This window comes from Pararge aegeria, chromosome 6 (genome assembly GCF_905163445.1).
Source record: "Pararge aegeria chromosome 6, ilParAegt1.1, whole genome shotgun sequence".
NCBI classification, from domain to species: domain Eukaryota; kingdom Metazoa; phylum Arthropoda; class Insecta; order Lepidoptera; family Nymphalidae; genus Pararge; species Pararge aegeria.
In genome coordinates this window covers 4,534,948-5,111,437 of record NC_053185.1, presented here as the reverse complement: position 1 = coordinate 5,111,437, position 576,490 = coordinate 4,534,948, and the positions used below count along the sequence as shown (strand labels likewise).

The 576,490-nt window shown below is 36.0% G+C and overlaps 12 protein-coding genes and 1 pseudogene across 20 annotated transcripts; 6 read left to right on the top strand and 7 right to left on the bottom strand.

Moving 5' to 3' along the window:
- Positions 1–66,479: 66,479 nt before the first annotated feature.
- LOC120624600 lies at positions 66,480–67,283 on the bottom strand (annotated as a pseudogene).
- A 46,724-nt stretch (positions 67,284–114,007) lies between these two features.
- On the bottom strand, positions 114,008–181,321 carry LOC120624645 (mitogen-activated protein kinase ERK-A). The gene is made up of 8 exons (XM_039891302.1): positions 180,937–181,321; positions 139,372–139,498; positions 138,561–138,671; positions 136,121–136,255; positions 128,963–129,079; positions 124,055–124,222; positions 118,238–118,426; positions 114,008–116,312 (listed from the first exon to the last, which is right to left on the bottom strand). Exons 1-8 carry the CDS (start codon positions 181,062–181,064, stop codon positions 116,193–116,195), a joined length of 1,095 nt encoding a protein of 364 aa, XP_039747236.1. The 5' UTR covers positions 181,065–181,321; the 3' UTR covers positions 114,008–116,192.
- Positions 181,322–181,894: 573 nt separating this feature from the next.
- On the top strand, positions 181,895–190,350 carry LOC120624287 (calcium release-activated calcium channel protein 1). 4 transcript variants are annotated; one of them, XM_039890742.1, is made up of 4 exons: positions 181,895–182,013; positions 182,882–182,976; positions 185,495–185,644; positions 187,982–190,350. In XM_039890742.1, the coding sequence occupies exons 3-4, from the start codon at positions 185,507–185,509 to the stop codon at positions 188,510–188,512; spliced, it is 669 nt and encodes a 222-aa protein (XP_039746676.1). In that variant the 5' UTR covers positions 181,895–182,013; positions 182,882–182,976; positions 185,495–185,506; the 3' UTR covers positions 188,513–190,350. The 4 variants fall into 4 exon arrangements, with proteins under 4 accessions (XP_039746676.1, XP_039746673.1, XP_039746674.1 ...); XM_039890740.1 differs by lacking the exon at positions 181,895–182,013 and adding an exon at positions 182,074–182,192; XM_039890741.1 differs by lacking the exon at positions 181,895–182,013 and adding an exon at positions 182,133–182,192 and having other exon boundaries at positions 182,862–182,976.
- Positions 190,351–194,229: 3,879 nt separating this feature from the next.
- Positions 194,230–199,668, bottom strand: LOC120624286 (MORN repeat-containing protein 3-like). Its single transcript, XM_039890738.1, has 5 exons — positions 199,483–199,668; positions 198,382–198,445; positions 196,182–196,429; positions 195,366–195,553; positions 194,230–194,368 (listed from the first exon to the last, which is right to left on the bottom strand). The coding sequence occupies exons 1-5, from the start codon at positions 199,625–199,627 to the stop codon at positions 194,261–194,263; spliced, it is 753 nt and encodes a 250-aa protein (XP_039746672.1). The 5' UTR covers positions 199,628–199,668; the 3' UTR covers positions 194,230–194,260.
- A 2,181-nt stretch (positions 199,669–201,849) lies between these two features.
- LOC120624762 (28S ribosomal protein S22, mitochondrial) lies at positions 201,850–210,207 on the bottom strand. 2 transcript variants are annotated; one of them, XM_039891478.1, is made up of 7 exons: positions 209,971–210,207; positions 209,654–209,880; positions 208,997–209,121; positions 208,766–208,823; positions 204,063–204,253; positions 202,742–202,922; positions 201,850–202,109 (listed from the first exon to the last, which is right to left on the bottom strand). In XM_039891478.1, exons 1-7 carry the CDS (start codon positions 210,083–210,085, stop codon positions 201,894–201,896), a joined length of 1,113 nt encoding a protein of 370 aa, XP_039747412.1. In that variant the 5' UTR covers positions 210,086–210,207; the 3' UTR covers positions 201,850–201,893. The 2 variants fall into 2 exon arrangements, with proteins under 2 accessions (XP_039747412.1, XP_039747411.1); XM_039891477.1 differs by having other exon boundaries at positions 204,063–204,271; positions 209,971–210,205.
- A 1,440-nt stretch (positions 210,208–211,647) lies between these two features.
- LOC120624506 (zinc finger CCHC domain-containing protein 8) lies at positions 211,648–220,527 on the top strand. The gene is made up of 7 exons (XM_039891093.1): positions 211,648–212,533; positions 213,511–213,683; positions 214,082–214,280; positions 214,941–215,072; positions 215,279–215,459; positions 216,372–216,790; positions 217,628–220,527. The coding sequence occupies exons 1-7, from the start codon at positions 211,781–211,783 to the stop codon at positions 218,471–218,473; spliced, it is 2,703 nt and encodes a 900-aa protein (XP_039747027.1). The 5' UTR covers positions 211,648–211,780; the 3' UTR covers positions 218,474–220,527.
- Positions 220,528–221,376: 849 nt separating this feature from the next.
- Positions 221,377–228,662, bottom strand: LOC120624508 (small integral membrane protein 14). Its single transcript, XM_039891095.1, has 4 exons — positions 228,523–228,662; positions 228,180–228,252; positions 226,636–226,830; positions 221,377–225,772 (listed from the first exon to the last, which is right to left on the bottom strand). Exons 2-4 carry the CDS (start codon positions 228,249–228,251, stop codon positions 225,734–225,736), a joined length of 306 nt encoding a protein of 101 aa, XP_039747029.1. The 5' UTR covers position 228,252; positions 228,523–228,662; the 3' UTR covers positions 221,377–225,733.
- An 8,810-nt stretch (positions 228,663–237,472) lies between these two features.
- Positions 237,473–268,148, top strand: LOC120624507 (sodium-dependent dopamine transporter). Its single transcript, XM_039891094.1, has 12 exons — positions 237,473–237,522; positions 242,949–243,125; positions 255,502–255,636; positions 260,489–260,643; positions 261,116–261,231; positions 262,056–262,194; positions 263,049–263,183; positions 263,259–263,362; positions 264,100–264,337; positions 265,809–266,037; positions 266,602–266,870; positions 267,422–268,148. The coding sequence occupies exons 2-12, from the start codon at positions 242,978–242,980 to the stop codon at positions 267,581–267,583; spliced, it is 1,830 nt and encodes a 609-aa protein (XP_039747028.1). The 5' UTR covers positions 237,473–237,522; positions 242,949–242,977; the 3' UTR covers positions 267,584–268,148.
- Positions 268,149–274,112: 5,964 nt separating this feature from the next.
- LOC120624542 (ankyrin repeat and MYND domain-containing protein 2) lies at positions 274,113–278,244 on the top strand. Its single transcript, XM_039891157.1, has 2 exons — positions 274,113–274,392; positions 274,485–278,244. The coding sequence occupies exons 1-2, from the start codon at positions 274,192–274,194 to the stop codon at positions 275,469–275,471; spliced, it is 1,188 nt and encodes a 395-aa protein (XP_039747091.1). The 5' UTR covers positions 274,113–274,191; the 3' UTR covers positions 275,472–278,244.
- A 564-nt stretch (positions 278,245–278,808) lies between these two features.
- Positions 278,809–329,839, bottom strand: LOC120624774 (T-box transcription factor TBX6). Its single transcript, XM_039891502.1, has 5 exons — positions 329,550–329,839; positions 326,539–326,656; positions 297,435–297,702; positions 286,489–286,629; positions 278,809–279,923 (listed from the first exon to the last, which is right to left on the bottom strand). The coding sequence occupies exons 1-5, from the start codon at positions 329,626–329,628 to the stop codon at positions 279,438–279,440; spliced, it is 1,092 nt and encodes a 363-aa protein (XP_039747436.1). The 5' UTR covers positions 329,629–329,839; the 3' UTR covers positions 278,809–279,437.
- Positions 329,840–344,206: 14,367 nt separating this feature from the next.
- LOC120624649 (ubiquitin-protein ligase E3B) lies at positions 344,207–363,242 on the top strand. The gene is made up of 19 exons (XM_039891310.1): positions 344,207–344,588; positions 345,456–345,695; positions 345,935–346,187; positions 347,034–347,222; positions 348,278–348,469; positions 348,947–349,272; positions 350,393–350,517; positions 350,994–351,165; positions 351,898–352,016; positions 352,773–352,945; positions 353,379–353,459; positions 354,157–354,355; positions 354,842–355,005; positions 355,777–355,923; positions 356,689–356,804; positions 357,129–357,258; positions 358,304–358,468; positions 359,431–359,542; positions 361,932–363,242. The coding sequence occupies exons 1-19, from the start codon at positions 344,428–344,430 to the stop codon at positions 362,102–362,104; spliced, it is 3,237 nt and encodes a 1,078-aa protein (XP_039747244.1). The 5' UTR covers positions 344,207–344,427; the 3' UTR covers positions 362,105–363,242.
- Positions 363,243–373,192: 9,950 nt separating this feature from the next.
- Positions 373,193–576,161, top strand: LOC120624423 (serine/threonine-protein kinase NLK). Of its 2 annotated transcripts, XM_039890953.1 has the most exons (11): positions 373,193–373,863; positions 497,962–498,091; positions 500,952–501,007; positions 538,733–538,839; positions 557,798–557,966; positions 562,577–562,703; positions 563,802–563,972; positions 566,170–566,389; positions 567,276–567,369; positions 572,502–572,608; positions 576,085–576,133. In XM_039890953.1, exons 1-10 carry the CDS (start codon positions 373,667–373,669, stop codon positions 572,596–572,598), a joined length of 1,368 nt encoding a protein of 455 aa, XP_039746887.1. In that variant the 5' UTR covers positions 373,193–373,666; the 3' UTR covers positions 572,599–572,608; positions 576,085–576,133. The 2 variants fall into 2 exon arrangements, with proteins under 2 accessions (XP_039746887.1, XP_039746888.1); XM_039890954.1 differs by lacking the exon at positions 572,502–572,608 and having other exon boundaries at positions 373,194–373,863; positions 567,276–567,421; positions 576,085–576,161.
- On the bottom strand, positions 517,706–521,013 carry LOC120624424 (protein ALP1-like). 4 transcript variants are annotated; one of them, XM_039890957.1, is made up of 3 exons: positions 520,493–521,013; positions 518,954–519,207; positions 517,706–518,034 (listed from the first exon to the last, which is right to left on the bottom strand). In XM_039890957.1, the coding sequence occupies exons 1-3, from the start codon at positions 520,783–520,785 to the stop codon at positions 517,988–517,990; spliced, it is 594 nt and encodes a 197-aa protein (XP_039746891.1). In that variant the 5' UTR covers positions 520,786–521,013; the 3' UTR covers positions 517,706–517,987. The 4 variants fall into 4 exon arrangements, with proteins under 4 accessions (XP_039746891.1, XP_039746892.1, XP_039746890.1 ...); XM_039890958.1 differs by lacking the exon at positions 517,706–518,034 and adding an exon at positions 518,105–518,637 and having other exon boundaries at positions 520,493–521,010; XM_039890956.1 differs by lacking the exon at positions 517,706–518,034 and adding an exon at positions 518,106–518,866 and having other exon boundaries at positions 520,493–521,009.
- Positions 576,162–576,490: the final 329 nt, after the last annotated feature.

Here is a 576,490-nt window from a genome sequence, read left to right as displayed (position 1 = left end):
ATTTTATATTTAAGATACAAACTTTCGTGAAATCCGATGACCGTAAAATTATTTTTGAACTAAATAATTGATTAAAAAATACATAGACGAAACGTTGTGTTCGGCTGACGCCCCATCATCTCCTGATGGCCGTAGGTACTAGCTCCGCAAGTACGAACGCAAAGGTGGACAATAAAAGCGGTCGGCCTGGCCGGAAATTCACAAACACTCAGATTAACGTCGAACCGAGCCGAGGTCCGAGCCCTCGCAGGAGTCGACGTCTCCCACTCTCCCCCCCATGTCGTCTAACCCTGGGGCTCTTCTCATGGCGAGCTTTCGCGCTCACCCCACTCCCCCGGTGACGCCGTAGCAACCCCTCAGGTGGTTATCGGCAAATGTCCATCCGAAAATCGATAAAATTGAATCGGAAATTCACATTCAGTTCTTGACATCCGCTCTGTGATCGGAAAAGCTTCGGATTATCGGTAAGCTCGAACAAATCAGTGGCACGGCTCAGTTTTGGAGAAGGAATGTATTGAGCTTAGACACATCAGCAGGGCTAGCAAAGGTAGGAGACAAAAATTATATCTCCTGATAAGGGATATAACTAACGTGCCCACCTGCTCAAGCACGGTAACATGGAATAAAAGAAGTTTACCACCGTTTAAAAAGCTATTCCAAGCTATTAGATTAGTAAATAAATTGATTTTAGATAAAAATGCTTGGGTATAAATAATTGCTCTAACCGGGTTGCTTCTTTAATAGTTTTTTAATGACAATGTGAGATGGTGATAACGAAAAAAAGAAATAACCGGCTAAGTTTGTTGTGGGCTTCTTCTTAGACCAGGGCGCGTTTGGAACCCTCGTAGTTTTAAGTTGACGAATTTATTTATCGCCATAACTCACATAGAAGTGAGCAGTCCTATGTCACATTTTACATGTAATGTACGCATCAAAAGTGCCATCTATGCGCCTATTTGAATAAAGAAATATTTGACTTTGACTTTATTCCAAGTTACTCGTGCCGACATCCACTCATGTTCTCTTTAGCAATACAAAAAAATTCTGCACCAATATATTAGTAGGTACATCTAGTTGCTAATTGCCTCGTACATTTCTGTTTTGTTTTAATTGAAGTTATGTTTTTGTTTCTGTTTTCTACTTTATTATACAGTGTTTGTGTTTGTGTTTTTTCAGATACGCATGCCGGTTTGCCAGTAATTGGGTTTACACTACAACTTTATGTTTCTCAAGTTTGTAGTTCCTAAGCTTGTTTCAGTATAATCTGTTGATGAACCTAATAAATAATAAATAAAAATAAAATAAGTTTATTATTACACGTATTATTTGGATATTATTTCCACTTATGTGCCAATGCTTTGAGAGTTCATAAAGCTGTGGGTGAAGATAAATTTGATCCTTATCCCGGGGAGATAATTGTCTCCTGCCCATGCTAGCAGTGCTGGTAGCCATGCTGCTTTGGCGACGCTGCAATGCTGATTAGCTTCTTCTTCTTCTTCTCTCTCTGGACTTGTCTCCGTACTTGGTTGGCCGGAACCTCCCGTTGTACGTAGTGCCACTGGTACGGCTCCCCGCTGGTTCACTCCAGCCAGCCGTTCTCACTCCAGAAGCTTAGCAGGCCGCTCAGGTCGCCAAGTACTTCAGGGAGTGATGCTGGGGAGCCAAGGTATGCTGCACGTTGTTCTGCTACTCCTCTACATTGGAGCAGTACGTGAGTCGGTGTTTCATCTGCCTCCATGCATGCCCTGCACAGAGGACTGTCGGTTATACCTAAATTTACCTGATTAGCTTTTCAGATGGAATGGATGTTACGAAATATGCAGATCTTAACTCTACCACGTCGATTTGGCATGCAAATTATAATTATGGTAATATTAAATTTATGTGACAATACTGCGTGTGTGGCTCGTTACAATTAAGTACTTACAATTACAATTTCCATTACCGGCCCACAGGGCACGGGACTCCTCCCATAATTAGAAGGGGTTAAGGCCTAAGTACACCACGATGGCCCAGTGCGGATTGGTGGACTCCACATACATTTGAGAACATTATGTAGAACTCTCAGGCATGCTATTTAATTTTTAATTTATAAATTAATTACAATTATTAGATAATATATTCAATTACAATTAAATTGAGTACCTTTATGTCAAAGAATACGATACTTAACTATAAAATACCTCATTTTGAATATTTATCAATGCATGGTATAAAATATAATTTATGCTTACAATTTAACCCTGATGTTAAATTGAACACCATGGCCTATGAAGAGAGTAATATAGGCAGGGTATGCAAGGAGCACGTCCCACAAAGTGTCACCTTGGGTCCATCATCCTGAGGCGTAGGTGCTAAGCCCCATGCGTCTTCAGACCGGAAACCAGCATTTAAACAATGCTACTTTGAGGCAGAAATAAATAAATGAAAGAAATATACTACAACAATACACACATCGCCATCTTATCCCAAAGTAAGCTTGTGTTTTGGGTACTGAGATGGCTAATGAATTTTTTTTATGAATAATATACATAAATACTTATAACATACGTACATATAAATACCTGAACGTAGAAAAACATTCATGTTCATCAAACAATCATTTTCCAGTTTCCAGAAGGCATTCTGCTGATGAAGAGATAATGCAAATCTTGGTATCTTATCGCAGCGCCTACCGAGTATCATTGTAAATCTATCGCATCCAGGGAACTACTTATTCGTCGTTCGGTTCCCATAACTTTCACAACTTGAATCCAACCCACAGCCTTTGACTCAGAAAGCAGGGTCGCTGCCAAATGCGCCAATCGGCCGTCAAATAAGCTGACAGTAATACTTCCCCGGGCAAGCTTTAGTACAACTAATACTGCTATGTAGGTTCCGAGACGAGACGTGGACTATAAAATCCGCCGATCGAAAAATGATTGATGCATTTGAAATGTGGTACTGGAAGCAGATGCTATACATACCTTGGGCTGAACACAAGACCAATGCCGCCATGCTGAACAGGCTAAAATTAAAAACCTTGGCTATCTAACATTTGTATGCGACGCATACTCGACTACTTCAGTCAAATTGCTATGAAAAATATCAGCATTATAGAAAAGCTTATGATCACTGGTAAGATATAAGGAAAGACTCAGACCCGATAGGAGAGGCAGTCGACGCACCCATCTAGAGTGCTATTCGAAGGCTAACAGAAATGGCGAAAATAGTGAAGGGAGTTTTATCTCATAGAAGCCACGCTCCTAATATTTGTGGAAACGATCTGAGAAGAAAGAAAGCTCACCTACAGGATAAAATATTGGTGATTTACACATTGCGGGATCAGAGGAATTTAGTTTTATCTCTGGCGATGGCCCTTTTGTCTCCCGTGGATTAGTTTTATTTAAAATTTTGTATTATTTTAAGGGTTAAAGTACCCTTTGTCACAATACCTACTACAGTAAATAATCCTCATGAATAATTTACTGCCCAGTTCAGCCCATTTTTGGACGCCAGTTTTTATTTTTCAGTTAAAACACGTTCGAGTAAGGACTTTATAAGTTACAAATATTAGATATAAGCTTACAAATACATAGTAACATAAATTCGTTGGTCACGTTTCTTTTCTTAACATTATCTTATCTTTTCTAGGTAGATCCGATAATGTTTATTGTAGGTACTTTATGCTCGTACCTCGTACGTTTTATATTTTCCAAAATAATTAGGTACTGACGTTGTGTGGAACTTGAGTGTGGAGTGTGCGTTCTAGTCCGTCTACCCGGATCTCCAGTCCGATATCAGTGTTATTGTTCAATACTTAGATAACTACTGCTACACATGCAGTCTCATCTTAAAATTCTCCCGCTGATCGTATGCTTAGGAATGTAGATATGCATATGGTAGAATATAATTGCAAAGATATTTAAAGATTTGTAATGTGAAACCGTTACAAACATGTTTGTGCGTTTATATTACAAACCTTATGAGACGGATTGTATAAATGTGCTACGGAATTGTATTATTATTCACTCCAAAATGTCTCACTTTGGACACACAATTAGAAATCTGTACCTAATTATTGCACGGGTTGCGATTCGTTTATGGTATGCGGTTGGTAAGCAATTTATGCTTGTCAAAATAAAGGAGTTGTTGTTGAAGTGCCAATAGAACTCAGCCATTGAGGTTCGGGAAATTTAAAGCGTGAAAAAACCTACTTTGTTACAGCTAGAAATTAATATTTTCTACAACATTATGAAAATGAAGCTTAATTTGCTATAGTCCGCGAAAATCTGGAGAATCTGTATGGTGTAATTTATAATTTATTGAATCCTTATACTCCACGCCAAACAGATCTTCGGCAATGTACCCTCTACGCACGTTTCGCTCCGAAACCGGAGCATCCTCAGGAGATGTTGACTTTAAAATGAATAATTGTAAAGTCAACATTTATCATGTATTTCCGCAAAGAAACGCCTGCTTCTATCCAATATTCTACATTTTTAAGTCAGTGCCAGAAAATGACTGGCTTACTTTCCCTGCTACATATGTATAAAAGGGTATATGAAGAAGGTATAATATCACATGTTTCCGAGAATAAAGGCACATCTCAAACCTTCAAAAAGTACAATTGTAATATAATGATGTATAATGTTATAGGAGAGATTTTATTATATTGGATTAAAAATAACTTTTAAACGAAAAATGAAAATGATGGATGAACTAGATTTTTTACTACCTTTTATAATTAACTTGTGCGTTTTATAAAGTACTAAGTTTTATAATAAACTATAAAATCACTTTATTTTGTTATGCTTTTCTTGTCGCAAATAAGCGATATGATCTGTATTTAGTAGGTCATTTTCTAAATAGGAGGCCCTTGTTTTAATAATAGTCTTTACTACCTAGGTTTAAAAATCACATAAATAGGTCATATCCCAAAACCGGTTTCGATTAATGATCGAAATACCCTTTGTTATGTACCTAGGTAAATCCTCATGAATAATTTACAGCTCGGTTAAGCCCCAGTTTTTAGACGTCTGCCTTTATTATCTTTACAGCTAATCCCAATACAGATTAGCGCAAAATGATCTCTCGCGGAATTCACGTCAAGAATTATTTTGTTGATGTAATATTATAATTTTCTGTAGGATAGGCTACCTACCTACTGCCTATGTTGCAACGTATACAGATAGATACCTTAATTAATACCTTACACTGTACACCTATATGGGAACAGCAACTATTTACAACTAGAGCTAGCAAAATTCCGCGGGTTTGACGTGAAATGTGCGCGGAGAGTTTTTAATGTTTTTTTATACCTAAATTAAATTTTGCTTATTTCTTGTAAGTAGTGTTATCCTTTTTAATTAAAAACATATATACAGTACCTTCCTTTATCTACATATTATAAAAAGAACAACGTACTTCTGTATGAAAATATCAGTACCAGTCAGGGTAAAATTTTTACATAACTTTTACAATGCCTATCCTTAAGTTTTTTATAACTCGTACTGGATATTTTCTTCATTTTATATCTTCTGCATACCCTGTGCATACCCTCTATGCACGCCACTGATATTTTCAAAAATCCGTTTCGTTGTACAATAATTTGATCTATCGTTACTCGTAAGGTTGAAAGTTTGCAATGTGAGCGCACAAAGCTCGGAACAGGCATGTTACGACATCACATTTGAAATCTTCAAATTTCTTTGGTTATCTCTATAATTATTCGCATGTATACTACATATAAACCTATATATTGCTGAAAACTGCATTAAAATCCTTTGCATAGTTTAAAATATCTAAGGGTACAGACGTAGAAGAACCAGAGTTACCGACATAGCTCAAAGAGTCGCGAAGTTGAAGTGGCAATGGGCCGAGCACATAGTTCGGAGAAAGAATGGAAGTTTGGGTCCCAAGGTGCTGGAATGGCAGCTCCGAACTCAACGAGGTGGACAGACGACATTAAGCGCGTCGCAGGTAGCTGCTGGATCCAAGCGGCACAGAACCGTGGAATTTGGAACTCCCTACAAAAGACCTATGTCCAGCAGTAGACGTCTATCGGTTGATATGATGATGATGAAGCGTACAAATATTTTGAGGGACTTTGCTTAATGCTATGTATATATAATTATTTAAGAGAAGTCTTTAGAAATAAACGTTTCACAAAGTCTTAGGTTATAATTGTTGGTGAACGGTTGATGTATTACTAGGAAGCTCTTTAGATTAGGCGTTACTTATTGAGGCATTGCCTTGTTCGTCGTTATTGAAAACGGGCATGAGGGTGGTAGCGTTATGTTGCGCGTGTAATGCGAGGGAAAACGAGCAGAACAGCTAATAAAACAAGTATACAACTTTCTTCATTTCTCTACTCGACTATTATGTTAGACTGTATGTTTTGAAGCATTTACTTATGTTTTGAAGCTTTTACTACTCCTTAGAACTACATATGACCACACTTTTGATTATTTATAAATACAGTATCTATTGTCGTTTATATACCTAAGAGCAAGCCCAAGATTTCGTCAGCGCTAATTCCGGTTTTTGCGAATCCCGCGGGAACCATCACTTTCCCGAGAATTTATTGTGGGTACTTTAATCATGTACTATATAACTTTTATGTATCATGAAGAGTTTTCTCAGCGCACGCTAAATAACGAAATATTTAGGCAAAATGTTGCTACTTTAGATTGCATTATTGCATTTTTTAAGGATCTCTATTTTTTTTTCATTATAGTCTATTTTACTTCACGATGATTTAGCTTTCTGTTTGTGAAAAAAAATATCAATAAATCGTTCCAGTCGTTTCGGAGCCTATTGGGTGTAAACAATCAAAAAAATCTTTACAAAATACAGTTTTTAATTTAGTAGTTAAATAGTATGATTTGATGAACTCTGGTTGTCCCACTGAACTGTAGGTATATTGTATAGGTACTCTAGAGTATAGAGGTTTTTCCTGACAATAATTCAATAATCAATGATCTATATGATATTATTTTATTTTGTACTACTTAGTTACATTCTTTTTTGTGTAATTTTGATTCGAAATTGTGTATCACATATTTGTGTTTATGTTGTGTCCACAGTCCAATATAAAAGTAAATTGTTTTGTGGTGTCGAAATTTATATTTCACTTTTGTTTGTTTCCAAGATATACAAAGTTTATGTATAAATAATACGCATATCTAAGCAAGGCGTTGATAGCTCGGATCCCCCCACCACCTCGTGCTAGCTCTACAAACTGCGAACGCCTTTTGGCAAATAAAACCGCCGAAATTTGGCCCTAACATTACATTGTCCTCTCGACATCCGCTCTGAGTGCACGCAAAAACCGCCGAATTGGATAATATTTGAAACTGCGTTTAGTATTACAGTGCATATAGGAAAGTGTGTAAGTTCTTTGATTATGTTTTGACTCTCTTTGAAGTGGCTGTTTATTTTCTGTACAACTATGGAGAAAATAGACAGATTTATTCCAAAACTTCACGACGACTTCAATTCGCGTCGACCGGAACTCGTCGCGGCCCTACTCGAGGTTCATTCTACCTTATCACAACGGTCTATCGAGGAGCTATGCAATTTTGAAATACCACCTTACATCAGAGAGTTGAGAAGGCGGAAATACGCTGCCCAAAGAGCCCATTTCAATCATCCGACACGCGAAAACAAGAGGAACCTTTGGAAGCTCAATCGCGAGGTGAAAGCTGCCTTTGTACAATACCGCAAGGAGAACGAACAATTCGAACAGGTGATGCGTAGAATAATATCATCAGACACAAATCAACCATCGTAACCGAATTATAGCTTTACGTGAGAGGTTTACGGACGACAATGGTTCTAAGATAGGGTGCGAGTACACCCTACAAGCATTCGTGTCACATCTGCTGTAGGTGCTGACAAAGGCGCGAAATGTGCATAAAAATCTTAATAACAAGTCACTGTAGGTTAAGATTCTAGCCGTTAGTTACAACAATATTGTTCAGTAGGTCGTTTTTACTACTGGATATAAATGTATATAAATTAGTTTAGAGTTAAACTAGGTGTATTTAAAGTTGTTGCGGATGTGTTCGAAAGAGTTCCCGTGGCCCAGCCACCAGACGACTGGTAGGAATACCGTGGGGTTTTTGTCGGTACAAGTCCGACATTATCACCGTGCCTCCCCGTGGCGCGGTGGTGTCCATGAGGATTTCCCCACGGGGAGAAAAAAAAGGTGTATTTAAATTTATGAAATAATGACCTCATTGTTAATTCCATCTTTTTTGAGAAATCTTCGAATAAATGTTGAATTCTATGAACTTTAATTTTAAGCTTAATTTAATTAGCCAACTAATACTTATTTTAAATGCGAAAGTGTGTTTGTTTGTTTGGCTTTTCTTCACGCTCTAAGAACCAATAAACTCCTTTTTGGCAGAACGGTTTCCACGAGATTTGTAATACTTAAAACTTAAGAACCGTGGATCAAGAACGCGGGAATCAGCTAGTAAGCACTTCTACGTCTATCTATGTCGGTTTTAGCTTTTGTCCGTAGCTTTGTTCGCAGGTTTTGTCAATTTATTCATAGATAATGAGAATAGATAGTGTTTATTCTTGATAAAATAATATGGGACTCCTTTCTTTTTCTGCACCGTTGACAAAGTGTATGTAAAATAACATGTTGAGTAGTTAAAGTGTGAAAGCATAACAAACAATCTGTCTCCAATTTAATAATATTCCTATCAATTAATATTTCATTTCTCAACCTTGTAATGTAAGGTAATAAAAAAAAACTTTAATTTGATTTTTTTTTTCATTTCTTTGAATACGCCATATGACGTTGCCTGTTAAAAGAGTATCTACCAAAACCCTTGTTGGTTTTATTTAAATTCAATGAGGATATGAGATGATCTTCACAATCAATAAGAATTCACGGAAAACAACTTCTTATTCAAAATAATAGAAAATAGAAAACCTAAACCTATACTTAATATAATTTTATTTTCAGTCAAGATCTCGCTGACACAAGTATAGTATAAGTCAAATGTACGTAATAATTCATATAGCAAGTCTGAATTATGAATTCGGTTACACAGGCTTTTGTTATAATTAAAATTTATTATTTATTACAAGTACCTAATTAGGCCTACTTTTCAACCGACTAAAAACGGGAGGAGTTTCTCAAATGTTTTTTTTTTCAAATTTCATGTAACTTTGCATTTATAGTAACTTTGGCTGGTTCCGAAGGCAGATTCTAGAAAAGCACCAGTTACTATATTGCAACATGAACAAACATCTATTTATAAATCATAATTACACGACTTCCATATTTTACAAAATTCTCAATTCATAGTAACACGTTCGGATTCTACCGAGGAGAAGCCGGCAAGAAACTCTGCAGTTGCTCTTTTCCAACATATTAAAATTTAACAATCATTGTTCTAACTTGTGTGAGATGAAAGCGGAGCGGCTTGCTTCCAAGCAACCTTATCATTAGGAAAATTCATCAATAGTATAGTAACCACAATGAATGAAATGTATTTTTTACCTTTTTTAAACTAATGTAAAGGAATAACTTATATTACTTTCGGTATCATGTTTTAAAAGAATATACTCAGTCCCACAAAGGTTTCTGCACTTTTCTAACACGATATGCTGATATTACCAATTTATATCCGTTTCTAGTAAGTCGATTGTATATATCCTTTTTAATAAAAACGTTGTTTTGTTTTACAAAGATTAAATCACTGCTTAACTATGTCGCCATCTCAAACTTACAAAGATACAAAAAAATATTTAGGTAGAATAGTAGTTAATATGCTATTGCTATGGACAGCACCGGACACAGAGAATAAAAAAAACAACCTCCATATGAAATTCCCTGCCAATTTCCGAGCGACTTTGTACGGGTGACAATAAAAACAAAGTTTTATTTATCTAGACTCTTCACGTTGTTTTCCGTTAGCTATCTATTGATTTAGCTCACGTTGGCGTATTTCAACTATCCAGCTGGAAGAAAAAAAAAACGGGTAACTACAAACTGGTTATACTAGCTAGTGGATAATAGTATCTTCTCTATGACAGTGGGGTTTTACAGTTTTTTTGTATTCCTCTATAAGTTAGCCCTTGTCTGCAATGCCACTTCATGGTAAGTGATGTTGTCTAAGATAGTAGCGGGCTAACCTGTACGGCTGTTATATTAAAGTCATGCTCCTAATCGATTTCAAAGCGACTTTGTACCGGAACGTTAAATCGCTTAACAGCACGGTTTTGCCTTCCACCTGATAGACCTGAGAAAATTCAGAAATAAAACTCTAAATTGTACCCGTCGAGGATGAAACCCGGGACCTCCCATTTAAAACCAAAGCGCTGTGCCAGGGAGGTTGTCGTATGAAATTCTTAACACAAAACTCCAATCCCTATCCAACATTTTTTATCTCGGCCCGGGAATTGAACCTTGGATTTTGTGATCCATATTCAAACATGCTACTTACTTGCTAGCTAGCTTGCTAAGGTAAAACAATAGGTACAAACGCTTCATCATTGTTGTTCGGTGATCAAAAGAAAGAATAATGCCTACCCTCATAAATAAATTAGGTGTGATTCAATCGAAATTCTTCCTGAAAAGCTAATACCTTTGCCTTCCTTTGTACATTATCTTAAGCCCGTATTATAAACGTACCTATATATTTTTAGGCTTTTAGTGTACAGAATTGTAGATAAAAATTACAAGAAAATAAAATTTGTTTCGTAAACCTAGACATTTTTTATTACTGGAGGTAAATCAGCAACCTTTCATACAAGTTTCTTACACTTTTTAGGGACAGGATAAAAATTAAAACCTTAAAATACACATTTAGGGTGCTAAAAGAATATTCTCTAAAAAAAACTCTTTTTTTGGGCCGTTTGGGCTATAGGTTACCTATAATAGGTTCGTTGTCAGTCAATCTGGACAAAGCAATTTGTAGAAGATAGATGTATTGAACGAGACAGCTGACAGACAGTACAGACTTCAAAGCACTAGCTGTAATTGACACAGTACGGCAAAGGCCCGACTACTCTAGGAAAGTAATTGCTCTAAATAAACATTCGTTGACCATTCTTTAATGGATCGATAATCAATTCAAAGATATAAAACTAAAAACGTTCCTTCACCGTTGAAGCCAGTAATATTTTAATTGCCTAAAACACATGTAATTTAGAAAAAGTAGTGGTGCGCTGGGATTCGAACTCGTCCCCGAAAGTGAAGTCGAATTCCTAACCACTAGGCTATTACCGCTTCTCGTAAGTAATTATTGACTGTGAAATGTGTCCGTAAATAGACCCGAGTAAATCCAGCTAAGCTGTCGGGAGTATGGAGCCACACGGAGCAAAGTATATTCTCTTAATTTAAAAACTTAACTTGTTTGTTTTATACATTTTAGTATACCGAGTTACTCGATACTACCCACGAATGCCCAAAATCATAAATGTCAACAACTGTAGAACAAGAACTTACTAAGGAAGCGCTAAGTTGTCTATGACTTCACGACTGCGGCCATCACACGTGCTATTTGGGGGAAATCATTTTTTAAAATGTAATTTGCAATTGATATCAAAATACCCAATATTTTTTGGAAATGAGTAGTAAATACTTCCGAAAATCTTAATGCAGATTTTATAAAATTTATCCTCATGCTTATTTAGCTATGACATGCTGACTGCGGCCATGACACGCGGTGATCTTTTCGCGGGAAATAATTTTCTTAAATGTAATTTGCAATTTGTATTAACCAAACTTTGTTTTCTGGCAAAAATAAGATATTTTTTTGAAATATGTACCTAGTAGATACTTTCGAACATCTTAAGGCGGTTTATAGAAAATAAGTCATCATGTCTATAGATTAATCAGCAGAACTTAGTCAAAGCGAGGTAATGGTAAAAGTTCGGATGACAATTGGAACGGCGGACTAATGATCGTATTACTGCTGCTCGAGCACAAAGTAAGCCATAATGATTTGCAGAGTCGACATTGCTCCAGCCTTGACCTAAATATCGAGTTCTCTAAACCATTGCCCTTACTCCCCGGCCCGGGTTTTAATATATAAGCTAGTAATTTCACTGAAAGTCACTCAGTGAATGACAGATTTATGTAAATGTTTCTGCATATATTAATGCATATGTTTATGCATTCTAGTAATAGTAGAGTTTTAGTAGTTCTAGAGATTTTTATGACAGTGCTTGTCCGGGAAAAGTACTACCTCATTGCTTATTTGTGTCACCAACAGTCAATTTAATATTGTTACCAAGCTGACCGCCAACGTTGCTCGCGTCTTTGTCTTCGAGGAATTGTTATTTTTTATAGTGTATACGAACCAAACAGATATAAAAACAAAGCAACACGAAGCCAACAACAGACATGCAAAGCAAACGTCCTGCATCGTGCTGTCCTGTGTCCAGCAACCTGAGGCGTTGGTGTTAACTCTCAAGTGCCTGTAATTACAATTTAAACAGCGTATACATTTTTTCTTACTGATATTTAAGAAAAAAATAAAAATGTACACTGTTAATTGTACACAATCTTTCAATAACTTTTTATCATCAAGATCGTTTTGAAAAATATAAACAAATAATAAAAGTGAAATTCATCGAAGATTTTCTCTTTTTATTTTATTTGTTTTAATTTATTTTACCACATTTCTTTCTCCACATTTTTAAAACATACTTTACACAAAAATTAATAAAAAGGTTCTTCATATAATAATAGCGAAAAAATAGAGTATGATTGTGCATGTCGTCTACAGGATGCAAACTCTTCCGGTGCCTTTCGTCTAAATCGATTGAGAGGTTGAGTCGCGTGTTGGTAACTTTCGAATCTGTATATTATTTATAGTTATTAGTATTTATCTTTATTAATCGCTTACTTTGGGGCTGGATGGCGATGATATGTGATGTGAACTATGTGTCCGAAAAAGATGTTTGAATTCTTTAAAGAAAATGGAGAGATACCCAATTCCAAAATAATTTGTAAATGCATACATAGAAAGAAAGAAAGAAAAGAAAATACATTTATTCGTGTTAAGTGGTACAAACAGTACATCTTATAATAATATAGTAACAACATACTACATTCATGTAGATACATGCGTTTATTTAATGTGTGTCGTGCCTCGATCTTACGACCAAAAGCCTCGAACTGTTTCGAAACTAGACGGGAATCTCCGACGATTAAAAACACAGTACACAGTAAATGTATTATTACTTAAAAATACTTCGTAATGACCTTTTACTTTTTATACTACTATTAATAGCAAACGATTTAACACGAATGTTTGACACGAAAAATGTAGTGCAGACATTTCCTTTCTTATTATTGTAGCCTGCATAAGTGGAAATTTGTTCCTATACTGGTTCAGTGAGAGCAGTTTGAAATAATTGAATCCAGGCATTACTCTCCATCAATAAGGGTTCTCATAAATGAAGCGGTTATAGCCCAGTGGGTAGGACTTCGACTGCACTTTCGGGGGGCGGAGTTCCAATCCCAGCACGCACCCCTTGCTTTTTTAAATTATGGGCGTTTTAAGTAATTAAGATATGACTTGCTTCAATGGTGAAGGAGAACATCGTGAGGAAACCTACATACCTGAGAGTTCTCCAAAATGTTCTAAAAGGTGTATGAAGACCGCCAATCTGCAATGGGCCAGCGTGGTGGACAGCGTGGTGAACTAATAATCGCGGGACCGTGCCCTGTAGTGGGCCAGTGATGGGTTGATATGATGATAATGATGAATAAGGCTTCGGCTTCCCTTTCAGGGGAACTGAGTTCGAGGCCCGCACCTCTAACTTTACGGAGTTGTGTGCGTTTGGAATCATCATCATCATCATCATATCAACCCATTAATCCAAGTGTCTATACGGAAAAGAGAAGATCTGATCGCGTCTGTCAGATTAAACCATGCCGCACTATGCTTGCTAAAAGACACTAGCTGTACCCTTTATAAAAAAAAATAATTTTACATTAAATATATATCCTTTAACTGTCCATAAATGTAGAAGTGCTATTATACATTGGCTTAGGAATCTATCCTACAGTGATGTAGAAAAGATAATAAAATGATTCTTCCTACTTCAACAGATTTTTAAAAAAAAGGCCCAAACTATAGACATGCACATAACACACATGCATATACACACACAAACACACACTAACTCACACACAATTGCACACACACACACACACCCGCACTAAATAAGTCGCTGCATGTTTTTATTATTTTAATTGACTCTTATTCTCTTTTTTTTTTATTGGCATTTACTGTGTTCTACTTTTGTCTTATTGGTGCTATACATTTATTGTTGGAGGTGGGCGTTAATTGTTGCGACACAGTTTATACTACTGCAACAGTTATCGTGGCACCATGTTTATTGTGTCAATTCTGTACCCTTACCAATATTCTGAATAAATGAATAAATTAATTCCATACCATAAAAAAAAAAAAATCCATACCATTACCGGCCCACTACAGAGCACAGGTCTCCTCCCGCAATGAGAAGGAGTTGAGGCCATAGTCCACCACGCTGGCCCAGTGAGTATTGGTAGACTCCACACTCCTTTTAGAACATTTCAATTAAATATTAGTTGCTCTAACGGTGAAGGAAAACATCGCGAGGAATCCTGTCATAACCTATAATGTTTTAATGGGTTTGTGAAGTCTACCAATCCGCACTTGGCCAGCATGGTACGGCCTCAACCTTTTTCGTTTTGAGAAGAGACCTGTGATTTGTAGTGGGCAGGTTTGGGTCGATCATGATGATTTCTCTACGTCATTAAATACCTATAATTGCAGGCGTTTGTACGTTTAAGTGAGATTTAATCATTCTCATTGTCACATTATGAGTAAAATGATAATTTGAACGACATTATTCCATAAAATCAAAGAATTCTGACGAAGTTTTTATAGACAGAGATTTCAAGGAGAAAACATGGCTACTTTTTATCCTAGGAAAACAAACGATTCCCACGGGATCAGTAATAAACCGTAACAGACGCGGATGAACAAGGCGGGCAACAGCTTATATTTAACCCTTTTTATTTTTTAATAATAAACTTTATCAACCCAATTTTAACACACCTGAATCTGAGTTTATTATAATTTCGGGCCGCAGTTTCATAAGGTCTAATGAATCCCTATAAATTTATTAGGCTGGGTGCGTTGGCCCACAAAAAGGGTCTATTCAGAAAACTGACAAAGTTAATCAAATATTAGTTGTTTAAAACATTGGTACCTAACCTAAAGTTTAAAACGTGCATCATTTATAGAATTAAACAATTAAGAGGTTGGGTTATTGATTTTTTTTTAAACAAAGCTTTAAATCCTTTTTTGTTTTAAAAATTCAGGTATCTTTGTTACTTCTTCATATAAGAAAGACTTGAAATATGATTATGTTTATGATACCTTAGTACCTACTCTGATAGTAAAAGGGCTTTTATTAGAAATTTGCGACTTTCGTACCAATCTCAGTGATAACGCTGGGACAATAAATAATAATCTTTTAATCCCATTGTCAGGCACTATAATGGAGTTTATTCAAAGTTAGGGACGAGAATAAAATAAAAAAGCATGAATAACCCAGTGCCATAATACTGAAACCAAACAAGAGGTCGATAAGGGTAATAATTGTTTTAGGGACACAAAAACTAAAGAAAAGAATTTCAAAATTGTGAATGTCCATATTGCGTAGGTACTTAATTGCTCCCTAAGTTTTTGCACATGTCAATTGTGGAATCATCTTAGATTCTTGCATAAGCAGTATACCGAATTACGTAAAAATTCATTAGTTCTCATTAAAAAATCGACGACATGTTAGTATTAAGTCTTAGTGCCTTATAAATAATTATCAAGTTAATACTAATTAAAATGTAATATGTAAATGTTTCGTATTTGTCGGCGGAACAAATCAGTTTCAAAATGTCTGGTATAGTTTTCAAGTACTCAGGTAGGAATGAAGCGTATTGCATGATTTATTATTTTAGTCTAAATTCTTGGTGATTAAAACGGCTTTCAAAGCTACACTGGACTATGTATTGCCACTTGTCCATAAAATATTCGCGAGGAGAAAAAATATACTTCTTAATCTCGCGGGAACTCTACATAGACGAAGTCGCGGGCATACGCTGGTGTTTATAATGATGTCAAGTCCCCTGTTTTATCAAGCTCTAACGAAATTGTGACCTCTCCCCGCGCTTCCAATTTTACTCAAAAGGCTGCTCGAGCTTAATTGCTTTTGTTTTGTTAGGATTTCCCTTTAATGAATTATTATTGGATTATGTTTTCCTTTCTTAGATATCCTTGTCCCATCTCTCGCTAAGACCTCTCTGGCGCAGTGGTACACGGTACGGTCTTTAGTAGTGGAAGGACACGGATATTATTACAATTGGATTCTTTGGTCTCGGACGCTTCGATCGTGACTTGTTACTAATCTACCAAGAAAGACGTCACGTAGAATGCAAGTATGCGTTTGGGTTTCATATAATTGGACCCCTTTACCTTCTAAGAAAAATATAACTATACAAAAGCCCTAACTATAATTTATATTATTTAAAAAATTAAAGAAAAATCTCTAAAAACAAGCGCGCAAATAATGTAATTTGTTTTAAAGTTCTCTATAAAATATAAAACAATCGTTTATTCCATTTGCGTTTCTATTGCTATTAACTTCAGATTTAAAGCTGAAATTAATAGGAAGCCCATATACTGAAATAAATGGGGTTCAAATTAAAAATCATAAACAGCGGATGGTAATTTCTTACATTATTTACCTGTTGATGCAGTGATTTTTTTTTATTTACTTAATCTTTGTTACATCTTATATAGTCCTTTTAGATCACTAATTGTATAAATTTATAAAAGGTATTAGTCCCACACAACCTCAGATGCAAAAAAGCATGCAGGTTTCCTCACGATGTTTTCCGTTGACGCAAGTTGATATGCCCCGCTTGTCGTTTTTTTTTTTTTTTTATTTATTAAAGCAACAACAGCTTGTTTACAATACATAGTAAAGGAAAAATTACAAATATTTTGTTTCTAATCAGTGTGACTAGCCACTTAAAGGTGTGCACAGCATTAACTACAAAATGAACGGTATTAACACTAAAACTATAGGAAAAACACAAAAGTAATATTATTACAATAACAAAAACTAAAAATAACAATTTAAATTTAGACGGCCGACTGGCGGATTGGGCAGCGACCCTGCTTTCTGAGTCCCAGGCCGTGGGTTCGATTCCCACAACTGCAAAATGTTTGTGTGATGATGAACATGATTGTTTTTCAGTGTCTGGGTGTTTATTTGTATATTATAAGTGTATTATATTCTTAAAAAAATATTCAACAGCTATCTTAGTACCCATAACACAAGCTACGCTTACTTTGGGGCTAGATGGCGATGTGTGTATTGTCGTAGTATATTTATTTATTTTAGTGAAATGTCAAAAAGTCGCCGTTTGCATTATTGCATTATCATAGCAGATTACACCCTAAGCTTATTTTAGGTTTAATATAAGGTTTCATACGTCGTAGGTAAATTTTATATTTACATATCGGCGTACTTTGAAATCTAATCTAACATAGGTACACTATGTTAGATCTGATTTCAAAGCGTGCCTTTATTCAAAAAGGTATCATTCTCAAAGGCAATTTCAAGTAGGTATTCCCTTTGAAGGTTAAGAGTTTCAAAGGGCTATTGGCGAAATATTTTTGAGGCTCACTGGATGGCATCTTACTTAAATCTTAAAATAAAGTTTTGGATTGTTTACTTTTGATTCTTATTGTCTTTTCAATGACGATGTGTAAAATAACTGTGTCGTTGGTTGAATATGAGAGTTGGAGCGCTATTAACTATGGCTGGGGAATACAAAATGGTATTGCACTTAATATAAAATGAATACCCCTGATCAGTTTCTACGACGAATCGTACTGGAACTCTAAATCGTTTGGCGACACGTCTTATCTGTGAGGTGGTAACTAGCCACGCCCTTAGCCTCTCATCCTTAAAACAAATTGAGCAGTTTGCCAATACTTCACGGCCTCATTGTGTTTTTTTGCATAATTTTGTTTATCATCTTTCTGGAATATGAAAGACAAGTCACGCTTCTGTGAAATTTTACCCTTTACACGCGGAACGCTAACGGAAGATGAACCTCATTTATTAAAAGCTATTAAAAGTTAATATAGTTCCCTTTTTTTAATAATTCCTTCATAACTGAGAATAAATCGGGAAATGGAATTAAATAATAGTTACACAGTTCACCCTTATTGACATCAAACGAGTCGCTGAAGAAACAAGAAGGCCAGGAAATTTAATTTTTGAACTACAATAACAGTCGCCTTAAAATAAACTTGAAGAGTAATGTTGATACAGGCTTTGTGAAATAGAAGAAAATGGAGAAGAATATGAAAGAAAAATTTGCCAAATTTATTGCTCACTTTGATCTCAAGATTTTGGCTTGGTAATGTTCTCAAGGGCGTGTAAAGTCAACCAATCCGCTCTGGACCAGCGTAGCGGACTACCAGTGGCGTGCACTTCATACACTCACAAAAGCACTGCCTACCCTAAAATTGATTTTCTTTAGAGGATTTTTGCCATTTTATGCAATTGTATGCATACCCTGGTGAGAAATCCAATGTACGCCAGTGCGAACTATGGCCAATGAGAAAACAGTCTAAGAGGAAATCCGTGCCCCGCAATGAACCTGTAAAGGTGTGCTTATAATGAATCAGTAGGCAATGAGCGGTGATAGCCCAGTCGGTAGGACTTCGACTTCACTTTCGGGTGGCCAAGTTCGAATCCCAACACGCACCTCTAACTTTTCTAAGTAATGTGCGATTTTTAAGCAATTAAAATATCACTTGCATCAACAGTGAATAAAAACGTCGCGAGGAAATCTGCATGCCTGAGAGTACTCCATAACGTTTTCAATGGTGTGTGAAGTCCACCAATACGTAGTGGACCAGCGTGGTGGACTACGGCCTCAACCCCATCTCATTGTGAGAGGAGACCCGTGCCATGTATTGGGCCAACAATGGGTTGATATGACGATGATGATGAGGCAATGAGAGAATACTTAGGTATATAAAATAATCTAATGAAATAACTTTTCTTTTCGTCTAGCTTCTTTGTAACATTAATTTCTCATTTCTTTCATAAGTCTAATTGAAATATTAATAACTTAATTAAGCTTAGACGTCCCGGCAGCGATGCAACGTGATAGGAATAATGTTTAGACGGTACGCGACGATCTTAGAGGAAAATACAGACTGGCCCCACGTACTAATGTATATGAAACGCTAATGTATATGGTGGTGTAAACACTTGTCCAACGTGGTACCTATACTCTGCACTGGATGTGACCTTACATAATACACTACAAGAAGCTGTTTTCTTTATTGACGCACATATAAATAAGTTACGCAGTTTATACAGCCTGTTATTTGATTTTGGGATTGAGTTTCAAGATTAACGATTTTATGTGCCATATTTATAGTTAAGGAACAAATTAAAGGTCTAATGAGAAGTCAGGACCGTACAGTACTGTAATAACTTATTCATTTACTTTTCCGTATGTCTGGGGGAAGACTTCGGCTGTGACTATTTACCTCCCTAACACAAAGACGTGCTCGCAAAGCGGTTTAGCGTACCGGTACGATGTTGCGTAGAAGTTGATTAGGGGTACGTTGGGTTGGTATCTTATATATAATATAAGAGCCATACCCCCCAAAAGGTTAGCCGTTTACCATCTAAGACTGCATGCAGACTAAGGCTGCAGGGGACTGAAGGCAATAGCTAACTTGTAGTGGAATGCTACTTCCTACCTTCTACTAATATTATAAAAGCAGAAGTTTATGAACAGATGGATACAATTTCCAAAACAGATACCCTATTTTGAAAATTAACCGGGATTAACGCATAAACTGCTTTTTACTCCAAAAATATCCATGTCTCCTGCGTAATATGCAAAAATTCAATTTCAAATCGATGAGATAATAGCAAGAAAAAAGATGAACAGACTTATCAATCGGAAGGCGTAGGTAGTATAAAAAGAAACCAGTAAAATGCGAGTCGGACTCGCACACAAAGGGCTCCGTACCATTATGTATAAAAACGGCATAAAAATCCTGTCTGTTGTATGGGAGCCCCCTTAATTTTTTATTTTATTTTGTTTTTAACCTTGTTGCGAATACAGAAGTGATTATCTATGAAAATTTTAACTGTCTAACAATCACGATTCACGAGATACAGCCTGGGGACAGACGGACCGACAGCGGTGTCTTAGTTATAGGGTCACGTTTACCCTTTGGGTTCGGAAACCTAAAAAAAACACTGCATTTGCAGATGGTGCAGTCTAGCTGATGTAACTAATCCATCAGCAACATCATATCAACCTATTACCGGCATATTACAGGGTATATTGAGAAAGGGTGAAGGCCTTGGTCCCCCACGCTGGCCCAGTGCGGATCGGTGGACTCCACTTACCTTGGCGAACATTATGTGGAACTCTCAGGAATGCAGGTTACTTCACGACGTTTTCCTTCACCGTTGAAGCAAGTGATATTTTAATTAAATAAAACGCCCATAACTCAGTGTATATAGTTATCTAGTATAAAGTTGCAGGTGCGTGCTGGGATTCGAACTCGAAAAACCCCCCGAATGTGAAGTCTTGCTCCTGGGCTATCACCGCTTCTGTAACTAGCCCAGTTCCTATTTGTTGCAGATTTAAAAAAAGGCCGCAGTTTCTTTGTCAGCACTTTAGTTGCCGTGGCCTGTGAGCGATGATTGCAGCTGCGCTTCTCGACTTGGATTGATGGCGTCCGGGAATTCACGGAACGTAAATACATTTGCCACGTGCGAGAAATAACATTTGTTACTTTTATTTATTTCGTACCTTACAACTGCCTTTTGAAGGGGTGAGAATCCAGTGGTAAGGACTGCGGCTTAACTTCTGGGCCGAGTTCGAATCCCATCACGCGTAATAAACCTATAATTTTTCTGAGTAATGTGCGATTTAAGCAATTAAAATATCACTCACTTCAACGGTGAAGGAAAACATCGAGTGAAAACCTGTATGCCTGAGTGTTCAATAATATTCTCAAAGGCCTGTGGAGTCCACCAATCTGCACTGGGCCAGCGTGGTTGGCATAAACCCTTCTTATTGTGGCAGGAGACCCGTGTCCTGTAGTGGGCCGGTAATGGGTTGACAAGACACGTGGCATGCATTTCGTAACGATCCGTTAAGATCAGTTTACTCTGGTTAAACTGGGGAAATATTACTGAAAACAAAGCCATAGTAATGGCCGTTTTCACGAAACGCTTAAAGCGGGTGCATAATGATTAAGGTAATACCTAGAGAAATAAACGTTTCACCAATCAACATCTAAAGCTACGACACCGAATAGGCGGTACTTGATGTTTAGGGTATTTGTAAACGACACTTGATAGATGAAAAAAGTATGAATTCAGACTCCATTTGTGTCCTTAAACTTTGGTAATTTGGCTTCCGTTATATGTTAGCTAACCATCGCTTAGCTAAGCGACGCTATGTGACTCAACGGATTATCCGTCTAAGAGCAAAAATTCAGGTCAACTCGTTGCTGATCGGCTGAGTGAAAGAATAGCAAACTGAAAAACTGAAAAACAAATTTTCCCATTTATAATATCAGCAGGAATAGATAAGAAAGGTCAACGTTTTACGAGGCACATTAATATCATCAATTATAGTGCAAACGTTACTGAGCGATCATTTCATATGGCGTAGGAGCCATTAAAGCCGTGAGAGGCAATATAGGTCTCGTATATTCAAACCATTTCACGCGCTTAATATGCGTCCTCGTGGCTCCTTTTACTTTATTACTCACCATAGACCATAAACTAGGAAATACGGGACTTGAATGTGTATAAAAGAGGAAGCAAACAAGACCGCGGTTGTCCGGGGTACAAGTATATGATATACTGGCACACAGTATACCTAATGATATTGAGTTGTTCTTTTGAAGTCATACTTCTTTTGGCACGTTAGGGAAAAAATATGAGAGTAAATTTTTACGATGCGCGCGCACACCGTCACGAAAAACCGATACTCTGAAGTTAGCTATAGTCAACAATTTTGTTTTTTAATAAATGGTTTGACGCTGTACACTTTGAATTGTCAAAGTCTGCGGGATTATTCCGGTGATTTAATTGAATCAATTGTACAAATAAAAATATAAAATTTTAATGATGAAACTTGGTTTGCCGATAATGAGATAACTAGATAATGCGTTATAATAAATCTTTCAATGTATTAAATACCTTTTTCTTATGTTAGAGTACTTTTGTCTACAAACGCAGAATAAGGCGAAAGATAAAATTTTTGAAAAGATATTTATCCTGTACGCCAAAGAAGTATAACTTCTATCGCGTGTACATAAGAACACACAAGTTTTTTTAAACATATCATAAAGCTAGTGCGATGCTTCATTGCTTATTACGATTCAGGCTATTTACTTGGCATACCCAGCCTATTTACTACGTATCGAATTTCCTTAGAAGCCTGGGATTACACCTGTAAGTTTTACTTACGTATGTTACATGAATGTTTTCCAGTATCTGGGTGTTTATCTGTATATTATAAGTATTTATGTATATCATTCATAAAAATATTCATCAGTCATCTGAGTACCTACCCGTAACACAAGCTACGCTTACTTTGGGGCTAGATGGCGATGTGTGTATTGTCGTAGTATATTTATTTATTTATTTAATTATTTATTCCATTTACACACTATTAGAATAAAAAAATCAATATGCGAGCGCCATTTTTAAACATGAAAATTACTTCAATATTAGCAATGGTATTTTTTTAATAGGTACTTGTTTACTTTAGATTTTACTCCTAGTTATTAATGTCTTATTTAATCTAGCGGAAATTTATTAAAAAAGAAAATATGGTCCGAAGGTTTCCATTTATATTTTTAACCCTGCGAGTAAATCAAACACGGCCGCTTTAGCCACGTGCTAATACCCGTTGGGGGTTTGCATACATTTAAAATTATATGTGCTGTTATTCAAATTCAATAAAAATATCCCTTATTTAATTGTATATTTGTAAAAACTTTTTAGATTTGAAATAGGTTCCAGTCGAATTCAAAAATGTTTTCATGTAGACAACACAAGCACTTATGAAGCGTTCATACATATATGTTACAATAATCATGATAGGATGATAGTGGTCCAACAATCGTCACTGGGCCAGCGTGGGCCATTACGGCCTTAACCCCATCTCACTGTGGGAGGAGACCCGTGCCTTGTAGTGGGCGGATGATGGTGATAACTACATTAAAAAAAATGGTTAAAATCGGTCCAGTACTAACGGAACCTATTTGGTACCAACAAACAATGAAAAAAAACATCCTGTATATATTAAGTAGGGTACGTGAACATCGAAAATGGATGAAAGGATTATTAGGAACGACGTTTCTGGCTTTATACCAGTATGGTAACAGAATTAAGAACATACAGAGACCGTGTACACGAATAATATTGAAGCATCAAAAACCCCTCTACTTTAGTTTGTTCTCGAACAGGCGGTTAGTCACTTCATTTCATTTAGCAGTGGCCCGTAATTATTTTACCTCTTATTAGAACATAAGTATTACCATGAAATGAGGAAAATGGGAAAGTTTGTGAGCTACGAGTAGCTTCATTCCGCGGGTGTGAAGTGAGATGTGCGCGGGGCGTTTTCACTGTTTTTGGACACAATGCACTGCATGCGATAATGAGCGAGGACTGAATGAGGGTTCTGTATATTTTAGATTCTCTGGTGGAAAAGTTCTAATCTCAAAGGAAATTTACGAGTGTGAGTGAATTATTAAACTCCTCTGGAGTTCCGTATCTTTCCTGTTATCGAGAACACCTTTATCCGACAGTACAATGAGTTAATACTGCCTATTTTAGATATTTTACATATAATACCTTTTTTAACATTTTGACGACCTCCCAGGCGCAGCAGTGAGCGCCGTGGTTTTAAGCTGGAGGTCCTTGTTTCGATTCCCAGCAGGTTTAATTAAGGAATTTATAATTTCTGTGTTTTCTCTTCTCTGATCTGCTGGGAGGCTTCGGCTATGGCTAGTGACCACGCTACTGATAATGAAATAGCGTTCCGGTACAAAGTCGGGTAGAATGCATATATAAAACATTCAATTAACAGAGTCAAGTAACTTGTTTTATAGGCACTCATACGTAGGTACTCATAGATCAGTTTCATTAGGTAAAGTGCAAATGTTATAGACCAGGGATGGGAAACCTTTTTTATTTAACTACTACGAGCAGTCGCGTTCGTACATTATTCGTGAAAAATTCATGAGGACTAAAATCTTCAAACAGTTGATTTTTTATTGAAGAACGAAAAACAAAATGGAAAATGAAGATAACCTTCTCAATAAACAATTTCAACAAAAATATAATTTCTGTTAGCACACTAGGCAAGCCTATTTAAGTTTACTATCTATGATTCCGATGATGACCATTGAGTTGACTATGTCTCCGAGCTATGGTGGCTATTGTTGTTTTTCAAGAAATGGATCATTCCATTGTGCCATTTCACCTGACAATTATGGTATTTACACAAGCATTTAATTCGATTTGTAATTTTTTAAATAAATACATTTTAGTGTTATAACCTTTTTTGTACTCAATTTGTTTTAGTCCGTGAAATTTTAAATATCTTTTTTTTAACCTTTTACGTTTTTTTTGCTACACAGTGGATAATAAGGAGTCTCATTGTCAAGAGAGTATTTTTGAAAACACGATTAATCAACCCTGGGCTGCCCTAGTTACTGAAATATGAAGTTATGACAGACAGACAAAGTCACACGTACCATACATTATACATATAGGTTTGTATTTAGCGTATTGGCTTGCAATCCTTAAAATAAGTTTTGGGGTGTTGTTGTTAAAAATGACAAATGGTTCACCACCCCTGTTATAGAGAAAGCGATGTATGACGTGGTACTTAGTTATGAAAACCGCGTAGAGTAATATTAAGGACGCAGTATATTCGAACCATTTCATGCGTTTAACACGCGCTCCGTTGCCCCTTCTAGTTTATTATCCAGCGTACAATATATTCTAAGAAAATAGCGAGATTTAAAATATGAAAGAAATGAATAACCTTTCTTTATTATTTACATCATACCGAAATCTACGAGGGAACCTGTGCTCAAATTAATAATTGAAGTGGCTGTCTGCGGCCTTGATATCTATAGGCATGAATAAAAAAAATAAGTGTCTGGCAAAATAAGCAAAGAAGGTAAGTAGCAAAGACATTTAAATGATTCTTTTTTGGTTTGTCATGGCAAGTGCTTCTTCTTCTTCTTCAATATGGGTATCAAATGAAAGGGCTTGACTATTAGAATAATACACTCTATGACAATTTTCCAATTCAAGATTGGCTGCCACCACAAAATGGCAAATTACATACTATTACAATTTTTTTTTTTATTGTTATTAGGTACACATAACTGAAGGTAGATCTGAATATAAATAACAACAACTTTGAATTAAATTAAACAAAAAGTAAAAATAAATTAAAGTTGAAACATATGATAGGTACTGTAAAACGACGACCACTCTGGCACAGCGGCGAGCTCTGTGGTCTTATAAGTGGGAGGTCCCAGGTTTGATCCCCGATAAAGGCAATTTGGGCAAATACTCGTATAATATCTGAATTTTCTCTAGTCTGATCTGGTGGCAGACCCTTAGGCCGTGGCTAAATACCAACCTACCGACAAAGACATGCTGCTAAGCGATTTAGTATTTCGGTGCGATGTCGCGTAGAAACCGATTTGGGGACTTGTATAACTACCGTACTCCCTAACAGGTTAGCCCACTATCCTCATTATCATCTTAGACTGACATCATCACTTCTCATCAGGTGAGATTGCAGTCAAGCTCTAACGTGAAGTAGAATATATAAATAAAGATGAAAACTTTCCTGACACATGGAAAACGTACTGAACAATTTTGTGAAAAATTCCATAAATCCGAAATAAACGCGGACCAAGAATGTGAGTACCAGCTAGTTATGAATAAGTAAGAGAAATTCACACCATTTATCTAACTAATAGAAATGATATGTACACGATTAATCTTGTTTTGGCATCAGCTATAACAATGGCGTCGATATTAAGGGTAGGCAAACAGTCTAATAGAAACACTGTATATAACCGATTACATAGAATGATTTGCTCTGTTTTCTTGTGGAGATATAAGAAATATATCGAACTGAAAATAATTCGAAACATTCCTTTTTTCATGTTAATCATTTACTTTAGATGTGATGAAGTAAACGGATCGAAACATTGAGTCTCAATCTAACATGTATTTTTAAATAAAGAAATACCTTTTTTCATTAAAATAAATCCTGGAAGTTGTTTTAGAAAATGTCATATTTATTTTCTTTATCAAGCCATATATATTTTTTTATTTATTTTTGTAATAATTGATTGACCAAGCAATTGGACCACCACTGGTATGTGGAAAACTGTCGCCTGGAAAAAGAGCAAAACTTCTCATATGCAAGGACGTGTGGCCAAGTGTCCATCAACTTGGAGGCATACGTGTTATGGCTCATGTGCTTGTTATTACACCGGTAACCACGCCCTTTAGACCGGAACACAATATTGCAACAATGCTGCTTTGTGGCAGATAAAAGCATGGCGGTACGGTATTTCCCCGAACGAGATCTGTCACAAAAAGATCTACTGCTATTTTATAAACTAAAAAGTTTTGATGTCTGTCAGTCGCTTCGTGACGGGCTACATTTTTTAAATCAATGTGAATTTTAACGATCTAGAATACAATATCTTTATTTGCAAAAGACACGTTTTAAAGCTGTTACATATTTAAAAAGGTTTTAGATTACATGGCGTGCAAAATTTAAGCATCAAGCAAATAATGCAACAAATGTCATTTTATTGAAAAAAAAATCTTTAAAATATAAAAGTTCTTATTTTAACCATTTTTTGAGGTCAGATCAAAATACAGTTGTCATCACCCCTCCTTCTGTGGTCGCCGTACGAGGTGATTAGCTAAGCTTAGATTTATGATTCGAAGGATCAGATTATTTATCAGGGTTTTGTGATAATTTCCGGATAGCTCTCCGAGGGATACAAACATCATAAACATGGCAAATAACACTTCCACTGGATTGCCAGGTTGTTTTTTTCATCGTAGATATATAAAATAAGACATGAAGATGTTAATATTAGTGCATCCTATAGGATATGCTATATTTTCGGAAGCGCTAGATAACATTTCAGACGGCATATCAATTAATGGTAAGACTTTAAATAACATCAGATACGCAGATGATACCATATTAATCGCGGATAGTCTTGAAGGGCTTCAAAACATAGTCAATTCTGTAGCTTCCGTTAGTGCTGAGTATGGTATTAACATCAATACCAAAAAGACGAAATTTATGGAAATTAGCCGAACACCTGAGCTAATCAATTCTTTGTACCTTAATGGTCAGGTTCTTGAACGGGTATCCAGGTTCAGATATCTAGGCACAATGGTTGACGACAAAGGGGATCATAGTCTTGAAGTACGCTGCAGAATAGAGCAAGCACGTGCTAAAAAAATATAAAAAAATGGAAGGCCATGGTATTCAGATATTCACTGCAATACCCACAATGTTCAGGATGGCACTTAGATCTTTCATTAATTAACAGTATTATTGAAGCTAAATACCTAGTTTCTTAGCAGTAATCATTTATTCTCATGACTATTATTCTTCCTTCCTATTAAAGTATTCATTTTATAAAAGAAATCTTTAAAGCCCACCAACCTGCTTTAGAGCAGTGTTGTGGGTCTGTACTCTATAAACCTGACTTCCCAAGGAGTGAAATAAAACAACTGGACTGACTGATACTGTATATTAAGCTTCTCTATAATTCATATTACTTGTTACCTTCAAATGACTCTACTACCAGTTCGGAATGCTGTCTTCGGCAGAGAAGACCACTGGCAAGAAACTCTACCGTTGCTCTTTTATTCAATCAATTAAAACAAGACTTATAAACACAATTACAACATTATCATATGTTATAACGCTAGGCCCTTTGATACAAGACATATAAGACAGGTCAAACATAACTACTATGATCACTTATAACATCAGGACTTTTGGAACAAGTTGTTTGTATAGAGCAACCTCTGCTACATACGCTATCTGTATAAAATAATGCTAGGGCTCCATATATTATACCTGAATAACCCAAAGGATATAAGAGATATACTTATCTGATGCAACATCAGGTACAACCATAGTACCAACAACTTTTAACAACTTATCTCAACTCCATCACCAGTATATACGACTCTTGTTCCGCCACAACAATATTTCCTTAAGTATATCGTTTCCATTATAAATCATCTATTCCCAATTTGTAACGTTCTATCCACAATACTTTACTTAATCTCCATTTCTCAATTAATTAATTAAAATCCGTGCTAACTTTTCTTTCCCGCCAATCGATCTTGTCAAACTCGCGTCTCCCGCCATAGATCCTATATTTTTCTTTGACAGTCTACTAAAGGCCATTATTCTATTTTCAATACACTATCAATGAGTATACAAACTATGATTTGTTGATATATTTATTATAATCATCGGGTTTATCATAGATAAAGTGCTATAATTCCCTATTTCCTAACACACGCAACGCCTTTTCTAGACTGAAAAGAGTTCTCTGTGACCGAAACCTAAGCATTACTCTTCGAACACGCATAGCGCGGTGTTCTCTGTACTCCTATATGGCGTAGAAGCTTGGACACTAACAGAGACCATGTCCAGGAAACTCGTAGCGTTCGAGATGTGGGTGTACAGACGTATGTTAAAAATATCTTGGACAGATCGTGTACGGAATAGCACTGTATTGCAGAGAATGGGTAAGGTTCCAGAGGTACTCTTAACAATTAAAAAAAGAAAGTTGGAATATTTTGGTCATGTGATGCGGAACACCAAAAAGTATGAACTTCTTCAGCTTATCGTACAAGGTAAAGTGGCAGGCAGAAGAAGGCCTGGCCGAAGAAGAATATCATGGCTCAAAAATCTACGACAATGGTTTGGAAAGAGCACCAAATCATTATTTAGAGCAGCGGTGTCCAAGGTAGAGATAGCCCTAATGATTGCCAACCTTCGTAAGGAGACGGCACCCTAAGAAGAAGATAGGATATTTTCTATCCCAGAAAATTAAAGAGAATAACACATTAAGGCATTTATAAAAATCTTAATCCATATAAAAAAAAGTCTTGGGTTTCAGGCTAATAATTTGGAATTAGGTAGTGCTGATATTTAATAAGTTCTTGATACGGTCACAATATTTTTACATATGAACCAATAGAATAATAGTTTCTTAGAAACGAAAGCGTCTATATAATAAATATTAGAAAATACAAGCAATTTAATAATTCAGGCAAGCGTACGTTTATTAACTTGAAATAACTGTTATTTTAATAAACAACAGAGATAGTTATATGAAAACAACAAAAGTAATTTATTCGTTTACGATAACTCAAAGCTAACATTGTTTTAAATTTGCACCCAAAATAAATATTGAAAATGAAACATTATTGAAAACATTTTGCGAACGTTTAAATAAAATATGTTATGTTAATCGTAATAGTAGCGTAGGCGTCCACTGCTGGGAATATATTAGTATTAGTAGTTACAGCATTTATAAGATTGCATTTTTTATTTATAGTTCTTATATTGTTTACTAGCTGTTGCCCGCGACTTCGTCCACTTTTGTTTTTGTTTTTCGAAAAACATGTACCTCATAAATGTGGCAGCACTTTATGTATCAAACACTTTCGTCCCCTCTCCCAAGAGAACCGAGCTTAATTTCGGGATAAAAAGCATCCTATATTACTTCTAATACCTTCAGGAATATGTGTACAAAGTATCGTGATGATCGGTTTAGTAGTTTTTGCATAAAAGCGTAACAAACAAACTTACATTCACATTTATAATATTAGTACGGATTATTTTGCATAGTATTTTATTTTGGCTGATGCTCGAAAATCTCCTAAGACAGAGAAGGCCTAGTAGTTAGACGTTATCACCTCAGACAATTGACGTCCACTGCTGGACATAGGTCTTTTGTAGGGAGTTCCACAATACACGGTCCTGGGCCGCTTGCCTCCAGCGGCTCCCAGTCAGTTGGGCTGCGAATGATGTATTTTATTAGATTTGTATTTAATAAGTTTAGGGTAATTAATAAATAGTTTGGTAGAGGGCTTCAGACGTGACTAGTCACCACCATACCGACAAAATCGTACCGCCAAGCGAATTAGAGTCCTGTTACGACACTGCGTAGAAACCGATTAGGGGTAAATGTTTATTAGAACTGCCATACCTCACCTCCAGATTGCACTCCAGTGTAAACTTATCTATCTATCTATATATATAAAAGAGAAAGTGTGTGGGTATGTTCCGTATAGGCTCCGAAACGGCTGGACCGATTTCAATGAAACTTACAGGGAATCTCCGGATTGACCTGGCGAGTAATCCTGTAAAGTTTGGTGACGATCGAAGCACTCCTATTTTTGAACTGTCAAACTGTCAAATATAGCTTTTATTTACTATGATGACATTCTATTGTTGGGTTACATGGTTGTAGATAATGATCTTCACCGGCTCGAGAAGAGAATAGAAGATAATGAATACGGAGAGAAAGAAATGATTTAATATATTATGAGACTTAAAAATTGAATGATGTAAGTTTATTGTTTAAATAAAATAAAGCAAAATCTAGCCCGGCGAAGTGGGCTGGGTACGCTAGTATTGTAATTAAAAAAAATACTCATTAAAGTACGAACGCTGCTGCTGCTAATTTAGTTTAATCAATATTAATATCAGTAAATAAAGATGAAGGGACCTTACTATTCCAATTATACCGCTTGCTTATGCGACAGGAAATAACTTGCTTATCTTTGGCGCAAAGATTTTTTGATTGGCACCATTCCACTCTAGTATGACTTGTATATATAGTAGTCAGTTAAAGTGTTATTTACATTATTAATTTAGAATAAACTTTATTACACATACACTGGAGTTATATTTAATAGCAAGAATTCACGTTATGCAAAAAAAAAAAGAAAAACACCCAATAATTGCAAGCAAAAGTCGGTTTATCGCTACGCAATCTCTAAATTTGTAACTTAATCATTTGGTTAAAACAATTTACTTTGATCTCATAATATGAATAGACTGGAAACAAAAAACATTCGAGGTATAACCGCATTTTAAAACAATAAAACTTTCATAAAACCCTTGTTTTGCCGCTTCCTTTTCTAATTTAAATCCTTATTAACATCTTTGACCGAAATAAGGGAGTATTTTGGTTAAACCCAACTCAACCCATAATTAATGAGTGTTTTTAAGGATCCGCGGCATAATGGCGCAGACGTAAGTAATCCACGACATTACGCAAAACGCAAGAAATGGGTATAATAATGAAATTCTTGCGCCCAAGTTATGTTCCTTTCGAAATGTAAAGACCTCTTTTCCTAAATGGGGTAGATAAATATGGTACGTTTTTCGCCTAAACCATAACCTTAAATATAAAACCGACAGCCGACTGGCGCAGTGGGCAGCGACCCTGCTTTCTGATCCAAGGCCGTGGGTTCGATTCCCACAACTGGAAAATGTTTGTGTGATGAACATGAATGTTTTTCAGTGTCTGGGTGTTTATCAGTATATTATAAGTATTTACGTGTATTATATTCATAAAGATATCCATCAGCTATCTTAGTACCCATAACACAAGCTATGCTTACTTTGGGGCTAGATGGCGATGTGTGTATTGTCGAAGTATATTTATTTATAAAACCAGTCTAAGCTAGCAGCTTTGTCTGCGTAAAATTTCTAATATACCGTGAGATTAAGAAATTTTTCCGCGGCTATACTCGCGAGAAGTCTCCCGTCGTCTTCAGAGCCAGAAAGTAAGCTACGATAAGACGATATAGTATTTACTTAAAGAATTTAATTCCTTTCTACAATATTAAATCCCCTAAGAACTTAACTGCTTTATTTTTAACAGAAAGCGAAAATTGTATTTTACCTTTTTTCGTGGATATCTCATGAACAATATGTTTAAAAATGAAGGGTTTCGTACAAACTTTTAATTCCCTATTTAACCCGAATTGGGGAAGTATTTTCGAAAACTGAATCTCAAGATTGAGATAACCAATCTAATAAGTAGCTGAGTAATCTAATAAAAAATAAATTAATAAAACTTGTTGTTGTTGTTTTTTTTGTCCTCCCTTTACGTCCGAAATAAGAAACCAGTCAAGAATGACTAGAAATGGGTTTCGGAGCGAAACGTGCGTGGAGGGTACATTGGTGAGGAGTATAAGTATTGAAGAAATTATAAATGACACCTTACAGATTCTCCTGCTTTTCGCGGAGTATAGCAAATTGAGCATAATTTTTGGTGTGGAGTTAGCTGAAAGGATGGAGAGTAACATAGGCTTCATTCTAAGAAATCAAACCAATTCCCACGGGATTTGTAAAAAAACCGTAACAAACGCGAACGAAGGACAACAACTAGTAGATAATATTATAAATGTGAAATGGTGGACTTTTGTTACTCAATCACGCAAAAACGGCTGTGCCGATATGGATGAAATTTGGCATGCATGTAGCCTTTGACATCGAAAATAAATTAGGCTACCTTTAATCCCGATTCCTGATGTAGTTCCCGAGGGTTTTTTTTTTTTTTTTACGAGGTATGAAATTTTGTTTACGAGCGGGCAGACAGCTTTGAAATTTGGCATGCATGTCAGCTGTGCTATGGTAAAGCAATATACTTAAATGTAAATACTATAACATGTACTTTCTATACCGATCTCTCAAATAGTTCCGGTGGTAAGATTTAATAATTGTTAACGAGCGAAGCTTAAGACCTTTCAAAATTGGAGTCCACGCAGACGTAGTCACGGGCAGAAACGAGTTATAAATTTATTTAAGTTGGATCACTTTGAAAATTAAGCTTGAACCAAAATGAAAACTATGAAAATTGTTGTTATATTAACAAAAAAGTTATACGCGAACACGCGAACAAATAAAGATAAAAAAAACATTCCGTACCCACTATGCGAGTCCCATTTTCCTTCTAAATGACACCCTTTCTGCAATATTACTCTGAACGCTACGCATTGCGATGAACTTGGAACGAGTATGGTGGAACATGAACTTAAATATCTTAGTTGGAAAAAGCTTACTCCCGACTTTCAATATACTTTCAAAAAAATTCAAAATTCAAAATTCATTTATTTCAAGTAGGCCTAATATAAGCACTTTTGAAACGTCAAGTCTGTCTGTTTGTAGTGATTCTACCACCAGTTCGGAAGGCAGATTCTACCGAGAAGAAGCCGGCAAGAAACTCAGCAGTTGCTCTTTTCCAACATCAACAATTTACATTTTGCATTTTAACATTCATTTTTCTATCTTGTGAGAGCTGAAAGCGGAGCCGGATGCTTCCAAGCAACCTTGTCATTAAAAAATTCATCAATTGTATAGTAACCTCGCTGTAATAAATGTATTTTACAAATTCTTTAAACTTGTGCTGCCAATGCACAAGGTCCAAAATCACCTTAGGAATCATATTATAAAAGCGTATACTCAATTCCACAAATGATCCCTGTACCTTACGCAGACGATATGCAGACGACACTAATTTATGACCATTTCTTGTAAGTCGACTGTTTATGTCCATTTTTTGTTTATAAAGACTAATATGTTGTCTTACAAATACTATATTGTTATAAATATATTGTGAAGCTACAGTAAGTATGCCTATTTCTTTAAACTTCTCACGGAGGGATTCGCGTGATTAGTGATACTGTACATTATTCTCCTAGTCAAGCCCATTCATTTAATACCCTTATTGGTGAGTTGTGATGGAATGTAATCCACCATTTTAGGGTGGCGGCCATCTCGGACCGATTTCATCAAACGTAGCTAAGAACATTCCTGACTTATTCACTTTTCAAGCAAAAAAAAACAAAATCAAATCGGTTCATCTGTTTCGGCAAGGCAAGTTATAATTAAGATGTTTCTGTGAGTGTGTGTGCAAATTAACTTAATCAAAGTCGGTTCATCCATTCGGTTAAAACAATACCACAGACAGACACACACACAAATTTTCACCTTCATGAAAATGTTCCAAACTAATTGTTTCATTCGATTTATTGCTAAATTGAATGAAACAATTAGTTTCCGAATAAATTAACATATATCAGACCCGTAAATTTAATCAACGTCTGTCAGACAAATGGCAATATCCTATTTATACCAATGGAATTGGCGTTTGGTCGAACTAGCCACTTTCAACTGAAATATCTGCGGTTTACGTGGAAATTTAATTAGGTGTACTTAGAAATAAGTTGTTCCAATAGTTTTCTGGCAATCAAAGAATGACGTGTGGGTTATTTTTGAATAATTAGCTTTTTTTTTTAACAATCCCGCGGTAATAGTCACGTTTCCCAGCATAAAAGATATGCATGCTGTCTCAAGGATCATTGCATATATATATATATATATATATACACATACATATAAATATATAACATATATATATATATATATATATATGTTATATATTTATATATATTATGTTTATTTTATATTTAAATATCACGTATACTTATTTAAACTATGTATGTATTTACATACACATTTTGTATAATATATATATTATAGGCCTTCATGCTGCCTCGCAAAATGTCGGCCTCCGGATGAACTTGGACAAGACCAAGATTATGCTTAATAATCTGATCGTTCCGGGGCAAGTCACTGTCGATGGGTCTATTCTCGAAACTGTTAAAGAATATACATATCTTGGACAAATCGTTCAGTTGGATAGAAACAGTTTCGAGAAGGAGATCGATAGAAGAATACAGCTGGGCTGGGGAGCGTTCGGCAAACTCCGCCGAGTCTTCTCGTCACCCATACCGCAATGCCTGAAGACAAAAGTTTTCGATCAGTGCGTCCTGCCGGTCATGACTTACGGTGCCGAAACGTGGACACTGACAGCGAGGCTAATTCACAAACTTCAAGTCGCTCAGCGTGCTATGGAAAGAGCTATGCTTGGTATTTCTTTGAGGGATAAGATCCGTAACGAAGTGATTCGCCAAAGAACTAAAGTAACTGACATAGCCTTTCGTGTTAGCGTACTAAAGTGGCAGTGGGCTGGTCACGTTTGTCGGAGGACCGATGGACGTTGGAGTCGAAAGGTTCTCGAGTGGAGACCGCGTGTCGGTAAACGGAGTGTCGGACGCCCCCCTACTAGATGGAGCGACGACCTCCGAAAAGTGGCAGGCATCGACTGGATGAGGAAAGCCGAAAATAGGAAAAGTTGGCGCTGCTTGAAAGAGGCCTATGTTCAGCAGTGGACGCACAATGGCTGATGATGATGATGATGATGATGATATATATTATCCCTGTCTCTTACTGTGTCTTGTCTGGTTGCCTGTAAGAGATTGCTTGCAGCAATAAGGCCGCCTTTGCATGTCTACATTGTTTACTGTATACTCCTCATTGTTTTTTTTTCTATATGTTATACGTGCAATAAAGTGTCTCTTCTTTTTCTTCTTCTATGCAATTCTTTAAAAATTATTAAATAAAAATTATCCTATGTCAATCTCCAGAATGCGAGCTATGTATGTACATTATTTCATCAAGCTCAGTGCAGGAGCAGAATATAGGTAAAGAAAACCAACAGGCAACATTTTTCGTATTTATAATATTAGCATGGATATGCGTCTTAAACGATGTAGATTTAAAGACTTAACGCAAGTTGACAGTGTGTGGTTCAACAGCTTTCGTTTTTTGAACTATTGATATTACGAACGAACCTCGTGAACTCCAAGAATCACCAAGCATCGTCATCTTAACAAAAATAACTTTCTGGACGAGGATTTAGAAAACATGGAATTTAATCTTTGTAAAGATATGATTAAAAGTCTATCGAATAAATCACTTACAAATGTACTAGGTAAATAAATATCTACCACTAGTGCTCACGTTACAGTTGAAGAACAATGGAACGATGAAATTACCGATTTGCGCACTCTACAAGCTGAATGCCAAGTCTGACATTTTCTGCATACGGTTGAAAGAAGGTTCTTAAACGGACTGGTCGTCTGACGGGTCAGCTAGATTAATTTCACAACAGTCATTTATGGAAAACCGGGATAATAAAGAAGCTTGCTTACTGTTTATTTCACGGTATACAAAGTTTTAAATATTTTCCAGGATGCTAGCTTTTTGTGCAAACTTTTATCAAGATAGGAGCAGATGTAACAAACAATGCTTGGTTTTTGACTCCGTGGTTCTCATTTTACCATTTGGAGGGCCAGTCGTCTAATATTACTTTGAATAAACTAATTGGCGTAGCAAGCGTAGCGGTTTCTAGCGTAGCTCGTAGCCTACGGTCTCGCGTGCTACAGCTTGTACGACGATTGTTGTAGAGCCGTCATTATTATGTAGGTACTAAAGGGTATATACATAATTTTTTTCCTTCTACCAATTTATGGGCTAACTACCATCACATGAGGCAATATTATTATTTTGAAATGTTTTTTTTTTTCTCTGTACACTTAGAACATACCACGTACTTTATAGTCACTGACTGATTCATTCACCCTAAATACTTAAACCTCTTTATTACGGTGGTGATCGCTATGTTTTTATAAATGTGAAGTTCTATTTTAGATTCCAGCGAGGGCAATTTAGGAATTTATAATTTCCGATTTTTCTCTGGTGTGGTCATACGCTTCGGTGGTAACTAGTTAGCACAATCGTTCCGGTACGATGTCACGTAGAAACGGATTACGCCTTACGACGGTTACCAACTTTAAACTGCATCATCTTCTCCCTACTTTGTACATATTTTGTATGTACTCGTAATGTACGCATCCGAAATTTGACCTTAAAGATATATTTTGTTACTTTGATTTTGACTTTGGGCTAATTTGTAGAGGAATAAACAGTTACCTTTAATAATTGTTTGCATTACCGTTCTAAAGGTAGAGCTGAAAAAAAATATGTTTTACTAGGTTTTATATTTTACAGGTACTAATTATTTGCGATATCCTGTAAAAAATCAATTAGTCTGCCTTTACTGCCGATTTCTGTTCAGTTTGTTCTGGGACAGACGAACATACAAGCAGCGGAGGATTAGTAATGGAGATCGTTTGAAAACCTTTAGGTACGGAACCGTGTATTAATAAAAATTCAAATTTATTAATTTTAAGGAGGCATCGTTTATAAACACTTTTGAAACGCCAAGTCGGTCTATTTGTAGTGAATCTACCACCAATTTGAAGTACGTTCCTACGGAGAAGAAGCCAGCAAGGTAATGGTATATCACACAAAGTGCTTACAGTCGTGGAATTTGGCTAAATATTTTTAATACGCACCCTATCTAAACTCATTTACCTTACGCAAAAAATTTCATGCCATAATTTTATTTTAAGTATTGAGTATACCTCAGCATAATTTTTCGGTATTCCTTTTTTAATCTGCTATCAAATTAAATAAAAAAGGAGCTTATTTACAGCCCGGAAAAACGTTGACCTCCTTTAACACGAGGGCATTGCTCTAGACCGAACGTGAACTTAAGAGCAGCAGTTACGTCAACTTATAAATAACTACAGGTAGGTACCGCGATGGTAATGAAAAATACAGCATAGTAAAATTTGTATTTACCATCCCACTTCCACCCAATTACCGGCTCACTACAGGACACGGGTCTCCTCCTATAATGACAAAGGTCACATAATGCATATTTTTATACATTCGCCCATGGCATAATCTATATATCTATAAATATTAACAAAACGAATTGCTTGCAAAAAATCAAAATAGGCTGGCAAAAATAAAAATAAACTAAATGGAACAGCCGAAAAAAGGAAAAAAAATTTAGGGGTTTAACAATTCGGATAGTTTCTAATAGAAAGAGTTATTAAGATGTAAATTATTTCAACGCGTCATCGAGTTTGTTTTGTTTGCTTTAATACTTTTATGCACAGTTAAAAAATTATATGTACATAAGCGAAACTTAATGCCTGGAGGCTTTTTCTACCAGTCTAACCTTTAGTAATGTGGACAGGGTTTTAATAATTGTGGGTAGATAGAGAGCAAAAATGAAGAGATGTAAGATTTTACGTATAAAAATAAAAACAAAAGAAAAATATCAATATTTCTCAGCTGTTCGTTTTATGTCGTCCACCTTATCAGGGGTCGCACAACGTTACCGTTACGGGGTCATCCTTTCAGCACCTTGGGCCACTAAGTCCATCGTTTTCCCGAGCATTGTGCTACCCCCCATTGCCACTTCAGCTTTACGTCTCGGTGAGCGATTTAGGTGACTGTAGATTTTCTACGGATCTCCTTATTTCTAATTTGATCACGTAGAGACACTCCGAGAAAAGAGTAGAGAAAGCTAGTCGCTAAAAGAGTTACCCGCAAAAATTAAAATTAACATAAAACGGACAGGACGTGCCCAAGGACGACTTATCTCTCAAGAGATTTCACCCAGAAGCCCTCAAATGTGAGAAAAATTCAAAAGTAACACTGTACTTACAGAAATAACTGATACGAATGGAATACGGATTATACAATTACTTATAATTGTTAATATACTAAATATACAATTTGACGGCAGATTGGCGCAGTTTGCAGGCCCTGCTTACTGGAAAATGGTTGTGTGATAAGCATGAATGTTTTTCAGTGTCTTGGGGTTATTCCGAGTATTTATGTATATTTTTCATAAAATATATTCATCAGCCATCGTAGTACCCATAACACAAACTACGCGCTTACTTTGGGGCTAGATGGAGATGTGTGTTCTGTCGTTGTATATTTTTTTTAGTTATGAAGAAGTGCACAGATATAGTATAAATACCTAATGTAAACTATAATGTATAAATATATAAAAACAATAATATCTTTAATTAAAAATATTTATGTAAAACTTTGAATATACTTATAAATTTCAAGATGTTTTAAATTGCAATTTTTATTGTAAATTGAATACGGTTTTATCACTATTTCAAGTAGGTACATGCGAATACTGAAACACGATAGTAATAGCAGACTTTTGGGCGCGTTCCATTGGATTGGCCTTCCCTTGCCGTAATCATACTTGTGTTATTATATTGCTTGCTAACTGAATGGTTTCATATTCACAACTAGGCCACCTCTGCTCAATCAGCCGCGATTGCGAATTTCATCAAACATAGTGCAAACATTACGAGCGACTGTGCCTGTAAATATGGAAATAGTAATCATGAAAAGCCGCAAGGGTATTACGGCTCGGCAAATAGGTATTCGAGGTATTCCATGTATTTTGCGCTAGCGGCTTTATCGCTATAAGTTGGTAGAAGCCGTTCACATATTGCAGCGTTATAACGCTTTTGAAACGTAATCAAAAGCACTTTAACAAATATGTATTCGTTAAAAGCACATAATAAGTTACTGACGAAAGTAAAAGCGAAATGTTCTGGAGTTAAGAATTGACTGATTTAAGATTGAACTGAATTCGATTTCTCGATTTAGCCAAGAATTGTTCGGTTAGACTTCGGACTCATGTTTTCGTGACAACAATTGTTAAAGTATATCAACTCGCATTGGAGTAGCGTGGTGGGTTTATGCTCTTGAACCCTCTCTGGTATTAAAGGAGGCCTGTACAGTGGTACGATAATAAACTAACGGTGATGAATAAGGTTAAAAATGCGAGCTTGCGTCAGCTTATTTATTTCTCACCAACTGTTGCCCGCGGCTCCGTACGCTGGTTTTTGATTTTTCAAGAATCCTGCTAACCATATATTTTTCCAGGATAAAAAGCAGCATACTAATCAAGGGAATAATCTATTACCATTCCAAAATTCAATCCAATTAGTTCAGTAGTATTTGCGTGGAAGAGTGACAAACATCCATCCATCCATCCATCTATCCATACATCCATACAAACTTTCGCATTTATAATATTAGTAGAATCTATAATTGGCATAACTGCTGCACCCATCTTGATGAAATTTGGCATTGTGATAGCTTTGGCACTAGATAGATTCTCTAAATGGGCATACGATTTATTTTTTTATCCCGGATAAACACCCTGGAACCTTTCCCAATCAAATTGATTATTTGTTCACATTACAGGTTCACATTACAACACATTTGTGTTTAGTCCATAAACACAAGTGTAAGAGCTGTTAGAGTGGCACAGGCGAAGTAGAGAAACCGGAACTGTGAGCCGGTACCTTCACTTGTTCGGCTGGCACGGGACCACGGGTGGAAAACACCAATTTCCGAACTGCGGGCTGGTACTGAAAATTTATTAAAAAGAGAATACCCAGTATCTAACAATTTATTGGTCCTACCGTGGCAACGTTCCTAGGACCAGTCTAAAGTCAAACAATTACAATTACATTGTTTCGGTCACGGCATCACATTGCAAATATTGAGTTAATGCATTCAAAATAACACATTCATGAAGCGTAACCTAAATAAGCGTAATATAAATTTTGATTGCGATCACTCTAGTTGTTAACCCGAAAAGCCTTTTCATGGGAATAATTGCTCAAAATATAAAATACAATCCACAGAAAGTGGAATTTTCGAGGCGTCGTATTTAATTTTATTCAGTTAAGCCTTACCATTTTCTACCTACTTAAAATAATTTTATAATAATAATCGTATAATAATAAATAATTTTATTATTATACGAGTATAAGTAGGTATATTTTTCGTTTTTCATAAAATTAAATTAAAAAGGTATGATGTAATAAATTAATTTAAACAACTGTTCTGGTGTAATTTTAGGGATATTATTACGTTTAGAGGAATGCGATTACATCTGGCGTTATAAAATGGAGCCACCTAATGATAAAAAATTCGCTTAGAAGTAATGGACCTTAACAGTTCCTGCGGGCGATCGAACTTCACTCAGGTATTTTTTTGTAAGATAAGATAATGAGATATAATATGTATTAGCAACAATGTAAATATGTACATTTTACTAGGAGTAAAAATTATTTAGATAGATAAATTTACCTTTTTTTATACAAAACTCGATCAAATTCGTTATAACAAAAATATAATTTAAAATGATAACAACAAAAATTGAAAATTACGACTTTATTTTATTATTGAAACTAAGTACCTACTTCTAGTATGATTTAATTTTATTAAAAATATAGAAAGTTACAAACAAATTATTATTTTATTTGTACCTCGAAAGTTTCATTCCTATTCGGGGCCCCACTATAACGGGGTTTTTTTAAATTATTAATCAACTCATGGATCCTCCCACTACGGGGAGGTGCGCAGGTTATGTCTTACTGACTAAACACCGTAGGGGTGTTCTAAGTCGTCGCCTGGGCCTTTTCGCACACATGTGTTCATTTTTCTTATCTGTTTTTAAAGTGATCAAAAATCTTTTCATTCCTTTTAAGACATAAAAAAATACTATATATCATAATGCTAATCGTAACGCAGCATTATGATAAAGTAATATTATATCATGATGCTGCGTTATCTAAACTAGGACCAAATCAGGGTTGGGTAGGTAATTAGAGGTTATTGGCTCCATAAAGTAAGTAACGTAAAACAAAGTAACAAATATTTTAGCGTCTCATTGATAGCAAATCGCTATGACTGATTTGTATAAAAAACAATGTTTCACGAACGAGTTACCTCGCATGAATGGTGTATCCAGCCGCGAACTGTGCAAAAATGTCGGACGCTAATAAAATAGTTCAGTCATGAAAACTTTTCCGGGAGTTTTTAAAATTGATATTTGTATACATTTTGACGTGCCGCTTCGTGAATTTTTACTTTGTACCTAAGCTCGCATTTTTGCCACTCGCGCCGCTAGTGAGGAACTATGGCGGCTAAAATACTTTTTACAAACAATGTTTTATCATTTTATTCCATAATATTTTTCGATACTAAATAAATAGAGGTGTAATAACATTAACGGAAACATTCAAAATGTTTAATCTGGCTTTTAATTCAATCAAATACACACATAGATTTCTACATAGGCACAAAAGTCAAATTAACAAACTTATGAATATAACTTGGGATGCAAATTTTCAACTTGTTATTTAAACACGAAAAAACTTTTTAATTTTAAACTGAAAATTCAAACAGGTACTAAAAAAATATATGTATAGATACAAATTGAAAAATAAAGGACTTGCGGCGTGCAAGAAAACATTATCAAATATTACCTCTAAGTAAATTTTAGGGAGCTCAGAATGTTTAATTTCTACGTTCAGCCGTTATGGCTGAAGTTCGTCTGTCAATGCTGACAATGCGTCCGATCGCATCGCCCCTTATAGTAGTCGCAAGGCGAGACGGGCCTAATGCATATATGAAAAATTAAACTTCTCAAATGTATTTATTTTATAATGCCATGTTTTTGTAAGTCTTAACACTTAACTATTGAGCCAGGTTTGATCAGATTTGGTTCAGAAATAATATTATGAGGACCGATTTTCTCTTGATATTACGTACTTTAAAATTATTGTTTATTTGGCTTTTAGCGGTAGATTCTCTACAAAAGTGATTAAAAAACGTTTCATGCTTGTTAAGTGAATTTAGCGAAAGGTAAAAGACAGGTTTTAAATATAATATCAGCAACTAAAACAGGCGCCATAAATTGCTCAAAAAATTAAATCATTACAAAGGCAATTCTCAAAAGGTAGCAAAGCTTTGTAGTGTTCTGAATGCGAATAATATGGGTACGAAGATCATACGAAAATGTTTGACGAGAACGCGAGGCTCTGACTGGTGTAAGCCCGTGGCTGTTGCCTGGGGCATCAGTATAATTAAAGTTAGATTTACGTTATCTCAAAATCAAAACTTGGTGTCTTTATTTTCCAAGTAAAACTTTTTTGTTTTTCGCAGTATGAAATAATTTCAGAACATTATATGAGACCAGAATTAATTATAATATAATATAATCTATACATATAAAAGGCAAACGTGACTGACTGACTGACTGATCTATCAACGTACAGCTCTAACCACTTGACGGATCGGACTGAAATTTTGCACACAGATAGTTACTACAATATAGGAATCCGCTAAGAACAGATTTTTGAAAATTGCAACCCTAAGAGGGTTTGGTTTGTTTGTTTGTTTGTATAAATTCATTAATCAAGTTAATTCCATGAAACTTTGATTTTAGGTTTTCGATTAAAAATAAAGAAGTACATGTTTCACATATTTTAAAAATTTCAACTCAAAAGGCATCAAATAGTATTTAAATTTATAGGGATAAAATAATATATAGGGATTAAAATGTATATGAAGGTTTCTGATTTTTGAAGTAATTTACGTTCATATTTTTCTATTAGCAGCAAAACATTTTTTTAAACCTAAAGGTTTCAATTTTCGATTTGGTGAATTTTAACTATAAATAGTTAAAATTCACCAAATCGAAAATTGAAACGGACACTTAACGTGAGCGAAGCCGCGGCCAAAAGCTAGGAATTTGCTTATTATTTATTTATTTTGAATTCAATTAGTAACGAGAACAAAAAAAGAAAATACAAAAATGAAAACAGAAACAAAAACATAGTTATAACAATTCAATTAACTTAACAATATTTTTACCTACTGGTAATTAGGTAAAACTGTTGTAAAGTTAATTGAATTTAATTTAGTAAGATAGTATCTTCTCAAAAAATTAAAAAATAGTTAAGCCTAAAACATGGTGCCATTAAATTTCTCAAGTACTGTAACGGTGTTCCAAGGATCCGTAAATATGACACAGTGAGGTGACTCCGTCAGCGGTACATTTAGCGCCGAAAGACTGCGAGGATTGGAAGATCTAACGCGGGACACTGTGCGGCAAGACGGGACGGCGAAACATTTGCGTTGGCGACACAGAAGTTATTGTCAGTAATTACTAGGAGCAGAGAATCGGCACAACTTGCTATGAAGCTCTGGACAGTCTATCCTCCCAGTAAGAATCTTAAATCAGTAATAATATAACACTGAAAAGCATTCATGTTCATCACACAAACATATTACAGTTGTAGGAATTGAACCCACGGCCTTGGACTCAGAAAGCAGCGTCGCTGCCCACTGCGCCAGTCGGCCGACAGAGAGAATGATGATGATAAATACTTGACTCAAAGAACCTGTAAATTTTATCCTCATAAAAAATATATTTTTGAGAACCACTGGTTAAATTGCCAAAATTATTTGCCATACTCTCAAATTTTGGCCAATTACTTTTTGAAGCTAATCATTTCAATTTCCCTAACATTGTGGAAATACGCTTCCGCACGTTTAGGTTTAATTTCACCATTTAGTAAATATTTGTCTTTTGTAATATGAACTTTATTTTTTAAGATGGAAAGTCTAATTTGATTCACAATATAAAACTTTTTATTATGGTGTTTCAATTCAAACATTATTCCAGCGTCTCGTAAAATCGTATCCTAGAGTTTGTGTAATAGTGCGTATTACGAGTATTTGTGTCTACGGAGTATATCTTGCGAACAAAATATTTATTTTAAGATAATTGTTATCAATAGCTATCGTTTAATCTATCTTCTTTATATACTCCTTCGCCAGCTCCTTCCTGGCTCAGCGCTGAGCACCGAGGTATTGACGTGCGAGGTCGCGGGTTCGACACCCGCGCCAAAGAAAATAGGTAATCTAAATTTCCTCTTGTCTTGTGGGATGCTTCAGACGTACCTAGTTACCATGCTGCAGACAAAGACATGCCAAGCGACTCAGCGTTCCAGTACGATGTCGCGTAAAACCCACAAGTGGTTTGGGGTTTACATACCACTACCTCTTTAACTGCATCGTGAGATTGCAGTCAGGGGCTAACATGAGTGGAATAGAAAATAATCATCTGAATATAATAATAGTTTAGTTTATTTTAGGTTATATTTGTTAAACTATGCGAAATATATTTTGGAATTTAATCAAATATACATATAAGCAATTGTAACATAAAAACTGGGGAAAAAAGTATATTAGGACACTCCCCGGTAAATTCTAACAGTTCTCTGTTGCTGCGTGAAATTAAAGCAAACTAAAAGACTTTAGAGAAGCGTCGATTAGCCTAGTAGTTCGGACTTCGTCTTCACGATCGAATCCCAGCACCCACCTCTAACTTATCTTAGTTATGTGCGTTTAAAGAAATTAAAATATCACTTGCTTACTTAAACGGTGAAGGACATTGTGAGAAAACTTAAGTTCTCCACAATATTCTCAAAGGCGTGAGAAGTCGAAGGAGACCCACGACATTACATTTATACATTTATATTATAAACCGTATCAATTATAAACGTAGTAATATTCTGATTGGGTCAATCTGTTTAAGAACGATCATTATAGCGTATTTGTAGCTTTATTAGCACGGGCTTTAGTAGGGGTACTGGAGTTAATGGTTTTTATTGCTGTAAAACGCAATAAAAAGAAAAGCATGGCCATTCAGAGTGTTTTCACACTAAAAGTACGGCTTGGCACTCATTGCCTGTGATCATAATATATAGGCATAGAATTAAGAATATACAGAACCTAGATTCACCCGCTATTGCATGAAGTGCAGTGAGTCCAAAAACAGTAAAAACGCCCCGCGCACGTCTCACTTTACACCCGCGGAATTTTGTACAAACTATTTCCCATTTTCCCATGTTATGGTTAACGTTTAGAACATTATAGGTAAAATAATTAATACCAACTGCTACATGGTATGAAGTGACTAACCGTCGTGTACATGGTTTCTGTATGTTCTTAATACAGTGGTTAAATTATACGACCATGGAAAGAGGGGATTTTGATACATTATTTATGAAAAAAAAGGCCACTTAAAAAGGAAAAACCCTATTTTAGAACATTCTTATAAACCCGTTCATATAAAACCTCCCTTTGCTTGCAAAAAAGGAACCCCAAAGCTTATGGATTTCTGGTAGCTTGAGACGTTGTTCGTAGCCCGAGACGTTGGTTACACTGGTTAAGAAAGGCAGCCAACGCATCCATTTGTAGTGGTATTCACACGGCCATAACTCTGCATACAATCTTATCTTATATCTTTAAACGAGCATTGTATATATATAATTGAAATCTCGGAATCGGCTCCAACGATTTTTATGAAATTTGGTATACAGGGTATGGGGTTTCGGGGGCGATAAGACGATCTAGCTAGGATTCAATTTTAGAAAATGTCATTTTATGCGTGTTTTCTGGTAATAACCGGTTTGGTGCAGACGAAGTTGCACGGGTCAGCTAGTAATGTCTAAATGAGCAATGGTTTAACTAAATTATAATTGTACGTTTTATTCGAGGGTGAGAAACACACGTTGCGAGTGTGTTTTTTTTTTTTTTTTTTTATTTAACAACAAATTAAACAATAATGCTTAACAACAATGTTTTGAGACACTTGACTCTTGTCATTTCTGTATTAAAAAATACAAAAATGAATTAATTGCAGCTATGGGACATCAAACAGTCATTTCCGAGGCTTTAAACAATGTTTGAGGCCGGTATGGATTAAAATTTAAAACAGGTTCTCAAGTATCGGCTTTTATGACCGAACTTCAAAACCTGTGAGCTTTGATGTTGGTATAATAACATGAAGTGCTGTGCTTACTCATATGTCGAAAATATTGCGAATTTTTGGAAGATTGCGTTAGGTACATTATGTAAGATAGCCCTTTTATACAGGCTTTTATTTAACTTCATTTGTTACATACAAGAACACTTTATAACTGAAGCTAATTAAAAACGAATGCCTAGTCGGTCTAGTGGTTAGCAGGATCAACTACGGATCCCGAGATTATGGGTTCGAATCCTGGGTCGGGCTAACAATTGTTAGGTGTATAATTTCAGTACCAACCTGGATTAAGGATATTGGCGTTGTCGGCCGCCGTGTCTCGGAGAGTACGGTATTCCGGTGACAATCCACTTGTGACAATAGTCGTTAAAGCCCACCAACCCACATTGGAGCAGCATGTTGGTCTATGCTTTGAAACCGTCTCTCCTATGAGAGAAGTGTGCCCAGTAAGTCGCCGAAAAGCTGCGTGATGATGCTGATGAAATAAAAACATCTTATATGTTCTTTAAACTATAGATCGTTCTTTAAACTCTTTAGGTAATAATGTACTTTTTGAAACAAGAACTTAGTCATGGAATTGTGGACAGATGGTATTATAGAAACTATCGAATATTCCTCGGTGTAGAAGAAAGTTTTAATCATGGCGGCATTGTGGTTAGCGAAGTTTCAATACAACTCGGAACATTGTTAATTATTTCTCAGAGTCCTAAACTGAAATTATGTTGGCATTAGTTTATCTATTGGTATTTGTTTTACATTTTCAAAGCGGGCATAACTTGTGACTACTTTAATAAGTTGAGGTTATACATTCAGTTGAAGATTTATTGTAGGTAACAAACAACACTACACAAACACACAAATATATTTATGTATATATAATAGGATTATAGTTTAATTCGTGTGATACCGTCAACTGAAACAACTTAAATGTGTTGCTCTGTAACAACAAAGATTTATTTCGTTAGTTTTATTACATTACGCTACAATTCAATTTTAGACAAATATGTAAAAACACTCCTATCGGTTACAACAAAGAAACGACATTTAAAGTTTATTTCTTAAGTAAATTCACAAATAGTTTTTGATTTATTCCGTTATGAACATTATTATAAGTATTACATCAAATTTGTTACTGTTTTATCATTACTTTTTAACTGCTATGCCGACGGCTGGGAGCGCGGGAAAATTTAAATTAGAGAATAATGAAACTCTAAAGAAATATACTTTCTTTACATATATATCTATATCTGTATTAATGCGGTAAAGACAAAATATTTTATATTTGAAACCCGTCGAGGGTTTTTTTATTTAATTTTTTTTATTTCTTTAGGTACCTATTCAGTTTGAAGTAATACGAAAAGAATAAATGCAGTACAACAAAAAGCTGTTGCGATTAAACTCTAATAGAAAATTCATTCTATTTCATAATCCCACTGCAGGATTTAGATCTGGTGGAAGGATTTAAAATTGGATTGAATTTTCTGACACAAATAGAGGGTCGTTTGCTCTATACCTAATTGTAGAGAAGATTAATCTTGTGTTCCAATTCTGTAAAAGGTTTTACGTAATAGCCAGTCATTAACGTTCTGGTCTGGAGCGTCGACCTCGGCTTAAAGGTCAAAGTTTCTTCACGTTAAAAGTCTTATTATCTTTACAAATATTATAGAGAGGATATATTTGTTTGTTTGCTCCGAAAGTACTGGGCCGATTTTAACGATTTTTCGCCAAAAGAAAGCTAAACTAACTTCAAATAGGAGGTCCTTATGATAATTGCAATAATGTAACCCTAAGAAACAAAACTTTTCCTTAAAAATTAATTACTGCGCGTGCGCCGAGAAAAATATTGATGAAACATAAAAATTATGTCAAAGTCTATGTCAATCTATTTCAGAGTCAAATATTTCTTTATTCAAATAGGCACATAGATGGCACGTTTAGTGCGTTGATTATATACAAAATCTGAACACAGCAGTGAGTAGTGATGGCGATAACTACATTCGTAAAGTTAAAACTAAAGCTACAAGGGTTCCAAACGCGCCCTGTTCTAAGAAGAAGCCCACAACAAATTTAGCCGGGTGTTCTTTTTGTTATCATTATCTCACACTGGCATTTAAAAATATATAAGAAGCAACCTGTAGAGCAATTGTTCTCACCCAAGTTTATGCGTTAATGTTCCTTCACGTAAAATTCTTATCTTTTGTTTGTACACAATAGGCTCCGCATGTTCTGGACGGATTTATAAGATAGAGAAGAGATTAAAATAAAAATCATGATTAAAGTACTTATTACCCATAAAAAAATTGTGAGGGAATATATCTGAATATCATAGTTAAGTCGCAATTGCAGCTTGTGTGTTCTAAAATATTGTAAGATCGCCGTTAGAAACCAAAGTGGGTTACATTGGTATGGCAATATAAATCTTATTCAAATAAATAGATTTATCACTAAGAGTAGTTATTTAATAGCAGTATATAGTGTAAAGACTGAGACTGGATTTTGTGGGAAAAATAAAACGAAAAGTTGGCGATGGGAATGTATAAAGAGGGGGCCGTGATTAGAGAAGGTTGGAAAAGGCTACAGCGACAAGAGCTTCTTAAGCTACTTTAAGTTAAAGAAGATTTTAAACTAAGATTTTTGTGGTTAATCAACATTTCTTAAATAAAGTTCAACGGGTTGGGTCGAAATATCGACAGATCCCAAAATATTATCGTGGTATGTACCCGTTGGTCTATATTTACGAAATGTAAAGAAGATTATTATATTCTTTAACGTTTTGAGGAAAAGAAAAAAGCTCTGCCATCAGATTTGCAATCTCTTTCCATTAATTGGTAGTATCGATTATCCAGTTGCGGTATCACTTGATAGCAGTTTCGCAATCCCGAACGACAGACGATTACCACAATTCTTTTGATATCTAGTTACGACGTTGATTATCTCCATTTATATGCTAAAAATACATGTTTGTTTCTTTTTTAATGCATTCTTATTATATATTGAGTAGGAGCAAGCGTTACTTTGCGGAGACCATCATATATTATGAAAATTAAGCTTAATTTGCTATACTCCGCGAAAGGTAGGAGAGGTCGCAGTTTTGATAGCTTCTTCCTACGTCGCTTTCTCGTTACTGAGGATCGTGGCTACTTACTGATATTGCCCGCTTCACTGTGACTCATCTCCTCTGAATCTCCGCATTATACGCACTGTAGACGGGACAGTCGAGTGCTTCCCTCACCTATTCCTTCCAACGTCTCGGGCATTCGTGTGGCCTCCTTCGATCTTTCCTATGAGCATCAGCTTTTCTAAACTGTTCGAGTTTTTCTTGACTATGTGACCGAAGTACTCGAGTGTTTTACGCAGATAGGTAGAAAGCCGAGTTTGCAAGCCCGGCTTATTAATATTGATACGTTGTTCCTGTGATCAATCCAGTTGATGTTCAGCATTCGTCTCAAGCACCACATCACGACCACGGTCGATGGCCTTTACAGTCCATGCCTCAGCTCTATAAAGTAGATGGAGAAATGAGTGTGCGTATTAGTTGTACTTTAGTACGCTTGTTACTTGTAATAGCTAAGCCTCGTTTTATAACATTAGTGGGGAATTAGGGATCCTGGAGATTCGAATGGTACAAGCGGGCGAAGTACCGGGTAAGTACTTATAGAACATACGTAATTCCAGAACTTTGTTGAACACTACCCACGCGACTATATACTTAATATACTCTTGCAAGTCTAAACTGTTATAACCGTTGTAATATGCATAACTGGAAATGCAATCTGCATACAGAGGAGTGCTCGGTTTATGTTGATAATGCTAATCTCGTTAATCTACATTTTAGAAACTAGTACATCTCTCCACTTCCCTCCGTAATGTTCAAAGTTTAATCCACATTTGACGACCTCTCTGGCGCATCGGCGAGCGCTGTGCTTTTAAGTGAGAGTTCCCCGGTTTGATTCTTATTCGGTTTTGATTGAATTGCAGGGGCAATTAGGGAACTTATAATTTACGAATGTTCTCTGGTCTGGTCTGAGGTTTCGGCAGTGGCCAGTTACCAGTGGCTTTCACAGGGGTTTTGACCAGGGTATGCATAAAAAAGGAAGGGGGTATAAAATCAAAAACCCTTCCAAAAAATTAAGGGTAGGCAGTGCTTCTGTGGACGTATGATGTGCACGCCACTGCCAGTTAACACCGCACCGACAAAGACGTGCCGCTTAGCTTAGAAACCTATTAAGGCTATGAAACATAACTGCCCTATCCACAAATAGGTTAGCTGGTTACGTTCTCGAAGTGCATGATCATCATTTTGAAAAATCTAGCTATCAATTAATGCAAAGGCTATCAAGATTTCATAAATTCAAAGATTCAATATTTCGGAGTAAATCCCCTTAAACCAAAAAACAAACTCTTCCGCTTTATTTTTACTAAAAATAGATTAGGTACCTACTTAAAAAGGTTGATGAAAGGCGACTCCATCAATTCTGGCTCTTTAACAACTTGATAATAAGAGGCCCTTATCGAATTTCGATATCGTCCATAATACCTGACCCTTTAATGATATGAGTCATTACCAACTCCGTAACGGCTGCCTTTCTAAAAATGTAAAATGTAAATAGTTGATGTTGGAAAAGAGCAACTGCTGATTTTCTTGCCGGCTTCGTCTCAGTAGAATCTGCCTTCCGAACCCGTGGTAGAGTCACTGCAAACAGACTGACTTGACGTTTCAGAACTTTCGAATTTTGAATTTTGAAATTCTTAATATTAGCAGGTAAGGGCCACAAGCCAAGTCTTGCTACTTGCATCGCAAAAAAAAACTTATTAAAGAGTGCTATCAATGAGATTCATTTATCGTGAGATCGCGAATAGAAATCTTACTGAAAGTTCGTAAAATTAGCGCATTCAAACGTATTTTACAATAGCTTTATGTTCCACGTAATTTTATTTTTCGTCATTATGGAGTAAAATAATCTTATCATCTCATCTGCTCGTGACATGGAACTTATTACGACGATTTAGGACTCATAATCCAAGATATTAGATACGTGTTTTTATTTAACACTACCATACCTACGTGTGTTTTATTTACTATGTCCCGATTGAATTAAGTTTATACCTCACTGCAAGTTATATGTATGAAAATGGGCCACTTTTGATTTAACCGGGTAATACAGATTCTTATTTTTATCTATTGATTTAATATGTTATCGTAACTGTTTTTAATCAACACCTTAATAATAAGATTTATGCGGCTTAAAATAGTATTTCCTTAAATTAACAAATATTTTAAACTTACTTAGTTATAATTCATTATTAAGGGAGATATTTTATACTAAAAGAAAAATAACTTTGAGTAATACCTATAGATATAATACCTATTGCCTAGAAGAAATTTGGACAGTAAATAAAACATTGATTTATTATGTTTGAACTAAAACGTCTTCAATGAGATATTATTGTTGTATGTAGGTCAAGAAGATTTCAGACAGCGTTGAGCGTAAGCTGCTTTCACGTAACAGAAGCACTGGGGCTTATAGGCATCTTCGTAACTCCTATATCCCTATACAGATCGTGATGAGAGATATAATTCGCATTTCACGTATAATAATAATAAAGCCTTTTTATTTTTCATCTATTAGGTATATTTCAACTTTTAATTAAAGGTAGGTCTATATATATCATTTTTAAATTTTAATAGCATCATCAACATGCTCCAGAGCAAAAGTTTTCCTTGTGTTTACCTTGCAGATAGATAGCAGTTTAAAGCGAAAAGGCCACCTTTTGCATTTTGCTTTTGTTTTTGCTTTTCTATTTTTGATTTATATCCTTAAATTGTAGTGGTGTGCAAATAAAGAGCATATAATAAAATAAATAAATTTAAATATATTGTGATACATTTTATTAGATAGGATTTCTTGGATAGACTTATACCCTATTTGGGTATAGGCCTCCTAGGCCAGTTCGATCAAGATTTCCCTGTCTTCAGCTAGTTCAATCCTTTAGCTTCGTTGGTCGTTATTCCTTCTCGTCTTGGCCCTAAAGGCCCTCTCTATCTTGTGGCGCCCACTATTCAATGCGTGGCGGTGTATCTTGCTATACGGCCAGCCCACCGCCATTATAGCCTGTAGTGTAGAGCATCAGGTAATTATTTTTCTTTTATTTTTTGCACATAGAATTACACAGACATACGATTCATCTTTTTGCGTGAATCTGTTTACCCAGAATAAAATGCTTGCTTTCGCCCTCATTAAGTATCCATACAGGAAAAAAAATCCACTGCTAAATTATTTTTGTGGCAGGTCTGTATCGTCAATAGAAAATTTTTCCTTGTAATGTTCTGTAATTTGCGAGAATATTATTATTATACCTTTTTTTTATGAAATCGGCGTTCATTTAATTATAAGTATCAAAGTTTGTTAATTGTTAATGGGTATTCTTAAATTAGAACTTATGTATAATGGAATACAATTCCCAGTTTGTATGTGTGACTTTTCTTTGCTAGATATAGAACATCTTTCAAAATTATTGTAAGAGACATTTCTGAGATACACGTAATATATATATTTACGAATACATTGTGTATTTATAGTATTGCTATTAAAATAATAATCTCAGTGACGTTACACACACTCATGGGCATAATTCCAAAATTGCTAGTTTAAATATAACTATTGGGTTAGATATACCTACCAACATAGAAATGTGCAATGCGAGAATAATTTAAAGGAAACCAACGAACAAATTGATTTTGCCATGCGGCTATCCTGCTGGATTGGAATGCTTTATCGAATCAAAATAGCGCGTCGTATTTCTACGAATTTTTCAGCACACTTACATTTAACGTGATCTTATTACATAAATATAAGGCTCATAATCCGAGATAATAGACAAGCGTATTTTATTTTAAATTACCCGATATGATGTCCCGAAATAGTTTAGTTTGCACTTCACTGCGAGTTGTATGTATGAAGATGGACCGGGTAATACAGATACTTTTTTGTAACCAAATTACAAACTATTACTATTATTTTGTGAAATAATAGTAATAGTTTGTCTTTTTTTATCAAAACTGTGATGAAAATCGTCATCATTACTTATTACACTCTTGGCGTCCTTGTCGTCTTATAAGCGCATCGATTGTAAAATGCAATGTATCAGTACTCGTTCCATAACATACTATATTATAGCTGTCAAGAAATTATAATATACACTCAACAAAAAATTAAAGTACAGTGTCCTAGGACTCAAATAAAGCATACAACTACAATAACTATTCTAGACTTCTAGCCGATATCATTAATAGTTATTGAACTATGACGTACCTAAGGAAATGACAAAGTCACACGAAAAGGGTTCGTTTTTGCCATTCTGACTATGGAACCCTAAAAACACACCGTATCGAGAACATTCGTCTTCTAAAAGGAGGCCCAATTTCTTAATTATATGTGAGCAAGCGAAATAACGTGTGCCAATATAAAAATCAGGTATCCACTCAACGAAAGAATTCCCTTCTCTGTATTCAAAAAATACGAGAAAATAAACATCAATCATTATGGTTATGTCAATAAGATTCCTTTTATTTATGTTAGTACCAATATAATTAAATACATCTGCTTTATATTTATGTTTTTATAAATGGAGCTCGAACAATATTCCCGGGCCGAGCCAAAAATGGGTAAGTGTGGGGTTTTCTGGCAAGAAATTCTTAGAAAGTACCAGCCCGGTATTAGATTTTGACGTTATTTCAACCTCTTTCGGAGCAAGATAAGGCGGCGGGCTAGGCAATTGTGACTAATGACTAGTTTGTATGTTCTGGTCTGGTGGGAGGCTTCTGATGATTTTACAGGTTTGATCGAATGGTGTGGTATGCACAGTTCAGCCGTGGTACTATGTTGCTCGAAAATAATGTGTGTAATACGCGACTTTACCAAAGTCGCCCTATAATTGCTTCACTGCTGTAAACAAGCCTCCACTCCTATAGTAGACCATACCACCACCCACCACGCTACTCCGAACATTAATTATTTGCAAGATTGTTTCCCGCGTTCTTCATCCGCATTTATTACAGGTTTTTACAAAACCCGTGGGAACCGTTTGGTTTCCTGGAATAGAACGTAGCCTATGTTACTCTCCGTCCTTACTACTTTCATCTAACTCCATGCCATCATCTGTCTAATCAAATCAAGCTGTTTAGTTACGCGTAAAGGAAGGACAAACAAACAAACACGAAGGAAGTGAAGATTTTCTTATAACTCTTATTTTTTATTTTCCTCTGGTACCAATTCAACATTGCCAAGGGCAGCGTATAAAATTAAAATGATTAATAATCTTGAGTTTATAAAAACCTGTGAAACATTAGTCGAGAAAACTTATACTTTGATGTTACAAGCAGAACACTTTTCCGTGTGATCATCGTAGCGGTAAATTTCTCCGCTCAAGTTTCAGAAGAAGTTTGCAAGAATATTAGGTATTTAACGTCTATACTTTTCAATATGTATACTGTCTTTACTAATACTATTAAATTGTACTATTATTATTATTTATTTTATTAGTGTTGCAAGGAGAAAAGGTATTTGTTTGTTTGTTCTCTATAGGCTCCGAAACAACTGAACCTATTTGAATGGGAAGCTAAATTATCACTAAGTAACATATATATCTTTTAATTAATCAGGGATCCTTAAGTAAATACATAGTTGAAGCAACTAATATTTTAATTACGTACAAGTTAGAAAAGTTAGAGGTGCTGGGATTCGAACTCGGCCCCCGAAAGTGAAGTCCTAACCATTGGGCTATCAAAGCTCATTTGCAATCTTTATGTGTAAAAACTCGATTTTTTCAATTATCTTTTATCATTTGGAAAAGTTTTTGACTATGACTTTGATAATAATCTCTTTCCTCTTTGAACTGGTCACAGCCGTCGCTTTTAGATTAATACTATTTTTATCGCATAGCCTTCCTTTGTCGCGGGGTTTCAACTACTGGTGTTAGGGTAGCTAAAGCACTTAATCCACACCATTGATCCATCACAGACAAAGCTTTTCGAGTTTATTTAAAAAATAACTTGAAACTTTTGCCATAGAGGAACTACCATAACACTCTTTTTTTCAGATCAGATACATACATTAATGTACAGATCGGCATGAATATTAAGTAATATTTTTAATATATGTATTAATAGTATATTTTTTTAATGAATTGCTGCGTTAATTTATCTATTTCGTATTTATTATACGGTGTATCAATATACAACATGTAACGGAATTACGAAATACTGTTGAAGGTTGCATAAGTATATTTCATAAGGAATCACCTTTTAAAATATTAAATCAAAAAAAGCATATTTATTATTCCATGAAAACTAATTCAAAACATTTTAAGTGTTTACGTATGGCAACCCTATTGAAGATAAAAAACCGACACGCGCTACCTAAGTTACGCTGCTAATAAAGTTGCAGGAGTCACATGACTTTAATTTTGCATGTTATGTTAAGGCTGCATCTGATTTCTTTCAGTAAAAACTATGGCAGTGGTTTACTCAAAAACTATCAGCATTTCGGTTTCACAGATAAATCTCAGAGACAGTAAATAATGTACCTCTAAAGTCTGCGAAGTAATACTTTGGTTTTGAACGAAAACTTCCCATAAATGTGGTCAAGTGAAAAAAAGGAAATATAAATTTCATTTTACGCTAATAATTAGTTTTTACGCTGTTTCTCACTTTTATTTATACAATCGTTTTGTTTAACCGATGACCTAGGAACACTTTTTCCAGTAGTTCAACTGCATTTTAATCCTTTTATGAGCTGAACTAATGGGACGAAACAGTTGACCTACGGGAATTCACGAAAGCTGATTTAAATTAAATCGAAAAATAACATACTAGTCGTTTTTTACTTTACGTACATCTCGTGAATAAAATATGTTCTCAGAAAATAGCTTCTTACCTCCGAGAACAGTATTATTGTGTTCTGGTCTATAGGGGTTCCTGTCGTAATTACAGGCAAATGGGGCCATTTAGCCTTAGGGTTTATAAATATAGAATCTAAACAATACAAGTTGGCAGTTTAGCTAGACCAATCTCAAACCTAAGTAATAAAACTTAAATATAAACATAACAGCGCAAACTATGAATGGAAAATTAATGAACCGATTTCGTTTCATATTCATAAGTTATGTTTAAATATGATAAAACCAAATTATTATGGGTCTTAGGTTTCTTATGCGCTCGATTTATTCATAGCTAAATTTTAATGGACTCATACATAAAAACATGAACCTCTTATTGCTTTTTTTATGGACTAAGTACATTTTGTTATTAAAATATTTATCCATTAGTGAACGTTACCGACTTGAAATCATCATCATAATATTTCACTATCAACTTATAACTGGCCTACAGGGCACGGTTTTCAGTTTGAAAAGAGTTTAGGCCGTAGTCAACTAAACTGGCCAAGTGCGGATTGGGAGATTTCACTCGTCTTTGAGAACATTGTGGAGAACTCTCAGGGTGTTTTTTTATTCCACTACAATTTAGCCCTTGCTGCAATCTCACCTGGTGGTGGTGATGACGGAGTCTAAGATGGTACAGGGCTAACTTGTTGAGGAGTATGGTAGTCATACCCCTAATCGGTTTCTACCCGACATCGCACCGGAACAATGAATCGCTTGGGCGCACGTCTATGTAACTAACCACGGCCAAAAACTCCCTCCAGACCAGACCAGAGAAAACTCAGAAATTATAATTTAAGAAATGGCCTGTGCCGGGAATCGAACCCGGGACCTCGTAGTTAAATTCACAGCGCTCATCATTGCGCTTGGGATGTCGTCGAAGGCATGAAGGTTTTACGATGTTTCTTTCACCGCTAAAGTAAGTGATATTTATCGTAATTAAGAACGCACATAACTCTGTTATAGGTGCTTTCCGGGGATAGAACTTGGTGTCCCCAAAGAGAAGGCCGAATCTCTAAGTTATCTCCACTTTTTTTTAAATAGGTAATCAATACTGGAGAAGATTATATTATAAAACAGTTGGCTACCACCATTATTAGACACTCAATTATGGAGGGACGTTTCGTTATAAATATTCATATCATGGCAATTATATTGTACCTATTGAGCTTTGAATAGATTAAATTTTGCTACCTCTAAGGCAAATGTTGGCGGCACAATACACAATAACCTCAATAGATTTTAAACGGCTTATATTTAACATAACTTCAGCTATCTATACTTATAATAAAACTGTAACTGGAAGATTTCTGTACATTTAATATATTTTGAAAATTTTGACCTTTATAATCGATACTGAGTCCAAAACAGATTTTTATTTAATTTTTGTCTGTCTGTCTGTCCGGGCATCACGTGACAACTACTGAACGGATCTAAATAAAATTGGTTACAGTGGTATTTGATATTCCGGGTATAAAAAGATAAATTTTATCGGGATAAAAAGTATCCTCTATGTTAGAGGATACTTTTTATCCCGATAAACAATAAGTCCTTCGGGAAATGTGAAAGTGTAAACTATCAAGCATGTATGGTCTTATTTTAATTAGGATCTGATAAATATTGTCGGAGATAAAGAACAAAACTCTTCACAAATAACTGTTAGTCGCAAGGCATATGGGATAACGATCGAATGCATGCGTACCATCCTACTAATATTATATGCGAAAGTTGGTTAGGATGGATGTATGGATGGATGTATGTATCAACTAAAATACCAAGTAAAATAATAGTAGGTTCGTAGCTAGCCAGGATGATTATGATTTTAGCTTCAGATATATTCTAGCTTCTCGATTGACTCATACGCGAACGGAGTCGCGGGGGTCCGCTAGTTGTTAAATTTAATGTTAAAAATTTACTTAAAACTTTGGCGGTCTTTGGCACCCACATAGCTGGGCCAAAATATAAACAAAAAAAATTTTATCTAGTAGGGAAACTGTGAGAGAAAAACACTTACGTGATGAAATGTATACACAATACCAACCATTGTTAGTATACAAAATAAGACAAACTTAAAACTCTGCTTTAACACATTTCAGAAAATATTGTCTTTAAAAAAAATATTTATATTCTATTGTATTTTGCGATCCTTTTCTATTTCCGGGAATTCAGAATAAAAATATATTTTATGGGTAAGAAAAGGATGAAATAAAATATAATATTATATAGATTTACATTTGCAACAAGCACGTACGCTGTAAACCCAGAACAAATCTGATTGCAGCGCCAATAGTGAATCTAAACCAGCCAAACACCAACTCGAAAACATAAAAAAAAACATTAAAATCGGTTGAACACTTAAAATATATTTTTGAGTTTTTGTGAGCAAATTAAAAGAGTTAAGGCAGTCCACTACCAGTTAGCCAAGTACGGATTACAGTAAGTCTGTCACGGTTCATGATATACATGGTGATAGACGGACAGTCAGACAGACAGGACGGACAGCGGAGCCTTAGTAATATGGTATTGATTTATCCTTTCGATACGGAACTCCAAAAACGATAGATCCCTGACATCACCGTACATACCGATGCCTATGGGATAATCGTATTTTTCCCCGTCTTCAAAAATATTATTAGTTTATCTGAAACAGAAACGAATATAAGTAGTGAATATTCACCCTGCTTACTTAAACTCGAATATCTCGCTTGGTTATTAAAAATACGGTGGAAATTACCAAGAAATGCTAACGTAAATCGATTTCCATGGTAACGTTGCGGGAACGCTGTTTATCTCGTTTTGGCATCACAGCTCCAACAATAACTCGGGGATTAGGACGGGCGCCTACATTAATAGAATTGGGTAAGCGATATTACCTACAGTAAACGGTTCGTTGTCATTTTCCTGTTCTTTTTTTATCTTAAATGTAACGTGTATTTATCATAAATAGCCTGTACTCGTCCGCTGCTGTACTAAAGAGCTCTCACAATGGGAGGGTATGGTCAAACAGTTGGTACTCTTACTTATAGGTCTGTCGAGGGACATACAAAGGTTTTAGTGGGGTCCCTAATAACCACTCCGTTTCCCCTAACGGAGTGGTATGCTTCAGGCATTTTCTGTGTTAAAAAAAAGGGGGTTTGGTAATAATCACCACACTGAGGGGACGGGTTGACGATCGCTGTAGAAGATAGTAGTCGTACTGAAGACGCTGCCGACTCTTGTTCTATATATTCCTTTGACTTCGTACTACACTCGCGGGAAGAAAAGGGTACTGTATTCTGATTTACCTTCACAATACGGCAAAACAATAATATATTTATTGTGAAGATTACTTATGAGGATGAAACATATTCGCCACTCACACACATGTTTCGTTTACGGGAAAGGGGCTGAGTTACACGCTCTGGGGATAACCTGGCCCAAAGGTTGTCCATCGCTATACAGCGTGGCAATGCAGCGTGGCACTTTTCATTCAGGAGTAACCCGGGGGGAGCTTTCTGACAAATTGGATGCCTATTTTACATTATTATTAATATTTACGTTCATCTATCATTTATTAGGCGTTACTTTGCGAAATTCCATGATATTCATGGACGCCTACTAAGTAACTTAATAGTTGCTAAAGTAAAGCTCCTTGTATAAAGATTAGGTACTTACTTCGGAAGATCTGTTTGGTGTGGAGTATAATTTTACAACAAGTCGACAGACAGTTTTTAATATCAGCGTGGACTTCAACTCTTCTGTATACTTCTGTCTAATTTCTTTCTTCATAAATACTTCCCTTTGAGAATTTTCATACCTTAAACTTTCGTTAAGTATACTTTCTTATAGTTAAGTTGCTTGCAACGAACTCTGAAATACGTAAGTTGGTCGACCCGGTAGATGGCGCTGCTTTACAGGGCAGTACGACGTCTGCCGGTCCCGCTAGTATATTTATGGAAATTTGTGTGTATCTTTCAGTATACGTTAATGTATATTTAAGTTTATTGTATAGGGATGTTATATATCTTTTAACTTTTAGACCTACCACTATTCTTTATAACAACCACTATTCTTTATAGAACATGTTTTTTTCCACTTAGGTGTTGCCTGAAAGATATAATTTAGTTTATAAGTTGTTCATTTATTATGTTTTGGTGTGTAATAAATGATTTTATTCTTTAATTTATAGTGGACTAGCGTACCCAGCCCGCTTCGCCGGGCTAGATTTTGCTTTATTTTATTTAAACATTAAACTTACATCATTACATTTAAGTCTCATAATATATTAAATCATTTATTTCTCTCCGTATTCATTCTCTTCTATTCTCTTCTCGAGCGTGTGAAGATCATTATCTACACCCATGTACACCCAAACAATAGAATATCATCATAGTAAATAAAAGCTGTATTTGACAGTTTGACAGTTCAAAAATAGGAGTGCTCCGATCGTCACCAAACTTTACAGGATTACTCGCCAGGTCAATCCGGAGATTCCCTGAAAGTTTCATTGAAATCGGTCCAGCTGTTTCGGAGCCTATACGGAACATACCCACACACTTTCTCTTTTATATAATAATAGCGGACCCCAGCGCCATCTGTCGGGCAGATTTTTGAATCTAAACCATCCAGGGTGTCACCCAAAGCATACCAAAAAAATCATTCAAATCGATCCAGACGTTTAGGAGGAGTTCAGTGACATACACACGCACACAAGAAATATATATATAAAGATTAAAAAAGAAGCTGAAGTGGCGGCAATTGGCGGGGCACATAGCTTGGAGAACCGATAGACGTCGGGCTTTCAAGGTGTTGGAATGCTGACCCCGCACTAGTTGTTGCGTTGCTGGACCCCCAACGAGGTGGGCAGATCTCAGTAAACGAGTCGCGGGGAGCCCAGTGCCTTGGATTTTGGAACGCCCTATAAAAGACCTATAAGTCAAAGTGAAGATGATAATGGATAAAAGTAATGCAAATAAAGCGAATGTCTTTAGAGGTCCATTCTTAAATGCTAAAACGGAACTCTATTACTAATAATCCGCTGTCAGTCCATCTGTCTGTGTGTCAGTCTGCCACAAAGTAGTATGTTAGATAGTTGAAATTTTCACAGACGATGTATTTCTTTTGCCGCTATAAGTAGAAATAGGTACTAAAAAGCAAAACAAAATAAATATTTAAGGGGGCTCCGATACAACTGACAAGATCGTTTTGCCGTTTTACAGATAATCGTACGGAACCTAACGTACGTGACTCCGACTCGCACTTGGCTGGTTTTCCGACAACATACTACGTCAAGTCAATCCAATGTTTATTTTTTAAATCACTTGTTATATATTATATTGGTTTAACTTTTTATTAAGAGAAATGTGCAGCCGTCAAATGCTCATGAAAAGACGTAGTTTCAATTTGATAATAAATAACTAAATAACAATTAAGAAAGTCAGGTCCCGCCTTATGAGGATAAGATATAGATATAGACGTGATAACGTCTTTAATCACGCATAAAACGACGTTTTACAGCTTACAGCTCTCGGTCTCATTCTCTCGGGTAATCTCATTGATAGTGGCTTTTAAACTGCTCGTGCCTTATTGAGCAAGATGGACAGTTAACTGAGTAAACAGACTTTTTTTTATTATATTTATATTAATATTGGGCAAACGAGCAAGTGGGTCACCTGATGGAAAGTGTTCACCGCCGCCCATAAACATCTGCAGCACTAGAGGAACCACCGATGCGTTACCGGCTTTTAAGGAATTTGTTTATCTGCGCCTTGAATAACCCTATTTTGGAGGAAACACATCAGATGGGAGATTGTTCCATAATTTGCAAATGCGCGGTAGAAATGATCTGGTATTTCGAACAGTAGAAGAATACCAGGCATCCAGATCGTGAGGGTGGAATTTATTTCCACGGCGTAAGGTGCGGTCAGAGAACAGGGAAGGAGGTTGACGCAAACAACTCTTCAGAACATTCTCCATTATAGAGTCAATAGAACACACAAAGGGAGCTAACACCTCTTCGGTGCCCCACTTAAATGAAATGAAATGAAATGAAATGAAATGAAATGAAATGAAAATACACTTTATTGTACACCTAACAGAAATTAAATTATAAACAAAAACAACACAATAAAACACAGGTACAATGGGCGGCCTTATCGCTAAAAAGCGATCTCTGCCAGGCAACCCAATCAAGGAAAGGAAAAAACAGCTAAAGGAAGGAACAGCTTCAACTGAAAAGGATTTAGAATAGAAAGAAGTACTATGGGAAGGAATTTTTAGTATAAGATTATCTTCAGAACGGAGAGAGCGACAGTGAGAATCACTGAGAAACTCAAACCTTTCTTTAAGATATGGAGGAGTAGCTGGATTGAACAGAACACAGTATAAGAGAGAAAGAATATCAATATTCCTGCGAAGGCGAATTGTAAGCCACTCGAGTTTGTCGCGAAATTCTGAAATGTGGTCATATTTACGAAGGCCAAATATGAACCGTATGCAAAGATTTTGAATGCGCTCGAGTTTATTAAATTGCTCCATAGTTAAATCAAGATAGCAAGTATCAGCGTAATCAAGAATTGGAAAGAGGAGAGATTGAGCTAGCGCAATTTTAGTTGGTATGGGAAGGAAATTACTTAATCGCCGAAGAGAACCTACAACTGCAAACATCTTCCTGCTCACCTCACTAATCTGGGGAACCCAAGAAAGAAATCTGTCAAAAACAACCCCAAGATTCTTGACTGTGTCACTAAATTGTAATTGGACTCCATCAAAAACAACAGAAGGTAGGGTAGTCCAATCTATCCGTGAAATTAAATTCTGACTGCCTATTATAATTATTTTTGTTTTAGACGGATTTACCCTGAGTCCATAAGATCTACTCCATTGTACGACAGCTTCTAAGTCCTTATTTACTTGTTCAATCGCTAGGGGTAGATCTTGCAACTTAGATTGGGTATATATCTGTAGATCGTCTGCATACAGGTGGTAGAGAGAGGATAAATTCTGAGTAATTGAACTAATGAAAATTGAAAACAGGAGAGGAGACAACACGCCACCTTGGGGCACACCGGCATTTATTGGACACCATTCTGAATATGAATTTTCAATCCGTATCCGCTGCCGGCGGCCGTGCAAGTAACTATGAAACCAGTCAATGACACTAGGAGATATGTTAAGAGAACATAAAATAGTTAAAAGTAGATCATGATCAACATTATTAAAAGCATTACTGAAATCTAATAATGCTAATACAGTTACAGATTGATTATCCATCCCGAAACGGATATCTTCAGTAATTTTAACTAAAGCAGTAGTCGTACTATGACCGGAACGAAAACCAGATTGAAATGGATTTAAAAGGTTACATCGAGTAAGAAACAGGGTCATTTGTCTATGAACTATCCGCTCAAAGACTTTGGACAAAAAGGGGAGAATAGAGATAGGCCGATAATCAGAGAAGCATGCGGGATTCCGATTTTTAGGAATTGGAGTTACCTGTGCATTTTTCCAAGAACTAGGAAAAAGGCCAGTATTAATAGAATTATTAAAGAGGAATGTAATGATAGGTGCAAGTATTTCAAGGAGTGGTGTGATCATCTTACGACTAATGCTGTCTGTACCAACAGCATCCGAGTTAACCTCTATAATACTTCTCTTAACATCGCTAACGTCAATTTGACTAAAAATAAATGCGTGATCATTCGGGGTGGGCAAAGCTAGAATTTGATTTTTTGTATTTAATTTAGCAGTACTATCAATTGTACAAGAAGAGGAGAAGTGCTTATTAAGCTGGTTTAAATTAACATTATTGCAGGGAATATTCCTATTTGCTTTCCCAACACCAAGAGATTTCAGAAATTTCCATACCCTACCAGAGTCTTCCTCTTCAAGTACAGATTTATGAATATGGCGTCGTTGCTTATCTCTACATAACCTGTTGCATCGATTTCGAATTACTTTGTACTTGTCCCTATTAGAATCTGTAGCATGAGATTTGAACTTAGATTTTGCAACATTCTTCTTGTGCTGTAACGTTTTTATCTCCTCAGTAAGCCAAGGAGCAGGAAGATGCTTGATTCTAACTGGACGAATTGGAGCATGAACATCGTACAGTTTTGTCAAAATTGAATTAAAAATATTCACCTGCTCATCAATACTGATTCCCGTACGAACATCGTCCCAATCAGCCTTAGCTGCATCCTCCAGTAAACGTTCCAGGTTCATACCACCAAAATCACGTTGCAAAAGCATTCTTGACTTTGCTTTTGGTGGACGTATCTTATATGATAAATAGAGCAAATCATGATACGAAAAGGCATCTGCAGGGCACTGACCATGCTTAGCTACATAGTCAAGAGAGGAAACAAGAACCAAATCTAGAAGAGACGCGGTACAATTTGGAAACGAGTGGGTTGCTGAAAGAGGAAGAATGCGTAAATTTGCTGCTTGTACCATAGACTTAAGGCGCGAGGCACGGAAGTCGTTTTTTAGAAGGCAGGTATTAAAATCACCCATTATTATCGTATACTGATAAAGTGGAATAAGTTGGTCTAATAAGCTTTCAAATGTAGGGAAATAGTCAATGGCAAGGCTAGGATTATAAAAAACACCAAGTAACAATTTAGCATTGGAAAAATTTAACTCAATGAATAGATGCTCCGCCTGTGGAGTTTCTTGTGATTGCGATACCCTAATTACTGTAAATGGTATGTGCGAGCGCAGGTATATAGCAACACCCCCACCAATACGGTTCGTACGATCATTCCGAATGAGGTGGAAACCAGGAAGACCATAAGATGTGGAGGATAAACAAGGCTTAAGCCATGATTCGGAAATTAGGATTGCATGAATATTCTTGCAATCGAAAGCTGAAAGCATGTCTGGGTAATGTGCAGGAATACTCTGAGCATTGATATGTATGACATTGAAATTTTTAAATTCATCTGAAAAGTGTGAAGTAAGAGTTTCATTGAGAGAAGGGAGGCTATAAAAACTATCGTTACTATCCAATCCAGTTGAGGAAGAAAGCGAAAAAAATGAGTCGTTGAGGCTTACATTCTGCAATGACATAATAGGTATTGATAATTATAATAAAAAGTAATACAAAATAAATAAAATAAATGCGTAACCAGCAGGTCTTACACCTACCAGCATAAATAAGATAAAACAAGATATAGCACACCTTTAACTAACAAACCAAAGAAAATTAACTCATGCCATGATCATTATAAAAAGAAAAAGAAATAAAAAAAAAAAAAAAGTAATAAAAAAAAAAAAAAAAAAAGTAAATAGTCCAAAAATACAATAACAGAGTAAAAACTTGTTTTCCGTTTTAAAATTACTTATAAAAGTTATTATAAGGCTGTATAATCAAAAATCTTTGCCTAAAGTCAAAAGTAATTATTGTTTATGCAAAGTTATAAAAATAATTATAAGGCTGTATGATCAATAATCTTTGCCTAAAGTTAAAAGTAATTATTGTTTGTTTATGCACTTCATCTTGTCATTTACATGTCATGCTGACATATTAAGACAATAATTGACAATTGACTTCCCCCGTCCTTTGAGTGTTAAATGTTTTTTAATGTTTGTTTTCAGTCCTTATTGTAGATTTTTATGTAAATATATAGTAAGTAATAAAATTAAAGTATAATGTACAAAAAATATCCGTGTTAGATATATATGCATGTGTTGTCTGTGCTGCCTTAGGTTAAAGAGCTAACTAGCTAATAACAACTATTTCTTGGTACATATTCAAAATTAACTTTTCATTAGTTTCACCGATCAATCTCCTTCGTGCCTTCTTCATCTACAAGACATTGGCGAAGTACCTTGTGCCCAGTTGGCACAGACAAAAGCCATAAACAAGAATTGAATTGAATTGACAATTGACTGTTTACAAAAACTTTTAATTAATTACACAAGTAGGTAAAAGTAAAATAAAGGAATTGCGAGTGTAATTAAAAATAAAAACTACTTTTTAACCATTCGCCTAGCAGTGCGAGGAACTGGCAATCTCGTCTCCGGACTCTTCGAAGCTACTCCAGGGCTCTGAACTGGCGATCCAGCAGTTGCCGCCGCCGACTCCACTGGAATCGCCTCAAGCTCCCTTATGCATTCCACTCGATGACGAGCCCCGTCCAAACCGATGATATAAATGCACCCATCACGCGTCCAACAATTGGTGATGCCAAAACGCTTCCGAGCTTCTAAAAATGCGTTGTGTCGAGGCTTAGTTAAAAACTCTGACTGAGTAAAGCCAGTGCCTTAACCTTATTGCGGACTACGACATCAGCGAACTTAACTACAATAGGCCTGGGCTTGGTACTGGAAGAACGGCCAAATCGATAGCTAGCCTTAATGCTGGAGCTTGAAAAATTCGGCAAATCCAAATGTTCGGCGAATGTTGTGGTAACTCGTGCAATCAAATTCTCAGCCTTGGCCTCGGGTATACCATGCAAGAGCAGCATTTTCCGCCTGTTCCGCATTTCCTGGCGATCCATTTCCATCTTAAGAAATTCAAGCTGATGCTGCAGAGTATTAAGTGTAGCCACAATGAATGTCTTGAATGATCCAAAGTCAGCAGCAATAGATGAAGTGGTGACAGTAGTTTTGGAAGATGAGTTCTTTTGTAATTCCTGTTGAAACTCATCCATCTTTATATAAAACATTTCGGACATTGCAGAAAAAGACTGTTTCAAAGTGTCCATTTTGTGCCAGTGAATAACTGTAGTAAAAGGTTATTTATATATAGTGAATTTTACAAGGAGAACTTTTGCTGGTAGGTATTTTCACTCACATGTACATAATTCTAAATTAAAAAGGTTATTAAAACTATAACTTGTTATTATTTATAAATTCAAACTAAGAGCAAGTCGAAAACATGTGTTTACTATTACACACCTACCCTCGAACACTTAAGCAGTTTAATGATTGAATACCGGAATGATTTTCTAGTCCTAGGTTAGGACCAATTTCCGTAGAAAGTCAGTTATATATTATTATTATTGAACTCGTCAGCCGTACTGCACAGTAAAGCTGTGCCACCTACCGACCAACCAGAAACCCTTTGAATACACACAAAATTTCATCAAAATCTGTCCAGCTGTTTAGCAAGAGCTGCATGACAAACACACGTACAGAAGTATTATATTATATAACTGTCGTTTTAAGTATTTTTTTCACCCTTAAAACCTTCCCTAGACTTTTACAAATATTTCAATACCTAAATTAGCAAAATCGCTTTAGCCGTTCTCGACTTTTAATGAGACTGACGAACAGAAATTCATTTATATACCTATATATATATTTCTTGTGTGCTTGTGTATGTCACTGAACTCCTCCTAAACGGCTGGACCCATTTGGCAGGGTGGCACCCTGGATGGTTTAGATTCACAAATCAGCCCGACAGATGGCGCTGGGGTCCGCTAGTATACCTATATATAGCTAGACGTTTCGGTAAATTTGAAGTATAAATCGTCATCATCAAAAATTCATGTAATAAAAAGTGCTCAACGCACCTAAAGAAGTTTCACTTCTGAAATTAGAAGCACAACAACTCTTGGGTGTAAAGACTTTATTCGTGTTGCTTTCGACCATGAGCTCGATCGTCAGTCGAATTGATTAGAGCTATATTATCATAATTCATATATTTTATATATTATATGTATATATCTTATATCTTTAAACGAGCAATTCTTGTATATAAAATTGGAATCTCGGAATCGGCTAAAATGATTTTCATGAAATTCAGTATACAGTGGGTTTCAGGGGCGATAAATCGATCTAGCTAGGATTCATTTTTGAAAATGTCATTTTATTCGTGTTTTCCGGTAATAACCGATTTGGTGCAGACGAAGTTGCACGGGTCAGCTAGTTTAAGTAACGAATTTTTTATTTTATATGCATATAGCCTTTGACATGGATAAGAACATAGCCCTTATTTTATCCTTATTCCTTAAGAAAAGTTCGTGAAGGAAAATTAAAGATTGTTTACTAGCTAAGCCACGGGCAGACAGCTTTGAAATTGGGTATGCATGTCACCTATGCTATGAAGAGGACATTTATTTTCTATACCGATCTCTCAAATAGTTACCGTAGTAAGATAATAAATTGTTTACGAACAAAGCTTTAGACCCAATTCTGGAGTCTACGCAAACGAAGTCGCGGGCTGAAGCTAGTATAGTAATTAACTTAGCGGTCGAGGTCTTTTAACGCAAAAATCGCTACCTTATATTTACGAATTCCAAAGGAAATAGGTACATTGGAGGGTAAGGCTGCTTAGTCTTACCTACTTTGTAAATCAATATGAACTTTGTTGTATAATTTGTGTTGTTTGTAATAAAAACGATGTCCCTCTAGAGTAACGCAGACCTTTAATATTAAAAGCTTACTTAAATATTTAAATGAGATGGAACAAAATTTTTAATTACTTACAAAAACGTTTCGAACAAAGGCCATTTTTTAACGACTTACATTGGGTTAGTGGTTAGCATGTTCAAATACGGATCATGAGGTCCTGAGTTCGAATCCCGGGTTGGGCCAAAAATTATATAAGGTATTGTGTAATTTCTATTAAAGTATCAGCCGAGTTAGGAAATTCGTGGAGACAACCATGCCTGGGAGAGCATGTTAAGTCGGAGGTTCCCGTAAAAAATACACTTTTTATTACAATAGTAGGTATCAAATTAAATTAAAATTTTAAAAAACTCAAAGTATGACAAATATATTGAACTTCTAAAAGCCTAAAACCTAAAGCCTAAAAATGCCTAATTAGGTACTTAGGTTACTTCTCGTAAATTGATACCCCTAATGAGGGAGTTGTAAAAAAATGTATGTGTAACGTTATTTAATGGCGGCAACCATCTTGGACCGATTCAAATCAAACATAGCTAAGAACACTCTCGACTAATTCAAATTTTGAACAAAAAAAACAAAACCAAAATCGTTATCATAGCACCCGTTCGTTTTTGCGTCGGGGGATAAATATAAAAACGTATACGGAGCCCTAAGAATGGAGTTGAAATGCCAATTTTTTACGTAAATAAGCACGTCAGTCACATCAAGCGTACCTATATGAAATCGAACATTCGATGATTGGTTTACTTAGAGATTCTGGAATATTCGAAGTATTAATATTTCGCTCGGTTACCTGTCTCGTCGTCTAGTAGTTATGGTATTATGTGATCCTGGGATCGATTTCTTAGTCGAAACAAAAATTGTCTGGCCTGGAAAGAAAATTTCTTTGTCCATCCCCGTACCCCCGAAAGAACTATAAGCTGGCGGCGCTAGTTTTTATGAATATTCTGCCTTGATAATAAATTTACTGTGGAAGCCCGCCAACTAGCGTTGGAACAACGTGGTGGGTTCATACTCTAAAACCGTTTTTCCATAAAACGAAAACCTGTGCCCAGCAATAGTTTGGACTCTTATAGCACAGTAGGAATATATGAGTATAAGAATACATGCAATAGCTCCACTATTTTGAACTTGACGTAAATGACATCATCTAGACAGTATCACATACTACCAGTGGCGTGCATTGGGTTCCTTGCCAGGGTATGCATACTGCAGTAAAATTGAATATAATGGCTAAAATTCTCCTCCTATACGGGTTATATAACAATTTTAGGGTATGCAGTGCTTTTGCGCATATATGAAGTGCACGCCACTGCATACTACATAGAAGCTATGTTGGTCGCTTACGATTGAGACCATTAAGGTAAGGTTAGGTTAGGTTAGGTTATTGCCTAGCCATTCACGACACCTTTATTCTGTCTGATCGGCTGCGTCAGACCTGGCCTCGGTATGACAGTCCTAATCTGTGATAATACGCTGAAAAATATCGTAATTTTTTTCAGCCTATTTATGTCATAGCATTTTCACTAGGCGTTAAATAACTTGTGGTCAAGTATATTACATAGCGGTTAAGTACATTTTTCCCACACAAATTTTCATCCTGAGATGGAAAATCTTTTTTTCATAACCGACTGGTAGTTCCAGAGAAAAGCGCGTGCATATACAAAATCAAACACTACAGCTTTGTTATTATTATTGTGAGCGCTATTGCCTTATAGGTTGAGGTCCCGGGTTTGAGCCCCGGCTGCGGCAACTTGGGACTTTACAAGTTCTTAATACCCTAGATAAGACTTTTCATTAAGTGACTAAGCGTTCCGGTACGATGTAGCTTAGAAAAAAACCAAACGGGTTATGGGTTTAATACAACTGCCATGCTTCTTACAGGTTAGACCGCTACCTCACGCTACCATCTTTATCTAGATTGCTTCATCAGTTACGACCAGCAGGGCTAGCACGGGTAGGGGAAAAATAATATCCCCTGATTATATCCCCTGACAAGGGATATAATGGACGTGTCCACCTGCTAAAGCACGGGAACAGGGAATTGGAGAAGTTTAACCCCGTTTATTATTACACATAGGCAGTGGCGTGCATAGAGGGTATGCACAGGGTATGCAGATGATATAAAATGAAGAAAATCTCCAGTACGAGTTATAAATACTTAAGGGTAGGCTTTTTATAACTCTTACAATGCCTATCCTTAAGTTTTTTATAACTCGTACTGGAGACTTTTTTCATTTTATATCACTCTTTTTTCATAGGTATATTATGTGTATATTATTTCCACTTATGCGCCAGTGCTCTGAGACTTGAAACAGCTGTGGGAGAAGATAATTTTTTATCCTTTCTCGGGGAGATAATTATTGTCTCTTGCCCATGCTAGCCGTGCTTGCGGAATTGCAGTCAAGGGCTAATTAGTAGTCGAATAAAAATAAATCCTTACCGTTCTCTGCTTATTTTATCGGTTCGTTGAGTCTATTTTAGTCCATAGTGACAACTGTATGGGAACGTGCATCAAAGGCTGCGAAGCAAACATTCAACGGGCGTATTATACCTAGTTGATCCCGCTTTAATATAGAAGCTTCAAAGCGTTCTGCTCTTGGCAATTTTTAACCTGACTCCAGCTAAACTATACAAGGGTAATATTACTTTACAAGCTTTATATGCCTGCAATATATGTGTGTATTTCATCATCATCATCATCACATCAACCGATAGACGTCCACTGCTGGACATAGGTCTTTTGTAGGGAGTTCCAAGTTCCACGATTCTGAGCCGCTTGGATCCAACGGCTACCTGCGACGCGCTTAATGTCGTCTGTCCACCTCGTTGGGGGTCGACCAACGCTGCGCTTACCAGTACGGGGCTGCCATTCCAGCACCTTGGGACCCCAACGTCCATCCTTTCTCCGAACTATGTGCCCGGCCCATTGCCACTTAAGCTTCGCGACTCGTTGAGCTATGTCGGTAACTTTGGTTCTTCTACGAATCTCCACATTTCTGATTCGATCGCGTAGAGATACTCCGAGCATAGCTCTCTCCATCGCCCGCTGAGTGACTCTAAGCCTTCTTATGAGGCCCATATATGTGTGTATTTAATCTTGTGGAAAGGCGGTACTTACAAAGTATACGAAGTACGTACAAGTTTTAGCCAATGTTAAACCCCTAAACTATAATTTAAAAAACATATGTCGATCTTTTGCTCTATGGAAAATAATAACAAATCTACCTACGTAGCGTTATCAGAAGATATCAGGATTTTTGAGCTCTTCTCAGGATTTCTTTTCAAATCTCGGGAATCGACAATTTTTCCAGGATAGAAAATTACTTGATTGCTAGGTCAGACTATAATCTTTCAGATAGGTTATGGCGTGATGGCGTGATTGTTACAAACATCATGTGTAATTTTGAAAACGAGCCCTATGATGTTCGGTACCTATCTACTAAATCCAAAAATTATCTTATTTTTGTAGAAATTAACGGTTTGTTCATATAAATTTCAAATTCACTTAAAAAAAATTATTTCCCTCAAAATCGCTCGCCGTGTCAGGGGTCGCACTCGTGACCTCATAGACAAATTAGAACTATGTAGATAGTTAAATAATCTTTTGTGACGAAACAAGTTCACTAAAAACTATGGCAGTAGTTTACACTGTTTACAAAACTATTAGGTTTTCGGTTTCGCAGATGAATCTCAGAGACAGTACATAATTTACCTCTAAAACCTGTAAAGAATCATTTTGGTTTTCATTTACACTTTGTATAGACGTGTCGTGTCAAGGAATTTCGCAGTTTTATTTATTGGAAATAAATACCAATACCAACATAAATAGAAATACGTTTTTCATCATTCGCGAATCATATATCATTAGATCAATATAATATTTTACTGATTCTTTGTTACTGTACTTGTACTAAAAGCTACAGTTTAAAGCTTTGGTTTTAGTTTAATAGACTCTGATCTCTGCTTGTCCATAATCCCATCAATATCTTTGTTACACATCACAAATTTAGCAAGTCGAAAGAAACATTATGTTTGATCGAAGCTACATCCCTTATTTCCCCTTTATACTAAAATTGGGGGCATCATAAAGTAAAGGGAACCGCATGATAATAAAAGTACGTAATGGCTTTGATATTACCATAAATATAGCGTAGTAGGTACTTTCTGCATTTAAATATCATATCTACGTGCTACCAAATGTGTGAACCGTGTTTTGGGTTCATAAAAATATTTGTTTTGAAAACATCAATATCAGTTCAGATTTAATGAAAATACGAAGTAGATACTACTGTCTTCTGAAAAAAATCTGGTTAAATTGATAACCTATTCTTTTTGGTTAAAGAATTACATTCTTTTGTGAGAACAATTGTTATATTTTATGAATATACCATTCATAAATTATATTGTTCAAGGGTTTTGTAAGCTTTGTGAATAAATAAGTTTTATTTATTTAACAAAAAGTTTGCCAAACTCTATTTCCTCTTAGGTATTTATAGTATTTCTTCGCTTCAAACAAAGTTTGGGCTTCAATAGCCAACTCAGTTATACGATTCTACTTTTACGTAAAATAACAAAAAACTGAGCAACCAACGTTGTTTTATTTTGTCGATGAAAAGTTGTTTTTGATTGTGATCTCAATCGACAATAGGTAGGTACGTTTTTAACCGACTTAAAAAGGAGGAGGTTCTCTATTCGACTGTATTTTCTTTTTAATGTATGTTACTCGATTACTCCGCTAATTATAAACCGATTTTGATAATCCTTTTTTCTTCGGTACTTTATACCTCATTCAAATTTGGTGAAGATTTATTTTTTACACATATTATATCTATAGCAATTTGAAGGTTAAAGTATTTTTAAAGAAACCTTTGCATCTTTGCACCATTTGGTCAGGTGTAACTGATGAAGTCCATGGATGGCCACAGGGAGTACACAATAGTTAGTATTACAGGGTTTACGCGCCGATTATAGTATATGGCTTTGAAGCAATTTATGCTCTTCACAATAAAAAAAAGCTTATGGTGAAGTGCTGGGAGAACCAACACCACGACCTTGGGAAAAGCAATATCTTGTTTAGGGTTATCAGCAGTCTACATTTGGCTTTTATAACTTCGATAATTGCATAACTACCCACTGAAAAGCGTGGAAAAATTATTTTTGACTTAAAAACCTAACTTTGTTAAACTAGTAAAAAGCAACAAATAAATATTTTCTTCAAATTTTAAAGTCGGTGCCAAATAAAATGTAGATAATTACTGGGAACTTTCCTTGTGAGGTACTATACAAAAGGAAACCGTATACAAAGTATATCTATACTTACTAATCTTACATTTTGCTTGGCACCGTCTTAAAAATTTTGTAGAAAATATTTATTTCTTGCTTTTTAGTTGTTTAAAAGAGTCGTTTTTTTTTCGATCAGTTAGGACGGCTATCTGCTCGGTTCGTCAATTAAAACTTTGAAAAAATAGATGCCTCCGAAGCCTAATTTGTAGCCCCGAACTATCTTCTTCTTGCTCTTGTACCATGTAATAATGTCACCTACATTAACCTTCCAAATTCAAAATTTTTCTTTTTCACACACTGACCAGACAGTCTTTTTAGGGTTACGAAAGGGTAAAACGGGACTGTCACGGGGCTGTATCTCATAAACCGCGATAGTTATACAGTTGAAATTTTCTCGTATGATGTTTTCAATTTTTCAATTTCATTTTCTTTTTTTGCAGATTGAGTTACAATCGCCTTCGATTGGCATGCAAAATAGATTTCTTAAAAACCATGTATTTACAATGCTCATTCAATTAAATTCTTATCAATGATTTAAATCAAAATATAATAATATACAAGAAATCTTTTAATAAATATGTGTCAAAGTTCTATAAAATGTCACATAAATATTCTTTGATATCATGTATTTCTGTATTTCTGTCGTGTGAAATGTGAATCTTCGGGCGCGGTTATTAGAGCTGTAATGCCATTAACTACTAAGACACAACTGTTATAGCGGAGCCGCATTCATTCCGAAATTCGGCCAGCTTTGTGAGTCCCGACACTCATTGTTAATTCTCGTCAATTAGTCCTGCCGATTACATCACGCTGTGTCTGAAACGCCCCGCTTATTTCCCCCGAGGCTGTTACCAATATACAATGTCATTAGGTCTTCTGTCACTGGTGAATTATTATAACATTTGTTAACGTAGGAAAAGCTAGAAGAATTGCAAGTTAAAATGGATCTTATCGCTGGGGATAGCAAAAAGGGGATATGAGCTTTAACAATTATTATCATTACCTCCGGTGGTAAGCTTGTTCAACCATGGATCGTGAGGTGTGAATGAAAGAACAAATGATTGATTGAATGAATGAATGAATGAATGATTAATTGAATGAATTTATTAATTAATACACTTTTATTGTACACCACATAAAAATTCAGGAAAAATTATAAAATAACCTTATCGCTACGAGTAGGTACATAGCGATCTCTTTCAGGCAACGATATTCCAGGATAGATTCGTATTGCTTTTTGCCTAAAATCTCAGTAACCACTTAGTCACAAAGTTATTAAAATAGTCGATAAACGCTATCAACCGCATTTGAGCAGTGTGGACGCTCTATGCTTTAAAACCTTTTCTCGTAAGGTTGATAATCAGGTCATGTAAAGTTGGTGATATAATCCGGCACTGACCGCTCAATCTATCTATCTATCTATCCTTATAATAAAAGTGTAACAGGACGAATTCATTAAAAATTAAAAAAAAATCCTCGAGAGCACTCTTTTTTTTACATTCCTCTATAAGTTAGCCCTTAGGTGCAATATCACCTGGTCGTTATTGATGATGCAGTCTAAGATGGTAGCGGGCTTACCTGTTAGGGAGTATAGTAGTCATGCCCCTAATCGGTTTCTACGCGACATCGCACCGGAACAAAGAATCGCATAGCGGCACGTCTTTATCGTCTATAGCCTCCCGCCAGACACACAAACTCTATAATCGACACTGAATCCAAGATTGTAATTTGTTACATTTTAGTCTGTCTGTCTATCTGTATCATGGCCACCCAACACGCTGAAAAAACAGAATGAATTCTACATATCCTCGTAGTATATATATGTTAATCTGGTCCAATAAATAATACTTTTTATCCCAAAACTACACACACTTTAGTTTTTGTCTATTTTACACAATAACTGCGTCAAATGTTAACAGATTTAAATAATTATTTTTGTACTGGATAGGTTATACTTACTATCAGTTTAGTTTCGCATAAATTTCATGTAGATCTGATGAATATAATTAATAATAATAAATAAATAATAAATATACTACGACAATACACACATCGCCACCTAGCCCCAAAGTAAGCGTAGCTTGTGTTATGGGTACTAAGATGACTGATGAATATTTTTATGAATTATATATACATAAATACTTAGAAAATACATATAAACACCCAGACACTGAAAAACACTTATGCTCATCACACAAACATTTTCCAGTTGTGGGAATCGAACCCACGGCCTTGGACTCAGAAAGCAGGGTCGCTGCCCACTGCGCCAGTCGGCCGTCAAAATTGAAGATAGAGGACAGTTAACTCCTCAGAAGACATCAGCAACCCCTCCCTAAAGGCTTAACGATACTGAATACATTTTTTGGTTAACCTTTAGCATACGAATCGAATAAAAATGCAATTTCGGTTCTTCGTTAAAAGATTACTATTCTTTGTAAGTGATAGGAACTGACACTGATGGATACCAAAGGATCTGTCAAACTTACGAAGACAGGCACCCATCCATTTACTGACTTAAGTCGATGTAGCTTACCCAACGCTATCAACTAACATGTAGTGCTGCTGTTAAGCCACATATTATTAATGAGCACATTTGTTACAGGGAAATCAAATTATTTTAAATAAGGAAAAACGAGAGTAATTCCTCGGGACGGGCATTTGCGATTATCAATTTTTACGTGATTGAACGTTTCAAATAGTGGGTGATTAAAGCCCCAAGAGCGATAACAGATATATTATTCGCCCGCACTTCAGTCGTTTGTTTAAATGTGTTGAAATACTATCTGAAAGAAAATAAGTCATGTATAATAATATAGTTTTAGCGATAATATTCATTTCTTAGTAGGACTAGTGTATACTGTATACTTTTTGTTTGAACGTGCTTGTACTTTTGATATCACTCTTAAATTTTATTCTTATTTTAATAATATCGATTGATTTAAGATAGTATTATTATTGTATAATTATTGTACGATCATATATATTTTTTGCATGCCATCTAAGGCGGATTGTTTGTCCCTTTGTTTTGTGTACCTACCAACAATGTAATACCAATCTGCAAATAAACGATTTGATTTGATTTGATTTGATTTGATTTGTCTCTGGAACCAAGCTAAACACATCCATTCTAAAAATAACCTTATTATGTAGTCCAAGCAGTTGCAACCATTTCGAGTAATAGATTTCCTGTTTAGGTAGCTTATTAGAAATTAGGCTTTAAAACTTATAAACTATTCTTAGTAATGATGACCTGTTTATGCATGTGTAATGGCGTGATGAACACTGATTTGGTTACTAAAAACTAATTTAATTCGTGGGCAACAGCTACAACTATAAATATTGTAGAATATTCTGGAAAGTCTGAATGCAGAACAATTTTAATCCTTTGAGTGAATTATTTACGAAACTTTCGTTGAAAGCGTGCGGTAGAAACGACTCTGATTTCAGATTTAAACTACAGCCTATAGAACTATATACCAACAAGGTACTGTTGCAAAAATTAACTCGTTTCATCTAGTTAGTTACTGTACCTTCTGCGAAAGCGCTAACTAAAAGTTTCACTGCGCCATCTAGGTGAGAAGTTGGCAACACATACATTTCCCAACTAGGGTTTAAGCTCAATAAATAATAGTTCAGAACCACTCTGGATGTTAAGCTAATTTTGGAAATACAAATGTTTATTATCGCAAAGTTACGTACATTTGATGAATTTCTCAGACAATAGGTTTCTTGGAAGCAGCCGGCACGACTACGCCACCACTTCATCCGGCACAAGATAGAATAATGAATAGGTTAAATTGTGAATGGTTGTTGTTGGAAAAAGATATTCTGTTACCAAAATAATTATAGAAAAACTAAACTAAAATGACTTTTTTTTCCTTTTGTCAGAAATTTCTATTTTATTTTACCTTATTCTATTTTACCTGAGGCTACTTTTACTATATTAGTGTATTGTGTACACAATCTACGCAATACACTAATAGTTTGAAGGTTATTAGAAGATTTTTAAGTTTCTTACTTAAGATATTGCTAATTAATGACTAAGCTAACTAAAAATAAAAAGAAGGATCTCAGAAATGTGAGTTTACGATAATAAAACAACCTGTTTTAAAAAGTATTTTAATAAACTTCCAGAATATCCGCGGGGAATTCATTAACTATGGAATAATGTAGTTTTATAGAAGAGAAAGTTTGCCATTTAATTAAGTAGGTTCTGCAGTTCTGAGCTAATCTGTGTAAAATTTCATAGATAACAAGAAAGTTCTTCGTACTTTAATAACTTCTTACTATATAAGATAACCACTTTCGGGGGGCCGAGTTCGAGTCCCAGCACGCACCTAAGGTAACTTAACTTTTCTAAGGTATGCGGGTTTTTTAATCAATTAAAATATCACTTGCTTCAAAGGTAAAGGAAAACTGCATACCTGAGAGTTTTCCATAATGTTCTCAAAGGTGTGTGAAGTCCACCGATTCGCACTGGGCCAGCGTGGTGGACTACGGCCTTAACCCCTTCTCATTGTGGGAGGAGACCTGTGCCCCGTAGTGGGCCGGTAATGGGTTGATGTGATGATGATAAGCCGCTTTATGCCTTACCTAGTTGAAAACCCTGTACAAGCCGCTGATGAGACACATAGCTCGAAGAAACCAAGGAAGCTGGGGTTCCTAGGTGCTATATATATATAAGATAAATTCGACAAAGTTTACTTTAAGTTGGTGTGTACAAAAGAATCAGCGACAATGTATTTCTTGCTTGCTTAAAACACACATAACTCCGAAAAGTTCCACACCCCCACACTACACCGCACTTACCATTGCCCAACCAAAACGCCTTCGTCGGTCCTCTGTATGACTATCGCTACTCCGTGGTAAGACTGTTGTGAGACTATAAAGTTTCAAAAATGAAAACTTTATATTGTACTAGCTGTTGCCCGCGACTTCGTCTGCGTATGATTTCGTTTTTTATGTGGCATCCAATTTAGTTGTAGTTCTAAAAAAATCAAGTATTCAGTATCGCTGAGGAGTTCTGTCCTCTGTTTCCAACCACATTCATCAGATCTACACAAAGTTTGGGCAAAATTAAACACATATTACAACCTCTATAGTACAAAAACAATTATTTAAATCGGTTATAATTTATCGGAATTATGGTGTAAAATCGTCAAACACTTTCATCCCCTCTCCCAAAGGAACTGAGTTTAATGTCGGGATAAAAAGTATCCTATATTACTTCTAACACTTCCAAGAATATGTGTACAAAGTTTCATGAGGACCGATTAAGTAGTTTTTGCGTGAAAACGTAAGAAACAAACTTACATTAACATTTATAATATTAGTAGGGATAGCGATAGGGATAGAGATTAGTAGGGATTGTTTATTTACTTTCTTTACTACTACTAATTTTATGCATTAAAGCTCATGATTGCGCCTGATCTCTTTCCGGTCACGTCGGAGCTACCGTCCCATCGGACTATGAGGGGAGAGAGAGTGCACTTGTTTTGCGCACACACTTGTGCACTAATATTCCTTCCTATCTCCCGCGTAGTTGGAGAATCTCTCTGGAGATTCACTACCGTGGCCGAAATTGGTCAGGGAAAACATACATACATAATGCGTTTCACCGACTGGATTTCTAGTTTATTTTCGTGTTAACACATAAATACTGAAACGTCGATATATCCACTATTGACAAGTCACTTAATATTTATTTTCATTACGGTATTTTGGTGTCGTATTATGATGATTTAGTACGTATTTCACTATTTTATTGTCTATCCCCATCCGTGCAGCTTGCATTTTGTGACACGTGACGTAATTTATGTTTAGCAATCTGTATAACGCTCTCCGGCCAGCGAACAATGGCCTTGCTCGCACGGTTGCGCTTTCAGCAAGAGATATTTGCACTATATGTTAGCGAAAGATAGGATATAAAGGTTTAACAATCTCTCTTTTGTACCTATAAACTTAACTTGATTGTGTGAGAACATAGTTAGTGAAGCATAGTTCTAATGTTACTACTTATAATTTTGTTTCGTTATTTTAAAGATCATGTTATATTTCTGTTTTTTTATTGTTTTTTTTTTCTCTTTTCAATTTGTATAATTTATTTAACTATGTAACATTTAATTAGTATAATTGGTGTTATACGTACTGATTGAATTAAATAAAGTGTGTTTCTTTGTTTTGTTTTTTTTTTGTTTGCCCTTCCTTTACGTAACATATCAACCAATCGAATTGATTTTTGGCAGATTTAGTTGAAAGGAGGGAGAGTAACATGCCTTTGTTACTTTACGTACTTTTGATCCCGGAAATAACATTTTTCATGTTACAGAATCATATGCTATAAAATACTGAAACTTACTGTTATATACTCGAAAGGTTTACTTGTATATGAGTTATCCCAGTTTATAAAAAAAAACAGCAATTATAAACAGTAAGAAACGATACAATAATAATTAAAGTCTTAGAGAAATTGAGGCATCGGGAAACAGGACGACCCTGGCTGAATTAAAGAAGCATTCGATAACGTTTATGATTGACATGCCGCCGGTCCTTTCTTTCTGATATCTATTTATTAAAGAGGCAATCAAAAAAGTTATTGTTAATATACACATAATACTACACGTATACAGTAATATACGAATACGTAACTCTCTCTCTTTCTATCCACACTAACTAATGCCTCCCACTCAACTTCTGTTCGCCTCGCCCCATCACACTTTTCGTAACTCTCTCGTCGCGTAATCACCAGCTTACTCCCCAAGTCAAGCGTGCGAAAAGAAGTTTTACCTCAGAAAAAGTTCTCTTAGTAAAAATTATGTCAGTCGCTCTACCATTTAGATATATCTGCGTCATTCAACTACATTGCGAGACACGATATATGCGTCGATGGCTTTGGAGCGTCGAATGCATATTCAACGACGGCAATTTTCATACAGAACGTTCATACAAACCATCCCTCTGTGATTACACTTTGATGGACGACAGTGAGCAGGCACTGTTACATGCAAAACTAATAACGCACGGTATTAATAATGAATTATCAATCTAATCCAAAACCTATAGATGGCAGATTGAATTTCAATTTCAACATCTCAATTTAACTCACGGCTTTGACGGCCTATTGGCGCAGTTTGCGGCGACCCTGCTTTCTGTGTCCAAGACTGTGGGTTCGATTCCCACTAATGGAAAATGTTTGTGTGATGAATGTTTTTCAGTGGCTGGGTGTTTATATGTATATTCTAATTTATGTATAAATAAAATATAATATAAATGGAGAATCACTAAAAATGGAAGATTCCACAGTTTTCTGGGCATGACCTTGGATTGTAAGCTTCAGTGGGGTACCCATATAGATACACTAGCAGGTAAACTAAGCTCGGCTGCCTACGCCGTCAGGAAAATTAGACAGATTACTGACGTAGAAACAGCAAGACTTGTTTACTTCGCGTACTTTCATAGTGTGATGTCTTACGGGATCTTATTATGGGGCAAAGCTGCTGATATTGAAACTATATTCATATTGCAGAAAAGAGCTGTACGGTCAATATATAAACTTAAATCACGTGAATCCCTCCGTGAAAAATTTAAAGAAATTGGTATACTTACGGTAGCCTCACAATACATTTATAACAATATAGTATTTGTAAGACAACATATTAGTCTTTATAAACAAAAAGTGGATATAAACAGTCGACTTACAAAAAATGGTCATAAATTAGTGACGTCTGCGAAAGGTGCAGAAGTCATTTGTGGGATTGAGTATACGCTTTTATAATATGATTCCTAAGGTAATTTTGGACCTACCAATGCATAAGTTTAAAGAATGTTAAAATATAAAATGTAAATTTTTGATGTTGGAAAAGAGCAACTGCTGAGTTTCTTGCCGGCTTCTTCTCGGTAGAATCTGCCTTCCGAGCCGATGGTAGAGTCACTACACACGGACAGACTTGACGTTTCAAAAGTGCTTGTATTAGGCCTACTTGAAATAAATGAATTTTGAATTTTGAATTTTGTATATTATTCATAAAAATGATTACCCATAACACAAGCTAGGCTTACATTGGAGCTAGATGGCGATATGTGTATTGTTGTAGTACATTTATTTATTTTTATTTACTCAATCTGCAAACTTAAAAATTTTGGAATAGATGGATCATTTGTAACTTTTTTAGCTTGTATGATTCTTTTTATAGCTTTTAAATTTGGATATCGATATTTCTATACGAAATAAATACGTCTGTAAGTTTTGGGATATTGGAGATTACGACCTTCGAGATTGAATTTCAATATTATTGTCGATTGCTTCGAAACCTTTGAATTCCCTGTACGATATACATTACTTCGCCTTTTGAATAACTCAAACTATAAACTTTTTTATAATCAGCATTCTCATCCTATAAGCGCACCATTGCTGGGCACAGTGTTACCCTTTTATAGGAGAGAGGGAAATGGAGAGGTTTATTTATTTATTAAGAGCACAACATGCATATTACACTTTTTTGTAAACATAGCACACACATAAAAATATGGACTGATATGCAATGACAAGTGCACATATCATTGACAAAGCGTCATGTAAACTTAATTTGACAAAAAAATTAACACAAAATTTAACTCATCGATAAGTGTTCGGTACACATTAACCGTTCACATAGTTATCACTTAAGAGTTGGTGAAACGTTTTTTTTCTCTATATATCGCCTAAATAATTAGGCATTCTATTTAGGCGATGCCTAGATTTAGTGAAAAAGGCATAAGGGCAAAGTGTGCTCTCCGAGTTACGCAGGTGAACATTGCCAAACCAGTATTATAAAAAGAAGCCTAAAATGGTTTTGGTGCAAACTAACAAAAGACGTTTAATTATAAATTAGTATAGTTGAAAAGAGGTAGTATTTAAACAAGCGAGTATGTATTTATATTGGAGGTTTCGTAATTACTGAATATGAATTACTTAAATACTAGGTGAGCGAATGTATTGTGGTGACTACAAATCTTTCTAAATAGCCACTATTAATTTCCCAAAAAAACCTAAGTGTCTACGGACGGGCAAATTAATAATTATGTTCTAACCTAACTTTAGATATTAGCTTTTAGCTTGGCACTTTATTTTTAGCTTTAAGTTTCTTATAAGCGGTCCCCGTAAAACTTTTTATTTGCTAGATTTATAATATCCCATAAAATAAATAGTAGATTGTGCTGCAAATACATAAAACAATCCACTTCAGCCAAGATGGTTTTTTAAGTCGATGATAAAATGGGTTTTATGACCTAGTTACACACTCTGCTTTTAACTTTGATTGCGAGGAAATTTGTTTGAGGTCTAATTTTCGATTTCCCGGTAAGATCAAAAGTAAATATATTATTATTATTTAGCAGTGTTTTTTATTTCGAAAATAAACTTTTTCTAAAAAAGTGAAAAAAGTAGTAAAATAAAATAATACATATTATACATGAAAAAAACAAGTGCATAGTAATAGAATCTCAGATAAAAATCCCATAACTCCCATAACTTGAAAAAAACTAAATACCTATTAGTTTTGTAATTTCCCACCATTCATGTATGAGAGTATTTGAAACATCAGGGAATAAATGAATACTAACAAGAAATGGATCAAAATTTTTTAAGTAACTTAGAAAAAAAGAAAATTTAAATATGTAACAAACAACGTAGAGTTCATATACTCTTTGCAACAAAAAAAAATATCCTCAGCTATCCTATCGGTTAGGTATACCTTATGATCAACAATACTAGAATCCAGAGCCAGAAAGTCTAATTATAACGATATACTTTATATGCCTAAAATTGAGTTTGTCCGCCTACACAAAGCCTTCAAGAACATGAGAAGTGAAAAGGTTACTGATTCTCTTCCTATGTGTTAAAATTCTATTGTGATACATTCGTTCTCCACTCTGGAAAATTCCACAGTTATTTCCGTTGCAAAAGGTTAAAAAAATTTGGTCCCGACACAAAAATAGCTAATGGGCTATTTAAATGTTACGCAATATTCTTTCACATGAAAGATGTAATCCGCGAAAAATTCTGTATTTCGGGAACATTATTTGTGTTGGGGTGCAACAATGTAGAAAAAATGCGTGCTTTATTATGTGAAAAGACTCCAGTCCAAATAAAAACCAATTTCAGAATCATACTTTAACATATAATTTGACGATTACGCAAATAATATATTGGAAATATTTAGAGTCTTAAAATACTCTTTGACTAATATATTCCTTCCCCTTTTTCCTTTTTCCTTTTTAAAATCTCGCCCAATAATCCCAAAACGCCCGATGTCACTTTTCACGCCATCTTTTCTTTCTTCTCCTTTTTCTTTTTAATCCCCGCGTCGCTTTAGTCGCCAGTCCTTCCAACTTTCCAACGTGCCAGCACCATCTTACCAAATATAAATACTCCAAATCCATGACTGTTTTTATCAAAAGGATTGAAGACCTAGTTCTTCTATAATTTCTAGATTCATTTTATTGATTTGCATATCATCTCGTATTGATAATCTAGCTAAGAATGGCATTTATCTGTGACGAAAATTAAAGTAACCTTACAATTATAAAGTGCCTTATTGTAATATACTTGTAGTCCACCAATCCGCACTCGGCCAGCGTGGTGGACTACGGCCTTAACCCCCTTGTATTTGATGGAGGAGCCCCGTGCTCTGTAGTGGGACGGTAATAGGCTGATGTGATGATGATGCTGATTGCCCTACATAGTACACATAACCTTTTGTAGAATTTCCTTAATTAGGTAAGCACTGTGAGGCAGGCAGGGGCAATTCAGAATTTAGGATGTCTGAACTGTCGACCATGACTTGTCATCCATATCATCCGACCAACAAAGCCGTAAGATAGCAGTGGGTATGGAGTTGGGTAGGATCCAATCAGAGTTAAAGGTTTAATATAGTTGCAGTAATACAGCCTTTTGTGATAGAGCTCGTCCTCGTCTAATTTATTTCTGGCGTATGCACAGACGGCGTATCTAGCGTTACCATGGACACAGCCCGACTGGTAGGCTTCTTGGTTTAGCTCTATAAATTTAATATTCCGTACCGTGTTTTATTTTTAATTTTATTTTTATTTTGTAAAGACTTAAGGTTTTGGCATGGATGAAGCAGTCGCAAACACGTCTGTGAGCACACCCCTCGGGGGACCCTCCCCCTGAAAACCAGCGCTGCAGCTCGCTGCGGCTTCGTGCTAAGGCGGAACCCTATTTGTCCACATTCTTTTTGTTACATATATTTCTGAATATAAGAGAGATTTATATGTAAGAGATTTTGTGGGCAAATATAAATTTCATTTCATTTCATTTTACTAGAACCTAGCTTATTACTGCCGCTAATTAGCATTGTTACAATGCTTTGCTCCGGTCTTAATGGCGTGGTTGCCGGTGTAATTACAGGCACAGAGCGGCACGTTGCTGGACTAGTCTGTTGTACTGCGAAGCGTTGCTCAGTTCGTAGACACCATTCCCTTTCTGGGCTCTCTGGACTACCGGAGACTAAATTATTTATCGGCTTTGCGCTCTCAGTTATTTGAGTTCACACACATTTTTTTTATGTACATAAACGAGCGCTTGACTGCAATCACACCTGATGGTAAGTGATGATGCAGTCTAAGATGGAGCGCTCTTGCATCTAGGGAAAAAGCATATTAAAATTTAGTTCACAATTTTTGCTTTAAGTGTTGACGCAAAAGAAATCTCATCTCATGAATCTAATCGTTAAATCTATAAATATTTGTGTTTTTTTTTTATTTCCTTACTTATTTTTTTTGTGTAAACCCCTATCCCGTAACTTTTCTCTTGTTTCTGTGATAGGTTGCCTGGAAGGGATCACTTGTAAGCGATAAGGCCGCATATTTTACTTGCCTAATATTTGTAATTGTATTCGTGTTAAACTGTTTATAATGTAATCGTGTACAATAAAGTGTATTAAATAAAAATAAATATACTCCGCTTACTTAGGAAATATTAATTCTTTGAGGCAAATCAAGAGCTTGGTTTAAAACGTGTGGCGTTGTAGATGTATGCCTCAGAAAGAAAACTAAGCAGTCAGTACCAGTCATTACATCACTGGCATGTGATATTATAAGAAGCGTATAGTGTAAAAGTTAGACCCTTCACACTTATCGCAGTGTGGTATGACAAGTTTAACTATGTTTTTATGGCTTGAAGTGCTAGGCTGTAGTAGATAAATGCAAGCCCCAGGCTGACAATAAAAAGAATCCTGACACAAAAACCTTATATCTGTCTGAAGACTTTTGGTCCTACCTGGTGTCTTACCCAGGACTTTTTGATTCGTAGTGGAACATGCTAACTTACAGTGCAATATACTAGGTTACATAAAATTCATAATTCGTTTAAAGGAAATTGCATACAATTCTACAATAAACTACCCATTGACATCCCGGAGATGTCTCTTAAAAAGTTCAAAGTTTGTATTGAACGTAAGCTTATAGAAAAGTCCGATTATAGTATAAAGGACTACGTAATCGATAAAAAAGCTAGGGTGTGTATTACTGCTCTAACCAGGTTGCTCTTCTAATAATTTTTAATGACATTGTGAGATGATGATAACAAAAAAAACAGCCAGCTAAGTTTGTTGTGGGCTTCTTCTTAGACCAGGACGCGTTTGGAACCCTCGTAGCTTTAGTTTTAAGTTTACGAATGTCTTATCGCCATCATCTCACTACCGTGTAATGTTTATGTACGCATCAAAAGTGGCAACTATGGCCTACTTGAATAAAGATATTTTTTGACTTTGACTTTGACTTTGACTTTAACTATAAACATCGACGAAGAAGTTACCTACACGTAATGAGTGAAATGTGGGGCGGCACTTCGTTTTAAGGATGAATAAAGCATTAGTCGTTCCTAGATTATTATCATCAAAGGGAGTCTTTAAAGTGCCTTAATGAGTTTCTTACAACTATTTATATGGATTTATTTACATAATCTTATTTGTGTGGATTAATTATTAACGTGAAAAGAAAACTCAGCGGGCTAGAGGCAGAGAGGTTATGATCGGAGTTTCTCTATATGATTTAAATGAGGAGAAAAGTACTACTAGGTGACCCGGATTTACCGATATGACGGCCGACTGGCGCTGTGGGCAGCTACCCTGCTTTCTGAGTCCTAGGCCGTGGGTTCGATTCCCACAACTGCAAAATGATTGTGTGATGAACATAATTGTTTTTCAGTGTCTGGGTGTTTATCTGTATATTATAAGTATTTATGTGTATCATATTCATAAAAATATTCATCAGCTATCTTGGTACCCATAACACAAGCTACGCTTACTTTGGGGCTAGATTGCGATGTGTGTATTGTCGTAGTATATTTATTTATTTATTTATTTATATGTTTAAGAGAGGCAAAGCAGAACTAGTAATACAAAAGCTATGTGTCTAAGCATACGGCAGTAAAGGAACGCAATAAATGACGTCGTGGGCTTCTATTGGTCCACGTACGGTTTTACGCCAAATACGTGGACGCAACTAACAACTTTGAATTGTATAACGCCATCTTGACTTATCGCTGTACCAAAAAAAACATTGTAACTAACACGCTAAGTAAAGCTCATACTTTAAATATTCGCTTTTTATTTACGAAAAACAAACGCAAACACTATGCATACCCAAAATCCTTCAATAACTCTTCTTGGAGTAGTTTTGCCATTCAATGCCATCTACCCGCTGTAACAATTAAGAAAGAAACGCAAGAAGAGGAAGCGGACATAGCGCAGTGGGTAGGAGCTCGACTTCTCTTTCGGGGGGCCGAGTTCGAATCTCAGCTCTAATCTTTAACTTTTCTTAGTTATGTGCGTTTCGAGTAATTAAAATATCACTTACTTCAACAGTGAAGGAAAATATCGTGAGGAAACCTGAGTGTGCGAGATCTACATAATGTCTTCAAAGGTGTGTGGAGTCCACCAATCCGCACGGCCTTAACCCGTTCTCATTGTGGGAGGAGAACCGTGCTCTGTAGTGGGCCGGGAATGGGTTGATGTGATGATAATGACCCGCTTTATGCCTACCCTAGTCGAAAATCCTGTACACGCCGCTCATGAGACTAATAGCTCGGAGGAACCAAGGAAGCTGGAGTTCCTAGGTGCTGAAATGTCGACCCCGCAACGGTAAACGCAGCGATTCTAATCTCCCAACCAGGTTGACATATGCCATAAAACCACTTGCAAGAAGCCACTGGATGCAAGTGGCACAAGACTGTGGAATGGGTAAATTTCTACAAAAATATTATGTCCAGCTGTTTTCTTATGCTTTACGCAAAATATTCCTATAAGCTTTTTGATGCAATTATCTGTTCAGAGCAATTAACTCCTGGGATTTTTTTCATATTGTATTAAACTAGTAAGGTTACAGATTCCTCACTAATGTGGTAGGTGGTATATGCAGTGGCGTGCACTGGGTTTCTTACCAATACCAGGGTATGCATAGAATAATTGTATTAAATGGAAAAAATCCTCCTCCTATATACGAGCTATATTCCAATTTTAGGGTATGCAGTGCTTTTGTGTATGTATGAAGTGCACGCCACTGGGTATATGCCTAGCAGTTGGACCTCCATAATGTAAGCGTAGCTTGTGATAAGGGTATTAAGATGACTGATAAATATTTTTATTTATATGACTAATATACATAAATAGTAAATACATATAAACACCCAGAACTGAAACACATTCATGTTCATCGCACACACATTTTTCAATTGTGGGAATCGAACCCATGGCCTTGGACTCAGAAAGCGGGGTCGCCTTATGTACCTTAGGTACCTGTTTATAAAACCAAAATAAACCCGAAGTTTAGAGAACGACTATTCCAAAGCTCTAGTATATATTTTCGGATAAAGTGAAAAAGCGGAGTCAAAGCTATATAAATCTCTTCAGAGTGCTTCGACCTCGCACAACAGCCGTAGCACGTCGTAGCTTTTTGCTACGGGATTAAATTGTTATTGACATAGTTTTAAAAGGCTTTATAAAGTTAACAATTCTACTAGTAACTGCCTGAAACGCTTTTTTATTCGTTTATTTGATTGTTATTGCGTACATAAATTTATCCTAATTTCCGACCTTCAGTCCGGGTTACCAATTTAGAAACAGTTTAGAATTTATGTGTATTTTTTTCTTTTCGCGATGTGAAATTCAATGAAATTGTAAAAAAAAAGAAGACGGTTTCTTTGCACGTTGGAATCTCTTGCAGCGTCACTTTAATATGTCTAATATTTAATGACAACTTATATGAAACTGTGTAAACTATTTTTAATTTATATCCTTATAATTTAATAAAAAAAAAAAAAAAAAATTATAATAAAAAAGAATTTATTAATTTGAATTTTAATACAAGAAAAAGAATCATACACGTGTTCTATTTCTAAATATTGATATTATATTGATACAATTAATAAAATTATTTATGAGTGGTATACTTTTTTCTGAACTTCGTTGCACCAAATCGGTTATTACAAATAAAATTACATTTTCTAAAAATGAATCCTAGCTAGATCGATTTATGGCCCCCAAAACCGTCTGTATACTAAATTTCATGAAAATCGTTGGAGCCGATTCCGAGATTCCAATTATATATATATACAAGAATTGAATTGCTATTATTTGTTGCATACATTTTAAGGTTCAAAGAACAATTATTACAGAGAAATAAAATATTGTTATGAAATACTTTATATTACGACATACTTAGTCGGTAACCTCATTCAACAATATAAAAAGGCGGTGCTCGAATGTAAAGGAGAATTCTTGTGTTTTAAAATTAATGTAATATAAACGCTTATCCTGTGAGCATATTTTTTTTTTCGCTGACTAATAAACTTTCCTATTTCCATTCGCTCCACGCGCACTTTTGCATGAACAACAGTTTTGTCTGGTGGGAGACTTCGATCGTAATGTGTTTGCGTGAACGTAGCAAGTCTATTACTACGAGTACGTTTCTGACAAATACGTGTCACCAAGAGACTTTTTCGTTCGGTTTGGTGAGGTGTATGGGTTCAATATAACTGCCCCACTCCTAAAAGGTTGATAATGCAATATTCTTTCACTTGTTATGAAAAAATTATTAATATTAATTTATAAGATAAAATAAGAATTGATATTTCCTTTTATTTGGACATGATTTCGCCTAGATTATTATATTTTTAAAACATGAACTGTATATTTACTGATTTTCTGCAGTCCATTAATGGATTACTACAGGTTTTTAAAATGGGATCTCGCAACACAGCAGTTATCCTTGGCACGACTCCAGATTGGCACTGAATTACTCTAGGTTATATTTCAATTTATATGTAAGCCACATAATTCAGAACATACATAAACCATGTACACTACTGATATTGAAGTATCAAAGACTACTCCAATTTAGTGGTGAGCCGGATGCTTCCAAGCAACCTTGTCATTAAGAAATTCATCAATTATATAGTAACCTCGCTGTAATAAATGTGTTTTAACATATTCTTTAAATTTATGCATTGGTAGGTCCAAAAAGCAGCAATTTAGCAGTTGATAGTTATTATTTGACCTCTAAAGTTTTAAGCGATAATCAAAAAATGGGAAATAGAAAAAAGTTTTGTGAGCTAGCAACATTCCGCGGGTGTGAAGTGTGAGGTGCCTGGGGCGTTTGACCTGCATCCAATGGCTGAATGAGGGTTCTGTATTATCTGAATTCTGTGATACAAGCTATAAGCTTTATTGCACTATGCGTAGTGTGCAATTTAGAGTTTGCTGCAGAGAGCCGACGCTATTGCGTCATTTTATAAAAAGAAAACAGTGAAAACTGTTGACCGCATGCGAAAAGCTATAAAAAATGATAAACGTTGTGTATGTGGTTAAACGTGAATGAAAAATGCTAGTCGACGCGATGTGAAATATCGATTTTTTCAAACTATAGTCGCGTGATAGTTTTCAATAGATGCTGGGATTATTTTATTAACCCTCGACGTAAAAACGACGGGGTGTTATAAGTTCAACGTGGCTGTGTGCGTAAGTGTGTGTGTGTTTCTGTCTGTGGCATCGTATACCCGAAAGGCCGAACCGATTTTGTTTTTTTTTTATGTTTGGACGGTGAATTAGTCTGTAGCGTTCGTAGTGATGTTTGATGAAAATCGATCCAAAATGGCCGCCGAGCCAAAATGGCGGGTTACATATTTATTTACAACTCTCAATATTTGTATAAAATACAGAGCTTGAATAGTACAATAATGTACTATACTGACAGTCGGGTTGTTTTAAAATTATTTCTTTTTTAATTATATTATTATAAGCAAACAGCTGATGTAATCTGGCGTTTTTGTGGTACCTAGAAAGAATAAAGATAGGTATAAAGTAAATGAAGTATTATAAACTACGGGTATTAAAACCTCTATCATTTCCGAAAATGGAGCCACGAAGTATGCAATAAACTTGGCATATTTCCAGAAAGGTATGTAAGTGGGTACCTACTTTCGAAATCACTGCGACTTTACGAGTAAAGGCTTGAACAGACCATTAAAATCCTGTAAATTTGTAGGTTCGCAATAATTTCGTTGGTTCACTGTTTTCTATAGGAAACAGTACAGAAAAAGTTTTTTATTCGATAATATAAAACGAGTAATTGAAAACCGAAATAATACTTCATAGGCACATTATTTACCGACTCTGAGACTTATCTGTGAATCCGAAATGACAATAGTTTGTTAGTAAAGAACTGCCATAGTTTTTAGATACACCCCTAACATCACTTGTAAAATTAAAATCAAGTGACTCCCGTCACTTTATTTGGTACGTGCCGCATAGCGTAGATACTATGCGCGTGTGGGTCTCTTATCTTCAACAGGGTTGTCATAAGTAAGCACATAGAATGTTTTGAATTTCCTTATGAAGTATACTTATGCATCCTTCAACATTATTTCGTAATTCGATTAAGTTGTATAAGCGCTTGAGTAAATTGTTTATCTAAACCATGGCCATCTTTCGGAAATCGAACACGGGGAATTCCCACTTATAATGTAGCAGCACCCACGCTGGGCGTTCATGTTTTCTTTTATAACGTAAAAGAGGATTTACGTTCCTTGTTTTATTTTATTAACTTAACTGTAAGAGGATTACGTGCATTCTTTTGTAAGATCATCGTGTTAAATTAATTGTAAAAGCTTGAAGTGCTTTCGTTTACACGAAAACCTTGTTAGATCATACGTGTATTCATATGAATACGAAACCATAAAATGTTATAAGAGTTTTAGAACCTCTGACTTTTTCCTTATACTTTGTAGATCTGTAAATATTATATTAGATCATATATTCACACTACCAAAATACTACTACCGAGGGGCTTGTGCAGACACACAAAGTGGTCAAACAGAAGTTTAAAACTTCTCTTTTACAGTGAGAGTTAAAAACAACGTTTCGTAGATCCACTTACTCCAAATAAGTTTTGAATTGGTTTCGAACTTCGAATGCGAAATCGATTCTTCTTACGCGGAAAGTCAATTAGGTATCCGTTCGGGACCTGCGCTCCGTGTAATTTAGAGCAGTGTTTGATTGCTTAGAAGACATGGACACATACGTAGTCACTGAAAGCTATCAAACATATAAAACATCCCTTAATATGATAGAGCTTAAAACAAATTATAGTAAAAAATCTATTAATTATGAATGAAGTTAGAATTGGGTTCGAATTTCGAAGTGCAAAATCGATTTTTGTACGCGGCCGACAAATTAGGTATCCGTTCCGAAACTGCGCTCCTTGAAGCCTATCAGCTGTGCTTGAGTGCTACAAAGACACACACACGGTCATACAAAGCTATCGAGTACATAACACACCCTTTTTTATCTGATGGGGCTTAAAACAAACAACAGTAATAGACCCATTCATTCCGAATGAAGTTCGAATTGGGTTCCAATTTCGGAATGCAAAATCGATCTTCGTACGCGGGAAGTCAATTAGGTGTGTGTTCGGAAACTGCGCCCGTGAAGGCATTAAACGTGAAACTGAAAGCATTGATTGACGCCCTAATGGAAGCTCTGCCACTCGTTTTACCGTTTATCACCGCAATATATCACGCGTAAAATAATTTCGACGCTGTTGGAAATTTTGTTAGACGCATGAAATTTCATTACCAAGTTAATTTATGTTCGTGAGTAAAATATACAAGGTTTTTTTATTAATTCTTATAGCGTTAGTTCGGTGGTAGCAGTGGTTAAGCGGGGAATAGTCTGGTAATTTTTTTTTTATAACTCTTGACCGCCGTCTCACCTGGTGGTAAGTGATGATGCAGTCTAAGATTGTAGCGGATTAAACTTTAACCTTACGGAGACCTACCAGGTCCAGTTTTATTATGACAATAATATTGAACCCATAATAACAGATAAAAAAACCAAATTTGGGCTTTAAGTTTTTACGACTTGTCGTCTTGGAGCACACGTCCAATTTTTTTTTTTATATTTATAACGGGCAAACGGGCAAGTGGGTCACCTGATGTTAAGTGATCACCGCCGCCCATAAACATCTACAGCACCAGAGGAGCCACCGATGCGTTGCCGGCTTTTAAGGAATTCGTTTATCCGCCCCTTGAATAACCCTAGATTGTATTTTTGAGGAAACACATCAGATGGGAGATTTTTCCATAATTTGCAAGTGCGCGGTAGAAATAATCTGGTATTTCGCACAGTAGAAGAATACCAGGCACCCAGATGGTTAGGCTGACTGAATCGCTAATGCATTATATTATTCAAAATACCTTGTTGGAATACCTTGTACCGACAACAACTTGTCAATGAACATTCGCAGGGAATCAATTATAATTTTAATTATTTATTGTAAACTATTTAATTTTATTGTAACTAATTAATTCATAAATTAAGCTATAAAAACTTCTTTAGAATCGTTGTGAATTAAAACTGGATTAAACGAAAATGCGTCACAATAAAGAAAGAAACACAAAAATTTATGGGAGATTATGTACCGAATATAATATTTTATTTATAAATATTTTAATAATATATATTATTACCTTACATTTATTCTAAAATTCCTGATATATCCATTTAAACATCTCGTACGCTCTGTCAAAAATCCCGCTTCTGCCGTGTGTGAATTTATTGCGCAATTGATTTTCTCATTCCCCCACTTTACGAAAATATTATAACGCATCTAAAATATTAGTTAGGACAGTGGGGATTGAAGGTCTGATTGCGTAGTTAAGGAAAAAGTCAAGGTAGTTTTAAAGCTATACACATAACATACTTACGTAAAACAAAATCACTTAGGCCCGTCACGGGTCGATGGGTTCGCTCAGGATATCATCTCCCTTGGGATATCCTCCATATTGAATCTATTATGTATAGCTGAAATCAGACATTACTTACTATACTAGGATAGTATATGTAAGAAAGAAGTAAAAGTACATAGTTACTAAGTCCAGGGGTGTTACAAGCGTTTAATGCAGAATTATTTTAAAACGGACAGACTTAAAGTTCCAAAAGTGCTTATATCCTTCTCCTAATATTATATATGCGATGTCTGTTTGTTTACTTATTTGTTTGTCCTTGCTTTACGCCCCAACTAAGCGCCCAATTGACTTGATTTTTTGTATATAGAGTGAGTTGAAAGGACGGAGAGTAACATTGGCTACTTTTTGTGGACATACGACGTGAACCATACTGCGATCACCAACCCTTTTGCCTAGCGTAGTGGTTATGGAAAATCCCTCCTTTTTGGAGAGGCCTTTATACTAACAGTTATGAACAATTGATGAGTGATGACGTCATGAACGAACTGCACTCTGCAGGGAGCCGTTGGACGCAAGCGGCCGTGGAAATTTATACTCAATAAAAAAGATGACCTCCTTGGTGCAACGGTGAGCGCTGTGAATTTAAGTCGGAAGTACCGGGTTCGTTTCTCAGCAGGGCAATCTGGGAATTTATAATTTCTGAATTTTTTCTGGGTTTTCGCCGAGGCTAGTTACCACCCTACTGACAAAGAAGTGCCGCTGAGCAATATAGTGTTCCGGTGTGATATCGCGTATAAACATTTTGAGGTATGATGTATGCGGCTACCATACTCTCTAACAGGTTAACCCACTGCCATCTTAGACTGAATCATCACTTACCACCCGGTGAAGTTGCAGTGACCACAATGTGTTAGTCATTTTATTTATTCCATTACAAGTTAGCCCAACTTGTAATGGAATAAAAAAAATGACTAAGGTAGTACCTATGTCCAGAACTGGACGTTTATCGATTGATTTGACGACTACGTATTACAAAGCAGTTTATTCTGAAGCAGGCTTCAGTTGTGGCTACTTACAGCGCTACAGACATAGAAGCCGCTTAGCTATTTTTCGTTCCGGTACGATGTCGCGTAGAAACCTATAGGGGGTTTATTAATACTGCAAAAACTCCGGCAAGTTAGCCCGCTTGTAGTGACCACCTTGAGTTATTGCAAGAAATATGGAATATTTGAAAAAGAAATATGGGTCTTGAAAATGTTTCCGAATATTCTAACAAGGAATTCACCAGTGTGATTAAACGACCATTTACGTAATTGATTGTTTGTTAATCAAATAATAATAGGCATCATCTACATTAGAGCAAAAACACGAAATCCCCTAAGTAAATTGTACGTAATATCTCGTGAGTTAATTTAGCGTTATGTTATCGCTATCCATCCCTCGGGGGGTAACCCAACCGTGCGTGATTATATAAGCTGTGGTGGGTATCAACGATACGTATATTGGATAACTAAAGCATTAATACAAAAAATAACTGCTTTTGTAAGCTTTATATTATATAATTATTATAACTCTTTATTTTTACAACACATTAAGAATTATACAAGAAAAAAAGCAACCTTAGAATTAGGAAAAGAAAGAAAAAAGCTTTCTTAATTATTAGATAGAAGCAGGTTTGCGGAAGTCTATAAGAGTCTGCTTTTCTAGGAAATTTCTTCCAGGTCTAAGGTTCGGTTCCCGGTTAATATTAATATTATAGTAACGCAGACCGATAAAATAGCTTTTTTATATGACCGAATCGAGCTCTGTTTTTTTAATTCGATTGCGAAAAAATAATATAAGGTTAGATAAAACAAATTATTTCCAAAGAAGACAAAAAAACTCGTATATCAAATTAATACGTAGAACGTTTTAGAAAACAACGTGGTACATAATATTGGAAACTCAGATACAAGCCCCTGAAAAACAGAATAGGTTTAAAAGCAAACAACAACTTATTAGTGTCGTGATTTCACGCCAATTGCTCATATTCCCGTTAGCGTTAGTATACGTTCATCATAACTAGATATCGTGTCAAGTTATAACAAACGGACTTCACCTACCGTTTTTTTTTTTTTAAAACAATATCCTTACCTAAAGGGTAGCTATGCCTTATGATCAACAATTCTTAACACAGAGCCAGAAAATCAATTACAACTATAGATTTTATGCACACGTGAATAAAATTGAGTTTTAGTACGTCTTCACAAAGCCTAAATTACGCCTTTAAGAGCATGAAAAGTGAAAATGAACATTAAGAGCCTGTTTCACAACAAGATTGATAAATTTAATCTCCCTCCGGGATCAAGTTCTATCCTCAGAACGAACCTGTAACTTTCTGGAGGTAGTTAAATATCACTTATGTAACCGTGAAGGAAAACAATATAAGGAAACCAGCATCTCTGAAAGTCCTGCATAATTTATTTATTTATTTAGTTGCCCAATTCGTCTCCCCGGGGCTATTAAAAGAAGGTAACAACAAGTAATAATTACAACAAATTAAACTAAATTAAAACATAAAAATAAGCTATAGAAAATTAAAGAATAAAAAAAAAACAATAACAACAATAACCAAAAAAACAAAAAAAATAAAAATAACAAAACATTCAAACATATAATTAATGTCTCAGATTACCTACTCTCTAATAACATTTTAATTTGCTTTTGGAGCTGAAGTGGCGGGGTGTGAAATATGTCCAGTTCCGAATTACTATGAGTTAGGTCATTGAGCAAGCGCAACGCACGAGGGGCGTGTGTAGTAAATTTAGTTCTGCAGCATAGTAAAGCAAACAAATGACGACGACGCGCACTGGCATAGCCATCCGATACATGCAAACCTATCGTCAACATAAAGGAGTCACTTGTTTTGCCCTGGACTACTAATGTTCTCAAAGGCGTGTGTATGTGCTGGCCAATCTGAATTTGGCCAGCGTGGTAGACTTACCTAAACCTTCTGATAGACTAATTCTGAGAGAGAGACCCGTGTCCTGAATGGCAGGCAATGGGTTGGTAATGAAACAGAAGATTTATTGTAAAAAAAAGGGTGTCTGCTCAAGACCGCACGGTAGAAGTAAAAACTACATACACTAACCACACTAGTCACAATATAAACCAAATAATTTTTAAAATAATTATTATTACGAACGAATAATAAATATTAAATTAATAAAGTCAAATATTTGATAAAAATTGAATATACTAAACACAGCGTCACAACAGCAAAGAGCTGCGTCTGTATCTTTCTCGCTCTGCGCTCTGCTCTGCTCTCTCACTCGGCTGTCCCGATTTCACCCGATCGAGCCTTTCACCTCAGAGCGTGACGGTTCAGCCTAACTTCAACTAACTACCTACGGAAAAATAGGTGTGCGGTGTTCGAAAAGAAGTTTTCACTAAAATAAAGCAGAGAATATGGCAAGTATTTTGTATTGAATCTAACCTAATGATATCCATGTTTAGTTTACGACAGGCTTAGTGAAAAAGGTCTCGCGAAAATTGGGCAACGTCGAACAAAGGGGATAAAAGGATTTTCGAAGGTCAGTGACCGGTTAGGTATCTTGTTAACACAAACGAGGTAAAAGGAAAGTCATGGGTTACATCATAAACATGATAAAGTTTGAAGTTTATTAGCCAAATACTGTAGGTGTCACGTAAAAAGAGCTGACAGTTTACAGTACAAAAGTATATTATTATCGGCTACGAAGAGAAGCCGTTGTTGCCGAATATTATCACTAACATATTATGTCACCCCGCATTGTAACAGCCTGGTGGGTCTTCACTCTAAAACCATCTCTCCTATGACAGAGGAGGCCGGTGCCCAGCAGTGGGACTTTAAAAGGCTAATGATTACGATGATGATGATCTAAAAAGCAAACGTAATATTCTTTATCTGAAGTTATACGAGTAATTTTATATAACTCAATATTTCAGAGGGGTACTAGTTAAGGAGTGTGTATCGATTCATTATCACATTAAAGGGTCAGTTAAAATGGATGGAATCGAAATTCGATAATGGCCTCTTATTATCAAGTTGTTAAAGAGCCAGAATTGATGGAGTCACCCTTCATAAACCTTTTTTGAATAGGTATCTATCCTACGGTATAGTATAAATACGTGAAAATCAGTGTACCTTTTTTAGCATTTGTTATAAAAATACTTCACTGATATACAAGAAAAGAAGGAACAATCATCATCATATTGTCATGAACCGATTGACATCTTGACATCATTTTGACGGCCGATTGTCGCAGTTTGCAGCGACCCTGCTTTCTGATTCTGATCTGGCCGTGGGTTCGATTCCCACAACTTCAAAATGTTTATTTATTTATTTTTATTTATTTATACACTTTATTTGTAAACTACAAATAGTAAAAAAAAAAACAATGCACACAACAAAAATAAACTTAAAAAGTAGGATACAAAGGGCGGCCTTCGAGAAAAAGAAGACAAACGACGAATTCGACTTTGGAGGGAAACTTAGAGCAATTTGAGCGTAAATCCCGAGCAAGATAGGAATTACTTTTAGAAATTTAAATACAAACACCGTAAAGTCTGTAACCAAAGAAGAGCTTTTTTCTATTGTGAATAAGTTAGGAAACACGATCAATATAGATATATAAAATTCCGATATCAGGGATGTATATAGGATCAACTGTAAAAGATCCTCTAAGCCTATAATCACTGAATTTTCAAATACTCTGATCATGTGCATGTGAAGAACCAGTAACGGGCTTTCACAAATTTATAAAAAGATAGCTGCCTATCTTCTTATAAATTTGTGAAGGTCCTCAACATTAACGTTATGTTCTTTCTGCTATAAAATAATGATTTACTTCAAGCGAAATTGACGTAGATCACATGGGCAACTACAAAATTCACACAGATTTCTTATTAGGACACACAGTTATTAGTTCCGGGTATGACACAGATATTGATTGGTAGTCCACACGAGACATTTGGTAGGTCATACAGGACGTGTTGCGTTGGTCACACAGATAAATCGCGTTGGTTACACAGATGTATCGCGTTGGACACACAGACTCACAGCTTTGGTCACACAGACTCACAGCTTTGGTCAAACAGACTCACAGCTTTGGTCACACAGACTCACAGTTTTGGTCACACGGACTCACAGCTTTGGTCACACAGACTCACAGCTTTGGTCACACATACTCACAGCGTGACATAAGAGAACTAGAACTCTGATTGAAAGTACGATTTTGCAATTCTGATGATTTCTAGTATTCACATTATTAATAAATAACTACGAAAATTACGAAGAGATTTTCGTTACAGCTAACTTCCATAGTGAAAACTGACAATATGGGGATGTATTGAAAACTATCAGCCAATTCCCATTCTTCCTTCTTTTTAAAACTATTGTCTGTCTGATTATGAATCTGATTATGGATCTCTTGCAAATTTCCAATTTAATGGAGGCGAATCGCCGCCGTTTTTCAGTATCTATAGGATAACCAACATAATTTCCAGGTGAAACCCTGTGCAAGCCTGTTTTCATAATACAAAATATGCTTGATCGTACTTATTTAGTAAATTTACTCCCATATTAAGTACCTACTCGTTCTGTTTAGTGAGGATAGAAACTTTCGAATCCACAATCTAACAAGAAAAGTACATATTATAATTTCTACTATTTAAGATAAGGCAAGGTTTATATAAGATTGCTTGTAAATATTTTGGCTACCACATCACGTAAGAATCAACGTAACCCAAAATAAAATCAAATTATGTAATAACAATAATACTTTACGTTGTTATTATAACCATTCATAAAGTTATCCATTATCACAAAATATGTGGGTATTGTGAAAATAAAAACAGTATAAGTTACGTCTGGGTACCTGTGTTATTCCCCTTCATTATTTTGTAACTTTTCCTAACCGATTTGCTTCGTTGCTCCGTAAAATAATGTGACAATCACGTAATTAACCGTGTGAGTCGGAAGTTATTTGTTGATACTGTACTGTTTAGTTTATAACCAATAATGCCCCTTTCCCCTTCCTAATAAATATTTTTAAATTTACCTTTTGACTCGTCGCCACTTGTTGGATCTGCTAATAGCGTCCCCTAATCACTGGCTCAGCAATGCTTACGACCAACTGTCACACGTCTACTCTCGCCTGCGGCTCGGGTAATACTGACGTAGTAACATTGCTCAGGAACACACGACACAGTGTAATCACATACACTACATAAGATATCGAGCTTCATGCTTGTAGGGTAAAATAACAAACACACTTTTGCATTTATATTATCTGTAAAAATAACGTGCTTCACCCCATCAATAGCTAAGCAAAACTGTGCTGGGTACCTATAAACATTTTTTGCCAAAACGATATTCGGGTATTATTCGCCCGTTTTGACCTAGATTTTCAAAACTTTATAAAAGTCAAGAGTCGAGCGGTTTAATAGACGGCGGGATGCAATCTCAGCGCGAATTATATTCTGAAGTTGGCATCAGCATCAAAGGTAATATCATACTTCGTAGGTTCCATACTTTTGCAAATTACTCTGTTTCTCCTTTATCTTTTCACGCCTACTAGCTTGATGAAAAAAAGAGGAAGTAATTATCATTTTGACTCGAACATCTTCTGGTGTAGGGACCGCCCGATTTCCCACCTGAGCTATTATAACCTTGTTAACTTTGGCGATATTTTAGCAGTTTTTAGTGAAAACTCGGATACAAACAAATTTTCTAGAAATGAAACCTACTCGTAGCTATATCGTTTTATTTAAATTTTATGTTGGTCTTTGGAGCTGTTTCTGAGATTCAGATTATATGGGTATTGTTCTTATAAATGTATTAGGTGGCACTGAACTGATCAAATTTTGCAAGGATGTAAATTGCATTGGATACTTTTTGGCTAAGTAAAGACTCCCCAAAGAAGAAGAGATTCCCCGGGATTAAAACAAAACGAAAAACGCGAACGCGACTACCGGTTGGTTTGGTAGAATATCCCCCTCATGGTTTGGAGGGGTAAGGTTGCAATACATTTTTAATCGCAAAGTCAGTTAGGTCACGAGACTGGTAACTCAGCGTTTAAAGCGCATCAACATGCTATTATTCCGGATCCTGTCGGATTCCATAGATTATAGACTTTATTTACGTTTATCTACGTTTAAAATTATAATATTATATTATAAACCAATTTAAATTTGCATAAGATCAGCGGAGGATCTATCTCTCATGTTATAAAGGACTAGGCCAAACACCAAGGCCCCAGAGGCGCGCAATATTCATGTTCGCTCGCTCGCAATCGAGAATTCGTTTTAGAGTATAAAAATATTTGAACATCGGAGTAAAATGGACCTTATTCGCATTTTATTAAAGCTCACTTTGTCTACAACTCTTTAACCGTGAGCTAAAGAATTGAACTTTTGACAGAAATTTGTTAAACAAATATCTGAAGTAGAAGATTTACGACACTAAGATTAGCGCTAATTGCTGCTACAGAGTTTCATATCCGAAAACGACTCCTCGATTTCGCGCAAGAAAATCTTGTAGTGTAGTAGTGTAAACTACATTTTTATCTTTTTAATTTTTGTATCGTGTTTTATGGGCTTAGAAATAAATAATTAAAACATATGTTATTTAAATACCTAAAAACGAGTTTGTTTGTTTTTAGGAATTTAAACTAGATTCATTTAGAACGATTAAAGTCGGATCAAAGAAAACTTACAAAATAAAAAATTCTCGTTAAGAAGACTGTGGGTAAATACAATCTCCTTTATTAAAGTTTAAATGACATTAATTATTACATCGGGTAATCCATTCGCGTCGAGATCAAAAGCAACTCTTTACCAGCCCATTGTTCATTTTAATTTAACGCCTCAGAATATTTAACTTCTAAAATTCCTGAAAGAAAAGCTATTTGTAATCTGATCAGATTGTATAACTAATCTCTTGACGTTGCGTGGAGTAACAGCGAACATGGGAAAAAGCTTAATGAGCGAAGTTGGAATTTCCCGAAACCTGTTTTGAATTTAAATATAATTAGCGTTCAAGTGTTGGATAATTAACCAGAAAATTACCAATATACGTTGCTAGATTAATAATCTTTAGCGTTATAAAATAAGCATTGTTACGTGCTAGTGTTCGTTGATTTGGAATAATAACAACTGATGACTCTTGTAAGCCTTTAATACTCTCATCAGTACAAAATTCCAGAAACCATTTCCAATCGAAGTCATATCATATCGAATGGTAGGTTTACTGAGTTCCACACATCAATATTATGTTAACTCACTTCGCATTGAGAGTGGACTGACCCAGTCGCGTCGGACACCCGTTTTATATACCCCTTCGGAGGCCTAGAACCTTCAATACTCCGAAATCACAAACAAAGGAACGATCTAGGACGTTTCGAATTATGCTTATTCTCGGAATTACTTTGTTTCTTCGTATGTACTTATTCGACACAAACATGTTAAGTTAGTAAATATATACTAAATACTAAATATACTACGACAGTACACACATCACCATCTAGCCCAAAGTAAGCGTAGCTTGTGTTATGGGTACTTGGTTGACTGATGAATAATTTTTAATGAATATTAAACATAAATACTTATTATATACATATAAACATCCAGACACTGAAAAACAGTCATGTTCATACATACATTTCTGTTCAGAAATGGTAGTGTACTGTGTTACAATACAAATGAAGCTCAGTTATACAAGCAAGAAGAGTTACATACAAGAATACGAGTATTCGAGCAGCTTCTGTTGGCCTACTATTATCGTTTACTGTAAACAAATAGTGGCAGTTCGGCATTTCGAAAGCAAGTGTCACGAATGGCGACACTCGAATCTACAACACTTGCGATTCATGCGCAAAATGTGTTATCGCTCTACCAATAGTAAAAAACCATTAGGGGAACGCTCCTTATGTAACTCGGCCTTTAGTTATACAAAATGAGGGCCTAGTGAAGATCCTAGTTAAAAACGATTTTCGCATGGTAACAAAGACATTAGGTTCTTAAAATTAATAATTCAAAGACAAAGTGAAATTATGATTAGCTGTGTTCAGCAGACATTTCTGGAAATACATTATTTGTATTTCTTTTCGTGATGGAAGTTACTCTCGAGGCATAGAGTTCGTGTCAGGCAAAACGAGCGATGGTCGTCTCACTAGTCGAGAATTTATACATCTAGATGTACTTGCACTTGTGATAATTTGCAACATCCAATTATGACAATTGGGAGTGTTATGTCAAATAATATATTAGCTTGCCACATCTTGCACTGCATTCATAAAAAAATACTTATTTTGTCCGAACACTAGGAAATGAATATGGCTGCAGCGAATGTGTCAAATGCTGTTATTTCTTGACACGACTTGTACCCACATTAATTACTAATGTAAGTACCTACACCGGAGGACACGTAGAACAGTCGTGGTTCCCACTAGTAGATAATAATGAAATTAGGAATGTAGGTTCCAACCACATCTGTTAGGAATTACTTCAGTGTCTATATTTATGTTTATTTTTCTTATTCCTACTTTTCTACCGTACCTACCTAGCTACTAAACTTAGAACAATGAATGTTAGCAGGCACGTGTAGACATCATATTTTCTTAAGTTCTTTAATAAGGTGGTACCACCAAAGTTTGTGAAACTATAAACTTGATGGTATCTACATATTTATATAAACATATGCCATACGTTAATAGTACCTACATTTATAAATCAAGTACGGTACCGGTATTTAACAGTTGAGGCGGTATTTGGCACGCGACAAACCGAGAGAAGCGGTGAGAGCGCGGAGCGGAGTGGGTAGGACCTCGACTTCACTTTCGGGAGCCGAGCTTGAATCCAAGCACGCACCTTTAACTTTTCTAAGTAAAACGCACATACGTTTTAAGTAATTAAAATATCACTTGCTACGACGGTGAAGGAAAACATCCTGAGGAAACCTGCATGCCTGAAGGTTCTACATTATGTTCTCGAAGGTATTTGGAGTCCACCAATCTGCACTGTGCCAGCGTGGGGACTACGGCCTTAACCCCTTCTCATTGTGGTAGGAGACCCGTGCTCTGTAGTGGGCCGGTAATGGGTCGATATGATGAAACCTTGAGTGCTGAGTGATAAGCAACGTACCATACGCGTTTCATACGATGGTGCCATCACACTAGTGTTACAGTAATTTTATAAAGTGGGTGAATAACCAAACTTTTGATAACTATAAATTCATATTTGCCAGATATTTTATTAAATTAAATCATCCTCAGAAAGAACGAAAATATGTTTATTAATAATCTATTCTACACGTTACCTCAGCCATATGTACCTGGCGATACCATTACTTGAGCACTTAACTCAAATAACAGAAGTGCTAGGATTACGTCATATATCGCACTACCTTAATTAATGTCACTGACATCCTGTGAGGGTATTTCCTCATAGGAAGTTAGAACAGATGTTGATCTCGCTGATAATTGACAACTGTTTCCCGCCACGTAGTGGTGAGTAGGCATTTTGTAGGCAAGCGCACTCTTAACTTAAACCATCATTGCTTTCCATCAGGCATGACAGCTGTCAGATGCTAGCCATCAGTTTAGTAGGTCATCATCATCATCATCATCACATCAACCGATTGAAGCCCACTGTTGGAGATAGGTCTTTTGTAGAGTTCCAAAATCCACGGTCTTGGGCCGCTTGTTTCCAGCGGCTCCCAGCGACTCGTTTGATGTCGTCTGTTTATTTCTTTCGCCAAGCAGCGTACGTGTTTTGAACTGAAAGGGGCGTGGTACTTAACTAATGGCACATAATTACAGGACTTAACACTTAACGCTTCAGTTTGATGGGCACAGGACGGCACTTTACAGGAAATGTTCTTGCATGCCCTGCAAAGTTCTATTATTTTTATATAGGCGGTGGTTTTCCAATTATTATAAGGTAGTTTGGTTCCGTCAATTCACCACTAGCCTATAACAGTCCACTGGTGAACTAAAGACCAAGTTCGTATAGCTTATAACAGTCCACTGCTGAACTAAAGACCAAGTTCGTATAGCCTATAACAGTCCACTGCTGAACTAAAGACCAAGTTCGTATAGCTTATAACAGTCCACTGCTGAACTATAGGCCTTTGCCAAGTTCGTATAGCCTTTAACAGTCCATTGCTGAACTACAGGTCTTTCCCAAGAGAGGATTCGCCCATAATCACCACGCTGAACAGACGGGTTGGTGAGCGCAGTAGGTAGTAGTAGCACGGATGACGCTGCTTCCCGCTCTCCGTTATACTCTCTAAGTCGCCTCGGGAAAAAAGAGTTGGTGACTACTGTACTCTACCGACTACTCTGATCTGCCGTCACAGCGGTTCCGTAAATTCTGACTATAGGTGTTAAAACTAATACATTTAAGAATAGACGTTACCTCTTATGTTAGGAATGACGTCAGTGCATTCTACGCTACGTAATATTATTTTCTACAGTACAGCGCCTTTGTCTGGTGGGAGGCTTTTGCCGTGCCTAGTAACCACCCTACCGTCAAAAACGTGCCGCTAAGCGATTGAGTGTTCCGGTGCGATGTCGCGTAGAAACCGATAAGGGGTATGCCGGATGACTACCATACTCCCTGACAGGTTGGCCAGCTACCATCTAAGACTGCATCATCACTTACCACCAGGTGAGATTGCAGTCAAGGGCTAACTTGTAGTGGAATAAAAACAACCTACCTACTGTTGGAAAATAATAACATAATAGTTCCGCAAGTTGTTTAACGTGGTTAACTGCATCGTTGATCTAGTTAGTGGTCATGATCAGTGGTCATCTTCGACTGCAATTCACGATGTCCTAGGTTCGATCCCTGTGTCAGTCCATTGAAAAACTTCTGTCTTTCAGCAAGAAAATTCTCTTGTTTTATGTATATCTCTTTTATACGATATTTACCTGAATGACAATTTTGTTACCACTATAAATACAGCTACGTAAGAAACGTCTTACAGTTACGTAAGAATTTAGGTTGTATAAAGATAAAAGCTCTGCCCGGTCACGGCGTGCGTTAACCATTAGTTATCATTAACTTTGCGTTGACAGTCGAATTCGATACTACTAGGAATGAGATCAAACCATTCGTCTGGAACATCTCTCTAGTGACTCTGTGAGTTTATGAGACCCTATTTCTGCTATCGACGTTTCAACGCTTTGTTATTGGCACAATGTTTTACAATTAAACATTTTAAATCAATGTTTATTACTACGGTTTGCAGGCACTAAAAGGATGCTGCTAAGAGTTACATATAACTAGACTAAAGATTAGTAATGAAACGCGAAAATTATTTTTGGTTTTAAATTTATTTTCGTAATATTCAACTGTTGACAGATAACAAATGATCTTACAATATCCAATTTGTACATAATGACTTAAGAAAATATGGCAACACTCATATTTTAACAATAAATACGTTGACATTCTGGTGTTACTTTAATGCATTTTTAAAATTGTTATAGTACTTATGTAACGCGACAAAGAAATTACGAGTAGAATCTTATTAACATTTACTAAGAATCAATAACAGTGTTTTTTTTTTATAATTATTATTAAATAGAAATAGTTCTTAACAACAAACACGAGTCAATGCACAAATGAGATGACATATATATGCAATACAACTACTATTATGCCACAATAATTTTAATTTGTCTTTTTTTTAATAATCAAAGTGAAGGGTTATCCCTAAAAATACAGATAAAAAGCGATTGAAATGCTTAAACGAGGTTTAAAAACTGTACAAACAGGCAAAACGACGTGTAAAGATAAGATAAAGCCAAAGGATCAAACCTGCGTTTGCGGTAACGTGTAAATTTACGACACGTGAAGGACGCTTTCGAGTCCCCCCTGTGAGCAGTACACATTGGTTTGGTTTTGTCTCGAATCGAAGGACCATCTATGCTTCGCAAGGTCAAAGTAAAATGGAACTTGTGCACTTTATACTTAAAGCCCGTATTCATCTAAAATTTCTTGGCAAGATCCAAAATAGGGTTACATGATTAACGACTCTATAACAAGTAGCATGAAATCAATTTTGCTTTGACGTTACAGTGTTTAGATACTCGAAAAGGACTCAATTGCGAGGATTCAAATCCTATACTAAGCGTACTGAATATGATAACATTATAACATTCGCCCTGAGCGGTTACCCCCGAGCCCCAAACCTGGGACTCCGAGGAAGATTTCAGAGTAACATTATAACAAAGCGTTAAGTTAAAAGTACACATTATACATATAATAAATAGTGAATGTATGTACGGTTTTAAAATTTGGCCGCATAGTTCAATAAGGGCGCTTTTTAATTCGTCGATTCAGATTCCATTACTGATATGATTTTAACCGATGAACTTCATTGGTCGGTGCCCCGCCTTCAGAGGTATCAACGAAGTTATCAATCTATTAAAATAAGTCCAAAAATGAAACTGCAAATACACGTTTCAGCTAAGTCTATGTATGATTCTTTAGGCTGATAGGCTCTTGTCTCAAATTTATTAACTTAATTCGACTCCATTCTTTAACTTCAAATTTTTAGATATTTTCTAATATACTATAAGCCTTTATTAGGATTTTGTGATAAAAATAAATGCCAATTGGCTTAGTGAATACCGGTTTAAAATGTTTAATCATGTTTAAATTATTAGACATGCAAAGCAATTAGGCGATCCAGCGAGCTTCGACATTCGACAAATATCCAGATTGTGAATTGTTTATATTATCCGAAGGTAGGCAACAATATACTTTTACATGTATATTTTATAAGTGCATAACAAAGCGGCTACATTCCTTAATGCACTAGCAAAACAACCCCTCCATAAGTTGGCGTGCAACGAACAGTGAGTGTTTCAGAGTTCTTTGTAAGCGTTCGGCAGTTCAAGTTAGAAGTAAAATACTAATATTTTATGTTACTTCACACACTAGACGTCGCGTGCAGTGGATTCCGGGGGCACGTTGAATGTTACGTACCCGTGCCGCAAGCTGGAAAACTTATCGGCTGATGTGAATTAGGTCACGGCCGTTGACAGCCATAAGGTTACTACCACAGAGTATGAGTAACATTTGTGAAGAAATGGCAAATAAACTAAAAAAAAAACCTCTTCATTTCTCTTTACTGACTATTATCAAGACACACGGTAGCGTGTGAAGCTAAGTTCTTAATTGTATTACTGAGCCATCGATTAAGGACTATCCCACTGATATTTGATCAACAAATATGAAAAAGATGATTCTAGATTAGTGCATTAAAACTACGTACATTGAAAATTTTAATGCGACTCCATACAAATGACAAAAATTCATAATTTCAGAAAAAAAAAACAATGTCAAAAAAAATCAATCTCTTCAATCGTTAAAACTTATTAAACGTGATTTGCAGTCTCAATGTAAATTTAACCAACCAACCAACGATATTAGATTTTTGTCAATTAATTATGATGCTATTTCAAAAATACAAACTAAAAGTTTACAAACGATAAACGGTATAATAAGTTTTTTAAATACAAAGTAAATAGGCCTATATAGTAGTAGGCCTTGTAAATTCCTTCATAGGAAGCGTTGATGACACGTAGGGTTGATTTGCTGAATTAAAAGTTTAATAAGGACCGCACTACTTTTACAAATGAAAAAATTAGGTTTCTGATTTTTGTGAAACCGAATTAGCAAAATTAATTACTTATTCGATTATATTATGTAAAGATGCTTCCTATACGGGATCAACAGACAAGATTTTCGGGTCTTTTAAATGAATAGTGAGTGGTTAAAATAAAAAAAAACACTTGTAAAAAATAGTCAATAGTAAAAGCGTACTTGGTTAAGGCTAGGCGCATTGCGTCGAGATTGCGCCGCGTTGCATCCGTGTGAGTAAAATGCCTTAAAAACGGCATAGTGCCCGGTATGATGTTTACTACCTGCGTCTACCTATTCGTTCGAGTGAAAGTTAAATAAGATTTGTATCGAATCGTAAGAGCGCCATCTAGTTACAGTAATGGGAAACAGTATTTTTCATTATTTTTGATGGCGGTATTTTGAATCTCGAATAAGTAAAAAACTCACACTATCGCCTAGTGGCAGAACAGCATAATCGGTTAACAACCCGTAGCCCTTTGCGAAGAATTCGAAACCCGATCGTTGAAAAACTGGCTACTGTTCCCATAACAATTTGACACTATTTTAGAATTGTACTGTCGTAAGTACTGCAAAAGTGGTAAATAATAGTGGGACAGTGGACTTGATTATATTAAAACTAAAAGTTATGTTACACAAAATCTCAAAAACTGAGAAATTTTTTTAAATTCACTTATTTAATACTTTAATATCGTAAATGCGAAAGTTTGTTGGTTTGTCTTACTTTTAGGCAGCAACGGAGCATCGGATCCACGTGATTTATATCATGCAGGTGAAAGTTAAATATTCTTTTCCTGGAAACAAATTCACAAAAAAATAACTACCTTGGAATAGAAACATTTATCCTTATCCGGGAGACATGCGTAAGTTCCTACAGTAGATTCTAATGAAGATAAGAAACAATTCTAAATAACTCAAGGCTCCGATATCTGTGGTTAAGTTGCAAAAAAAAAAGCTACATTTAAATAAGTTCGAAGCCTTTCATATTTGGCGGAGAGTTATTTGTCACAATGACATAAACATAAGTGCGGGCGAGGGAGTGATAGAAAAAATATTAATCTACTTCACCCTCCTGATTAATACTCACACATTTTAATGTTTTAATTGTTGCCTAATTTTACAACCAAAACTCTTGTAGTGAGTACTTTACTTCCTTTGCCTGTTACTTCCTGTCGACGTCTCGAACACCAACTATTCTAGTTTCAAAATATAATACCTTGTTACTTTAATAAAGAACGCTTCAACAAGACAAGCCACGATATCTTTTAATAAATAACATTCAACAAGTTAAGTATAAAGTCTTCTTTGGTAGTTTAGAATATAAGTCGGCGCACACACGTAAGGTATTCATTCCGCATTAACGTAAGCCTTACAACAAACTGCGAAGACATTCCACTTTATAAACTAGGCTAACAGCGCCACGTACAATTTTAAAACACAATATTATACCGAATCTAGCAACCACTATTTTTAAAATATCTGATATGAAGAATTAACTATGCTAAAATCATCTACAGATATGCAATCTAGTCTGCATCTACGATATTGGTTTATTCGTGTTTAGATCGAATCAACCAATATCGCTAAAGTCAGCGCTAAATTCATGTCTGTAGATGGTATAAAAATCGAATTGTGCGCGAACATGCAATTACAAGGAAGACGAGAGTTATTATTTAATTAATTAATAGCCATTCATTGATAAATCATTAAGAAAAACAAGTTTTTAACGAACACCGTAACACCAATGATAGAGTAACACCACACAGGAATTGATAAATTATTTAAAGTGCGTTAAATTTTGTCGAGTGACACTTCAAAATACATTAATTCGAAATGTAAAAGTATTTACATCGGTCAAAATTATCGCACATGGTTCTAATGCTTTCCATAAGTACGATTTACTAAGTTCATAAAAAGTTTGAACCGTTTGCGTGGTCCTAAACAAGTTATTCTGTATTGCTAGTGATTCGTCTTGTATGGTTTCCACATTTCCTGAACTGAAATCAAATGGGATTGTGCGGAAACTCTCTTTTATAAGCATTCTAACGCAATGCTAAAGCTTAGCAACGCAATCTTTGCTCGCATGGTATTTTTTTAAATAAAATCTCACTGTCTAAAAGGAGTACAGATTTTTTGACAGTCGATAGTAATAGACTCGATAAAATGACACATTAAGTGATATAAACCTGCTTGTAAGCTGGAGCGATTGCTTCTCAACATGACAAGATTTGTGTATAAGTAACTAATGCACATGACATTTTCAGACCGAACATCGGTGCGTATCTAGTAATAATATTATATTGAAAAGTAAAACTTCTCAATCTTATAATATTACTAGATATATAGATATATATCAGGAGTTACCCAATCAAGTAACCAAAAAAATAGATAACAAAAAATTGTTTCGTAAAAGGTTTTAATACTTTATATAACATAAAATAATATATCGAAAACTAATCCAGTTAAGTTTATTGCTTTTATTTACAAACATCGTAAAGTTACCGAAGGAATCACTTATCTGAAATTAAATCTCCAAATTGATTTAGAGAATTGTTCTATCAAATTAACACGAAGCTAAATTGATCGAATTAGTTAATTGGCATTGCACGTTAATGCTTAGACGATCTTTCTATTAACTTGGGGTTCGTGGGTTTTCCCCGGCTTTGGCTAATGTATAATTAAAAATAATTTGCTAAAAAGCCGTGAGGTTACGGAAGATCTGAATACTTTTTTTAACGACCCTCCTCTTCCCGCGTACGAGGCGACTTAGGGAATGTAACGGAGAACGGGCAGCGTGCTCTGTGCTACTACAACTATCTACTGCGGTCACCATCCCCTCTGCCCAGTGTGATGATTATGGGCAAAGCTTTACGTTTGGAACGGCCTTTAAATCTCGTCAGTTGGACTCGTACGAATCACGCTTACGTTCGTACAATAAATATAATGTCACTAAAGAACAGACGTAAATGATTTTTTTTTTACAAAGTGAGACATTGAGTCAACGGAAATATTGGAGAGTTTTGTGAACCGCGTTCGGGTAGTCCCCCGCAGAATCGGAAACCATTTCATTTACCTTTTTGTCGGACAACATGCGCTTGTCTTTAAAATTTGCTCACTTTTAAATACTTACAGAAACAACCATGACATTTTCAGTAGTTCTTTGACCTCATTCAAAAAACATGTCAAACATTTCCTAACATAGCTTGAATTAATTTATTTTCCGTTTTAATTTTGTATCGTCACTTTTCTTTGTATAGTGTCGCAGGTATTCAGTTTTAAATATTGCTTTATTTGATTAGCTTTTAGATTATTTTAATTAAATATGTTGTGGTAATTTCTAGGTTTCAACCTCCTGTATTTCTCTTTTATTTATGTTATTTTCATGATAACGTCATTGATTTTTACCGGTTTAATGATCCAATATAATATTTAAAAATAAAAAAAAGCTTGTAGGTCAGTTATACAACAAATAAAATTGAACCCGTCCTTTACGCAAATAACTGTACCCATTAAAAAAAATCAGTTCTAACCTCTATGTACATTTTATCGAGTCAAGCAATAAATCGCGTTGCCAAAAAGTACAATGAAGAAACACTAGGATACATAGGGTAAATTTGATTCTTAGTCCTGTCAACATAAGGTTAGTAAAAGGCTCACGACATTTAAGTCGATCGAAAATTTCGTCGCGTCCCTTTTTAGTAGCTCGCGTGGGCAAACTTCTGCAACACGTATCGTTATACATTCGATAACCCTTTAAAAGTACAATGCACAAAACATTTTTGCCTTAATACTGTAGATTACGAGTATCTTTCCTACGCCGGTTACCGCACTAAAACGCACCTGCGTTTTATATAACCGCACTAAAGATAATTTAGTCCGCAACAGTCCAAAACCACTTTATATTTAACACAATTTAACACAAATCAGTCAAGGAAGAAAACAGCTGGTATTTATTTCCTTAAAACACAAATGTTGCGGTAAATAAAACTGCTTGCGGTTATCTTATCGCAAGTGCGGTTTAGCATTAAAAGTCACTTCATGCCGCAACGATGCCATACATTTTATTTGAAGTGGTCTTATATATCTAGACCACATCAAAGTCCATATAAAATAAAACGCTTTATTCGTCAAAATGTTCATGGTAATTCAATACACTTTCATAGTATCACCAGAGTAAAGCGTAGCTAATACGTATTTGCATCTTATTTTTTGCCCAATAAGGTCGATATTTGATTGTTATACGTAATGAACCAGGCATCGCCGCGCGAGCAATGTAAGCCGGCCCTAAGGATCAATGCAGACCATGCGTAAAACTCCGCTCACATATTCGGGAAATTTATCATCTATTTGCTGTTGCTTTCTATATTTAATGGTATTATCAGTGGAAAAAATGCATGAGCTTGCTCTAGCGGCCTGACGCTCGGTCTGCGCAACCCCAAAACTACAAGCCGTGCGCACGACAAGGTAGGTTAACATTGATAAATTTCAGAAAAACTCCTATCTATCTATAATGTTCTATGATTTCAATATATACTTAACTACTGTTTGGAAATTCTACTCAACCAGTCGAACGCTTTCTGTTTATACATAGTACACATTACATTTAATATTTTAGATAAATAACACTTTTTTTCTTCTCTCCTTTCATAATACATATAGGGATGCGCAAGTATCGATACTTTCTTTACAATATATTACTCAACACTTTTAAATCTAAAAGAACCCATGGTAAGCCATGCACCCGCTGCGCGGCTAGCATGGGCAGGAGACGTCTCCCACAGCTTTATCAACTCTCAGAGCACTGGCGCACTAGGGAAAATAATATCCATATAATATATATGTGTAATAATAAACGGGGGTAAACTTCTACTCCATATTCCCGTGCTTTAGCAGGTGGAAACGTTAATTATATCCCTTGTCAGGTGATATAATCGGGGGATATAATTTTTGTCCCTTGCCCGCGCTATTCCTGCTGGAGGTATTAAGGATGTATCTCTTCACCAAAGCAACTGTATGTTCGAGATATTACTAGAAATATTTAACACTTAACAGTATCGATATTATCGTTTGTATAGTAATTTAAGTATCGACACTTTTATTGATACCAGTGCCAATCCCTACCCACTTCTCCTTTATATAAGTTATCATTTTGATAAAGAAAAAATAATAAAATTGAATTCAAAATTACCTAAATTCTAAAAGAAGTCGTTGTAAGTTACAAAATACTCAAAATGGGAAAATAACAATAGGTATACCTATTGTAAAGTAGACTTATCGCTTTAGGCAGCGCTATTCAATTTTTTTACATAAGATTCCCAAACTTAAGCAATCCTTTTATCTTATAATCCTCTTTAAGATAAAAAATTAAATTATTTATAATACCGAAATACTCGTCTATCAGATGCCCCGCAGAATACGAACTTTTGATCGGTCGATAGCTAGTTTAGGTCAGTTGCTTTACAGAACACTTTGTATATATTCGCTTCTGTGCTTTTTGAGTATGGGAAGACTAAGAGGAAGATGAACTGTTAATTCATTAAAAAGGGTAATTCGAAATGTGAGCATAAAAATGTATTCGAATTGAATATTTCTTGGCTAGTCCGACAATCAGAGGATATGCCGTCGGGACCTGCAGTTTTTTTTCCGGATTGTGTCTAGCTGATAAACGCTGATTAGCGATAGCTGATTACGTTACTTTCATTAAAAGTTAGGAACTTTTTTGTGTTTTTAGATGTTTAAAATACCAAAAAATAAAAATGTTTTTATATTTTTTTTGTTCTCATTGAGCATCAATGTGACCTGCAGCAGAACAACGGACGGCTTAATTGGTGCAGAAATTGACAAAAATATCGGCCGATCAAAACGATACTGTCTGCGGTGGACCTTAATCGCATTCCGCAATACTCATATAAAGAAATACAATACCAGGTTCACCATTCGCCATGGTCAACCATATTTATGGTGGGGTCATATCGCTTCATTACATTTCACATGAAAAAAAGTTACAAACTATGCAAACTCTTTTGATTCTAACAAAAATCATTTTAAGAATAATATAATTACCTTTTAAAAAACAGTATGTCATCGAAAGCAGAAGTCATTTCTTAAAGACAAAAAAAAAACAACTATTTTCAAAAAAAAAAGTTTCTAAGAAAATGTGAACACCTGGGTAGATGTGAAACTTTAACAAAAAAAAAGTAAGAATTTGAAAATCATACAACGCTATCTGTCTTTTTGAAAGTACTTGTAAGAATATGTGTTTAAGAAATAAAGCGAACTAAAGTACGCTTAGCTGCTAAATACTTGAAATACATTATTGATGACTCACTATTTACCGAACGCAAACAGAGTAAGCGTTGCGGCTATTGAATTTCTGCTAATCGCTATCTGATAAGATATCTTATATAGAAATAAACGCAGTACAGCGTTGAGGTGCATATAAGAAACCTGTAATAAATTTATAAGTCATTTTCGGAAACTTATCACTTACCCGAATTAAAACACAAACTCAAGGAAAAAGATAGACGAAAAAATCACAGACAAATTATCCATTAGAACGAAAGGAATTGTGGGGGCGTGGGGTGTGTGTATTGATGAAGAGCAATTCACACCAAATGATGCAGCAAGTGTGTGCGGCACTGTACACTATCAAACTGTATGAAACGCGTCAAACGCAACTGAAAAAGCAGAAAAAGTTTCTCTACGATACAACTGGCGCTGCCAAGCTCACATACTGCAAATTGTTTTGCATGTTTCTCTGTAACTGTAGTTAATTATTGAATAAATCTGACCGCACATCAGTATCCTTTTAGAGAGTTCTGTGCCCTTAGAACATCGTAAAACCATTGTCGTTCTTTCATAAAACTATTGCGAAACCCCTAACGAAGTTGTATTATGTAATTAATGTTTGAAATTGTAATATCTCCTTTCCAAATTAATAATGTAACGCCTCATTTACCATCTTTCTTTTCCCGTTAGTCTGAGGATTTAAATAGCAAACTATCTATATTGTAGTATTATATTTGTTACTTTAAGTAGAGTTTGCACGTTTCGCCCCCGTAAATGCTTAGGGCTCTTAGTGAAAAGATCTACGCGTCTTCGTTCAGCTGTTTGAACAGAAGTGTCTCCTCGAATATCATCTGTTTAAGTGCCTCCTTCGGCAAATTGTCTAGCTCCATTGAGAAACGGAAGGGCTCCTCGGCCACGGGCTGGAAAGAAAATTATGATTTAATTTGTCGGGCTAAATCAACACAGAAAAGTTATGGCAATTGGTACAAACTTCGCCGTTATTATAGAAAATGTTTTCCAGAATCAAAACCCTTTAACGCCACAGTACAATGTTATTGCCTATAAAGCATAGTGACTTTAATTATATATAAAAAAAACAATGTAGCTGTGTTATTATCGACAGTATTATCAGAATTTAAAGAATGAGCTGGCGAAAATAACTCTTATTTCAGCGGTGCCTCGATAAATATAAAATTGGGACCATTCTAATGGCCCCAAACACGCTATGTCTGCTGCAAGTTGTTGAGGCTTGGGAATCCCACAGACTTCTTGATGCTGCAGAATCAGCTCAAGGTTACCCAGTTTGTCCTAGTCTTGGAAATACCACCGAAGTAACAGTACACATGATTTTTAGCATCCAAGTCCATAAATAATCCTTCTTTTTGTATTTTTTTTTATTTTGATGTACACAATGTCACTCTCACGACTCAGTTCACCTATTGTCACCACTCCCATAAAAACATGACAGGCCGTTTTGGCTCAATCGGGTGAAAAAAGAAATAAATTGCAGTAATATTTCTACCAGTAGGCTACCACTACAATAATAATTATTAAAAAAAAAACAAGTTAAATATGTGCACAAATTAACGAGGAGTAAACGACCACTCATCGGTTGACGGCCCGGGTCAGTCCTCAGGAGAACTCGTTGTTGTTAATTCGATTTCTCGCGGGATCGCGCTCGAGCAATTCATGGCAAACAATACAAAATTTCTAGGGGAATTTTATCAACGAAGAATTTTTTTAATGTTACATTAAATTAACTTCCTCGGTGTACTTTTCGTATTTATGACAAATATTATGAATATTATAGTTCCCCTTGGATAATCACGAGTGTGTGCGTCAGGCGTGATTTGCGGTGCTGCGATAATAACGTCGGGTGCAGCTAATTTACGGGAACTATGATGATGTGGTCGACCGTAACAATAGGAAGCTCTTCCTCCAAACGAGTGTTCGTGCACGAGGCCCGAGGTTCAGCTTATTCGATATATTTGGAATTTGTATCGTCATTATTTATGAAAACTTTCTCCTTCTCTTCTATTCTTTCTCTACTTTTTCTTTCTACTTTATCTCTAGGATCTTTGTGGCGCCATCTAGTTAAGTAATATAGAGACCGCCACACATCTTTTTCACTTAATTTTGAAACCAGTTTCACTGAAACCCACTAACTAGCACACAGCTACATATTCATGGAGTCTCTCTATGACGTTATTGACACTTACGTGCCTTGCTCGATTATGTCATCCAGCTTAACAGCGGGCTTTAAAAGCGCTATCAGGAAGATTAGCTTAGGTGTCAACTGTACGGCGGCACTCCTTATCGAAAAGTTCCAAAGTGCTAACAGCCGGCGGAAATCTTCATCTACTTTGACAGATTCTTCATTACGAAGGTCGTGTCTGGACTTCCATTTTATGATAGCTGTTGATAAGAGCAAGTTTGTGAGGCCTTTTACGCTCCACCTTGCTCACCACTATGTTTGAACAGGTAACTTTTGGTTTAATGTGCGTTTTAAAACATCACATGCTTGAACGACAAAGAAACAACACGTGACGTGAGGAAATGTGGATGCATGCCTAACAGTTTCTCAGAACCTTTTTGAAGGTGCGTGAACTCTACCAATCTACACTTGGCCAACTACAAAAGTGACTAAGACCTACTCTTCATTGTTCTGAGAGGAGACCCGTGTACTGTACTGGGTCGATAATGTATAAATAATGTTGATGAGTCAGAAAGTGTCTTAAAATCCATTTCTAAAGCAAATACACTTCACGTCCTGTGCTGATTCGATCCGTTCCAGGGTATGTTTGTTCACCTGCGGAAATACAGAGACGTATGAGTAAGTACCTACCTCATCATTGGGGTCGTAGTACTGCTCGAGGTATGGGTGCGCCAAAGCCTCCTCGACGGTAATACGCTTGTGAGGATTGAAGGTCAACATGCGGTGCAGCAGGTCGAGTGCACGAGGGTCAGCGCCTGGGAATAGATCCGTCCACGGAACTCGTGGCTTGTACGGCAGTGACTCAAGGTAACTGCGAGCCTGGGTAGACAAAAACAAGACAATCTTAATAGACAAGCCCACTACGATTAAAACCATAGGTAGGGTTTTATACCTTGGAAGGAGACATCATAAATAAGTTGTTTATTAAAATGTTCCAAAAAAAAACGTGGTTAGAGAAATTGTTAATTCATCGCGTACAAGCTAAAATATCAGATGCAAATTTTGGAAATAAAAGTTTTTTTATTAGTCAGAATTTTGAATATGCCGTTTAAAAATACAATTATTTTTTGCTTCAAGTCATCCCAGTTGAATAATTGATTATCACCATAAATTGTTTTATATTGCATCATTTCTCTCAGAAATTCAAGCTTGTAATTTATTTCAATTTTTTTTATTAACTTCTTTATTTTTCGATACGATACAATCTTAATAGACAAGCCCACTACGATTAAAACCATAGGTAGGGTTTTATACCTTGGAAGGAGACATCATAAATAAGTTGTTTATTAAAATGTTCCAAAAAAAAACGTGGTTAGAGAAATTGTTAATTCATCGCGTACAAGCTAAAATATCAGATGCAAATTTTGGAAATAAAAGTTTTTTTATTAGTCAGAATTTTGAATATGCCGTTTAAAAATACAATTATTTTTTGCTTCAAGTCATCCCAGTTGAATAATTGATTATCACCATAAATTGTTTTATATTGCATCATTTCTCTCAGAAATTCAAGCTTGTAATTTATTTCAATTTTTTTTATTAACTTCTTTATTTTTCGATACTTTCCAGAATAAAATTGAATCATTTCGTTTCCAACACTAGCTGACCCGTGCAACTTCATTGCACCAAATCGGTTATTACCGGAAAACACAAATAAAATAACATTTTCTAAAAATGAATCCTAGCTAGATCGATTTATGGCTCCCAAAACCCCCTGTGTACTAAATTTCATAAAAATCGCTCGAGCCGATTCCGAGATTCCAATTACATATATACAATAATTGCTCGTTTTAACATATAAGATAAGATTTAGGTACGAAAGTCTAAAAACTGAAAATGCTAGATTAGAACATAGAACGTATGTATTATATTATGAAACACACTTGACCATTTGTAAACACATTAGTTGGGTACACTCGATAAAGTCTCGAGAAGTTTCGAGTAAAGCAAGCACCTAACATTTATCAATGTCGACAACAATACGCAGTGTATCCCCCTCCCCCTTTTACGACTTTCCAATAAGTGTGGTGTAACTTACTTACTTACTTTGAAATAACTTTACAAGTTGTTCTTAACATAACGGAAAACTTTTGAAGTGATAACTTCTATTAGCGCGCTACGCATATTTTTAGAAGAGATAAAATCTCTGGACTCGCGACATAGTTATGACGTGTGACGAAGTGACGCATCTATTTGAATTTTTAAATAGAGAATTTGATTTGACTTTGTCCAATCAACGCAATATTACCAATGAGAAATAAACGTACAATTCTCGAGATATTCAAATGACTTCGAATCAAAATTGTTTCTATTTCCTATTTAAGTTGCCATGAACCTACAGTTTCTATTTTAGATTGTAAAAAATTTAATGATAATGATGATGTTACAAGAGTTATCGAAATTATTTATCGAATGTATTTTAAAGTTTCTAATAATTAATAAAATACAATTCACAAATAAAATGCAATTCATATCCCATTAACTCTAGTACCTATCATCTAAAAGATGTCTAACGTTCTAAAATATTTTTTCAATTCTGTCGGCACTCTCGGAGTGCAACCCGTATTTTTTTTACAATTAAGTTCCTTTAAGTTCTCGCCCAAGACAAACAGTAAAAAATATTGAGATTCGTTTTTCTTAAGAAAATTTTGGCATAATGAACCTAATAACGTGAAATATAAAGAGGAGAATTAAAAACAAAATAAATGCGAAACGAACCTATTAAATAATGATAAATGTGATAGTTTTTGTGCGTAGACACTAGATCCATAATACATGAACCATATTAGATTATTACTTTTTTATCTCTGATGCACTTCAATTGTATGCCAACGGCAAACCAGTAAAATGCAGCAATCTATACTCGAGTACTATTTCATCAGTGGCGCGCTCTTCATACATGCACAAAAGCGCTGCCTGCCCTAAAATTTTCATATAACTGGCAACAGAGGGCGATTTTGCTATTCTATGCCATTTTACTGCTTTATGCTTACCCTGGTCCAAATTCCTGCAAACACCACTGCATTTCATGTATTTTCTTAGGTTTATTTAAAAGAAAGACTGAGCCTTAAGAACCTGAATATATTCTGTTCCGATAAAACATATATTTTAGGGCTGATTTGAATAAATTTGATAGATTTCTTATGCAATATCTATGAAAACCTCTTCCTCTGTGTGAGATTATCTGGCGATTTAAAAATCAGACCTCAAAAGTAGTAAACAAACAAACAAACAATAGAACTAAATTCTGACTACTGACAATGCAAACAACTTCGGTCTACTAGTTACGCTATATTGTAGTAAAAACAAAGCCGCTTGTTACAGAAATTTCATTCTGTAATAATAAAACGGTACGTAAAACTAACACGGGGTGTATAAAGCGAAAACCAAAAAGTTTCAGCAATACGGTACATTTAATTTGATTTGTGGAAACGAGTACGCGAAGTTTGATGGATTTACATTGCGGTACTTTTTGTTTGACATTGTATTTCTGATTGGTTTTTTCGATATTTATTCTTTCTTACTTTGTATCAATCAATTTATTTGCATTAAATCCAAGGTTTCATTTTAAAGATTTCGTTAGCGTAGTGTTATCTTCCGGATTGGAAGGGGCTGGTAGCTGTCTGAAGGTGGCTGCTGAATGAGCTTAGTTCGATACTTTGTCGTCAAAGTATCGAACCTCCCTGGCGCAACGGTGAGCGCTGTGTAATTTAAGTAGGAGGTCCCGTTCGATTCCCGGCAGGGGCAATTTGGAAATTAATAATTTCTGAATTTTCTTTTGTCTGGTCTTGCGGGAGGCCACCACTCTACCGACAAAGACGTGCCGCTAAGCGACTTAGTGTTCCGATATCATGTCGCGTAGAAACAGATTAGTGGTTATATAGCTGGGTAGTATAACTGGGTAATACAACTGCCATACCCCTAACAGGTTAGCCCGTTTCCATACTCTTAGACTGCATCACCACTTGAATGTCAGAGCGTGGGAAAACACTGCTTAACTATTCCGACGTTATGCCACGTACAGTGGCGTGCACAGTCGGTAGGGTGGTAGCTAGCCACAGCCTCTGCCGGGGATCGAACATTAGACGCCACACTTAAAATCACTGCTCCAGGCAGGTCATCAAAGGCGGTCATACATTGTGCATGAGAGCAATGTACCTAAATGACGTGACATCGTAAATTAATAATTAGAAAGTGTTTATATTAGACCCCACGCCATAACATACAACTTGTTCAAAATGAAACGGGCAAATGACACCACTGTTAATTAAGCGAGCGTACCATACATAATTAATTTTAACTGAACTGTCAAGTGGGTAGTGAAATCCCCTGTGTAACGAGATCGTAACGAGATGCTACGGTTGTAACACAATCCCGATACGACCGGGCTGCTTACATATTTATTATATGCTATTGTTATGCAGCGTAATACAATTTGAACAAGACTTGAAAAATGGGACCGACCTCATTTTTAACCGACCTAATTCAAAAAGGAGGAGGTTATCAATTGGGAATCGGCCTACTTTTCAGTATGTATTTCAAATTAATAATAGTGCTTAAATATAGGTTAGGTAACTGTGAAAAAGAAAAAACAATTTTTATTACAGCCCTTAATGTACCCAAAACAGACTGAAAATGCCGAGTGAACGGTCACCTCAAAATAAAGCGACCGAGTGAGTAGATGCCTTTTAGAATCTTCTGAATACTGGAAGTGGATCGGTAGTGTTTAGCACAAAGCATTGTACAAATACTTCTGTTACTATTTCAAATAAAATTTTCTGTAATATTCCACGAAATAAGAAAAATATGGTTGAACATGGCAAGACGAAATAGCGAAGGAATGTCTGCAACTTCTCCGATTTAGTTTTGTGAGGATCATTTAGTTTGCAATACCGCTATTATCTGTAAATCCTTTCCTACGATTTCATTTGAGTAGATAAAAGGAAAGTAATAGTTGAAAGAACGCTGTCAGTGATGTTTGCTTTTATTTTGTTAAAAAACAGATGACGTCACACGCGTGTTTCGTTGGGAGTAAACCCCAGATTAAAAATACTATTATTTTTGAGTTTTATTTGTTGATTTTTGATTAAGCAACCGTTTCATGTTAAAAAGAGTCTATATAAATATTTATTATTTTTTAAATTTACTGTACGGATTTTTTTTATGTATTTTCGGGCAAAACTCCGGGCACGTATAGAATGTGCAAAATTACGAAAGATGTACGATGAGATGAAGAGTTTCGGAAACAGATAAAACTCTTCAAGCAAATAATCCGCGATTGCTGCTATAGCATAAATATGCATTGTTTACGCAATCACACAAATTAACATCACGCCTATACACTTGACACGACTACTCAAGTGTTTTCAGTACATCAGGGTTCACCCACATTTCTTTCAAAGTTAGAAGTAGCAGTAGCAAATTTTTTCGCGACTGAAAGTTAGTTGGAATGTACTTGATTTATACAAAAAATTCATCTTTAGTCTGTATATCACATGTACTTTAGAAGACGTTTTTATTATAAAAAAAAAATATATCTGGCTTCATTTCGTACCTACTCACTTTGTATATATTTTTCACAGATTAAAAAAAAAAAGAAACCAAAGCCTAATTAAGTTTTGACGGCCAACTGGCGCAGTAAGCAGCGACCCTGCTTTCTGAGTCCTACGCCGTTGGTTCGATTCCCACAGCTGGAAAATGTTTGTGTGATGAACTCGATTGTTTTCCAGTGTCTGGGTGTTTATTTGAATATTATAAATACTTATGTGTATTATATTCATAAAAATATTCAACAGCTCGAAAAATGCAAATAGATATGATATTCTCTTGCATTTTATGTTGGTTATAATTTTCTTTTACGATACATCATCGACAAAATGATTTAAGAAATCATAGGTAGAAACATAAAGCAATCGAAAAGATAATTCTCTGCCCGAATCTGTCGGCCGCGTATTTTGTTTGTATTGTGTACATAACGGAAAATTATCTGCAAACATTGTTTATAAAGAAAGTATGTATAATCAAAGGCGGTAATTTCACCCTTGTTTAGGATTTCGAACCCAAAGGGTAAAACACGAAAGGTTACTAAGTCTGTCTGTCCGTCTGTCAGCGGGCTGTATCTCATGAACCGTTATAGTGAGATAGTTTTCACAGATAATGTATTTCTTTTGCCGCTATGACAACATATACAAATAAAAACAGAGTAAAATAATTATTTAAGGGGGTTCCAATACAAAAGCAATGATTATTTTGCCATTGTTTGTAAATTGGCACACACAAAAGATATGATTGTATACCTTATTTATAATGGCACAAAATAATTACCAGTGCGCCAGATCCAGCCAGGTTTTTTCTGATTTGTACCCGACCGAAGCCGGGGCGGATCATGATGTTAATGTTTAGAGGTGTGTGTAGTTTGTAATACTTTTAGTCACGCACGATTATTTTTACCTTTTCATTGATGATACAGTCCAAATCATCTTTACTTGGTGAGCCCAGCACTCCTAGGATGTGGTTCAGTTGATCGAGGTAGTGCTTCCCTGGGAAGATCGGCCGGTTCGACAGCATCTCCGCCAGGATACAGCCCACCGACCAGATGTCTATTGACTTCGTGTAGCCCTGGTAAATTAAAAAAAAATCTTGTGCATTTAATTCACACATACATTAAATCATTCAGAAATTTAACCTACGAGACATTGAGATGCGTATAGAGCATTAGAAGTATTAGGACAAATGTAAGGTTTATTTATTTTACCAAGCTTAAAATTATTCATTATTTTAACGTAACATATTAATTTCCATATATTACATATAATTAAGTTTCCATGGCAAAAAATAGGAAACAAAATATTTATTGCATTCTACCTCATTATCCTACTAATATTATAAATAAGTTTTTATGGATGGATGGATTGATGTTACTCCAGTTAGTTTTGGAAAGGAGGTAGATTACTACTCTGCTTTGTATTCCGGGAAAATGTATGGTTCTCGCCGGATACATGGAAAACCAAAAAACCGCGTACGATTATGTGACGCACTTTCTTTTAAGAGCGTTTCAAATCACAACGATGCTAAAGAAGTGTTTTGAATTTTGAATCCACTTTTATTGTAACAAACAGGATATAAAATATTACAGCAAATTAGAAAACACAGAGCAAGTTAGACAGAGGTTTTAATTTAGCGCGCGATCTCTTCCATTCCAGGCAACAAAGGGCTTAAGGACATAGGCATGGATTCACATAATATTATTCAGGAATAATTGTCGGAACAAGTAGATGTCCCACCTACTTGTTCCGACATCCATAGAGCAATTCTTCGCAGGGCATGCAAGCAACACGTCCCTTAAAGTGCCGCCGTGCTTCTATGAACCTAAAGCGTAAGTGTTTAGCCTCATGTGCTTACCTGTAATTAGACCGGCGACCACGCCCTTACGTGCCCTTACCAATTTTAGTACAAAGTAATTAAATTGAATTGGCAAAAAACCAACCTTGTAAGCAGAGCATATTGTAATATATAAAAAAGTCAACCCCACATCCATTATGTATGTATTTGTATCTATACATTTTGATATTAATGTATATATTACAACACTTTTGGCACCATCCCGTTCTCTTGCTGTAAGTCTTACAGACTTACAGTAAGAGATTGCTTACGGCCGCATTTGCATGTCTACATTGTTTACTATATACTCATTTCTGTTTCTTTTGTTAAGTGTTTTTTTCTTTTCTTCACTACCCAACTCAGTAACACATTTTATTTTTTATTTAAATTTATCTATCTACACCTTATCTATATAGAGGAACAAACATTTGCATTTGATAGCCCGATTCTTGAGGAAGGTTAAAAATTATTAAACATAACGCTAGAACCTTAAACAAGTTGAGCAAACAAAGTAAATAGTGCGGAAGAGCTTCGCAACGCGGTCGTTCGGGGTAGATAGTGTACAAAACCGCTTTAAAGTTTGTATGGAAAACTTATAAGGTGTCTCGGCGGATGCAAGAAATTGACTTATTGAATGGACGAGGAATTGTAAGCATAATGTTGATCGCTATCTTTGAAAACATACACGACAGAGTCGGAACGTGCAGAACAGTTTATACCTTTGAAAATTAATACATTCATTCGAAGAACTAAAATATTAAAGCTTCTTAATACGTTATTTCGTTTGATGAAGCTCGCGACTGCGTGGAAATTCTGTTATTTCATAAACTAAAATATTCACACAGTCTTAAAAGAGCATTGAAGCAGTCTTCAGTACGCTATTGACGTACAAAATGTGTCTACATATTTTATCCTACAAAGGCTTGCCTACTGTTATTATTTCAAAACCTATCTTAATTTATAGGTTTGAGTTCTAAAAATAATAAATTTGTATCAACCCCGTTAGATGTAATTTATACAATCTTTAATCTGAATCTTAAAAAAAAATTACTATCCAATTACCGTTACATACACCTTAAGACTATGAGGAATAAGTTTATCAAGTTTAAAACCAGTCCCATGGTTCAGGCCGTAATATGTCTGTCGGTCAGTTACGACTTATGGTTCTGCTGCATAAGTATAAAAGAAGATATTCTACTGTAATAAATCATGTAACATTCTCAAATACCCAATAAAAGTCACTTTGAGGGACCCAAAAATTGTTAAAAGACAGCGTAAGAAACCTTTGAATTGGGAGAATTGACAATTTGTCTTGGCTTTACATACTTATATCAAAGGTTTATTTTATCTTGTTCATATCCACGAGGAATGGAAATAACATTCGATACGTTCATATCTTCACTGGCGATGTATTTTTTATGAAGCTCATCGTATTAAAAAGCTAAAATATTCACTTTTCTTAGAGATATCTCGCATAAAATAATAGAAGTTGTACACGACCTTTACGTTGTCTGAAAAAAATCACTATATAATATATATATAATGTTTATTTCTTCGTATACTTATTACCTTAAGATCTTATTATGTCTAATAGGCCATTGTGTCTAAAAGCCTTGTCGAATACTAATTAATTGTTAAGACGATCTGATACTTAAGTTTTTATAGTAAAGGACTAAATGAGAACATGTCAAATAATTAAAGTACCTTTGAATTTTAGACGCCTTAGATCAATTTCTTCAAGAAGCTTACTTACGTACATACTTAAGCTAACATAAAGCTTCGATCCGGAGCAAGCAAAACTATAGCGCAGGTATTAGGCGATGGAAAGCGACGGGTCGGGGTATATTGTGTTTATGTGGGAAACCTATAGAGCGTGTAAGTTCCTAACTTTTTGACTCAAAGGTTTAAAAATTTCCAAGTCTTTCAGTCTGTATGTGCTGCTATAAGAAGATTAAAAAGTTCTGTACTTTCTATTGAATCTGATTGCATTATCAACGATCATCTATCTCCTTAAGTAGAAATTCAATTTAATAATTTTATAGACGTTCATTAAAATTCCCTCCTTAGATATAATGCATTCCCAGCGTAGGTATCTACGAAGCGTATATTTAAAATTGTATTCGACATCCCCAACGAGAAATCCCTTCTACTCGCTATTCATTCGACTCGTGAAAGTGTAGCGCAATTTGCGAAATAATTACAGCGCTGGGGAGCTTTCGCGCCAATCTGCTATTGATGCTTGAAATAATGACTTCGCGTTCGATAAATATTTTCATCTGCAATAGAATAAAATATAGAAGACGAGCTTTTCCGTCGAGCGGTTTCACGTTAAGTAACCTTACTCATAGACGTTAACTCTTCCCTCCCGTGCGTATTTTATTTAAAACTATGCGACCAAATCAAATAATGTAAAGGGTTATAAATAATGCTACGGACTTTTTGTGTAAGGATTAACATTTTATGCCTAAAATTGACGATTTTAAATTACACTTAAATTTTAATTGGTAAGAGATAAATGGAAAATTAATAGTATAGGCCAATATAGGTACCATTATGTGACGACCTAGAGTTCACAAGGCTAAAACACGTAAATATGTTTTTCAACATTCCGTATTCGCGCCAACTAAAAGTACGATTTGGATTTTTAGTTTAACGATTACTGCTCTTTGTTATTGGCATATACTATGACCGACATCCGACGGATCCCTTGTTCTCCTTCGAACCTTAGATAGTCGTTCATTAATTTACGGACTCGATTCAACGTTGCAACATTTAATGTTGCTGCTAGGCCACACAACTCTCTTCGATTGTTTTTTTTTGTGTTTCTTCCTTTTTTCTCCGACATGGTGATCGAGGACTATTTTAGGTCGGTACTTTTTTTTTGTACCTCTTTATTATATATCCTTTATTATAAGTGCAGTGCATCACGGTCGTTTGTTAATTGCGACCATTTATCGTTACAAATAACATCTGCTAAATAACATAAGTTACGCTTACAGTTTGTTCGTATAACTCTAACTAACAGTGCAATTTTAAAAAAAGTACAAAGGCCGGTGAAACCGCAGAGCAAAGCCATGTAGGCTATACCTACTATTAAATCCGATACATAAAGTAATTACATTTATTTTTCAACTTTACCACTCCATACCGTCTTGTTATCTTCATACTCGATTATTCTACGAGCTTTATTAAACTGAAGTACAACATACAACTTGCGAAAAAATATTACAATGCTCAAGCTACCGCGCCGTGCCATTGATGCTCGAAATAATGACTGTGCATTCGATAAAATAATTCACAACAAAGCCTGAAAGTGTCACTCACAGGGACGGTTGACGAAAACAACGCTTTATTATGGAGCTTTTATGCGAGAGGCGCAGTATCATGAGACTTCTGCATTGTTAGGTCTAAATTAATAAAATTGAAGTGTGTCTGCGGCTTTACTATATAATAAACTCTTAAATAAAATGAAAATGTCTATCAGTAACTTCGTTACCATCATGTCAACCAATGGGCGTCGACTGCTGGACATGGGTATTTGTAGGGAGTTGTTCCATTGTTCCAAATACTACGGCCTAGTGCCGTTTGTGTCCAGCGGCTCCGTGCAACTTGTTTGATGTCATCTGGCCACCTCGTCAGGGGTACCAACGCTGCATTTACCGGTGTGATGTCGACATTCTAGTACTTCGGTACAACGTCTATCGGTTCTCAGAGCTATATGACCCGCCCAACGCCACTTCAGCTTCGCGACTCTTTGTCGCTATGTCGATAACTCTGGTTCTTCTACGGATTTCTCATTTATGATTTGATCACGTCGAGATGCTCCGAGCATAGCTCTCTCCATCGCCCGCTGATTGACTCTTTGCCTTAACTTCCAAAAGTTAGAGCTGCATACCAGGGATCGTATTCGGTCCCACCGACCGGTTCGGTTAACCACTAGAATATTGTTGTGTTATAAAAATACCTCAAAGTACTAACCTTAGAGTTGAGCATAATTTCTGGTGCGCGATACCAACGTGTGGCGACATACTCCGTCAGGAAGCCCGTATGGTCGTGCTCAGGATCTGCCACTCGCGCCAGTCCGAAATCACAAATCTACACAAAAAAAAATACTTTACTGGATTACTTTCAATAATGTAAGTACCAATGGCCTTACTAACAAACGTTGTATAACTGGTGATAAGTTATACAATTGCTTTCTCTCTGTCTGTCATCAATCTGACCTTCGAAAGAAGAAGACAAAACATTCGCAACGTTTATTGGCAACGTGGTTATCGTACTGTAGGTCGTCAAAAAGTTAATATATGATTTGGCTTATATGATGGGGGACCTATATTATTTTTTTAAATTATCTAGGCTCGGCTCCACTCTACCACACTGCTAGAAATAATGGGTTTTCCTTTTCTTCCAGAGTCCCACTTTTAAATTTAGCTCCAGATTTCAAATCTAGCACTCTGTTAGAAATAATAGGTTTTCCATTTCTTCTTCAGACTTTAAATCTAGATATAAGACGCAAGACCGAATGCAATTTACTAGACAATTTCACAGGTTTAGAACCATTCATTTCTGCTGGACATCGTAATGGAATATGACGTTGCAAATGTACAGTTGTATATAAAATTCAAAAGAATGCTTAATCAGTTTGGCGCGCGATGAGATTCCCTTATCATCCTAAGGGGAAAAAATATTGATTAGATGATCAAAATATACATACCTATAAATCATCATAATTTTTTTTTTAATTTTAATCCCTCCGGGGGTTAATTAAGTGATTGGACCGCACTATTTTCTGGAACTACCAGTCGGATATGAAAAATCTTTTTTGATATCAATAAAACAATCGCCATATCAAAACAAATTGATCGCCACTCTACGACCTAAGGAGCAGTGCAAGTAAAGTTCGAGTAGTAGAAGTTTGTAATCGAAGCTTATACGCTTATCGAAAAGTTGTACGCGGACGTAGTAGCGTACAACTACAACTACTACAACACATGTAAGTAAGAAATCAATAGATAAGCTTAACTTGATTGTTTAATGAAGAAATCCATTATTAAAACGAATGAGCTCTATCAGAAGCGGGATAGGCATTTAGCGCCTTGTTATTGTTACAAGCCGGCACTAAAAGCTATTTGTTAGCACATCGTTAATACTCAAAGTCCCCGGCTAATGAATGGACGGAGCCGCATTTTCTTTAGCGCGGAAAACTACTTTGTAAGAAATAATAGGGTTTTCCCATATGTAGACATTTTAAAAAGAGCCTTTCTTGTTGACTTTACCTCGATTTCTAGATCTTACTTATAAAGATGTATAAGTCCATTATCTACTCGTAGCGTTCAAAGGACGTATATATTAATGTATTTCTGCAGTCTGTCAGTCCTCATGTCACGAATCAGTAGGTCGTAGAAGAAATTAAGTTACAGACCCAAAATAACACATTCAATCATAATGTTTGTTATGATGTTAGGTGAGTAATTCAGAGTAGGGAATAAATAATATAACTACCTATGTTTTATTTTTCGTACCTCCAATAACAAATTATTGTAGGCTACTACTAGGTAAAATGGTCGACATAAATAACGCGGGGTGCGCTTGTTAGCCCTACTAGTGAGATTAGAGTTGAACGTTAACTTTTACTGTAACGCGTATTAATTAATTTCGCTTTTTTGTAATACCATGCATTGTGATAAGTCCATCTCTGTGTGCAAGTTTATTGTCCAATGGCAAAGCAATTTGCAAAACAGAGTTTTTAAGGAAGCCCATAGACAGTAACCCCCTTAAAATTACACGTGGCTTAGCTAACGAATAGTTAAAAGCAAACTGCCTTACACTCGGAGCAGTTTCGAGTGTTTGAAAAACAGTGCATAACTATTTTAACGTTATTTCAAACTTTAAGCCTTAAGCCTGAAACAAAACTCGTGTATAGTGCTCAAAACAAAACTCGTATTAGAGTACCTATATTAAATGCTAGACATTAACCTCTCTTTGCGTGAGCTAGATGGAAGACAAGGCAAATAGCTATTTATAACGTGTGTGCAATACTTTCTACAACCAATATAGTGAGACGGATATTTTTCACGTCATATTGGCAGTTTTAGAAAAATAATTATAGCAAAATAAGTATGATAAGCTCGTTAAAGTTCATTTTTTTTTTTTTATGTGTTTTACGCTTAGTAGGTGATCCCTAAGAATTAAATGGTGAATGTTATCTTTTTTGTGTAGTTTAGTTGTTTAAATTTCATTGGTTTACCTGACAAAAAATAAGACATAATCTTATGTGTATTACACAGATTTAGGTACTGTTTGTTTTCCTGGAAAAGCTAATAAATAAATATATTTTGTTTATCTGAAATACTGGGAAAAAATAATTTTGTATACCATAATTTTGATCATTAGGAGTATCTTTCTTGTGAATTTATCAGGGCCAGGGTCTTCTCCAAGAATGAGAAGAGGTCACAAAGTGAGGATTGGTATACTTCACTCAAATATGAAAATTATGGAGCACTTTCAGGCGTTCAGGTTTCCTCACGGTGCTTTACTTCACCGTTAAATCAAGTTATACTTAATTGCTTAATACGCACATAGCTCCCCTGAATGAGAGGCCATATTCCTAACAACTAGGCTATAGGTAGACATAATTATAATTAATGAATATTTAGTTAGTAATACTGTTATATAAAGCATTCGAGCAATCTATTAACACGTGCGTAATGAAACTAGTTAATTCACTAATGTATACGTTCATTCGCTGAAGGGGAATTATTATCGAGAACTCATATGATTAGGTATTACTTACGCTAAACTTATTTAAAGGTTGGCTAGAAAGTTCAAAAACTGTTTATACTCTCTCACATTTTATTAATGTTTAAATTATCACGATAAAAACTCCACGATAAAATTGTTTATTTTACGTACGTACCTACGTACGTACCTTTAGATTTAAAAAGAAACCTTTAATTAAAAGCTCCAATAATATTGTTGAATTTTAATTTTACAAAATATTTTTGGTTTTAATAAAATGAAGATGTTTTTACCTGATACTAACTGTGCCCGCATCTTTGCTCTTTTATTCTAATCTACATAATATATACTAATCGTGTATTTCTTGTAATCCCTAATCATAATTTTGTTGAAGAACTTTTGATTTTGTTAATTCCGAAGATTCGTTTTTCTTAATTAATTTTTCGGATTATACACCTCCACAAAATAAAATATCAAATTTTGATTGAGACAATGGCTGAGCCGGACAGAAGCAACAAAAAAATAAAAAAAATCGTATTAAAACATTAGCGAAAGCGAGTAACGTCAAAGCCTTTGAAAGCCTATAAAAATTATATCCCCTGACAAGGGATATAATTAACGTGTTCACCTGCTAAAGCACGGGAACATAGAGTAGGAGAAGTTTACAACCGTTTACACATATATTATTTGGATATTATTTCCACTTGAGCGCCAATGCTCTGAGAGTTGATAAAGCTGTGGGAGAAGGAAATTTTTTATCCTTTCCCCGGGGAGATAATTATCTCCTGCCCATGCAAGCCGTGCTGGAAGGGGTATGGCAGTTTAACCGCTAATAATTTTTCTACACTGCATCGTACGATACGGTACGATACGGTACGAGACGGTACGATGGTAAATAGCCGCGGATGAAGCCTTCAGAAATATTTTTTAATGATATAACCTGTAATACGCGGGGCTCTAAAAAGACACAACTCCACCTCATTTATCAAAATTAATGAGTGTACTTCAGGAAATACGAGTAACAGATAAACCAACTCGACGAGCACAGACCTATGGTTGCCAATATTATAGAAGGTATTCGGCTGGTTTTTATTATTTTCCAGAATAACCTAAAATAAAATAAAATCTATACAATACCCGTAAGGGGTTCTCATCCACACATGACAAATAACACAATAAATGTAATAAAATAATAATAATTATTATAATATCAATAATAAGTTATAATAATAATAAAATCAAATGATCAAACTAATAAGAAAATATTACGACAAAAATATGTATACAATATATAACTGTGATAATGTAAATATGTTAAGTAAAAAAAAAAAAAATAGTGACATGAAAACATGAAACACTATAATTTAAAATCATGCAGTCTTCCTCACGATGTTTCTCAGCACCGTTAAAGCAAGTATTATTTTAATTGCTTAAACTAAAAACGCACGTAACTCCGAGACGTTAGAAGTACGTGTCCAAGCCCTAATCACAAGGCTATTACCGCTTTTATAGACACGCTTGTACATCGCACATCACTACTTCCTTGACGACTGAGTGAATGCTTAGTACGTAACTGTTGCATAGTTCCCAGTTCTACCCTCGTTTAAATTATAAATATAGGATTAATATCTTTAACAATTAAATGCATATAATTTTATTAATAAACGTACGTCTGTACTAAGTTCTACGTAAAACTAGTTATTATCATCTGTTATGTTGCTCAATAAGTTGTTGAAAATGTTTAGTTTATATGATGTAAAGTTTTAAAAAGGTGTTGTAACCTGCTAAACTGTAAGTAATATATTATTTATTTGTTTAACCTAAGCTAGTCACTAGGATATGAACTATAATTCAATTATTTATACACTATACACATACAATTAATTATTTATATTGTAAATCAAACAAACAAACAAACTTGTACATCGCTATAACATTTAATTACTATACGAAGACAGGCAAGTGTATGGGACGCACCGCGATTCCCGTACAGTAAGCAGAGTAGTTAGAGGTGCGTGCTGGGATTCGAACTCGGCCCCTCGAAAGTGAAGTAGAGCTCCTACCCAATGCGCTATAACCGCTTCACTAGCGCTAGCACCTCTAATATTTCTAAGTTATGTGCGTTTCAAGTAATTAAAATATCACTTGCTTCAGCGGTGAAGAAAAGCATCGTGAGGAAACCTGCTTGCCGGAGAGTTCTTCATAATGTTCTCAAAGGTGTGCTGAGTCCACCAATCCACACTGGGCCAGCGTGGTGGACTACTGCCTTAGCCCATTCTCATTGCGGGAGGAGAACCGTGCTCTGTAGTGGATGATGATGATGATGATAAGGTAGAGAAGTAAGACAGCAGGCAAAATCAACGAACTATATGTTCGTTGATTTTTGCAAGTTGGTTAAGATCTGAAGGATTAAGAAGAACAATGAAATGTGCGATTTCAGCGTTGTTGCTGTACATACAAATACGCCCTGGATTTGGTCGTACAAATATATAAATCGTTTGTGATAATTAAAAAAAAAAATATACTACGACAATACACACATCGCCATCTAGCCCCAAAGTAAGCGTAGTTATGGGTACTAAGATAAGTGATGAATATTAAAGATAAATACTTATTTTATACAAATAAACCTCCAGACACTGAAAAACATTCATGTTCATACCATAAACATTTTCCAGTTAGGGGAATCCAACCCACAGCCTTGACTCGGAAAGCACGGTCGCTGCCCACTGCGCCTATCGGTCGTCAAATTATTATAAGTGTAGACGTATAAGCTTTCCAAAATGTGCGAGTAGGTTGTAAACCTACAGAATATAGATGAAGTAAGCATAACCACTACATAGTAAAAATATAAGGTGTAGAATACACCTTAAGTGATCGCGACGTCTTCTCGAGTGTAATGTCTCATCTCAAAATTGAGGTTAATGGAACTCATCCCAGTGGGGTAACTTGATGATGAATAAAATGATAGAATAAGGCTTGAGTTGCGGTTTCTGACGACCTCACTAGCGCAGCGGTGAGTGTGGTTTTCAGACGAAGGTGGGCAAGGGCAATTTGGGAATTTATAATTTCTGAATTTTCTCGTCTGGTCTGATGGAAGACTTCGGCCATGGCTATTTACCACCCTATCGATAAAGACGTATCGCTGAGCGATTTAGCGTTCCGATACGATGTCACGTAGAAACCGTTTAGCAGGTTAACCCAACCCATATTAGACTGCATCATCACTTGCCTTTGATTGCATTTAAGTGCTAACTTGTATTAGAAAAAAATATATATATAGGTATATGACGAGTTTCATAACGGTTGTTATTTGCTAGTTTGCCAGATACTCTCCTAACTTCTCTCAGCTTGATACGTCAATTATTACACATAAAACTTAAATACATAATTGCACTGTCCATCGTAATAAAAACTTATTTTGACGGCCGATTGGCGCAATTTGCAGCGACCCTGCTTTCTGAGTTCAAGGCCGTAGGTTCCATTTTCACTACTGGAAAATGTTTGTGTGATGGGGTGTTTATATGTGTATTCTAAGTATTTATGTACATATATTATTCATAAAAATATTCATTAGTCATATTAGTACCCATAACACAAGCTACGCTTACGTTGGGGCTAGATGGCGATGTGTGTCCTGTCTTAGTATATTTATTTATTACTTGTTTATTATTTTGCAAAAGCTTTGTCCAAACTGTCTACACCACTGTTCGTATAATGCTTGATGTATGAGAGTATACACATATAATATAGAGTGAGTTTTTTTTTTATAGCAGTAATTGACGGACCAAGCTAGTGGCCCATCTAATGGTTGTCATAAAAAATAATCGCCTATTGACAGAGCAATCCTTCGTAGGGAACGCAAGGAACACGTCCTGCAACGTGTCACGCTGAGTCCACCAATCTGAGGCGTAAGTGTTAAGCCTATGTGCCTGTAATTACACCGGCACCCACGACCTCCAAACCGGAACACAGCATTGCAACAATGCTGCTTAGCGGCAGAAATAAGCACGGACGAGTTCTTAGCTCCCGACTTGTCGACGTCATCGTCGATTTCATTTGCCAGAAACCATTGTTCTATTCGCCCTTTATACAACTCCCATTCTTGTGTTTCGTGGTTAAAAACTGTTAACAATCCAACTGACACTCCATCCATGGTATCACGCGTTAGGTAACTCGTCGCCAACTGTTATTTTGTTATTAAGAAGGGCTTCCAAATAAAATACTGTCGTCTCGATATAGCTGTATTCCAAACTGAGTAGTCATGGCGCGGATGCAACCGCCTGCCTTCTCGTTGTGTAACTACCCACAAGTATAACAGTGACTGAGCTCTACTGCTATCCATGTTCCATCCATGATTTCAAAACATTTCATTTATTTTTTAATTTTTTTTATTACCTTTAAATCACAGGTCGTGTTCAGCAATAAGTTTGAGGGTTTGAGGTCCCGATGCAGCACGTTCGCCGAGTGAATGTATTTGAGCCCCCGCAGAATTTGGTATAGGAAGTAGCAGATGTGGTCGTTACTTAATTTCTGGAACAAAAAATTTTGTTAACATCCTACCTTTTAATAATATTTCCCTTTCCGCTTAGCCTAATTTTGAATCTTATACACATGTATGAGAATATACGAAAACGTGAGATTAAAAAAACGGCCAACTGCGTGTTGGATTCGCGCACGTAGGTTTCCGTGCCATCCTTACATCCTTACTATTAATATTATAAATGTGTTGGTTTGTATGTACTTGCTTAATGCCCTGATTAAGCTACCAATCAACTTGAGTTGAGCCATGGAGATAGTTAGACGAAGAACGAGAGCAACAGATATAAAACGGCGAAAAAAGCCTGTCTGTTGTATTGGCAGCAACCTTAAATATTTATTTTATTGTGTTTTTAGTATTTGTTATTATAGCGGCAACAGATATATACATCATCTGTGAAAATATCAACTGTCTTACGACATTCGATCATCAACGATTCATGACATACATTCGGGTGACAGACGTCAGGCAGTATTAACATTGTCCCATTGTACCTGCCATACCAGCCGTGTTTGGAACTCTAAAATGCAAATGAAAAACTCAAATCGCTATAGGTGATTTGAGTTTTTCAGTCTATAATATGTGAAGGGTTCCCTCGATTTTGACAATTGTTTCCAATTGTTTGTCTCGAATTTTCTAGACTTAATGGAATACATGCTGTATTCGATCAAGTCTAGAAAATTCGAGATTTATGATCGTATGACCAACTTTTGACTTTTAAAAATGTTACTTGTTTTTTTTTTTTCAGGCAACTATCAGTGACTAATTTTTTGTATTATGATTCTGAATGGAGAAACATTTTTGAAATAAATAAAGCACCATATTAGTCCGAGACCTTGTCCAACCGAACTCGATATTAAAACAGCATGTTTAGAATATTTCGGCAAGGTTCGAAACGATTTTGTTTCGCAAATAGCACCGGGAGGGTCCCCATCATAAGGGGTGCCAATCTGTCAAAAAATACCTTTTATCGTTTTTATCACATAGTTGAAAATTCGTTTTCAGGTCTAAATTTGTTTTTATAACCGAGTTTATTCAAAAATTCGGTTGGTTTTGTACGTGTTTTTATGTTCGGGCATAACGCCGTCATATATAGACGGAGTTGCAACATGCTTTCGTTCGAGAGGGGTATTATCTATTTAGATTTCACATAGATCTGATTTATAGTTTCGGACACAGACAAAGGAACTGAGGATAAACATAATTATTACATAAATACTTATAATATACACTGAAAAACATTCTGGTTCCTCACACAAACATTTTCCAGTTGTGGTAATCGAACCCACAGCCTTGGACTCCGAAAGCGGGGTCGCTGCCCACTGCGCAAATCGGCCGTCAATTACGAAGAAGGGAAGATCAACTTGAGTAGGCCATAACAAAACATATAAGAAGCGTGTCTCCTTGCAAGCGTACCTATACATTAAACAAGAAGTAGGTGTATAGGTGGCTTTCCAGTTTCCAGATAGGTCGAGTTTACGTTGAAGAATTTGTATTAAGATTTCGGCATGTTTGAATACAGAGGCAAAATTTTACCGGGCTTTGATCTTTTGGGGTCAATACAAATACCGAAGGCGTAAGGAACAAAGGCAGACTTCAGTAACATATATATTAAAGCCCGCTTACTGAGAAACGTGTTACTATATAATAATATTAATCGTAACTAGTATTGTAAATGCGAAACTGTCTTTCTGTGTCTGTCGTCTGCGAAGTTGTCATTCCATGAAGCACTAACTCAGCATCCAACCAACTTGATTTTCAGCATAGAGTAGAGTTAGTTGAAAGAACGGATAATAACATAGGCTACTTTTTATCCCAGGAAAACTAATGGGTCCCATGGGATTTGTAAAAAAACGTATTAAACGCGGACGAAGAACGCAGGCAACAAATAACTCTAAAAATGAGAAACGAATTGAAAGCATTTATTATCATAAAAGCTTCAGAGTATAACAATCTCTATACTCTATGGTGGCTGGGAGAAATTAAGTTGTTTCGGTCATGTTATTGGAGAAAAATATTTTTTTTTCTATCTTATTAAATCATTTATATATAGAAAACAATTTCGATTTTATTTTTGGACAGTAATTTGTTATTCTATCAGTTCGGGTTGATGGACTCCACACACCTTTGATAACGTTATCGAGAACTCTCAGGCATGCAGGTTTCCCCACAATGGTTTCCTTCACCGTTGAAGCTAGTGATATTTTAATAACTTAAAACGCACATAACTTTGAAAAGTTAGATGTGCGTGCTGGTATTCGAATTCGAACCGCTTTAAGTAAATCACGTAAAATTTACCTGTGTTTTCAATAATTTGTAAAGATCCGTCTCCATTAGACATTGTACGATGTAGACATCCTTCATCTGGTCAATGGTCTCTGCTCTTAATATGTCTCTAATATCGATAATCTGAAACAAAAAACACACAAACTTTGGGCAACCAGGACAAATTCTTCGCTGGGGTCAATCATTAAAACTTTATTAAATGTAATTTTATAGTGACAACATTAGTTTTATGTCTCAGAATGGCGTAACCCACATTCATTTTATACCGACAAAAACCTTAGAGAAACAAAAAAGTGAAATTACCTACTTTGAACACTGGCGCAGTTCTTAAAACTAATTAAATTAATTCGACGGTGCTTTTTATTTTGATGCCTTTCTTTTATTCATTTTCATTGTACGAGTATTTATTGATTTATGTGCAGTTCTTTTTACTTCGACAGAGGATATTCTCAAAAAGGTCTCATCAAAAGTTCGCTAGCATTCACAAGTAGCTACTAAACAGTTCGTCGTCGTCGTCGTACAGTATTAGGCGTAGAATAGTTTTTAAACTTGTACACCGATTTCTCCAGTTTTTTTTGGTTACTTCTGGATACTTTTGTTTGGTTCATTCGTCGGCATATTAACAACGTGACGTAATGCGGGTGCCCCTCAGGCTCAGGCCCCAGCACGTGGGGATATCGGGAAATAGAATGCTAATAACACTGGAAAAAGTCACCCTCTGGCTGGTATAGACGTCGACTGCTAGACATAGGTGTTTTGTAAGAATTTCTAAATTCCACAATTGATGTTAAATAACCTTCAGATCTAAAACAAATTGACTTACGTTTTCATGTTTAAATCGGGTGAGAATTTTGATTTCTCTTAGTGTCCTCTGGCAGTATGTTTGGTGTTCAAACGGGGATATTTTCTTTATGGCGACTTTTGCTAACTTTATACTGTCGACAGCGGACCTGTGCAACAAAACGAATGATTAATATTTATCGATAACCATCAAAACAAAATATTAAAATATATGTATTACTTATATTTTAATATTTTGTTGCCGGGAATAGCTGTTGGCAAACCCTTCATAACCTCCGTCCTGCCCAAAGGTCTGATAGTCAGAAAGCCATCTCCATCCTAGTCACTTTGACCTTTCATGTAACAACAACGAAATTATACATAGGTAAGTAATACCTTAATATTTGATAGTTCCATTGTTCGAAGTACCTACTACTATGATGGATATTTAGTAGTGAAATCGGTAAAAAAAAACTAAATAAACTATAGAATATATAGAATACCGAAATAATGAGCTGTTTTCTAAAAAAATGTTATAACAGAGCTCAAAAACAAGTAATAAAAAAGGGAACAAAAGAAAGTTGCGACAGGCAAACGGACAAGAATCTTGTTAACACAAACGAGTTGTTCTGTAAGTTTTTTTGTCGAAATACTTTCAGCGGTAGGCCCGATAACCGAGCGTACCAACAGAAAATGTATTTCAACAGGGTAGGTAATAGGTACCTCAATCCTAATTACAAAAGTTGTACTGTTGTAAAACATGATCATATTATGATAACAAATATATTTAAGTGTCACATTTAAACTTAACTAATAACCTAATAAATTGTCGTAAAATGCAAATTGGGCATAAATAGCAAAAAAAGATCTAAATACCCAACACAGTTATAACATACGTCAACTATTCCTCCAATACCCATAAATGGTGATAACGTTCTTTTCAGCATAAGACAAATAGGCATTTAGTTACTTCATCCTCCGTGGTTGTCTTAACATAAGAACCTGAGAACTAAAGCGATATCATCAAATACTTCAGCTTGAGTTTCAATTAGGTAGGTACTAAAGATAGTTGACGGATCAACTTAAAACTAGGCGACCGAGGGAACATCCGCATCCTAACCGAAGAAACTTATATACCGTCGGGAAATAGTATTGTATAAAGTTGATGTTTAAGGAAAAAGCACTCAAGTCAAGACTAAACAGTAGACGTTTGCAATATCAAGTTATCAAACGAACTTAGTGCTAACTCGCTAGAACCCGATTTTTAATGTGATTTTTTTTTCTAGTACCTTAACTTTCAAATACAAAGAAACATTATGCCTGTGCGGTTGGAGATGACATGATCAATTAAAAATTAAAAAAGATTATGAAGAGGGATCTATGTCACAAAATATGTTTCGTGCCAAATTATCAATACAGGCACACACACACACAACCCAAAAATAGGTACAAGTTCCAGTAAAACTACATTCAATTAAAACTATTTCGCTTTTATGAACCATCCAAATAACCATAATAACAGCTTATTGCGTAAAAAGTGGATAGATGAAAATTAAATGCCCAATATTTTCAACTCAAAAAATTAGCGTCCCAATTTTTTTTTTTAAATAAATAAATATACTACGATAATACAGGCATCGCCATCGACCATCTAGCCCCAAAGTAAGCATAGCTTGTGATATGGATGCTAAGATAGCTGATGAATATTTTTATGAATATAATATACATAAATCCTTAAAATACACAGATAAACACCCAGCCACTGCATAACATTAATGTTCATCACACAAACATTTTCCCGATCTGTGGGAATCGAACCCGAACCGACGGCCTTGGACTCAGAAAGCAAGATCGCTGCCCACTACGCCATTCGGCTGTCATTCATTGTGTAAGAAATTAGAATAATTCGATTTTCCTCGGATTTATCAGCTTCGACCGGGAAGTAAACAACGGTTTCCCGTGTCTAGTAAAGCCAAGGAGATAGGGTATGCCGGTTTTTCATTTCGGTTCGGTAGATATACTGGTCCCCCCCGATCCCAACCAAAAGGAAGGAGGCTTCGATTGCGAACAATTTGCTTTGTGTTTTTCTTTTCAAAGAGAAAAATGCATTTTAAATGTACGCTACAATTCAAAAGACAGCTCTATTAGTCTTAAGTAGGTTTATAAACGTACTCATACGTTTAGAAATAACATTTTCCAACAATAATTTGTTAGCTCATTATAAATAAAAATAAACGTATGAGATGCAAAATTGTAGGGATTTTATTCTACACAACATGTTTTTGTGTACATATACTCGTGCCTACGTCATACTATATCAATAGACGAGATACTCGTAACCTTTTATTACTGTTTTTTTTATTATAACCTAGTGGTTTAGATTTCGGTCTCCATTTCTGGGGACCAAGTTCGACCCCTCTATGCCTCTCGGGCTTTTCGGTGTTATGTACGTTTTATTTTAAGGTAAACATCGTAAGGAAAACTGCATGTATAAGAGATCTCCATAATGTTCTACTGTGAAGCGATGATAGCCCAGTGGTTAGGACTTCGGCTTTTACTTTCGGAGGCAGAGTTCGAATCCCAGCATGCACCCCTAACTATTCTAAGTCGCACATACGTTTTGAGTAATTAAAATATCACTTGCTTCAGCGGTGAACGAAAACATGGAAATAACTCTTAAGCGTGGAATTTTCACGCTTAAGAGTTCTCTACTAGATAGCGTAGATACTAATGTGGGTAGAGTTGAGTGATTAATAATACAACTCCGTAGTACATTAATAAATAATTAATCTATCTTGTAAGGTTTAGCCAGCGTTTGCAATGTGAGAAACACAAAAATATGTTTGTAACGACTCCACATTACAATTTTTTTAAATGCATATTAAAAATACGGAACCGACAGGATTTGAACCTGCTAGTCTGACAATGTCGGCCTGAGCGCTTAGACAGAACTACGGCATGTTTACTATACACAACCCTTCCGCTTGCATTACTCTATATATTGTTGAAAACTGCTTTAAAATCCGTTAAGTAGTTTAAAAGATCGAAGCCTTCAAGCAGCGGGAGTGATTTTGTGTTATACTATGTAAAAATGGGGGCTAAAGCAATGGCGGAACTTTGTCGTAATTAAGAATACCTGAAAGGTTTAAAGTTTAAAAATTTAAAGCCTTTCTTTGAAATAATCCAATTGAGCTGATTAGATAAAAAGAGGAAACATGGAAGTCCGACTGGTACTAAAATAGAGTCAACAATCTGTCGTCAAATTGTCATCTGCGTAAGACGGCGATAAGATGGGCATCTTGAAACAAATCACCCATTTTTTCATAAAGTTGATTTCATGAAAGAGAGGCCACTTTAAACGGGACTTAGAGGACTCTTCTTATACTTTTAAAACATCACTTAGCCTTTTGCTGTAGGTACTTTATTTTCAAAATGTATGAAGTTCGAAAATAACTTTTAATTATATTGGAAGTGGTTGTACACAGTTATTATGTTATGAAATTGAGGTATTTGGATTACGCCAATCATAAAAGCGGGTATTCATATTTCATAGAATATTAAGTGCTTCTTTTAGTTAAATGTTAAATCATAACGTCTCGAATGCAACTAGACTGTCTTAGCAGACAGAAGGTATTCAGAAATTCTTTTATTATGGATGGTAATTGGAAAACCATCGCCCTTAACCAAGAAAGACTTCGCAGGGCGTGCGAGTCCTTCAAAGTACCGCCCTATGACAATCACCTGAGGTGTTGATCAACTCTGCTGTCGACGACAATGCAAGCAGTCGTCGGCAGAAATAAGCATGGCGGTAGTATTTTCCCTGACGATCTCTGTCACTAAAAGCTCTCCTGCTACTACTATATTAATTTTCAATCAGGTTGTCACCACTTAATTTTCAGTTTGACTACTCCTTTAGTAATTCCCAAATTTAAATTATTACTGATTTTGCAAAAACCTCTTTTAATCTAAACGAATAGGGACATATAAAATAGATATATCCCATATTTGATCTCTTTTTGACAAATACAAATATGTCCATAAATAACTAACGACACTGAAAAGAAACCATTTCTATCTTACCTGATTCGAGGTAAACAAGTCGTTAGTGACTAATAAAGAATTTACGAGATGGGTAAAATACGGCCTTAATGTAATTTGCTAAATATCTTGGCAAAATCTCAGAATCCTATTTACTTTGAACACTTGTTTTGACACAAGGGAATATTTGAAAGACATTCAATTTATCTGAAATCCCTCAAGAAGGGTTGTTAATTTAATCAGATCGAGTTAAAGCCCTCTTAGCTGAATTATATTTTAGAATGACATAATTATATTGTTTGTAAATTTATTAAATCTCACCATTTGCTCGCGAATTCTGCAGAATGTAAGTGGATTGCATTTGTGTTATAAAATGTTGTTTTATTGTTATAAATCCGGATACCATTATCATAGAAAGATAAAATTTCGATAAGCGGTGATAGCCTAGTGGCTAAGGTTTCTGCTTTCCTTTCGTGATGATTTCGACTTAAAAATTCGTGAGTAAATCTTTATGCCTCAGAGTTCTCCATAATGTTCTCCACGGCTCGTGAAGTCGATCAATCCACACTTGGCCAGCGTGGTAGACTACGGGCTAAAACCATATCTTTCTTATGGGTGGATCAACTTTACCTTGCCAAATGTTGTCCCGTCCCTAGCAGTTTTTTTTTCAATAAAACCTAAAATATTAATGATTTTATTAATTTTTTTGGCAATTTAATAGATTAGATCAATAAACGCCGTAGTCACACTGACAACAAACAGATAATGTATTATTTTATCAAATGAAAATAGGTCACCTAGGAGAAAAAAATAGCCTCTCATACAAATTTCGGTTGGATTTGATCGCTTGCTCAAAAAAATCTCCAGGGCCGGCCTAATTTTAACGCAAGTATGATATAAAACAAACTTTCGTGTTTTATAATATATTGAAATATTCCCAAATATTATAAGATTCTTATTTTTAATTTTAAGTCAAATATGTGTCCCTGCTTTTACCGTAAAATTAGCTTCCGCTGGGCAATGCTTAAGAAAACTAATAAATTATAGTGAAGAGTGTGGTGGGCCCGTATCTATATAGAGAAACATATTATCTAGCGTTTTTTAAGTAAAATCTTCACCTAAAATTAAATTTTTATTTTTGTAAATTTCAGCAAAGAAAAGTTCATCCACCCTATATAAGCGAAAGTACCCACGTTAAATTTCGATAACCACAAGTTTTGCAATAAAGAAGAAAGAAGAAGAAACACTTAATTGCACGTAAACATACATATAGGAAAAGAAACATTAATGAAACAGTAAACAATATAGACATGCAAAGGCGGCCTTATTGCTGCAAGCAATCTTTACAATCATACATCTAATCCCGTGCTTATAAATAAAATACAAATAGTTATTGTAAAATAAATACGTCTAGGAGTTTCTGTTTGTAGCGGTCTTCACATAAGCTAACTAGATGGCACCACAAGATCTTGCATCGCGAAGTTTTCATAAATTAATATACAACTTCAAAAGACGAACGTTTGGACCTCGGTCTCCGAGCTCGGAGGAAAATCTTCGTATTGTTACGGTCGATAGCGTCACCATAGCTCCCGAATAAGCTCCAACAAACGAGGAAAAAATCGAAATGCTAAATAATATTTTTTTTTGGTAAATACATATATACCTATAATCCAGAATTACTTCTATTGCAGTCCTATAGTAATAATAAGATCTACTAAAGCAGGTAATATTGCTGTAATTAAATGATTAATCTCTGTCAACTAGATTTTAAGCTAATTATACCAATAACATATAGTCGTAGTTATTTATATTGGGACTGCTATACATAAATATGCGATATAAAAGGTTATATATATAACTCCATTATGTTAAACTAGTCACTACCAAAATCTATTGTAGAAACTAGCGAAAACTTGGATTGAGACTTCATAGATAAGAAAACACTGACACCTACATAAACGTTTTCTAAGAATTCTTTAGCTTAACAAGGTATGGATTTTATTTATTTTACTAAAAATTTGCTCTTGTGATATTGCAATTAATCTCACCAGGTGGTGATGCAGTCCAAGATGGTGGTAATATAAAACCCATACCCGGAATCGGTTTCTTAACCAACTAACAGAATTTTCATAAATTCCAGATATAATATACGGCTTCCTAAAGTAGAATAAAACTTCCCGCGATTTTAATAGGGACAAATTATTGAACGATGAATTGCACTAACTCCAGGCTAATAAATTTTTAATACACTCTGTAATATCCGCCTTTTGTATACTGTTTCTTTCTGTGTTTTTTTATTCTTCTTCTGTTTTTTTGTGAGCAAATAAAGAGGATAAATAAATAAGATGCTGATTAAAAAAAAATCCTCGGCTATGTTGGGATTCTTCTTACCATTTTATTCCGGCTCTTTCGCCTTTTCCTATGGAAATAGAACGAGAACGTGGAACATAAATTAATGATCCTGTTGCACGCTTGTTTTCCCTATTAAGGGCGCGTCTCGATACCTCGTAGCTTTTGTAACAACAAATATGGTGTAGTTATCATCATCACCTATCAATAATGGAATCACAAAAAAGTAGGTTTATGAAATATGTCCCTGAAATGATGAATATTTGAATGTTAAATTATTTATATTTTTCAATTTTGAATAAATAAACCTTTTGCCGTCTACGTGCATAGTCCACTATGTGCATAAATTTGAAAAAGCCTAAGAAGCCGCGTTAGGCGTACGTTGAACTGAACTTGAATGTAGAAATTCTCAAAGGAATATCTACCGGATGTCAGGCTTGGGAATATAAGTAACCACCGAAAGGATATATTCAAAAACCGGCATTGCGGTAAACCGCGAACCTCGTAACTTAGCAATATTCGAAATAATATAAGTGTACTACACAAACCATAAAAAATTAAAAAAAAAAAATCTGGATTTAGGAATTTGGAAGCAGCTGATCAAATGATTACCTCTTAGAATATTTTTTTTACTGTATGAAATGCGTCCGCAATAGATTAAGACTGCCGACGCACCGCGCTGCTAAATGCTAGATTGCTTCTTATAAAGCAAACAATCAATTAATTGTGCTTCAAATATTTTATCTCCATGATTTGTTGACAGATAATCTGAAGGGTTGTTGTATGACGAAAAAAAACCCACCATGTAAATTGGGCTGTTTTTGTTTTAAAAAATAAAAACGGCAGGTTGAAAAGAAGGCCTTAGAATCAATCGCATAAAATAAGCAAGCTCGGTAAGGTACAATATAAAACGAACTATGAATAGGTATAGAGCGTAGAGATGGCGTAGAACGAAAAATGCACACCTATCTGTAGATGGAGGCATCAAAGAGTTCCAATTTAAAATCCGATATCAAACCAGATTCGGAAAAGTGAGTTAACAAGTATTCTAGTAAAGCTGGAACAGGGCCAAGATGACGACACTAACAATTTCAGTCACTAGTATTACACTTTGAAGCTATCTATCCGATCATCGCAAAATTTCTCTTGCACTCAGCATTTTGCACAATCACCTGTATTCACAGTAGTCATATTTGATGATCATCATTATTAAAATCGGAAGCAATGATAGCCTAGTGGGTAAGTATTCGGCTCCCTCGCGAGGGAACCGAGTTCGATTTTATGCGTGCAACTCTTAACCTTTCGAAGTTACGTGCGTTATAAAGGCGGTACAAAATTTTCACAACTTATTCTTCATGGGTATCAAATGAAAGGGCTTGGACTAGTAGAAAAATGTAAAATCAAAAAATCATTCGCTTTTACAAAGGAGGGGGGAAGGGAATGATTTTGTGGGGGGGATTTTTTAAATGTCAAAATTTAATTAGTATCCAACGGCTTCTACGATATTTTTTGATTATTTTTAGAGACATTTACTTATACATAGATCCCAATTTTCTTCAAGAGGAAAAACAGAATCCACAAGAACCACTGATTACAGAAAATTGAAGGGACTATTTCCATCACGAGAGGCATAACTAAGCAAGGATTTTAATAAAATTCCTATTATTATTCATGAACTAAATAAGTTAAGTCCTATGAGATGATAAATGATATACAACTTGTAACGAAATTACGAAATACTGTTGAAGGGGGTATTTCATAAGGAATCACCCTGTAATATTATTAAATCAAAAGAAGCATATTTATTTTTCCAAACAAACTAATACAAAACATTATCGGTGTTTATTATGACAACCCTATTGAAGATAAAAGACCGACACGTGCATAGTACCTACGCTATGCGACGCGTACCTAATAAAGTGACAGAAGTCACATGATTTTACTTTTGCAGGTGTTGTTAGGGCTATATTTAATTTCTTTCAGTAAATACTATGATATTTTTCCGCCACTATACTAATATTATAGATGTGAAAGTGTGTATGTTTCTTATCCTTCCTTTACACTCTAACTACGCAACCAATCAATAAAAACAAAATGAGTCCATCAGTGATACATCGAAGAAGCATTAGATCTTAACTATAGGGTACTTATAACCCTTAAAGCGAAAATAGAAACACATCTGTCGTATTTGGGTATAACATGATAAAAACCAAACCATGTGAAACTCATGGGTTTACTAGCTCCGCTTCTCATTGGGATCGGGATAGAAACACCAAGAGCATGTTCACCCAAAGGAAGACAATAAGGGATAACGCGTAGGTACACTTAACAGACGAGCACTAATGGGAAGTTACGACCGCCATATAAAACTAAACAACATACAAACACTATTACGAGTTTCTAAATCCTTAGACTGCTTTTAGTGGCTCGTTTTGCGGACAAACAGCGAGGTCTGGCTGAAAACTCACTGAGAAGCTCGTAAAAAGTTTATATACTGATTTATAACTGTAACGTGATATAATTTGCGTTTAACAGAAGTCATAAAATTACGAGCGTCGTCGTCATAAAACGTTATTAATATTGTTTAAACGCGTGTATTTAGTTATATTTTTATTGTACTAACTCTGCCCGCGGATTCGCCTGCTTCTTGTATTATTCCGTACGTACTTATGGGACATACATACCTTTCAAATTTAAATAAAAGTGGACTAGCGATTTCCCGTGACTTTGTCCGCGTAAAAGTTGTTCTCAGTATTTTTTCCCGTCCGAACTTTCTTCCACTAATCACAAATACATACCAACATTACATCGCCTGCTTAAGCTTTTACTTCTTTTGTTTCGCTACTAAGGACGCAGCGGGTTGTAATGTCCTCAAGAATAAGTCTATCAAATGGACTCTTTAATTTTACAGGAATTACCAGAGATTCATCATAACAATCAATCACCGGTCTACTACAGGGCACGGGTCACCTCTTACAATGAGAAGGGTTTAGGCAGTAATCCACCACGCTGGGCCCAGTGCAGATTGGCGGACAATAAAGGTTCCAGAGATTATCATGTTCAAACTTAAAGCAACAAGTTCTTCAGCTTAATTCATCCAACAAACAAGTCTCAGGGAGCTGCAAAGAATAAGGATATCTTTACAAACTCTTTAAGAACAACATGGAAGCATGTCCATCGTACATCAATGAAAATTAATAATTTTATGATAATGGAAAATAGATAATTCACTAATCTGTACTGCAATTTAACATTTTTTGATATATATATATATATATATATTTTGTAATTATTTATATATATATAAATAATATATGATATCGATCTAAATAAAGTTAAAATCGGTTATAATTTAAAATTTAGTTTCAGAATTAATAACAAAGTTCATTAAAATACTGTTAAAATGTTGTAGTTGATTTAATAAAATGATAAAATTAGAAAAAAATTGTGTTTTTTTGTTATCCTTGATTTTTTAGTTCATCTCGTGGTGTATTTTTATAGATTATTGTACTAAATAAAGAAAAAAAAATGGCCGGAATTTTAATTTTAATATTAAAAGGTCACTCGAAAAAATCTAAAGTCATTTACTAATAAATTAAAAAAAGTTTCTGAAACTTTCAAAATTAAAATTTTTAACTGAAACTTTCAGAAACTTATTTTTTTTTGGTCTATAAAATTATACCGTAACGAGAAAAAAAATTAAAAAAAAAAAAAATCGATTTTCGACGATTTTCGAAATTTAAAAAAATTTGGAGTGACCTCTTAAAAATTTTTTTTTGAGCTGTCCTTTGGAGGGGGCTCTTAAAACATCAAAAACTAACATTTTTTCATAGTCGTTTTTTTTGCGCCACCCTAATATATATATATATATATATATATATGGTTATTAGTAATATTCTCGGGGGATTTACAAATATCTAGCCTTTGTTACTTATGCATGGCTTTACTTCATAGCTGAACCGGTCTTAGCAAAAATTGGCATAGATATAGCTTGCAGTATAGCTTGCCTAATATAGCTTGCCTACAGCCGTGAAAAAGGATTCTTTTTATCCTAGAAAAACTTACTATAAGTGGTATTTTTTAAACCGAAATAATACTAACATATAAAGTGAGTTTTAGATACAACGAATACATGAACCTGAATCAAAAGACAAAATCTATCACGCGTGTAGAGTATTTATTTTTCAGCCGGCCAAACTAGCAGTCTTTGTAACATTATTCACCTAATGCCCATAAAACTTGTTACACGCTGTCTGAGCAGCAATATTAGAATTTACCGGGCGCGTTCGCAGCATGGGGTATAAAGGCTGTAAAGGTCGTTCTACGTCTAAAGACAACAAATGCTTTCCTACTGGCTGATGCCCGTGATTTGTTACGTCCGGTAAGATAGTCAAGTCAAAGATTATTGCTTTATTCAAGTAGGCACATAGATGACCCTTGTGATGAGTTACATACATTACATGTAAAATATTAATTCGTCAACTTAAAACTAAATTGATAAATTGTAGCCGTCTCCACCTTTAAGCATGAAGAACAGGATCTGAAAACTGATTGAACAATGTTTCAAGCCTTCCACAGCTAAGCACAGACCGCACTAAATAAGAGGTTTAGAAGGAGTAAAGGTTAAGAAGGATTAACGTTATCCACTCTTATGAGTTTTAGTAGTAGTAGCTTTTTGTGACAGAGCACGTCCGGTGAAATTACTAACGCAATGGTTACTTCTGCCACCAAGCAGCATTGTTTGCTCTTCCCGCGGGTGTCGTACGAGGCGACAAAGGAATTGTAATATCACCTACTTCCATCACCAATCCATCTGCCCAGCGCGCAACTTATCCTCAATACATCTAATATCACCTACTTCAATCACCAATCCATCTGCCCAGCGCGAATGATGATGATAACAGTAAATCTAGTAATCTAGACGGGGACTACCTACTCGTTCTCCCTGCTGCCACGGTTCGGCAGATGGACATGTTAATTGTATCCCTTGTCAGAGTATATGATCGGGGGATATAATTTTTGTCTACCTGTGCTAGCCGTGTTGATCTGTCATCGGCTTGGTATGACAATGTTTGCTATAAAAAAATAATAGCTAAAAGAATGAGGGACTACATGTGATAAATGTTCCAGAGTTGGGCACAGACCGCACTCACGGGAAAAAGGAATTAGAGCTTTGACCCCCCCCCCCCCCCCCCCCCCCACGCTGTTCGGAGGGATGACTTGAGTATAAAAAAATGTGATCAGGGTTAAACAGATTGATATATGCCGCGTCTGTTTCATATGGGATGAGGTTGTCATTCTTTAAATTGCAATAATGGCAACTGGTAGGAGAAAGTCTAGGATCTATGGTCCAAAATACGTGTAGGTAAACCAAGATGTATTCCATAATGGTTGTATAATAAATGCGTATACGCGTGGATTAGTTACGGACCAAACACTTGGTTCACTTGAAAGTAAACGGAAACCTCGCCAATAAATTAGAGAAACACTTCACAGGACATGCAAAGAACCTGATACAAAGGTACCGTAGCCGTAAGTGTTTCTTTTAGCCTGACGCGTAGGTGTTAACCCTTATATGCCTTTAATAACACCAGCTACAGCGCCCTTCAGCAATACTGCTTGAAGGCAGAAATAAGGATAGCGTTCGTACTTTCCTTCACTACACTTTTAGTGATAAGGCCGCCTTTGCACCCTAGCACTAAGTACTGTTACTGTTTTCTTTTTATTTTTCCTATTGTGTTGTGTTGCAATAAAGTTTTTCTATTCTACCCTGGACAGACTGTGCCACAAAAAGCATAACTGCTTAATTTTTCTACTACAACGTAGGTATATACGTAACATTAACGTGAGTGTCGTATATACACCAGTCGTATATACATAAAGGTGAGCCTATAAGTGATAACGTTGATAAGCTCTTGAGAACGTTGGGAAACGAAAATATTTAAAATACGCTCACGCTCACGCTCACGTCACTGTGAAAATATTTTCTTATAGCAAATTTCAAAGCCCGGAAGTAGGAAAAGCGAACGCGAGTACCTTATTTTTTACGCTTATTTTTTAGCATAATAGCCGTTTTTCGCGACTTCGGCAGATTTATTTCCGTTTTTTTTTTAAATCCCGCGGGAAACTAAGTTATCGAATGCAGCTAGCTATGCAAAATCATTTCGCCTAGATGGATATAGCTGTGAAGCCTTGAAGACAAAGCCTGCGCTTATAAATTTATGTTGTTCTAACCAAACTTTTTGTTATGGTAACATCTTGTTTGAGAAAGGCATCATATATGTCTATATATATACTAGCGGGCCCCAGCGCCATCTGTCGCGCTGATTTGTGAATCTAAACCATCCAGGGTTCCACCCAAACGCATACCAAAAAATGTATTCAAATCGGTCCAGCCGTTTAGGAGTTCAGTGACATACACACGCACAAAAGAAATATATATATATATATATAAATACATATATATATATATATATACATATATTTCTTTTGTTATTGAACTACATCAATTTATTATTTGTCATCCGATAACTTAAGTTTCTTTTTTTTAAAAATTAATTTATATATGTGTGTGTATTTATCAATAAGATGGTAAAGCAGATGGTAAGTGGAAAACCAATCCCTACTATCCAACGCCTATAAATAGAGCAACACTTCACAGGGCTTGCAAAGAGCACGTCCTACATCATGCCGCCATGTGTCCATCGATTTGAGCCGTAGATGTTTAGCCTCATGTGCCAGTAATAACACCCGCAACCACGCCCTTCAGACCGAAACACAGCTTTGCAACAATGTTGCTTAGCTGTAGAAATAAGCATGGCGATAGTACTTCCCCGGACGAGCTGTCATAAAAAGCTGTACTACTACACAAATATAATATAAATATATATAGAATGTCCCTACTTCCCTATCCCTATCCCTACTTCCCTATTAATATTATAAATATCAATGTAATTTTGTTTGTTACGCTTTCACGCAAAAACTACTTAACCGATTCTCATGAAATTTTGTACACATATTCTTGGAAGTGTTAGAAGTAATATAGGATACTTTTTATTCCGACATTAAGCTCAGTTTCTTTGGGAGCGGGGTTGAAAGTGTTTGATGACTTTACGCCATAACTCCGACAAATTATAACCTATTTAAATAATTATTTTTGTACTTTAGAGGTTATAATATGTGTTTAATTTTGCCCTGCTAAGCTGTGGTTGGAGATAGAGGACAGAACTCCTCAGCGGACAGCAGCAAACCCCTCATTTAAGGCTTAGCGATACTGAATACTTTAAATTTTTTTAAGAACTACAAATAAATTTAATGCCACGTTAAAAAACAAAATCAAACGCAAACGAAGTCTCGGGCAACAGCTAGTAGACCATATATTATATGGATTTTAGATTATAGATGAAAACGATCAAATGGCAGGATACTAAATGCATAGCCATAATAAAACCAGGTCCCAGCAGACGAACAATAACCGACAGATAGAGAAGTAACAAAACGAAGTGTTCACCGTCACAAATAAAATTTAAATAACAACATATAAGCACATTTAAACACAACTCCGTCCTCATTTTGCATGGTTATATCCTCCCTTTATGGCAGAAATTTATCCGTGAATCGCGCCGAGTTACACATTATAGTCGTAAAAAGTCAATTTTTACCCTTTCACGTGGGGGTGTAATATTGCAGGGTCGTCTATATCAGTGTTTACTCTCGGCTTGACCTAAAATTACAATAAGGTTTTCAATATAGCGACCTCTTTTACTGTTCCGTCCGAGGGAATACAAACAAGGAAATATCTTTTGCAAACACTCTTCTGCTATCGTAGTAGGTATAGCTACTAACATCAATATACGATTTTGGAACTAATAAAAGGTAGTTACTAAACATATTACGACAATTAAAGGTAACCGTAATTGTAGCTTATGTTATGAGTACTAAGATAACCGATGAATATTTAGCAATAATCTATACTTATAATAAACTGTTACTGGAAGATTTCTGTACATTTAATATATTTTGAAAATTTTGACCGGGGTATGCTTTATAATTGATACCGAGTCCAAAACAGATTTTTATTGATTTTTTGTTTGTCTGTCTGTCTGTCTGCGTGTCTGTCCGGACATCTCGTGAAAAGTGCTGAACGGATTTAAATAAAATTTGGTATAATTGTAGCTGATATTCCGGGTCAATATATAGGATACTTTTTATCCCGATAAACAGTAAGTTTCCTCCGGGAAATGGGATGAAATTTTTTATCAATTTCACTTCATACTCCGTTAATTTGAATCGATATTAATAATTCTTTTTTTATTTGAAGTGTATAACACTATTAATCATGTATTGTCTAATTTTAATGAAGATCTGATAAATATTGTTGGACATAAGGGGCATAACTCTTCGCAAGGCATATGAGACAACGATCTAATGCATGCGTACCATCCTGGAATAGCCCATAGGCTTCTTTTTATCCCGGAAAAACAAACAGCTACTAAAACGGAGTTTTAGATTGTCGTGGTTTTTTAGATAGGCATAGTTGAAATATTATGAAGCTTTTGAGTTTGTTTGGTTGAACGGGCTAATCTCAGAAAATGCTGTTTCGATTTAGAATTTTTTTTGATTGGTAGTATCAAATCAATTAATTATAACATCACGCTACGACCAATGGCTACAATCATTAATGAGAAATGTTGCAAAAACTGAATAAAATATCCTTTTTGAAAGATTCCGATGCGTGCGATGCGTGAACGGTAAACGTTACGCCAAACGACGAAAAATATTTATTTTCTAGAAAACATAAATCTATTTATTTTAATAACACTAAACTAAACTTAAGCTTAAGCTTAAGCTTTCATTTCCTTTGCCCGTGTCCATCTCAAGGATCTCAGCGTTCTGCTAGGGAGAATATTCTCCGAATGATGAAATGTAAGTCTCAAAGTTACTCGGAATCCTTCACAATAAAAGCTGCAACGCTGTGGAATGCACTCCCTGACGATATTCGTCGCTCTAAATCCCTAGCTATTTTCAAAAGCCGTGTTAGACATCACTATTTGTCATTATAATTTTGTTGTTCGTATATGTGTACTTATGTATCTATAGTAAATATATATAAATATTTGTTAATATATATATATATATATTTATATTTATTTATATCTTATTTTATTTATCTCTTTCAATAATTTATTATATTAGTTATTAGTAGTATGTACTTAAGTGTGTAAATTTATGTATTGTTTATTTTAATTGCGATTTCCCGTCTCTCATGTTTTGTTGTGTACTATCGGTAAGGTTACCTGGCAGAGATCACTTTTAGTGATAAGGTCGCCTTTTGCTTTTAATTTTTTTTTTTTTAACTATATTTGTAATTTCTCCTTTATTACGCAATAAAGATGTTTAAATAAATAAATAAATAAATAAACTTGAAAAGTATGTAAGCATTTAATAACTTAAAGATATTGTTTGTGAAGTGAAGTAACATCGCAGACTATTTATTATTAGTGATACTTTAGGGGAACAAGTATCAAATATAGTGAGTGACCTCGGCTACCATTCTGGACTACGAATGACTTGCGATGTGAAGTTTTCTTTGAAACTTTGTACTGCGTAGAAGATTAAAGTCTTACAAGACCCATTGTAACCTAGCACGTTACAACATTTTGAGTCCTCTGCACTAGTTTCCACGGAAGAGGACCATCCATCCTACCTTCCATGATGCTTTTGCTGCTTCCCGGATCGTTAAAGCAAATATACCAGAATAATGAAGAAAAATTTACTTTATTCATAAATTATGTTACATAAATAAATTATGCCACACGTTACAATTTGCAACACCTGACGTGCTCATTAGGTAAATTACATTAGTGCTACCAGACGCTTCTATTACATAAATAACAGAAGCGGCAGGATTACGCTTGTCATGTGTGACACAACCTAGTAAAAGGCTCCAGCTCCATATTATGCTACATGCCCTGCCAGGTATAAAAACATTCAGCGCTGGTTTTCAGCTGAAACCCTAGTACTAATTGTCGCTGCGGAATTAGAAACACTATAGAAGCGCGGTTTATTATAACTATTTCATATGTGTCTATCTGAAGTAATTGGAATCGTGCGTCGAAGAAAAATTACGCATGCCCTGGGGCCTAATCCATCGAGGTTCATCGTACGACTCCTTTTCTGCGATCTTAGATTAATGTTTAGTCCAAAGATGCATGCACTTCTATGTTACCGAATTGACTACGCCTGCGACATAGAACAATTTAAAAAGTAAATCAGGATACGATTAACCTTGAGAACTTTTCGAAAGGTGTAGACAAGACGCCCAAACCTACAAGTCTACGCAGACCTTGACAGTGGCATTAGTAAAACCTGCGCTAAGGAAAGAACTTAGCTTGCATTATGTCTCCTAGTCAATAAAGCTTACGGTCAAAGAATGTACCGCAATTCGATATTATAAATACACTGACAGTTTATATCAAATATGAAAAGTAACCATTTACCTAATTGTTATACGGAAATTAAACGAAATCAAAAAGAAAACAATGGAAAACAATGGAAGGGTCCGGTAAAACAAATGGTTTTACCCTTCTTTATCATCCTTTAGTCCTACCCCACGTCCTTCGTTAGGGAGATATGTTCTGTCTAATTCGACCAAAAATGAAATAAACCTACCTACTCCACACGTAGCCTTCGTGTGATTTTCTCGCTTTAGTTTTAATTATCCTTAATTATCTGGTTTTGCCGTGTGGTGATGCCAGATCAGAAGACAGTTGTCATCACCCCTCTTCTTCCTGCGGGTGTGGTAGTAGGCGACTAAGGGAATATAACGGAGAGCGGGTAGCAGCGTCGTCTGTGCTACTACTACCATCGACTGCGATCACGAACCCGCCGGCCCAGCGTGGTCAATTCCTCCAGGGACATTTAGTCCAGCGGTGGACTGTAATGGACCGTTGATGACGATGATGATCTGCCCGCGTTATTCGACCGCTTTTATTACGGATAATTTACAAATCCCATGGGAGCCGTATGTTTTCGCGGACTTCAAAGCACTCCTATGTTACTCTCCGACTTTCAAACTTATTTTATGCCAAAAAATCAAGTGGTTTGGTGGCTTAGTTAGGATGTAAAGGAAAGAGATACAAATAAGCAAAGACACTTACATCATCACCATATCAACCGATAGACGTCCACTGCTGGACATTGGTCTTTTGTATAACATGGCCTCGTACCGCTTGGGTCCAGCGGCTACCTGCGACTCGCCTGATGTCATAAAACATATCGTGAGAGGGACCTCTCATTCACCTTATGGACGGTAGGACTCTTTGGAGCGTTTGGGACAAGCAGTTTAGTGGCTACGTTACGACAAGTGGCTACTTTAAGTCGAACTCTTTTAGTCGTGCTCGCGAAAGAATGTCTGGATCGCGAATGAATACGCGTACATTTATTTCATTTGCATAAAGAAGAGTTTCGTGAGCACGTAAAAACTAAGTCCAGTCGTTTATCTTCACTAGGTAGATATATATTATGGAACAAAGTCGCTCCCGCCCCTGATACGTTTAGATCTTTTAATCTTCACAACTAATTTTAAGTCCGTTTTCAGCAATAGATGATAGAATAGTGATTCAAGAAGAACAATTATTTAGTAGTAAACATGCTTATTGCTAAAATAGTAGCAACATATTATGAAAGGGAAGCCAAAATTTTTGAGATTTGCAATGTTAACTTATTTTGTGCGCCTCAAAATTCATTTATTTCAAGTAGGCCTAGTTTATAAGTACTTAAGAACCTCAAATCAGTCTGATTGTAGTGACTCAACCACCGGTTCGGAAAGCAGATTCTACTGAGAAGAGCCGGCAAGAAACCCAGCAGATTGCTCTTTTCCAACATAATTTTATAGTTTAACAATCTTTAAAGTATTTCTGTACAAATATTCATATTCATCACAAAAACAATTTCCATTTGTGGGTATCGAACCCACGGCCTTGGACACAGAAAGCAGGGTCGCTGCCCACTGCGCCAATCGGCCGTCTAATCAATAATAAATAATGTTAACTAGCGCATATTCAAAAGTTTTAATGAATGACGTAATAAATTCGAAAGCATCGGTGTCACGGTTTTGGAGATCTAAGATTTTAATCAAGCGATAGTAAAAATAAATGTATCAACATTACTTTTTGGTCGTCGCACATACCTACCAAGGATAAGGAAACTAAGGCGTGAACGGATTACGATGTGTAGCTAGCGGATGTGATGCTAGACCACTCTATGATTGTGACTCATAGCATCATGGCTATGTGGCACTGTTACATCATCGTTTGCTGTCGCCAATAAGAGGTTTAGTACGAATATACATTTCGAAAACTTCAATGGCTTTCGTGAGTGTAAACTTATTCCCAGGTACGTTTAAAGTGTGAACGTTATAGTACAATCTATTTGTAGGGGCTATTTTCCCTAGTAGTTAGTAGCTAAGTACAATAATATGTCTATGTATCTTATAGCTATTACGTATTCAATGCACTAGCTTACATTCAAATGCTAAGATTTGAGAAAAAAGTTACTATTACTTTTTTCTATCGTTAGACATGATTAAACTAGTAATGGCGCTGCATCCGCAATAACAATAAAATTAGTTAGCTTCGAATCATCTCTGACTCGCGATATTCCATGAATTCCTTAAAAGGACTAGGTTAATTTCGAAATATAAAATATAAAATTATTTAGTTTAGACATTCAATAGTGAAAATAATACAAATATAAATTATCGAAAGTTAGCGAGAAGATGAATCAACGCTGTAGATTTTCACGCTAGTGAATGTAATTGTGACCTTATTGTAGGTATATCTAGGCTGATACTGATGTGGGTAATTCTAATCTAGTAAATCAAAGTTTAAGCGTTACTGTTATATGAACGAAATGAGTGTAATGGTATAAGTGCTATGTTATGGTCAGTAGACTGAGAGTTACTAGTTTCTTGATCTTCTATTAGTTAACATGCCAAGAAGAGTGGCTGTAGCTGTATACACGGTAGACTAACAAACGAACAATAAAAGGTCTAACATAGTTTTCGAAAAGTCCAGAAACTCGTAATAGGGGCTACCAGCGCTCTTGCATTTTCGCATTTTTTTCCTGTACCTCTAAATTTCCGGATGTGCCTAGTTGTTTTCTTCGTCACATCCAAATAGCTCAACTTAACATTAGGCCCCAATAAATTATTAGTGGACGGTCTTAAAATCTGGAAATCTGAAAAGGGCATGAGTGTTATTCACCATGATTAATATTTTTTGGTACAATGAAAAGAAAAAAAAAATAAAAAGAAAAAAAAGAAGAGCGGAGGCCTGGTCGGTTCTGTGCCCTTCTTTCCTATGAGAGAGAGTAATGCCTTCATTCAGCACCGGGACACTAATAGAGGATGATAAGGCAGACATTAATATATTATTTATATATATTTAATAGATTCTATTCATCGTTCATGAACAATGGCCTGAATGTAGCACCTAGATGTTGACAACTTCTCATTTATGGATGGCCATTGTTAGGAGTTTAATTGAGTTTGTTGTTTACCGTTTTGGCATGAACACGTTTATTTACGGTTCTAAACCTTGACAGTCAAGTGCACATTTCGCTATACTAATGCCATAGAGAGGTGGCCTTGTACTGCTGTTACGCACGTAAACTCTAGATCATTTACTACAATACTCGTATATTGATTTCATATGTTACTCACTGTTACAATAACTATGGTATAGTTTTTTGAAGTGGAAACTTCTTTAGGCCCGTTTAGCACTTTTTGGGTGAACAAAAATCATTAAAACGCGCGTTATAGTCAACGCTTAACGCTTCCCATTTGATATATGTATACCTACTGTGTATATGTGTACTTTTTGTTAAACAAAAATCATGAAACGTCGCGTCATCGTCACCGCATGCTTCCCATGAGCTATACATATACTTTGTATATATGTGTACTTTATGGGTGAATGAAAATCATTAAACTCGCGTCATCGTCACCGCACGTTTCCTATGAGATATATGTATACTTTTTGGGTGAACAAAAATCATAAAGCTCGCGTTATTGTCAACGAACGCTTCCCATGAGCTATACATATACTATGTATATATGTGTACTTTTTGGGTGGACGAAAAGTGGTAAACTCGCGTTATAGTCACCGTACACTCGCCATGCGTTTCATGCACAGCTTGTGTTTAGTTAAAGATGCGCGCAAGTTTATTTTTTATGGAACGTACGAAGTACGAAGGTAGGTACACACGAAGACCTTCCATGTTATAAGCGGGGATCCCGGGTTCGAACCCGCGCAGGGATAACTTGGGAATTCATTATTTCACTATAACCGTTCATTACTCTTTAAAAAAACTAGCCTTTAAACTATGTAGCCTATCTCTGCGGCCCAAAAACTATCTATAAGTAAAAGAATTACGTAAATCCGCGACGCTGTTGATACGCCGAAGAAGGACTAGCAAAAGAAACACACTTTCGCATTTAATATATTATTACTATATACATACACGAATCACGATTTAACCCCAAAGTAAGGGTAGCTTGTGCTATGGGTAGGAACTAAGATAGCTATTGAATATTTTTATGGATTTAATAAATAAGCACATAAATCCTTATAATATACAGATAAACACCCAGCCACTGAAAATATTCATGTTCGTCACACAAACTTTCTCCAGTTGTAGGAATCGAACCCACAGCCTTGGACACAGAAAACAGGGTCGCAGCCCACTGCGCCAACCGGCTGTCAATAGTAGTAGGGATACAGGCAATCGCTTTCAATACTCCCCCCTCGAACAACAATACAAAATTAATCCTCTTTCAAGTCTATATAAAAGCCCTATTCAAAAGAGCTTTTCACACTTTTCGTTTTTGTTAAAGTATAAGCTCGTAATCCGACCGATTTTTACGACCTCAGCAGTGTGGGCGCAGTGGTGAGCATTATGGTTTTATAAGTGGGAGGTCCCAAGTTCGAAGTTCGATCTCCGGCTGGAACTATTTTAAATTCCAATTTTTTTTCTCTGGTCGGTGGAAGGCTTCTGTCGTGGCTAGTTTACCCTACCCACAAATACCTGCCGCCAAGCGCCTTAGCGTTGCAATATGGCTTAGAAAACGATTAAGAGCCTATAACTCTGACACCTCTAACAGGTTAGCTCGCTAACATCTTAAGCTGTATCATCACTTAACAGTCAAGATGTGATATTGCAGTCAAAGATAAGTCTGCTAAGATCTAACTTATAGTGGAATAAAAGAAAGGGACAACGAACCCAGCAATTTCTTTTTAAAAATAGACTACTCGGTTTATGGTTTGCTTCGCCCGAGTCCATCGACAATCTAGAGCACATAGAATTAGCCAAAAATCGCTGAACCGGATCTTGACAGCGGTTTGATATGGGTGCGGGCACTACGAGAGCTCTCGCCATAAATCATAGCAAGTTATGACAATTTATTATTTTATATTGATTGAAATTGTTAGGCACAGTAATGACACCATTCAACGAAAATTATTCCTGTTTTCATATAATATAATGACAGTAAATTTTAACCTATATATGACACCTTTAAACGAGCTATTCTTGCATAAATTATACATACACACATTTAGCGGAACACAAAAAAAAATGTTTGATATCAGTATCATATAAGGTTGCTGGCTGGTTTATACGTCATTTAATTTAAATATAAATATTTTTAAATAAAGAAAACAACTGAACATTATCACATTTTATGCAATTGTTTTAATTTTATTCAAATACACCTTATGTGGAGCGAAATTCGAATTTTTCTTCCTTCTGAGTTTGATTTAAAATGAAATTCTGTTTCTTGTTAGTTTTTTTTATCGCGTATCTTTCTGGAGTTGAGGACTGAATTATGCCTGACAGCCCCAACGGAGATTGCCAGGGCACTCCAAATGCAGAGAAAAAGACAAGGCAGAAAAAGACACACTTCGATGAGGCATGATCGTTTCATTCGGCTTCGTGTACGTAGGTACCCCCGTTTTACGGTCGTCCAAGCCCGCCATGAATTTGAAGCATATTACGTTGTATTTGTAGTATTTAGTATTGACCTATTATTATTTATAATAATGGCCAAGAGTAGGCACGGTTTGGTAACGCAGGAACAATGAAATCCATCTTTCATGCACATCAAGTGACTAAAGTGACTTTAGGTTGGGTTAAGTTCGTACTACGAACTTAACCTAACCTTGCAAAACCCACTACTACCTTACCACTACTAACCTTAGGTGAATGAATGGCTTCGAGATCAAATCAAAGTTGAAGATGTAAGACAAGTAGCGCGTCTTAAATGGACGTGGGCAGCACATATAGCTCGGTAGGAGAACTCGTGGTGCAAACGTCCCCCCAAATGGAAGCCATGGGGATAATAGCGCCCTCAAGGACGACCACAAATTCGCTGGAAGAACGAAGTGAAGAAGGAAGCCGGTTCGAATTGGATCCACACAGCTCAATGTCACGAGAAGTGGACGATTTTGAAGTAGGCGTACACCTAATTGGTCGAAAAAGGCTGAAGAACGGCCGGTTGGCGCAGTTTGCAGCGACCCTGCATTCTGAGTCCAAGGCCGTGGGTTCGATTCCCACTACTGGAAAATGTTTATGTGATGAGCATGTATTATTCTAAGTATTTATATATATATATATATAATTCATAAAAATATTCATCAGGCATCTTAGTACCCATAACACAAGCTACGCTTACTTTGGGGCTAGATGGCGATGTTTGTATTGTCGTAGTATATTTATTTATTTAAGAAGAAGAGGTTAAGTTAGGTCAACTTTGAACATGAATATATCTCGAAAACGATCAGGCCGGTGTGTAAGCTATTCCAGCCAGAATGCTATCGAATGGCCTAAAAGCGGAAAAAGGTTTGGTGGGTGCGGTCGGCATAATTCATTTTTTAACCGAATAACTCAAAATTCTAAGGAATAATCGGAATACGGAATAATCGGAAGGCCTTGCAAAAAGCTATCGAATGGCCAAAAAGTGGCAAAGATTAGGTAGGTGTGGTCAGCGTAATCGTGTTTCATAATTCCCGAGTAATGAATACCACCATCAATACATTGATTAATGTAAAATGAGTGAGCTGACTCATGTCACTGTAGCTATATTTCACCAAAGCTCAAAGTGAAAAGGCGAGGGCGTATCTAATGTTTTCGATATTTGTTTTAGTGATTTTAAATGTAGTCGTTTTCAATGAATTCTGAATATCAGTATCACAATAATGATAATACAATACAACTGATAAAGATAAAGTTGAATACAAAACTCGACTCTCTACTGATTAACTTAAACATTATGCTCGTGTTTTTATCTCACGAACTGAAGCAGATAGTTTATTATTTTAGCTGGTTTGTTTTATTCTGTTTTTCTTTTTAAAACCCTAAGAAAATGAGGGACTGGTTCTCAATCAGACAATTTTATTAATTCTCAAGAATAATATTTATCCAGGCTCCTTGTGTTCTATAAATTAATTTAAGAACTTTATATATTTATATTTTATAAAGTATAAATTATGTATTTGTTTTTTGTAATTAATTCTAAAATGTATGTTTTTGTTCGCGGCACTAGATACGGCTAGTTTATTTCACAGCTTGATTTATCTTACAGCTTGTACTCACTCTCATGTCTGTCTTCTTAACCGTTTTTTCGCAACTGACATTCTAGTTTTTTATTTGCAAGTTGTGGCAGTCTCTAAGTGGGTCTACAATATGACATTAATATGTTTTTTTAAATTTTTGTTTAGTTTTATAAGAGTTATTGTAGCCTGTTGATTGTCCATTAAATAAATAAATGAAAATTAATTAATCGAAATAAGTGTCTGATATAGTTATATTTAAACCATAGGATAATCGACGCACGCGTTTTTAAAGTGTTTGTCTGTCTGTCCAGGCCGTAGGGTGATTATCTATCTCACAACAGGCTTGCGACAGGCGAAAATCTTGCAATTTTACTGTACTGTAAACGTCAGTTTTGTATGAAAAGTAACGTTTGGCTGACAGAATCTTTGAAGCAACAAACAGAAATTATGCAGGATATCCAGTTATGCCCATGGCCCACAAAGAAGTGGACAGACATTGAAAGAGTCACCGGGAGCTGCTAAAAAAAAGCGGCCTAGGACCGCGGATTCTGGAAGGCCGTACTAAAAACCTATGACCAGCAGACGGCGTCAATCGGTTGAAGTAACGATGATGATTCATTCATGTAGGTTATACACGGCATATAAGGGATTTTAAATAAATTCTTATACCGGTTTACGAGACCGAAGGTTTCATAATTATGTTGTTTTTCAGAGTTAACATAAAAATTGGAAGGTGAGGCTCTGAAGTTGTACATCAATCTAGTGAGCAGCTTTGTTGTACGTTCATATCGCAACTAGGCCAAAACACCGCGGCTAAAACAAGCCGATTAATTAAATATTAAATGGCTCGTTCATTTAATTGATAGAATCTACACGAGCAATTATAGTGCTGGTCAAACATTTACAAGGAATGGTTAATAACGTCTTTTTACGGTCCTCCGTAACAAATCTCTACATCCCTCGCCTTGTACTTATAATGAATTTAACTCTTTGTAGTCAACGGACAATAGAAAAGCCGGTAAATACGTTCAGCGCCAAGTTTGCGCTCTTTCCAATTTCACGGCTAAATTAAATCCTCAACAAAGATTACGCCACTAATCAAGTTACGAATGAATTGTGCTTGATTGGTTCGGTAAAAGTTTCCTTTCGAGTAAATCGCGTACCGACAAACAAATGTACTGTAATTAAGATTCGTAACTGTTTTAATTAATTGTTTACCTCCTAATGGCGTATTTGTTTCAAGAAGCCCTTCTATTTATGTACTTGAGTGTAGATAGGGTTTCCGATGTTTCCGGATACTTAGGGGCGTACAATCGCCAAGCCTTTATAACCTAAGCCAACATTTTCTTTTTCAATCTGCGACATTATTAGGTATTTCATTTAAAGTTTCACAAAAATTGTATCCCCCTATTATATTCCCTGACAAGCGATAAAATCAAAGTATCCACCTGCCAAAGCACGGCAACAGGGAAAAGAAATTTACCCCATTTATAATTACACGTGTATTATGTGGATATTATTTGAACTTTTGCACCAATGCTCGGGCAGTTGATAAAGCTGTGGGAGAAGATTAAATTTTATCCTTGCCCCGGGGAGAGAAATCTCTGCTGCCCTTGAGTTAGTTAAGCCCCCAAGGCTTGATGTCATTGGTGGGGAAGGGGGTTATGAGGCTAGGAGCTCGACTAAAGGTACAGTAAGACAATAGTACAGTGTGGGTTTGTTATTCTAAGGTTTAGTCTCTACGTCTCCATGACGATCGATTTAAAAGTCAATTTTTATAATATCATTAATCTATTACCATTACGTATTCATCAGTTATCGTAGCATCCATATCACAAGCTATGCTTACTTTGGGGCTGAATGGCCGATGGCGATGTCAGTATTGTCGTGGAATAAAATTAATTTATTTAAAAAAAAAAAAATTGGGATGCTAATTTTTTGAATTGAAAATATTGGGCATTTAATTTTCACAATTGTGTGATGAACATTAATGTTATTCAGTGTCTGGGTGTTTACAGTATTTATGAATACTATTCATAAAAATATTCATCAGCTATCTTAGTACGCATAACACAAGCTACGCTTACTTCGGGAGTGGATGGCGGTGTGTGTATTGTCGCAGTATATTTATTATTTATCACTTTGAGAAAACTAAAAAAAAAAAAAACTCCGTGAGTAAAATTCCGCAATAAGTAAGGAGTTTTTTTTGACTGGTTATCTAGTCAGAAATCCTTACTTGTATTATAAATGCGGTACTGTGTTTGTTTGTTTATTTGTTTTTTATATGTTTGTTTCTCCTTCCTTCACTTCCTAACTAGGCGACCAATCGACAAGATTTTTGGCATAGAGTAAGAAGAAAGGACGGATAATAACATAGGCTACTTACTTTAAATACCAGAAAACAAACGGTTCCTACGGTATTAGTAAAAAACCGTAATGAACGAGAACGAAGAAAGCGGGCAACGGCTAGTTAACAATAAACTGATGTAATCCGTTACATCAGTTTATTGTTAACTAGCTTTCACAAATCATGTGCATCTTGGAAAACTTTGAATTTTATCCGACCCTGGCTAGTTACTTCTACCCTACTGACAAGGACATGCAGTGAAGCGATTAAATATGCGTTTAATACCCTAGCAGGTAAGTCGCTACCATCTTACCTATCGCACTTTCCATTCACACAACTGGACAATGTTTATGTGATGAACATGAATGTTTTTCAGTGTCTGGGTGTATCTAAATATTGCAAGTATTTATGTATATTATTCACCAGTTATTTAACTACCCATAACACAAGCTACGCTTACTTTGGGACTAGATGGCGATTTGTGTATTGTCGTAGTATATTTATTTATTTATTTCCTATCACTAGGTAGAGCAGTAGATATTAACTACTAAACCTCTGAAAGCTACAGGCTTAACAGTAAAAGCAGTCTCTCAAGAGATTGCATCAACCGTGAGCCTTGCAAACTGAATGGCTACGGGCTAAGGCTGCTTTTCCACAAGAGATACCTATATACTAAGCTGTATTAAGGATGTGTATGATATTCGCCAATAAGGAAAATTTGTATTGACGGTCGATTGGCGCAGTGGGCAGCGACTTGCGAATGTTTTGCAGCGAGTCCAAGGCTGTGGGTTCGGTTCCCACAAGTGAAAATGTTTGTGTGATGAACAGGAATATTTTTCAGTGTCTGGATGTTTATTTGTATTTTATAAGTATTTATGTATATTATTCTTAAAAGTTATTCATCAGTCACCTTAGTACCCATAACACAAGCTACGCTTACTTTGGAGCTTAATGACGATGTGTGTGTCGTAGTATATTTATTTATTTATTTATTTATATATACCTTTACATAATATAAAACAAAGTCCCACGCCTCGTCTGCCTTTCATACAGTTTTCACCAATGAACAAATACTCATGCGGAAGGTTTCCGTATATCCATATATTTTATTATGGTTTTTTGTAAATTGGCTGAAATATTTATAAAAATATTTATCAGTCATCTTATCACCCATAACACAAGTTATGCTTACTTTGGGGTAGATAGCGATGTGTGTATTGCTATGACAATATATATACAAATAATCATTTTGTTCTATTTACTATTATATCCAGGTTATTATTATATCCAGGTTACGCTACGCCTCCCAAAGTGGCAATGGGTAGGGCAAATAGCTCGGAGATCGGATGGACGTTAGGGCACAAAGGTGCTGAAATGGCGGCTCTGCACTGGTAAGAACAGCTTCAGACGACCCTGCATAGGGTGGACAGACCACATTAAGAGCGTCGCAGAGGCACAAAACCGTGGGATTTAAAACTCTCTACGTAAGACCTATGTCCAGCAGTGCACGTCTATCGGTTGATATGATGACGCTACACCGATTACAACGTTACGATTTAATTTTTCTTCTGATCAATAACCTAGATTTATGAGCAGAGTGATTTGATTACTGGTTCTTGGGACCCACCGATTTTTTTCAGTCTTTAGTATATTATTAACTTTCACTTCAATTAAGTTGAAAAGCGTACTTACGATGTTAGCTACGGATAGAGCCAAACATGTGAGAGCATGTGATCTAAATTAGCATTAATGGAAACGGTCAGAGTTCCGAGGCCTAGCTTTGATCTCACTCTCTGCTAAGCTACATTGCATTATTATAATGTAGACGCATCTAAAGCTGAATTTCCATGAATTTTGTGTGTCCATAAAATAACAAACTTCACATTACGTCAGTGTATTTAATGTTAAATGTTGGTTATATTAAATTTTTTAGTTCACTCACTAATATACGAATATATTGTAATTTAATATATTTTAATAAAAACATATAAATCATACCCATATGGTCCATATCCTCTGACATTTGAAAGATGCTCTCAGTTGAAGTGTGATTAAACAATGAATTCCTACGACATTCCTTGTTTATTTTTAAGGCCCTATGCAATGTTTCTATGTATGTAAAAGTAGCAACACAACACAGGAAAAATATATAAAAATCATTATATACATAGATAGGTGCATAGTCAGTACATATTTAAAATTTTCATTTATGTCTATAAAAATATAAGAAAATTTAAAAAGGAAATGTACTGTAACAATATAAATATTAGAAGCAAAAATATACTCGTTGTGCAGTTTACTATGCTACATAAAATTGCTTAATTGTTTGAGGGCAATTGTATTATTCTATAACAAATTACCGGATGAAATCCTGTCTTTAAATAAGTTAAAAGTTTATATAAAACGTTAACTTACAGAAAAATCCTATTATCATGTTAAGGATTACTTGAGCGATAAAAAAAGATTGGGTATGGATGGCTCTAAACATCATAGCTTAATACAAATTTACTGTGAGATGGTGATAACAAAAAAAAATAATTTGAATTTGAATTTGATACAAAAGTTCATCAAAAAAAAGCTGGATAATCATCATCATCATAAAACGCATAAAACGCACATGACTAAGAGGTGCGTGAATTCGAAGTTGGCCCCCCACAGGGCTATCACCGCAACTTTGGGTACGAGAATATTATTAATAAAATATCTTCCAAATCCAAACATTACATTTATATGCTAAGGAACGCAACTAAGCGGTCAAACGATTTCTCGATTTCCACCAAAGCTCTTATTGGTCGGTTTGTCATGCACTCAACTATGTGTGTAACGAAAAAACTAAGTTACTCAGTGTTTAACTAAGCGAATAAAGTGAGGCCATCCTATTAATTAGCGGGTTTCACCGCTCGTTATTAGATTCAGGAAGTAGGGATAATAAAGAAACTTACTTCTCTCGAGAACTTTGCCAGTCTGAAGTGGGGCATTATGAACAGCGAAGCAGGGTAGGTTACATAAGGTAGATATAGTTACATTATTTCGCCTTACAGGTGTTAAATACGTATGAAGTAAACATAGGTCGAAAATCTCACACTTGTCAACCAGGTCCCCTAATGTTACTTATCAAGTCAACAAACTAAAATTGTGAGATACATAATACTGTCAAATTTAAATGGAGTTTTCAATAGTCATATTTTAACGGTTTGTTCTCCAATCCGCGGACAGCCTATGATCAGAGCGTGCACTTCATACACGCCCAAAACCACTGGCTACCCTAATATATTATATAATAATACTTAATACCCAAATATCATACTTTAACTCATAAGAGAAGTGTAATTCTATTTTATTTCAGACTTACTAGAATCTTTTTACACTTCCCAGGGTATGCAAGAAACACATCAACTTGAGGCGTAGGTGTTAGGCCTCTGATAGTACCTCGCCCTTCAGACCGGAACACAGCATTGAGACAATGCTGCTTAGCGGCAGAAATTAGCATGGCGGTTGGCCTTCGCCGGACGAGCTCTGTTACAAAAAGCTCTACTACTACTAAACCTTGGATACGACATAATAACTAAGCGATCGTATTCGTAAGTATCAAAGTGTTAGAGAGTAGAAAATCTTGCAATTTCTACTCGCAAACGTCAGTTTTGTATTTTTTCTGTATGCAAATGTGACGTCTTGCTGACAGAATCTTTGGAGCAGCCGTATATAAATTAGACAGGATATCCAGTTATGCCCATAATCCCAAATGCACATGGAAGCCGCAAATCACTGGGAGCCGCTGAAGACAAGCAGTTCAGGACCGTGGATTCTGGAACTCCGTACTAATCGGTTTACGGGAGTAACGATGATGATTTAGTCATGTAGGTTATAAAAGGCATATGAGGGCTTTTAAAGTCAAAGTCAAATATTTATTTATTCAAATAGGCACGGCACATAAATGGCACTTCAGATCAAATACATTGCTCGCGACGCTACGTTGCACGTCCCCGGTTGAAAGGCAGCTTTAACCGACATCGCTATTATACCATATGCCCGTTTAACCGTGTCATTTCACGCTGAGCACCGTTTGACCTATCGACCGAGAGGTACATAAATGCCTACACAGCTCGTAGGGGGCTGATCGCATACTACAACTACACCGGTTCTTCATAGAAGTGAACTGATTTAATTAACAGCTACTTAAGCACGCTATCAGCGCTCATGTATAAGTATACATGAGCGCTGATAGCGTGTTTGTTAATAGGCTATCATCACCGCTATGAGTTTCTTACCGGTTTCCGTTTCGGTAGAATCAGCTTTTCGAACCGGTGGTATAAAAATTGCTACAAACAGACTTGACGTTTCAAACTCAAAGGTACCTTTGCCATTTCCCTATAAGAAAGAATAAAGAAAAAAGTAAGCGTTACTTGTGTTATGGGTACTAAGATGAATATTTTTATGAATATAATACACATAAACACTTATAATATACAGATAAACACCCAGACACTGAAAAACAATCATGTTTATCACACTAACATTTTCCAGTTGTGGGAATCGAACCCACGGCCTAGGACTCAGAAAGCAGGGTCGCTGCCCACTGCGCCAGTCAGCAGTAATCTTAATATATATAAATCTCCTGTCACGATGATGTCCGCGATGGACTCCTAAACTACTCAACCGATTTTAAATTAAATTGGCACACCGTGAGCAGTCTGGTCCAACTTAAGAGATAGGATAGCTTAGATCTTTAAGTAAAGTCGCAATTTTATTTTATTGCAAATTTTTTGTCTATAATTAATTGACAGTCACATGTTATATATATATACTACTATACTCATTTAAGGCTTAGCGATACTGAATACTTTAAAAACAAAATCAAACGCAGACGAAGTCGCGGGCAACAGCTAGTATATATATATAAACCTTTTATTCCATTTAACTCAAAGGTTTATAATTTTCGTACCAATATGAGACCGTTGAAATTTCAACTTCATACCTCAAGCAGTATGTCACACGGACGGACAGACCGATAGCGGAGTAATCATATAAGGGTTCCGTTTTTCAAGACACTCAAAATTATAAAAGGATAATCTTGTCTGAGGTGACTAATCTTACTGCGATCACCAACCCGTCTGCCCAGAGTGGTAACTATGGGACAACCTTCCGTTTGGTGGAGGCCTTTAGTCCATCAGCCAACAGGCTATCCATATCATTGATGATAATGTAATGCCACCTAATTGGGGAAACCAGTCTAAACGAAAAAGAAAGACATTTATGAGAAAGGAAGGTACCTAATATAAAGGAGGGTAATGATGATAAATTCCGAACGCCACATAGCCATTATGTCACAAATAACGACTTATAGCTAGGCTTGTCGAAATCATCGACTTTTTCTTAACGTTGAAGATGTATCGATATTAAAACATATCCAAAAGGATATTTTTTTGCCAATAACAAGACCGTTGTCACTTGTTACCAAGGATCTAGTCGATGAGTTATTTGTTTTGGACAATATTTGTTTATTTGAGTGTTAAAGAAAATAACCTTAACGCAATTTGGACTTTCCCACACTCCCAATAATTTATTTAATCGCAATAATGTACCTAGTACCTACATTAAAAAAAAAAAAAAAACCGATTTATTATATCGATATTTTTGTCGCTTCAGACATCCCTACTTATAGGTAATTTAACGGTTTCGTAAACATACTTAATTATTCGTCTTCACAAAGCTAATATAGTGAATATGGAGACGAGAAATAAAGTAAACAAATGTAAATGTTGAGCAGATTTACTTAGGTACGTAGTCCTATTTATTTCCCGACTACGGGAGGGTATTGGTTTGAGTATCGGTTTTCTGGCACATCAACCATACATTATTCCAGGATTAAAAGTAGACTATCACTCTATGCATCAACGCTATCCAGAGTGCCTAGTGCTAGATTTTCTACTTTACTGGGAAACAGTTTTACCACTAGATGGCGCTGTTCGATTTTATAAAAATTCTAGATAACTTTCTCGCAGAAAGAAATTTTTTATCACGCGAATCCGTAGTAAAAAAATGACTTAATAAAAGGCAACATTAATAAAAGAATTCTTTCTGCGAGAAAGTTAACTAGGATTTGTATAAAATCGAACAGCATACACATACATTCAAAGACAAAAAAACATGTAGTATTTTCAGTATAATTTTTTTTATTATTTATTTAACTGTGTCGCTCCTTCAATTAGAATTTTTTTTTAAATATGTAAACGTTTGTCAATTCCGTTACTAGCGGCTACATTTTACATTTTTACACCGTATAATTTTTTTTCACCGTCCATACTAGTCATCTTTTTTTATTAAATAATAATAAATAATATTGTTGCATATTATCTGAACCCATGCGGTACTAGAAATCATTAGGTATTTAATGTAATAAAAACAATCGCGTGATGTACATTTTATTAAAACATACATTATATTGCATATACAAAACTTTATATATAAATGTGAATATTACTACAAATTCGGAGAATATATATTTTTTTTAAAGTCATGACATGCATGTTTACGTTCGGGCTATTACTAAAACTAGCAAAATACAGTTAATCTATGTTTACCCGACTACTGTAGGGTAGTTGTGTTTTATCTACTCCTCAGATCCCCATAACCCAGGTAAGAATAAAGAAAATGGAAAAATGATAGTGAAATGCACATTGCGGGATCGGACGGGTCGCAAATCCAGGCTATAGCGTAAGGCTTCAGCGTCTGCTAGGGGGTGGTATCGCCCCCGTTGGGAATCTATTGTACAAAGGCATATCCATTAATCATTGCCTATACGAGGATAAAATATGCTAACAGATTTATTTACTTTTACGTAAATGTTGCCTTAAAATTATATGGCATACCGTACACTATGAAAATAACGTATGAATATGATAAAATCGTAAATAAATGATATTATGAAAACAAAGTACAAAAAATAGTGCAATTTAAATATAGTTCGTTGAAATGAAAAACAATTATAGATGCACGTAACTCTCAATGAAACGGTGATAGCGCAGTGGATAGGAGCTCGATTTCACTTTCGGGGTATGTGCGTTTTAAGTAATTAAAAATATGCTTGCTTTAACGGTGAAGGAAGACATCGTGAGGAAGCCTGCATGCCTGAGAGTTCTACATAATGTTCTCAAAGGTATGTTGAGTCCACCAATCCCCACTGGGCCAGCGTGGTGGGCCGGTGATGGGTCGATATGATGATGAACTCTCAATGCGTTACCAATTAGTTAGCAAAATATTATACCTAAACAATCACAGCAAGAAGGCTGAACTGATCTGATTGAAATTTAGCACAAAATACAGATTATATATCTGGAATAGCACATAGACTACTTCTATCCCGAAAACTGCACGGTATTTAGCATTTACAGAATAACAAAGGCAAACATATCAACATTTCCACGCGAACGAAGCCGCGGGCAGCAAGTAATGAAGGTATTAACTCACGGTAAATTAAGGCAATTATAAGTACGATGGATACGCGTGTGTTATTGTCAACAGCATGCCTTTATGTTTAATATGACTAATATTCCCCTTGCCTCTTCAATTATGCGTTCTACTTGTGTTGTGAGTACAACAGACCTACGGGTGCGATTTGAACGTATGACCTTTTGGATTTCAGTACACACCCCTTAACCGCTAAGCTATTAAGCCTATTATCTACTTAGTTATATATTGGAGTCTATGCCGTCATAGCGTATTATTTTAAGTGGTTACAGCAATATTTTACGTCACACATTTGACCTACCCGTCACAATAATTATGCCTAAGTGAGTAAGAGTTGACCACAGTGGCGCATAAAATTCGGTAGAGTTCTTGAGCGCTCTAAAAACATTGAACGAAATAGTTTCTACTCTGTCCGATGTCTCCTGGTGAAGCTTTATCGGCAAGTGAAAAAAACAGAGTATGCTTTCAAGAAGTTAGGAATTACCTATGTGGTATATTGTTGACATAATATCTTTACGTAGTATAAAGAAAAGTCACTCCTGCTGTTTGTACGCTTAGATCTTTTCTAATACGCAACGAACTTTAAGATTTCGGCAGTAGATAAACTGATTTAAGATGATGGTTTATTTTTTGGAAATTTGCATACATATACAGTAAAGAAAATCAAAGAAATTCATGTCGTGACAAACATTTTTGTGCGTACATTGCAAACGCTGGCATCAAAATTGCACCCGTGCAAAGTAGGTAATGTAAGTTAGTTACTTATTATCTTAAAAACCGTTGCTTCGTTTTTCCTCTATTGAAGACATTATGGTCAATCGATCAGGTGATTAAGTCAGGTGTCGCAGCAATGAAAGCCGTTTTCACTGGCTAATGAATAAGAACAAGTCATGTAATAACACTAAGCTCCATTCCTACTAAGAAACGAGACGGGACATTGTGTAACCGCTTTTGAGACTGCTTACATTTGTAATTGCTCAGATATTAGAAGACACTAAGGTTTAGTAAATTAACTTACATGTAAGACTAACCTCCTTACAAATAGTAACTTTATGAAGAATGAATGGCCGGGGTGATCTATTAACGGCTAACTTACTTAGTCAAGTATCCGGTATCAAGTCAATTAAAATGAAAAGTTAGTATGACATATTATGAGCACATGTGCACACAATCTATGAAAGTCAAAGTCCCAAAATGCAGATTGGATCGATGAGGTAGACGCAGAAGCGATGCTGGTGACACATAAAACAAAATCGTAGCAAAGATCCTTTAGTTTGACTTGAATTTCGAAGCCGAAGTCAACGAAGTGACAAATTAGTATGTTCATGGTTGGCTTAGCATTGGCAGTTATCCCACCGACGCGCCGATCGGCGGGAACGGAAGCGATTTTACACAGCTTGCGGTTGAACTTAAGTGCTAGGAATCGTCACGTAAGGAATAAGCGTTACGTTCTGACCGGCCTAGTTCAGATATTATCGTCAAGAGATTGCCGCCATACTAGTTTACATCATGACGTTTTAGTAACATCGAAGGCACATAATCTTAGTCATGACAAAAGCACGTCGGATCTAGCAATTAACTTTATACAATTTTAGCGGCCACGAGGCACCGTGGCAACAGAAGGACTAGCATACGCACCACGAGAAAATTATCTCTACCCATTATCTCCTTCGTCTAACGCTACAGAAAAATTACGAGTAACGGATAGAGATAATTACCGCTTGGCACGAGGCGCACGCATGCTAGCTCGACATATTTATTCACCAGTGTGCATGTACCTAAAATTAAGTTTGTATGTTTCGAAACTCAAGAGTTTAGAGTCACTCGCGATTATAGGGATTGATACGATGTGCGAATCTTTCGCACTGTCAAGTAACACAGAATAGATAATAAATATTACTAACGTAGCTGTTATGTACGACAGCCGACAGTTCCATCGAAAGTGAGTCAGCGAAAGGTGCTATAGTTGAATCTAATGCGATTCGACCATTGAATGTAAAGTGTGATATTAAAAAAAACATAAAAATAATTACTAGGGCTGTGATTTAAACGCGAAATTATAAAATCTGTCGTGGTCAACATCGCGCCCGCTCACGCTAGTTAGTTGTACGTGAACACTAAGTTCTTATGAAGCGATTAACCGTATTAAAACGCTTGTATGGTTTCCATTACCCATGTGAATTATTTTGCGTAGTTAGTTGAATTTATAAATTTTTCGCGAAATTTTACGTATTGCGACAATTACGGGTCAAATCACTGGTTTCCGTGCATGTAACTACGCAAGAAAATCCGCTGTTCATGCCTGAGAACAATCAGAATAAGTTAAAGCATTGAATGATCAGTAATAAATATTTTTTACAGTTGGTCAATGATTTGTTTAAAATATAAATTCAATTTCAAAATTTTGAAACGTAAAGAAACCCGTAACAAGTTAGTCTGTTTACAATGACGGCAAGAAACTCAGCAGTTGCTCTATGTTTTAAAGAACAGACTTAGACCATATTTTTATACAATAATATAACTATCGGGTAAAACATTGTAATTTACTTGGTCTGGTTATAACCGTACCCTCAAAATACCTATATACCTACGCCCCAAGAACAATATATCCCTGAATGAGGCAAAAAAATATCGTAGCCAATATTGCTAAAAAAACACTATTCATTATCAGTTAAAATATTACACGATTCATGGGAAAATTTATTTCACAAAGCCCAGTCGGTTTAAATAAATTACTGTTATGAATTTAGAATAGTAAATACATATAATACTGAATCGAGTACGCCGCCTCCGGCGTAGGGTTTATAGATGCATTATACTAATCTGCTGGCGGTATTGATCATTAATTATAGCAGTATGTCTTTAGTTAGTATTGTCTTAATATATATACAACCGGTAACAAGTCTGCGTGGTCGAATTCGAGGGTCAGTTACTCTATCATATTTTAAAACAGTTCACGAAATCATTTCGTACGGGAAAAAAAGTTTATTTTTACTAAATTGTAATTTGAATTTAATAGCCATTTATAATATTATGTCTAAAAAATTTATACCTTCTATCAGGAAGAATTCCAAAAGCTATAACACGAAATCGCATTATTTTAGCTTTGTTTTCGGTTCAGCCCATTGTGAATTAATCTAATATAATTTTCATCAACAAAACGGTATTTAAGATAAATTATAGATATTCGTATATTTAACTTTATGAACAGTGGCTCAAAATTTAATGTGTATTTAAGTATCTTATGGTAGTGTTCAATCGGTCAATCCATTTCAGCACTACGATGATAGAGAGTAGAAGACAGACATACAGAAAGTCAAAGCGGTAAATCTCAGCAGAAAAAAAGCCCGCATTCAAATCGGTCGATCCATTTGTGCAATACGATACGGGACACACAAATACTGAAGACAAAGCGGTGAAACCTATAACACCTCTCTTTCTACTTTGGTGTTTAAATGTGAAAACAAATCTAAAAGAAGAGAGCCCGCAAATAGCGTCTGTTGCTGACAATTAAGTGGGTACTTCCCATCGACCCCTATCCCCGGCTAGCTGTGTAAAAACAAAAGGAACAATAGGGTGCACATCCGGCCCACAGACAGCCAGTGAGATGTTATTAGCTCTATAGTGTCACGCAGGGGTGGTTCTACCTGACTAGTTGTCGCGGTCGGCTATCAGTTTGAATTGGTAATACCTTCCTTCGACCAGGGACACACGCACGCACAGGTGGAAATATTATGCAAATAATAATATATAATATTAAATGGGGGTCCACTTCGACTTTTCCCTGTTGCCGGTGCTTTAGCAGGTGTTGATGTTTGATGCTATTTTAATGTTGTTCGTCCATGTGGTAACGGACTATCAACGATGCGTTGCTAAGACATTGTCTCCTAGGGGAAAGGACAAAATGTTTATCTTCTCACACAGTTTCACCCACTCTCCGAGAATGGGCATACGGGTTGATATAATATCCAAATAATATACGTGTACTAAACGGGGTCATCTTCTTGTCGTGCTTGGCAGATGGGCAAGTCAGTCAGTGTCAGTAGAAATAACCAGGGACTAAAAAACTTAGTCTTCCGTCGTGCCAGCATCTCACTGCCTGATAAAAGGCGGAGTTTACGTAGCTTAATAAAGTGCAACAAGAACACAAAGATATTTTAAGCTAAGCTATGATTACTTTCTCATTCTACCGCGCAAAGAAGAAATACGGGGGTATTAAGATAAACGGTAGAAGATTTTTAAAAAAAATTAGAACGTTACTAAGGAGAAACTAACCTCGAACCTATTCAAGACATAATATATCAAGACTTTTTAACGTTGCAATTAACTTAAACTAGAAATGGGTGGTTATCATTTAGAAGTGCTTTAAACGATTTATTTTGTTTACTAGCGAACCCCCGGGTATTTGTCCGCGTATGTGTCACCCTTAAAGTATAGGCACATTGTGTTTTTGCGAAGTTATTTTTAGATCTTTTAAAGGGGAACAATTCTGCAATACATAATGTTGGCGTAACTTTAACCGTTTAGACATCGCACGCAACAGAAGCTCTCAAAAGGAATATTTACTATTGCCGTTTTTGCAACACTTTTCATCGATGATCTGTCTGATCGTCGAAGATCATCGAAGATATGCAAAAACTTTTAAATACAAGAGAATACAATATAATGCACGAAAAATAAACATTCATCATCATCATCATCATCATCATCATCATTATTATCATATCAACCCATTGTTAGCCCACAACATTGAACGAGACTCCCAACGCTGGCTGGAGGACTAAATTAGATTAATATTGTATATTAAATTGTGGAAATTAAAATTAATATTAAATTGAATTAAAAAACCCCTTATGAACATTGAAGACCCCCTAGGTCTTCAATGTTCATGATTAAATGGACACTATCTTCTGTTTCTGACACTATGCATAGCAAATGTTAAAATGGAATTCTCAGAGAATTCAGAGCATAAATTGAGGATTAAGTTCTCAGAATCGCGGATACGATCCCAAAACGCAGTGACCGGTGATCTTATAACGGTGAAGTAGTCAGGAACTCTGGCCAGCCAACATGCTCGACATACTGCAGTATCTGATCAGTTTTATCATAATGCGGTATGCGTTATTATACTGCACTCGGAGTGCCTCGTGTGTGATTTTCTACCTACGATAACTAATTCGATCGCGTGAGAGTTACCTACGATTTATATAGAATCGAAGTAGCGCCGTAGCCATAGTAGAGTAGTTGTAAAACTGGTTAACAGTATTACACTAGATAGCGTTATTTTGATACAATATAAATCGTAGTTAATTTTTGTAGTAGTGTAGACACTTCGATAGTTTGATGCTCTAAATAAGTCTACTTTGCCAGCACTAACACCGTAAAAAACGACGAGCTACCCTTTTTCATATAGCCTTTAGCCTTCTTCGATAGACTATCCTAAAATTTTTCCAATTCGAACCGGTTGTTCCTGAGATTAGCGCGCTCAACAAAATGACTTCATCTTTATAATATTATTACACATAATTTTCATTTCTCTGACTTTGAATGTTGAGTAGAAGCTTTAGACATTGAGGGTGGGATATTTATAGAGCGTACTAAGCAACAGAGAAGCGTAATTACTGCTCAAAAATGGCCTCTAACGAAAACATAGCCTCGGTCAGAGTGGAGGAGTCGGAGTGAAGAAGTGTGCCCCTCATGCTTTTAGTTCACTAGTCACAATGCTGACAGATTAACTGCCGGCCAATCACGGATAGTCCCGTGCTGCATAACATACAGTAGAGCCAATTATGCATTTTGCGGTTCAATTCATGGTGCTTGCGCATATAGACTGATTGGTAACAATTACGAATGAACAATTTTTTTCGTTCACTGGTACAATACAATGGAAAGACGTGGCTTAGACAAAGTTAGTGTTAAAAAGAGACACAAGTTTGTCTCGCTTTAACTGCGGTATTGTAAGGCACGAATAATAAATCTCAGCATTAAGTTTGTCTGGTTGGAGGCTTTGGCCGTGGCTAGTTAAACCGAGAACGACAAAGACGAGCCGCCAAGCGTTTTGAAACGTTCCAGTGCGATGTCGCGAAACCGTTTAGTGCATCGTCGAGATTCAAGTCAAATGTTAAGTTGTAATTAAAAAATAAAATGTGGACATTACATTAGATAGATGCACGCGGCTTTCATCAATAAGACAAACTAATATTTTATTTGCCTTACGCCATTACGAAATAGGCTGGCTCCTTTATTTGAAGATGATTATATTGTACAGGGAGCGCGTTCGTACGTGATCGGAATTTACTTGATGAATACCCAACACTCGATAGGAATACCGGCGTAACCATCCGACGTCTGTTTTCGAATACATATTCAACATATTATCAGAATACTTTTACTATTGGTGGCGGTCTCCACATTATTTAACGAGATGGCGCCACAAGATCCTGCATCACACTAGAGAAGTTTTTAAAAAGTGTCAATGACCATATTATATACAACTTCCAAACATCAGCGGTCAGACCTTGGCCCCCAAGCACAAACACCCGCTAATAGAAAGATCTTCTTATTGTAATCATCACTATTTCGACTCATTGTAGATTAATTTACTAAATATTGCCTTGGGTTAAGAATGTTGGTGTGCATTTTATTAGAATTTTTTTTTTGTAGTAATAATTGACAGACGATTGTAATGGCCCACCTGATTATTTTATTTATAATTAATAAGCATGCGTCAGTAGCTCCCCGGACAAGCTCTGGCCCAAATAAGCACTATTAATTCACTCCATTAATTAGTTAGTCAGCTAGTATGACTTATTTATAAGCTTGGGGATACAGATATATGGAGATTGCCCAAAAACGCAGTGGAAAATTTCCACTTTTCATTTATGATCACTATCATTTATTTATTATATATAAATTTATTTCTTTTTCCAACATGCGGCGGTCAGGCAGGCAGGAATCTTCTCACAATAAACACGGTTTTAAGAACTACAGCTTTCTATATACAACCCTTGATCAAGCAAAAGCTTCTTACAATGTTGGTTAAAGCTTTTCGCAAGAAGACCATTGACTAAAACAACTATTGGAACAGCTGAGTTCACATTCGGTAAACTCTAAACAAGGGCCAAGTATTTTATACTCGTTGTTATTACTATCAATAGATTTTAGTTATTTTTAGTGACTAACCAGAGATAAAAGTTATAACCAAAAGCTAAGTATTTATTGCCACAAGACTAAGTATTTCATTCTTACTCTATTTCTTTGTGATTTATGTTTGTGCAATGCCATTTTAGTGTATGTTTAAATAAATAAATTATTTTTATTTCGACGGAAAGACAAGCAAGGTCTTAGGCAAAAACCTAGATGAAGATAATCTTCTATGATTTGAACATTACCTAATTGGTGCAGATATTTGTTATTTGAATAAATAAATCATAGAAGGTTTAAAGTCTGTGGCCACAACTTGATTCAACTAAGTTTCAAAAGTTTGTAATGTCAAATTATAACCTATAAATGTAGCAGTAATTACATTGTTGATAAATCCCTTCTACTTTTTATTGATTGAATTACAAGTTTATATTCATATTTTATTAAATTTAAGTTATTAAAACTTAATAATTTGAATAATGAAAAGTCAAAGCTAAATTGCATAAATACTTTTATGCAAGTGCAATAAGTTGCTATATCACGAAAATAGCTACAGGAATTCTGGCAAATGCTGTTCAACGTAACAATTGTTATTAGTATGAGGAAAACGCGTAAAAGGATATGAGATAAAAAGAGGTTCAAAGTTACTTACACAACCATGCCATAAGCTCCCTCGCCGATGTATTGCAGGCTTTTGTATCTGGGGCCGACCTCAAACACCTGACCCCTGACGATTTCAGCATTTGGGTTGGTGCTGGTAACTGCTGCAGCCTCGGCCATCGCGACAAAACCAATATAAAAAACCACTCGGCCAGTCACAGATCAAATGTTTACAGTACTTTTCTGTCACTGTATGTAACTCAACCAATATCCGATGTATCTATCACTGATCACTAGGCCAAATCCGGCCACTAAGCATTAATTCACAACTTAAATACAACAGTACACCAAAACAAACTGTATCCGACCTACATTATCCACTACCAAAGCGAATTGCTTATCATTCTCGTTCACTCGAGCGCCCGAATTTTTGGACACTCCCGTACGGTCGCAATACCGTTACAAAAGTGGGGAGATAAATCTATCCATCTTTGTTCCTCCTGCGGGCTTATGCTGTACAAAAAATTGACGTTTCGAAGCGATTCTCACGCAACCTGTCACCTTATACAAACTGTTAACAAACATGTTACTGCAACTGTCTAATACGATACAAAGTACTTAATCAACTGTGGTGAAAAATTACAGTTTGCGTAAAGTATAACTGCTAGTTATCTGGTACCAGTTTTCTAATTCTTCTGATTTACAACAGTCAGGAAAGTTTATCTGTATGAGTCTGCACCTGTGTAGTCTAACCCTAAATACTTCTAATAGGTATCCTATACTATACAAAATATTTCGTCAAAAATAAAATATTGATCCCTAGGAAACTTGCAAACGATTTTTTAGTAGCTAAATAATGACGCTCTATTATGAGGAAAATAAAAATGATTATATTTGTGTAAAAGGAGTACTGGTCATTACTCAATAAAGGTCTAAAGGTCTAAGGTAGTACACCTGTCAGTGTCAGACCTCAAAAAAATGACGTTTTGTTGTTTATGTCTGCGGCTCAGTTGCTTACGTCACTTTTATTAATGTTTTTCTGATAGGTATCAAAAAAATTGTTGAATACTTGATTATATTTTTAATAAATGACCTTTAAGTAACAACTAGGCTATATACGTGATCAAAAGTAAGCATACAGTTCACATACGGTATGAACGTAAGCTTGGTTATCAGTGACCTCGTCCCCCTATTCCGAAAGACTGCCGTGCCATTTGTTTAGGCATGTCGGTTTGGTCAGCTAGCACTGTCGGGCATCAGAACACTCGGTACAGTCATTCAAATAGCTGGTGTCCTAATCTGACGAAGGTATGCCATACTCATAATATTCCCAGCCATTTACAAGTATTATCATTCAATCAAAGTTTTTATAGTGTATGTATGGCTTTGTAATTAATTAAAAATTCTTATGTACCTATTTAGCTTAGTACAAATTATGTCTATTTTTTTGTGAAAGTTCTATGTTTTACATAAGCTCAGCAAACCATAATTCATTTATTATAGCAATTAACAAATCCACATCCATGGAGAATATCCACTTAAAGTAATTGTTTCAATAATAAAAAATAAACAGTGTCTTATAGCCAAGATACATTTGTTGTTGTACTTGATACATCAAACAAGGTGTAAAACACCTTGTTGTTGTACTTGATACATCAAACAAGGTGTTTTACACCTTGTTTGATTGATATCACCAAAGTTTAAAATAATAAAATATTGGGAATTGCTCTAAAGTTTATCATGAAGTGTTTTATGGCATTCTAATTCATCTATTGGAAAATATGAAACACAATTTTAAGTCCTTTAAAATATTTTTGCATTTTGTTTACTTGCACTTTTTTATGTGATGAAAATTATTTAAAAATGATGCATGTCAATCTATTTACAATTATAATAATAATATTGTAAAAGTTTATTTTGCTTATTATTCATTATTTATAAATTTTCCTAATAAATAATTATTGTTTTATTTTTAAGCTAATTTATTATTTTCTTAGCGGAATTGATGACAGGTCTTTAGTGAAGCCTTCAATTAAATTCAGTTTATCCTGCACAAACTCCAGGGACAGAATCCAAGAATTTTAGTGTCAATGTGAGTTTATTATTAATGATATTGGGGCATAAGGGCTTCTGTCATGCAGTTCCATTAGTTTTCATTGAAGAAAAAAAATGTGAATAATTCTTACTCATTGTTAGAAGTCTTACATTATGTCAATGCCAATCCTTAACACAAAAGGGAACAGGTGGGTGAGACTGGTGTTTTCTGCTCAAGTTTTTGTTACATATTTCATTATATTTCTGTTCTGCTGTCGGTTTCTGTATGTGATAAGTAGAGGCATCTATTGTTCATAAGGCTGCTTTATGGTTATAGGTTGCTAGATCACACCAACCGTCTGATCTCTGACACATTAATTCAAGAGTTATAATAGTGTATTTATTTAGAGGTAGCTATCTGAAAGGTTATCAGTGTTAGACAGCATATGCTATTTGTTGGACTACTTCAACAACACAAGTTCAAGTACAACTTCTTAAATTATTGAGCCCTAACCTTTTATGGGGAATATAAGTTATTTTGAACTACATCACATCTTTATTTAAATAATAAAGAGTTTACTTCAATCTATTTGCAGTCAAGCCTGCTTTCTATATGTTACTTTTATTAAAATAAGATTAGATTAGTTAGAAATCATTGATCTAATAAATTTATTTATCTCATAAAGAGGCGGGCCCTTTATTTTATAAATAAATGTACCTCATAATTTATACTATGCAAAAGAAAAAACCTTAAGATATTTACAGACAATAAAATGGTTAAGTAAACTGATGCTGTTATAGACATTGCTGTAAAGCAACTGCAGTGATTTTAGCCAGTTTCTGGTGGTCTTGCTTAGGTGGGATAGTCATATTTGTGCATAATAAATATACCTTTTCAACATAATATATATATGAAGTATATAAGGCTGGTAAAACACCAGCCAGGGTAAACTTATAGTTTATGCGTGTTCCTTCAGTTCCCTACATACCATTTCTCAAAAGGAAAGTTTTTGAATGCAAACCGTCATGATTTACATTGGTGTGAATTTCTATATCTGCTTGTAGTGTTTTGCTTTATATTCATGTTGCTGAACCTGTCTTTGTCTATATTTCCCTCTGTTAACAATTCATAATAACTTAATTATTATTGTCATTAATTTCACTATAATACAAAATCTTTTAACACAAAAACTGCTTTTTTGCTGCAACTATGAAGTATATATATAATGTTTACAGTTACACTTTTATAACCTGGAAATAATTTGTAGTTAGTAGTAGTTTACCGAGTTTTATCTGTTCCAATCGTTAAAATACAACAGTGTTGCAGTATTGCAAAAATGTTTTATGTTTAAACATAACTGTGTAAGTAAGTATTTAATGTGAATTGCCATAAGTATTTTATATATAAACAGCTATACTATTTGCTTTCAGAACTTGATAACTAGTATAGGATAGTTAATTAGTAGATATGTGAATATCAAATATTTTAGTCTTTGTTAGGTCCTCATGATTATACTAACCTGATTTATTTTTATATTATACATATATTTACGAATTGTATGTATCTATAATGGTAATAACGGTATTCATCTATATTCCCTTCGTTAAAGGAGAATTATTTTGAATTGAAACAAAATATCTATTTTGCAGCTTAGTACCTATTGAGCGCGCTGTTAGAACACTTAGTAGTAGTAGAACTTTTGTGACAGAGCTAGTCTAGAGAAATACTACCGCCATGCAATATTGTTGCAATGATGTGTTCCGGTCTGAAGGGCGTGGTTGCCGGTGTAATTGCAGGCAAATGAGGCTTAACACCTACACCTGAGTTGACGGACACAGGGCGGCACTTTGCACCTTGAATGCCTTGCGATGTTTATACCATCAGGTGGACTATTTCACTAGTCCGTCAACTATTACTTCAAAAAGAAAAGTTGAAGTCGCGGCGTAAATTTTAATCCCGAGTCGAAAGCGAGTTGTATGTAATTGTGATAATATAGTCTCAAGAAACATTTTTATTTTCCAGGCACTGAATGTTGGAAGTCTTTTATAACTCAGTTATAGAATTATGAACATACAGAACCCTCATGCAGCCATTTTTGCGTGCAGTGCATTGTGTCCAAAAACAGTGAAATTGGCCCCCGCACGTTTCACTTCAAACCCGCGTAACCATCCTAGCTGACTAATTTTTTCCCATTTTCCTATTTTATTGTAGACATTTAGAACATAAGGGGTAATTTCTGTGTACTGCTAAAATATGGTATGAAGTGACTAACCGCCCGTTCGAGAAACACTTCGAAAGTGGAGTGGTTTTTGATGCTTCAATATTAGCTGTGTTCACGATTTCTGTATATTCCTAATTCTGTAAACTCAGTGTCAGGAGACAGTTGATGCCCCTGCTCCGTTACTAAAAGTAAAAAAATAAAATAGCTTTCTTAATAAAATCTAAACTCAAAACTAAATTTTTCACATAAAACTGCGGTAGTTTTGGAATTTAATTTCCTTTTCATTGCTTTGGGGCGTGGATTATAATTTCCACAGAAAGCTGTACTAATTACAATATTTATTTGATACAACAGCACAAGTGCGTGATGTCAGGAGAGACACCTATCCAGTCTGGAGATGCATTGCACACGCCAGCTTATCTGTCATGGCGCAAATTGCAGCTTAGCCGTGCCAAACTTAAGGCTTCCAGCAAGACGTCGGCCCTGTTGTCTGGCTTTGCCATGGTGAGTTATTCGTTTATTCCAGCATTATCAACTCAGTCTCTGGGCATAACTTATTTTCCTAGCTGTATTAAAAGTATTAACTTGAAAACATTTATTTTACTTGATTCCCAAGGAAATTTTTAACTCAAATCTTACCAACGCATAGTTTTAAACAATTTGTTTATATACATTTATAACACCACCCCGGTGTTATAAATGTATACTATAAAATTGGTGAATTTATATTCTAATGATTATGTTCCTTGGAATCACACGGGCTCGCTTTCATCTCTCGCATTTTGAAAATAGCGACTGCTCAGTATCATTGTCATTTTCAAAATTTTTCATCTTTTCGGCTTATTCTAGGTAAAATCTGGCTCCCGAACCGGTGATAGATTCACTGAAATGAAATTTTATTTGCTGAATATGAGCTTACATAGGGTCTTATTATAATAACATTCCTCTATATTCTACTATTTAAGCATGTCTTATTGAGTCACTACAAGTAGACAGACTTTCTTTCTATTACCTAGCAGGCTTTCCTATTATAAATAAGCTTATTTTCATTTGTAACGGTTACTAACATATTTATGCTGCTGCAATTTTACCGGGCGGCACTTCATTACAACCGAGGGCTTACTTCCATAGCATAAAGTAATTATATTAATGTCGACTCCTTGATTCAGAATTGTAATCCTTACTTTAAAGATGCCTAGGTGGTTCACATACAACTCGACTGTCACGTCCTACGTAAAACATGCCCTTGCCCAAAAGTAAACCTACATTAAGAGTACCGTTGTATTTCCCCTACAAGTGCCATCGCACTTCGGGCTTACTGCCATCGCTTTATTTTATTATTGTTGACGCTCTTGATTGTCTGTGAGTTTATCAGTATTACTTTATTATTTTTGACTCTCTTGATTGTTTATGTGTCTTATGCAACTGTCATTTTAAAATAATACTGCTTTATGACGTTTAAGTTAGTAAGCCCTGGCCAAGCAACTTACCGCCGCTTTTATGACGATCAATCTTATTGAATATCGAGCTATTCTTTTCTTACCGTTTTCAAGTCCATAAATAGACATCGCTTCTCCAGCAAGTTAACCATGTTCCAGATATTACAATAGTCATCATCAACATCATTACCGGGCCACTACGTGCCCTGTATTGGGCCGGTTTCCTCTCAAAATGAGAAGTGTTTAGGCCGTAGTCTACCACGCTGGCCAAGTGCGGATTGGTAGACTTTACACGCCGTTGAGTACATTCCGGAGAACTATCTGGCATGCAGTATTCTTCACGATATTTTCACCGCTAAAGCATGTACAACAACAATAGTACCTAGGGAGAAATTAGTAATTTGGTCAACGTTGATACAATATTGGATACAAGATTGGCATATTCACGCTTAGAGACACAGTTTATCTTTCGTCCGATCAATACTCACAATCAATAATTAGTTATAACGTATCTTCAATTTCGTCACATTTCAAAACAAGTTACGATAATAAAGGCAGTCTGTTATGATCTTACCGATTAGTAAAAATCGTATTGCACAGTGCATTGTCGAGATTATTTAATCACGTGTTATCGTACGATACCATCAACTCCTACCATACTATAAGAATAGTCTATGCAAACAAGGAAAAGCGAAAATTAAAGTTAGCTCGGCCCAGTTTTTAAGTTTTAAGATACGAAATCGGAAAGTCGGTTATCTTAGATTCCGACAGATTATGTCGCTGACTCCTGAGTATTTTAAATGATTTCGGTTGGCGAATTTTACCGTTTTTTTAGAACTAAGTAGTTAGTCATCGTTATTTTAGGTGCCAATGTAAATTTTAGCTTTCAGCACTTCAGGAACACTCTTCCGTGCCCAGCTATCCTTAAAAAGGAGAAAGGTTTTCTACTTTTTACAAAGTCCGCCTTCAAGCTACTGGTTTAGTTTTGAAGTCTTGCTAACAAATGCTAATTTTGTAAATCCTCATCGTGGTTGAGCCGTTCATAGGTAGCAAAAAAACGAACAAGCTTTTATTTACATTACTTATTAAGTATGGAAGTATGGATAATGATTAGTAAATAAATATTTATATTACGACAAGACACACATCGCAATCTAGCTCCAAAAAAAGCGTAGCTTGTTTTATGGGTAGTAGGATAAATGATGATTTTTTTTTTGTTTGAATAACACACATTAATACTTATAATATACGTAGAAATAAACACCCAGACACTGAAAAACATTAATCAAACATTCTCCAGATGTAAGAATCGAAGCAACAGCCTTGGACTCAGAAAGCAGTGTCAATGGCCACTGCTGCAATCGGCTGTCAATTTTTTGATTGTCAACGTTTTCTTTTGCAGGTGGCAATGGTAGAAGTACAACTGAATCCACCCAACGATACAAAAGTGCCGCCAGCAATGCTTGTAGCGTTTACAGTTTGCACTACGCTTTTAGTCGCTGTTCACATGTTGGCCCTCATGATAAGTACATGCATTCTTCCCAACATAGAAGCAGTTGGTAATCTCCACAGCATATCCCTCGTCCACGAATCTCCACACGAAAGGCTGCATTGGTACATAGAAATAGCTTGGGCGTTCTCAACTTTACTAGGCCTCATTCTGTTCCTCGTAGAAATCGCCATACTGTGCTGGGTAAAGTTCTATGACCTAAGCGAAACCGCAGCGTGGTCTGCTTGCGTTGTGTTAATACCTGTTATGATAGTGTTTCTAGCGTTTGCAATTCACTTTTATATGTCCCTTGCGTCGCACAAGTACGAAGTTACGGTCACTGGCATAAAGGAATTGGAACTGTTGAAAGAGCAAATAGAGATGGGCGATCACGATTCCCGGATGAACAATCTCACACTCTTAGATCAGAGTAGGATAGTGTGATTTTTATATAATGTTGTTGCTGTCTTGGATTGTTACAGCTTGTACATGTACGAATAAGTATAATAATGTTTCCGTTGGTTTTTTTTAGATTATTACGTTAAATGGCATACAAAAGTCTAAGCATAAGACATCGTTAATTTCCACCCACTCAATGCTACGTCACGTGGATATGAAGTTTTAGTATTTTGTTTGCACATGATTATAACAAAAAAACGACTCCACACGTTTGCGTTCACAAAATTATGGAGTGGCGTGGATTCTCGTGGCGCGGGTTGTTCTAATGGCGTGTCCAGCGTTGCGTGGGTTGCATATGTGTTGTATTATATTATAAGATTAAGTAGTAATTATCGGGTGTTATTGTAGATTTTTACAATTTCTTTGTTTAAGTTTACTGTTATAAACTTAATTATCATTCTCGAATATGTAAACCATTTAACTTTCAACTGTAAATGCTTGACAGGATTAATTTATTTAATCATCAAGAAAGAAAATGATTGCGGAACAAATAATATTCGAAAATACTGATAGTTCATTCTGTAATGCTAATCCCAAAAGTGTTCCTATTGTATGAAAAATATCACCGGAAAGTGAATCTCGTGCAATAGTCTTTATCCCTTTAACTTGCATAAAAGTGGGATATTATGGGTATATAAATAACATTTGCTCAAGAAAATTCAGGGAAACCTAGTTAATTCATAACGTAACGTATGTCAACATACGCCTTCCAAACCTACTCCATAGCAATGGTAATTAATATTATTATAGCAGGTGCCTTAGCATGTCAATTGCTATGCTATTTTCTAAGCACTATTTAAAACATATTAATTTGAGGATATCTAATTATTTAATTTAGCTTCGCGTATGTGAAGGACAGCACACGTGTAAAGTGAAGAACTGTAATAATTTAGTAACTATTCTCGTGGCTGTAAAGGCGAGTATACACTGGGATCTAAGCAATTTTATTTATCATACTGGCAGTTGTCAATGCCTTAGAATCGCATACTCCGTCACGCGCAAAACAACAATACCCATTAGAAAGCAGTAAATATTTTCAGTATTCACATTTCGCAACTACATTAAATTTGTTAAATGCTAAATTTAATTTCGCATTCTTAAGAATGTTTGCGATTGCTATTATTAATCCATCACTACCCCCAATTAGTAACAAGAGTTAATGACGCAAGATGCACTATTAGTAGCCTTGTAAACCGACACTTTTTTCGCGGTTGGGCGTTGTTATCAGTTCCTTAAAGTGGCCTTGGATTTATTGCTCATGTCCAATAAAAGTATAAGTAAGCTAAGGTTTTTTGAAAATTTCACCTTGATAGGTTGTTATGCTAGTTAATTAATGTTAATTTTAACTAAGAATTGATAGTGAGACTTTAAAAAAACAATGAGATTGAAATACTTAACAGAAGTAGGTACTTAACGTATGATACTAGGGTGACCATATAATTTCAAATTACATTGACCGGATTTTTTGAAATAGTGTACTTAACATGTTACAAGTATAATTTTTATGTCCCTGAGTCATATTTTTTACTGACCTTAATAAACTATAATATATTCAACGTTTTATATTACAAAAGAAATGGTGTGATTGTTATTTCTTACTGATCTTAATGAGATTTTACGCCACATTTTTCCATTGTAGTAAAAAATATAAGGATTCCTAGGAGTTATCTAAACATTTTGTTGGACGAATTTTCTTGTATTGGACATAGTAGCGAGACTTACTAGATAAACATAATCGTACCATTATTTGTTACGATGCAATTTATGATTTCTTCTTTATAAAGATATTATACACCACACCAAACCAATTTCTCAAAATGTGCCGGAGCATCCTCAGGAGATTGTGACTTTACAATGAACAATTGCCAATCTTTTTTTCTTATTATATATTTTGGAAATCAGAGTCACTCAGCGGGCGATGGAGAGTGCTATGCTAGGAGTATCTCTATGTGAACAAATGAGACATGTGACAGAAATGAGGAGATCCCTCAAAGAACTAGAGTTACCGACATAGCTCAGCGAGTCGCGAAGCTGAAGTGGCAATGGGCAGGGCATATAGCTCGGAGAACCGATGGACGTTGGGGGTCGTAAGATGCTGGAATGGCTACTCGGCCCCACAGCGATAAACGTAGCGTAGGTCGGCCCCCAACGAGGTGGACAGATGACATCAGCGAGGCGCTGGAAGCCGCTGGAGGCAAGCGGCCCGGGACCGTGTGTTGTGGAACTCCCTACAAAAGACCTATGTCCAGCAGTGGACGTCATTAGTTGAAATGATGATGATATTTTGGAAAATTCATTTGGTGTGGTGTATAAATTAAAAAAATAATAATAAATTACGCCATTCAGATTTACCCTGGCTTTCGCGGTTTACAGGAAGTTAAGTTCATTGTACATCTTGGAATTCCGCAAAGTAACTTTCTGTCCAATACCATTTAATGTACTTTTACAAACTGACCGAATTTTTACGCCTATATGTGTGGTACCCCTATGCACGGATATGAATCTCAATAGCAATGTGTTTATCATACATACAACCGCCAACTCGGATGGATATTGCATTATTATTCATATGAGTTCGTATGAACGGCCCTCACTGCCGTTTTCATCTCTAATTCCATTAGGCGCCAAATAAATTATGGAATTAAAACACTGTCGCTGTCTTAAGCTTACGTACTTTACTAAATAAAAGAACATTGCAGATTTTAAACAAGTTATTTTTATGATTTAGTGTATTATCAACTTAACAATCCAAAACCGGTACTTACTACAGGGCACGGGTCTCCTCCCAATGACAATGAATGAAAAAACAATGAGAAGGGTTTAGGCCGTAGTCCATCACGCTGGCCCAGTGCGGATTGGTGGGCTTCACATGCCCTTGAAAACGTTTAGGAAACTTTTGGGCATTCACGTTTCCTCGCAATATTTTCGTTGTATAAGGTGATAACCCCATAACTTCGACAGTTAGAGGTGCGTGCTGGGATTTGAACTGGGCCTCCCGAAAGTTAAGCTAATGTCCTAACCACTACGCTAGCACCGTGTATTATATGTATTCTATGTATAGTATGTATGTATATACTATAGATAGAATACATTAGCAGCAATAAGGTCGCCAAATTGTATGTATAGTTAAGGCTTTTTATTAACAATTTTCCTGCTCTTTTATTTGGTGTACAATAAAAGCGTATTCATTTAACAATACGTAGGTGCTGTTTAAAATGAGCAATGTTCTTTTATTTAGTTCCACAATTGCAGCTGAAAAAAAGCTGTAATGGAATAAGAAAATAAAAAGAAAATAAACAAAAAATATTTAAAAAATATATGTGTCTACGGATTCTTAGTTGAAACTACCTACAAGGGCCCATGTGCGAAAAGCAGAGCTATTATCTGTACAGCCAAGCAAAATTGTGCGAACTGCATGATGAGTGCTTTCTGCCGTCACTTAAAGCAATATTATTTTTATATTGTAACGTTTTGTTCCAGAATTAGATTCATTTTTAGGACGTCAAGGTGTGCCAAATAAACTGGACAGTATAAAATAATACTGTTTTAAGCAATGGTAGTACGCAACCTGAACTGCTAGCATGGGCAGGAAACAGTTTTTTAACAAAATTACAAAGTCACCTTTTTTATTAGCGGTTAGTATGGCAGTTTGGTACCAATTATTTTTTATAGAAGTAGTGCTATCCTTCTCACAATGTTCCACGTTGAAAAAGTTAGCACTCTTATAAAAATCTGTTTTATTTATTTTTTGATATTTCTAAAACAAACTACACCAAAACGATTGTTTATATCTTAAGACAAGTAGGAAAAAATTAACTATACAAATGTCCAATAATCACAAAGTTCACATGTCGCTTTTGAAATGTAAGTATGGCAGTGGGGCCATACGCCGTGGTACCATAGCAATATGACGTCACAAATTCCAAGTATAAGTACAGTGGTGTGCAGAGACCCAGAGTTCCCAAGATAGCAAACGCAACTTTGTTTTTCAAATATTCATTACGATTTCTTTCATTCCGTAGAGTAAGAATTGAATTGTTGACAACTCTATCTGTCCAACCGTGGCGAGCTTGTAGGTGGTGTCAGGTTCGATCCCAGGCAGGGGCGATATGGATATTTACATTTTCTGGATTTGCTTGGAGGTGCCAGGAACCTCCGATTGTGCCAGACCTGCTCACTACGACTCATACCTGAAGTGTGCCAAGCCATTTAACTTTACAGTGCGATGTCACTTAAAGACCGCTTAGGTGGTATAGTCACTTCACACAGACAGACTTGACGTTTCAAAAGTGCTTATATATTAGGCCTACTTGTAATAAATGAATTTAGAATTTAGAATTTTAGGGTAATGGGTTTGATATAATGCACCAATATAGCCTTGCTGCTAAGAAGTCGCAGAACATTTTCATTTGGAGTAAATTAAAATTATTCCAAATTAAAGTTGCCATTAACTTCAATTCTAGTGTTATCACTTATGCAATTGATAACACTGAGGCAATGTGTTCACTTGCATACGTTTCTAACTGAACCCTACAATTCTTGATTTTTGAGTTACCTTTTTTCTTTTTTTTTGTTTCAATTAAAGAGGGTTTTGTAGCACTCCGAAAAGTCGCCAAGACTTAGGGGTGTAAAGAACTACGTAAACATTTTTATCTACTATTTTTTTTTTTTAATTCTTATGTATTTTTATTTGTGTGTGTTTTATACAAATAAATAAATAAATAGTGCGGTGTTCAATAACCAAGTCATTAAATTCCATTAAACAGCGAAATGCAGTGTGTTATTGCCTGTACATAATGCACACCACTGTAAATATACTTACATACTATAACTAACTATAAAGGTTATTCACAGATAACCAACAAAAAATTAATCACTGTGATATGATAATGACATAGTAATAAAATTCTGTTCATTTTCTCATTGTATAGGGTTTATATTAAAGACAAGTAAATAAAATAATGTAATGATTATAGAAACAATTTTAACTGTTTTTACTAGATCCGGGTGTATTTATATCCGCTCGGGGTCTTAAGTCATGTGTGCGTAAGGTTATTTGTTGTGCGCGACAGAGTCAGTCCAGCTGCCCCACCGATTCAAACAAGTTGCCAACTCGTCTTCATACTAAACGCATAATTTGATGGCAACAGTTCTCAACTCATCGCATAATTTATTTGGGTATAACAGGTGGCCAACGCTTAGCAACTGTTGGAATAGTGAGTGAATCGCTAAGTAAATTATTATGACCGAGACAATAAAGTCTGTGATGTTGGCAACAATGCGAAAAGGATGGGTTTGACTGTAACTTTCTACAGCTTTCACACTTTCATGCTCACCGAAGAACAGCAGCCTTAGTACAAGATTTAATCGCTCGCAGTCGAGGAGTCTTTTTCGAGTTTTTACTCGTTGTCTTCAAAGTCAATCGTTTTAAGAGTCGCAAATCTTGTACTTTTCATTTCTGTTTTACAAACGTTCTGTTCCCGAGCTAAAGAATTATAGGCAAATCTGAGCTTTAAAGTAATGTTAATCAGATTAATTTTACTACGATGTTCAAGTATTTGAATACGAATCGTAGAAAACCTAGATACACCAACTAAAACAGCGCGTGTATGATCCCGGTTCTAGTATCAACACAATATGTTACTATAATTCATATAACAATAACGATAGTTTAAATTGTAAATTTTTAATTGTACATACACAATGATCTGATTTTATTTTCTAAAATAAACCTTACATTTGATCGATGCAGTGTTTTACATGTTTGTCAACCTCTCCAATTTTTTGTTTCAGCCACCTTTCACTTCTTTCCAAAATGTTTCGGGAGTTTAGCAAAGTTTCCTGAAAAAATAAACGTACCTAGTAGCTATCTAGGTATTTATGATGGGCTGTGATAGTGAGAAAAGATTCCAGTAGTTCTGTGCGTGATATTTTAAACGCATCAATAGTAAGTAACAATAATCCGAGGTGATCAACAGAACTAAGCAAAGACGCGGTGTTGACTTTGGTCTCCCTTTAGGGGGTCGGGGAATAAGGAAAACATCCCGAGATCAGTGTCGGATTAACCATGTAGCAAGAGTAGCAATAGCTACGGGCCCGGCGCGAAAGGGGGCCCCGCATATTTAATACCGCTCATCTCGCCTGACTGACTTGACTGACAGACAGAAACGTACACGCACACAAGGCACCGGGAGGTATCTTTGCAACGTTCAAGCCCGTACAGGACTGAAGTGAAAATGCACTCGTATTTATATCAAAATACCCACTGGCAAATTAACATGGACATTGGCTGTTAATCAAATATAATTTTAACTATTTCTTGAAATTATTTATTAAATTAATAAGATTACCAGCACATTTGTTAAAATGCTTATCAATTTAATTAAATATCTGGAAATTATCTGGTTATACTTATCAAAAGTTTAATTATTTACCCACTTTATAAAGTTACTGTAACAGAAGTCTACCAACCCGCGCTTTGCTAGCGAGTAGCGTGGTGGACTATGGCCAAAAGTCTTGTAAGTATGGATCCGCTTTTGGGTTGTAATTAATGAACAATAGAAATGCATGATATTTAATTATCTATCTTTTCTGGGAATTTCTAACCGATGGCGACGATTATCACAGATTAATTAATAATGACCAGGACCGATAACCCAAAATACTCCTCGAAGCACGGGAGTGGACAATGCCTATTTCCTTAAGTTTGAACTGATAGGTACCTACTACTGAGAATATTTTGCAAAACCCTATAGGGACCTGACAACAACTCGGGAAATAAAACCAGGTGATCAGTACTAGAACCGGCTATTTTAAAGAATAAATAGCTAATATTCACCGGAGGTATGGCGCATTCAGTGGGAAAGTCACAAAACTGGCGTGTGACGATATCGGAGACCTTGGATTTGACGCAGATCCCGCGATCCCAAATGCCCTCCTGCAACTGACCGGTATGCAAGTGGTAGAAGCGACCCAAACCATTCTTCACATCATTTTCCCAATGACCCTCGTATCGATTCCCATTTTCTGTTTAAAAAATTGTATTAAAAGTCTTCTAGTTCTAATGTTTTATTCATTTAAATTTTTTATTTATCTTCGACCGTTTTTTCATTCAGATACTTAGGGTTATCGCAAAAATGGGTTTCATGCTTCTTGATGACTTCTGTTTGGGGCTAGCTTCTACCTCAAGAAGGAAGTATAGACTCCCAGCTATTTATTTTAAGAACATCGGTTTCAATTAGGTGAGGTCTTGTAGGCGTAGATCGTGGATAGTTACATTACCACCGAAAACCTACTCACGCGATTTATTTATGTTCGTAGCAACACCCCGATAATCTGTTTAGTTTAATCTGCCATAACACTAACTAGGCTTCCATCTTAGATTGTTTAGTCAATTAATATCAATTATTAGGTTTTATTCGCTGAGATGCACTACAAATGTAATTATAACGCGTCTAGCGCGCTGAATAAATGTAACTGCTATGATAGGTACATTAGATTCATGCTGGTAGGACAGCAGGCGGGAAACATATTCATATAACTGATGGAGCCGCGAGCACAAAGTGAGGAAGTTAGCATTTTTGGGATAGTACATCCTATCACGTGGACGTCAATATATTTATATTAACAATAATGAAATAATGAATTTAAATACCTTGTACAAACATACCAAGCCCCTCCCTCTTGCTCATATTCCAGTAACCCACGTAATAAGTCCCGTTCTTATACCACATCTTTCCGTAGCCGTGCCACTGTCCCCTCTTCCAGAAACCGAAATAGACATCGTTGTTTTCGTAATATCGCCAGCCTACGCCTTCTGGTTTACCACTTACCCACTCCCCACGGTATTCCAAATAGAATGTGCCATTTTGTAGTCTGTGACTCAGAACTCCAAATCCATGTCTAGAAAATTATGTAGGTATACCCTACTAGGCATAGAGTTGGGATTGCCGTTGGAGACAACGGAAATCTTAGTGTTGGTTTATACTGGTTGGGAGACCCGAGAACTATGAACTAGATGGAAGTCAAACGAGTAACTGAGCGGGTGTTAAATTCGCTACAATCTAGATCTTGTAGCTTGTACATATGCATTCATTTGTATTAATTGTATTCATTGTCTGTGTAAAAACTCAGTTTTTTCCTACTTGTCTCACTGGGTGAAAAATCTTTTCATAACTTTTAAAGTGTAAAGTTTAGGTATAGTTAATACCTACCTACATCCAGTGGCGTTTTCGACCAGGGTATGCATAAAGCAGGTACATGGCATAAAATGGAAATTTTCTCCTCCAATATGACTTATATAAAATAATTTGGGTATGCAGTGCTATTGTGCATGTATGAAATGCAGGCCACTGCCAACATCCTACATACCTATATCCAGTGGCGTGCACAGGGTTTTTGACCAGGGTATGCATAAAGGAGGTAAATGGCATGAAATTGAAATTTTCCCCTCCAATACGACTTATATAAAATAATTTGGGTATGCAGTGCTTTTGTGCATGTATGAAGTGCACGCCACTGCCTATATCTGTTTAAAAAAACATTTGTTTGAACTTTACGATCGAGATGTGATGGGTTTATTTAAAAACGAACATATAGAGTATGTTTATATTTAACTGTTTGATATCTACGGGGCCCAGACTGATACTGGGAATTTGTTGTCCACATACCTATAAGCATTAGGTACATAGCTTTAGGTATGTTAAAGCAATAATAAAAATTGATAAAATCACCAAATGCAGAAGAGGTTTAGTACCTAGTAGTAGAACTTTTCGTGACAATGATCGTCATTGGAAGCAGTGCCTGATTAAGCAAGCGCGGGGCCCGTAACAAATTCTTTAAAATAGCCCTTGATCTGCTATGGGTTCTTAAGTATAAAGAGGTAAAAATACCATTCAATACTAAATACGTATCTTAAATACATATAAACGTATCTTAAATACAATACGTATTTGCTATCTATAGGTAACAAATGTGTGGGTTATTAGTAGTTTAGTAAATATGCGATGACTTTGTGCGTGTGCGTGTCTGTCTGTCAGTCAGTCAGTCAAGCGAGATGCGCGCGCTTCCAACGTGGTTAATCCGGCACTGTTTGGAAACACTACGACTCATAATTCCTAAGTTATGTGCATTCTGATAATAAAGACAGTTGTCGTCCAACACGACTTTCATTAACATAACATTGTAGCAGCGGTTTGAGATTTATTAGGTTTTTCGGTAGATATAGTGAATGGTTTGCTTTGATTTACTTTAATAACCGAAGTATGCGGTGTATTGCATATTTATTCGCGATGGAGCATGCAAGACCACCGCCGGATGGATGGCGTCCAGTCAGCTGAGCTGACGCGTGGAAGAAATGGAAGACACAGTTTCTGCTATTCAAAAAGCTGCATGTGTGCATAAAAAAGACCCAGCAACAAGCTAGCTTATTGATCAATATTAATAAACTTTTCAAAAAAGTCTGAATATACCTTCCTATAAACCTTACTTTCTAGACACGATTAAATTTGCTAGCAATTAGAATTAAGCACTGAATTAAACCAATGCGCTTACCTAAATCCTTCATGCCAATCACCTTCATACAGTTTCCCAGTTATAGTAAGAAACAGTCCTTTACCTGTTTACCAAAAGCATCAAATACTGAGCTGACGCGTGGAAGAAATGGAAGACACAGTTTCTGCTATTCAAAAAGCTGCATGTGTGCATAAAAAAGACCCAGCAACAAGCTAGCTTATTGATCAATATTAAACTTTTCAAAAAAGTCAGAATATACCTTCCTATAAACCTTACTTTCTAGACACGATTAAATTTGCTAGCAATTAGAATTAAGCTCTAAATTAAACCAATGCGCTTACCTAAATCCTTCATGCCAATCACCTTCATACAGTTTCCCAGTAATAGTTAGAAACAGTCCTTTACCTGTTAACCAAAAGAATCAAATAATATAGGCAAATGTTTAGACAAATTAAGAACATACCAAAACCGTGTACATTGAAGCATCAAAAACCACTCCACTTTAGTAGTGTCTCTCGAACAGGCTGTTAGTCACTTGATTTCTCTTTGCAGTTGACAGTAATTATTTTACCTGTAATGTTCTGAACGTTTCCCATAAAATGGGGAAAATAGGGAAAATGGGAAAGTTTGTGAGCTAGCAACATTCTGAGGGTTCGAAGTGAGACGTGCACGGAGCGTGTTCACGTTTTTTTGGACACAAAGCACAGCATGCAATAATGGCTGAATGAGCATTCTGTCTTTTTCTGAATTCTGTGGGTTTAGATTATTAACTTTCAATGAATGGGAAACGGATTTTTTTTGAAACAATTTCCAAGGAATAAACTAGGATAATAGGAATATTCACCCGTTGCTCTTAAGGGTTACAAGCAGCCTGGCGTTAAAAAATTGAAAAAAAAAAATTGAAAAATTATTTATTTGTTATCTAAATTTCATTACAAAACAATAGGCTAAGACCTCCATTTAAAAAAGATTATAACTAACCTCAAAAATTGGGATATCAAATACAATAAAGATTAATTGTAACAAGACTGGCAGTTAAAGAGTTTAGCGCGCTCAAACAAACAATCCAGTTTATGATTAGTATAGATTATTGAGTCTATCGCAGGTAACAAAAGTTTCAATTCTAAATATAGATATATATTTTTTTTCTTTAAAGATCCTTTCCATACGCATAAGTCTATTATCGTAAATTATAAAGTATATGTTCAAGTAGGCCGTTAAAGATTAAAAAAAAGGGTTGGGTATAGACATTCGGTACTTGATTTTACTTATGTTTTTAGATTAAGAGCTTTGTCAGGGTTAAATTTGAACCTTATGTACACTGTTTTTGGATTTCAGAAATGCATTTTGAATTACCCTACAATCCCCCCCTCCCCCTGCCACCCCCGTAAGGTTTCAGTTATTTCGACATCAGTTCACCATAACAATTATTAGGTACCTACCTTCTTTTAAATCGTCCTTCCAGTCTCCGACGTATTTATCAAACCTGGATGTGAATATCGCGTGGTGAATGCCGTTCTTTATAGATTTCTTCTCGGCTGCTAATAATAATGGTTTGAATGTTTTCGGTTTGTGATAAAAGGGCATATCTCAAATATTAAATTGTATAAAAATCCTTAAAAGTACAAATAGGTAAATTATTTGACAAATAAGTGTCACAGGCTACTTATTATACGAGCCAAAATGTTACAATTGGAGAAATAAGTTTGTATAATAATACTTATTCATTGATATTTTATTTAAAATCTGGTCTCCCCAAAGATATTTGTAAATAATAGTAAGTAACCAGATATAGGCAGCGGTGATAGCCCAGTGGGTGGGACTTCGACTTCACTTTCCAGGTGGCGAGTTCGAATCTTGGCACGCAACTCTAACTTTTCTAAGTTATAATATAGTTCAGTTTTTAGCAATTAAAATATCACTTGCTTCAACGTGAGGAAACCTGTACGCCTGAGAGTTCTCCATAATGCTTTAAAGGTGTCCAAAGTCCAGAAATCTGCGTAACCCCTTCTCACCGTGGGAGGAGACCCGTACCGTGATGATTAATCAGGTATAACATTTTGTTCACCAGACAGGGGTTTAACACCCATCACCTATAAAATAGATCATTTAAAGAGAATAATACTTCGCAGGACATGCATGTGTCCATCAACCTTAGGCGTAGGCAGTTGCGTGCAAAGAGGGTATACCATATGCAAAGAGTATGCACTAAGCGAGCAGATGATAAACAATGAAAAAAATCTCCAGTACTAGTTCTTCTTCTTCATCTTCTCTCTCGGCAGTTTCCGCAAGTAAGCGCTTCGCTTGTTGTACGTAGAAATTTCCCGCTGTTACTCGCTACTCCAGCCATCCAAGCTCATTCCAGAATCCCAGTATACCGCCCAGTTTGCTGAGGACTTCTGGGATACTGGCCGGTGATCTCAGGTAGATCTCGCGTTGCTCTGTCACGCGGTTCACTCCAGCATCACGTGCGTAGGTGTTTCATCTGCCTCCATGCATGTTCTGCAAAGAGGGCTGTCGGTTCCAGTACGAGTTATAAAAAACTTAAAGATCGCATTGTAAAAATTATAAAAGCCTTAAGTTTTTATAACTCGTACTGGAGATTTTCTTGATTTTATTTTGTCTGCATACCCTCTATGCACGCCAATGGGCAACAACGCTTCTTGCCAGAGAAAAAAAGATAGCAGTAGTACTTCCCCGGACTAGCTCTGTCACAAAAAGCTCTACAACTACTGATCATGCAGAGAATATAAGCATATTAAATTATATTTATATAAGCGCTATTTCAAACAAAATGTCGTACAGCACGCATCGGCTGCGCAATCACGGGGTACGTATTTCTATATTTACTACAATATAATATATAATATACTACGACAATACACACATCGCCATCTAGCCCCAAAGTAAGCGTAGCTCGTGTTATGGGTACTAAGTTAGCTCATGAATATTTTTTTCATGAATATAATACACATTAATACTTATAATAAACATTCATGTTCATCACACAAACATTTTCCAGTTGTGGGAATCAAACCCACGGCCTTGGACTCGGAAAGCAGGGTTGCTGCCCACTACGCAACTCGGACCAATATCATAACACACCACAGATTATTAATAGTTATTTATGCAACTGTTCTTTAATAAGTCTGTATATTAAAAGTATTTATGTATATTATTCATAAAAATATTCATCAGTCATCTTAGTACCCATAACACAAGCTAAATTTACTTTGGGGCTAGATGGCGATGTGTGTATTGTCGTAGTATATTTATTTATTTATTTAAGAGGTATAAAAACACAAATATGGGTTTTGGGATATTTCTGTCACGTGAATGTGTTAATACCTATTTATCAACAATTGCATACAAGACTCCCATAACATGAAACCTCTTAAAAAATATGAGACAGCTTACTGTAGGTAGGGTAGGGGATAAAAGTTCGGTATTTCTAGTTTTGTATTAGTCAAGCTTTTTGTGACAATGCTCGTCCGGGGACGTACTACCGCCGTGCTTATTTCTGCCGTAACGGTAGCATCGTCGCTATGCTCTGTTCCGGTCTGAAGGGCGTAGTTGTCTGTGCAATAACAGACACATGTAGCTTAAAACCTATGCCTTAGGTTGATGGACACAGGGTGGCAAGTTGCATAACGAATTCCTTGCATGCCCTGATTGGTGTGGCCTAGTTTATATACGCTGGTTTTCCACTTACCATCAGGTGGGACATCTGCTAGGTCCGTCAACTATCACTATACAAAAAAAAGTAAGAGGATATAGCGAGCAATCGCAGTTCAAAAATAAAAATCCAATTGCCTTATACAAATATTTACTACTATACGCATCTACAAACAATTCAAGCGCTTCCGTGAGCTTTCTTCAATCCCCTATTTAGCTCAACAAGCTGTTGGTAATATTCTCTGAAGCCTTGTAAAGCTAAACCTTGCTGGCTCTTCATAGCAGAGTTGGTGTTTATGTATTTCTCTACGCACTCGATGCATTTAGTGTCAAGTTGGATATCTTCCTCGGATAATTTTTCATGTTTCGTTAGCTGCACTGGTGTAGGTAAAATCTGTAACAAGTAGTTATTATACATAAAACTTTCTGTCCCCCAAGCTTATTTATCTGTCCACCAAAGTCTAACCCAGTTTAAGTTGAGAAAGTCATCAGACAACAGAATTCGTTTAAACTTTGAAATTCCGTTAGACATCATCAAATACTACAAATTCCTCAAAACTATCTGTCATTCAAACCCTCGACATATAATTTGATTTCTAAAACACAAACACATCCGGTTCCATCTGGAAAAAAAATCACTCTAATCTTATTTTCATAGCGCCCCATAAGAAGTACCTATAATTTAAAACAACTCGGAACTTTTGCGCAATAGTTGCAGTATATATGCACAAGGTATGTGCAATGATTTTGTGTAATTTAGTTAAATTACCAGGAAGGAAGCGGTTATAGTCCAGCGTTTAGGGCTTCAGTCGAATCCCAGCACACACCTCTAACTTTACTAAGTAATAAGAAGAAGAAACCCACATGCCTGAGAGTTCTCCGTAATGTCCTCTAAGGCGTGTGAAGTCAACCAATCCGCACTGGGCCATTTTGATGGACTACCCTTAACAACCCTTTTATGGTGGCAGTAGACCCGTGCCCTGTAGTGGGCCGGTAATGGGTTGATATGATGATGAAGAACGTTACCTGTGACACAAGAGTAGTACTCTCTTCGCCATTGTTTAAGTCACTATGCACAGCTTGTCGCAGAGCCAGCAGTAGAACAGCTTCACGTATGGCACCACCTTGTAGCAGCTCCAACATCAAGCTATCCGCACACTTGTGCCACGTCAGGTAAAACGCCAAAGGCCCGAAGTGGCGGGTCGATCTGAAAGTATTTAATGGATACATACAATAGATCAAAGCGTAGCACATTATCATCCTTTGACTTTTGACGGCCGAGTCCAAGGCCGTGGGTTCGATTCCCACAACTGGAAAATGTTTGTGTGTTGAGCATGAATGTTTTTCAGTGTCTGGGTTTTTATCTGTATACTTATAAGTATTTATGTATATTATTTATAAAAATATTCAACAGTCATCTTAGTACCCATAACACAAGCTACGCTTACTTTGGGGCTAGCTGGCGATGTGTGTATTGTCGTAATATATGTAGCCCTAGTACAAGATTTTTTCGCTCGCAATCGAAGAGTCATTTTCGAGTATTGAAATACCTGAACATCAAAGTACAATGTATCTTATGTTTATTAGACTAAAACTCAAATTTACCTGCAATAGGCATTATGAGTAATTTGAAAAAAGTGTCCTTATGGCATTATATACCATATCCATGTCAGATAAAAAAATATTTTAATAACCTAAAAATTAAGAAATATGACAATACTAACAAAAAATACCATACATTGTGGCAAGAATCATGGACAAGTTAGGATATATGAGTTGCTTAGTGAAAATTGATTGGTGAAAAAGTACTCTTAGGAATCTTATTAGGCGTTACTTACTTCAACTTTGCATTGTTTGTCGATTGAGAACAGGTATAATTGTTATTTTAGATCGTATATTTAACAGGGCATTGCTCATTAAACAAACACATTTTAGGTACCAGTCAGAACCAGTTTCAATTTACCGGAAAATTTTGGTTAATAGCTGGTTTATTTTAATGTTGTGCGTTTTACTGGTTAAATGATTGAACAAATCGAAATTCTTTAGGTTACCGTTATGAGCAAATGATTGGAACATGGATTAATAATCAAAACAGGTTTAAAAAAATTTCGAGCCTTGGGTATAACCGACAATCCTACCGGCAGAACATGTATGGAGGCAGATCAGAGGGTATATATATACCCATCTCCCTGAAACAGACTGCGATCTGGGTGGCCCGCTAGGCTTCTGGAGTGAGCATAGCTGGCTGGCGTAACCCAGTGGGGAAATGTACGAAGGTACAGGAAAAATGTACCAACCAAGTAAGGAGACAAGCCCAGGAGAAGAAGAGGAAGAATATATTACTTACCTAAGTAAATCATAGAGGCTGTTTAGATCAACATGCTGGTAAGTAATACTGGTAAGTTTATGATATGTCGGCTCATCTGGTTCATACTGTACACAGGTTCTGTCCAACACATACTCGTACTTCTGTCTTTCTAGAAGGCTATAGAACTTCTCTTCATTTTCAAAGATCAGTGGTTCCCTTATTTTGCGACCCTGCATCGGGAAATATATCTGTAATCAGTTAACCAAAACGAATTAGCACAAAAGTTAGTTATAATTAAATACAAATGAATTAAAAGATATTATATGTCTCAGAATTAAAGTCATTCAATATTGAGTGCAAAAACAGTGGAAACGCCCTGCGCACTTCTCACTTCACACCCTCAGTATGTTGCTAGCTCACAAACTTTTCCATGTTCCCCATTTTCATTTTTAATTTTTCATCAACATTTTATTTTAGTATTTAAGCAGGCCAGGAAGCACACCCCGACAGTGGTAAAAAGTCTCAACCAGGAGCGGCGGTAAGTATGTTTAGCAGTCAATTTGTTGAATGTTCTATAACTCGAAGTATGGCAGTTAGTCAAAGTCAAAGTCAAAAATATCTTTATTCAAGTAGGCCCACAGGTGGCACTTTTGATGCGTACATAAGAATTACACGGTAGTGAGATGATGGCGATAACCACATTCGTAAACTTAAAACTAAAGCTACGAGGGTTCCAAACGCGTCCCGGTCTAAGAAGAAGCCCACAACAAACTTAGCCGGGTGTTTTTTTTTTTTTTTTTTGTTATCGCCATCTCACAATGTAATTTTAAATTATTAGAAGAGCAACCTGGTTAGAGCAATAATTTACACCCAAGCTTTTTTATCGTTTACGTAGTCCTTTATACTATAATAGGACTTTTCTATAAGCTTACGTTTAATACAAACTTTGAACTTTTTAAGAGACATCTCCAAGATGTCAATTGGTAGTTTATTGTAGAATTGTATGCAATTTCCTTTAAACGAATTATGAATTTTATGTAACCTAGTATATTGCACTGTAAGTTTATTCTTACTTCTAATGTTTAAATTATTGCAGTCACATTTTTTCTTAAATTTAGAAATGTTTTTATGGACGTACATTAAATTTTCAAATATGTACTGACTATACACTGTCATTATTTTAAAATCTTTAAATTTATCTCTCAATGACTCTCTCGGACCCATTTTGTAGATAGAACGAACAGCCCTCTTCTGCAGCACGAAAATAGTGCTAATATCAGCAGCATTACCCCAAAGTAAAATTCCATATGACATAATGCTGTGAAAGTAACTAAAATATACCAGTCTAGCAGTTTCTACGTCGGTCATATGGCGTATCTTCTTTACCGCATAGGCAGCAGAACTAAGCCTGTTCGATAAATTATTTACATGAGGGCCCCATTGAAGTTTAGAATCTAACGTTATTCCTAGAAAAACTGTCGTATCCTCCAGTTTCAGTTCCTCATTATTAAGTAGTACAGTGGTTTTCACGTGTTTAACATTAGGTAAAGTGAATTTTATACACTTGGTTTTTTTTCCGTTAAGAACCAAATTATTAGCTTCAAACCACTGTACCACTTTAGCGAGAGAGTTGTTTACGTCGTCAAAAGCTAGTTCACGTCGATTTATTTTAAAAGTCAGTGATGTATCATCGGCAAACAGAACTATCCCGTGTTTATCCTTGGCAAGGTAAGGAAGGTCATTAATGTAAATAAGGAACAGAAATGGTCCTAATATAGACCCCTGTGGGACACCTATTTTCATAACTGATCCATTAGACCGTTTTCCATTCACGTCGACTTTCTGAATTCTATCGCGTAGATAGTTACTCATTAAGTCTAGAGCTACACCCTGAATTCCATAGTGGTGTAGTTTCCTAACTAACGTTTCGTGTTGAACACAATCAAACGCCTTAGATAAGTCACAGAACACACCAAGTGCATCACGTGACTCCTCCCAGGCTTCAAATATGTTTTGTATTAGCTCAACACCTGCGTCGATTGTTGAGCGACCCCGTGTGAAACCAAATTGCTTAATATGAAGTAAATTATACTTATGAAAATGGTAAAGTAATTGATTTAAAATGAGTTTTTCAAAGATTTTACTGAAAGTGGGTAGTACGGATACTGGTCTAAAGTTAGTGGGGTCAGAAGTACTACCCGATTTAAACAATGGAACTATTTTACTAAGTTTCATTAAGTCAGGAAACACACCACAATCTATACAATTATTAAATATTAAGGCTAAATCGGGTGCAACAATATCAATTAATGATTTGACAACGTTTACGGAAATGCCCCACAGATCATTTGTTTTTTTATTAATTAATAATTTAAAGGCTTTAATAACGTCAGAGCCACTAACATGCGTGAATTTAAAAGAATGGTTACACTCAGGCACATTTTCCTTTAATAGAGAGAGAGCCATATCTGGTGAAGAGTTTAATGATTCTGTTGTGGAGACGGGAATGTTGGTAAAGAAGGTTTCAAAAGCAGTAGCCACCTCGAAATCTGTTGTTAAGGCTTTATTATCTACATTAAGTTTAAAATTAATATTTCGTGGTGTTACTCTTCCCGTCTCCTCATTAATTATGTTCCAAGTAGTTTTGATTGCGTTGCTGCTATTTTTAATTTTATTTTTGATGTATCGCGTCTTTTCTAAGTGGCAAGCGCGTTTAAAATTCTTGGAAAACAATTTAACATAATCCCCAAACTTATCACCAGTGTTAAATTGACGTTCAGCATACAATTCGTACAGCTTTTGCCTATTTTTATGAAGTTCAACTGTCGCCCACTCACTAAAATTTAATGTATCAGTAATCACAACCGACTTACTAGTAAATATAGAATGAAATAGTCTATTAAAGGTATTGAAAAAGGAGCTGTACATTGCATTTGGAGTCGCCCCTGAGGGTAGGAATGGGAGGTCATTTACTAGGCTATATCTCATTTTCTCTATGCGGTTGGATGTTACAGGAACAAATGTTATTTTACGTTTAGAAACATTTTTCTTCACATTTTCAAATTGAATAATTTGACCACAATGATCAGAGTCTAATTTACTAATAATATTTTTGCTTATAGGAATTATATTTGTAAAGATGTTATCCAAACAGGTGGCGCTAGTAGCAGTTATTCTTGTGGGCTCCATGAACATATTTGATAGATTGTAAGTTTTAAATAAATTCAATAACTTGATACTTAAAGAGTTATTTTCTAAAATGTTTACATTAAAATCTCCGCATATTATTAACTTTTTATTACACTTTGATATTTTAAATAACACTTCATCCATTACCTTTTCAAAAAGTTCAAAGTTTGACAAGGGTGGCCTATAAACAGTAACAATTATAAATTGCTCTAGTTCAACCGAGGCTAGCTCTATTGTCCGTTCAACAGAAAGGCTAACAATATCGTTTCTGTTTTTAAATTTTAAATTTTTATTTAATAAAATTAAAGAGCCTCCATGAATCGCTGTAACCCTGGTGAACGAACTACCAACCTGGTGGTTACCAAAATTAAACAAATATTCATGGGTTTTCAACCAGTGCTCAGTTATACATAAAATGCTAATGTTAAAATCATTTAAAAATAATTCAATCTCTAAGTCTTTTCCTCTAATACATTGAATATTTTGGTGAACCAAGTTGATATAATTAGAATTAGATTTTTTATTATATTTTTGGTTTAATAGTACATTGTGCGACCCCTTACTATAATTTTTTTCATATATGCCTGAGGGAGACTCAGTTGTCTGCTTTTCTAAGCAAGAGAAAGCCTCTGTTGTCTCCTTAACTAGTTTAAACTAAAATGACTTGGAATAATTTCCAAGGTTTTCATGTCAAAACTATTACACTGCTCAATAAAAGCAGCTGGTTTAGCCAAGTTCTTGGCTGTTATGGTAAAAAAATACGATAGCGAAACAGCTATCTGTTGTTTAAAATAGTGTGATAGGTAATATCTATCTCGGTACAAATTATAAGTAGGATTAGCACATTTGCTAAAGTCTATAACATGAAATTTCTTATTATATGTACATAAATTGTACAAAGTCAAGTTATGTAGGGCTATGAAGCCTCGGTTCAAGAATTATGTCTTTTTCGACCGTCTAAAACGTGCGAAATTCGCGTGCGTACCTAATCTGTTGTTAAAGAGAAATTTGTACTACCCTAACAAGTATACAAGACTTAAGGGTGCTAAGAATCTTTATAGGCTGTTGTCGTCTACGTTTGTTTTTTTTTTTGATGTGGCATTAAATATAGTTTTTGATCTAAAAAAAAATAAAGTATTCAGTATTGCTGTCTTAAATAAGGGGTTTGCTGCTGTCCGCTGAGGAGTTCTGTCCTCTAATTTCAAACACAGTTTGGGCAAAACTAAGCACATATTATAACCTCTATAGTATAAATATAATTATTTAAATTATAACAATTTGTCAGAGTTATGGTGTAAAATCGTCAAACACTCAAACACTCATCCCCTCTCCCAAAGGAACCGAGCTTAATGTCGGGATAAAAAGTATCCTTTATTACTTCTAACACTTCCAAGAATATGTGTACAAAGTTTCATGAGGATTTGTCACATAGTTTTTGCGTGAAAACGTAACAAACAAACTTACATTGACATTTATAATATTAAGTAGGGAAGTAGGGATATACCATGTAATATTTTTTATCAGTTAATAAATAAATAATAACATTTAAATACCTGATTCAATCTTTTCCTCACTTCATGATCACAACTTCTCAGAGTACCATCCGGCTCTCTAAAACAGTCAAAGATTATGCTTGTAATAAAATGTAGATAGAAATATTTTATAGTATAATATGATATAGAAAATTTGCATTGCCATATGCTATGAACTGTATGTTTGTATATTTTGAAAACCAGCCACAGAAATAATTGCATTAGTTTATTTATTTAGGAAGGATTACCAACCTTTCAACAATCATTCTGTGTTCATTATCTACCCCAAAACTGATGTCAGTAAACAAATATCTGGCTGAATCAAACTCTGTCAAAGCTGGGTCTCTTGATAATACATCATCAATTGGTGTGTGCACCTGTAATCAATTATTTATTACTTAATTGGTTTACTTAATGTCTTATTGCTTAGAATCTCTCTCTGCTAGGCAACCGGAAATAGGGATTAGGAAATATGACTGAAATAAAAATCATGCAGTGACACTTTGAAGCAGTGATAGCTTCAGCTTCCTTTTACAAGTACAGACTTTAATGTCCGGCAAAAACCTGCATGCCTGAGAGCTCTCCATAATATTCTTAAGAGTGTGTGAAGTCTATCAATCTGCATTTGGCCAGTGTGGTGGACTACAGCCTAAACCATTCTCATTCTGAGAGGAGACGTGTGAGAAAAGTTTTTGGATTGTTGGGCCTAAATAGGGGATATAATAGAATATTTACAATAATTATTTTCAATTATACTTTTGTTTTTACAAAATTTATATAGTTTCAGAGTGTTTTAACTAAACTATTGATTTTTATTGTAACAAAAATTGCTATTTTTATTTTTCAGAAAATCCTCAATCGAATATAACAACCCACATACATGCTATAAGTTAATAAATTTAAACATACTTTGACTACTGGTGGCATCTGCAATAACCTGTCTGCACTTTTATTCGCTTTCATCTTCTCAATATGCAGTTCCTCGTCAGTCACAAATTTGTATTTAGGTGTCCGTAGCACCGAAACATTGGTGTTGTTACGCTTACGGAATATTTTAGCAAAATCTGGCCGTGTTAAACGTTTCAATAGAACTTGGATTCCCGACGAAAAGAACTTTGGTGCTGGATCCTCCCCATCTGGACAGATAAGATGCTTGTAAAAGCAAGAGTTCACTTACAATCTTACTCAGAAAATATATTGGTCTCTTCAAACTATTCATTGCTTACCATAAATTGATGGAACTATACTTAATTTTCTGGAAGAAATCAAAAGTATATGTGGCTCATTGCATCGTAATAAAACAGATTTAGCATTATTTCGAACTATTTTCAGTATAGACATGGTCCAATTTATTTTTACTAAATTTTGTTTACTTTTAGAGTTATTACTTATTCTATTTTTTAACCTTAAATCCACAAAGTAAATCTAACCACAGATGGCGGATATTAACACAGACCCATAGGCATTTAACTAGGTAGGTTAGCTAGGTATTTAACTAACTATAGTCGTAAAAATGTAATAGGCCCGTTTTGACACTTGTCATCGCGACGTAACTAGTTATGGAACCATAAGACTCTGTACGCGATACTCACGATAAATCTATCAGTACTTGATTGATATTATTATGTATTATAAAGTGTTCGTTCGTTCAAAGTATTCCTTTAACTTCATAACCAATACGCGTGACTGGCTGTTGATTATACGTCCACTTTTCAACATGTTGAAACAGAGTTAGTACTATATAACAACAAACACAAAAATCGAGTCAAATCACTATGTTTAAATTAATGTCCAAAATAGAAGAGCCATAGTTAACGTAATAGTAAATAATATATATCAAACTTAAACGAGCGCACAGTCAACTTTACAAGATGAGGAACGAAAAACTGCGCAGCGCGCGCGGGGACGCTTCAGTCATGTGCCACTTGGTCAGATACATCATCTCAGACTCATTATTTAGAACCCATTTTGAGAATCAAGCTCATTCTTTGCAGTAAAGATAACTACACAATATTTAATTTCGATATTCAGTAAAAAAATGGTTACAGCTCTAGTATAAAAAAAAAAAAAGACTGAGAACGTAACTGTTTTCGGAACGTTTCGCAACAATTATAAATTGCATGCTACTATGAAGTAAGCGCAAAAAGAATACTCGCGATATGTTCTTTCATATTATTTATCGTCCCAAAAAAATTTACGTATTTTTTAAAACACTGTATGTAATTGATTTTTATTTTTTTGTTTCTTTCAGTTTGTTCCAAGTTACATTCTATGTTCTTGCACAAATGTCAAAACGGGCCTATTACATTTTTCCGACTATAGTGGGGATGACGATCTGAGATCGTATTATCGAAAAATCGATTTTCGGGTCAAAAAGATCTACTTAAATTATATAGTTATTATAATTTGTATTAACTACCTAGATTTTCAAACAGTACGTTGCAAAGTAACCCTAAAAAATTTCGATTCACTGAGTTTGAGTAATAACTGCTCAGAAATATAGTTTCCATAGGGCTAAATACTGCTACACAGAATTTCAAAAATTATTAGTTGAAAATAATAACTATGTACATTCGTTACCATAAACCGAAAGCTTCCTAAACGCACCCTAGTATATTTAAAATCCCACAACAAACTTAACCAAGTAGACTAGAACTACAATTATTAACCATCATGTAAAAAGAAACTATTAAAGTTGTTCTTCTTTTGATTTATGGCTACCTGCGCAAAGAAACATTTACTTAATTTAGTGAAATGTCATATGCTCAAAAAGCTAGAAGTTAGATTCGGTCTAGAGTCTATGGCCGTTTCCATTTCATAAATTCGTAGTATCTTATGTTAATAATCTGTGATCCGTGCATAGATTAATAAAGATAACTGAATAGTGTCTGTCGGTGATTCCACTTGTCAAGAATCAAAATAGCTAAATTGTCAAAGAGCTCAAATCTGAATCGAAATATTTGAAAATTTTCTTTTTTGAGAATGAGTTTGAACAATTTAATAATTTTAAACTAAATAACCATTTTATAGTTAACAATGGCAAAAAGAAAAGCAGGCGTAAACGATATTATTTACGAATTGGACAACGATGATATCGAATTGAGCAGTGCTGATGAAGGTAAGGAGACAAAAATGGGTCGTTTTGAAAATGATATCCGAAGAAAACAGCGTCGAAATGCACATAGTAAACAAGAAGATGAAGCAAAAAAGTGTACCGAAGTCATAAACTTAGATTGTTCGCGTGATGGATCTTGCGACTCTTTTTCGCTAAACAATAGCGATAATGGAGGGAAAGCTACACTAACTGACATTAGTAATAAAAACTATTGCAAAAGTGAAACTAATTGTGATGATCCACAGACTAACGATGAAGATTTACATAATAACACAATGTTCCACGATCATAATATTGTTGTTGATTCTCCGTCCAACAGCGATTTAGGTGTAGTTGGATGCGAAAATAGAACACCTCTAGTAACTGTGCGTTTTAAAGACAGAAAGTTGGCACACACATACAAAAAAAGAATTAAGGAATTTTTGATTAACCTATTAAAATCATGGAGCATAGACAGTGTAAATTTATCAGGAGATTCAGATGTTGAACTTGATATTTGGCCAGAGGAGTTGTTTGAGGAAGAATTTGACAAAACTGGAGAAATCGATGAAGACTTTAGTAAAGATGACCTGGTTGAGGAATTTGACAATGTTTCTGAGGTTGATGATAGTATGTTCTTTGTTGACACTGCACCTGGCGATGAAGCTCACACTGATATTCCAAAATACAGCCAAGTAAATATTGTTTTCCTAAAAAATATATTATTTAAATATATCCACTAGTTAACCAATGATTACGAGTCTGGCAAACCACAGTACTCGTAACCTACACAGTTCCTGTACCCTAACATTAGAACTGTTATTCACTTAATAATAATAATAAAGCTTTATTTATTTCATTTTAATTTACAAAATTACAATTGTATCAATCTACTTGGTTAGTGTGGATTAAATTATAAATTTTAAAATAGATACGAGTTCGTCGGTCAGTTCTTGTTTTAGATGAAATAGGATGGGTGGAGGCCTCCTACATATCTTTTCTATCTTGGACAGTTTTCATCCACTCTTTCCCAGCTATTTGGATTAGCAGCCCATCTTTTCTTTTGTCTGCCCGCATTCCTTTTACTTGCTGGTCCTACCACCAACTTTACCAACCATACTATTATACTAATCTTATGAAATGTGTATACCTCTCCAATTTGAAGGTTTAACAAAACATTTTGTATTTATTAGCAGTATGGTTAATGTTTAATAAACTGCTCTCCTGCTTGCCCAAGTTGTTCATTAATTTGATTATATAATATAATGGCAAAGGATTATGGAACTGTGGTAAGAAATCCATCAAAATTCAAATTCAAAAATTCTTTATGTGTGTAGGCCTATCACAGATGGTGGTGATAACTTTGTTTGCCAACTTAAACCTAAAGCTACGAGTGTTTCAAACACGCCCTGGTCTAAGAAGAGCTCAAAACAAACTTAGCCATGTATTTTCTGTAGCTATGAAGTTGAGCAATTCACACCCAAGCTTTTTTGTCATATAAGTAATCCTTAACATTATAATAGGATTTTTCTTATATATAAAATATATTGCAACTTCTTGAATTGTTATTATTGTCTAATTTACAACTACCATCCTATATGTAAATATGTTACTTATTAGAATGTCATTTAATACTATACTAATGAAATCCTCATGTGAAATTAATTTCAAGACTTCCAGTTTAATTACCAACATTGTTGAAGAAGACACTAGTTCTCCAACCACATTCCGTAGAGGGCCAATCTGCTTTAACTGTGATGGAGAACATTCACTCAAAGACTGCCAACTTCCGAGAAACCATTCTAAAATAGCAGCAAGTCGAAAAAACATGACTCCGAGAATAGGGTTAGTAGAAGTTTACTCTTTTTATTTTGATAAAGCAATACAGAATGTTTAAAAAGACTAAATAGGCTACACTTTGCTTAACCAGCACTGCATTATTTTAATTCTTAATAGTCTAAAAATAGATTGTGCTAAATAATACAAATTGTATCATATAAACCTTTCAGCAAATGCTCCTCATTTTTCTTGTTGAAAATTTGTTAAATAAATAAAACAATATCCAAAACTCATAATGTACTTTCAAGTAATATTGATTGGACAGGGGCATTTGTATAGGATATAATATTTTACTAATTTTGTTAATAATCTGAATAATGATAGTTCTACAAAATAAATAAAATAATAAATAAATATTTCATAATAAGTCTCTGTTTTAAAATATTAATTGCCTTGCTTTTTAGTCGATATCATGTTGAAGATGAACAAAAGTATGGCCATCTAGTTCCTGGCCGGATATCAGGAAACTTGAGGCATGCCTTGGGACTCAAAAGATATGAACTACCATTACACATCTATCGTATGAGAATGTTGGGCTATCCTCCGGGGTGGCTTGAAGAAGCCAGGATATCTCATTCTGGCATCACACTGTTTGATTCCACTGTAAGTTTTTTATCACCATAACAGTCCACTGTTGTACTAAACATCTTTTCCAAAGGGAGGATTTGCCCACAATCACCTTGCTGGGCAGACAGATTGGTAATCACATCTGCGGAAAAAAGACGGGTGGTGACATGTGTATTCTGATCCCATATCACCACATTATAGGTTTATATTACTTGAAAAAGACGCTGACAAAACTATCTTTACTTGTAATGTTTTTTTAAGTCTTAACTTTTTTTTTCATCACACTTGCTCGTAATGAGAACCATACATCGATATAAGGCTCATTAGTGGAGATATTATACACCCATGTTTTATTTAAAATTACCGAATACATTCCGTGGATAATATTTTGTTAATAATTTCTGATGTAAATCGTCGTATGAAACGCATATGGTACATTACTTGTTACACAGCTTTCTTAGCACATTCGCTTCTAGCTCATGCGCCTAATATAGCCTTGACTATAAAATACAATGAAATCAAACTAGATGCATAATCTACTATTATAATATAAGCCTATTAAAAAGGATTCCATGTAATTTGGTAGTTTATTGTAAGATCAAAAGATATTTATTATTTTTGATTTTACAATAAACTAATGTGAAACTAATACTAATTTAAATTAATAATCTAAAACTAATACTTATTTGTCTTCAGGGAAATGCAACACAGGATCCAGAAGATGAGGATGGTGAAATTTGTGAACCAGGTTGCAAGGATAAATTTGATATTAAAAAGATTCTAGACTTTCCTGGTTACAATGTTCCTGCTAGTTCACGATACATTGAGGTATTATTAAATTTATTTTATACCCAAGTTTTCTTGATTTAACTAGACACTTTTTGATTCTCTGACGTTTTAGTAGGAATGAATATTCTTTTCATAATAAATGTCTTTAAATCTTATAATAAGCAGACTTTTGAATAATACCATATTTTAAGATCTCAAAATTTCGTTTATTATAATGTAGCACTACTTTCGGAATTGGTTTTCAGGAAGCACATTTATTCGGTTTCCCACCAATGTCAGAACAGGATAGCAAAATGGAAATGTTACAAGCTCTAGCACCAAATGCTATGAAGGCATACAAACGCAAGAAACTAACATTTTTCCCATCAACCAATCAAAACTCCTTCTTAGAGGGGCAGGCAGAAATGGAACTTGACAGTGGTGACGGTATGTCAACTAAAACATTATTCATATTTGTAAATCGAATCTCTAAAGTGCTTTTACTGGTAACAGTATTTTATGAAATAAAATGGGCTTTATAAGCTAGTTTACGAATAGTGCATCTTTATACACAACTAGCGCAGTTGTTTGTAAAGTATGTATGTAATTTTTCGGTAATGTCGCACCCTCCACTTGCCCTGCCCCCGCTTATAAAATCTCTGATATGCTCTAAGATATTAATTTTAATGATATTCTGTAAAGGACAATTTGATCGACATGAAATGCACATCCAATGTTACACATCCAATCTTTATTTTTAAGTTAACAAATGTAGTTATACCCCTAAACAAAAGTGCCATCTATATGCCTATTTAAATAAAGAAATATTTGTACTTTACTTTAAATACACATAAGAAAATAAACCATTATTTATTTGTAAAATGTAGAAGTTAAAAACGCTTACTGTGGTTAATCTTTCTAAGACATACAATTTCTATATTGATTTAAGTCTATTTTCAATATATTTAATATATTCGTTATGTATAGATTACTTAGCAAAATTGTTATTGTGAAAAAATAAGCAACTTATCAACAGATTAGAAATTGATTGAATATAGAGAACAAACGTAAACCCATCTTGTAAGGTTTAGCCAGCGTTTGCAATTAAAGGTTACATTAACGCACAAAAATAGGTTTGTTACATCCCATTACAAATCTTTGAATTTCTAGGATTTTCTCTTCTATAATATACATGAATACCAAACATCAATATTTCCCCTTGAATAATTGCTGAAAAATGCTGGTGTAGTTTACAAGATCCAAAGAACCAGGGCGGGAGCGACTTTATACTATATAAATATAAAGACAGACCATCTGAGCTTTGTCGATTAAAATTAATCTTTAACCTAAACCCTTTAGAAATGGCCGAATTTCCATCAATGCCACCACTGCCCGATGAAGCACCGCCAACACTGCTGCTACCACCGCCACCGCCGCCTACACCACCACCAGAAGAAATACCATCACCAAGAAAGGTTGACAAATCTGACACGTCTGATATACCTGAAATAAAATCTGGCGATAGTAAAACGACCGGTAAAAGTGGCATCAATAGAAACTTAGATGAAGTGAAAGGGACCAAACATATGACCAATGAAATGACCGATACGAAACAACATTTGACAAATAAAAAGAAAGATTTCGTTGACAATGAAGTAGATTTGGCATCATCAAGTGATGATGAATTGCAGGTTATTGAGGTGGTTCAAGTGACTGATATTCCGGTGCCTGAAGATGTACTCATCTCTATAGATGACGATGATGATGTTGTTGTGGTTGTTAGTAAAATTGATTATTAGAACCTATGTGCACGATGTTTTTCTTACGCTCTAATAACGCGAAGTTCAGTCGCACGGCGCTAAGCTTTAGCTTAGCGCACGTTTTAAAATTTAAAACCTGCAGATATCTTCATAGAGAGTCTCTATGAAGCGCGCTGTGATCACGTATTTCAAAACAATCAAAAACGTATATCACGGTAAACGTTTTTGAATCCATGCACCCACCACCAAAAGCAAAAAAAAAACAGATTTCTCTACTGAGCCATCTGCTCTATTAGAATCTACGACTCGTAAAAAAATACATCGTGTGCATAGGAACTTTCATATTCCACACTAAATTAACTAATACCAATTACTAGCGATTTGGTTTGAATTTGTTCTTTTGCTATTTCCGGGCCAAGAAGTAACCCATTCCATCCATCCCATTCCAGCCATCTATCGTTTTTCAAAATTATAATTTAAAAGGCTTCAAGCGTTTCTTTGAATCTAGAATTTAAAAATACGAATTTAACACTAACTCGAGATTGGCGAAACAATTTAGCCATGCAGAACACAAGAGATTCATTGCCATTGCAAATGCCATAATTTAGATAGACCATGGGAAAAGTTCAAATTCAAACCTTCTGCTAAACTAATTGAAACTATACAAACGATGTGTAGTAGCATGTATCATTTTGTAAAAGCAAAATCCAAATAGTTTAAAAAAATTGCAATATTACCGTGATGCAGCTGTTCGCTCTGCGATTACTTTCTCTGAAATCGGTTCGAAGTTGTTGCGAATGAAGATAAAATTGCCCTTTTTATTTTTACATAAATAAATTTTATTTAAATTTTTAGGAAAAATCAAAGGTGACTAGTGGACCTACTAGCCCAAGTCTTGCCGCTTTGGAAGAAAAGAAAAAACGTCTTCTTGACGCACTAACAGGGAATGACGATGTGAGTATGGAATTAATTGTACTTGACGAAACTCTCTCTGATAGTGAACACGATACTGACAATGTAAATAAGGAAAAACTACAAACAAATGATCAAACAGAGATAGAAGATAATATCAGTAAAATTGATAAGGAGGAAAGTAACACAATTAATAGAATAAAAGAATTAGAGGAAAGTTTAACAGTTATGGTTGATGGTGAAAATTTGCCTACAAATAAAGATTTGAAACTGCTTGAAGCAGAAACACGTCAAGTTGAAAGTTCTTCGATATTAAGTGGAGAAACTAACGATGCAATAGTTGAAAAGTCTTTGGATGAAAATGAAGTTACAGGTTCTAAGGACGAAAATTCTTCTACTATTAATAAAGAGGTCATTAGAGCTGAATCGACTTCAATGTCAAATGAAAATGTTAAAAGTGGTGAAGATGAAAAACCTTCTACTTTAAACGTCCAAACAAAACCTGATACGGATAGGGATAACAACCATGATGAGAAAGAGTTTTCTAAATCGATGGAGGTTAATGCATCAGATTCGAAAACAGGTCATGTAAAAAATACCTCTTATGGTACACCAGTTCTTAACATAGTCTCTCCTTTTGTTAAACTACCGAGCGACGACAAGTTCGCAAAAGATATTTGTGATGTCCTAAATTTCGAAAATCTTCCAAACTCGACGGGTAAGTTCAAACAAATTAGCAGTTTGCTCAAAAGGGTTAAATCAGCTGTAGACAGGATACAAGATTCATGATCCGAAAATTCCACCTTTGAATAAAGGTGGTATGTTATGGTAGGTAGCCACATACATAAATATATAAGAAAGGAAGATTGTTATCTTCTTTTTGAAAATTGTTCGATGGTAGATGGCGTTAATACAGCCGCTGTGTGGTTAGGAATAAAATATTAAAATCGGCGAATCGACTAAATTGGTTCATACATACATTGATGAAAGATATACAACCATTTATTATAAATAGTTGTTAAACGCTTCTAGCATGAATTATTCTAAATGTTTGTTGCAAAATTCTGGAACCCAAAACCTGAAATATTTTTTTGACTAGATTTGAGCTAAGTAAACTTGCAAGTCAGACACCCGTTCATTTATGGCGTATTACGTTAACTTACTTTAATTTACTCTTAAAGTTTGAGTTTTATAATTTGTCCGATAGGTGGCACTAGGTGTCTCACAATTCAGCTTTTATAGTAAGGCCATCTAACATACAATTTAGAATCAATGACAATAACAAGGTTAACGCAAAATATGTATGACGTTAGCACATGTAACTAATATACTAAGAACAATGATTGTAAATTGCTCTTAGTATTATACTCACCTACTTGTTATGCAGTTAGCAATCTTCCTTTATTTCATATTGTCTATATCACAACCTAACGTCAATTAATGTTGAGCAAATAATAGAGTTGCGAAGATGTTGATGAGTTTCCATTTATAGACGAGATAACATGTGGAGGAATCGACCAATCATACTATTAGGTGATGGCATGATAATTCTTCAGTAGGTATCATGCTGGTTGTTTATAGACAACACATTCTATCTAGGCACTTTTTATGTGTACATACATTTTTTGCTATGTACTTCAGATAATTTATTTTATATTTGTTATTGATCGTATAGTACTGATGAAATAACGTTTATTAACATAAAATTATTTTGTGCAACAAAGTTTTTTTTTTTTTTGCAAGTAAAAGTACGTTGTTCGTAGGTAAATAAATACATATCATTTACCAAAAAGTAATTACGTCTTGAATAAGCAATAACTATACAGGCTTTCCTACTGTTACCAAAGGAAATTAAATTATTGTGCATTTTTAATGTTATCAATGTTTATATATTAGACAAACACGCAATTATAAAATCAGACTTTGAGTGAGGTGAAGTATAAAACAAAGAATGTCATGAAATCTAAAATATACTTAGTTAGTTGTCGAAACATTTAGGTATTATTTTGCATCGAGGTAGAAACATTGAAAAGTTGCATACTGGGAATGTCCCTGATTTAAATATATTATACTGCAGAAATGTGTGCCTAGCTAGGCACATATTACTGCAGTAACTCCTGATTACTTTATGGAATACTTTTAAATATAGATATAGCCAAAACAAATTGTGCGTTTTTGACATTATATTGTCTATATTCTACACAAATGAAGCTGAGCAATCTTTACGTTTAATCAAGTTTGTCTCATGAGTTTCGTTTTAAAAAAATATGTTTGCATAAGATACAATATCTATATTCTATTTTATTTATGGGTGAACTTGATTGGTAAATTCCTGCACGTGTTTACCTCTCGGTCAATTTGCACCGTTCGCCTGCCATATCACCAAAAAAATTACTTTATAATGTATGTATGAGTGTTGTGACGTTCATCGATGATAGGGAGTGCTACATATTGTGATAATGAAGCTAGGATATTGATCGATTTTACACGTATAGTCCATAAAATAAGCAAGTGCATCAAATGTAGACAAAATATACCCGTCATGACAGTTCTCACAATGTTTTCACTGTTCCTTTTAACAAATTACTCAAACAAGTCATAATAACCAAATTAAAAGTATTAAAGTTTTTGATAAACTTTAATAGTTTTAATTTGGTTATTACTTACGTACGTTAACGTACTTTTTTTTTTATCAAAAAAACTGTTAGTAATCGTAAAATAGAAATACATTTATTATTATGTCCATTCAAAAAAATTTCAAAATTCATTTATTTCAAGTAGGCCTAATTTAAGAGCACTTTTGAAACGTCAAGTCAGTCTGTTTGTAATGACTACCACCGGTCCGGAAGGCAGATTCCACTGAGAAGAGCCGGCAAGAAACTGTGCAGATTGCTCTTTTCCAAAATCATTTTAAAGTTTAACAATCTTTAGATCATTAAGTCAGATCAATCAATCAATCAGATGTGTTACAAAATTAGCCAGAAAGTAATGATATGATCTAAAGGTCTTAATAATATCATTATTAGTAACACAAGGTTATGTGTACATAACATATTATTAGGTTAGTTAAGAATGTATTCATTCAATCGCCCATTCATAACTACTCTGCCAATGTTCCCAATACTTGAGAAATTTGATCGTGATCTGACGTCATATTTGTTTACCTTTAGTGCATTGGCTTATGATACGGACTATAAACATAAATCTTTCCTTACATATCTTTGGTGGAAATAAGACTGGTATAAATTTTTGGCAGAACTGGATGATCGATAGTGTTCAGTGGTGGTACCATCGGTACATGGAACACTTGTTTACATTTTTATTTAATTTTTTTTTTGTTGACTCGGTGTGATTAAGGATGAAAACTAGATCACACACCGTTGTAGTACATATAGATTAAGTTTTTTTTCTGGAATATTTCAATTCCGGGTGTTCATTACCAAGTTGCATTTGTGTGACAGTGTGCTTGATATAAAAATATTTTTGTAACGAATGTCTAATAGTAATTATTCAGTTTCAAGTACAAACTACGAAATCGTATTTTTGAATTCACAAAAGTGCATTATCCAAAATTATGTCTAAATGTTATCGTACCTATTTTTGTGTGTTTAATCACACAAACCAAATGAATGCGATGGACGAAAAAATGTAAAAAAAAAATATTTCCTTACGTTACTAAATAAATAAAACAATTGTAAAGTGTCACAATAACATTTATTTATTTGTATAATATAATACAATAATTGGAGTTGTCGTTATTGAATCTACGTGTAAGCAAATTAATATAAGTGACGAATAATAATCATAATTAACCTCAAACCCAACCAAATTAAAAAAGAAAAAAAAAAACACTAATACTACTGGAATATCACATGTCCGGCTAGGTAACAGAAGCTAGCCATGTTACAAATATATAATATATATTTCTTAGTACTGACAGAGTAGCAACTTCACAGAGTAAGATAACAATGTAGTTAGAGAATGTTTACCTATGTTCTGCTACCGTTCTTTTAATTTAAACAATATTTTCAGTACTTTTGAGAGTTAAGTATGCTTTAAATTAAATGATCTTAATATTATTTATAATTAATAATTTTTAAAATATTTTACACTGAAGTAACAAATTGATTAATAAGACAGGTTAAAAAAAACGAACTTGATATAATATGTATCGTAAATAATTTAGTCTTACAGGTTCCATACAATGTATATTACATGCATATTTTTAATATTAAACCATACAATGAAATCCCAAACGCAAGTATACTAAACGTACACGGTAAAGGTAAAGATAACGATAACGATAACGATAAAGGTGAGTGGCATATAGGGTAAGGCTTACCCTATATAAATTGCGAATTTGAAAATGGAATTTTAAGGGATAGAAGATACCCAGCGCTAACTTTGCTCAATATAAATTCAGTGATATATGTTAGAATTCCTTTTTCATATTTGCAATCGATATCAAGCAAGTTTTCGTACCAAACAACAACGTCAAAGTAATAAATTTCGCTTCTTAAAAAGAACTGACAGCTACTTTCAAATGTCAGAATGAGACGAAGCTCTGCGTAACGATCGCGACGTTATGCCTTGTTTATTTGTAAGACAATAATGCCCGTGTTCACTAACGCTTAAAACGGATGCCTAATGATTTGGGTGATACAAAAAAAAAGAGAAAAAAAAAATGTTTTCACCATCTCTTAGATGACCAACGAAGGTAGGCGCCATCTCAACTTATGAAACCAATTCGGCGGTGCGCAGTATTTAAGGAAACAAGTAAACTGGCACTTGACAGACGAAAAAAATGTAAATACTTTTTTTTTTAATATCTTCAAATCCATACGAAAAATATGACAAAATAACACGCCTTGTGGCAGCAATCATAGACAAGTTGGGAGTTGAGTTGCCTAGTAAAAACAGAATAGGTAAAAGACAATGAGGGCCTAGGAATCTACTTTGATTAGGCATTGCCTTGTTCGAAGGAGAAAAAGCAGATAACTTGTTAGTACACGCGGTGTAGCGTTGCGGTGGTTACGCAGTGTTTTGTCACGTTCTGATATTTAAACGGCGTATAATTACGATGTTTAAAAATCCAATTGTGCATCAAATTACTTGGGTATAAAATGAGCGAACAAATAAGTGACGACAATCGAATAAGCCACGCTAAATATAGCCGATTTACATTATAATAATAAACATATATGAAATAGCTACAATGCCAATCGTCTATAAGTATTTATAATGAGATGTCTTTTAAATAAATAGTGTACATAAAAATGTTGCTTAAAAAACAATTTACTTTTGTTTGTGAATTGTGAGTATTATTATGTGGTCTTTTTTTATCGCAATCTATGCTAATCTGTGATGTAGTGTAATCAGTACCGGTTTTAAAAGACTTGTTTACTGCTTTACTTGAATGCTCAGTTAAAGAAACAACCTGTTTCATCATCAGAGCGAAGGCTAGACCACAGCTTCCAACCTGTGTTTCCGGTGGTGTGTACTTTTTACGTCCTATTTTGGACCAGTCCGTTTCCTATTATCACCTACTGTCATGAACCCGTCTGCCCAGCATGCTAATTATGGGCAAACCTTCCGGTTGGTAGAGGCCTTTGGTCCAGCAGTACTGCTATAGAATAATGATGATGTTTGACCAATCAAGACTTGCTCAAACCGACCTATGATTGGTCGCATATATACGCAAGTTGAACGCCCTAATATGGCCTTCGCTTATTCTTTGTGGTTAAACTAAATAAACAAAGCCCTAATCAACAAGGTAAATAGTACTAGTGAAATTTTTATAGTATATCTAATTGCGTATTCTAGCGTAGATACAGTAAAGTATTACAGGGTTTTTTCACAGAGAAACGCGTTATGGACGCACTAATTAAGCGCATGCTCGCTGCAGTCAAGAAGATTTTATCCTAAACAAACTTTACCTATTTTGGGTATGTAACAAATTTATCTGTTACATATGGTTCCATGTCTGTTTGCAAAGCAGTTTTGCATAATCTGCTCATTTTTAATCCGGTACGGTTTCGATCTGTTTGACAAGTTGATAATGAACGAAAACAAAATGAGACGAGATATAGAAGCTTTAAAAATAATTGCGTGCCAGAAAAAAACAAGGGATACTGGTGCCAATTATATGAAATATATGCTTGATCATGGTACCGGTACTACGTGCATATCAAATCTTCTTGGTGTGTTAAACTGGACTTCTGTTATTTTGCTAGCCTGGTACGATTTGGTACGTTATCAAATCAGTTCTAGAGCGTTCTGGTGTACACAACTCCCTTAGACTAACCTAAATTGGCAGAACTGAAAATAGTGTTTTCTTTTTCCACATAGAACACAGTGGAAGGATGGCACTACTTTAAAATAAGTCAATATAGTCAAGAAATGAGTACCTATAAATCAAAATTACACCAATAACTGTAATTTTTGTTGCACGCAATTAACTTAAGTTTCATATTCGTCTTGCTAGCCGTATTAAGGACGTAGGCTGGAACTGGGCCGTACGCTCGCGTATCAATATTGAGTAATAGCACAGTAAATATATTAAAGCAGTATGTATAGTACGAACAAACGTGCGAAACACCGCACTCGCACCGATGCACGCCTTTACTAGTCCCAATATTATCGAAGTATTTTAGTCGGGGTTACCGTGTCGAGACGAGCGGTCGTTCGCGTTACTATAGTTTAGGTAGGTCGCGTGGATTGTAAGTAATTATTTTATCCATTGGGTCTAGTTTCCATACTGCTTAAGCTTATATATGTATTCATGTATAGTGTATTTACTGTGGTAATAGTATCAGCAGCGCCAAAGCGGGGCCCACACCGCGACGTCCATAGCGGCGTTAAAGTTTGCGTTCTGTGAGTGACCAATCGCAAGACTTGCTAGAACGCGCGCGTTTATGATTGGTCGCAAACTTGAACGACGCAATGGATGCCACGGTTTGGTAGTCACAGAAAGGCTACCCACACACAGGCAATTTTATTGACAATATTCAGATTTTGTTGTCAATAATATTGACTTACGTGCGGGGTGCCCTGGGGCGAGAGCCCGTGCTATGGGTTTTTACACCAGGCTCGCGTCCGAGGCACCCAGCCCGCGCGCACGCTTGTTCAGTGCCAGGCCCAGTCAAAATTATCAGAGTACGATAGTCACGACTATGATGCAGTGTACAATGTTATGAGTTAATGTAACAGATGTACAATTACAAATAATTGATACTAAACAAATACATGGCATTTAAAATTTCGTTTTATGGAATGATAATTCAATTGCTCTTATCATAAGGTTCAGTTTACGTTAGGGCGAAATAAGACGATTCACTATCGATACCGCAATGAAGGGCCTAGTTATTAAATTTCTTCTTTAATTGCTGTTTTTATTAGGATAGCTGTTTAACTGATAATTAACTTTAATTAAAACGTCAAACTGCGCCCCTAGCAAAGAAACATCTATTGGACACTTCCAGATCTTTAATAAACATTTTATATTATTAATAATATTTTATATCATACCTATATATTATATTCTGTAGATCTTATAGACCAGCGTACACCAAAAGTAAACCGGTGCAAACATGGTAGAGTACTTTTACCACAGATAAAATTAAATAGTGCTTACTCAATTCAAATAATTGAAATAGTATGTAAATGGTCGCGGATTTTCCAGGATGCCGTGTTTCCTTATCCCTTCAGGATGCAATCTATATCCGTGACATAAAAGACATTCTCGCATTTATAATTTATCTAAGAAATGGATTTATTTCTTCGTTGGCTTGCTTTAACCGTGCAAACCATTTACAACTCTATTTGAATTGCATAAGGACGATATAAGTTTAATCCTGGAAAAGGAGCTCGAGCATGCCTTCGCAGTGTCGCTCTGTCTACGCTGGCCATAAAATTGATCCTAATGAAATATTAATTTATATTTTATTTTTGCTATGCATTTAACAATTATTCTAACATACATACGGGATTCGAGTTTTTTCGCAGCTGTGAACCTTTGATGAAGAACGACGTCGGTAATTGGGACGCATATTAAATTCTTGGTGGTGTTGGTGGAGCCCCATCACGATCCTGTATTAATAAGTTTATTAAGTAGGTAGTAGAACTGTTACTGTTACAGCTCAAAGAGTCGTGATGGTGAAGTGGTAAGGAATGGCGACGCTGGGGTTCCAAGTTGCCATGGGCCGCACGAGTAAACGCTGTGGAATGTGTTGATAGAATAAAACCACACAAGGTAGGCAGACAACATCAAGAGTCGCAGGGAAAGAAATTGCAAAGACATATTATGTCCAGTCCAGCTGAAAAGTTTATTTGTTTGTTTGCTTGAACGCGCTAATCTCTGCACACGGCATTGGAGCACAAGTGGAAATAATATCCAAATAATATACGTGTATTCATAAATGGGGCTAAACTTCTCACATCCCGTTAATTTTATCCCTTGCCGGGATATAATCGGGATTTCGGGTGCAGCGGCACTTGCATAGACAGTATGAGAATGAAGTTACTTAAAAAATCTACAGATTTGAATGAGTGATATCAAACAAAGCTTACATGATAACACTTAGGCGCGCATGCCAATTAGTAGATACGCCCACCGACAGCCATGCGTATTGCCCTTTGAAGCTTAGAGTGCCCATTATTAATGAACAGGCTATTGTTTGCATTCTTCGTTTGCGTTTATCACGGTTTTTTACAAATCCTGTAGGAACCATGTCTGTTTTCCTGAGATATAAAGTAGCCAATTTTACACGCCATCCAAGTTAACTCTATGCCCAAAATTAAATTGGTTGTCACTAGTATGCCGCCAGACCAGAGAGAGAATCCAGAAATTATAAATTCCTGCTGGGAATTGAACATTCCCACACTGCTGCACCTGGGACGTCGTCAAACACACTACCAGGTTACTTATTTAAATAAAAACAAAATGTGTTTACTTGAGGGTTGGCGGTAGGTTTCGCCGCATCCTGTATCTGGTTGCGCCTGGGGCGCATTATGTACATGACAAAGGCCACAGCCAACATCAGGAACATTATGAGAAAGCCGTCAGCGTCCGACTGGGCCGCCGGCCCCGACCCTGTCCGTGGTTCGAGGCAGTCATTGTCTGTGCAGTAAGACTGACCGTGACGAAGCTGTTGAAATGAAAAGAGCAAATAGCAATATTATTAAGTATTAAGTACATATAGTAAATATACAATTTTAAAATCCACCGACTTTCAATATAGTGTACATTACTCTACTAGTCAAGCCCTTTCTTTTGATATTCAGGGATTTGTGACAAAATATATAATCCAACTTCTCAATAAAATATAACGAGGAACACTCCCGACTAATTCACATATCCATCCATTCAAGAGCTACTATGTCTACTAGTATAACAGGTGTTTTGTGTTGGGGGTTAAAAATTTAAAAGTAACTTGTAGTTTGAAACCCAGGTGAAAGTTTTGTATCAATTGATTAATTGACAACTGAATTAATAGATGAAATTTTAACAAATAGAATACAAATTACAGCTTTATATGAATAATTTAGATGGAATGGATGGACTAAGATAGTTTACTAGTGCTATACTAGTAAATTCATCTTTCACTGATTCTATTGTGCTAATTTTTTCAATTGTGTGGTAAAAAGAATAGCATTACCAATTGAATCCATCTTAATATTTTAGATTAGTGGATCTAATCAAATCAATTAAATTTCAGATGAAGATAAATATATTTAATGGCTTGATAAGTTTGATTGCAGAATAAAAACAGGGCAGTTGTCAACATGTTGACTTTTTAGAGATAAAAAATAGATGAGTTCAAGGTAAAACTTAATTTGGGTGAAAATAATAGAGAACATTTACACAATATTATGCCCCCTTTATGGACTGGAGTAAATAGTTAAACTACATAACAGGTGCATAACAATTAAAAACAAGCCTGAATAACTGGTATTTTATCAGTAACAGGCAATGATAAAAGTACAACCTACAACACAACTTTTGTACTGTGTTACTAATAGCTAAGTAAAATTTTACCCTATTACTAGCAGTCTACCACAGCTTTGTCTACATGCAACTGCTGATAAGTTTCATATTTAACTTTCTCCCACTTTCAACAAAGAATGAGAAGGGTTTAGCATCCTAGCCTACCAGGCTGGCCCAGTGCGTATTTGTGGACTCAGTACACTGTTGAAAACATTATGAAGAATGATGTTGCCTTCACTTTGATGCAAGTGATATTTTAATTGCTTACAGCGCAGCGCACAACTTACTAGAGGTGCATAGGTACTGAGATTCAAATTCGAAATGTCCTAACTGCTAGGCTATTATTGCTTCAATATAGTAAGTAAGAAGAGAAACATAATAACATGAAGACTACGTCATTTTAAAACTTTTCCGTAACAGTATTGTAGACGTGGTATAACGAAGGCAATAATTATATACACTTGTTGAATTTTTTAAAGTTTGTACAAGGTCAAAGATTATAAGACTCACCATCGAAATTATCCGCCGCATCATTAGTTCATTGTTCCAAATGCATTCACACGGGTCCGTTTCATCGCCCATTCTGCGCAATTCAATCAAAATTATCACTAAGCATAAGATTCCAATGACAATGAAAATTTAAATTAATGGAATCCTTTAATTTTCATTCACACATTTGGCTAGTTAAAATTAAAACAAAGACTTTATTAATAAGCTAAAATGTATCATCAAGTCAACACTATTGGAACACAATATCTTTGTTTTTATTTACAAATGAAAAACATCGTAACAGATCATCTGTCACAGGGGAAGTGAAAGTGATTTTGGTGTCAATTTAGTCAGCGATCGTTACCTGTTTAGCTTATTTACACTTTAATGGAACGAAGCGAAGCTAAAATATTATATTAGTATAGATTTTGAGACGATAAACACCCGCGTTTTAGCTTGATTAAAAGCTAAAAATATACGACGTGTTCTTACGCCTACGCAAACATTTTTTACAAGATTTGACATAGACTAAAGACTCAACATCACAACTAGCACATGACATGTTGAAAACCAATGAAAAACCTCCAAGCAAACAGTGTAAATTTGCTTGGAGAGTCCTAATTGGTTTTTAGTTAGTCTTGTTATTGTGATTAGCCAATCAGAAATCATCAAAAATAAAACAGTGTTGTCAAAGTTGAAAACACTGTAAAGGGTTGCTAGTTTTTTTATCGTGTAATCAGAAACAATTATAATTTATTAAATGTACCCTGCACAAGTACCTAGTAGGATTTCGTCGGTTGTGTAAGGCTTACCTACGTAAATACTCCATTTTTTCTCACATGTCTTATTATGTTAACAATCTTTCAATTACTTTTGAAGATTGATTTGAAAACACTCAAAAATAATAAAAGCATATACTATTTTGTTTTTCTACTATTTTTAAAACATATTTTACACTAAAAAGTAATGAAAAGATTGTTTACATGGTACCTACGACAAGTTCGAAAAAAAAGGCTATTGAGAAATATAATGGCGACACAAACACAGAAAGATGTACGGGAGGACGGAAGGATAGACAAACATACAGACATCCTAAAAAGCCTTGAAGTGTCCATTTTATCCGTTTTTCTTTAGAATAAGTATTCCTCGACAGATAACGTCGCACCGCCCGTCCGCGCTATTACTTCGTTCCTAAGCGTGTCGTAGTGTGATGTAAATTGAAGAGCTTTATCTTTATTGAGATTAATAAAAAGTTCTCAAGAATTAGGCTATGAAATGTTATGCTAGATTTCTTGAAGAGCTGTTTCCTTTTATAGGAAAATGGAAACAAACAATCCAGTCGTAATCCTGAGAAAAGGCCAAAATCTTTTGAAATCTCGGACAATTCCTGAGATGTGGTAACCCTATCAGAGAGCTGAGCTTATGAATCGTTAGAAATGATCTGGTATTCCAAAATTTAGAAAAATACTTTACTCCTGGCGTTGTGTAAATGGAATGTTACCACGGCGAGTGGTACGCTGCTAAGTTCAGCCGGAATATCATTTAAAAATATTAGGCGGCATTATCTATAGCTAACAAGCGATCTCTACCAGGCAACCTATAACGGAACAAGAAAAAACACACTGTATAGGGTTTGACACAAAAAAAAAAACAAAAATTGAGTAAGGAAAAGAAATACGAAAGTAAACATAAAAAACAATAGATTCAACCATTATCTTAATCCCTATCTATAAATATATATAATAAAAAATAAGTTATTTTATGAAAAATACAGCAGAATGCCTGATGACAGTATATAACCCTGAACCAATTTCAAACACCGGACTCATCAATACACCAATACAAACAGCCGAAACACGTGACATACAATACACACCAGAACAATAAGAAACAAGAGATCATTTGACACGGAATATAGCAGTAAGCGAGAACTAGAATCCATTAATAATGCATTTTCTACAAACTCTCTATTAGCTGAAACAAAAGAGACCCATATTCAAAAACGTTTACTTTTATCTAAAGCTAAAATTAATAAACAATTTATAAAAAAAATTAAATACAATGAATATTTACCTAACTTATTAATCAATAACAATAGCATCCGCGAAGTAAATAATTGAATATACGCAACAGCTAAAACGCTTATTGTGAACAATAAACAAATACCATACACACTTGGAAATACTAGAAAGCCAAAACACAATATTTAAAATGATAGTGATCACAATAATATGGCTGAAATTATTAAATAAAGTATAAAAGCTCAAGCAGGTAGAATTAAGCGAAACGTAGATATTAATAATAAAAAAGAACATAATAAATTATTTAATGTTAATCAACATAGGTTCTATAGAAGTTTGGGAAATAATGTTAGTAAATAAATCAAGGTACTGATAAAGAAACAGTAGAAGAATTCTGGAATTCAATTATAGTGAGCCCTTAGAAAATAATAATGAAATGGATTAAAGACATAGAAATTTCATCAAATGCAGTTCAAACAATTGATTTGCAAGAGATAAATGAAGATCAAGTTAAATGTGCTTCTATAAAACTACTGAAGAGACAAAATACGAAATGACTACTTAAAATATCTTTCTAGAGTTCTCAAATATTTGGCTACATTTTTTACTAATATTGTCTCAGGTACAGAAATGTTGGAAGAGTGGTTTACTACAGGTCAAGTTATATTAATAGCAAAAAATCAAAATACTCTCCGGTCCAAAAAATGGGAGGCCAATAGCATGCTAACCAACTACTTATGTATAAATAACTAACTTCTGTTTACATTTATAGCCATTGTCAAAAAAAAAAAATAACAAAGGGGTTATCGACGCGGTGCCTGCACGGCTAGCATGTGCTGGAGACAATTATCTCCCCGGGGAAAGGGTATAAATTTACCTTTATCAACTTTCAGAGCACTGGCGCACAAGTGGCAATAATTTTCAAATAATATTTGTGTATTAATAAACGGGGGTAAACTTCTCCTATTCCATGTTCCAGTGATTTAGCAGGTGGGGACGTTGATTATATCCCTTGTCAGAGGATATAATCGGGGGATATAATTTTTATCTCCCGCCCGTGCTAGCCCTGCAGAGGTTGTAAGGATCATCTCATGGCAAACAAAACCATATTAGAGAATGCGCATCAATCCCAAAAGAATTTAAGCATGGCATGGATAGACTATCAAAATGCCTTTGATAATGTGTCTCACGAATGGATCCTTAGATTGCTTAATATTTATAAATGCCCACCAATCATTAAAAGATTTCTAAAGACAACAATGCCCTTATGGAGGGTGATCATGACAGTCCAAGGCTCTCGGGATTCAATTATTACTGAACCGATTTATTTAAGGCGCGAAATTTTCACGGGTGATTCTCTCTCGCCATTGTTATTCTTTTTAGCCATTAACTCCTTTTCATTCGTTCTGAATAAGTGAAGGGCTATAAGCTCAAAGATTTTTTCTTTTCTTTTTGGATTCATCATCTATTATATATAGACGATCTTAAAGTTTATGCAAATAATAAAAGTAATTATTACATAGTGTAGAAATATTCACAAGCGACATTGGAATGAGATTTGGATTAGATAAGTGCAATATAATACATATCAGTGCAGGTCATAGGAGCAACGTATCCGGAGAAGGTCTTATATCATAAAGTGGAGAAACGTTAAAGCCATGCCATGCTATGGGGGATAAATATAAATTTCTAGGAATACAGAAATCCGTGCTGGGCCAGCGTGGTGGACTACGGCCTTAGCCCCTACTCATTGTGGGACGAGACCCGTGCTCTGTAGTGGGTCGGTAATGAGTTGATGTGATGAAGATGATTATAATTATTCAGTAATTGGCGCGATAATGTGGTAAGTCCATTATTACCATCAAAATCATGTTGCAAAAGCATATACTAGTCTTTTCAAACAAGAACGGAAAACACGCGTGTTTTATTTCACATATATTTTGGATTATGAGCCTTAAAACTATGTCAAAAGAACAAAATTAAGAGCAAGTATGATGAAAAAGAACAACGCTCAAGCACGCCCCAACTGTGATTGGAGATAGAGGAAAGAACTCCTCAGCGGACAGCAGCAAACCCCTCATTTATGGCTTAGCCATAATGAATACTTCAATTTTATTTACATCAACAACTAAATTTAATGCCACATCAAAAAACAAAATCTAACGCAGACGAAGTCGCAGGCAACAGCTAGTATATATATGACATTTTAAAATTTCTAGCTATTAAAAGATCAAACCTCTCATAACGCACCTTCGTACTAACTAAAGAGCAGAGTGATTTTATTTGGATGATGATACAATTGATGAATTTCTTAATGACAAGGTTGCTTGGAAGCATCCGGCTTCGCTTTCATCTCTCACAAGATAGAAAAATTAATTTTGAAATGTAAAATGTAAATTGTTAATGTTGGAAAAGAGCAACTGCTGAGTTTCTTGCCGGCTTCTTCTCGGTAGAATCTGCCTTCCGAACCGGTGGTAGAGTCACTACACACAGACAGACTTGACGTTTCAAAAGTGCTTATATTAGACTTACTTGAAATAAATGAATTTTGAATTTTGAATTGTTTTTTGAATTTTGATGACAACCAGTATCTTCATTCAGTATCTTCATGATCGTCATCCCATTACCGGCCCACTACATGGCAAGGGTCTCCACTCTCCACCCACAATGAAAAGGGTCTGAGGCCGTAGTCGACCACACTGGCCCAGTACAGCTTGGTGCCCACCACACACTATTGAGAACATTATGAAGATCTCTCAGGCATGCAGGTGTCCTCACGACATTTTAATTGCTACGCACAAAAATAAAACGCACATAACTTTAAGAAAAAGTTAGAGGTGGGTGTGCTGAGATTCGAACTCGGTCCCCAAAAGAGAACTCCAATCCTACTCACTGGGCTATCACCGCTTGTATGTGAGCCCCCTTAAATCATTATTTTACCCCTTTTTAAAACCTACCTATTTGTTGTTATAGCGGCAACAGAAATAAATTATCTGTAAAAATTTTATCTGTCTAACTATCAGGGTTTATTAGATTACATAAGACCATGTATTTTAAGCGTTATCATGGCAACCGCGCACTGGACACAGAAGCATCGGCCGACCACCAGCTCGATGGAGGGATGATATTGTAAAGGCAGTAGGGGGGAACTGGATGCAGCTAACCAGCAATCAGTGGCGTGCTTAGAGGGTATGCAGATGATATGAAATGAAGAAAATCTCCAGTACGAGATATAAATCTCTCACACGCACAATCATACACTCAATCATCGAAACAACAATTTAAGGAGAGCACTGTCGCCTGTAATACAGGTTTTTACCTAAATCAGGGACAGTAGATTTTAAATGGCACCATTACATACATTTATTACCTACACACCAATATAATTTGTGAGGCACGCATTTGTTTGTATAAATATTATAATAACTACTTTACATTTTAAAAACTGTTTGTACCTACATTCTTGTGAATAAATTATTATTATTATTAAATATAAATACTCAAGGGTAGGCTTTTTATAACTCTTACAATGCCTATCCTTAAGTTTCTTATAACTCGTACTAGAGATTTTCCTCATTCTATATCATCTGCATACCCTGTGCATACCCTCTATGCACGCCACTGCCAGCAAATTGCTGGCAGCAATAGACCGCGATGGCGTGCAAATGAAGAGGCCTTAGTCCAGCTGTGGACTGAGATAGGCTGATGATGATGATATATTAAACTCCATGTAGCTCCACTGATATTATAAGCTTTGTGACCTATTAACTGTCAGAAAAAAGTATATCTTAAACTCTATTGAAAATGCATATACTAAACTACAAAGTTTGATACCAGTCGACTAAGTGGGAAGCCAAGAATATGCAATGTTTTACTCAGAGATAGAACAAGGTCTGCTTTTGTTCGTCGACAATACATCACGCAAGTCACCATTCTTTAAATTAACAAAAAAATGTAACAAAACATTGACAGCCTTACTGAAGAGACTAGCCTATGAAGAAACTGAGGCGCTTCTTCAATTTATTTCAATTTTTTTTATTTTTATAAAATATAAATAAATATAGAATGTATATAGACGCACTTAATAACATGTACACACACTCACACAAATACACACGCACACACACACTTACTATAAGGTGTCCACAACATGTATGTATATTACTATGAAATAAACGATTTTTTTTTATAGAGGGACGGACAGACGGACGGACGGACAGCGGAGTTCTAGTAATATCCCGTTCCGCTAAGCTATCAACGCCAGGGTAAAGCGGTGATAGCCTAGTTCGAACCCCGCCACGCGACTTTTCGGACATGTTTAAAAAAAACAAAATTCATTTATTTCAAGTAGGCTTACTTATAAGCACTTTTGAAACTCCAAGTATGTCTGTTTGTAGTGACTCAACCACCGGTTCGTAAAACAGATTCTACCGAAAAAAAAGTCTTAAGAAAATCTAAATATCTATAGGTACGAGTATAACTTGTTTTTACGCTGAAGGAAAATATCGTCAGAAAACTTGTATACTTACTTATATAACGTACGGAATATTTTTTTTTTTACTCGACTACAAGTTCTCATCTGATCGTAAGGGATGATGCCGAAGATGTCTTAGATGGAAGCAATGCAACCTTTAAAAGGTATGATAGTTATATTAAACCTGTACCCCTAGGGCCCTAATCGGTTTAATACAGGATAGCATACCGATACGCTTTATCCCTTGGCGGTATGTTTTTGTTGGTAGTGTCGTAGCTTACCACGACCGAAGCCTCACACCAGACCAGCCAGAGTAAATTCGGAAATTATAAATTGCCAAAATTGCCTCCACAAGGAATCGAACATGGGACCACCCACTTTCAAGATCATACAACTAGCAGTGCTGTGATCTTGTCAGTATCTTGTGGTATCCTTCACAATTTACAATGTGATTGAAATGATAACGCGTTTAAAATAAAATACAAACTGGCCTTTTTCTAGCGGCGGCCATCTTGGACCGATTTTTTGTCAAACGTAGATAAGAACACTCCCGAAACGTCAAAATAGGACCGATCAAAATCGGTTTAACCGTTCGGGCGGTACGATGTTATAGCAAGACACACGCCCACACACACACAACTAAGGTCGAGTAGACCAGAAATACAGAATTTATAAATTCGAAAAAGATTCGAAATTCGAAAAATAAAAGTCGAAAATGGAACCTTATAAGACCGCAGCGATCACCACTGCGCCAGGGTGGTCGTCAAATGTATAAATATAAAACGTTCGTACGAAATTTGTAGATGAAAATTCAATATAATTAACGCAAGGCGTGCCGCGTACAAGGCGGAGCGATTTAGAACACGCCCTCGCTACGACCTACTTCGAAATTACTCGCTCAAAGGACGCTTTTCCATCAAGATTATGTCAATTGCACTATATGACAACCTTACTGGCGCAGTGGTGAGCGCTACGGTTTTAAGTGAGAGGTCCCGGGTTGATACCCGGAAGGGGAAATTTGGATATAATTTGCTGAATTTTGTCTTGTCTACTTTGATGAAAGGCTTTGGCAGTGGCTAGTTACCACACATTTATTTTTGTTTTACATCGTGGGGGAATCCACCTCCGCGCCACGGGCAGGCACAGTTATGTCAGACTCTTACTGACTAAAACCCCTCGGTGTTCAAGGTTCCTAATCACCGCCTGACGACGGAGCCACGGTCACACTTGCGGACACATCCGCGACTCCCTCCAGCGGATATCTGCCGAAGCGAAGTTATCACCCTACCGACAAAGACGTGTCGGTAAACGTGTAGAACCTGATTAGGGGAATGAGTTTAATGTAACTGCCATTTCCTAAACATGTTAGCCCGTTTCCTTCTTAGACTGCGTCATCACCACCAAGAGATGAGATTACAGTCAAGAGCTAACTTGTAGTTGACTAAAAAATTATAGGTAAATGAATTAATGGTATCATTGGTGGTACTGAATCAGAAACTATTTTTCAACATACTTACTCTGCTGCTTGAGCGTTGTTCTTTTTTATCATACTTGCTCCTAATGTTGTTCTTTTGACATAGTTTTAAATCACATAATCCAAAATATATGTGAAATAAAACACGCGTGTTTTCCGTCCTTTTCTGAAAAGACTAGTTTATGCTTTTGCAATATGATTTTGATGGTAATAATGGACTTACCACATTATCGCGTCTATTACTGAATTATTATAATCATCTTCATCACATCAACTCATTACCGACCCACTACAGAGCACGGGTCTCCTCCAACAATGAGTAGGGGCGAAGGCCGTAGTCCTCTACGCTGGCCCAGCACGGATTGGTGGACTCCACACACCTTTGATAATATTATGTACAACTCTCAGGCATGCAGGTTCCTAACGATGTTTTCCTTCGCCGTGGAAACAAGTGATATTTTAATTACTTAACTTAGAAAAGTTAGGGGTGCGTGCTGGGATTCGAAATCAGCCCCCAGACAGTGAAGTCGAGCTTCTACCCAATTCGCTATCACCGCTTCTCTGTATTATTGTACTACAACTTTATTATTGGATGATTTTTTAAAACACCTTTGAAACATCAAGTTATCTGTCGTAATTGCTCTACCACTGCGTGTTTCGGAATGCATATTTTTCTGAAATGAAGACGGCAAGCAACTCATCAGTTGCTAATATCCAACAAAAATATAATCTTTGTCCAGCAAACGTCAATTAAATGAAAGATAATTCAAATGTTATCATGAGGTTACATAATAATCATAAACCGTGTTTTAAAATTACTTTTTTCATAGAAATGTTATATTTTTTAGATTTGACCCCATTTTATTCAAATCGACCGTTTGATATTTAAATCAAAATAACTGAAAAAATATGTCAATAAAATTGGATAATTAATTTATTATTTTGTAGGTGTCAATAGAATTGATTATTTATTACCTTATCTTCACATTAGGGTGAAGAATTATTAATTTCGATAGAGTAACTATTAAGGGAGTTTTTTCATACCGAAGAAAAAACACCTTTGAGAAATAATATTTTCATCAACTTATCAATAGCCTATTAAAGTCCACAGCTGGACTAACGAGGCCTTTAGTTCAGCAGTGGGAAGGGTGCTATACTTTTACAATTCAAAATACTTTTTTTCTTTGCTATGAACAACGGAGTAAGTATCCTACTTTGAATTTATTGAACTTTCTAGAAAGATTCTTAAGTCAGAGTAATTTCCGTAGTAAAGAGGCGTGGACCCGCCCCCAGCATGAGGACAGGGGGGTTGTGGAACAGTTCTGGATTTCTCACTTGGCTGCGGTCGCCGCGGCGCGCGGACATGGCGCGAGTATTGCGCCCACCGAGCCGCACGTGAGTACCTACCCTGCTTTTTATTAAATAACGTATTTCTTTTACCTGCAGCATTTATATATATTTATCCTCTATGATTCAATATTCAAACTTTTTTGGGTTGTGTTGAGAGATTTGGCCGTGGCTAGTAACAAATAATTAAACCGAATTAGGGGTATGAATTTAATCATAACTGCCAAATCCCTAACATGTTAGCCCTCTACCATTTGAGACTTACCATGGGGTAAGATTGTAGTCAGGGACTTTTAACGGAATAGTAAAAAAAAAAATATTTTAATTCCATTTTTTGCCAATATAAAACGATTGATTTTATAAGTGAATATTTATTTATTTGTGTAAATATGGAAAACATAGTATGATTTAAAGTCTATATTTTTCTATTTTTCCGTTTTAGGTGAATAAACAAAAAAAGATTTTTTTTAATAATAATATTCGACCTTTTTTTGGACCGGACCGTCTTCCGAAAAAAATGCAGAGTCTTGTTCTTTTGGTTAACTTTTATAATAAGAGCAAGGGCGCATTGGGGATGAAAATTCGTAACGGATTTCGGAACGCAATGTGTAGTAGATACTTGGTTAATTTTCGATGCGGAACTAAAAGTTAAAACGCACTGCAATTCACTATCTCGCAGTGTGCGTTAACTCGATGGCCTAGTTAATTGTATTTGATGGATTTTTTTTAATAGGTATATACCTATATACCCAATGACCGATTGTGCATTTTATATCCGTTTTGAGAGAGTTCTAATCAAGTTGTATTAAAATTGTGTAATTGTTCTGTTTTTTTTTACCTTGAAAGTATATTAAAATTTTGAGCACTGAATACTCGAAAAAAGTTCTTTTAAAAATCTGGTCGGATATCGGTTCATAAATTGAAAAATAAAAAAAAAGTAGTTTGTTTTTGCACTAGTTTACTCCATTCTTTTTATTTCCCGCTTGGAAATATTGTTTTCAATGCTTAGGAAGTCAGTTTTTAAAAAGGTCTTTTACCAACAATTCAATAAGATTTTTTGAACTTTGAAGTTTTCAAATCGTTTTTGAATTTTTATTGTTTTTGATTTCTCCATTTAAAATTGTATTGAAATGTTGCTTTTTGATTTTTGCATCAAAATATCGTGTCTACCAAATTGTTGTTAAAAACCTTTTCAAAAACTTACTGTCCTTGGTTTTTCCTCTTGCGCAAATTGACGTTATGTTTTTAAGAACGTTCGATATAGTAATTTATTATATTTTTTATACCTACCAACCTAATGTTATTAATATTACCAGTTTGGTTCACTATTTATACTTTTTAAGTTTCCGTACCCAAAGTGTCAAACGGGACCCTATTAATAGGTCTCCAGGTTGTAACTCATGAACATGTTAGACATTTGAAGTTTTCATAGCATTTCTGTTACCGGTATAACTAATGATATTCTGTTATTTCTGTTACCGGTATAACTAATGATGATGAATAAATAATGATAACAGAATAAAATAAATATTTAAGGGCCTCCCACACAAAACACGTGATTTTTTTTTGCTCGGTTTTGATAAAGAATATTCCCAGAATATTGAGTTACATAGTTCGAATACAAAAATTAAATGTTAATAAACTTATATTTAAGTGGGGCTCCTATACAACCAACTGGACTTTTTGTCGCTATTAAACAAAATGGTACGGAACCTACCACGAGTCCGACTCGCATGTGCCCGGTTTTTTAATTCCATTTATTTCCAAAAGGTATTTAGTTTCAGAATAATGATTGTTCTTAGATTTAGTTATTGCCTAAAGGAATTTATAACATAGACAAATAGATAGTTTTCTCTACAACCATGTTTAAAACATAAAAATTTGAGACAGTTGGTATGTAGACTCTACGTAGGTACATTACATTATTTATTTGTCTTAATATCTAAATGAATGAATAAATTCACTTTTATTGCACACCACATAAAAATACAGGATTTTTTTTTAAGAGTTTACACGATGTGTACAATTTGGCGACCATATCGTTACATAGCAATCTCTTCCAGGCGTAAATGGCGTATCTTTTATATTTAGTCGTAAATAGTAGGAATTGAAAATAGGGGTTCAGCTGTTATACATCATGGGCGCCGCGCCGGGCGTACCATTGTCCAACCCTGTCGACCGTTGCGAGGGTGTTAAATCTAGAATACTGAATGTGAACTGGTCTCAAACCAAGTTGTGAAAATCAAGCACTTTCAAAGATATTGAAATATATAAAATTTAATAGAGTCACAGTCATCATCATCAACATCAATTCAAACGATTGACGTCAACTGCTGGACATACTCGTAGGTCTTTCGTAGAGTGTTTAACAATCCACGGTCCTGAGCCGCTTGCCTCCAGCGTCTCCCAGCTACTCGCTTGATGTCGTCTGTCACCTGATGAGTCTGTGTTTCGAATAAATAATACATTTAAGTAAACACCACAATATAAAGATTCGGAAATAAGTTTCAGAAGAAATTTTCATGTACATAAGGGTACTCGATTATTCGCGCTTAAAAGATATTGAAATAAATAAAATTAACAAATATAAAATTATATAAAAGATTTCAGTAGCACCATAACATAACGATTCGGAGATAAGTTTCAGAAGAAATTTTCATGTACATAAAGGTACTCTATTATTCGCGCTTAAAAGATATAAAATCAACAAATATAAAGACTAAATATTACATTTCAATAAACACCACAATATAACGATTCGGAGAAAAGTTTTTACCTACTCTATAGTTCGCGTTTTATGGGCTTCTGGCAAGTGAGAGAAACATCGCCGTTCATGCAAGCAAGATAGGCGTATTAGAATGAACAGAATTTTCTTCAGAAGCTGATTCCATTTAAAATAATATTATAAAAATGTATAGATATTTGTACATTTATATACATATTTGTATTGTACAAGTTTTATATTTTTTATAAAATTATTGTTTTTATTCGCACGCTCATAAGTTTAAAAAAAAATTAGGTTGGCTACTCCAATGCTTGCAAATTCACAAGTAACTTTGTGGATCTTCACATAATGTTAGGCTAAAGTTTATATTACGAAACTAAATATTTTTTCCATATTTTTTCCTTATTGTTGATATTATATTATTTCTTGGCTAAGGATCCGTAGATACGGCCTGGGTAGACACACAGGCTAAAATCTTAACTCATTTATTCAACGCGCGCGAAGTTCTATCTTTTTAAAACGCTTTAAATTAGACTTGAATTTGGTTTTTAGTGCCTTCCGAGGTACGGACGAGAGTTACAGCATTAAATCATAGTAGTATTATTAAAACCCGACCTGTAAACTCAGCATTGGGTAAGAGGAAATTTTTTTACCCCGTAAGAACCGTTTATTTTTCGGGGTAAACTTCTACTCCCCAGCCCATAATCTATCTGTACACAAAAACAATTGGTATTTCTGAGATGTGTAAATGTTTCTTGTACGGATTAATCACGGGTTTACGTTTTCGATCTGGTATCGTTTATAAAAAGTAGCCTGTGCCCATAAAAAACCGGCTGATTGCGAGTGGAACTCGAACACGAAAGGTTCGGTAGGTATATGTAGCACCAGATAACTACGAACTCCCCTTTTATTTCCAATTTTATTAATGTTTTTTTTTATATAGAGGCAATGGAAATACACATTCTGTTTAAATCTATCTATTACGGTTTACGAGATACAGCCCGCTGACAGCGGATGCTTAGTTATATAGAGTCCCGTTGATAGGGAACACTAAGAAACACGTCAATCGTAGCTGCGTGATCGAAGGATAAACCAAAGACAATCACACGTTTGCATTAAAAAAATATTATATTTAGGTTAGTAGGGATTACATAACACAGATCAAATACGGTTGTCGCGATTAAACCGCTTTTATCCAATAGCAATGGAAATATTGAAGTTTACGGGGCAATTTATCAAGCGGAGCTGCAATTTCGGTGTGACAGATTATTGGAATCCAATTTAGAACCGGACTCCGCGTGGCCGTTGTGATGACATAGTGTTTTTCGCGGGAAATCATTGCAGTGCCCATGACAGCTACTCTGGTACTGGAATCGAGTTCCAGTAGGGTTGACACTGCACTAGTTTTATCGAAATTCAAACACGAGCGGATTTACAAAGTGGTTTATTTATTTAATAGCAACTTCAAGACTTTGATTAGTAGATAACGACGCGTAAGACAACTACTTTAACTATCTTTTATCTATCGGTTTTTCTGTATCTTTAGTAACATTATTTTATAGTTATTGTTTTTAATTTTATGAATTTTAATCTAAGAAAAATAAACCATTTCCCATTTTTTGTCTAGTAAAACATTACGGAAAAAAGGTCGAATTAACAGTAAAACTAGAGTGGGAGGCTTTATTCCATAGAGAATAAATAGTTTCTTATTTGGTAGTTTACTAGCTTTCCAGAAATAATTCTTTAAGTTAGTAGCAACTATACCACGGATTTTTGCAGACACTTTCCCTTCCGATCCATTCACTATGGCAAACGCAAGGAGTCAAGCGGGGAAACATTCTTGCTTCCCCTCTTGACTCCTCTTATTCTTTTCCAAAGGCATCGCATTAAATCAAGGTTCGTGACATACATATCTAGTACAAAAACTCACGGGCTCTTATTTATAAGCGACGGTATAAAAATATTACGAGTTAGAGACAACCCTACATCCATTGAACAGCCTGGTCAGCTAAGGGTTGTTCAGTCCGGGGCGCGTACATTTGTCACTTGATCCGCCATGTTGGTAATGGAGAGGCCTCGAAAACGGGATTATTTCTGGTGTATTAATTAAAACCGGACAAAGGTCAAGTGTTTGATCCTTTTAAATTTGATTTTGATTTGTACATTCATGTATAATTACAAAAAATTGATAAAAACATAATGATTTTTAATTTAACGGAGTAGAATATGAATTCGAATTCACTTATCCAGACCAATGTTTAAAAAAGAGGACGAAAGGAAGACATAATGTGACGTGCTCTACTAAGGTAGATTTCTGTTATAATAGGACTATATAAGATTGCTGATTCTTCGGTCTCTAAGGGATTAATGTTTCCTAGCAAGCTAAGTTTGAAAAAAGTTGATATGGAAAATAAAGACGAAGCATTTAATGACTGAATTCCGGTGGCAAGTGGCGACAACGGTGTTGCTATTGGAAATACAATATTATAAATTTGTCGAATTCATTTAATTCTTTATATCGACTTGAATTCATGTACAAGATAAAAATGAACATTAACTAACTAACAATAAAGAAAATATCTTTTTATTCTGTTTTTTTAATTTATTTTATAATACTTACTTATTTTTATATTTTTAAAACATAATTTACACTAGAAAGTAAAGAGAAGATTATTTACGTCATAATCGGTCCATAGGTATAATTTCAACCTCTCAACGCCTCTAGTAGTATTTTTATTTGTCCGTCCAGTTTGTGGCGGCAACCAGACGAGTACTAGGATGTCGCTGAAGACCCCGACGCCGGGCGTCGTCGGCGAACGCGAGACATGGGGGAAGAAGGTGGACTTCCTGCTCTCAGTCATCGGCTTCGCCGTCGACCTCGCCAACGTGTGGCGCTTCCCCTACCTCTGCTACAAAAATGGAGGAGGTGAGTCTCACAATATATGATTTGGTGTATACAACGTGTAACGGAATTAAGAAACAATGTTGAAGGATGCATGAGTTATGCATATTTCCTAAGGATACCCTAAAAAAATATTAAATCAAAAGATATTATATATATTTATTTTTCCATACAAACGAATACAAAACATTCTAAGTGTTTACTTATGACAACCCTATTGACGGTAAAATACCGACACGTGCGTAGTACCTACGCTACGCGACTCATACCTAATATAGTGACGTGATTTTAATTTAGCTTGTGATAATAGGGCTGTATCTGATCTCTTTTAGTAAAAACTATGGCAATGGTTCACTCAAAAACTTAGGTTTATTAGGTTTTCGGTTTCACAGATAAGTGTCAGAGACAGTACATAATATACCTCTAAAGCCTGTGAAGTGTTATTTCGGTTTTCATTTACACGTTGTAGTTTAGAAATCTTATTAATAAGACACTAGAAACTCCCTTTAGCTTTTGTATAGAAAAGTCTTGTCGCTGTCTACGGCTCCCAGCGGCCAAACTACAAAGGCTGGAGTGGAAATACTACGCGCTGGTATTCGTGCATACGCTACGCCGGCAGATAATATAAAGTGAAGCAGAATCTCCCGTACCGGTTATAAAAAACTTAAGCTACCCGCTACTATCTTAGACTGATCACTTACCACCAGGTGAACCAGTTGAGATTGCTGTCAAGGGCTAACTTGTAGTGGAATTATTAAAGATCATCACCCTAAAAATGCCCCTCGGCTGTTTACAGACCTCTTTTGGGAGAGCTTAGAAGAGATTTTCAGAACATAAACCCACTATGCTTCTACAATGCGGGTTGGTGGGAGTTCAATCTCATCACTTTAACCGATTAATGTCTTCTGGTAGACATAGTTCTTTCGTAGGGAGTTCTAAAATCCAACCAACGCTACGCTTACCTGTCACCATTCCAGCACCTGGGGCCCAACGGTGGGAGCGTCCATCGGTTCTCCGAGCTATGTACCCTGCCCATTGCCACTTTAGCATCGCGACTCGTTGAGCTATATCGGTAACTCTAGTTATTTGATAGATCCTCTCATTTCTGATTTGATCACGTAGAGATATTCCTAACATAGCTTTCTCGATAGCTCGCTGAGTTACTCTAGCCTTCTTATGAGGACGATAATAAGCGACCTTCGTTTGGTCGAGTTAGATTTCACTTGATAGTAATAAATGATTGTAGTTTAAGATGGAAGTGGAAACTTTAAAGGCGCACTGTACACCCACTGGCTTCTCCTACCCACAATGGGTGCAAGGGGAATTCATATTTACCCATTTACCCGTACTTACAGTTTATTAAAACAATAGATTTCTACACGGCACTGTAACCGAATTACTTTTTAGATACGCCAGACTTCTATATCTTTATTTCCTTTTCTCACTTGTTAAGTCGGACCTGCCGCGTTAGTCTAGTTGGCATAATCAACGAATAACGAGGTTTTGGGTTTTCTTCCCGGGTGGGAAAAATAATGACCGGAATTAGGACATTGCTGCTATATCTTCAGATAGCAGTTAGTACTGATATCTTTATCTACAGAGATAGGAAAAGAATGGTACAACATTCAATCTGAAGATTTTGGTTTGGATTGATTAATTATTGTTATTAACTTCGCGCCTAAGCTGTCGCGCGTCGTTTATCAAACAATGATAAGTAATAGGTGCATACCTGCAAGTTTCCATAATGTACTCAAAAGTGTGTGAAGTCCACCAATCCGCACTGGACCAGCGTGGTGGACTACGAACTTGACACCTTCTTATTGTGGCAGGAGACCCAGCTCTGTAGTGGGCCCCTAATGGGTTGATATGATGAAGTAACAGTTAAAGCATGCCAAGACGCATTGGAAGGTCTATGCTCTCTTGCATTTAATCGCATTTTTTTGAACAACAAAAATGGCGTGTGGTTTAAATCACTGTATAATATGATTACTTCTGTTACTTTTCGGTATAAAATTCTTTCCCTATTAGTTACTGTTAGTTTTTTTTGCTGCCTACGCAATACCTGCACGTCATTTCAAGGATAATTCTTTCCCCGAATGACGAAAAATAAAATTAATATTTCCTTTATAAAATAACGTTTTGAATTCAAAATAAACAATATATGAGAAGGGGTTTAATCGGAGGGGACCCGTGCCCTAGATGGCCGGTAATAGGTCGATATGATGAAACAATATACAATAAACAATTATAATTGATTAAAACCGCGAATATATAATTTACAATTTTATTTCAGTCACTTATCGAAACCGGGACCACATTATCCGTAGCTAACTACTAAACCAACGAGATAGTACCGTAGTCGGTAATCTAAACAATCTTGTAACAAATAGAATATGTTATTACAGTGTGCAGTGCAGGTATCGTTAGCGTAGGTAGGTATGCAACAAATCTCCAGTACTGTATTCACTTATCCCAGCATTATTACGTTATCCCGACTAAGTCAGTGTGTAAGAGGTGGTGCGGCGAGGTGATGAAACGCCGCCGTGAATGCTAAGTGCCTCTCGCCGCCTCTTGCCGCCTCTTGCCACCTCTTGCGACCACTTACGACCTCTTGCGACCTCTAGCCGCGCTAATTGTCGGCCTGTTTCCGACCTGAGAGAAGTACCTATGCACCTATCTGCTATTATATTCGCTTTATGGGATGTAGTTGTGCTACGTCTACCTATCGCAACGTATATGCACTCGAAAATGTATTACTATACCGTTGCTCTACATACTCGTAGGTACTAAATACGACTATAATTTATAAGCGGTATACTAAATATTTTTGTCAAACAAGCTTGGAAATTTAAGCGTTATTGCACGCCTCATAAGCGAAGCGTTGAGGTAGGTATTACTGTCAGTTTACGCACACCGAGTGATTCTCCAACTTAAAATGTTAATTTTTTTTATATTGCTTTTATAAGTGAATATAAATAGACAAATGTGGAGAAAATACACTATTTTTAACACTCATGATATTTTTAAATCTCTTTTTTATTATTTAAACTAATTAAAAAATTGTTTAAAAAAGTTCTGTCTTGGACGTCCGTGTGTCTGTATATGCGGATCCCGAATCTTGTGGTCACCATAACGAGCGAAATACTTCACTTATCGAGTTGGTTTTTTCTTTATAGGCTTCAGTATTTTGAGGAATAGAAACCTAATACTTTTCACAGTATAATTAGATGTAGTTTCTCAATCTCATTTTTATTGTAATGAATGAGATCACAAGGCGTGCACTTTTGGATTTTCCAATTTTGCATTTGCATCAGCTAACAAAATTGAAAGCTGGACCTAACCTAACTGTTACCTGGAAAATATAAATAAGTTATTGCTAATAAATACGTATAACCTATAAGGTTATTTTTTTTTTAAATCACCAACATAAATAACATTACATTACCTATAAATGACAAAGTGTATTCTTTAATAGCAACTATGCCATAATACGTACGTAATTAGATACTGGGATTTTCTGTCAAGAAGTTAAACCATAGTTGTGGATAGTTTGGTCTTAAACCAGCGTGGGGTTAGGAAAGCATTGCACACCCTCGCTAAGAATCATCAAGTTAACTAGGTACTTCTCCATCATCATCATAATATATCTATTTCTATTTCGCCATGTGATATACTACACTAAGTACTTATACATTATTTATGATTTTTTTTTTAAAGACATATTCATATATAAATAAATATACATACTTCGATATCGATCGAATACTTGTATGATACAGATAAACACCCAGAGACCGAAAAACACTCACGTTTATTACACCCACATTTTCCAGTTGTGGGAATCGAACCCACGGCCTTGGACTCAGGGAGCAGGGTCACTGCCCACTGCGCAAATCGGCTGTCGCTGATCTTTTATTTTCATTCAATCTATAAATATATTATATCTATTTATCAACCTATTCTTTAAGGTCGTCAAAGAATTAAGAACATAAAGAAATCGTGTACGCGACTAATATCGAAGCATCATAAACCACTCGACCTTAGAATGGTTTCTCGAACAAACGGTTAGTCACTTCATACTATTTGGCAGATGACAGTAACTATTTGACCTCCAATGTTCTAAGCATTCTCCGTAAAATGTGAAAATGGGAAAAAGTTTTTGAGCTAGTTCACACAACAACAATCCGCGGGTGTAAAGTGAGACGTGCGCAAGGCGTTATCACTGTTTTTTTTCACAATAAGTGCTTTTTTTTTTTTTATTTCATTTTATTTATTAGGTTTACTTACAAACACTTACACTAATACAACCGTTTTTAAAATTTTAACTATTCTATTTAAGTGTAATGTTTTCTTAAAAGTAAACACAGCATGTGAAAATATATAATAACACCATATCATGAAAAGAAAAGGTATCGTGAATGAGAATATAATAACAAATTATCTCACACACTAAAAAAATAAATCAAGGAAACAGCAAATAAGAGTCAATTGGTCCATGATAAAAATATAAGTGCTGAATGCTTTCATTAGCGTAATCGAAATTGAGTTTCGAAATTCTCACATTGTAGTACCTAGGTGATACACTGTAAGCACTTGTCATACGGACACGCTTGCCCGCAGTACATGTCTAATTGCAGCCGCACCTACACCTAGTGTAGTCTGTAGGGCCCTCGAACCTAACCGCCGGTAACGGGCTTCAGACTGGCTTGAATGCTAATTGAATTGTGGATTGTAGATTGTTTGCAATTTATCAAACCTATATGAATTTAGAATTTCGCTAATTAAACCAGCATAACAATGTAAATGGCGATAAATAAAGCTATGATCCGATCCAACTTTTTATTCTGGGTGAAATGGCGGATGAATCTATACTTAGATATATTATAAATCCGAATGTGTGTTTTTATTTGTTTGTTTGTCCTTACTTTACGCCCTAACTAAGACGACTACTACGACTTTTTATCCCAGGAAAACAAAAGCCAATGAACGTGGTTGAAAAACGCAGGCAATATACTCTATAATTATAGAAAACTAAAATATCTCTAATGAATAAATGGAATTTTAATATTAAATCTACAAAGTTAGAAAACAAAGAAAATAAGTGGCTGTTGTACGCAGACGGAAATGGATAGCTGATCTTGTGTTTCCAACGCATCGGTTGTCTGACTTGCCCGGAAACTGGCCGGAAACCAACCAAATGAGATTTTCTCCTTTGATCTTCCTAATATGACAGCCTGTATTGCCGTGGCCCCGCTCGTGCACGGCATGGATCGTCTCTTGCTCAGGATGTTTGAATAATGATCACGAGGTTCTGTGAGAGGCAGGCAAATTGGTATGCCATATTTATGGTTGGCTAAAATACTGGGTTACTGTCAAAGAGTTCTAAAATCAGCCGTGGAACTCCGCCCACTGCTGGACGGAGTTCCGAAATCCACGGTCCTCCCACTGGCTCGTTAGATATCATCTGTCCACGTCGTCGTAGGCCGAGCAAAGTGTAGTAGGGTCGCTATTCTAGCACCTTGGGTTACCAACATCCGTCGGTTCTCCGACCTATGTGCCCAATTCATTGCCACTTCGTAGACTCGCTGAGCTATGTCAGTAACTCTAGCTCTTCTACGGAAATTCTTATTTCTTTCTATTATAACGCAGATATACTCCTAGCATAGCTCTTCTTTATCGCTTGCTGAGTGGCTCTGAGCCTTCTTATCTTCTTATCAGAAGGCTTTAATTTCTCTCTAATTAATTACTCTCATTATAATATTTACAATTGAAATAAGTTGAATAAGTTCGACTAAGTCACTAAGTTCAAATTTTGAACTTAGAAACTGTTACAACAAATACAACTGTCTTAAAGCCGACCAAGTAGCGAAGTTTCAACAACACTAATTAGGAATATCCTGCCCTTTGTACAACTCAAGTCTTTTGCGTCCAAGAGTCAGTAATTGACAATCAAAAAGCGCCCTTTACGCGACGTCATGAGAAACTTCGTTAGCTACTCGACGTGCAGGAAAATTAGTAACGCTGTAATAGGGGTAATAAGGTAATGGAGGGGGAGGTCATCTGCCGATCGGGCGCCCCCTTGATCTAATTAAATATCAATTCTGCGTAGCAATGTTATCTTTTGAAGTGGCGTCAAAGGGTCACCGGCGGAAATTTGTTTAAGCGCTAGAACGCGTTTATGTCGCTGCCGGTTATAGAGGCTAGAGCAGAGTTAATTCAATTTTAGATAGTTATTACTGGACGCTTTGACGGCGTGATATGCTTGGTTATGGTACTTGTGACCAATTTACGGTAACTTCAGACACTTATTTACTTATGATTTCCTAGTATAAACGTGTTTCGACTGAAGAGTACCATGGTAGAAACATAGTTATTTTTTTCCTGCAGGTCAGGTCTCTTCAGGTCCTTAAAGATTCTACACAAAATACTAACAGTAATATAACTTATAACTGTTAAGTAACTGTTTCTATCCAGTATTTCTCACCCTATGGTCACCCTTTATTTTGTACTCATATTTTCAATCTGTAACGAGTAATTTGGCCTCGTAATTGATTGCGGAGCACTCCATCATTGCGGCGTCCGAACGACTCATGCCATCCGTCACGTCAAGCCTCGGTCACGATGACGCTTTGAGAACCTACGTAATGGAGGCCAATCATTTATTAACACTATGGGTGACATAATACTCACCTACATAGTACCTACGGAAAGTGGGCAACGCGTCATCCACTCGTCGTAGTCTTTTTAATTTTTTTTTAACTTTTTATAAATGATACTTTTTAATGATAATTAAAAATAAATTATTATATACTGCACTCCATATATTTTGACACATATTTTTATTTAGTGGGAGGGGAATCCCTCGTCCTACGTCTACGTCTAAGTATGCATACTTAGATGTGCCACCAAGAGATTCAGCGTTCCGATACGGATAGAATCCGATTAAAGGTATTATTTTATATAACTAAATATATATCTGATAGCACGCGAGATTATCAATCCAAAGCCTAATTTCGTAGCGGAATAAAAAAAATTGTTCTTAGAATCCTATCCCAAATTTTTTCGAATGTCGTAATTAAAAAGCGTCTATCGATACATATTGATATTATATTCAATGTATATATGTATAAAAATCGTTCCAAAAAAGGTGAAATGTCGAAAAAAACATCGCGACCCTTTTTAGAAAACTTCCTAAAAATACCTTAAAAATATTTCAATATATTTCAAGGATTCTCAAAAACTAAAACTGAAATAATGTAAGGTTTCAATTCCATTGTAAGTGGTTTCATACAATATGGAACGTGGGAGGGTGGGAGAGTAGTCGGATTTATTTTATCGTCGTACGCAACAGGTCCAGCGATCAAAGCTTCTTACGACTAAAGTTCCTTAAGACCAAGAGAACTCGAACTTTCAAAGAATAGAGTTTGATTTCTTAAGTACCGACGACTTATGTATCACGGGGTCTTTTAACTTTTTAATATGATTTCTATTGTAAAGTTTTGTGTAACTTGCATCGTGTAATACTTTTTATCCAAGAAAAATATTAGGATAACCTTCCCGAGGAATTTATAAATTATTCTTTTTAGCTTTTGTTACCTTTTTCTAGCTTTCTGTTACCTGTACTGCGTTTCATAACCAAAATTTTAAAGGATACGGATTAAGAAAACTTTTAATGTTGGGCTACTGGCGGTTACCGCGGTCTTTTTTAAAAACTGAAAAAATGCGATAGGGAACTTCCTTCGTTATTATTGTTTTTTCCCCTGAGTTTAAATTACCTATGTCAAGAAAATGTTTAATTACTAGAAGCCTAACATAGAACATAATTATTTCCACTTTGGCGCCTTGAGAGTTAATAAAGCTGTGGGGGAAGATAAAATTTGATCTTTTCCCCTAGTAGAAAAATGTCTCCTACCCATCCTACTTACTAGTCAAGTATTTACTCGTATGTCTGATTGCGACAGGATGATTGCGCAGTCCCTGGATGCTTTTCCGGGATCAATATCTATATATCTATATCTATCTTCAGTAAGCTTATGCTACATATATATTTAAAAATTTCATCAAGTTCGATGCACTGCCGAACAAAGGTAACACACTTCCGTATTTATAATATTAGTAATGGTAACGCTAAGCTGTCGGCGTTCTGGATTTTTCAATCGAAGTCTAGGATAATAAAATCGTCCTGAGCAATCCCCAGCGGGCGGGCTGGATGATTGGGTACTGGGTAGGTATTATGAGATTTCCAACGGAAACGGTCTGTAAGCATTAAATCATTCGCGGGGTCTATGCCGTTCGGAATTCGGAAATGAGTTTATTATACCACGATTGAATTTAATGCGACGATAATCTTAAACAGCGTTAATTTTCTAACCTTTTCTAACTTTATTCTAAAGTTAGGATTTACAGAACAGTATGAAGGTAGTTTTGACAATAAATCGATTGGAAACTCTCCCAAAAAAAAACCATAACGCGCAAGGCCAATCGTTTCTTCTTTTCGACACGTCACATCATTAACTTAGCTAATCATGGTTTACCAACATAGGTATGACTGTTCATTTTGCTAAGGTGCCCACACATTAAGTATTTGAATTTTTAATGTACGCCTACCGAACTTCCGATATCTTGATTCAGCAATCTGGAAGTATATTACATCTAACCGTACGTACTACAGTCCAAAGCGTACAGTTTTGGGCCAGCGTGGTAAACTACGGTCTTAACTCCTTCTCATTGTGGGATACCCGTGCAGTAGGCTGGTAATGGGTTAATATGATGATGGCATTATTTAATAAGCGCATGAAGAAAACCCTAAAAAGTTGGCTGGCAGTCCCTCTGTTACTGTAGATGGTCATTGGCAGGGTTATCTCAAACTTAATATCTATACTTATAATAAAACTGGAAGATTTCTGTACATTTAATATATTTTGAAAATTTTAACCGGGGGATGCTTCATAATCGATACTGATTTTTATTTAATTTTTGTCTGTCTGTCTGTCTGTCCGGGCATCACGTGAAAACTACAGAAGGGATTTAAATAAAATTTGGCATAGTGGTAGCTGGTATTCCGATAAACTGGCCCGATAAACAATAAGTTTCCTCCGGGAAACGGTATGAAATTTTTTATCAATTTAGTTTATAGCTCCGTTAAATTTGAACCGATTTTAATGTTTTTTTTTTTGAAAGTATATAGCTTGAATACTACCAAGCATGTACTGTCTAATTTTAATGGAGATCTTATAAATATTGTCGGAGATAAAGGACATAACTCTTCACAGATAACAGCAAGTTGCACGGCATATAGGACAGAGATCGAATGCATGCGTACCCAGTGGCGTGCATAGAGGGTATGCACAGGGTATGCAGATTATATAAAATTAAGAAAATCTCCAGTACGAGTTATCGCGTAAGTTTCGCGGCGACGACGGGTTGCGAATAATATAGTTTGGAAATAAAACTGGACTTGGTAGGTAGCGCTGCAATTAAGTTTCTAGGTTTTTTTTAATATATTAAATCGATTTAGTGCAGACGAAGTTGCGCGGGTCAGCTGGTAACTTAGTGTTAATGAAATCTGAACAAACTAAGCTTTTCTTTTCTATTCTCAGTACCTTATCATTGAAGCAATTGATTGATTGATTGAGTATAGTACCTTAGCATTGAATTAAGCACTCACAGAATCCTCATTCAGCCATTATTGTTAGCAGTGTACTGTGTCCAAAACAGCAAAACGCCCCGCGCACGTCTTACTTTACACCCGCGGAATGTTGCTAGCTCACAAACTTTTTCCCATTTTCCCATTTTGCGGTGAACGCTTAGAACATTGGAGGTAAAATAATTACTGTCAACTGCTAAATGGCAAGAAGTGACTAACCGTTTGTTCGAGAAACCATTCTAAAGTGGGGTGGTTTCTGATGCTTCAATATTAGTCGTGTACACGGATTCTGTATGTTTTCTGTGCTACTACAATACTGTTTTTTAGTACTACGCAAGTATAAGTGCGGTGAAGAGCAACATTATGTTCGTGGTAAATTGGTGTTGATAGGGTCATCTCCGTAAGCACTTAAATAGCTGGGAGTCTTTAGCGGAAGATCCCTATTTAGCAATTGTCCTCAGTTTCTAGATCAGGTATTACGCAGTACCACTGACTTTAAACATTTTGTAAACGTTGTGAAAATAGGAGATTAGAAAATAATATGTTAATAAAAAGTAAGCATCTTTATTTATTTTTATGATTTAATTAGATTTATTTTTTAATGGTAATTACTTAAGTTTTGGTTTAAAAATTCACAAAAGTTCTTGTTTATTAAAAGACTATAAGCTGATGATTTCGTTGACACGTCCGTTTTTTTTATCATAGAAGATTATAATAATGATATTACATCTCAGTAGAAGATTTGTGTTCAAAAACACTATACATTCTTACAAGATTGAGGATTGCTCAAGATTAACGATGTTGGATACCTAAGATATACTAAATTGCATAAAATATTTCGTAGTTGGGATACATTTGACATATTTTATGCAATTGTCATTTTCCATTCTTTCAAAGATGTTATTTGAGACACAAGAACTCGGATTGAAGGAACTTTCCTTGCACACTCCTTTAAAAGTTCTCGCAGTTATGTTCCATTGTACTGTCTCGAGTTTCATAAAAGCTTGTTCTAAGTAAATGCGAGGCTTAAAAGGCCAATTACCGCACAATTTGCGTCGCCCTCTCTCCACTCTGTCGATATGAAATTATTGCCTTGAGAATTGCGTTCTGAGATCGCTCCCTCGGAATGAAATAGAGTGAAAAATGTCTCCACTTTAAGAGGATTAGCAATCTCGATCGGGACAATACTGTGCTTAAGAATTTTATTGAATTCCTTAGAGCTTTGTAGACGTCTAATTAAGCTATTAATATTGCTAAGAGCTTTATTTAGGACAGCCGATAGGCACAGAGGGCAGTGACCTATGCTATCTGAGTCCAAGGCTATGGGTTCGATTCCTACAACTGGAAGATATTGTGTGTTAACATTCAACGAAATCAACAAAAAATCCGTATATTAGAAGTATAAGGTATATTATTCATTATAAATAAATAAATAAATAAATATACTACGACATTATACACAGATTGCCACCTAGCCCCAAATAAGCGTAGTATATTTATTTATTTAATTATAAGGTAAAAAACAATCTATGCAGTTGCCATTTTTAATTAGAAGTTCCCCGCGACTTTATCTGTGTTAACTAAGGTTTTAACTTATGAATTTACTATAAACTTTTATCTCCTATTTAACGTTTTGGTAATAGAAGGTATTTTTTAAACTGTGAAGCACGTACTTTTTGTTAAACTAATATATAAAGCTGAAGAGTTTGTTTGCTTATTTGAACGCGATGATCTGAACTACTGGTCCGATTTCAAAAATTATTTGTCGAAGAAGACTATGGGCTATAATATATTATCACGTTTAGACCAATAGGAGCATAGCACCAATGAAGAATGTTTCAAAATCGTTTTTTTTTCCTTTTAAGAGTTTCCGCGGCGTGCACTGCGGAATCGGTTAAAGTTTCAATAAAATCATGTACCTATGACAAAGTTCTTTAAGTTTAAAAGTTCTACGTATATAAAGAAAATGAGAACAAAACAAAAACTGTTTGACAAATGTAAAAAATTAAATAATTTTACATTATTTAACTCGACACTGCATTCTCTTACACTATATTCTTTTATATGATACTAGCTGTAGCCCGCGACTCCGTCTGCGTTTGTTTTTGTTTTTCGAAAGACATGTGGCATTCGATTTAGGTGTAATTCCACGCACTTTATGTATCTAGGATAGCTAAGCCTTAAATGATGGGTTTGCTGCCGTCCGCTGAGGAGTTCTATCCTCTATCTCCAATCACAGTCAACAGATCTACACGAAATTTGGGCAAAATTAAACGTACATTATAATCTCTAAAGTACAAAAGTAATTATTTAAATAGGTTATTATTTGACGACGTTATGGTATAAAATCGTCAAACACCTTCTACCCCTCTCTCAAAAGAACCGAGCTTAATTTCGGGATAAAAAGTATCCTATATTAATTCCTATAGAAATATGTGTACAAAGTTTCATGAGGATCGGTTAAGTAGTTTTTGCGTGAAAGCGTAACAAACAAACTTACATTCACATTTATAATATTACTAGGGTCTAGGGATAGGGAAAGGGATGAAAATTGTTTTTTTTTTAGGAAAATTTCCTAGAACGTAAGTCCGTCACATGTATTCGATACAATTACACACGCATGTGGTGGAGAGTGGCTAGTTTTATTGTTATTGGTTTTTGTTCTTATGTTTATGTTATGTCATGATCTGGTTTGTGTTTAAAAAAAAAAAAGTATGATATTAAAATGCATACGTTTTTTTTCGTGGTGTTTAGGGGCATTCCTGGTACCATACTGCATCATGTTGGTGGTGGGTGGTATCCCGCTGTTCTACATGGAGCTGGCGCTGGGACAGTTCCATCGCAAGGGCGCAATCACCTGCTGGGGTCGGCTTGTGCCGCTGTTTAAAGGTAAGCTTTCATTTACTTAAACTTATAAGAAATAAGGTATACCAAAATATCTATATACAACCAGCGTCGAATATAAGTCCTCGTACTTACGAGTATATTGCATGGCATATGCTGAGCTGTAGGTATACCCTTTCTATCTGGTTTTAAGGACAGAAGGTCTGTTTATCTTTATATATATATTTCTTGTGTGCGTGTGTATGTCACTGAACTCCTCCTAAACGGCTGGACCGATTTGAATGATTTTTTTGGTACGCGTTTGGGTGGCACCCTGGATGGTTTAGATTCACAAACCAGCCCGACAGATGGGCTCCGCTTGTGTTAATATAAGATTTCCTGTAGGCAACACTTAAAATGACGCCCCCCCCTGGCGCAACGGTAAGCGCTGTGAATTTAAGCAGAAGGTCCAGGGTTCGATTCCCGGCAAGGGCGATTTGGGAATTTACAATTTCCGAATTTTCTCTGGTCCGTTCCGTCTGGTCTGGTCTGTTTCTGTTAATATAAGATGTCTTTGTAAGCAACACTTAAAATGACGAACTCCCTGGCGCAACGGTGAGCGCTGTGAATTTAAGCAGAAGGTCCCGGGTTCATAAAAACATTTCTAAATTTAAGAAAAAATGTGACTGCAATAATTTAAACATTAGAAGTAAGTATAAACTTACAGTGCAATATACTAGGTTACATAAAATTCATAATTCGTTTAAAGGAAATTGCGTACAATTCTACATCTTGGAGATGTCTCTTAAAAAGTTCAAAGTTTGTATTAAACGTAGGCTTATAGAAAAGTTCTATTATAGTATAAAGGACTACGTAAACGATAAAAAAGCTTGGGTGTAAATTATTGCTCTAACCAGGTTGCTCTTCTAATAATTTAAAATGACATTGTGAGATGGTGATAACAAAAAAAAAAAAAAACACCCCGCTAAGTTCGTTGTGGGCTTCTTCTTAGACCGGGACGCGTTTGGAACCCTCGTAGCTTTAGTTTTAAGTTTACGAATGTGGTTATCGCCATCATCTCACTACCGTGTAATTCTTATGTACGCATCAAAAGTGCCACCTGTGGCCCTACTTGAATAAAGATATTTTTGACTTTGACTTTGACTTTGATTCCCGGCAGGGGTTATTTGGGAACTTACAATTTCTGAATTTTCTCTGGTCCGTTCCGTCTTGTCTGGTGGGAGGCTTCCACCGTGGCTACCTACCCTACCGACAAAGACGTGCCGCTAAGCGATTTATGTTCCGGTGCGATGTCGCGTAGAAAGCGATTAGGGGTTACTCCCTTATAGGTTAGTCCGCTACCATCTGCATCATCGCTTACTACCAGTTGAGATTGCAGGCAAGGTCTAGTAATTAGTAGTGCAACAAAAAAAATATGAATAAATGTATTTTCTTCTCTTCTTACTTACTCCTTTATATTGCAATGTCGATCAAGAAATAACTAATCACTAATTTTAGAATGGTAATTAGGTATGCCGATGATATTCCATTTTTTTTGTGTATATTTTAAATGACAATTTAAAAAAAGGACTAAAAAGGATTTACCGTTTAGTCCGTAGTCCACCAAGTGCGGAGTAGTAATAATTAAATGAATGAAAAACACTTTTTGTACACCTAACAGAATTGAAATTATAAACAAAATACAAAAAAAAATTATATAAAAACCACAGGTATTATAGACAAACGCCTATAATTCGCACGCTTTCCTGAATATTATCACAGTAAATGCTTAAGCTTATATATTTACTGTGATATAATGAAGATCTCTCAGGCATGCAATGAAATATTACCTGCATGAAGAAAGATAATTTAAGTAAACGTGATTTTACGTTATTTACAATTATTTAAGATTTTAAGAACTAATAGTAAACTGAAGTGTCACTCGATAAAATCTGGTTTTTAAGGTTTTATGAGAAAAATTTTTGAACCAAAGCTATTTCAAACGCACATATTTCGCGCATATAACGCGCATTTATATAACGCGCATAAGAATTCTGTTATATGACCTGCAAATTTTAGTTCCTACTTGGTCCGTATCATACGCGTATTGTACCGAGGTTTGTGAAAGAAAGTCCAGAGCAAAGTAAAAAGTGGAGACATAAAGTCATACTGAATTTACGACCACTTCATTCGGTCACGTACGGACTACGTAGTCGCAATAGTCTTTCAAACGATCAATGTCTTTGCAATCTTGAGTTATAGCATTTTTCTTTTTTACTGGAACACTAAGGGGTAAGAATATTTAAGTCCTTGCCATGGAGTCGGTTTGATTTTTCGGCCAGCTCCATTGAGTTCTCTATACACATGACTGTATGCGATATTATTTTTTTTAACTGGCCACTGCTGAAAATTTACCCTACGCCTCAATTTTCTAAACATTGCATTGCTTAAAACCAGTATAATTTTTTATTACCTACCTGGTCGTCTCTACAGCTAAAATTATATTTCTGCAACAAGAGAGTCGATCATATTAAAATAATACTGCTTTAAGCGTTGGTAGTCTCTATGTATATGGGTGGTAATGAAGGCAGCGGCATGCATACAGGGTATGCACAGGGTATGCAGAGGATATAAAATGGAGAAAATCTCCAGTACGAGTTAAAAAAAACTTAGGGGTAGGCATATTAAGAGTTATAAAAAGCCTTACGTTTTTATAACTCGTACTGAAGATTTTCTTAATTTTGTATTATCTGCATACCCTGTGCATACCCTCTATGCACGCCACTGAATGAAGGCGTTATTGTGTGTGTGTGTGTAGTGAGATCTCAGTTTCGAGTAGGTAAATTAGCTCTATTGCCTTCTTTTGGTGGCCATTTTGGCGATTTTTTGAGTTTTACTCTTTCAACTGGTCAGCCCATCTCATCGGTGACCGGCGTAGGTCTTTACATGGTAGTAAACACAGAATATGTTGGATTTATATTCAACATTATCGAAAATTTTACCGTTTACGCAGCGTAAGCTCTCAAAAGAAAAAAAAACTCTGTATTTTGACACATTCGTCATCGGTGCTATTTCCCTATTCGTTTCAGCTATTCGCCCTATTCGCCTAAGCTATATATCATTAATATAGCTTATAGCCTTCCTCGATAAATGGAACTGAAATAACTTTTCAAATCGGACCTATAGTTCCTGAGATCATCGCGTTCAAGTAAACAAACAAACTCTTCAGCTTTATATATTAGTAAATGATAAGATACAAGTTTCATTTTCCTCTCATAATGAATGTGCGATATGCTAGGATTTTCCCTAAGTAATAATTTAACGTCATTGCTCCTAGAATAAAATAAAGATCATATCATTCGCGGCGCGGTGCTCACAAGGCGTGCACTTAACACCCATAATTGACACCATTTCTCGTCCCCCTCTTAAGTGCTCCATACGCTTTCAGAGGACTCCGCAGATTTGCGAGGCTGGCTTATGGCCGGTGATTTCATTCCACTTGTCACGTGCCGGTAGAGTGGCCCAAGCGATATGATTTTAGAAGAATAAAATTGGTAATGGACTGGAAAGTAAGCTTTAGCGAGGACATATTTTCTTTAAGAAGGGTTGGCTTTTGTATTATTTTATCGTTTTCCTTATTGGAGTTTTATTTGCCGTACTCCCTGACACAGTACTAAGCCCAGTAGCCAGTGCTTAGCCGGGTTAGAGCACCGACTAGACCCGAGACAGTTTTAATAATTATAATTTCTGCATTATGTCTGGTGTGGTCTGGTCCCCCTTCAGCCATTTTCAGCCACGTTCCGGTACGATGCCGCGTAGAAATCTTCTAAGGGTATGAGGGCAATATACCTAGTTACGTTAGCTTAGGTGGCCGTGGCTATAATAAGATTTGTGTGCCCAGTAGTGTCTAAGCAAAGGAAAAGAGAAAGAGAAAAGAGCAGTTAAGGCCCATTATATTGTTAACGACTTTTAATAGTATGTATATACTTACTCATTTATTGTATGTTATAGTATTTAAATATGTAAGTGTTGTTTTTATATATATTAGTTTAGTTTTATTTATTAATTATATTATTTAATTTTTATCTTTTTGTGTACACTAGTTTATGTATTAGCATGTAATTATTCGCATGTATGTATTTTAATATTTGTACCACCAGCAGTCTATTCTCCTCTTCTTTTTTTTTTTCTAATTCTAAGGTTGCCTGGCAGAGATCGCTATTAAGCGATAAGGCCGCCTTTTGTATTACTACTTCTTTCGATATGTTTCTGTTTTTGTTATATTTTAAATATGTTAATGTTGTGGTATACAAATAAAGAGTTTAATAATAATAATAATAAGCAGTTGATTATTCAAAATCGTTTATACGACTTAGACGACTTGTTTAAATGTAATGCTAAAACCTCAATTACATGATATAACATCATAATTAATAATGACAGTGTAAGTGAAATCCATAAATCAATAAATAATGATGTAAAATAACAATATGAAATACCAACAATAATACTAATAAGAGAAATTTATAATTAAGGTAGTAGAATAAATGGCCTTTTTATTTGTTTATTTATTTATTTAAGTGATATCCAATCTTAATTCTATAACTGAGTAGTTAGTAGTTTTAAGGTGACATATTTTAATATTTTGTACCTATTTTTATTTATTGCATTAATAATAATTTTACTTTTACTATAATAATTTAGGTTCAGTAACGGAATAAAAATAAATAATTTCGATAGATTTATTGCAAATGTATGCATGTACTTGAAAGCAATTAATAAACAATAAGACACTTAATGGATTGTGAAAAATAATGTATTACATTATTTTTCACAATCCCCTAGGGGTATCAAATGAAAGGGCTCGACGAGAAGAATTATGAACACTATAATTAAGACTTGTATACCTTATCCTCAGGTATCGGATACGCAGTGGTGTTGATAGCTTTTTACGTGGACTTCTACTACAATGTAATAATCGCGTGGGCTCTTCGGTTCTTTTTCGCTTCCTTCACGACTATGCTGCCTTGGACAAACTGTAACAATGCGTGGAATACTGAAGCCTGTCAACCGGTAAGGATATTTCCTAGATATATAGGTATACCTATAGACAATGAGTGATAAGGCTGCCATTACACTCTAGTTTAGTTAATATGTTGTTTATGTATTATGTTTTATGTTGCGGTGTTTAATGAATAATTTTATTATTATTGCAATGGTTTATGATAATAAATCTGCTAATATTACACTATCGGCTTAAATACGTAACTGTAAACATTAAGCGCGAATCTACTAAAAACAAAACCTTTTTTATATTCTTCTACAAGTTAATCCAGATTGACTGCTATCTTACCTGATGGTATGTGATGATGCAGTCTAAGATGTAAAAGGATAACCGGTGTGGCAGTAATAGGAATCTCCACCCTAATCTGTTTCTACGCGGCCTCGTACCGGAACTTGAAATCGCTTAGCGGCACGTCTTTGCCCCTGCCAGCGCTCGCAGCTAAATAATATTGAAGAATAATATTGAACAATATTGTTGTAGTTCGAAGCGAACTGGACATCGGTAAACGCAAACAAATCAACACGCCACAATTACTCCGTGTCTAACACTCCCGCACAGACCACACAATTCACATCTGCCGCTTCCGAATACTTTAAGTAAGTCACACAAACATATTCTTTATAATATAATAATATATATTACTTCCTGTTTCATATTTTGCTCCTGCTTATGAACTAAGCATGACTCTTCTATTTTCCTATAAATATACAGAAATATATTAGCTCTTTAAACAAAGTTTCCCCCCTCAATTTATAGCTATAATTCTGTAGTTTTTATATGCTAAACTTATACTGAATACACTGTTTTTATTTACAAAAGAAACCGACTTTTACACAACTAAAAGCAAGAAAAAAATATTTTCTTCAACATTTATAAATCTGTGTCAAGTAAAATGTAGAAAATTACTACGTATAGGTCATATACTTCGCATTCCCTTTGATGCAGTACCAAGGAAAGTACCAGCTTGTGTACATTTCATGGGAAGTATACCATTTAAAACAAGGATTAAAAAAATATACGAAAGCTCTCCTTATTGTGAGCCAGTTTAAATAGTACTTTACTTTACCAAAACAGGAAAACCGACGGGTTCCGTACCATCGTCATCAAAAATCTTTGTTGTATGGGATCCTCCTTCAATATTTATTTTATTATGTATTTAATATTTATTGTTATAATGGCAACAGAAATCTGTGAAAATCTAAACTGTCCAACTATCTAGGTTCAACAGTTTAAATTTTCACAGATTAAATTTAGGACAGACGGACGGACAGCGGAGTCTTAGTAATAAGGCTCCATTTTACCTTATGGTTACCCTAAAAATCGTATTATTTAGAATCAGAAGTTTCTAAACTTATGTAAAATGAATTTAGTTTCAGCCAAGAATAACTGCATGACTAGAAGTATTATTTTTATGTTTCAGCCGCGCAATTCTAGAACTTCACATGTCCGAAGGTATACATGACTTGGGCGCTATTAAATGGGACATGGCTCTCTGTCTATTTACGGTCTACATCATCTGCTATTTTTCGCTGTGGAAGGGCATTAGTACTTCCGGAAAAGTACGTATCCTTCATATCATTTGTTTTAAATCTTATCTTATATTTTTAAACGAGCAATTCTTGAATATATATAATTGGAATCTCGGAATCGGCTCCAACGATTTTCGTTAAATTTAGTATACAGGGGGTTTCGGGGGCGATAAATCGATCTCGCTAGGATTCATTTATATTGGAATATCAGAATCATTTATATTGGACATACGACTATTAAGTGGACTCATTCGCGGACGAAGTCGCGCGGGTCCGCTAGTATATATTAAGAGGCGAGAATCAGATTTAAAAAAAAATCCTTTTTTTTTTAATGCGAATCTTTTTTAAAGAAAACTTGCTTATAATATTCTGAAAATTGATAATATTTGTAGTGCTTGATAAATAAACCATCATCATCATCAAACTATTACCGGCCCACTACGGGGCACGGGTCTCCTCTCAAAATGAGCTGGGTTTAGGCCGTAGTCTACCACGCTGGCCAAGTGCGGATTGGTAGACTTCATACGCCGCCGTTAAGAACATTTGGAGAACTCTCAGGGGTGCAGGTTTCCTCACGATGTTTTCCTTCACCGTTGAAGCAAGTGGTATTTTGTGCTTACGTGCGATGTGCGTTTTAGAAAAGTTAGAGGTGCGTGCTGGGATTCGAACTCGGTTCCCTCAAAGTGAAGTCGAGCTTCTACCCACTGGGCTATCGGCGCTTCAATATTTTTAAGTTGAAAAAAAAATGTTATCTACTACCCCTGATAATATTTCATCTTTCGTAACGTTTCACGTTTAACGTTTCATTAAAAATATGAAGGAAACCGTCGCCTCTAAAATGTTTCTTTTCAATTCGGGGAATTTGATAATCTATTTTGTTTTAGGTTGTGTGGTTTACCGCTCTATTCCCCTATGCAGTCCTCTTAATTCTTTTGGTGAGAGGAGTAACTTTACCCGGGTCTGCAACTGGAATCGAATACTACTTGAGTCCAAACTTCGAAGCCATCACTCAACCGCAGGTACGTAAGGATTTTCTTTTAGATTTTTCCTAAGTAAGCCGAGTATTGACTGTATGAGGTATTTTCTCTTTCAAGGTGTGGGTCGATGCAGCTACGCAAGTATTCTTCTCATTGGGTCCAGGATTCGGCGTTCTTTTGGCTTATGCATCGTATAATAAATACCACAACAACGTTTACAAGTATGTTTTTTTAATATTTTACAAAATATATTGTTGAAACTTTAAGAGTTTTACAAACGTGGAATCGGAGTTTGTAATACAGTTCTTTGCCAACACGCCAACTGAAAGCACCTTTCTAATGACAGGAGTTGACAATTCCGACGAAATCCCAAGTTTATTTCTAAGGCCAGAATTTTATAAAACTTAGTTTTAGTAGTTGGGTCATTGCTCAACGGTAGGAAATCATTTGCAGTTCATACGTGCACAAACGCACTGCCCTACCCCTACCCAATTTTTTTTATATTACTAGCCTGGGAAGAGGATTTTTTCATTTACAACATTTCTTCCTGCTTCATGTCTTTACTAGTGACAATCCCTGATGTATCTACAATCCCTGAAATTATGCATGTATTAAAATTAATAAATCGGTTCTTTTTTTAATCTGTGCACCAACCACCAGTTAGTTCATCTTCGTTATCCCTATTATATATTACCTTTAGTGGTTGCCAGGAACAGATCACTACGAGTGAAGGCCGCCCTTACGAACTATCATTCGTTTTATTTCCTATATTGTTTTTTTTATTTTGGATGAAATAAAGAGTTTTATTTTATTATTGATCCCTGTGTACTCTACTGCTCATTTCTTCACATCGTCTGATATAAATTTGATATCTCTGGTTAGATTAATATTCAAATAAAATTCCTAGTTCTTTATTTGTATATAATCTAATCTTGTAACTAAATTACGATGTTTTCAGAGACGCTATTCTTACCAGCGTCATCAATTCCTGCACCTCTTTCGTTGCCGGTTTCGTCATCTTTAGCGTCCTTGGCTACATGGCCCACGCATCCGGCAAAGACGTTCAAGATGTGGCTACGGAGGGACCGGGACTTGTGTTTATTGTATACCCAGCTGCGATCGCCACCATGCCGGGTTCCACCTTCTGGGCGTTGATATTCTTTATGATGCTATTAACTTTGGGCTTGGACAGTTCTGTAAGTTGTTCTTTTTATTCTTATTTTTCTTTTAGTTCCACTGCAAGTTATACCTTGACTAGTTTAAGTAGTAACGGGCTAACCTGTTAGGGAGTATGAAAGTCATACCCTTAATCGGTTTCCTAGCGACATCGGACCGGAACTGTGTGGTCAACCACAGTCAAATCCTTCCACCAGACCAGACCAGAGGAAATTCAGAAATTATAAATTTCTGAATTTCCCCTGCCCGGAATCGAACCCGGGATCTCCTAGGGAGGGATTCACGGCCCTCACTTCACTCCTCAGATAGGTTCTCGTATTTGTGGAAGTTACCATAACATCTTAAAGTTAAATATTTGTACCACTACTTATTGGATAGAAGTAGGCGTTACTTAACGGAAATCCATGACGTGCAATAAGACTGAAACTGCAACCCGATATATTTCACTTTACTTTTTGTAAAATCGAGCCTCACGGTCAAGCTCACAGTGCCAGATTCTCCTGCTTTTTGCGGAATATAGGAAACTAGGCTCTATTTTCATTGTAGGTACCATTACTAATTTTAATATATCATCGTCATCATCATCATAATATCAACCCATTACCGGGCCACTACAGGGCACGGGTCTTCTTTCAAAATGAGAAGGGGGTTGAGGCCGGCAACGCAGGTCCAGGTTGGATTGGTGGACTTCACACACCTTTGAGAACATTATAGAGAACTCTCAAACGTGCGGCTTTCCACACGATTTTTTTCCTTCACCGTTGAAGCAAATGATTATTTTAATTCCTTAAAAAAATATGAGCCGATTTTGATTTATTTTGCATGCAGTACATTCAGCAAGCGGAAAAAACAACTGTTCAAAAATAGCCCAACGAAACTGAGCCTCGATGGGATCGGCTTATGATCTGTGCCACGCATGCGTTTAGTACACTCGTTTTTTTTCCGTTCGCAGAGTAAAGTACTTATTTTTGAAAGTTTTGCTAGCTATGTACATGTAAAAAAATTCTAAAATGTTTTATTAATGTAGACCTTATAACAGGCACTTTTATGCGGCGTTCATACGTTTAACATGTTAACACTAATGTTAGGTGATGGTGAATGGTGATAACTGCATTCGTTGACTTAAAACTAAAGCTAGTAGGGTTCCAAACGCGCCCTGGTCTAAGAAGAGCCCACAACAAACTTAGCCAAGTTTTTTCTTGTTATCACCATCTCACATTCAAGTTAATGTTTAGCTATGAACTTAGAGCAATTCATACCCAAGCTTTTTTATGATACATGTAATCCTTAATATTATAATAGAATTTCTTATAAGCTTACGTTTTATATAAGCTTACTAGCGGAGCCCAGCGCCATCTGTCGCGCATACCAAAAAATTCATTCAAATCGGTCCAGCCGTTTAGGAGAAGTTCAGTGACATACACACGCACACAAGAAAAAAAAAAAAAAAATAATTATATATGTATATATATAATTTTGTCCTTTTTACAGTTTGGTGGTTCAGAAGCAATAATAACGGCACTTAGCGATGAATACCCGCCTATTGGTCGGCATAGGGAGTTATTTGTGGCGTGTCTATTCACACTCTACTTCATTGTTGGATTGGCTTCATGCACTACGGGCGGCTTCTACTTCTTCCAACTGCTGGATAGATATGCAGCTGGATATTCTATATTGGTGGCTGTGTTTTTCGAAGCTATAGCGGTTTCTTGGATCTATGGTAAGCTTTTATGTTTTTGTTTATATATTCAAAGTTTTCGGGTAATCTACAGATGATTTCCAAGGTCAATAGAGTTATTTAAATCAGGACCCAGAGAATACGAGAAATAGCTACCTAAAAGAAGTGGTATAAATAGGATATAAAAACAAAGAAGAGAAATTCTTCTAAATCATCGATTCTTCTTAATTTAGGCTTTGAAACAAAATGATAACGAAGTCGATAACTGTCCATTTTACGAACTAGAAGAACATATCATGAAATTCGTTAATGAATGAATGAATACACCTAAACACTTTTTTGGTACACCACATACACATACAGAAAACCAACCACATAATATACATAAAGTGTTACGGTATAAATATAATTTGCCATACTCCCTAACAAGTAGCACGTTACCATCTTTGACTGCATCATAACATACCACCAGGTGAGATTGCTGTCAAGTGCCAACTTGTAGAGGAATAAAAAATAAAGATATAATTTGTGGGTTATAATAATAGCCTCGAGATATTGCTACGAGTATGATTGTTTAAATTAAGTACTGGAATATTCTTTGTGCAGGTACTGAAAGATTTTGCGAAGACATCAAGGATATGATCGGTTTTCGACCTGGTCTGTATTGGAGGATCTGTTGGCGTTTTGTGGCCCCCGCGTTTCTTCTCTTCATCATTGCGTACGGATTACTGGACTACGAACCTTTGCAGTATGAGGACTATGTGTACCCTGGTTGGGCGAACGCTCTTGGTTGGGCTATTGCGGGATCCAGTGTCATTTGCATTCCGACTGTCGCCATTTACAAGATCCTTACTACGAAGGGAACTTTCTTTGAGGTAATTTTGCTATCTTCTTGTGTTTCTTTTTCTTCTTTCTTAAAGTCTAGTCTGGTCTAATTGCATGGTGCACTTATAAACTTGACGTAAGAGTTGAGATCAATAGTCAAATGCTCTGAAGCAGCTTCCAAGATTTATAAGTTTGTAAAATATTTAGCAACACATGTGAGATTGCTGTTACATTAAATAGTTTTGTAATTATTTATAGAATCAAAGTACTTATCTGTGAATTCATACTACCACGCTATAAATATTTTTGAGTGCGTCTTAAATGGCTTTTGATAGAAGTTTGATAATTCACGAACTTAATGCTATAAAAATAAACGATTCTGTCTAAGTAAATCTTAAGCCGTCATCAGAATACAGTTGTCTATACCCGTTCTCTACCCGCGGGTGTCGTGCGAGGCTAAGAAAATATAATGAAAATGGGTAGCAGTGTCTTCTGTGCTACTAGTACCATCTACTGCGACCACTTCTGTTGGGAGAGGCCTTAACTCCAGCAGTGGACTGTGACGGGCTAATGATGATTGTGAAAATCTTTGTTATTCCAGCGCCTTCACATCCTAACAACGCCATACGCCGACACGCACAACACAGTCCAAAATGGAATGGTTGTATCAGAGAGCGGTGGAGTAAAGTTGGCTTCAGCGGTGACCACTCCGGGAACCCCACCAGCCCCTGGCCCTCTGCCTGGACAACCGGCGCTTGTTTGAGCGACGCTCTCCTTCGACGTCTATTACGTATAGACGTAAACAAAGCTCAAGAGAAAGAGATAATTATTTAATGTAAAACAAACTTTCATTTAATTTGCGTAAGATAGAAATGAATATCGATACTATTGTTTTCTCTCTCACGCTTACGACAGAATTTGTTTACATTCATTACCTCTTTCGTTGATCTTTGTTAGACAAAGTGCACGGGACTTTAATAAAGATTATACATCCGAGAGCGGTGTTAATGTGTTTATGCAAGATAATTAGGTACTTCATTTAACATGAAAAAAACTTCAACTTAATCTTGGCAATGCTATAATAATATAGATAAATACTTAGTCGTAGAGCCACGTTTTACATATTATAAAGGCAATGTATATTTCGGCTTTAAACTCGCAGACGGCGTTTATTTTGAAAGTTGATCGATGGTTAATGCCGACCATGTAGGTTGAGTATCTATCTTTTCAGCTGTCAAAATTAAATGCTGTCATCGAGCGAGTTGCTGATTTAGGTTTAAATTGAAAAGAAGCAATGTAATAAAATACCTTCTTAGTTAGTAATTTATTCTCGCTTTTAATTATTATATTTATGTAGCTAAATAAACTAAATAAGATTTCATATATTACTGTTTACAGTTTTCAATTTTACTGTTTCTAAAAGTTATATAATTAGCTTTAGACGTTATTAACATTAGAAAAGTTATCTAAAATATGCACCTATTATATTATTATATACCTACTTCGAATAGTATAAACATTATTAATCATGTACCTATTAACCGTGTTAAAAATAACAATAATACTAATTAAAATATGTAGGTAATTATATTTCAACGGTACACTAGGTAGGTACCTTTTTGCCTACGAAATCTTAATTCGTTTATAATTATAGTTCAATATTACTAATTTAATCTTATTAATTTGATATTTTCCTTAATATATCACTATTTCCTTATCTATGTTCACGCTTACAATAAGCCACAGACTCATCTTAAAACAAAAAAAAAGTAATTAGTATATAGATACTAGGTAAGCGTCCTTTTTCCATGTAATAAGTTAAAAAGTAGTACATACTATTGTAAGTTTGCTTCTCTAATATTTTAGGATTAGTTGTGTAAATCTGGTAAATCAGCAAACCGTCGTTTAACCGTTGTTTAAGTAGATTTAAACTTAGCCTAATAATAATTACTTTGCATACACAAGTCAAAATAAACTTACTATGTGCTTGAAAGCTAAAAATTTAAATATCCGGCTAAAACAAAATTCATGTAACATTTAAGAAACTATTTAGGTAAATAACAAAATAACAGAGAAAATTTGAATCAATATAAATAAGATTTTTTTTGACTGTGCTTATGCAAGGTTGGCCAAAGCGCAAAAGGTTGAAGCTGGAACAATTAGTCTAATTTTTGAGTCGCTACAAAGATTCCTGAGCAATAAAATATCTATTATTACATATTTTTCTGTACTCGTAGTTATCCATTACGTATGTAGTAGGGTGAAGTGTTTAATCGGTCATGTGCGTCTATCAAGTGCGTTCTCAAGATCGATTGTTGTACTTTGTTAAAGAGCATAGGTTCTCACCTCCATTTAGTTAACAAGAAATATAGCTAAACATTCCGGATTATACTGGGAATTTGCTGTGCCTCAGCTATCTGCGCTTATCGAGGCTTGTCTAAATTGTTCTTATTCTTTCAAACAGTTCACATACCATTTGCAAAGGATCCCGGATATCATAAGACATTTGCTGTCATAGTCGATTGTTAGTACAATTGATAGCTAACACTAAACCAATGACTTTCTACCACGTTTACATATTCGATCGCTTGAATGTTATCGATGCAGCGCCATCTAGTTTCAATACTGGGAAACCGTACGCTCACTAGATGGCGCACTTTCGATACCACATAAATCATAGTTAAATTCCATGCGATCGAATTAGTAAAATTTGGGTAAAAAATCTCGCACTTCGCACTGTTCATAATGTGCTGGTAAATCGGTAATGTCTTAAGTTAAAGAAATTTTAGTCACCTCCTTTTTCAGCTTAATTTATCAATAGAATGTAGGTTAACAATTCCCAATTGTGCTCATATATTCTCTCACATATTTTACCTATTAGGTATTTCTATCTACCTAGAATTAATTTTATAGGAACTTCTCTGTCTGCTCTTTCCAATGTAACTAAAAATGCGGCGAGTGTATGGAATGCTTTATATATCTGTAGTTCTGTAGATCTTTATCAATAAACTACCAACTAAGTATTCAAAGATTAATAGAGTTAAAAAATAAAAATAGTTGTTAATCCTTGGTAGAATATTTTTAAATATTGAACTAAATGTTAATATCAACAACAATTCACGAATATTACTATGAAGTCTGGGTCTGAAGATGAACGCAAAGTCTTGGATCGACCAACGAGTTTCAACTCAATAAGTATGTATTATTAAACCCTGATTGGCAATGTTAACGCATGGTGATGATTTTCAAAGAATCAGATTGTCTTCAAAGTAGTTTTTGTGAATCTTTTTAAACTAAGACAGAAAAATATTCATGTATAAATTATACTTATTATTTTTCAGTTAAAATACGTCGATAGAATCGACAAATTACGTTTTTTTTTTTTTGAAAAATGCTGTGTAGATAATAGAAAAGTAGAAAATAAGTTACGAAGTTTTAATCGGTGTAAAAATAATATAAGTAGTTCATATACCCACGTACCTAACAAATTATATCTAGTTAAATTTATTCACATTAATTGAAGAAGATTCATAATTAGGTACGTAAATGTAGTTTTATTACTTAATCATGAATATTCGCTATTTAACAAGTTTTATGCATTTAATAATGTTTGAATAATAAAATAAGTAATCTCTATTTATCTACGGCTAATATTGTCTCGTTATCTCTACTCTTTTAATGTCTGAATGTTGTGTCTAATCAATTTTAATCTATAGGATACTGTGTATAGGTGCTCCATTTTTTATAATTATTAATATTTAATTATTTAAGTTCAAGAATTTGATCAGTTGAAAAAATTGTTACTATCCATCACTCCGTCATGGGCAATGCGGAATGATGAATTGTATACACATTTTAATTTGGTTTTTATTTGAATTCAATATCTTAGATTGAATTATTTTAATGTTTATTTTTAAATAGGGTTTAAAGGAGACTATGTATAAGATTACAAGATGAATGTTCTACACGACACACTTACATATATAAACTATATTATTACCAACTAATTAGCTCTAGTCTGGTCTGGTCGATGACTTTAGCCGCGGCTAGTTACCACCTTTCTAGCAAAGCCGCTAAGCGATTTAGCTATACGGTACGTGGCTGTTTAGAACCCAAAATGGAGTGGGTTTAAAACTGCGCATCGTCACATACCATCGGGTGAGATCGCAGGCAACTTGGCAATCTCTAACTTTTAATGGAATTAAAATAGTTTTTGCGTAAGCCACTATAAATAAATACTATTATCAGTAGGTGTACCTTTTCAAATAACATCAAGATGATTGTATACATTTTTCTAGTCCTGTTTAAAATTTCAATCAAAAAGTCAAACATTCATCAACTGTCAAAATCAAAACGACTACCTAAGTACATCAACTGTCAAAAACAAAGCCACTACTGCAAGTGTGCTGCGCAATTACCCACTCTTCAATCTTTAAAGTACTTTAAATTTATATTATTAATATCCTCTTAAAGAAGTCTATGTGTAGAATTATTATAACTAACTCTATGCTTGTAATAGTTGTTTCAATAATCTTACTGTGATTCTCTCTTTGCAATGTTAGATGCGCTTAATAACTATTATGACAAAGTGTATTCGTAGCAGTAATTGTTTTAACAAATCAATAGTTGTACCAGCCATTATAACTATTGATTTATAGAATTAAATTTATACGTATCCTTAACGATGTTTTATTTAAAATATTAAAATATTTGACGCCCGATTGGCGCAGTGCGCAGCGACCCTGCTTTCTGAGTCCAAGGACGTGGGTTCGATTCCCAAAACTGGCAAATGTTTATTTATTAAAAAATTAGCGGTGATAGCCTTGGGCTTAGAGCTTCGGCATTCCTTTCGGAGGGACAGAGTTCGATCGTCGGGACGCACCTATATCTTTTCGTTTAAAATATCACTTTCTTTAACGTCTACCGTCCGTACCGGGAAAGATCGTGAAGAAACCTTCATGCCTGAGAGTTCTCCATAATGTTTGACAGCCGGTTGGCACAGTGCGCAGGTGACCCTGCTTTCTGCATCTAAGGCCGTGGGTTCGATTCCCATAACTGGAAACATGTTTGTGTGATAAACATGAATGTTTTTCAGTGTCTGGGTGTTTATCTTTATATTATAAGTATTTATGTGTATTATATTCATAAAAATATTCATCAGCTACCTAAGTACCCATAACACAAGCTACGCTTACTTTGGGGCTAGATGGCAATGTGTGTATTTTCGTAGTATATTTATTGTATATTCATACCTATAATGTTCTCAAAACTGTGTTGAAGTCCACCAATCCGCATTTGGCCAGCGTGGTGGACTACGGCGTAAAACCTTTTTAGTTCCGAGGGGAGACCCGTTCCCTACAGTGGCCCAATAACGGGTGATGATGATGAAATATTTTATTAATAAGCTATATTATTAAAAACCTACCAGTAATATTTCTAAAGCTGCGTCAAACCTATCGTCATTTTGTATGGAACAGAAAGAAAGTTGGGTAGCAAAAGGGATGGAAATGCCAATGTTTAGATGGAATGGATATGTAGTGTGACAAGTACGATAAGTTACGAATGAATATATAACGCCAGTGAAAAGTTGATTGTATGAAATAGGATATGCGTGTAAAATGAATGGATAGTGAGTTAACTGTCGATAGAAGTGAGTGGAAGTAGGAGCCACATATATTGTCAAACATAATTAGCTACAAAGAAAACTTTAAAATAACATAAGCCTGACCGCTTCCTGCGCTGTTAAAGTATGTAAATAAACCCAGTTAAAGCTTTGAAAATCCGCTAATAACTGGTTAATTCGACTCACAAATAAATCAGCGCCACCTCTTAAAATACCTATGAATTAACAACGGTCCACGAAATAATTGATGAAGTAATTAAGTACGTACATTTCTTATCATTATAAAAAAAGGCATAACCTTCTTAGAATGGTTAAAATACGTAAAAAACCACTCTCCAGTCATGAATCGTTCAGTTGATTCGGTTCTCGAAGGTCTGACCTGATCGGAGGACTGTCTATTTAAGGTTAAATCGTGCGCCAGTCAGTTTGGAGCTCTTACGTCGCTGATCACTATGGATTCTTACGTATAACCTTTGGTATAAGTAAAACCAAAACCAAGACTATGAGTTTTGCCCATATTATATAACCAATGAGTAAACGGAACCCCTAAAGGATAAACCACGTGTCGGTCTGGATCCTTTGATCTATACAGGAACAATGGTGATGTGCTCGACCGTAACAATACGACCGACCATTCATCTTTCGAAATTGTATATACTGACAATTTTTGTGAACACTTCCGTTAGTGCGATGCAGGATCTTTGTGGTGCCATCTAGTTTGGTATAATAATTATAATTGTAAAAAGGGTTTTTTTATTAGAGGCATATAAACCCATACAACAGCTTTTGTGTAGGAACAAAACAAACAAATCTATAATGAAATGTACACATTAAAACTTCCATCTAACTGAAATAGTTAGTAAACTTATTTAAGGCGTTATGAAAATCATTGGATGATTTTCAGATTTACATGGAAGGATACTCACGCGCTCCACTGCAGCTATGCTTATTACTTACCTATGTCATGTTACAGAAACGTTAATGTTTATTTTTTATTTAGCTTTATATACCTAGCTTTATTGCCTAGAATTTAAAATGTTCCTTCAGGTAGGGCGGCGACCACGGATGGAAATAAACAATATCCGCTGATATCTAATAGTTATTACGACACTCCGAGATATGATACTTTTGAGCCCAAATATAAATACTATGCAGAAGGCATTTTTCAAACGCTCCAATTTTTTTAAGAGGAGTCAGATCTAAATATACGCCATTGGCTTATCTAAGATGAGAAGAAGAAGCGAAGACGTTTTTCCATATTCTTAACCACTCAAGCAAAATATTTTCAATACCTGACGTTGAAAATTACGCCTGATGGAAGTAAGTATGCTCACGCTTAGATTACATCTCGTAGTTACAAAGAAGGCTGCCAAAAATGAAGTCTATTATTTCGTGACATTTCAGTTCTGAATAACAATTACTTAATAGAGAGAAATTTCTTATTTCACGTGAAGGATCATATTGTATACGATATATACATATTGGGCTTCATTGGGCCAGTGATTATAGTACGTATTAAAATCAACACAGTTTTTAGTGCCCGCAATCCTCAATGAGGATACGAACTATAGATCAGGGATGAAGGAATTTTACTTGTCTGTGAACATCTGTTAGTTTTTGAACGGAATAAATGTCAAATGCTTCGACTTTGTCATTGTTAAGTCAAATTTGACAGCTTGGTTAGAAAGCTTTAAAAATTGTGTTAAATCTAAAATAATTAAAAGATAATTGTGAAATCGTGAATCAAAATGGAAAACAAACCTGAAGAACCAATTGCACCTGAAAATCCAATATTCACCGCCATAGCTCTAGGTGATCTGGTAGAGTTCAAGAACATCCTCGCCCAACATAAAGGCAACGTCGATTTCTTTGACGAAAATGGTATGACGGCACTACAGCACGCAGCATATAAGGGTAGCAAAGAAATGGTGCAATTATTGCTGGACAGAGTAAGTAGTTTAAGTCATAACTAGGTCATATTATTTGTATAGTTTTTCACTGGTTAATAATTGAAGATAACCTATAATGTGTTCGATTGCAGGGCGCAGACGTAATTTCTGGCAAACATGAGTATAATTACACGGCATTACACTTTGGTGCATTATCTGGTAACTCGGAAGTGTGCAAGTTGCTGTTGGACGCTGGAGCAAAGCCAATCACCACCAACTCGGTTGGCCGCACCGCCTCGCAAATGGCAGCCTTCGTTGGTAACCATCACACCGTCGCCACCATCAACAACTATGTGCCTTTAAGTGAAATCTCCTTCTATTCTGTCCCTCAGGGACAACAAACGGAACCCTACCTTCCTCCATTCTTAGTTGAGCCATTACACAAGTTTGTTCTCTGTGTAAACATACATCCAGTTAGGTTAGGACTTAATTTACAACACACACCTGCATTATTAGATAATGCAGACAAAGTAAGCAATGTTCTTGAGATGCTTTGCAAAAGAGAAATGACTAGGGGTAGTGAAACAAATGAAGTTATGTCATTTAAATATCACTACCTTGCGTATGTTATAAGAGAAATTAACAATATAAGGGACAAACAGAAACCTATTGGCGATAAAGAAGACAAGAAACATGATATTGTTGAAATGTTTGCAAAGAAGCTCTTAAAGCCTGGAAAGGATGGTGTGTCTTTAGATCTAATGGATTCTTTTCTGAAAGATTGTGTGCGAGAATTCCCATACAGAGAATGCACAACATTCCATCAAATGGTATCATCCTTAACAAGCAAAGACCCTCCACCTGCTTTGTCAGTCATAAACTGCACTATCAATGGCCAGCGAGGGTTTGTTGATGCTATTCCTTATTGTAGCACATGTGGTGAAGAGAAACCAGCAAAAAAGTGTTCTAAGTGCAAATCAGTGCAATATTGCGACAGGGAGTGCCAACGTCTGCACTGGTTTGTTCATAAAAAGGCATGCAATAGAGAACTGAGTGTTCCTGTTATTACATCTAATTCTAAACCAACTGTGGATACTGCCGAATTGACGTCGGAACTACAGAATTTAGTCGCAGGATAGTCAATTTGTAGTTGTTGAAAGTATATGTTAGTTGATAAGGCACAATTTTATATTTGGCATTTTATATTTTGTTGATGCATCAACTAAACTTGCTATGTGCATTTCGTAAAGTATTTAGATGGCTTAAGAATCAAATAGTAATATTTGTTTGTTTTAAGTATAATAGTCAATTTTTTCTTAGCTAGCTAAATGTAATCTTAATGTATGTTTCAATGCTGAAAAGTGCACAAAAGATGTTTTTAAAAATTTGGACCATTTGATCATGTTATTTGACTTAAACTAAAGAAACTACCCGCAGACTATGCTTCTGTGTGGATATGGTATACGAGGATCAATAGTGATATAATGCATACTGTTTCAAATTCAAGTAGGCCTAATTTATAAGCACTTTTGAAACGACAAGTCAGTCTGTTTGTAGTGACTCTACCACCGGTTCGGAAGGCAGATTCCACTGAGAAGAGCCGGCAAGAAACTCACAACACAAACGTTTAACAATATCTGTGCAAGTAATCATACCAATAAACAACTTTCTAAAATTCATGTAGCAGGTTTAATATGTGTACCAATGATTTGTATTCCATGTGCATTTAGAACTTATTTCATGTGACATACTTAAATCTATTTATAAATAAGTAGGGATCGTCTTTATAATGTATTGTTTTGTAGTACAGTAGAAATCTGCTTATAATTATTATTGCATTGAAAGAAAAGAAAATTAAGTAGGTCATGTATAGCAGCAAGCTTCAAGGTGTATCCTTAAAAGAAAACTCATATTATGATTTTATTCGATATAAAGAAAATAGCATTGGGATATTTGTATGAGCCTGTTATATTTCACATAATCAAAACAACAACAACAAAACTTAAACCAGCTCAATAAAAATTGAAGGATATATATATATAATCATCTATACATTGTAAGGAGTCATTGTTGCTGATTGTTATATCATACAAATTTGTGTTATGCAGGCTACAGACTTTTAATTATATTTGATTTTAATAAGCCAATTTGAGTATATTTGTGTACGCTTTGCTGTGACTATGTGGTGATTGATGTACATGTCAAGTTCAGGTTCAGAAGACAAACAATTTTACATTATGCAGATTTGGTAACATGAATATGTATGTACGCGTCGTCAGAGCCGCTATTGCTATCAACATAACAAGTGACGATTATCTGTCAAGTTTGTATGGCGTTATCAAATTATGACGTTCGGTTCTCCATATAAAAGGACCATAAATAATTTGCTTTTTCGAGAACTTATCAAAAACGTCGAGTAAAATAAAACTTATGGGCTTTATTTTAAAGCTCACGCACATACAGCTAGTACCTACTGCAGCATTAAACCTTAAAGAGCTCGTTTTACACCATGGCGACTCAACAGAGACTCCAGTCCAATGCTTTATTTGAGTTAATATGGTGTGCGAAGACCATAACTGTACTTATCACGCAAATTGGACGACATACTTTTAGGTCTGTCACCTACATCTCGTCATAACATAGCAAACGGTCAGTAATTAAAAGAGAAGTCATAGTAAACGGATTATACTGTGATCAATAATTGTAACATTGTGTCTTATTTTAAACACCAATATTAAAATATACAATAAGGTTACGTGCCGAGTGCTTTTAAAATGTGAATTGGATGTATAATATTAATATGTGATCTAAGAGCTGGTGGCAAATTTTGAGGGGATTTACGATAAAATTATAGATGAATTTATTCAGGTCTAGCACCTGACGTCTTTTTTCAGTTCTACAAAATGCAATGGATGGGTTTTTGAAGGGTGGATAGTAAATTGAGGAAAATTGCGCCATCTCGAAATCGTCGATAGCGCTATATTGAATCGACATCACCGTCTTGTCCGCCGGTTTTCTCTGGTCGTGGTGATGTGGCACGCTTGAATATCCGTCGCCACTCTTCTCTAGCAGCTGCCTTTCTTGAACACTCATGTAGCAGCCTTAATAATAATCTAATAATAACCTTTATCCCTGAGTCTGCGCTCATCTCCGCTCAAGTCTGCCAATCTCCATTTTATTCACTAATACCTCAAAATTTGCCATTACCTTTCTGCCTATAAATTGTAATTAATAATAATTAAAAGCTACCTCCAGAATTGCAGTCTTATCCAGTTTGTAAGAAATAAGAATAAAGCGCAGGTCTAACCAAAGCGTCCCAACTTGCGTCCGTGGTAATTTGCGTTCTCCGACCAATCACAGTTGTGCCGTGTGGTGACGGCAGATCAGATTACAGTTGTCGCTACCTTTACTCTCCCTAAGGGAATATAACGGAGACCGGGCAGCAGATCATCTGTGATTCTATTGCCATACGTTGCGATCACCAACCCGTCTGTACAGGTGATTTTGGGCAAACCCTTCCGTTGAAAGAGGCCTTTACTCCAGTGGACTGTTATAGGCAATGCAGCCAACCCGAAACCTCGGTGGCGATTTTGCGTGCTACTTGTGACCAATCACAGAACTCCTGCTTAAACTTGCGCGCCTTGTTATTGGTCGTAAAGCACGGCGGACGGACTAGTTCATTTTGGGCTTGCCTTTGTTCAAACCGAGTTGTATTAACCGCACGCAGGATGCAAATCACGTCACCGCTGACGTATGTCGGACGCTCCGGTTCGGCTTGCGCTTGAAGCCTTTTTATTCTTGTTGTTGTAACAGTGTTTACTAAATTAGAATAATCAATGAATGTGTCACTTTATACGTTAGTATCACTTTATTTTATTGGTAATAGATTGAAATAAAATTATACAAAATTCATACTTTCTTTCAGTCATCAGTCGTTCAGGAACCCCTGTCTATACTCCCTAAAAAAATATTTATCATCGACTTACGAGTATGTGTAGTGATAGGACGATAAAATTGTAGACATTATTATCTCATGACGCGCATGTTAGCCCTACTAAGGTCCGCAAACTTTATGTCTTCAACGACTTGCCATCTGTTACAGTTTTAGCTAGATCCCCTACTAACATTATATAATAGTAAGTACCTGGATGATAGAGCTTGGTATTCTTTATTTGGTTGAAAAAAAGTCCGTACAAAATAAGGGGAAAAATAATTATATGGACTCGAAGCGGGGTCTCCTGGTTTCAGTAGCGCCTGTTTCCCACCTTAGCTATTATAATCTTATAGAAATTTACCTCATATATAGTATAAAACTGTGTTTGCTTAAAATGAAACCTAGATAGTAAAGGTTGTTGACCCCGAAACCACTCGTATACCTACGCCTATTACTTAATTACATAAAAATCTATGGAGCCGTTTTCCTTGTTATATTTCGTCAGGTTTTAAAGGGTTTTATGAAATGAAAATCATACAAAATATTTCTAAAAAAGTTTATTAACCTTCTTACAAAAAATATATTTCTATGTACATTTTGTACAATTAGCTTAAAGTACATAAATTAGCCCTAGTTTTCTAAAACAAAAAACTTCGATTTTTCATAAAACATTCCTCTTACTTTTAATTAAGTAATAATTAAGTTTGCGTAGGGCACTTTTATCACATAAAATATAATATAACTAAAAGTTCAAAACAAATACTCGACCACTTATTTACTCCTACTGTAAAGGAAGAATAATATTTTTTTTCTAACATGTATTACTTAGTACGAGATTAATTTCAAAAGATTGAGGTAGGGTTTCCTCAAATTTGCTTTGAAAGTAGGTAGCCCAACTCGACGGATTTGTCACATTTTTATCTTTGCGCATATTTGGCCAAAGACAAATGCACCATAGAAACACATCCACTTAGACAAATCATAACCTTTCTGGTACTTAGTCGGGTAATAAGTTCGACCCTATTCGTTAACATCTACGAGGTAGCTTTAGGAAGTAACATCGATATAAGTATTTACAATATAATGTAAATATTGCGAATCATGCCCATCGTGATTTCTAAAATAGAAATCTAGATAAATTAATAATATTGTCTAAAAATCAGAAGTGAGATCAGCCTTCGCCGAGTAAAGCGCTGATTGTAAAACTCTTGATACGCCGGCAAGGAGCAGGGGCCGTCGGTGGTGAACGGATGTTAGCGGGAGGAGGAGGTAAAGTCGCACCCCAGGGAGAACTTAGGAAACTACCAGCCAAAGTATTAGCAGGCCACATTCCCAAAGGCATTGGCATATGTAGAGGGTTCATGTATGGTAACTCTGGATGGTAGAATGTGGGGGGAGGACTGATGTTTTCTGATACTACGAGAGGAGCAGGCGAGTCTATTAACGGCGGAGATCTGGGTGACGAAGACCGAAGGCTGCCTTCTTCAGAACAAGAGGATGCCGCATCAGAACAAGGGCGTTTTGCGTCCGTAGTATCATTTGGTTCTGTACTGCCGTCTGGTTCAACGGTCTTTCTTTTGCACTTGGACTGACCGCAGGCTCTGAAACCCTTTGCGAATGGATTGTTGTCGATCTTTAGTTTCGTTATTCGGTCGTTCTGTGGACAAAGAAAATAAATCATTAGTTACAATATAAAAGAAGTTTAAAGAAGTTGTATTCATACTGATATTACAAATCCGAAAGTGATGTTTGTTGGTTTGTCCCTCCTTTATACTCTAACTAAACAACCAATCAACTTGATTTTTGCCTTATAGTTAGTTGTGAGTAACATAGGCTACTTTTTATCCTAGGATTCGGTTGCCACGGTGTTTGTTAAGAACGCAGACGAAGAAAGGGGCAACAGATAGTTTTTAACAAATAAAATTATAGCATAGTGATAACCAGTCGATCGTAGTTTTTTGCTCAGGCTAGTTTATTTTCATTCCGCCAATAATTAATTTTAAAGCTTACGTTAGCAGAGGATTCTATTGCACTGTCGCGGATGAGCGAGAAAGTGTTCCCGTGGACACCAGGCGACTGGTTCGAACACCGTTGGATTATAGTAGGTTCGTGCCTCCCCGTGGCGTGGTGGTGGAAATCCATGAGGATTTCCCACGAAAAGGATACTATTGCACAGCCCTTAGAACCACAATGTCGTTATTCAATATCGGGTCGATTTTATCATTTTTAAAACGCTGTAATTGCTTTATTTTTTGATAACTCAAACAAAATTGTGCTTGCGGGCAAAAAGAACAATTTAATTTATATTTAACGAAGCCGTTGCTACTTCATATTGTACCCAATAGTTGCAATAATCACTCTCATAAGGATTGAAGAAATTATAAATTACACCGTACAGATTCTCCTGCTTTTCGCGGAGTACCTACCTATAGCAAATTAAACTTAATATTGATAAAGTTAGAAAACTCTCAAAATAGAGGATAGGTCAAATATTCGGTGCAGTTTAAAGCCCTACAGCTTTCAAGGAACATTCTGAGATAATTAAAACGTTTAATATTAAAGGTTTTTAACATACTTATTGGGTGGATTACCTACTGCCTAAATTGATCTCGACGATAGCGAGTGCGTTGCGTAAATAACCACTAGTTCGGATTGTCATGGCATACAATATTTAAGACATTAAATATTGATTTGCTATTACGTTGTAATTTGATAGAGTTATTAAGCTACAAGGTGGCCAATAGATAACGATTGCGTCTTCAAATCCTCGCGTGCCGTCACGATTTCAACATTATTTTAATTATTCTCTTTGGTGGGTATGTTTTTATTTCTTTTTTAATTACTTATATCTATCAGTGAGGCCCACCTACCTGATTGAATCATCTAAGTTTTTACCTTATGTGATGTGCTTTTATAGTTTCGCTAACTTATTTAATTGCAAACACTTTTGTAAAATTAAAGTACAGCAATATAAATGTTTTGACTCTTATTTTCTCTAAGAAATATAGTTTCGACTTACGTAAATAGATACCGATAACAAATCGTTTTTAAATATTTGGGTCCAAATACAGTTCCGGTTATTATCACTAAAGTTTGATAGTACTGCTCTCTCACTAGAGTTCAGTGTAATTATAGGCTGATGAAATGACAAGTGTCAGGTTTACACGAGACTAAAATGTATTTGTCTATCTGAGACCTGAATACCTACTTATTTCTATACGCTTAGCTATTTATGGGCAATTGAGTAATGATAAGTGGCGCTGCTGCCATTGTAAACATCGGCTCCACGTATTTTTTTTATGTAAAATATTCTGAAACTGTTATAATTTACAAAACGTACTTTAAAGTGCTCAGTGTCTTGCAAATACTTAGCGGCATTGTTATAGGCCATTTCGCGTTAAGAATTAACATGAGTTTGATAAACATTTAATAACTAAAGCTCGTTTTTATTGCCGGAAAACGGTAACCGATCGAGCATCTCCTTACGGCTAGTTCTCTTATCTCAGTGGGAATGCAATTTAAACATCCGTTTCCGCATCCAACGCTAATAGCTAATAGCCTGTAGAAGCTGTAGGATAATTGTCGCACATGTGGCGTCCTGGCGACAGGCCAATTAGCAAGGCGTGGAGGCGCATCGCCGTCGCCCGCCCGTCGCGCTGATGCCGACTGGATTTGTGCCACGAAACCAAGACGGCGCCAACAGTCATGCTTTCCAACTATCCGTATCGCGAAATGTGAAACCTGTCTACTTTCCTCTATGTGTTTTGAATGTAGGGATCTAACTTAGACAGAAATCATACCAAAATCGCGCTTAAATAGTTCCTAACTATAACCTAACTATAAGTAACGCAAAATGCTATACATTATAACTTAACTCCTTGCTGTTTTTTAAATGTTAAGACAGTGTTTTGCAGTTGTACTTTGAACAATTTGAATGATTACCATTCCCGAACCCAGAACGATGCCAAAAGTCATGCTAGCCAGTAGCCCACTATCGTTATCGCGAAATATGATACCTATTAAGGTACTTATCTTGATGTGTTTTGAATGTAGAGATATACAAATCACTCTAAACTACTCCCTGACTATACGTAATGTAAAATGGTACACATAATTACTTTCCCTGCTACTACGTAAGATAGTATCATTCCAAAACGTGAACAGCCATGCTTCCCCACAACCCCTATGGCGTAATATAATATCCATGTACCTTCCCCGATGTTTCTTGAATGAAGAGATCTAACGTGAACAGCAAACATAGCCATACAGCCATACTTCCTAACTATCCGTAACGCAAAACTTTGTACCTACTTATTAATTTTCCTGCTGTTTATTTGTAGAGATGTATGTTGGACATACACATACCAAAACGACTGCAGACTGCCATGCTTCCTCACTATCCACATCGCGAAATTTTATGCCCATATACCTACATAGTTTCCTTACTATATTTTTTTTGTTGTGATTTATGATGGACAGCAATCATACCAAAATGGCGCCAGTAGTCGTGCTTCCCAAAAATTCGCAAAGCGAAATATGATACCTATTACAGATACCCCGATTTTTTTTGAATAAGTCATTCAGAACTACCCGCTACACCGTTACTCGAAACGCGATATTAGGTTTCTCTAATTGTGGACATCTAACTTAAACTACAAATTATATTAAAACGGATGTAATGTCCCTTACCCGTGCTTTTATTTTAATTGCATGAAATGGCACCTCGAGTCCCAACTATCCGTACCGCAAAATAACATACCTACCTATTTACTTTCACTGCTGTTTTCTTAAATTGTGAGGAACTCACTGACTTTGACTGCAATCAGCTAAAACGCTCGTTTAGAGCTTACTAGTATAAGAAAAATCATAGCGTGTAAAAGAAGTGTTTCTGCAGACGTAAAGCAGAGAAGGTTGAGTTAATACTTAATGATGAACGCTGAGATCAAGATGCATTTTCAGATTCAATTGTTGCCGTTAGTCTGGGACCTGGCAATTAAAATCCATTAACATAGAGTTGATAATCAATAAAACTACGTAGATATTTGCACTTTTTGGTGAGTGCCATCCAAGTTTATCTAGCAAAATCCCAAAGGCAAATAGTCCCGTCGCGATACGTGAAGTCACTTGTAAATGACTGTTTACATGACATGATAAGGCGGCGCCGGCGGGTGCCGTTTGCTTAACGTACCACCAGATAACCGTACAACTTAGCAAGTTAGAAGGGCTTGCTAAAAGCTCGCTATTAACTCACTTTAGACCGCTTCTCAAGTCGGTCGGTTAGTTAAAACGCATGCTTGAGATGTGCAAGGCGCCGCCCCCAATCCGCCCTGTCGCCCGTGACGTCACGCCACAAACCCGCAGTTGCTTTTACTTTTTGCGTTTACTATTTCACATATTTGCGTCGCCAGTTTTTTTTTATAATGTGTAATTAGGTTCTGTGTAAATTTGACTTAGTTATCGTGCAAACAGCAAATTTATCAACTGGAGATTTACAAACATGCGATGTCTAGACGCGATGATTAATCATGTATAAATTCACGTTGTTTGTGTGGTAATCGTAAAACGTATTGTTACACTCGTATCGGCCTGCCACCTAGTTACGCTTTTAAATGGGCGTCGGTGGCTTTAAAGGGGATTTTCTAATTCGATGGTAATTCGTAACAATAAGCTGGGTAAATGTCCATTCGAGCGGGGATAATGCGCAATGATACGCCGCCCGCCATTGTCAAACACGCGGTCCCGTTATATGGACAATTCCAGGATTATCCTACAAAGCTACCGGTCCCATAATTGGGATTGTAAATGGACGCGAGAAGCAGTTCGCGCCTCGCTGCCGTCAAGATGAAATACACCGCTGCAGTGAAGAAGCCGCCGCGACCTAATTACTGTACGATGGATTATGCAAGAAAATGACGCGCTCCGCTGAGCGTCAAAAGAAAAAGGCTTTATGTAAGAAAACAAACAGCGGGAGGGCGCCGCAGGACTACAGATCTGTTACAGTTTACTGTGCAGGCTGCAGACAGCTTTAATAAAATGCGTACACGCAAAGAATTAAGTACAATTAATACATTAAACTTTAATTTAAAATATGCTGTAATTTTTTTACATGAAGAAAGATGATAGTAATGTATCGCTTCTTTAGTGCGTTCTTAAAGATTTATCTGCAGTCAATTAAATTAAAATTATTTTCGTAGCTCGGTAGTTACTTACTTAAGCCGTTACGTTACTTAAGCCTGTACCTAATGTCTGATGGACTGGTTCTTGTTTTCTTTTCATCTTAGTCCTGTATTTATTAAACGTAATCGAGCTACGAACAGGTTCTCAGACATTTGTCAATCTATGTTTGAAAATTAAGAACATATGCTTAATTCGATGTCGATTTATTAAAACGGACATAAATCAGGAGCGGTTTTATGGTAACTATTTTGTCATTAAGTGAACAATATTTAGGTATAGCTCACAATTTAATTCAGTATAATTATCTGTTGATTCAGGCCGTAAAATAATGTAGATAATAACTTTACCACTCTGATTCGTTATGGAAATTAGAACAGTTAATAGAAATAATAAGTACAATTATATTTATGTTCTAATTGTTATAAGCATATTCACAAAAAATGTAGGCACAAAAAATTATACTTAATAATACAGTTAAGCGTGTTGGGTAATGTACCTAACCTTTCGTTAATTTCAATATTAATACCTAAAAGTATATTTCATAGTACATTGTCCAATATTCTTTGACTTTCAACTGTTAATCTTATTATCTTGGAGTTAAGATTAGGCTTTAAGAGTACCATTGTGTGCGACATTTGTTCTAAAAATGTTAACAGTTATTTATTTCAATTGTTTTTAATTCCAGAAGCTAGCGTTCTGCACTCGACCCTACAATGGAATTATCAACTTATCATTAGTAATCTACGTAAGTATAAGTACAATGCAGAGATGCCGTAACACCGCTATGTTCGTTACTGACTAACTGTTGACTCATCAAAACCCGCGCTTTATTCAAACAATGCTGAACTGTTAAGCAAGCGGGCCGACGAATTTTTAAATTAGCAGCTTTTGTTTTCATAACCGAAGACGATGACCATAGTCGCCGTCGCAATCTCGTATTTTTTGCCCGGCGTGTGCTGTAAAAGCTTTGGCGCCTTTGGTCGAAAAAAATGTGTTCGTTCTCATAAGTGCGATTCGCACCGTTTTCGGAGAAACGTACTACGTTTTCGTAGAATTTTAGTGCGATCATATCGGCTATTTCCTACTGGGGTTACCCTCAAAGAGGTTACACCCCCAATTGCCTATAATTCTATGCAAGGTAACGTAAGGTTGGGTAAGAAAGTTCACTAAATATTGCGGCTACGACGGGTCTTGGATCGTTGAAACATAGAACTTATCTGGGTAGTTATCCAATAATCACAATATGAATTTTCCTGTGATATAATTCTTTATGTTAAAGTGAGTTTAAGTTAAACAAAATTATTTGAATCGCAACCAAACGTAACCAAACGCAAGTTCATCGTCTTAGTAACAACTTAAATACAACCTTAAATAGTGTCTGGCAATTATCATCATCATCATGGTATTAACCGAATGACGTCAATTATGTTTATCATAGGTTTTTCAAGGACCTTCCAAATTCTAGTTAAACTTGAAATAAGCTTCTTGAAATCTATAACCTAGTCTTGGCGACTTTATACAAATTGCTTTTTTTTTGTCTTAGTCCTATAATTTTGATTGTTATCATCAATACCTGCTTATCTCTTATTTTTATAAATTGTTAAAATTATCAGAGAACTACATCTCATGTTTCGTACAATAATGTCGGTTCCTATAAGTCGCTTATAAATTCTATGTGATTTTTTTTTATTTCGAAACCGTTAGGGAAGTTAGGGTAGGTACTTAAATAATAAATAATCAACATTCCAGATTTTACATCGTGCTAGATACTCGGTCGTAAACCATATATGACCTTTAATGGAAAAAAAAAGATACATCTGTAAATTTTCATTATAGGAATGCTCAGGTGCCTTATTTTCTTTATTCCTATGCTCCCGACTTCACATTCTACGGGCCTATGCCATAAAATATATAAATGACCTTATCACCTTATGAGATAACTCTACCTTGAATCTGCTTTTGAATCTGTAAAATGATGCCAGTCTACATAGACTCAAGAACGAGCTGCTGAGTCCAACTTAAATGAAAGAAGAACTTGTAATTACCTGGTATGCTGTGACAGCAATGAACTCCGTCTCAGCAAAGGAGAACGAAGCGTGAGGGGCTCCCCAGGCCAAAGCAGCGGCGTCTCTCGCGCGGACTACCAATACGCGTGGTCGGTACTTGTGCATCGACGTTAACACCATCTGGAAGGAAAATGCTACCAGTTATATAGGGCCTGAAGTTTTATTTTTATCGTAATAACTGACGGGTGGTGAATGGAAAATCATCGCCGATAAACAGAGCAACATTTCGAAGAGCATACAAGCAACATGTTCTACAAAATGCCGGTCAACCTTAGGCGTAGGTGCCGGCCTCATGTGCCTGATATTACACCGGCAAACACGCCGCTCAGACCTAAACAGCAATGCTGCTAAGCGGCAGCAATAAGCATGGCGTTAGTACCAGTCCCCAGGTGAGCAGTGTCGCAAAAAAGTCTACTAGGTACCTATTAAATGCTGCAATAAACATAGCCACGTTTAAAAGGAAAATGTTACCAGTTAAAAGCAACCCTATTTTTTTATTTAGTATCTAGTATAGAAAAACGGTTAAAGACTGCCAAATGTAGTCAATGGGCTAGATAGCAAAAAATACCTGCCGAATTAGTAAAAAGTGCTTTTACAATCTTCAGATTAGAAAAACCCTCAATCGATCAAATTTCCTTGAATCCGCAAAAATAGTCAGACATCCTTACAGTCTCAAAAAAATGTATAGAATTTTCCGGAACTTCCTAGAATCGGCAGAGTTTAAATATTTGATTTTGGTGAATCGATTCCCGTTTTGGTAAAATCGATAGACCTTTGCAACTCATGCGAAAAAAAAATAGCAAATGAAATGGTCTCAGAATAATTAGGAACTGGTGATTCTATAGATGAACACGCTTAAACGTGGAACTCTTCAGCTCGTATTTACCTAAGCTTCCCGGGTTAAAGTTTTAAAATGTGCAAAATTGGTCTCTTATAAGATCATATTTAGTATTCTAAAATATATATATATATATATATAATACAAATAATATGGTCTTCTAAAATACCTATTTTTCAAAATTATTTGGAAATTTCAGCATTATTTTGTCAAATGAATGCGAGCAGAAATAAATTACCAACCAAGAAGGTCACTAATTAAAGGTTTTATATAATAAATGAATTGCAAATAGAAAGCTGCTTAATAAAAAAAAAACAAATGAACATTTTAACGCGGGAAATTTGATTTTCGTTGTTCGTCCTTGATTTAGAAAAGTAATTGTATAATTTGACAAAATTTGTTCATGTGTCTTATGAAAATAATTATGTTCGAAAAAAGTAATTTCATCGATGTCTTGGCATACGCGTTCTTTCGCGTTCGTATTACACGTTTATCCATTACCACCTCTTATGCTGGCCGCAGCAGTCTAATGTAGATACCTCTTAAATGCATAACAGTTATATTGAGTTTGTCTTTTGTACAAAAAATGTATTGGCGACATGTCTGGCGGTGGGCGGCTTTGGCGGGCGGCCTGTTCAAGACCCCACAGCACAAGAGCTTATCTGGTACTTCACGCGCTACCTGCGCGAGCGCCGCTCAGACACTTCATGCGTAAAGGGTTCTGTTTTGTGTTTCGTTTGTACTCGTACACTTTTTTGAGGCTAGAAAGCCTTTTTTACACGACTACTGAAGTTGAAATACGATCTGTTTGAGCTCCGGATATGCGTGTGTTTTTGAAAGGGACTGTATAAAAGTTGTTATTTGAAATAGTGAAAGTTTATTATTAGTAAAAACAAAAATTGTTACACTTGAAACCAAGTCCTTTAAGATTTTTATAATTGTACATACACTGAGGTGCTCCTGTATTATATTGTAATTCTCTTTCTTGTGTATCTAGTGAACATCATGTACCTACTCACCAATTGTTTTCCATGAATTTTGTCAATAATTTTCACCTATTATTGAAAATATGTTTTTTTATCATACGTAGGTATAATATTAATTTTCATCAACTTTATTTTAGCATATTGTTTCATCCTCGCTTATCTTGGATGTACTTGCTATGGTGTTCAACCACTTCATTGTACATTAAATTATTTAGAAATTAAGTTTTGATACAAAAGCGTTTAAGAAACCCAATCCCACCTAAATAGTTAACAACTTCACCTATTGTTTTATTTATGCTTGTCCACCTTCTATGGATGCCATTTATTTCATCTGCAGCTTATTAACGCCCCACTACTTGACACAGGCCTCCTCTGACAATGCAGAGACATAGATGGACGACTCTGAAGATGCCATAACTCTGTTTAAATTCTTACGTTAGAATAAATTTTAAATTGGTTATTGTTTTTATATTTTTATGATTTATTGAAGCAAAAGTAATTTTTTTCGTTTTATTGGCAAATTATAAGATTTTAATAAGGCCGATAATTATAAATGTCCCCAATAAATAAAAATATTAAAAAAAAGAAACACCCACACGTTGCTCCAGTCACGTCGCAGCTACAAAGCGTCTAATTGCATGCTAGTATGTCACTCTGCGTAGACGAACACGTGTCAAGTCGATGGGGAGATAAAGTCGTCTAGACGTAAGCTAATTGCAGGTTGCGTGTTTTTTATCATTCGCGCATGACGCCGGCAGGCGGTGGGGACCGTCGGAAGACGTCGAGCTTAAGAACGTTTTAATATGATTGCAGACTGCCGACAGTGTGCAGGACTCAATAGTAACACAATTTTTAGGAACAAGCTTAAACCGATATAGCCAGATAAATCTGTACGGTGTAATACACAATGAAGATCCTCGAACATAAATTTGTCCTCTACGGAGCATCTTCAGATGTGGAGTTCGTTAAGCACTATTGTAAATAGTTTTGAGTTTCTTATTTGATTTCCCTGACGCAGTGGTGGTTCTATGGTGCTATGAGTGAGGTCCACAGTTTATCTATCGACAGGGATAACTTCTGAATAGGGGTACTGATTTAAAATAACTGTCCGGTACACACCTCTAACAAGTCAGCACGCTACACCGCTAGACTGCATTATCAGTAACACGGTAACCCTTGTAATGAAATAAATTAAAAATATAAAAAATAAAACAATTAATTCTTCTTTACGGTTGAAAGATGGTAAAATCTAACCGTCCCTATTATAAGGATTTAGAAGAAGGTAACAAGATCCTTAAGCAACTAAATAGGTACTTACAAGAAAGTTATTACTAGAAATGATTCCAATAGGTAGGTACCATGTTACGACTTACTAATACGTAAGTAACCACATTCACAGATAAAGATAGTACTGACGAAAATAAATTAATGCTTGTTAACTCCGTAAAAGCGCACTATAATGTTTTATTAATCGGCAGAAAAAAATAAAACTTCACTTCATAAGCACGACCGCAACCTTACACGCGGCGATTTTTCCACGCGCGATTGACGTGCTATCCTTAAACGCTCGCACATGGCTGCGAAACTATTAAGAACTAATTTAAGAAAAAAATACATATTGCACATGGACTCACAATGACGATTTTCACGCACCCATGTCTTTATTTTCTTAGAATCCATTAAAATTTCTTTATATTGGTATTAAACTTAAATTACACTCATTACTCGGTATTGTACATAATTTGGGTATCATACTCTTTCTCTTACATGTCTTATAATGTAAACGATCTTTTCTTCGCGTTTCAAGAAAATGTCAGAAAAATCATAAAGTACACTAGCTGTGATTATAAGTCGCTGGCAGTGAATTTTAAGTGCGTTAAAACGCTACTGAACTAGGCGTTATAACTCGCTATGTGCTACGGCTCTAAGACGCGGCGTTTCATGTAACAGGCTCTTCATAGGTACATTCTTACAACCAATTAATGTAATTTAACTCACCATTAAGTTTTATATTTAAATGTAATTACAAATTACTCTTTGCTCAATAGTTAACGAATGCTTACATATTTAAACGACATTAAAACTGCAATTAAACGGGGCATAAAAACTAACAAACTACATACCTAGTGAGTACTGGTACATACAGCAGTTTCGATTTTTATTTTCACTAAGGAAGAATTAATTTGTTTATATTGAACTAAGAGATTTCTAGAAAATATTATCATGCTTGTTTAATTTGACTTAGGTAGATAAGTTCTACCTTTTCCCCCAAATTAAAATTTATTTTTCGTTAAGATTAAAGTCATAACAATAATAAACCAACGGGTAACCAATAATAAAGCATAGGTAAAATGAAAGTTGGTATTTTTATAGCATTACGTAAAGCAAGCTCTGTTGGTGAATCTTCTAGAACAAGGAACTTTAAAATATTTGAATTCGTTAACTATAACTAGATCGTTTTTAGATTGCATGCGACCTAGTGCCATATTATTATGTGTTGAATGTTTACTCAGTGAAATAAACATTAAAATTTCACGTGATAATAAAACACTGATATTTCTATATCATTTTAGGTTTAGAGTAGGAAAAGAGTAGAACTCGTCATCATCATATCAGCTCATTAGCGGTCCACTACAGATCACGGGACTCCTCCCATAATAAGGGGGCTTTAGTCCGCTACGCTGGCCCCGTGCGAATTGGTGGACAAGGATAGCGCTACTCAATCAGATTTACTAATCTGAAGATCTTGGCAGTGGCGTGCATAGAGGGTATGCACAGGGTATGCAGATAATATAAAATGAAGAAAATCTCCAGTAAGAGTTATAAAAAACTTAAGTATAGGCATTGTAAGAGTTATAAAAAGCCTACCCTTAAATCTCCAGCTATAAATAGCTCGTACTGGAGATTTACTTAATTTCATATCATCTACATGCCCTGTGCATACCCTCTATGCACGGCACTGCATCTTGGATATGCAATAGAACAGTATGCAGATGTACTAAAGGCCTTTCCCAAGGGTTAGCCCATAATCAACACGCTGAGCAGACGGGCTCGTGATCGCAGCACAAGGGAGTATAGTAGCCCGGAGAGCGAGAACAGGGCTGCCGCCTGTTCTCAGTTACATTCTCTTCATATCTTTATACAGCACCCACGGAAAGAGGAGAGGTTGTTTAAGAATTCAAAAGAAAATTCAAAATTCAATTATTTCAAGTAGGCCTAATATAAGCACTTTTGTAATGTCAAGTCTGTCTGTGTGAAGTTTTTAAAAATTCTAAAGAAAATTCAAAATTCATTTATTTCAGGTAGGCCTAATATGAACGCTTTTGAAACGTCAAGTCTGTCTGTGTGTAGTGACTCCACCGGTTCGTAAGGCAGATTCTACCGAGAAGAAGCCAGCAAGAAACTCAGCAATTGCTCTTTTTCATTATCAACAATTTCCAATGTAATCTGATTGGCCGTCAACATAATAGCCATTGACTAGGTATTATTTATTTCCGTCGTTAGATATACCGCGTAAGACTTCACATTCTCTGAAGCCTGCAGGATCCTATCACTTTTACTTTTCAGTCTTTAGTCAAGACGAAAAGTTTATACTAGTGTACTACCATTGGTAAAGTACGTGCCTACTTATTTACTTTTAATTTTTAGTGCAAGTAAAATAGATACCCATCAGTTTGATGACGCGTATCAAACGCAATACGGAGCGGACGGATTGACAGACGGACAATATAAAAGTTTCACCGTATTCGGAAGCTCGTCCATCAACCTGATATGCGCTCAATCAAAGGAGATTGAAGTCACAGATAACAATAAAACACTATGATATATTGTATTTTTTGCATCGTTTTCTCTGGGAACTTTAAATATACGTTTTGTTGGGAAATAATCATCATTCTGTGTTTTATACTAGCTAACTCCGTCCAGGCTATGCTATTTCTGTCTGGCATTAATTCCCGATTACATGGGAACTTGGCTATAAACAATAGTTGCGACGCAAATATTTATGTATCGACTGTTTTCGAGAAACTAAATTTTTAAAGATGATAATTTTGGGACGCTTGAAAAAATAATTTCTTTAAAAGCTATGTCCTTTTTTATGTTAAGGGTAAAAATTTAATAGGATACATTCAACAATAAATAGCTGCTTCGTATATCAATAACCAAACACTTTCATGAAATACCTACATTGTTATGAAGATGGCAGTGTGAACACACCTAGAAAAATGACTCAGTGAGTCAAAAGTAAGTAAGTATACATTGGCGGTAAAAGCCAGGACTTAATGAAGAGCTAAAAGCATATTTAATTTAAACTTTAATTATTAATGTTTTCATTGCAATTAGCTAACAAACAGTAACATATTAAATCAACGTTTCATTGTTTCCGATAACAACATTATAAAAAAGTGCGAACTTTGCTAGCAAGCTTTATAAATAAAAAAAAAAAGTTTTAATTATAATGATAAACTTGAAGTTAACACGCTTCCGTACATTTCTTCAGATTCGCCGTCGGAAACCAAATGTAAGAACCTACATCAGAGATTGCTTGTACCGATAGTGGTAAATGTGTTGAACAAACAAGCCTAAGACTTTATTTTTTGTAACTTCCTTTTGCATGTTTCGATACCCTTCCAACTTTTATAATTAATTTTGATTTGGAAAGAAGATATATTTGTAGAACATTGTATAAATAATTATTTAAACTTAACTTATGTTACGTTAAGTTTTAATTAATAATCATAACATGTTTTTCATTTTATATACTATCTACTAATTGAGATAGCAATTATTATACATAGAAAAGCTACCATAATGCTCACGATGTCTTCAATGTTTATTTTGGGTTTTAATAGAAATCGCTGAAACCCTTTATGGCCGTCTCCAGGATAACTATTTTCATTTAAAATTTCATCAAGAAATCTTGATGAAATTTTACGTAAGCGGTCAAGCCATGCATAGGATACCAATGCTATTGTAACTTTTACCACAAGTTTTTCTGGGATAAGTATTATCCTATGTCCATCTCTGGGATACAAGCTACATGAGTGTCAAATTGTATCAGCAAACCAACAAACAGACGGACATACTTGTTACCGATGTAGAAAATTCATTGTTTATCACGGACTTTTGCAAAGTAACACTTAAACCAATATTTGCTAAACACAATCGTAACTGCAATTGTGAAGTCATCTCGGCAGTCTTGCCTACATGTTCACAAAATAAAATACATTATTGTGGGACACACTAATCTATATAAATACATTCCGTTGATCACAGAGCTTTATTGCCACGTTTCTACATAAATAAATAAAAGAAAATAAGAATAAGAAATTTGGAGCTCTTTTGTAAATCCAATGATGAGAAAAAGCCTTAAACAAACGCGGATAGTTCGAAAAGTACTGAAAATAAATAGCTTATAACATAGGCATTAAGATAAAAGACAAAATCCTTTCGCTATAACCCCTTTTTAGCAATATTGCCTTGGAACTTAATCCGTGCCATAATTAGCTACACCCTTACACAAAGAGACGTGAAGTGTATTGTGATTTGTGAGATACTTTGATGTTGCGTTAAAAAACGTCGAACAATAGCGGGATAATGGCAGAAAAGGCTTCTTTATATCAGGTGCCGAAACCTCAAGTGCGCAAATCATGCGTAGTTTCCACGAGAATGGATATGCTTTGGAATCGGTAGCCATTCTTTTAAGGGTGCACAAAAGGGCCGACATCTGTATTTACAAGTACACGCCAAATAACTGTATTTTATATTTATGTGACATATCAATGGTATTTAGGAGAACTTTTGAATTTCTAGAAACGTTTTTAAGCTTCGCATCTACTAGAAAATAGGAAGGTGTGTGGAGACTAGGGATTTTCGAACATAGCAACGTCCCTATTAATAAGGCGAGCATATTTTTAAAAGTTCGAATTTCAAAATTAAGTAATATCTCAATAACATTCATTCATTTTTTGGTCTTTTTTAATTTTAGAAGTTTAATAACGGCTTATCCCCTACACTACTAACCTACCTATTTCTAATCGATTTAAAAAGAAGGATTTCAATAATAATCGTATTTATTTTGATATTAATAGATTTTTCCGCGAATCGATCTGCTGTAAACTTTGTTCAAGTGATTGAAAGAAAACTGACATAATAAAATTCTTTGATTGTTGCATTATTAAGCATGTGTTAAAAATAATAAAGAATCAACTATTCCTACATGGGTACAAAAATAATCATGCAAATGTGAAAATATATTTTGAATAAATTGTTATGCACTGACGTTTGTTTAGGTACGTATAAACACATAGAATAGAACTTTCTTGTTTCGTTCATATCAGTTTAGAATACTGCTCAATTTTATTTTTCTCATAAATATTTGTTCATACGAACACCTGTTCCATTGCCGTATAAAGTCGGTTAAATATTCCCATAGATATCTACATATACGATCACCTGTAGCACTGTTTTATAAAAAAAAAAAAAAAAATATCCAAAAAAAGGGCTACTTAGGCGTTATTTACGCGCCTTTGCACGGTTACAAATTAAGCATCGAAGCGCAAGAGATTGCCAAGACGCATCATAATCTTGTCTGTTTTTATTTTTCCCATGTTTACCAAATATCTACCGATATTTGGTACGCGCCTTGGGGTAAGGTTGGGACTCTTCGAATTGTTTTTTATTTTTTATTAGAATTTTCATTGTTACATAAAAGTATACTTTGGGAACTGCCTGTTTAGCATGTTCAACTGCGAATAACGAGGTCATGGGTTCGAATCCCAGATCGAACCAAATTATATAAGGTATTGTGTATTTTCTTTAGAAAAAAATCGGTGCCCGGAGCACGCAAAAACCGTCTTTCCTGGTTATTATTACTCAATTGTGTTGTGGATTGGAGGAAGGAACCCGAATTAGAGCAGCATGGTGGGTCTATGCTCTAAAACCGTCTTTCAAATGAGAGAGGAGGTCTATGCCCAGCAGTGGGACGTTAGTCGGCTATGGATGATGATGATGAAACTTTGAGAGTAGACGATCTTTCTGCAGCAGTGAGAGGTCCAGGGTTAAATACCTTGTTCAGGTCTATGGAAGTATTTAATGATATTTTTTTTTTTTTTTAATCTTTATAGACTAGCGCTTGACTGCAATCACACATGATGGTAAGCGATGATGCAGCCTAAGGTGGAGCGCGCTTGCCTAGAAGATGCCTATTCACTCTTGATTTGAAGGTACTCAGGTTGTAGGAACTGGGGAAAATGGAAGCTGGAAGAGGATTCCAGATCTTAGCGGTGCGGATCAGAAACGAAGATGCGAAGCGCTTCGTACGCGTCCGCGGTATATCGACCACGTAGGGATGCAGATCCTTACGGTGCCTCGCAGTTCGATGGTAAAAAGGCGCTGGGGGGAACTAGAACAAACAGTTCTTGAGTACACTCTCCAGCTTAATTCAGGTTAAATCTAATGTAACGCTAAGTCCCTAAGCTAACTACACTATAGGAATATAGGCTGGCCTGCAGATCAGGGGGCGTATTTCTAAGGAACAAGAGTTTAAACGGAAAGCCTAAACTTTAAATTACCTTTTAAACGAATAATTACGGTTATAGTAATTTTGTACGCTCTTCATATGATAACGCAGTTTAATGGTGCGGAACCTATAATAAGGCGCGAGCCCTATTGGCAACTAAATTAACTTGAGGCCCCGATGATGACCTAAATAGAACCTTAAAGGGACTAAATTAAGCAAATCTACCTATTTTTTCACGGAACCATCGGTTAACGTCTTTATCTTATAAAATCTACACCATTACTATCCTTAAGTACAGCATGGGTAATGGAATATCTCAAACATTTGCCCAAATATTTGTCCAGGAGATTAATTAAAGCGTCTGTCGCTAGCCTTATCATTGTCATAACAAAAATCGTTTGTTACAATAGTTGGCTCAGCTTTCATAAACAAAGTTCTTTCATTTTAATGATGTTACAGTCCTTAAAAATTCTGTGGCGTATTCATAAAACCTAAACATGTAAAAAAATATCATCTCTCTGTATAAACGTGATAAGGTTGATATTTCATTGCCACATTTCGATAAAGTTTACTTTTTATACTTTCTACGGCTACGTTGTGTTAATAATCAATTAATTTTGTATTCTATTTCTAGAGCTTTAAGGTTAAAAATAACTTGAGACAGTTTCGTAGCTATGCTTCGTAGAGGGAAGTGGTTTGGTAGGCGTTGCCTGTGTAGTATGTGGTGGTACAACATAGTCACGATTTTGTATGGAAATCAGCTTACGTACGCGTCGTCCGAAACAAGCTTTTCTTTTTCGTTCTCAATCATTTAAAAAAGGCCCATGGAACAGGAGATTTATATTTAGATAATAAAATCGATAATTAATTAAATTTGGTTAAAATTAAATATGGAATTTTGGTCAGTAGATCAGACATTTATGCATTCTATTTAGATATAAAAAAAAGGGATTTATTGCTTTTATTTGGGAGTGTTTTATAACTACATATATAATTAAACCGTAAGATATTTCAGGCCTGAAACATGTCTCTACATCATAGTCATGTATGGTCTGACTTATAGTAGAGTCACAGCTTATGGATTTGCAATTTTTTGAATTAAAAAATAAATACCTACTATTGAACACGCTATTTCGACCAGAAACGTTCTAGAAGTTTTTAATGTGCTAGCCATTAACTCATATAGTGCTCCAGTACAAGGTAAGCACTTATCAATAAAAAATTTAGGGTTCGTAGATTTTTCCTTATTATGCCATTACAATGCTTTATGGCAACAATGTGCTGCCACTGCTGTACAATGGTTGTTTAATCATACAGTAATATCGATATACGTGGAGACCGTAACAGTTTTTTAAGTAAAAAATTCTTTAGGCGCGTTTAGCTCGTTTTGGGTGAAAAAAAAATCATATAACTCTCGAAATCGTCACCGAAAGCTTTCCACGAGCTATATTATTATTAATGTATATTGTGTATAATTTAGGTATTTACGTTCAAATAGATTAACTTTCCACTTCTATCGGCGGTCCCCAAAAACTGCCCCGTATGTTCTTTTGTTCTATAAGTAGAAATAAACCACACTTACATGTCCTTGCGCGTCCATCGTATTGTTGGTCAGCTTGAGTTTACTAAACGAGACCGGGTTGGCTGTCCAATGGTGCCCAGGCGCTGGTGAATCAGGGTGCAGCATTAACCGACGTGGGGATTGTGGTTCTGCGCCTCCAGCAGCAGTCCAAGCGCCTCCCGCCCAACGCCAACGGCGTCTGCCCACCAAGGAGAGTTCGAGGAGAACGCAGTACTCTTCCCGAGGGTCGAGTCCGCTTAGGGATACGCGGAGGGACGGAAACATACGCCTGTGGACAAAATAAGTTAACATTTAACTGTTTTTCTTTATAGTAGAACGATGCTACGTTGATAACGATCCTACTACAGTGTCGTGCATAGAGGATACGCACAGGGTATGCAGATGATGATCTCCAGTACGAGTTATAATTACTTGAGGGTAGGCTTTTATAACTATTATAAAGCATATCCTTAAGTTTTTTAAAACTCGTACTGAAGATTTTCTTCATTTTATATCATCTGCATACCCTGTGCATACCCTCCATGCACGCCACTGTCCTACTACTATGATCAATAAGCTCTTATTATTGCGTCGTGTAGTGATGGCAGATCCGAGTGCCGTGTCGGTCGAAATACAGTTTTCACTAGCCCTTTTCTTACCGCGCTTGTCGTACGAGGCGGCTAAGTGAATATAACGGAAAACGGGCAGCTGCGGCCTCTTTGCTTCTTCTATAATCTACTGAGATCACCAACCCGTTTGTTTTGAAGAGGCCTTTAGTCGAGCAGTGAACTATTATAGCCTTTAAGGCTATTGATTGACTGTGATCAATACATTTGGTGATCCAATCTGGGATTTATTTAACCCAAAGTTTAAGCTTTGGAATCCAGAAAAGATATAACTCATGTGTTGTGGGCCTCTTGCCTGTGCGTAAACTTGAGTATTGGGGTTTTGGTTTTAAAATAAGAAGAGACGAGCTTAGACCGCGTAGGAAAATTCCGCAAGACATGTTATTAATTTCTCAAGGTAGGTATATTAAAAAATTCTACGCTGGCGAAGTTACTGGCATCCGCCAGTGTCAATATGTAATCCCTAACGAAATGTTCACAGATTTTACATACATGCTTAATGGTAATAAAATAGACAGACCATGATAATTTTATTAGAAAATCATACAATTCCATTTGACGTTGTGATAATACATAATGTAATTATCACCTTCGACTTTCAAGTCACTGCACCGGTGTGAATTTTATTGTAATAGGTACAATTAGGATGGAGGTAATACTGGTAATTAAGTATGGAAATTTCAAAACGGTTTCTTTTTATTTCACACTAATAAAAATTATTTTCGAAAAATAATATGTATAAAAATTGGTTTTTAGGTACGGGTTTTGAAGTCGGACGATCGTTCGGTTTAACTTTATCGTGCATTTTGAAATCAGTTTAATTTTTAATAATTTACATTTTAAGATTTTAGCACTTGTGTAATTTTACGCCTGTTGTGCTAAAACTTACTCTTTTTTGCCTGCTCTGGTCAGCGTGGATTTGAGTTACCGCAGTTCAAACTTATAGGTATGGTTAAGGAACTAATATTCACAATTTTCCACATAAGGAAATTGTAAATTAGTTTTACGTGGCATCAATCCTTTTAAATTGTATCTAAATACGCGTATCAAATTCTAACATAGGATAGTGGTATACACGCAAGGTGTTCCAAATTTGAATAAACATAAATAAAACAAAATTGAAGCTTCACTTAAAAAACTAACACTTAACAGTGTACAAAAGATAGCTTTGTGGGACAAAAGAGCCGATAATAAAATTACGACGACGACCCATAGATTCCACAGAGCCATAGACAAGGGTACCTATAGACAATGGTTGCATGTTTGTAAGTGTATTTTATCGTGCGTATAAAATATGTGATAGGAGTAAAAGTGTTGATCAATGAGGAATGGAGGGCTTTTGGCACCCGTTCGTGGGTCGCCACTCGTCATAAAGATGGCGCCTACTTATCAAAGGTAGAGGTATCGGCTGCCCGGTGGGCTTCTTAGATAGTATACGTCTTAGCGAATCATATATTATTGACTTTTTAATAGTGCACCGCTGATAGCGAATAGATATAGATTACTTAGCTGAACGTTTAAAATGATTGTCTATACAATTTGTTATCTTTAACCCATTAGGTATACCTACACTTTTTAGAGTTCCGTTTGCTTGTGGAACTATTATAGTTCTTCCGTCTTTCTGTATGCTTATATTTGTACACTATTGTAGCTGAAATTTTATTGAATTAAAAATACCTACTTATTTTCTTTAATTGTCACTGCTACCCTCTGCTTAGAACCAGAGCCAATAGAATGCGCTTAATCGGTTTAATATTTAAAAATAAAATAGTTTTCATATATCTGTCGTTATCGTCACATTGAAGCACACAAAAATAAATGAAACAATTAAAATAGGATAAAAGTATATTAAGTATAATAAGATGAAATTTTCTGTATTGATTTTTTAAAAATATGCATTAGACTTTAAAAAGTAACGGAAAATTGTGATAAGACATGTAAGAAACAATCCTTACTCTATTATAAATGCGAAAGTGTGTTTTTTTGTTTGTCCTTACTTTATGCCCTAAATAAGAAACCATATTAGCATAACCGCATTGCATTTTTTAACCGTTATAAACGTGGACGTAGAACTCAACTACAACTAGTTAACTATACTTACATTGCTGTAACAAAAACAATGACAAACTAAATAGCTTAGTATAATTTCCCCTTGTGACTTCATAGTCTCAGTCGGCCATCAAAGCTGCCGTTATCAGTGTCCAACTCGCGCAGTCATCCGTCATAACAGCGGTTATCAACCGCCTCGGAGACCGCTAATGCACACCGATAACGCGCCGACACACACACAATTAACAGCACACTAAATTAGCTTCCATTTAAACTTTACGACATCGGCTACCGCCTTACGTGATGCGATGCTGCGACGCTCGGTTAAGGATAGCGGCGGGGACAAACGAAATAGTTTGATTGGTTTTGAAACAACTGTTTAAGTAGGTATATAGGTGCATTGGAACTTTCTCTCAGTTTACACGTTATGATAATAATATAATTAACATTTATTTTCAGACGTTAACATCCATACATTGTTGCAACAACATAGTAATTTTTTTTTACTTAATCACTAAGTTAATCACTAGTTGAAATAATGAAAAAAAATCTAGCTTAGCTCACGTTAAGTTCGATTTGCACACAAACTTCAAACCCCTATTTTTCCTCTCACAGGATGAATTTTCAAAAGTCCTTTCTTAAACACGTTTCCAAAGTTATATTAGCTATTGGTTTCCCAAATTTCAACACAATCAGGCAGTCAGTCAGTATTAAATAACTTTGGGCTGTAAAAAGAGAAACCTAGTTTGTATAATTTGTTTTTACTACCTTAAGTACCTTCGACTCTTTAAATATATCCATACGTCAATTGAGGACTTTTTATAAATACACTTTCACAATTTTAATAACAATAATAACAACACAACCCACTTCTTATCTACAATTATAAATTCTTATTCTACTGCTTTTGTAATTTTTTCTGTATGTTTCTAACCTAAAAGAATTATAATAAAGGGATATGTATAATGGTATAATATCGTAAACTCTACTCGAATTTATTTAGATATAAATTATTTAAAAATTTCTTATTATATTACCTACAGCAACATAAAGCCTTCACTCTTAAAGTATCCGATAACAAAAATCCAGTATCCTTACGTCCTCGACAGTATTGACACACGTCCCAGGGTTGTTCAAACATAAACACTCAGTATAAACTCAAATATGTACTTTCAATACTCGTACCAGTCGACGCCTCGTGTTGACCGTACATCGACAAATCCCTTGCTACCGTTCGAGGCGTCCTTATCGAAACTTGTCCATTTATCGTCCCTTTTGAATGCGCCGACAAAGGTGACGATCGAAGCGCAAAATTTATGCGCAATAGCCCCCCCGGCAGAGCTTTTAAAAGCCTATTACAAACAACTGCCGCAGAGAGAAAACCTCTAGATATCTTCGATACTTACTTTTAATGCTACATTTATGGCCTGGCTATTGATACTTACTCGGCTAAGTTATCCCGCTGGTAATTAATATGACAGTTTTGTTTGAGTTTTGTTATCTTAAGACTGCTTATTAAAAGATTCATGTTAAAATTTTGTCATTTTTGCGCACGCGAAAAATTCGAAGCACAGACCTACGCACCGTAATTAATAACAACATTTACGGAGACAGGGAAAAATTTAATTATTTCGACCTCATTATGCACGAAATTTATAAAGCGATCGCTGTTAACGATTAACACGAAATAATATCAACTTTCATTACACCTCAAATAATAAAACTGTTAAGGGTTAAATTTACGAATTAACGATATTGTAGCAATCATAAATGGTTTGTTCATGTCGCTTTAACGATATGTTATACGTCAATGCAAATGAAATAAGGAGCCTATAAAAAGGGAGCGCCATAAAAGGCGGTGGAGGGTGCGCTAAGCCGCGGAGGCTTCGCCGGTGGGAAGGGGCTCAGCCGAATACAATGGGACCACCAAAATAGTGTTGAATAAAGTTTAGAGTGGGTCATAAATCGGTAACAACATGCCAATTGCCGCACGGAGGCGCTAACTGAGCGGGGCGCGGGAAGAAACCGCCACATCCGCTCTCGCATCCGCACTCGAAAACTTAGCTAAACGGACCGCGAATGCCATTTGTGCATGCGTATCCGCCTATTCACGTCCATACGCGTATCAACACTCCGTTGTGAACTTTTACCCATAGGTAAAACAACCTATAAAACAATCCACGAAAATTAAAAATGATCCCATCAAACTGATAAGTAATACAAAAGTTGGCTATATCCTCAAAAATTCTTATAACGGGTAAGGAAAATTGTGAAACAGGTTAACTTCTATTAACCATAACACTGCGACCATTAGATAGATAAAATGTTTGAGCAACTACAGTAGCTATATAAAATCGTGAAGTGGCATTAACATCACATCACTCGACGGAGCAGTAAAATTATCTATCCCTAACCTTCCTTCACGACTCCGAATTATCTTTACTACTGATTTCATGGTTGTTTTATCGCCAAGTTCAATGTTAAGGAGTAATGCGCTCGTTAATGCGACAACCACGTCCTTGTCTTCGACATCTGCTCGACTGCTTCATTCACTGAAGAATAAACAAGTTGTCTAACTCTTTCAAGTGGCCTAACTTTATAATAAGATTACTTGAACACCGACTTGGAAAATAAGAAAAGATGGGCAGGTTCCTCGATAAAGCAACTTAGATTGGAATTTTGAAATTCCTTGTTTTGTTAACCACTGTTTTTGTTATTTGGCTGTTTAGCGCGGGAATGCAGTCAGCATTCTTGGCACCTTTCCCCGAAGGCATGACTTGTATAGTAAGTATTCAATTCGTTTAGCGAGAGAACTATTCGGGGGGCTGCTATTTAATCACATCAGAAGAGATTCTTTGAAGAATCAGAGACACCAATATAGCTAAGCGAGTTTTTGAGCTAGAGTTGCACATAACTCGCAGAGCCAAGGGATTCAAGGTGTGGCAATGGAGCCCGCACTACAATCTTAGCGGGAAAGCTGATCGCGGGCGATCTGGAGACATCGAAAAAATCAGTTTTAAATACCTATGTTCAGTGATGCGGGATTTATTACTGGCTATTTTGCCCGGGTATTTTATACATCGGTTGAAATGAAGATGATAGCTAAAATTTCTATCGTAACATTATCAGTAAAAAATTACCGTTAACTTGAATTTAGCACTGAAATAACGTCTAAACGGATGAAGGGTTTTTTGGCCGCAACAAAATAAATAACGAAATAACGGTAACGAGTACAACGCGAAATGATTTTTATTGGAATCAGTCTGGCGATGTTTGATATTGTAGAGCTTTGTTACTGCCCATTTAGTTTCCTCTAGTTAGAGTCCTCGAAAAACTCCCTATAGCTATTCATTAGCGTCTATATGAGAGGTTCGCTCGGCCCAGATGTGAGCCTGGGTAAACACTCAAACACTCCTACTCTATTGTGTTGTACGTAAAAAATCGGACACCTGGATGTGTCAAATTGTTCGCTTGGAGGACTCTGGCACCCCGGCCCGTGAGAATCGCTGCAAGGTAAGCCTGCTTTGTTTTGTTTGTGATTAGCAATGTTGTGTCGATGTTTGTTGTTGACTTATTAACTAAGTACCGATCCTCCTTTTGCTTTCATTATTCAAGAATATTCTAGAATCTACAGATTTAATTTGTTGTTTTTTTTAAATCTACTTCGATTTCAATGACTTTAATAGATATTTGAAATATATGTAACTGCGATTTTAATTGTTTCATGAATTACAAAAGCTCATACCATGCCAAATAAATGCCAAACAATATTAATGATGGAGAGATACATAATAAAATAAAATCAATTCTGTAGCTCAACTAGAAAAATATTTATTTCAGAAAAGAGCAACTGTTGAGTTTCTCGCTAGCTTTTTTCGGTAAAAAAGCAGATTTCCTTACTAGAGGCAGAGGCCGAGAGAGAGTGTACTTAAAAAAAAAATTTGTGTATTTAAAAATATAAACCCTATTTTTTACATAGATTCATTATGTAATTTTGAATGTAAGGTCAAAATTACATAATGAATCTATGTAATCTATGGAATCTTGCTATGCAAACAGGAAACAATATTGCTATTAGTCTCATCTGGATACTACGTTGTTATTCCATCCGGCTTTGGGATCAGGCATTGATGAGAAACTACGGTATAAATACCCTGCTATTAAAATATAACCTTATCCAACCCTATATCAAAACATCATAGTTACATTTAAAGGGCGGTTCAGAGCAATTTGTTCTTGTAGCTGAAATGAACCTAATAATTTTGTATGCAAACAAGAGTCGTAAATATTTTCACAAACGTCCACGTAGTTGTTTCGTGATTTAAAAAAGAAAGACCACATGCTCCGTGGACTCGCCAGTCGCCTCTGCAAATACGAGTAGACTCGGAAAGACGCATGTAACAAAACAAATAAACCAATTTAGGGACGTTTAAAAAAACGTTCGGTATCGTACCGACGTAACTCGGGATTAGCATATTGATGGAACTTCTATCTATTTCTCTTTGTTTAAAATCAGCGACAGCACCTCAATCATAACGATCGTGACAAAAACGTTTTATCTTTCAGTTCAAGTTTTTGTTTAATCGACCGCTTTTTGCCCACTGCGGGCAGGTGGCAAAAAAAAAATGGATTTCGGAACATTTGGAACCGGGTGCACGTTTAAACAATTTTTCCGCATGTCAATAGGTTTTAGTTATATTGTTAAAAAATAGACAAGCATAAAGATAAATATATTAATGATTATAAATCGTAATCAATAAATAACATATCCTTTTGTAAACATCAAAGAGTTAATATTTACATTAATGGCGGAAAAAATAACTTGCAAACAAACTAACAAGGCCCGCTTGCAACAATAGCTAGAAATTATGTAACACGGGGTTTTTTAAGTTCAGGTTAAATGGTTAACATTTTCATTCTATATTGTGTTGCACCAATGATAAGAAACAGAGTTAGTCAACTCGGGATTTCTTTATTTTACGCTAGTAATATCGGTCCCGTAATATAATTCGCGCAAATATGAGTTAGTGACCTATGAATGAATGACTTTATGCGTCTCTTTTGCCCTACAACACTGTGTATTTCTGTCTCACGTTTTATATGTTTGGGTTATTTGAATTTTCGAAACTATGCCTACTTTAACTTTACTTTTTTGTGTAATTGCATTGTCAACTCGCCACCAAAAGGCTTTCTCATACTTGTCAATTATGTAATTACTAATTCTGAGTTAGTTGTTTAACTCTCCAATATTGGTAGGTAAAAACTAAAAAATTGGTGGGTATATCCCTAGGTTAGTCCCTAACACCTGGTTGCATAAGGCATAGTTGTTATTTAAACCCGTATTAGCAGCTAAATCTGAGTTAAAGAAAATAACCCTGGTTGCGGGCCTTAGGATAACAAAAATTTGTTGTTACCTATATAAAATGCAGAAACTAGCCAAGATTGACAGGTATGTAAATACCCAGTGCATCGGCTTATCGGCTTCCGATATTTTGTTCGATAAGTACTATTTTTATTACTAATAGTTCGTTTATTCATTACTTTACATGTGATTTCTAATTAAACCTATTGAATTCGTCACTGAAAAACAATATTTAACTTTTCTTACATTGATAAATAACAAAAATTAAGTACTCTGCATTTACTAAGTCTAAATCCAGACCCACCGAGACAAAAACTTAAGGTACGCTTATGAATAAAGCAATAAAACAAAGCAAAAATGATTTGAAACAATACGCGCCATGTCCGAACTCAGTTAAATAACGCCTAGTTAGATTAGAGCGACAGGCGTAAAGGCGACATGACGTCGTGCGACAGACAAAGGTCGCCTGCTGTGCACCTGCGACATGTTTATGTCCGTTTGCAAAATTTACTACTACCCCAAACACCGACTCTTTTGCGGAAATTAAAATTTTTAATCGCCCCGTCGGCGTCTTTACATTTTAAAGGCAGCGTTCGCCAATTGCATCCATTTCGTAATACGTTCGCAGATTATAAAATTGTCTTTTGAGATCACCGCCGCAATTAACTCTCGATCACGATTATCGGGTATCGAATTCGCTGGTGTTACGGCTTTAACGTGGAATAAATTTAGAATTTATATTAAATTGGTTATTCGAAATGACTAACGGGGGTTCTGAATCACATTTTTTTAAACTCATTCTAGTATGTAGAGCTTCTTTATTTTTAGATACTTTCACTCTACCTTTTCTTAGTCTTATTTTAAAACATTATTACTATACTATTTTTCCGTTATTCTTATTATGGTGACGGGTGGAATCAGAACACATTTGCTACTACTAGCATCTACTGAAATCATCAATCTATCTGTTCTGTTGTTAAACTGGGCAAACCCTTCTATGGGAATGCCTTTAGTCCAGGAATGGACGGTTTAATGTTTTTAATAATGATGATGATAAAAAAATTAAAACAGTTATAAACGATGTTTTAAGATCTACTACGTTCCGTGGCCAAAAAATTTTTATTGCTGAAACAGTTGGTAATATCATATCATGTAAGTTTATTGTATTGTAATATCATCCTATCAGTAACTATCGGGTTTTTGGGCGAGGGTGTGGTTATGTGGTAAGTGTATCCTATATTCTCGCTTATGGGTTCGTCTTGGAACACAGAGTATTTAGTGGGTGCAAGCCCAACGTAACCAAGTTTCCTCCACCGAAGTTGTATGCGTCAGGCATTCTGTATAAAAAAAAGCTATAATATTTTTATTTCATCACATGTTAGTTATAATAACCGGCATGGGATCGTCGTCTCAACACGTTCGTGATCAAGAAAATAGACAACGCTTATTTCTTAACTCCAGTTTTGTTCAGACCCAGGAATCAAACCGAGAAAGAGGTAGTTCGTATCCGTAGTCTTAGGAGTACCTACTAAGATTAACTAAGTCTGCTAATAATGGTAAAGGTATTTTTCCACATTGAAAAATACCTGAAAAAACTAATTGTACACATTCACATTGAAAAAAATATTTTTAGTGCATTCATCATCATCATCATATCAACGGTCCACTACAGAGCACGGGTCTCCTCCCAAAGCGGGAAGGGGTTAAGGCCATAGTCCACCACGTTGGCCCAGCGGATTGGCGGACTCAAACGCCTTTGAGAACATAATGGAAAAATCTCAGGCATGCAGGTTTCCTCGCGTTGTTTTCCTTCACCATTGAAGCAAGTGATAATTTAATTGCTTAAAACGCACATACAAAGTTAGAGGTGCGTGCTGGGATTCATTCATCAGCAATCTTTAATTTAGAATCCAAGACAGATCCAAGAGCATCGTAAATAAATATTTGTTTCTTGCAAAACACAAAGATATCCTGCGCGATCGAGATCGGAATCGCTTAGATGTATCTCATGTCGTTATCTAAATGATCTGTTGTCCGCATTGATCGGCGTCAAAAGGCGCATAATAGGCTTTAGATGCGGCCGGGAGATAAGCTTTGTCCACGCACGGCCGCAGTCCGCCCGCACTAAATGTCAACTAAATTACAGTATGTTTGTCGGTATCATGCTGGTATCTTCGCAATTTAAGGACAATCGCTTTGAGCAAAGGATCTGCCGGCGCCGGCGCTTGGATAGACTCTCCTCTTTCCCTTTTGTCTTTTGTACGATACTGCTAAGTTAAACTAATAAGTAATCTCTCTTTTTGTCTTTTATTTATAGTAGAATAGCGACCTGCTTTGGATGCAATGGTTAAGTACAGGGTGTCTCACTACTTAGTGATATATGAATAAGGATTACCCACGTATAGGTTAATTTAATAAGGATAATGATTCGACGCGCGATTTTCATCTAGCCAAATCTTTGAATTGCATGTCTATTCTTTATTATGATCTGCATGTATACTGCTTATAAACCTTACACTTGAATTGCTATAACTGCATTAAGTTCCGTTGAACACTTTAAAATTCTAAGCGAACAAACAGCGAGAGCTACTTTGTTTTATACCATGTAAAGATTTAGACTGCCTCGTTCTCTTGCCTAGGTTAATAGACGCAAATTCAGTAATCTTGTTTCTTATTTAACAATTACAGTGCTCTCTGTAGAAATTTGGTAAGGTTGAAAGCTAACAACTATGAAGTTCAAGAGTATCGATATTCGAAACGCACAATTCTTGTACTAAGGGTACGGATTATTAGGTTTTTTGCTGTTAGAATCGGCGGTTTATTTATCTTTTATCTAGCTAAGGTAGTACTAATCAAATTTAAGCGCATTTATAAACACATTCCATGAATTCCTGCATGACTGCAATGCAATGTTAATAGTGGTTGGCAACACCATTTTTTTTCTCTCAATATAAACAGTTACAAAACTGATGACTACATTTTTCATAAGTATATAAATTTTTAATGGCAACTTATAAGCGCTACTTCAATAAAATATGACAGCTAATGTGAATAGAAATCGTGCCCATAACGCGGCAAGATGCGCAGGCGCAACCCAGCAGTGGCGACTAGCGATCGCTCGTTAGCTCCCGCCCGCGCATAAATCACGCCGTTTTATGAGATCTTCCAATTTTTTAACTCCTCTAATGAAATGCGAGCGCAGTATGGGACCCGGCTAGCGACATTAAAAACGACAAACCATAAGGACGGACAGTTTCTAATTATAATTCTGTCAAAGCTGCGATATAGGGAAGAATTGATGATCACCTCAAAACGCGGTGATTTTTATCTGAGACAGAGATCTCTAAGATTGTGGAAGCTTGTTTTTTAATATCACAAAATCACAGCCTCCGAATCCGCATAATGGATAGGAAATATAAAAACATGATATCGAATTCAATAATAATGAAATTTCTCATACACAATATTATTAAAACTGTAGGTACTATTTCACTACCCTAAATCATCACTACACAAAGTTGATTTATTTTAAATAGTAGTATTGTGTTCTAAAAGTTCCGTTATTTAAACTCGGTTATGTACAGCTAACGGTAAAGCAAAACATCGTGAGGAAACCTGCATGCCTGAAAATTCTTCATAATGTTCTCGAAGGTGTGTGGAGTCCACCAATCCGCACTGAGCCAGCGAGGTGGACTGCGGCCTTAACCCCTTTTCATTGTGGAAGGAGACCCAACCCTGTAGTGGGCCGGTAATGGGTTAATATGATGATGGTGATGATGACGTACAAGTAACACAGAGTTAGCTAAACAGAATAAGAGTATTTTTCATGTCATATAATTCAATCCACGTTACTATAGGAATTAATTAGGCGACGAACTGAAAAAAGGAAAAAGAAAATTCACGATGTGAACTCGAAAAATACATTTCACTAGGTCATTAAATTACGAGTTAAAAAATATCCAATAAACGTATGCGATATTACATGCAAGCGATTAAATTACAACCTATTATTCGCTTACTCCGCTTTTTTCAAAGGATTAGAAAAGTATGTATGAAACTCGTTACAGATTTAAAAAACAAGCTTTTTATGAAATGGATGAAAAATTTGATGGTACTCACAAAACTTTCCAACTTTGCATAACATAAAATGTAGGCCACATATTAAATTATACTGCCTACCTACAAAGTACAATAATTATTTGTTCAAAATAATATGAAACAGTATCATTCAGTGAAAAAATCACTAAAATTAAAATAAAACAAAATCTGATTAGAATTTTAAAAACTGAGACAGTGGAAGGTCACCCACTCGACAAATCTACTGATAGATATTGAGATCGATTGAAGATTATTTTCCAATTAACATTCTGTTAAAATATAATAAAATTTCAATGAAATCTGGGTCAACAAAAACCTAAATTTGAGGCACTTTTAAAGCTAGTATGACAAAAACTGCACGACACGACAAGCATTGGCTATATAGAGAGCCAATGCTAATGCTAAAAGATGCAGATGGTTCCCCACAACCACCTGGTCCAGGACTGTGTCTAAAGAAATGACGACCCTAGGTCTAATGCCGCATTAAGTGGTAGGGGAATGATGATGAATTTCCAAAGTTATACAAATTTCTTCTTAATTAGTTTAAGTGTTTTGTCAATATTGTATAATTGACAGCTTTATAATGGTAAACAAATATATATCAAGATAAAGCAGACGACAGACTTGGCTATATTTCGCTCCCAAAGGCTCACGCCTGATATGACCCAAGAGTCCCAAAACCGCAATAATTGATTGATGAATGTAGAAAATGAAGATGGATAAAATTTCAAAAGCTCTACCAAAAATACTTATAGAAGTTTAGTTTTTTGCTCATGTCGCCACCTACTTATGGCCAGCTCTTCTTTATTTGAGAATATCTTTATCGTATTCAACTTCAAACGTTAACTTAAATCTTTTGTCTAATTACCTCAACTCATATCTTCGCGGAATACAGCGGAATCGTTTGCCAGTAGCGAGTTGCAAGAATCATCAATCGGTTCATCCATCAAGCGCAGGATCTCCGCCCGCCGAGCGTAAAGCCGCTATACCTAGAACCGACTCATCTCTATGGATAACTGGGAACGTATGTAGCTGTCTCAGAGGCGATTATTGCGAGGCGGAAGTATGGAGCGGCGCCTGTATTTTTAGGAAGCTTTTCGAGGAAGCGCCAAAGCGATTTAAGGAGTACTACACGCGAGATATAATTATTATGACGCTTTTGTTTAATATATACTCGACAGCAGTCTGTTTGAATCAACGCAAAAGATTAGTCTACTTTTGTACATGTAATGCTCCATCTGAATTGCGCACAATCAAAAGTTAACGCATACACTAAAAAAAGACTGTCCTCAAGAAAACTTAGCTTTAAGTGAAATTTGTATGTATCTCATCTAGCCTTTGACTCTAGCAGTAATAATTCTGACCATTGTCCTTGCTTTTGCTGGTATTTATTAAATTAAAATCTTCAAAAACTTCTTTGTTTAAAATAGAGCGTTCGTTTTCAAGTTGACGAATACATAGGTTTGTTTTTATACCATCTTACCATAATGAAAAACCACAATCTATGAAAGGGACTTTATAAAAAAACTGGAATTATTCAATTGATTCCGTAGTTATCGCCTTTAATCGTTCCATAATTATCGCGCCTTAGGAACTCAGAAATACTCAAACACCGTTATACTAATCGCACATCGCAAGGTTGATCGCAAACTGCCGCAAATACAAATTAAAAAGCAATTGCATCTTATGTAGTAGCGTTACATATATAGCTCTGGGAAATACGTTGCTTAAGCATGGGACAGCAAATTAATCGTAAATTCATTTTCACATTTAATTTCCATTTTCAAATTGAAATTGTAATTCAAGAATGTTTTATTCATGTATACAGGCACGTATGAAAAGCGTTCATACATACAACATGTCACCACTAATTTAAGGTGATGGTGAGTTAACAACTATCATAAGACTGGCGAATGTGGAAGTTTCAATCAAGTGAGTGTCTACTGCGGAAAGCTCGCGATAATAGGTTCTAGCTTTTAGTTAGCTGTAAACTTGAAAGACAGTTGTGGGTTAAGAGCGTGTCTTGAATTCGGAGGCTAACTGCGCTTTAATGTGCGATCAGCTTATATTGCGAATTAGAGTGGCAGAAGAGTTCAGACGCGCCGACAAAGAGGCCGCCGCACGCGATGCGCACCCGATTCACAATTAAGCCCGCGTGTGTTAATTGAAATTAATTCGGATCGTGTGGAGCAAGCAGACGAGCGGCTTTGCTTTTGAAATTATTGTTACTCCGCCGAACAGACAGAAATCTATACTGTTTATATGTGACTCGAAGATTTAAAATATGAAGTAATTATTAACGCAAAAAACTTGTAAGCCAATGGTATTATGAAAACTGGATTAATCAATAACGCGACTTAAAAACGTGTGCGCAATGTTAAACCTTTGTAAATGAAAGTACCGCTTCGTCTAGCTGAACTTATGTCAAGATCAGTTCAGCAGGAGAGTATAATTAAAATGAAACGAACAAATATATATAACTAATTTAGATAGTTTGATATTAAAAATCTAAAGTTTATAAAAACGAAAGTTTGCTCAAAAACTTCTGAAAAAATTTGGAGTGGAGATAAATTATACGCTGGATTAACACGTAAGCTGCCTTTTATCCCGGGAAAAGTACGGTTCCCGCAGGATTAATGAAAGCCCCGTACAAAGCCGCGGGAAAAAAAGTGTGGTCTGTTTATAAAATAAGATGCTTGGAAGCAGTATCATAGATTTCCTACATTATAACTCCTCACCGGACTGTAGAGTTGACGTCACAAAGATATATTGAATTTTGAGACAAACGACTACAAACTTGCAATCAACTGTTCCGTCATATGCAATAACACATAAGGACAAGTGGTTCCAGTAGGTACCAAATAGTTTACCACCATGAGCAAAGTAACTCCAGTCAACTTGAAAGAACAAAATTTTATTTAAAATAAGCAACTCAAACCTTAAAGTAACTTTTGTAGGTTCCAGGCCGGTAGGACTGTAGCACCATACCTACTGTACCTCCGATGATCTTCATAATATCCACACCAATTAGGCAATACACCCTTTCAAATGAAAAAAATCATAACGATTCTTAACATTAATATAGAATAATTATGTAAGATATAGTAAAATAAAATGCTTCGAATCGATAAACTCTCTTATTTTGAAGATGATTAAAAATTGTCGATTTGCTTTTTTTATTGCAAAGGATATCGCATGCATTATTTGTGTGAACACAAGGAAGTATTTTTTGGCAAAAAAAAAAAACGAAAGGCGGTAATATTCTCATCAGTTTAAATGATTGTGTTATTGGCTGCCGAGTTATGTTTATATATTTATGCAATAAGATTTTGAGATTAAAATGCGAAGTCATTCCGTTAATTAATTATACCTACCTTGGCGATCTTTTAATTTTTTTCTTTAAATGTATAATGCTTCATGATGTGCAATGTTAACTCGAAATTTGTATCATAGCTTTTGTATTATTACGTCTGAAAAGGTTAATTGAATTGACACCAAAAAGTCAAAATATAGCATTGTGGTGAAATCGTTGCATTTAATTGGCATTCGAAAGCCCAGTGTTTAAGTGAAGCGAAAAATAACGTGATTCGAAGAAACGAAAATTAAACAATTAATAACTTATAATGGCGATGCAAGAGAATGTAATGATTTACCTCTAAACAGAAAAAGGAAAAGGGGAAAATAATACAGGATATGAAAAGACGACATGAGGAAATATAGTACAAGTAACTTGGAATAAAGTAGCACGTGATAATTCAAAATTGAGAGTTACTGATGTATGTAAGTTATTAGATAATATTCTGATAGTAAAATGGATTTACTGAATGTTAAGGTAAGAAGGAATCGTCTGCGAATTGTTTGATTGCAGTTATGTTCGACCACTGTTCAGAGTGCTTTTCCGCTAGTTTTTAAATTTAAGGTTTTTCAAAAGGTTGTAAATTACGCCCTTTTTAAATAACGTGTAACGCATGAGTCCGGAATGTATTCCAGAACCTTTCAGAGAATTTTCTATTCGGATTCAGACTTGTTTTAATAACATTTGAAGGCCGATTGGCGCAGTTGGCTGTAACCATGCTTGACCCCAAGGATCGATTTCTACAATGTTGTACAAAAATGTTTGTGTGATGAAATATTGTTTTAGTGTCTGGGTGTTTATCTGTATTTTATAAGTATTTATGTATATTCATCCGTCGCCTTAGTACCCATAACACAAGATAGGCTTACTTTGAGACGAGATGGTGATGCGTGTATTGTCATAATATATTTATTGATTGATTTGTTACCGGCCCACTTTATAAACCACTGGCTCCTCTCGGAAAGAGAAGTGTTTAGGCCATAGTCCACCACGCTGGCCAAATGCGGATCTATAAATTTTCAACTGCGTCAATCAGCCGTCAAATTGTAATTGTTTGTCGGCTGACTGGCGCAGCGACGCTGCTTTGTGAGTCAAAGGCCGTGGGTTCGATTCCCACAACTGGAAATTGTTTTTGTGATGAACATGAATATTTTTCAGTGCCAGGGTGTTTATCTGTATATTATAAATATTTATGTATCTATTATTCATAAAAATGTTCATCAGTCATCTTAGTACCCATAACACAAGCTATGCTTACTTTGGGGTTGGGTGTGTTGTCGTAGTATATGTATTTATTTATGATAATGATTAGGTGTAATTGATAATTATTATTTCAAAGGAAAAAAAAAGACCTAAGAGGCGTTTAAAAAACATAGCAAATTTTCACCCCAATCGCTGATCGCTTGCAACACATCGGGTGTCGGCGGGTGATCAAGGCGATTATACCGGGAATCATGTAACGTGTCGGACTCAAACGCGCCGCGCCCGCGTCACCACAATTAGCGATGGCGGGTGACACTCTATTGACATTGACCCTTAGTTACATATTTCAGGGAAGTATGTGTGATGTCGGTTCGTCAATTTACGCCGATCAGTTGACGCTGAAATCCTTCCCACAGTGTTTTATTCCAATTATTCCATTGCGCTGGTGTATGGATCATTTAAGATTTCCCAAGAATTAGAGAACTGTGAGGAAGTATGATATTTATTTATTTTTTGAAAATAGCAACTGCTGAGTTGAAAAGAGCAACTGCTGAGTGAAAAGAGCAACTGCTGAGTTTCTTGCCGGCTTCTTCTCAGTAGAATCTGCCTTCCGAACCGGTGGTAGAATCACTACAAACAGACAGACTTGACGTTTCAAAAGTGCTTATAGTAGGCCTACTTGAAATAAATGAATTTTGAATTTTGAATTTTTTGAATTTTGATATCATTGGGCACAGACTGATGTAAGTGCTCCTTGTAAGGGGGATGTATATCCTGTCTGTTTGGATGCTTCAGCTGTGGCTAGTTACCCCCCTACCGACAAAGTACCGCTAAGCGATTTTGGGTTCCAGTAAGATGTAGCGTAGAAACCATTTAGGGATATGGGTTTAATATAACTATCATACAGGTTAGCCCGTTACCATCTTACACTGCATCATCACTTTCTGCTGCGAAGATTTTAATCCACTTACATTTAGTGGTGCAAAAGAGTCCGTTCCACAAAGTTGAACCGGTTGAAAGCAGTGATAAACGCTTTGTAGAAGGTAACTTCAATTTGTTTATTGCCACAGAACAAAGCTACAGTATCTGGTTTAATGCGAAAGGAAATTAGTGAAAATACCCCGGTGAAAACTTCATCATTACGCTGTGCTATATTTGCTTTAAGCTTGCAAATATTACACCATGGCCGTAACAAAGCTCTTTTTGTTGAATCATATAAAATTAGACTAGGAAAGATTCATCACGCATTTTTTTCATATAAACTTAATCGTGATAAACAACATTGTTCTCACAAACCAAGAGTGGGCTGCAATGACACCCAAGTGACACTTTTATTAGAAAATCGTGGCAGTACTTGCGCATATCGTCACCCATCACTTTAATCAACCTAGCTTGTGAGATCCGTATTAAGGAATTCATATCCTTTGCCAAAGAGTCAGGGTTGAAAATGAATTTTGGTGTCGATTTTCAAGGTAAGTTAAATTGTATGCAAGGGATTTTAAATTATATGTGGTTGTTACACAGTTGTTAGTTGCTTGTATGTAGGATGCGTGGGTAAAAGACAATGCACGGTTTCGGTAGCGGGTGGCAGATAGACATCGTGTCGTGATCCCGCGATGCGGTGATCATATCGCGCGCACGGGTGGCTCTCGTCGACAATCGGGATTACACAGCCACGACTTGTACAATATCTTTTACGAAACTAGGGAAAGATAGACATGAGTACATAATGATTTATCTATCTATAATTTATCTTTTCATACTTCAATAAACAAGGGAGCTTTTAAAATGATTAAGGATGCAGTTTGACCTGTATCTTCTTTAAATGCATTCTTGTTATTCTTGTTTTGTTATATTATAAATACGTAAGTATGTTTGTTTGTCCTTATTTTACGCCCTTACTAAGCAACCAATCGACATAATTTTATAGCATTAGTGAGTTAGTTAAAATGATGGAGAGTAACATAGGTATCGTAAACGAGGTATGAGTTAGGTATTGAATGTTTAAACGATATGAAAAATATTGTGTTTGCTGTCGTCATTGCTATCTTAATCAAATACACAGACCAAAATTTCTAATCTTTCGTCTGTGGTCTTATACTGAAAAAAATAATATATGACAGTAATAAATGCAGTTAGATTACTTACTGAGTAAAACAATTGGACTGCGCTTAAGTTACTACCTACTATTTAATCCTTAATATTATAAATGCGGAAATGTGTTTGAAACTTAGCAACTAAACAAATTGATTTTTGGCCAAGAGTTAATTGAGAAGACGGAGAGTAATAGCTACTTTTAGGCCCTGAAAAACAATCGGTTCCCACGGAATTTGTAAGAACCGTTATAAACGCGAAAGAACGCGGTCAACAGCTAGTAATAAATATTCTAATGAAAGCTAGAGGATCAAAATAGTTCCTTTATCGTAAAATCCATGGAAATAACTCGGACATCATACTGCAGACGGATATCTTTGTAAATATCCAGGGGTTATTTGCATTTTTTGAGTATTTTGTTGCAGTTTCTTTGGACAAATGATCTGGGCGCGATACCGTGGCGCCGGCCGGACCGCATTTACATAGCATAGGGACCATTGCCGGCCGCGAGGATAACATCTCGTTGAAATCCTAAACGTGGATGCGTAACGGCTTCTTGAAAATTAAGTTTGAAGTTTATCTCCACCTCCTCCTTTATATTATTGAGGTGTAAGAACGAGGCAATAATTATTTTCGTTTTTAAACGTTTTGTTGTTATCTCTTTACCGATTTCATCCTTGTTTAGGGTCTCTAAAAACTACTTCGTTAAATTAAAAATATTCTCAAACTGCAGCTCTTATAGAAAAAAAATATGAAGGTGTTTTCAACAAGGTAGGTTGTAAGTTGCTGATATACTCCAGAGTTCCAAGTTAATTGAAAAACGATAAAAAAAATCTATAAATACAAATATTTTAATAGATATTTATTTTAACGATCTCTCCATGATCTCTTCATGATGACGCGCAGTTTGCGACCATGCTTTCTGAGACCAAAGCCGTGGGTTGGATGCCCACTACTAGAAAATGTTCGTGTGATGAGCATGAATGTTTTTCAGTGTCTGGGTGTTTATTATGTATACTTATTCTAAATATTTATGCACATTATTCATAAATATATTCTTCAGTCATCTAAGTACCCATAAAACAAGCTACGCTTACTTCGGGGCTAGTTTCCGATATTTGTGTATTATATATTGATTTTATTTAGTATGATCTCTTTCTAAATAAGTACCTACTTAAAGTTTTGGGATTTGATGCATTATACTACTAAAATAAATCACGTTATTATTACGTTTACGTTATTATGTAAAGATGTCTTATAGTTATATTATTAAGTGAAACAATTCCCAAATCCCGTAAGTTATCAAAGGGTACCAATCTGCATAAAAATGAAATTTAATAAAACACGGGACCGTAATAATATATAAAGCTGTTTGTACCGTCGCTACATGTACGTGCCCAAATTTTAATGACAATAACTGACGTGAACAGCGCCCGCTTCTCCTAATGACGAGGGATTCTAGGAGACGGACACTATGGAGTTATGAGCACACACTCGACTTTATTATGGACAGTACGTGAACGTTGTGGATAATGTGACTTTCCATCATATAGGTGCTGTGATTTAAGGGTAAAATAAAAGAAAGTGTTGCCCGTCCAAAGTATGTGGACAAAAGTACAGAAGAGTAAGAGCACTGATTTTAAAACAAAAAGTGTGTAATTATCGAATTATCATAGCACTTCACATCGCACTACAAGTAAAATTTTACAATTGAAATAAAAAACTTTGTGAATCAAGCTTTAACGGATTAACAGATTTAGAGGAAATTTAAAAACAGATAGACTATGTTTTGGATTTAAAGTCAAAGAATACTTTTTTTAAAGAGTGAATACATGTATAAAGATAAAGCATAGAATTATGAACATACAGAACCATCATTCATATTTTATTGCATTTCTTTTTGGGGATAATGCACTGGCATTATCCCCAAAAAGAGTTAAACTTGCGATAGGAAACTAATTAATTTAACACTTAAGTGGATTTTAACTCAAGTTTATAATTGCTAATATGTATTAAAGCAGGTCGGTAGAGAATTACATTCCTTGCACGTAGTCGTTAATCACAATGATGAATCCATAATATAATCAAGTGGATAATTGTAATGTGACAAAAATGTCGTCTCGAGGCCGTAACCTTTATCGTTTTATCAGCATATTACAAGTTGTTAGCAAACAGCCTCGGAGTCCGTGAGAATGATTCCCGACTTCCACGTAACATGGGTTAAACGCTTGTATCGGTAGATACCGATCTAACCTGGGCTCCTTGGCGCCATAAAAACAAAACATCACTAACACGACCACTTTCTTCCCTAAATTATTCGAGGAATTTACGACGATTCGACCGACAAAAATGTTATAATCTAATGAGAAATTATCATCAAGGGTCGCGGCAAAAAAGGAATCGTGCGTCGCTCGCTGATGTTCAGTCCGCACATTTTTTATGTTCTAAATTCAATTTATTGTTTTCGTATTAGCCTTTTTTTGGTGGGCCGATTGTTTTAGGCTGAGGCGCGGGAGCCGATGACGTTGCGTTTTAGACTATCTTAGTTTGATGCATCGTCCGTGTTGGACGTTGTACATTGCTAGTGTATCCTGCATTCGCGTCCAGTCACGGCGTTTAATGGTTGCGATGTAAGATGTTTTTCTGTGGTTCCACGAGCTAATCGAGGGTGGGTGCGCGTTCTCTGGAGACATTGCGATATGATCGCTCAGTGGCGACGGCAGCTTGGCGCGTGCTTCGGATTCCGGCCCCTTCGCCCCCTCGATAGAGCATTACCCATTACTTACGATGACGTTACGCTTTTTATACCAACGACACAAATCTTACGTCATCTAAGCCTTTATTACGCTAAACGACTTCAATCAACTCTTGAGTCGCACAAACGAAATCTTTTTACGGATATTACGACTTTATAGCGTGAAGTTGAATTAAGCAATTTATGTTTATAATGCTTTTAACTTTATATCTAATAAACTAATAAATTTTAACTTAAATTACTAATATCATAGCCTACTTCATTTTTATCAGTATTAAAACCAAGATACAAACCATGCTGTCGTTACTGGGTAGTGACATATCTTAGTTTCTCTCCGAGCGTTTTTAGCCGAGGCTATCTCCCGATCTCAGCTATTGCAGCGATTTGATAAGTGAAATACTGCTGTCAAATTTTCAGGAGACAGTGAAGAGTGATGAGTGGTGCCTGTAGGGGAAGCGGCTGAGACTCGGGCTGTCATAATCTGATTATTAGTGCTGCGAGGCTGGGCGGGGCGCGCGGCGGGCGGCCGGCGGCGCCGCAGGAGGTCGGCGCCCGCACGCCTCCCGCTCGCACGCGTGCACAGCCTCCCTGGTCGGAGAGGGACGGCGCGCGACCCACGCATCACGCAGGCGACAAACGACCCGTGGTAAAACAAAAGGAATGCTGGCTGAGACGCTTTGAGGCGCCGGCGCCGCTCCCCGCGCTCTAATCACCCATTTTAATTACGACACAGATCGAATCAATTAATCGGTATTTCTGTTAAAACAAGCGCCGGGGCGACCCTGCATCCTTCCGCGATGTGAAATCACGGGATGACTGATAAGATCAGATGTTTATCTTACAAGTTTCCGACGTTACGTTGCTAAGCAGCTTTAAGACGGATGAGCTTTGGGACTGAGATGCAGCCTATGATGGCAGCGGGCTAATCTTTTAGAGATATGGGTTTCTACGCGACATCGTACCGGAACGCTAATCGCTTAGTGGCACGACTTTGTCGGTAGCGACGGCCAATGCCTCCCACGAGATCAGAGAAAATTCAGAAATGATGAATACTTAAATTGTCCCTACCGGGAATCAAACCAAGGACCTTCGACCACAGCGCATCTAAAACCGTTTCCCACACGTTTTCCATTACAGAGTAAAGTGAACGGTTTTTTTGAGTTTCCCGGGGAATCGGGCAATTTATATAAATGCTATGTTTACATGCCATAAGAAAACTAGAATACTTCAACAATTAACCTATCAATAACTTAAATTCCGCCGCATACAGAATGCGTTCCCGACGACTGTAATTTGGCCTCATAAAAGATTATAATAAACAGTTGACATAACCTTGTCAAGATGTCTCGTTTATTTATCATTAAATTTAGGGAACATTTATGAAAAAAAAATTATATAGCTTTAATGGTAATAATTAATAATTCTTTAGTAGGGAATTTACAATAAAATTTTTTTTTTATCGTACTTCAAATAACATCGTCCATTTAAATAGGTACCTACGCCCAGTCAGGAACTTTTTTTTTCAAAGGCTTCAGTAGAGACAGTCGTTTTATTCTGACATGAGAAATCAAACTATGCAACTAAGTATACTATCTAAGAAAACTGAATAAAAACAGTGCGTGGGTGTGCAGTGGGCAACGATTTCAAGCCTGTTGGTTCGATTCCCAATACTGGAAAATATTTGTGTTTATTTGTATATTATAAGTGTTAATGTATATTATTCATAAAAATATTCATCAGTCATCTTAGTACCCACAACACTAGCTTCGCTTACTTTGGGGCTAGATAGCGACGTGTGTACTGTTTGTATATTTATTTATTTATTTTATTTACTTATTTAACACTTTTGAATATTAATCATAACCTAATAACTAATAATATATCATTATAAAATAATTTTGAACACTTATTAATCGAGAACTCAAATTATTTACACTCATTCCTAATTTTGGAGTAATTTAACTGTTTACCTTATACTAATTTTTTCGTCACAGAAATATAAAAAAGTTCCCATAAAATGCCAGGAAATAGCAGATTCCGGAACAAGCTATACCTATTACCCGGGTGCCAGAAACGAAACCTTACTTGAGAGACATGAGATACATTGAAGCAAACACGAACGCAAGCCCTCAGACGTTTTTAATTATAACTTATGATTTTTTCAAGCGAATTCGGGCGCGCCCTTCCCTTCGGAATAACACGAAAATAAATAACAAGTTTTTATGTTGTCTGTTTGTTTTTAAAATGGCGGGAGGTCTGCGCGACGACACGCGAGCGATCTGCGCCGGCGCGCCTCGCCCATTTGTCATATTTCGGTTTCGAGAAAAAACAAATGACCTATTCTATCCTAACCAGCGTTTGTTTGTTTGTTCGAAGATTATTAGGGCCAGTATTATCTCCGGATAGAGGGCAGATGTAACATGTCACTTTGAACATTTTGTGGTTTATTATCGTCTACATGTTTATTTATTTTTGAATTCATGAGCCCATCAAAATTTTAAAAATACTTTCTTCTTGCCGTGCAATGGCTGGTGAGAGGATAAAATGGTATCAGTCATCGTCGGGACAAGATCGAATTTCTTCCTGAGCTTTTCCAATTTGTGCGATATGGTTGACGGAAGCACTTTATGTTTAAATGTTTTATGGCGTATACCGAAGTAGACGTAAGCATCCAAGGGCAATCCTGCAACATGGGGCCTTACTACCATCGCGTTGGGTATTTTTATTTTAATATTACAGTAATACTACTTTCAGAATTATAATCCTTATTGTAGGGGCATCAAGTGTGTCATTCGCTTTACGTTAGTCATGTCTTGTACCACAAAACGCTCAATCGAACCTTCATTCCTTAGAAATTCATTCCCGTCCCTCACCCCTCGGCGATCCCTTATAATTCTCTGCATTCACATACTAATGATATGTTAATACGCAATCTTGGAAAATAGACGTCGGATTGGTGTGCTCTATGTCTACAGTACTAATTAACAACTGTGCACAGGTGGGAACGTGATGGGGCCTAGCTGCAAACCCAGCGTTAGTTTAGGTAATATTTAAAGCGCATGGCGGCCGAATGCAGCAGGTGTTAACTCCGCTATATACGCGTCTCCCCGGCGCGCTCGCACAAACGAACCGCCCAAATCTTTCTGTTTGCGCTTTCAATTTAACAACTCGAGCCGTACTCTCTCTATCCTTGGATAAAGAAGCCTTTCGAGCGCTAAAAGCTCCGAGTAACACCAATTTGTAGTGTTTCCCAATGCCCGAAACGTGCGTCTAGTGTGAAATAACTCAATTACGGTAACGCGCGGCCGCAACTAGCCTTCAATACGAGAAATAAATTAAATATTTTGACCCATTTCGATTCCCGTGGCGCCAGGCCCGGCGCCGGCGCGCCCCCGGCTTCATTAATACAAAACAAACAAAACTGACCTTTAGACCGGTGCGAGCGGTTAACGAGATTCACTAACGTCTGGATAAAGCGGTAAATTATCAAAATGCTGGGCAGCCTGCCGGTGGTCCCAGTTCGCGGCAACGAAAAAAACGTGTAGGAGATGACAGGAGCTGAGATGAGAGTGGCTAATTATGAGCGCGCAAAAAGCGCACCGAACGCCACTACCACGCTCGGACCCGCCGCAACAGCCTGCCTGCACGTCAGCTATGCGCTCATCAAATTACTCTTATTTGTAAAGTTTACTTAATTCACGTTCCAAGACACAGGACGGAATTTGTCGTTCGACGCTTATCTTGAATGTCATCAGGGTTTTTAATAATATCTACTTTTTTTTAGCATAACTTGCCAACGTTTTACATAATGACAAGCCGGGATGCATGCTTTACGACTACGATCAATGTTTCGGACAAATGTATAAGTACTGATGTGTATCGTGAAAAATAAGTAACCTGGTAATCTATTTTCTTTAGATTGCTAGTCAGATAATTGTCTGAGATAACGGTATCACAATACCGCAGTGTGCCTAACTTTGAAAAAAGCGATGGGTATATTTTTATTTCAAGTAAGAAGAAGTTACTTATTATACTTTGTATATGAGTTCAACACTTTTTTTCTGTTAGAATTGGTATGTGGCATACCTAGTAAATTAAATTTAAATGGAACCGTTAAGATAAAGATGCGAGTAAAGCGCATGGCGATCCCGGGATGCGAGCCCTGAGCAGGAAACGTCGGAGGCGCGGAGTTCGACACGAACATATAATTTCTTCACGAGCGTCGACTCGTCGTTTCACTCGCATTATTGATGTTGAAAAAAAATAATTGAAGGGGTACAGTCGTAAAGCAAACAAGCTTATAATAAGGTATAATTTGTGCTCGGCCATTTAGAGAAATGCACAAATTGCTATAGAGGCAGCTGTTTGTTTTGTCTATGACGGAGGTCCGGCCGGGACCAAATTATTCGTTAACAAGCCCCGCGTCAGATTCGGCAGCCCTAATGGGTTTTCGTTAAGTTTTTGTTGCTATACAGAAATTTATGACGGATGAGCAGCTTGCTAGGTTAATTACAGGAGTCTATCTTTACAACTGTCTCGTTTTGCTCTTTTATTTGAGTTTCCTATATTATTTTTCATTGGCGGAGGCCCATGTCTGCATTTGTGTTGGTTTTTTAGCGCGGGATAAATAAATAAAATAAATAAATAAATATACTACCACAATACACACATGGCAATCTAGCCCCCAAAGTAAGTGCTTGTGTTATGGGTTCTACGATGACCGATGAATATTTTTATAAATAGGATACATAAATACATATAAAAACCCGGACACTTAAAACCATTCATGTGCATCAAACACACATTTTTTAGTTGTGGGAATCGAACCCACGGCCTTGACTCAGAAAGCAGCCTATGTTTAAAAGTAGCCTATGTCACATCTAGAATTCTCTCGGATCTATCTTAGAAATTACTACGATACCTTTCATTGCGTTTCGCATTACGATATTATGATTCATAAGTTTATTCGATAGTTTTATTTAACCTAAAAGTATTTACCATATTTTATTAAACTAAGAAAAAATATAATAGTAATAATAAAAATATTTAAATAACTTATTAAATAATAATAATGGTTATCAATTATTAAAATGAACGCCTGGTAAAGGCTGTGCCTAGCGAAATAACTTTTGTAGGTAATGTTTGTTCAACAACCATAACTTAATCACATACTTATTAAACTAAATGAATATTTAAATTTATGTTTCCGTTTTTTAGTATGAAAAATGGTCCTATCTTTAGATTAAGAAAACCAGGGAGACAAAGCCGTTTTTACTGGCGTTACTTAAGCTATTAAAATAGTCACTCTCCTATTTTCTACTTAGAATTCGTAAAATTTTGAATAAGAGCCTTAATACCTTATATTTGTATTGAAAAAAAACAATATAGATGATAATAATAATATACTACAATCAATTGGATATTCATAAACTACATGCATTTCGAACGGAAACCCATATCAAGCGCCGTCGGCAAAATAAACACAGCTCAATTATTACTTCTTCGAATTTTTATTTATATTAGGTATATTATGTACGTTATAGTTTGACATGTAACAGCTCTTGAGTTAAGTGATAATAAATGTTATAAATTAATTTATGTAATTTACTGTCATTATTGTCACTTTTTAGTTATTACATATGATTATTTTATTTAAGCTATTATATTATGGAAAGTGGAAATTAGGTTTAGGACTTAACTTTTTGCATGCCACCTAGGACGGATTGTTTGTTAATATACCAACATTGTAAAAATAATCAGCAAATTAACGAACCGAATTAAATTAGTTATACCTGTATTATTTTCCATAAATTATTCTAAGCGGTTATAGCTCTGTAGTTAGGACTTCGGCTTCATATTCGGGGGGCCAAATTCAAATCCCAGCACGCACTTGTAACTTGTAAGTTGTGTGCGTTTTAGCTTTTAAGAAATTAAAATATCACTTGCTTCAATGGTGAAGGAGATATATCGTGAGGAAACCTGCATGCCTGAGAGTTCTCCAAAGGCGTGTGAACCATCAATCCGCAATGGGCCAGCGTGATGGACTAAGGCTATGGCCCTTCTCATTGTGGGAGGAGATCCATGCTGTGTAGTGGGCCGGTAATGGGTTGATATGATGATTCTAAGACGTTGACATATAGCTAGTATCAGTTGCGTGCACTTACAAGGGTATACATACGGCAGGAAAATTGCATAAAACGTCAAAAATCCTCTTCCTTTACGAGTTATATATCAACTTTAGGATAGGCAGTGCTTTTGTGGCTGTATGAAGTGCACGCCACTGGCTTGTTTTTATTATTGCAATTAATAAACTTCGTGTTCAGCAAATAGAAAACGATTAATATAATTGATTTAACGGCTTTTGTACTCAACTAGCGAAACGAGAAAAAGTTATTTGATTCCTAGACTGAGAACTTGAATGAATGCTTAGAATGCTTTCAATAAATACGGTTTTAGATAAGTTTTTTGTGAAGTAAAAGTAGCGCGAGCGGCACAATGCGGGAAAATAAGTAGCATTCCTAGTTCTTGCTTTTAATCTGTGTTTAACGATCGTGTCATACAATTAAGTTAACTTAAATTAATTATCTTCTATATTATCTTCTATATTGTAATTCACATAGGTTAATCGAAAAATGCTCGTGATAATATGATTGTTTAAGGTAGAAATGTATAGTCCTTGTAGTTTAGTTAAACTACTGGTATTGCCTTATCCGATACAATTAAATAAACTGTACATTTAAAAAACGGGTACAGTATAATTTAAAATTAAGCTTATTATTGTAATGTTTTTAAAGCTCTAATAATTGGTGATGAACCTCAGGTGCCACCTATTCCTATTGCTTTTTAGAATCAAGATTAACAAATAGGATTCCTCAAAATTATCTACAGTTATATCTTAGCCTGTTTTTGCTATAGGTAGTTACATATATAGGTAGATACGTTAAAGATTCAAATTCTAATAAGTCAAATGTAAGTTAAAGTTTAAATTATTGTTCACACAATTTTTATACGAACATTCAAGCAAAATATGAATATTCAAGAAAACCAAAACGGTTGAGGTTTACCTATAGCTTAAGTTTAATTTTCTCTTCTACTTAGAAATTCCCGAGATCTTGGATATTCATATTGTTTTACGATTTCATTTTTTGTTGGTGGCAGAAACTTACAAGCACCACGCAAAGACTTCCTTATTTACAAATATCTGCGAGACGTATTTTTAATTAAATAAAGTATAATGCATCGAAATAAGGTAACATCTTCTTATGCCCACTGTTGGGCATAAGCTGTTCTCTCGTAAGAAAGGTAGATTTAGACCTTAGACTCCTAATACTGCAATAGATTTAAGGATTATTGTCACGATGATAAACCGTAACCGACGCCTAAATTTGAAAACTGACACCTCAAAGCTATAAGCCAAGATCTAAAATAGATATATAAGTCCGCCTTAGGTATCAAACCCGCCCTGTGTTTAGGTAATAGGCAAAAGTCCATTAATTGACTAATTATTTATTAAAGTAGTAAAGATGAGGAGACGAGGAGGGCACTTACCTTAAGGTAAGTATGTAGAATTTGATTTCACTTACCTTCCACCTTTCGTGATGATCATCTCAGTGCCGATGTCGTGGAAACGTCGCCATAAGTCTCCATTGAGGAGACGCGTCTCGCAAGCGGGAGGTTCTGCATCCGCACCCACTCTGTGCTCTAAAAAAAAAAAGTTCAAGAATGTACCACCACAAAAAATCCGTAGCAGTTTTTCCTCCTTGGTAGTGATGAGAATGACTCGAGCCTTTTAATTTGAGAACCTTTTTGAAATCCGAATCTTATGAGTCCTTTGAAATATAGAGTGAGACGTCGGTACTAAATAATATTGACCCTGCAGCAGTATTATTTTAATATTGTTGTGGATCAAATCCCAGGATTATAATCCCTATTTTAGGGACGTGAAGATATGTTATTATTTAAACTATCATTTTAAAACAAAACTGTTTTAAACAAAGGTACAAGTCCACAGTCTTGTAAAGGAGGCAAGACTTTATAAGTCCTTAAAATCTGAGTTTCTTTTAACACTTTCCTATAAATTACATAGTTCTCTAAATAACCTACAACGTTAAAAGTTATCAAAGAATCTGTTGGTAGGAATAGTAATAAATAGCTTTTATATATCTACCTACCCTCCCAGATCTATAAATATTATTAGATCTAAAATAAAAAATAAAAATAGTTACTACCTCTTTATTGGATAGGTAGTTTTTAGTACTGTAGTTTGTACCTACCCACTTTGAGTGGCTTTTATCGTAGCACATACCATAGTCTAATATAAATTCATGTAACATTCAATGTATTTAAACGAAAGCAAGTCCTGACGGAATTGCTTCATGCTAAACACAGCCTTAAAGTTTACGTTTTAAGATGTATATTTCTGTATATTTTTTTTACTGAGCAATTGCCCAGTGTACAACATCTCCATAATTGCAATCAAGCGGAGTCTTTGATCCCACCGTGTCTCATCAAGCATCCGTAGGAAGCAATAAAATAAATATTAATCTGCGAGTAGGTATACGGAATTGCTTGTAATCGCAATACAACGTTTTATAAACGAATTTATGTGTAGTATGCCGCCATATTGAGATAATATTATAATTGTTGTTGGCAAAAACAACTTTGAATCTATAATGTATTAACATTAAGATTAGATTTTAAGGTATTTCCGCCAATACAACAACAATTATAATATTAAACAGATCCTATGTTTATAATAAGTTAACGTAAACAAATCTCTAGCAGAAAAAGGTTGTGCACTCTTGGCAGAGTGGTCGTGGCTGCTGAGATGAATTTCATGGCGCTAGGCATAATTGGATTAAACGGCTTCCCGCGCGAGTCTTTTCCACTTTTGGCGGTTGGTAGCGTGTCGAAAACATTCCACCACAGTTGTCTGGGTCAGCGATTTCACCGTATCTGTCCAACGAGTAGGTGACCGCCCTCTTGCCCCTTTTCCTTCAACCTGTCCTTGCACCACCAATCTTTCAATCGATCCCTCATTCCTTGAGATGTGGCCAAAAAACTTGAATATGCAAAACTGCACCGTAGATGAAAGTCGTTTCTTGATATTCAGTTCTTTTAAAATGGAATTGTATAGTCAGTGTAGTCAGTCAATATAGTCAGTGGCGTGCATATAGGGTATGCAAAGGATATGCAGATGATATAAAATGAAGAAAATCTCCCGTACGAGTTATAAAAACTTAAGGATAGGCTTTGTAAGAGTTTGTAAAAATCTGCATACCCTTTGCACACCCTCTATGCACGCCACAGACTATATCATACGTAATATCTAAGTTAAATATTGAAAAGAACTTATAATAACATGTATGTTCTTACATAAATAAGATACAAAAGATAGAATAATACTTCTTCGTAATGGTTCAAACACATTTGCTGGGCTTTTTAAGACAAGCGAATTGGTAAATGGTGAATTTATAACATTATATCTTAATTCTTCGCATTTCGATTATAAGGTTAAGATTGTGCCGCTATTCAATAACGAAATATTGTGGTACGTGTGTAAATTGGGTTCCAATGTATTCAAAGTTTTAACTTTATTACCATTACTATTTTTACGTGCCTCATTCTTTACATAATTATCCTCAGCAGTGGCTTTTCTTACCAAGGTATGCACACAGCAGGAAAATCGCATAAAATGGCAAAAATCCTCCTCCTATATGGAAGCTATATATCCATTTTAGGGTAGGCAGTGGTTTTGTGCATGTATGAAGTGTACGCAACTCAATATATTACAGTCCTATAACTGGGCAAAGACCTCTCTGGTTGTATAGCATGGAACCACCACTGAGCTCTAATGCGGGTTGCCGGGTGATCTTATGAATCCTTATGAAAGGATATGTAATCCTTTGAGAAAGTATATTTTAACATACAAATAAATAAAAGTACTGACAAGGCAACAAAATATGAAATTATTGGAAAATGATTAACGTTAATAGAAAAGACATCAACGCGCGTAGGTAGGTATAGTTTACCAAATAAGTTGTGAGCACCTTGACTTTCAAGCTTATTTCATCGTATTTCATTTTGATACAATATAATTTTTTTATTTCAATACATTTTAATTATAAATATTTATCAAAAACCATTCTTTAGAAGGTAGGTGGTTGTATTTTTATTTTCATTCAAGTATTAAATATTCTTAGGCCTAATTCGACACTGTTTGTTATGTATGTGCTTATGCATTACAAAAACTGTGAAAGCGATAAAATCATTTAATAATACACATAAAATACTTCTTTATGATCCTACTAATATCAGATTACGCTAATAAAAAAGCTCATTAATTCTCGATGCTAAATCACAATAACATTTAAGGAACCTGAATTACTGTAACTAATACTTAGGTGGGTAGATTTATATTATATTATACAAATTTCAAAAATTAGAAAGATCATATGCCACATCTGTCTTAAACAACAATAACGTATTCTACAATGGTTGATAGAAGTAAAGTAAAACAGCCGACAACAGTAATTTCACCTTCCAAGATCTTCTGAAATCTATTTAAGATAATATTATATTAATAAATACTTACGAAGGCCACTCAAAGATGCAGCATGCAACATTTGCTGCCTCAGCAGGTATTCTCCGAAATGTGCCTGGTCCATCATCATTTTTATTTATCAAACAACCTTCGCAAAAGTCACTCAATTACAGTCACTCATTAAAACATAACACATAAATGTCACAAGAAACTGTTCATGAAATTATAATAGTAATAACACTACAGTATTAAGCAAGAAAAAAGTAATAATCATAAAAAGTTCATAATTGGAAACAATCGTGAGTCGAAAAGAAAATAACACACGTGGTGACGAAACGACAGCTGAGTTTACACTGACAGGATGTCTACAAACGGGCGGCGCGTGCGCATGACTCCGCCCCCGGCTTCTGATTGGCTGTTTGCCAGCTAATGGCGGCAACCGTCGAAGCCTTTAGCTGCCAAACAAGCTTAGGGCTTTATTCCCGAGCTTTCCGCCCGCCTTTATATTTTGGCAGGTGATCGGCCCGATTGAAATTCGTGCGTAGGCGCCGATGTCCATAGTCCTATTGTTAATATGTGTTATGAATGAAATACCGTCTAATATCAGCGTGAGATTGGAAAATGTTTAATGATCATTGTCGCCTTAATAATGTCTTAAAATTTAAAATGTAGTTAATAGTTCTGAAACAGGTAAAATCCACGATTACACACACATTATCTTTAGAGACATTGAAGTGTATGATTCATCGTGTCAACCGATGGACATAGGTCGTTTGTAGTTGAGTTCTTGAGAGACCTTGTGCTGCTTGGGTCCAGCAGCACTGCAACTTGCTTAATATCATTCGTTGGGAAGAACCCCCCCCTCATTAACTGCCTCAATCACGTATGATTAACACTAGCATAAGCCAAAAGCAAGTTTTAAAAAATTATATCTTTCTATATATTTACTTCGAGCTTTGTACCTACTGGCAATCCTGTACACGTGTAGTATGTGTAGGGACTTTGAATGCAGCTGTTATTCAGCGCCCTTATGTGCGTTCTTTGCAACAATGTGTTGGTTAGTTGTTGAAGAAGCCACGACACAGTACTTAGTGCGTCAGAGATGATTGCGGATACGCGAGTTTCTGCGCAATCATCCGCGAAAGTCCTGCGTTAATATAATAATTATCTACTAACATGCACTGACCTATACCTACCTATCACTTTCATTACATTATTGTCACCTCCGCTGTAACGCGAGTGTAGCTACAAGAAACTGAAATTTGCATTTAAGTAATGCAATAATATAAGCATTATAATAAAAGTTCCATTTATGAAATAGGGTTATTCGTAATAGGGACAACGTTTCCGAAATAAAGATTAGACCATTAACCATGACGGCTGACTGGCGCATTGGGCAGCCTGTTTCCGAGTCCAAGGCCGTGGGTTCGATTCCCATAGTCGGAAAATATTTATGTGATAAATATCTTTTTCAGTGCCTGGGTGTCTATCCAAAAAAACCCATAACACAAGCTACTCTTACTTTGGGACTAGATGGTGATGTGATACTAATTTATTTATTTATTTAAAAAATCATTCCCAGCGTAATAAATTTCGGAAAATGTTATATTGGATCACCATAATGACGTCATAACATGCTCTCTGAACACCTCAACGTTGGTGGGCGTCGACAATTTCCTAACTCCGGACTGCTATACCTACTGAAATTCAAATTCAAATTCAAAATTTTTAGTCATGTAGGCCTATCACAGGCCAGAAAAAGAATAATATAATAATATAATATAAGAATAATTATGAAGCGTTCATACATATATGTTTACATAATTGTAAGGGGATGGTGATAACTTCGTTTGCCAACTTAAACCTAAAGCGGGTTCCAAACGCGCCCTGGTCTAAGAAGAGTCCACAACAAACTTAGCCGAGTAAATTTTTTTTTGTTATCACCACCTCACAGTTTATTTATATTAAGCAATGAAGCTAGAGCAATTTACACCCAAGCTTTTTTATCGTTTAAGTAATCCTTAATATTATAATAAGATTTTTCTGTAAGCTTACATTTTATATAAACTTTGAACTTATTCAGAGACATCTCAAAGATTTCATTTGGTAAGTTTTTATAAAATAATATACAATTGCCCTTGAATTAATTTGCAATTTTGTGTAGCCTAGTAAACAGAATAACAAGTTTATTTTTGCTTCCAATATTAATATTGCTACATTCCATTCTGAGATATTCTTATTACAAAGAATACAAATACGAGTACATTAGAATCAAATCCGATTATTTTTGTAATTCAAAATCCTATATTAGCCTACGAGACCTTTATGTATAATATCTTGGAAAATATTGCTTGGCTATTTAGTAAAACTATTTAAAAATGTACCCAGTTAGCGCTCCTGAAAGTTATGAAAAAATTGAAGCTTATAGGAAATAGTTAAGCTGCACTCAACTAATCATACAGAAATGACTGTCGATATTCATAGTGCGCCTAAAGATTTTTTTATCTTATAACAAAACGGAAACCGTAACTGAGACCTCCTATGAAGCAAGCAGGTGTAACATCCTATATAATCAACTAGCTAGTTTCGCTTATGCTTATAATGATCAATTACATTTACCAGAGAATAAAAGAAAGACAGGTTAGTAATATTTTTATTGGCTGGCAAGTTATCCTCTTTATGAGAATTTTTTTATTCCACTTCAAGCTAACCCTTGATTGCTGGTGGTAAGAAATGATGCAGTCTGAGAATGGAAGTGAGGAGTATCTGTTACGGGTATATTAGTTCATATTGAACTCATAGCACTAATTGGTTTTTAAATGGCATCGTACCTGAACGGTAAAATCTGTAGGGTGGTAACTAGTCCAGGCGAAGTCTCCCAGCAGTACCGACGGGGAAAAATTTCAGAAATTATAATTTACTAGCTGTTAGACATTTTATTTTGGTGTTTCGCAATCCCTTAGGAACCCCTTTGTTTTCCAGGGATAAAAAGTCTGCATATACTCTCCTTTCCAATATTGTACCTAGATCGGTAAATTATTATCATCTAGTTAAAATTATTATGTATAAATTATTATTAATTTGATTATGATAACTTACATATTTATTATCAATATCTATTCTAATGTGTATAGGTACGTTTATACCCGTATTTTTGTAATTTGTACCTGAATACAGTGTGTACCTATGTTCATGTAAGTTTTTTTTTTTTTTTACTTTTTGCACAGGGTATGCAGATGAAGAAAATCGCCAATACGAGTTATAAAAAACTTAAGGATACGCATTGTAAGAGTTATAAAAAGCCTACCCTTTAGTATTTATAACTCGTACTGGAGATTTTCTTCGTCACTTTCCTCCTTTATATGTATAAACTTCGTACGTTCGGATTGCCTTTTAAAGATCACTATTAGTTATTATAGATAAGGCCGCCTTTGCACTCTAGGACTAAGTAAGTACTGTACTGTACTGTTCTCTTTGTGTCTTCCCCTTCAGTGTTTGTTTGCAATAAAGTGTTTTCTATTCTATTATATTTTCCATTCAAATGACTACGAAAACAATCAAGTTAATTGCACAAAGACAAACAAACACATTTTCAAATTTATAATATTAGAAAGTATAATTGGCCCCGTTAAAAATTTCCTATTCATAAGAACACATCTATCTATCTTTTATCAACCTCGAGGTCGAAGCGCACGACCCTAAACATACGTGAAGTATGACTTCTAAAGTAAGACCCCGAGTTCAATCCCAGTAAGCAATTTTCCCGTGGCTAGTTAGGTACCACCCTTAAGACAAATACCTGCCGCAAGTGATTTAGCGTTCCGGTACCATGTCGCCTGAAAACCCATACAGTTTAATGTAACTGCCATACCTGCCTAAAAGGCTAGCCCGCTTACCATCTGAGACTGCATCTTCACATACTAGGTGACTACTATAGTCAAGGGCTAAGTTATCCCTATCCCTACCCTACTAATATTATAAATGTCAATGTAAGTTTGTTTGTTACTCTGTCACGCAAAAACTACTTAACCGATCCTCATGAAACTTTGAACACATATTTTTGGAAGTGTTAGAAGTAATATAGGATAATTTTTAATCCCGACATTAAGCTCAGTTCCTTTGGAAGAGGGGATGAAAGTGCTTCACGATTTTACACTATAACTCAGACAAATTATAACCGATTTAAATAATTATTTTTGTACTATAGAGGTATAATATGTGTTTAATTTTGTCCAGACTGTGGTTGAAGATAGAGAACAGGACTCCTCAGCGGACAGCAGCAAACCCCTCATTTAAGGCTTAGCGATACTGAACACTTTATTTTTTTAGAACTGCAACTGTAATGCCACATGAAAAAACAAAATCAAACGCAGGCGAAGTCGCGGGCAACAGCTAGTTGATGTATATAAAAGTATGCTAGTTTATTTAATAGCATACAGCCAAATAGTTTTTTCGCAGTAGATACCTACTGCGTGGAATGTTTTATCGCTTGGCGGCACGGCTCGCAGCTAGGGTGGTAACTGCTCTCCAACTAACTAACAAATTATAACAGTTACTTTCAGTCTTAGTAGAGCTTTTTGTTGCAGAGCTCGTCCAAGAAGTACTACTGCTTTGCTTATTGTTGACGGCTGATTGGCGCAGTGGGCAGCGACCCTGCTCTCTGAGTCCAAGGCTGTGAGTTTGATTACCACAAGTGGAAAATATATTGTGCGATGAACAAGATTGTTTTTCAGTGTCTTTGTGTTTATCTGTATATTATTCATAAATTTTTATAATTTTTATTAGTGTTTTTACCTACACTTGGAGGAATTAACAATTTTATTAATTGGTGAAAGCGCTCGGCCGCGAATAGCCGAGAGTCGCAGGTTCAAATCCTGTCTGTTCCGAAATTTTTTATATGCATTTTAAATTTATAAAAAAGAATATTGAGAGCCATCTTAATTCCCATAACACAAACTACGCTTACATTGGGGCTAGATGGTGATGTGTTTATTGTCGTAGTATAGGTATTTATTTATTATTAATATATTTATTTCTGCTGCCAAGCATCTGTATTCCGGTCTGAAGAGCTTGTCGGTGTAATTACAGCAGTGGCGTGCACTGGGTTTCTTACCAGGGTATGCATACAGCAGGAAAATTGCATAAAACGGCTAAAATCCTGCTCTTATACCAGTAATATATAAATTCTAGAGTAGGCAGTGCTTTTGTGCATTTATGAAGTGCACGCCGCTGAATTACAGGCACATGAGGTTTAACACTTACACCTAGGTTAGCTAGGTTAATGGACACGGGGCGGAACTTTGTGGGACTTGTTCCTTGGATAGTCTGCGAAGTATTTTGGGCCTACTTGTTAGGGAGTATGGTAGTCATACCCCAAATCGGTTTCCACGCGACATCGCACCGGTCTTTGTCGGTAGGTTGGTAACTAGCCACGGCCAAAGCCCACCACCGGACGACCCCACAGAAAATTCAGAATTACGGAATCGAACCCCGGACCTCCTTCATAAATTCACAGCGCTTACCGTTGCGCCAGAGAGATCGTCAATCCTCGTCGTTTTATTTCAGGAAGGCAAATTTCCTACAGGATATTTAAAATCCAAAATGAACGATCACGAAGAACACGACTAGGTAACAGCTAGTTATTATTATACAAATAATGAGAACCTTCATTTTTTAAGGCCGTTGAAAAAGGCTAATAAAGTGTTAAAATATTCCACCTCTTTTGAATGTAAACTTGTTCCGTAATTGATTGCTGTGGGAACAATTTTAGAGCTTAAAAGCCTAATTACTTTATCTGATACCTACTTATAAATTTATAACTAAGCCAAAATTATTCAGCGACTGTCCTATCTAAAGAATGCTCGTAACTCATTAGTAAGCATGTCACAACTTCGCAATTCACATCCGGTGATTAAGGTCAGGGTTGACTAAGCGAAGGACAAAGGGATGATAAGCCACCTTTATTGCATGCGGGGAAATGATAAGGTATATCAGAAAAGCTATTCCTTCAGACTTACAGTGATTCATTATCTAAATCATGCTCACCCTTACTATCCTTACTCATGTTATAAACACGTCTTACTTTACAGAAGTTCTAGCTGTAAGGACGACTTTATTTTGGGTTTTTAAATCCCTAAGAACCCTTTATTTACCCGGGATATAAATTATCCTACGGCCGCGTCGCGTCTCCAGAATGAAAACTGTTTGTATACAAAATATAATTTATATTATTGGTATGAATATATTTATCTCAGAAACTAAGTATTAGTAGTTAGAACGAAATGAATACGATGAAGTTGTATTAAACTTATGGAAAAGTCATATCATAAAGGACAACGTAATCGATAAAAAACTTGGGTGTGAATTATTGCTCTAACCAGTTTGCTCTTCTAATAATATTAAAAGACAATGTGAGATGGTGATAACAAAAAAACACTCTGCTAAGTTTGTTGTGGGCTTCTACTTAGACCATGACGCGTTTGGAACCCTCGTAGCTTTAGTTTTAAGTTAAGGAATATGGTTATCGCCATCACCGCACTATCGTGTAAATTTACCTAATGTACGCATCAAAAGAGTCACATATGGGCCTACTTGAATGAAGATATTTTTGACTTATAAGCAGTGATATTCCAATAGGTAGGAACTTCACTTTCGGAGGGCCGAGTTCGAATCCCAGCACCTTTAACTTTCCAAAGTTAGGTGCGTTTTAAGTAATTAAAATATCATCTGCTTCAACGGTGAAGGAACACATCGTAAGAAAACCTGCATGCTGCTAATCTGCCAATCCGCACTGGGCCAGAGTGGTGGACTAAGACTTTAATCCCTTCTCATTATGGGTCCGTCTTGTTGTGGGCCCGTAATAGGTTGATATGATGAACACAGTCAAAACGATATGAATCTATCTAGGGAGGTGAATTTGATGCACTTTTTTTTTCTTTTATTTAACTAACTCAAATAAAACAGCGGGGAACGACTATAATCAATTTAAGAATAGGCCATATTTTGTGCCTCGCGGTCCCCCCGCGTTTACTATGTACTTACTTGAAACTTCACGTTATATTGCCGAGTTAAACCAACAATAAGATTTATGGTAACTGCTTCAATTATACGGGCCTGATATAATATTTTTCAAATTAGACAGGTATTTCATGAGACCAACATTTGTAATATACCTATACTCGTAATAACTTAGTTGCTAAGTGGATTTATTTTGTAATTATGTATCTATTTTAAGTGCATAGCTGGAATTACTTATTTATTGAAGAAGTATTTGCTCATAAGGTAAGCATACTTACTAGGTACAGTTTTAATTTAAGTTCCAATTATATAAAATAGGAACTGACAGAAGCCTTTCGAATCCAAGAACCCGCGCCTTTTAATAATTTCCTACAATTTCAGAGAAAACAATTGCATTTATATACCTATTTCGTACCTACTTACGTTAAGAATATATTTTTTACTTAACTTTTTAGAAGTCTACCTACCTAACCAATTATTTGCTAATAAACAATTAATTAATTAGGTTTATGTGGTAGGGTTGAGCAGCAAGTTGCTATATTTGGTGCAAGGGCTTCATTTTGTGTGAGTTGAATAAAGATATAAAATCGATTCTCGATATCTGATAAGGAGAGGCTGTTAAATCGTTAAAACCGTTTCGGTGTGTTTAATTCATCGATTTGTATCTTTGTACGGGTTACAAAAAATAGCGAAGCTAATTCTTCAAATTAAAGGCGGGACGAGAATTAAATTTGAAGTTCTTTTCCTGAATTTTTTCGTAATAAAATTTACCAAGTTTCAGCTAGTAAAAGAACGGTATACACCTACCTATTAACTCTTGCCTGCGACTTTTTTTTTTCGGTTTTTAATAATCCCGCGTGAACCATTTGTTTGGCAAGATAAAGAAAACCTATGTATGATACAGAATTCCAGCTATATTTATAAAGATTTCACCAAGATCGGTATTTGAGGCCTTACAAATATATCATGGGTTTTTTGTATTCGTCCGGGAGGGTTTTGCCGGGATAACTAGTAGGGATCATATGTCTAACTCAAGGATGCAAACTATATAGATGTTTCAAATTTCATTCAGATCGTTGCAGTGGATGAGATACACATAGGTTCATCGATAGTCTATAACAGTCCACTGCTGAACTAAAGGCCTCTACCAGGGTTTACCCATAATCACCACGCTGAGAAAATGTGTTAGTGGTCTCAGTATAAGGTACTAAGGTACTAGCAGCACTGAGGACGGTGCTGTCCGTTCTCCGATATATTTCCTTAGTCGCCTCGTACGGCATCCGTGAAAAGACGAAAGGCCACAACTATATTTTCATCTGCCGTCACCACGCGGAATACCTAATTAAATATAGTTTATAAACAAACAAATAAATGTGGTAGTTAGACCAATCTCTGCAGTAAAAATTGCCAAATTGGTTGAAAAGTAATGCTTTAGCAAAGTATAACACTCTTTTAGCGTTTACGTACCTACAATAGAATTGACACTATGAGCTGTTTTCCGCATCTCTAAACACATCTAAATTGGTGTCATCCCTCTTATTTTGTAAAAGGATAGCAGAGTTTTTAGTATTGTTTTTTTAATTAAGTTTACAGATTCATTGTGTACCTATAACAACAGTATTGGCACTAGCACCTACCTTATTATTTAAAACCCAATCGCTAGAATTGACGATCAAACTTGGTCATATGAGCTATTTAAACTTAACTGAAATAAAAACATAAAAATGTCAAGTCGCCAAATATAGCCACAGGGCGTAATTTAAAATAAATCCACCCTCCTTCAATGTAAATGTTTCTAGTAATTTTATTTAAAGTTAACACGCGCCTTATTGCTGTTTTTTAATGCACCTGTACTTTGACGTTTTACATGACATCGGCATCCTCTGCAGTTTAATGTTTCACTGCGGGGCAAAACGGCTTGGAAGCGGCGATAGTATAGTGGGTAGCACAGGCTTCGGCTACTCTTTCGGAGGGACCGGTTTCGATCCCCGGCACGCACCTATAAGTTATCCGGGAACAAACATAAAAAAAGCATATATACGGTCGAATTGAGAACGCTTCTGTTAATGATGAAAGTTAGTAATCCGCGAAGCTTTTTCAAGCAGTTTTTCGGAAACGGGGTTTAACAAAAATTTTAATGTTTAACTTGGAAAGGGTGATATAATTAAAATTTTTGATTATTAAAAATGTTACAACCTTATACCTATATCGCGATTTTTGGTTTGTGTACATAAATTCCACATCTAGTTTGGCTATAGTTAACTTACTACCATCGCTTAAAGTACTAAGTATTATTTTAAAATGACTGTTTACATAAGACACGATTTGGCGTCAAAAAAATAAGGATTATAATAGTGAAAAAAAATGACAATAATATCAAAATAATAAAGTGATAGTAATAAGACCCCAAGGACGACGGCTAAGCGTGCTCTCCGAGAAATGGAGTTGCATCGTTGCACAATAATGTCTAACTTCCTTCCCTGCATAGGTACATGTTTATAGACAACTTACTCGGGAACTTTGTCTATCGGGTGGGAGGATTCGGCCGTGGCTAATTATTAATTACCCTACAGACAAAAACGTGCTGCTAAGTGATTAAGCGTTCCGGTACGATAGCGCTTGGAAACCGATTTTGAGTATGGGTTTAATATAGCTGCCACGCTGCCTTACAGCCTAACAGGTTAGCCCGCTACCATCTTAGACTGCATCATCACTTAGATACCTACCCTTAGATGAGATTGCATTCGAGGGCTAACTTGTACGGTGGCATAAATTAAATAAACTGAATTTTGTTCTGTGTTTAGTTACAAGTTAAAATCGGAATACCCACAAACTAAGACTAATTACATACCTAAAAGAATACCTAATCACCAAATCTCAGAAGGTACTAACTTTTTTATCTAAGTTTAAGAAAATAACGGATAACTTTAAGGTAGTCATCTTGACTTTGTGTTACAGGAAATTTATAAAGTGGGTAAATAATTAAACTTTTGATAATAATAAATTCATATTTGCCAGATATTTTATTAAATTGATTAGGATTTTTACAAATTTGATTAAAAACCAATGATCATGACATTGAGTTGGTGGGTATTTTGATATAAATACGACTACTTTTTCGATACACTTATGGAGGGTAGAGGTAAGGAGAGTCATCTGTGTATATGAAAAAGTGTTGTCAAAATTAGGATGGCGCCACATTTGCATCAGGGTAACTCTTAAAAGAAGCGCCAAATATAAATATTGTTAGAGTAGGCTTGAAAAATAAACAAGGAAGTATGGAGATACAAGGAAGTAAGGTTATATTTACCACAATATTTTCTACAACGTAAGTTGTTGAAATTCTCAATAATTAACTACTTTAGTCGATAATGACATGAAATTTTTTACAATACATATACCTTACCTACTTCTATATATATATTATTTTTTATTTTCAGTTACAATTACTACAGTGAGATATTTTACAAAAATTCCGTCAAATTTTAGTAATATGTTAAGATTCTAAAACTATTTCGACTTATTAATAGGTAAGTAGCAGTGGCGTGCAGATGATATAAAATGACGAAAATCTCCGGTACGAGTTATAAATTCTTAAGGATAGGCTTTTTATAACTCTTACAAAGCCTATCCCTAAGTTTTTTATAAATCGTACTGGAGATTTTCTTCATTTTATATCATCTGCATACCCTTTGCATAGGTACCCTCTATGCACGCCACTGGTAAGTAGATAGTGTATAAAAACAATTGCTACTTATTTTATCAATTGCTACTTAGTTCCATGATTATGTTATTTCCTCGTAAAAATATATGAGATTAGGAATCTTAAAAAATAAAAGAGATGGGAAACTTGTGATACACTTTCCACGTACAAAAGATACCAAACGTCTACGTTAAATTATACCCAAATTGCGATCTATATAGGGTTGTATAAATGTTGACTCTACGAAAAACCAATTAGTCGTAACCGCCAGATCGAGTTTGCATTGTAGTTGTTTTTCCGTCTCAAAATTCGAAACTGCATTCTTGATCAATGATAATGGCCGATCTTATCGATAATAATCTTTGAAATGATAACGTGCAAAAAGCACTGCGACCGCAAGATAACTTTTATAGGCGCTATTTAGAGTTCCGTCATTCAGAGCTCTGAGAAAGTATTTGAGTTATTTATAAAGTCGTAACAAAATTGCGCTGAAAAAGACAACGATAAGGTATTATGACAGGAAAAGCTGGGCGAACTAAAACGCGCGGGTTATAAAACGCATTCTCATTACAGTTGCTCAAAAAGTGATACTTTTGGCTATGTTTCCTACTAAATCGCATGAATAAACGCGCGGCGAGGCGACTGGGAAGCTTCTGATGACTGAAACAAATGTATGGAATAACACCCAGCATGCTACGGGTAGCGGAGACCGATGGAGCGACGCGCGACAACGCTAACGATTTAATTTATTCACAGCGCGTAAAATTCTCTTAACGTGATTTTTCCCGTGGCCAGTCAGTAATTTAGTACAAGATTTGCTCGCTCGCAATCGAGGAGTCGTTTTCGAGAATCGACTTAGGTACTTGAACATCGGCGTAAAATAAATCATGTTTGCATTGACTTCAAGCTCAAAGCATTCTTAAGCTCGGACTTCAGACAGAAAGTTTGTAAAACAAAAATCAGAATACATTTTGATATGCGAATACGACTCTCGAATACGAGCGATCGAATCTTGTACTAAGGATACAGCCGTACAATACAGATAATATAATAATTTCGGCAACGAAAGACCGTGGGTTACCTTATTTCATAAGCTCAAACCGCAATTGCTGCAGAGATGCGGGTAATCCCATCAGTTCTGAAATTTAAGCATTTTAAAAATTTAAATTATAAATTAATATAAATGTATCACTTATTGTATAATCTTCTACTTGCTTGTGGAATTCCCATAAAGATCAGTTCAGCGTAAAGTGAGTAGGTAATGTTTTGACGTGCTTTGTTTAATAATTAATTGATTGAATTAATTAATTAACTTCTGGCTTATTACATAATATCATAAATTATCAACTTGAATTTGTTTGAAAGTTACTAATAATTGCTGGGTATTCTGTTTTCCAAATATATACAGAACCTACGTGTAAGTTGAATAATCTCTTTCATACTCTACCGATTTATTATCTTTTTAATATACTGCATAGCAAGTTTTGAGAAACTTGTTCAGTTCAACTTTTGAAACCTACCTAAATTATAAATGCCTACTTATGAACTTATCTACAACCTCCACTTCAGCCTCACATTTTAAAACATTAAGCCCGGACTCCACCAGAGCGAAAACAAGACGAGAGATGTGATTTAAACAAAGAATAGAATCTCGTTATTCGCGCATCTCGTCTCCGCTCTGCTTCAGTGGATAGGTATCACTGAGCGGAGATTTATCATATTTGTATGGCACGATCGATGCTGAGCTAGGCCGCAGCGGTACAGAGCGGAAATGTGAGCTGTCCCTCGACTGCGCGTAAAGGAGACGAGAAGAGATGCGACCTGCGTACCGTGAGCGGCGTCGCTTGTAATCAGATCACGCTATACTGTGAGTTCAATGGACATCCAACGTCGCACGCGGGTAGTTTCGCTCTAGCTTACAGACATCTCCGAGCCAGCACACATCTCTGCTCAAGTTTAGCCAGTGTGCATCTCCGCACAGCTTCAGTGGATACACCATTGTTCAGTTGAAAAACATCTCTTCTCGCCTCCGCTTCAAACATCTCCGGACATCTCCGCCCTGGTGGAATCCGGGATTTGAGTTTCCTTCAAGAGTACCAACCTAAGCCATGTTCCCCTAGTAATAAAATATTTCAGATAGATATTCATAAAAGTCTAGATATCGCAAGAAAGGTAGACGCAATTTTTATCCCTCTTAAATGCAATCAATGGAAACAGTATTAATACTTTTTAGAATCGGTTGTGACAACCTGAGTTTCTGTGAATCAATAATTAGCTAACTTGTTTAACTCCTAAGCAAAGCTCACTTCGTATTGTTTCCACAGGGGGAATCGTTTTCGCTTATGTCGAGAGAGCAGTTGTACCTACTTACAGATAGAAAAGATGGTTTGTGTTGTGTTAAAACGAGTAAACGATAATAAGTATTGAAATAATGAATAAATTGAATACCCTTTTATTACCAAAGAAAAAAATAGTTACAGAGATATACACATGGAGCAAATTGGTGGCCTTATTGCTACATAGCGATTTCTTCTAGGCAACCAAAGTCGCAAAAGGAAAAAACATAGAAAAGAGGTTAAGGTGGTTCAATAAATGAGATTACATACGTTTCACAAATATATAAATATAATATATAAGTATTATGTAAGGTTAAAACAATACGCAGCGAGCGGTGATAGTCTATTGGGTAAGACTACTTGGTATTTTATACTAACCATTTTAATGTAATTGTTTTATTTGATAAATAAATAAAAAAATAAAAAAAAAGACTTCGGCTACACATTTGGGGGACGGAGTGCAATCCCCGGCACTCACCTGAGTTAAGTGCGCTTAAATTAAATAAAACTTGCTCTAAAGATGAAAGAAACGCTTACATTAAATAAAACTTGCTCTAAAGATGAAAGAAAACACCGTGAGTTAACCTGCATGCCTGCAGTCGCACTGCATCAAAATGTTCTAAAAATTAAGTCAATCAATCTCCACTTTCCCAGTTTGCAACCTAAACTTTTGGCATTCTAAGAGTAAACTTCTGCCTTGCAGTGGGGCCAACAATGGGTCGATGATGATTGTTACACAACATTTTGAAGTTAGATGGATCTTACAACAGAAGAACGGACAGAAAGACCGAAAAAAATATAGGTAATTTCCGACACGTTAACTGAGAACTGAGTAGCAAGGCACAAATAATTAGTGTCGCATTTATTAAATCTTTTCGTAGATCGATCATCAACAATCAATCAACAAGGATAAATAACACTAGGTACTAGCTCGAATGAAAAAATCTAAAATAATTAAATGTTTAAATCATTGAATAACGAGATAATTTTAAATCAATGGTTGAATTAAGATAGTAGGTATGTATTTTATCTTCGTCTAAGTATGATGAAAATACTTTATAAGTTATTGTGATAGTAGGTACACACCACAAATAGTCGTAGTCGTAATAGTAGTATTTGTGGTATCTACCTAACCCAGCTTCGGTTTTCCCTACCTGCGGAGACATTCATAATATGACGGGCGACTTCGTCGTATGTCCAACATAGTAGTACGCAGAACTTCTGATAAGTATCCCATGCAAACTTTAGAATATGTTCCGACCTAATTCCTTTCTTTTTAACAATGCTTACCACGTATAAGCTTGTATTAAAAAAAAAAAATGTTCATCATATTCTGTAATCCGAAAGACGAAAACGCGTAGAAATTAAAAGAGGAGCAAATCGCATCTATCGCAAGCTTATATTGAATCTAGCAATTCAAATAGGCATCGAAATAATTTTGATATTTAAATTATTTTTGGTCTTTATTATTATGAAGTAACATGCTTTTATTTCGATAAAAATAAAAAAGGAACAGTTTCTTGACTTTTTTGCTTTATATAGTACCTTGGGTGTTGCCTAGTTAAAAAAATAAATCCTTATTTTTTTTAAATGGTAGCACCCTTCTGTGTTTGACAACCGATGAATGTCAAACAGAGTTAATTTCTCGGTGAGAGAGCCAGGCAAAATGAAAAAGTAACAAATTAAAGAAAATTACCCTCGTGAGCGCTATGTTATAGTTTGTGTTTAAAGATTTTTATTGTAAATTTTATGAATAAACATACTAGCTTCAGTTGCCGTGTTAATATTTGCGAATTTGCCATGAATCGAAATGGCTCGTCCTGACAGTGATTAGGTTCAAAAAGAAAACAAAGCTTTAATAGAGCGGCTTAAAATGTTTTCGAAGTCCATAACTACAAAGGATTCGTTCCTGGAGCAGACCAAAGCGGCACGGGAAGAACGGGCTTTAGAAAAGAAGCGAGAACAGTCTGCTATACAAATTCAAGCAATAGTGCGAGGTTGGCTCGCGAGACATAGATTCGTGAAGCTAATTTTGTAAGTACGAACTCTTTAATGGGCTAATTAATACGGCACCAATAAAAGCTTATTATAACTTTGTTATTGGACAAGTGAATGTCGTCCTGCGCGCTAAATCAACGGGTCCAATTATGTTTTTCATCCATCCAAGAATAATATCTTCTTGATAGTTATTAAAATATATAGCAAATCTAACATCCGATTCATTCCATTATTTAGGAACAGTTAGGGGACAAATTGACATAAAGCAAAATAACTTAGATTAATTTTGTTTGGCAACAATATAAATTTTCCACAAAATAATTTAAATTGAGCTAGAATAAGTGTCCCATAAAAAAGGGTGTGCATTACATATCAATTATATACAACAAATGTCCAATAGGTAAATTTAAGAGGTTTGTGGGAGCAGAATAAAGCTATCTGGCCAGCCTTTGTAGTTATTTTTTTAATAACAAACTCCACCATGGACCAGGGAGCTGTTAGTTAGTATCAATAATAAATATACCAAGGACCCTGATGGCTAAACCAGGGTGAGCCCTGTGGTTTTAAATGATAGATCCTGAGTTCAATCCTCAGTAGGTATCCTCAATTTGCAAATTTATAATTTATGAATTGAATTTGGTCTGATTGGAAGCTTTGGCAGTGGGGCTAGTACTGTCTATTGTATGTGTAGGTCAGCCGGTTACTATGTTACACTGCATCATCATTTACCACCAGGAGAGATTGCAGTAAATTTTTATTGCAGATTGCAAAAAAAACCTCTGTAAAAGTGAGTTGGCCTGATACAGCAGAGATGTTATAACGATGATGTTGACTAATTTATGTTTAGCTTCCAGAATGAATATTGACTTTACTAATTCCTTTGATACTATCCTTTTCTTGTAGAGATGAATTTGACCAACTCCTTCCTGAGTCAGTAAGTCAGGGCTCTCAAGATGAGCCACAACCACCAGAGCTCATTCAAGCTTTGGATGTATACAGAGCGGCATGCCGCCTGTTCCTCATATTTAAACAACAGAGAGATAAAAAGAGATTTGAGAAGCTGTGCAAGTATGTTGTGCAGAGCTTACACTCAGAGTCCGTTAAAATATCATATGTTGGTGTCTTTTTAAATAAAGAATACAGGTTTGTAAGTTTGGTTTTGTTGAAACATTAATTTACATACTAAAAAAAATTGTTCTGAAATGAATGAAACCTTTGAGTTAATTTCTTTACTACAACATTTAAAAACTTTTGATGTAAATTTAATGACATTTTATGTAATTTTTACAATAACCACTGGACCCATAAGGCACTTAAATATTGATTGGCTGCTCAATTTGTCTGTGAATATTGATAAAGAAGTAAAAGAGAATTGTTTTCAGTTTCCGATGGATAGCTCACATAAAAGACATGTTATACAAATGCTGTCAATACCTAGAAGAACTGAAACCTGAATCCCCCTTAGACATGCAGAGTATACTCATCCATCTCCACACATTGCTGGCTTTCACTGCTACCAACACCTGGGCATTGACAAGGCTAAAAAACTTTGAGAAGCTTAGGGGAGGCATGACACAGCTTTGTGCCAATGTTATGGGCTCACTTTTCCATAGAGGCTATTATTTAACTTTGAAGGTAAGATTAATTATATTCTTAAAAATGAATTTAATACACGATACAATTTAGAATTATTCAAAGAAAAAAAATTAAACTTAACTAAACATAAATACTTCATTGACCTGAAAAAAGCATCTATTTATTAATAAATGAAAAAGGGTACCTAATCATTATAATACAAGCTAATTAGCTAAGAGTATTGGAAGTTTTGTGCTTGTTAGAATCATAAACTTTAAATATATTTATATGTTATGAAAATTACCATTTATATTTTAATGAAAACTCATAATATTAGACAATACAAAGTATGCATGTAGGTTCACTAGACATTGCTGTTTATAAAGATTATTCTTCTTTTGCTCTCGTGCAGATTAGTGATGTAAAAAGTAAAAGTCAGATACAATGCAATGTAATAATACTTCTTAGAGTCAACTTAAGCAAAGTTAGTAGAGCTCTGATGTAAAGTCAAAGTCAAATATTTCTCTATTTAAATAGGTACATATATGGCACTTTTGATACATACATTACATGTAAAATATAACATAGAAGTGAGTTGATGGCGAAAACTAAATTCGTCAACCTAAAGCTAAAGCTACAAGGATTCCTAACTGTAAAAAAATACAGTGTGATACATTCATCAACTTCATCATTATCAACCCATGACCACTTCAGAATGCGCTCTTTGTTTATTTGTGGGTTTAAGGCTGTAGTCCACCATGCTGGCCGAGTATAGATGGGTGGACTTATGTGAAACATTACAATGTAATTATTCTTGTTATTTATAAGTGTAGTGTAGCAAATCTAGTGCATCTTACCGTAAATAAGCTTCAAAATTGTTAATTATGGATTCTATACTTTTTACAGTCGCTTCTACTACGAGGTCTATGTCGCGAGAAAGTGGGTTTGAAGAATATATCACTTACAGCAATTGTGACACTTGCACTGAGGCCACTGGTATCTGCTCAGTTCTCCGAGAAACTACTCACAATGTACATCATTCAGATATTGTCTGTACCCACACTAGTCTTCCATATGCAGCAGATATCACCTGAGGTTTGTGCAGAGATAAATACTACAGAATTGCGAACAGTACAGTAGGACAGTAATATCACTCTTATTTTGGATAGCCTCTTCAGGTTTTCCTATTGTAGGTTGCTGGGAGAAACATCAGCAATTTCTTTGCAAGAAAAATTTAGCATCCTCAGGGTTTTTAAAGTATTTCACAGGATGCTTATGCATCAGAAAGGGGCAGGTACAGTTTACTTGCAGTCTGTATAATATACCAAATGTACGTTACATTGGGTTCAATATATTACAGGCCTGAGTTATGTTATAAATGTGAAAGTAAGTTTGTTTGTTTCTTTATTTGTTTTTTATTCCTTTATGCCTTAACTAAGGAACCAATCAACACAATTTTTGACGAGTTGTCAAGAGGCTGGAGAGTAACGTAGGCTACTTTTTATCCAGGCAGCACAGGATAGCACAGGCAGGAGACAGAAATTATATCCCTTGACAAGGGATATAAATAACGTTTATTGTTACACAAAAAATATTTGTTTATTATTTCCACTTGTTGTTGTTATTGTGCGCCAGAGCTCTGTGAGTTGATAAAGCTATGGGAGGAGATAAATTTTTATCCTTTCCCTGGGGAGAAAATTGTGTCCTGCCCATGCTAGCCGTGCTGGAAAACAAACGGTACCCACTGTATTTGTATAAAATCGTAATAAAAGCAGCCAAAGGAAGCGGGCACCAGGTTGTTGAAAAATATCTATCAGTCTCCCGTGTATTAAATTATTTATTGTTTTTATACATTTATATGCTATTGACGGCCGATTGGCGCAGTTTGCATTGACCCTGCTTTCTGAGTCCATAGCCGTGTGTTCGATTCCCACAACTGGAAAATGTTTGTGTGATGAGCATGAATGTTCATCAGTGTTGGGGTATTTATATGTATATTCTAAGTATTTATGTATATTATTCATAAAAATATTCATCATAAGTCATCTTAGTACCCATAACACAAGCTACATTTACTTTGGGTCTATATGGCGATGTGTGCGTCGTCGTAATATATTTATTTATTATATTATATTTTTAATATGTTTCAGTCAATAGCCGCATTCAGATCGCATGGTATGTTTGACAAGTGTGTAGAGTTCCTCAGTGCTGATCAGAACATGCGAATAGTATTCAACACCTTGGAGGGCAACTATGCGCTATGTTTACTTGGTAACCTCATACAACTGGCCTATTGCGAGCGAGAACATGCACAACCAAACGCGTACTATCCGACATTTGTGGTAAGTGACTCTTTCAATCATAAAACGTTAAGATATAATTTACTTCTATGTAATGTTAAACGCCTTTAAGACGTTTATTTTAACTAACGCGTCTTATAAATTATGATGCAAAATAAAAATTCCTAAAATGCAAACATAATTATGTTACAAAAGTAGGGAATAATTATGGGTAGCTTATATACAAATAAAATAAATAGAGATTATTTAATCTTCTACATCAAAAAATCTGCTCTTAAAGTTTGTTTATATTCCTTTTTTTTAGTACATATAAAAAAAAAAAAATTCCAATGAGAAAAAATATTCTTACTGGAAACAAACATGAAATGGATGAATTTTGTAGTGTGGTCCTTTGACATTGATATCAAATTTAATTATTAATCCATTATCTTGAAGAGTTTTCCTATAATAAAGATTAAAGAATATTTTCCTATTATAATAAAGATTACAATTGTACAAAAATGAACTTTTCTATTACAGTTAGTGGTGAGCCGTTTTCTAGACAGCTGCCAGCAGTACGTAGTTTGTAAAAAGGGTAATCTTAGCAACTGGCATCCAATCCTCGGCTGGTTCGCACAAAGCTTTGATGCGTACTTACCCCCTACTATGGGGAATCTACGGTTCCAACTATCATTATTATGGGGCACTCCATTGCTAAAGAAATTACTGGGGAGCCCATTGAAGGATATGCTAGAAGCAGGGATTACTGGGGAAGAAGGGGCAGGACCATCTCAACCCTCAACTCCTGTGCAGAGTAATAACCCCGCTGCGTTCATCAGGCGGGCCATAGAAGCTAGAACTAGTAGGTAAGTTACATACCAGACGCATCGCTTCGCGTCATCTGTCTCTCATTATCAGCCTATTGAGATCATTTAACTGGCGAAAGGCCTCTTAGAGCACAGACCCTTTTTTTTTTATCGGGGGGAAATTTTCAGCGATATCCGACCTCACGGAAGATCGGGTTATGTGGGATTTTTACCCACCCCCTCGGTGGCCACCCTCGCCACATATTTGGGAGGCTCCGGGATCCCCTAAGAACGCACCGGTGCCTCCGTCGTAAAGCGCATGTAGAGCACGTCCTGGGAGAAAATATTCCCCTTACCTCATTTGCCTCGCTATGGGCTACGGCAAGCTGCTGTCCCACCCGGGTCGTGTAAGTTGATGTTAAACGGCAAGAGCCCCATCCTGTCCGACACGACCCGATGTCCCTTCATCTGGGACTATTGATCAGACTGAATTGGGCTATGGTTGCCGTCCGCCCGCCTCGGTCGTCTCCGGCAAGGATCGGCTCTCTCTCGATCGCGCTCGGCAGCCTCCTTTTTAACTATTACGATCTCGCAGAAGAAGATCATCGCCCTCCATGCTTCATCCTCTGCCAGCATTGCTGCTACTACCGCTGAAAGAGTAATGTCGCTCCCAAAGACAGAGCGACTGGTAAAGCACAGACCCACCAACCAATCGCTATGAAGCGTTAAGGCCGCCAAATCGTATACGTTGTTTAGTTATACTTTTCTTTTTTTATGTACTTCTTGTGGTGTGCAATAAAAGTATATTAATTCATTCATTCAGTTACGTTTCCCTAATGCGGTTTGGCGGGCTTAAACGGTTATTATCACACGTTAATGGTAATAACTGGGGCTAACGTAGAGTTTTTAAAAGAAAACGAGATTCTAAGTTGAATCCGGAAATCAAACCTATTATTAAGAAAATAAACTTTTGTTAAGAGAACTGCAAAATTAGATATAGGTTATAATTTTATTGAATACTAAATTGACTGTTATGTTCTTACTTCTCATTAGTTCTGCTAATTAAATTATTAGTCTTAAGTATTGTGTATAATCAAATAAAAAAACATACCATCCCAAAATATGTCGACTAACAAACAGAGATTTTAAGGAAATTATAATATAAGAATATTATTTCCAGGGGGAATTCTAGCAAAAACTTTAGAAAATTAGGATCGCCAGATTGTACAAAAGTGGCACTTATTTGTTCCATGTATCACACAGCTTTACAAACTATGTCTCAAGTTAAATTAGATATATTGACTGGTGAGTAAACTAATTTTTAATAAGTCTTTGATTTTTTACTTTTCGGACAATATTTGCCGTTCACAGTTATTTTACCTCTAGCTGTAAGGTTGGGTTAATTTATATACTTATGTATTTATTGATTCTAACTAGAACGGACCAAGCTTATCAACACAATTTACACTAAATAAAATAAAATGGACTACTTGACTAATTAAAATTATGCTATGAGGACTAATGTGAAAGGTTAAATGTGACATGTAAAAACCCTCTGTGCGAAAAGAGATAGAAATTCTTGTAATAGCCCACTAAAGGGCACGGGTGTCCACTCACAATTACAGATTGGTTCTAAGGGAATCCTCGGTTTAGTTGCAGGTTTATTAGTACAGGCCTAAGTGAAATATTGATCGTGATAACTCAGCTTGGTACTTAATTGCAAAATGAAACTCTGTTTGTTTAAAATTAAAACTTGAGAAGACATACTATACTTGTTACAGGACTTTGCAACCAGGATGAAATACTTTATTCGTTATGGCAATTCTTATGCACGTTGGGACCAAACTGTGGACTGAAAGCTTTCCTCGATCTCTTAGCGCTGAACACTAAAGCTTCAGCGCCAGAATTTCAAATGCTCATTCTATTCAGCGATTGCATGACACATTATGTTACGTAAGTAATATAGCCATGTTACATTTTTTTTACAGTGTACTCTAAAAAGTTTAAAGGTCATGTAAGCCCATTAGCAATATGCAAGCTTACACTATAAGATAATATATCTTTGGTTTTGGGGAAAAGTCATCAAACAGACTAATTGACCGAAACTCTCATGTTCAGCAATGTAGATGTAGATATTTTTGTATCCCACTTCTGATGTCGAATCTTCATTTTCTCTATATGCTCAATACAAAATTAATATAAAATTCGGAAGTTATGTAAGCCCATCTCCAGAATGCAAGCTCTATAAAATCTATTATTTAAAAAAAAATACACGATAGACTTGCGTTTGACGACTATCATGCCTGATCGAAAGCAAAGATGAGTTCTTAGTTGGGGCGCGCTTGCCTAGAAAATGTTTAGTCACTTCAGGTTGTATGTGGCAGAAAACACCGATGCGGGCTGATCGTTCCAAACCATAGCGGTATAAATCAGAAACAAGGAAGAAAAAGGTACCTGTTGGCTGAATGTAACCCAAATAAGGAGGCAACTTTCTTTTCTGTGAAATGATTCGGCGGTATAAACGTGAAAAGACACCAAACAGACTGATCAAACATGCGTACTTTCGCATTCAAAAATGCGGATTTCGATAGTTTAGTATCCCACTTCTGACGTCTAATATTAATTTTCTGTGTATCCTCAATAGAAAATGATTTGCGATAATTAGTGAGTTTTGTATTGTTTTAGGATATTAGATGACATGGAGATGTATGAAAAGCAGGATCCTTTCAAATTGCAAGACTTTATTAACATGTCACACTTTTTGAACATGTTCATCTACAAATCGATCATAGGACAATTGTTTGGTGAGTTCCTACCCAATCTGTATCATCATCACTGCTGGGCATAGGCCTCTTTCAAGCAGCGATTTATGCAAATTAATCACTGTACTATTCAAGATATAATGATACTTACAATAACGGCCCATTCAGACATAGAAAGGCTTTCAAATTAACACTTACAGTAGATACATTTTAAGAAAATATCATAACAATGTCTCGAAATTGTAAAACAAACCCCACAGAAATTTGAGTTATTTTTTCTGGAGAAAACAAATACAGGCTTATAGTTGGTTTCGTAACAAGATGCAATATAAAACAGCATAGCATTATTAAGATTCAGCGTAAACACCAATAAAACATATTTCTCTTATGGGGTACCGTGTGATTGTCAACTTTTTTATTTTCATTGTTAGTTGTTATATCGGAAATAGCACACACACAGATCCTGTGAAAATTGCGGCTCTAGTCACTACGTTTTAGTTTCTTGTGATACAACCCGCTAGTGGCTTAGTAATAGAATCCTGTTGTCATGCTTTAGTTACCCTAAATACAAATAAAAATGATCGCATCATATATAATCCTCGTTCGTTAACCGACGTTGCATTAAAGGTTATTTGGATTTTTTTGTTTTCACGTTGTGTGAAGTCGGCACAACATTTCTTCTTGAAACTTGAAGGAGACTTTTTGCTTTGGTATTGGCATATACTACGATAGACCGCTTGACACCAACTGTCCTTAGAAATTCGATATTTTAGAACTTAAAAAAACTCATTATTTTAGACCTAAAGACAATCCAGAGCAATGAGGTTTTCTCGTCTCTACACACGCTGCTACTGGCGTTGTATCGCCGCGACTGTCGCCGAGCTTACGCTCCGGTCCAGCACTGGCTTATTCGGGAAATAAGAGACACACAATTCATGGCCGACCTTGAGAAGGGCAAGAAACCACAGCAGGTGTGTTTTATAACTTAGCATCATCATAATTCTCAGCCTATTATAGGCGATAGGAGAAAAACATTGAATAGAAGCAGGCGTTACTTTGTGGAATTCCATGATATTCCGAAATAATTTATTTCTAAAAAAAGACAATATAAGTCTTAAAACAATACATAGAATAAATTTAAAATAGCAAGATATCTTAAATCATAGATTTGAAACTTCAAGGAATAAATGAATACTAACAAGAACTGGAAGTAGTGTTTAATATAATCTTTGCATCAAAAAAAAAAATCATAATGATCAATAATACTAGAACCCAGAGCTAAAAAGTAAATTATAACTATAAACTATTATGCATAAGTGCCTAAAATTGTTTATGGCCGCCTACACATAGCCTGATGTGCGACTTTATGAAGCATGAGAAGTCAAAATGATTTTATTTATACAGGTTCTGGTGCAAAAAACCCCACATATGATTGCCCACGGAGAACGGGTGAGGCTGTTCAGACGTGCTGTTGCAGATGAAAAGGTAACAGTGGTTACTATTATTTAAATATATATATATATATACTATACGTGCACTGCGGCTTCGCCCTTTAAAGTTACGGAACACAGCGTGCTGCTTCTACACCTACCACAATCAATAAAATACCAAACGTAAAGTTTTTCGTGCTGGAATTGTCCAATATACATACCTATATTATAAAGTACAGATAGTATTTAATGTGTGGCATTTAAAACATCATTTTTGGCGTCCATCATTAAAAGCTCCTATCACTAACAAAGAAATCATTAAAGGAAAAATCAAAATCGCATTGTTAGTTGATTTGTATGCTAAATTTCTTAAATTTGACTAAAGGTCTCTCTCTCCCAGCGGGAGGGTTATAATACCACCGAGCAAAAGTATTGGTGATAGCAATATGTGGTAGGAGTAGCACGGAGGACGCTGCTGCCGGTTCTCCGTTATATTCCCTTAGTCGCCTCGTACGACACCCGCGGGAAGAGGAGGGCTGGTGACAACTTATTATTTATGTATTCTTATCTGCGGCATAAACTATATGAGTAACTTTAAAAGTGATCGAATAGGCATAAGGGCCAACAGATTCACAAAGTGTATCAAAATACCATTTACATGTTAAGAAAAAGAAAAACTTCTCAGACAACAAGCGTCTTCTGGCTTTCTCTTTTCTAAATGAATGTTGTTATTTCTATTTATCTGTTCTTAGGTAGTCCTAGGTCTAACAGAACGCGCGTGCGGCGGTCGATCGACACTGGTAACGGTCCGGAGAACTAGACTGGTGGAAGATGGATATCGACAACTTGCGTTGTTACCTAGTAGGGCGTTCAGGGGCGTCGTGCGAGTGCGGTTCATCAACGAGCAGGGTTTGGACGAAGCCGGCATCGACCAGGATGGCGTGTTCAAAGGTAAGTTATAAGCGCATTGATAATTATTCTCCCACCGGGAGACTGTTCCAGAAAGTATTTTGTATGATAGCAAAATCTTAATACTAAACTGAATTGTCAAATCTTAAAATACTGTTATACTTTCATATGTTTAAGATTGTGAAAACGATAGCTCTGTTGTATTGGTTTATTTTAGAAATTTGTGAAGAACAGAATCGGCACCATTGTTTGTTGTGTAGCAACTTTTATTATATTAAGGCCTATTCCTACCTTCTGACTATTGTCGGATAGTATAAACGTAATTTTTGACACTTTCTTACTTTGTGTCAAGTGACAAAGAATAAGCTATCCAATTCTGACTATTGTCGCATAGTGTAAACGTAAGTTTTGTCACTTTCTTACTTTATGTCAAGTGACAAAGAATAAGCTATCCAACACTTATCAGAAAACAACACTTCAAAGTAACTTTTGTTCTCACACTGAATTTTGGCTTTATATTTATTGCAGAGTTCCTAGAAGAAACTATTAAACGCGTTTTCGATCCGTCACTAAACCTCTTCCGCGTGACGAGTGAAGAGCGTCTTTACCCGTCTCCGACGTCATGTCTGCAGGAGAACCATTTGCAACTGTTTGAATTTATCGGGCGCATGCTTGGGAAAGCTGTTTATGAGGTATTTACAATGTTTGTTAAAAATCTTTGGTATTTGTAACTTGTTTGTTCGGAGAAGCAACCGGGTGATGTTCCTGTAGGATTCATTAATGACTTGTGATAATTTGCGTCTTCAATCGAGTGAGCCTATATGTCTATTATGTATGTTATATATTTATATATATTATGTATATTTTATATTAATGTTGCGTATATTTATTTAAATTATTTATGTATTTATATCTATAGATTTGTGATTATATAATAAATCAACACTCTTGGCACTATCCCGTTCTTTTTCTGTCTATAAAGGTTGCCTGTAGAAGATTGCTTGCAGCAATAAGGCCGCCTTTGCATGTATACTGTATACTCCTTACTGTTTCCATTCCTGTATGTTATAGTGCAATAAAGTGTATCTTTTTCTAAGTGTTGGTTGGATTACAATAACCGCTTTTTGTTATAATTTGTCAATCCAAACACGGGTGAAATCGAAAGATAGTGTAGTGTGTGTGAAGAATACCTTCCTATCATGGTATTATTCCTTATCAAATTAATAGTTTTATAATTAAGATTGATTGATAATGTTCATGCAAATTCCTTTTTGAATTATTCAAATTGGACATAACGTTAAGAAGTTACGACGGGTATAGAAATGCTAAAACCAAGAAACATGCCGCGGGCCGCCCCGCCGCATATAGTTTTTGAAATAAGCCTAGACCCAGTAGGTTGCGCAACTATTAAGGTCTAGTATTGTATAAATTAATCTTTTTTTGTATGAATGTATCTTTTTTAGGGAATCGTGGTGGATGTGCCATTCGCTTCTTTCTTCCTGAGTCAGGTGTTGGGGCAGACGCAACAAGCGCTTTATAGCTGGATCGATGAGCTGCCTTCTCTGGACCGCGATCTCTACCGCAGTCTGACCTATATCAAGCACTTTCAGGTACGAGAACTGTGATCTATCATCTACACAAGCTCAATCATCATCTTCATTACAAACGATTGACGTCCACTGCTGGATATATAGGTCTTTTGTAGGGATTTCCAGATACCACGATCTCGTGCAGCTTGAGCCAACGGTGCCCTGCACTGCGACTCGTTTGATTTCATCTATCCACCTCGTCGGGGATCTACCAACGCTGCGTTTACCGGTGCGAGATCGCCATTCCAGCACCTTGGAACCCGCCCATTGCCACTTTACCTTCATGTCTCTTTGGACTATGTCGGTAATTCTGGTTCTTCTACGGATCTGCTCATTCCTGATGTAATCACGTAAAGATACTCCAAAAATAGATTTCTCCATCGCCCGCTGTGTCTCTGAGCCTTCTTATGAGACCCATAGTCAGCGACACAAGCTTCAAAAGTTGGTTACATTTTATGATTTCACTTAGCTTGAGATAAGAGCCATCTGCCTACCTGATGTTTAGTGGGAAAACCGTCGCCTATAACCAGAGCAACACTTCGCAAGGAGCATGCAAGGAGTCTTACCAAGTGCCTGTGTCTATCAACCCGAGGCGTAGTTGCTAAGCTTCCTTACACCGGCAACCACGGCCTTCAGACCGGCTGTTTGGCGCCAGGGTTCTTCCCCGTTTGCGTGAGCCCACCGCTCTAGAATCTATGTTCTGCTACAACTTCGGTTATAATTGACATATTACACGCTTGACTGTACCGTACGAGAGGTCTATTCAAAATGAACGATATTTTTCAGGGTGACATTTCAACGCTGGAACTCACGTTTTCCGTGGATGAAGAAAGACTGGGCGAGATTGTGACACACGAGCTTGTTCCCGGCGGAAAAGCGATACCCGTTACGAATGAAAACAAGTAAAAACGAATTGCATGTTCGATAAGTATTGTTTTAAGGTCCCACTTCTGGGTACAGGTCTCAACTCTCATGGGAGAGATGGACTCAGAGTTTCGGTGTTGCTCCAATGTTACAACCGGGACTTACTTTATCGTGCTCTCCGAGACACGGCGCAAATATTCTAACTTTCAACAGGTACTGAGAATTTCTAATAATTAATTTCAGACCCTGTAATCGAATCAAGGGCTCACCTCGAATTTTACATGCGCAAAGCCGGATTCGAAACCTAGTATTTAATCATGTGAAAGTCATAAATTGAACACTATATAGTTTATTTCTTACAGAATAAACTACATTCACTTGATGGCACATTTTCGGATGCACACGCAAATAAAGGATCAGACGAATGCTTTCATCAAGGGATTTAGAACTATAATTAATCCGGAATGGCTTTCATTATTCTCTACACCAGAGGTAAACACCAAACTTGTTATATTTTTCCATAGAATAAGGAACTAACAGAACCCTTATTCAAAAACAGTGAGTAGGCCTTGTGCACATCTGATATTACACCCGCGGATTGTTGCAAGCTCACAAACTTTCTCATTTTAGTAAACGTAAGAATGTAGTTTTGCCAGTTAGCTTGCCAGTCCAAGTGTATTGTGTAATTACGAACGGAAATTTAATATGCTCCATTTAATTTTCGTTCGTAAGTTCGTTTGTTCAACTTCTTTAAAAGAGAATTAGCTGCCTTATTCTACAGCTTTTTCTTATTTATCAAATAAAACAATCACATTAAAATGGTTGGTATAAAAGCACCGAAAAAACCGCAGAGGTGCCTATCTGCAACGATTACCTGAGGTGTAAATTAGAAGAATTAAAAACCAGCTGTGGGGAAAACATACTGCTTAATTGTAGAACGATAGGAACTACGTAAGCGTGTAAATTTTTATTTTTATTTTAATTATTAACAGTAGTAATTACCAAAATAAATGAACATAAACTATACTAGATACAAAAGAGTCAGCCAACTAACTTCGCTATAAAGTATTCTTTGAGTTTACGCTTAATGTTTTTAATATTTAAACATATTAAAAACATTAAACGTATTAACGTTATAACATACCATCAGGTGGAATGCAGTCAAAGGCTAATTTGTAGAGGAATGAAAAGAATACTGACGAAACGATTATTTTCTACTGTGTATTAGCTTAAGTAATCAAACGGGCTTCCAGGGTGGTTTGTCGTATATAAACATGTCGCGTGATTAAAAATAATGTGTTGCTATACGAAACATTTCCGCCGAATCGCTGCCGAACTTCCGTCTGAGCAGAGTTCGCCTGTACGCTATAACGCGACGTAATTTCGGTTAGGTGTGTCATCAGTAATAAAATACATTGCAGGCGTAGTCACGCCGAACTTCGGTGGCGTAGTTTCGGTATAGTGTGTTTAAACACTAACTGACACATTTTCATTCTATCTATATGAAGTATTTATACTGTTTGCCTTCTCCTTTAAGCTGCAACGGTTAATAAGCGGCGATAACGTTCCACTGGACCTGCGCGATTTACGTCGACACACTCAATACTACGGCGGCTTCCATGATTCGCATCGCGTGGTCTGCTGGCTGTGGGACGTTCTGCAGAGGGACTTTACCGAGAACGAGCGTGCTATGTTTCTTAAGGTATGAGTCCGCTTTTTGTCTCTGCTCCTCGAAGTTATAACAATAAGAAGAAATACTTTTTTTGCTTTTCTGTGTTGTGTACAATAAAAGTATATTCATTTATTCATAGATTCAATCAATCAATCAATAGCTGTTAAAAAGCCCGTGTTAATAATCGCCATATACATAATGCGTGTATAACACATTTCCAAATAAAAATTCTAATTCTTTTATTTTAATCGCAAAAGGAACTTGATCGACTTGATATATATTTTTTTTAAGTTTCTTTTGACGTTTCACCGTCAAATATTTTTTTTAAATTATTTGACGGTGAAATATTTTATCTAACCTTGAGTCTATAGTAAGTCTACAAGTGGGGATCTGAGGAAGTGGCCCTATGGAAATAGATTCTTGAACTCAATATTTTTTTCAATGATTATTGTAGTAATTTATTTTACTACCTCTTTTTCTTTTTTTTATTACACAAACTACTAAAATCCTGAAACTCACATGAGTTTATTTGGATGCTGCACATTCCTCTAAAATCTTATAAGTTTAAATATATACAATATCATATTTTAACCATTAAAAAGCAATACAGTATACAGCAGGGTAGTATAGAGATACCCGACCCAGAGAAGATCGGGTTATATGGGATTTTTACCCACTAAAACCCCCCCTCGGTGGCCATTCTCGGCACATATTTGGGAGGGATTAATTGACTGACCATGCAGATGGTCCTGATTTTAACCCATACCCAAAAAAAATGGACCAACTCTTCGCAGGGCATTCAAGGAACCCGTCCTGCAACGTGATGCCCTGTGTCCTCTAACCTGAGGCATAGATATTTAGTCGTGTGCCATTAATTACACCGGCAACGACGCCCCAACAATGGCCTAGTACTTCCCCGGACGATCCCTGTCAAAAAAAGCTAACTACCACTACTAACTTGTCAGTTAAGAACGCAATATTGCTTTTTTTAGTTCGTGACGTCATGTTCCAAGCCTCCGGTCCTAGGTTTCGCGCACCTTAAGCCTCCATTCTCGATCCGGTGCGTCGAAGTTGGTGATGATGAAGACACCGGTGATACTATAGGTAAGATTCTATACAGCCCATCTTACAAATTACGTCTTATTATATAAATGATAATAGTGAATAGTGAATCGCTACGTATTTTTTACGTTTACCGTCAACTGCCACATAAAGAAAGATATCAGTAGTATTTCATAACGATTATTCATCATATTTCGGCCTTTTAAAGAATGTTTTCCTGACAGGCCCTGATTGAATGGACGCTGTTACTTTGATGTGGCGCCACATAAAACGCTTTACGATAAAAATATCTCTATAGTGTTTTAGATGTTGCTCGCGACTTCTACCGAAATTGTTTAGATTTTTTAAGAATTTTTACTATCGCGGGTTTAAAAGTATGAAATGTCTCCATGATGCGAGCTATGTCTATGCAAAATTTCAACGATATCTGTTTTGCCGCTAAGCTGTGGCAATTATTTTAACTATCTGGAAACGGTTCCGATGTGATTAATACACAGTATATTTTGTCTCCGATATTAACACGGTCATGGTTGCGCCAAACATAAGTAAACAAACCTTAAAAACCAGATAAGACACACTATCGCAATCAACATTGTCAATCGCATCTTAGCTCTTGTATATTTTTCATTACGTACCTCAAATTCCTGCTAATAGTGTTGATATGTGTGGCCTACTAGTAGCAACAAAAAATATTAAATTATATCAACTTACAATTGTTATCCGTCCGTCCGTTTGTCTAGCACGATGTTGTATCTTATAAACCGTAATATGTAGATTTGAATTTTTAACAGAATGCTTATTTCTATTGAACCTATAATCAAATAATAACTGAAGAGGAGTCTCGATACAAGAAGCATGTTTTCTTGGTGTTTTAGTCTGGTTTTGTCTTAATTTATATTATTTTGGTATGTATATTGGTATAAAACCGAACTCTCAACTTCGCCTGATCTTTTTTTTATAATAATAAATAGACAAAGCAGATGGCACACCTGATGGTAAGTGGAAAAGTTTCACCTATAAACAGGGCAACACTTCGCAGGGCATGCAAGAAACACGTCAAGCAACGTACCGCCCTGTGTCCATTAACCTGAGGCTAGGTGTTAAGCCTAATTTTTCTGAAATAGTCCACCTTATTTAAAAGAAAACTTTGAATTCGTTGGTCGCCCTGGTGAAGTTCTCCGTACTGCAAGGAAGCTGATCTTAAGGGTGCCATCTTTCTTCCACCGATCTTTCACTGTTCGGGCTGTTAAGCTTTGGAATGCCTTGCCTCTTGAAATCCGTGAGGCACAATCTATTACCATTTTTAAAAAACTTGTCAAAGATCATTTTTTGTCTGAATCTGCGGATCTTTAACATACCTATTCCCTTCTGTTTTATATGTGGTTTGACAATATTGTATATAACGGAGGCCGAAGTCGCAACTCGTTATCGTGGGCGAGTTCTTCTTCTTGATCCGATTGCATAATTGTTGGTACTCGGGCAAATAAACGCGAGAAGCTAATCACATGATTTATTGCACACAATATTTCCACTTCGAATAATAATTAACACACTGTAGTTCACACAGATATCACTTTTAAACACTTTGTAAATAACTAGGTAAATAGCACTATGTAGCGAACGATGGGTTTGGCGCGGCGGTGTGACTAGAGACCATGCTCCACTAAGCTCTCAACTACAACTGTTCACCGGGCCCCAGCCCTACTCTAAACGAATCGTCAACCCCCGCCACACCAACCCCACCCAGGTTTGAATGTCAAACTCAACCGAACGATTGACCTCAAATGTCCAAGTCAATTGAGTGATTAATTTGAATGTCGACGTCAATTGAGCGATTAAATAAACTAGAACAAACAATACCTGAGTTCGCACATAGACGGCGCTTCACAATTTTGTGCAGTACAACTATTTTATAACAGATGGCGTTTTAAATAATAATCACTTTAATTTTAATCTCCGACATATATATTAACTTATTATTGATATTAATTATATTGGTATATATTAATTATTATCACTAGCTATATATTTTATTGTAAGTTTATTATATGTATATATTATATTTGTATATATAGGTAAATATGCATGTTTATTTAAATGCACCAGCTACCTCTCTTCTTAAGCTGTTTTTAACGCCTGGAAGAGATCGCTATGTAGCGATAAGGCCGCCAAATTGTATACTTTTTGTTAAATTTTTACTTTTAATTTTACTATATGTTTGTGTGGTGTACAATAAAAATGTATTCATTCATAAAACCGACAACCACCAGCCTTTCAGACCAGGTAGTACTTCCCCGGATGAGCTTAGTGTCGTAAAGCTGTACTGCCACTCTTATAATCTTTCTACTGTTTAGTGATGGTACACTAATGGAACGCTCGATTTCACTTAGAATAATATGAGAATAATATGAGCTGTCACTTTTCCCTACAGGTAGTGTCATACGCGGTTTTTTCACAATCAGAAAGAAAGACCCACTCAATCGACTGCCAACTTCGTCGACGTGTTTCAACCTACTAAAGCTACCGAACTACCAAAAACGAAGCACGCTACGTGATAAGCTGCGATACGCCGTCAACAGCAACACTGGCTTCGAACTCTCCTAGTCACTGTTATTATGGTTTGCTACCGAAAACGTTATTATTTTTGAATACTTAAAAACATGCGAATTTTTAAATGCATGTTGGCAACACTGAATGGTTTAAACTCGTGAGTTACATAACGGGTGTAGAAAATTTGTAAAGCGATGTCCTATTTCGGAAACCGATTATTTAAAAAGGGTCTCAAACAATCCCATGATATTGAAAGATGGACGACGAATTTAAATTGTTCCCTTGCGGGAAATCCCCGCATTCTCAACTTTTATTACTATTTACTTCACGGAGATTTCCCGACTTATCGACTAATGAAAATTCGCTTTGGAATTTTAACAAAAGAATAGTAGTGCCATTTCTGTTGTACACCAATTCTTAACTGAATTGATAGGTTTATAAGTACTTCACTATCACTACCCCAATTTTATGTTAAAATTCAATTGATTTCATTTGGTTAGTTAATGAATTGTATACAACAAAAATAATCGTAAGCACCATTGTATTTGAAATCGTCACATTATTTTTTAAGGATTAGATATGGTCACGTTAAAATCCTTATTTAAGAGTCTCTAATCTTGCCAGCTCTGCTCAGAGATCTGGCAGACAGAAGTGTAGAAGAATATCAGCTTTAACGAAACGTCTATAAGTTCCATTTTACTCTTCTCATAATAGTGTCATGTTACTCGATAGCTCCGTCTCTCTCCGACCGCTGGCACTATGATACAAATAAGAGTTGTGAAACATGCGAATAAATATTATAATTCTATTTTACACAGACCCTAGATACTTGTGTAGTAAATGATCCTTTAGACATTGTGTTAAATATCGACAAATTGAAATAATTTTCGTACGTACCCGTGTTACTAAATAAACGACTAACCAATAATGTAGGCCATGCTTATTGTCAAAACAAGAAAATACAAACGAATTTAAGGAAATTGAAGAATTAGCGAACTCAGTCCAAAATAACTAATAGGTGTACATAGACAATAAACTTTTTGTTTTATATGTAAGTTATCTGTATATAGATGCAGTACGCGTCACGAAAGTTGAATAACTTGCAAGTAAGAGCATGTTTTTTTTTAAATTATAATCGACTGAATGTAAATTATAGCATTGTAATGTGATGTGATTTAATGTGACACGAATCAAACGGTGAAGGAAAACTTCGTGAGGAAACGATATGCCTGAGAGTTCTCAATAATGTTCTCAAAGGCGTGAGAAGCCCTCCATTCCGCCCTGGCCAGCTTGGTGGACTACGGCCCAAACCCTTTTCATTATGGGAGGAGACCCGTGCCCCGTAGTGGGCCGGTAATGCTTTGACATGATGATGATCATAGCAAAACTTTTCAATATTTTTATTCCAGTAGTATCCGACGCATTGGTCACAATTCATACACTTCAAACAACACTTTATCTTTCATGGTATAAAGCTCACATTTCAACGCTGTAATTAGAATTAATATAATGTGCGGTGATTGCACATTACTCAAGTATTTCGTGACGAGAATGCATACTGTGCGTGCCAATAACGGAGAATCGGAAATTATCTATTATCTCTAGATAATAGATAAGATAGATTTCTAGATATCTATAAATCGAGAATTAAAATTTATAATGTGTATTAAAATATATATATATGTATTGTACAATTTACCTAAAATTGTATTGTAACCTCGCTTGTACAAACGCGGTTGCCCTTCGATCAATAATTACTACACATGCAATGCCATAAAAAATCGAGCAGAAAATGGGTTCTGTTTTTGTTTATCTACTTATCGGTTATCTATTGAAAGTATATAGTTTAGCAATTAATTAATACTTGCTTTAATGGTAAAAGAAAACATCGTGAGGAAACTTGCCAATCTGCACGAGGCCAGCGTGTTAGGCAACTGCCGAAATCCCTCTCATTTTGATTGGAGACCCGTGTTCTGAGTTGGCCCGTAATGGGTTGACGATGATATGTTGAGGGTACAAAAGAATGGAATTTAACTTATAATAATAATGTATGTTCTAATTTATAATATTAAGTCACTTATATTACTTTTTAACGGACGCTAAGCACACGAACAATAGGTTTTTTTACTTGCAAACCGACGAAAATAGGCTCCTATTTCTTAAGTGAATTCGTACACTTTTGGACTCTTAGAATACTGGACATTACATCTATACTCCATTCATCTGGCCTTAATGATTACCATCTCATCATTACTTTTTTAGTGTAAAGTATGTTTTTAAAATATTTCACAACAAGTGCAATAAAATATATAAAAACAAACAAGATAAAAATATGAAAGTGTGTAATATTGTTTATATTCTTAAAAATTAAAAATAACAGAAATTTTGTTTACATAAAAAGACAGGTAAGAAAAATAGACTTATTATTGATTGAAGCGTTCAGTGCATATGCGAGAGAACAAGTTATATATATATTTTCCGATTTTCCTTCTATTTGGTGCGCAAAGTTATAGTTTGGGAAGGTGTTTTTAATCTTGAATGAAGTATAGAAAAATTGTTGTATAGCAACACTCACCACTATTTTGGGCATTTTTTTTACTTTTGAACTCACTAGTGTTTTAGATATAAATATTATATAATTTTTTGTCTGTTTCATCAAAACTTTTAGTTCATTTTATATATTGTAGAATTAAAATATTGAGTTACGCCATTAATGGAAATCACGTAGACAGACTTTACGTTTTTGTTTAACAACAATCTATATTAAGACGAAATAATTTAACCTTTAAAAAGATCCTCAATTTATTTTTCTATAAAGAGTATTTTTATTTTTTTGTAATTTTTGTTATAAATCGTGATCAGTTAGTAATTTCCAAAAACTAAAAAAAAAAAAAACTGTAAATATAACTTATTTGTAATCGTCTTATTTGAAGTTGTAACGGTGGTCACACGTTACCAGTTTGCGATATGCTTGAACCATGGTTTACGCAAACTTTTCGTTATGTGTGAGTTACTCGTTAAGCTGCCTTTCCACCAGAGATGTGAGACAGCAGGGGATGTGTGTTTAACATTCCATTAGGACTCTTTCAACTGCCTTTTTTTCTTATAATATGTCTGGTGGAAAGGCGTGCGTTTACAGGGCGCTAATTAAGTACTGACTACAGCAAAACATATATAACCGTTAATAGATTTAATTTGTACATATTTGCTTTTGTGTCTATCACTTTTGAATCTTGCTTAACAAGACTTTAGTGTGTACTTTCAATTTCTACTGATTATTGTACTACCCTTAAACGCACAAAACCTATGTTATATTGTTCGGTATGTTATTTCAAATTGCGGATTCACTCCTAACTCTCTATATCTCAAAGGGTATATCTCAAAGGGTATATCTCAGGTAAATTACATTTCAATTACTTGTCATTACCATATTTTAAAGGTGAATAGCAAGGAACCTGTGTTTTAATAAAATTTCAAGGGATATCACAAATCTTTGGCACTATGATATGACATCACACTTTATGTTGTTTCATTAAACTGAACGTGTTGAAATTGAAATACTCATTATAATAATTGAAAAGTGGACTTCGAGCCCTCGTGTCTATTTCTTTATAACCATTTGTTTCATTTTATCGAAGGTGCATACTTCAATGTAAAGTTTATTTTCGATTCACTAGATTTCTTCCTTAAGAATATAATCGGATCGATTATTTGCGGCATTAAGGAATTTGTAATACATCAATTTTTTTTAATCAGTGTCTTCACCATTACCCTCGACACGTACAAATAAACGATTTAAATCATTTTTTAGATTTAGGAGTCTAGTAGCAATAGCGATTTTAAATAACAACCTCTTCGTCTTATAATTTTATTATGATGTTAGATGAAATAAAGGTATTGATTTGGATGTACCGCCGATCTCTATTATTACCACTGGAAAGGTTGCTGTCAATAGCCATTTCGGCGTAAGTGTGACACAGATAAACTTGTTGTTGACTTGTTGTGTTGAACTGAATTTAGAATGACTAAGACCCACTATTCTAGTCTTAGTTCTAAAGACACAAGTACGCATGCGCTTGAAATTGAAACAAAAATTGAGCTATCATTTCTTTAAAGACAGCCAGTCAAGACTGTGAATAATAAAGGTCTGTGGGATCTACTTACACAAAACTATAGGAAAATGTCGAAGGTACACTATCAAAATTTGGGAAATACAGTTTTACTTTGATTAGTAATGTACTAATGTACAATGTAAGAAATGTACTAAATCTAGGAGAAAAAGTGTCCGTTACAGTTTCCAAATGATTAATACAACAATAACTTAAAATGTGTGAGACGTTACTTTAAATAGAATATTCCGTCACTATTCTTCTTTCGGACGCGAAGTAAACTCACACAGATTCTCAATTATGGGTTTCATCGTGTTCCGTTGTTTGAGGTTCTTTACTTTTGTAACTTAGATTTTTTCACGTATGCGTTTATATAAACCTCCTCGACATTTTTGGCCGTTTCATTCATGTAATATTGATCCCTTTATTTCATCAAGAGCAGTCTAAACAAATGTTTTATTTTTAAATTCTTGTCATTATAACACCTTTATAACTACTTGATACAAAAAATCTCCAGATTTCAAAGTCGCCAAAGATTTTTCCATGATCTCCTTTGGTTTAAGACGCCCGCATACTATCGAATTTAAACCGTATTATTATCTCCGAAAGACGGCAGGTGCTACTGCTTAAAATGATCGAGACTTATGTTGAACGCTTTTGATAAGGATGGAGCTTGGTTTGCTCCTACTAGTTCTATCCACACACGCAAGCAGAAAAAAAAAAGGTTTATTAACAAAAACAACATTTACAGATTCGATGAATTCGATACTAGAAATTCGTGTGGTGGGCGCCTATTTACAATTTAACACTTTTAGTTTATTTTGTCTCTTAATTTACAGACCATAATTTTTCGATTCATATTTAAGAGTCATAAATTGTACTACACTTTTTTATATTACAAACGTTCTGCCTAAATACACATGCTATAGCATTGTGGACATATTTGAGCGTTAAAACAATTGGGATGAATTTCATGTAAAGGCTTCACCTTTAAGCGATCAACGTATGTTCCTTTCATTAGCATTGTATTGTTTTGCAATTTAGTTAAGCTTTATCCACACAAAACCGTACAGTTGAAAGGTACCTTCAAAGTATAACTTTTCTGACAGCTACAAGTCTTACTGGCTAATAGACACAATTTGATCAAGGGCACAAAAAATTCAGCCCTAACATCAATCGCGCTAATCAAATGTTTCGCAATCGACCCCCGTATAGCAACTGTTATAATTTCTTATTTAATATTTGTCTGAGTCATCAAGACATCTGGAACAAACGTCTTTCCGTCTGGTGAGAGGCTTAAGTAGTGGCTAGTTAACGCCCTACCGACAATGACGTGCCGCTAAGCGATTATCGTTTTGGTACGATCTCGAAAATCGATTAGGGATATGGTTTTAAAATAAAAAGGCCTTAATCCATAATAGGTTAGCCAGCTACCATCTTAAACTGCATTGGATATTTCACTGACTGCACCTAGTGAGATTACCATGCAAAAGACAATTTGTAGTGGAAAAAAATACGATTCCACGTCTATCATGAGACACCTTGTAAAAGATCGAGATGAAGAAGAATATAAAGATAGTGCATGACAGGTTTACCAGGGATGTGTTTTGCAAGGGGAGCAAAAAACATCTTATAACGTCAATAAATATAAATCCAAAGAGTTTGTTTACTTTTTTTGTAAGATTGAACGCACTGCTCCTAGCGCGGATTAATGTTTTTTTTTTTTTTTTTAATTTGGAGCGTCTGGTTTTATCTAAGTTTCCATACAAGTGTGTGTATTTAGCTGCACGGTTATGTGGGTACACTTTCTTATTGTGAATGTGAAACGAATTACCTTACCTTCTGAAATCACTTAATGTTGCGTGTAAATGTAGTTAAATTTTAGATATATTTATATTACACTAAGAAAGTTTACGTTCTGTTATTATAATATGATTTAGTGCAATCTTCTTTTCGTCATATGTAACCAACTTACATTTTTAATGTTAAAAGATAATACTTATTTTGTAGTAGTGTTTCCATTTTTAATGTAATGTAAGGTTTCCCCCGGCGTGATGATCACCCAAACACATAGAACAACACAAGTTAAAACTGCAAGCTATACAAGAGAGCTATAATGTCCTTTTAACACTAATTGTTTACTCTTTCTGCCAGTTAAAACAATCACTGCATACCATCTAACTGACCTAGACGTAAGGGCAAAATGGGCAGAAATTGAACGAGGCGTCAAATAATTTTCCAAAAAAAATGTAACTAGCGCTAAAGTCAGTGGTCCAGAGGAATTCCCGACACATTTGCATAATTTATCTAAAATGCTGGAGGGAAATCGCTATGATATGTGTAGCTAATCCGACCTATGAGTATAATGAAAAGGCAAAAATTGTATATAAATAAAATAGATGTAGATCAAATGGGTATAAACCAGACGGATCTCGGTCATTCGGTGAAAAACTCCAGTACATTTAGTACAAGATTTGCTCACTAGCAATAGAGGAGGCGTTTTCGAACTTTGTATTGTCAGAACAAGATTGGCCATATTTTACTCTTTTTGTGCTCGTATTCACTAACGAAGGACCAGGCAATGCCTAAGTAACGCCTAATCAAAGAAGATTCCTAGGCAAACATTTACTTTTTTACTAATCGATTTTCGCCAGGCAACTCATACAACTTAACTTGTCTATGGTTCTTGTTACTAGGTGTGGTATGATGTGTTATTATTTCCATATTTTTAATTTATCATATGGATTGAAAGTAATTAAAAAAAACGAATATATATTTTTCTCAACTATCTAGTGTCAGTTTACGAGCCCCTAAACTTTACGATCCACCGAATCGTTGTCGTAGCTTTAGATGGCTCCCAACGCAGTTACCACAACAGTTCTTGAAACGGGTTATTTATCCTCTAGGTATCACATAAGTCACTACGCATCCGATTAAGGCGATTTCAAGGTTTAGTGAAGAGTCGTTAAAACTGAACTTCTGATTTTTGTTTCCACAAACGTTCTGCCAAAGGCTCTGTTATTTGTAGGAAATTTGAGCTTTAAAAGTATTCATAAAAGATTATCTTTACTTTGAAGTTCAAGTATGTCCGTACTCGATTACGAGCGAGCAAATCTTATTCTAAGGCTACAGAGCACGCGTTGCGTCTGTGAAGTTTTTAAACTTTAGGCGCTCAAGAAGAGATCTTTCGATCCGGGCGTGACCTTACTATTTACTTATTAATATTCTTGTACTATTTAGATCATTGTAAAAAATATTTTGTACTAGCCACTTAAATAATATGTTGTATAACACAATGTGATTCTCTGTGATAAAACAATTGATATTTATAAATGGCAATTTTATTTAATTCCTTGAAAGTTTATTTAACCACTTCGACGTCTTTAAAATAATGAAATATTAAAGGTAGGTAAAGTACAAGGAATGTCACAAGAAATCCAAAGAATATGAAATCATTTGGTGAATGTTTGTTTTTATCTTTCATTTTATATGTTTTGTAGATACAAATAGCAGGTATTTTTTCTCGTGCAGCATGGCATGAACCAAGCGCAAGGAATTAAAAAAAGGAAGAGTGAGAAGAGACGCCTACTAACCACGAGCCACCATTAAAACTATATACTATATGTTAATAAATAAATATACTACGACAATACACACAGCGCCATCTAGCCCAAAGTAAGCGTGGCTTGTGTTATGGGTACTAAGATGACTGAAGAATATTTTTATGAATATAATACACCCAGACACTGAAAAACATTCATGTTCATCACACTAACATTTTTCCAGTTGTGGGAATCGAACCCGCCTCCTTGGACGCAGAAAGCAGGGTCGCTGCCCACTGCGCCAACCGGCTGTCATATAAATACTATGTGTAAATAAATAAATAAATATACTACGACAAAACTCACATCGCCATCTAGTCCCAGCGTAGCGTGTATTATACTCGTAGGTACTAAGATAGCTGATGAATATTGTTATGAATATAATATACATTAATACTTATAATATACAGATATGCACCCGAAAACGAAAGTGTAAGAAAATACCTATGTTACGTATTTTTGAAGCTTTGAAATAGTTGAGCTATTTCAAAACTTCAAAAAGCTGTGACAGGAAATTTATAAAATCAGTTAATATTTTTTTAATTTCAGCTATGAAAATATCACTTCAGGAAAACATCGGGAGGAAATCTGCATGCCTGAGATTTCTCTGTAATGCTCTTGAAAGCGTGTGAAGTCTACCGATTCGATCCTTACTTGGCCAGCCTAGCCACGACGGACTAAGGCCTACAGAACCTCAATCTGAAAGGAGACCCGTGCCCTGTAGTTGCCCGGGAATTGGTTGATGATTATGTTTTTTCTTTATATGGTAACAATTGACGGACTAAGCTAATAGTGGAACGGAAAAACCATCGCCTATAGACATAGCAATAAAAAAAAACTCAAATAATGGATTTTTTAGTTAGTGTTTTCGGGTTTCACACATGACGGACAGGAATTTTTTTTTACCTATTTTGGTGGTTTTTTTCAATTCTATTGCAGTAAATCAATTTTTTAAAAGTATGGAATTAATCTCCATTAAATTATCTCGACAATAATATGCAAAATATCTTGATTCCGTGAACTAACAAGGCTATAATAATAAAAATAGCCGCCGAAATGAGGCGAAAAAAATGTTTCGATCGTAAAGCACTCTGATGCTTCGCATCATGAGTCGTGCAAAACGTCGCAGGGCATGCTAAGAACTCGTCCTACAAAGCCCTGTGTCCGTCAACCTGAGGTGTAATGTGAAGCCTCATGACTCCATGAGCCTGTAATTGACGCAACGGTGAGAACTGTGAATTTAAGTAGGAGGTCCCGGATTCGATTCCCGGCAAAGGCATTTTTTTTTTCTAAATTTTCTCTGGTCTGGTCTTGTGGGACGGGGGGCTTTAGCCGCGGCTAGATACCAACCTACCGACGTGCCACTAAGCGATTTAGTATTCCGGTGCGATAGGCGTGTGACTACCACACTCGCTAAAATGGTAGCCCGCTACCATCTAAGACTGCATCATCACTTACCACCAGTGGAATAACAAAAAAATAAGTAAACCGCCAAAAACGCCCTTCTGATCTGAACATGATGATCGGCGATGCTGTTAATGTCGGCTAAAGCAAGAAAAGTAAGCATAGCGGTAGGTCAGACGAGCATTAGTAGGTACTGTGATTTCGGAAGAACTGTCTTCTATGAAGCTGATATGATTATTGTACTTAAGAATTATATTTGAAAGATAGCATAACCCAAACACAGTCTGGTTTGTCCGGGCTAAACTTGAGAACGGCTTAACTAATTTTTTCAACAGGGCTGTTACCAACTATTCTAGACGGTTAGAGGAATTTAAAGACTGATTTTTATATCTAAAATCCACCCCAAAAGAGATGGTGACTACTGAATAAGAAGATGCTTTCATGCATCCAAGTGAGCAACAGTCAAATTTAGAAGATTGAGTTAACTTCCTCCAGAGTTTGATAGCCGTTAAGCGCAGAATTACCTAATAACACACAGAAACCGTGTACATGACTAATATTGAAGCGTAAAAAACCACTTCACTTTAGTAGTGTTTCGCGAACAGGCGGTTAAACACTTCATCCCATTCTGCAGTTGACAGTAATTATGTTACCTCTTATGTTCTAAACGTTTACTGTAAAATGGGGAAAATGGGAACAGTTTGTGAGCTAGCAACATTCTGCGGGCGCTCTCATTCTGTGAAGTGAGAAGTGCGCGGGGCGTTTTCACTTTGTTTTTGGACACAATGCACTGCATGCAATAATGGCTGAATGAGGGGAGTGATGTTCGTAGCTTTGCGGCATTTCTTTGACGGCTGGGAGGTAACTAACGGCCAAAATCTCTGACCATACGCAACCAGAGCATAGAAAATTCAGACAGTGCAAATTTCACAAGTTTGCTGTCGGGATTGAACGTGGTAAATCCACTGAAAAGCCTACTGCGCCAGGGAAGTCGTTATAACCTGTTTTATTAAATAACATTAATTTTGCTCTTGACAAAGCGCAAACCAAGAAACACACTTTTGTAATTATTATTATTATTCTTTATTTGTACACCACATGAAGAATTATACAAGAAACAAAAATAGAAGCAGAATACAAAAGGCGGCCTTATCGCTTAGTAGCGATCTCTGCCAGACAACCTTAAACACGGGAAAACAAACTGCAGGTGGTACAAAATATAAAATAAATACATACGAATAACTAAATACTAATACATAAACTAGTATACACAAATGTGTCTTACATAATAAATTCATTTGTAAGACAAGAATTAATTTTAATTAATAAAGGTAGGTGATTATCATGCGCATTGCATTTGATTCAAGGACTCTAGTTTAGTGAATCCGCCATGATGAAATACAACTAATAATATACTATTTTCCATATAATAAATACTTAGATAAAAGTAAATAAATATTATTAAACATCGCTTTCAGTTAGACAAATAATAACACTTAACGGCTTTTTTAAATATCGCCAGCGACTTTGACTGCCGTATGTTCATAGGAAGCGCATTCCACAATTATAGTACATATTTGTAATATTAATAGGGGTGATTGTACGAAGTACCTGGTTGAGGTCTAACAGTTTTATGTAGGCTTCATAGACAGCGCGTTTAGAACCCTTGTAGATTCAGTTTTAAGTTAATGAATGTACCTCATACCTACCACCATGTTAAATTTTGGTTACGGTTCAAGAGATACAGCACGCCGAAAGACAAACGGACAGCAGAGGCTTAGTTATAGCCAATGTATTAAACACAAATAATTATCTTTAAAAAAAACTATTCAACAAATTCTTTGTCATTTTTGTAAAATAAAATGCTAAACGGATACGTATATTTAATTATCTATTCATTATAGTTTGTTAACATATTTTGATGAGAAGGAATCATTTTATCTAGTTTTTAAACATAAAAACCAAAAAGTAAATTAATTACTTATACCTATTCAATTTACTTTACGATAAGTCGATTTGGCCAAAACGAAGCCACCAAAGCACACAGCAGCTGTTCATTGCGTCGCCGCCATTGTTGTTTCCCGTCTCGCTCTCTTACCGTTTCCTCCGGCGTCCCCCTTCAGCCCGCGCTAGTCTCGTTCGATTTTCGTGGCGCGTGGACGTTCGTGTGTTGTGCGAGAATAATAATAATTTACCACGGTCTCATCCTTTGTCTTCAAAATATAAGAAAAAGAAACGAAACTTCAGCAGTATTGCCATTGACAACCGCTTGGTTAGCGTGCATTTAGCTGGTGTAGTTGACAGGTGTCGCGCGTATAGTATTGTGTCGACAGTCGAGTGTAGTGATTCCCGCATCGTCGTTCGAGCATGAATAATAAAGAAGTAACCGGTGATAGCGTCGCGTGTCAACCGGGAGCGGTCTGGTGATCAGGGCGCAGTGTCGAGGCCGTGGGTTGGTCGTGTGATGAGTCTGCGGTGACGGCTGGCCGCTGAGCGGGTGGATGGCGGCTGTAAGCGGCCCCGCGCGGCACTCTCGCGTCTCCATGAGTGTGTCCATGTCGCTGATGCAGGGCGGTACGCAGAGCGCGCCGCAGGGCGCCATCCTGGCGGCGGCGGCGCCCTACTACCAGACGCCGGCGATCCCGACCGACGTGCAGCCCGACCGCCCCATTGGGTACGGTGCCTTCGGTGTTGTATGGTAAGTCTTATAAAGTTACTTCTCGTGTTTGGTTTTAACCCAAAAACTAAGAAACCAAAGTTTAAAAGTGCTTCCAAACTAAGAAGTTCCTTCAAAATTATATTGTCACTTTCACTATTTGCAAGTGAGTTTGTTATTAAATTTTACATAATATCTCCGATGAAGTGCACTCAGTTCTACACTAAAAATATATTTGACCCTGAAAGTAACAAGAAATTAATTTTGTTCAGTCAGTTTAAATTATAATAAAATATATATATACCAATAAAATATAGTTAAAGTTACAACAAACTATTTAAATGTTATTTAAAGCTGCTTATAGCAAGCCAAGGTAACTTCTGGACATGTTACAATCTGTACTAATTTGAGATAAAATTGCTAACTCTTGTGAACAAACTTGAACTTAAAAAAAATCATTCTTTTTACCCAACTTCATTTTAATTAATTATATAATTTCTTAATTTAAACATTATTGATAAGAAATTACAGTTTAGGTTATTGTAGTAAACAGCTGTTAAACAGACTTAAAAATAAAATATTATTAGCAAGTAGAATTAGAACTTGTTACAAATTGTAACAGGTTTTGCAATAGCAATGTGAAGTATGAAACAATGGCTAAAACTTTCCAACATATTTTATCAAAAAGCGGCTGACATACAATATGGGACACAAATCTAATTTTCTAACTCTTCAGGATTTGAGAAATCATTACTGCTAAGTACAGTTAAGTATGTACATGCTATGTGTGGTTATTTAAAGTTTACTTAGCAAACATGAACTTATCATTTGATATACTTATCAGCTATTTGTGAAGTAATTAGTTATTATTATATTATGTAACTTTAATAGGAGCATATATTAATTTTTTTTACATTTGGAAGTACATATAAAAATATGCTAATGTGTGATGAAATGTAATAGATTATCTAAATTATGCTTCTTGTATGGGGTTCCATAATCTAAAGGAAGAATAAAACATTCTTGATTGAGATCCTTGGTAATAAAATCCATTGCTTTATAAATAAAGAAACTAAGCCTATTCAATTCCTGGATTAAAATAATTGTGATGTAGGAGGTAACTACCACCTAACAATAAAGAAAATCAAGTTACTTTACCTGGAGACCAAGACTCAAATATGTAGTACAATATATTATTAAAAGTAAAAAAAAACGGTAACCAGTTTTCACCTCACTTTCCATAGACGTAAGCTTTGTACTAACAAATTTATATTTTCTTTAGAAAGTCTGAAAAGAACTTGTTTTTACATACTGGATTGTTGCAACCTTAATAAAAACCTTGCAGATAAAACACTGTGCACATATAATTATTCTGATTCTTAATTTCCATTGTGGGTATCTGTACATTTTTTTAATAGTGAAGCTGGGATTTCAAGAGAAAACCCTAAAGATTTTTAAACTCACCTATGTTTGAAAAAATTATATTTGATAGGTTCTTATCAAATTGTATCGCACAATGCTGATTTTACTGTAGATTATAAGTTAACTTGCAACCTAGTTCGGCGCGCCAAATAAAAGTTTACAACATGTGCGCGGACTTACGAACTTCAGTATTTCTAATCTAGGCACAGTGATGTCCTCTGTAAACACGTGCTTTCCTAACACGGCCGTCGATGTGTATTCGATTCAGCGCTGAAGACATAAGAGTGATTTTCATTATTCAACATTTTCTACAATCGAATGCACATTGCGTCGGCCGACGGAGACCGACTTTGACCGATTCTGCGCTTTATTGCTCCGCATTTGTCTTGTTTTTGATTCGCTGGAGCCCGTTGGAGTTGCTTCCCATTATCAAAATGGATGCAACGCCTGCACGCACCTCAGGTAGGAATAAGGACCTTTAATGTTCCGCGTAAGGTTGACTTTGTAGTTGGCTACCCAACTTTTATTGCATTGTTCGGCGAGGGAAAGGGATGTTAAGTATGGGTGGATGCGTTGTTTGGACCCATCGTTAAGGGCTGTCAACAGAAAAACCATAGGCCTTTCGCCGAACTTGCGATTATCACATTATCGTCGCAAGTTATTTTCATTGGTCAATAAAGGAAGGACCTGCGAAATCTCCAGGGTTTCGTTTAAATGCAAAAAAAATAATCAGCGGTTACATTAATTACCATCATCTCAACAGAGGACCTCCACTGCTGTACATGATTCATTTAGGATCTCCATATGCTATGATCATTGTTCTCATCGACAAAAGCACCGGTATGTACCCAGCCATTTCCTGCGACTTTTTTTATCAACTGTCTACCAAAACTGCGATTCTTCACGCTCACGCCTTGGTTAGAGATTTACGTCCGTTTTCTATATTCAATCTATCGATAATCTGTTATTTGTTAAAAATTGAATGAATATTTTTTGACAATAACAGCGTTGCTAAGTTATAAAACTATAGATTACGTATAGATTGAATATAGAAAACTGACACAAGTTTATGAGCTGAGTGATATCGATAACTAGGGCTGGCGCACCATTAATGATCCTATGGGATAGTTTGGCCTCTGCTATAGCCTAATACCGTTTGGATTGGCCTTGCAAATGGGTTGGTCACCCCTATTAGTGGTGCGTAGGTAGGGCCACGGCACTAGGTGCGTCGATTGTGTGTGAACGACCGCATCGAGGGGAGGCAGGCACGCTTGATTATTCCGAGATCGCGTCGATCGCGGGTCGAGGGCCCTAAAAACCCGGCCCGGAGTCTGTCCGCCTTGAAAGCTCTATGTTCAACGAAGGAGTTTTACACTCGCCCGATGAATGCAAATAAGGACTCGTTTAAAATTAACATTTTAAACTTATTTCATAGCCTTTCTCGGGGTTATTTCGTTTTGCAGCATCTACAGATGTGCCAATTTTCAAGTTGAGTTGGCAGCCGGCTTTCTGCACATTTGGTTGGGCTGGCTTGAGTTATGACTACATAGGTACATAAAACATTGCTACTATTTACGTTATGCTTGGTACTTTTTAGCTGCGTCAGCATCTATAACTTGTTTGTGCTTATGCACTAAATAATGGTTCTTTTTATGATTCGGATGGGACTGGGTGCATAAAAACTACTATTATTATTATAACTATTTTTTCGGATCATCAACTATAATATTAATAATTTATTTCTCAAACAGACCTATTTTTGTCAGAAACGCTTTTACGGTTTGTTTGCCTACGGAGATTTTTTTTTATTAATCAGATTCCGGTGTACCTATGATAATGATGATAAGTGATTACGTACTATATACCTATAATAAGCACTAGTTCTTCTGCCCGTGACTTCGTCCACGATTGTTTGTTTGTTTTAAGTCTTTATTGCACACACACATTTTATATAAATTAAACACAAATACAGAAGAAACTTAAAATAATAAAAATAAAATAGAGCGTGCAAAGGCGGTCTTATCACTAAAGCGATCTCTTCCAGACAACCTTTGACGTTAGGAAAAAAAAACGAAGGAACGGGTTGGTGCAGCAATTTATGTATAAAAAATATATATTTATATATATACAAAATAATTTTAATAAACTACTTACTCATAAATTCTTATACTACATACATATTATACATAATATATATAAGTATATACATATTTAAGCAATATACTACATACTATAATATTACATAGATAAGAAATGGTTTTTCACACGTTTCTTTCAAAAAACGCTTCTTTTAAAATTGTGTCAGTTTTGTAAAAATCTTGTACAAACCATTTGTTTTCCCGGTATCAAAAGAATCCTATCTCGGGGTCCATTATGTTAACTATCTCTTAGCAAAATCGATATTTAAAAATGCATTACTAAACACAATTTACGATTGAAATCACACCGAGAATTGCTGCAGTCGATATGTTATCAGCTAATCTAGCTTAAATCTAGCTACGTCTAGGTAGGTTGATTAGAGCTGTGGGGATCAACTAGTTTTACGATTACGCTCAAAAGCATTTTGCATTGGCTTAACTTACCTGGCTCAACTCTTCACTTAGCCCAAATCGAGCGTAGTTATTAAATAAGATTATTTTGGTAAATTTATATTAATTAATTTCCTTTAATACATTTTCTTCGACTATTTTCTAAACCACATAAATATAATTTATTTAAGTACCTATTTATAAATAAAATCAACTTATCATCATTTACAGTTGAAATAACTACAATATTTTAATAAGAAAATATTTTTTCATACACATCTGATAAAAATTACCTAATTAGTTATTACTGCCCATTTTCGTGATGATTTCTTATTATAAAGACAATTTTCCCACACACATTTACATATATTGTATATTATATATATCACCTTTTTAACTTCAAGTTGAGTTTGAACAGTGATGTGTCACTGTTCTCACTGGTCATAAGATACAAAACAATTTTTTTTATGTATGTTATTTAGATGTGTGTGTAAATAATGCTGAGATAAGTGTATATGTAGCTTACCTAGTTAGGATATAGAATAGAATCCACCATTTTCCATTGAGTTTTGAAGACAGAACTAGGCTGGAGGATGCCTATACCAAGAGGCACACTGAATTTAAGAATTACATCTTAAACCAGAACAACTGTCAACATTGTCGTAAAAAAAATTAAGAATAACTTAAGAATAAATTAAGAATAAATTAATAAATCCAAGATTACAAACTCTTAAATGTGTAAATAACTATAGAAAACGGAGACTAAAACAAAAACATTTTTTTTTTGCAACATATACTGTATGGTAACAGCAGTAACTATGACCGACATACTTTTCGCTGGCAACGTTGTTACATACAGTGTACGAATCTTGAGTAACGAATCTTTGCCTATCTACAAGTTTATAATACTCTTTTTTTTATATTTTCTACTAAGCTTATCTTAGTTTTTCATGCTTTATTAGATAACATAGTGCACGATTAAACCAAACGTGTTTGTTTGGCACCTGCTGTAACGCAATTTTATATATTTTCTTTTTAAAGATTAATTAATAAAATAAATGCGCTTGTAATTCAGAATAAAGAAATTATTATTGCGTTATAAATTAATTAATAGTAGAATGTGTCTAATCCGCATTGGAGCAGCGTCTCTCCTATGAGGGACGAGGCCTGTGCCCAGCAGTAGTACTTCAATATGCTTCGAATGAGTTTTATGAATAGTAGAATGATGTGCCAAAAACCCTTGTAGCGACCTTGTAGCGGTCTCCACATTGCAGAACTAGATGGCGCTCCAAAAATCCTGCATCGCGCTAGCGAAGTGTTCACGAAGAATGCCTATATATACAACTTCCAAAAATGAATGTTCGGACCTCGGTCCCCGAGCACGATCACCCGCTCGTAGGAAGATCTTCCTATTGTCACGGTCGAGCGTATTACCATAGCTCCCGTACAGTGGGACACCCGACGTGATCATCGCAGCACCGCAAATCATGCCTGACACACACCCGAAGGGATCATCGCAGCACCGCAAAGCACGCCTCACGCACGCAATCACATTTTCTATGGGTAGATATGCGCCCGTCCATAACTACCTTCAATTTCTGGTCCTTAAGTATTGAATAATTTTTATTTACCTATTGTTGTCACCTACGTCGGCAAACGTAAATACCAATTTTGCCTTTCTCGAGGGTGGGTACCTACTTCATTTAAAATTCCATTCTTAGCGAAGTTGTTTAGCAATTCGTCTTTTTGTTAGAGGAGCTATTGTGAATACAAACTAATTCCATCTGTGCACAATAATTGTCTGTTTCGTGCATACTTGGTCCCAGCGAGATGCTTGCAAGTGACAAGACAGTTTATAATGATATCAGTTGTTGCAATGTAGGTACACGGCCGCGCTAAAATAAAGCCAGAAACAAGTTTCCAACAACTCCACCCTAACCCCCATTACGCCACGCATGTTGAGTCAAATTCAATAATGAGTTTCTACCAACTTTTTAATTACTCATGAACCTTTACCGAAATTAGAGAGATTATTAGAAAGATAATCTTGCAACACCCATATGTTTTTTGCTTGAACTTAAAAATGTTAGTACTATGTGTATCATATTGCACCACCTTACGGAACCCTTCGTTTGCAAGTCGCAAGTCGAATTGTAGCATTATGTCCCCAGCGGACTTCATACCGTACTTCTAACAAAGTATTATGTACCTATATTAAAATTAAAGTTATGTATCTTATAAATTTAAAATGCATATAAAATGCAAATAAAATTGATAATTCCTACAAGTGTAGGTAAAAACACTAATAAAAATTATAAAGTTACGTATGATTATTATAACAGTAATTTTATAAAATGGGTAAATAAGCAAACTTTTGATAACTATAAATTCATATTTGCCAGATATTTTATTAAATTGATTAGGATTTTACAAATATCCTAATAATTATTAATTAGTTAATAGATAGTTTTCAAGAATCAATTAAAATTATATTTGATTTTAATAACCTATATGTTCATGAAATTGAGTTGGTGGGTATTTTGGAATAAGACTTCATTATCGATACACTTCAGTCCTACATGGACTCGAACGATGCAAAGATACCTCCCGGTGCCTTAGTCGTTATCATTATATTAGAAAAGACCCGTCAAAAAATTCAGCTGATTGCTCTTTTTCAACATCATTTTACAGTTTACAATCTTTTAAAAGAGAGATGTGAGCTGAGCCTGCTTCCAAGCAGCCTTTTTATCTCTTGCCTGTGCTAGCCCTGCAGAAGGCAGTTCCATCGTTTTAAGGCTTACGGCCGCTTCTTCTATTATATGTATATTAGAAGTCAATCTGCAATGGTATTGCGTGATATGTTTCATTCTCAAAATCGTATTCATTAGATTGAAGTTATAAAAAAAGTCGCATTGCCAACCTACCTTATTATATGATTCAGTGTCCAAGCTTTAGTTCACATTTAATTTGAAACGAACCGTATTTTTAGTTAGGTTTAGCAAATAAATTATTTAATGGAAATCCTTGCAGAAAGCCTTTGCGTTGCTGATAGCAAAGGATGCGCCTTTTGCTTAGTAAAAATAGACACCTACCTTCTTACCTGAGAAATATCTACCTGTGTCCATACCTTTGTCGATAAACAGTAACCTATGCTTATTTGAATTTTATTATAGGCACCTAACTACCTGCCTGCAAAAACAATAAACTGTTGAATTGTTCTAGGAATATAAGCTTGGAATTGTTTAGTGGTAAGTTTTATCGAAGGTTTACGCGAAGTCGGCGAACCTACTGCCTATTGTTCAGTAAATGCTGATTGTCGTAAGTAAAGAATTATACATATACATTATATAGTTATTAGTTAATAATAGTTTTTTTTTTAACTAAGTACGTTATGTTAAAAGAAACACTGCGGAACACTGTACGTGAAGTTTCCCAATTCTGTAATGCGCATATTGATTTAAAAATTCTAGGTATTACCATGTCATGTTGTACGGCTGGCATAAATGCGGAGGAAAGAAAAAATCCCCTATTGTATCATCTGACAAGGGATAAATAATTTAATTCTCCACCTGCTAAAGCATGACAAGAGGACAAGGAGAATTTTACCCCAGTTTGGAATAACACGTATATATTTTGGATGTTATTTGAAAACTGGGAGAAGATAAACACTTTTTCCTTTACCTGTAGAGAAAATGTCTCCTACCCATGCTGGGTGATTCAAGGATTCTAACGACAACATTACCAGATTTAAAAATAAAAATACGTTTAGGCATATTGAAGTTATGATGGATTGAAGTAACTCACATAATAAGTGAATACAAGAACTTAAAACAATTTTATACGCACTTTTTTGGGACTTAATGGGTAACATGTAGCGTGACCACGGGATCATAGGATTCCCGTCGTGACTGCGTCAAGATAGAAATAAAAATAATTAAACAATTAAATATCACGGACCAACTCAATGGGTAAAGGAAGCCCTGAATGCCATATATAACATATATTATATATAGTATAGTTCTCCATAATTTTCTTAAAGGCTTGTGAAGTTTACAAATATGCACTAGGCCAGTGATGAACCCTTCTCATTCCGACAGGAGACCAGTGCCCCTTAGTGGGCCGGAAATGTGTTGATAGTGATGATTATCGTTATTATTATTTAACTCTTTATTTGTACGCCACTATGAAGTTAGAGAAAAAAAGAATAATAGAAATACAAAGACTGAAGTAGAATACAAAAGGCGGCCTTATCGCTTAGAAGCGATTTGTGCCAGGCAACCATAGGATTAGGAAAAGATGATGATGATGATTATCGTGTTTATTTACCTGTAAATTTGAATTACGGTGTATACGATCTGCATACAGTTTGCTCAAATATTTTCCTGCGTTTCGCCGGACGCTTTGATAACTATAGCTAGTTATCAAATAGGTATAGGTCGTTTAGGTTTGACTGACTGAGCGCAGCGCGGCTTAGTTTCCCATGAACGGCCGCGGCGGTCGGCTTATCGAGTTAGATGGAGTCCCACACGTGTATAAACAAACGTGTCGATTAGTGATTACCCACGGGCTTCGGCTATTCGACGCACGCTGATTTTAGGCCGCAAAACAATGTAAGATAATGTTTGGTATTCGTTCGCGATACATTTCTCAAGAGTCCCTTATTAGAAATTTATATGTTATTCATGGGATGGTTTGCGCTTTATGTAACACTATTACTAATACTTACAACATCAGCGTAAAAATACAAAAAAAAAACCAATTTTTTAATAGCTGTGCACAGTTTATTTTCCCTTATTTAATTGCATTTTTGGTCCGCCTCAAAGATGCAGTCCATTTCTCTACTAAATTACGTTAAGATCTGTTTAGCGGTTGAGCAAAACATACCGTGTAACGTAAAGCACAAAACAAATGTTATTATAAATCCCGTTGGAACCCCATCATTTTCTCGGCATAAGAAGTATCCAATATCCTTCTCCGGAACGCGGTTTAGCCGAACATAGGTAACAAACAAACAGATGCTTTAACATTTATTATACAATTATGGAATAAGGAACCTAAAGGGGAGGTATTTACTAAGTAATAGTTTGAGGTTGTTGTACCAGGAGAGTATAAAACTGCAGATAACGGTCCATAGTTACCACTGCCCCGAATACTTTAAGTGTTAACCAGGTCATGGGAACCTGAACCGCTTCCACTGTGCGTGCGTTACTACGACGTGACATAATTTAAACAACCTGTAACTGATAACCAAATTAAAAGCGCCTTATTGTTTGAGCTATAGGGTTTAATTTACTGTCGCCACGTGCAAGGAAAAAATTGGACATAAATCCTAATTAACATAGTGAACGAGGTCAAAAGTCGCTCTGTAATGAAACATTCAGGTCCTGACGAATTAATTGCATGTAAGTTTTTCTTTAGTCGTAATTTCAAAAAAAGTGGGAAGTTTTGGATTCGATCGCTAACAACGGAAATTAGAGAATTTATGATTTCTGAAATTCCCCTGGTCTGGTCTGGCAACGGCCGGTAAGAAAGTGTTTAAGAAAAGTACCATATTCCCTACTTAAGTAGCTCGCTACTATCTCAGACTTTATCATCACTACCTCAGGTGGGATTGCAGTCAAGGGCTACCTTTTTAAATTCTAATTTAAAATTCATTTATTTCAAGTAGTCCTAATTTATAAGCACTTTTGAAACGTCAAGTCAGTCTGTTTGTCTCTACCACCGGTTCAGAGGGCATATTTCACTGAGAAGAGCCGGCAAGAAACACAGCAGATTGCTCTTTTCCTACATTATTTTATAGTTTAACAATCTTTAGAATTTTTCTGTTTTGTGAGAGATGAGAGCAGAGTGGCCTGCTTCCAAGCAGCCTTGTCGTTAAGGAATTCATCAATCGTGTAGTAACCACGATTTGTTAAATGTGTTTTAATATATTGTCTAGTATTAGTAGAGCTTTTTGTTATAGAGCTCAACCGGGGAAACCATGTTTATTTCTGCCGCTAAGTAGCATTGTTGCAATGCTGTGCCCCGTTTTTTACACCTGCGCTACGCTTCAGGTTGTTGGCCACAGCGGCACGTTGCAGGACGTGTTCCTTGCAAAATGGTGCCCTTTTTATAGGCGATGGTTTCCACTTACCATCAGGTGGGCCATCTGCTTGGTCCGTCGTAGTTATAACAACTATAAAAACAATAAGGAACTCGTAGTAAAAATAATAAAAAAAAAAAGTTGAAATTTATGGAATGCAGAAATTATTATCATGCGCTTGATAGGGCTTACGGTTGGTTGCTTTGGTCTTACATGAATTGTTTTTAACAGAACTAGGGTCTACTTTCCGCTGGACTGGAATCCAATGGAAACCGTTTATCTACCTATGATAATCTCCAATCATCATATCGACCAAATTACCGGCCCACTACGGGGCACGGGTGTCCTACAATGGCCGTAGTCCACCACGCTGTCTCTGTGCGGATTGGTGGACTCCACATACTTTTGAGAACATTATCTAGAACTCTCAGGCATGCATGTTAACTCACGATGATTTCCTATATCGTCGTAGCAAGTGATATTTTTAATTACCTAAAACGCACATAACTTAAAAAAGTTAGAGGCTGGGATTTGAACTCGGCTCCTCGAAAGTGAAGTCGAGCCACTGCGCTTTTACAGCTTCAAACTCTCATCTGAACTCTAATGCAAAAAATATTGATAGGTTGCTTAGTTATGGCGTTACGGAAGAACAAACAAAATAATACATTTTCACATTCATAATATTAGTAAGGAAGTGAGGACTGATTGTTTTTGGTAATGAATTATAAAATCCAAATCCGCAAATCAATTTTCCACTGGCGCGAGTTGTTGACCGCGCCCGCAGCAAAAACATTAAACACTGAAATGAATTCCATCACAGAAAGATTTAATTAATAACGAAATTAATTTTGGTATTTTCTGAAGGCACTTTCAGATAATTGGAACGATGAAATGTCCGAATGAACTTGTGATCTATTTGTTATTTAATAATAATTATGAAAGAAAACAAAGTATAAAAAGCTCTTAAATGTTATTTGCTCATTAAAAACATAATAATATGAATGCGATAGTTTGTTTGTAAGATCACACGTTTTTGACGTGACAACGTCTTATAATTCGATGGAGCACGCACGAAAAAACATGACGTATGCGGCGTTACCTCGCTCTCGGCGTTCCATTCAAGGCTTGAAGTGCAAGCGAAAGCGCGGAACGAGCGACAAAGAGGCACAGTCGACCTCCGTGTTCGACATCTGTCTCTCTCCTACTTGAGTGAGCGATGCGTCCGCGTGGACAGCTTCTATACAATAATACATTTACATGTTTTCGGCAAGGATGAAGTGCAGTGAAAAGTGAATGTGGTGTCAATTGTTTATAGCAACGATAATATCTATCAAACAAATAAAATTAAAATTTTCTTTTCAAAAATGCAACCATTCCATCAGTATTTTCTTACGACGTTGTCACGTTCAACTATCGTCAGTAAGCCGACTTTACAGACAACCAATTTTTTATTAAGGAAATAGGGGATGTAGGTACGTAGCCTGTTCAAATTAAATCCTAAAAAAGTCCTAGTACACTGGTGCACTTAGAACTATGCACCTACTACCTTGCTAATAAGTTACCATTTACTAAAGAAATAATAATAATTTACGAAATTCTTTTCGTATAAGTTAGCCTACTAGGGAAGAAGGATCATTCTGCGCTAACTAATATGTTGTTACATAGTTAATATGTTCTATAGTAATCAATCAATATAGTCTGTTTTGTTACATAGTATACTTGCGTACCCAGCCCGCTTCGCCAGGCTGGGTACGGGCTAGATTTTGCTTTATTTTATTTAAACAATAAACTTAATTAATTAAATTTTTAATTTAAGTCTCATTATATATTAAATCATTTATTTCTCTCCGTATTCATTCTCTTCTCGAGCACTACATCACGATGATAAGTAAATTTATTCAGGCATACTCGTATTCATGACGTCTTATAATCAAATGTTTTCCTTATTAATGAAAAAGAAGTTGCCTTAACGACTTTAATAAGCTCTGTTTGCTAAACAAAACTGTTTCTTTTGTGCTGGCGTAGGTACTACTTTGCAAAATGCCTTTGTTTGTTAATTTATTTCTTAAGTCTAGCTGGCTATTATCCTGAGAAACCCATTTGTTTGAAAACTGTTGTCCAAAAATATTTAATATTTCACTTTTTAACTATATCTACTTATGATATTACTAGCGGTCCCCCGCGACTTTGTCCGCGTATGTACAACCTCCGAATAAATTCGTCCCACATAAACCTCCGCCGTCGTCCGCCTGTTGCCCGGAACCTAAGAAGCCTGATGAGACAAATTTATTTCTATGGCCCATTAGCGATATGTTAACATCATTCCGTTGTAATGTTACCTTGTTAAAAACGAATTAAAATATCAGCAGAATCACATTTTGCATTTATTATATTAGTAGGGACTCATATGCGGTGATTAGGGGATAGAGAACTTTATATTATTAATTAGCGACAGTTTTGTCGCCGCAAGCTTCAACGAAAAGTCTGTGGCCCTGAGGCCTAAGTAGTTTTTCTCTAAAAATAGGTCTGCCTCTGGTGTGTTGTATTCGCAACCAAATTGGCCCATTAATCACGCCGTCATCCTGTGTTAATTGGTGTCTTGTGAAAGGTGATGTGCGGACGCTATCGGGTTGAAATCCAAATTGTTTGGTTCGGTCTTGCTGTTTACTTATCCGGTAGCTTTCCCGTTACACGCACGCGCGGTGAAAACGTTAATGTTGTTTTCGTTTATGTCATCACGCGGTGCGAATACTCGCTATACGCCCGCGAAATTATTCACATGTATGGAAGAAAGAAGAGATCACAATAATAAGCCTACGTGCCAATGGGCAAATTTTACATCCTTTGTTAAACGAGTGGAATTTTATCAATGCGACCAGCTCACGTAATTTGCTTAACACTGCCATCTTTTCAACACCGAAAGGCATATTGACGTCGATACCGATACATTATGTAATTATATTTAGTTCTTTGAGCAATAACCGATCGAGAATAAATTGTAAAAACCCTGTCAGATGAATTTTTTTCGTTACTAGGTATTCTGTGTAGAAAGCCTATATGTGTGTGTGATAGAATGGATAACTTAAAAATTTTAAGTTATCCATGCTATACTTATATTTCTATTATTCATGCTATAATTATATTTCTCATAAATGCTCGGCTCGGCACTAGCAAATGCGCCGATCATGTTTAAATTTTAAACATTATTACATACTGCAGATGGATCCGAAAAAGGAAAAGCACCGGGGTAACGCTTTATAATATCTGTTTATAATAATAATGCCTTTGTTACCTTCCCAAATAAACCGATCGTAGCGAAATTTTCTCTAAAGATAGCTCGCATCTTAAGACTGACATGGATACTTTGTATCCCGGGAAAAGTAACGGTTTCAAAGTTATTTACAGAAATCCGAGAGAAGCTTACTAATCATTACGGGTCTCCTCTCACAATGAGAAGGTTAAGGCCGTACTCCACCACACTGGCCCAGTGCGGACTGGTTGACTCCACACACCTTTGAAAATATTATGGAGAACTCTCAGGCATGCAAGTTTCCTTCACCGTTGAATAAAGTTATATATTAATTGCTTAGAATGCACATAACTTAGAATAGATAGAGGTGCGTGCTTTGATTCGATCTCGCCCCCTATAAAGTAAAGACGAAGTTAAAACAAAAATATAGTTTTTGTATCAGAATATATATCTTAACGTTACTAGACTATTTATCGATCGAATATTCAGTTGCTAAAATAAAAAACTATACGTTCAGTTATTTAAAAGACTCCAAAAATACAACAAATAAAAGCTTTATGTCACTGTCACTGTCACATTCTCAATGTGAAAAGAGTACGATTCTCGGAAACTCTATAACATCCAATTTTGCGCAACGTGCTATTCGTTGACTTGATATTGACATTCAGTACGCATACGATACGATGGAATGGAAATAACTAGTTAGTGTTCTCACCTATTGACGGGCTTTTTATAAAATTGCTTATATTCGAGGCATATTATTACATGCTTACCTTAATTATGAAAATTTTACCTATATTCTAGCTGTCTTAGAGTATTGAAATGCATTCGTAACATAATATTGCTTACTAGTATTATTGATTTGCGTAATAATAAAGTCGAATCTGCAAAATACATGTGTCTCTTTATAGCTCAACAAAAAGCTAACCTCTTGAGTACATATTGCCAAAAGCCGCTGTAGGTCCGTTTGTAGGTCCGCGATGCGAACAAAGTGAGATTAGAGTCGAAATTAATAATAACGTTCACCAATCTGCACTGGGCCAGCGTGGTGGTCTTCGGCCTTAACCCTTTCTCATTTTGGGGGAGACCTGTGTCCTGTATAATGATGATGGCGATGTTAATAATTAAGGAGTAGTTACAAAATAAAAAAAATAAACTATTATTAGTGCTTGATGTATGTGTTTTTTTTTATATCAACCAAGTGCCGGAGTCTAAAAGCTCGTTGTAACTTTAAGTGAAAGTGACCTAATGGTGCCCGGTTATTTATTGTCATCCTACTATAAATTATAACTATATTTATCCCAATGATTTCCCACCGCTACCTCAGGTAATGAGCGAGTTGGCGTGCTTTGACGCTAACCAAGAAATACATTCCCAAAGAGGGATTGACGTCAGGGACGTAAAAAATATACCAAAACCAAAACACAAAGTCAGTTAAGTTTGAAGGATGCTGAGGCAACCCCTAAATACTTGATTGCTTGGACCAGGAGGAGGACATTAGCTGTAACAATGTGGCCTGAATTTTGGCAAATGTGGCAAATTTCCTGATTCCACCCTAGTACTAGAAGAAAAAACCGAACTATTTAAAAAAAAGCCTTGCAGACCTCCATATTTCCCTACCTACCATCCAAAAGTAACTCGCAAATCGTTAAAGAAATTGATATTCAACACACAGTTTCGCGTACGATGCGAAACGGTGTGTGTACTAAAACGGACGGGCTTTTATTTAGCCGTTCATTCTGATCACTATATTTTTATTGCGGAAGTCCACAAAAAGGCACATGCAGCGTGCGAATAAATGACTGTTGACGAGGTCGTTTGACTCTTACCTCAGTCAGCTACGTGAACACCGGAATTATAAAAAAAATATATACTTATTTTATGGTTATAGAAATGATTTATTAAGTGTAAATAAAGCGAATTGGGCGCAAGTGATATAGGATCGTGGAATTCGGAACTCCACGCAGAGACGAAGAGACTATGACTAGCAGTGGCTTCCTTCCATTGGATGATGGCACAGCTCTTCATTTTTTTATAGTAATAATTGACAGAACAAGTAGATGGCCCACTTTACTGTAAGTGGTAAACCATAGACTATAAACAGAACAAAACTTCTCAGAGTACTCAGGGAACAAGTCCTGCAACGTACTGCTCTGTGCACATTAACCTAGAGAATAGTTCTCATGTGCCTGTAATTAGACCGTCAAAACCTTCAGACCGAACACCTTCAGACCGAAACACAGGATTCCAACAGTGCTGCTTGGCGGCAGAGATAAGCATAGTTGTAGTAATATGGACAAGCTCTTTTACAAAAAGCTCTACTACCACTAAACTAATCTCATAACACTTTCTGTTTTCCCTTTTCAGTCGCACAACAAACTTCGAGAAACCCAATTAGAAAAGTTTCGTCGATATCGGGCAAAAATTTCCCGCATTGAAAATAGACTAGACTATTTATTACTTTCTATGTTCTCTGCCAGTGTAAGTCTCGTAAAATCGGTTTAATGTTCTGAAAATTCCGGGCAGACATCGAAATAACAAAAAAATACGTCGATTACTTTTTACATTTTTGTTATGCTATCGCTCAAAACTTCACATTTGGCGTCAATTTGGAAGTCCTAGAAAGACACTTAAATTTATTGATACAGACGTTCTTTATCAAGAAATTCCCAGTATCAGCCCGGACTGTCATGCAAACTTCTTTAGTGTTCCATTTTACGACCTCAGGAGTGAAATTTAAAAAAAAAGCCTAAAGCCTTTTCCAAGTATAGGGCTATCGGATGCAAAAAAAAGAAGAGATTTCTTAAATCTGAATGGTAATTTTGTGAGATTAAGGCGTTCAAACAAAAAAAAAACAAACTAGAGCTGTATAATCTTTTACTTACCGAATACTATAAAAATAGCCATACCCTTCATGATGAACGCACCTACATCGTACTTAAATACTGAATTGTCAACATAGCAACCGATATTTTAGGGCCAAATTTTTATTGCCGCACCAACCCGTTCCTTAGGTATTACTCTCACTAAAGATCTGGGAAAAATCGCTTTAGAGTTAAGACCGCTTTTGCACACCTAAACTAGCTTTTAAGTTTCTCTGTTGTTTCTTTTTGTATTTTGTTTTTGTGTGTGTAGTAAAGATTTGAAAGTAACAAATAAACGTCGCGTTGCAGCGAATCTCTTTTGAAATAATATGAATACAAAGAAAATAAAAAGTAACGAATTATTTCCACAAAATATACACGTGCAAGACCATAATAAACTTGAGTTAACCCAATCACCTTGCCGTTATCGGTCACTTGACTTATGTCCTCACGTTGCGCAAATCATATTGAGTTTGCAACGTTATTGTACAAATTTAGTTCTAGACAGAATGTCCTAACGTTTTCTACGTGACATTGCACTTGTAAGAAGCGAAAGTATTTATTTATTTACTTGCGTCCATGCCTTAACATAGTCATGTAGCCCTGTCAGGACGTAGCAATAAGAAACAGTGTGAGCCTTATAATAGAATTAATAGAAATATATTATATATATATATATATATATATATATATATATATATATATATCAGATGTCAGAATAATTAGTTACTATTAAAGATCGTCATGTTAATAAATTAATTGTAATATTAAATAATTGCTCAGCCAATTGTGTTAAAAAATACTTTTTTTAAATGCTATTTAATGAATAAATGACTTAAACTCTTTCCTTCCCGTAGTCAGGTAAAAAGCAACTCGCCTGCATTAAAGCTTGAAAAACTAGCTCTTATTAAAACCTTTGTTGACCTGTCAATACCCCTAATATTAGCCCGTTACGATCTTTGTCATACAGACTTTGTCATTAATTTCAAATGAGATTTCAGTCTAAAAGGGTAAGGGTTTTTAAGGGCTAATTTGAAGTGGAATAGAATTATAAACTCTAAATAAATTAACAATCTAACAATTTTATTTCAACGTCAGTACTATAGGGTATTTCAGCCGGAAATACACCTGCCGTGTAGTAAAAACTTGATTGTTTAGTAAGTCCCAAAAAATAACACTAAACACAAACCAACATGTCTGAATCTAACGTTATTTGAAAAATTCAAAATTCAAAATTTTTGAATTTTGAATTTTTCAAATACTTAGTATTTGATTTATTAAAATACTGGTGTTCGATAGAGCGAACTGTCGTCTTGGTCTAGTGGTTTGCTATCGAATATCGATCACTACGTTCTGGGACGTCACGGGTGGGGCCTAAAAAAATAGTTTAGTGTTAAGTTTTTCTGCCAAGAGATTCTCAGTATCAACCCGAAGTCCGGGGTTAAATCTTAAACTCTCGCCATGGAGAGCACATTGCTTCGTTCCCGGTTCATATCACTAAAACGACGTTAAAACCCGCCTAACCATAATGAAGTAGCGTAGATGAGAAATCGTATTCATTTTAATTAAATTCTTTTTACCCATTAGATAAGGAGGCCTTTGCCTAGCAGTTTGTCGGCTGATGGTGTTGATGATACCATTCTGCCTGCCATTTTGAAATTATTTTACTCTCGCGGGAACACAGATATTGCACGCGGACACCCAAGCTGATACATGTTTCAATGGGTGAATCGTGAAAGGCAGAGTTTCGGGTGCAATTTTGTGTATGAATAGGCCCTCGTCACGTGAGTTAGCGAGATGTGTCGATAATTGTTTCATTCAATAAAAATGGTTTTCGAACAAACGACTTTTAGGATGTTATTGTGTAACTTGTTCCTGTTATTTTACGCCTTTTTGTGACAGTGTTTCTAGCGATAGATAAAAGCGAATCGCGTTCATTTATAAGAGGGGGCCAATGTCGTGATATCTCCTTCGTGGTGCGAGTATTGTTGATAATGAGATAGCACGACATCGGCAGTATTTTTGTATCTATTCTTTAATTGCGCGTTTATACACACACTTGATACCCACAAGATTTTGGTATTTTATCGATCGTAAGCACAAAATAAAACCTTATTTTGGTTTGAAAATTAGATTTAAAAGGAATAGAGCTTTTAGTTACAGAGAGCTTCCGGGGAAGAACTACCACGAGGCTTATTTCTGCTGCTGAGCTGCAATTTTGCAATGCTGTGTTCCGGTCTGAAGGGCTAGTTTGGCGATTAATTGAAAGGCACATGAGGCCTCACATTTACGCCTCAGGTTGTGGAACACAAAGCGGTTTCTTGCAGGACGTGTTCCTTGAATGCCCTGCGAAGTATGGCTCCATCTCCTTTGAACAGAGGAGGTCCGGTCCGGAGGAGGAGGTCCGGAGGATCGGTCCGTCAATTATTACTATTAAAGAACATGGAGGTTAGAAGTTAGAAGACTATGGTATCTTTGAATTAGTCCTTGACCTATTCACCGCCTCGAAGAACGCAGCCGTCGTTCTCGGTGTTTATATCAAAACCGCATTGAGTACGTTTACCTAAACCCACATTTGAGCAGCGTGATAAGTCTGTCAGAATTAAGATAATAAAGAAACCGTGTACACGACTAATATTGAAGCAATAAAAACATCTTCACCTTAGTAGTGTCTCGTTTACCATAAAATGGGGGAAAATAGAAAAAGTTTGTGAGCTAGCAACATTCCATGGGTTTGGGCGTTTTTTACAGTTTTGGGACACAAAACACTGCATGCAATAATGGTTGAATGAAGGTTATGCATGTTAATAATTCAGTTGGCTCAGATATAGTTAGTATATAATATATCTTTCTCTCCTATGATACACAAGGTCTGTGACTAGCAGTAGGATATTAATAAGGCTAATCCTATTATTCCGATGACATTTCATATATTTTACGCACCCCGTAATGGGAACCGATAATGTGATTCCGAAACGCTTTTACACCTGCACAAATAGAGATAATCCGTCCAATGTAATCGTAACTAATTACAATAAATTAAATTCATATTTGCATATAAAATAACGCTCGTTAACTTTTTTTTATTATTTCACTACAAGTTAGCCGTTGACTGCAATCTCATCTAGTGATTAGTGATGATTCAGTCTGACATGGTAGCGGGTAACCTATTAGGGAGTATTATAGACATACCCCTTATCGGTTTCAACGCAACATCGCACCGAAACACTAAATCGCTTAGCGGCACGTCTTTATCGGTAACCCGGTAACTAGCCACAGCTCAAGCCTTCCGCCAGGCCATACAAGAGAAAAATCAGAAATTATAAATTCCCAAAATTGCCCCTGTCGAGAATCGAACCCGGAACCCCCTACTTAAATTTACAAGATGAGTGTAATCTCACCTGGTGCTAAATGAAGATGCAGTCTAAGATGATAGCGGGCTTACCCCTCATCGACAGTCGTCGTATCGGAACGCTAAATCGGTTAGCGGTCTATCTTTGGCGGTAGGGTGGTAACTATCCACGGCAGTAACCACCCTAGACCAGACCAGAGAAAATTCGGAAATAATAAATTCTCAAATGAAATAAATAATAAAATAAATAAATATACTACGACAATACACACATCGCCATCTAGCCCCAAAGTAAGCGTAGTTATGAGTACTAAGATGACAAATGAATATTTTTATGAATAATATACATAAATACGCAAGCAGGGTCACTGCCGTTGCGCTAGGGAGGTCCTCAAAACTTGCTAACTAATAAACTCCTGCTAACGCTATTTATACACCAAGTCGATGATCAAGTTACGCGACCTTCTTACACTTTATGAGTTAGCCGACCTAATGTCAAGATATCAGATAACTATGCCTTACCATACCAACTTGACACAAATCTTGAGTATCTCAAATGTAAAAGACCCGAAGAATTTACTTAAGAGAAGAAGATAAAATTACATATATACATAAAAATTATTGCTCTGTCGCTTGCCATGGCCCTGATAGAGGGTTGAGAGTCACTCAATGGAGAGAGGTATGCTCAGAGTTTCTGCGTAATTTGACGACCTCCCTGGCTCAGCGGTGAGCGCTGCGATTTTAAGTTGGAAGTCTTGGGTTCGATCCCGAAGGGGGCAATTTGGGAATTTATTACTTCCGAATTTTCTCTAGGTCGGGTGGGAGGCTTCGGACATACCACTAAACGTTTTAGCGTTCCGGTCCGATGTCGCAAATATACATCAATTAGGGGTATAGGTTAAATATAATTGACATAATCCCTAACAGGTTAGCCCGCTACCATATTAGAATGCATCATCACTTAGCACCAGGTGAGAATGTAGTCTTGTAGTAAAATTAAAAATAATCAGACTTGTGATCAGTAGTTAAACTAGCTATTTCCCGCGGTTTCAACTGCGTCTTATAAGTGTCGCGATGTATCATAGTCGTAAACTCATCTAATGTGATGCAAAGTGAACCGCGCCGTCGAAGGATATATTTTAGTATTATAAATATATTTGAATTTATCATTGATAAAAAAAAGATAAGCCTCTTTTATTAGAACTTTGGAACGTCACGTCAGTCTGTTTGTCTCTCTCCCGGGTTCGAAAGGCAGATTTTACCGAGAAGACGGCAAGATTTCTCCTAAACTATGTATCAAAATACTGTGAATCGCAAGATCTACGAGTATCTACCTACAAAGATTGTCTCCATAATAAAACTTTTTTGTAATGAATTATATTCTATGCTTAATTATTAAGTACTTTTGAATAGCATCTTTTATACTTTAATAAAATTTATTCTACACTCTGGATTATAATATTAAACTTGGCATAACGTTGAAATCGTTATTCAGTGATTTTTCACGATCTTCTAAATCTTCTAAAAGCACGTCAGTTGAAACGTGGCAAAACGCTCCATAACTATTCCTACGTTATGCCACGTTTAATAATAAGGCTGGGGCTATGAGTATACCCATCTCACTTACCCTTAATAGCTATAGCAATGGAATTGCGTTACGCACAACGGGGAGGAACGGGATCAATAGTTTCGGAGCGTTGGCATTTTGGCTCTTTCTACTAATAAAACCAAATATATCGGACCGTGGCAGCCCATTGGCGCAGTGCGCAGCAACCTTACTTTCTGAGTCGGGGCCGTAGATTCGATTCCCACAACAGGCAAATGTTTGTGTGATCAACGTGAATGTTTTAATTTTCTGGATGTTAAATACATATAGTATTTTAAACGTATTCATGTATATTATTCATAAAAATATTCGTCAGTCATCTTAGTACCTATAACACAAGCTACGCTTACTTTGGAGCTAGATGGCGATTTGTGTATTGTCGTAATATGTTGAAAATAAAATCTTCTCACTTCTAGCTCATTGTTCCAGTATTTGTGACTACGGACTGAAAGGTCCAAGAACTTTATAGTCGGGCCTAAATAACAAATATATAGCTTTCCATGTATTATTTATACTGTTTTCTCTTACATCACAAGTCAGAAAAACAAAAAAAGAACAGACGCTTAAAGTAAGTTCTAAGATACAAAGGCGGCCTTATCGCTAAGTAGAGATCTCTGCCAGGCAACCTTCGCATTAGGAAAACTAAAAAGAAAACGAAAAGGAGGGGTACACTGGTAAACATACGATACACACGAATATCTCATACTAATACATAAACCAGATTACATAAAACATACAACAATGCTATTGATAAATTTAAGAAATAAATAAACTTAGATTATATACTTTAGGCTAACAGGCAAAATTATATAGAAAGGAAAAAAGACAAAAAAAAAAGAATGATATAATTTTTGAAGCGGTTGCGTAGGTACATTTGATTGGTTTGTGGGTGTTTATATGCCTGTGTGTGTGTGTGTAATTTTTTGTTTTTAACTGTATTGACTTGGTAAGACTGGATCATCACCACCGGTGAGATTGCAGTTGAAATATAATTCAAAAATTATTCTCAGCTCGGCTCGGCTTATCTCTCTCTCTAGTCGCTTCTTCATTGCTTAAGATTTCGGTCTTGGTGTAATTGCTAATCCGTGCGGACCAATTGCTTCCACCGGCTTCTATCCATCATCATCATGTCAGCCTAAAATTTACGCTTGTGGTTTCTCAGGGTCTCTGCTGGTCTTCCTATCTAGTTGGTGAACGGCCTCTCGGTCTCTTGCCTTCGGCCTTGGTATTCGACCCGTCAATCAGTAGCTCCTTACTATCCACAGGCACTCTAGCTAGCTAGACTATTTTATTTAGATTTTTACGATGCGCGAACTTCCAAACAATTGATTCCTTTGTGAGTAAAGCACTACGGTCTTGACCCGGCTCGATACAGACCGTCAATCACTTCCTTATCGAATTTACGATTGTTTGAGTGCACACACCTACTCTACTGAAACTCCCCATCCCTTCGGTGGTTTGTTTCTAGTTGGACATTTTTCTGTACATCTTGGTCGTGTAGGTACAGGTACACACGTATCGCTTACCGACTTCAACATTTTTACACTCTTTCGAATTTCGTTAGGTATTTAAGGCACCTAATTTTGAAGTTGTCAAAATCGCAAAACCAAAAACTAAAAAGCTCAATTTCACATTTCATTGTAAGTATTTTTCCAAGAACTTAAATCTTAATCTTAATACCATGAATACATTATAATAATCGCGTTTGACAAGTATTTATAGCCTAGTGGTTTTGACTTCGACTTCACTTACGGCCGAGTTCGAACCCCCGTTTTAAGTAATGAAATGTCACTTAAATTAATGGGGAAGGAAAACATCGTGAGGAAACCTGCATGCCTGGAAGTTCCCTTAAATGTTCTCAAAAGGGCGTGTGAAGTATACCAATCCGCACGAGGCCAGCGCGGTGGGCTACTGCCGAAATGATTCTCATTCCGTTTGGAGACCCGTGCTCTGGGTGGGCCTTTAATGGGTTGATGTTGATGATGATGATGATATGTTGAGTGAATAAAAATATTGAACTTAACTTATAATAATAATGTATGTTCTTGTTAACAATATTTAGTTACTTATATTGCTTTTTACGAAGTCCACCAATTCGAACTCGACCAGCGTTGAAGACTACCTTAACAATAGGCCGATAATGGGTTCATGAAGGTCACCTATTAGCTACGGTTCATTTTTTTCGCGCTAAAAAAACTCACGTTTTTTCATTCCGCTTTAAGTTAGCCCTTGATTTCTATCTCACCTGTTGGTGAGCAATGATACAGTCAAGATGGTAACGGGCTAACCAGTTAAGACATGGCAGTTGCATTAAACCTATATGCCTCAGCGGTTTCTACGCGACATAGTATCGGAACGCTAAATCGCTTAGCGGCACGTCTTTATCGGTAGGGGTGGTAACTGGCCACAGCCGAAGCCCTGCACCAGACCAAGAATTCCGAAATCGCTCTTGCTGAAGAACCCAGGGCCTCTTAACTTAAAACCAAACGCTGCCTTCTGCGCCAGGGAAGTCGTCAAAACGCTCAGGTTCACAACAATCTCTGCGAGATAAGAAACTGTTGCCTCTCAAATAAACCACTCAAAATAAGGACAAACCAACGAAAACACCTTCGTATTTATTATATTAGCAGGGATTTAGCTGAAAATGAAAGGCCCGAAAATATCTACGCACCCTTATTATCGATCCGGAGCGCTCCCTCTCTGTTGTGCGTGAAGTCCCCGGGCTGTGCCCAGCTCTGATGTAGACCATCAATCACTTGCTAATCGAGTTTATGATCTTTTGAGTGTGTCTGCTAGGTATCCACCTTTTTTAACCCTTGGCATTAACTACGATTCTATAGGTTATAGGAACCATTGGAAGGGAAATAGAAGACTTATTACATTTAAAACCTTTAAATATTGCATGGTGTGTTTTCGGTGTTTATATGCATATTATAAGTATTTATGTATTTTATTTATAAAAATATTCATCAGTCATCTTCGTACCCATAACACAAGCTACGCTTACTTTAAGGCTAGATGGCGATTTATGTATTGTCGTAGTATATATGTATTTATTACACTAGTACATGGTAGGAATGTCTTAGCTTTTATTCCCGGTCTGCTGTACTCCATTTTTTCTAACATGTCTTATAATGTAAGCTATCTTTTCGTATCATTTTAGTGTAAAGCATGATTGAATAATAAAAAGGACAAATGCGATAAAAGTAATAATAAACAAACCCATTAGAATAAGATTTTCTTTATGTAGTTGTTTCTTTTATTATTTTCTTATCAATATGAAAATGAACAACAAAAACAAAAAGAACACACGGTTAACAAAAATATTGTTTACATTAAAAGACTTCGTAGGACATGCAAGTAACACTTCCTGCAAAATGCCGCTTTGTGTTCATCAACCTAAGGTGTCGGTGTCTAGCCTCAAGGGCTTGGTTGCCGGTGTCATTACATTATACCGACAACCAAGCCCTTCAGACGGGAACACAGTAATGCTGCTTGGCGATAGCAGTTCTCCGATCGAGGCACAAAAGGAGAATGGGTTTAATATTTATGCCATACTCTTAAACAGGTTAGCCCGCATAATCTTGGTGTTCTGTCGGTAAGTGATGATCTCTTACCACCAGGTGAGATTGCAGTCGCGGGCTTCTAACTTCTAGTGGAATTCAAATAAACAAACTGAAGACGTTGTTGATGAAAGTTAAATGCAAACTGTCGCAAGACTGGTATGAAGCGCACTCAACCCATTTTCTACTTTGTGACGTCAGCAGAAAGCATCATCCGCAATTCTTCGGTGCATCCCATTTATTCGTGTCTATATCGGGCGATACAGGTTTTTTAATCAGGTCAAAAATTCATTGAGTCTGATAGGATTTTTGCGATTGACATACGCCTGAAGTTAATAATAATTTATCTAATCCAAAATCTTCAGTTGGCAGGTTGAACTACCCTATTTATTCTATCCTTATCTACAGGTAAGAATTGGCAAAGGGTAGCACTCAATCATAGGATAGGATTAAATCTGAAATTAATAATTGACCTTGTAGAAATCAAATGGCAATAAACGGGTAGTATAATAAACGTATATAACTTATCCGAAACAGCGTTCTAAAAGTTTTATTTGCCGTGATTTTAGCATGTCCGCCGCACAACTTAGAACCCTCCTACTCTAATTTTATTTACATTGAGTAAATGTTTTTTCAAAGTTGACAATAAGCAATTGACTGTACCTCTTCGAATAATGTCTAACGTCTGTTATTAGTACGTATAGACAATTCGTAAAGCAAAACCATAATTATTACGTCAGGGCACCTAATTTCATATTGCCAATACTCTGGCACCACGAATATTGAATCGCAAAGACGTACCTCGAATACTATCGACATTTCTCAAAACCCCCCAATCCACTGGCACACAGCCTACTGACTGTGGAAAGAATCAGACGTCTGAAGCGGGCAGAAGTGCTCGATACTGTACAGACTTGAGGACACTGGCCCTCATAACTGCAAAGTCTAACTAAAAAATCTACTTATAGTCTATCGACTGATTGTAGATGTCAAAATAAAAATCGACATTTCTGCATGCCAAGAGAAGAGATATTGAAATCTGTTGTGTCTAGACCTGAAGTTTTTTTTTATTCTACTTCAAGTTAGCCCTTGACTGCAATCTCACCTGGTGGCAAGTTATGATGCAGTCTAAGATGTTAGCGGGCTAACCTGTTAGGGAGTATGGTAGTCATACCCCTAGTCGGTTTCTACGCGACATCGCACCGGAACACTACTCATCGCCTAGCGGCACGTCTTTGTCGGTAGGGTGGTAACTAGCCACGGCCAAAGTCTCCTACCAGACCAAACTAGAACAGAGAATCGTCTATAGTTTGATGAAGACAAAGTTGTAGATATCTGTCATTTCAATAGAACACCTCTCATATTGTACAATAACGGTATTCCAATTTCCAACCATGGTCATTACTAAGAGAAAGTGAAGACGGGAAAACATTGAATTGCAACTACAACTGCCGCTTTTGTTTCTGAATTCTGTCATTTTTTTGCGCGCGTAAGCGCCGCGCAACCGTTTTTTGTTCGCTATGAGTAATTACGTAACTATTCCACTCCCAACTAATTGCTAGTAATATATATTTTTTTTAATTCTTTATTTATTCGGGACTTTTCTTAACAATAAGAATGTCCGCCCCATCGTTCCCTTTACAAAGATTGATACTTCCTTTCGCTTATCTTAACTTAAAATCTAATAGCATTCTGGCTACCTCCGAATAAGGTGCCGCCAGGATACTTTGCCAAATCCCCACATCATTAATAATTACATCATCATTGTAATATTTTTAAATAATATATTTACTTTTCCTTAATTCTATCACTTATGGTTATTGTGTTGTTTGAGCAATTTTTAATTTGGTATTTAACCTGCGCTTTCCTTGTATTTCAGAAGATCTATTTTTAAAAATCAGCATCTGAAGCGCTTCTGAATCGTTCGCAAAACACATAATCTTTTGAATATTATAAAAGATACTTCATCATATAAACTCATCACCGGCTCACAGGTGTCCGCTCTCCTCCCACAATGACAAGGCGTTAAGGCCGTATTCCACCACGCTGAAGATGATGATGATGAGTGTTGGTTGTTTTTGATACATGTCACTGTCGCAGGTTGCCGACCAATATTTGTGAAGTATGATGGACAGAACTGAGTTTATGAAACTCCAGTGCCCAGCAGCGGGTCTACTAGGTTGATATTAAAGATGTTGAAATCATTATGCTGTGTCATTGTATGATAGCTTCCAACAAACGATTCAACTTTAAAAATCCATTTAGCTATTGTGATCATATTAAAACCAGTACAATTTTTTTTTAAATAACGTTAGTTACGGTAATAACGTTATTTCTGCTCATCATGTCGTTAAATGTCGTTGGAATTTAACTTTTTACTTCATCATCATCATCATATCAACCAATTGCCAGCGCACAACACGGCACGGGTCTCCTCCGACAAAAACGAGAGGTTTAGGCCGTAGTCCAATACGATGGCCAAGTGCGGATTACTGGACTGACTGTTTACTGGCAAGGACCAAATATTGTTGCCATTCCCCTATTTAAAACTCACCCAGTATGGCTAGTTACCAAGAACTGAATTGAATGAATTGAGCCCCAATTTGAACTACGAAGTTCTCGGGCAAGGACGAAACTAAGTTTCATCGAACTCATTCCACAGCACAAAAGGATATCGGGCAAAAACTAGATACATAAATAGGACCGCATAGCTCGCATAAAAGGTATTTGTATCCACAAAGCATCCCAGGTACTGTTAGAGATGCCCATATTAACGCAGGTTTAGAAACTGGTCGGGCGGACGGGCCCGGAGGGAGGCCGTTTCGCAACGCAGGTAGACGTAGACAATTTGACGTTGTGTAAATCGTTTTCACGTGCTATGTGTAAGATTACGAACGCGCTTGCCGAATACAAAATTATAAGTCGGAAATACAAGACAAAATGTTAAAGCTTAGTTATGGTAGATGCATGGTTGGACCAAGTTGGACCAAGAATTTGGCGACAAAGGGGACCGAATTCTTGGTGGATTCTTCACCATCTGGTGCAGTGGTCTTATAAGTTGGAGGTCCCAGGTTAGATTCTCGACGGGGAAAATTCGATGATTTGTGCGTTTTGTTCTGGCCTGTCTAGCTGCTTATATCTTCTGCTTCTCTGAACATATAAGTCTGGCCAATCTTCTAGAGAGAGTTCCATAAACTTAGTTTTATATCTCTCTTACCACCTCGGCAATCCTGTTGTTTATTTCAACGATTCATATAATATGGCCGAAATATCGACATGCGACATATCGACTATGTAATATTATCTAGGTATATAACCGTTATTAGATACATTTAGAAAATGTAATGTTTATAGCTGATTGTTAATTCATGACGGAATTCCCTTTTCATCCCATGAAACGTGTGAGAATTATATATATTTGAAAGAAGCTTCCTTTACAAGGAGTATATGTACCTACTACTGAGATAAATTTATGAACCATCTCTTGGGGATTAAACCTTCCCATTTGTAAGCGTAGCTCGAGTCTAATTTATATTGCTGAGCAGCGATCAGCGGAGGCCACTGTAACTTGACACGTGGACAATTAATCAAGCCAGACCAACACGAGATACGTTTTATCCCGAAATCCAATCCGGTCCTCGCGGTATTCCGCGTATAATTGATCACAGAGAGGGCAGGGGCTGCTTGACTTGTATACAAAATGTATTACTGATAATAATCTCTTAATTATTGTCCCGTACATGGGCTGTTGTGAATATTTTCTACTAGCTTTCTTTTCACTACATCCTGGCGCTATTGTCTAATAGTGACGGCGCAGCGTTTTGGAAATTAATCATTTCTAAATTTTCTCTGGTCTGGTCCAGTGGGAGGCTGCATCATCATTGTCAGCCCATTACCGGCCCACTACATGGCACGGGACTTCTATTAGTATGAGGAGGGTTAAGGCCGTTGTTCATAACGCTGACCAAATGCAGATTGTTGGACCTCTCACATCTTTGAGTACGATATGCGGAATTCTAAGGCATGCAGGTTTGTTCTCGATGTTTTTCCTTTAACGTTAAAGCAAGTGATATTTTAATATTTTCAAAATTTAAAAAAACGCACATAACTCCGAAAAGTTAGAGGTAGGTACGCGCCGAGGATTTGACACGGTCACCCCGAAAGAGAGATTGAAGCTCTATCCACGAGGCTGTCTCCGCTTTAGCCATGACTATTAACCATACTTTCGACAATAACGTAACAAGCGTTTTGGTACGTATAGAAAGCAATAAGGAGAATAGTTTTCATATAACTGGCATACCCTTAGCAGGTTAGCCCGCTACCATGTTAGACTGCATCATCCCTTACAACCAGGTAGAAGTGCAGTCAAAAGCTAAAGTGGAATAAAATATATAATAATATGGCAAAATGAAATCCAAGTCTCTTTCCGATTCTGCAATAAAATAAAGCGTTCTGCCGCGCTTGTTGCGAAAATAAGGACAAACCAACAATTTGAGACACTGCCACAATTATATTACTATAGGATGGCTAAAGGTCACTTAGTTGCTTGGTGATACGGTATTAATTGCTTACAAAAGACCGTTTCATAATTTGACCCCAATGGGAACAAACGGACCTTTTGCCTCGCCGCAGTTTCGTCAAAGGTGCTGGATGAATAAACCGCCAATGCGACTAACCGTATCGTTTTACCAGCCTGACCATGAAGAAGTAACAAACAAATTGATTAGAGTAGACGTTAGTTAATCCCACTTTCAAATTTGTAAACCGGATTTGTTTATAGTTAATTTTTTAACTAGCTTTTCTGGTCATTCAATCGTAATAATAAACGATGCAGCTGAATTATTTTTTTATTACTCAGATTTTTAAAAGCGGTCCGAACGAGAATGAGGTTCTTACGTCGACGTATTTAAATGTTTTTTTTAGGGTTCCGTGCCCATGGGGTGCCAATTGGACACTATTACAAAACCTTGCGTCCATCAGTCTGTCTTAAAGCGGGCTTTTAATCATGAACCAAACCGATTTTCTGGATTTTTTATGGTCTGGTCAGGTTGGAGGCTTCGGCCGTGGCTAGACGTGCCGCCCAACGATTTAGCGTTCTGCTACGATGCCGCGTAGAATACGATTATGGGTATAGGTTTAATTTAATATAACTGCCATGCCTGTTACAGTTTAGCCCGCCATCTAAAACTGCTTTCTAACAGGTGACCTTGCAGAACCTTTTTATATGTACTTAATATTTTTTTTTCTTTATATAGATTAATTATATTATAGGATAACAAAGAATTATGGACTTGATATACCTATCAAGTCTGTAATTCTTTGTTATCCAATATCAGAAGTGTAGTTTTATTTAACGGATCATTACATTACATTAACTCGTTATTTATAATTTAACCCAAATTGTGATAAACTATTATATTAGTGACCTCATTCAAACCACATTTATTAATTGTCACACGACCGGATCTCCAGACCTCACGCAAATTTGATTGACGTCATACCGGTCATTACGAATTTCAGTCGTTGACCTGCGTCGCTAGGGTTTCACTAGTGAACCAAATCTAATTAAATTTCTTTACCGTGCGGTTTCTAGCTCGCACATAATCATAACTAAACAGATTAGCTAGGTAATTTATTGTTGGCATCTTGCATTGACAGTCGTCGGTGGAGCTGGCGTGAATTCTAATCGGTCATGTATCGTATGCAATTCTCTTAAACTAAACTTAAGTGTCTGTTAAGTTCCTCCTCAACATATAAGACACGTCTTTGTCGGAAAGTTGGTAACTGGTTAGTAGTAAAGCTTTACGTGACAGAGATTGTCCGGGAAAGTACTATCGCCATGCTTATTTCTGCTGCTTTGCAATTCTTGCTGTCTCCAAGGATCATTGCTGTGTTCTGGTCTGAATCTGAAGAGTGTTGGGTGTCGGTGTAATTATAGGCATATGAGGTTGAACACCTACGCCTCGGATTGATGGACTCAGGGAGGCACTTTGCAGGACGAGTACCTCGCATAATACTCTGAGAATATTGAATGACCTTAACTTCAATGTTCGCAGAGTATCACTTTAGTACACTCTATTAATATCATGTCTTGTGTAATGTTTTATGTCATATTGCATTCATTTGTCTTACAGTTATCCATAAATTGGACGGCCGATTGGCGCAGTTCGCAGCGACCCTGCTTTCTGAGTCCAAGGCCGTGGGTTCGATTCCCACAACTGGAAAATGTTTGTGTGATGATCTTGAATGTTTTTCAGTGTCTGGTTGTTTATATGTATATTATAAGTATTTATGTAAATTATTCATAAAAATATTCATCAGTCATCTCAGTACCCATAACACAAGCTACGCTTACATTGGGGATAGATGGCGATGTGTGCGTTGTTGTCGTAGTATATATAAATTATGTAGTTTTATCTAGTTTGTGTAATTGGCCCTGCCGTACTAACAAGATGTAAAATAAATAAATAATCTGCGAAGTGTTGCCTCTGTTTATAGGAGATAGTTCTCCACTAAGCTATGTTCTTGGTCCATCAATAATTACTATTAAAAAAACTAGACTTCGTCTGCGTTTGATTTTGTTCTTTGACGTGGTATTCAATTTAGTTGTAGTTCTACAAAAAATTAAAAGTATTCAGTATCGTTAAGCCTTAAATGAGGGGTTTGCTGCGGACCACTGAGGAGTTCTGTCCTCTATCTCCTATCACATTCATCAGATCTACTCAAAGTTAGAGCAATCTAAATACATGTTATAACCTCTATCGGTTATGTAAATCGGTTAAAATTTGTCGTCGGAGTTATGGTGTAAAATCACCAACACTTTCATCCCCCCTCCCAAAGGAACCGAGCTTAATGTTGGGTTAAAAGTATCCTTTATTACGTCTAATACTTCCAAGAATATGTGTACAAAGTGTCATGAGGATTGGTTAAGTAGTTGTTGCGTGATAGCGTAACAAACAAACTTACATTGACATTTATAATATTAGTAGGGATAGTAGGGATGTTCTGCCTTGTCGTCCCCGGTGTGCGCTGGCTTATTATGTTCGGAAATCGCTGGCGAATTGGCGCAGTTGGGTCTCATGGTCGTCCGCTTGAACCCTGCCTTGACATTACAACGCGTTGATAACACCAGCTTACAGCACGTGATCGTGTTAACTTCGCGATGAACGTGCACTGGTGTAGCTTGCGCAAATGTCTGGTTTTATTGCTAGTTGTAAATTAACTTCACATGTTCGATGCGCCCGTTGATTTGTAACATGATATTAAAATTGCCTAAGACATATTTTTTTGCATTTACTTGCAACAAAACACTAAATATCACAAAATTGGGGCGCATGTGTAACCGGTTTTTAAGAACTTACTCGAGGTTTCTTAATACTATAGTGTAAACTGACGCATATTTTTAACAATAAACTTCGTCTTCGCGCGCGGGTCTGATAATCGAAAAAGTATGATTTTAATAACTTTACATTCCTGCGCTTTATATACTTGCTTGATTGAAAGGTAAATGACAGTTTTAACCCTTTTCTGTCGAGCATCTTCAAAAATTCTACCTTTGAATTGTAGTAACTGATCGCGTCTGAAGCCACGGCCACCCACTTCTTACTTGGAAGGGAATAATTAAAGATTGCCACGTAAAGAAGCCTAAGTTACGTAGTTAAAGCGGGAAGCATATTATGTTTTCACGTCTTTGTTGCACATTTAATTTCCAAATATATTTTTCGTGTGCATGCAATTTTCCTCATATAAAATGACTAACCGCCACGTCTACGGTAGTTTCACTAAAATGTCCGGCCTTATATACACTTAAAGCAAATGGGACATAATACCGTTCGTCATCTCGCAAAAGCTCGGAATCCTTAATTTAACTGCAGCGTCGCGCCCGGAGATGCAGCCGGAATGAGCTTCCCGCCCGTGATTGCATTCGCACTCCGCGCCTCCTCGCCTGCCGGCTCGTGACTTGGAATTAACGCCGCGTCTTATTTTGATAAATCTCCTAGGCTTTACTATCGCCCTGGTACTTTAAAATACTAAAGTAGACGGATTTGGAGAATTAATGAAATTATGAATACTAATGCCCTTAACTACTATAATCCATAATAATCTTTATATTATATATTAATATGTGAAACAAAAACATTGTACCCCATTTTGTGAAAATTGCGCGTACGGAGGAGTATTAAATATTACTTATAGTTTATAAAGAGAAGGAGTGAAGAATGCGTAGAACATACATAAAATCAATAAAAAACATTACAAAATCGATTTTTGGATTTTAATTAGTTTGACAGACAAATTAAAGGCAGTGTACCTTAAGCAAGGATAAAAACTATAAATAAATAAATAAATAAATATAAATTAATTAAGGTCTAATTTCGACCAGTGGGCGAAACTAGTAGTACTAGATATTGTAAATGCTAAAGTGTGTCTTTTAGTTAATATGTTCAGTTCAACGCTAGAACTAATCTTGATGAAGTTGGGAACATATAGTTATATTAACATCATTGTAATGGACATCCCGGAAAAGCTGCTGGTGAAAGATTGGGATTTAAAACACTATTATTACTTAAGCATGACTTGACATCTTAACTTATCTTAGCGAAATTTTGCATTGTAATAGTTTACATCCTAGAGACTGTTGTGTGTCCCCGGAAAAAAAGGTACCTACCTGCTAGATTAAAAAAAAACTCCAAAAAAAGCGAACGACAATGGCCAAAGGTCTTAAATTAAATAATATTATTTTTTGTTTGGTATTCTGCAAAGCAGCTTAAGGCATATTAGATAGATAGATAGATAGATAAATTCTTTATTTCACACAAGGGATAAAGATAACATATATTAACATATAACAGATAAATAAAAATATTTCGATTTCTGTTACTTATTGTAAAGTTTATTAGCTCTACAATGCTGACCTTCCCGCCCGCGATTGCATTCGCACCTCACGCCTCTTCCACTGCCAGCTCGTGACTTTGAATGAACGCCGCGCATTATTTATTATATATTAATACGTGAAGCAGATACTTAGTTCCCCTTTTTAAGAAAATTGCTCGGACGGAGGAGTGCGTAATAAATGCATTAAATCAATAAAAAAAAACCTTACACACACTACCACGTATTTGATAACACATGCATATATATATATAAATATACATACACTCTTTTTAAATCGTTTTTTGGATTAAAATTCAATTGCTTAAAAAAAAAAAATTGGTTGCCTGTAAAGTCGGTATACGGGCGACTTTGAGTGGTAAAATAATTTTAATGTGAATATTCATTCGTATAGTAGGAAGAAGGATGAAATAATAGTAACAATTTATTTAGAATTTAGAATTATATTTAAAACATTCATTTATACAAAGAATCTCGCACTGAATTTCATATTAACAAAATTATATTTTACCTTTACACATACATACGTATTTATATACAAATATACATACAATAACTTGCAATACATTTGCGTACAATGAAACAGCGTTTACTACAAAGGGACGCGTGCCTTTCACTTTTTATGTCTGTCTCTCTCGCTCTTAGGCGGGCTAACCATGCCCCAGTGGAAGGGACGCGTGCCTCTCACTCGCTCTCATTGTGAGCGCATAACGTGAGCGGAGCGTAACGCAGTTTCTTGAAGTGTCACCCGGCAAACCAATTTATAAGACGTTGTCACGTCAAAAATAGGCAAATACACAGTGGCAATGTCTTGGCAAAATCTGTGACAATAGAAGTATAGTATTATATATTTAATACACAGATCAATGGATCATATCTTCTGGGCTGCATGAAAAATACATACGTAATTAATACACAATTTTATTATTCACAGCGCCTAGTGGTCGTTTTGCTTTGCATAGCTCTTTTCTATTATCTTTTTTATATATTATACATCGGGGGTGATTTCTATTTTAGGCACATCTGTCACTATAATCTGCTACTAACTCGTAGAAGAGGGGAATAGAAAGCTTAAACCCGCCACACTGTTCCAATTAAGCCTTGCAGGCTTATTGTAAATTCCGACTCTTCGATAACGATTATTTATTATTATCGGATCCTAATAAAAATTACAGGGACCGTCTTCTTAAAATGCTTTCCAAAACACAGGGAAAGTTAAATTCCAAATGTGATCAACCAATTGTACAGTATAAAACTATAAATTATGCAAAGTCCATCTCTATCTGAATTAATGTTTTAACTTCTTGTTTTTTTTATGGACTTAACTAAGAATCTCTAGTTAAGAAATTTAGTAAGTCAATAAATCCTACGTCATGAACTGCTTTAAGTGATGGTTATTTATAAAAAAAATAGTTTTATGTATGATAGATAAGAATTTTCTCATATATTCTGAATATTTAATTGTGATTGAGACCAAATTCATCGTTTTTCTATTCGTCTACCGACAGTGTTTCTTATTTTTTTCATTCCTTGTTACAGGTAAGCTGAATGGATTAACTCCATGTTATAACGAGCGGTTCTACACAACACAAGAGGTAAACGTAGTGCTGTATACAAGGGAATCAATTAGAACGATAACTTCCAAGTTATATCGATAACAATTGATATTTTATTTTAGAATAGCGAAGGGCGTTTGTGTGGGAAACTTGACAAGAATTTTACGCCAATGGAGTCGAAGGGCGTATATAAAGTTAATCATGCGCGTTTGAACCCATGTTTATTCGTTGAAAATCCCAAACCGCGCAACCAACATTGTTCATTTGTAAATTTAAAATTCCGCGAAAGTACATTTTTTCTCGTTGCTTCTAACAGCAATGTTATTATTACAGGCAAATCTTTTTTTTCAACAAACTTACTAATAGTAGTATAATCTATTTTCTCCTCAACCTTTTCACACAGCAATATTATTTTTATAATGCGGTAATTTGGTAGTGAACCAGGTGTTTAATTAATTATTGTTACTCCAACCGCGCCGACAACCCTGTAATTAATTCCATAGTGCCTCGGCAACGTTAATTCAGAGTTTTTATAACCTACAATATCGCTATTTCTTCTCATATAATGTTGATTATAACGTAACGTAAAACATCAAACTTGATAGAAAGGTGGAACTGGATAAAGTATAATTCGGAAATATATAAGCGCTTCGGAATGCCCGACAGAAGTGTTAAATTAAACTCAAAGCTATATAAATTTGAAATTGATTAACTGGAGTTAAATAATTCTAATAATTAGAATTGTTAAACTCAAGTTCAACAATTCAAATATTATTATATTAATGTACTTAAATTTTATGTATATGTATATGATGTAAGGAATGGTTATTTACGAGCAGTACTAAAATCTATTATTGATTATAAAGGATATATTTTAAAATTGATTTTGTGTTCATTATTAAATATATTTTATGATTAATAACATCGCTGTGGGTTAGAAAGAGAGGAGGAGTCTGCCTACCGCTGCCGTATGTGTGAGAGAAAGGGAAGCCAGACAGACTGGCGCCGTAACGCATTACGTTACGAAGCGACTTACTCGCTCATAAGAATATAAGTTCAATAATAACAAAATATTAATTTATAAAGGATGAAGTCAATATGCTGGGCCAGCAAAGAGCGTCATGCCGTTTGCCGTGACGGCATACGAGTTGGGCTTACTGCAAAGGTGTGCAATTAGATGTTTCTACATAAAAATAAGTTTTACTTCACATGAGCAACTTGTTCGATGTTTATTAGAAATAACAGTCATTCGTTCACTACACAGTATTTTTTCCCCAAGTGCAAAACTAAGTAATAAAAAAATAAATTAAAACTTCTCGTGCTTACCGTACTAAATCTGAGAGCTACAAGCGCCGAGATTTTCCCAACTGCGTAATAGAGTATACATTTCATCTGGCGAGACCGCATTGAGAGAGCGGGTTTCCTTTGTATGCGCGACGGTCGCCCGAAACTCTACACCATAGAAACTAGATAGCGCCTGCACACGAGAGCCGGAATTGATCAGATTAGAGCCGGTTACGATCCTTGCTGGCTTAGACTTCTACAAAAACCAGGCTTCAAAAGCCCCTAGGTACTATGGAAACGTACGGCGCGTGACGTTTAAATCTAGTTTAGTCCCCGTTAAATTATTGTGTCATTAAAGGAAAGACATACAAACACACTATCGCAATAATAATATTATTAAAGATTATTTTGCCGTCATTAATAAGTAGTTTTAATTATAGTGTATGTAATATTTCGTTCATCATAATTCGTTCTTATATTAACACGTAGTATGTACCTATGTAGTATTGGCAAAATAAAACCATTAAAAAATATAAATGCGTATTAAATCCGCAATCGCACGCCAAACCTTTGTTGTTTGATAATAATCATTTGTAAAATATTAACTTGTAATTAACCTTCTTGCTGACTACATTGTTTCAGAAGCAACCTATTAAATTATTAAATTATGTTTATCTATACCAAATAAGGTGGATATTATAGTACACAGGCGAAAATTGAGACAAATGTAGAGAGTAGAGCACCGAGCACGGGTCACCTCCTACAATGCGAAGGGGTTAATGGGCCGTAGTCCACCACGCTGGCTCAGTGCGGAGAGGCATGCAGGTTTCTAAGAAATATTTTTTGATCAATTAAAAAACACATAACTTAGAAAAGTCAGAGTTGCTAGCTGGGATTCGAACTTTGCCTTTCGAAAGTGAAGTCGAGCTCTTATCCAATGCGCCGCTACTACCGTTTAGTGCTTAGTAGAGTATAGAATGTAGAATATTAAAAAAATATAGTACCTACTAGCTTAATTTCTTTTGCGTATTACCTTTTCTCTATTACGCGAGATGAGTCTGATTTCACGGGCTATAAAGTAACCTATGACCTTCCCTAGATTACATGTCTTTCTCATTAAGAAGTGTTTAACAAATCTATGCAGTGTTAAGGCGTGAAAAGATAGCAGACAGAAAGAGTTACTTGCAAATTTATAACATTCGTTTGGATTAGTATGGATAAAAGCAACAACGTACTTGTAACTCGTTAAAACTTTGTCCATGCATTATATTTATAAAGAGTCAGAACTTTATCTTGTAAATCCAACCCCAGGGCCCCGACGCAGAAACGTGGTATAAATTAAGTTACACAGCTTTGTTCGTATTTGTGACAACCCATAGGGTTTATCGATGTGAGTACCAAACCGATGAACCGATTTGGGAAAGTTCATAATTTTATAATATGTTACTACTGATTTTGATCCCGCTTATATTATACCTGTACTCTGCACACACATTCTGTACTACCAAACAGCAAACTGTACAGTTTTCATACGGGTTAGGTTTCCTATTTGATCGCTCACAAACGGCTTGTGTAATAAAGCAACATTAACACGTCTCGGGTGGAAACCATTTCAATAGAAGAGTGTGGTCGTTACGCGCCAGGGGAAGCCGGGCAGCGCGGCAGATGTGCCCGGGGTCACTGACTCACTGTACCGTGTACCTACCCCGGGACGCAGCTGGAAATGCGGTATAGCATTCCGCTTTTTGTATACCGTCTTTACTAAAACCACCCTTGCTTTGCTGAATGACAATCGAAAGTTTAGTTACATTTTATAATTTGCCATCGTGGATTTATATTCGAGGCTTGCGTGGTACGTCAATATTTGTATTAACGAGGGTAGGTATTATTCGAATCTGCTTTACCTAAGTAACTTAAAATTAAAATCTCTCGATTGAATGAGATGAATGGTTAAAACTGCTCTAACTTTGTTATGACAATATAAAAATAGTAGGTCCTTGATCAGTGATGTAAACATCTGAAACCAAAGCATTCACTTGATGATGGTTCAATAGGTATGGCGAGCGCACTACCGTTTACCTAATTCCTTGCCTAATTAGGTTTAATTAATAAGTACACCCACTGATGTACGACAATATTAATCCTCGTAATATTTAGAAACAACTGAAATCCTACTTTGAAAGTCTATTATGATCATTTTTATACACAACATGTTTAACTGGCAATCTGTAGTTCTGGCTTCTGTAGTTAACGTACCTAGACTTAATTATCTGTTAGCATTATATTAGAAACCTGTGTGGGTTTTTGGATGCTAGCTAAAAGTATCTCTTTGTAAACTTTTATTTAAATAAAAAAAAACTGCATGTGAAATTATAACTCGTTAAAATTTTACTATTTTACTAGCTAGCACGTTGTAGAATTCTCATTCATACAGGTTAGTTATCTGTGGACGCAACTCGAAATGCGTTGCAAAATTCCGCATTTTGTATAACGTCTCGAAACCCTTCCTTTTATTCCTTTTATACGTTGATGAAAAATAATTATCGAAATACTCACCATCATCAATAGCCTATAACAGTCCACTGTTGAAATTATAGCCTTTTCCAACGGGAGGGTGTGCCCCTAATCACGACCCTGGTCAGACGGGTTCGTGATCGCAGTAGCTGGTAGTAGTAGCACAGACCACGATGCTGCTTATTCTCCGTTATATTCCCTTATTCCCCTATACGACACCTTTGGGAAGAAAAAGGTTGGAGACACATGTATTCTGATCCGTCTTCACCACACGGCACATAAGTACATTCTATAAGGAGAATGCATATTTGCGGATTGTGGGGCATTGTTGCAGCAACGAAAAAAGATCGATTGTGCTAGTTAAGCAAAGCAAGTTGACCCAAGTCACTAACTAGATAAGTCTGACGTAAAGTTTGGAACTGGATTTGTGATTACTACGATTCAATACTATTTCATTACTACCTTCCAGTTATCCAGGTACTACCTACTAACACTGCTGATCATGAAGACTGTGTTTGAACAGTGTTTAAAGAGTTAATATTATGAGGAATGTGTTTTAAATATACGATGTTTTATTGCTGTTATGAAATAAACAGTGTTTTTAGTGCTGATCATGAAGACTGTGTTTGAACAGTGTTTAAAGAGTTAATATTATGAGGAATGTGTTTTAAATATACGATGTTTTATTGCTGTTATGAAATAAACAGTGTTTTTAGTTTTATCTGTAACCGGAGCTGCTTCGTGACCGGGCCCATCTATTGGGTTGGGCTGTGGTGTGGTGTAAGTTTCTTGTTCCGCTCGAAGAGCTGGTGGGAAATCTTGAGGATTTGATAAAAACTGAAAGATTGTAATAACAAAAAGAATACTCGTTCAAATTACGTAGTATTTACATTATATTAACCCGCTTACTCAAACGTAGCTGTTCCAGCGGGATTTAAAAAAAATGCCTTTGTAACATAGGTTATATATAGTGACTGGTAAACAAGGTTACTTACGTTTTATTTTTTAAAACGGGTCCTGGTGATTTTTTCGTTAGTTATATTATTGTATTTAAATTTAAAGTGCAAGGCATCTATGGTGATCCAATAAAACTGGTACCAGGTATTTCAAATTCCCTTGTCAAACTTCTAACTTAAGGTTTTCGCGGCTTGGATACGAGGGTGTACGGTACAGTAGGTAGGCAAAAGGCATATTACTACGCACTTTCCGCTATTAGATCCCTTCTCAAATTTCCCACCAGCTCCCCATCTATTTGGAGTGGTCATTAGTAGCACAGGGACAGGGACTCGCGTCGCACGCCCATTAACCCTTTATTATACATACCTACCTGCTCGGAACGGTTGAGAGGCCTTTGTCACAAAACTCCATTACGCATTCCTTTAATGTTCAAATGTGACGCACGTTGGTAGGTACGTACACCTCGGGACAGAGAGTACTTTGTTCCTCAAAACGATCTGATTCCAGTTGAGCAATTAGCCGTAAGACAATGCTAAGCTTGATCTCTGACGACTAACATGTTTATTGTTGAACTAGCTGTGCCCTGCGGTTTTACCCGCATAAACTAGGGACTTCTAAAACTACTAAAAAGTCTACAACCTTCCCCAACAAATCTAACCCAATGTAAATATTTTTTACAGATAGTGGTAAATATACCGATGCAAGTTCGTTCAACATATTCCAACCAAAAACTGAGCTGTGCTCGAATTATATTCTTCCACATGCAGCTTTCATCACCCACTATTTCAATCTTTAATCACATATAACCTATCGCAAATGAAGGTCCCGGACCCCTCGTTTCGCCTTAAAATACTTTTAATTCCCTATAACTCATGACTGAACATAATGTGTAGATTAGTAGCAGCACGACATATTAGTCAATAGCACTGGGGAAGGAAAATTGATCCAAGTCAGTAAATGGATGGGTGCCTTACTTTAAAAGTTTTAAAGAGAATTTGGTCTCAGCTTCTATCACTAAAAAAGAAGAGTAATTGTTCAAGGAAGAAACGTAATCGCACTGTTAGTTTCTTTGTATGCTGAAGGTTAACCAAGATTTTTTTTAAATTTTTATTCAGTCCTAGCAGTGTCTTCACAAATGCAACACTTTATTTATTCAGTTTTGTTAATAAGCATTAAGCGAAGGGTTTGCTGCTGTCCGCTGAGGAATCATATTCATTAGATCCAAAATTTTGAAAGAAAGAAATTTTGGCCGAACTAAACTAATACCACAACCTATACAATACAAAAAGAATTATTAAAATAAGTTTACATTTGACGGAGCTGTGGTGCAAAATCGCCAAACACTTTCCTCTCTCTCTCTCAATGGAACTGTGCTGAATTTCAGGATTAAATGTATCCTATGTGTATCCTACCTTGTAGTATGAACTCAAATCATACAAAGTTTCATTTCAATTCATTCAATAGTTTCTTAGTGATGCGCGGCCGAGATACAGACAGACAGATAAAAATTAAAAACATTACAGAAAAAAGACTCAAAAAATTATTCTCCAAAATATCATCAATGTACACAATTCGACCCGTTACAAATTTTATTATAAGTGTAAATCGATGTTTGTCTGGTTCCAGTATTAGGTGTGTCACAAAGGCACAGGACTTGCCTCTCATAAGGGAGAAGGATTTAGAGCTTAGATCGCCGCGTTGGATACCAAACCAGCCACACAACGCGTAAATACTTCGCAGTCATAATTATAATTGGAAATACAAAGACAAAACTTAAAACGAAATATTTAAATCTTTTACGAAATTATAGTATTGAATTTACAAACCTACTCTAATTAGTAACATACGACAATAGGCACCTAAAGTTGGTAAATGCAGCGTGCTTTCTTCGGCGCCATGACAAAATCGTCTTGGCCAACGCGTGAAAACATTGACGTCACGAAAGAATTGAAAGTACGAAAAATGAACGCACCTACCCTTAGCCGTTAGCCGCCGCCGGGTGCGCCGCTTAGTTTGGGGTGCGTTCACCGCACGCGATCGATCCAGCCCCAAAGTGCAAAGACCCACCTAACATCATCTGTTTTCATTTCATCTTTAGAAACGGGGGTCGTTTAGCGTAGGGTCACGTTAGCGACATGTCGCGCGATAAAAAAACGTTTTATGATCACCAAAGTTTTGATCTCCTTTTTACTATAGGACTATAAGGATCTGCCATGTATGAAACGCTTTGCTTTTGCGATTCGTTATTAACATCTGTTGCTCGATTCTCGAGTAACTTTATCATCGAAAGTTTGAAAAAAAATTGCAAAATTTGTGAAGAGATGATTGATCGCCACCGGTTAGCACTTACCAGAAAAGTTGCTTAGCGTTGGCTGGGCTTAGAACAGTAGAAAAGCCCTTCTTGCCCCTGTTTTCTCCGACGCCTTTCAATTTAAAAAAGTAGCTATACAGACCTTGACCAGCCTAAAGACACAATATTTTATCGTGTTTTTAATTTATTGTAAACAATTTTTACACGAGATATGAGCTGCTATGCCACTTACGGCTTCTAATTACCAAGTTTAGAAAATGATAGTTAGTCGCTAATGTGTCCATACACTGAAGCACTCTTACGACACTGAAATATTATTATTAAAAAAGGTATTATGAAACTCAACGCGATTCCAATGAAGAGCGTTTTAATAAAATGGCGTAAGGAATGAATAACCATTGCCTAAATGGAATTCAATTAAAATTTTCCTTCAAGTATCAAAGTTTAAATCCCAATTCATTTTTGCACCCCGCATCTGGGCTTTTCCGATTAGTTGGTAGGTTTAAATATTAGTCTCTAGATTTGATGTGTAGACGAGATTAAAGTTTTTTTTTATTTTTGGTGATCAATACCTTCTCTCCAACAAATTTTTAATGGAGTGGCAATTTTGAGTGGAGTGTCAGGAGAAGACGAAGATATTTGGAGACAGAAGAAGACAGATAATCAGTTGTAATCTAAATCAGTCGTAATCTAGATTTAAAATTAAAATACCGTAGTGCTTTGTTTAAAAAGTTTTTTCCAAGGATACTTCATAAGCCTAAGCATGGACAAAGGGCCAAACCAAACTCAACTGCAGGGCTATGCGGTATCTCAGTTGACACCAAATTTGTTGGTAACTGTGAAAAGTTGCTATCAAATAACGCCCAAACCATTATTATACAAACTATAATGTTGTTGGTTGGAAAGAATGCAAAATATGGATTTAACAAGTTATTTGGTGGCATCCTTACAGCGGCTAGCTAACATTGGTGTCAAATGAAATACGGAATCGGCCTGCTGTATTGAAGTAAACTACTACGGTCACTTTGGAGAAGATTAAAGTCGGTGTTTTTTAAATCCTATTTTTAGTATCGGGATTCGATTTGCAGGCAATCTCGCTGTAGCTATTATTTTCTTTATACTTTTTAGTCTCAATAGCATGCGACCTGAATGCAGCGATTTCTTGAACGCTTATTCATGGGTACAGTCAATATCGTGGAAAGAGGTGCGAAGAATGTTTTCTATGGCCTATGATTACCTACTCTGACATAATCGTTTTCCAGCCACGTTGTTGCTAGCATTTAGTAATAAGAGCTAATATTGGATAGAGTATATAATCGATCTTCAAAATCGGTAGGAATATAGTTGTAGATTTGTAACAAATTTTAATTCAGTCCTAGTATGTAGGTAAGGTCGGTTGGTATGTTGGTTGGAGTTGTTAACATTTCAGTGTTTTTTTCGGCAGGACCGAGTTCGATTGGCGACTGCAAGTTATCGGAGTTATATGCGTTTTTAATTTAAGAAATAACACCAATTGTTTGTTAATACAAATGATGTTTAATTTCTTAAATTAGAAAGGAAAAATCGTGAGGAAACTGCATGCCTGATACGTTTATAGATAATTTTATAGTATTTGTTTTTAATTACACTAAGCAAGAACATACAAATACTTTCAAATAACCCTAAGGTTTCGAATGTAACTCGCTTACTTAAAAGTCATTGATTGCACTTTATCGTATTTTAAATTTGAGGGCTTTCAAACAGGATAAAATTACAGGTTTTTCTATTAAGAGGTGACAAAAACAAGCTTTGTGGCCACCGAAGACTATATCATACGTGCTTCGCACAAAATTCAACCCCTTTATAACCACTCTACAATACACTTCAGGCGTCACACGTCACGTACACGTACGCGTACACGTCTTTTGTTAGGGCGCACGGCAAAGGAACATCTTTGTGAAAAGGACTACTCCATGACAAAGTTTAGGCGGAGATCAACCATTTCGTTTACAGATAATTTATATGCGCTTACCTGTTAAAACCTGTTTCGGGTATACGTTCGTAGAAATTCACGGCATTCATGCCTCTATCTTAAGCCGTTTGTAACGATCATATAAGTTACTTCTTTATATTGGACTAGTTAATGCCCAAGCGATCGGTTTATTTTAATATCACATGGAAACTGTTTGTATACTTTGAGTTAAAAGGCATCTATTAGTTACGCCCGGACAGCTAGATAACTCTATGCACAAAAACTTTGGTGTATTAGTTATAAGTAATGTGCTTATTTATTTATTAGCTTTTCCGGGAAAACTAACTACGTGTACACATGAGAGTAATATCGTTTTCTTTATCACATAAATTACTGTACTTTGCCCAACTTCGTTATGCATAAGCGATACCATTAAAAGAAAAGGGAGGGATAATCTGGCAAGCAAAAATTAAATAAGATTAAAAAACTTTAATCAGCATGATACAAGCTAAAATTTCGTCAAAATTGGTGCACTGGATGTCATTGTGTATAATATGTAACAAATAAATAAACAAACAAACAAACACCAAGTACTCAATAAACATTTTATCATAGAGTAACTAGGGGCTTGATAAAATAGTTTTTAAATCGTCCTCGTAGCTCCTGATATTTGCGCGTTGAAGCAATATTTTAAGCCTAATGCGCCAATAAACATAGTCCTTAGACTATATTTAAATCTTCCCTCGTACGGAGTATACGGAGTAAGTACACCCTTAGCATTAGTTTCCCAATATGGAGTCGCTTTTGCGTATTGAAACATTATAGCAAAACTAACTGGCGATGGCGATCGTTCCATAGTCAAAAATTTTGTACTACAATTTTTTTTTTACAAACGCTATTCCAAAAGCAATTGTGAACTAATTTGAACTTTAAAATAAGAGGCATAGTTCCTTATTTCTCTCTGGTGTTCTTAAAAACGGTTCTAAGGGTTTGATACTGTCGTCGTTGAGATTTTTGCGATTATAGCTTGTCCGGTGAAGAACGCCATACTGTTACAGTGCATACAGTGAAGGGCGTGATTGCAAGTGTACTTAGATAGATTGATGGACTCAGTGCGGCCCTTTTATAATATTAATAATTCCTTGTAAGCCCTGCGGAGTTGCTCCATTTTTGGCGATATTTTTCATATCTGTCAGTTATTATTGTTTAAAAAAACTACGATTGCGAGCTTATTAATCGTGCTAGGGGTCCCTACTCCGTATCTACTTAAAAAACGTAGGAGCCGCGCTTCGATGCTCGGAATCGATAATGCTTTTGTCGTGTCCCGTTGGTCACGCTCCGGTGTGTAGGGTATCGTCTTTTGAAAGCACCACATCTATCAGATTGTCTCCATTCGCCCTTATTTGTATGGGCTTCTTGCCTCTATCTTTCGGCTTTCTATCTCTAGATCGATGGTGCATGTGCACCATCGATCTAGAGATAGAAAGCCGCGGTCATGACTAGATGACTATGTTCTCTGCTTTATATCTTTATGATTTTTATTGCGTGTGTTTTACACATATATTAACATCATGTACACGTTGCGATAGCTATTGTTCTTCTTTTTTTTTTTGTTGCTTTCGAACAGAACGGCGGCGATTGAAAGTATTGATAAAAATAAACTTATCATAGTTTGTACAGTGAAAATACATTCACGCTATGTGGTTAAGTACGTATTTCTAATACTACCTAAGCATGTGGTTTGTTTTTGTTATAACTTTATTCCGCCCTGCCTCTGGTGCAGTGTTGGCGGATCCTTTGTTTGATTCCGAATTTCTTAAATTCAATTTCATTATAGTTTACCAAGTCTCTCACGTCCCGTCAGAATAAATTCAACCGGGCAAATCTTCGGAACAGAAGGGTTAAAAGGAGTTAATACATTTGAGTTACGCTATCTATTGAGCTATCTGTTCTTAAGCTGAGTGTGTTTTTTTTTATTGTTAAAAAAATGAGATATAGGCTATTTTAAACCCTGCTACAAACCTAAGGATCGAAGAAACGGGTAGATGATTTGAAGCAGTGGGTCGTAAAATTACAGTTTGTATGGATATTATAAGTTATAAGAAGTTGTACGCGGACAAAGTTGTGGGGAACGGCTAGTTTTTTTACACAAATTGTCGTAAAGATTTTAAATACCGTATATTGGTATATTATACCTGTTGTATAGTCTTGGATACGATATAAATAAAAAAAATATTTATATCAAGATGATGGCTTACGTTAGCACTTTTAAAACGACAAGTTTGTTTGTTTGTGGTACTCAACCAACGGTAAAGCAATCATTTCTAATACAAATCATACCTGTAGAGGTTTTGTTATGCGAGTTCTAATGTTTATTGCCCATCGTTGTTACAGTAATTAATTTTCACGCTCGGTTGCAATTTCTTTTACATTAAACTTATGTTGTTAATTGTCTGTAGATAAATCGCAAAATACGTCGTAAAGTACAAAAACCAATTTTATTTCCCTCAGTTTTATATTTATTCTACTGGAGAAGACAGACACCAGGCTCTCAGTGGTGTTTGTCTTCTCGAGTAGAATTGTTCAATTATCCTGTTGAGTATGCAAACTGTTCGTGTTCGAAAAATTGGTCAAGAAGTACGAGGTATGTCTGATGACCGAAGTAGGTACATACTGGCGCTTATTTGGACTTCCCAGACTTCAGCGTCTCAGCGTCTCAGCGTCTCTTGACCCAAACAGAACATAAGGCATTATTCATTTATTGTAGCTTTTATTGTTAGTTTATTGTTTTGTTACCTCCTTAGAAATTCAATAAGCACTGATACTAGCATTCTATCAATATAATTCAATACAATATTTTTAGCTAGAGATCCGATATTAATTATTCCTCACAGTCGCTACAGTAAGTGATTTTCACGCTCCATTGTAGCTCTGTTCTCACGGTTCTAAGGCGATATTATAACGGTCCTTAGTTATTGAAAAGCGCCTGAGATTTCAATAAAGACCTTCGCTGGGGTACTTTACGAGAGATAGTCTGTTTTATTGCGGGAATATAAATGAATTATATCAAATTTAGATTCTGTGGAAACATTCAGAAATAGAACGTGGGTATATAAATCATAATAAAAAATTCGTACTCGCAATTTTATAGTAAAGTCTCTGTTATTGAGTTTCCTTGGTAGATTCCACAGCATTTAGAGTTTTTTATATTCAAAGTATTATACTCATTTATATTACCGTCATCACACTTAGATGTAAAAAACACGCATCAAAATTCTTTCTTTAGAACTATTTGTATAAAAAAATTTTTGACTTTGTTTTTAGTCTATATATTATATTAAAGTTTAATCGGCTCTATTGTTTGTAAGCGAACATTTCATAAATTATTACGACTACCATTTTTTCGATATCGATAATGAATTTTATGAATATAATCCTACTAATAATGTGACAATGTGGATGTTTGTTACTCAATCACGCAAAAACGGCTGAACGGATTTGAATAAAATTCAGCATGCATGTAACCTTTGACATGAAAAATAACATAGGCTACATTATATTCGGATTTCTTAAGTAGTTCGCGAAGGAAAATTAAAAATTTGTCAACTATGCTATGGAAAAGGACATGTTCTTTCTATACCGATCTCTCAAATAGTTCCCGTGGTAGGATTGAAAATTGTTATCGAACGAAGCTTAAGAAACAATTCTGAAGTCAACGCAGACGATGCAGAAGCTAGTATAATATAATACATATTTAAAAGCATAACTAAATTTTAGTAAATTATTAAAATAATACCTTATTTACATAGATAACATAACACAAAAATAAGCCCTGAAAGTGATCTGAATGCTAAGCCACTAAAAGTGGTACTATGGTATTAAGGTGTAGGTATTATCGATTTATACCTGACAGTCGATACAGTTTTATGCAAAACAAAGGCTGTTGTGTTCGTATAATACCTATAATCGTAAGGAATTGTGAAACGAAACAAGTAACAACCGATGCACAGTTCAGCGGATCGGCGAAGGCAGGAATGCCCGCCGGAAATCGCATCAGGTAGCGCGTGTGTCCCCAACTCAGTTCACACCAGAAAATTACACTACGCCGTTCCGATTGCAATGTTTAGTTTTTTAGTTTCGTTATTATTTTTTTGGTTCAATGTACAAAATTTAAAGTCATCACGATCATCTTCGTCATTTCAGCCTGCGACCGTCCACTGCTGAACATACCTATACCTTTCTCAGGAAAACGCGCCATCACACCAGGTCATTAGCTCTCCTCATCAACCCTCTCCCCGTCACTCTTTTTAAGTTGTCGGTGCATCATCATCGACATCCCACACAACTATGGCTTCATTCATGGTCTCCACTCTAGAACTATCGCGATCCATAGGCCATTTCGACTTGCTAATAGTAGGTACATTCAAAGAATAGTTCAAAAATTGGATTTAAAAACCCTAATTAAATGTGTATGTACCCTAATTAAAGATTTTTGAGTGAGTGTGAGTTAACTTTTACAGTAATTTTCGAATGGGATATTTAGAGAAAGATATACTATAAACTGTCCAATAATTTCGATACCCATAACACTTATAGTATCAAATTAATGTTACATGCAATTTTTGTGGTAAAAAAATCTCTGTAATTTATTTTTATAATTTAAAAAAAAAATATAAACAAGGATATTCAATATTTGGTGGTGAACACAATATTAAAAATAAGTTAGGATAAAAATGTGATATTTTCCGTCCAATTATTGTTGACTTAAACATTATAATATAAACAAATAAATCTTTCCTTATTTTTGTACATGAAGTATGAACTAGCGTGGTGCCAACGATTGGGTAGGCGCCAATGAATGGTTTACCCTATACATGCTAAATTATTTTATTACAAATTAGTTTGTTGTTACAAAAAGTTTTATAATTTTGGAAAACATATAATTTCCCAATGAATTGTTTTCGCTCCTCTGTTCAAGACTTGCATATTCTATGTATATCCGAAGAGTTATATCAGATCCTCTAACACATTGAATGTTAAACTCAACAAATATTTATGGTAGATTCAAAGAAGGTAAGCACCTTCACAGTGCTAATGAAACAACCGAATCTGTTTCAATATAGCGAAGATTTACAAACTATGAAGTGATTACCACAGTGATTACCACCGATTTTCAAAAAACGCTACGTTTTTTGAAAATCGGTTGATTAATCTTATGCTTAGGTTATTTTAATGCCCTTTATAAAATACCCCTAATATAACCCTCGCGTGTCTTGTTTGTTCTCAGATTAAAGGGGGATGACAGTCGCAAGAATTGCACCAACGGTGGACATATTTTATGAATCTTCTAACAATGAACATAAGCCGCAGGCAAAATACCCTACCAGACTGAACTTAGACAATTTAAGAATTATAAATTCCCAAATAGAGCCCCCGGGAATCCGATCCGAAAGAAAAAAGTACTTATATGATTAAAAGTTTTAAATAGATAAAATTAAAAATTATCTCTGGGTTTATTACAAGATTTTGTACGTCATTTATTGTCTGTGTCTATTTAGCTATTGAACACGTTGGCATTGGTAATTGACAGTATTTTATTCCACTTAAAGCTGGCACTTGACTTGAACTTAAATTTGTGTTGGGTGATGGAGCAGTCTGAGATGTTAGAGAGCGGTATGGCAGTTATATTAAATCCCATACCCCTGATCAGTTACGTTAGTGTGACTACGCGGCATCGTACCGGAATCCTGTTTCGCTCAGCGTATGTGCGGGTGATATGGTGTGAGTGGTAACACCACGGACCAAGCCTCTCACCAGACCAGTCCAGAGAAAAATCAGATATTATAAATTCCCATCGAAACTAGGGCCTCCCATATACTAGTCCACACTGCGAAATCGACATCGACAACTACCATTATTATTGTCATATTATTACAGTAGATTAGCTAGAATACCTTTTAAATTATATTAATCCGCTTACCTAGAAAAGTGGTAACCAGAAAAATTTTAGGCAGAAAAGACAAACGCAAAAACGACTTACTCTGAAAATCTTCATTTTCTGTGTGGCCTAAGGTTTTGTTTAGTTGCATAATTACGGAATACCAAATCACGCATATCTGACACGTGACCTTCAACCTCAGTATACGATTTCATTGTCGCAATCACGAAGTCGTTATCGAGTATCGAAACACTTAAACGTCAAAGTAATATGGAACTAATGTTACTCGCTACACAGTCGAGAATTCAGAACTTTTAATGTTCCTTAAAGTGCACTAGCTGTAGGAGTGTGAACGAATTAAAAACATGTAAAATACGTTATATTTTACTTAGCGTATTATTATTCGAAAACTATTTTGACTGCAAGCGTACATGCTTATACTCTCTTATGGCCTTTTAATTTTAGAGGTGTAGTTTAGAGACTAAATAATAATATTTTATCTCAAAACTCCACCTTTCATAAAAACAGGATTTTGATCAGTATTAGTTAGTTTAGTGTCTTAGTAAAACTGAAATAGCTTGACGGCATACAGGGGCGGGCGGAAATTTTATAAGTTTACTCGTTGAACAAGCTTTCAAGCTTAGTTAAAGTCCTTTCATGAAGGAAGCCCATAGAAACGACGCTCCAAGCGAACATTAAAACATAGAAGACATTTCTCGAACTATTTGTTATGTGTTCCTTATACTTTAACAGTTAACTACAATTAAACACAAGCAATTTTTTATTTAGGTTTTAATCAGTTCAAATCTAAAGACTATCTTAGATTTTAGAAAATGACGTGCTTATACTATATTTCTACAAAGTAGCAAGTGGTTTCGTCAAAGTCGAGTGCGTCATTAATTTGTGAGATTCGAAACTTGACTACAGTAGTACTACAAAAAATCTAAAATAAGGGTATCCTGAAATTGGTGTAAGTACAAAATTTATCAAGAAAGCTCACTTAATTAAAAATTAGCGCAATAGAAACAAGTAGCGAAAATTAACTAATAATATGATGTAATATATAATACGTACCTTATTTACCTTTAACTTCTAACAGCTCTACCTTTCATAGTCTTTCCAAAGTGTTTACATCGAATCGAAATCTTAAGAATCTCAATATCATCATCGTCTTATTGTTAATTAAGATTATATTATATTAAACCTTCTTCGAATTCGCATCCTCATTCCAGGGCTTATCTCAAATAAGGTTTCGGGGTTGTTGCTCCGCGGGGCCAGGGTGGGGGTGCGGGAGGGGGAGGCTGCCGCCCGGGCCTCGGAGCCCCATTCATCCCAGCGCCCTTCGCGGGTTCGCGACCTTTGCCAAGCAAGAATGGAGGGAAGGACAAACGGCTATTGAACGGAAATAGGGCCCCTAATGGTTTCGTGTCTTTTTTCCACCCTGTTACTTTTCTCCTCCACCCCGACTATATTCATTTCGTTTTTGGTAAACAAGGCGTCTTAATACCTACCTAGTTATGTGATTTCGCTGCGGGATTTCTGCGTATCTTATTACTTGCCGGATTCTTTTACGTGTAATTGGCTCTCCAAACCGAAGAGAGACCTTCATTTCGAAAACTTGTCTGTACTCGTAAATGACTCGACCAATGGTAGAGAAACCAATAGCCTTCTTACAGCCTTGTCTATAAATGATGCGTCTTTCCAGGTGGATCTATTTAGGAATTCATGTTTATAGGAATTTATTTAAATAAATTATTGTGACAGTAATTTGTAAGCGTTCATACCTACATATATAATATGTTTACATTATTGTAAGGGGATGGTGATAACTTCGTTCGCCAACTTAAACCTAAAGCTACGAGGGTTCCAAACGAGCCCCGGTCTTAGAAGAACGCACAACTATGCCGGACATTTTTTTTTTGTTATCACCATCTCACAGTTAATTTATATTAAGCTATGAAGTTAGAATACCTCCTTATCTACATAAGGAGGTATTCTAATTCTCAGTGCATAGTACTCCGTTAAGTAGTGCTCCTTAGTCTGTATAGGATTTTATTATATTTAATGTTTAAATTATAGTTTGAAGTCTTGTCTGGCAAGCTTTAGCTGTAGTTACAGTTCATTGTTTGAACATAGTACATGTACTACTTACTGTGCAGGCTTGCGGCTGTCGTTCCTTTAAGGCCGGTCTCTCAAAGAAGCTTTAACTGTGTAACTGAAGCAAACTTTTTGTCAGTACTTATAAAGAAAGTACTATGATAATCTATAGCAAAATATGTATTAAATAAGGTAATATTATATATTGCACTTGTATTATAAATAAATATATATACTGTGGTATTCATAGCTTCAATTGAAAAATTTTATTCGGACTGCGTGTAGAGGTAGTCCGCTAAAAGCTCATGGCTTTGAATTATTGTTTACCTTTAGAAAAAATTGAACAAATTTTAATTATAATGAGCAACGTGTCATCTCTTCTTTTCACGTCTATCAAAGTAACATAGAACTTTGAGAAATAGGCCGGTGATAAGACAACAATGTTTATTTTTTGCTAACTATCGCTGAATGCCTGAAAAAAAAAAAGCATATATAAAATTTGTCGGCGGTATGAAAATCGTGGCTTAGTTGGCAAAGCAAGCTGGCTGAGATCGCTGGAGAGACGGCTCACTCCTATTCAATTTTTATATGAATTTGACATTAAAACACCCAAATAAAACATCAAATTATTGAGTAGGTACTCGCAAAACATACTTGCTAGGATGTTTTAACTCGGCAAACTGCTAGTTCACATATCTCACCTTGCTCTTACAAACACACACACAAAATCGACACGGCAAATCGATTATTTCTCGGCAATTACACAGAACCATCGCATACCACTTTTACTGCTCCCTAGACCGTTGATAAATGAAAACTCGTTACTTTATTTTATACATCATGCACTGGAGCAAAGAATACGATTTTGATGCTGTGATTAACTCAAATGTTTTATTTTTATTATTTCGAAATTCCGTTCTCGTTCCGCTTTTGAGGGTAAGGACATCATAATCTTACTTAATATATGTCCGAAATTTAACAATCAATCTAATTCAAAATCTTCAGATGACGGATTGAATTTAGTAGTGCTTTTTCTTGTAGATAAAGAAAGCAATACTGAATTCAACCTGCCATCCGAAGATCTTGGGTTATTAATCATTGATTGATTAATCATTCATTAATATTGGGCGTAAGTCTAGTTTTTGCCAGCCGATTAGGAATTGGGTCTAGAGAAAGATAAAAAATGTTCTTATGTGTTTGTAATACAGTTTTAGCCATAAAAAAGCCCATGCTTTAATTCATGTCAGATAGTAACATATTAAATTAATTCAGGGTATTAATAATAATATTTATTCGGAATTTCAGGCAAATAACGGTTTAGCAATTGTGACGGGAAGGTAAAACAATCACATTTATAGGATTAAGTAAGAGTGAAGTAAAGTTATATAAAATCGTGGTTTGATCGAAACTACAGTTATAATTTTATTATTAAAATCTTATGTTTTTTCTCAAAAGAAGCTAAACGGATTCAAATTGGCTGTTAATTTGCGAATCCCTTACAAAAACAATTGATTCTTATAGTTGCTCTATCAAAACAAGGCAATATTAGGATAAAGATATTCTCATAACTATATTGTTAGTCAACAAACGGAGAAAATATATTATTTTAATTAAGCAAGTTTGGATAGACCGTCAATCAAATTTAGGAATCATATCGGTGATTCACATTATAGTTATATTAAAACGCTGTTGAATATTGTTTAGACACTTTGGGCTACAGGCAATTGATTCTGGGATTTTTTAGGACGTCTTTTGTAATAATACTCGCGAACAAAGATTTGGGTTATGAACAATTAACCTACAGGTATACCAAAGTTAAGTTGAATGTTTCATCATCGGAAATGGGGTTATAATATTGGGGCCACTTTAACGGATTTCTACGAAGGTTCGAAATGTCTGCCCAAGTATAGCAACACCTGAATCCACATTAACAAAAACTGTAAAACCGGATTGGTTGTTGAATAAACATATTAGTAATTTGATAATCTTTCAATAAAGAGTTTTGTTGCATGTACCTACACTCCGCTACTACGGTACAACCTTTAGACTTATGCAGTTCCATGTATTAAAATCATTGAAGAGGACTTACCATACGTTCGTTATGAATTTTGGTTAAACTCATACTAGTTCTTTCCGAGCCCAGAATAACAAATATACCAGACAACAAATATACGGTTCGTGTTACAACTTCTCATGATTTATCGAAACCAAAAGAGAAAATATTCGTCAAAGAACTGAGCCTTTATCAGACACTTTTATGCTTCACTCCTACCGGGTTCCATGACACGTCCGTGGTTTGCATGTTGTTTAGTTAATAGGTAACACTACTATTAAAAATCCGAAAGTGTCAGTTTTTTTGCTTGTTACATTGCAACAAAACAAACGATGTACCGATCTTGATGAATTTTGACCAACATAGGCCAATGTTCCAGTCAAGAGTAAGGAACTGGCGACGCAGCTAATACCTTGTATTATATTACACGAACCATTTAGAGCCACTTTTGCCCTCTTAATAACTTTTAGATCTTAATTCTATTGTCGGCGTAGCAGACGAGCACCCATATTCTTTAAATAGAACTCGGCTCAAAATTTCTGTGTATTTTATGGGATAAAATTTATCCTGGTACAAATTACGCAGGATAGCAAAGCATTAGCCTACATGGCTTAACTGGTTCATTTTTCTTGTTGAATTTTTGCATCAAAGTAGTTTGCATTCTGAAGACGGCCAAAATACATTTTTGCACGGGAAAATAAAAAAGATTTTTAAAAATCCAAAATAAACGCAGATGAAGTTTCGGGCAACAGTATTTAATGAGTTGCAGAATTCTACAAACCCTTCCTAATAATATCGTCATGAATCAATCCTACGGGTGCTAGATTAGTATTTGCCTTGGCGTTGTAACAATATTGTTGGATTATTATAACAATGCTGTTTGCGTTTCGTAACAGTATCGAGGCCCGCGTTCACGATGTTGATAACGCTCACATCAGACCGTGCTATGATTCAGTACGGCCAGGGTCGTGCACAGGGTTATCGACTAGTTCACCTAAATGTATTACTTTTCCTCCTTTAACTATTTATCGTCTTAGCCCTTGACTGCAATCACCACTGCTGGTAACGTCGTTACCTGTTATGGTAGTTATATTAAACTAATACCTCTAATCGGTTTCTACGCGATATTGTACCGGAACGCTCATTCGCTAAGCGGCACTTCTCTGTCCAACAAAACACGGCCGAAGCCTCCCCTTCAGACCAGACCCGAGGAAATTCAGAAATTAATTAAATTCTCAAATCCTTTCCCGAAGATCAACCCGGGACCTCCCAATTTAAACCACAGTGCTCCCCGCTGCGCTAGTGAGGTCGTCAAAACTCGCGAACCTTTTCTCCTTCCCTCTCATACGCTCGTCAAACCTTCTTAAAATGCGCAAGCTACTTATGAGAGATGACGCCCGGCGTTTTCAGGGTACAGACAGCATGTGTATGACGTTCATTCAAGCCACAAAAAAAAAAACTGAAGCACTTCATCATTTGTGAATTTTTAAGTTTTGTCTTATTTCTATGTATATTGCATGGAATTTGAATAATACAGCATATTATGTCCGCGCCACATCAACAGCAGACGTCATTGCTTTGTGTTTTTCGTGTACGAGGATTAAATTGTACCCAGCTATGAGACATCAGAGTGGTGATGATAGTGTAGTATATTCAGCTTAGTTGGATTTTATCAAACCGTATTTTAGTATAAAGGCTGCCTAGTTATGAAATATATCGGGTTTTCGGGACCCTAGGGTGGGGTGGGAGCATGGGGTTAGCGGGAGCGCCTCATTGTAACGGGATAAGTAAATAACACATGAATGGTTATTATTTATCGCAGTTAAACATTTCAGTGTGTTAACAAATATGATGGTGCCTACGTCAAGTACAGTAATTACAAATTAATGTAGGGCTGAACTGAATTGTTTGACGCGCTTATTTCGATCGTATATCTCTAAGAGATCGCATATTACAAGTTTAATGGTTTCCAAGAATTGTTCACTTAAGATATCTGTATAACATTAACAACATAATATAATGTACTGAATCTGCTTTCCGAATTAGTGGTTCAGATACAACAAATAGAGGGACTTGTCGCTCTAAACGTGCTTATAATATTAGGCCTTGATAATTTGAGTTTGAATTTGATGCATCGCGATTTTGTGCAGCATTCACATAACAAAGATGGTAGTTCGAGATTAAATTAATATAAACCTTCTACCAAGGTTTTCAGATCAAGAAATCTATCAACTCAATTTCAAATAACGTAGAAGTAAAGTAATATCAGCACACTAAATATCAACATTATCTGTAGATAATGGTACCCACGAGTTTGTTAAAGAATCTTTCGAATGTTAGAGTCGGATCGTAAAACAAATCGTTGTCATCTTGGTGCCGTTAACCTAGTTTAGCTTTAGTCAGCATCTTGCCCGGAAGGAAACACATACAAGGCGTACGTTCAAAACCTAATTTTATATTAAAACGCCATGTAAAATTTTCCTGTTTCAGAACCAGGGTACGTTTATGATCTTTACCTAGATTGGACATGTTACCTAACCTATTTGGCATCTAGAATATCAGCATCTGCAATATCAGGGGGCTTACTGCCGTCGCAAAATGCAGCGTTTTGCATAACACAGCTTGATCTTTCCTAAAATAAGGATTAAAATTCGGAAACAATGGCTTCAACAATATTAAAAAAACAAGCCTAAGAAAGGGCTTTAATGATTGTAGAGGGCAATTAAATACCGTTCAAAGAAGCGATTCCTTTTGATAATCACTTTACCTTTATCTTTTTTTTCTTACTTTCCTTAGTAAACAAAAATACTTTGTTTAAATTGCATGTGCTTGCATCGGTTTTGTCACGTTACTGGTAGTCTAAATTCAAAATGGCCACCCCATTCCCCCGTCGCATTCTCCGCCATTTGGAAACTAACGTGTTCATTTTTGGTCAATTCTGATTACTTCGACTTTTTACGAAATCAATAAGAAGTCAATCTGCTGTAAAGCTCAATAAACCTTTTGTATTTTTTTTATATTATAATATTTGTCGTGGAAATAATTGTCAAATGGCAATTTTATCAAACTACCTCTTCTCGATTTCATTTAAAGATCAAAAACAGATTAAGTCGAGGTGCAGAATTGAGTGCTCTACAAAGTTGAGACCTCTCCACGATTTTTTCCTTACATTTTTTCATCCCAGGCACTCTTATTATATTGTCCTCTCATGACGTCAGCGTCTAGGGTAGGCTAGGTGGCTGTTGTCTCGTTATGTTTGCCACAGGCATATGACCTTTATTATTGGTTCTAGGTTGAAATGTCTAACCCGTCTGGACTCTGTATGCACCAATGATAATATTTATTTTTAACAATCTTAAAACACATGTTTGTGCTTGATAAATTCTCATTAATCTGTGGTCGAAGTAATAGATAATGGCTACACTATGGATTTCCATCCTCCATTTTTCATATTTCCGCATCCTTATCTGCCCGCATCACGCCGCCAATTAGTTGCACACCTATATCCGCGGCAAACGCACGTCAATCTTCCGCTCAATAAAACCACATGGTCGGCCGGCCAAAGAACCTTATACTGGACGATTAATAGTATTTAAACCTACATCAGTGCTTTAGTGTTTAGTGATAACCTGTGAAACCTTGTGAAGTGACGAGAAATCAAGAGAACTGCATTACGACGAATTGTAAGTCCACGTGCAAATACTTTTCTGTCCAACCCTAGTTATCCCTTGTTCTATATCCTTTAAAGCCATAGTTTAAACATTAAAAAGGGGAAAAGAATCCAGCAAAACCTAAAATATACAGTCCACTAAATTTACAAAGAAAATAAATACCATTTTATGGTGATGATTCCCCGAAAGTAAAAATGGCGTCACCATAAAATTTGGTCACTTCGAGCCGATTTCATAAAAAATATTTGATCACTTCCATCGAATTTCATAAATTTTAGTCATTCGATCCGAAGATCGGCCGATTCGATTTAAATTCATAATTTTAGGATTTAAATTATCGTTAATCATTACATTCTATGACTTTAAAGTTCGGAATTATTATTAGTCTATGCAACTTAAAGTACGCCATATTGTAGGTATTCACTAGTTCAGTTTGTAAGTTTAATACCGCTAAGATATTGTCTACATAATAGATTTAACGTTTTGTTTACTAAGTAAAGAAGTACTAAGTATTTTATAATTATATATCTCTTTTCCGCACCGCTTGCTTAGTATTTCTATATAGTTTTACCCCGCTACTTAGTATTAAAAACGGATGAATCGTAGGTAAAGATATCTATTTCAAACGCATCATACCTACCAAACAATGCGCTCGGCCGCAGTCGTTTTTGTCGCTCGCTGCATTCAAGGTCACGCATGACCTCTAACTTGTTAATTGTTATACCTAGTTCTTTGCCCGGTTTAGTTTTTAAAATAGCATTATAACGCTTTTATTTAACCGCTCGCGTCTATAAAGGGGTTGTGTGTTTATTATTATAAGACTGCAACTACTTTATATATTTTACGCATTTCTTGACGCATTTGCAAACACATATACACCTTTTTATTATATTTTTATTTTTATAATTCGGTTTACTCCTTCAGAATGAATAAACCAGAGTCGGTTTCTTCACCAAGTCCATATAGCAAGGAAGAATGTAAGTTACGGTTGTTGGAAGGCAAACGGGACGTTATATTTGCTCGTATGCAAAGAATGTTTGACACCGCTATTCAAGTCGAATCGGACAGCAGTAAGCTGCCTTCTTTATTGTCTCAGGCTTCAAACATAGACACTTTACGCAAAGAGTTTGAGTTAAATTTAGATTTATTCAATGAGGCGCAGTTAATGTTGAATCCAAAGGCTATGATTAATTACCAATCGTGGACTTCATTTGAAGAAATGTTTTGCTATGTCAAACAAATAATGGAGCGTCACTCTAATGTTGATAATACGAGTTCAGAGAATGACAGCGCACGCCCTATCTCTAGTTTTCCTAAATTAAAATCTCATCTTCCGCCTATAGACTTAATGGAGTTTGACGGTCAGTTAACTAAATTTCCTTTGTTCTACCAGCAGTTTAAAAACATGATACATGATAATCCTAACTTAACCAATAATGAAAAGGTATTTTATTTAGTTGGTAGGTTAAAAGGGAAAGCCGCATCTGTATGTGCAGGATTGCCAGCCACCGCAGAAAATTATCCTATTATTTGGGAGGCGTTAATACAAAAATACGACGATCCGCGTTCGTTAGCCTGCGCTTATTTAAACCAATTATTGCAATTTAAACCGCTTGCTAGTACTAATGCTAATTCATTAGATAGCTTTATAAATACATTTAATTCTTCAGTAGAAGCTCTCAAACAATTAAAAATCGATCTTACTGATTTTATATTCTTTCACTTAGCCACGCTTAAATTAGATGCTGATACAGTTAAAATGTTTGAGATAATAAATCGCAAAAAACAAATTCCTACCTATAGGAGTCTTATAGAATTTGTGAAGGAACAGAATAAAGTAATGTCGCGCTCTCTTAATAAAGGATTAGAATTACCTCAAAATAGATATAAGGGGAATTCGATTCCGAAGCCTTCTACCAAAAGTTTTGTAAGTACAGAAACTGTAAATACTTTAAATAGTGCAGCTTGCAGTTTGTGTAAAATTGGTCAACACACACATCTTTATTCTTGCCCTGCATTTATGAAGTTGTCTCCGCATGAGCGGCATTTACATGTAAAAAATAATAACTTTTGTAACCGATGTTTATCGACTCATCATAAAACTTTAAACTGCTCTTCTCAGCGAAACTGTAAAAGGTGCTCATCGGCATCACATCATACTGAATTGCATTTTGAACGCAACAATTACAACGCTAAAGATTTATTACCTAAAACGTCCAAATCTAACATAGGTAAACCGCCCTCATCTCCTAACGCAATTAATTCGCCTCGCGTGTCATCAGTTATTACTGAGGCACCTTCGACAAGCTCCTCTAGTGAAAATACACTAAATAAAAATAATTTTATATCTCAGACCACAAATACCACTTTGGTATGTAACGTATCATATGATTGTTTAGAACGCGTCACAACAACCACTTTGTTAGGTACTGCGAAAATAAGAGTGTATGACAAAAATAATTGTGCACATCTTATAAGATGCCTAGTGGATCCCGCATCGCAAAGAGATTACGTTTCAATTAGTTGCTGTGAAAAATATTCGCTACCTATTAGCTTTCAGAGTCGTTTTTCTGAAGTTCAAGGCATCGGCGGAGTATCGCAAAAAATAATTGGTGTTTCAGAATTTACGTTTAAATCTCGTTTTAATGATGCGAATGAATACTCAATACGCCCTCTTGTAGTTGAGCGAATCACTTCTCAACTGCCTGACTCTCATGTAGACATCACAGCCATTGATGGTCTTATTAAAAATTTACCTCTGGCTGATGATGATTTCGCAGAACCTGGTCCAATTGATATATTACTAGGGGTAAATGTGTATCGCAAAATAGCAATGGCTGATAAAATAAATGGTTATGAAAATATGCCTTCCGCATTTGAAACCTCTTTGGGTTATATAATTATGGGCGATGCACCTATTTTATCTAAACCTAATAATTCCCGCGCTTTGTGTTTTTTCACGAGTGAACCTTTAGATAAAATGTTAGAGAGATTTTGGACAATAGAAGAGCCTCCTTCCCGCAAATTCTTAAGTCCTGATGAACAAAGGTGTGAGGACATATATACGGCTTCCACTGTACGCCAACAGGACGGAGCATATTCGGTAGATCTTCCCTTTAAAGAAGATCCTAATTTATTAGGTGATTCGTATTTTACCGCAAAGAAGCGTTTTCTCAATCTGGAAAAACGATTCATTAGAGATCCCGAACTTCATATTAGATATAATGAAGTTATTAAGGATTACCTTGATAAGGGTATCCTCAAACGCTTACCACCTGATGAACCTGCTTCACCAGGTTATATCTTAGCGCATCATCCAGTGATACGCGAAGACAAGAGTACCAAGGTACGAATCGTACTAGATGGTTCTTGTCCCACTGATTATTCTCTTCTTAAAATAGAAGAACCCTCCGCAAATAGGAAATTATCTTTAAATGATATTTTGTATACTGGTTGCAATTTGCAAGCAGACATATTTAACATTCTTTTGAATGTCCGCATTTTCCGCATCGCATTTTTTGCTGACGTCCGACAAATGTATTTGTCTATATATGTCAATTCTCCGCACCGCAAATATCAACGCATTATTTATCGATCTTCACCAAAGGACCCACTTGAAATGTATGAATTTACTCGAGTGACCTTTGGTCTCCGCTCATCGCCCTTTTTGGCATTACGCACACTGCGCCAGCTGGCTAGTGACGAGCGCCAGCAATGGCCTCTCGCTGCATCAGTGGTTGAGAGAGACGTCTACATGGACGACCTAGCTTCTTCCGCCTCATCTCTAGATGAAGCGGTAAAGATAGCTCAAGAGTTGATACAACTGTTTAAGGCTGGTGGATTTGACTTAGTGAAATGGACCAGCAATTCGACTGAATTGCTCGGACACATTCCTTCATTTCACCGCCAATCTGAGTCGATCTCTCTTGACACTGATGACTCTTTTAAGATTCTTGGTCTTCATTGGCTTCCCGCATCTGATGAATTTATTTTTAGAGTTTCGCAACCGCAAAGTGATTGTACCAAAAGAGCTATACTTTCAGCTACCGCGCGTCTTTATGACGTTCTAGGTCTTGTTGGTCCAGTCATTTTATTCGCTAAATTACTCATAAAGGAGTTATGGCTTCTAAAAATAGGATGGGACGAATGTCCCCCTCAACACATATGTGAAAGATGGCAAAATTATATAATTGAACTGCCTATTATTCAGAATCTTAAGTATCCGCGTCATGTTGGAATAGAAGACACTTCTGAAATTTATCTTCTCGCATTCTCTGACGCTAGTGAGCAAGCATTTGGCTCTGTTTTATACTTATACGTTAAAAACAGAAATCAAAGGCCGATAATTACACTTATTTGCTCTAAATCCCGCGTAGCACCGGTAAAACCAACGGTCACGCTAGCTAGGTTAGAGTTAAATGGAATAGTATTGCTTGCTCGACTTGTAAATTCAGTATATAATATATTGTCAACCCGCATAAAAATAAAGGAAGTACTCGCGTTTTCTGATTCAGAAGTCGCCCTTTGTTGGGCACTCTCTTCGCCACACAGGTTTAATACATATGTGGCTAACCGCATCTCTCAAATTCATACGCTATTGACATCAATTAAGGTGAACTTTTATCACATACCTGGTGTTCAAAACCCCGCGGACTGTGTGTCTCGTGGCCTTATGCCCACACAGTTTTCAAAACACGACCTTTGGTTTAAGGGTCCCCCATGGTTGTCTTTATCTTCAGAAGAGTGGCCCATAATAAAGTTTTCCTCTCATCAGGTTTCTTCATTACCTGAGGAGAAAACTACAACGCACTTAATAATATCGCACGATGAATATACAATTATAAAGCTTGGATCTAAATGTTCTTCTTGGACTAAATTTCTTCACGCCACGATTTATGTACTCAGATTCATGAAAAAACTTCCGCGCAGAGATATTATTACAGCTGAAGATATCAATGCAGCTGAATTACTGATAATTCGCACAATACAACGCTCAGTCTTTCAGACTGATATTGACAACATTAAAAATAATAAACCATGTTCGTCAAAATTACGAAAATTATTTCCTTTTGTTTCTGAGGACATTCTTCGGGTGGGTGGACGTCTTGCTTACTCGTCGTTAGATTACTCGCATAAACACCCAATTTTATTACCCAAGAAGGGACACATAATAGATCTGTTAATTGATCACTATCATCGTAATCATTCACACGCTGGCCCTCAATTGCTTCTGTCTATATTGAGACAAAAATATTGGATATTATCCGCTCGTTGTGTGGTACGTCAACGCATACATAAGTGCAATGCATGTTTTAGGCATAATCCTAAGCCTACATTTCCACTTATGTCTGACCTTCCTAAGTGTAGGATAGAGAAAAGTAAGGCATTCCTACACACAGGTGTAGATTACGCTGGACCTCTCTATATCACATTGACTAGGAAACGCGGCATACGTAGTCAGAAGGCATATATATGCCTATTTGTTTGTTTGGTTACAAAGGCGGTTCATATAGAGCTAGCCTCTGATCTGAGTTCCTCCGCCTTCTTAAATTGTTTTAAAAGATTCCAGGCCAGGAGAGGAAATTGCGAAGTCCTGTACTCAGACCAAGGGACCAATTTCGTTTCATCCAAGGCTTATTTGAATGAGTTACATACCTTTTTAAAGTCAGAAGATTATTATAAGAACTTTAGTTCCGAATTAGCTAAATATCGTATAGATTGGAAACTTAATGCACCAACTGCAAGCCATTTTGGAGGAGTCTGGGAGAGTAATATTAAAAGTGTTAAAACTCTACTTTTTCGCGTAATCGGCAAACAAATTCTGACATACGAGGAAATGCTTACTGTACTTAATGAAATTGAGGCTGTACTTAACAGTCGACCTCTGTATGTTTTAAGTTCAGATCCCTCTGAACCCTCCGCGCTAACGCCTTCGCATTTTCTTTCAACCGTACCTTTGGAATTCATTCCAGCTCCAGACGTAACTGGAGAACGCGCCGGTCTTTTGTCTAGATTTTCTTTATTGGATTCTCTGGTTCAGTCATTCTGGAAGAGATTCAGAACGGAATATCTGCACAATTTGCAAGTGCGTCAAAAGTGGAACACTCCCACGAATCCGCTTACAATAGGGACTGTTGTGATAGTTATTGTACAAAACGCGCCGCCCTTACAGTGGCCACTTGGGGTCATTACTAAGGTGTTACCTGGCAAAGATGGAGTTGTCCGCGTAGTTCAAATAAAAACTAAGAACGGGACTTATATCCGGCCTATCGTTAAGTTATGTCCGCTGCCAACTCAATAATTTTTATCACTAGTTCTCATTTAATCTTATTATGTTTTAGTTAATTTTTTTTATTTTTCTTTATGCATTACTCTTGTATAGTATACTTACAATATTAGGTCGTATTATAAGTTGCAATTATGTTTATATCCGTTTTTATGAAGGGTTCCTTCATGTCCGGGGGGATGCTTGATAAATTCTCATTAATCTGTGGTCGAAGTAATAGATAATGGCTACACTATGGATTTCCATCCTCCATTTTTCATATTTCCGCATCCTTATCTGCCCGCATCACGCCGCCAATTAGTTGCACACCTATATCCGCGGCAAACGCACGTCAATCTTCCGCTCAATAAAACCACATGGTCGGCCGGCCAAAGAACCTTATACTGGACGATTAATAGTATTTAAACCTACATCAGTGCTTTAGTGTTTAGTGATAACCTGTGAAACCTTGTGAAGTGACGAGAAATCAAGAGAACTGCATTACGACGAATTGTAAGTCCACGTGCAAATACTTTTCTGTCCAACCCTAGTTATCCCTTGTTCTATATCCTTTAAAGCCATAGTTTAAACATTAAAAAGGGGAAAAGAATCCAGCAAAACCTAAAATATACAGTCCACTAAATTTACAAAGAAAATAAATACCATTTTATGGTGATGATTCCCCGAAAGTAAAAATGGCGTCACCAGTTTGATTATTCGATTCTTTCAAGGCTTCTATGTAACAATGTTCTAAATAGCTTTACGCAGTCGGAGAGATATTATTATATAGAATCTGTTAAAATTTATTTATTCCTTATTTTAGAAAAGTTATCGGGTACCTACTACTCTTCCAGACCAAACATACGACATAGATACCAGGTTCTTTTAGACCGAGCTGTGTTTAAAACCCCTATTAGTAGTTTTGGTTTGAAGTTACTGAGTATTGTTTATCATCATCACTTCAAAACAATGCAAAAAATATTTTATAAATTTGATATGGCTATTTTACAATTGTTGTACTGTGGGACAATAACAGGGATAATATGACAATCGCAATGCTTTCTGATTGAATGATACTATTAAACGTATGACTTTAATGCAATTCGAGCAAGAGAATAAAAAAATCAAACAATTCGTAATTGATTATTTTAAGTTTCGCAATCAAAAATTTTATAATTTATGTCTTTGAAATTATCAAGCCAGGAGTGTTTTTGTCTATATGGGGTTAATATATTATTATCTCTACAGGATATCTTTATCTTCTCTTAACCCCCCAGTGGGTTTGGCTGAGAATAAAACAAACATGTCTCAAATTTTGCTACGACCTGATGCATTACATGTGATGCAGGCATGTCTCTGAAACAAGAATATATAGTGATTATATTTAAGTCCTTTTTATTTCAGTTCTTTGAACTATCGTATTACAGCATCAACTTTACAGCGCTAAAGTGGTGAAAATAAATTCAGTGTCAACTAGTAATAAATAGTAGTTTTTTTACAGGTACAAATTCCTTGAGAGGTAATACTATGTGGTATTTATCTATACCAGTACAGTATACAAATTTTATGCCGATAGTGGTAATAATATAGAGTTATTCCTCTAGAGGTAATAACAACTAACCTAAGACAGCACAAATAATAGTTCATGTTTGTGTAAAAAAAATAACACGATCAGCTGAGAGCTATTAGAAAACATAGTACCCACTTTCTTGTCACCGACGCGACGTCGAAACAACAAAGTAGATTGGACGAGTAACTACATACAATAACTATTGCATATAAATGTTCTAGTAACTAAATACAATGTTAGTGTCTTCGTGTTTTCTACAAACATGGCGTTGTTTTAAATCTATATGCGTGCACGTAATAATAATGGAATTGCTGTAGGTTCCGATTACTTAGTGAGTAGGTATTGCGATGAATACTGTGGCTTTGAAAGTGGGAGGACATCAGTCAGGTTTCCGGAAGAGGTCAATTTATCCTAATAGATTTTTTTTATTTAGTGGGAGGCTTCGGTCGCGGCGACAATTTGGGTTCCAGTAGAATGCCGCGGAGGAACCCATTTTCTATCTCGGTGGATACTTGGCCGCACTTGGCCACCGTCATGGACGACCGAACCGGTAATGTGTTGCCAACTATGATGAATATCATTGACTAGGTAGCTCGTGGATTCGCTCGTTCTCTCTTGTACACGAGCTTCACAACCAACAACGTCACCTAGTGCCGGATTAAGCCAGCATGAAGCTTATAAGCAAATTTGGACACGGTACCATTGATTTACATTGATTGGTATTACTTTTACGTTACGATTTGCTTCTACGTTATTTGAAATGGAGTGGATAGATTCCTTGGTCTGTACTGAACCACAAAAAATAAACCAGCACTTATTTAACGATGGAGCTCTTGGAACATCGCGAAACACTAAATATGTTAAGAGATTTTCCTGTTAGTATTTTGGTATTTTACTTTGTATTTCAATGGGATTTACGGGTTGAATAAAATGCCTTCTAGTGACTACTTTTTTTGGGCGCAAACTTGAGGCCCTCACATCATTTGCTATATATGGTAAACCTAGACTTAACACATACAGGATCGTTATGTAAGCAAGTAAATTTGTCTGCTTGTAATCCACTATTATCCCTTTGGAATGCAGATTCTACTGAGAAATCTTGAAAAAAACCTACATCTATTTCACCCGAAATAAATAGCTTAGTGATGCCTGCTGTTGCAAGGTTGCGAATGCCACCTTAAACACTTAAAAAAGTATTATTCTAAAATTCTTGATACATTCTAAGATAATCCATACTATACGCACCACAAATGACTTGATTTTGAGTTAGTTGAAACGCGGAAGTGTAACATAGGCTACTTTTTGTCCTAGGAAAACAAACGGTGTCCACGGGATTTGTAAAAAAACACCTAAGAAACGCGGGCAACACTACTGTTATAAGCGATGGTAGTAACGCCCCGGATCAGTTTATGCTCGTTAATTTAGAGGTCAAGCTAATATGATACTATCCGCTTGGGGTCTAAGTATAATCGTTCTATTAACCCAGAGACCTTTGAGGCATCGTGATCATCTGAGAGCTCTTATGAAACGTTGGCAGCCACTGCACCGCTCGACCCACTTCCTTGAGACTGACGTCGGCATAACAAAGTGGTTATGCAGTGTATTGTTATCTAGCGGGTCTCCTTGCAGTTGCTAACTGATAGCGCACAGTACTGAGGAAATGTTCTAATTTTACATTACAGTTACCAACTGTTTCTAACCACAGAATTAAGGATCGTTGGTGACGTAGCTTAATGTGAAAATTATGATACCATTATTTAGAGAGGATAACAACATTCGTTAAATTAAAACTAAAACGCGCCCTGGTGTAAGAATAGCCTACAACAAACTTAGTCGGGTTTTGTTTTGTTACGTTGTCACCATCTCACACGAGGTTCGCTATCGAGGGTTTTATTCCCGGACTAAGCCGATACCTTGTTTGTTGTTAGGTCTAGTAGAAATTCTCAGTCATTATTATTATCAGCCTAGGCACGTCCCACTGCTGGGCACAAACTTACTTATAAGTTTTTAGAGCAAAGAACCACGATACTGTTGTGATGGGGTTTGGTGGGATCCGAGATCATAGTCTCTCGTAGTATGATCTGAGATGATCTCAGATCATAGTCATTAAGACTATGATATGAGATCATCATCATCTCAGATCTGAGACTGATGGAGTTAAGCGCTTGCCTTATTAATTACCGATTTAAAAAAACTTGTATATCTGTTTGTAATTGGGAAATTTGCTCGTCAATCTGCATTTATGATCGTGGTGGGTCTGAGCTATGCATTTCTTTGTAACAGGATAGAAGAGACCTGGGTTCAGCTGTAACGACTTAATCACATCATAAACATACTTATGCAGATAATATGTAAAGATCCATAGTATATCCCGAAGGCCAGACGGTCGAAACGGATGCAATAATTCAGATGGGAAAGGAAAAAAAACCGTTTATCTTTCCGAAGTGTCAGCTCGTTAACAAGGCAATTAAGGAGATGCAGATGCAAAAAATGAACATCAACAGCTCAGTGATAACCGGGTGGGTTGAGATCTGAAACGCTGTAGGTTCGATGTTTATCTGTTCCAGATCTTACCAGATGTTATCAAAGGATAGGTATAGTTAAAATAAGCCGCCAAGCGATTTAGCGTTCCGGTACGATGCTCCTTGAAAACTGATAAGGGATAAAGGTTTGATGTAACGGCGATACCCTGGTTAGCCCGCTAAAATTGAACTTCATAATAAATAATACCAGCTACATATAACCAGGTGAGATTGCAAACCACGGCAACGTAGTGGAATAAAAACAAACAAGCTTTTTCTGGAGGATAACTTAAAATGGCTTATGAAACCTTAACTCTCTCTTTTCTAACGCTTTACGTCGATCCGCCAAGCGAGATTCCGGCTTTGCAATCAAAATCCGAATTCCCATTCGACTACTAATACAAAAAATCTTGAAACATCCACGTTCAGAATAATTTAAAATTCCGGTTTGTTCTCGGAAGGATCCAAAGCCCAAAAGCAAATAGCATAGGTTTATGCCTAAGAGTGACGTTTTGTATTAAAACGCAATTAAAACAGGCTACTGGTGCATCGACCTTTGAAAGAGGGCGTTGCAATCCAGGTAGAGACCTTGTGTAATGAATCACGTTAATTATAATGTACAGTATGTGGTATTGTACCTATGGGTTGATAACAGGTTTCTTGCTGTGCAATATGCTAAACTAAACAGAGCGCAAAACTATTTGCAAATAAAACTTTTTTCTATCACTCGTATCGAGCGGCGGCAAAGTTTCTGCATTATGGCTGGTTTACACAGTGCGAGCTAGCGTACGAGTAAGCCTTCCGAGTAGCTGCACTGCAGTTACTCGCACTGTTTGGACGTAACTTACGAGTAACTCGTACGTGCGAGTTGGTCAGTAGCTCGCATCCGAGTTACTTCAACATTTTTTGTTTTCACTCGCCTGCTCGCCCGGCAGCAACACGCTCATGACAGCGGCTCGTGCGTCGCTCGCATCGTTTGGACGCGTTCGGCAGTAGCTCGCCAGTGCCAGCCGGACAGTTGTGAGTGGAAGCCGTGTTTTTTGTGTGCTATGCCTATGTGTGCCTGTACTAAATCGAGTTCGAAATGGGTACGGATAGATGGTCTTCTGACAATAATATTTCATTCATGAAACTCTACAGAGAACAAGAAAACCTATGGAATTGTTTCGATAAAAACTATCGAAATAGGGATATGAGAAAAGAATCTTTGGAACATATCGCAAAAGAAATGCACCTAGGTAACACCGGTGAGGTAACCATCACCGTTTTTTTAATTAAAATAAGTTCACTCGACATCGCGACACGAATCGGACTGAGCAGTAGCTAGGTGTTGTGTAGACAGCAAAGGCGAGCCGAGCTACTGGCGTACGAGTAGACAAACCGAGTAGCTGTCTACTGGCCAGGCAGCAGCACGCACTGTGTAAACGAGCCATTACAGTTATTTTATTTTGACAGCCAGTTGGCGCAGTACGCAGCGACCATGCTTTCTGCATCTAAGGCCATGGGTTCGATTTCCACAACTGGAAAAATGTTTGTGTGATGAACATGTATGTTTTCCAATGTCTGGGTGTTTCTCTGTATATTATACTAGCTAACCCGCGCAAATTCGTCTGCATCAAATCGTTTTAATATCTTTAAAAAACCAAGAAACTAATTGCACCGCTACCTACCAGGTCGTTTTATTTCCAAACTATGTTATTCGCGGCCCGTCGTCGCCGAACGTGTTGTTCTAAACCCGTCGCAAGTTCTAAGCGATAGGTTCTATTTTAATAATTTAAAAATGAATTTGCAGGTATATAATCAAACTTAATATTTATATTATTTTATTTCTGACAGACAGACAGACAAAAATTAAATAAAAATCTGTTTTGGCTCAGTACCGATTATAAAGCATTCAAAATATATTAAATGTACGAAAATCTTCCAGTTACAGTTTTATTATAAGTATAGATATATTCATAAAAAAAACATCTATCTTAGTATCCAACGCACAAGTTACGCTTACTTTGAGGCTAGATGGCGGCGATGTGTGTATTGTCGTATTATATTTATTTATTTATTTTTTATCCTAGGGCCTATCATATTGAAATACAATTACATGTCAAATGTAAATAACATTTACTTATTCAAGTGATATCATGTCCGTTCAAATGTGCGCACATTTTTAATTAAAGTGGGTCTTTCAGGGCTAAAATACGGGCCGCGAGTAATTATCTGTACCAGTTACTCCTATTTTTTAGATGAGATAATGGCTAGACATAATTCTCTCGTGGTGCGCATGCTAGTACTACTTAGCGAGAGGCGTGCCTGTGCGTTGGTATCTTTTCTTATTGTATTTCTTTGATATTATATTATAACTTATAAATTTTATGAAACATAGCTTAAGTAGTGGCCTGAATAAAAATTAATAAGCAGATAATGTAGCATTTATATTAGTTATTCAGCAATGTCAAATACAAAAGAATCGTTTTATTTGGTAAATTATACAAAATTACCTTGAATGACTTCAGTCGTGCGTGCAGTTGAAATTATACTTAATTGCTTTATATCTAATTAAAAATTTAAAAAGGATTACTTATTTGTGTAATATATACATCTCTATTATCAAGCTGAAACGAACTTATGTTAAATCACGCCAATCTCATGTTATATTCTGATTTTAATAAATCTGATTTAATAAGTCCGAATTTAAATGAATATAACGCATATACCACAATAAAGAACTAGTAGGTAAAATATTATAGTGCAGTGGATATCATACTTCCATATCGGTTACTTTCGATTAAGTTTTCCGCGGAAGCTTTTTTTGTTTTGGCTGCCGCCAGCTCATCTGGTATACTTATTATGAGGTTTCTATTTTGTTTTTATTAATCTTTCTGTATGTTTGCGAACTTATTCTCCTGTCCTGAAAAACAAAAGTAAGAAAAATAAAGTTAAAGTTTCACTTTTGAAAATTTTAGTTTTATTTCGTGGAAGTCCCAACGTTAAAATAAGCCATTATTTACATCTAGTCAAAAGCGTCAAAGAATTAACAAAATTTTATCTATTTTATGAAATTGTCACAAATTACGAGTATAAGCATATAAATTCGGAACTTTTAATGTTACCTATTGATCCATCCGGATCAGATGTGAAAAGTCGATTATAATAGGTGGTGTTGGCGCTGCTTGTGCAATTCATGTTGGATGAAAATTACCCGTTGTGGTAAAGAAATACTTAAATCGGCCAAAAAATAACAGAAAATCCGTAGAAGGTAATACTTTTTTTTTTGAAGTCATAGTTGTCGGATCAAGCACATGGCCCCTAGGTGCAAAGTACATGAAAAGTGGAATACCATCGACTATAAACGGAGACACACTGGTATGACGGACACAATCTGAGATGTAGGTGTTAAGTGTGCATATAATTGCACCGGCAACCACGCCCTTCAGACCGGAACATAGCAATGCAGCTTTGCGGCAGAAATAAGGATGGCGGTAGGTCCCCGTCGAGCTCTGTGTGACTAAGAGCTCTACTACTACTTAAAACACATAAAAAAGTGGAACTTGTTAAAAATATATTCACATGACATGATAGAAAAGATTCCTAGAACAATACTAAAACTTATAAAATATTTTAATAGTAATAACATGTTACCAGTTACCATATGAATTATCGCTGTAGTTTACCTACTTATTAGTTATCACGCAAGTCGCGACATTAGCACGAAGGTAGTTTCGCACGATTTAGGAAAAAAAATAATGTGTTCAAATGGAGCAGCAAAATAGACTTATTAGTTCCGTCGCAATCATATATTATGATCCACTAGTGATACATTTTAATGCATTCTTCAAATAATTAAAATAATAATAGCGGTAATAACATACGGGTAACCTAATCACCTTGAGTACCTTGTAGGTACTCACTGAGTATTGAGTACTGACTTACTGGTATTTTTAAAACTTAAAAGGATGTCGGTATGGTGTCAATATTGGTAGTTACCAGTTACTTTTCCCAGTACCTCATACTTATTAGCAACTTGAATGAGTTCAACATTTTCTTTGTAAGTGTACTTTACCATTCTCGAATCTCGAACTTGCTAATAATTTATTTATTTTTTATTTAAACATCTTTATTGCGTAATAAAGGAGAAATTACAAATATAGTTAAACAAAAAATTAAAAGCAAAAGGCGACCTTATCACTAAAAGTAATCTCTGCCAGGTAACCTTACCGATAGTACACAACAAAACATGAGAGACGGGAAATCGCAATTAAAATAAACAATACATAAATTTACACACTTAAGTACATACTACTAATAACTAATATAATAAATAATTAAAAGAGATAAATAAAATAAGATATAAATAAATATATATATATATATATATATATATATATATATATTAACAAATATTTACATTTACTATAGATACATAAGTACACATATACGAACAACAAAATTATAATGACAAATAGTGATGTCTAACACGGCTTTTGAAAATAGCTAGGGATTTAGAGCGACGAATATCGTCAGGGAGTGCATTCCACAGCGTTGCAGCTTTTATTGTGAAGGATTCCGAGTAACTTTGCGACTTACATTTCATCATTCGGAGAATATTCTCCCTAGCAGAACGCTGAGATCCTTGAGACGGACACGGGCAAAGGAAATGAAAGCGTTGTTTAAGGTAGGGTGGTGTCCAAGGATGAAAAAGAGTAGAATACAGGATTGAAAGGACATGAAGATTACGCCGATGCCTAATAGGAAGCCACTTCAATTTTTTGCGATAATGTTCAAGTATTCCTCGGTACACACATGCATTGCATGTACGCGCGGCCTTATATTGTACTATCCATCAACATCTAAAATTTATTCTAGAATTCGAAAAAATATTATTACGGACGCTTTTTTTAAAGTGTGCTGCCACACACGGGTCTCCGCCTTTCACATCTAGCGTCTTTCCGCTACCTTAGGGTCATCTGTCCAACGAGCTCGAGGTCGTTTCATATTGTGTTTACCGGTCGGCGATGTTCATTGCAGAACATTTATCCTAACGGTCCGACTACCTATATATAATCAATAAGTAACTACCTAAATAGTTTAATTTACTAATGAGATAATATTGATACCTACTAGCGGTCCCTCGTGAATTCGTCCCGAGTATAAGTCAATCTTAAAAGATAGACATATCTACGGCTGTCCGGGACTTTTTTTTTTTTAAACTTTAACCGATTATGCAGCGCACGCAGCCTAAGCTTCGAAACATTCTTCATTAGTATTTGGTGATATACTCCAGGTCTTAGCCTGGTGATATATAGTCTATAGCCATCCTCGATAAATGGGCTATCAAACACCGAAATATTTATTTAAATCGGACCAGTAGTTTCTCAGGTCATCGCGTTCTATTAAACAAACAAACAAACTTTTTAGCTTTATGTATTAGTATAAGATAAGATATAGTATTAAAGAAAATCTTAAAATGAAGTATTACACTTAATGAGTAAACTAGTTCGTTGCGCAAAACTATAAACTTCATTAATGCCCTGGTATTAATAAGAGTTCAACGCTTTGTTCGCAAGTCGCAACGCGCAACTGTACTTTACCAGTCTCGAGACTTGGTAATAACGCTCACGTGTACCTTGAGCGAGTACCCGATTCACTAACTACTAATACTCATAATAATTAATGCGTTGCTCGTTACGCGCGGCGATATATCTAACGCTTATTAGCTACCATTAATTTAAAGTTCGGCACTTGCATTGAGATGCTTTAGAAGACGCTCTTCTTTTGACTACTCTTTTTAAGAAATAAAGAAAGAAAAATCGTCTTTGTTATCACACATTTGTGTCATAAATTTGTTTAAAATAAAGTGAAAAAAAAAGCTTGCTCAGTATTGCTGCATACTAAAAATCGCAGCACTGGTATTCAGCCAGCCCCCTTTTACCTTCATCGTCGCCGAATCCTGGCAACTAAACAATAAAAAACAAATAATAAAAAGGGACAAAAAAAGGGAGAAAATAATATATAAACAAACGAAAGATTGAGATAAAAGAGATTGAGAGATAAAATGAATATATCGGAACCGACAGGATTTGAACCCGCGACTCTCTGGCATTCGCGGCCTGAACGCTTTCTCCAATTAAGCTACGGCTCTCATACTGTCGATGCCGAAATTAAATGTGCCTTTTACATCAGTCTTATAGCAACTGTAGTGTCATTTAGTAGACAGCTAGTAGTGGTAATTAAGTTGTGTGTTAATGTAACACACACACAACTTAATAACCTATGACATCGTATTCATCTCTTCCGGGATTCGCTGTGGCCTGCTCTGGGGGGTCCATGTAGGAACTGATTTCTAAATTTACTCAGGTTTGGTGAGAGCTAATTGCCAAGCGATTCAATGATATCACTCATAACCTTATTTGGATTACCAAAAATAAAAAAAACATTCTACGTTAGCGCGCTTTCATTTAATACAGTATTTGTCATTTAGCTTCAGGTGAGATTAAATAATGTATTCAAGCACTTATTTCTCCTCAAATAATTGTAAAAGGTTTACGCGTATCATCGCCACGACATTCTGATCCGGCATTAGATAGAGCACATAAAAATTGGAGGTATTAAATGTAACAAAATATAAACATATTAACGTGAAAGTGTAAAGTGAGCACCCGCCTAAACTCTATACAGTTAGGGCAAAGACGCGGGGAGATAAAATGAACACGTAACCAAATCCATCAATCATCTCTCCCTTCCAGAAACCCGAGATATCTATGTGTATAAATCTATAGCTAGCACCCTTGTCTGTGTCTACTCGATCTTCCTTACTCGCACACATGGGTCCGCGCATTTTTAATCTTAATATGATTAACGATTTCAAACACGATGACGCTTTACGAGTAAGTAATGACAGTAATAATTATATGCTCGGTATTTTCTTATTTCGTAACAAGACATACGTGTCTTGAAGACAGTTCCCATTTCCGCGGGTGTCGCACGGGACGACTAAGGAAACATAACGTAGAACGGATAGCAGCGTACTCTAAAACACCTACTGCGAACACAATCCCGTCTGCGTTATTATCGATAAAACTGGAACATTCTAGAAACTTTACATTTAGGACATAATATGCACGATTGTCCCAAAACATGCATGGGCGTTGAACAGTGAATACGTCAGTGAATAATGACCCCACGCCACGAGTCGCATGTAGATATATACTCGTAAGTAGGAAACTTTTATAACACTTCACGAAACGTTACATTTGACCCTGCCATGTTACAGTACATTCGTGCTGGCTGGATATCATAATGGATTTTGTCCACTATATCGACACTGAAATTTTAGCTTCATGTTATGTGACATAAAGCAAACTTATTGTGAAACCAAGTTTACAAACAATTTATTCATTTATTCATTGTTCCTAGCCCTAGACCTTTCCGTAAAACAACTTTATCAGTTGGTTGTCTGTGTCGCGTTGATATTATATTCGAAGGTCATAAGTCAGTAGTGCTACTAGGTATACTAGATCGATTAAGATGATGATTTAAACGAGGCGCTCTCTGTAGCAGCAGAGGCAATTTCAGGCTGGCTGAGTGAGATTGTGAGATAGTTTAAACAAATCAAAATATAACGTTACGTATTTTCCATAAACCCAATTAGGAGCACCTTTTTATTTTGTTTACCATGTAGCCTTAAAGTGAATTTTTTTTTTGTGAGGGTGAGGGTTTTATTGCACACACACAAACATAAGTATATGCCTAAGTGCGAAAATAAAGGAAACTTTTTACTGATTCTACATGTTACAGATTTCGTAGAAAGTTTATTCAGTGTCTATTCTGCGTTTTCATTTCTTTTCATACAAATATTCAAGGTCATTTCCACAGGACCCTTGTAAGTAAAGCTTGAGCTAATTGACACCTTAACAATATTTTTTACTATTTTCATTACAAAATGTTACTTTACAGGCATAGTCGGTTTTATTTCACTGGATCCCACGCGAACATGTTTAAAAACTAAAAGTAATTAATGGTAGTTGAATTTAAGTTAACGCACAATCGAATTATGATAATTTACTAGTTTCATATCAACTAGGTGATAACAGTGAAGTAAATTACCTAACTGACAGTTCACGTTTTCGTAATCACTTTAATAAATAGATTAAATTTGAATAACAATTTGAATGGTAATACATGAGGTCAATGTCATTTATCGTAACTGAGAATATTTTTGTGACAAGTTTTATTCTCATTTTTAATTATTCTTCATTGTGTTATATTCCATGTTCGCTTTTAGGATAAGTGCAAATTGTAGTAATATTTCTTATATATATAGTTCAACGGGTACATACCATAATAATTTATTTAATTCTTGAAATGAATGAATTTAATGAATAAACTTTTATTGTACACTACATAAACATTGTAAATAAAAATTTAACGAAAAGTATACAATTTGGCGGCCTTATCGCTAGATAGCGATCTCTTCCAGGCAACCAAAGGCGTAAAACACAGCTCAAGAAGAGAGTTAGGTGGTGCATATAAATAAACATATATATTTGCATATATATATTATTTATGTATTATAGTATTTATGCATATTTATTTTATGGGATTTGTCGATATTTCGACCTAGTTGCATGGATAGTTAGTTCTCCGAGAAATACACTTAAGTTATGTCACTTTCTATTATGGATTGATTCAGCTTGCTGAGGTTAGTATCTAATTGAAAACTTTATTTATAATTACCATTGTCTTCTGGCCCATAAGCATAATGGTTTCCTGATCAATATCTAACAAAATAAACTAGGCAAGTGCGAGATAAACTGCCGGACCGTTAGTTGCCTACGGTGAAAAAAATCATTGAGATTTGTTTGGCAAATTAACCCTTTATTTATTCAGGAGATCCAACAGCTAATACATTTTTTCTTGTCCAAGTTTTTACGCTGTTAGCTAAAAGTACCTTAAAGGTTTTTCTCGCTAGTTTCAAAATATGCGGCTGTCGCTTCGATTGCATTAACTTTGATTTTGGCATAGACAATGAAGTGTCCTATAAAAATGTACCTTTTATGTGTGAAACCCTTAGAAATCAAACAAATTACCTACTTACATTAATTGATTTTCAATTGCAAGTTCCGAATTAACTCTCTGATTACTTCAAACCATGAACGTTTGTTTTAAAAGTTGCCCAAGAAACGTTCTAACGTCATCCATTTCTTAGAGAACCGACCTTTTACTTAAAGAAAACTGCCATTAATGGCATCCAACTTCCCGTAGCTAAGTTGCTTTGAGACAAAGTGATTCGGGCGGAAACGTAGGACCTGAGTTTAATTGTGTCATTAACCCAGAGACATTTGTGTGTATCGCGAGCCAGCTGAACGCTTGGCGTAGTACATTGGCAACCGCTGCTCGACCCATTTACTGATTGTGACTGACATCGGCCTCAACGACGCGGGTGTACGCGGGCTCGAATGAGTTATTCACACTCCATTATTCTCACTGAATGGGAAGTGTCATCATTTCGCGTGGCCAGTACCCACACACTGCGATTTCCTTTATGATCATCATCAGCATATTGTGGACTATTGTAAAGTACCCCTCAGTTGTTCAGAGTGTAGTGTAGTGTATTCGATATTTATGACAATAAAGATCTCAGTAGCTGTTCGGAATGAAGAAGTTAGCGTTGTCCATACCCGTGCCACGGAGAGCACTTTAAGACGGTGACGGTTGTCGCTAATATATTGTGATAATAATCTTTAAAACGCGCTATCCAATATGAGCAGTGTAGTGGATGCATGCTCTTAAAATATCTTCTATGAGCGAGCAGGCTTTTGCCCAGCTGTGGGATGTGAATAGGCTGAGGATTACGACGAAACCCGATGTAATCTATCAGGGCTTCTTTTATGAAAAGTTTAAAGGCAATGCCTGCTGTCTCAAAGAAGAGCGTATTTAGAGGATAGAACCACTACGCAGTTCCAACGTGTGTTGGCGAGCTACATCGTGGCATGGGCTGGCATGTCGTCTCGTAATAGTCGCTTAAGATGTTTCCGATGTTTGATTTGCTTCATAAGTGTTGTTATTTTAACATCTAGTCGAACAATCGGCTTTGTTATTTTAAGTTATACAGCACAAGACACGACAAATAAATACTGAGTAAATATTTATTTGAACGTTCCTGTCCATAACGCTGCACGCAGTTTTATTCATGTGTATTGGTTAGCAAATATATATGTATATATTTACGTTTATATATATATATATATATTTACGTTTATATATATATATATATATATATATATATATATATATATATATATATAATATAATGGTCAGATCACAGACTAAACGAAAATCATAGACCGATAACGGACCGCTGTATAACTAGGCCACACTGCCGTAATGCCTCGTTATTTGGGGGCCTGGATCATTATATCGAAGGTTCCAATTTTAAGTGGGCTGTTAAACGTAAATTTTTATAACTCATGTATTAATTTAAATAAAATGACACGCTATCCCGTAAAGGGAAGGGAAACAACGAGGATATGCACAAAATTGATTTAAATACGATTTTAAACGCACTTTTACAGTGCATAGTTTTATTAGAAGTATACCCTGTAATAAACCAGACATATCAGTAATGTTCCTTTTGTAATTCTGTTATTTAAACCACATTTCTATAAATTATAAATTCGTTTGCGTAATCGCCATCCAAAACATCTTATTAATGTAGGGTTAGGCTTTTTAGTTTTAAGTTTTTAATGATGCGGTTTGGGAATCACATATTAATTCTAAGTTTTTTCGCGAGCGCCTCATCCACTCATTCCTTCACTGTGTAGGTCTGAATTAAGCTTGTTTTGTCACGGTAAGCTGACAAATAACATCATTTGAGCGTACCTTTTCATTCTTGTCCTAAGACCCCTTTCTGGCGGTGACTGATCGGTGACCCATATCGTACCCTCAGTTTGAGTGAGACACGCGTAAAGACGGATACGTACATTTGAATACAAATCTTATAACATAGAGTTATTTGGTTAAATAAAAAAAAAGTTGACCTTTCAATTGTCCTCGAATTTCCTAGAAAAAACTGTTCTAGAAGATTTTCCTGAAATTTACGATAAATTTACGATAATTTACGATACTAAAATTATCAAACAATTTATTTAAAATTATAATTATTCGTTTTGCGATTTAATATTTAAAAAACTATTTTATTGTTAGTTTCTTGTTATTATTGTTTTTTAATTATTATCATTTGTGATTGTTTCAGGTAAATCATCTTACATAAATCTGTTTGGAGAAGAATGGTATGTGATGACAAAATATGAACCAGATTTCGTCTAAGTACAATAATGTATGATTTCCAGGTAAATCCCGCATTAATATCTATAAAATTGTATGGGTTAATGTTTCATTTTATTTTCGTAGATAAACTTGTTTCCGGGATAAAATCATTCCCCTAAATCCGTCTCCAGGAAGCTCTATGCCAAAATTCAGAAATGGGTTCAATAGTAATGGCCATGTATTTGTAACCAGCTACATTTTCATTGACAATAAGAACTACAACTAGGTCACTAATTATCTTGATAATAAATACTTTTCAAAAGGAGATCTCTGAACCTACATTGTTTATAGCATGGTTTTAATTTGATGCGAATGAATAAAAATTGTGTTATCCATTTCAGCAAGACCAAGGTTTGTCTGTACGAACTTTAAATATATTTTGTTTAAAGTCTGACGAGAAAATATTTAAGATTTTACGTGGTAAGTTTGAATGAATTTCAGTTTCAACTCGCAAAATGTTAAAATAAACTAAGTGGTCCAGCCAAAAACTCATCCGAAAATGTCTCGTTGCACTTAGGTTTACTTTCACAAATATGGAGTTATAATATTTTGTAAATAAAAGTACAAAGAACTCTCGTCGAATTATCTATATAAACGAAGATAGAATTCCAAAGAATCCCGAATCTTCTTTAGCTGAATTCTTCTTCTCTTTACTTTTTTCTGGCATCTTAGTACAATTATAATTCCAAGCTTGCCTTATCTAAAATCGGCTTACCTCAATCATATCAATATTATAACTATATTGTAAGTTTGTAATCTTATTCTATTTTCACAAAGCGATGGAAAAACGCAAAGATTAGTTAAATTTTCATCATTTATCATTTATTCACTTATTTTTGCATAAAGGTACGATAAGAACAGTGGCGGAAAAATTACGTTGAAACGCTTCTTTATGTCTCCGAAAAACAAAATCCACGTGACCAAAATCTGGTATATAATAACATAATATTGAGATTGCGTATATTAACCTTTAACGTTAAGTGTTAATCATGAGCTAGCGTATTTCCGCTATACAGCAGCGTTTAAAAATAACTTACAGACAAAAACAAAAAATCGTTAAGGTTTATCGATGGCTGGAGAGAACCCGCGACAGCTGGCGTGCGGCGCACCTGCCCATCTGCCAGACCCTACGAGAGCTTTCGAAAAGTGATGCGACTTTGTTGCACTACCGCCTTCGATTATGCACTATACTCGATTAACTTGACTCGTTTTTTTTTTGGTTGTCACTGACTAGTTTGTTTCATAACTTACCAGATTAAAATAAAAGCATTTAAATACGCAAAACTGCCGAATGCCGATTGTCGGCCGATTGGCGCAGTGGGCAGCGACCCTGCTTTCTGAGTCTAAGGCCGTGTGTTCGATTCCCAATAGCTGGAAAATGTTTCTTCCATTCATTCAGTGTCTGGGTGTTTATATATTATATAATTAAATATAAGTATTTCTGCACATCATTCATTAAACTATTCATCATTCATCTTAGTACCTGTAACACAAGCTACGCTTACTTTGGGGCTAGATGGCGATGTGTGAATTGTCCTGGTATATTTATTCATTTAACCTTAACTACCTAGGGCGATTGAAGCCAAACGCTGGTATCGTGTAATTTAAATAACGAACTTTGAAAAATATTTGACATATAAAACGTTTAACAAGATGGTAAAAGAAAATTGTACATACCTACTTTAGATCTACCAATTTAGTTTAGTCAAGGATTTGTTTACAGCAGAATGAGCACCAATCAACACTATAACGCGCTTCTAAGACGCTCTCTGTACTTAATGTGAGATTTGCACACTGTCTTGCAATAGTTGCTGTCTTGCATAGTGGCTTGCATATGTTTTCAACTGATTTAAAAAAAAGTAGGAGGTTCTTAATTAGACTGTATTTTATTTTTTTTAATTTGGGTATTTTTGATTAATTAATAAAATATTTTTTATTTCTAATTAGGTCCTTTTCTTGTTAGGTACTATAAAAGTTAATCGTATACAAAGCATATATATACTTACGAGTAGTAATTATACGTTTATCTTGCTTTTTTGTTGTACGTTCCTTTTTGGAAGTCGTATATTCTGTACTAATGATAGTCACCGTCACAGTAGAAGTAGTTTAGGTAGTAGTTTAGTAGTTTAGTTAGTTTAGGTAGTTAGTTATGTAGTGTTTAGAAACGACTAGGATTGCACGAGAACGTGTAGATCTCATAATAAGAGCACTGTTGTCGCCCTCGCACTTATTAGCGTTCGTAATTAGCCTTATAAGAAACGTTCAGTTTCCTCGTTTTATTAAGTAAGAATATGTATCTTTCTGTCTCATTGGTTTAGTGGTTAGCGCGGTCCTGCGTTTGGGCCAAACATGTTAAAACATGATTTGGGTTTTATTTTATAAAAGATTCTTAGTTAAACCGAAAGTTCTGAAATTTTCGGGACTCACTCACTTGTTACGGTAATTATCTCTGGCATGATAATAATTGTTAGTGCCCACCAACCTGCATTGCTTAGTGGTTCCGTTCTCTAAAACCCTTTATAAGAGAGGAGATTTGTGTTACAGTGAGGTCTACATAAAAGTACCCCGTAAATATTTACAAAGTACCTACTATAATGAGTCCACGAAAATTTATCATCGTCTTCTCAACAAATTGGCCTCCACTTGGTCTTGAGTCAATCGAAGACCGAAATATTTCATTTCAATAAAGATATAATTTAAAAACGAATTGCAATCACATCGACTTGTGGCATCGATATTTTCTCGGCTCGTCTTGTTCCGTCCGTAGTTAAAAAATATTACGTAGGTAAAATATAGGTACTTTATATTATTACATTATTTTGCAATTACGAAGTAGTGGCACGATTTTCGGTGCTATACATAACACAACTAAAATGAAATACTTCGGAGGCTTTAGAGGTACATTATTTACAGTGCCTGAGACTTCTCCGTGAAACCGAAACGCTAATAGTTTTTGAGATAGCCATTGCTATAGTTTTTACTGAAAGAAATCAGATGCAGCCCTAACGCCACATGAAATAGTGAAATCAAGTGAATCCTACTTTATTAGGTACGCGTCGCTTAGCGTAGGGCTGTCCCAGTGGTTACACTGAGAAAAATAAATATGCTTCTTTTTATTTAATATCTTTACAGGGTGATTCCTTATGTAATATACTTATGCACCCTTCAACAGTATTTCGTAGTTCCGTTACACGTTGTATATCATAAGCCTCATTTATAGCAGGAAGACAGTATAAAGACCGGTAGCCGCTGTATAGATGGCTGAAATCGGACACCGAGTTTTGAGTTCTCATAGGGAGTTACATAAATGTTGTTTGCCTTGTTTTCTTGACGTAAATGTATTAACGAGTTATTACACCTCGTTTAATAGCCTTTTCCGGTGATCGAAGGGCTGGCTCATCTGCGCAAAGTCTTAGCTTAGTCAGTGCGGTAACTCAGCAAGTATTCTTGGCATCATTCCACGAGGGCGTGATTCGTATAGTAGTAATTACATTTTAAGTTAGTCCAAAGTTCTATTGTAATATTTTATGAGTAGTAGAGCTTTTTATGTCAGAGCTCGACCGGGGTAGTAAGTGTTGCAATTCTGTTTGCCAGTTAGAAGGACATGTTTGACTTGCAAGCCTTGCGAAGTGTTGCTCAACAACAGGCGATGATATTCTGCTGTTTTACAATCAGGTGGGCCATGTGGTTGGTCGGCTGCTATTATTTCTATAAAAAAAACAAAGAAACATTGATAAAAGAATAATATTTATTTATTCGTAACATATTCCAGTGAATAATATTAGTAAGAAAGCATTTCTGGATATGTATAGAGGTGCCGCGAGGAGTGGTACCAACCGGCGAATTATTCGCCGTTTTTTCGCCGATATGGAAACTCTTTCGAAATATGTAATTTTTTTTTTAATCCGTGAGTACTGAGCAACAAGGTACATACCAATTTTTTACCCAGTTATTATTTATAATATGATTTGGTGGGAAATAATTCGATTCCCAAAACTTGATTATACTAAAATATTTAAAATCCTAAGTTTTGTCTTACAAAATTCATGTCACAATATTGTATGCCGAAAATGTTGAATAAACCAGTATTCAACATTTTTTTTATTAACCTCTGCATGTTTAGCTCCTGGTTTTTGACATTACTATTTTTGTACGGCTTGACTCGTTTCCTCCGGATATGACGCAAACTCGTAAAACTAGTGATAATTCCAGTAAAAACAAACATAACGCTGTATATTTTAACATTCTTTTGCATTTACTGGGGATAGTGTGCAATACAGTGCCGCATAGTTTTAATTGTTATTGAAATTAGTTTTCTTATTAGGCTCGCAGAGATACACGTGTCTTAAGTCATTTCCTGATTTTATAACTAGATTTTTTTTAGTCAAGGCTGACGACACTGTATTTGTTTTCTTAACGAACGAGGCGTGATGACAACCACCATCTTGCTGTTTTCAGCATTCACTTATTTATCCGCAGTTCCATATTAGGCCCGGGTGTACTTCCTGTTTTTACTGTATCTAGATTTTCATAGCCAAGGCTGTAACTTTTGTCTTATTCTGTATAAGTGTTAGGTTCCGGGTTCCCGGCGCCAGTTCCCGGCAGTTCGTGGTATTATTACTTCATACTTTCTCTAGTCTTCTGCCATGGCTAGTTACTACCCTTTCGTGGACGACGTATCGCGAATCGATTAAGGATTCTGGTACTATGGCTATTAGGACATTACAGATTAGCCCACTACTAACTTATATTGCATCATAACTTGTCATCATGTAATTTCAGTCTAGGTCTTATTCTGTACCTAAAATCGAAAGCTTTCCTAATTTAAATTGCAGTAAAGAATCAAAGGTTTAATACTTTTTTATTTCCACTACCAAGTTAGCCTTTGACGGCTGGTAAATGATGATGTACCTAGTCTAAGATGATAACGGGCTAACCTGTTTGGGTTTATGGCAGTTTTATTAAACCAATACCACCAATGGAAACCGTTTTCCACGCGACATCGCACCGGATCGCATTCGAACGGAATGGAATAAACTTGATGATATAGGCATAAGTACTCAATAAATATTTTGAGTTAAACAAATCGTGTTATCAATGCCAACCAGTGGGTGATATTATAAAACACTGGTTAGAGTTTCTTAAGCGCCCGCGCAGACTGTATTTTGAAACGGTTTGTTTTGTAACGTTATTTGACACCAGTCCGCCGCGCTGTTCTCACGGATAACGGAGTATTATATTGAACTTGATGTAAGAACATGTTACAGGTAGCTACCAATTACAGAATTAAATGAAGACTACAATTTTTATTAGACTAGACTAGAGTGTAACCATGTTATTAACTCATCATTAAGCCTATAACAGTTAAGTACTGGGCTGAAGACCTTTGGGACCGCACTATATGGTAGTAGTAGCACGGAGGACGTCCGTACTTCGCCATATTTACTTAGTCACCTCGTACGAAACCCGCGGGAAAAGGAGGGGTGACATTGTAAGTTAATTTATCTATGCTACTGCCTTTGCCTACAGGTTACATACAAGGGTCTAAAAAGAAGTAATACACAAGAGTCGCAAGACTCGCATTAAAGAAGGAAAGAGGTTGTTCTGATGATTTGCTTCAACTGATACCACCTTAGGCACGCCGTGTGGTGCCGACAGATCGTACGAGGCGACTAAGGGAATATAACGGAAAGCGGGCAGCACCGTCCTCTGTGCTACTATTAGCATCTACTGCGATCACCAAAACGTCTGCCCAGCGTGGTGATTAAGGAAAACCTTCCCGTTGGGAGAGGCCTTTAGTCCAGCAGTGGACTGTTATAGGCTGCTGGAGATGATACCTACCCTATTCTTAGGTATAGGTACCTACCATGCATCTCGGAAACAAGCAACACATTTCCTCCTCACAATCTGGTTGCTGGTAGGTATTGTATCATCATCATGTCAACAATGGACATACTGCTGGATACAGGTATTTTATATTACCTAGGTCTTGTGCCGCTTATCTTTGACTAAATGTATTATTCGACAGTTAGTTTTTACACGCACATGGTTTTTCTCATCGATTTCTACGCGACATCGGATTGGAACGCTTAATCGCTTTGCGGCACGTCTTTGTAGGTAGGGTGGTAACTAGCCACGTTCGAAGTCTCCCACCAGACTTGAAAGCACACAAGAAACTCAGATTTTAAAAATTCTAAATTGACCCTGCTGGGCATCGAACTAGGGACCTCCCGCATATAGATAAGACCAAAGCTCTTACCGCCGCGCCAGAGACGTCTTCATTATATCTAAACCATCTTTATATCCTTATTCATCAACAACTCCAGTATAATGTACCCAGTTAAACTTGCTGTGTATAGCCACAATGCAAAAGTTTGCAAATCTGTTCAGTATAAACTTTCGTTGTTATCTTAGGTCCTTCGGCTGTCGGCTCACTGGATGTTTACCGGCTGTTAAATTGAGATATTCTGCTCGGGGAATTGTGTCTAGCCTAATCCCAATAAAGACTATTACCCAATAGCTGTCCTCACTTTTTCTCATAAAACAAAGTCGCTTCAGGCCGTCTGTCCGTTCCTATATATATGCTTAGATCCTTAAAATTACACGAGTTTTGATGCTGCGGAAACACTGATAATTTTAGAGATATAATATCAAAATAATGTACCTACTGCAATATTTAACAGAATCTGTATTTCTATTGCCGACAGCAAATATTGTTAATATATGAAAGTTCAAAACATAAAAAAATTGATTTTCTTTGTTTTATCTTTATAATTTTAATACAATAATATAATATTTTACATTGCACGGTGCGGAACCTTTCGTTTGCATTTGCAATTCGGCCGACTTTTTTTTAAGGTGTCGAGGGGGACTGACACGGAATCGATTTTCTTTTCGAGTCACACCACCATGAAATGCAATTCTCGAGCGGTGCCATGTCGCCCAAGGCACCGCTAATGCCTGTTCTGATACTGTGCCATGTAGCCAACGTTCGTTTAAGTAGATATAACGACACGATGCGACGAAAGCTTTTAGGTACGTCTACCAGAATATATTATAGTTTCTCAGAATTGCCTTTTAAAAAGTGTGAATATCACCACAATCGTTAGCAACTCACTGGGTGGCTAGTGTACGATTTTCTACCTACGTCTACTTATAAGGTCGCGTGAAAGTTAAATACGATTTGTATAGAATCGTAAGAGCGCCATCTCGTGACAATACCGTTTCTCAGTATTGTGACTCTCACATTAGGCACGCTGGGCCCGTTTATCCTCTCAGAATAAATAATAATAAATAAATAAATATACTACGACAATACACACATAGCCACCTAGCCCCAAAGTAAGCGTAGCTTGTGTTATGGGTACTAAGATAACTGATGAATATTTTTATGAATTATATATACATAAATACTTAGAAAATACATATAAACACCCAGACACTGAAAAACACTTATTGCTCATCACACAAACATTTTCCAGTTGTGGGAATCGAACCCACGGCCTTGGACTCAGAAAGCAGGGTCGCTGCCCACTGCGCCAGTCGGCCGTCGAATGAGAAAGGTTTATAGGCAATAGTTCACAAAGCTGACCAAGTGCATAGTGGCGCACTTCACATCCCTTTGAGATTATTTTGGGGAACTCTCAGCAATGCAGGTTTTCTCTTGTTGTTATCCTTGCACCTTTAAAACTCGTAAAATTTTAATAACTCCGAAAAGTTAAAGTTGCGGATTGAAGTCCTAATAATATCCAAATTTTCCAAGGGAACTAAATTACACTTTGTACTCATAAAAAAAAAGCACGGCAGTTTTCCTCAATCTAAGGAAAAAACGCGGGCGTCTGATATCTCACAAGGAACTTTTCGAAAAAACTCAATGCTATGTCTATAATATTTTATACAATATATTATGTCTTTTTATAGTTCTGTATGTATCAATAAGTAGCAACCGTGATTCATATGTCATGTCAGTGGAAAAATTGTAAACATTTGCGATTTTCTCATTTGAAGTAAATACCACCTACAACTGCTTGAATTTTTAAAAACTCTTAGTTTTTTAATAAAATTCCTTTTCATAAAGGATTTGCGCAGGCGGAGTCTGAAGGTGTAATAAAGTCCAAGATTTTATAGCGCCTACAAGACGTGGCACAAAGCGCCGTTCGTAGAGGTCACTTCTTGACCTTTGGCCTAATTAATTTACTTTTAAGTCACTGCATTTATTTGAAAATACTGATTCTAGATTATGCAATTTATCAGTACCTATGCAAGAAGATTTAGTGTAAGTAAATGAATATTTGGTCTGCAAAATGAAATATTAATACTGACATTTAATTATTTAATGATTCAAAAAACTTGACATTTTTAATTATTGACAAACAGAAAAATAAAAGAAATTAATAAATTGAATTAATTTTAGTTTATTTTTTTTTAATATTTGAAAAATTGCGTGCCGTTCGGAGAAACATGGCTGATACCTTTATTATGCATAAAATAAAATCTTATGTCTACCATCTGCAATAAATGACTTGATTGATTGATTAATTGGTAGAAACAAAGAAATCACTCTTTATTTTAAGAAAGCATAACGTCTAGGCTTCTGGGCTCTACTACTAAGTTTACTGTTTGTATAGTTCTACTTTATCACACAGCAGTAATATTCCAAAGAAAATGGTATACCTACTATTATAATACTAGCTGTTGCCCGCGTTCTTTGTCCGCATTTATTACAGTTTTTTACAAATCCCGTGGGTACCGTTTTCCCTATGCTATAGGCTATGTTACTTTTAGCCCTTTCAACTACTTTTATGCCTAAAATCAAGTTAATTGGTTGCTAAGTTAGGGCGTGAAGGAAGGACAAACATAAAAAATACACTTCCGCACTTTTAATATAAGTTAGTATTTTTGTCAGAAAAGTATATCATGGTTACCTACCTCTTAAGTACAGTAAGGTTTAGCTTTTTAAAGCTTAATGATTACTCATCTTTGTTTTGTTAATTGCAAAACGAATCAAAATGGAAAAGTACAAGGAGCAGAGGCACAAAGAAAGCACTTTAGGTCTCGATTAATTTGCAATTAGTTGTTCTAGAGGCAAAACGAAGAAATCGATTACGGCATGTCCTTTGCTCAGGCGATCGAAGTCAAAGGAATTATGCTGTCAGTGCAAAACTTGTACTACCGAATTTATTTATCGATTTCCCTTATTAGGAAGGGTGCGACGCAGGCGACGGCGGTTGGCGCCGAGGTCGCAAATTCTTCTACGCCGTCGTCTCGCGGCTTGTTTGCGAAAATATCACGTCGCCGAGCATCCCCCTTCCCTGAAAAACCTCCTTCCTTTCATCTATCTTTACCCCCCTCGACGTCCCAGCGGCGACCGCTAGCTACGTGTCTCCTGCTAATGTACTAACTCGATGACGCTCCGAGGGGCGGTCAGCGTTTGATTAGCTCTTTAAGTAACCTTTGTACGCTCGGAATACTTAGAGATTTTATTAATTAATGGCTACTTAACATAATTCTACTCGTACGTAGTAAGTTAATTTGTTCAGTTTATTAATACCCGGGAATGGATTGCTCTGAAAGCAGTCTAAAATATGTATGTACCTATACAATGCAAGAAATATGCATAAAATGTGTGCACTCAATTTTGATATTTTACCTTTCCTATGAATTTATTGTATATGCATTTTCTGAAAAGCAATCGGAAATGTGTTTATTGGATTTAGGCCAGCCGACCGGATTGGTTTACATTTTATATTTTAACTGTATCCTCTCGGTGATATTATTGTACATTCTTAACGTCTAGGTATTACTTTTTATGACTAAGAGAGGTACGTTAAAGGTAAATTACATACTAGATGCATATCCCTAGGTTTAAATTGGCCATTAACCATTAAATATACATTGTCTGGGCTAATCCGGCAATACTATAATATGGAACTACTAGGTATTAAATATAATTATAAATTAAAAACCACTAAAATAAATTTGACAATCGAAAACTTATTATATATATGATATTTCTTGTATATAATGTAGCTCATTCTAGCTTTTATGTTAACGAAGTTACGGCTTATTTATCTGCAACGAAAAACGATTTCGGATGTGATTAAAACATCGCCATCTTTATGGCAGGTTACTAGAAACGAGAAACAGGACATTAAAAACATCCAAAGGAAATTGATTTTGTAAAACATTACGGGCTAGCAGGTATTTCGGCGAATTTGAGAGCCTAACCTCGAAAAAGTGACAATACTTTTACCGTGACATCTATAAAACTCAGTTTCGTCATACACGCCTTGATTTTTTTTTGTCTGCAAATTTAATTTTGTCACTAGCAGTATCGGGAATACTGCTAGTGACTTGGTCCGCGCCGAATTACTGTCTACCTGTCTTCTGTAGTGATTAGTAGCCTTGAAATTTCTTCTTGTAAATATCTTCCTTACCTTATTGAAGAAGCTGCTTAGAGACTGAATTAGTCTCTCCATGGTAAAAAGTAGCTAGCACATTACTCCTTGTTAATTCCTCTGCCTGCCGCACCGGTGATAGTAGTACAGCTTCGGCCTTCCATTAGGGAGGGAGCGAGAATCTTCAGCAAGCACTTCAAACTTGTCGGAAGCAATGACGCTGTGTAGTTGTATTCGGCTTCGCGTTTGAGGGGCCGAGTTCGAATCCCAGCCATCATCCCACCTTTAACTTTTATAAATTTTGTGCATTTGATGCAATTAAAATATCATTTGCTTCAGCGGTGAAGGAAAAAATGAGGAAACCGGCATGCCTGAAAGTTCTCCATAACGTACTCAAAGGTGTAGTGACCACCAATCCGCATTGGGCGAGCGTGATGGACTACGAGATTCGTGCCCGGCGTGTAGTGGGCGGGTAATGGGATGATGTGATGATAATGATGATGAAAGCAGGGTGCGTGCTGGAATTCGAACTCAGCACCCGCAAGTGAAGTCGAGCTCTTACCCAATGCGCTATCACCGCTTCGAATTTTTCATTAGGTTAAAAATTTCAATTTGTTAAAAATCAGTATCATTGTTCAAATACCTGAAAATGAATGAAACATTCCCGAAATTATCAGCGGCAGACTTAAATCGAAAAAGCCGCCCCATACCACCTACTATTCCTATAACCAATCCGTTTAGCTTATTTAGGGGAAACAAATCGTCGTTAATAGCATAACGCATAGCTTAAATTGTTAAATTAAACTACTGACAATGATCCTAATTATTGAGAGGGCGGTAAAATCCCCTTGCCTGAGAGAATCTTTCTCTTATTTATTTTTTTATTTTAGTGTCAATTGACACTTATATGTAATAGTTAAATACAGATTTGTAATCTCCATATCTTAAATATGTTCTAACAAATTTATAAATCAACTAGTTGTACCCTGCCACGCTTCGCTGTGGCACATTGTGATTGAATGGTTGAGAAAAATAGATAAAAATAATCCTTGATGCGTATTATATTATAATGCTAAAATTTCAGCCCGATCATTGCAGAACTTTTTGAGTTTTTGAAGCGGACACAAACCAACATAACATTTTTATATATATAGATATGTGTTTTAGCACTAAAGATGTCCCTCCTACTTCCAGAGGCAACCGGTATTATTTGGAAATTATAGATAGTTGCAATCATTGACTGCAAATCTTACATAGACTCTTCCGCACTTAAAGTTTTAGTAGTAGTACCTATTAAAGCGTTTTGTGGCCGAGCTTGTCCAGGGAAGTACCTACTACCCCCATGCCTATTTGAGCTGCTAAGCTGCGTTCCAGTCCGAAGGGTGTCATTTCATAGGATGTGTTCCTTGCATGGCATTCAAAGTGTTCCTCTGTTTATGTAACAAATTATGGTTTTTCACTAACCATTAGGTTACCACAGCTTGGTCCATCATTTATTACTATAAAAAATCCTTTAGGATGTTATCAACAATTATAATTATATAAATAATTTTAACGCCCCACAATCTGATAGTAAGTGACCTTAATTTAACAAACATGAAACTTTTATTAAATTTTAAGTCTGTGGGAATTTTAGTATAAAATTTAAATTTTTTTTTATTAGCACCCCCGTAACCGATTTTGTGATTTAAACTTTAATCAATACATTCTTGTTTGCTCGTAACATAGCCCAAAAAAATTCTGTCCAAATTTCATGTCAAGAGTTAAAATTCAAGATTTAGTTTTTTATGATTTTTTCTAATCATTTACGCCCCCGCTATACATTCGGAGATTTAACACTTTTAAAAAAGTTAGCCTATCCATGAAATCAATGTATCCTCTACATGGACGCAAAATTTCAATTCAATCGGATGTATAGTTTAATAGTTTTAACGGAACAACCGTAAATAACTCTATAGATTTTATTTTAAATTTTAAACAACCAAAAAGTTAATTACATCCACAATACCTTTATAACTATGTGTAAAGTTCGGTTAATTAATTGTATTTTAAGTCATCACTGGCATTTCTTACTGTTTTTATTGTTTCATTTGTAGCGTATTTTCTTAATTTTACAGGATTTGTACGCTTTTCAATGCGATGTTGGAAAAGAGCAGCTGCTGAGTTTCTGGCCGGCTTCTTCTTGGTAAAATCTACCGCAAACAGACATACTTGACGTTTCAAAAGTGCTTATATTACGCCTACTTAAAATAAATTAATTTTGTTTTGAATTAAAAGTTGGTCGAGATCTATAATCCTGTAGAATGAAGACTTCGGCTTTAGTTACGTCCTTTTCGAACAAAGCGGAACGTTTATAAGCGTGACACGGCGGGGCTTATCTCAATTCGCAATTTCTTTGTTTGCGGTGTACGCAATTTCCTCAAAAGCCGAGCGAGATAAAGCTCCTGCCTTCCCAGGCTACGAGATGGCAGATATTCTGCGTTGTCCGCTCCTCGTCCCTATTCCCCGTTTCGTAGCGGGATTAAAAATATTAGCGATAATATTTCGAATTTATAAGATTTATGCCTAGCTGGTTTATTGTTTAGTATTCGGGTTCAAGTCCCGAGTGATGCGAGGTTATTTTCTCTCATTTTCATTATGCGAAGTTAGCAAAATAAGCTTGGTATAACATGGGTTAAAATTTCCTACTATTATGCGGCAATAATTATCTTTAAAGCCTGCCATCCCGCATTGGAATACGCAGTACCGTGTACAGGGTCTTTGACCAGGGTATGCATAAATAAGGAACATAGCTTAAAATGGAAAAGTTCTTCGCCTTTATGAGTTATACTTAAAATTTAGGCTAGGTAGTGCTTTAGTGCACGTAGGAAGTGCACGCCACTGGGAATACGTGTCAATGGGCCTTCGCACGTTTGACTACAGATCGAAATAGAAATGTCAGTAAGATGTGGGGGGAAGTACTTTTGCTTTGCATGCCCTGCGAAGTGTTAGGAACTATGTTTGTAGGCGACGGTTTTCTATTAACACTCAGGTTGGCCATCTGCTTTATCCGTCAACTATTACTACAGAAAAGAAAATGAGCAAAAAGAAAGCAACCTACGTTTATCTAATAACCGATCTAGAACAGTCTAGAATGGAAAATAAACCAAAACATAAAAATAACTCTCCAGGGTCTCCTCCGTAAGCATTCGGAAATGCAAATAGAGAAATGTTAATAGACCAATGCTGGAGGTTGTATTATAAAAAAATTACATATTATATAAAGTGCCTTTTTCTCCTAAGAGAGAGGTAGTCCTATGCTATATGTATGGTGAGAAAATGATTAAACAACTTCCATACATATTTTTTTCTAACGTTCCGAGTCCCCGTAGCTACATAAATGATAATACTTTTAGCGGTAATGGCTTGCCTTCGCACACCTGCCGCTTGTCACCTCACCCGTGACGCACCTGCGTCTCGCTCCATTGTTCAGGAAAAAACCAATACACTCTTTTGTAATCGAAACAAAAAATCTATTGACTAGAGACTAGAGACTCTGCACAGCGGAGTACATAACAATACTTGATGGTTGACAGCTTTTAGTTACGATAGTTAGACACAAACTATTTGCCTTTGCAGGATTGCTCTGCTCGTTGACTACCAGATTAATGTTTTATAGTGTTGAATCCTTAAGCTAAGCGCCTTTGGTATCCAAAACGTTGCACTAAAATTGGGTTGTCTCTTATCTCAGCAATAGAACCCAAAGAGTTTGCATAAATGATGCAAAGTCTCAGGGTTCAAATACCTCAATGGGTGTCCCACAAGGCTCGATTTTGGGTCCTTTTCTATTTTTAGTGTATATAAATGACCTACCGTACCATGTCAGTGAAACATGCGACATTGTATTGTTTGCAGATGATACATCTCGAATTTTTAAGACTGATAGGAGTAAAGATAACTCTGACGAAGTAAACCGTGTTATGTCGCATGTGTCGCACTGGTTTACAGTTAACAACTTACTTTTAAATGCAAAAAAAACAAAGTGTGTCGAATTTATCTTACCAAATGTAAAGAAAATTGATAAAAATATAATGATAAATGGTGAATCACTAAAAATAGAGACTTCCACAGTTTTTCTGGGCGTGACCTTGGATAATAAGCTACAGTGGGGTGCCCATATAGATTCACTAGCGGGTAAACTAAGCTCGGCTGCCTACGCAGTCAGAAAAATTAGACAGATTACTGACGTTGAAATAGCTAGGCTAGTTTATTTTGCGTACTTTCATAGTGTTATGTCCTATGGAATCTTGTTATGGGGTAAAGCAGCTGATATCGAAACTATATTTATATTGCAGAAAAGAGCTGTACGGTCAATATATAAACTTAAATCACGCGAATCCCTCCGTGAGAAGTTTAAAGAAATAGGCATACTTACTGTAGCTTCACAATATATTTATAACAATATAGTATTTGTAAGACAACATATTAGTCTTTATAAACAAAAAGTGGACATAAACAGTCGACTTACAAGAAATGGTCATAAATTAGTCATCTGCATATCGTTTGCGTAAGGTGCAGGGATCATTTGTGGGATTGAGTATACGCTTTTATAATATGATTCCTAAGGTGATTTTGGACCTGCCAATGCACAAGTTTAAAGAATTTGTTAAAACACATTTATTACAGCGAGGTTACTATACAATTGATGAATTTTTTAATGACAAGGTTGCTTGGAAGCATCCGGCTCCGCTTTCAGCTCTCACAAGATAGAAAAATTAATGTTAAAATGCAAAATGTAAATTGTTGATGTTGGAAAAGAGCAACTGCTGAGTTTCTTGCCGGCTTCTTCTCGGTAGAATCTGCCTTCCGAACCGGTGGTAGAATCACTACAAACAGACAGACTTGACGTTTCAAAAGTGCTTATATTAGGCCTACTTGAAATAAATGAATTTTGAATTTGAATTTTGAATTTGAATCTTCTATATTTTGCTGCAAAAGTTCAGTGCAGTAGTGAGTAGCATTGTGTGAAAAATAAACTGTTTCTGACCGATTTCGGCCACAGATGTCAATCTCTGGTAGAGATTTTACAACTACGCGAGAGATATTAGGCGTAACAACAGGTGCACTCTCGATTCTCTCGCTCTCATAGTCCTATGGAACGGCAGATACTACACCATAGGAAATAGATTAGGTTCAGGATCGACAGCTAGTTCTCTCAAAACATGGGGGGAATTACCGCCAAGTTTCAAACTCCTTTTTGGTTGGTGCTTAGAATTTTATCATAGAGAAACGAAAACTATATATTGGTTCGACCCTGGGATCGAACCCGGAACCCCGTGATCTGCAATAGTTCATGCTCACCCCAGACCATTTATGCAGTTAAAATGGTAGTGTGTTATGAATAAGTATGTAGTTTGTCGAGGGTAGATTTGGGAAAGTTCTGGGAATACCTAATGCATTTCAGTATGTTCAACTTTAACAAAGTACTCAGAGAGTTAAGGTTTATATTTTGAATATATGAACCGGAAAAATTAAAAAATACACTGTTATTGAAAAATGAATTCGTTACCAATCCTCCAACAGCATACCTATTAACAATGGGATAACCACAGTCCGCAAGCAGCACTTATTAACACCTCCCAATCGGACGCTCGCAACAGTCATTAGTCCGCACAAACGGGAATAGTTACCGCAAACAACATTCAATACGAATATGCAAGAGGCTTTATAAAATCCTAAACCTGGCAAGTAAGAGTCGGGCTCGCATAAAGGTATAGATTGGTAAAAAGAGTAAACAATCGCCTCGGTTCTATTTTCGCAATAATTTGTAAAATGTGGGTAAGGTGGAGGGCTAGTTAGTTACCACTTAACGTTTTAACGTTCCGACCATTTCCTATTTACCATTTCCTCGGTTTAATATAACTACCATAACACTAGACAGGTTAGCCCGCTACCACCTTAGCCATCAGGTGAGATTGCACTCAAGGGCTTACTTGTACAGGAATAAATAATTGCAGTGTATATCGGTAATAAATACCGTAATACATAAGCCATGTCCTATTTAAACTTTTCCTTATAAGTATATATTTCCTTGGCGTCTTTTGGCTTTTACCTGTCCTTTTCTCTTATTTATCCAATCAATAGTAATAATAGTAATAGTTATAATAGTTTTTATTTGCTTAAAGTACAATATTTTTTCTAAAATTACCGTGGGCCCCTAAACTAGGATATCCCGTGTCTTGGTGGTCAGAATTGTACAATTTATTTTCAATGTGTCGTTTTACGTTGTTGTTTTATGTTACTTCTGGTGTGCAATACTTCCTTTCTTACCCTAAGATCTCCGCCTTTTTATGAGACACTAAACCCTCAAACAATAATTTCGCTAAAAACAATTATACATTTATCAATCAAATCGTTACTAATCCTTCAGCGATTGATCAACCGCTATCAACGCACAAAGTACCAACAGCTCCCAATCGGACGTCATTAGTCAGCACAAACAGGCGCAGTTACCGCGTAACGTCTCTCCGGAGAACACTGCAACTATCCCTCGAGGCTCGCATCGGTATTTACATGCCAATATGTCAGATAATACTACATTATATTCGTGATGTATGTCTGATATGATGACACGTGAGTGTTGAGTGATAGTCTTGTGGTAGCAAAATTGTTGTAATTTCAAACTGGTATAGACAGGGTTGCCACTAGACGTTACTCTATTTAACTAATTATATTATTTACTAGCTGTTACCCGCAATAATCCTAGTTTGTTTTCTTAAGACGAAAAATAGCTTTTCTTACACTCCGGCATTTCAAATAATTCTTTATCTGCTTGCTATAAAGTTGATTAAGTTGCTTATTTAGGGCATAAAACACACTTTCGCGTTTATAATATACAGTATGTCAGTATAGTACCCTAAGAATTCTATGTTGAAAAAATAAATCAAAAATTCTTTATTCAAGTTGGTCTGTCACAGGCTCCATTTGAAAGAAGTATTTATTAAAACTTTTTCTCATTATTGTAAAGTGATGGTGAAAAACATAACTAATTTGTTTACTTAAAAATATTGTACCAGGGTTCCAAACTTGTAGTGGTATTAGAAGAAGCCCATAATAAAATGTAACTGGAAATGGAACTGGTTTCTTTAGGACTCGCTTCAAAGTAATTAGTAAGGACGTTGCGGATCCCGAGAACCTGGATTCGTATTTATATCCTTACCTAGGTTGTACACTCTTATTTTTATTAGTAACATATTTTGGTTCTTAGGTGAATTGGCGTTTTTGGGCATGTAATACCTCTGGGTACCTACATATTATTAGTCTTTTTTTTATCAAGAAATTCTCGGTAGGAGCCAGTGGAGTTAAGGAATTAGTTTTGTCCACACCTTTGCCTCGGAGACCGAAAGCGACAAAAGACAGGTGGCCAGCAGTTGGATACTAGAAGTATCGAATACAAACTAAGACTGAGGACCAAGATGATTTACCTATAATAATAAAGAATAAATCATTGCATTATATATCATTGTTGTCCATTATCAAAGTAAGTAATAATTCAGTAGGGTAAGTCTTTATTTCCTGTTCAGAACACTTGATTAAGTAATTTAGTAAAGCTCAAGAGTTTAAAGCCAAATAATTGAGGAAGGTTATCTATAGGTCACCCGGCTAAGTTTGTTGTGGGCTTCTTCTTAGACCGGGACGCGTTTGGAACCCTCGTAGCTTTAGTTTTAAGTTTACGAATGTGGTTATCGCCATCATCTCACTACCGTGTAATTCTTATGTACGCATCAAAAGTGCCACCTGTGGGCCTACTTGAATAAAGATATTTTTGACTTTGACTTTGACTTTGGTTTATGCGCTACGACCCTTGAACAAACGAAGAAATAGCACGACCGGGAAATTCGATGTGTAGGATTGGTTGGCCAACGGTAAATATAACAATGGTAACGAGTGAAAGTTTGTATGGGAAAATGTACCGAGGTAATAATAAATAAATAAATATACAAAGACAATTATTACACCCATCGCAATGTAGCCCCAAAGTAAGCATAGCTTGTGTTATGCGTACTTAGATGACTGTTGGATGATTTATGAATAATATACATAAATACTTACAATATACAGATAAACACCCAGACACTGAAAAACATTCATGTTCATCACAGCAACATTTTCCAGTTGTGGGAATCGAACCAACAGCCTGTGACTCAGAAAGCAGGGTCGCTGCCCACTGCGCCAATCGGCCGTCAAATTTTATTTAAAAGTAGGATACTTTAATCAAGTCGCGGATAACCGCTATTTGTTTTATAAAAACAAAGAAAGACAAGGTAAGTAGGTATAAATTGAATAGGTCTTTAAGGTAAGCCACGTTGTCATTATTTTCAAAGAAGTCGCAAGTTCGCAAGTTTCCATTGTCACGTGCGCCTTCACAGACCTACTTACTCGTAACACAAGCACTGATATAGCTGTGACAGCAAAACAGCTGTTCGACCCACATTCGCGCTCGTTAATAATGACGTTTTATCTCATCGCGCGTCTCTTTTTAACACACAATGTTAGACTGAGATACTTAAAAGTTTACTTAGAGAGTTATGATATTAAACTTATCAATGGTGCCAATGATGTACCCAAATCTCTAAACGAAACTAAATTAGCAGGTCATAAGTAGTGCTGTCTATTTTATAATCCATGTGTCTATGTCAAACATTTAAAAATGTGTTTGTTTTGTGAATATTATCTACCTAACAGTTTAATGAAATAAAATAGAAATTTCTACATTCTTAAATATTCTATTTAAATAACAACTTTTGTTAAATTTTGCCTTTTGTAGTTTAAGCATTAATGAAGAAATAAATAAAATAACACGTGGATAGGAACAATGCGAGGGTGGGATCTAATACCATTATGTCTGTTTTGATTATATCGATAACAAAGGAAGCACACAATTTACCCTAAAAATTCTCCTTTGAAAAGTTGTATATTTTGACTCTTTTTGCAGTATTTTTATATGTTGATAGCATAATTCTCCACATTGCGATAACCGCACCAGCAAACGACTCTAATGCAGCTCTGCATTGCAGCAATTTAACCTCGGAAACTGTTTCAAAGCACGCTGCCAATCAATTAGCTTTGTTATTTTTTAAGAAATAGAGTACAAAAAACACACTCCGACTTAGTTCGATTGATCACCTTTTTTGTTTCATCATCAGAACCTTATTTCCACGTAGTTACGGCTCCGTTCTAATATCGCTACTCTTTACAAAAGGAGCCTCAACACATCCTTAAAGACTGACGATCAGACTACTACAGTGCCCCTCCTCCGTTTTTAAATATTGGAAAGGTGCAAGCGTTAATTTTCGGAATTCCATTATAAACAATGAAGATTAAGCTCAATTCATGTCAGCAAGACGTTGAATTAAGATTGACTTATCAATTGTTCTTTGTAAAGTCAACGTTGGTTGTTACAGAGCTCGTCCGGGGTAGTCCTACCACTGCTGTTAAGCAGCTTTGTAGCAATGGTGTGGCAAAGTGCTTACCGATGTAATTCACTTAACTCTCTCTCTGAAACCACAGAGCTTTTTCGCGGTGAAGTTGAGGTCCCAGATTTGTTATGACATCTGAAAATGGGATCACACCACGGCCTCGGGAGGCGTGCAGTCTAATGACCGTCGAAAACCTTAGTACTCCAATAGTCGCCTAACCAGAGAATCGCCTCACATAGGCGTCCTTAGGCCGACGATCCCTTTACTTAGTATGCTCAAATTCATTCCCGGCAGAGCACAGTTCCGAAGCTCGCCAACTCCGCATTACACCTTTTCAACCAATAAGGTTAATCAGCACAGAATACGAAAATAAAAAAAACACTAAAACAGCTTTGAAATAACTGAGACCAAATCAATAAGCAAAGCGTAAAACACAAGCATCTGGTTCAAATTTTCAACATGTTGTGTAATCCGCAGTCTGTCCAGAGGGCTTACTGCTATCGCTTGATTCAGTATTGTTTTTAAATGGCAGTTTTTGTTGTCTGTTGTAATATAAGCATTTTAATTTTGAAACAAGAGCACACTATATTTGAATAATACTAAGCACTTTAGTTTCCGCATCTGATCAAAGTTTCGAGGTACATCGCTTGTTCCCGTATTATTAAACCGCTAAGCAGTAGCGTTCATAAAGGAAATGCACAGGGTATGCAGATGATATAAAATGAAGAAAATCTCCAGTACGAGTTATAAAAAACTTAAAGATAGGCATTGTGAGTGTTATAAAAAGCCTACCTTTAAGTATTTATAACTCGTGCTGGAGATTTTCTTCGTTTCATATAATATGCATACCCTATATGCACGCCACGACCGCTAAGCTAAGGACGTTTTTAAGTGATCTTAAGCATAGATTGATCAATAATTGAGAATCTGTTGTTTGCTCGATATCGGTTCATTAATATGGCCTTATTGTGTCAAATTTCCAGTCTATTAAACCGGTGTAGTAGTATATATAACGTAAAGAGTTGCACAGATTAATGGTTAAAGTTGTTTAAGTAAAAAACCATTAAACCATTTTTTTAAACGTTAACTTTCACCTTATATATCGTTTATAAACAACTTTAAATATGATAAAAACCATTTAACCATTTCTTTTAAACTTTAACTTTCACCTTATACATCGCTCCGTAACATTTCCACTAAATAATTAATACAATAATAATTAATTCTTACACAGAAATATTACATTAAATAATTTAATTGATGGCCCTTGTCCGCGTTGACCCCAATGTCAATGATGATTTTTGCACAGACTCAATTAAATTGACACTGACTGCGTTTTAAGCAATTTTACATATTGCATAATGATCTTTATGGGATATGAAAGCAAACTCTTTATCAGTTAAATCTGAATGCTGTTTTACGTTCATGCAAATTTTTGTTGACTGCTTTTACTTTTAAAGTTTTCATCTTCTCTTACTCCACTGTTTTTCAGTAGAACTTACTTAATGTTAGTGCCGTGACGCATTGTCAGACGAACATACGTTTATTATTTATTTATCTCTTTATTTGTACACAATTATGAAAATAGGGAAATAAAAGAATAATAGCAATACAAAGACGGAAGTTGAATACAAAAGGCGGCCTTATAGCTTAGTAGCGATTTCTGCCAGGCAACCTCATAATTAGGACACAACACACAGTCAGAGCGAAATACACAAAAACGTAATTACAAAAATAAGAAAAATGTAAATGTAAATAAATATAAAATAATAAACTAACTAATATATACTCAATTATAATATGATTGAGTATAAATACTTAAGAACATATCCCTACTAATATTATAAATGTCAATGTAAGTTTGTTTGTTACGCTTTCACGCAAAAACTACTAAACCTCCTCCTCATAAAACTTTGTACACATATTTTTGGAAGTGTTAGAAGTAATATAGGATACTTTTTATCCCCACATTTAGCTCGGTTCCTTTGGGAAAGGGGATGAAAGTCTGACGATTTTACACCATAACTCCGACAAATTAAAACCGATTTAAATAATTATATTCTACTATAGATTATAATTATTTCGGTTATAATATGTATTTATTTTTGCCCAAACTTAGTGTAGATCTGATGAATGTGGTTGGAGATAGAGAATAGAACTCCTCAGCGGACAGCAGCAAACCCCTCATTTAAGGCTTAGCGATACTGAATACTTTCATTTTTTTTAGAACTACAACTAAATTGAATGCCACATCAAAAAATAAAATCAAACGCAGACGAAGTCGCGGGCAACAGCTAGTACATAATAAAAATAAAAACGTTCAAGTCAACTAAAATAATTTCTTGGATTTTGTGTTGTATATCTATTGCTAGTAGAGCTTTATGAAGGACGCTAGCCATGCTAGTTTCACCCGCCGCGGATACTAAGATAATGGTCGGCATACACCGGGAACGACAGGACAAGGCGTCAAAGGGAATTTGTAACTAATTATCACAGTTACTGTATAAACTTACTTTGGGTGAATATAAAATACTCTGCCCAGCAAATAAGTTAATCAAATTTTTCTAGGTCTGACCTGGACATATCACAACGACGCAATCTTTTAACAATCTCCTTTTTTGTTCTTCCATCACAATGAACTTGAACAGTGCTTGTTTGGTACAACGAGAAGAACACGAAAGGTTCCCTGCTCGAGACTACGGAACCATAAAACTCACCGGCACGAACTATTCGAAAATCTAGCTATTTTCGAATTTTAAACTATGTTAAATATTAATGCGTCGTAGGAGCTAGCGTAGGAGTTACTATGATTTGTTTACAGCGCGCAAGCCGCTCGTACGATCAGCTGTGTGTGACGTCAGACGCGTCATCGCCGCGCCGTGTGACGTGCGCCCATCGCCTATGACTACGGACCACTTGGCGTCATTATCTATCGCGGACGATTGTACAGTCGTCATCTACGTAAACGATTGTATATCTTACGTGCAAAGCTGTAAGGTTGCAATATCAATGTTTCGAGACAACAATAAAGAGTTGATGTCGCATTTTTATTCAATTGCACAATTAACGCTACAGTTTGCAATTGTATTTCTCGTGCCGCTAATTCTGTTGCGATAGGCGTTTCGGCTCGCACTGTTATGCTCCTATGCCTCCATGCGAAAAAATATGTGGATCCCTGGTGCGTAGAGATTGGAGCAATAATAATAGCATCCAGAGCACATACGTGAGGCGCGTGTGTAATATCTGCACTATTTCGAGTGGAATGGCTGAGAAATGATTTAATTAAAACAATGAAGTTATGTACTAACATAGGGATAAAAATATGTACTACTAACAATATATATGAGTTTTGGTTATTTCAAAGCAAGTTTACCTATGGTAATATTTTTATGTGCGAATCCATACCTGTAGCGGTGGAGACCGACGTCGGTGTTAATTCAGTCCAATGTCGAGTGCCGCGCCGCTTGTCTTGCAGTTTCATTTACGTGTGTTTAATTTTTTCCTCTGAGTAAACTGTCTTTATGTTCACGAATAACTATTATGTACAGCCGACAGCTAAAAGTGGCAGAGTCTCGCGTACACATACACACGCGCTTGTAGCTTATAGGTATACTTACTTATTTCCAAGAATATTGTCATGTTTCCGTAATGGGACCTTATTCAAAGGGAGCAATCGGTATGTGAGAGTTTGTTATGCACAATACATCTTCTTTTTATTTATTTATTTTATCTAAACTTTCGTACTGTTATAGCATGCGTAGCTAATAAATCTTAAAAAAAAAAAAGATTTATTAAAGCTACAAATAAAATATAATAAAAAAAATAACTATTAGAACGTAAATAACCGGGACCTCCGTGGCTTATTAATGCTTCCTTCAGGCTAACTGAAAAATAGCCTTTAAGATATATATATATAAAAGGTCTCCCTTTGGTCAGGGGAGTGAAGGGGTTTACTACGTCGTCAGCAATATGAGCAGCATCGGAAAGGTATAACAAACAGTACGTTTAAACAGGCAAGTTTTAAATATATCTGTGGAAACGTATACTATAATTGGCTATACTCTGCTACTTTATTTCTCCTTCTACCTTCTGTTATGAGCTGTAAGTTTTCTTTACCATTAAATATATATAATATATATGTATGCGCATTATTCGACGTGCCTCTTTATATAATTTAATTAGTCGTTACTTGACACTAAATCAACAGCTGCTCATACCATATTGGGCTTCCACAAATATCCTTACGTTACATACCGTGAACATTCAACAGTCCCGTCATGACTCATAACCTCTTAATTACCTGCGTGAGTTTTAAATATCCCCTCACTGACAAACGCGCTCAAACATTGTCTCTGTCCTTGGTGTGAAGAAAACTGTGGGCGTCCATCGTTACTGTAGTAATGTCAACCTTGTAATGTCGTCGTATAAATCTTAACCTTGTGTTGCGGTGATATCTTTGCAGGTTCATTCTGGATATTAGTGGATATAGAATATTCGAGAAAGTATAGAAAGTTACCTTAGTTTCCGCTCCTTAGAGCAGAAACTGAAGCTGTTATAAATGGGAATGGCGAAGTTCGATCATCGGCAGGAGAAATTTGGGAATTTATAATTTATAAATCGTTTCTGATCTGATCTTTTATGACGTTGCAGCTGGGGCTAGTTACCACAGTGCCTAAAAAGACCTGTCGCAAAAAAAATATAACTAAATTGAAGAGAAAATGTGACTGCAATAATTTGAACATTAGAAGCAAAAATAAACTTGCAGTGCAATATACTAGACTAAGTTAAATAATTAAGTCATTCAAAGGAAATTGTATTGTACAATTGTACAATTTTACAATAAACTACCCGAGACATGTCGTTGAAAAAGTTCAAAGTTTGTATTAAACGTAAGCTTATAGAAAAGTCCTATTGTAATATTAAGGACTACGTCAACGATACGAAAGATAACGGTGTAAATTATTGCTCTAACCAGGTTGCTTCTTTAATAGTTTTAAATGACAATGTGAGATGGTGATAACAAAAAAAATAACAACCGGCTAAGTTTCTTCGACCAGGGCGCGTTTGGTACCCTCGTAGCTTTAGTTTTAAGTTGACAGATTTAGTTATCGCCATAATACGCATCAAAAGTGCCATCTATGTGCCTATTTGAATATAGAAATATTTGACTTTGACTTGTAGGATAGCGCCGTCGCACAGCGACCGCTGCAATCGCTATAGGGTATTAGTTTGTAAATTTCTTCCAAGAACCAAATTAACTTAATCTGAAATTATAATTAAAAATATTGCAGTGTTTACCTATTATCGGTAAATCCTATCTGCATTCTCTCAAAAATGTGTACTTGAGTGGTTTTAATGTTCTAGATTACAGCTGAACTTCAACAGAACTTCGTTCTGCATCGCGTCCCGGTTTATTAATGAGTGCTTTAATATGTGTAGCGATACTCAGATGTGGCTTTAATGTTTAAAATTACTCGCGGGAGGTTTACGAGTTGAGCAACTACTAAATATTTGAAAGTTTCTACAACAACGTTTTTGTTCACATGTGTCCGTTTGTCGTGGTTTTTGAACAGATAAATTAATATTGTTTCGAAACGTTATATCTATAAAATTTGAAAAAAAAATGGTTTTTTATATGCTCAAACAAACGAACATTAACACGCAGCTTACCGTGACGGCATACCTGCGGGTAAATTTGACTATCAAATCAAAAAACAAACTCGTCAGCTTTAATGCGAAAGTGTTTATTTGTTCTTCTTTTACGCGTTAAATAAGCAACCAATTAACTTACTTTGGGGCAACGAGTTAATTGAATGGATGGAGAGTAACGTTGGCTTTTCATCCCAGAAAAACAAACGGACTTTGTAATAAACCATAATAAACGTAGATGAAGAATGCGGACAAAAAATAGTTTTCATATATTATGTTAGTTATAATAGAGACCGACGAGACATAGGGGTAGGCAACCTAAACCTCCAAATCCGAGATGATTGGTACTCAGTGGCGTATACAGGATTTTTGACCAGGGTATGCATAAAGAAGGAAGATGCCAAAAATTGTAAAAATCCTTCGCATTACAAGTCATTCAAAAATTTTAGGGTAGGCAGAGCTTTTGTGCATGTATGAAGTGCACGCCACTGTTGGTACTTAGGATTCTTGTACAGAAAAATCTAACATTAAATACTTTTCCCCACCCGGTAATTAAACCTAGGACCTCGCAGGTGAAAATGTTAATTAACCACTAGACAGTCACGGTGTCAATTAAAGTTTTCAAATGCAAATTTAATGTCTGTAATACCATGTACCTACTCGATTTGGGATCGCATCGTTTCCACGCTGAATAAATACGTAATCATAGAAACGAGTTTCGTTTTGAATTCGCATTTTGGTCCTGGTAATTTTATTTCCGTCGCCGTAGTGTTTTAATTACCATCCGGCTCCTAATTTGTTTTAGAGCTAGCGGTGCGTACCGCGCTCGAGGACGTGTTGAGATGATTTTCGTTCGCTCAATAATTGATATAAATTCACTTAAGTATATTGCTTTTACTACGAGTATGTTTTCTTAGAAGCTTTGACGTTTCTATTATGGCCAGTTTACACAGTACAAGCTATTGGCTAGACAGCACTTCGCTACTTACATTGTCTAGTCGTATGCCAGTAGCTCGACTTTTACCTGTTTACAAAATGACTGCCCAGTCTAGCGAGCTTATTTTGATAAAAAAAAAAATAAGGTAAGATAAACGCATGATGGACCATGGCCACAAAAGTATGCTTTGAAAATATCTACAAAGAGCTACATAAAATAAGAGAGAAAGAAAAAGCAAATCGGCGCGCTACTCCCAAACGCGTTCGAACGATGCTAGCGATATCCAAGCTACTGCTATGTCTTACGCGTTAGAAGTTTACTGCTTTAGCGTAACGAGGTAAAAAATCTTTCGGCTTATTCTACGTTTGTAGAAAAGGTATTTAATACATTTAAAGTTTTATTATAACGCAATATCAGTCAGTTATTTAGTTAGTTAAATAAAGTTTATTTAAATATCACAAAAAGATATTTCTATGTAATTTAAGAAATGGACATAATAAACATAAATAAATTTGGAATACTAATAGACTCATTAGCGGAAAACCAACATTAAAGTTAGAGATTTATGTGCAATTGAATTAATTGAATCACCGGAATGCGCCCGCAGACTTAGACAATTGAAAGTGTACACTGCCAAACCTTATAGCTAACTTCAGGGTGTCGGTTTTTCGTGACGGTGTTAAAAATTTACTCTCATAATTTTTCCCTAACGCGCCAAAAGAAGTATAACTACAAAAACGTTGAAGTAACTCGGTTGCGAGATACTATCCAACTCGCACGTGCGAGTTACTCGTAAGATATATACCTACATACGTTTACTGCACTGCAGCTACCTGGCAGACTGACTCTTATGCCCGCACTGTGTAAACCAGCTATTAGAAGTCCTGATGCTAACTTACCTTATCATCGGGTTTCACTGATTCTACCTAGAGGCAAAAAATGTTGGTTCAAATTATTGCCAAATTGCACAAAACCAACACTTAATTTATCATCATTAGCCTATACACGTCCCGTTGTTGGGCACATGTCTTTTCTCTCGTAGGTTAGACTGATTTGGAGATTGGTTGAAGTCAACCAAGTTGCTGCCCAAATGCGGGTTGGCGGACATTTTACGATTATCATCACAGTTGTAATAGCCTGAGCGATATGTCCTGTATTGACGCCGCAGTCGATAATGAGTTAACGTGCTCTCCAAGACAAGGGGGTGACTTACGCCAGTATTTTGGGATCGTGCTAGTGATAATTAAAAAAAATATATTATAATTATTAAAGTGACTAGGGAATTAAACTGAATGCCTCGTGATGGGATTTTACTATGCTAAGGATTAGACCCTGGTTAGTTCATAATTATAGTAATTAAAAAAAAAAACTGTTAGTGAGACTCATGTAGACTATTGACTGCGAGACGTGAGCGGCGAAGCCCCACGTAGGGGTGAAATGAGGGCGATGCGTACGACAACTAGACCTATTTTCGCTGAACGCGGCTAAAAATATACGCCGCATATTATGTGATTACTATACTACGCGTTTACTATTAAATTGTTGCTTCGTTTTGTGTGTCTGTAATATCGACTCGACGCCAACATTGCAACAAATTATAGCATTAAAATGTGAGCTTGATGCTATGCTCGTAATATAATACTTACACAAAAATATTGAAAATTTATTACATTTCCAAAACTCAAGTCACTCTGCCTTAAAATTTAAGTTATTATAACAGTTTTGTGAGTCAAAATAAATATTGAGATATTTACAATTAAAACTCAAAAGTTTGTATCAAATGATTCGTTATCTTGATTTGAAGTATTGGTAAGCAAGTATTAGATGTAAAGAGTGAATAGAAGATCGAGGAATTATCTAATGGGAAACATTAGGTACCATAAGAAGCAAATTGCACCAAATAAAATACGGTAGATCCGTATATAGCCTTTATTATATAACTGTGGTAGTGCATAGAAGGTGAAATGAGGGCAGCCGACGTGCGGCTGCCGTGCTAGACCTATTTTTTGCAGACTTAGCTTCACTAATAACGTCCTATATCTGAATACAAGTAGGTACTAACGCGTAGAAATTGCTGATGTATAACATCTTTAAAATGCACCTGAAAATTGCAAAATATCCCTTTTATTGATCGCCATCTTTTTGGGCGTCTATTTTAAATTTATGTTCTCTTTTTATCCGAGAGTATTCTTTGTGAGTATTTTTCATTACTTAATTAAAGCTTTCAACGGCAGTGCTAAACTAGAGAGATTTTATTGAAAAGAAAAACATTATAAACGTATGTTTCGTAGCTCTCGTGACTGTACGTATAGTTCGAGCTGTTTAAAAAGACTGCAGAGCCCAACAAAATAAAGCATTAGCCGTCTATTTAGAAATTTCACTAAGTAATACGTTAACTCGTTTTTAATCCGCATCATTATATTATTATCAGATTTACGGCGTAGCAGTAGGTATATATAGGTTTAAGTTAGTACGCAATAAGTGATGCCAGTTGTAACCATCACTAAGTATAATGTAGTTTTCACCAATCCTAATTATTTAGGCGATGTCTAAAGAAAAAACACGTAACGAAAAACTCTTAAGTAACAACTATTGGTTATTGGTTGATGTAGTTGATGCGTTAGTGAAAACGGGCATTTTAGTCCATTCTTTGCTAGTCCGGTAAATTTTAGACATTTGTCTTTAGTGTTTGGCTCAACCAGCTCATAGCTCAGAGCTAGACAGCTTGCATCGTTGCGATGGCTAAGGTTTATTAATACTTTTACGCGGAGAAAGCAGTGATAAACCGTGAGCTCGGGTTTTAAAGCATAACCTTTGCAGTTTTAGTTGTAAAAGGTTAGTAGTTAAACATACTTATCCTTGCATCCTGGTAATATTGCTTATCCCGAGAACAAACGGTTCCCGCGGGATTTATTAAAACCCGAAAATAATGCGGTCGAAGTCGCGAGTAACAGCTAGATTCAAATATTTTCATGATAAAGAGGATAACAACCAGTTTTTTACGATTTCGAAATATTTATTATCGATAACTATGTGGCTTTTCCAGTAATTAGTTGCATTATTGGGTCAAGCACCGGCGCCGTAACGACTTCCTGGCGATACTGCCGAGTGCGCTAAATATAAATCATGGGCCACATCGCTCCGCTGACTGACACACACGTAGCTAGGTGCAGCCATGAAGCTATGATGGATTCGTTACGTTCTCAAAACGTTGAAATAAAAGCAATCAAGTTAATATGCATCATCGAATGACAAGGGTGTCGACCAGGGTAGACCAGGGTAGGAGGGTTTTCCTTGCCGCAGACTTTTGTTGTTTTCAAACAACTTTATCTTGTCTTTCAGCCCTGTATTATTTTTTCTACAAAAGGTTTCAGTTTAAATACTTTGCTCTTCCAACAATGAAAGCAAGCATGAACTGTCTAGGCTTTGGTCTCCCTAGCATCGAATCTATGCTTCATTAGATTTAGCCATTGGATTCTATTCTTGTCTTATCATTATATCAACCGATAGACGTCCACTACTGTACGTAGATCTTTTGAAGGGAGTTTCAAATGCCACAGTTTTGTGCCGCTTGTTCCAGCGGCTCCCAGCCACGCGCTTAATATCGTCTATCCACCTCGTTGGGGGTCCATCAACGCTGCGCTGCCATTTCAGAAACGTTTTCCGAGCTATTTGCCCCGCTACTTCAGCTTTGCGACTTGTTGAGCTGTGTCGGTAAAACTTGTTCTTATACTGGTTCTTCTGGATTTGATCACGCAGAGATACTCCGAGCCATCGCCCGCTGAGTGTCTCTGAGTCTTCTTTTGAGGTCCATACTTCTTACCTGTATAACAATTATCGCCAGCTCGGACATATCCTTATGGTATGGTTTCTATGGTATAAAAAATGCTCTTTGAGATTTTTTTTCTTTTACCCTATGAGCAAGTTACTAAGTTCCCCTAAAGTTCAAGTGTGTACACTTAGTTAATAAACGAATACATCAGAAGTTTCATCTGAGGTCCCTCAGTAGTGACAGCAGTCGAGCACAAATCTGTTACAAATTTTATCTAAAAAGCTGCGACGACCATTAGCTGCGGAACAAACTTAGCAGGAACTCCCGAGATAAGTGGTTTCAGTGTTAGGGCTGAGAAAATTACGATGTTATTATGAGAGAGGTCCAATATTGGATCAGCTGCCGTTATAACGACGACTATTTTTATCCTTATCTTTTGGAAATTGCTTACCGAGCATAGGGGACGTAATAACTACTAGGTCCTCTCAAGTGCTTGCAAAACCGAAAGCGTGGATGCGTTAGGATTTTTATGACATCAACCGGACGTATCCCAGATACACAAGTTGGCGACAAAAGCGTTCTTATAAGTTATTTGCCGTATATTTTTGCAGAACCAATGCTGGATATCGGTCACCCATGCGTCGATTCTTTGACACTTTTAACTTTTACAATTTCTTAAACTTTAGCATCTTCATTCTGCCTAAAGGTAGCTACCAAAAAACTATTAATGAAGCTCTCAGGCATGCCGGTTTCCTCACGATGGTTTCCTGCACCGTAGAAGCAAGTGATATTTTAATTACTTAAAACGCACATAACAGAAAAGTTAGAGGTGCGTGCTGGGATTCAATGAAGTCGAGCTCCTACCCAATGCGCTATCACCGCTTCGTATAGGACATAGGCACTACTAGATATTAAGTTGTTATTAAATGAGGCCAATACATTAATAAGAATAGTGGTGCATGTTTGTCTATGGCTCTGTTTCAAAACTCGGGCCCAGCGTTTCCAACATAAAACAATAGGTACCACGGGATTACATTTGAATAACGTTATGCAAAATCCAGCTGAGTTTTAAAATGTCTTTTTAATTTTTCATTCACTCGTATAGGTGACACAGAAAAAGCAATACTACCTAGCCTGGCATTGAGTGGCGCGCGCTAAAAAATGTGTCAAAAACATCATGTCTCCGATACGGCGACATTGACACAGATCTGCGGACTTCCTGCCCGTTTGGCTGCCTTTTCGCCAGATATAACTAAAACTAAATACCTATATTGATTTCACCATAAAAAAAAATATTTTGTATCTCTAGTAGCGTTCTGCAAGAGGCTCGTTGGTCTTGCGGTAAGCATGACAAATGGCAAGGTGCTGGTTCGATTCCAAGGTTGGCAAAAAGGAGAGCAAACTGCCATAAAACATTCGCTAAATTCATCCGTTTTTAATATAACTTTATCTAACTTATTGCTTACCAAAACCAATAATCTAAATTAAAAAATATATATATACATACTACGACAATACACACATTGTCCCGTAGCTTGTGTTATGGTTGAAAAAACGACTGATGAATATTTTTATGAATAAATACAGAAATACAATTAAACACCAAGACTACAATGAACAGATTTTCCTGTTGTGGAAATCGAACCCACAGCCTTTGGCTCTGAAAGCAGGGTCGCTGCCCACTGCGCCAATCGGCAGTTCAAATACTTTAGTAATTGGATTTTAATGCGCAACATTCAGCAGTAGTTTTACCGATTTTGTTTTTAGACGATCGATACCCTCGCAACTTAGCGTGTAGCACTTTCGCATAGCTTTTCTTGTGCACCATCATCTTGGTGGTGTTATTATATAGCCCGGTTATATAATAGTTCGCTTAAATGCAATTTATAATTTTATGCGTTTCGCTTACTTTTCTCCACTACGTTTACATTTTAATTGTACCGTGTGGCTCGCCCTTTTAATTTGCGAGCTGAGTTTCCGGTTTTGGAAAGAACTACCATCATGCTTATTTCTGCCGCCAAGCAGCGTTGCTGTGTCCGGTCTAAAGGGCGTTGTGTCCGAAAAAATCTCAAGCACATGATGCTTATCCTTCTCAGGTTGATGGACACAGCTCGGCAATGGCGTGCATGTAATAAACATGATGACTATATCATAACGGTCGCTGTGCAAGTCTGCCATAGACTTCATATTGCTCTGTTTATAGATGCCGAGCTGCAGTGGCGTGCATAGAGGGTATGCACAGGGTTTGCAGATGATATAAAATGATGAAAATCTCCAGTACGAGATATAATCACTTAAGGGTAGTTTTATAACACTTACAATGTTTGTCCTTAAGTCTTTTTAAACTCGTACTGGAGATTTTCTTTTTAGCTTTAAGCTTTTATGACCGATTGAATGAATGAACAGTTTTATGTTGATCTATGAGAGTACTGCCGAGCGACCGGCATGAATTTCACAGCAAGTAGGTACTTATACTATAATGAAGAGAAGATGTTACCACCAAAGATTTCTATTACTTATATATCGTTTGCTTACCGGTTTGACTTGTAATGTACGATTAGCTTTTATGACCAATGAATGAATGAACAGTTTAATAACTGAGATGGTAACTCCGACGGTTTATCTGCGACAAGTACCGCAGCGCTACCAACATGAATATTACAGTATGATATGCAACAGCTCTACTTGCTAGATAGCTACACAGACTGTATGTACTTGAATATCTACCTAATGCACTCTGAGATAGTAATAATGTAGGATACATCTAAGTTATTACACATGAATCAAAAATGCGGTTTGATCATGTTTAGTAGTATCGTAGATTGATTTACTTAAAGCGTTAAGTTAATTAATCTACGATACTAGATTTTTTTTGTGATTAAGAATAGGTGAAATGACAATTATTCATTTAAAAATAGGTTTATTGTTGTTTGAGTCATAATTAAAAAATAAAAAGCAAAACGTCCAAATAAATTTTCATACTACATATTTATGTAATAGTACCTAATGATGTCACGTTCTGCATCGTTTTCAAAAAGACTCGCCATGGTATTCAAATTGCCAAATAGCTTGGCAGTTTAGTGGAAACCTCGAACTCTTAAAATATGTAACATAGTTATTAAGGCTTCCCTTTTGGGGTGTATAGAGTACGATTCGTCACATTCACCTCTAATGATGATGTAATTTTTAACTTTTAAGGGTTCCGTATCTAAAGGGTAAAACGGAACCCTATTACTAAGACTCCGATGTCCATCCTTCAGTCTGTCCGTCTGTCACAAGGCTAATGAACCGTAATAGTTAGACAGTGGGAATTCTCACAGGTGATGTATTTTGTTACCGCTATAACAACAACAAGTGGTGATAGCCTAGTGCGTAAGGCTTCGGCTTTCCTTTCGTGGAGACCGAGCCCCGGCACGCACTACCAACTTTTCGGAGTTATGTGCGTTTTAATTTAAGCAATTTAAATATCACTTTCTTTAAACGGTGAAGGTAAACATCGTGAGGAAACCTGCATGCCTGAGGGTTCTCCATAATGTTCTTAACGGTGTGTGAAGTCTGGCAATCTGCACTTGGCCAGTAGACTACGGCCTAAACCCTTTTCATTTGAAAGGAAGCACTGTAGTGGGCCTGTAATGGGTTTATGATGATAACAACAAATATTAAATAACAGAACACAATAAATATTTGAGGGGGCTCCGATATATAACACGTATTATTTTTCACCCGTTTTTATAGATGGTACGGAACCCTACGTGGGCGAGTCCGACTCGCACTTGGCTTTTTATTTTCTTTTATGGTTATGTGTCTTAAAACAATATTTGTCTCATAGCGACATCATAGGTACAATAAAGGCGGCCGAATAGCATATTATAGGAGTTAAAGTTAGCGTTCTGCACCAGCGAGATAAGCCGCGTGTTAGCTTATCCAGTATCCACTGGTCTTTGCTGTAAGGGATTTGCGCGGACCGTTATAAAGCGTTATCCTCCGGGGACTAACGGATGTTTGCGTTTCGAGTTTCGACTAACTAGTGGATAAAGTGATGTTAGCCTCTAGAATAGTCATTATCTGATTAGTAGTCCCAGTCCATTAGTGTCCACGGCTGGGCACAGGAATGGATACACTTTTATTGTACACAAAAATAAAGTAGTTAAAGAGATATGCACATAGAGCAAGATAGAACAATGAATGAATGAATGAATGAATACACTTTTATTGTACACCAAAGAAACAAAAAGTAGTTACAAAGATTTAAATACAATCAAGAGAGTACAATTTGGTGGCCTTATCGCTACATAGCGATTTCTTCCAGGCAACCAATGGCGTAAAAGGAAAAAACGTAGAAAAGAGGTAGGTGGTGCAATAAATAAGATTTAAAAATTATACAAATATATAAATATAAATAAAATATATATATATATATATATATAATATAACTATAATATATGTATAAATATATTAAATATAAATACAAATAAAATATATAACATAAATATCTATATAAATATATTACAATTTGGTGGCCTTATCGCTAAATAGCGATTTCATCCAGACCAAAGACGCCAAAAATCCAGAAGACGACGCGGCTAAGAAGGTATTGTAATATTTACCCAACACGCTGCTCAATGCGTTTCGGTGGTCTGCAATAATCGGAGTCGACGGAATAACGTTATGTGTAATGAGGCACGGGTGTGGACACTGTACCTACTTGCTGCAATTTTTTTTAAATAATCTGAGTGCGGTCCTGGCTATGTATGACTGTATGAAGTATTTATCCATGCTAAATATTTTTTACCATTTCTATTTTTCATTCGTTATTTTCCTGTAAACTATTACGTGAGGGGAAGTCTACGCTCTGTAGGTTTAAGGAAATTATTTTATAATATAAATATTATTCTCTTTTTTTTTTTTACTCTCGGGAGACTTTTTGTTTTGGTTACTTTTTGTGTTATCTTGGCGTAGTTAAATAATGTATCCCGCTGAAATTTAGTGCAGCCATGTGTGATGTCCAGCGATCGCTTCTATTTGTGGAAGGAGCTGATCTTTGCAGTACCTAGTGTCCTTTATTTTGTCGGCGTACGCTCGAATACACGCAGACAAAAGGTTCGTGGACTTTTCTTACTGAGTATTAACAAACAATTGCTTTTACGAGAACAATGCATTCGTTTTTTGGGACAAACCTTAAGGCTGCTGTATAGTAGTAAGTTATAAAAGGCTTCTGGGTGAGGTTCCACATTGCCTTTGAATTTACGGATACATTACACAACTTTTTGCACATTTTTGTAAGGTAATAGTGAAGTAAGTTCTTTTTGTTTCTAGAAGGTATTCCACTTTCTCGAAGCAACTTTTTTAATTTAAAGAAACATAGTGTATAAAGTGGTAGTAAACTGTAGATAGGTACAACTTATATTATTAGATGGTTAATTAATTTAGCTTTTTTATTTTTAACTTTATCGTATTAGATAATAAATTTGATTCTTTTGGATCGACTATCGTATGTAAAATGGTTTATTCTTGTGGATCAACCTTATTTATAAGTTTTATTAAATTAAAAAAATGATTATAAATAAAGTTAATCGTTGTGTTACCTTATCGTATTGTATGGTAAATGGTATATCATTGCCATAAACAATACTGAATATAAACGGCGGTACCTACTCATTTATTATAGAGAACATTTCTCAGATCTCACGGAAATATAAATGACTACAAAACTGTGGAATTAACTCTGCCCGATTTGAAGTAGATCATGTTTATAAACATGGATTATTCTTGCCTAGATTTTTTTCTGAATGTTTGAAATAGGAAAGTGAACATTTTGATTCTGGAAGTTAAATAAATCCTTTTAGACTCTTGCTTCCTTTGGGAAAATATCTTATGATACATCTCATACATAATGTCGCGAATACAAGTATATATGTGACTTTTATCAGATTTGTGCGAAAAGGAAGTAAATCGAATCCGTCGGGATTGCCACAGCCTAGCTACTCGTAATATGCCGTGTTCGGTTGCCGCTGCCAAACCGGGCCGGGCTTTCCATTAAAATATACATTACCGAATGTCTTCGTTATTTAAAAGCATTGCGCTAAAATTCTCGTACGTGTTCCGCTTATTTTTAAAAAATAAATTGTCTCCAGTTAAAAATTTATAGTAATTTATACTTTGTTGATAGGTATTATTTATACAATATGTGTGCGTTTTTTATTTGTTACCTGATCATGGTTTTACTGATGTTACCCTAATTTCGCACATATAAACATCAGGCATGGTCATATTATTTTTAACCTACAAACCTAAAATATCAATATATATCATAATCAATGAATGTGTCTTTAACAGATTGTCTGTACAAAAATAATAAGTCCAATCTTGTAGATCCGGTTTTTTTCTCCTCAGATGATAAACGGTACGATAATGGTACTCATACCGTTTAGTTGCATTAACAAATTCAGCACAATCAACGCCCGCAAGTGCTTTAAAAATGAATAGCGAATTTCGATCCGGACAGTGACACATACGACCGAAGCAAGTTAAATAAAGTCTTGTAGGAACACTGGCGGGCCGGGGCACATCTGATGAATTACGTATTACTCAGACAAAACACGTTAAATGAATTTACGTTTGACTCAAATAAAACACATTGGATGAATTTAAGTTTCACTCAGTAAAAGTATAAAATTCGCACTTTAAATACTATAAGTATTACGAGTAATTACTGAGCTAGGTGTGGTGATAATTGCCCTCCTTAATAATCAAAAGGCTGTTGCTTTTTGCTTCTATGTCCAGCAATGGACGTCAATTGAAGTGCCGATGGTGTTGATGATGATGATAGGTTTTCAACCATGCCTACTGTAAAAGGTCCGTTTAATAATATACAGGAACCACTTGTGATTACACAAACGTGTTCTAAATAAGATAATAGGTATATTGTAGCACTCTTATACAAGTTTAACTTTCTAAAGACATGTAAATTCACGTAAACTTACATCTCGAATGCCTATTACATTTTATTAACGAAAGTTTGACAGACTTTAACAGGTTACCTCACGTCTTGCACGTTGGTACCTTAGTAATTTCCTGGCCTAGCGTTGAGCGCTGTGGTTGTAATTTGGACGTCGATGGTTCGATTCCCGGCAGGGACAATTAAGGATATATAGTTGCTGAACTACTTTTGGTCTGGTGGGAGGAGGCTTCGGTCATGGCTAGTTACCACACTACAGAAAGCGTAGAAATCGATTATAGTAAACCTATACCTGGTTTAATATAATTGCCATACTCCCTAATAGGTCAGCCCTCTACCATCTTGGACTGAATCGTAACTCCAGGGCTAACTTACAGTGGAATACAAAAAAATTACACTCGATGATGACTACAGAATCGATAAATAATTAGTAGGTAAGTACTTACGAACCGTAATCGGTAGCTGCCCGCAGATTCTTCGCACCCTTTGCTCTACCGTAACCGCATCCGTTGCCGTAGATGGGAATAGTGCTACCGGGAAATAGGGGCCATTGTGTTGCGCCTCTACTTATAGGGTGAATATGCCCATAAAGACCATGCTTAGCGAGCAGCCTGTCTCGATCTAGTGGTAATAGAGTGAGGATTACTTAGAAGATTCTCAATTGTTAATTTAAACCAGTCTAGAATTAAAAAATATATTGTCCGCCGCCATGCTTCTGCCCGCAGACCTGGTTGGAGGCTTCGGCTGTGGCTAGTTACCACCCTACCAGCAAAGAACTTACGTGCCATACCCCAAGAACTTTACCTGCGCCATCTTAGATTGCATTCGTATTCGTACTAGAGGATGCGGACGTTCACCGGTCAGAGATGGCCGGACGAAAGGGATCCGATTGAAACACCACTTTACGATTATACTAGAAAGATCAGGGAGGGGTGGAGAAGTATAGGCTACACCCAAGTGTCTACCACAACCATTCTGACAACTAAGAAGCGACTAAGAAGAGGAAGATGCCCGATATTGGATAGAAGCAGGCGTTACTTTGCGGAAATCCATAATATATTATGAAAATTAAGCTTAATTTGCTCCGCGAAAAGCAGGAGAATCTGTATGGTGTAGTTTATAATTTCTTCAATCCTTATACTCCACATCAAACAGATCTTCGGCAATGTACCCTCTACGCACGTTTCGCTCCGAGACCGGAGCATCCTCAGGATACGTTGATTTTTCAATGAATAATAAATAAATAAACTCGTCGATGGATTGACTTGAAAAATTAACCCAACTTCAAATTTTGACGCAAAACTATGTCCCACGGGAGCGGGGCCAGGTTTATTAGCTAGTGGATAGTAAATAAACACACACTTTTGCTTTTATTATATTAGTATGAATCCATCAGCGCCGGAACAATGTCACGTTTACGTCTCTTCAGCTTTTCAACTTGACATTGTTTGACTACTTGGCTATTTTCATTTGGCATTGAGCGAATATTTGTAAAGTCGTTGTGACTTTGATATTTTGATAGGTATATGTTTTTAAAATAATGGTTCTCACCTCGTAAGCTTATCCCGGATTAGATAGTTGGTATGAGGTCCCTTATAGTAACGACCTTCCTTTAGTTATTTGAGATAAAAATAATATTTTATGCAAGATAATACATATCCAAACTTCCCAATTATTATAATAAACTAGTTGTTACCCGAGTTCTTTTATTGTGGCAATCCTGGGATAAAAAGTATGTTATGTTACTGTCCGCCCTTTCATCTAACTCCATGCCAAAAATCAAGTCGATTGGTCGGTCTTAGTTAGGGTGTAAAGTAAGGATAAACAAACACACTTTCGCATTCATAATATTACTATAAAGTTTTTACATAAATGAAAACTAAACTTTTCGTAATATCTCGTTCAACATCTTCAATTTGCGTAGGACTACATTATGTTATTCTTGGCATACAATTCTATTAGCCTATATCTTGTTGTACTGTTCTCAGTTACTTGCGGTTTTGTTATTTTTTGCACGTTAAGCCGTCAGTTCCGGTGATTATCACTAGCGTGTGATAATAATCGCAAAAGTTTGCCATCCCGCATTTTTGTATGATAGAAGGTGTGAGCTACGAAGGCCAAGATTATGGTGATGAAATGAAATACCTTTATATCTTGAAGTTGAACTTGTCAAAAAAAAATATATATGTTAAAACACATTTATTACAGCGAGGTTACTATACAATTGATGAATTTCGTATTATATATAAATAAACAAATAAAGTGAATTGTTGACGTTGGAAAAGAGCAACTGAAGAATTTCTTGCCGGCTTCTTCTCGGTAGTATCTGCCTTCCAAACTGGTAAACCATGACTCTACCACCGCGGTGGTAGTACAGACAGACAGACTTGACGTTTCAAAAGTGCTTATATTAGGAATAGTTGAAATAAATGAATTTGGAACTTGAATTCGAATTAAAAGAATTTCATATATTACGTATTGATCTTTAATTACTAGAGCTACACGTAAATACACAGACCGTGTAACTTATAAACGTACGCGTAATAACATCAGCTTCAGTTCTTTTTATGTTGTACTGATGGTAAGTGGAAAAACAAAGTCAATAAACAGAGCAACACATCGCAGGGCATGCAAGGAACATGTCCAAGAAAGTGCCGCCCTTCAGACCGTAACACAGCCATGCTGCATGCATAGTAGTGTACTTCCTCGCAAGAGCTTTGTCACAAAAAGCTCTACTACTACTCCAATCTATCCATCAGGTTTATGATGTAAAAGAATTAGTATCTTCGAAAGCGCTTATCTACAAAACTTTACTAGTTAACGTGAAGGAAACCGTGGGGCAAAACTTGGCTTTTATATTATCTGCTCTGTGACCTTTTCCTAAGTTAAAGAAGACGCGAGTTGAAAGCTGTGCAAACACAAGTTTTCACACTTAATTTATATTTATTGTGTAGAAAACTATGTTTTCCTAGTGTTTCGTTCGGGACTAGACGCTCCCACTTGCATTGCATTGGTCGGGGTTCGTATACCTACAGTAGAATGTACATTTTGTTTGTACAACTTGCTCCGTGAAATGCGTTTTCAAATATTTAAACGTACCTACCGTTAATGTTTACTGATCTGAAAAATAGACTTGTGTTTTGTATGCTTATGATAGGCAGTCGAAATTAAATATGGGATTTATAAATGTTCAAGTCATTACTTAACTAGCATTTATTTCAATGGATATTATAATTTTCATTAGGGTGGTGGGGTGTGACCTAGTTGCGATGGCGCAAATCAATCCACTGTGCTGGTAAAGCAAGTTTGTAGATAAATGGGTGACTGCATTTGAATGTTCTTTGGCCTTTATTTTTTTTATCCTAAGCTCCGAAGAGCCTAATATAGAAGGCTCTGGTATATGAGCGAAGAAGTCTGTGTGTTGTTGTCGTAAGCTATTTTTGATGAATGATTGGATTATTCTAGATTTAATGGCAGCCACTTGGTCCAAGGCCGTGAGTTCGATTCCCACAGCTGGAAAATGTTTCTGTGAAGAGCATGAAGGTATTTCAGTGTCTGGGTGTTTATCAGTGTATTGTATACTAGACTACTTAAAATAAGTTATTCATTTAAAGGAAATTGTATGCAATTTTACAATAAAAACTACTAGTTGATATCTTGGAGATGTCTCTGAAAAATTTCAAAGTTTGTGTTAAACGTAAGCTTATAGAAAAGTCTTATTATAGTATTAAGGACTACGTCAACGATAAAAATGCTTCGGTGTAAATTAATGCTCTTACCAGGTTGCTTCTTTAATAGGCTAAGTTTGAAGTGGGCTTCATCTTAGACCAGGGCGCGTTTGGAACCCTCGTAGCTTTAGTTTTAAGTTGACGAATTTAGTTATCGCCAACAACTCACTACTATGTTATATTTTACACATAATTTACGCATCAAAAGTGCCATATATGTGCCTATTTGAATAAAATATTCATAAAAATAATCATCAGCCATCTTAGTACCAATAACACAAACTACGCTTACTTCGAGGCTAAGAGCGTAAGCACACGGCGTATTTTTAACGCGCAGACGACGCGCGTATTAGGAACGCGCGTCTTCAGCGCCGTAGACGCTGATTGTTGCGTTTACATTATACAATATCCTAGTAATCAATCAGCGTCAAGAAATGAATCTGGCAGTTCACTCCTAAATGGGGATAGCAATGAATCGGTTACAAATGACTCCGATATCATATCTGACATGTATGATGATATTGAATAAATAAATCTTATTCTCTTATTAATAATCAAAGTGCACTTGTCTTTTTAAGATTGATTTAGAACTGTAACTGGTCAATAAATAAATAGGTACATAATAAATAAATAAATACTGGTTGTTTTCTTACCTCAATGTGATGAGTTACCGTTCTTCTGCCGATATACATGATCTCATTACTGTATTTTGGCGAGTTAACTCCGGTTTTAGATACAAAAAAAGTTCTTGGAATGACGGATATGACATTCGATAACACTGAATTCGAGGAGTTTCTGATCAAAACGCAAAAGCTACGAGCGACTACAGCGCGTATACGCGCAGTAGAGGCGCGTTTCACGATCGCCCCGTGTGCTTAAGGTTAGAAGGTTGCGTTCAAATCTCGTATGAAGCGCGTATACGCGCGTCATCTGTGCGTCGCCTGCGCGTATAAAATACGCCGTGTGCTATGGCTCTAAGATGGCGAAGTATAATTATTATTATTCGCTCTCTTTGAAAATAGCTAAAGCAGGTGTTATAAATTCGGGCTTTTAGAGAAGTTTTCTTATGTATAGGATTCGGGGTCCTTTGAAGAGTTATATCAATCAGGGTTTACGTCGTTTATTCATGACCTGCCAGATTAATATAATAGATTTAACGGACTCAGTGCTGGCCCTTAGGTAAAGCTAAAGGTGCGTTCGTTCAGAGGAGAGTTCGAGGTGACAAGCAAGCAAGGTGTTAGAATGATGCGAACTGCAATTATTATAAAATTTTGATGCCGCCTTTTGATACATTGTGGAACTGATTGTTGTTAAAAAAAAAAGTACCTACCCATTTTTTTCGCTGGTGATTGATGAAAGAAAGGATGATTGATTTTCATCGATATAACAATGATGATTAAAAAGCGTTGACCGAAAGGCCGCCAAAGACATACTCGATCTACTCTGATCAAGGGCTAGACAGACGATAAGGATTTTTTTGTGTAAGAAATGATAGAATTTAAAAATATTCTTTGATTAAAAATTGTTTGGCGATCGAATAATCTACCTTTAGGTGTTCGACATCAAAAGCTAAGTTTGCAAAAGGAACTCTTATAACCCTTCACGAATCACGTTTCCTGTCTTTGTTTCGAAGTTTCGCCCAAACGGGACCGGAGCATTCATCCATACATGGGTGTGTCGAAATAATGGTGTGTAATATCAATTAAGTTTAGCATTAACATCGGTACCGGCCTGTTCGATTCGATTGTTCGTGTGAAATCGACTGCTTTGAAGTTTGTGACCCGACTGCGTTCGGGTTTATGACCTCTTGCTGTAAACCTTAAGGCGTTTTGCAAACGTTGATACTTTTGTGCCGGGACCCAGCAATCGGTATAAGATGGTAGGTAAATATTTTATTTTCATATATGTATCTAATTCATATGAAGTAAAATAGTGATCATCTGAGCTCGCGACATAGTTGACTGCCACAAGTAGTTTAAAAGTTTCTTAACTCGTAGACATAGGGTGGATGGGTGGGTATTGTTTTGATTCCTTGAAATTAATATAGATTCAATACATTAGAAAAAGAAGTATTCAAGAATAAGTTCTAAACTTTCGAAAGCTTGCTTAATTTGAAAAAGCTCAATAAAGGGAGCAGATTTTTGTTACCCACTCGAGTATTTATTACTTGCCAAAAATAGTGGTAAATCGATTGCTTACTAAACATATTTCTTATAGTGTCTCAACATTCATAAATTCACGAATCACTCAGCCTATTAATATCGCGCTGCTGGACACAGATCTCCTGTGTCCCTGCACGCTAGCCTTGCATGGGATACACAAAAAATGTATCCCCTCATTATATCTACTGACAAGGGATAAAATGTATTTGTCATCTTGATGAGTTCACCGCCAAAATACAAAAATCGTGTACACGACTAATATTAAAGCATCGAAAACCACTCCACTGTAGTAGTGTTTCTCGAACAGGCGGTTAGAGTCTTTATTCCATTTAGCTGTTGACAGTAATTATTTTACCTCTAATGTTCTTAACGTTTACCATAAAATGGGTTAAATGAGAAATGTTTGTAAGCTAGCAACATTCCGTGAGTGTGAGTGAGACGTGCGTGTTTTCACTGTTATTGGAGACAATGCACTAAGGGTTCTGTATGGTCTTGATTCTGTGAATATTAGGATATTATCCTCTCCCATCACAAAATTTCTACAACTCCTAAAAAGATATAGAGCTTAGATCCACCATACTGCTGCAACACGGGTAAGAAGGCTAAATTATCATTCTGGCAGTACTTTAGTACCCATTAGATAACATTTTCACGAATAAAACGTATCGATGCACCTACTAGGGAAATGTGTTCGAAATGATTTCAGCGAATTCTATGTGTGATACATCGATTGTTATCGCCATATCGAATCGCTTCAGCGGCCCGTCGAGTTTTGTTTTTATTTTCACACCTTTGTTATACGATCGAAACTGTTTTTGAAAATAAGTCCCATAGGAAAGTACTGATTCGCTTATATTCGAACATAGGCTTTTGATATCCGTTACTTGTGATACACTAATTGACCTTTTTTTATTGCCATAATTAAATGCACCAATTAACTTAAATAGCACATAAAAATGCTAACTACTAAATCTCACTTGTAAAAAAAAAGTAATACCAAGGAAAAAGTATTTTTTTCTTTGTATAAATCAAGCTATGTGGTATAACGAGCTTTCAGTCGCGACAATTTTTTTAAGGAAATGTGGGTACACTCCGATACACTAAATACATTTGCATAACCCTTTCGAGTGTAAATAACGAATTTTGTGAACATACAATTTAAAAAAAACACCCGAATTGATAACCTCCTCCTTTTTATATCATCAAATTGCAGCCAGGCCGTATATGATGGCGAGTTGACGTTCCAAAACTAGAGATTAAACCTTAATGCAATTAACTTATGCTAATTACATTTTATCTACGAAATGCAAAAAGGCACGTAAAACTATTTGTCCCGGTCATAATCACTTGATTGTGATAATAGTTGTTAAAGCCAACCAAGCCGCACTGAAGCAGCGTGCTGGGGCGTTGCTTTATAACTGTCCCTCCTATGACACTGTTGTGCAGTGGAACTCTAATAGGCTGCGGATGATGATGGTCCTTAATAATACTTCGTTTGTTTGTCCACAGGGCAGTGACGGACCCACGCGATGGCCGCCGCGTGGCCCTTAAGAAGCTACCCAACGTGTTTCAGTCGCTCGTCTCTTCCAAACGCGTCTTCCGAGAGCTCAAGATGCTCTGCTTCTTCAAGCATGAAAATGTAAGTATTATTTGCAGTAAAATCTTACCGGTACCGATGCATTAGTTTTGACAGGATATTCGGTAAGTGTACTCAGAAACTACAATCTCGATACGAGAGAAGAGTTAGACGTTGAAATCTTCTGAGATGATATTATGACGTCAGTCACCACTGGCAACTTCAACGCTCAGGTATAAGGGTCAGGTAGACGTCGTCCATCGAAGTTCTTCTTGTCCTATTAAAACTAATTCTTTGGTGCCGAATACTGGTTCAATGGACTAAAGAATTAAGATCTGCAGCCAAACATTTCTGAGGTATCTTATCTAAGTAGCCTAAGGAAAAAGGTTTTCCTCGCTGTATGATTCAAAGCTTAGCAGAGTAGTGAAGGGCTTGTTGAAGAAAGAAAAAATATTCGAAGTCACCTCACCTGGGCGACCTGCAAATTCAAATTCGCCTTCAAGTAAGGCAATAATTACATTAAAATTTTATTATGTATTAATTTAATATTAATTTTTAAATTTATAAATATTAATTTTATATAATTAATTATATTACGATTATGTATATTCCCAGACTACCTATTATAACATGAAATAAATTGGACAAAAAATATTGTTTAATGTGGTAAATTTAAAGGCGAAGTGGTAGGATTAAACAACACACAGTAGACCGTGCGTCTGCGTAAAAGAATAAATCCAACCCATTGAACGAATGAATGAATAAATATACTTTTATTTCACGGCACAAAAAGTACATAAAAAAGAAAAGTATAACAAAACAACGTATACAATTTGGCTGCCTTATCGCTTCATAGCGATTTATTCCAGGCAACCAATGGCGAAGAAAACAAATACAGAAAATAGTTTGGTGGTGGACATATACATATATACCCATAAAATAAATATATCATTATTTAAACAATATTTGTAAATAAAGACAAATAAATAAATAATTAACTACCAATACAAATATAATATACTAGCGTACCCAGCCCGCTTCGCCAGGCTAGATTATGCTTTATTTTATTTAATCGATAAACTTACGTCATTAAATTTTTAATTTAAGTCTCATAATATATTAAGTCATTTATTTCTCACCGTATTCATTCTCTTCTACTCTCTTCTCGAGCGGGTGAAGATCATTATGTACACCCAACAATAGAATATCATCATAGTAAATAAAAGCTGTATTTGACAGTTTGACTGTTCAAAAATAGGAGTGCTTTTATATATATGGATAGCTAAAAAATATATTTACATAAAAATAATATAATAAATTAAATATGAAACAAAATAAATAATTATCCTCAAAGATATATATTTTTATAATAAAAAAAAATTCAAAAAGAGAAGAAGGTGTATCATCTACTTGCTATTGATCACACCTACCGTGGTTAAAAACATTGTACACAAGCCACTGCGTGGGATCCAATTTTCCAGCTCCTATGCAAATCCAGTGCAAACATGTTGACAAGCGTCGCGGACCGCAAACACTACGCTGGTCGATAGCACAAACAGTGAAAATGAATAAATTATGCGTCCAGCGCACCGCACTGTAATTATTTCCTGATAACGGGCGGCTCGGCTGATCATGTTATCAGTGGTAATTAATATTGAGACGGTAATGCCATGTATTAGCATTACTAACGAGGCGACCTCGGGCGATACTTGAATTTTAAGGTACCGCACCCAAATAGTACCTAAAATATTACTAAGACTCCGCTATCCATCCGTCTTTCACCAGGTTGTATCTCATGAACCGTGATAGTCAGATGATGTATTTCTGTTGCTGATACGAGTATAACAACAGATATGTACTAAAAAGACAATTTGAAGGGGGCTCCCATGTGTCCAACGCCGGGGGGCATGATTTTTTGCCGCCTTTATAGTACGAAACCCTTAGTGCGCGAGTTCGACTCCTACTTCGGTCAAATCGTGCAACTGAATTAAAAAAAAGTGATAACCTAACAATTGAGCTGAAATTTTGGATACCCGTTTGGATGGGATGACCTTGTCATCCCATCCTGGTAGCTGACTTATACCATTCTAAATTCAATATAGGGGATTCCCAATGATAGACACAAATTATTCCTTATGCATAACTACCCATGAAATACCATTCTTTTACTCATTCTGTCTGGGAGGCTTCGGCCGTAGCTAGTTACCACCCTACCGACAAAGACGTGCCGCTGAGCGTTTTAGCGTTCTGGTACGTAGTAACCGATTAAATAGTATGGTTTAAATATAACTGGCAGACTCCCTAACAGGTTAGTGTAGTTAGTGGAATAAAAAATCAAATTGTGTAAAAGACTTGGCTGAGAGGAATATGAGGAAGATATTTCTCAAATAAAAATATATAACATAAATCGCGGGCAATCGAGGAAGCGTTTAAGACCTGGTGTATATGACCTGATAACTGCCGCCTATGAACATCACTAACGGAGCCATCTATATGTTGCCAGCTTTAAAACAATTTGTTTATTCGCCCTTTGAACAACCCTTAATCATAGTTTTGGCGGCACGCGTTCGCAGATTGTTCCACGATTTGAGAACGCGTGGATAAAATATTTTAAATCGTTTATTTGTTTAACATGACGCATTTTTGTTCAATCAAGTTCAAAATAACAAATATTCTAAAGAAGTTTCACTTCCAAAAGGTTCTTTAAAAATCGATTTACTACCATACCTGAAAAACACCTAGGCCGATTTTGAAGATTTTATCAATAACATCTGAATCATCTTAGAGCATTCCCTATAGCTATTCCAATTTTTACATGCTTGTGATTGATGGAATAGCATCTTTTTGAAAACTTTTACTTACTGATTATTATTTTTAGCTTAGTTTTCTGTGAAACGGAATTAATGCCATTCATTATTTTCAGGTGTTATCGGCGTTAGACATCCTCCAGCCACCAAGCCTCGACTTCTTCCAAGAAATGTATCCTTTGAAGTTATTCCTTGTAGCATCGCAAAGTTTAGTCGCTCTCACTGACATGCAAACATTACTTTATCCGTTCTCAGTTTGCCGGATAAGCATTATTTTTTTCATTCGAAAGGACGAGAGGAACAAAGTGAAATGCGTTGCGTTCGGTGCATATACTTTCAAATTTATTATTAGCAATTTTCAATGTACTGCTATTTATGGTGAAAACACAAACAAATCAAATTGATATGGCCTTCGCCCTGTTTCTCTACTACATTCGAATATACCTAAACCCACTCTCAACCAGAATTGGTAAAGTAATAATGTACGTATCAAAATGCATTTTGTTTGTTAAGAATTCAATGCCAGAGAGAATCGTGACCCTTACCCCTAGGAAATATTTTAATACGAATGGTACGTTTTTTAAAATATTAATGCATCATTTTTGTATTCTAATCATTAGCAAAATTATCGGATAGGATAAGCATAATTTTGCTAGGTATGACAGCCCTAGTTGATGTATTATAGCTTCCATGATATAGCGTCCCAAGGACGTGAGTGATCGAATTCTCGCTTGAGAACATTCGCACTCGTGTCTCGTTTTACATGTTTGTTTCGCCTCCGGAATTGGCCTTGAGGTGTAGGGCCGAATTTCTGCATTAAGGCTTTCATCAGACGAGCCAACTTTGTTGACACCGACATCACCGTTCAATCTCAGAGATTGAACAAAATACGCCCATGCCGGTTAAATTAAGCAATGGCACGTGTAACGCTAAATTTTTTTTGATACTGCAATCTTCTAATTTGGGTAAGTTATAGTATAGTCCTTTTAATAATTTAAGTTCTGCTTTGCTACATATAGATAAGTAAGTATCGTAAGCTTGTGCATTAGCGATATAATTTGGTCTTTTAGAAAGATTTCCACAGAGCAATCATACCTCTAGTTTCTTTATTCGTTTACTTTTTATGTTTAATGTGGCATGGTTACTTTATGATTTGCTTATAAGTTTGTCATATATTGTACAATTTGTATTAATGCGGTTAGTTATTAATTCGATTAAGTATTATAAAGAACATATTTACTTTTTTTATTTCTGAAATATATGATTAAACTATTCAGTTTGAAGCTTCTAAGACTTAGGTAATCTTATAATTTTTAGTAGTATTTTACCTACACTTGGAGGAATTATCAATTTTATAAATTTTCGGAACCGACAGGATTTGAACCTGCTCCTCTCTGGCAATCGCGGCCTGAGCGGATTGATCAGATTATTCAAAATAAAAATTATGCTTCATAAAATAAGTACTCACAACAATTCAACTTATTTGAGTGTGCAATTAATACAATTATCTCTTGCTTTATTTTTCGCCATTGGCACGTGATGGGGTATGGCGAGGGCATGCGGGGGAGGGGATGGGGGTCGTCAGCTGGCGCACACAATATACACCCACCCTACGATTTATTCCCCTTCAGCTTTTATTGAAAATCGGCCGGCACGCGTCCGCACCGAGAAAAGATTCTCACCTAAAACTATAGTGATAAAAGAAAAGGTTCGGCTTATATTTATTTGTTCTATAATCTCCCCTAATGATGATAAGAGCTTATTCTGATAGGGGTCTTCAGCTGTGGCTAAACTTGTAACTTTTAGCTCAACTCTACCAAAAATGTATTAAGTTTGGTGAAGCACTTGCCTTACTGGTATTCGTTTGAGCTATGCGTACATAGGTTAGCATCGATAACAGTATTTGAAAATCCTCTTGGAATATCTTATTCTTATTAAAATTATAATATAATGGTGTATGCTTGGATTTAGCTGATATATCTGCTGCTATTCCAGGATGTTAGCTATCTTAATAACCTATTTCCTGCCGCAATCATATTCAATAATTGCGGCATGAACTTTCCGGGAAAAAAATATAATATTAATACCTAAAGCATTTCTGGAAAAATAACGGAATAACTAATACGGAATACCGCGTGGATGAACTATAGCCGCATCTATAGTCTACCGGTTTGGTAGAAATTTGAAATGTTGTCACACCCTGAATTAATTAGGTGCATAATGTGTACTTCACTAAGTTCCCAAAAATTCAATAGTTCCTTCAGCAATCATAATTTAAAAAAAACAATATTCTTCTATTATTACTATTTTTATTATTAAGAACTAACTTCAAGAGCCCTCTCTCTGCCTTCTGTCTGACAGAGGGCACATCGAACATTAATAGACTAAGGCCTATAACAATAAATACCAAAAATGAATTTGAAGAACATGCGAATGTTTAAATAATCTGCTAAGTAAATTAAACTTTCTGACAACTTAAAAATTCGGGAAAGATTACATATGTTGTCTACCTGCTCTTTTTTGTGTCTTGGACTAACCTATCCTTTTTTGCGATGGGTAAAACCTCTCGGGACCCTTGTACCGAACTCATGATTTATTTTGTTCGCTAATGTTTCTTTAATAAAGCAATCGAAGCGGAAAATTGTCTTTTTGGTCGCGTCTTCCGCCCGCTGAACAGTAACTTGGGGAATAATGGAATTTGAATTTATTGCTTCATTATTATCTTGTGATCTATTAGAAACTTCTTTTAATTTATTATTATAGTATATAAGTTTAATGCACAAGTAGTAAAAGTACAACAAATCAACCAAGTCCCAAAATTATAGCGGTATCAATTTTTTTTATTATTATCTATAAACGGGTCATTAAGCGCATTTTGATCGTTGAAAACAAAAAATAAGCTAGTTCAAGTTATAAAGTACTGCTAGTTACTGTAAACTGTTTCATAAATATTGAAATTAAAGTGTTTACACTGAGTTGCTAATAATAAGTAGGCATTTTTTAACCATCTCATCCGTTTATAGTTAGTTCTAGGATATTAATATTTAATTTTAGAAATCTCTTAACCTAATACTGCTAGTATATAGAGAACCTGTAAAAACAATGCATATTAACGTTTATTTATGATCTGCTTTTGTGTGTTTATTGTAATTTATAACCTACACGTGTAAAATCATATTTAACGTTTAGCATAACTTACTAGATAATTCGTTGGTAAGATTTAATGTTATTATTTTATTAGAGAATCTTAAGGGCCTGCCAAACATATGAGAGAGAGAATATGGAGAGCTCTTTCACGTGCAGATTCTCTGCCGTTATTTTCCTTCACTGCTAAAGTAAGCGATGATAATTGATTTAACGCCGTGATTTAGTTTAATTGCTTAATACGCTGTGTGTTTCAAGAATTTAGGTGGTGTATGCCGGGGTCTAATTCGGTCCTTCCGAAGGGAAGGCTCAAACCCTAACTAGTATCGCTGCATCTATCATACTAGAGACTACAGAAAAATTCTTCACAAATTTATATCCATAATCATAATTATTAACATCAAAGAGATGTTTAGACATTTATTAATATGAAATTATCCGGTGTTTTGCTCGCAACGTTCACCGCTTTTACTAAACCATGTCTTGCTTCACAAATTTGATTCTACAGCTCTCCTCCTCACATTCAACTTCAAAGGTACGCCCTTAATAATTCGAACGTGTGTCCAAAGCGGTACGATGAGTTGTTTATAATCACTCGTTGTTCGGAGCTTTACCGTTACGTCGGGAATAACAGAAATAGATGTAAGTGCTTCCATCCGCTGACACTGAAGTGCAGCATTTTCGTTTAGGTATGTCCTCTGTTTGTACGTTCTGTGACTTTGATGTATGTATTTGCGACACGTATTCTGACCTTTACAAAATTATATCGCGATGAATGACGGCAAAAAAAAAATAAGAATTCCGCTTATTGATGTGTCTTTGTGTGGTTTCCATTAAACCTAACGTTAAGCTCATATGAATATTTTAATGACAGTTTAAAGAAAACACACGTTTTTAAAATTTTGACCTATCTCTTTGTTAGTTTCCTAATCTAATTTAAGCAAATTATTATAAGACGTCAACAGACTTTATAAATTATGAGAGGGTTTTTAAAATTTTAGATGATCATATTTTTACCATTTCCACCCATTCTCCAACTACATTTTCAATTTTACTGTCATCTCAACTGGTGGTAAGTGAGGATGCAGTCCAAGATGGTAGCAGATGTGCGGTTATAGCATCGACATCGTACCGGAGTGCAAAATCGCTAGGCATTCTTTGTAGTGAGAATGGTACCACGTCACGACAAATTTTGAGATAAAGTTTAATCACCATATCAAACTCGTCTTGCCTATGTCTCCTTAAATGCCGGAAGTTATTTTTCATCCCCACATATGGCTGTCAAACCTGGTCTCTATGGACCTCTAGCTATAATTCTACTCTATTTTTATCAAAATCTACTGACTAAAAATGGCTTACGATTTTTTTTAGTTTTTCTTGTTGTCTCAAAGATTTTAGGATGTGGCTTGTTGGATAATGGCCTGGAAAACAATGTTAGGAATCTTTAAAATTCAAATGTTTGCTCTCTAAAATATATAAGTCTAAATTTATTCGAATTTATCAAAAGTTAACTAGAAAGGATGACACTTCAAAGGGGAATGCCGGTGGAATTCAAACGTCTTTTTGTGCCAATCCGGGCGTTTGAAAACAAAGAAAGCAAATTGGCAGTTTGGAAGAACGGCTGAGCGATGAATGCTCTAAGTACCATTGCCTTTACGACGCCTTTGTTAAAGAAATATTCCATTATTAGTGTTAAACTTTGGCATTATAATGCATAGAAACCGGGCAGTAAGCGAAACGCTCTCGTGAAGTGTGATAAGAAAATCGAAAACTCAAGAATAAGTTGGTTTGAAGACGACCGACTGGTGCAGTAAACAGCGACCCTGCTTTCGGAGTCCAAGGCCGTGGGTTCAATTCCAACAACTGGAAAATGTTTATGTGATGAACATGAATGTTTTTCAGTGTCTGGGTTTTTATCTGTATATTGTAAGTATTTATGTATATTATATTCATAAAGGTATTCATCAGCTATCTTAACACCCATAACACAAGCTACGCTTACTTTGGGGCTAGATGGCGATGTGTGTATTATCGTAGTATAATAGGTTGGGGAAAAAGTCTTTCGAGAAAGCGGCGGGAATTAATCAACGGTGGGGTGTGGTTTTTCATCATGATAACGCTAGACCTCACACATCTTTAGCCTCCGCCGTATAGTCCTGAACTTGCACCTTCAGATTTCCACCTATTTCGATCTCTTCAGAATTCTTTAGGCAGTTTCAGGTTAACATCACGAGAGGACTGCCAAAACTACGCGGTGTTAACTAACTATATAAAAAGTGTTTAAATTTTCTTAAAAAATGCGAAGAAACTTTTTCCCCAACCTAATATTTATTATTATCGTATCGGGAAGCCGAAAATAAATAATAATATTATTTATTTTCGGCTTATGAAACCTCGGCTTCGGCTTCGGATACCTTTGTTAAAGAAATATTCCATTATTAGTTCTATACTTTGCATTACGATGAACGCTCTCTTTATGTGTGATGAGAAAGTATTAACCATTCACGCTCAACAGGATATTGGTTATTGCAATTAAATTACTTATGATTAGACTTACAGCAAGCATACAGTGTTTTAAATGACTTATGTGGAACACAATTAATCAATAAATATAGGGAAAGGTTAAGCTATGTCGCTGACGCCCTTATTGTAAGGATCATATTTCTGAATGACGTTATCGGCATGAATCTGCCGCATCCAAACACGGACGCGCTAAAGTATTGCGGTGCGGTTGAATTTGAAGGCTATTGGAAAGAGGACCTTGAAATTTCCCTTGTATAAGCTCATCGGACAACTAATATTGAACGGCAATTTCCTAGTGGCTATCGTAAAGCGAATGTGTATTTTTCACTGAGTAGCTACCCAAAGCCGTTCTAAAATTTTCGGCGGCATAAATGCGAGCTCGGGAATTTCGAAACCTGAGAATAACGTTGATTGTACTATACCGCAAACCCGTAATATGCCTAAAACCTGTACTCATTGAATTTTTCGCCTACCAAATATGTGAATTTATTGACGATATTACAACAGTTTCCCTGACCGATTTCGGCCAAGTTGGTCAATCTTCAGAGAGATTTTCCATTTCCAAAGTGTATGCACAGATGTACTTTCGGTTCACTCACTCTCACAGACTGATGGGACAGCTCTCAAACAACCGTAAAGAGATCAGAGCATTACGTGCTCTCCGAGGCATGGGGGTGAATAACCACCAATATCAAAACTTAAGTTTGGTACTAAGAATTTCTGGATAATAGATATAGCACGACGGATAGAGATAAACGCACCGACCTGGGGATCGAACCCAGGGCCTCGTGATCTGAAGTCGAAAATGCTATCCACTAGACTAACAAGGCACTCAAAGAAGTTGCGATTATAATAATATCTTCGCTGCCAAAGGTTGAGGTATTGTGTTTTTTCTGTTAAAGAATTTTCATAAGGTACCAGCCAATAGTTCGGAAATTTGCGGTGTCAACCCGCATGCCTCGGAGAGCACGTTAAGTCGTCGCTCCCGGTTATTATCACTAATTTGCGATAATAGTCGTTAAAGCCCACCAACCCGCGTTGGGACTTTGCTCTAAAACCGTCTCTCCGACGAGAGAAGAGCCCTGTGCCCAACAAGTGGGCCGTTATGGGGTGTGGATTATGAATGAAATACGGCTCTTAGTCTCTATCGCAGCATTTGCGGCTCCTGAGGCAGTATGCGATAAACTTTTATGTCAAGCTATAGTATTCGCTTGCTAGCAAGTAAGAACCTAATAATTTTTAAAACTCCTTTGTTTAACCCCAGAGCGATCGCGTCTCACTTTATGGATATAACATCTAATATTAGACGGCAATTTCGCAAGCGGCTATCATAAAACGGACCTTGAAATTTCCCTCGTGTAGCTCATCGGACTTTGAAATATGTCCCTTTGTGTTTCTAAGTAATAATTTTGGAGTCGTTTCTTTGTAGCGGTAGGGATGTCACCTGTCAGGAAACTTTTCCCTTTTCCTGGTTAATATTTTATAAATAAACAAGTCTAAAGTAGGTACCTAATATTAACAAAAGGGTATATGACTCAGACTCATTAATATTTTGGTGTAATTTCTTTAGAGCAGTAGGGCTGGGACTTATCAGGTAACTTTCATAATTAAATAAATAAATATACTAAGACAATATGTACACTTATCGCCATCTAACCTTAAAGTAAGCGTAGCTTGTGTTATGAGTACTAAGTTGATTGCTGAATAGTTTAATGAATAATATACATATATACTTGTAATATATAGATATACACTTAGCCACTGAAAAACATTATTATTATTATTATTATTTAACTCTTTATTTGTACACCACAATGAAGTTAGGAAAAAAAAAAACAATAGAAATACAAAGACAAAAGTAGAATACAAAAGGCGGCCTTATCGCTTAGTAGCGATCTCTGCCAGGCAACCTTAGGATTTGGACAAGATGAGAGAGAGCGGATAGGTGGTGTAAAATTATTATAAACGTACATTCAAAAAGCTAAATACAAATACATAAACAAAATTGCACAAATAAGAAAAATATAATAAATAAAAATATTCATGTTCATCCCACAAAAAAATTCCAGTTGTGGGACAAACTTCGGGTAGTAGGGTACCACAGTAGCATGTACCACTCTAAAACCAAATAGGAATAGTTTTTTACCTAAAAATATCGTTATATTGGTTACGTTATCTAATTTAAAGTTATATGCATGCATTTTGGATCTATTATTTCACATAGAATTCCAAAAACTAGACTTGTAGGACCAATTTTTTCAATGGTTACCTTGTGGGCCAAACTAAAGAAGGCAAGGCGAGAGTTGTCGAACGGTTTGTAACACTGACAAGCCGCAGTATAGCTCAATTGTAGTTTTGTCTCATTCTAGCTGCATCTCAATCGTAGTTGCCACAAAATATAGCCATTATGAAAAGGAATGGATAGCAGGGAGGAAATCTTAATATTTAGATGTAATGCTGGAAGTGGTCCACAATCGGTGCCTGGTCAACTATAGGGTCAACAGTCGTATTTGGTGAATTCTTTGTCTGGTGATTTATATGACTTTGCATGTCAAAGTACAGTTCTTTGTCTCCTGCCCCGCGCAGAGCATCGGTGCAGCGCCCTGTATCGCGAGCGCTTCCTAATTAGCCGCGTGGGCGCGTGACCTGATTTAACCTCGACGCGTTACGCGCCAATGTTAGTTTTGTCATTTACTGTGATTCGTGGGGACTTTATAAAGACATCCGTTAACTCTTCTCTCTAAAGCGTGGAGCTTCCACGCTATATTGTTATAACACTAGATCTTCCCCGCGGTTTCATCTGCATTTCGTTCCGCGTTATGTTTTAGTATTTCCTATATTATGAGCTGTGTGTTTGCCAGGCTGCAGAAAGCGAGCTACCGGCAAAGCTAAAACAAATAAAAGTCAAAATGAAAGACTTCGTAACTAACTCTCATTAACTATTTCACCCGTTGGTATTCAACCAACGAACCCAAACGCCTGTATATTATAAGTATTGATATAGCCCCAAAATTGTAGCTTGTGTTATGGTACTAAGATGACTGATAAATATTATTTTTATAAATAAAATACATAAATTTCTTATTACTTATAAACTCCGACTGAAAAACATTCATGTTCACCACACAAACATTTTCCACTGCTGCCCACTGCGCCAATCGGCCGTCGTGATGATGAAAAGCCTTGGTCTAGTAGTCTCTATTCTATCTAACTGATTAAATTAATTTCTAAAACTTCGTACTAAGGTCACGAGGCAAGACACGTCACTGTCTCCATTACCTTATAACTGCGTACCCGTGAATCACCAGGAAGCATTCGAGGGGAGGTATATTGAATGTCACGTTATGTGACTCAGAAGTTAACAAAGAACTAAGGTTTATTAATCTTTTCGGCGGATTAAGCTTTTAATGTAACATAGCTGGATTAAACTGCCCAGCTATAAAATATGACTTTGAAGGTAAAAGACTTAACACTAGAGTATTAGCCTAGAATAAATTCGACACCGATTTGACTCAAATAAGCGCATATATAGAACTGAAGATAATATCGTGTGGTATAATGTAAGCCGTTACAAAAACTGTGAAAGTAGTCGTTGACTAGTAGATAGTAGACCACGCGTTGCCCACCGATCACCGCCCCTTCATTCCAACTCTACAACACTTACGTTGCCCCTACCCTTTTCTATATTTTATCAAAATCTTGAATATCTATATCCATCCTAGAAAGAAGTCGAGAAGAAGTTTGAGATTGATAATCTTAAATCATGATCATTCTTAGTCTAATACTAATAAATGTCCTTATAGATTGAGGACGATGAGGTCTACTTACGGGAACCGACGGCTTAAGGTGCTCTCGGAAGCACAGAAATGGATTACGCCATTTGTGACTCTTAAGAACGAAACAAGATTTCCTTGACAGTAAAACCCAACCTAACCTAACATTTTTTGGCCCAAACTGAACATCTAAGGCCCCGTGTCCAAAAGTTAAAAATGCTAAAGTCAAGGCAAAATAAAAATATCTCGACGAAGAAATTAAAGAGTGAAAAGTATTACATTATTACTTGGAATGTCTTTCATCACATCTCGCAGTGTAAATTGAAAGATATCAAAGCAGACGTTGTCACAAGTATCTCGTAGTATATTTAGTTAGAGCGATGTCATCCCTTATATCGCCCTCGCGCCGTACCTCTGGCAGCTTTAATTACTGCAGGGCCTGTGGCCGTTGATTTGGGGTCCGCCTACAGGCTCCGTGTGAAATATTAGTCTGCCTTTTTAACATAACTGAACTTACCTACCTATATTAAAGTAAATGTTTTTTTTTTTTTGCTCGTTATTAAATATTTTAAAGATCCTAAGTTACTCGTATGAACGTAGAGCTTATTAATGGAGAATTTGTGTGGTATATATAAATTCATCAGTGTACGTCAGAATCCCATTCCGAAGTCTTAATCAGCAGAAAAATTGGTCATGATTCCCAAGCCACTAAAAACATAATTAAATAAAGAAATAATGTTTTGCATATTCGATTATTTCTTTGAAAGTATTTATTCATCAGCATATTATGTAGTCCCATTGCCAGGCTGATCCGATACGGTTTTCCGGACCTAGGTAAAAATTTCTTAAGGTATAGATTATTAACAGGTGTTAGTTATGAAAACAAATTTTACTGTAGCAGATCGGAGTAAGTTAAGTTTGGGCTTTGTCCACCCCCGTACCTCGGAGAGCATGCTTAGCCGTCAGTCTCGGTTACTTTCACTAATGATAATAATTGTTAAAACCCTCCAACCTGGTGGGTGCAAGATGGTGTTTCAATTCTGTAATCTGTCCTGGTCTTCGCAGTGATGAGACATTATGCCCATAGAGCTGAGGATGACAGGAGACCAGAACCGAAAGGCTTAACTGGCTTTTCCAAGGACAAAAGCCCTCTAAGTTCTGTCAAAGCTATATAAACAGCGCAGTTAATTTATTTGATTTGATTTTCGTACATTGTCTTTTATTGTATTTTCAAGGCTTCCTAGTATGGAGACCACTAAAAACTTCTTTGAAAATAAAGTTATTTCGTAATTATTATTACTTGAATACCGACAAGAACAATTCCCCTATTCATCGCCATACAGATTTCTGAATAAAGCACCCACTCGACTTCTACTCGTTTAACGGCCACCTTAGCAATGCACTTAACGGAATTAAATAATACAAGAGCAAACGTTGCACGGCGAGGTTCTGACGCAGGCACTAATTGACAGCAATGAACGCCAGGCGCGTGTAACCCTCTCGCCCTATGGGCTATCCCTACAGTTGGTTGTGTTTGTATGACGCGCGCCAGCTATTATATATAGGTCGGCTCAGATTATGCGCTGCGAACAAATTTATCTTTGGTACATAAAACCCCTACTTCCTTATTAGTATTATGAATTGTGTGAAAAGCGTAGGTATAGTTGGGAAGGGGGTGTTAGGACATCACCGATAAAAAGTATTACTTATACTCGATTAGAAGAAATGATTACAACTTCTTGATCTTAGCCCACGCTAAGTGAGGTCGGCACGATATGTCTTTTTCTAATATAAAGCTGATTTTATGGTTGTCACTGCGTAGTTTTTAATGTAAATTCCTTTAACAGTTTACCTAAAAGTGTTGATTTCAAGAAACAATTGGAGGATGATATTTTCTTTAATATGAAAACTGTAATACCACTAGCCTTGTAAACATAATGTCCAATTGACGCAGAACGCAAGTTTCTCAAGTGACGCATTCAAGAAACATGCATTCTGTGAAGTGGTAAACTATTTTTTATACGCATACCATACCTAATGTGAGGGGGATAGGACCAGTTGTGGATTCATGTAAGTCACTTCATATTTTGCCTGTTTTTTATTTACATTCGTGCGTATTAGATAATTCAGTAAATTAAATATTGAAGTCAATGGCTGTACTTGGAGCTCCCACGCTTTTAGGTTTGTATATAGTTTAAACGATAAGGTATTTAAGGCCAAAAACTTTTATAGGTAAAATTGGCAAAACATTCTTTAGGTTAAGCTAAGATAAATAATGATTCAGAAGCGTTATTTAATTCGTAAAATTCGTAAAGTTCTAGATATTCACTTGAATAGGTTCCATTATAATTTCCATAAATTTTGCTAAGAAGTGCTATCAAATTCCTTAAATAATAGAGAGAGGGAATCCAACATAACCTCCGTGCTACCCAAGGGTCGGTGGTAGCAATAAAGCTTTTCCACCACGCTAAACAAAAAAGGGACCTATATCTATACTTTCATATTAATTTTCTACATTTTAAAGGAACTTAAGACTGAACTGTTTCTGTTACGCTTTACGTACCCCTCTACCACTGAGCAGATTTCGACAAAATTTGGCAAAAATAAAAGAATCAAACGCGGACGAATGCGTGAGAAACATCATGTAACAAATAAATTTAACCTTATTGTTATAATTGTTGCAAAATAGGTTTAAAATAACAATCAGTGCGTGTCATGTACAATCACAAAATCAACTTACAGCGTAGAGTTCCAAGTTTGTTTTGGCTTACGAAGTTGTAGAAAATAATTCTTACTGCTAGAAATTCCTTCTGTATTTCATATAACTGGAGTAGATACCGACGTAAATAACTCTCATTTTGTGCCAACTTGTTCATTGTAATGCGCTATAATACTTACTTACCGACAGGGCGCTTTATCTGCGAACAACAATGCGAACCACGTACAAAAGCATTTTTAAAATTGCTTCGCTTTATAACGTTTTGGTAAAGGTTAGGGCACATCTAAGCGATATTCCGATCTCATGTAAATAGCTGGCTAATCTAAGCAATCCTTGCCTACTGGTGAAAGTCTACTGTTGGATACGAGTCTGTTGCCTTGGCGTTTTGCTTTGTATTTTCCATATTATCGGTCCTATTCGGTTGATTACCACCTATAGTTGCGGTTTCCTGCGACTCTGACCATTTTACCGATTTTTTTTTATTTTCAATTATGTAAGTACAAGTTTCATCTGCTTTTCTACACAATAATGTTATTTTTCCAGAATTATTTTCTTTATATTTTGACTATAATTTTCGGGTTTATTATCGTGATTGTGTTTTTTAAATATTAAAATTGAATAATCAATAAAATCATGTAGACTTATCATAGGCACTTATGAACCGTTCATACATAAGTGTTACGTTCATTCATTATTGTGAGGTAAGGGTGAAAACTATCTTGTTCGGAAGCTCATCGTTCTGATCAAGCATTAGAAACGACAAAGTTAGTGCAAGTAGTTTTTTACGGTTACAATTAATAGTACCTAATTATAATGAAACAGCAAACACCTCCGCAATACATTACACCTACGCTTTATACAATCTGAATATTTAAGGCGAAAGAATCTTGTCGTAAATAACCGCTTTTATGTTATTCCATGGCTTCATTAAGTTCTTCTAATGGCATAACCTGGGAAGTTATGGCACATCAGCCTTTATTACACGGGGCGGTATCGCTTTTATGTGCGAAAATTATTTGAAAAATGCATTTGCTGGTTTGCTTTAATTAATTAAAAAAGTATAAAGATTTAAAGATATATATAATATAATGTTGCCTTTATCAACATGAGTTTAGATATTCCGCTTACACAATAACGAGTAATCAATAAAAATTAGGTATTTCTTGAATCTTGGTTGATTAACAAATAACGTGTGTGTTCGATTTTATAATGGAGAGTGATCTGAAGAGTTTTTGGTGTTAACCACGTGTTTACCTCGTATTCATCCACAACTACCAGATAATTACTATCGCGCACTTCTAAATTATCGAACAATTTTCCATTTGATGTGCGGGAAGCATAACAATGATTTAGGGTTTTCCAAGGGGCGGATAAACAAATTCTTTAAAAGGCAGCAACGCATTGGTGGCTCCACTGGTGCTGTGGATGTTCATGAGCGGCGGTTATTGCTAACCCACATACTCGTTTGCCTGCTATAAATATTATTAAAAAAAATAACATCTTCGCTATCTTTCATATTTTTCTTATGTTAATTTTATTATTATTACTCTTTATTTGTACACCACATGAAGTAAAAGAAATATATTAAGAAAAAAGAAACATAAAAATATAAGTAGAATACAAAAGGCGGCCTTATCGCCTAGTAGCTATCTCTGCCAGGCAACATTAGAATTAGGAAAAAAAAAAGAGGAGAACAAACTGCAGGTGGTACAAAATATAAAATAACTAATGTACACAAATGCATTTAAAATATAAAAAATATTTTAAAAAAAAAAACCTAATAATATATTGACTAACCTAATAAAGATAACTATAACATTTCTGTGAATTGTTATAGTAGTTATCATTTTCTTTCCAAGCATCTAACTTATAAGGATGCTGGATCGCTGGGTCCGTAAAGTTAAAAAAAAATAGTTTTAGATAGCAAAGTGTCGTTGCTATAGGCGATGATTTACAATTTAGGTCCTCAAAGAGCTTACCCCGTGAGTTGTTGAGATAGGGCGGCTCTGCTAATGTATTCAAGCAATTTTGCTAACGCCCAGCCTCCCGGGACGCGAACCCTTCTCCGGGCAGATTAAATTTGTACCCTTCTGTTTTTATTACTTTTAACTTGGGTACGTAGACGTCGAGTTTGTATGTGCTGGCGTTGGTGTAATGAGGAGTAATTGTCAAACGTCTCTACACATTTTCACCATACTACGAATGAGTTATTCGTTACGCAATATACGTTTGTTTATGTCAGCTGATTTTTTTATCTGTTAGAAACTATTTACAAAGAATATTAACATTTTTAAATTTTAAAAATTATATATTTTTAATTACGTTGAGTTTTGGCCGAATTGAAATTATTTTAAATTAATTTTGAAATTTGATGATACCGCAGCACTGACTAGCAGGATACAATAAGCAAAATATATAGTATCGTATGGAAATCCCTACAAAAGAACTATGTCCAGCAGTGGGTGTCCCGTCGTTAAGATTATGAAACATTGGAAAAGTGCGTCTAGCGCATATCCTTATCTACTTTTGAAAGAATTCCATACCTTATACCATCGAGCTATTCGGGTAACATTGCATTGCTTACCAAGTTCAATCACCTTAAGCTCTTAACTTTCGGAGTTATGTGTGTTTTAAGTAATTAAATATCACTTACTTTAAGGAAGGAAAATCCTGAGAGAACCCGGATACCCTCTTATATTTTTAAATTTGTTTTATGCAAACCAATCCTTACTTGACCAGTGTATTAGCTGGTAATGCCTGATGTGGATGACCTGATTTGTTTTTCAAAGTACCTATTCATTTTCTATAATACAGTTTATAGGTATAATGCTTATTTTGTAAGGTTATGTGCGCTTTACGATATTTTTACGATGCTCAGTTTCGCCATTCTGTTTCTGTATAACATTGTACATTGTTCCTTATCAGTTTATGGGATAGACATTGTTATAACCTCACATTCATTCTATTAACGACCCACTGCTGGCCACAGGTTTCATCTCATAGGAGTTTTTAGAACATCTGGATATAACCGGATTGGAATAACGTGCTTTTCTAGGCAAGAGTGTTGACACCGCTTTTGTTAAATTCATATCCAAAATTCATTTATGTCAAGAAGGCCCTCTTTATAAGCACTTTTCAAGTATGTCAGTCAAGTAATCAAGTAAGAAACGTCAAGTATGTCTGTTTGTAGTGACTCTACCACCCGTTCGGAAAGCAGAGAAGAGCCGCCCAGTAACTCAGTAGTTGTAATTATTGTTTTCATTCATCTGCTATATAAATGGATGACTCAGTTATCTTAAGTACAGAAAATAGGAAAATAAGCACAGCACAATGCAATATAATTTGGCCTTATCGCTAAATAGTGATAGGGAACTAATAACGTAAAAGATAGCTTGCAAACCAGATGTGTAGCTTTTTGCGTTGCCTTCCTTACCTTTAATATTCGTAAACACACCCTAGGGCGGAGTTCTATGAAGCCGAATTCGACTATGCTATATGATGTATATATCACGTAAAACTTCGCTAAAGTAATATTTTATTTAAGACGTAGTTGTCGAACTGAACTTTTAATTAAAAACATGTGCTGTTTTCATATTCTTGTCAAGAAGTTTTAAAATCCAATATCTTATAATTTTCATCCAACTCCGGAATCGACCCTAGAACCTTATAATCCGTAGCGGAACATGCTTAATACAAGACAGAAATGGAGGCATGCAAGTAGCTTAAAAAGATACAACCAGAGTGCATATTGGCATCCGTGGAGATCATGCTACCTAAGTATTGTAAAAAAAAAAATATTAGGCGTAGCTTTACTCGTATCGTCTCAATATAGCGTCCTCGATGCGGTTGAATTGGTACGGTCCCTATTTAGTTACTCGAACAACTTCCTCTCCGGAGGGTCGTTCGTAGTTCCCAACTGGATACGTATCAATGCAGGGATTTTATCCCACGCCGTGTTTTTAACTAACTCGAGTGTCTATGGTCACTTCGATGTACGCTTTCCGGATCGGATCAAAAATTAACGAAAAGTAACGCGAGAGTTAACTTAGATACTGCCAGGTTAACCAGTGCTTTCTGAAACACAGACCATTGGCTACCTAACTAGGTATTGCGAAGGGGTAACTTAACACCTATATACGGAATAGCTTTACATATACGTCCCGATATAGCGTCCTCGATGCGGTTGAATTGGTCCGAGGTCTATTTAGTTACTCGAACAACTTCCTCCCCAGAGAGCCGTTCGTAGTTCCTAGAAACTGTATCTATGCAAGGATTTTATCCTGCTATGTTTTTTTTAACTGCTGCTTTGGTCTAGTGGTATGAATTTTCGATAAGTATTTACAAACAAAATAAGTTGCGGGTTAGTCGGTCATGCTGGAGAAGAAACAGTAGCTTAAAATCAAAATTGATGGTTCACTGTAAAAAGGTCGGTCGTAAGTCGTAACAGGCTGTCTTCAAGTTGACAATAGGTATGTTGTGCCGACCCCCCATAAGGATGGTTAAGTTCAAATTAGGAGAAGCCCGGAGTTATGATGAATGTGAAAACTGAACTATACAAAAACATCAACAGCCGTAACAGTCCACGGCTGGACTAAAGGTGATAGGTTTCGTCGTAATCACCATGCTGGGCTACGGGTAGGTGATCGCAGTAGATGGTAGTAGTAGCACAGAGGACAATGTTGCCGGTTCTCCGTTATAGTCACTTAGGGCCGGCGCCCATTGTCGGCATCGGCACGACTGAGGATTTTAGGTGGCAAATAGCAATATACATTAACATAATGACAATAAAGTAGAAATTTCCATTATATATGGTCGTAATAACAAAAATACCGCTTCGGTATGCTTGAGGCTGCTGTATCGGCAGCCTTAAGAATGCTTCGGGATGCTTCGGCATCCTTCGGCATCCTTCGGTACCCGCCGGCGCCGAGGCACCACTCGGGGATAGCTTGCCCTGCGGGGCGAGGGGAGGCATCCGCCATTTGAATCATTTGACTCACACACAACACAATCGAGGTAACCACTGCGTGTATCGGTTGTTTGCTGTAACAACGAATTTTCTTGTAACAACGATGGCGGAAGAAAAGCTAATTAATTTAGTTTGTCTACACGAGTGTTTATACAATATAAAATCGCGTCACTACAGTGACCAACACATGAAAAATAATGCGTGGGAGCAAATCGCCAAAGAATTCAATAAAACACGTAAGTAAGCATCATAAACATTGTATTTTTTATTGAGTTATAATAAGTATAAGTATATATAATATATAATTAATTACATTGACTTATAGATCGTTGGTATTTTATGATCTATTGACAATATTATTCTGCCAACTAACTGACCCATGTTCAGAGTTAAAATATTGTTTAAATTGATCTCTAATGACCATACCCTCGCACATGATAATATCGGTATCGCCAACTACATTGTTATCCACGGAACTTTCTAAAATGTCACTTTCCTGTAGTGGGTTTGGAAGTTCCGTCGTTGCATTGTTAATGATGTAATTATGTAAAGAACAGCAGGCTAAAATGATGTTATCTATATATTTTGCTTGTACTTGCATTCTCCTCTGAAATATTTCAAACCTTGATTGAAGAATGCCAAAAGCACTCTCCACAATACGCCTTGCTCGACTTAGTCTGTAATTAAAAACTCTTTTCTCTATATTTGCCAATTGATTCGCAGGGTACGGTCTCATTATATTTTTCGTTAGTGGAAATGCTTCATCAGCAACAAAAACATAGGGTAATTCTTCAGTTATTCCTCGTAAGCTCACATTTTGAGGAATATTTAAGGTGTCGTTTTGCAATTTTAAACCCAATTTTGAATGATCTAATATACCACCGTCGCTATTTCTACCATAAGCACCTACATCGACAATGACAAATCTGTATTTAGCATCTGCTACAGCCAACAGAACGATACTAAAAAATTTTTTATAATTAAAATACATACTTCCACTATTATTTGGAGCTCGTATCTTGAAGTGCTTGCCATCTATGGCACCAATACAATTTGGAAAATTCCATATTTCATCAAAGTCTTTAGCAATTATCTTCCATTGTGCTGTTGTTGGTTTTGGCAGAACGATACGGCCAAGAATATTCCAGATTACACGGCAGGTTTCATGGACTATACAACGAACTGTACTAAATCCCATTCGGTAATTGAATGCTAAAGTTTTGAAACTGACTCCTGTGATTAAAAACCTGAAAAGAAACATTATATTTTTAAATATAGCTTAGGTAGGTACCTATTAATCTATTGCCACTTGGAAAACCTGCGTGAAAACCCCTCACTAACAAACCATTCATTTATATGTTTATTATATTATTTTCAGCTCAAGAATGCCTCAAGATGTGGACGAACATCAGAAACAACTATCGAAAAGCGATAAAAAATAGAACAAGCAAAAGTGGTGATTCTGCAAAGCCACAAAGGCCAATAAAACACGAAAGAGAACTCCAATTCTTAACTACATTTTTACAAAATAGAGCACAGGTATCTAATTTAGATTCGTCTTCCGAGGACACACAAGATTCTTTCTTGGATTCTCTTCAATCACGGCCACAATCACAAATGTCACATTCAGATTCACAAAACTCGCGTCCTCGATCACAAAACATAACCACAGCTGAGATATTAAAAAATTATATAGATTCTAAAAATAACGAAGATGAACATCCTATAGATATATTTTTTAAATCAATGTCTGCTACAGTAAAATCTTTACCGAAAAAGTTGCAACTTCAAGTGAAAAGAGATGTATTGCTTATTGTTAATAAGGCAGAAATCGAATATTCAGAAATGTTAGAAGCACCACAGCATATTGAAACAACAAGATCTATTAATGAACCATCCACATCGAAACAAAAACCTCCTGTGAATCAATCAAACTACACCATGGACGATTTTTCTTATTACACACCCCAAGCAACATCCGTAAATAACGAGGACAACATACATTCAACATTGAAATATACACCGACACCCATACCTAGATGCCAAGACCAAAACATTGAAATCAGTGATTACCAGAATATTGAAACCAATGATTACCAGAATTTGTAATTTCTTTAACATATTATTACCTGCAGCAAAGCTAATGTGATTAAAAATAAAGATATGACTCCAATGTCATCAACAATCGCTCCACGACGACAGTTCTATGACCGGCGCAGCATGAAATATAGATTCAGACGAAATAGTAATGTAGTCTGCGATCTGAAGTCACCATTCGAATCATACCTGTACGAGTATATGTGAATTAAAAAATAATAAATATGATTATTAACACATTAAAGTATTGTTTATTATTAACTAACTAAGGGAACTATTTAATTTTCCGGGATAAAAAGTAGCTTATGTCACTCTCCAGGTCCTCAACTATACCCAATCAAAAAATCACGTCAATCCGTGGCTTTCTTGCAGCGTGATTGAAGGACAAACCAACAAACACACTTTCGCATTTATAATATTAGTATGATTACTCACCTCAAGCACACAGACAATCTTTCTTCAACAGATATAGGTGTGCGAAAATTTGATTGTTTTTTCTCCATGAAAGGTCGAAGCAAATGAACCAGACTTTCAAAATTTTCATAACTCATTCTATAGTAGTCATAAAATTTTCGCACGTCATAACGCAAATCATTGAATAAATTGTTGAATTCACCGGACGTATATCGTTGCTTCCAAAGGTTGTTCACCCAAAATCTTCTTGATTGATTAGATTTCTCTTCTTCTTCAGCAAGAGCTGCTATGAGCACTAGATCCCAGTCCACCATATTAAATACAACTCACACAACTAGCTTGTAACAACTCTGAAACTGTTTTGACGAGAAATACGATATTGAGACGCTTCGGCAAGCTACAGGACGGTGCGGCATGCTAAAGGACGCCTCGTCATCCCTAAGAACGTTGCAGCATGCCAAAGCATAGTTTCCATCAGTGTGCGCTTGCATGTAGGATGCCGAAGGATCCTGTTCCTTGCCGATGCCGACAATGGGCGCCGGCCCTTAGTCGCCTCGTACGACACCCGCGAGAAGATCAGGGGTTGTGGCAACTGTATTCTGATCCGCCGCAGAATACCACATTGCATGGCACTATACAAACATTAATTACAAACTAGAGCCAGCGTTATTGTCACTAACAGCACAGACAGTTCAATCTAGTGTAAGTTACGGCACTCTTATAATTAAATTGACTGTTCGAATTATGACATGACTCTTAAAAACCTTATGCTTCGTCGCCGACGGCACTTGGCATGAGATGCTCGGAGAGGCATCTTGGCTACGATGTAGAAACCCCTCCTCCCTAAACCCTATTCCCTTAGCGACAACGACTTGGAAACTTGCCCGATAGGCTTTAGATAAACGCTACCAAAAAGCAACAATGGACTCTTCGAGGGGAGAAATTTTACGCTGCGTTTCTCTTTGCTTCAAAATGGACCTTTGGAATCATTTTTTTTAAAGTGTAATTTTCCTGTGAGTTTGTAATTGTAACGGTTTGCGAATCACATTTCCGGTATATAGGTTTCGGCAGAGTTTTTTTTAAACCTTAAGCAATAAACGGAATGTTGTGTGTGTTACTGAATTAATGAACGAGGCCCTTTTAGTTCTACGTCTTCTGGGTGCAACGGATAGGATCTAGTCATCGATTTCGTTTCAAGTACATAGTTTCATTCACCTAGATTCATACCAGCATTTGTCTGTTTTAGGTTTAAAGTAAGTCATAATATATAACACGTATATTCCAATATAAATGTAAGTGTTATATGACTTCTTGAAAGTCTAGTTTTATGCTCACTGCTTCCAAAAACTTTATCGATTTTGGATGAAGATAAATTCCAGACGTAGATACTATAACCAGGCGTCAGGCGACCCGTATAAGAGCAACGTGGTAGTAAATTACACTTATTATATTTTCTGTATTGCGGATTAAGGTGTATTCTGTGTTAGAAGGACCCTTTTCCCAGAGATGCGTCAGATTATATGTGGTTTGGTAGGAAATATAAAATGAGATTCAAAGTAGAATAATGAAAAGTCTTCCGTTGCGAGCTCTGGCTGTAGACCCGAATTTTATATCAAGAAGCATTAGCATATCTTTCTTCTGCTAAGTTAATTTAGAAAAGTTTGCCGTCACAGAACGCCTCGCAAACGTAAAACATCAGAACGAGAGCAGTGTCGTAGATAAGACAACGTCATGCCGTTTACCGTGACGGCATAATGGTAGATTTTGCTGCCAAGGCTCGCTAAATATATATCATGTCGCGTTAATAGAAGCTTCACATCAATACGTGTTGCTTAATTATTTAGATAAACGCTAATAATTTTTATAGATATTTGAAGTGAAAACTTCTTTAGGTGTGTTGAGCACTTATTGAATGGACAAAAAGTGTGAAACTTGCGCCATCGTTACCGCACGTTTTCCTTGAGCTATATGTATACTGAGTGTATATTATGAGCCTACATAGATTTAGTTTTCACCTCAATCCGCAGTCCCCAAATACTGACCCGCATGTTTTTTTAGTTTTGCTCGTGTTCCTTTGTCGTTTCTTCGCTGTTCAAAGACAGTGCGTGCTTTTGCGACTGCATGATCCCGTGATTCACCGTAGCAGTTGTAAATCACTTTATTTATAAATGGCCATTAAAATTATTTTGTACAAAGATAATGTTTATGTACTTACTTGCATGTTGATGGATTTGCGCTGCAGTGACGACGTTGTTTTTACCTGTACCCTTTACATGACATTTACATGCTCACAATCGCAGGGCAACTGTCTCGTTCGCCAAGTGCATGATCGACTACTGATAACTAGGTCCTGGTTTCGGCTGAAATTGTTAGGTATTGGTTTTTCTGTCAAGATATTCGCATTGCCAGGATTGTAGTCAGAAAATTAACGTTGTTCCTTCGGAGATAACTTTAAGACCTCTGTCCCGGTTATCATTACTGTATGATAATAATATTATAGTTAAAACCCACCAACCCGTTTTTTTGTTTATTTTATTTTCTAAGATGCGGGCGGTTTATTCGTAATTCAACAGAACTATTGTCTGTGGAATTCGACCCTAAGATTTGTTTCCACTTTTTATCGCAGTGAATGTCTTGGTAAAGACTTGATCATTCAGCGATTATGGCATGGACGTGCGACTCTGACGGAAATTTGCCGCTGTCGGTTTTTTTTATCTCATCTACTATACCTATTTTTCAATTAGTATATTTTACATCCGAGTTTCGATTGTAAATTTTTGTTCGATTATTAGGCGCTAATTAGGTGCAACCGAGAAATTATATCTGGCGATATTAGAATATATATTAGAATAATTCTTCTTTACCCATGATCAGTTGAAGAATTATAATATTTTTTTGGTATCTTCTATATATATAAGTTTTTTCGGTTTTTGAATCCCGAGGGAACCGGTACTTTTCAGGATGGTAAAAAGTATGGCCTGCCCGTCTCTAGGGTGTAAGCTATTTCTATGCAACATTTTGCCAAGATCGGCGTAGCTGTGGAAGCAAGATAGAGCGCATCCTATTTCCATCTTGAAAATTCTAGCTATATAAATTATAGCCTAAATTTCATCAAGATTTCCGTAGTGGTTGGCTGACCGTAAGTTAATGTTAGTTAAAATTTTCCTGCAGGTTACTGCTGCATGCATGACTGCCACCTCATTTTACTTAAACATAACATTTTATGGTTAAATGTTTTGATTTCTTTCATAAAAGCCTCCTTTATTATAACATAAATTGATTTAGAACTACACCCTCAACGCTACAATGGTTGGCGGGGTACACTAACTCGTGCATTACCAATCGTATTGGATACCAAATAATAAAAAGCTCTTTGAAAATACTTATTAAACGGTCCTATTCATTTGGGAGCACTTTCAAGTGTGTTTCTTTGCGGCTGTGGGTTACTCATTGCTCGAATGCAGCGACCGCCCCTATTCATCAAAGTCCGAACTCCGACCTCCGCCCGCTTTTACGTTTACCCGCTTACCCGCCGCATTCATGCGGCACTTGGACCCTGAAATATTCGTAAAATTAGGCCACAGCTAAATTTAATCAGTTTAGGTGACTCGTTTGATCTAGCTAGTATAGCAGTAGACCTTTTTGTGACGCAGCTAGTCCGGGGAAGTACGTACTACGGACGATATTCTACGGTATTCTTATTTCTCTGTTTCTGCTTATGTTTGGGGCCAGTGGCGTGCATGCAGGTTATGCACAGGTTATGTAGATGATATAAAATGAAGAAAATCTCCAGTACGAGTTATAAATACATAAGGGTAGGCTTTTATAAATTTTACAATGCAAAAAAAATCCTTTAGTTTTTTATAACTCGAGACTTTCTTCATTTTATATCATCTGCATACCCTGTGCATACCCTCTATGGACGCTTTACGGACGGTTAGGGCATGGTTGCCGGTGTAATTACAGGCACATGAGGCTGAATACCCACGCCTCAGGGTAATGGACACAGAGCGGGCCTTTGTAGGGCTTGTACCTTGCATGTCTTGCCAAGTATTGCTGTGTTTACACATCCACCAGGTTCTTCTGGTTAAGTCAATTATTACTGTAAGCAACCCTTACTTATCCTTATAAGCCTTCCGTACCATGGTGTAATTGTACTTCTGATTGCAATCTCACCTTGTAAGTGACGATGCAGTCTAAGATGGTAGCGCAAGTGAGATTTTTTAGATCAGATGGTTCCAGAACAACCGTGTTCAGTGAAAAAATTGTTCAGAGGGCGCTCTTCTTCTCGGTAGAATCTGCCTTCCGAACCGCTGGTAGAGTCAGTACAAACAGACAGACTTGACGTTTCAAAAGTGCTTATATTAGACCTACTTGAAATAAATGAATTTCGAATTTTTAATTTTTGAACTTGTAATGCCAAAACTGTATTTTTTTTTCATTTCCGTCTGCATACATTTTTTAAGAGAGTTCATACATTTTCTGCGAGAGGTGCGCCCTTGTAACTTAGGTATTTTATATAGACTGCTGATTAAAATTTATCCTTTTGGAATTACAACCTAACATGATTTTTTTCGGACGGATTTTTGTTTAAATTTTGGACCTTATCTTATCAGTGTCCTTTTTAATCGGTTAATGTACAAGTCAGTGGGTCGCGAATCGCGAGCAAAAGTGCCTTTAACTATGAATCTAACCCAGTTCGCTATTAGACGTTGTTTTGCTCCTTTTATGGTAATTTTATTGCTTGTTGCCCCATTTATCAGCTCGCATAGAGTTTGGTAAACATGCTATTATGGAACAAAACTTGGTTAACAAAAGCTAATAAAATTTCGAGATAAGTAGGACATTGAAATTGCTCTTGTAAGATTTTACGTTGACTTCGTTTCTACGAGAAAGAGAGAAAACATCATTATTATTTAATTCTAATCATTATTTGCAATGTTGTAACTAATTGATGTTCTTTATATTGAGGCCCAGTTCCGGCTTAAAAGAGCGCTAGACAGAACTGAATGGCAGAAAATAGAGGAGGCCTTTACCCACAAGGGGTCCTTGGTTTCATAAAGCAATTTGACAAAAAAAAAAAAAAAATATTTAACGTAACAAATTTGCAAAAGCTTATATTCTTATCGATTTTAATATTTATTATGTTTTATTTGGTTATCAAGGAATAATAAAAGGCTTTTTTATTATTTTTTATTTATTATATTAGGCCCAAACACAATGATGGTAGAACAAAAGTAACAAAAAGTTTGTGCATGCGCATATGCGGGCCCTGTCAGTACTGCTTATATAGTCCGTATTAGCTATTGAGTAAGTGGTTATGTCTGGGTCCCGAGTTAATTTTCATGATCAATATCAATCCATTACCGGGCTCGGGTTCTCTTTTTATAATTATTGACTTGGTAGACTTCACACGTCCTTGAGAATATTATGTAGAGTCTCTCTGAGAGATCTCTTGTTTGAAAAGTGTCCCATTGTAATATGGACCTTCGAGAAATGGATCGAAATTAGTGTTTACAACTAGATAGATAAGATAGATAAAAGTCTTTATTGCACATACAGAAAAAAAAACAAATGGTAAATATACCGCTCGAAGCCATCTCCTCCAGATAACCTAGATGGCGCCAGAGTCGCTATAAGACGTATATAAATGCATATATTAATATCGGCATCAGCTGTAGGAAAGCCGTAGCTTAGTGGTCAAAACACTCAGGCCGCGGGTTCAAATTCTGTAGGTACATACAATTTTGACATGCATTTTAAATTTATAAAATACTATCTAAAGCTGTCAGACATGTAGGTTTCTTAACGATGCTTTTCTCACAGCTAACGCAATTTATATTTTACTGCTTAGAACGCAAATAACTTTGATGAGCTATAGCGTGCCGGGAATCGAATTCGGTCCTTCCAAAAGGGAGGCTGAACTATTAACCGCTAAGCCGCTTTAGTTAACTACAAACAACGTCACATATCCAGTGACAAAATTCAGTCGACTATGCGCAAAAAGCACCTTCGACTAGCTTACACTGTCGCAAATAGGATGCAACATTTTCAGCAAATATAAATCCGGCTACAAAATCAAAAACAAACATTAAATAACCATCGCTGCTATAACCATAACAAATGATTAAAAAGGTATTACCTGCTGGGGGGACCCAGTTCAAACCCTGTTAGCTCCTCTAACTTCTCGGAGCTATGTACGTCTTAAGCAATTTAAAGGAAAACATCGTGAGAAAACCCGCGTGCCTGACAGTTCTCCATAATGTTCTCAAAGGCGTGTCCGCACTTGGCAAGACCCGTGCCCTGTACTGGGCCAATAATTCGCTGTTGTTGTTGATGATGATGACCATGATGATACATCATTTTGGATGCTACAGAAAACAAGCTAGTTCTAAACCTCATTCTTTGTATGAAATCCGTTTAGGTATTAGAGGCAGAGGAGGTATAGAGTATAGGCTAGTTGCGAGATATGACGACGGAGAGGAACAAAATGTAGCAGCTCTTTGTAAAGTCCGCGCCTGGCGGAATATTCATGAGCACGCTACGGTAATTAGGAATGGAGACACTGGCACAGGGTTTACTGATGAAAGGCTTATTGTCTAGCCTCGGCCTTACGTTTGAACAATGCTCCAAACAGTGGGTTCGGTATATCTCTACAGTGCGTTCGAGTCGTTCGCTGCGATGTTTTAACCATTTGAAATATGATGTAAGCGTGATGTGTTAACAATGGTTATTGGGTAAAATGTGCTGCTGCTTACGAAATTACAAACCGATATTATTATAATGTAAGCGGTGATAGCCCAGGGTAGGACTTCGACTTCGCTTTCGGGGGGCAGAATTGGGCTCGAACTTTAGTCGTAAAAATATCACTTGAAACATCGTGAGCAAACCTTACGCGTTTTTTTGCCGTGGTGGAAAAGCTTTATTACTAACTCCGACCCTAGGGCAGGACGGAGATTATGTAGGATGTGTAGGCTTTGGTTACCACACTACCGACAATGACTTGCCTCGAAACGATTAAGCGTAGCGATACGAAACCGTTTACGGTTATGGGTTTTAATATGACTCCCAAATACCTAACAGGTTAGCCTGTTATCATTATAAACAGCATCAATAACCACAATGTGAGATTGCAGCCAAGGTCTTCTAACTTTTAGTGTAGTGTAGGCCTAACAGGTCGTGTATGGAATATTGTCGCAAACGTTTTTTAGTTCATAAATGCGAAGTCCGATAACTACGGAATTTCTTGTTAATCGCATTCGTATAATCATATAAGGCGATTCAGTTTTGCGCTTGGCAATCGAACGAGTTTACTAAACAAAGCAGCGCTGGTGAAAAAAATCTAAGGCGACAAATTCCTTACCATCGCGTACCGCATTTTCATACGGTTTTGTATAATTACGTTAAAGGACGTCTGTACTTTGTGTCTAGTCAAACCGGCGACTGTCGAGCTCAGTGGTAAGAGAAGTTTTCTTTCTGCTTCTCCATATGTAGTATTAGAAATATTTTGTAAATAGCAGTAAGCTTTTTTTTAAACTTTTTATTGCACATCCAGCGGTATAAATAAGGCAAAGCATTTTCTACCAGCCAACCTTCGGAGGTGCGAGAAAAAAAGAGAGCGGGTGCGGCAAAAATAAAGTACATATTTATAGCGGAATTGTTTGTACTAATAATACCAAGGGGCATATAAATTATATATATATAAAAAATATTAATACTACATTTATGTAAATATCATAAAACTAATACACATGTTATATGGAGAAAAGCGTTAACGTCATAGGAAAAGTTGTGAGCTTTTCGTGACTGAGTTCGTCCGGGGAAGGACTACCACAATGCTTCTTTCTACCGCCAAGCTGCATTGTTATTTTCCGTTATAAAGGTCTTCGTTGCCGGTGTAATAACTTGCAAGTGAGGTTTTCAAAAAACTCAAAACAATGCAATAACAAATATGGAAGTAGCCGGTGACGCGAAATCTCAAGATTTTATCCGTCCAAAGAGTCCATCATGCATATATACCGACAATCGAGTTTATACAATGTGTCAGTGTATATATGTGTTTACGTGAACATAGGCAGCTAAACGCAACGTCTGGTGCAATTCGTCACGAACATGTCAAGGTCATCGGTGACGCGAACCTATAAGTTCTACCAAAATTGCTCAAAGCGGCTAGAAAAGTTGTAGTCGAAGAATTACTTTATTTCTATTTCGCAACGCCTAGGAATTACGTATATGTACTCTGGAGTAGTTAGGAATGTACCTACTTTGGATGATGGTCATGACAGTTTTAACGATGATGGGTAGGGAAAAGAAATAACAACGGCAGCTCTCTACAACTCGTATAGCTCGAGCGATAAACTGAAGGAGAACTTCGCTGGTTCTTCAAGTTTTATTGCGGCGCAGTAAAAAATATATATTGGAACTCTCGTTTTTATTGTTTCCAAGCGAAGTTCCGGCAATGAAATCTCTTTTAATGCACTATAATAACTTTAAGATGATTGGTGTTTAAATAATATTATACTATAAGTATTAAAGAACTGCTCGCACGTTTTCTACAGATAGCATGGTCCTATTTTCGTTTTCTGGGTCGGACCTAAAAATCAGTAGGTATTGAGTATTTCTATAAAGAAAATCTCATTAGTATCAGGTCAGGAAATTTGCACTGTCCACTATCTACGAAAGCACGTTAAAGCCGTTCCTGATTACGGTCATAATAAGTGAAAAAACCGCCAACTTCGCATTGGTGCAACCAGCTTGGTAGTTTCAGTCTTATAATCCTCTAACTTAACCTAGCCTCGAATCGATTCGAAGGAATCGATTCCTAGGTCCTCTTGACCTCGTAATTGTTATCACTTGAAACAAGCAGCCCTAGCTCAATTATATCGCCACTGAGGTTTAGTGGGTATTACGTAAGTGGAGTCCACATATCCACCTGTCCGGTGGGATTTGTAAATGCATTCCCCAGTGGCTTAAAAAAACGGACATAAATCTTTGAAATTGTATGGCGATTTTGGTTTTACCTAGTACCTCTACTGTGAAAGAAAGCACAGTGGGACCTTAAAATAATATTGAATACGATCGAGAAACAATTGCTAAGCTACTACTATGCCATGAGTGGTTTAAAAATCGACTAAAATAATAGAAATTCAATGTACAAAAGCCGACAAGCATTCTCATATTAACAGGGCACTTGTGTTTACTGAAGCGACTGGCTGCACAGAGCATAGGCCCGGATGTGTCGCGGTTGTGCAGCTGTGCCCACCCGGCTATCGATAACGGTGCGACGCGTTTAACAAACAAAAAACGCACCACGTAGTTCGACTCACTCACTAAGAGAGAGACCACATGAGTAGCGTTTTATCCCCGTGCAAAAGTTAGACACTTTAGCGTCTTGTGTTTCAAAAAACAGGAGTGATTTTCAGACTTTATATCATCATCGTCTCATATCAACCCATTTGTTAATGGCCCAGTAAAGGGCACGGGTCGCTTTACAGAATGAGAGAATGTGTTCCACCACGCTGGCCAAATTCGGATTGGTGGACTTCATACGCCTTTGAGAACATTATGGAGAACTCTCAGGCAGGTTTTCTCACGATGTGTTCCATTGTCGCAGTATTTAAATCAACCTAAGGAAACAAACTGGCACACATTTATGTTACTACAGTATGTAATAAAAAGTAAAAGGTAAACTCACAACTCTTTAACACATTTTCCAGCTAGTCGGCGTGAGTCCATTTTACTAGGTAGGAAAAGCTATGCTATGCTAAACGATAAAAGAATCTGATTAAATAAAAGATAATTTATTTTGATCAAAAATACCGAACAGCGAAATTGTGATAATTGTAAAAATATAATTGTTAGATAGCGAGCAGTGCAAGATGGACACCAAAAACTCTATACATAAAAAAGATTTTTTATTTAAAGAAAAAAATCACACAAAATATACATCTAAGTTAATGCAACAAGTCCCACAAGCTTAGGCTGTGCCCTTTGTGTGCAAGACACAATGCCAACTTTACGACTGCCAGACGTGGGTTTCTGTTTATTTTAGTTCTTATGTGACTGCAATAAGAGACGTGTTGCAGAATGTGTACTCAGTATAGAAGGGGGTGGAATCACAGCCCCTCTGTAAATAATTACGTCTGCCCACTACGCCATGAGGGCGCATCCCCTTACGTACCAGGGCTACCAGAGCCAAGTGTAAGAAATTCTGCCAAAATCGATGAATTTAAGATAATCTGCGAACGAATTAGTTTTCACTGGGAACTTAATCGCTTAGTTTTTTGTCCTGTATTTTGTAATGTTTTAAAAAAGACCAGCAGTAATTTAAAGGAATCTCTGTCCTAGCAATTTCTTAGTTTATTTTTATATTGAGTGGAAACACAAACAAAGCTGTGCACATTAAGGGAAATATTCATCTATGACAGATGGATTCGGAAATAATTTGTATAGCAATATTAGTACACAAGTAGTACTTGATTAATTGATTGATTGTACACACAAAAAGAAAAAGTATTTTTATAAATGGCAATAAAAAAACACAAAGAACTCTTTCAGATAACTATTGGTGTGAAGTATTTCTACAAAAATATATAAAACGATAGGCGGTTGGGTTACCAGATCCTTTTATGGCATTTACTGAAGTAAGTTTTAACCTAGTCAAGGTTAATAACTTAAAAATACATTTATTTTTTTATAAAAAATCTGGTAACCCTATCGACTACAGTGAGCCCGTTTAAAGTTTTCAAACATGGTTCCCCCCGTCATGGTTTTCGAGTTTCCTTTGCTTCGCTTTTTGGGAGTCCTGAAGAATAGGCTTCACTTCGCCCTAGTCATTACTGAACTTCTGAGAATTTTAATTGTATCCAATTTAAGATCCCCCTTATTAAAACGTATAATTTTGCTGTGTCTTTGATCTGTTTACTACTCCATATTCCCCGGCTTTTATGGATTGTTCGTCATGCAGAAAATCCTTTAAAAAATACTTTCCTGGAATCTACATTGGTTTATGTTTATGTAGAAGGTCTTTTCATGAAGTTGCTTTAAGTTTTCATAAAATACGTTTCAATGTATTGTTTATTTTTGGAAATTTCAAGGCAGAAGCTATTTCTACTGTGTTAACCTTTTTTCTTTTCGTGATTCATACAAGTTTACCGTTGTATAGTTAAACATTTTGTCTCTCCTTACTTTGCAAAACTTTTACATTTACTTAGTTTCTTAAATTAAACTCTTCTGCTTGGCTTTTATGTGGAAACTCGAACTGGGCTCAAGGTACTACGCTAATGTTGTGTAGATGGAGACGGTACGAAAGATGGTGATTAGTAAAAATAAATTATAAAGAAACTTCCGACTAGTTGAGAACGTAGGTTAAAAATATTTGAATTCAGAGTTCTTAACGTACCTGTTAAGACTTAGCAAAATTTTTTGTGAATAGAATGTTTTTAAATATAAAAAGAAAATCTTTTTTTATACAACATATTAGAACTAGTTTAGTTAGAAATAATGGAGTGCAAGTTTCATCATCCTTACTTATATATTTTGTCGTACGGTTGGTTGGTCTTGTTCTTTGTGATGTCAAATTGCTGATGACAGAATGAGTGAAATTAGTTTGTCACCTGCTACATGATAAAGCCGTAGGTAGGTAGCTACATTCGTGGACAGGTCGTTGTAGCTGACATAGTATTATACAGTGTTTTATTTATCAGGGAAAGTAACCTTATCTTACTAGGACGGTTATTTAAATTTAACTTGAATTATGTAACTAGTGCGAAGAATTGGTACACTGTTATTTGCATAGGGTACTTGTTCAAATTGTACGAGAAAGTTATCACTAGATTTGAATAATTTTCTGTGCTCAGATTATTTTATGTACCCTTTTTAATCTTTACGTGAAACGTCTTCGATTTATGATGGAAATTTTAAGCTACAGATGGGAAATGCGCACTTAAATTCAACTTGCCAACCTGCGTTTTTTAAGTCGATAAATAAATGAGAGAAAAAATGTAGTTAAAAGAAGTTTCTGAGGAGTTTCTTTGCTAAAAGCGTTGCGTTATCAGATAACATAATATTGAAGAAATTAAAGATTAATTTTCTTTTTTAAAGGTTACCAGATTGCGAAATTTTTTCTGATTATCATTAATGTCAGGAGTGACGTTTGTTTACTTGAAACCCTACACTTTAACCCAGACGAACTGTTATGCATTATTCATGTCGTAGACTGTGTCCAAATTCTCCAGAATTAAATTCCATGTTTGACCACCGAAGATGCATTACTAAAATATGAGCACCACAACCTGACACAGAGTTTCTTAGTAACTAATTCTACGATGTATCATCTACAATTTGCATTTCAGGTCCGCACGATGAAACATGCATGTGTATCCACTTGGAAACGGCACTAGTGGATTCTCTTTATGTAGCAAAAAATGGGTCAGACGCTACCTGACTGACTGTAAATTTATTTATCACTGAACTAAAGCTATTTCTTTAAAAACTATTTTTGCCCGGAATGCTTAAGAAATTTAGTTTACTTTCTCTCCTAGTCAAGCTATGAGATGCAAACACTTCCAATTTGATTTCTGCAAGCGTAACTAATGTCAAGCCTTAGTATAAGATTGTACGCTCCTAATCGAAGGTAGCTATCGACATTATTCGACGCCAGAGTAAAATGTGATTTATGTATCGTTTTTTAAATCTCAAATTTGTCCGCACTTCTGTAGCAAGCGCTCTTAGCAAAATAAAAAAGTGGATCACAGAATTCGTGGCATTAAAACTAGTAGCATTAGATCTATTTTGCTTTGACGCTAGTTTTTCAATACTCGTAAACGACTGCGGTTGCGAGCATGAATATCTTGTAATAGGCGTACAGTTTAGGCGAATATAGATCTTGTTTTTCATACTCCACTCATCAAGGCATTTTTTACATCCAACTTTATATGCATATGCTTAGAAGATTCCTCATTGATGATCGGTCTCAAAGGGTACATTTTCGTAGGTCGATAGCTCGGTACATATAAAGTATGCGGGGACAATCGCAAGGCGAATGTTGCTTTGTGTTACGGTTGCTTACTCATTGCGTTGTCTTTGAATTACTGATCATAATAAGAGACAAATTAGTTCACAAAAGAAAACAGACATAAATAATTTCAAAGCCACTGTCCTCACGAAAAATAAAAAATATTACAATAATTAACGCTGTTATTGATTTTTTTTTTATGAACACGCTTGCTTATAGCAACTGTGCTATAATATAATATACTAATATTATAAACGCGAAATTATGTCTGTTTGTTCATTTATTTGTTACCAGTGCCCGGCTCAACCGCTGAACCGTTTACGGGAGATAGGAAACTTTTCCTCGAGAAATCAATCAATTCTCAAGATTTGTCATCTAGTTAAATATACTTTTGCCTTAGGTGTTGGGCAGAGTGCATCAAACGAGACAACACTTTGTTATATTATGTACCTTGGAAATGTATACGTGAAAGGCGGTACGAAGTACGAAGTAATGTTCGCTGCATTTGCAGGCTGAAATATGCATTTCACGCCAAACACATCTGCCAGGAGAACGAACAGAACATGCCTTCAGGGAACTAGTGACTGCAAGCATCGTCTAGGCAATAGTTACGTTATAAAACAAACCACATACAAAAATTCAAAATTCAAAATTCAAAATTATTTATTTCAAGTAGGCCGAATACAAGCACTTTTAAAAAGTCAAGTATGTCTGTTTGTAGTGACTCTACCACCGGTTCGGAAGGCAGATTCTACCGAGAAGAAGAATTAAGAAACTCATCAATTGTATGATAACCTCGCTGTAATAAATGTGTTTTAACACATTCTTTAAACTTATGCATTGGTAGGTCCAAAATTACCTTAGGAATCATATTATAAAAGCGTAAACTGAATCCCACAAATAACTTCTGCACCTTTCGCAGACGATATGCAGATGTCACAAATTTATGACCATTTCTTGTAAGTCGACTGTTTATATCCACTTTTTGTTTATAAAGACTAATATGTTGTCTTACAAATACTAAATTGTTATAAATATACAGTAACCATTATATAGCAGCAGTCGTAGAGCGTTTGGAGACAGAACTCGTCCGGAGAAGTACTATAGCCGTGCTTATTTCTGCCGTCTGATTGACGTTCGCATTGCTATGTTCCGGTTGAGACAGCGATAGCGGAAAGCGATATTGTTTTGTACTAGGGACTATAATAGTGGTTCCTCGCGATTTTGTCGTTATTTCTTTACTGACAAGATATTTTTTTCCGATACAAACATTTATTAATCTAAATAATATACCCTGACACCCCGCGTCGCATCGGTCTCGTCTCGGTTACTTAGGGTTAAAGTTTTAAATTAAATATGTAGTATTCCTCCTATTTTTACCGGATTTTGATAAGTTTTAGGAGTATTTTTTTCATTCGTTCCAGCTATTTTAATATTGCACGAAAACTTCAGTTATTTTTATTTGTATAGATAAATACAACGTACGGACGGTGTTTTACGTTTGTATGTTTTACGTTTGACCTTATGCCAAATTTTCCTCTTGTACGAGTTGTTCAAAATTTTTAGGGTAGGCACCTCCAAGTGCAACGACCTCTATGGCGTAGCGGTTAGCGCTTTAGATTTAAGTGGGAGGTCCGAGGTTCGATTCCCGGCAGGGACAATTTGGGCATTTATAATTTCAGAATTGCTTTGGCCTTGGCTTATTACCATCCTATCGACAAAGTGCCGCTAATCGCATATCATAACATAACCGCGTATCGTCCCGAAACGCTTAAAAGCATTATTTCTAGGGTGGTAACTAGCCAGGTTAGACCAGAGAAGTTGTAAATTCCCTAACCTTTTCTGTCAGGGATCGTATCCGGTAAGAACAGCGCTCACCTATTGCATCCAGTATTCTCGCCTGAACTGAACTGTTTTAATTTTGAATTTCAAAAGGGGTTGACTTAAACAGGTGTTGGAAATTTTAACTTGATACATCCAGCTATTTGAATGAAATAATTGAATATGTGTATTTTAAAATAGGTAGATTTATTCGTCCAATCAAGATTAAAACAAACATTCATAATCCAACCCTGCCCTATGTATCATACGTGTTATCAGGTATTCAACGGTCAATGACGTTTCTATCAGTCCTCAGGGACGCCGTCCATTTTAGAGCAGCCTCTATAAATCAACTTAACTTTTTGGCGTTATTGCAAACGAATATTAAATAAACACCAATACTTTTTTTACGTATAATATAAATGCGAAAGTGTGTAACGATGGATGCGTGTTTGTTACTGTTAACTACTCTGGTTTTTTTTTTTTGGATTTATGGATTAACACATAGGCTACTCCCGGAAAGATGTACCGTTACCACGGGATTTATGAAAAACCAATAAAAGCGGACGAAGCCGCGGGCTACATTAGTGTATTGTAACCACTACTGTGTGAGCCCAGTGCTTATGACATTGGCTTCACTTTCGGAGTGCCAAGTTTGAATCCCAGCTAGCACCTCTAGCTTTTCAAAGTTCGTGCGTTTTATGTAACTTAAATATGGTAGTAAGAAACCTGCATGCCTGAGAGTTCTCCATAATGTTCTCAATGGCGTGGGAAGTCCACCAATCCGCATGGGGCCACGGCCACGCGTTGTGGACTACGGCTTAAACCCTTCTCATTTTGGGAGGAGATCCGTGCCCTATAGTGGGCCGGTAAAGAACGTAAGGATATAAACAATACATTACTAATCAAGATAGGATATTCCTGAATTTATATTTCATAGTACAATTCTCAGCGAGTGACAATTTCTCTGAATTAGGCAGAATTCCTCGGCAGCTTGGTTCAGCTTAGTTTACGAACTAACCGCAACAAGTACTGCATAATTTCAACGTCCGGTGTGTCCTGTAATTTCGGTAATGGCGACGACGCGACGGGGCGGGCCGGGCGTAGATAAGCGAGATAGCGTATGGTCCTTAGAATTCCGGGCCTTTTGAGCCCAAGGGAGAATGAACATTCCGATCCCCGTGCCTGGAAAACTCATCCCCCGCGTGAGTGTTCAAATTACGCTTTAAGGTTCGTTTCGGGACCAGGACAAAAAAATTCTTTACAAAAATTATTACATCACGATATTTTAATCTGTACGGATATCTTTGTTATGTTCATGTCACGTACATCATTTTTTTTGATGAATTCCTCTATCAAATGAATATTGGAATTGATCAAAAACACAATATAACATTAAGTATTGCTAAAAGTATTGCTCGCGTATAAAAGTATTGAGATATCTTAAAATAAAAAATTAAATAGTGTTTATGGATCGTTTAGATTAACGACGTCGTCGTGAGCTATTAAGGAGATATTGGGGTGTGAGGGGGAGGCCACTAGTGCAAATTTTATAATGCTGTTGGAGCGTTGCAATACCTATAGTTCTAGACGCTTTCTTTATAAGAGCATTTTTGCTGTTATGCAGTTCGGATAGCGATTAGCGGTGGGCCTTGTAAGAACCTTGGAGATATTTAACATAGTTTAACGCATATTTAACATAGTTTAACATAGTTTGATGTATATAGCCTATATGTTTTCCGATTATGGTGCTTATTATATATATATATTTAATAAGCACCATATATTTATATATATATATAATATATATATTATGAGCATATGATACTAATGTATTTTATTTTGGTATTAACCACATTCAACAGGACAAACGAACATAGTAAAACCATTTATTCTTTATCAGGAATATAATAACTGAATTGAGCTTTATTTTTTAATTTAATTACTTTTAAGTTATACTTTTACGATATTGTACTTTTTTATGATTGAATACTCAAAAAAATTATAAGACGATCAATCCACTTTTATCCTTGTCGCTTGAGATTTTAGGATTGTCGAGTGTGATGATGCGATTGTCTGTTCTAGCGACACACACCTTTATTTCGTTGGTAGGCAACGTTCAATACTAACTAAATTCGGTTGGTTTTGTACTCATTAGCGCGACCAGCGTTCGTATTTGTTTGCGAAAGTCCTATTAGAGCAGAAATGGCCAAAACCGCTCTAAATGGACGGTGGGTGTGACTCTGTGTTGTTTACAAAATTATTTGTCATTCATTATTTCTATCTATCTATCTTAGATACTAATAACTTGAAGGGGTTTTCAGGAAATGCATTGGTCCCGCAAAATGATCTTATTACGTGACTATTTACTTTTGTACTTTAGCCAATAGTAAAACATGCAACATACAGATATTAGGTTCGATTATTCTCTGGTTTGGCAAGCGAATTATCGAAAATCTTTGAATTCAGTTTTCTTTCTGTTCGAAAATAAAGGAATATTTTCTTTGAGTAAAACTGTTTATCTACTTTATTAGGAGTTCTTTCCCTTCAGGTGATATTACCAAATTCCACCACGCGAGTTTGCCCATTGCTCTACACTTTTTTCCACAACATGATTTTTTCATCCAAAGGCTGTCTGGATGGAGAGTGTTTTAAGCGATAACGCCGCTTTTACGCAAATATACATTTTATTATTGTTAAACCTATTTTCGTTCTATAAATGACAGCCTTTATCAGTCTATCTTTATGTTCTAAAATCAAATTTTCACTCTTCATGTTCAGTGGCGTGCAAAGGGTTTCTGAGCAGGGTATGCATAAAGCAGGTACATGGCATAAAATGTGAAAATTCTCCTCTAATACGAGTTATATAAAATAATTTGGGTATGCAGTGCTTTTTTGCATATGTGAAGTGCACGCCACTGTTCATGTTCTAAGTTATTGCTAGGAAATTACTAATGTCCGTTTTCACAAAACCGAGTAAGCGCATTAATCGGATGCCTAGTAGTGGTTTATTTTTTTAACTTTTCACGAACACTATTGTGATGTTCAACGACGTCGGGGGGCGTCCTACGTTACGACATGGATTCGGCGGATCGTTAAGTTTAGGGGACGTTAACTGACACTGACAGATGAAAAGATATAAATTCAGTTTTTATTTTAATAACTTTAAATCCGTAAATAAAAAATATGATAATACAAACACAAAATACCTTGTGGCAAGAACCGTGGACAATTTAGGACAAATGAGTTGCGTCAAAATCGATTGGTAAAAGGTAATATGTCAAGAAATCTTTTAGTCGTTACTTACTTAGGCATTGCCTTGTCCGTCGTTTGTGAAAAAGGGTATTAGTCGTTGCCGCTCTTAAAGTACTCCCCCACTTAAAATAAATGTGCCCGAAATTTCCTTAACCAGTACGCCCATACAGTTACGTGATAACCGAGTTGCTCCAGAGCGACCTACACAAGATCATCGTGTCACCGCAACACCTCTCCGCCGACCACATCAAAGTCTTCCTCTACCAGATACTCAGAGGTACGTAGCAACATTTAAGGCAATGCTTACCTTCTGGAATGCTTTTAGCAGGAAAATAATTACTGTGGTAATATTTAAGGTTGTAACTAGCGGACCCGCGCGACTTCGTCCGCGTATGAGTGAAACTTAATAGTCGTATGTTGTCGCGTACTGTTTTTAGAACTTTAAAGAAACAAATTACCTGTGTGCTACATTTATTGTTTTTGTTTATAATTTAATTTTTTTAGAAGTGTATTTTAATTTCATTTCATTTCAATTCCGACATACTTCCCGTCGTTTTGGCGTAACGTTTACCGTTCATTGCTGTTCATTGTTCATAGCTGTAGCCCGCTATTTCGGCTGCGTTTTTATTTGGTTTATAAAATTCCCGCCGGAACCGTTAAATTTCCCATGATGAAATCTTTCCTATGTCTGTCTACAGGATATTTTTTTAATAGTAGTAATTGAGGGACCAATCAGATGGCCCGCCTTATGGCATGCACAGGGCATGCCAGGAGCACGTCCAACATGCCGCCCTTTATTTTATTTATTAACTCATTACACATAATATACATCACAGGTCTTAATTTAAAAGTGTAAGCATAAACTCAAAATAATTTTTCCGTACACCTAGCCGTTGACAAATTTTTGCTTTGTTAGTCTAATAGGTTAATATACCCTGTGTCCATCAATTTGAGGCGTAGGTGTCAAGGAACCGGGAACACAACATTGCAACAATTCTACTTAGCAGCAGAAATAAGCATAGCGATACTACTTCCCCGGACGAGCTCTGCCAAAAAAAGCTCTACTACTACTAGATAGATATGATGCTAACTATTTCTTTGTGAAAAGTCACCAAGATAGGATAACGGTCAAGCTAGCAATTTATAAATTTAAAATGCATACAAAATTTTTTCTGAACCGACAGTATTTAAACTAGCAATCGCGGCCTGAGCGCTTTCTCCAATTAAGCTACGGCTCTCCTACCGTCGATGCCGAAATTAGTATATGCCTTTTCATATCAGTCTTATAGCGACTGTAGCGTCATCTAGTAGGAAACGTTGCAGTTTCGATCTACCTTTTTAAAGGTCCATATTACAATGAGACACGTTTGAAACAAGAGATGACACATTGCTTTTATAATTTTTATAAATTTTATTAGTGTTTTTACCTACACTGTACGGGAAATAACATTTCTATGAAATAACGCCGTTTTTGAACTGCAGTTTTTCCGGGATGAATATTCTCCTGTATGTCGCATCTCTCCGATGCACGAGTGTACCAAATCTTATCAAAATCGGTCCAATAACCAACAATCAAAAATATTAGTTTTAAGTCTCCAGGTGCTGGTTTAATTTTTTTTCTTTCTCTACAAGTTAGCCCTTGACTGCAATCTCACCTGGTGGTAAGTGATGATGCAGTCTAAGATGGTATCCGGCTAACCTGTTAGGGAATATGACAGTGGTAACTAGCCACGGCCAATGTCGACGTTCTTGAATATTAATTACAATGTTTGATTGTGTCCCGAGAAAAAAATCTTTGGTCTGATTTAGTTCGTTTGGCTAAAATACCTGCAGATATACCTGAATGGTTTCGAAATAATTTATTCAAATACTACAAAGTTACAGTTCGTTAACTTTTCTCTGTGCCCCGCAAATTTAATGCGGGGATGAATAAAGCCTATAATTTCATCTTATTAATTTTGAATAAGGTGTTCGACGTGATTAATATTGTGGGATTTTTTATTTTCTTTGAAATTTGCTTTGCGCTAAATTTTACCAGTATCGAGCATATAGCGAGCGATAATGCATTATAATAAAACTTTCAATGTATTAAATACCTTTTTTTCTATTGTAAATGTCGTATTTTCTACAAACGTAGAATAAGGCGAAAGATATATTTTTTGAAAAGATTTTTATCTGGTTACTTACGCGTGTACAGAAGTTCACACACGTTTTATTAGTGCCTTTTGAATTAAGGTATTTTTTTTATTCTTTTATATACTTTTTATGTATCATCAATAGTTTTCTCAGCGCTCGCAAAGTAATGAGTTGTATAGGCAATTGCTACTTTGGGTTACATTATTGCAATTTTCTTAAGGTTTTCCAATTTTTTTTATAATAAATTATATTGATAGTTTAACATCTTTTGCTGAAGAAATGGTTAATATCGGTCCAGAACTTTACGAACAAACAAACAAGCAAAAAAAATCTTTCCTCTTTATAATATTATTAACGGGGAACGAGTCACGCAACAGGGTCGTACTATCAAACTTCACGTTTATAAATTTAAGTTTTAAACAAACCAGCTCCCCCGGTTGCGGTCGTGACCGTCTCAAAGTTATAGCCGAAGCTACCTTCTGCCGGCTTTTTCCATTTCCACCTAGCTTAAATCAATTAAAACTGAGAACACCAACTTTTCAACTAGGTGCGCTTAATGCAGAAAGTCTTTCCTACTTCCCTGCAATTCATTGCGTATTTCCTTTTTGTACGAGTAGGTAGATACTTTATATTTTAACTACCACTTTAGCATGCTTGACTTGAGAATCATTACGAGGTTCTGGGTTCCATTCCCGGATCAGGCCAGTAATTTGGAGGTATTTACATCTGAATAGCACGACTATTCAGGGATATAAAAGAAAAACTATAAAAAAGATGCATCTAAATGATGTTTTTTCTAATATTGGCATTTTAAATTATACTAATTGACATTTCCCAATAAATACTCATTAACTTCTCATTCCAAATAATTATTAAAAACAAGCCTAACCAAACTTGTACTTTGATGTTTAAATTTTTTAGTTTTTATAATATAACCCTATTACTTAGATTCTAATTCATATTTAGACAGATTTTTCATATTGCATATGAATTAATAAGTATATAGGCATAGATAGACATCAAACGAATGTAATTATGACTTATGACATATTTTATTTTGTATCGAACTAACTATATGTGAACGTTATGAAAACCTTTAAATAGCTGAACATTCACTATAGCTCACAACGTAAAAAACAGGGACAAAAAATATCAGCGGTTGGTTTTCAAAATAAATAATTTTATATATAGAAATAAAAGCGTCCGGGGAAAAATCACTAAAACCCATGCATCCAGAATATCATATTAGGATATGCAGTCTCAGTCGTGATCTGAAATTGTTAGATAAACTATTATCTTCCACACAACCTGTATACTAAAGGTGACGTCAATCAGAATTAATTCCAGACATAATTTGGCATGAATACATCGTAATTACCTCCTTGATTGCTATATCACTTGTTAATTCAAGCGTATGATTAGTTGATTACATTAGGGACTTCATAGTTGAAACCTTTACGTTGTCTTCTTGCTTTTACATCCATTGCTGAAATTTAATTCATAGTCCTTGACCGCGACTTCAGTAATAAAAAACAGTATAAAAAGTAAAATTTATATTAATAAAACATAAATTTTTACATTTCAAACTAAAATGCAGCGAACGGTTATCGAAGTAACTATAAAACGCACACAATTAAGATTATTTTTAGATATACTGTAATTAATTAATTTAATTTCATATCTGTGCTCCATAACTGCTCATAAATGGTTTAGATAGTAAGTTCAAGTACGGATAACGAGGTAGCCTTGGGTTCGATTTTACGGCTTGGGTTTAAAAATCTCAGTACCTCAATAAGAACACAACCGTTTTTCGGAGATTAAGTACGTTAAACCTTGTTTACTTTCACCATGTTATAATTATTCTCAATACATTCATTGAATAAGGGAGGAGGGTTTGTAAACTCTGTATCCCATTTTCCTGAAAAGTCAATGTTGATGACAGACAGATGCGAGCGCTGAGGATTACTTTAAAGTCCAAATATATATGAGACATGATTTTATGGATAGAAAAAGCCTTAAAGAAATCATTTTCTAAACATTTTTTTTAAAGTGCCACGCCTCTCTTATAGAAATCTTATGTGGATGTGCTTATTTTAAAACATTTAAGCCGATTCACGATGACATCCTTTCGCCGGATTTGATGTTATTAATCCTTGCAATTATTCTTGCCAATGCCAAGAGATTTCCCCCGAGTGGAACGCACGGATAGAAAAGGGTATCTAGAAAAATGTGATCGTTAAGCTACCCGACGCCCGCAAGTTTAATTAAAAAGTTAATAGTTGCTTCAGTGGTCTCGACTGGAGTAAAGGGATAACGTGGTTTGACAACTTCGGTGGCCCCTTACTAAAATTATGGAGTGGCGTGGCGGTTACATTTACTGGGGTTGCTACGAAAAAAAAAAGATTGTTGACTGCACTTGCGATAAAAGTACAAGTTTTCTTCAAAGTCGTGCACTCCTGTAGGAAGCCTCGTGGAAACCGATTAGGGGTATGTTTTTAATATAACCGGCCGCCATGTCGCTTACAGGTAAACAAGCTACCATCTAGACTGTATTGACTGCTTACAACCGGCTAAGATGCAGCTAATTGCTATCCAGTAGTGGTATAAAGATGGAGTGTTATAAGTTTGACTTTCCCGTGTGTGTGTGTGTCCGTGACATCGTAGCGCTCGAATGAATGATTTGATGTTGTTCTTTTAATTTGTTAAGTGAATTCGTCGGGAATTTTCTTGGCTATTTTTGAAGAGAATCTATCCAAGATAGCTCCCGCCATAAATCTTAAACTTACTCAATATGGGTATCACTCAAGGCGGGGTTTTGGTAATTTAAATTTATGTTTTATCGTAATCATTCTTGCAATTTTTTTGTCATAAAACATTGAAAAAAATAATTGTGCTTGAATATCGACGAAACATACATCCATACTTGTTTAAAACCAAAAAAAAAAAATATTTATTCCAATTGGACATCACAAATTAAGTTTGCGAAATAGTATAACGGGCAAATAAGGCTAAATAAAAGTGGTTTCATTAATTTTGTTGATCCAAACGAAACGTAGAGATATAATCGCGTAGCTGGCGAGCTGTTCTAACGAGCAAAATTATGCAAATGCGACGCGGCTGGCGCCTCGGTCTTTTGCAGTCGCGACTCTTACGTAGCTCAACCATTATTTATGCGCTAGATTTTTGTATTTGGGAAATATGCACGCTTCTCTTATTATTAGTCTTCTACGGCACACGGCTTATTTGATCGATGATGAATTTTTCGGTGAAATTGTGGGTAAATCCTTATCCTTACTTTATATTATAAATCTGAAAGTATGTTTGTTTGTTTTTCCTTTATTTAAAAAAGGAAGAAAGAAATTTTTATATTAGCCCACACAATTGCTTACAATTTTAAACAAAAATATATCTAAATAAACTAGGCTACTATACAATTAATACATTTCTTAATGACGAGGTTGCTTGGAATCATCCAGCTCCACTTTCATCTCTCACAAGATAGAAAAATGAATGGTAAAATGTAAATTGTTGATGTTGGAAAAGAGCAACTGCTGAGTTTCTTGCCGGCTTCTTCTCGGTAGAATCTGCCTTCCGAACCGCTGGTAGAGTCACGACACACAGACAGACTTACAAGTGCTACTTGAATTAAATTAATTTTGAATAAAAAAAAAATTATATATCACAAAGCATGTGGACAAATAGGGTTCTGCTTCAGCACGAAGCCGCAACAAGCTGCGGCGCTGGTTTTAGGGGAACCCTGTGTGCTCATAGACGTGTTTGCGACTGCTTCATCAATGCCAAAACTTTAGGTCTATACATAATAAAAATAAAACACGATACGATATATAAAATTTACAGAGCTAAACGAAGTAGCTTACCAAAAAGTATGGTAACGCTAGATACGCCCTTTGTACAAACCACTAGAAATAAAGTACGGCCCTGCTACTATAGAGTATTACACACACAAACGCATACAGAAAAATAATCATTTCAAAGAATGGCCTCATAATTGTTAATTTAATAACTATGAATTTTTAAGAACTATTAATTTTACGCTCTACCCAAGCGACCAATAAACTTGATTTTTGGCCTTCGTTCAAAAGACGGCGAGTAACATAGGCTTCTTTTTATCACATATAAACAAACGGTTCCCGCTTAAATTGGTGCCTGATTTTTGAAAACCATGATAAACGCGGACGAAGAACACTGGCAACAACTAGTAAATTAATATAACTGAATATTGCTAATGAATGTTATTTCTTTAGTATCGATTCCCCTGACCATTAACACTGCCATTAATGTTAAAATAATAACATTAACTTATTGAAAAATAATACTATAAAAGCAAGTGAAATACAATGAGTCTTTAAAACGTATTCTTTGTAACAAAAGTATTAATTGAAAACTATAAGCCCCTTCAAACATATGGCGGGATGGATATAAATACAAAACAAACAAAGACTCTCACAATGTTTTTTTACGGTAATAATTGAGGGAACAAGCTCAGGGCCCGCCACATAAACAGAGTAACAAATCGAAGAGCATGCATGGCACCCGTCCTGCAACGTGCCGCCCTGTGTCCATCAATTGTGTCCTGGATCGTAGTTGCTAAGCCTCATGTGGCGATTGCACTGGCATCCACGCCCTTCAGTCCGGAACAAAGCATTTCAACAATGCAATCTTAGCGGCAGAAATAAACGTGGTGGTAATACTTCCCTCTATCGGGACCTCTGATACAAAAAGCTCAACTGCTACTTAAACCTCTAACGCCAAACGAATTTCATACAGCGGTGTGCACAGAATGTTCGAACAAAGTAGGCAATATTCAAGCAGATTATAAACTCGGAATTTTGCTCTGGTCTGGTCTAGTGAAAGGCTTCGGCTGTGGCTAATGACCACCCTACCGACAAAGACGTGCCGCTAGGCGATTTAGCGTTCCGGTATGATACCGCGTAGAAACCGATTATGGATTTAATATCACGTGGGATTGCAGACAAGGGCTAACTTGAAAAAATTAATATACAGTATTAAAGCTTGATTCTTACCCAGTTGTATTTCGTTGTCGGCCGATTGGCGCAGTGGGCAGCGACCCTGCTTTCTGAGTCAAGGCTGTGGGTTCGATTCTCACAACTGGAAAATGTTTGTGTGATGAACATGAATGTTTTTCAGTGCCTGGGTGTAAAAAATAAAAAATGGAAAAAATATTAATCAGCCATCTTAGTACCCATAACACAAGCTACGCTTACTTTGGGGCTAATTGGCGATGTGTGTAGTGTCGTAGTATATTTAAATTTATTTATTTATTTACTATTTCGAACCATGTTTTTTTTTGCTAAAAATTTATCTTTGGGCATAATATTGCGGAAAGTTTGTACTGTACGAAGTGTTTTTCTATCATGTGGGCATCATCTGCTCAGCCCATGAATTATAACTACAAAAAAAAACTTTCCTTTTCAAAATATTAGTATAGAAGTCTACATATCAACTAGTTTGGTAATACTTACAATAATGTTCACGTTCATGAACGATATACCGTTCCTATATGGCGTCTCGCTAATGGAATTTCTCCAAGACGTCTGCACATATCACTCCTCCCCTGGTAAATATAACGTACTTATTTTGTTACTAGCTCTTCCCCGCCGTTTCACCCGGTCGTAACGTAATGTTATATTTGACACCTCTTATAATTTTTATAACTGTGTGAATTTTATCCATGTATATATACGCGTATGTATAATATGTAGCCAGGCCGTTATATCAAGTCGCAGAAGCAGGGCTGTTCCAAAAAAAATTATATTACGAAATTATTAATTGTAAGCATTTCAAATATAATAATGTAAGAAAACTAAATTAAGAAAAAAAACTCCAAAAGCTTCTATTGTAGCTTAACTATGATAGTAACATATGATCATGTAGTACATCTTTTTTATCTATCATCAATAGTTATCTCAGCACACGCTATTATTGAACTTTATTGACAAACTTTTGCCACTTCGATTTCACTATTGCAATTTTCTTAAGGAACTGTACATTTTTTTTAATTCAATACTTCCTCATAATTTAACTTCCTATTTGTAAAGAAATGGTTAAAATCGTTCCAGTAGTTTCAGAACTTATTCGGTACAAACAAACAAACGCCAAAAAAAAAGTCCTCTTTACAATATTTGCATACATTACGTCAAATCTTGGTGTCCAGACATGTGGAATCCGATTTGTGTTCAACAATATCTTGATATTGTATCAGGGGAAACATAAAAAAAAATTCCATTTTATTGTGAAAAAAATTAGATTATGAGGCGTGCACTTTTCGATTTTCCAAATTTTTTCCCTCTCTTCTATAGGAGAGAGAGATAGAGGACACTGTGCGGAGTATTGGAACAGCTTTTAACTTGTATTTCTATTGTTAACTAATAATTAAGAACTTTATCTCGATATAATTATTATGCTACTAGCTGTTGCCCGCGTCTTCGTCTGCGTTTGATTTTGTTTTTTGATGTGGCATTCAATTTAGTTGTAGTTCTAAAAAAAATTTAAAGTATTAGTATCGCTAAGCCCTAAAAGAAGGGTTTGCTGCTGTCCGCTGAGGAGTTCTGTCCTCTAACTCCAATAACATTCATCAGATCTACACAAAGTTTGGGCAAAATTAAACACATATTATAACCTCTATAGTGCAAAAATAATTATTTAAATCGTTTATAATTTGTCGGAGTTATGGTTTAAAATTCGTCAAACACTTCCATCCCCTCTCCCAAAGGAACCGAGCTTAAATGTCGGGATAAAAAGTATCCTATATTACTTCTAACACTTCCAAGAATATGTGTACAAAGTTTCATCAGGATCAGTTAAGTAGTTTTTGCGTGAAAGCGTAACAAACAAACTTACATTGACATAATATTAGTAGGGATAGGGATTATGGGTATTTTAAGGTGTTCAGGCAATATTAGGATTCTTTTTTAAATCTGTATAAATAATCTCCAAGGATGTTTTAACAAGTTAACAACATTTGCAACGAATAAGCAAGTGATATTAAATTATGGTTCTATTATAGGGTGACGGTATACGAGTACCTAGTTAATTTTGTATCCTTCAAATAAACTTGGCTTATTTGTCTACTTCATATTTAATTCTCAAAGGGAGCTGGTTTAACTTATTAGTTTGTAAAAACACTTATGAGTTTGAAATTTTAATTGAGACATTAGATCTATCTGAGATGAATGGCCCTACGTTTTAACTGTTGAAACAGTTCATAATATATATTACCTATCCAAAAGCGTAGAAAGGTAATCCTTACAACATTAAGTACTAAAATCAGCATTGCAATATTCAGGTCTGACGTGCGTCGTTGCCGTTGTAATTACAGACACATGAGGCTTAACACGTATCAAGGTAATGTACACAAGGTGGCACTTTGTAGGACGTGTTTCTTGCACGCTCTGCAAAGTCTTTCTCAGTTTATACGTTGGTTTCCCACTTACCACGATCGTAAGCTTCGTAATTTGATCTTTATATCAAAAACGTAGCTAATAAATCGTAGTTATTATTAATTATACTATTGATGAATATCTTCAAGATAAAATTCTATAATACTAAAAAAAAAAATGTAAGCAATTATCACTTGCCACGACGTTTCCGTAACCAATAAATGGTTAAGGAAACGTCGTGAGGAAACTTGCGTGCCACAGAGTTCTCCATAATGTTCCCAAGGGTCTATCAATCCGCGCTTGGCTAGCGTAACCTACCCTTTTCATTCCGAGAGAAGACACGTGCCCTATAGTGTACATTTAATGGGTTGATGTTGATGATCGAAAAGCGTCAAAAGACATGCCTAAAATATTACGGTCCACAATATAACAGACCAACACGCACTTGGAAGTGCCGAATTGCATTGCCTAAGGTATACTAATTTATTTTTTAAATCACGTGGATATTATACCCTCTTTTTTATTAATTACCCATTAATTGCCATATCCACAGACGGTACTAAAGTGTTTGACCAACTGTGAGTGATTCATTTAAAGCGCAGTCGTCCAATGTTGTAGGGCGTTAATTTGTGAAACTCGGCTGCATCTGACCCTCTTTTGAACCGAATACGGTACTGGGGCCTCACTACCTTCGCTTAACGCTTTCGTTTCAGAATTATAGTCCTTATTATACAGTCAGATAAAACTGATCTTTTAAAATAATACTGCTTTAAGCAATGGTAGCAAACCCTCTATTATTGAAAACTTGGATCTATATCATGGGTTTTTAGTTCAGATTATCATCATATTAACCGATCGACGTCCACAGCTGAACTGAGGTTTTTGTAATGTTTATAATTAGCACAATTTAAGTATGGCACTATCCCGTTTTCTCTAATATGTTTCTTCAACCAAAGGTTGTCTGGAGGAGATCGCTTCAAGCGATAAGGCCGCCTTTGTGCATATGTATATTATCGTTTTTTTTTTAACCTGGTTTTATATTTGTATGTGCAATAAAGACTTTTTCTTCTTCTTCTTCTCCTACTAAGTAGGTACTAACTATTCAATTCAATTACTAACCTTGCCCGTCTAATCAAATCCATTCATCTGAGGTTGTCAGTAAGAAATGGCTTTACAGATAAGACCGTCTTTGTACACATCTGTTCGCAATCACACTGTATTTGGAAATTATGTAGGTAAATATATTTTACATTAACAACGGAAAATCAAAATAAAAAGTATTACTCAATGTAAACTGTGTGTATAGGTAAGTGTAAAAGTACGAGACGAGCCTTAAATTTAAAGTAGTCGACACCCGCCTTTGCGAATAAATCTTAATTTTTAATTCTGGCATATGCGTAACTGGGAACTCGAATTATTAAAGAAGCACAATACAACACTAATATTGAGTCCTTGTTGTAACCCACGAAGTTAATTTTAACTTTGGAGTAATGTAAATCTTAATAAATATTGTACAGAGTTGTCAAACTTTGACGTTAAGTTGTTTCTACATATAAATGACAGATTTACGGTAACGAGAATGTGACGTTATTGTACATGGACAAACATACACTAGGCTGCAATATTTTCATTAATAACGCCGATGTTACATTGTCCTACGGTTAATGCAAAGGACCAGTCGACGGCCGCGGTCGGCTGCACATACGTTGCGTACATTGACCCCATATACCTTCGCTAATGAACATTAGCTCAGGTGTAATTTATTGTTGTACCTGTCACGTAGGCTCTATTAACACCACCTGTTTGCTCTCGCTCATGTTGTCCTAATCCTAAAATTGCCAGGCAGAGATAGATAGCTACTATCACATTATAAACAAGATATACATTAGTTTAATGCCTTTCATCTCGTGGTAAATTCATACATCCTCTACACAGCGTCGATATCTAGTGTATGTAGGTCCCATACTGCTGAGTCCAGTCTTTCCACGCCCTGCGCTGTACCTACATAAGATTGCTTTGTTAAGATGGCTTCTTCGGACCTCTCTAAATGACTATCCTTAATCTAAGATGCTACAGCTCAGAGTATAATATGCTCATCTGACTATCTAAATCTAAATAAAGTCATCATCATCATCATTGTATAATCCAAATTGTATACGTTGTTTTGTTATAATTTTCTTTTTGTTCTATGTCCTTTTAGTGGTGATTAATAAAAGTATATTCATTCATTCATTCATTCATTCATTCATTCATTATCAACCTATTACCGGGCTCACGACTAGGCTCAAGTCTCCACACTCGGAATTAAAATTGTTTAGGCCGTAGACCGTAGTCTACTACTAAGCTCGCCCAGGTAGAGGTAGACTTCACACGCCCTTGAAAACTCCGATGCATGTTGCTTAAAACGCTCACAACTCTGAAATCTTAAAGGTGTGCGCAAGGGATTAAACTTGGTCCGCTCGAAATTGAGGCTGAAGTCTTGACCACTTGGCACTTGGCTATCAAATATAGAGGATAAAGAAATAAATACATTCGATAGCATGTAATTGTGAGACAGTAGCATAAAAAGTCAGTCAGTAGAAGTCAAGTCAACAAGTCAGTAGCTACAAAAATTTCTGCACTTTTGTAGTTGTGAGGTCAACTGAGTTGCTATAACGGACAGCTCTCAGGACAGTGTAACCTTGAATTGAGACCTTGGCCTTTTTTTATATACTGGTTCTCATCATTTACTAAGAGTAAGAAGAGCTTATAACTTTATAGATTTCCTAAAGTTTAGTTTTGTTTCTGTATTTAAAGCCCCGCGGGATCTTATTCAAATTAAATACGTAATGGAAGCCAAATCACCGGCATTAGAAATCAATGATGCTGCAGATTATAGGTGGTGATATAATACAGCATATTATAAGCTTAGCTATGTATAACGATTACTAATTACTGTGTCCGTCAATCTGTGGCGTTAGTGTTAAGCCTCATGTGCCTATAATAACACCGGCAGCAACACCCTTCAGATCGGAATACAGAAATGCTGCTTAGCGGCAAATATAGGCGTGGCCTCAGAACTTCCCGAGTGAGATCTGTCACAGAAAGTTCTGCTACTACTACTAGCTCTTGGAAGGATTATTATTATTATTTGTTTTTTATATGCTTATATAAGTTAGGTACACAGCTGGGGAGGAAGCGAACGTTTGCGGTCGGCTGCACTCTCATTGCGGACGTCGACCCGCAACTTCGCTAATGACGACTTTTTACACCCATGATTATAAGTGTCAAAATTTGATTCAACTGCACCACCTGTTAACAGCAGTTTATACATGTTACAACTTGTCGCCTAGTTGTCCTGGTTTTATATAACCCCCATAGTTAATGTCTTATTCGTACTATCTGTTCAAATCAGCACACATGTAATGTAGTGTAAGTAATTATAGTAATTATCGTACTGCAGTATATTCAAAATCAAATTCAAAAATGTTTTATTCATTTAGACCTTATTACAGGCACTTATGAACGTTCATATATTTAACATGTTAGCACTTATGTTGGGTGATAGTGATAACTGCATTCGTTAACTTAAAACTAAAGCTAGTAGGGTTCCTTTCACAGCTATGAAGTTGGAGTAATTCATACCGGAGCTTTTTTATCATACGTGTAATTCTTAATATAATAAGAGTAACACATTTTATGCATACTATATTGATTGCTGTTCAATTTATAAGGTAAGTTGAGGTAGACTAAAAAATCTTCATTTTGTTAACTGTTTCAGTGCACACGCTGCGGGTCAATACTAGAATTGGAATAGGGGAATTTCATAATCACAGAGGCATCGATAAGATTTCATCAATGATAAACGCGAAATAAGGTTGAAAAAATTTACATTGTAGGTCAGCAAATATTATTATAATTTGGGCTTTTAAAAATAAATTTTATTATTGGATTTCATCGCCCTTTCATTCATGCTAGATTTACATTTATTTGAAAACTTGATCAATTTCTCCACATAACCAAAAAAAATAGTTGTGTGTGGTTATGAAAATGCTAGATAACCAAAGATAAGGGTGTAAATAAGATTTGAGATCATATGCCCTATACCTACCAATAATCGAGTTTTACGCGAATATATGTTTTTTTAATTCAACTCAAATTTGGAATCATTTAAATCGGTTCAAAATATTAAACCGTCTGCTTATCTAAATACTACGAGTATAAGTGTGACAAAGAACATTTTATATTTTGTGTATACTGGTGAGCACAATTAGAAACACAGTAGCATTAATACCAGTTCTTCAGTCATGTTTTCTTGGTTAAAGAATTCCCTATGTGGGTCTCTCAGACTATCAGACAAGCATAATACGCTACGGTTTCCCAAGCGTGTATGTTCGAGAAAGATTCCAGGCAGGATATATGAGGCTCTTTTCGCCCGAAGCGCCAGATTTCACAGTCATAAATATTAGATGCCAAGGATGCGAAATTCTCTTTAATGGCCGTTGCACGTAAAACCTTTAAATGCCGTATTCCTCTTATTGTCGTTTTATACTAGATACTATTACGATATAGCTTGTATGGCTATTAGATACATCATTTACCTTTATTACACTTATATAGCATTTCATAAACCTACTGGCACAGTTAAGACTTAAGATATCGGGGTAAATCCGTGTATCGGGTAAGGCCGTGGGTTCGATTCCCACAACTGGAAAATGTTTGTGTGATGAGCATGAATGTTTTTCAGTGTCTGGGTGTTTATATGTATATTCTAAGTATTTATGTATATTATTCATTAAAATATTCATCAGTCATCTTAGTACCCATAACACAAGCTACGCTTACTTTGGGGCTAGGTGGCGATATGTGTATTGTCGTAGTATATTTATTTATTTAAAAAAAAAAAAAAAAAAAAAAATCCTTTATGAGGACAGATTTTCAAGGACGTTTAGTTTAAAACAAATTTTGTAACGGTCCTTTAAGGCCTTCTTTAAGCAACTCCTTTAATAAATGTTATCTGAAGTATATCCAGGCAATATTATAGACCTGTTCAGTTCTAATTAAACTAGTGATATAAAACACACGCATTTTGAATCAGCTAATTTCCTTTAATCTTCGTTCACTATTTTGAACAGTGGAGATGCCGCCGCAGCGACGTGCCGCTCGATTGGGTGTTTCTAAATGTATTGAGTTGTAAGGAATTTTTGTTACAGATTAATAGTCAATATGTACGTAATAAATTATTTATTTATACATACCGCGGTCTTCACAATACCCTAAGAATTTTGGCGCCCTTAAACTCCTTTCAAAAGGTAAATTGAAAATGTATATAGATATCTCTATCTCTCACTCGCGTACATCACAAAGCGCAATTTTTATAGGCACTTTAAAAAATTCTTGCAACGTTACGTAATTATTTATAGCAGCAAAATATGTGCAGACTCCACTATTAAAGTCAACCAAGCGTGTCTAAGAAATTCTCATGTTACCCTGAATTTTCGCGGACACAAACAAGTTGGCGGTTCGAAGACAAGACTCCCACGAAATGCTTGCGGGAACGCGAAATACGTCAACCGCTTGAGTTTCAGATGTAAGATTACACAAGGGAATTTATGTTTCTAAACTTTTTGCCATGTCGCCTTGGTACTTGACACCCACTTACCCGATGGCTTGTCAGATTTGTTCCTCCTAAATATTATTTAATACAAATAGAACGGTAGAAAGTTTGCCGTACCTATGAGTATTTCAGATACCTCCTTTGCAAAAAAATTGCAATAAAATCATAGAATTTTTTTTAATGACCAGAACAGTTTATCATACCCTTTCCATAACGGTTTGTTTTCCTATTAATTAAAATTATAGATATTGCAGACTATTTGGGTTCACAAAATTTCTTCTTACAATCATTTTTATCACCCATCAACTTACTATCCACTTCTTTTGGACGTATAACATCTTATCTTCTTCTGTCTTTATCTTCTTTCTTTTTCTTTCACGTATACACATATTTTAAGATTACTTTGGTAACATGATTTGGTTTTCTCCGCATTTCTTGACCAATATCACGGCAATGATATTTTCTGTCACTAATACTTCCCTTTACATTTTCATAATTTTGCTTATCCATTCTTGTGACACCACGCATTCAACATTCGCTTTCGGTCGTGTTTACTCTCTCAATTAAGTGTTAAACTGTCCTCGATAAATGAAAGAGCCTTATAGCAACTTTGTTGATCGAAATGTCGTTAGTGAGCCCTTTCTTCTGATGAGAGCGATTGCCACGTCAAAACAAATGAACGACACCTCGCCGCTTCTCAATAAGTTTAATTTCCCAGCGGGTGCACAGTTTTCGTGTACACACGATGACGAAAGGCACCCGATTTCCAAGCTCATTGCGACAGCAAACTGAGTGTTTAAATTCACAAAAGTGTAATTAGTCTAGAGGTTTCGCTGTGATTGAAATGGAATGGAATTATAAAGCGACTGGTACCGTTCGTAGTTAATTTTTTCGTCAGCGAGTTATATTTTCGACACACGAGAAGAAAATCATTAGCAAAAAGATAGCTTGTCTTCTTTTAAGCAGTTCTGTATTACGGCCGAACTTAATAAACAATCTCATCCAAATTCTTCAAAGGCTTTAAAGTGCTATCCATTTCCCAGTGGCGTGCGCACAGGGTATGCAGATGATATAAAATGAAGAATATCTCCAGTACGAGTTGTGTGTTGTTGTGTTGTAAAAAACTTAAGGATAGGCATTGGAAGAGTTTTAAAAAGCCTACCATTAAGAATTTATAACTCGTACTGGAGATTTTCTTCATTTGATATCATCTGCATACCCTGTACATACTCTCTATGCACGCCACTGTTATTTCCTATATTGCTCTGTCGATAAAGAACTACGTAATTCTCTCTCTCTCAATCTGTTAAATGAAGGTATTGGAATAGACTGATAATTAATTTCGGGTGTTATATATGTGTTCGGGAAACAGATCGAACCTAAGTGATGAAAGTTGATAAATGAAATAGAGTTTTAAAGTGTCCGGTATCGTCTGAATCTTGTTTTTTCGTTTGTGGGATTAGGAGCTGGTGGTCCTACATATTCGACGCTCAAACAGAACATATTCGGAAAAGCGAAAGGTTATCTTTTCTCTCTAACGCTGTGCTTTATCTTAGAGATTCTACACCGAAGCTAGCTGCTTTTACTGTCTTGGTATTAACATCATCTCAACTGCAGGATATCCACTGCAGGATCTAGGTGTTTTGCAGGGATTCCCACACGCTAGAATTGGACTGTTGTATCCAGCGACTCTTATCCTTTTTACACGTTTTATATTAGCTTCACCTGTATGTATGTAACCGACCCCTTTGAGCTCGATTCTGACCCACTATAACGGTCAGATTTCTTTCAAACTTTGTAGAGGACCGATGACAATACACTAATCTGAGAAGATTATTCCAATTTTCAATATAAAAATTAAGATTTTTTAGTTTTTTCGAACGATTAATTACAATTACTACAGCGCTATTAGTTTGGTTTATTTATAATAGCTTGTTTTTTTTCATTTTAAACTATTGCACGACTCATGATAAAGCATCAGAGAGTGCTTCACGATCGAAAATATATATGTGTTTGTCTTATGTATATGTGAAAATAATCGTTACTGCCCGCCAACCTCATCGAAGCAGCGTGGTTGGTCTGTGTTCATCCTCTCTCATACGAGAGAGATTTTCTCTCGTATGAGAGTGGAGGTATGTGCCCAGTTGGGGGACGTTAATATGCTAATGATAAAAATAGAAGTAGTAATATCTCCACGTGAAGTAAAACGTTTCCGGTAATACCTTCAGTTAATTTAAATGGCCCCTAGCTCTCCAGCTGTTAGGTGTGTGTATCAACCCATTCAGATGAACTGCTCGCGCCGCGCGTAATGCCGTGATATCGAGCTGACGACGTACATAACGGGACGCGGCATGTTCACGGCAGTACATCGGCGTATTTTATATGACCCTCGTCGCAGTTGAAACTACTTCCTTGATAGAATGCATTCCCAAGAAACTACGCACACGTGCTGTATTTTGCGAAACGGTGCAGTGCTCAAGAGGTTAATAAAATTAAAGTGTCTCGCTATATTTTGAAATAATTGCGCCTGTTATTTTACGCTGACGACGATCTCCAGTGACGTGGCGCAGTGGTTAGCCTCGTGGTTTTATAAGTAGTAGGGAGGTCCCGGGTTCATCGCCGTTGGGGGCGATTTCTTAATTAGGTAATCATTTTTAACACGGCTACCCAATAGGTACTTCAAAGTTTTTGACCCGGCCCTGAAACCAAACCGAAGACCGAAAATGCTAGTTGTATTAAGAATACCGTTGGACTATGCTTAGTATTATAAGTTCGAAAATTTGTTTGTATGTTTGTTTGTCCTTCCGCAACAAAGCAACTAATAACCTTGATTTTTGGTCTAAAGTTAGTTGAAAGAACGGTATGTAAGTACTAACCTAACATAGCCCATGTTAGGTTAGTACTTTTGTCCTGTTAAAAAAACGGCTCCTACGGAATGCGTATTATTAGTTTAGAGATAACTGTGCCTCTTATTAAATCTGACGAATAAGTCTTTGGATCTGGGCATTAATAATTTCTGAAATTTCCCTGTTTTTTTTGCCACAGACCATAAATACGCCATACATTTTAACCCGACCACAAAACCAAAACGAGGACCTAGTAGTAAGCGGGCATGCAATAACGAGATATTTAATATAAAAGTTGTACCAATACAAAATTGTATTTTAATTTTTTGCATGGACAGGATATTTCAAATCTCTCCAGCGCGCAACTTAAAATCCCAATGACAACATGCCATGTTTAATTGACAGAAACCAGTATGAGTTATTGCAAACGAGAGACTATTTATTCCGCTCTGCATCGTTATGTGAAATCTTATTCAAAAGAATTATTCGTGACTGTTAACTTTGGTATTCAAATACAATATTTTCATTGATAAATAAAATTATTCGCTTACTGTCTTCATTGTAGAAGCTCCACGCTTTTTAATTTTATTTTTTTCAACTACATGTAAGCCTTTGACATAGTAGAACTCACCTGGTGTTAAGTGATGATGCAGTCAAAGATGGTAGCGGACTAACCTAGTACGGAGGATGGCAGTAACATAAAACCTATATATCTAACCGTTTTCTAAGCCACATCGTACTGGATGGCTAATCGCTGAGTGGCACGTCGTTGTCGGTAGGGTGGTTAAGTGGCCACGGCCGAAGCGTTCCACTAGACCAGACCACAGAAAATTCAGAAATTACATATTCTCAAATATCCGCTCCCGGCAATCAAACCAACTCAAACTCTAAAAACCAAACCCTCACCGCTGGACAACTAAAACTATATGCCCGGAAGTAAAATTATTTTTTATCTTCGCGTTCTCTCTTGGTTTGTAAGGGGAGGCTAGTACCAGACAGCCTGAAATTTCCAACCAAACCTGCCCGTCGTGCACCTTGGCTAAACCACTAAACTAGACCCAGCGACGACCGAAACGCTTTCTCATCATCATATCAACCCTTTACCGGCACACTAAGGGGCACGGGTCTCCTCCCACAATGAGAATAATTTAGGCCGTAGTCCTCCCAGGGCCCAGTGTTGGTTGTAGACTCCACACACCTTTGACACAAGTTTTAACCATAATGTTTTGTCATCAGGTCTGAAGTATCTACACTCAGCGCGGATCTTACATCGAGACATTAAGCCCGGAAATCTACTGGTGAACAGCAACTGCGTTCTGAAGATATGCGACTTCGGCCTCGCGAGGGTTGAGGAGCCAGACGCCACGAAGAACATGACGCAGGAGGTCGTCACACAATATTATAGGTACATAACATATTTAGCAATTTGAAAACAACGCTGAAAAATTTAGCTCAATTTAATAAAATCGATAATAGTGCTGGGTCATGGTACCGTATAAGAACCGTAAGTGCATGAAAATCATCCTTATCCGTTTAGGAAAAGAAAAAATACTAACCCAGGCAAACCGGGGGTGTACATATAAAGATAACTAGATGATACCCGCACCCTAACTGAAAAACTTACGTCGTTACCGAGTTCGTGTACCCGCGGTTTAAAATTGACTTTTATACTTTTTGAAAAGGTAAACTACATGTATGTTAGTTCCGAGGTGGGATTCCCGTTAAAATATTTGAGGGTGACATTTTGAGCTTAGTATATTTCAGTTATTATGAATTATAGACAACACTTTAGTTATTTTATATATTTTTATAATAGCAGCTTTTGGAGCTACAAGCAAGGTTTTACCCTGCTGGTTCAAAAGCAAAAGTTCCAAGTTCATTCATCCTAACTAGGAAGAGGCCGTTGCCCAGATCTGATAGGAGCAGCAGAACGAACGATGATATAAATGAAAACAAATGGTAAAGGTCGTAGATGACAACAAAAACTGAGGCAACACTCTAGTACTTATCATATATTCATACGAGTACTTTACTTTTGCATAACGCTCGTACGACATCGGTCAAGGATGTTTATTAGATCTAGGAATTCGGCTCTAACTTCGTGCTTGATACCCGAATTGATAGGGCTTTTACATCAGTCATAATAAGTACGCAGACAAGGCTGCACCCCGATTCTGACATATTCTACCGTAGAACAGACAGTGGCGTGCATAGAGGGTATGCCCAGGGTATGCAGATGATATAAAATAAAAAAAATTTTCCCATTAGAGTTAATAAAAACTTAAGGATAGGTAACGTAAGTATTTATAGCTCGTGCTAGAAATTTTCTTCATTTTATATCATCTGCATACCCTGTGCATACTCTATGTACGCCACTGGGAACAGAAGGAAGCGTTCATTGGTAGATGCTACGTACGTCTATGCTGCAACCGGAATCGAATTATCGTGTTATTTGAGAGCTGTTCAAAATTTGAGTTAGAAAACTTGATCTTTGCATAGAGATGAAAGCTTCTTATGTTTGAATAGCGGACGATCGCCTACAGTCAACTCAAAGTTCTGGAATAGCCCTCTTTTAATGTTATCAGTGTCTACCGAAAATCTAATATAGGTTTTGTATAACTGTAAAGGTGGTCTATCCATACTAGTATTCAAGTGCGAATGTCTGTTTGTATATTTGTTTTGTTTTTATACAGTACAGCTTAACGGCTGACACGATGTTGCCGAAATACAATATAGCTTGTATCCTGGAAATAGACACAGGATAATTTTTATCGCGTTATACGTAAAGTAACTGAGATATGGGTTTTTAAATATTCTTTTTTTACTTACATTTTGCATTGTAAAAAATGTTGACATTTTAGTCCAGAAAAACGCATGTAAAAAACAAATGAAAAGTGGACGAATTTTCGTAGAGGATATGAATACCGCGATTCGTGAAATTATTATATTATTCACAAACCGCACTAAGATGAGCGAGCCGTGGCCCACTTACGGGTCGTGGTCAGAGGAGCAGAGGTCGTTCATTCATTCGGTCGTGAGCCTTCACTTCACTATAAAATTTAAGTAACGCAACTAGAATACAAAACACCAAGCTGAGGGATTGTTCACTTTACAGTTAAGTTACTATTGCCATTGCCATAAAGATCATAATATTGGATTGACGCAAGGGGCCATTTTGCCAGGGGTAATTTGGGAATTTATCAATTTCCGAATTTTCTCTGGTTTTATATATATTTTAGCTAGTTTCTATCCTACCAACAAAGATGCGCAAACATACTCGTGTCAGCCATATGCTATTTCTTTATATGCATTTAGTAAAAAGAAAAAGAAAAAGAAACACTTTATTGCACGTATAACATACAGGAAAAGAAACAGTAAGGAGTATACAGTACACAATTTAGACATGCAAAAGCGGCCTTATTGCTGCAAGCAATCTCTTACAGGCAACCTTTGTAGATAGGACTTACAGCAAAAGAACGGGATAGTGCCACGAGTGTTGATAGATATACATAAATACCAAAATGTACAGATACAAATACATAAATAATTTAAATAAATATACGTCCCTACTTTACTTTACATTTTACTTAAAATTATAAAAGTCAATGCAAGTTTGTTTGTTACGCTTTCTCGCAAAAACTACTTAACCGATCCTTATGAAACTTTGTACACATATGATACATACACATATTGGAAGTGTTAGAAGTAATATAGAATAATTTTTAGCCCGACATTAAGCTCGGTTTCTTTGGGAGAGGGGATGAAAGTGTTTGATGATTTTACACCATAACTCCGACAAATTATAACCGATTTAAATAATTATTTTTGTACTATAAAGGATATAATATGTGTTTAATTTTGCCAAAACTTTGTGTAGATCTGATGAATGTGGTTAAAGATAGAGGACAGAACTCCTCAGCGAACAGCAGCAAACCCCTCATTTAAGCCTTTTAAGGCTTAGCTATACTGAATACTTTAATTTTTTTTAGTACTACAACTAAATTGAATCCCACATCAAAAAACAAAATCAAACGTCTACGAAGTCGCGAGCAACAGCTAGTAATATATAAATATAAAATATACACAATATATATGAAACATAATATATATAAGTAGATTTTAATTCATAATTTAAAAGAAAGAAATATATCTAATCTACTTCAAATGCCATCACTCAAAGAGAGGTAGTAGTCCTTCAGGCGACTCTTAAATATCGGAAGAGAACTACTTCCACGGAAAAAAAATCTGGTATTTCGATATATATATACGCTGTTAATAGTTAGAGCGTCAGCATTTTGGGTACCATGCCCATAAGTGAACAGTTAATCGGCTTATATTTTTTGTAAATATTAACATTAGTTTGTTATTATTAATATGTGTTTTCTAATTGAAATTATATTTAGGCCTACTTGAAATAAATTACCTAAAAGGGTTGTCCAATAAATATTTATGTGAAATGAGACACGCTTCAATAAAAATTCTTTGTATAGATGTTAAGAGATATAAAAGCGGTAAGTAAGTAGACGTGGTTTAGATCAAGTGAGAAAAATGTATAAAAGCAATTTATTTTGCATCCGCGCCGCTTTGCATTTGTGCGTTGTAAAGTCAACGTCTCCTAACGATGCTTGGGTACCCGAGCAAAACGTGCTTTAAGAGCGTTTTAGGAGGTTCTACGTTGTGTTGGATGGAAAAAATGCGGCTTCCTTTCCAAGTTTCGAAGACTTAATAGTTTCTTTGATTCCGTGATTACTCAGCCAATAGTATTTCGTTTTTCAATAAAGAGAGACTTCAACGACACTACACAAGATATAGTCTATTTTAACCAACTTTAATATTATACCAAAATAATTTTTTGAATAAATCGAGTCCGACTAAGTGCAACAAAAAGCTTCCAACAAACATAAAACTAACTTTATAGTTGAAAATGTAGGCAAACCTCGATATACCTACTGAATATATCTGCGTCACCTTTTCGAGTGTCCAGGCGTGAGGTGATGTTATACTTATAAATATGCATTTCGCGGTTGATTCGATGTCATTTCCTTAACAGTTCCGTTACCTGGCTTCGAAACGCTTCATCAGATCTATAAGTATGAAATTTAAATGGGACAAATTCGGAATAAACCTATTTCGAACAAAGAAAAATATTTATCAATTCCGTGAATAAATGATGGAGTTATGCCCGAACATAAATAAAAAAAACACGAATTTCCGAATTCATAATTTTTCATAAAATATAATTCTTACGATGAAGTGTTTAGATGTTATAAGCTAACATAATGTCAACCAGTCCGAAAGCGGCTTAAAAACTGTTTTCTTTTCACTTCGAACAATAAAATCCTTTCACGGGAATTTGTTGTCCAGACTCCAGCGTCAATATGCGATAATTAAGTAAATAAAAAGTTAAAATATTGTCACGAAATTCGCAGCGCTCTGTTTTTGCATTTCGCAATTTTGCATCGCTGATTGTGGTTTATGCCGGATTTAACCGAATCGTTGTTTTTTTTTTTAACTATAATTTGAAAGTGGAAATGTGTGATTTTAAATTTAAATGTGTAGGGTAATTCCAAATAGACTTTCAAGTCCGACCGTTCTAAGAATAGCAGATGGTATTTTCCTTTTAACTCGTTCACTAATAATGCATACCTATGCGAAATGTGTTTGTTTGTTTGTCCTTTCTTTACTCCCTTCCATACTAATATTATGATAGCAAACGTATGTCTATTTGTTTTACTTACTTTACACCTTAACTTACTACACTAAATACACTTGATTTTGGCATATAATTGGTTGAAAGGACAAAGAGTAACATAGGAAATTTTTAATCCCAGGAAAATAAACGGTTGCCAAGGGGTTTGTAGAAACAAATAAACGCGGACGAAAATAGCGGGCAGTGAGCGATAGCATTATAAGTTTCAGGACCCGGGTTCGATTCTGTGCTTGGAAAAGTAAGGTAGTAAATCTTGCGATTTGCATAAGCGGTGGACTAAAAGTATCCTTTAATTCGTGTTGCAGAGCGCCTGAGATCCTGATGGGCGCGAACCATTACACCGCGGCGGTTGACGTTTGGTCGGTGGGCTGCATATTCGGCGAGCTTCTTGGCCGACGCATTCTCTTCCAAGCGCAGAGTCCCGTCCAACAGGTACCGATATAACTTTAAGATGCTGAGTTTTTTTGTAGCTGTGAGATGGTGATAACAAAAGAAAAAAACTGTTTTCACCTCTCAATAATGGTAATAATATATGTATGAACGCTTCATAAGAGTCTGTGATTCGTCTTCGAGAATAAAAGCTTTTTGAATTTAAATTTGTAGTTACTGAAGGACTTGGCAAATTGGTAAGTATCTTTGTATGGTAACTATCGCTTATAAACAAAACAACGCTTCACAGGAGATGCAAGTAATACGTCCTACAAAGTTACGCCCTGTGTCTATCAATTATTAACCTGCGCAGGTATTATATTTATAGTATTTATATTTGAAATTATGTTCACCACAGCAATAAAAAATATAGAAGCAAAAATAAACTCGTTGTGCATTTTACTAGGCTACACAAAATTGCAAATTCATTCAAGGGCAATTGTATATTATTTTATAACAAATTACCAAATGAAATCTTTGAGATGTCTCTCAATAAGTTCAAAGTTTATATAAAACGTAAGCTTACAGAAAAATCCTATTATAATATTAAGGATTACTTAAACGATAAAAAAGCTTGGGTGTAAATTGCTCTAGCTTCATAGCTTAATATAAATTTTCTGGAAGATGGTGATAACAAAAAAAAAATTAGCCGGCTAAGTTTGTTGTGGGCTTTTCTAGAGACCAGACCTCTAGACTAGTAGACCAGGGCGCGTTTGGAACCCTCGTAGCTTTAGATTTAAGTTGGCGAACGAAGTTATCACCATCCCCTTACAATTATGTAAACAAATATGTATGAACGCGCTTCATAAGTGCCTGTGATAGGCCTACATGAACAAAGAAATTTTGAATTTGAATTTTTGAATATATCTCATTCTGTACCATATTTTTGACTAAATGACAACAATCGCGACCTCTCGACCTCGATGACCTCAATAACCTTGATTTTTAAGTATTCGGTATCAGCAGGTCGAACGTCGTCTATGCCTAGTTTATTTAGTAACAATTAATAACCAATTAATGACTACGTCTTCACAGAAAATATAACTTTGTTCAAGCCACTATCGCGAAGAAATAATGGAAAAAAACTTCTAACAATTTCAGCTGGAGCTTATAACGGAACTTCTCGGCACACCATCATTAGAAGACATGCGGTACGCCTGTGCGGGTGCGCGTGCGCATATGTTAAGGCGTGCGCCGCGACCTCCCGCGCTTGCCGCGCTCTACACGCTCTCTGTACAGGCCACGCACGAAGCCGTGCATTTGTTAGCACAGGTGAGTCAAAACAAAGCGCTGTTAGGATTCCGAAAGCTTTTAGGGCGATTCGAGCGTGTACTGTAATTCCGGAGACTTTTGGGATGGTTTTTGCAAGGGCGATCCGTTATCCGTGGGATTGTTTGTTTGTTGCGCTCTCACACCTTAGTACTCACCCATACATGTCAGTGGAACAGAAAAGAGACAGAGTGGAGACGAAAAAAGAAGGCGGGATAATCCCGGTTCTAGATACCAGTGTATGGAGATGGCGTCTAATCGCAAAACTTTACTCCACCAGCACCCATATATAAGATTTGTAAGCTCGCAATCACAGTATTTTACAAAAGTTCCACGTAGAGCGCTGGCTGCAATAAGAGCTTTGAAATATCGTACCTTTCAAAGCTCTTATTGCAGCCAGTTTTATTTTATTGAGGTTTCAATAGAAACGAGTAAAACAGGTTTTCAAGTTTTGCATAGATTGACCGATATTTGAGAACCTGTTCTTAGCTTTTTTATTAGTAATAATTGGCAGACGAAGCCGTTGGCGACGGAAAATGAAAAACCATAAACAGCGCAAAACATGAAAGGAACGCTTCCGGAAAGCTTACGAACTGCCGCCTTTTGTCCATCAAACTGAGCCATTGTCGCTGAAATAGGTATTATGTAATAGTTACAAATTATAACATATAGTTTTTTAATTTCATATTTATAATTTAACTTTTCTATATTTTACTGTAATATTGATTTATTAGTATGTACTCCTTAAAGTGTAGGTCTATTATATATAAAAACTAATGCGATTTTCAGTCTTTCAGCTAATTTGTGATCCTTCTGTGTAGGTCTGCGAGAGCTCAATATTAGTTATAAGGTCACCTTTTGCTCGAGTTATTTTCAAGTTTTATAATTTATCTTTTATTTGTTACACTTAATAATTTATCTTTTATTATTAATACGTGAATCAAAAACTTTGTACCCCTTTTTACGAAAATTTCGCAGATGGAAGGAGTTTGAAATTTCCCACACAACTATATACCTAGAAAATAATGCATTATTTTATTTCACACACACGCATTTATACTCTTTTTCAGTAGTGTCATGGGATTATAGCAATATAATTTTTAACAACAGAACCCTAATGTTCTTCAAACTTATAATTTAAATTAATTTTAGTTGAATTTCGACCAATAGGTTACCATTAGTAATAATAATGATAAATGAAACATGTCGGAAACATTAATCTCGTATTATTTTTCCGACTTGTTTCATTTATCATTCGGTACTTACGACCAAACTTAAATTTAAAAAGGCTTCTTCCTGATACCTGTCAATGCTAAACGCATATAAAATAAGAATTAGATAAATAAAATACTGGTCAATATCAGTGGAAAACGTAGGTCAGGTATTTTTTGTTTAGTCCTCAGAATGTCAGATCCAGAGCTTTCAAGCACAGCTTTGCTATATTTTTATAGTAGCGCCAGTTTTTATCGGTACACGTGCCGCGGCCGTAACGCGTGTTCACCTCTCGCGACAGGCACGTTTCGTATTCCAGCACGCGATCGACGCGGAAGCCCTTAAACAGTCATTCATTAGGCAAAGTTGTTGAAGGGAAAATTCTTTTGTGTACGGTATCCAATGGTTGATCAAAAGTAAAATTAATTAATTGAGAGCAAAAAGTTTGTTATATTGTTTTGTTTGGTTTAACCGTTGCACAAATCTAGATGATATTTGAGAGTTATAATACAGTTTGAATCCTGGAGATGACCCAATATACTTTTAATCTCGGAAAAGCACTCTAAATATGTTGTCGAGGGGTTATTAAAATTGCTCTTTGTTACCCATGCAAGTCTTCGCAGTTAAACTGATGTTGGAGAAATTTTGCTCAATATTGCACATTCTGGAAACGGAGATACGATATTTTTATCCCAGGATAAATAAAGATACCCGTGGAATTAAAAAAAACATTCGCTTGCAATAGCTAAATAATAAAAGCGAAATTTTTTTTTTGTTTCCCATGTTCGGACATAATTAGATTAGCTTGCATTCTGAAAACGGAATTAGGATACTTTCTATCCCGCGATGAAAAACATATTCGGGATTTAAAAAACGATTGAAACGCATACGAAGTCCTACAACTAGTTGTTGAACATTAATTTCGGAATTCTTCCGCGTGATCTTTATCAACGACCAGACAATAATTCGATAACATTATCAATTACAGATGCTAGTATTCGATCCGGCAAAGCGCATCTCAGTAGTGGACGCGCTCGCACACCCGTACCTAGAAGAAGGACGCCTCCGCTACCACTCGTGCATGTGCAAGTGCTGCTACAGTGCCCCGCCAGCAGCCAGGCACTACTCGCCGGACTTAGAGCCCGTCGCACCTCACGCTTTCCACGACGGCTGGGAGAGGAAACTCACTTCCGTGCACCAGGTTAAAGGTAAATTGCCATTCATCATCATGAACGTATTACCGGCCCACTTCTGAGCACTCACACATCGCAAACAAAGGCGGGTTAGTGAATGTAAAAAGAATAAATAAATAAATAATAAATATACTACGACAATACACACATCGCCATCTAGCCCCAAAGTAAGCGTAGCTTGTGTTATCGATACCAAGATAGCTGATGAATATTTTTATGAATATAATACACATAAATACTTATAATATTCAGATAAACACCCAGACACTAAAAATAATCATGTTCATCACGCAAATATTTTCCAGTTGTGGGAATCAAACCCACGGCCTAGGACTCAGAAAGCATGGTCGCTGCCCGCTGCGCCAGTAGGCCGTCACACGTCAATGGTTTCCGTGCTAAAATTTCCATTTCGTGGTAACATGGTCACTGAATATTCATTAAATAGTTTTTGGGATGCTAGCTAATATTAATAATTTCAAAATATTCAATACATAGTTATAATTACACGTCTCATAAATTTAGCTACTCCAAACCCTCTTCACGGCCCGGTCATTATCCAAAGATTAGTCTTTTCTGTATTTCACTACAAGTTAGTCCTTGAACAGAACGCTTTTAACTAGCGCTTTAAAGTAATCATACCAGATGGTAAGTTGTCATGCAGCCTGAGGTTCTGCGCTTGCCTAGAAGATGCCTTTTCATTCTTGATATGAAGGAACACATGTAGTTATCGGGGGAAGTCTGAAAGGTATTTGAGACCTTTACGTCGACATACAAGAAACAAGAAAGTAAAGAGCTTTGTACGCGTCAATGGTAAGATGGATCTTTGATCCGTAATTAAATAAAAATGCTGCGTCATGGTACGTCTTAATTCAAGAGTATGTTTAAACCGTGTGATCCGCAGAAGAGATCCACAAGTTCATAGCGGAACAGCTGCAGACGTCGCGGGTGCCGCTGTGCATCAACCCGCAGTCGGCCGCCTTCAAGAGCTTCGCAAGGTAAGGCGCCGCAACCGCAACCCACCGCAACCAAGCAACCAACCGACACTAGGTGATTTCTTTGCGATATAACCTTACGGTGCCTATATCTGTGGCCGGTCGATCTCCTTCAACCTTTAAGGTTTACACTGTAGTTTTGTCCGATATTGCGGTATAAAATATATTGTATGTTTGACCAATATTCCGATAACCTTGATATAAATGAAGTGTTCATAGATAGATTTTTTGTCTTCGCCGATTACAATATAATAGCGATAGATATGGCTATGTTAGTCCATTTAAAATAAATGTCTTAGTACTGACAATTTACCAGCATTTTATCCATCCATTTTATAAATTTGCATATTATTAAAGTAAGCATAGCTTGTGTTATGGGTACTAAGATAGCTGAAAAATATTTTTATGAATATAATATAAATAAATATTAATAAATATACAGATAAACACCCAGAGACTGAAAAACGTTCATGTTCTATACACAAACATTTTCCAGTTGTGGGAATCGAACACACGGCCTTTGACTCATAAAGCAGGGTCGCTGCACACTGCGCCATTCGGTTGTCATTTTGGCTCGAAATAATTACTCAAACGGCCTGCATAGCTTTTTGTTGATGTAAAAGAAATATATTATACAAGTAGAATTTCATTTTACCAGTTTCCCGTGGTATATAGTAGCCTAACACTTTTTTAAGTTTGAAGCTATATATTCTACCGAATTGTATAAGTTCTGTCGAAATCGGCTTAACATTTGCGAAGTATGATATTATTAAATAATAAGCTCAGGCAAACATTTTCAAAACATATTCGGGTAATAAATACTATTTTCACATAAAAGTATGAAGAAGTAACAGTTAGAGATTTGTGAAGTACATATAGATAATAGAGCCGATTCCGTTTTAGCAAATATCTTACTCATATTAAGTAATGCTGTCCTTATTACTCTTTATTTCCTGAAAAGAGATAGCACAATTGTTAAACAAGGATTCGTGTACAACAGAATTGTCACCATTATAATACTATCCACATTTTAAATAAGATGGATAAGAGCGAATGTTTATCGTTTATTACATTTTGTTAATTTACACCCCATTGTAGTGATGAAAATTGAAACAAATGAAAAGTAATTCAAATGGGCAAAAGTACTTTTATAACTTGCACTTCCAAAAGAAAGAAAATGCCCCTAATATCGGACAAAACACTTTCTTAGCTTGAACTATAATTTTGAATATCTACGTTTGCTTTGAAAAGTGTGTTAAATTCAAAATCATAGTCTAGAAAAACACGAGTTTTTTTTAATTTAAAGTATGCAACAAAGTGTCTGTGAACTAATGTTTTGGATATAACATTCTTTTCTCAAAAAATACAGATGTATTTTTTTGTTTTTTTTTTTAAAGACGGCCGGCCAAAGTCATTAGGCACCTTACGCTGAGTTACATATATAGCGACCACCCCGCACCCATATTCGGCCACGCTATTTTCATTGACGTGTGGACAATAAAATACTATATGTTTGAATAAAATATAAGAAACATCACAATGACATATTTTGTATTAATTGTGGGTAGTTTTGCACTGTAGCAATAATGTAATTATTATTATGAAGAAAATTGAAGTCTTCATTCATACGTAGAAAATGATAAATATTTTTTTTCTATTGTGGTATTTGTAGATTATAATTATTGTAATAGCAAATGTATACGTCGTTTACCGCAAAAAGAGCGCTGATGTTCTAACTGCTTATTCGGTGGTATTTACAATTACATGCGAATATATGTTCGCTTATAAAGGTCTATTTTTGAGTGGTGAATACTAAACATGAAGTGTAATGAATCAAAACTTAACAAATATCCAATAATTTATATGATTCTACTCTAAGAAACATAATAGTTTAACGGTTAAGGGTTGACTCAAATCCGAAACTATCGTAGGTTTTAAATGTACCCCTTTGACTATTGTCGTACGCGCTCAAGCTGTGGGAACCGGGAACAAGGGAATATAAGTCATATTTTTAAAAGCTTATATTTTTTTTTAAATTATTACAATTTTACCGATGCGGGGTTTGAACATTAGCGCTTCTTTTACGTGACACCTACTATACACATAATTGTTGTCTGCACGTCTTATAGACGATAATAAAACAGACTAAAGCAAATGATCATCACAACTAGGTGGGGCACGGTGCAGCCAAATCAGCGCACAATATGCACGTCAGTGTTACGGCCTTAATGTTCTCTTAGGGCAGAGACATACTTATTACACGCCACTCACCAAACACCGAGTGACGCTGCGTTTTTTTCACATCAAATCGTATTATTACCATCAACAAAATACAACCACAAACTCTCGACGACACATATTTTTGGGTGTCGGCATTGTGTTTATGTATATAATAATACTGTTTGCTTTGACTCAACACGCGTCGCGTGGCGTCTGTTCAGTTGGGCTGATATAAGTTTACTACCCAATTAGCACGATGAGTTAGCAATTAAAGTTCAACCTGTTAGAACTGTATTGGCGCGTAGTAAAAACTGTACAAAAAGCCATTATACAGTTATAACATAGTTTTAACTCTTTTTTTTTTATACCTTCGTACTAGTTGAGTGAGTTCCTTAGACACGTTTCTACCATGATACATCTGAGCCCCTAGTACAGTTTTTTCGAGTAAACAACGCCGGAGTTACGTTAATTGGTCAAGCTTTGTATGGAATGGTCAAAAAATGAAATTTCTTCGTGCATATGATAGATTTTCTAAAACTAAAAAAAAATAAAATAAAATTAGTGTAACTTTTAATTATTTATTATCAATTTAAAAAAATATATTACACACTAAAAAGCAACAAAAAGATTGTTTTTTACATTATAAGAAAGGTAATAAAATATAGACTTTAATTTAATATACGTAAAGTCGAAGTTTCGTTGATCGTTCAATTTTGTATGGATTGTTCACAGCAGATTGACGCTAACGCCAAAAAGACGTTCGTTTACTTGAAAACTTGGTAGGCGCAAGCGTAGTTAAGATTTGAATGTCATAGCGAAAACGTCAAATTTAGTTTCCTTTTACTAGTTTCCGGTGGTCGCAAAAGTAAAGCCTATGTCGATATCCCCTACCTTTATCCACTTCCGAAAAGCCCATCGTAGTTATGTTTTGCAGTGTATATATTATTAAATTATTAATAGGCTAAGAGCTGGTGGGGAAAAAACGAGCTGAATACACACATATTTTTAAAAAACGGATATGGACATCTAGACCTACCCAGTCGGCGATGGATTCACGATGCTTGATTTCGTAAAAATGGTGACCTATTTAAAAGTATAAAATACTATATATTATTGGTTAATTCTGATGAATTGCAAAGCATTGGAGAGATACGGGTTTGAATCCCATGGATGCTATTTTGTAGCCTGAATTCAATATATACAGTGATTTCCGGCTCGTCTTACAATGGCATAGTTAATGTGTCCAATTCGGTGCTAAAGAAATATCCTTTACCGAGCACGAACGAACGACATGGCATGGCTGCAGCATCTATATCTGTTCTGTCATTCTACCGAGCTAATATTCAGATAAACTCTCAATTCAATTAACACTTTGCTATTTTTGTGTATAATAAAATGAAAGCATTTTGAGTATCGACGAAATATATATGACATGGGTACTAGTCTAAGACTAAAAGAAGTTGCCGTGTACGCAAAAAACTATTTAGGAACTTTCTACATGTAATAAATAAATAAAAACCAGAATACGTAGGCCAACCTGAAATTCATAAATTGTGATTCCACCACGGATCTGTGGCATTTTTATTGCCTTGGGGCACCACAATGACTCGATACTACGTTGAAAATAAAGCATTGAAGAAGCTAAATATCTTGCGAATTAAAGTAAATTTTAGTCCCAAATTTTATTAAACACGGTACACAGTGTACAACAATTATTTACTTTATGTCACATGAAATAAACACTAAATTACAATGCTTTAATTTGAATCGACTCCGTGTTGCGTCGTTATTGTGCGAAGGTCTGGTCCACTGAAGTAATTTTATGTTTTCAAAATTAGGCTCAGTTTCCCACCAGCTCCCCGGCTACAAAGATTAACTAAGCGCCTTCTGGCTCGATTTTACAAGCCCGATTTGTGCATGGGTTTTAAAAAATAATATTTTTACACCTACTCGTTATTATATTTCTCCCCGCTTCCGAGCGACAGTTCTCCGCACCACCGCAGTTCAAGCGAATAAAAGTCATCAACCCTCTTGAAATGGTGGTTCGAATATTTTTAGTACCTACATCGTGTGTATTAAGGCGCTGTTCATTTATTGCGTATTATTTACCCCAAATGACACCTTTCGGTAGAGCGAGAGATTAACTGTATCAAAGTTAGAAGAATAACACGTAAATGCTTCTTGTAACTTTTGAAAATAAACAAGGATAAGACAGCTAATTAATTTTTAGTAGTTCTAAGAAGAATATTTTTTTTTTTGGTTAGAGTTGATAAAAACAAACAGACATACGTTTTACAGAGACAAATAAAACAAGCCTGATAGTACTTTTAAAGTTCCTAAAATGTTCAGTGGTGATACGCACATGTTAATTATAGTCCTTACATTATTGCGTGAGATGGAAACAAAATTCAAATTCAAATTCAAATTCAAAATTCATTTATTTCAAGTAGGCCTAATATATTATAAGCACCACCGGTTCGGAAGGCAGATTCCACTGAGAAGAGCCGGCGAGAAACTCAGCAGATTGCTCTTTTCCAACTTAATTTTATAGTTTAAATCAACAAACAAATTACCAACAATCCATTATCGAAGACGAAGCCAATCGTGTTTAGTGATATCAAATCTAGTAAATAGTATTTAGTGTACCCAAGGTCGCTTCACAATAGTTTTTTTGGGTCAACCCCGCCAATCATTATATGGTCCAAGCGATCGGTGTTATACAAGGGGCATATGCACATTTCGTTTGGTGGGGGTTTGGAGGTTCGTTTTTGTGTCCTGAAAACTTTAGTAATTCTATTTGCGGGCTATTGTTAGCAGAGCGATGAAATATAGTTCATGAACTAGCCCGATTTCTTTAAATCAATAAATGAACAGCACCTTATAACGTTTTGCATTTTTCTGTGTGTTTGCGGCAGCCGTAGAACCAGTTCGAAAGCAAAAGTTTGTTCTCCTTTCAAGACCGCGGCAAAATATCTGCTGCTGTCGCCCGTGATATTTCTGTGCGCCGCCTAGCGCCACGCCCGTAAGCGCCCCGCACGTCCTATTGTGTTGTCCCTAGGGCACTATGCATACATGGACGCCGTTCGAAAAGGCACGAGTTTATAGCCGCGGGCGTTTATAAGAACAATCGTTTTTTAGCTAGCCTGATCACGAACACCTTTGTGTAAGATTTGCATGCTCGCAAACGTTGAGTCGCTATCGCGTATCCAAACATTTTACCGCCATAGCAAAACGGACTTAATCCTATTCGTTTAAGAGTGTCAAATTCTGTACTCTAGACATATTTTTCATAAACGTAGCACTAGCTGAAGAAATGTAGACAAATTTGGGCTTTAAAACGATCAAGATAAATTCCATTTTACTCTAAAGTTCCAGTGTTTCGATACTTGAAAACGACTGTACGATTGCGAGCGTACTTATATATTACCAAGGGAATTTCGAATCTATTCGATTTCGATTTTACGAATATGCGAATTATCTGATAAGTCCGGTCATACATATTTTTATCAACCGGTCACGCTTGCACTGATTAGCAAGCGAGAGAGTTACTGAAGTTTATTATCCAGATGACTCAGATGATAACGGAGATACAAACCAAATCTCCTGCAAACTGAGAGAGATAAATAAGACTTTTTCAGAATTAGTTGATTGTTTCGTGTGATGACCGTATGATGCGTATAAGCCGCAGTAGCGCTAAATTCCACATAACGCATGTTTCAGTAGTTGCGGTATTTATGGAATTGTCTTTGATTTTTAAAGCTGGCCAACAAAATCAGACCCAAATTTATTGGTGATAATGTGATTAAATTTCAATGCATTTTATATCAAAAAGGAATAAATGGTTCTTATATACGCCTTCTTAAAACAATAAAAAATATATCCGTACCGTAAAACATATTGATTTAATTTAAAAGAAAATAACAACTTTTGACTCTTAACACTCCGTCGCACAACTGATCTTTGAGTTTCGAAGATAGCATTAAATCGCAGACAAGACAAGTTTAATGCCCAATTTTAATCTCGAAAATGCCGAGTAGGCGGGGCAGAAAACCCCAAACCTAAAGAAGGAAATGGCACGGACAACTGGCCATTTTCTCGTTTGTTATCCACGTAATCAAATGGAAAACATCATAAAAATTAATATTTCATTATTACAAATGTAAAACGGATTATGTAATGAGGTTTTACTGAAGAGCTTCGTGCAACGGAGTGGAAGTGTCAAATTAAATTTTTAATTGAGTTCAAATATATTAACTAGAAGTGAAATAGTGTTGCCTTCGCGAACGTGTGTCGTCCGTAATTTCAAAAGGGTTGATCGTCGGAGTTTGCTCCGTTCCGGTTGCAATGCATGCGTTATACCAATTTTTACGATTTTATCTCAATCAATCTCTAAAATAGTTAGCGTTCTTTATATCATTTTCTATTTCAATCAAATATTACGCTTGTAGATTAATTTAGTGTTTTTTAATATCCTAGTCCTATTATGAAGAGTTTATTCCAGTAGTCCAAAAATTTATCTAGCGTTTATACGAGGTCTTGTTACTTAACGTAAAATATAGCACAATTATTATTGTTTATTGAAATACAATATTACTTCATGGTTAATTAATTGCGCCGGATGTTTTTATCTACACTAAAAATTTAATAAAAACGATTTATAACGCCATAAATTTTATTTTAAAACACGCTATCGAAACTAAAAATATATGATACAAAACCTTTCAGTTTTATGATATTCATCATAAAGTCCCGTTGCTGGGACAGTGTTTTAAAGCATTCTGGATTACATATTATAATGCTATTGTAATATTGTGCTTTGAACTATTAAGTACTGTTGTTTCTAAATTTTATTATTACCATTTAGAGGTTTAACCTTCTATTACGTGCCGTAGTTGATAGTCAAATGGCGCAAATTATTGCTTTGTTTATAATTGTTTAATGTCGTTATCTAGTTAGGTTAAGAATAGTTACTCTGTTGTATAAAATATTTTTATATTTTTTATAAAACTTCATTCTAGATAGGTACACAGACGCACCGAATCTAATTGGATCGTCTTCTTTATGTAACCTTATTGGTTTAATACCCCATTTAGATTCCGATAAAAGTCATGTCAAGATAATAGATATAACGATCGCTAACAATATTTAACTAAAAAAAATATCAAATAAATCATAATTAAACTAAATCATAATTAAACTAAATTGAGTCTACATAAAAGTTCCATTACATAGGTAGTTGGAATGCAACAATAACTCTGGGCGTATAATTGTGCTGTCTTGAATGATTTTTGTTTATTGAAGCTGTTTTCGATAGTTAAGGCTTGTTTTATTAAGCTATATTTTGTATTTTTAACTAACGATGGTATACTACCTGATTAGTTACTCAGAATATCAGGTTTTGAAAGATAGTGCAGATATGAAATAGTAGACAGTTTAAGTCTCTTTCTTTCGAAGACAGTTTCAAAAAGTATTTGTGGTATTTATATAGTAGTGCATGAGTAGTCGTTGAGAACAGAGGCTGAAGTGTTCGTTTTTGAGTAAAAGAAACTCGTTCACTATAGTTTGCATTGTTACGAATTTTTTGTGGAATCCGAAGGTTGTACACGGTAACGGCGCATTGCATATCCAAATTTGTCTTGTTATCTCTTTATAATATTTTGTATGTAACCACAGGAATGTCTAAACGAATGCTAACGAAATCAGATAATTAAAGTAAATACCATTGATGTTATTTGCGTAAGAAAAGGCTAATTCGTATCTGTGTACTTTTCTAAGCCACGTAAGTAATGTCATGATTTTTTTTACACTAATTACCTTTTTTCGTTTGACACTTTTTATACATTCTTGTGTTTGGATACAAAATTATATAGAGAGGACTGGTGTTATTTGAAAATGCAATGCGCTACGCCCCGCTGTCACCTTATGTGCTAGCAATTTGTGGTACTATATCTTCTTGTTCTATAAAAATAAAAATAAACGCTAACTAAAGTGAGTTCGTTTTGTTCACGAAGTAGATACACTCAAAGCACTGTGCCAGACACTCGGTTGTGGTGATATTGTGTTGTTTACATTTTTATCAAGTATGTAGTTACTAAAGTAGTTTGAATTGTGATGCAGTTTTGCTGTTCAAGTCTTTTATTATCATAGACGAAAGTTTTGGATTCAATACTTTTTTTTTCTTACAATTCATGCATGGTCAAATATTAGTTACGTGATGGATTTTGTTGTGCGAACAAACTGAGTTTATATAGTGATTCTGTCCATTTTTTCTCCGTCGTTCCAAAACGCGTACATATGATATCACTTCCTTTAAAATATTTTTGACGTAGGTACTGCATAAGTTTCACTCAGTATAACAAGGAAGAAGTCATTATTAAATTGAAGGATAGACTCGTTAATCGAATCGAAAATGATTTCGTCACGAATCCATCACGTATCTAGTGGCGTGGGTGTGGGCTCCGCACGCAGTACGTCTGTCTAACCGCTAGTGTATTACAGTTCCACCGTCGCGCATCCATCCGAACTGCCGCCATCGCCGCACCAGTGGGAATGACGCGAAACAAAGCGCGGCTTCGACAAGCGACGCGCCGTCTACACCGAAACGCGATAACGTACCTTATACCTAACGCAATTAGACCACATTTAATCTGCCTTAATTAGTTTACGAAACAGAGAAGAATAATGTCTTAAGCTATAGATACAGTGACCAGAATCGCCTATGGGTATAATACTAAACCAAGTATGGTTTCGACAAGCGTTTTGGGCCTTCTACGCCGAAACGCGAATACCTTATACCTAATGCGATTAGACCTCATTTAATCTGCCTTAATTAGTTTACGAAACAAAGAAGATTAATGTCTTCTGCTATAGATATAGTGGCCAGAATCGCCTGTGGGTATAACAA

Coding starts and splice junctions, on each gene's coding strand:
- LOC120624645 (XM_039891302.1), bottom strand. CDS start 181,064: ATGGCCGAGGCTGCAGCAGTTACCAGCACCAACCCAAATGCTGAAATC. Junction 139,499..180,936: donor GGAGCTTATGGCATGGTTGT/GTAAGTAACTTT, acceptor TTTGTTGCACAG/GTCCGCTGTCGACAGTATAA. Junction 116,313..118,237: donor ACTACGACCCCAATGATGAG/GTAGGTACTTAC, acceptor TTTTCTTTCCAG/CCCGTGGCCGAGGAGCCCTT.
- LOC120624287 (XM_039890739.1), top strand. CDS start 182,109: ATGTCGGTTTGGTCAGCTAGCACTGTCGGGCATCAGAACACTCGGTAC. Junction 182,193..185,494: donor GGTGTCCTAATCTGACGAAG/GTATGCCATACT, acceptor TTGATACAACAG/CACAAGTGCGTGATGTCAGG. Junction 185,645..187,981: donor TGTTGTCTGGCTTTGCCATG/GTGAGTTATTCG, acceptor TTTCTTTTGCAG/GTGGCAATGGTAGAAGTACA.
- LOC120624286 (XM_039890738.1), bottom strand. CDS start 199,627: ATGCCCTTTTATCACAAACCGAAAACATTCAAACCATTATTATTAGCA. Junction 198,446..199,482: donor GAAGGACGATTTAAAAGAAG/GTAGGTACCTAA, acceptor TTTGGTTAACAG/GTAAAGGACTGTTTCTAACT. Junction 196,430..198,381: donor GATTGGCATGAAGGATTTAG/GTAAGCGCATTG, acceptor ATAATTTTCTAG/ACATGGATTTGGAGTTCTGA.
- LOC120624762 (XM_039891477.1), bottom strand. CDS start 210,085: ATGTCTATACTGAAAATAGTTCGAAATAATGCTAAATCTGTTTTATTA. Junction 208,824..208,996: donor CACAGAATGATTGTTGAAAG/GTTGGTAATCCT, acceptor TGACTGTTTTAG/AGAGCCGGATGGTACTCTGA. Junction 204,272..208,765: donor TGAGGAAAAGATTGAATCAG/GTATTTAAATGT, acceptor AACTGATTACAG/ATATATTTCCCGATGCAGGG.
- LOC120624506 (XM_039891093.1), top strand. CDS start 211,781: ATGGCAAAAAGAAAAGCAGGCGTAAACGATATTATTTACGAATTGGAC. Junction 215,073..215,278: donor CTAGTTCACGATACATTGAG/GTATTATTAAAT, acceptor ATTGGTTTTCAG/GAAGCACATTTATTCGGTTT. Junction 215,460..216,371: donor GGAACTTGACAGTGGTGACG/GTATGTCAACTA, acceptor TAAACCCTTTAG/AAATGGCCGAATTTCCATCA.
- LOC120624508 (XM_039891095.1), bottom strand. CDS start 228,251: ATGGGCGATGAAACGGACCCGTGTGAATGCATTTGGAACAATGAACTA. Junction 226,831..228,179: donor TGCGGCGGATAATTTCGATG/GTGAGTCTTATA, acceptor TCATTTCAACAG/CTTCGTCACGGTCAGTCTTA. Junction 225,773..226,635: donor AACCTACCGCCAACCCTCAA/GTAAACACATTT, acceptor TTATTAATACAG/GATCGTGATGGGGCTCCACC.
- LOC120624507 (XM_039891094.1), top strand. CDS start 242,978: ATGTCGCTGAAGACCCCGACGCCGGGCGTCGTCGGCGAACGCGAGACA. Junction 262,195..263,048: donor GCATTAGTACTTCCGGAAAA/GTACGTATCCTT, acceptor ATTTTGTTTTAG/GTTGTGTGGTTTACCGCTCT. Junction 264,338..265,808: donor CTTTGGGCTTGGACAGTTCT/GTAAGTTGTTCT, acceptor TCCTTTTTACAG/TTTGGTGGTTCAGAAGCAAT.
- LOC120624542 (XM_039891157.1), top strand. CDS start 274,192: ATGGAAAACAAACCTGAAGAACCAATTGCACCTGAAAATCCAATATTC. Junction 274,393..274,484: donor TGCAATTATTGCTGGACAGA/GTAAGTAGTTTA, acceptor GTTCGATTGCAG/GGCGCAGACGTAATTTCTGG.
- LOC120624774 (XM_039891502.1), bottom strand. CDS start 329,628: ATGATGATGGACCAGGCACATTTCGGAGAATACCTGCTGAGGCAGCAA. Junction 326,657..329,549: donor TGCATCTTTGAGTGGCCTTC/GTAAGTATTTAT, acceptor TTTTTTTTTTAG/AGCACAGAGTGGGTGCGGAT. Junction 279,924..286,488: donor TTGCTGTCACAGCATACCAG/GTAATTACAAGT, acceptor CTTTGTCCACAG/AACGACCGAATAACGAAACT.
- LOC120624649 (XM_039891310.1), top strand. CDS start 344,428: ATGTTTTCGAAGTCCATAACTACAAAGGATTCGTTCCTGGAGCAGACC. Junction 344,589..345,455: donor AGATTCGTGAAGCTAATTTT/GTAAGTACGAAC, acceptor CTTTTCTTGTAG/AGATGAATTTGACCAACTCC. Junction 356,805..357,128: donor CCCGTTACGAATGAAAACAA/GTAAAAACGAAT, acceptor TATTTCTTACAG/AATAAACTACATTCACTTGA.
- LOC120624423 (XM_039890953.1), top strand. CDS start 373,667: ATGGCGGCTGTAAGCGGCCCCGCGCGGCACTCTCGCGTCTCCATGAGT. Junction 562,704..563,801: donor CGCAGAGTCCCGTCCAACAG/GTACCGATATAA, acceptor TAACAATTTCAG/CTGGAGCTTATAACGGAACT. Junction 567,370..572,501: donor GCCTTCAAGAGCTTCGCAAG/GTAAGGCGCCGC, acceptor TGTTTGCGGCAG/CCGTAGAACCAGTTCGAAAG.
- LOC120624424 (XM_039890955.1), bottom strand. CDS start 520,785: ATGGTGGACTGGGATCTAGTGCTCATAGCAGCTCTTGCTGAAGAAGAA. Junction 519,208..520,492: donor AGATTGTCTGTGTGCTTGAG/GTGAGTAATCAT, acceptor GTTTCTTTTCAG/GTTTTTAATCACAGGAGTCA.